This window comes from Marmota monax, unplaced genomic scaffold (genome assembly GCF_021218885.2).
Source record: "Marmota monax isolate L192 unplaced genomic scaffold, Marmota_monax_Labrador192_F-V1.1 WCK01_AAM20220418_F8-fsc00011, whole genome shotgun sequence".
Lineage (NCBI taxonomy): Eukaryota > Metazoa > Chordata > Mammalia > Rodentia > Sciuridae > Marmota > Marmota monax.
In genome coordinates, this window is record NW_026693082.1 from 24,708,792 (window position 1) to 25,285,507 (window position 576,716).

The 576,716-nt window shown below is 36.6% G+C and overlaps 2 protein-coding genes and 1 pseudogene across 3 annotated transcripts; 2 read left to right on the top strand and 1 right to left on the bottom strand.

Annotated features, from left to right (window-relative positions):
• Positions 1 to 58,240: 58,240 nt before the first annotated feature.
• On the top strand, positions 58,241 to 478,350 carry Vwa8 (von Willebrand factor A domain containing 8). 2 transcript variants are annotated; one of them, XM_046454135.2, is made up of 45 exons: positions 58,242 to 58,516; positions 65,964 to 66,041; positions 117,470 to 117,600; positions 121,115 to 121,225; positions 136,759 to 136,926; positions 141,128 to 141,292; positions 141,616 to 141,665; positions 142,387 to 142,495; positions 144,589 to 144,693; positions 153,201 to 153,332; positions 155,492 to 155,626; positions 155,714 to 155,791; positions 196,368 to 196,528; positions 198,788 to 198,901; positions 217,500 to 217,668; positions 219,393 to 219,470; positions 224,562 to 224,677; positions 241,177 to 241,283; positions 243,906 to 244,012; positions 251,171 to 251,242; positions 281,882 to 281,958; positions 310,215 to 310,290; positions 312,400 to 312,535; positions 315,104 to 315,223; positions 320,675 to 320,880; positions 321,986 to 322,137; positions 337,199 to 337,307; positions 339,066 to 339,204; positions 341,503 to 341,702; positions 348,948 to 349,058; positions 349,934 to 349,998; positions 350,384 to 350,509; positions 351,600 to 351,709; positions 352,455 to 352,609; positions 356,584 to 356,779; positions 362,469 to 362,550; positions 368,332 to 368,536; positions 416,228 to 416,336; positions 419,971 to 420,127; positions 451,444 to 451,552; positions 459,678 to 459,803; positions 461,903 to 462,061; positions 473,801 to 473,899; positions 474,700 to 474,938; positions 477,515 to 478,350. In XM_046454135.2, the coding sequence occupies exons 1-45, from the start codon at positions 58,354 to 58,356 to the stop codon at positions 477,621 to 477,623; spliced, it is 5,721 nt and encodes a 1,906-aa protein (XP_046310091.1). In that variant the 5' UTR covers positions 58,242 to 58,353; the 3' UTR covers positions 477,624 to 478,350. The 2 variants fall into 2 exon arrangements, with proteins under 2 accessions (XP_058438588.1, XP_046310091.1); XM_058582605.1 differs by lacking the exon at positions 136,759 to 136,926 and having other exon boundaries at positions 58,241 to 58,516.
• LOC124099295 (U2 spliceosomal RNA) lies at positions 248,689 to 248,860 on the bottom strand (annotated as a pseudogene).
• Positions 429,721 to 434,296, top strand: LOC124098980 (thyroid receptor-interacting protein 11-like). Its single transcript, XM_046453929.2, is given in 3 exon segments — positions 429,721 to 433,165; positions 433,168 to 433,206; positions 433,209 to 434,296. Coding segments are annotated over 3 exon segments (3,342 nt in total). The 5' UTR covers positions 429,721 to 430,302; the 3' UTR covers positions 433,649 to 434,296.
• Positions 478,351 to 576,716: the final 98,366 nt, after the last annotated feature.

Genomic DNA, 576,716 nt, shown 5'->3' on the forward strand with positions numbered 1-576,716 from the left:
TTTAACCTGAGGATCTAAATTCTTATTCTTCCTCTCCTCCTTCTTATTCGCCTTCTCCTCCTTTTCCTTCTCCTTCTCCTTCTCTTTCCCCTTCTTCTCCTTCTTCTTCTGTACCAGAGAATGAACCCAAAGGTGCCTAACCACTGAACCACATCTCCAGCCCTTTTTATATTTTATTTTCAGACAGGGTCTTGCTAAGTTGCTCAGGGCCTCACTGTGTGGCTGAGGCTGGCTTAGAACTTGCAATCTTTCTCTTCAGGTTCCCAGGTTGCTGGGATTACAGGTGTGTACCACTATATTTTAATTCTAGAAAAATTTCAGCCATCTGTAGTCATATACTGCTTCTCCCTACCCCTGTAGCATGAATTTTTCTCTTATTTTATATCTCTAGAACTTCTGCTAGATATGGGTTGGGGTCTTTCATTTTATCTTCCAAGTCTTAATTTTTCTTTTATATTTTCCATCTTTCTACTTCCCTTTGTTGGCCTTTGGTAATTTTCTCAAGCTATGGCACAATTCCCTAATTCTCTTTGAAGCTGTATTTAGTCTCCTTTTTAATGTATCCATTGCATTTTTATTCATTCCCATTTCTAGAATTTCATTTCATTTTTTAAATTTATTTATTCTTTTTAATAGGATCTTAATTTGTCGGTCTATTTTTTCCTTTATCTCTTTAAACATTTTAAACACATTTATTTAGAAATTCCTTTCATATTGCTCTGTTCTCTATTGTTGTTTGAATGTAAATTCTTCCATTTGTTGCACATGCTGAGTCTTGCTTGTGTTGACTTGTTTCCTTGTATACTTTGTAACATTTTCCTGTTGTTTTCCATGGGAATAATGTATATCCTATGGAGTCACTATCTGGAAGGGTCTTATTCTGAATCAGCCAGGGACCACAGATTTCTTTGGTTCACTTATGTTTCTGGCAGCTGATGCCAAAGCCTCAAACAGCTGCAGGCCACTATACCTGGGACTTCTTGGATATCTCTCTCTCCAAGAGGCCTCTCCACTACTCATTCCGGCATGGTAGCTTCAGGGTAGCTGACATCTTATGTGTAGGATCAGGTGTCCCAAGATGTATGTTGAAAGAGAGAGCTATGTGAATGTTGTATCCTTTTTATAAGCTCACCTGAGAAGTCATGTAGCATCACTGTCTCCAAATCATTTAGTTGGAACTGTCACAAAACCCTGTCTAGATTGAAGGGTATAGAACATAGACCTACACCTCTCACAGGAAGAGTGCCAGAAAAATTGAAAACATAACATATGGAATTAGATATATATATATATATATACAAGTACAGCCATTTTAGAAATAATCTACCACAATAGTGTTTTTTAGTAAATTTTGGTATTTATGCTTCTAGGCAACCAGAAGTCCATTTTCTGTACAGATTATAAGTATGGGATACTTCTTCCCTCTGACATAGCACCAGGAGAACATAGATTATGGGGAAACCAGCCCACCAAAATACAAGCATATGGTTTTCATATTTGGAGTAGCAAAGACCTGTTGCTTCTATTACAGCCAAAACTCTCATGGACCATATTGGAGTCTAGCAAATTTTTCCATAGAAATAATTTGACAAAGGCTTTCCACACGAGAATTACACTTGAAACAAATTCATAAGAAAATTATATCTTAGTAACAATGCATCTGAAACAAGAATTGGAAATTCCAGCCTCTGCTCCCCTTTGTAATAGGAATAGGAATGAAACACACAAAAAGAGGGTCCCATAGCAAACAAACTATCCTTTCATCGTGTTGGCTAAGATTACCCCTTGCTGTTTTAATGAGAAAGGGCTTCATGGTTCTTCTGTAATGAATGCAGTTCTGTGTTGTTTTTTACAACTACAACTCAAGTGTGCAAGTTCTACAAATGAGTTTATCTTACTCTATTGTGCTTGTATCACACAATATAGAATGGGGGAGGGGACTTAAAATCATTAAAAATATGTTAACTATAAGTATTGACTTGTAAAAATGCTAAAAATATAGTAAGAAGGCAGATTTTTAAAATAGAGAATGTAAAAAAATATAAATATTATACAAATATGAATTAAGAAATTTGGCAGACTATATCCTAATGTAGTTGGTGATTATTGATTGACAGTAAGATTCCATAATCTCAATGTGCTTCTTTCTTGTTTTTGTTTCATGTGTAGTAGGATTATGGATGATCTCCCTCCACACACGTAATAAGCATTTGTTGTCTGTGAGGAAAGAATTGCTCATAATTAGGTTAGCAAAGAGATCAACACAGAACAAATTTATGAAAATACAACTCGGATGTGTAACTGATGTGATTCTGCAATCTGTATATGGGGTAAAAATGGGAGTTCATAACCCACTTGAAGTGTGAAATATGATATATCAAGAACTATGTAATGTTTTGAGCAACCAACAATAAAAAATTTAAAAAAAAAATAAAATTAAATTAAAAAAAAAGAAAAAGAAAATACAACTCGGAGCTGGGTGCAGTGGTGCACATCTGTAATACCAGCAGCTTAAGAGGCTGAGGCAGGAGGATCATGAGTTCAAAGCCAGCCTCAGCAAAAGCAAGTTGCTAAACAACTCAGTGAGACCCTGTCTCTAAATAAAATACAAAACAGGGCTGAGGATGTGGCTCAGTGATTGAGTGTCCCCAAGTTCTATCCATAGTACCAAAAATTAAAAAATATATATATATATATATAAATCCCTGAATAAAATGTAATAATAATAATTTAAAAGACAACAGTGGGACTGAGGAAGTAATGAGGCAGAGGAAAGGGGAAATAACAGGTGGCTAAGATTTCTTCTCTGGATGGGACAAGAGTGAAGATTTGGGTCTAGAGTTCAGATAAAATGTTACTGTTTTAGTTGTGATTCAAGCAATGGAACAATGGGGGGTTCTTGCCAAGTAAGCACTTCGAAAAGATGGGAATCTAGTTTCTGTGATCCCTAAAAGTATATTTAGCAGACTTCATCTGGGCAGTGACCGTCTCCAATCACCTTAGATCAAGGTCAGAACTCTCCAGGCTATCAGGAACTGAGCAGTGGGAATCAAGCCAAAGCCAAGTGCTGGGATCCAGGGTTAGGCATGGAGGGATATCCAACCCACACGCCTCAGCTACAAGCACAGTGCCCATGGGGAACTTAAGGATTTGGAGTCTAGGAGGCTATAAAGGATAGTGGGAGTAGTGATCAGTAGTGGCCTTCAGGATCTAGGTACAGGGATAGGGCCCTTACTCAAGCAAAAGTACCCCAGGTTAAAAGATTAATATTAGGGAAGGGGCAGGGGATTAGCAAGGATGGTGGAATATGATGGACATCATTATCCAAAGTACATGTTTGAAGACTCGAATTGGGTGTCAACATGCTTTATACACAGACAGAGATATAAAAAATTGTGTTATATATGTGTAACAAGAATTGTAATGCAAAAAAAAAGTACATGTATAAAGGCATGAATTGGCATGAACATACTTTATATACAAAGATATGAAAAAATTGTGCTCTATATGTGTAATAAGAATTGTAACGCATTCTGCTGTTGTCTATTTTAAAAAAAATAAAATCATTAAAAAAAAAGATTAATGTTTATGCCGTGTCTTTCTTCTCAGGGATAGCTAGTAAACTTTCTTTTAGAAAACTAAGGGAGAAGTAAATGCCACAAGAATGAGGTTTGGGACTTGGCCTTTTGAGGTACACTAACATTTTTGTGGAGAGAGCATGGCATTTTCTGTTAAAGAGAACTGTGCCCAAACTCCTGCTTTCTATTTATCAATCTTAAGACCTTGAGCAATTTATTTTCTCCTTTTAAAAAGGAATGTAATAATGTCAATCTCTCTTAGAGGACCAGGTGAAATGCTGTACTAAACATACCTGGCATAATACAGGTGTCTCTCCAAACATAAAAGTTCCAGCAGAAAGAGAAAAAGAAGGACTATTCATTTTTTGTAAGATGAATTTGTTGGAGAGCATTGCTTCCCATTATTATGACAGAAGTCATAGTTTTTGAAACAAGTAGCTACTGGAATTAGAAAAACCATAGCTTTGACAAAATTTTGCATATATTGGGATTTTAAACTCCCTTTTAAATGAGTGACACTTTGGTTGTAATCTTCAGATCAACCATATGAAGTTGTTATTATTCCTACTTTGCAGGTGAGAAGACCGAGGTTCAGGGATCAAGCAATTTGCCCAAGGTCACAGCACAGAAGTAGCACTGATTTGTGGAGTCCTCAGCATGCAGAGAACTTCTGTTAAGAAAGGCTTTCTGGAAGCAGGAAAGAGAGGTGCACATGAGGGAGGGAGAAGGAGGATAGACTACGTTGCAAGAACTTGGGTGGTGAAATCTTTACTGGGAGATTATTGTTGTTTGGTAGCACAGGGAAATACTTGTGTGTTTGGCAAATGAGAAGGAGCCAGTAGAGGGAAAAAGGATTTCAATGCCAAAGAGAGGACCAGTTGATGGGAGAGGTCTGATGTTCAGATTGAGGAAGAAGTTTTAACGAAATCTGCTTTTTCAGAGCCTAAAATAGAAACGCAAGGAAGAGACACACCATAAATGTTAACTGTTGTTATGACCTGGACTGGAATCCAGGTTTAAAGCGTTTTCTATCCCGTTGCCCCAGGATACAGCAGCTGCCTTCAGTACAAAGGTCTTAAGCAGGCTGTGTTCAGTCTGTCCTTTTCACCAGCCTCAAGTACACAAACCCCCCCTTTCCTAGACCATCTCCTTTCAGAGTTTTCCTTTGATTCTACTTCCTGCACCACTTGACTTCCCATTCACTGGGGGCCTGGCCAGTCTCTTGAGGTGCCCCTTCCTCTCCTACATTTCTCTGCCTTTTAAACCTGGATGGCAACCTGGAAGGCCACAGATGGGGAAGGACGTCAGGATCTTGACCTGACCCAGCTGGCTTTGCCTCACACCTCTGCCACAAGTGGGTTCCAGCTGTATGGAAGCCCAGAACAAGCTGCATACCATTCTGACTGCCCCGTCCTGCCTCTCCTCTTACGCAACCTCCACTCCCATGGACAATCACGTGGATAGTGCATCCGTGAGGCTGGCTGCAGGCTAGAGATCCCAAGTGTAGTGACTGAAGACTTAGGCCCAGAGGGAGTTTTGGGGATTGGGGGACAGTATCTCACCATCTTCAAGTTTAATTTTTTCACCAACAAGCAGTTATTGAACACCTACTTTGTGCAAATCATTAACTTTGGCTTGTCCAGAAATCATATGAAACATCCCATTAGTTAAACATCTCTGGCCATAAGATGTGGGGGGAACTTTAAGAACTTGACAAACCGAAGTTTTGTCAGACAGAAGTTAAAGTGAACATCCATTTCATGTTTTCTAAGGGAAAATTTTTAGATGCATTACTTGCAAAATCATAGTTATTTAATTTATTTGCTCAACAAATCTCTATCAAGCGCCTATTACATCTGAGGCTACACACACCAGGGAGACATCTATGACAGATAATGGGGCCTTTACAATTGGGTATTGTAAGTGTGATGGTACACTAAGTGGCAAGCATGAAGAAGGGATGGGTTAACTTGGAGGGTTAAGAAAAGTCCCCCGCAGGAAGCAACTAACTCTCATTAACTATACCAAGTTGGACAGGGAAGGGAAGAGCAAAAGACAAGTATTCCCAGGAGGCTGGGGGCCTAGTGGGACAAAACCCCTACTTCTTTATAAAGGCCAAGTGGCAAAAGAGAACCCTGCTGGTTGGTTCAAGTTCTGAATAGAATTGCAATATGACTATTTATTGCAGTATGAGGTAGTGAATAAAAGATGAGATAAAAGAAAGGAACAGAGAATGGATCATGAAGGTCCTAATACAGCAGCCAAGACTTAACTGTGCTCACATCTTTAACATAGTAATAATAGCAAGAAGTAAGCTCATTGAATAACTGATCTTTTAAAAAATATTTTATTAGTTATAGATGGACACAATACCTTTATTTTATTTGTTTATTTTATATGTGGTGCTGAGCCTCGAACCCAGTGCCTCAAACATGTTAGGCAAGCACTCTAGCACTGAGCCACAACCACAGCCCTGATTAATTAATCTTTATAAATCCTAGAAGGCAAGTGAAGTTTGATTATAATAACTTATTATTTTCCACCTTAAATTCCCTCACATTATGTCTTAAAAACTGGGAAGCACTGGCACAAGTTTAAAAAGACCTGCCTTTCATTCTTTCTCCCTCCCTTTCTTTCTCTCTCTTTCCATAGAAGGGGGGTTGGGAATCACAGGACTGATGATTGAAGAAGGGAAGGCATTTTGGACAAGCTTAGAAACCCTCTGACTAACCAGTTTGGCATCTTAAAAGATCTACAAATTAACAGTTCCTCCAGGGTGGAGCATAGACTACAAGCTGGAGCAGGCTTTACCCTTTGGGGAGGGGGTGGGGGAGGCTGGAAACCTAATTCAGACACAGGGCTCTTACCATTTCATTGTTAAAGCACTGCTTTGGAGAAGGAAATCAAAGTGAATAAACAATCGCAGTTTCAACTTATTATTAAAATATGATATTCTTGCCTCATCAAAAAAAAAAAAACACCTGATGTATGACAAGACATCAGATGAATGTACCTACTGAGTGAACTTTCCGAAAGAGAAATTTCTTGTTAGAATTAGTGACTAGACCATAGAATTAGTCATGTTGTTTGATTTATTGAAGCATATTATTAACCAGATTAAAAGATTAAAAGGGTTCCAAAAGCTGGTACTGAATGCAAGAGGTCACTAGCATCAGACACCTCTACCCACCCACCCCCCCCAAAATGACATGTTGATTAATGAAATTAATATAATAATTATTTCTTTTCAGTTTAACAATAGTGGTATGTTATGTTTCTCAATGAACAGAGAAACAGATAGATTGTGACATGCATGGCCAACTCTCCCTTGGGTTCTTAGGAGATGAAGAAAGTGCAGAAAAGGGCAGTGAACTTTGGAATTGCTAGGAGGCTCTGTCTCAAACAGGGTGCAGCCCCTACCTGAGCTGAGCTGATCTGGACTAGCACCACGCCCTGCTGCTTTTTCTGCCCAGAAAAACAGACTTTTCTTGCCTTCTCCCTTTACTTTTCCTAAGGTAAAGAAAGAGAAGCCCAAAGAATTTTTTACCAACTGTACTTTCCCATCCCCCAATCTCTGCTTACTGCATTTCTGGTTCAGTTTCCATCCCTCCCCACCAAATTTACCAGCCTCTTCCAGGTTGCCAAATCCAGTGGACGCTTTTCAGTCCTCAACTAACTTAAACTTTCGACAGTGGTTGCCCTTACAACACAGATAACCACTCCCTACTTTTTGAAATACTTCCTTCTCTTGGGTATGTTTACACAGAACAGTGCTATTACCCTCATTTTGCTTTCTTCCTGCCTTACTGGCCACTCCTCAGCCTCTGTGGCTGCCTCCTCCTGCCCAATTCAACCTCTGTATGTTAATATTTTCCAGGGCTCCAATTTAGGGCCCTTTGTCTCCTCTTCTTATACTTCTTCCCAGGGACTCTCATTCCATCTCATGGCTATGTACAACAATTATATGCACATAACATCTGTATTTGTATTTCCAACCCTGACTCTTCCTCCATACTCTATGCTCATATATTCACCTGCAGACTTGACATCTCTATTAAGATAGGTAATCAGCATATTAAATTTAACACATCCTAAATAGATGCCCCCTCAATCTATTTCTCAATTTCCTCCATACCGATAAAAAGTACCAATATTCACACAGTAGATCAATATAAAGACCTAGAATGAATCCTCTTTCAACCTCACCCCTTGTGTCCAATACATCAGCAAGTTTGGTCACCTTTACCCCCAAAGTGTCTATCTGTCCACTTCTAAGTTTCACAGTTTCCATCTCAGTGCAAGTCACCATGATCTCTTCCCTGGCTGTTACCCCTATCTCCTAACTGGGCTTGCTCCTTCCATTATTACTCTGCCTGTACCATCCTTGTTCAACATGGCAGAAGAGTGACTTTTTAAAAAGCAGTTATCAGGTCACATAAATTGTCTGCTTCATAGACCACTCAAGCTATCTGTCCCCTACCTACTTCTCTGACCTCCTGACATACACTTCATTGTCTATACTCTAGTCACATTGTCCTTTAAAGGTTCAAACATGCTAAGCAATCTCTCTGCCTTGGAGACTTTGCCAAGCTGCTCCTCCTGTTTGGGACACTCCTTCCCTAGTCTTCCGTTGACTGGTACCTTTTTATCCAGTGCCACCTCTCTCAGAGACTGTCCCTACCAAACTAAAGTAGCTCCCCAGATACTTTCTATCATTCCTCCCTGTTTTATAGTCTGCATAGAACTTGTCACTACCTAATATTATCTTGTCTTTATACTTGTTCATTGGATTACTAACTGCCTCCACTATGCAATGTAAGCATCATGTCAGCAGAGACCAGGTTATGTTCATTGCTTTATTCCCAATGCTTAAGTGCCTGACACATAGTGCATGCTCAATAAATTGTTGTTGAATGAGTACTTTGTCCCATTGTCTCAAAGCTAATACTTATACAACACCTGCTATGACCTAAAGCCTTTAATATAGCTTTACATATATTCCTTCATTTAAATAACAAGGTAATTCTGGTGTTACATTGTATTATATCTGTGTTTTGTTTTAATAGATGAGTAAATGCAGCACTTAGAGTTAGTGGCAGAGCTGGGGTTTCATCTGAGGCAGTCCAGATCCAAAGCTCTGGCTCTTAAACATATTACAGAGCTTGGTTTAAACTACCAATTTCCAACCTTCCTAGGAAAGGATCCTCAGGCCTGTCAATCCTGACACCCTTAAGGGAGAGAAAAATCTTAGGGGAAGCAGGAAGAGCTTCAGACTGTGTTAAAGAAAAAACAAACCGCTGGGCACACCTGTAATCCCAGAGGCTGAGACAGGAGTATTGCAAATTCAAAGCCAACCTCAGCGACTTAGGTTCAATTCAGTGAGACTCTGTCTCAAAAAAAAAAAAAAAAAAAAAAGAAGAAGAAGAAGAAGAAAAAGAATAAAATGAAAAGCAAAAACAACCCTTAATTGACTTACCTTATGGCTCTTGCTTGTCTTAGTGAAATGCTCCAATCACTCTTTAATAAAACATCCTGAGTTCTTGGGATTATGTATGTCCATCTTCTTTGGCACACCCCACCCCACTGAGGAGGGAGAATAACATAATAAGAGCCAACATTCCCTGATTCTTGTTCAATCAAAAAAAAATCAGTCTATATGTGTAATAAAAATTATAATGCATTCTGCCAACATACATAAATAAAAATATAGTTAAAAAATAATTATGCCAAAAAAAAGAAAATGATCAGGGGCTGGGGCTGTATCTCAGTGGTAGAGTGCTTGCCTAGCATGTGTGAGGCACTGGGTAGGATCCTCAGCACCACATAAAAATAAACAAATAAAATAAAGATATTTTTTAAAAAATGATCAATGAGAGAAGAGGTCAGTACAACCCTGGATGAGGTCTGCCCATACTTTCAAAAGACCACTGTGTACATGTATCTTTAACACAGATGTATCCCCCCAGCACTGATGAGATGTGGGGTGTCTAAGTCCATTCAGCCTGCTACAACAAAATACCATAAACTGGGTGGTTTATAAACAACAGAAACTTATTTCTTACATTCTGGAGGCTGAGAAGTCCAAGATAAAGTCTCTAGCTTTATGGGGTCTGGTGACGACCCACTTCCTCAGATGGTGTCCACTGGGCATCAAAGGCTTCAGAGCTCCCTTGGGCTTCTTCTATGAGGGAACTAATTCGATTCATGAGCTACTCCTTCCAATGACTCCCTAATCCCTTCTCCTTGGAAACTGGATGTCAACATACGAGTTTTAAGGAGATAAAAACATTCAGACCATAGCAGGAGACCTCAGCCCTTTGAGGTTCCTCTGTGGTCTTGTTTTGTCTATTCAACCACAGTGTTCAGACAGTGCCGGAGTCTGGCTGGCTGCAGCAAAATAACCGGGGGGTGACGAACAACTTGTGCACGTTGATACAGCAGGAGTGGGAGCCGTTTATTGCAGGACAGGAGCAGTATTTATACATTCCACACAGCTTATCTAATTAGCATAAACTAGATACATCAGTCAACCAATAAGGAATCTCCACACTTAATGGCTCGCTTTTGTTACTTCTCAAACCACTCCCTCTGGCATTTTGCCAGGCACCATCCAGACTTGTTTACGAACTTTAACATTCCCCTGGCAAAATGCCAGGTGTTATTTTGACTTGTTTACAGACTCTAACATTTTTCCCTTTTGTTTAATTTAAATAACAACCATAGTGGTTTTTACAAAAACACCATAAATAACCTGCTACAAACAGAAAGGGAGGATACAAAATGCCACAATACCAAGCCACTTGATGGCTCCATGCAAGAAGCCCTTGGAAAAATTATACCAGAAATGACACTGTTAGCAAAGATACTGAGTTACAATTTGTTATAGATTACAGTTTGTTGTCTCATTCCAGAAAGCAGTGTCTCAATAGATTAACTCACAGTCCAGGTAAATCACAGTCCAGGTAAGTTCTGCAGGCAGCTAGCTTAAATCACAGTCCAGGTAAGTTCTGCAGGCAGCTAGCTTAAATCACAGTCCAGGTAAGTTCTGCAGGCAGCTAGCTTAAATCACAGTCCAGGTAAGTTCTGCAGGCAGCTAGCTTGATCCGAAGTTTCGTCTGTTTCTCAGCCGAAGTCTCATCCGGTTTTCAGCAACACTGGAAATTCTTCCACCTTGGTCTTTATCGGCACTGGGACGAAGGCAGGAACTCCGGATGGCTAAAGAAAATCCTGTAGCATTCTACTAAGAAAACAACCTTCTGAACAATTTAGTACATTATCTCAAGGTTTTTTACATTTGAAATAAGCATTAATAGTGCTCATTACTCATTAGCTTCCAGGTGTGGGAGAACCATTGTAGTTTAGTTATTGGCATTGAAAATGACCAAACATCAGGGACACCAGTAGCGTCTTCTGCTGGCTGTAGTGTCCTGGGCAGCCCCAGATGGCCCTGGGCAGTGTCCCAGACTCAAACTGCTACTGGGCACAGGGAACAAGAGCCTGCGAGACTGTGCCTCCAGGTCAGGTCTAGATTTGGGCTCGCGGCAGTGGAAGAGCCAGCTCCCCGGCCAGGAGGCGGGGAAGGGCCAGTCGCCGCCACCTCTTGGAAAATCCTTGCTGCGCTGTGAGAGGCTTGCACACTCGGCAGCCACCTCTCCGCTTCATGCACCCTCTGGTAACGAAAAGTATTTAGTAATAGCCTTTTGCTGCAACTTTTTTCCTGATAATCCTTCCTCCTCTGATAATCTTTCTTCTTCTGAACTTTCTTTTTCTTTCTGACTAGAGTTCCTGGGCTCTTATCGACACATGCCCTAACTATTCTTGGTTCCACTGGGGTGCCTTCTTCCCTTAGTAATTTACTTCTCACCCCTTCCATATTTTCATCATAAAGACAATACAATACACTGAGACAAAACAAGACACAAACATACTGTATCAATCTTCTCCATTTTTTCGAAATGGTCATTTTTCCTCTCGCCCTATCTGCCTAGGGACGAGCAGATTGCTCCCGTCCTATCTATGGACAGGCAGCTTTTTTTTTCGTCACTTACCCCCAAGTGTCCCGGGGCTCCCCGTACGGGCCACCATCTGCTGCAGCCCGGCTGGCTGGGCAAAATAACCCGGGGGGTGACAAATAACTTGTGTACGTTGACACAGCAGGAGTAGGAGCCGTTTATTGCAGGACAGGAGCAGTATTTATACAGGGCCTGTCCTTCCCAGGCCCTGTGACCCCTGGCAGTTCTTCCTTTTCCTTCTTCTAATCACATTGATTCCAGTCACCAGCCCTGAACCTAGATGCCAAACTCCCTTGCACTTCCCAGGCCCCTCCTGAAATTCTGGGATTAGATCCAGGTACATGCTCTTTCCTCTTTCCTGGGACTCTGTTCTGACCTCTTGAGACCTTGAGCCCCCATCTGTCTGAATCCTTTTCTCCTTCAGCTTCTATAACCATGTATAAAACTAAGACTGCTTCCTGGGCTGTCTGTGCATCTGTAACACCCTGTGTCACTCAGATGGTCAACCAGACATCCCACTGTTTCTGAAACAACCTGATAAGCCAAGGCCTTTTAGATACAGGTATGTTGACGTGTGTGTGTGTGTGTGTGTGTGTGTGTGTGTGTATGTTGTTAATGTTTAGATTCTAGATGATTTAATTTAGTTTTGCCTCTACCCAAGAAGGAATGACTTTTGTTATGTGGCTGGTCCATCCATTCCTCATTATCTGTTCACTGGTGTACTATACCTCTCTGGGACCCTGCAATAGTAGCCATAATCTAGGCTTATCTATCATCCCTGGGGACCTCTAGGAGTCCTGCTATCAAACCATACCAATCACTATGCCTGGACTTACCTCTCTAACTACTTTCCCACAGACTCATAGACAGTAGAAGATGACAACAACAATTAACCTGGAGCTCACAGTAGAGAATTCAGACTGCTGATAGCCACCAGGAATCCCACAGTGGAATACTACTCGGGCTCTTCTCTGAGTCATCCATCAGTCTAAAATGTTGGCAAAGATAGGAAAACAGCAAGATGCATTTAGAAAAAGAAGCATGACCTGGGGCAACCAATCTAGAACTAACAATTAAAAACCTGCCATTCTCATATGCAGTGATTATTTACCTGAGGGTAGCTGTATTAGTCTGTAACAAATATCTGAGATAATCAACTTATGAAGAGAAAAGATTTATTTTGGCTCACAGTTTTGGAGGTTTTATTTCAAAACCAAGTAGCTCTGTTGCTCTGGGCTTGTGGTAACACATGATAGAAGAAGCAGCTGGTGGACAAAACTGCTCACCTCCTGGCTGGAATGCAAAAGAACAAAAGGAAGAAATTGAAGTTCCACATTCACCTTCCAAGGCATACCCCAATGACCAAAGGCTTCTCTCTGGACCTTAAAATCTTAAAGTTTCTATAGCCTCCTCATAGTTTAACTTTGAGGAACAAATCTTTAGCACATGGGGTATTTAGGGAACATTTAAGATCCAAACTATCGGAGTAGCTACAGTGACCATATTGAATCTCACCAATATGGTGGTGGTGGTCATCTCTTCTTCTTTATTCCCAGGGCTCTTTATAAACATGACCTTTATCATATCACAGATGCCAGCAGTAGGCAAAGTGCAGGCAAGACAGATGAATTTGGAGAAAACAAACAGGCAAACAAACACCAGAGGACAGGATTTTCACTTTGCCTGTGGAAATAGATAACATTATTTCTTATCTCCTCTTCATGGGTTCTAGGCATACACTGGCACTCCAGAGTTATTCCCCTGTTCCTTCAAGAACAGACCGTTGCTACAAATTAAGTTCAAGCTCATTTATGTGGTTGCAAGAACCTCAAAATAGTTTAACTTTACTCATGTTCCTTTTTTCAAATTATTATTCATTCACTATGATTCCCAAACTCAGAGAAATCCATCTCAAAGGGATGATGTGGGACAGAGCACAGTATGTTGAACTGGCTTTAGTCTCAGGTCAGGTATTTGGAGACCATCTCATTTCGTCCTCGTAGCTATTTTCTACACATGCCACAACTTTTTCCCCCAGTAACATTTTTTTATTCGTTTTGTTTTATGCTTGCTTCACTAATGTTACTTGCAACTTAAAAAAAAAAATTCTAGTGCATGTACCTGGCTTTCTTTTCAGTACCAATTTTCCTTAAATGCTTCTTTTATTCATTTTCCCCTTAAATAGAAACACTTTTAATTCTTCCATATTTGATGGACACATAATAATTGTACAGATTATGGGGTACAGTGTGGTGTTTCAGTCCTTGTGTCCATTGCACAGTGATCAAAGCAGGGTAATTGGTTTATCTATTCCTTCAAACATTTATCATTATTTGTGGGTCACACCTCCTTTCCTTTCATACTTGAGTTTGGAGCTGGAACTTTATTTATATCTAGTTTAGAAGTGTTTAAATACTCTCAAATTTTTTTCATCTTTGTCAACCACAGTGCATAAATATGATATTTTCCAATATCATTTCAAAGTGTGAGTATTTATAATTTACTTTGGCAGATGCTGTGTAAAGATCATAAAGCTGTTCTTAATTTGTACATGAATTTATAAGTGGCTTTACCATTTGTTGGAAGAAACATAGAAACAATCTGTCTTCATTCCATTTCACTGTTTTCTTTTCTCAGTTTTACTTCTATATGCTTCAACTGACTAGTATACATCAATTCAATACAATAAACTCACACAATAGGTACAGCTCACCAACAGGTGTCATTAACACATTACTAGCTTTAATTTTAAGATTTCCCAAAGTGATTATAAAGGCCTTCTTCAATAAATATGATAATTTTATAAAAACTGGTGATTTTACACTACTAATATGAAGATCCAAAAGATAATGATTGAAACTTGTGTCAGATTTTCATATTCGAGTTCCTTAAGAGAAATAGTCCAAGAACCATCTCAATAGAAACCCTCAAGAAGCACTTAATAAAAGTTAACACCAATTCTCAAGTTAAAAACAAAAACAAACAAAAATCTGCCTACGAGAGGAAAAGAAGGGAATTTCCCCAGCTTGAATATAGTGTTTATCAAAACTGTCTTAAATATCCATCACAATTTTTGGAAAGTTGCATGCACTATCACCAGAGTTTTATTTGAAGAAAAAAAATTCTATGTTTATGTAGCCAATCAATGTAAGCACATTCTTTCTCTCTTTAAAAAAATTAATATTTATCTAATACTCACTTCATAATACTTAGAAAAGAAGAAGCTGTTTTTGACTTTTTTTTTTTTCTAGTACCCGAGATTGAACCTATGGGCCTTTAACCACTGAGTCACATCCCCAGCCCTTTTATTTTTTTTAAAACATTTTATTTTTTTAGTTGTATTTGGACACAATACTTTTGTTTAGTATTTTTTATGTGGTCCTGGGGAATGAACCCAGTGCCTCATGCATGTTAGGTCAGCACTCTACCACTGAGCCACAACCCCAGCTCCCTTTTATTTATTTATTTTTATTATTTTTATTTTAAGACAGGGACTCACTAAATTGCTTAGAGCCTCACTAAGTTGCTGAGGCTCTTTGAACTTGCCATCCTCCTGCCTCAGTTTCCCAGCCACTGGTAATACAGGTGTGCAGCACTGTGCCCAGCTTGACAATTCTTAAAGGTTTATACTCTTGAATATTTTGAGGATTATTTAGCTAATAAGTTTAATACATTATAGGCAAGTAAGTTTTTTTTAAGTTGTTGATTGACATTTATTTTATTTATTTTTATGTGGTGCTAAGTATCAAACCCAATGCCTCACACATGCTAGGCAAGCTCTCTACCACTGAGCCACAACCCCAGCAAGTGAGTAAGTTTTAATTGGGAAAAAGACCACCACTCTCATTATGATAAAAGCAGAGCATTTCATACTTCTTTGTCATCTCCTTTCTTGTTTTTAGTTTTGTTTTGACATGATGACAAAAAAGAAATGGAATTGAGCATACATGAGGTCATTTTTCTCTGGTACAGTATTAGTGAATATTTATTTTTCAAAATTTCCGCAGATTTAGTAAGGTATGGTTGACATATAAAATTGTATATATCCAAGGTGTACAATTGTGAAATGATTACTACAATCAAATTAATTAACATACCCAACACCGTATAGTTACCATTTTGTAGTAGGGGATGAGGACATTTAAGATCTACAATCTTAGCAAATTTCAAGTCAACAACATACTCATCTGCTATACAGTAGATTCCTGGGATTATTTATAATCGGAAGTTTGTTTAACCAACATTTTCCCATTTTCTCTTCTTCCTAGCTGCTAGAAACCTCCTCTCTACTCTCTGCACCTACGAGTGTAGAGAGGAAAGGGAACATTTTTAGGTTCTACATATATGTGAGATATATGTGATATTTGTCTTTCTGTGTCTGGCTTTTCCAGCTCATAATGGATTTCCTCTTTTTATGGTTGAATGATATTCCGTTCTAGAGTATATCATATTTTCTTTACCAATTTGTCTGTTGATGGACACTTACTTAGGTTATTTCCTTATCTGAACTATTGTAAATCATGCTGCAGAGAACATGGGAAATGTCTCTTCAAGATACTGATATCATTTCCTTTGTATATATACCCAGAACTTTAATTTCTGAGTCACGATAGTTCTTTAAAAAAAAAAATTGGAGGAACCTCCACACTATTTTTCTTAATGACTATAGCAATTTACATTCCCACCCACAGTATACAAGAGTTCCCTTTCCTCTACAGTTTCCCATAATAATGGCTCTACCAATTTACATTTCCCACCCACAGTATACACATACCACCAACACTTGCTATCTCTTGTCTTTTTGAGAGTAACCATGTTAACAGGTATGAGTTGATATCTCATTGTGGTTGGTTTGCATTTCCTTGATGATTAGTGATGGAAAGCAGCTTTTAGTATAAGCAAATAAATATTTAAAATCAGATTTCTTACAATATACCAACATAAATTCTGATAAGTTGAATATGTTGAAAGAATATAACAAGCTTTGGAACTGCTTCTGACCAAGGAGATAGTTTCTCATGCCCACAGAATTCACCAATCTTACCAAGTCCCCATCATCTACGGCCACCATCTGAATGCTAAACTGGTACGAGGTTGGAGTACTTTCCTATAGGATGGAGTACATTCTTGAATTAGTGGCCAAAGTGATCAATATCTGGTGGTGTTTCTTTCACAGCCAGTATAGGTTTAACCAACCCCAGAAATTGAGGTGTGAAAATAGAAGTCCCTCTTCTCACTACCACAGGTAAGAATCACTCATAAATGTTTGTTTTCAAGCTCTTATACTTTAGGTGTTGCTGGGTTAGATCATAGTTCTCCAGGAAGTTCCTTTGAAACCCTCAACAATGCTTCTTCTGTCGACCTGAGAGCTGACACTGACATGCGGCCATTTTGAGCTCTACTGAATTACTCTGTGAAGAAGAAATGAACAAATGAGGTGCCACATCTATCTTAAACCCCCAAGATCAGCAGGTGTCTTTAAAAGTTCAACAATATTAAAAATCAAGCCCTAAAAGAGATGTTTAAAGCATCCATAGACCTGAAAAAACAGATCTCTTTAATTCAGTCTGTGAATGGTGCTGCCATTGAAAAAGAGAAGAAAATTACATAAATCACATTGATGGAATCATCAAAGACAATTTATCTTCAGTTAAGAAAAAACAACAAAACTTTCTAGAATGACTGAAAGACTATCTTAGATATCTACCTGTCAAATTCTAGAACCATAAAGACATGTTATATTTAATGGAAACGGATCAGCAGGAGAGAGAGCTATTAGTCAAAGATTCAAAAACCAAAAGATTTTTAAACTCATACAAAAGAAAGAGCATAAGCAGGCCCTAAAGATAAAATTATTATAGATCCCCCCAAAATACTTGATTCCCACTATAAATCCACATTATATCATCCCACTGGTTTGGGGGGTATTACTTACCTTGTTTAGATTTTGGGTTGCTGCTTGTTTGTGTTTGAGGCAGAAGAATTTTTGCAAACATAGAACCTGAAAGATTATTTTGCCATAATTGCATCAAAAAAGAAAAAACTATGAAGGATTGGGGCTGTAGAGTGGACAATAAATATAAGTGATTAGGATGACTCTTACAGCAAAGGTAGTTAAGTACCTATGTTAAAGAATTATTGTTATGAACTCTAGAACTCCAAAAGATAACAATATGAACATTGTTTCTGAACAAAATTTAAGATATTTAAAATAATGCTAAAAGATAAAAAAATTAGCCTAATTAAAACTTGATATATAATGGGGAGCACAATAAGTGTTCATTTCCTTCCTTTCCTATACCGAAATTTTTCACAAAAGCACACAGAAACAAAGAAGAGGTGTACGAAACTAGACTTTATAAAAAAAATAAGGACAGATAAGTGTTAGCAAACAATTTTATTTTCAAACTGAAGCAAGAGATGGTTTCTTGTAGATTTAACCAAAAATTGTTGGACATCAGCATAACTGAGCCCCCAAAAAAAGAGAAACCAATTTTTTAAAAAAAACTAAAATAGGGGAAGATCTAGAAGAAGTATATGAAAAAGTGATTAGAAACTATCTTATACAATTCGTACACTCATTTTTAAACCTAAGCAAAAATTCCAAGTATAAAACTGACAGAATATGAAACAGAAAACAAAACTTGGGAATCTCCTCTTATTTCAAATCTCAGAAAAATCTTTCCCTCTCTAGGTATTGTGTTGATTGCCTCCATCCAATCAGTCAGAAACTTCCAACTATCGGAAAGAAAGTACCCCATGGCTCTCCCAAAGTCTCTGGGGTTCCTAGAAGGTACTTATTAACCTGCCATCAGTCCAGTGTGTCCTTGACTTTGCTTATTGTCTCACTTCACAACCCAGGCAGTTGCGCATGTCTGCCAAGCTGAGGCTGAGTTGATGAAGGTGCTCTTGTTCTTCCAAGATGCAGATCTTCTTGAAGCTCATGACATTATTACAAATTGCCACACTCTAGTGAATGGTTCTGCTTCACCTAAGTAATGTCTGTAAGATGATGACACAGCAAATGTATCTGGGTGCAGAGGTGTTTCAGAGTTTATTAAGGTCCTTCTTTTGACTTACACACAGCTTTATGTATCTATGGGGGAAAACTACCTAGTTTGGTTGAGATTTGTTCATACATTTTGACCACAAGTTGGTCTCTCTTCACTTTCAGACCTTTTTGGTGTCTGAATCCTAATTTTATGCTGGTCTCTCTGCCAGAGGGTCCATAGTCTTCTAGCAATTTATGAGCTCTCATCACAAATCCTACCCTTAGAACTCACCCACACACCAGTCCTCCATAGTACTAACATATCCCTACAACTCAAGAGGAAGCAAGATATCATCTCCCTGCCCCTGGGGGTTCCTAGCCTTCATACAAGTCAGTGATTTAAGCAGGGATGGATATACATAGTAAGTACCACCTACTTTCATCTACCCATGAATTCTGATATCGGCTATGATCTAGTTGATACGCCATGTGTGTTAGTAAGAATCCAAGGAGGAATGAGAAACCACTCTAGGTACTTCAACAGCTATGACTTAATGCAGGGATCAAATGCATGTGAGACTGCTTTACAAGCCCTAATATACACATTCACAATAGATACTTTCCTTAATAAAGTCACCAGTAAACTCAAAGACCAAATTCACTGGATAGTTTCTTTGCAGTTTTGTGTAGGGACTTTGCTTTTTTCTGAAACTGTCTCCTGGCTTAGCTTCACAGGTTTTCTGCCTGTCCGGTTCATCCCTTCTTAGACTCTTTATAAGTCCTTATACTTTTAACAAATAGATACTGAATAAATTAAATCAGCATTGATGATTAGACAGACTTGTGTGAGTTACTGTTTTTCTTAGATCTTTCAGCAGAACATTTTTAGACTATAAATGTTTAAGCACTTTCTCCCAAAGAATTCATTTCATATTACTGTTCTCTCGGCCCTGTTCCCCCTGCCCCTCTGAAGAGGAAGCCAAAAACTGGAAGTGAAGCCATGCACTGAAAGCTACACAATAAGTTAAAATTTTAAAAATCCGCTGGTCAGTGGCATTGAGACAAGCCAGACTCCTGTTTCTAAACTCTGATTAGAGACAATAGTGCCTCTTCAAGTAATAAGCAAATAAAAATTCCCGGGGAAGTGACAAAATGCTTGCAGGCATTGTTTCTTGTTATTTCCTTGTTTCTGTTTTAATTTGCTTATTTGTTTTTTCTGTAGAAAAGAAGTCAAGAAAAAGCATGTCCAACTTGATTTTTTCTTTCTCACCCATTTCTTTCCTCCATGCTAAATAATTTGTTTAGAATTTTGAAAAGTAGTTTTGATTTTAATGGATTTAATCTAGTGAGTTTATTATATAACAGAATTATTCATTGAAATTATATTTCATTGAATTATATTATGAGTATAAACTCATTTGAATTGTTTGTAAAATAACAAATTTATTCATGTATATGTTAAATATATGTATAGATGTGTATATATTAGTTTATATATTTAATGTGTACATAAACATATTTTATGTATACAGTTGACCTTTTGTATCTGTGATTTCCACATCAGTGATTTAAACCAAGTGCAATTGAAAATGTTAGGAAAACAAAAGTTAAATCTGTCCTGAACATGTATAGGCCTGTTTTTCTTGTCATTATTCCCTAAATAATACAGTATAACAATTATTTACATAGCATTTACATTGCATTAGTCATTATAAATAATCTCAAGATGACTTAAAGTATACAAAAGGAAGTGTATGCAAATAATATAATTTGTATGCAAATACTATGCCATTGTGTGTCGGGGACTTGAGCTTCTCTGCAGATTTTAGTATCCACAGGAGGTCCTAGAACCAATTCTCAGGAACAACTGTATATATAACTATATTTTGTATTGTAATATAGTTGGATTATTTTGATGTAAATATCCAGCCTAGTTTATTTTGGGGAAAATAATAATTTTCAATTTAACTGCATAAGTTGCTTATATGAATTATCTTAATGCTATTTGGATTATTATTAATATTTAATCATTTGAACAATGAAGAAAAAAACATATAAATAAGGTGTACTGGCTCCAAAATTTGAAAGTAGGCCTTTGAGGTCCTCCAGGATCTGCTCCCATCTGCACTCCTCACTTCTCTGGTCTTTTCTCCTTCTACCCCATGTACACTTTGGCTGTTCTCCTTGCTGTGCCTTAAGTGTGCCAGGCACACCCCACCTTGAGACCTTCTCTTGGGCTGACTTCCTTGCCAGGAATATTTTTCACTCAGAAACCCATCACAGCTCATGACCTCTCCTCTTCCAAATCTTTGCTCAAATGTCAACTTCTCATGGAAGTATTCTTTGCTTGATCTGATGTAAAAGTGCACCCTGCCCCTCCTCCCAGGTTCGTGAAGCCCTACTCTTCTTTGCCTATTTCCCACAGCTCTTCTCCTCTTCCAACATTCCACTTAACTTTTAAATACATATTAATTTTGTGGGTTTGGAGTTTACTGTGAAGTTGAATTTGGGGCTCACTAGCTCTCTTGAGAAACATCACCACCTGCTCACTCAGCTCAGAAAGTGTCAGTGAGCTGGGCATAGTGGCGTGCACCTGTAGTCCAAGTTCCTCAGAAGGCTGAAGTGGGAGGATCACTTGAGGAGTTGAAGCACATGGCCTCTCTGGGGCTCATCCATTTGAAGCCACTCACAGGAGCTCCCAGCCTTTAGGAGGATAGAAGGACAACTAGAGTCATTTGCTTTGGTTTCCTCACCTCACCAGACCCACTTAAAGACAAACATATATCCCATTTGCTTCCTTTGTAAAAGAAATGATAATCAGAAATATTGGGGAAAGAGGAGGAGGTGACAGCAATTTGGTGATACAGCAATTCTTTCTAGCCAAGGGTACTATAGCTATTTCACATGAAAAGCAAATGTGTCTACTAAAGGATGCTCATTATTGCTGCTTTGTTTGAAAAGAGCAGAAACCTGAAGCAACCTAAATGCCCACTAATAGTGACTGATGAAATAAAAATAGTATATGGAGTCAATGGTATATTATGCAATTATAAAGAAGTATGAGGAGACAAGATATACTAATTTGGAAAGAGATCTATGATATTTTATTGAGTGCAAAAGCAAATTATAGAACAGTAGGCACAAAAAGACTTGTGGGGAAAAAAAGCCCAAGAAATTATAATGTGGTGGGGAAAGCCTTTGAAATGTTTACTAAGTGTCCCTTCTTCCCACCACCATTACCAACTTCCAAGTCACCTTTTCATACCCGCCCCCCTAACCGACTGCAGGCAGTAAACTGGGCATCCCAGGCCTCAGGGGATCAGGGCCACAATTAAACAGAGAACAAAAGAATTAATTCTCAGCTTTTTTAGTTTCAAAATAGACTTATGAAACTCCTGGCAGAGATAATAGGTTAAACAATAGCTTTGAAAAGAATGAATGTTGATCTAAGAGCCAGTTTTCCTGCTTTAGGTGAGATAAAAATATTCCAGGAGAGTTAGTGGGAAAAATATAGTACTGGGATCTGCCCACCTGGGGGCTGAGCCTCACTCAGATGGTCTGGAAGCCCAAGAGAATGAGACCCAGTTTCCAGATTAGGGACCCCTGACAAAGTTCCCTTCGCCTTCAAGGCAGAAGAGCACGGAAGTGAGACAAACATAAGGTGTGCCATGCAGTTGGGCCAGGAGCACCTTTGCTGGCTGGATCCTGGGAAGAAGATTTGGTTTCCTGTAAAGAATCAGGAGCTTATTGCAACCTCTGGGTCAGCTCATACAGTGTCACCACCTGGTTTGCACCAGATGCCAATATGGAAATGGAGGGGGAGCAGCAGCTCAGCACTAGATCCGACCATGAGCATCACAGTAGATGTCCGAGTGTTTAGATCTCACTCATGGCTGCCCACCTCTTCCACGTGCCTCTTTGCCAACCCCCAGAATCTAGAACAACAGCCACAACTATAAGCAAGGGCAGAAGGGCAGAGCAGAAGAGCAGTTCCCCACGGAGTGAGAACTCCTGAAATGACTGTTTCCTTTGCATTGACAAACATTATGTTTTCCCCCTCTCGACAGAACTGGTGCTCAAAATAGATACCAAGTTGTTATTTTTAAAAAGTTGTGTTTTTGCACTCCTGAATGTGGCATCCTGAAAATCATCATGACGGCTATGCATAGATATGTACTTGTTTATAAATAGAGACATTAGGGAGGTAATTCAGAAATGTAACAGAGAACATCCCTGGGGGTAGAAATGAAGAGACAGGGGACCTAAAGACTTTTCACTTGTGCACTTTGAATTTTTCAGCATGATTAACTTTAAAATACTAGCTAAAGACCTTGTCCTTAAAGAGCTCAGAGAATATGAAGTAGGACAGACAGATAAGGAAATAACTTAGAGTGTGATATGTTCCCCAATTAAATGTCACAAGTGAAGCAGAACAAATGATCCTTAGAGGTGACCAGACGAGAGCTCAGATGAGTCATCAAGGACCCCTAGCCTATTGGGAGGTAGAGTGTCCACTAGGAGAATCCTTGTTTAGGATTATCTCAATTGTTACCTGAGGACTCAGTCCACAGGGGGAGAGTATCCCTGGAATATGAGTGACCCTTTTTATCAGGAAGAAGCCAGAAAGCTAAAACTAAATTTTTGACCTAGATCCAGGAAGAAAAGAAATAGGCATTGAACAATTTGGTTGTTCAATTCACCCTTTCCTCTGCATTAGTTCATGCAAAGACCCGAAAGTGTAACTATTTAAAAAAAAATGGTCTAAATAGTAGAATATATTTTGACACATGGCACACAAATGGAGCACACAACTTCTCATTCCTCTGGCTGTACTTGGTGCAGAGTCACACAGGTTGTGTAATCATACATTATACATGTATATAGGGTAATAATATCTATCTCATTCCACCATCCTTTCTACCCCCACACCCCTTCCCCTCCACTCACTCCCCTCTGCCTAATCCAAAGATTCTTTATTCTTCCCTACCCTCCTACCCCCATTATGGATCAGCATCCATTTATCAGAGAAAACATTTGGCTTTTTTTTTTTTTTTTTTTTTGGTTTGGCTTATTTCACTTAGCATGAATTCTCCAGTTCAATCCATTTATCTGCAAATACCATAATTTCATTCATGAGTAATATTCCATTGTGTATATATACCACATTTCTTTCAAATATTGAATGGCGTCTAGGTTGGTTCCGTAATTTAGTTATTATGAATTGAGCATGCAAGGGTACCTTCTTAAAAAAAAATCTGATTGCAACTCGCTTTGCAAATGAGTACCAAAAAATTGATCCATATCTTTAAAATACTTTCCAGTGCCTGAGTTCCTCAGGGTGGTACATGTGAGACAGTAAAGGACATCTACTTGCTCAACTACTGCACTTTACATTGTTTAAATTGTACCACTCCCCCGAGACCTAAATGTAGAGATCCTGATAAAAGTTTAAACAAAGTAAAACCATATGTTTTTCCTATTCCTATTGCTACTGTTATTAATATTACTATTGGTACGACTGGGAAAGGGTGGAATAAAAAAGAAAATATGTTATTTGAGCAACATTCAGACAAATATCTGCATTTCATGCTGAGAGTAGAAAAAGGAAGCCACAGTGTGGGAGGCTGGGGCATTTGAGGAGAGCAGGAAGGCCACTGAGGCCCATGGTGGATGTCAGAAAGCTCCCAGGATACCCAAGAGCTCCAGGGGATCTAGGCATGAAATCCTTCCAAGGGCTATGAGGACTCAGTTTTGCTCTGAGTCAGATGGAAATCCAAGGCTGGAGGGGGCCTGAGAAGAACTGTGCAAAAATGATTCAGTATTTAAAGTCACCGCCAGGCTGCCACGGTTTGAGTGACTGTGGAGGCACAACAGACATCATGAACAAGGCAAAGGGTTTGTTCTCCCCATATGGTGCACCTAAACTGCTCTTGGGTGTCTTGTTCCTGTTTTTAAAAGGGAGGTTTTATTGTTCAGTATAATTTAATCTCCACCAAATAAAAAAGTCAGAATGGTGACAAGTGGGTGATTAGCCTACAGCATATTTTACTCCTCCAGTGTTCATAAAATAACCTCTTTCTGGTAGTAATTACTGAAAGTCTGGGCAGGAAAATCAGCAAGATGACAGTTAAGGCCACAGAGAATAAGAGAATGAGGAAGGGAACAGCCTCTTGAACCATGTGGTGGAGGCAGAGGAGTCTGGGTTTAGCAACAAAGGGTATGTGGAGGGTGAAATATAGTTTAGCGTCGCTGCCTGGACAACCAATCATTTAAGGCTATTTTAAATTAACTTACTGTAATTTTATTTTGAAAGCCTGGGCTCCTACAGAGATGGGGGGGGGCAGCCCTGTGAGCATCATGATGTATCAGGCAGTAGAATCACAGCAAACCTCAAACAGAAGCAAACGCTGGCTAAGATGGAACAGGGAGTGGGAATGGGCACATTCCCTGATACTGAGGCCACTTCAATCCAGGGCTGGAGTAACCCCTTGGAAGGGATACAGCAGAGAGCTAATAATTCTATGTATTAGTCTTCTTGGGCTGCAGTAACAGAATACCACAGACTGAGTGGCTTAAGCAACAGAAAGCTATTGTCTCACAGTTCTGGAGGTGAAGATATTACTCCGGAGGTTTCTCTTCTTGTAAGTGGTTGTCTTCTCATTTTGTCTCCAAAGGTCTTCCCCAGTCACATGGATCCTTGAGGTCTCCGTGTATCCGAATTGCTTCATACAAGGACCCCATCATATTGAATTAGAGCCTCATGTTAACAAAACCACCTCTTTAAAGGCTCTGCCTCCAAATACAGTCACATTCAGAACTGCTGGAAGTTAGGGCTTTAGTATATGAATTTGGGGCCACACAATTCAGCCTTTAGCACAAAGATCCCTTACATACATAACCACAAATGAATCTGTATTTCAAGGGATAAATGTAGAAGAGGAATAGAGATGAAATTTAAATGTCCTAAAATGCATTGAATGGGGGAAAAATGCTTAGAAGTAAGTTAAAGAAAAGCACTTCCCAAAAGAGTTAAATCATTGTCAAATCATTCCAAGCCAGTGGTAAGCTGGGTTAATTGTCAAATACTTCAGCAAGACTAGTGGGGGAGTTAACAGCAGTTATTATCTTAAAAAGAACACATTTCTTTGAAATGTTATTATGTGTTAGAAGTGCATAAAAGGTTTCCAAGGAGAGTCCCTTTTGTGTAACGATGCAAATTGAACTGAGTGGTATGCATCATTTCTGGGGTGACATCTGCGGGTAAAGTCAGAAAAATCCAGAGGCTGCACACTATGTTAAAGGTAAATTTTCTTGAACTGGAGGAACCCAGCTAGCATCAGAAGATGGAACACACAGAGCTTGTAAAATAGAGACAATAAGGGGGGAATAGCAGGTTTTAGAATCTTGCAGGTTTCCTGCTGTTTATAGCTCACGGATCTAAATATAGCTTTGTTTTAAGTTTTTAAAACATTCAGTTTGTGTGAAAATCCTCCTCTATAGATACTCTATTCCTTAGTGAAATAGACTAGGAAAGGAATTTTAGAAACCACCCAGATCTCTTTAAGAGAAATGATTTGCACCAAGGATTCCTGGCAATCTGAATTTTTCTGAAAGTAAACAGAAAACCGTCTGGGGGGAAGAATGGGAGAATAAAAAACACTGACATGGGAGGGGAAAAAGTCAAAAAAGAGATACAACAGTCTGCTATGACTAATTTTTATTCTCCGAAATTACTATTTTATTTCCCAGCACCAATCCCCTTTGGAGACCAAAAACTTCTAGCCCACTTATTTATGCTCTATTACAAGTGTTTCTCCCGAGGTTAGTATTCATTTGGGTAGGAAGAAGCAATTGAATCTGTGAAAGTGACTTGGCAGTGGAGTTTTTTCCCCTGTAAATCCATTAGCCATCTGCTTTTATTACATTTAAGAATGTTCCCCGAGTCCAATAAAGCTCTGGGTGCATCTAGGCCATGCATCAACTATCTCTGAAATATTTAGGTGCCACTGTGATGAAAACATCAAAAATAATTATGTGCCAGAGTATTGCATTATTCACTAGGGAAACATACTTGCCTTAAAAGCTGTTTTGAAAAAAAAATTCATCTGTGAAATTCCAGTAAAAGTTTCATCAGTTTTTTGGGGGCACCCCTGAACCTCAGACTACTCTGACTCTCACCTCTGATATTCCATCTTGCTTACCAACTTCCTGAGGAAGCTAAAAGTTCAGTGATTATGCTTCTGCTTCTCTGACTTTATCATTGTCTTTATCTCCAATATCTAATGGCATCCCCCAAAGAACCAAGACTGTTTCATTGAGACCCAGTAGTTCACAATGAATCTGAGAGATTGTACCACAGTTAAAATGTGTATGAAATTTACAACGTGATGTAAAACAATGTGAGGTAGCTTAGTCTCATTGTTATCTTGTCAATGAACAAACAAAAAACTTACCCTATATCTTATTTCACAGGTAATTTTCCAATAATATTCTGCATTTGCACAACATTTTTCAGATTTTATACCATCATCAAGTGAAAAGTCTAGCAGTAGGAATAGCCAACATTAAATGAAAGTGATACTGGCCACGTCTGTCTCCCACTTCTCCCTCTTCCCCATCTCTCTTTTACATATTTTATATAATATCTTCTTCAATCAGGCCCTACTTCAGTGCACTGGATATTAAAGATGTAATCACGAATAAGATGAAGTGGCAACGGTAATGCAACATAATAAATACTGCAGTATAGAGACCATTTCAATATGATTTTAGTTTGGGCACCCCCAACCACCTCAATTGAAGCCTAAAGAAAATACTTAGGTACAGGGAGTTTGTTTGGGTGATTATCCCAGGAATCAGAGTGAGAAGTGTGGAGAGTAATAGAAGAAGGGAGAAAAGTTAATAAAAAATATCAATGAGCAACTATAGGCCTCAGGGGCACAATACCACTGGAGGCCCTCTGAGGAACTATGTAGAATGAACCTCAGAATCATCCTAATGAAGGCTCTGCTGATTCTGATCCTCTATTACTTGGCAGTTGCCTCTGTGGGTAGCAGCTTCCCCCACACTTCTATGTTAACTTCTGCAACTAAGCTGAGCAGATTCTGGGACAAGTGTCCAGGCAGCAGAGCACAGGTACACTTCAGAGAAGACTTGAAGTGAGGAGTAGGCAAAGTACTTGGGACCCTTCCTAGGTTGGCCAAGAAACTGTAACGGCTAATAACAAGTATTGGCTACAAAAAGAATCAAGAGGCTCCTAATTTGATCATGGGAAGAGGGGAATCGTAGATTTCCTAGAGGAAATAATTTCCAAGCTAAAGTCTAAGAGAAAGGGAAGATTTAGGCCAGGAGAAAAGGCATTATAATATATGAAAGAGCATGAGCAAGAGAGGACAGTAGAACATTTGGAAAAATGTGTGTTTATTTGGGTTGTGAAAATAGGGAGAATGAGATGAATCCAAGGGGGAATTTAGGAGGCAGACTAAAAGGACTTGTTAAGGATCAATGGGAAGAAAAAAAATTTTGATTGGGGTAATAAAGTTGGTGGATATAAGAAAAAGGATGGAGAACTCACTTATAGGGTGAGGACTATGCACATGAAATGTCCAAGGTGTCTGTAGAATGGACAGGTGGGCAAATTCTGTAGATAATTGGATGTCTGAGACATGAGCCATTAGATACATGCCCTTATTACATTAATAAAAGTACCCTGAGCCATGTATATAAAGCATTGGATATAAAAGCATCTGGCCATGCATTAGATATTGCAGGATTTAGGAGAAAGGTAAGGTCTAGAAATATAGATTTACATACATCCACCCTAAGAGGTTACTCAGGAATGCAGGCAGAGGTGCATTAGGTGTGGTAGTATGTACCATACTGAGACAAAAGGGTGGAGGTCAGAGCTTTGATGTCTGAACGGTAGGCAAAGAAAGAGAACTTCACGATGGATATTGGTAATCTACTGTTAGAGGAGTAGAAGAAAGTAGTAAAATGGAAACCAAGTAAAAAAGAAAATGTCAAACAGAGGTCAACAATGTCAGCCACTGTAAAGAAGTCAAGAAAAAGGCATTTAGTGACAGGGAATTTGTTAGTGATCATAGCACAGTGAGAAGTTGCTCTTCTAATTGCATGCCAACTCTGGGTGCTTTGTGTCTACTCTTATTTAACTATCCCAGGCTGACTTATTACCAGTACTTTGAGTTTCAATATTTCCTTATATTGTAGAAATGGAAAGGAAAGTCTCTGGGGTCTCTTTAATAAGGACACTAATCTCATTTCTCAAAGGCTCTACTCCTAATACCTAGTCACCTCTCAAAGGTTCAAATAACCTCAAACTGGGGATTAAGTTTGGACATATGAATTGGGATGGAGAGGTATACAGGTTCTCTAGTCTTCAATCCTTAGCAGCTATACTTTCTCATAGATCCCCTGACTAGAAAAAAGGATACCTCTTCCATGTAGACAAGAAAAAAGAAGGTAAGAGCTCTGTGGAAGCAGATGTTGGGTGGAAGTGTAGAAAGTTGCTTAATTCAAATCAGCCTCTGTTTTCTCTAATACATTAAATTCCTAATCTGAGGCAAAGAAAGGCAATATGGAGATATGGTAGGGAGACTAATGGCAGAGATGAAACTTCACAATAACATCAGAAAGAAGAATTGAACATCCCAAAGGCTGAGACCTCAAAGACTTTCTGCTTCTGAAAATTGTCCCAATCCCGTGCCATCTACCCAGGTACATGCATCTATTGGATCTGCCACGTTATGGTAAATAAAATAAAATGCTTTATTTAACAATCATGGATCATTCCATAGACCAAATGATTGACTTATCCAGGACTAAGCAGTAGATTCTGAGCAATGTGTGGGTCTTGATTCTGATCCCAGTGGGTTGAGAGTGTTGCCCTCCCACTGGGGGACTTATACATTGTGGATGAGAATACAGCTCATCAAATCCATGAATCTCACATACACCCTCAGGCACTGTTCCGGGAAGACAGAACCTTCTCAGAACCTTGGTGACCTGCTTGATAGACTGCACATGGCTGGTGGGGGCACAGCAGAGATGCCATATTACAAAGTGACTTCAACTTCTGATCACAGGGTTTTGGTCCTCAATGGACATCTGACCCAAGTTTAGCCAATGTTATTTTCTTACCTTTCTAGTCAGAGTTCATTCTGTGTTAATGACAGCCCTTTCCCAAGAACATTGGAAATATAATTGAAAAGAAAACCAACTGTCTTTGAGTATAAGAATTTTAAGATAAAAAACATGGAGAATGTTGGTGGCTGTAGGATTTTATGAGGGACAATATATAAAATCCCTGTTATTTTTGTTTCATATCCATGGGGGATTGGTTCCAGAATCCCTCCGGGATACCAAATCTGCAGATGTGCAGGTTCTTTATATAAAATGGTATGAATTTGCATATAACCTACATATACTCTCCCATATAATTTATTTTTCAAAATCATTCTACAATGTCAGAAGATGGGGAAATAAGCCAATGGTGAGGATTCTATTAGAAATTCTGTAGACCTTATAGTTCTTTAAGCCCTTCTAGCAACATGTGGATAGAGGCCTGCTGGTAGACAGATCCCAAGAAGAAGAGGAAGAATGGAGCTGAACCACATATATTCAGTCCTTTTCCTCAAACACACAAATCAGATAAACCATCCTTACCTGCAGAGAACTTGGGGGAGCAGGGGTGCAGAGAAAGCAGGAGGTGTTCCCTAATGGAAATGCCTCCTCAGGGAAACAAGAGGAAAAGGGATGAGAGCCCCTTCTGCTCATCCTTGGCATTTTCCTTCCATGTGAACTAGAGAAGCAGGTGAAACTCTGCAGAGACAAAAGAGCCAGAAACAAAGCAGATAAGAGATACAGAGAAAGTCCTGATAGCATTTGAATCTCTGGTTCCAGTTGTTCCTCCTACCTGTGGATTTTTCCATTTTGCTGTATCCTAACAAAATCATCAAGCTCTGGTCTTGGCCTCATAACATCAGAAGATAATATTCCCAGTGCATTTTTCTCCAAATTGAACCTTCATTAGAATCCTAGTGTTAAATATTGTAAACCATCTTAGCCTGGTTTCCCCACAAAGCACAGACTGAAACAAACACTTGAGTACTTTCTTGAGGAGTGTGATTCAGGAAGGAGGAGTGAAAGGCAGGGGAGTACAGCAGGGAAGAGGGAGAGAAAATACAAAGATGCATTCCTAGTTGCTTACACCTTCTCACAGACCTGCTGACTGCTTTGTGAAACTCAGGGATGCCAACCAAGGTAAAAAGTGGGAAAAGGTTTTATTGATAAGCTCCAACCCCTCAAGAGTTACGGGTTGTTGCTTGCCAGTGGATTTCGACTGCATCCCCTCCACATTGTCAACAGAGAAGCCCTGGGCTGGAAAGCATAAGACCCGTATGTGCAGAGGACAGATGCTGTCTGTGTTTGCAGGAAACTGGAGCCTGCACAAACTGGGTATGAGAGGAGCTGGAACAAGTCACAGGTGAGGCCCAGAAAATATGAAGTGGTGGCCGAGAAGCATCCATCAGTTACAGGGCACTTGTGCCTTCATGATGAAATTGACTTCATTTTCTCATGAAGAAGTTACATGCTTGTCAAAATATATTCCATATTTAAATGTATTGCACATTTGAAAAAAATATATACTATATTTACACATCTTAAAATATATTATACATTTCTCCTTAGAAACTCAATCTAAAAAACCTAACACTGTTTTCAGTTCAGAATAGACTCCTCTTTCCAGACAGGTTAAAATAAAACCATTAGTGGACGATTGTTGTAAATATCATGGCTTTAATGTGTTTAGTAGTATATCAGGCTGCCTTCTCCAACCTCCTCTCACGCACTTCTCTAATTAGTTAAGCACAGCTCTATTCAATATTTACGAAATGGGAGAAGTGTATCTAAAAATAAAAACTCCCCCAAAATTGATATAAGATCCTTCCTCTGGAAACAATTTATTATTTCTTTTCTTTTCTTTCTTTCTTTCTTTTATTTTTTTGGGGGGGGGCTATCGGGATTGAACTCAGGAGCACTCGGCCACTGAGCCACATCCCCAGCCTTATTTTGTATTTTATTTAGAGACAGGGTCTCACTGAGTTGCTGAGTGCCTCACTTTTGCTGAGGCTGGCATTGAACTCATGATCCTCCTGCCTCAGCCTCCTGAGTTGCTGGGATTACAGGTGTGAGTCACCGCGCCGGGTTAATTTCTTATTTCTATAAAATATTGAATAGTATAATCATAAACTGTCATTTTAAGATCATCCCTCAGCCTAATAGGAACCTAAAAGAAAGCATATAAAGGGAAGGTCATGCTTGGGACCTGGAGTACTTAGGATTTATCCTGGACAGCTCCTCCAGCTGCAGCAGCAGCACCACCACCACAGCAATTGTGGACTTCATTTTCTGCACTGGTGATAATCAAACAACTCATATTGTGCTGAATCTTAGTGTTATTTTTTCCCTCAGTTAATAGTACATTTTGGAAAGCTTTCCATATCATAGGAGCTAGCTTCCTTGTTTATGTAACTAAGAACTCACTAATGGGCATGTCATTGTTGTTGTTTTTTTTTTTTTTCAAGTTGCAATGAACAAGCTTGCGTGTGTATTGTTATGCTTGTTCAAATAAATAGATTTGTAGAATGACATGGAATTTCTGGCTTGCTCCAGTTTTTAAAATTGTATTGAAGACCCAGCCCCTGCCTTGTGGCCTACTTCTGGTAATTGGGTCACAGATTTTATTTTCCATGTGGAAGTCCCCGTCTTTCTTTTATCAGTACTACAGTCTCTAAAGAACTGAGACTTGGCTTTGCTCTCTTCAGTTCTCTATCAGAGATGAAAATTCTGCAACTGAACCTCTTTCCAGTTTTACTGCTACCTTCACACCGCCTAACAGACTTCTCTGATGTCTGCTTGGGTCTTGAAATAGTTTCTGTACCTAGTTATAATGCAATGCTTTGTCTACCTATTAAGAAATTGTTAACAAATATTGAATACCATTGATATTCTTTGTATCAAATTCCATTCGTTGCCTGAATTTCTGGATACTGTTTTATCTACTAATCTGTTTGTTTTTGTACTAGGGATTACACCCAGGGACACTTAACCACTGAGCCACATGCCCATCCCTTTTAGTTTTTTAAATTTTGAAAGAGGGTCTTGCTAAGTTGGTTAGGGCCTTGTTAAATTGCTGAGGCTGGCCTTGAACTTGTGAGCCTCCTGCCTCAGCCTCCCAAGTTGTTGGACTTAATAAGTGTGCACCACTGTGCCCAGCTCTAAACTGTATTATTTGTATCTGAAGATGAACTTCTTGAAAACATGGAGTTGTATATGATTCCTCTTGGTAGCTCCAAGCCTGTCTCATGATAGGAGTTTGATATATGCTCTGATGTACTTGTGCACCTGAGGATTACTGAGGATTAGAGGATACAGTCCTTGTTAAGGCAAAGGATATACTGTAATTAGAAAAAGGAGTTTAGGATTAGAATAGAAAAGGAGGTAAACAGTAGAGCAGAAATAGATCCCAAGGGCCACATAAATCAACTTGATCAAGTTTGTATCCTGGTTTTAGCACTAGAATGGGGGAAGGGAGACCTCTGATATTGAGGATTAAGGAGTATAGGAAGGCTTTTGGTTTGATATGAAGTTATCAAGAAGATTATAATCTTGTGTTACTATAGAGGGGCTTGAGAAACACCTACTCTGATAAACTGAGGTTGGCTCCTGTTACTCATGCCAGAAACCCAAGTTATACAGTCTCAGAATCTAGGAGGCAGGGAGAAGAGTCAAACATCACTATTAAAAGTTATAAGAATTGCAGAATATTTAAGACTACACATACATGCACATATGCACACACAGTATGAACATGTATACTTAGGCACACATGTAAATACATGTGCCTCTGGAACAAAAGAGGAGGATTTTATAAGCATCTCACTAAAACTTCAGAAGGAAATTCTTTAAATTACCTACTTATCAAAGGGTAGGGAAATACAAAAAGACTGCCAATAATTGCCAGTATGATGTATAGAATGTCATAGTTACCATCATTACATGATAAACTACTTGTGTTATTTTAGGAAAGGTAAAAATATTTGTGAGGACATTTATACATTCATTCCCAAATTCAGTTCTTGTAATGTTATTTTTAATAAATATCTTAAGGTTGATTAATGGGCTGGGGATATAGCTCAATGGTAGATCCCTTGCCTACCATGCATAAGACCTTGAGTTTGATTCCCAGCACCACAGTTGATTAATTATTAATTAACTAATTAATTTAAATTTACTCATTAGGAAGAATAAAAAGTTTCTAAATTTTTTTTTTTTTACAGAAGTTGATGTTTGAAAATTCCCACCAGTGGAATTTCTCCAAAGTCTCTCTAATTCCCCCAGTCAAAAGGGATAATACACAGGAAATTTCCCCAAGGAAGATTGTAGTATTTTCTGGTGGTAGTAATGCCTGAGATGTGTCCTCAGCAAAAGGAATGGAGTTTCTTCATCAGACCAGATAAGAAGTGATATTTCAGGCAAGAAAATGTTATATACAAAATTATGCAAGTCCAGCAAAGCATGCCAGGTTCAGGAACTGCAGGTAAATAAGTGTTGGGACATAAAACAGAAGGGGCAGTGTATATAGTTACATATGAGTTAGCACACATTTTGTGGCTTAAAACAATAGCTATTAATTAGCTCATAGTTTCTGGACTTAAGGGTCTGGCACAAAGCAGCTGGGTCCTCTACTGAGGGTCTCAAGAGTCTGGAATCAAGATATCTGCTGCTGCAACCTCACTTGGAGGCGTAACTAAGGAAAGATCTGTTTCTGGGCTCCTTTCAGTTGTTAACTATTGTAGGACTTGTATTTGTAGGACTGAGGTCCCCATTTTCTTGCTGGCTCTCAGCCTGGGACTTCCCTCATCTCCTAGAGGTTGCTCTCAGGTCCATGTTATGTGGCACCCTCCATTTCAACGATGGAGAAGCTCCTTTCAGGTGATCTCTCTCCATTTGAATCTCTCTGGCTTTTATTAATGCAACCAGCAGGGACAAACATTCTGCTTTCAAAGGGCTAGAGTGATTAGATTAGGCTAACCTTGAAATTTTTCCTTGATACTGTCAATTGGTTAGCAACCTGCATCCACCATCTTCGAATTCTACCTACCACAGGTAGAATCTTGAGAAATGACACAAGAAGCTGTTCTGGATGTTTCATTTAGAATGGAAGCCTGAAGGAAAGCAAAGTGGATGTTAAGGACTGGAAATTCCATGAAATAAAGTCTCTTACATAAACAAAATTGAGGTGCTTTGCTTCAAGAATAGGAGACAAATTCAAATTTTCAAAAGCTGACAAAGATGATGGATTTGCTTTGTGTATGTTGCAACTAACAATGGGTGGAAGTCACAGATAAGACCAGTGCAAAACAATGCAAAGACGAACTTGTAGTCTTTAAATTCTTTATGTTTTTCCAAAAGACTCTTAGAAAATATTGTTTCTTTTTTTGGGGGGGGGAATTGAACATGAACACAGTACCTTTATTTTACTTATTTATTTATTTTATGTGGTGCTGAGGATTGAACCCAGTGCCTCACATGTGCAAGGCAAGTGCTCTACCACTGAGCCACAACCTCAGCCCTGAAAATATTGTTCTTGAACCTTACTCAGATCTATGGATGCAGAATCTCTGGGAGTAGAACAGATGATCCTTATCCCAGAGTAAAAATTGCCTCTTCTTTCAAGCCTCCTTCTGTTGGTTATATATTAAACCTATCACCTCCTCTTCCACCACCTCCAGTATTACTGCTTTGTTCTTTTGGATTTCTCATAAAGGGACTCAAATCAGATCCTGGGCAGATTCTCTATCAAGTTTAAAGTAAAATATTATATGGATATAAAAAAATTAAGTGGCTGAGGCTGCTTTCTTGTTCAATCACTAAAAGAGGAGATTGTAGACACATGGTATAACATGAATGAACTCTGAAGACATCATACTAAGGAAAATAAACCAGTTGCAAAAGGACAAATACTGTACAATTCTGCTTATATAGGGTATATAAAGTAATCAAATTCAAGGACAAAAAGTAGGAATGGTAGTTGCCAGGGACAGACAAGAAGATTAGGGAATGGGAAATTAGTGTTTAAGGGGTACAGAGTTTCAGCTATGCAACATAAAAAAAACTTCTGGAGTTGAATGGTGATGGTGGATAACAACATGAATATATTTGATGCCACTGACACACTATCCTTACACACGGTTAAGATGGAAAATTTTGTGTTAAGAATATTTTACCACAATTAAAAAAATTTAAAAGAATATTATATCATTGGAAATGTATGACAGTTTGTCAGTAAACTTCTCTCCTAGAATACAGTAGCCTCAAACAAGTAAAGGACATTCCTAGGAAAACATTCCCCAACTCAGGTTAATGATTTTAAGAACTCAATAGTTTCAGTCACAGGCCCACAATTTGGAAATAGGCATGCTTTTTTATTATGTAGGATTCTTAAAAAAAAACATATATGTTGTAGATGGACACAATACCTTTCTTTCTTTCTTTCTTTCTTTCTTTCTTTCTTTCTTTCTTTCTTTCTTTCTATGCAGAATTGAGGATCAAACTTAGCGCCTCAGACATGCTAGGCAAGTGCTCTACCACTGAACCATAACCCCAGCCCATGGAATATAGGAGTTTTTAAAAAAATTATATTTTTTATAATGTTTTCGTGTTTTTTATGCCTTTATTTATTTTTTATGTGGTTCTGAGGTTTGAACCCAGTGCCTCACACATGTTAGGCAAGCCCTCTACCACTGAGCTACAACTGCAGCCCATAGGATATTTTAATTAAGTTATTTTTATTTTCTGGTTCAGATTGTTAGATGGCCTCATGACTAGATTGTGATATACAAAGAAAACACAATCACCAGAGCTTGTTTTATACAGGCAATTCTTCAAAGAGTGTTTGTAGATTACCTATAATAGGCCCTCCTCTTTCTCTATGTACAGATAAATAAATATCACATCAGAGAGCCACATTCCACCTGCCTCCATATTCATGTCTGGGTGCTAAGTTTGCCTTGTTCTAAATATAGACTTGGCAAGAGCTGAATGTCAAACATGATCAAGACCCAACTAGAAGCTAACGTTCTTGTACTTACAATGCTCATTATTATTTCCATTTCTGGAAGAGCCCCTATTTTATTGTCTACAAACTATAGGTTAATTTCTTATTTCTACAAGCCCTTCTTCCTTAAACTTTCATATGTAATATTATATTTTAAAAGTCTACCTCTGGAACAATTTTTAAATTTGACACTAGCATAGTATTTGAGGCTTTATTCTTGCAGAAGCCATTTAAGTACGCATACTAAAATTTCCCTCATGCTGCTTGGAATGCTTAGAAACCTTCCTTGGAATGCTTAGAAAGCTCATTCAGTGAAGTTTTATTTCATTGGATTGCATGTTTTCTATTTTTAAAAAGTTTCTGTTTATATATATATATATATATATATATATATATATATATATATATATATATTTTTTTTTTTTTTTAGGTGGACACAATATTTTTATGTGGTGCTGACAATGGAGCCCAGTGCCTCATGCATGTTAGAGGAGCACTCTACCACTAAGCCACAACTCCAGCCCAAGTTCCTGTTTTTTAATAGCAACAAAACAGTATCAGGATTTTGTTACAAATAACAAGCAAGTCTAATAATGAGCATAAGTAAAATTTTGCAGTCTTCCCTGGGGAATCTAGTATAAAATATCTACCAAAATTCAATTACATGTACATATATAAAAGATGACACCTATTTGTTCCTGAGGTAGGCATTAGTCATTCATTTTCTTAACTAATTATTTAGTTTTATATCTAATCCTGACTTAGAAGCTATTGAATCTCCACCCTTAAGCCCAAGAGACTGCCTTCTAGGAGTTAATATAATTGTGTGGTTATTTGTAAAACAGTAACAGAATTAGCAGAGGTGCCCCCATTGTGTGCCTAGCTTGTCACCACCCATGGGTTTACATTGTGGCTTTCAAGGCCACAGCTTGCAGGGCTTCAACATCATCATGAGGCGGCTGCACTTGGCTGTTATCTCTGTTGAGTGTTTCATCACCATGCTCTGCATGTCTATGTGTGGACATGACAGAAAAGTCACCCTGGCTGGAGGCACTTGAGAATGTGCTGTTCACTGGCCACACATTTACCGAAGCATAAAATTTGAATTTAGGTTCTGCTCCATTATTTGACTTTTGAAAATTGTTTATCTTTGTGGAACGTTGTCAGCAGTTACAATGCAGTAGTTTTTTTTTTAATTATTATTATTATTATTTTTCTCCCCTTGGTTATCTATATACCTGAGCTACTGGTTTCTTTTTAGTTCTTATTGGTGACCATAATATTATGGTCTGGTTATTTCCTGTCCTCGTGTGGAATATTCTTTCTAAAAAAAAAAATTCTTATTTGAATGTCTTCTATATGTTACTGCTTATTTTTTCATGATATTTTCTTAAATATATTCAACATTATCTTCCTTTCTTATTTATTTATTTATTTTACTGGGGATTGAACCCAGGTTGCTTAACCCCTGAGTCATATTCCCATCCCTTTTTTAAAAAATGTTTTATTAGAGGCAGGGTCTTTCTGGGATTTTTATGCATGCACCACTGCACCTGGCTCTTTTTTTTGGCACTGGGGTTGAACCTGGGGGTACTTTATTACTGAGCTACATCCCCAGCCTTCTTATTTGTTATTTTGAGATAGGGTGTCCCTGAGTTGCTCAGGCTTCCCTTGAACTTGTGATTCTTCTGGCTTCATCCTTCTGAGTTGCTGGGATTGTGGCAATACACCACCAAATCCAGCTCAACATCTTCCTCTTTTTAAAGAAATCAAACTGCTCCTGATTTTTAAAACTCTGCCATATATTAAAATTAAAACATTTTCCTTAATATACATTATTAAAAGCATGTTAAACTGCTTACATGGTATTGTGTGTTACATTATTGACATTTCACACTTGACAACTCAACCTGATGAGCTTGGTTGGATAACATAGCTTGTCAATGTAGGAAATAGAAAAGATCATCATTCTTCAATTGGGGTTCCATAGAACTCCATTTCCATAAAATGTTCATAGTCTTTATGCTTTAAAGGGTTCTTTTATCCCAAAATTCAGAAATCGGTGAATTAAACAAAGTAAGCTTATTTCTAGTATGACTTTTGAGAACTTTTTAAATGCCAAAATACCATATGTTCTCAGTGTCAGATGTGATATGCAGCATTTCCAACATGTGTGTGCATGTTTCAGAGCACCTAGTAGGATTGATGTTTCATAAAGCACACTTTGAGATATATTAGAAGAGCCAATGAATTTACCTAGAGAATAATCTAACATGGTATAAAGTTAATTAAATAATGTCCTAAAACATTTTAGTGGTTTTTCAAGGAGCCATAATGAAAAACTTCATTAAATTGTCTTGAAATATTGCATTGTCCATTTAATTAGTGACTTCATGTTATTATTTGGACAAAGATAGGTGAGATCTGAAGGTGTGTGGCCCAGTCTAGATGTGGAGCACAAAGTGAGTAGAGCCAACTACAAGGGCTGCTGCCCCAAAGTCTAATGAGACCAAATAGCAAGTGGCATTGTCACACATAATGAAGAGACTGCTTTCAGCTTGGATCAAACATACAACACATATGCCAGTTGTGGCAATGTGAATACAGCAGAGTGGTGGGAGAGACGTAGTGGAAGCCTGCTGGTATGCCTTTTCTCTTCCTTCTTCTGCATGCAATGACCTGCAGGTGGGATGTACAGCAGCCATATGGTGACCATGAGATAAATATGAGAATAAAAGTTGATGGGCTAAGGATGGAAGGATAAGGGTACTGAGAGAAAGCCTGGGTCCCCTCAGTCTTCTTGAGCTACTGCACTGGCCCTGGACTGCTTTCCTCTGAATGTCTTGTTATGAGACACAAATGAAACTATTTGTTTAAGTTAACATTAGTCAGGCTTCATGTCATTTACAGCTGGAACACTTTCTTAATGGCACAAATACTCTGTCTCTATCGGGAAAGGGCCACTGTGGAAATAATGCTTGTGTGTAGCAGGTAGACCGAAAATCAGATGTGTCTGAACATCCTTGACAAAACAGTGGGATGAGCCTTCCAGAAGCAGAGTTGCCTGAGCCCTGAAAAGCCCTTTGGGAAGACTCATCCTGTAGAAACAGATGCTAAACATTGTAAGAGCTGCACAGAGCAAGAAAGCTTTGGTAGTCAGAGGAGGAGGGAGCATTATAGAATTAGCACTGATATTCAAATATCAATCTGAAATGTCAAATTCTGGTATTCAAATTTGCTTCCATATCAAGAACTCTTTGGACTTATATTGGGTAAGTCAGAGGAGTGGTTCTTCTTTTTTTAAAAAATATTTTTTTTTTGTTGTAGTTGGACACAATACTTTTATTTTATTTATTTTTATGTGATCAAACCCAGCACCTGGCACATGCTAGGTGACTGTTCTACCGCTGAGCCCCAGCCCCAGCCCCTGGAGGAGTGGTTCTTTAAAGAAAAAATTAAAGGAGATACTTACTTTTTAATAACCTCACAAGGCAAGCTCATCTTGTGCCCCCTCTAAGAGTATCCCACATTAAGAGGTCACCTCCCCTGCTTTGCAACAGAACAGTACAACAACGTGGCATCTCAAAACTTGGTGTGTCAGCTGCTTTGGAGGTTCTGACGCTCTAGGAAACGTGGCTGCCAAGTGTGAGAGGGTGGTACCCGGTGCAGAAAGGACACTTATTTTCTTGGAGGAACTTTCAGAAGTATTTAGAGAAATCTTTGCAGTGGGACTCACAGGTGAGTTGAAGGCACAAATGGGTAAATTCTATTAGCATAACCCCACCTAAACATATAGACCTGAGGTCATTTGTATAACAGACTGTGCAGAAGTGTTAGCTACACTCTGAGGTTTTACCCCTTAATATCAGCCTCTAAAGGGAAGGGGTCTATAGAGCTGAGGGCTAAAAGAGTTGGCTGTGCAAGTGACAGGAATACAAAATCACCTCCACTCTCTCATGTTTCTTTCTTGCAGAAGAAGACAAGGCTGTATGTGCCATCTGAGGTAATATCTTTGATTCTAGAATTTTAAGAGGAAACAGGGTAAGGTCAAAGAGAGTGGAATTGAGGATTGGACTGTTCAGATCAGGCCTCAGGCTTAGGAAGAGGATTCACTGACTGTTAAGGTATCTGTCTGTGTTCTCCAACCTTTCCCACAATGGGAAAGGTAGTAAATGCAGGAAAGAAACCCCATAAAAGTATGTTTGGGGCTGGAATAATTCCCTGCATTCTAGTTCTGATAAACCATAGCACAGCAACAGGCAATAGACAGGCTCCAGATTCACCTAAACTGAATTATTGGGGAGACAAAAATATAAACTCAGAACATAAATGGAAGCAAAACTGAAATTGTCTCTCCTTTCTCCCAACCCTATCTAATTTATGTGCATGTACACACACACACACATACACACACACACAGTGTGTGTGTGGCGGTGTCACTGTGCATCCTTCTGCCCTACCTAGAGGTTAAGCTTTTTTTTTCCTCTTTAATTTTTTAATTGTAGTGGTACACAATCCTTTTATTTATTTATATGTGATTCTGAGGATCGAACCCAGGTCCTCGCACATGCTAGGCAAGCGGTCTACTGCTGAGCCACAACCCTAGCCCCAAGATTAAGCTTCTTTAAAAGGAATAAGAGGGGGCTGGAGTTGTGGCTCAGTGGTAGATCTCTTACCTTGCACACGTGAGGTACTGGGTTCAATCCTTAGCACCACATAAAATAAACAAATAAGTAAAACAAAGGTATTGTGTCCATGTTCAACTAAAAAAAAAAGGAATGAGGAAAAACTTTGGATGAACAGCTACATAAAGAAATTCAGGTCCTCTAGACTCTTGGCTTTTCATTTGCCAGCCATTTGATTGTGGGTAACTCACTCACACTAGCTTCCACTCTTAGTTTCCTTGTTTGCAAAATATTGCACTGTCTACTTCATAAGAATAATGTGAGGAATAAATGAGATATATGTTTAATAAAGTTCGGTGCAAACAACGTATGTTCATTGTTGTATTATATGCACAGAGCATGGTGACATATGAACAGTGTGGGCCAAAACAAAAGAGACCAAAATGTAGAGCAGAGCTGGGGGGGTCCTGGCAGATAGCCTATCAAAAACACCATGGCTGAAGCCAGAGAAATCCTCAGGATTGGAAGTATTAGCTGGATACTGAGAATCAGGAAGGCTAAATATTCAGTAAATGATGGGAATGGCCAGGAATTTTCAAATGTATTAAGTAGGCTGAGACTATTCATTTCATTTTTTTTTTTTTGCAAAAAATATAACTGCAAAAAAACAACAAATATGCTCTGATTTCACATATGTAAGGTACATATTCTATGCAAATTTATAGAGACAGAAAGTAGAAGAGAGGTTATAGGGACTGGGGGAGAGGGGTGAGAAGTTACTATTTAATGGATACAGATTTTCCATTTGGGGAAACGAAAAAGTTCAGCAAAGGGATCATAGTGATGATTGTGCAACATTGTAAATATGCTTAATGACACGACTCTGAATTATACACATAACAATGGTTATCATGGTAAATTTAGTGTTATGCATATTTTACCACCTCCAAAATATACTGGTATAGAACCCAAGATTTCAAAGAGTTCTAACAAGGAAAAGTGGCAATAGCACAGGAGCTACTAACCAAGGCTTGGATTGAAACGCATAGGTTTGGGGGTAAAACCCAGGTTTTTTCCACCTATGTGAGAGGCCTTTTCAAAATTCCTTATTAATATCTGTAAAATCAACATAATAGATCTTGCTTCATGAAGTTTAGGATTAATTGACATAATATAGTGACGTTCTTAGCAAAATATCAAGAACATAGTTGGTGCTCAATAAAAATTCACCAGTAGCAATTAATTGTAGTTAACAGGAGGCCCTCCTCATGCCTTTGTGTTCTGTGTTGGCAGAAATGGTTCACACACCTGGGCTCACACCAGATGTAAAGGCAGAATTTAAAACATCCAAATTGCTGTGCTGACTAAAATAGAAGAAGAAGCATTGTGCTGGTTAGGATGGCTCAAGGACTGGGGCTGAGAAACAAGGATGATAGAGAGTGCTTTGATTCAGTTGACTCCGTTGCTAAAAGAAGACAAGGAGTGTTTCTTTGACCTATTGCTTCCATTCTCCTGCTGTGGTCATGACAGGTAAAAGGAAATTGCAAAATTGTTCATACAGCATAACAGATAGAGAATAAAAGTTCTAGAGAATATTAATTAAAATTCTTCCTGTAAGTCTGGAGATACAGCTCAGTAGTAGAGCACTTGTCTAGCATGTGTGAGGTCTGGGGTTCATTTCATAGTGCCACCAATAAATAAATAAATTCCCTGGCCCTTCAAGCAGAGAATAAAAGAAAAATTCCTTCAGACACAGCTTTATATAAAGAACTCAAAGCACAATAAAGGTCTATAAAATCACTGTTCATTTCCCTTGGAAAACATACACAAAGCCCAGAAATAAAGTCCAGGAAAAAAATTGAGCATGAAAAAGAACTCCAAGGATAATTATTCTTTCTGCTATAAAGCAGGCTTAGCAATAACCACGCAGGCACTTGCCCAGGGCAGTTGAGAATTTGTACCAGATGAATGAATAATAAGGAATTCTGATGATTTTACTCTTATGGGACGGATTGACTGGTTGAAATAAAAGCAAAGATTGGTTTTAAATTTATTTTTGCTTTTGTATAAGATGTGGGGACAGGAAAAATTAAAATCCCAGAGGCACATAAGAAAGAAAAGAAGATACAACTTTTAAGGACAAAAAACAGAGCATGAGTTACTAGGGTACAGACCATTACCATAGCTCAGAAGAAAGGAGATTCACCATGTGTGTTAAGATGCACAACAAGAAGCCTGGGGGATAGTAAGAGAAAGAAGTTAGCAAGAAAGCTTGCATGGTAGTGCAAAAGCATTTGAAAATGAGAACCAAATGGAGCAATAATGAAAATGAATGGACCAGAGAGGAAAAAGGCTAAAGGAATATTACATGTAAGAAAATACTTTTAGGATATGCTGATTCCAAGAAGAAAACCCAGATAGCAGAAGAAAAGGAATTACATGAATCAAAAAAAGGAGCACACATAAGTGTGTTAAAAAAGTTTAGAATTAGCAGGGAAAAAAATGATTTTAACCTTAAATCTCTTTTAAAGAGTCACGATAGTAAAAGAAATCCCTGCTCATTTAGGTTTTTCAGCAAAAAGGTCCTGTAATAAAATGAATGAGAGTCAGGAATAAAATTAGGGGAAAGTATGTACTTATTTTTATTCTAACACATACTCTCATATCCCCCATAAAACTTACTGTGGTCTCATTTAAACAAACAAATGAGCCTCCTGGAAACAGTAAAGGTGTCTAATTGGTGAAAGAGTACTAATATTGCTCTCTGGAGGACTGGCTCCCACATCTGAAGCATTAAATTACTTCAGGATGCGAAGATGCCCTTCTATGTTAAACTCAATTATTTAAGAGGAAATGGTGATCACACAGCTACACTGTGTCGAGAGGGCAGGGGGAGTAGGGTCAGTTATAGAATAGTGGAAAGAAAATGTAACTTCTAGGATGATGCCTCAATTTTTCATTTGGGAAATAGGGATAGTGAACTCTATATGTATTCTGGGTTCTCATGGTTCAAATCCAGTGAACTGCAACCCAGGATTGATAGCCTAAGCAATCTCTGGGATGATAACCAGGAATAAGCAACCAGAGTGATCCCAGCTCTTTCTGAGAGGCGCCTGAGGTCTTTTAGCCTAGGTGTGTTTGGATTCTGGTCCTTTTGGTCCTCCATTCTAATCTTGTCACACTGTGCTGCTGCAGGGGTCTTCTCTGCTCTCCAGGTGGTGGACAACTTCCCCTTACTTTTCCACAACATGGTGGGTACTAGTGCAGGGCTTCAATGGAGATTTTCTGACATTTGAGGAATATCAGAAAAACAAGTGTGACACCAAGAACAACTTGTACCTACTGTGCAAGTCCAGACATACCTTACAGTGACCTAGAGTGACCATTCCCAACCTCTCTCCTAGCCTGCCTCCTTGTGGCAGTGTGTATCAGTGGAGTCAGTGGGAATGCAGTTTGGAGGGCCAAAGATTCATTGGGAAATAAGACCCATGGAAATAAAAGGGAGGAAATGGGCCATCAAACTGGGATGCAGACCCAAACAAAGTCTCTCCTGTCCAATGGGAGCTCCAGAGCAAAGTCTGTCTTTAGCGGGGCCCATATCTGGGCAGAAAGGGTAGACCCATGTATTACAGTCTTGCTTGAAGAGCAAGAAAAACATGACCTTGACTCAAAAGCTGAGGTGGACTGAGGTCTAAATAGCTGGAGGCTGTCAGCTAAGCATATTCCCTAGAGTCTTTTTTGGTTTTTTTGCTATTTTTTTTTTGTTGTTGTTCTAATCAGTTATCAGTTATATATGACAGCAGAATGCTCTTCGATTCATTGTACACAAATGGAGCACAAATTTTCAATTCTCTGGTTGTATATGAAGTAGGATCACATCATTCATGCAATCACACATGTACCCAGGGACCTAAGGTCATGATGTCTGTCTCATTCCACTATCTTTCCTACCCCCATGTCCCCTCCCCTCTTTTCCCTCCCCTTTGCCCAGCCCAAAGTTCCTCCACTCATCCCATGCTCATCCCCCCCCCCATTATGGATTAGCATCAACCCTTGCAGTTTTTTGTTGTTATTTTGTGGTGCTGGGGATTAAAACCAGGGCCTTATACATGTGGCAGGCACTCTACCAACTCACCTATGTCCCCATCCCTCTTACAGTTTTTTTTTAAATGTTTTTATAGTTGTAGAGGGACAGCATGCCTTTATTTTATTTATTTTTGTATGTGGTGCTAAGGATCAAACACAGTGCCTCACTATTCTAGGCAAGTGCTCTGCCACTGAGCCACAGCCTCAACCCCCTTACAGTCTTTTTTGAAGGAGGTTCTGAGCAATGCACATTCCCATGTCTGCTACACAACTCTACATACCCATTCAAAATCAACAGACAGGTCTCAGCATTACTTTTCCCCCAGTTCTAGCCAACCTGACTTTGACTATAGAGGAAAGAGAAAGTCTAAGGCCTGATTTTTGTATTCTCATATCCTTCCCCATGACTGACAGTGTGAATATTCATTCCGTTCAAAGAAAACGCTCCTGCCACTCACAAGAGTGTGGTCTGACCTATGGCCCTCATACGAAAATCACACAAAAGTCTAATAGCCATATATTTCCCCAATATGGGTTATCCTATTTTGAAAAATACCACATGTAGCCTATCAATGACTAATACAAATGGCACTCTGCCAAACTCAATAAAGATTCTTATTAGTCTTTTTGTTTTCAAGGGTGTCACGATCTTAGAATCTAGTTGCATCCAAGAGCACTTTATTAAAAGAACAATATATGTAAAAGGACTTTAAGACTCATTTGCTATATAAATGCAAGATATTGTCTTTGTAATGCCAAATATTTACAGATGTATGAAAACATTCTTGACTGAATTTCTCACTTTCCTTCTAAATATAACTATCATGTAATTTCAAATAGTGAGTAATCAGCAGGAACAAGCTGAACTTTAAGAGAACATTCAAAGCATTTTCTGATTTTCCTTTTCATAGCATATTCTGATATGGTTAATACTGAGCTTAAGTACAGTTTTTTTGTCTAGAAATTAATTGGAATACATTTATTTGAAATCTTAAAACATGTTTCTCACTGGAACAATGGCATTTTTTACTTTCCTGGGTTAACTCACAAAAGATAAAGTATCCAGAATATAAAATTATTTTTTCTTCTATGTAAGATATACATAGAAATATTATTTAATCATAACACTTAAGTAAACAGATTGTTCACCTTCCTTCACTCTACAATTCAGTTTGCTATTTAACATATAAAAAATAACCCCCCAAATGGGAACAAAAACTGTCAAAAAGTAGGAGAGACCAGGGGCTTGAAGAGTGGATATTAGGTGGACATTTAGATAAGTTCCTCACTTCCTTCTTACCAATTTTTTTTCTTCTGGGTTTTCTCATTCCCTATTCACTCTCAATTACCTTGCAGACACAAACTCTGGCTAGTGGGAGTGGTGGGAAGAGCAGTAATGGAAATTTTCCATCTTTTCTCCCTTCCCCTTTCCTCTATTCCTCCAGTTTCTTGTCTTGTCTCCATTTTCTTTCTCCATGTTCCCTTCACTCCCCTCTCTTCTTCTTTTGAACACCTCCCCTGTTCTTCTTCTCTCCTGAGCCATATTCTTTAAATATATATATTTAAATATATAAAAAATATAAAGAAGAAGAACAGGGGAGGTGTTCAAAAGAAGAAGATATATATATATATATATGTGTATATATATATATATATATATATATATATATATATATATATATATATATATTGTAGGTGAACACAATACCTTTATTTTATTTTTATGTGGTGCTGAGGATGGAACCCAGTGCCTCACACGTGCTAGGCAAGCTCTCTACTACTGAGCCACAACCCCAGCCCCACCATTATTTCTTATGCCATTTATTTCACCTTCTTTGGAATCTTTGTCCATTGCCTGGATGGGACTCTCACCATCTTTCACCTGCAACCCACATGATTTTCTTGCCTCTGATCTTATGCCTACCATTCATTCTCTATCCTATAAGATAAATCTAATTATATTATATCCTAACTAAAGACCCCAATACTTAGGAGATTAAATCTAAACCCCTTATGTTTGGCTCCTGCCTACCTCCTGAGCCTTATCTCCTTGCTACTATTCTATCAGTTTGAACTGATTGATTCCTTTCTGGACCCTCTGCCTGGCTTGGGCAGGCTTCCTTTGTGCCCCCTCAGTGCATGCATCTAGTTACCATTTCTCCTACCAAACTATAAGCACCTTGAGTGCAGACAAACTCTTTATGTGCAGATTAAGTCTTTTATCTTTGTTGTGGTACTGCAGAATTAAGTCCAACTCATCACCAGTTTTGGCCGCAAGGACAAGAGGCCCTGCTGGAACAAGGCAAAGAGTGAGCAAGAATTACAAGAGTGTACAATAGCAGCACATGTGAAAGATGTTTGTCTCCATAGGTGCAGAAGTCTGCACTAGCACCAGGAAAAGGGACCTCAAGTGAGGAGGAAAATTCTCTGCATCTGATGCAAGACAGTTTACAGCAGCCCTATTAGACCACTGGCAAGGAAGTGGGACTAAACAGGGTACAAGTAAGCCAGGAACTCCCCGTACTCTTTTTAAAATAGATTACAGCAGAAACAAAAACAAATACTAAAACTGTGTTGTGGCTCTAATACTTGAGTCTCATAAACTCTATTGAAAATGAGTGCTAAGTATATAATTTGCTTTTTAAATTTTTTTCAGTACAATCTTTATAATGGAAACATTATATAATACTTGGCTAAATTAATTATATGTATAAAACATTCTGAATATATGTATACATTCAATTTTGAAACAACTCTTATTGCAAATGATTATCAAGGAGTATAAATTAAGTTTTTTTTTTTCATTGGAGGGTCTCCCTCCATATAGAAACCATTTTCTTCCAGGCAAATTTTTAAAATTAATGCTTTTGGGCTAGGTGTGGTGGTGCACACCTATAATCCCAGTGACTCTGAAGACTGAGGTAGGAGGATTTCGAGTTCAAAGCCAGCCTCAACAACTTATTGAGACACTTAGCAGCTCAGTGAGACCCTGTCTCTAAATAAAAAACAAAAATGGATTAGGGATGTGTCCCAGTGGTTAAATGCCCCTGGGTTCAATTCCTGGCGGCATCATCATCATCATACTTTTGGACTGGGGATATTGTTCAGTGGTAGAATAAATATTTGCCTAGCATGCATGAGGCCCTGGGTTCAATCCCCAGTTCTGTAGTTCAGATCTGAAGTTAGGAGGAATGTAAAAGTTTCTTCCTTCAATGTCTGATGGCTGGACTCTTCCTAGAATTTCTGTTCTGCTGTTTCCTGTTCCTTTGATTGGGATTATTAGTATTATCTTCAATCAGTAGCTTCTTTGCAAAGATTTTTAAAAATTGTCAATTTGGGGGGATTAGCTTATTTCAAACTAGATATTATAATCCATGTAAACTGTAGTATGTAGTAACATGCTGAAAGCAAGTGAATGAATGAGATTATAAAGGTCAACAAATTCAATAAGCAATTCTCAGTCTTTCCCCAGGACATCTTGTGTTCCTGATATGACTGACATAGATGGTGTAGGGGCACCAATGTCATTCTATACATAAATATGAGTAAAGACTTTCAAATGGATTTCCAACTCTTAGGAAAACAGTTGTAACTTCTTCCTCATATTTAATTAAAAATGTAAATAGTATTTCTATTAATTTCTTCCTATACCCCAGTGGTTTGTCTTCTAGAACCCTGGTGATATGTATCCCCACTTTGGAGATCATTAATTCATATCAGGACTTCACAAACTTTAGGTTGTTTAAGAATCTCTTGGAGGTTAGAGATGTACATATATATGTATTTAGATATATATGTATTTAGCTGTACATATATATGTACATATATACATATGAACATACATATGTATTTAGTCAGATTTGTTGAGAAATAAGTTATATACAGTAAACATTTACTTTTTAGGTATATAGTTCTTTGAGTAATGGCCATTGTATGTAACCACCAACAAAATCAAGATATAGAAAATTTCATCTCCTGTCAAAATTACCACATGATCCTTTCTTGCCTGCGTCCCGTGCGTGCAGGTGATGGAAATGGAGTTTCACTCAGTGGAATGGTCTGGCTGCAAAATAAAAGCTAAGAAAAACAGAATGACAAAAAAACCCCCACAGGACAGAGAAAATAATTTCAGAAAGCAGGGGTGGGACGGACTACCTGATCATGTTGTGCCAGCATCACCATTAATCTAATTCTAGCTTTTTTGTTGTTGTTGTTATTGTTGTTACTGGGGATTTAACCCAAGGGTACTTACCATTGAGTCACATCCTCAGTCTGTTTAAAATTTTTTATTTTGAGACAAGTTCTCACTAATTTACTTAGGAGCTTACTAAATTGATAAGACTGGCTTTGAAATCATGATCCTCCTGCCTCTTGAGTTGCTAGGATTACAGGTCTGAGCCACCACGCCCAACTTCATTCTAGCTTTTTATCACCAGCAAAAGAAACCCCATTTCCATTAAGTGGCCTGAAAATATTTATTTTAAAACCTTGTTGAACCATGTGGATTACCATGTCTCAGAGTTTATAATTTAGTAAAGGTGATGTCAGTCCCTAGAATCTGCATCTTCCACAAGTCCTCAGATAGTCCCAAACCACATTTTGAGAAAGTCTTTTCTCAAGATAAAGCTATTTCAGTACATCAGATTACTGTCTAATTTGAAAAGAGACACACATGTAGTAATTGTTGACTTAGAAATATAACCTAGGTTTCCATTACACTTTACCATCGTCTTTCAACAAATGAGGTCTCATAAATATTAACAATGAACCTTTTTCTTATCTTAGTGTCACTGCCGATTCAATATACTGTCTCCTTTGCAAATACTCTTCATATATTTCTGAGCATCTACAAGGTTGTCCTGTGCTCTAATTGTAGAGTCATTTGGAGATTCTTCTTAGTGCCACAATGAATGGTGTTCATACCCAGAATAGATACCCAAAATGTTGAAGTCCATGAAACTTCCAAATATCCCTTTCTTAGACTGGATTCCTTGGAAATAGACTCTGAGATGGAGAAATGGTCTGTAAAAGTTTCTTTGAAGGAATGCTCTCAGGAGGTACACCTGTAAGGAAATAAGGAAGACAGGTTGAATAGAGAGGCAGGATCATGAGTTCAAAGCCATCCTCAGCAAAGACGAGGCACTAAGCAACTCTGTGAGACCCTGTCTCTAAATAAAATACAAAATAGGGCGAGGGATGTGGCTCAGTGGTTGAGTGCCCCTGAGTTCAATCCCTAGTAATAAAAAAAAATCTGGAGGGAAGATGGTCCTTTGGTATTTATCTCATATTGAACCAAGCCGGCAGGACCTTTGTATTCCTGCTATTGCCAATCATTGGCTATAAGATGCTCTCTAGAAATTAGCAAAACCACCCTGTGGTGGAGAGTATGTTCCTGTGAGGGACACAATTGTGAACCATTAGCAGCTGATAGTCCCAGCACCTCAGGTATAAGTAGTTAGGCCCTGAAGAGGGTATCTGAGCATAATTCTATGGTATCCACTACTGTCCACTCTGCACCACTCATATCCACATGCTTTTTTTATACTAAATTCATTTATCTTGGAAACAGCTTCTCCAGGATTCTAGTGGTGTTGTTTCATGGGAAACATATCAAATAAATAAATAAATAAATGATCATTTGAAAGGACTCAAGCCCCCACTGCTGCACAATGGATCTGGAGGCTGCAACTGCCTTTGTATATTCACTTTGCATTAACCAAGGACCTCATTCTTGTGAGGTCAGAGCCCCTGGTTACCATGAACCTGCAGCTTCTGTTTGTTGATTTGCCATTCAGACTAGGCACCTGAGAATGAAGAGTTATTCTCATGGATTACCTGAACACCACACACTCCACCCAGCTGCCATTGCATAGTAGCAACTCCAACTTGTCCTGATGGTTAGAGTATGTGATCTATGCTACTCCCAGCTCTAGCATGGAGAAACCCTAACAGAACACTCCTGAAGCCAGGGGAACTTTAAGAGAACATACAGGGCATTTAAGAAGCTGTACTATTACCTTGTTTATTATAAAAGTCATTCTAGATAGAGAGGAAATAATTTGGAGAAAAACTTCTTGGAACTGTGCTGTTTTATCTTGATTCCCCAAGCCATTCTCATCAGGAAACCAAAGGACTTCATTGATTCTGTGTTTTTTGTGGACCTAACACATGCTAGGTAAATGCTCTACCACTGAGCTACATCCCCAGCTCACTTCATTGATTCGGTATCTTTATCTAACTCCACCCTACCTTTTTCTTTCACAGCCTGAATCATTGAAAAATAGTCTGTACCAGCATTTTCAAAATCATTTTAAAATAGTATTTTCATGATATAAAACAAGCAATTTTATGATAAATGCATTTGGGAATTTTAATTATAAATAGTAGCCAAGATTTACTTACGTCTTATTACAAATCAAAATATGATGTTAACAGTTTTCAGTATCGTATTTATTTTATTCAGGAATTAATCATTTAACAAATATTTACTGAATTCCCAGTAGGCACCAGTCACTATTATAGATGCTGGGAATATAATGCAATGCAACAACTACAAAGACAGGATTTTTACCTTCATGGAGTTCATACTTTGCTCAGAAGACATTTACTAACCAAATAAGCACAGAGAAAAATGTAACATTGTGACCATGCTTAATATTACAAAGGAGGGATAGACGGTACTGTCAGATAACATAACTGAGAAATTGATTTAGAAAAGTCATTGAAGACTTCCCTAGGAATTGGAAATTATCCCAGGATATGAATAATATAATATCACATAAATATATATTTGGTATATTTATGCCAACATTTTCCCATGTTCAACTTAAAAAAAAATCAACCACAGATCAGGAATCTTAGAAACTCTATAAAGAAAACCACATCTAAGCACATTATAGTTCAACTTATGAAAAATATAGATAAAGAAAAAAGCTCAAAAGCAGCGCCCCCCCCCCCAAAAAAAAAAAAAACCAAACTCTCTGTGTCTGCTTCTCTTTCTTACACACACACACACACACACACACACACAGAGACATACACAGGAGCCACCATACCCAGCTATGATGACACTTGTAAAGGACCAAAAGAAAAAAAAAAACAGAAATTCTGTATTCTTAAAATGTTTTTCAGAAAGAAAGAAGACATTAATGTTTCAGGTACACACAAATCAAGCGATTATTGCCAGTAGACTTGCACTAGCAGAAAAGCTAACTAAAGTTCTTCATGCTGAGGGAAAATATTACCTAATGGAAATACAGATTCATAGGATGGGATGCAATGTGCTGAAAATGGTAAACATGTGGGTAAATATAAATGAATGTTTTCTTAAAATTTTTAAGCAAAGGGATGTGTGCTGGATTCTGTGTGGTCAACTTGGAACCACCACTCCCATTTGAGGCTACCTTTCTTGGAATTCCTTTTGCTGTGTGGTTCTAGGTTAGGGTTGCTTGAAATAAGAATTATGGAATGCAGAAATAAAGCAGAAGCCATTACTCTTGAAAGGCTCTGGTGGTCAGACATGCTGATAGAAACAGAGGTAACTAGCAGTTTCACTTTGTGCTCATTCTCCTTCTGTGTCCAATCTTCCCAATTTCTGGTGCTATTGTTGAGCAGTGATCCCAAACTCAGCACCATGTTCTTGGCTATATGCTCATATGTCATTAAAACAACCCTGGGAAAGATTGCAAACAACTGCCATGTTTTCTGATATGTTTTACTATTTTTAGTTTTCCTTTTAACTGACTTCTTTTTGTGGCATCTGATAATCCTGTTTTCCTTCAGATGGTCTAGTCTGCTCTTGGTTTTGTTGACACTACGATTTCCTGGTTCTACATCTCTCATCCTCTTTTCAGCCTCCTGATTTCATCTGCCTATCCTTAAAGTGTGCTCTTCAGGATTCTGTCCTAGCTTCTTTGATCCTCTTGCTCCTGCACATTCTCAGAGTGATCTCTTTCATTAGTCCAACAAACAGAAATTAGGTGTGTGCAAATCATGGGAAGTCCAGGAATGAGACACTGATTCTACTCTTAGGATGTCCAAATTCTATTAAGGGAGGCAGAATACTAAAAGAAGATTTTTTTTTTTTATAATATTGTAGAGTGACTGGTGGGAGAAGTTTGGATCATGAAGGTACTCATGTAATTAATAGGGAGTTTTCAATTAATCTTGAGGGTAAAGGGAAATCAGTCAAGGGTTTCGTGTTATAAATGACAATTAGATTTGCACATTAGAAAGTTCAGTCTGGAAATGGTGTGGAGAAGAGATTAAAGAGTGATAAGTTGGGAGGTTCCTGTAGCAAGCAAATTATGATTAAGGTCTAAACCAGGGCAATGACAGAAAGACATAAAAGAAGGAAAGGATTAGATGGCTACGAAAAAGGTACATTAGATGAGATTTGTTTATTTGGATATAAGAAGTGAAGATATAAAAAAGTTGAAGGAAGCCCCACAGTTTCTACTTAGCTTAACAAATCAATATGGGTTACTAGAGACTCAGGGACATATGAGAAGAAACAAGTTTAATGAAGAAGGGATGAATTCAATTTTGAGTTTAAATTATTCATAAAGTCTTTAGATTAGGATTATCCAATGTAGGCACTATTGACATTTTGGGCCAGGTAATTCTATTAGGGGAGGCAGAATACTAAAAGAAGAATTGTTATAAGGGGTTGTCCTTTTCCTGAAGGATGTTTAGTAGCACCCCTAATCTCAACCTGCTAGATGCCAGAAGCACTTGACCCCTAGTTAGTCGTGAAAATAAAAAAATGACTCCAGACATTGCCAAATCTTCCCCAAGGGACTAGGGAGGAGGGAGGGATGAAACTGTTGGCTTGCTGAGAATCACTGATTTAGATGGAGATTGCTCCCGTGATTTCAACTGTCATGCATATGCTAATGATACTCATACTTATATCTCAGCTCACATCTTCTCCTGAGCTCTAGACTCAAGTAATCAACAGCCAGATTGGCTGGACAGGATGAGGACCAATTCCGTTCAGGGTGATATTTACATTCATTCCATCTGTACACATTCTTTTCGGGATCTCATTCATGGTGCCAGTTCTTTAAATTCATAAAGGGGCACAAACTGTTGTCCAATTCTTGTATGTACAGAGGAATTTCTCATGAGAAAAGGAAAAATGAGAGAGGAAAGAGATAGGATTTTACTTTTGTTTATGGGTTTTCTTTTTTTTTCTGGGAGTAATGGCTCCTTGGTAGCTAAAGAGGTACATCTTTTAAGACCTTTGGGAAATGCATGAAATCAGACTACTCAATTACTTGACATTGGTCAGATAATAGGTTGTCCTAAATTCATGGATTTAAGTGTGTCAAGGAGAGTTCATTCTCTTGGTGTGGAAATGGAGCTAACATTTTTTCCCTTACATTTTGTTATTTTCCTCAATACTGAAATTAATATGTTTATGGCAGAAATATTTAAAACAAAAAGGTTCAAAAAATTTTTGTTTACCCATGAATTGATCACTCCAATGATATTTTTCTATATTTTATGCCCTTATAAAAATTAGAATCATGTTGGATGTATAATTTTGGTTTTTATATTTTTTAAACACTAAGTATAAAGATCTCATGACTGCAAAGTTATAATTCAGTTAACCGTTCCTATTGAGTAATTACTTTTCAATATTTTAGTGTCATAAATAATGCTTCAGAAAACTTCCTCACTCCAAGACTACAGTAACATCTATTTTAGTAAGCTAGAGTCCTAGAGGGGTGTATCTAGGTCCCTGATACAAGTTGTCATATTGTATCCCAGAATAACTGTACCAGTTTCCACCTTCATCCTCAGCAATATTTAAGATGATTTTCATCTTTCTTATCAAGTCTCTTTTTAAAAATTGCTGCCTGTCTGATATTCACAAACATTTTTTTCATCTTAGTTGGGCAATAATATTTGTGTTATTAGGCATTTTCTAAGGGGCGTACTGCCCATTGATACAGTGGCTTCTCTTCCTTCTTTTTTAAATTACAGAAATAACAGACACTTGTTTGAACTTGCATTCATTACAACAAATGTGTTATTTTTTTGTAATTTAATATAACACTGAAGGAAATCAAAGTTTTTCTTATGCCATCCTCCACCCTGCTGAGGTAACCATGATAACACTCCTGTGCATGATGCACCACACTGTTCTGTACACTTACATAACGCATATCAACATATGCATGAAAGGGGATGTACATTACATTTCTTTTCCTTTTACTATTTATGGCTATTCTTTCTTTAGACTTTTTTTAAATTTATTTTTTATTTTTTTACTTGTTGATGAGACTTTTTTTTTTTAATGTTGTGCTGCAAATCAACCCCAGTGACTGACACGTGCCTGCAAGGCAAGTGATCTACTACTGAGCTACAACCCCAGCCCTCATGCCTATTCTTATTGTTATGCCTTTTACTATTTGTTCTATCATGCCCAGTACTCTGCTTGCTTTGGTAACTTAATAATATATCCTAAATGTCATTTTAAATCAATGCACCTAGACTTATTGCTCCTCACTTTTAAAAATAGATAGCTGTGATGTATCAAAATATCATGTGGCTGGACTCAGTGGCACATGCCTGTAATCCCAGAGGCTCCTGAGGCTGAGACAGGAGGATTGTGAGTTCAAAGCCGTCCTCAGCAAAGACGAGGCACTAAGCAACTCTGTGACACCCTGTCTCTAAATAAAATACAAAATAGACCTGGGGATGTGGCTCAGTGGTTGAGTGCCCCTGAGTTCAATCCCTGGTACTTGACCAGCCCCCCCCCCCCAATCACATGGTATCCCATTGATATGTAAAATTCTTATGGTTTTAAGTATGTTGATAAATATATTTAATTCAAAAAATAAAAATAGGTGACTCAGTTGAGAAAAGTAATAAACATAATGCAAGAGTATATGGTGATAGGTGGGCATGGTGGCACATGCCTATAATCTCTGCTACTTGAAAGGCTGAGCAGGAGGATTCCAAGTTCAAGGCAGGCCTTGGCAATTTAACGAGACCCTGGTTTTAGTACAAATATCCAGGAGCAAATCCTTCAATTGAAAACATCTGAGGGACAAGTTGTTCGGTTGATCTACTCATGTATATCCTTTAAGAACCATCTCAAACATCGCCTACTCTGAAAACCCTCACTGACCTTTCCTAGGTGTGACACTGTGCCTTAGAGTATCTTGAGGCTAAATCTCCTACACATGTCTCACTATATTATGTAATTCTTTATTTGTATGTCTGTCTTCTATTCTTCATGCAAGCCCTTTATTTTACAGTACCTAGCAAGGTCCTGTTTATACAATAGTTGTTTAATAAATGTGGTTGAATGGCTGGGTGCTCAAACCCATATCAATCTCCTCATTGTCCCCCCTCCCCATTATCTCTAAGAGCTCTTAGTGCTTATATCAATCATTTTGCTAACTGCCTTAGTTTTTTTCTCCATTCTTTCAGATGTGTACTGGGTTCTGTTGACATTAAACATAGATGTCTTGACCAAGTGTATCTAACTCTTTCAGCCTCAGTTTCTTCATCTGTAAAAGGGGAATTAAATAGTACCTCAATAAAAGCATTCTGTGAAATAATTCATTAAAGTGCTTAGCACAATCTTTGTCACATAGTATGTGCTCAAAGTGAGCAAAGCATTTTATAAGCTTGTATCCTACCTACATCTATGTCATATCTTCTAGCAGCCTCCTAGGGTGGTTGTGAAGAATAAATAAGATACTAATGAAACCATGTTGTAATATATTAAGTGAGTATTTATTATCTTTATTTTCACCATCTCCCTAACTAAGTTAGAAGCCTGTGTCAGCCTTCATTACTCAAGTCCTAGTCCTTGAGCAGGATGCATAAAGCCTTCTTTACTCAGCCCAGCTTCTATTTTACAGCCTCATCTCAATCACTTTCTTCTCAGCATCTATCATAGATTTATATGCTTGTGAGATAGGTGTATAGGTAGGTGTTCAATATGTATTTAAAGATAGTGGCAGCTTTAGAATTAGCAAGGCCTTTAGCTAAAAGTGAGGCCTGCTCTCTTTGTTGGATGTTTGTAGAACTTGATAACTTTTCTGCCTTGGTCAATTCACTCCTGACATTTTGGTGATGTAGTATAATTACATTAGGCGGTCCTCTGCTTTGTGATAGGACCATTTCTGCTTTTGGAATGTATGAAAAGGAGGCTGCCTTAGCCAGTGCCCTACTTTTCTCCTACTAGAGATACAAGTTATGTTTATATAACTCTTGTATTGCTGCATGACTGAAAAGAGCTTGATTTGGATCCTTTCTGATAGTTTAGCAGTATATACCATCACAATGTAAAAATTTCACTCGGATTTTAGGAAGGGATAATAAAACATACAGAAACAGAAACAACAAAACCTCCAAAGGTTAAGGCTTTCAGTTACTGTATGGAAACACTGGTATGGTTACAATGAATCAACATGGGCGAAAGTTCCCATAATCTCATGCATGTTTTCTCAATTCCCAAAAAGGATTTGAAGCAACACACGGGTAAAGCGCATTACAATAAGACCGAGAAATGAAGCCAGTGCGAGTTATCTGAATTCCGATGCTCCTAAAACCCTTCAGCATTTTCTGAACTCCCCAGAGTTTATGGGGCGACAGGGCAACGACTGGAGGCAGGCCTGGAGAATCCAGGTGAGGGGTCGCTGGGGAGGCGAGGAGCGCAGGAGCGGAAGTCCGGCAGCCGGGGTGCCAAAGCCGGCTCCACGAGCTAGCGCTCCGCGGGCGCTCTCCGCCCCGGTGGGCCGGGCCGAGAGGGCTGAGCCGGCCGCGCCGGGGGAAGGAGTTTCCGGCGGACTCAGCGTGGTGTGGCTTCCTGTGCCTCTTGCCGCACCGGTTCTCGCTGTGGTCCCGGGACGCGGTTGGGCCTGGGACTCTTAGCTGTCCCTGGCAGGACCCCGGCTCCATGCAATCCCGCCTCCTGCTCCTCGGAGCGCCGGGCGGCCGCGGGGCCTCGGCCTCGCGGCGTGTGCGACTGCTCCTGCGGCAGGTGGTGCGGGCCAGGCCGGGCAGCGATGGGCAGCGGCCGGAGGTCAGACTGCTGCACGCCGGGGCGGGGGCAGACACAGGTAACCCAGGCGCCCCCGCCGTGCTCCCTGCAGCCTGCGCTGGGTCCGGGCCTCTGCCGGCTGCTGCCTCGCGGCACTCGGCTGGAGCGCTTGCTGTCATGGTTGCTAAGAGATCTAAGTTCTTGTCGGATCTCTCTGCTAACTGCTGCGTAATGTGGGGCAAAGCGCTGGCACTCTCTGGGCTTCATTCTGTAACTTGAGGGTCTGGACTAAAGATCCCGATGACCTGTTCTCCTCCTCCACTGGTGCGTTTACCCCCAGAAATCTGACTTGAATTATAGTACATGTAGAGGTTAACGCAGCAGCCTTGCAAGTTTTTGAAAGCTAGAATTGACCTTGCTTTCTGAATGTCCCCAAAGGCTTGGGCCTGGAAGCCATAGTGCTATGCCATATAGCTATGCCGTATTCCCTGCAGGGCTTGACATTGAGTAAAAGCATACATTCTGGTCAAAGAACCCATAATTGACGGTGTGATGTATCTCCACAAATCTTTTCGAGATCTATACTAGTCTTTCCAAGTTCCACATAAAAAAAAAAATTCTTAGAGCTGAAAATCACAGGTTCATTTAGCCTAAACACTAAATGTGTGTGTATGTGTGTGTGGTGTGTTTGTGTGTTGTTGTGATTTGCTACAGATCACACAACTAGTGACTACACTAGAACTACATGCTCTGATTTCTAAACTTGGCATTTTTTTTTTGTCTCTACTTGAGGTGGTTTCAGGAATCCTTTTTGTTTTATATTGGAATTTGAGTGTTTGTGATGATTAAGGGAAGAGATGTATGTTGCTGTTCTTCAATGTTTAAGTTATTTCTAGGAAAAATTTTGTCAATGTCATTGTTGCTTAGAATGATGGAGGTTTTCACTATGAAATCGTAGATTTCATTGTTCCTCTTGCTTTCTCTCTTCACCTAATACTTTTTCTTCCCAAGAAATGAGTCAGTTTTATCTCCCGTTCATTCATTCATTCATTGAACAAATGCTTCCATCAGAACTGAAATTCAGAGTTTGCCTTTCTCCAGTTGTGGAGTCTAGAATATTTGTTTTGTTTTTATTTGTTATGTTATTTGTTGTTTGTTGCTCCTCTATGCTAAAGGCAGAGGTCAAGGGCAGGCATGTAGCATAATCTATACCTTGGGTTTTGGAGCTAATCAGTCTTGGTTGGAATCCACTTCTGCACTATCTAGCTGTGAGGACTTGAAGGTAGGTTACTTGTGTTCCAATTTTAACTGTAAAATGAGGTTAGGAAGATAGGGTTGTTGTGAGGATTCAACTTGCAATTCAGTACATATATTATTAGTATTATACATTCTTAGCTAGGTGAAAGTTATTCTGCTTCAGTGGCTTTAGAAGAAATGAAATCAGTTACTTTTAGGTTCAGAAGTATCTGGATAGGCAGATGGAGTAGAGTTAATTGACACATTTTTAAAAATAGAAGTTACTCTCTATACCTGAATAATACTTGTTGATTGTAAAAATATTAGAAACACATGTGAATGTAAATTTTAAGTCTGTATTATATAGATGGTGGTAAATGTCCTCAAAATTTGTGTTATGTTCAACAATTCAAAGTATAGGCGTTGTTTCAAATGCAAGTCACAGATATGTGAATAACAGTTTAACTTCTTAGACTCAGCCATTGACTTTGGCAGAATCAGAACACAAGAAGTACAGTATGTTGACCTAACTTGTCTTGCTGCTACAAAGATTTGTAATGCTGAAGGTTTGAGGCATGTGGATCCATGCACCTGGAAACTTACCAGAGATCTGGGCTCAAGTAAGAAAAGTTATGAGCCAGGGAAACAGAAGGCAATTCTTGGCTACCCTGACATATTAGGGCAAGGCCTTCCAGGTTGGAGTGGCCTATTTGGAACCAGAGGTCATATGTTGACAAATGTAAAAAAAAAAAAAAAAGCAGTAGTTCATAATGGATTCATATTTATAATGAAAAGGAAAAGAGGCTCTGAGCTGCGCTGATATATGTGACCAGTAACTTACTAACTCCTCTTTATAATTGACATTGCTTCTTTAGCAGTTTTGGGGAAAAAAAGTACACAGCAAAGTACATAAATAACATATTCTTCTTTCCCCTGGACTTTATGTCTTATTTATCATTATGTTGCTTTGGGGCCTGCCAACACATTGTATTTTATAAGCCTTCAGTGGCTTACTAGGTTAAAGATCAGAGAACCAGTGTGAGAAGCTATGATTGCGTTGTTGGCTCTCAAGATAGAAACTTTACTAAGCCTGATAAGAAGAAAGATAGGTCATTTATGGAAAAACAAAACAACACAAAATCCCAAAGCCACTGTTTTTCATTCTTTGTTTTTAGATAGAGTAAGTATCTTCAATTTGTAAATTCTTTATCCCTTTACACTTCTATTAGTAGTAGTGTCTCTTGGTTTTAGAAACAGAGGGGTTAGTTAACAAGGAGGTTATCTACTGCAGAGTTTTCAATAAAGAATATTGTAGTGTTTTCACAGATGGAGCCAAGTAAGTTGGTTCAGTAGGACTCTGATGTGAAATGGATTCAAATATACTAGAAATAAAATGAGAAACTCAGAAACACAACTATGTAAATCCACTGTGACATTTAGTGCTCTCTTTCAACACAATTATTAATGGATTCACTGCTTTTTCCTTATGACTTCTGTGTATGAATTAAATGTTTATAGAAATACTTCAAAATACTTTTGCATAATCAATCTATATTCATTATAGAAAACTGGAAAATACAAATCCCCTAAATAGTCCTCTCACCCAAATTTATAATTGTCAACTTTTTAAAAATATTTTTTTAGTTGTTAATGGACTTTATTTTGTTTATTTATATGTGGTGCTGAGAATTGAACCCAGTGCCTCACACATGCTAGGCAAGCACTCTACCACTGAGCCACAATCCAAGCCCCAATTGTCACTTTTTTGCTGTTAATCCTATCAAGTTTTATTGATCTCACTATAATAAAACATTTATGCAAAAACATCGTTTGAAAAATGGGATATGTGTTTTGTGACACATTGTTGTGAATATATCAACATAATATTGCCATGCATGATCATTTAAAATAGGAATTATTAAATTAATGTATTTATCCACATAATTTATCTTATTGGTTTCTCATTCTTGGATATGTAGATTGTCTATTTTAAAACATATAAACAGTGAAATAAATGTCCATTTATAAACATTTTTGTGATTTTGAGATTACACCTTTGGGCTATAATAGAAATAGTAATAAATGACACTGGGGAGGGAAAATATAGAACTCTGGCTTAAACTGAGAAATCCAGTATAAAGGGAAAAGAACTATACTTTGGTTTAGGTCTTAATTCTGTATTGACTTGGTATTGAACCTTGGGAAATTATTAACTATTTTGACCCTGCAATAGGACATTTTGACTCTGAGGATCTTTTGATAGTGTTTATATATTAAAGAATTTAGCAGAAATATTCCAGAAGAGTTGTAAACGTACAAATCATTAGGAAGACCCATACCAGGAACACATAGACCAAGATGGAAATTGATATATTTGGTTTTCTCTTGGGTCTCAGTTTTGTATATTAAAAAACGGTGCCACTGACCCATTTGTTCTTAACCTGAGGTGATTCCCCTCCCCCAGGGGACATTTGGCAAGGTCTGGAGATGGTTTTGGTTGTCAGAACCATGAGGGAGGGCTACTACTGTCATTTTGTGTGTGGAGGCCAGTGATACTGCTAAACATTCTATAATACACAGGACAACTCCTCTGTTTTAGTGAACTTTTTTGCTGCTGTGACCAAAAGACCCGACAAGAACAATTTTAGAGAGGAAGAGTTTATTTGGTGCTCCCAGTTTCCGAGGTCTCTGAACATAGATGGCTGACTCTAGATGGCCAACTCCATTGCTCTGGTCCAAAGATAAGGCAGGACATTTTGGCAGAACAGTGTGGTGGAGGAAAACACCTGGGAACATGGCACCAGGAAAGAGACAGCTCCACTCTCTTGGAACAAAATATATATCCCAAAGGCATGCCCCCTATGAACTACTTTCTCTAGACACACCTTACATGCTTATAGTTGCCACCAAGTTAATCCCTATGAGAGGATTAATTCACGGACTGTCTTAAGGTTCTCATAACCCAATCATTTCACCTCTAAACTTTCTTGCATTGTCTCACACATGAGCTTTTGGGTCACTTAATATCTAAACTATAACACTGTCACAATAAAGAAGTATCTATCCAAAATGTCAATAGTGCCACGTTTGAGAAACTATGAACTAAATCAACTTCTTTGTCAAAGCTTGTTAAAAACTTCATACAAATCAAATTTAAGAGTTTAACTTAGAGCAATGAATGATTGACAAATCAGATAGCTCTAGAACCAGAAAAGTTTCAGAGAGGTTCACATAGCAATATGGGCAAGCAGCACTTATGGACAAGAAACAAGTGCAGTTCAGAAAGAACTTGATGGATTATAGCTTACTGTTTGCCTTATTTGCCCATGGTTTGATCAGTTGACAACCTGTGTTGACTGAAGCTGGGCTTGGTGTGTCTGGCTAAGACTCAGTTAATATAAAAGTATATTAAGTTAGGTTTTCAAATAGTTTACTAAGTTAATTTACATTTTTTAGAAGCCTCTTGCTTGTTGCTCTAATGCTTGGGGATCTTCAGATACCTTTTTGATTTGATTTCTAGTTTAATTTCACTGTGGCCAGAAAGCATACTCTATGATTTTAGTCCTTTGAAATTTATCAAGACTTGCTTCATGGTCCAGTTTATGATATACTTGGGTGAATTTTCCATGTACATTTAAAAAGAACTTGTAATATGCTGTCATTGGGTGTAATGTTCCAAAAAGTTTTTGTACATCAAGTGAATATTAGTAATTTCAGATCAATACTCTTCTCTGCCCTTACCTTTGATACTTAATCTTAGCCAAAAGACTAAGAAGCAATTGTCCTAACGTCTGTATTCCTTTCTCCCCCTGTTCCTTCCATCAATTTCTGGGGAAGTACTTTAAATTATTTAGATGATTGTGAATTTGTCTATTTCTACTTTTCTGTCAAGTTTTTTTTTCTTCTTTTTCCTTCATATTTATTCTCTAGCTCCCTTGTTGCCCAGGTCATCACCATGGTTTTGCTGTTTTCTTCCACGGAGAAAGAGGTTAGGATGTTGCTTTATCTAGTTTCCTTCTTTCCTTGCTTGCTCTTCTGGCTTTTTAGGCCTAGAGGTCGTCATGGTTTTCTGTTATGGCTAGTCCCAGGGTATTGCATTATTCTTATTATTTTTCTGCCCTCACCTTTGTTAATCGTTTCTTGATCATACTCTTTTCAGTTACTCAATTTAAATGTAACAACATTCCATCTGTTTCTTTCAAGGTCTCTGATTGACAAATCCATATGCTTGGTAAAGCATTTTAGTTAGTAGAAAAATCCAGTGCAGAAACAAGAAATAGGGAGGAGACAGACCAGTTGTGGCTGGAGTAGGATGAGTGCAGAGAAAAATTATAGGAGATGAAGTCAGAGAGGAAACCGGGGGAGCTAGATTAAAAATATGCCTGTAGGCTATTGCAAAGAATGGAGGATTGACCAGAGGATTGGTATTGATGCATATTTTATTAGAATCACTATAGCTACTCTATTGAGACTAGACTGTAGGGGAGCAAGGATTGAAACAGGAAATCTGTCAAGATATGTGAGAGAAGGCTTTTTGGACTACCATGGATTAGGGTATGAAAGAGAAAAATTAAGAATTTCTTGACTCCAAGCTTTGTGGTCTGAACTGCTGGAAGGAAGAAGTAGCCATTAGCAGAATGGGAATACTGAGTTGAGCTTTTTGATGGGAAGATCAAAAGTGCAGTTCTAAATACTGAGGAAAATTTTACTACTTTAAAAAAAACCTCAGTAAAAAAGTTATAGATATACCATGTTTTATTTTGTGATTCCCGTTATTTAATATTAAGTTAAAATTTTTTTGTAAAAAACCTATTAAGAGATGTCTTAGTCTGCTTGGGCTGCTATAACAAATTTCATAAACTGGATTATTCAGAAACAACAGAAATTTATTTCTCACAGTTTGGGGTTTAGAAATTCCAAAATCAAGGTGCCAACTGATTAGATGTTTTAGTGAGGGCCAACTTTTTGGTTCATGTTGACACCTTTTACCTCTATCTTCACATGGTTAAAGGGGAAAATGAGCTGCCAGATAATTATAGTCTTTTTAAGAATTGAAATAATATTTATGAAGGATTCTCATTTGAAAATGACACAGCTATAATTCTTTATAACTGTTCTGTAATAAAAGCCAGTAAGTATCTCTCATATTTGTAAGGAAGGTTATACTTTAAAAACAGATACTTTAGAAAGTAGCTAATTTATGTTTTCCTTGCACTAAGAAAAATAGGGTAGCATAATCTATCAGCCAATGCCTGGAAGTAGTTAAGGTTGTACTGTGAGACCCTACTGACCACTACATTTTTGAGGATATTAGAATTTAAAGACCAGTGGTTCTCAAAGTTGCATTAAAAATGACCTGGAGGGCTTGCTGAAGCAGATTGCTGGACAATACTAATTCAGTGTTCTGGGGGGCCTGAATATTTGCATTTTTAATAATTTTCAGGTGATGATGTTGCTACTGGTCTTTGAAAGTGTGAAGACCAGAGACTGAAGATGGTTGTTATTATCACCATGATTTAAGTTCTTAGTCTCTAGAGTACCTGACTAGTTATAAACTGGCCATTCTGAAATATGAATTTTCCACAACTACTTTTTGAGTGTCTTTGAACCGTGTCCAAAGTTCCAGGTGCAGTATGCCTAACTTGCTGTTAGGACAAAGCAGAGAGCGATTATTTGGTTTAGTCCTGCACTTTAGAAAATCAGTCATAAATTAATGTTAGTTTAAAAAATTGAAAGTATAGAAGTTACTGAGAACTTTTGTAGTTCTTTTTCTACTTGTTTCATGTTGAGATTCTTGGCATTTATATCACTTAGAGTTTTGTTCTTTTAATATGGATCTAGAAATATTAAAGTTTGAGGTGGATTGCTAGAGAACCTGAAATTGTACGTAGTAAAATAAGGATGTATAAAGATATAAAAAGGTTGAGGATATGTGTTAAAAATTCAACTATTCATGCTTTGGATACTCTTAAATAACATACATCTTCTGTATTATTATTGCCTATGTTAGCATTACTATTAATGAAAAGACAAAATGGTTAATATTGTATTGTGCTTCATCTTTTTTTGCTAACCCAAATTTGAAATGTGAATTTTAATAATACTTCATTTCTCCCTGATATAATTTATACTGTGGACAGAAGTTTTTGAATGCACTGCCTTTAACATAGTCATATGTGTAGTACATTTCTGTGATGTCCTTTCTGTGGGTCAGGAGAATCATTGTTGATAAAGGCATGGTATATGTCACTTGTCCCTTGTAATGTGTGTTTTCTTTATTCTCTTTTTAGGTGATACTGTTAATATTGGGGATGTATCCTATAAGTTGAGAACTCCTAAGAACCCAGAACTTGTGCCACAGAACTACAGTAAGAAATATTTATTTATGAATGAATACATTTTAAACTTTTTAATGGGAATTTTCAAACAAACACAACCTAGAGAGAATATTAAAAAAGTGTATGATCTAGTTTATTAATATTATGCCAATCTTTAACCTGAACCTCTTTTTTTTATTTTTAATTTTTTATTGTGGGTTGTTCAAAACATTACAAATTTCTTGACATATCATATTCCACACTTTGATTCAAGTGGGTTATGAACTCCCACCTTCACCCCATACACAGATTGCAGAATCACATCAGTTACACATCCATTGATTTGCATATTGCCATACTAGTGTCTGTTGTGCTCCGCTGCCTTTCCCATCCTCCCCCTCCCCCCTCCCCCCTCCCCACCTCTCCCCTCCCCTCCCCTCCTCTCTCTCTACCCCCTCCACTGTATAACCCTGAGGGTCTCCTTCCATTACCATGCAATTTCCCTTCTCTCTCCCTTTCCCTCCCACCTCTCATCCCTGTTAAATGTTAATCTTCTTCCCCTGCTCTTTGTCCCTACTCTGATCTTAGTTACTCTCCTTATATCAAAGAAGACATTTGGCATTTGTTTTTTAGGGATTGGCTAGCTTCACCTAGCATAATCTGCTCTAATGCCATCCATTTCCCTGTAAATTCTATGATTTTGTCATTTTTTAATGCAGAGTAATACTCCATAAATGCCACATTTTTTTTATCCATTCGTCTATTGAAGGGCATCTAGGTTGGTTCCACAGTCTTGCTATTGTGAACTTTTTTTTTTTTTTTTTTTTGGTTTTGGAGTATTTAAAACCTATCCAAGACATCCTATTACTTTCTTTATTCATGACTATTTAGTAGAAACATTAGTTTTTCTCATTACCCTTAAAAAAAACTTGGGATAAAGTTTACATCTACTAAATGCATAGATTTTACATGTTTATTTGGTTAGTTTTGACAATTTTATAAACCTGTATAACCACGAGGATTACTTTTATTGTAATCCTGTATTGGCTTTCCATCTCTGTGACAATATACCTGACATAAACTCAGATTAAAGGAGGAAAGATTTATTTGGCTCATGATTTCAGAGGTTTCATTTTATGGTTGGATAGCTCCATTGCTTTGGGCCCATGGCAAGGCAGAACATAAGTGTGGCAGAGTGAAGCTACCCACCTCATGGTGGCTGGGATGCAGAGGGATACAGCCTAGAACAAGATAGATCCTCAGTGACCTACTTCCTCCAACTAGGTCTTACTCCTAAAGTTTCTACTACCTCCCAATAATGCCACCAGCTGGGGACCATGTCTTCAACACATAAACCTTTGGGGGATATTCCATATTCAAACTGTAACAACCTCCAAATGTTCTCTTTGCCTTTATCATGACTTGGAAACCACTGATGTCTTTTCTGCCATGATAGATTAGTTTTACCTACTCCTTAGCTTTTTAAAAGTAGAGTCATGCAGTATGATTGTGTGTGTGTATCTAAGTTCTTTACATCAAGAGAATGAATTTAAGGTTCATCCATGTGGCTGCACCTATCTGTTTTGATTGCTGAATAGTAATTTATTGTAAAAAAATACCACAGTGTGTTCATCCATTCTTCTGTTAATAGATTTTTGGATGACTTCCATTTTTAGATTGTCATAAATAAGGTACTATGAAAATTTGTGTACAAGTCTTGTGATCATAAATTTTCACTTCTTTTGAGTAGAAAACTAGGAATTGAATTGATGTATTATAGGATAGATACCTGTTTATAACACACTGGAAATAATTCTCCAAATCAGTTGATCAGTTGTACTATTTCCATTTTTTTTTGTACCAGGGATTGAACCCAGGGGTACTTAATTACTGAGCAGTATCCCCAGTTCTTTGTTTTTATTTTGAGACAGGGTCTTGCTATGCTGTGGGACTCACTGAATTGTTGAGTTTGGCTTTGAACTTGTGATCCTTCTGCCTCAGCCTCCAGAGCCACTGGGATTACAGGCATGCATCACTACACTTGGCTGTACCATTTACTTTTTTTTTTTTTTTTTTTTTTTTTTTTTTTAATTTTTTATTGTGGGTTGTTCAAAACATTACAAATTTCTTGACATATCATATTCCACACTTTGATTCTAGTGGGTTATGAACTCCCACCTTCACCCCATACACAGATTGCAGATTCACATCAGTTACACATCCATTGATTTACAAATTGCCATACTAGTGTCTGTTGTGCTCCGCTGCCTTTCCCATCATCCACCCTCCCCCCTCCCCACCTCTCCCCTCCCCTCCCCTCCTCTCTCTCTACCCCCTCCACTGTATAACCCTGAGGGTCTCCTTCCATTACCGTGCAATTTACCTTCTCTCTCCCTTTCCCTCCCACCTCTCATCCCTGTTAAATGTTAATCTTCTTCTCCTGTTCTTCGTCCCTACTCTGTTCTTAGTTACTTTCCTTATATCAAAGAAGACATTTGGCATTTGTTTTTTAGGGATTGGCTAGCTTCACTTAGCATAATGTGCTCTAATGCCATCCATTTCCCTGTAAATTCTATGATTTTGTCATTTTTTAATGCAGAGTAATACTCCATTGTGTATAAATGCCACATTTTTTTTATCCATTCGTCTATTGAAGGGCATCTAGGTTGGTTCCACAGTCTTGCTATTGTGAACTGTGCTGCTATGAACATCGATGTAGCAGTGTCCCTGTAGCATGCTCTTTTTAGGTCTTTAGGGAATAGACCGAGAAGGGGAATAGCTGGGTCAAATGGTGGCTCCATTCCCAGCTTTCCAAGAAATCTCCATACTGCTTTCCAAATTGGCTGCACCAATCTGCAGTCCCACCAGCAATGTACAAGTGTACCCTTTTCCCCACATCCTCGCCAGCACTTGTTGTTGTTTGACTTCCTAATGGCTGCCAATCTTACTGGAGTGAGATGGTATCTTAGGGTGGTTTTGATTTGCATTTCTCTGACAGCTAGAGATGTTGAGCATTTTTTCATGTACTTGTTGATTGACTGTATGTCCTCCTCTGTGAAGTGTCTGTTCAGGTCCTTGGCCCATTTGTTGATTGGGTTGTTTGTTCTCTTATTGTCTAATTTTTTGAGTTCTTTGTATACTCTGGATATTAGGGCTCTATCTGAAGTGTGAGGAGTAAAGATTTGTTCCCAGGATGTAGGCTCCCTATTTACCTCTCTTATTGTTTCTTTTGCTGAGAAAAAACTTCTTAGTTTGAGTAAGTCCCATTTGTTGATTCTAGTTATTAACTTTTGTGCTATGGGTGTCCTGTTGAGGAATTTGGAGCCCGACCCCACCGACTGTAGATCGTAGCCAACTTTTTCTTCTATCAGACGGCGCGTCTCTGATTTGATATCAAGTTCCTTGATCCATTTTGAATTCACTTTTGTGCATGGCGAGAGAAAGGGATTCAGTTTCATTTTGTTGCATATGGATTTCCAGTTTTCCCAGCACCATTTGTTGAAGATGCTATCCTTCCTCCATTGCATGCTTTTAGCCCCTTTATCAAATATAAGATAGTTGTAGTTTTGTGGATTGGTTTCTGTGTCCTCTATTCTGTACCATTGGTCCACACGCCTGTTTTGGTACCAGTACCATGCTGTTTTTGTTACTATTGCTCTGTAGTATAGTTTGAAGTCTGGTATCGCTATACCGCCTGATTCACACTTCTTGCTTAGCATTGTTTTTGCTATTCTGGGTCTTTTATTTTTCCATATGAATTTCATGATTGCTTTCTCTATTTCTACAAGAAATGCCATTGGGATTTTGATTGGCATTGCATTAAACCTATAGAGAACTTTTGGTAATATCGCCATTTTGATGATGTTAGTTCTGCCTATCCATGAACAGGGTATATTTTTCCATCTTCTAAGATCTTCTTCTATTTCTCTCTTTAGGGTTCTGTAGTTTTCATTGTATAAGTCTTTCACCTCTTTTGTTAGGTTGATTCCCAAGTATTTTATTTATTTTGAAGATATTTTGAATGGAGTGGTTGTCCTCATTTCCATTTCAGAGGATTTGTCGCTGATATACAGGAATGCCTTTGATTTATGCGTGTTGATTTTAAATCCTGCCACTTTGCTGAATTCATTTATTAGCTCTAATAGTTTCTTTGTAGAGCCTTTTGGGTCTGCTAGATATAGAATCATATCATCTGCAAATAGTGATAATTTAATTTCTTCTTTTCCTATTTTTATGCCTTTAATTTCTTTCGTCTGTCTAATTGCTCTGGCCAGTGTTTCGAGAACTATGTTGAAGAGAAGTGGAGAGAGAGGGCATCCCTGTCTTGTTCCAGATTTTAGAGGGAATGCCTTCAGTTTTTCTCCATTCAGAATAATGCTAGCCTGAGGCTTAGCATAGATTGCTTTTACAATATTGAGGTATGTTCCTGTTATCCCTAGTTTTTCTAGAGTTTTGAACATAAAGGGATGCTGTACTTTGTCAAATGCTTTTTCCGCATCTATCGAGATGATCATATGGTTCTTATTTTTAAGTCTATTGATGTGGTGAATAACATTTATTGATTTCCGTATATTGAACCAGCCTTGCATCCCAGGGATGAATCCTACTTGATCATGGTGTACAATTTTTTTTATATGTTTTTGTATCCGATTCGCCAGAATTTTATTGAGGATTTTTGCATCTAGGTTCATTAGAGATATTGGTCTGTAGTTTTCTTTCTTTGAAGTGTCTTTGTCTGGTTTAGGTATCAGGGTGATGTTGGCCTCATAGAATGAATTTGGAAGTTCTCCCTCCTTTTCTATTTCCTGAAGTAGCTTGAAAAGTATTGGTATTAGTTCTTCTTTAAAGGTTTTGTAAAATTCTGCTGTATACCCATCGGGACCTGGGCTTTTCTTAGTTGGTAGTCTTTTGATGGTTTCTTCTATCTCCTCAATTGATATTGGTCTGTTTAGGTTTTCTATATCCTCCTGACTCAATCTGGGCAGATCATATGACTTAAGAAATTTATCTATGCCTTCACTATCTTCTAATTTATTGGAGTATAAGGATTCAAAATAGTTTTTGATTATCTTCTGTATTTCTGAAGTGTCTGTTGTGATATTGCCTTTTTCATCCCGTATGCTAGTAATTTGAGTTCTCTCTCTTCTTCTCTTCACTAGCATCGCTAAGGGTCTGTCGATTTTGTTTATTTTTTCAAAGAACCAACTTTTAGTTTTGTCAATTTTTTCAATTGTTTCTTTTGTTTCGATTTCATTAATTTCAGCTCTGATTTTAATTATTTCTTGCCTTCTACTTCTTTTGCTGTTGTTTTGCTCTTCTTTTTCAAGGATTTTGAGATGAAGTATGAGATCATTTGTTTGTTGGTTTTTTCTTTTTTTAAGGAATGAACTCCAAGCAATGAATTTTCCTCTTAGAACTGCTTTCAATGTGTCCCATAGATTCCGATATGTTGTGTCTGTGTTTTCATTTATCTCTAAGAATTTTTTAATTTCCTCCTTGATGTCTTCTATAACCCATTGATCATTCAGTAACCTATTGTTCATTCTCCAATTGATGTATGCTTTTTCCTTCCTTCTTTTATCGTTGATTTTCAGTTTCATTCCATTATGATCAGATAAGATGCATGGTAATATCTCTACTCCTTTATATTGTCTAAGAGTTGCCCTGTGACATAATATATGATCTATTTTTGAGAAGGATCCATGTGCTGCTGAGAAAAAAGTGTAACTGCTTGATGTTGGGTGGTATACTCTATATATGTCAATTAGGTCTAGGTTATTAATAGTGTTATTGAGTTCTATAGTTTCCTTATTCAACTTTTGTTTGGAAGATCTGTCCAGTGGCGAGAGAGGTGTGTTGAAGTCTCCCATGATTATGGTGTGGTGGTCTATTAGACTCTTGAACTTGAGAAGAGTTTGTTTGACGAACATAGCTGCACCATTGTTTGGGGCATAAATATTTATGATTGTTATGTCTTGTTGGTGTATGGTTCCCTTAAGCAGTATGTAGTGTCCCTCTTTATCTCTTTTGATTAACTTTGGCTTGAAATCTATTTTATTTGATATGAGTATGGACACGCCTGCTTGTTTCCGAAGTCCATATGAGTGATATGATTTTTCCCAACCTTTCACCTTCAGCCTATGTATGTCTTTTCCTATCAAATGCGTCTCCTGTAGGCAGCATATTGTTGGGTCTTGTTTTGTGATCCATTCTACTAGCCTGTGTCTCTTACTTGGTGAGTTTAAGCCATTAACATTTAGGGTTATTATTGAGATATGGGTTGTTCTTCCAGCCATATTTGTTTATTTCTGTTACTAAACATTGTTTGTTTTCCTCTTTGATTGCTTCCCCCCCCCCTTTACTGTCCTACCTCCCACTGTTGGTTTTCATTGTTATTTTCCATTTCCTCTTCCTGTAATACTTTGGCTAGGATGTTTTGAAGAGATGGTTTTCTAGCTGCGAATTCTTTAAACTTTTGTTTATCGTGGAAGGTTTTAATTTCATTCTCCATCCTGAAGCTTAATTTCGCTGGATACACAATTCTTGGTTGGACCCCATTATGTTTCAGTGTTTGAAATATGTTATTCCAGGATCTTCTAGCTTTCAGAGTCTGTGTTGAAAGATCAGCTGTTATCCTGATTGGCTTGCCCCTAAATGTAATCTGCTTCCTTTCTCTTGTAGCTTTTAAAATTCTCTCCTTATTGTGTATGTTGGGCATCTTCATTATAATGTGTCTAGGTGTGGATCTCTTATGATTTTGCACATTCGGCGTCCTGTAGGCTTCTAGGATTTGGGATTCTGTCTCATTCTTCAAGTCTGGGAAGTTTTCTTGTATTATTTCATTGAATAGACTGCTCATTCCTTTGGTTTGGAGCTCTGTACCTTCCTGTATCCCAATGACTCTTAAGTTTGGTCTCTTAATGTTATCCCATATTTCTTGGATGTTCTGCTCATGGTTTCTTAACAGTCTTGCTGAGCTGTCTATGTTCTTTTCCAGTTGAAATACTTTGTCTTCATTGTCTGATGTTCTATCTTCTAAGTGTTCTACTCTGTTGGTAGTATTCTCCATTGAGTTTTTAAGTTGGTTTATTGCTTCCTGCATTTCTAGGATTTCTGATTGCTTGTTTTTTATAACCTCTATCTCCCTGTATAGTTGATCCTTTGCTTCCTGGATTTGTTTGCGTAATTCGTTGTCGAAGTGATCTTTCATTGTCTGATTTTGCTGTTTAATGTCTTCCTTGATACTCCAGATCATCTGAAGCATGTATATCCTGAATTCTTTATCTGACATTCCATCTGCTGCAGCTGTTACCTCTTCTAAAGTTGCGTTGACCTGCATTGCTTGTGGTCCTTTCTTTCCTTGTCTTTTCATACTGCTTGCGTATCTTTCCTGCAGGTGCGGGCGGCGGCTCTGCTCTCTCCTTATTCCAATTGGGGTGTCGTGGCTACCACGCCGGCAGGTCACTGGGCCTGTTCTGGGAGCTGGTGGCGGCTCTGTTCTGCCCCTACTCCAATTGGGGTGACGTGTCTGTCGTACCAGCAGGCCACTGGGCCTGTCCCGCTGGTCGGTCGCAGATCTGCCCACCTTTCGGGCACGGGTGGAGGCTCTGCTTTGCCCCTACTCCAATTGGGGTGTCGTGACTACCCCGCCTGCAGGATGCTGGGTCTGTTCCTGGCAAGGGAGGCGACTCTGCTCTGTCACTACTCCAATTAGGGTGGTGTTTGTACCCCGCCGGCAGGCTCCTGGGCCTGATCCGCCGGTCTGTTGTAGGTCTGCCTACCTTGAAGGCGCGGGCGGCGGATCTGCCCTGCCCCTCCTACCACGCCTGCGGACCCCTGGGCCTGATCTGCAGGTTGATCACTGGTCTGCTCACCCTGCGGGCACGGGTGGCGGTTCCGCTCCACCCCCACTCCAATTGGGGTCACGTGACCACCACACCGGCAGGGCCTGATCCGGGCGTGGGATAAGGATCTGCTCTGCCCCTACTCGAGTTGGGGTGACGTGTGTACCACACTGGCAGGCCACTGGGCCTGACCCGCCAGGCTGTCACAGGTCTGTTTACCTTGCAAGCGCGAAGGGCGGCTCTGCCCTGCCCCTCCTACCACGCCCATGTACTACTGGGTCGTGGGTCTGCCCACCTGGCGGGTGTGGGTGGCGGCTCCGCTCCGCCCCCTCTCCAATTGGGGTCACGCGGTCACCACGCTGGCGAGCCGCTGGGCCTGCTCCGGGGGCTGGCGGCGGCCCGGCTCCTTCCCTCTGGCTCGAGGACAAATTGAGGAGACTCGGGTGACTGAGCCTCACCCCCCTTACCAGGAGACCAACTGCTTATGTCACCGCTGGTATTGATGAAGATCTCTCCTCCACCGCTTTCTGCTGACATCAGATCTCTGCCATGTTGGTATCCTATGCGAATGGCAGCATTTCGTTCCCCTTGCCAGGCAACCCAAGCAATGGGTGAGTCCTGACCTGCCCTCAGCAGGACCCAGACCGAGACACAGTTTCCGCGGGCTCCTAGCCCCGGTCCAGGGAAGTTCCGGGAGCCGGAACTCGGCCGCTCCGTGCTCGGTGTAAGCTCCTATAAGTGTAAGCTCCAAGAAGCAGCCCCCGCGGGCTCAGTTCCGGGAGCCGGAATTCGGCCGCTTAGTGTTTGGTGTATGCTCTGATAGTAGCAGGGTCCAAGAAGCAGCCTCCGCGGGCTCCGCAGCCCTGAGCCAGGGCGGTTCCGGGACGGTTCCGGGAGCCGGAACTCGGCCGCTCTGTGCTCGGTGTAAGCTCCTATAAGTGTAAGCTCCAAGAAGCAGTCCCCGCGGGCTCAGTTCCGGGAGCTGGAATTCGGCTTCTTGGTGTTTCGTGTTTGCTCTGATATTAGCAGGGTCCAAGAAGCAGCCTCCGCAGGCTCCGCAGCCCGGAGCCAGGGCGGTTCCGGGACGGTTCCGGGAGCCGGGACTCGGCCGCCCCGCGCTCCGTGTTCACTCCGATAAGATCAGATTTTAAGAAGCCCCCAGGCGCTGAACCCTAGCAATCTGTCTGCAAGCCGCAGGCGAATTGCAGCCTGAAATTACCTGTTCTATGGCTGAATGAGCTGCGGTCAGTCAAAAACAGGTGTGGTGACGTCAGTTTACCAACATGGTGGCTGCTGGCCTCCTCTGTGGTCTGACCGGTGTGGAGAACCGAGATGGACCGCTTCCTTCCCCGTCTCGAACCCAGAATTCAGCCCTGAGTGCGGTGCTTGCGCATCTGGCAGAAACTGCAGCGCTGTAACCCTGCGTCTCTATCCCAGCGCGCCTTGCAGACTCTAGCCGCGGGGCGATTTGCTGAATAAGCAGTGTTACCCTCCATGCGACAAACCTCTCGCGTTTGAGTCCCCGTAGCCGATCCTCATGCCCCATTTACTTTTAATAGTGATATTCTACATCCTTACCAACATTGGTGTCTTATTCTATTAGGTATGAAATAGTAACACATTGTGGTTTTTGTTTATAAGTTTTGTTCAGATGTAATTCATATACCATAAAATTCACTTTTTAAAGTGTATAGTTTATTGATTAGTAGCATATTCAAGGAGTTATACAGCCACACCACTAACTTTAGAACATTGTCATTACCCCTGAAAGGTTACATATTAATAGTTACTCTCCATTTTTTCCTTTTCAACCTTAACCTGTGGTAATCACTACGCATTATGTTTTTATGGGTTTGTCTATTCAGGACATGTTATATAAATGGAATCATACAATATGTGGCCTCTGTATCTGGCTTATTTCACTTAACATATTTTCAAGGTTCATTGTTTGCATAGTATGTATTACTATGGATGAATTATATTCCATTGTATGAATATTTTACAATTTGTATATGCATTTTCAGTTGATGGATATTTGGTTTCCACTTTTGGTCTGTTATGAGTAATACTGTTGTAGAAGTTTTTATATGGACATATGTTTTCAATTTTCTTACATATGTACCCAGGAGAGAAATTGCTAGGTCATATGGTAATCCTTTGTAACATTTTGAGCAATTACCAAAATGGTTTCCAAAGCAGCTGTACCATTTTACATTCCCATCAGCAATGAATAAGGGTTCTCATTTCTCAATATCATCACTGCTTTTTACTGTCCATCATTTTGATTGTAGCCATCCTTATGCACGTAAAGTGGTATCTTATTGTGCTATTGTACTTTTGATTTGACTGTTCCTAATGACTTGCCATTTCTTTGCTCAAAATCATTTTATTTCTTTTCTCAAGAATTTAAAACATCTTTCTTATACCTTGGGAACAAAGATAAATCCTTAGCTATTTTGATCTAGACTTAGTCTAATCTTTACACTCTCTTCTTTCTGTGTTTCAGTGATTGAGCACAATATAGAACATGTTTTTTTTTCCTCTTTAGATTTTTCCACTAGACTATGTGCTCTTTAGCAAAGAAATCTTATTTTCATCTAATGCAAAATTACATTGACTCTACCTCCTAAATGGCCTTGCCATCTGTCTTCTCTACTCTGTTCCCCCTTTATTTTACTATGTTTTAGGTTTTTTCTTTTTAATTGTATTTTCTTAGTGGTCATCTTAGGGATTACAATTAACACCTAAAGCAATTTTTTCAGGCTAATACTAACTTTAATTTTAATAGTATAAAAAACTTTGCTTCAGTATATGTAGGTCTGTTCTCTCCCACCTCCTTTGTGTTGTTATTATTATTATTATTTAATATTTGTTTTTTTTTAGTTGTAGTTGGACACAATACCTTTATTTATTGATTTTTATGTGGTGCTGAGGATTGAACCCAGGGCCTCGCACATGCTAGGTGAGGGCTCTACCACTGTGCCACAGCCCCCTTTGTGTTATTATTATTATACAACTTATATCTTTATACATTAAAAGTCTACAGTTTTATAATTTTTGCTTTATGAAGTTGTCTTTTAAGTTAAATAGGAGAAGAAAAGAATGGACAAAAACATGTTTATACTGTCTTTATATTTGCTTATATTATTTTCTTTGCCAGTCTTAATTTCTTTGTGTAGACTTGATTTACTATTTATTATGCTTTCATTTCAGCCTGAAAGAAGGACTTTAGTATTTCTTATAGGGGAAGTCAGCTAGTAAAGAATTCTCTGTTTTTGTTGATCTGGAAATATCATAATTTCTTCTTTGTATTTTGAAGGATAATTTTACTGGGTGTACAGTTCTTGGTTGACAGTTCTTTTGAGCACTTTGAATATGTCACCATATTGCCTTTGGCCTCCCTACTTTCTGATGAGAAGTCAGTTATTAATCTTATCAAGGATCCTCTATGTAATGAGTTACTTTTCTCTCTGCTGTGAAGATTCTCATTTTGGCTTTTGATAGTTTGATTAGGATGTGTACTGTTTTAGTAAGCTTTTTCAATGCTGTGACTAAAAGAATAACCTGGAACAATTGTGAAGGAGGAAAAGTTTATTTAGGGGCTCACAGTTTCAGAGTTCTCAGTCTATAGATAGCAGGCTCCATTCCTCAGGGCTTGAGAGGAGGCAGGACATAATAATTGCAGAAGAGTATGGTGGAGAGAAATAGCTCACATGATGATCAGGAAGCAGAGAGAGAGACTCCACTCACCAGATACCAAATATGTCACCCTCCCCCCGAAGGAATTCCCTCAGGGACCCACCTCTTTCAGCCACACCATACCCTCCTTCAGTTATCACGTAATTAATTTTGTCAGGGGATCAATTCACAGATTGCTTTAGGGCTCTCATAACTCAATCATTTTTCCTCTAAACCTCTTTCATTGTCTCACATCTGAGCTTTTGGGGACACCTCACATCCAACCATAACAGGTACTATGGTTTGGATGTGGTTTATCCCCCAAAGGTTCATGTCCTAGAACCTTAGTGCCTAGTATGGGAGTGCTGGAGGATGGTCGAACCTTTAAGAGAAGCGTCCTAGTGAGTGATAATTAGGTCACTGGGGAACTGCTTTTGGAGGGGAGATTAATTTTGGCCTTTTGGAATGAATTTCCTGGAGAATGGGTTGTTATAGAAAGAGTAAGACTGGACCCTCCTTTTTGAATTTCTCTTCTAATGTTCTTACCTATCATGTTATGGCACAGTCAAGGGGGCTCTTACCAAATGCTGAAAAGATAGGGCCACCTGATCTTGGATCTTCAGTCTCCCAATCTGTGGGCTAAATAAATCTATTTTATTTATGATTATTTTATCTTAGGTATTTTGTTATAACAATGGAAAACAGACTAATACATTAACAGTGCTAATTTCTGAGTTCATCCTATTTGAAGTTTGTTGAGCTTCTTGGATACTTAGATTTAATGATTTTCATTAGTTTGGCAATTTTTTAGCCATTATTTTTTCTCTTCTATCTATTTCTTTCTAGTACTCCTTTATTTGTATGTTGATAAGCTTGATGATATCCTACTGGTCTCAGAAACTTCATTTTTCTTTCTGTTACTGAGACTAGATATTCTGAGTTGACCTGTTTTCAAGTTTGCTAATTGTTTCCTCTCTCTGATCACTTACTTTTCTATCTTTAAGGTTAATGATTCTTTACCTGTTCACATTTGTTTTTGAGTTTCTCTAGTGAATTTTTTCATTTCACGTATTATAAATGTTTTCAAGTTCATAATTTTTATTTGGATTTTTTAAAGAATTTCTATTTTTATTGATGTTCTTTCTTGAGATGTCATCCTCACATTATCTTTTAATTCTTTAGACATGATTTCATTTTATTCTAGAATTTATTTGTAATGATTGATTTAAAGTGTTTGTCTACCAAGTCAAATGTCTGGCTTCCTCAGAAACAGTTTTTTATTGACTCTTTTTTTTTCCTATGAACCATATTTTTTATATTTAAAATAGTATAATGTGGCAGCTCTGGAAATCAGATTCTGCCTTTCCCAGGATTTCTTGTTTCTCCTTGTTTATTTGCTTTTGTAAGCTATTTCTTTAAATTCCAAATTCTTTGTCATGTGCAGTGCTTTAAGTTTCTGCTCGGTTGGTTTAGTAGTAAGCTAATGATTAGACAAGAGATTTCTTAAATGTGTTGAACTAATAATTCTCTTGGCCATTGCTGAGGGTCTTTTATGCTCTACATGGGGATATGATTTCATTGTCACAAACAGCTTATAATCGTGTTTTAACTTTACTTCTGTTTGTGCAAACCCTCAAGGGTCAGCCAGAGGTAAGCAATTAGGCCTTGCTGTGCATGGCCTTCTAGATTTCTAGGCATATAGTAGAGCTGCTGAAGCCTTCTATGATTATCTCATTCCTAGTTTTTCAAATTTTTTGCCCCTCCTTTTGTTAGTTCCAGTTGGTATCAGTGCCTCATGCAGCTGTGACATTAAATAATTGTAGTTGATTTTATTTATTTATTTTTTGAACACATGCCCTGGTGTCATGCTATTTACATACAATGAGCTCTGAGTAGGTTAAATAAAGACAAATTTTAACAGTAGATATTTTTCAGGGAGCTGCCAGACTGACCAAGAAGGGACAATTCTATGGGAATGGGGCTTTTGAAGCACTCCAAACTGTACTGTTCCATTTAAGTGGTTGCCAGGTCATGGTGGTTGGTTTTCAATTCAATCATAAAGCTGAGAAATTAGGGATGGAATTAGGGCAAGTTACACACAGAGCTTGCTATTCTTACTGAAGTTCATCTCTTTTTTTCTTGGATAAATGCTCGTTAGACTATTCAAAGCCTTTCATTAATTTGTAGAGTTCTAAAAAAGTTATTGACAATTTGTGCAAGTGTTCTCTTTTTTTTTAATGGAGAAATGAATTTCAGAGGTCTTTTCCCTGCTATTCCAGTAATACCTGTGCTCTTGTGGTTTTAATTTGCTTTTCCCCTGATGAGGGATTATGGTCAAGACATTTTCCTATACTTGCTGTCCATTTGTATATCTTCACTTGTGAAACGTCTACATCATTTACCTATTTAAAAATATTGAGTTCTTTGCCTTTTTATTATTGATTTATAAGATGTTTTCATATATTATGCATTATATATTATGGATATCCTCCTTTGTCATCTATATGCATTACAAATGCTATTCCTAGTCTGTTTGCTTAGTCACTTTCTCATTGGTATCTGGGTTCGCAGAAATTTTAGCTGCATTTGATTTATTATTTATTTACTTCATTTACAATTAATACTCTTTGTATTTTAGAAATCTTAGTCTACTCCAGGATTATAAAGACAGTCTTTTTTTCCCTTTCCAAGAAGTTTATAGTTAATTTTGGTGTCATGAAATGCAATTATACTTATAAGTAACAGCAACAAGAAAGTTAAAACTTTAAAACTTCGGAGAAATGAAGTCTAAGGATGGCAAATGAATGTAATGCCTGATCTATTGGTTAAACTAGTTGTCACTGAACAGGTTGTAGATGAATTTGTGAAAGTCTGCAAAGAACATTTAAGTTTACACATTGTCAGTTTTTGTTATTTTAAAATTATACCTATTTTTTTTAATTTTAAACTAATGTTGGTAGTCCTGTGTGTAACAAATGCCCTGTAACCATTAACTATGTCTCAATTTCAGCAAATGTAAAACAACTAATGACTCTCCTATTCAATCAAGCTACTGAGTTCTTTTTACTCAGTAAAAAGATAAGTGTGTTTTCATCTCAGTTTGTAAACTCATTGGCATAATTTTTTTAATATTAAAGCCTCCATTATTCTTTAAATATTTGTAGAATCTCTAGTGATATTCTTTTATTCCTCATATTGGAAATTTGTATTTATACTTTTTAATAGTATAAATCTTACTGGAGTTTATCAATGATATTGACTTTTCAAAGAAATACTTTGTTGATTTTCTCTATTGTTGTTTCATTCATTTCCATTCTTAATATTTCCTTATTTTTACATACTTCAGTTTTTATTCTAATTCCAGCTTCAAAACCCACAGCAAACCATAGTTAATCTCTCTTAGCTATATATCTACCAGATTTTTGAATTGCTGGGGAGCTCTCTTTGCCATCCGGTCCTGTATTTTGCATTCTACAATTTAGATTTCTCTTGTCCTATTGCCTTGCCTCTAGAGGCCACTTCACTGAAGAAAAAGAAAACCTCAAAAAAATTTATGTGTACTAGCCCAGAAGCATCCTCAAGGAACTTCTCCTTTGCACTGGATAAAGACCCTAGTGCCCGTGTGGAATTTCTGTCATGTCTTCTATCCCACCCCTGGTGTCAGTGGGTTGTTTCCTTGCATTAATAAAAGGTCCAACATACTTCAGAGAGGGTATCTCTCAGCTTCTGCTCTGTTTGGCTTTTAGTGTGCACTCCTATGTACCTTCACTTGGTAAGAGCTGGTGGGAAAGAATAGATGGGTAGTTAGTTGCAGGTTTTATTTGTGGCTGGGATGGCTCGGTTTACTAATTCATCATGCCAGCTCATGTGTGGCCATTTTAAGTTTGTCAAAAGTTCAGTATATTCAGTTGCTTGGCCCATTTATTGATTGGGTTATTTGTTTTTTGTTTTTTGGTGTTAAGATTTTTGAGTTCTTTGTATATTCTAGAGATTAGTGCTCTATCTGATATGTATGTGGTAAAAATTTGCTCCCCAAAAGTAGGCTCTGTATTTACCTCACTGATTATTTCCTTTGCGGAGAAGAAGCTTTTTAGTTTGGATCCATTCTATTTATTGATTCTTGATTTTAATTCTTGTGCTATAGGAATCTTATTAAGGAAGTTGGGGCCTAATCTGACATGATGTAGATTTGGGCCTACTTTTTCTTCTAATAGGCAGAGTCTCTGGTTTAATTCCTAGGTCCTTGATCCACTTTGAGTTGAATTTTGTGCATGGTGAGAGATATGGATTTAATCTCATTTTGTTGCATATGGATTTCCAGTTTTCCCAGCACTATTTGTTGAAGTATTTTTCTCCAATACTTTTCTCCAATGTATGTTTTTGTAGCCTTTGTCTAATATAAGATAACTGTATTTATGTGAGTTTGTCTCTGTATCCTCTATTCTGTACCATTAGTCTACCAATCTATTTTGGTGCCAATACCATGCTGTTTTTGTTACTGTTGCTCTGTAGTACAGTTTAAGGTCTGGTACCACCTGCTTCACTCTTCTTGCAAAGGATTGCTTTAGCTATTCTGGGTCTCTTATTTTTCCAGATGAATTTCATGACTGTTTTTTCTATATCTATGAGGAATGTCATTGGGATTTTGATTGGAATTGCATGAACAGACACTTCTCAGAAGATGATATACAATCAGACAATAATTATATGAAAAAATATTCAACATCTCTAGCAATTAGAGAAGTGCAAATCAAAACTACTCTAAGATTTCATCTTACTCCAGTCAGAATGGCAGCTATCAAGAATATAAATGTGAATGTGTAACCAATGTGATCCTGCAATCTGTACACTTGATAAAAATAAGAATTCATATCCCACTTGAATCAACTGTATGAAATATGATATATGTCAAGATCATTGTTATGTTTTGAGCAACCAATTAAAAAAAAGAATATAAACAACAGTAAGTGTTGATGAGGATGTGGGGGAAAAGGCACACTCATACATTGCTTGTGGGACTGCAAATTGGTGCCACTGGAAAGCAGTATGGAGAATCCTTGGAAAACTTGGATTAGAATCACCATTTGACCCAGCTATCCCTCTCCTCGGTCTATACCCAAAGGACTTAAAAACAGCATACTACAGGACACAGCCCATCAATGTTTATAGCAGCACCATTCACAGTAGCTAAACTGTGGAACCAACCTAGATGCCCTTCAGTATATGAATGGATAAAGAAAATGTAATATATATATATATATATATATATATATATATATATATATTTCATTGTGTGTATGTGAACATGTGTGTGTGTGTGTGTGTGTGTTTGTGTGTATGTATGTATACACATACAATGGTATATTATCCAGCATTAAAAGAGAATAAAATCATGGCATTTACTGGTGAATGGATGGAATTGGAGAATGTAATGCTAAGTGAAGTTAGCCACTCCTAAAAAAACCAAATTCCAAATATTTTCTCTGATTTAAGGATGCTGATTCTTAATGGAGTTGGGAGTGGGGGGGAAATGGGAGGATTAGATGATATGTAGATAGGGCAAAGGGGAGGGAGAGCAAGAGAGGCACATGTGAGTAGGAAAGAAGGTGGAATGAGTAGACATCATTACCCTAAGTACATGTATGAAGACATGAATGGTGTGACTCTACTTTGTGTGCAATCAGAGATATGAAAAATTGTGCTCTATATGTGTAATATGAATTGTAATGCATTCTGCTGCCACATATAGCAAATTAAAATTGAAAAAATAAATTAAAAAAAGATGCTAGCAAATGGAATCCAACAGCAAAAATAAGTAAGTAAGTAAGTCAGTAAGTAAATAAAAAATTCAGTATGTTTCTCCTCTCATATCTATGGCAGGTTCTTTGTCTTCCTGCCTGGGATTCTACCAGGAATGAAAGTTAGCTATGAGTCTTTTCATCTCCTTAAAGGGCTTATTACTTTCTAGATTTTAGTTCATTTAGGTTTCTTTGTATTCTTACTTCTATGATAAGTTTTGAAAAACTGTGATTTTTATAGATTAAGTGGTTTGTTCTAGTTGTTATGTTCGAAGTGAAATTCTCTTCATCCTAACTAGAAGTGGGAGTTGAGAGAACATTTATTTTTAATATTCATTATTGAATGCTTATGTGTGAGCATATTATTGTAGTAGACAGGTTTTCTTTTCTGGGGGTAAGACTAGTGACATAAATTCTCAACAAGTTGTTATACTTGTCTGGAGAAAAATTAACAAAATAGATTTGTAATGAGATAATTGGGAAAAAAGGGACATTTTTCATGATTTCTGTGTCTTTTCTTATTATGAGTGTAATTACATTTTTATAGTAAACTTCAGAATGAGGAATAATATTGTCTCTTGATAGACAATAGGAAAAAATTTATTTAATTTAATGTCTGTAGGAAAAAGACTGCTGGGGGTGGAAATTATATTTAAAAATTTGTCCATACTACTTTCTAGTTGCATGATTTTTCTCTAGGTTGTTTAACTGCTAGACTCTCTTTGGTTACATGGGGATGATTGTTGCAACCTCACAGGTATATTTTAAGGATTGAATCAAATAGCTTAAGACAAATGTGTAGAATAGTGCCTGGCACTTAGTGTTCAATAAATGAGTCGCCAGGAAACCATTCCCTTGGTCTTCTGATTCTTGTTCTCTTTCATTTCCCATTATTTTATACCTGGGAATGACATAGTTGAATATGAGGATTATTAAGGAAAACTGTCGTTCTATACTAAAAATGCTTTAGTCTTAATTCTGTATTTTCCTTTAAACAATTAATCTGGTACATTTCATCTAGATTTGATTTTGAATTTGCCTTCAGCCAGGTTGTTTGCAGGATTACCAGTGGCTGTAGGCCCTTCAAATAGCTTCAGTATCCTTCAGAGATAAAATTTGCCATGTTTACAATATGGCAAGATGCTTACCTTTTCAACAGGAAGACAGGAAGAATAGTCAGTGCCTGACAGTTTTCAATAGGTTAGCACTACCCATTTCTTCTTTTGATATCGAAGATACTATAATCTCCCATATGAGGTTGGCTGAAACATTTTGTCATATTCACAAATGCTTAGTCATTTCATAAGTTTTATTAAGTGAAAGAATCCATAAGAATATCTGTACTAGTTGAATTCCATTCTTATTTTAGTAATAATGTGTTTTACAAAACTTATGAATTATAGCCTTTGAATAAATGTATTTTCATATCTTACAAATGACCACAGGGCAATATAGTAGCTGGTTGAAGTCAAGCCCCAGAGTATAAAGGCTTCTAAATGTAGCAAAACTATCAGAAATGGTGACCAGCAAACCCCACAAAAACGAAAACAATAATAACAACAAAACAACCAGTACATTTTCTTGCTTATATACTTCTTTTAATATTTATTTTTTAGTTATAGGTGGACACAATGTCTTTATTTTATATTTATGTGGTGCTGAGGATCGAACCCAGTGCCTCATGCACGCTAGGCGAGATCTCTACCTCTGAACCACAATTCCAGCCCCTTGCTTATATATTTTTAAAAACTTTTTCATGCATCCTTTATGTAATCAATTTTTTTCATTTCTTTTATGTTTAGCTATTAGTAGCTTACTCTTTAAAATTTTTTTCAAGATAGTTTATGTTGAGAATAGTCTATAGATCCTAATTTGTGTTTTCTTGTTCTTGTTATCCATTGATCATTATTCTTTCCATAGTCACAATATTTTTATCTTTTGTCTTTCTCCTATCAAGATGATTATAGCATATGCTTTACTCAGTAGCAAATTGCTACATTGACAGTACTTATGAGAGACTGTGTCCATTTGTAAGAAAAAGATTTAGGAGTTTAGCTTGATATAGGAGAAGTAGCTGAGTCAACCAAAGTCTTCAGTATCCGCAAAAGCATCTCGTGGTTGCCACGTATAGATTGGAAAGATAAAATATATTATATTACACAGCTTTTTGTGCATCCATTGATTGTATTATATTAAAATATTCTATTTGTTGAACTTTTTCTTTCTCAGGGAATATTTATAAAATGGGAAAATTTGGCTTTTCTGATGTTATTGCATGATTGAAGATTATGAGTTTTGGTTCTCAGGGAATTTTGATGCTTACTTTTTTTTAAGTTTTAAAATATTCTAAAATATTTTAGAAATGAAGTTAGGTTGAAGTTTGATACCCTGTTACTTTCATTCCTGTATTTTTGCCTCAGTTGAGCTTTAGCCTTTTGGATATTTAATATTTTCAAATAAAACATAGACTGATAGACTTTTTTTTTTTTTGGTGGGGGTGGGGTTCCAGGGATTGAACTCAGAGGCACTCAACTACTGAGTCACAATCCCAGCCCAATTTTGTATTTTATTACAGACAGGGTCTCACTGAGTTGTTGAGTACCTCCCCATTGCTGAGTCTGACTTTAAACTCGAGATCCTCCTGTCTCAGCCTCCTGAGCCGCTGGGATTACAGGTGTGAGCCTGGCAAAATGATAGACTTTTGTTGAAGAAAGGAACTTTAGTAATTATTATTCTCTCTAAAACTCTATTTCATAGTCAGGAAATTAGGACTACAAGAAAAAGGTCAGAAGACTTAATTAGGAAAGCCTAGATTTTCTGACTTCAGTTTGGTTTTCCTTTTGCAGCCTGCCACAGTTTCTAGCTATTTATGAGCTACTCTTGATTTTCTATAGAATTAATTCTGGAATGGAAAGTAGAATGATATGTTAGAAAATTTCCTTTTAGATTTAAAAGTATAAAAGATTATTTAAAAATGCTGAATTACTTGAAGCGTGGCATGATATTTTATTTCTATCTTTATCAAAGTTGTCAGAGCACTGGAAATCACACCATTGTTATAGTGTTATAGAAATGAAGAAATAAAAATCACACCATTGAGATATGAACCCTGCTATCCATATTTAACATGTGTTTAATACAACGGTAGAATCCTGCTAACTGGTATTTGCTATGGACTAGAAATGTTCTTAAGTGGAAGTCTAAGATTTGATGAAAAACCACATGAAAACAGTATTATCAAAGTAAGATTGCTTAATTCACTGAACACCTGAGATAATGAATGCTTACATTCTATACTCATTTGTCAGCTTTTCTTTTGAACTTTTTCTGTTTTCATAGTGTTGAGCAAAGCAGCAAAGCAGGACATCTTTCTAGTTCTAGCACCCACCTTAGTGCCTGGCACATCATAGAAACAGGAGTTCGATTGCTCTTTAGTTTTTTTTTTTTTTTTTAAATAAACTATCTCTTGTCATCTCCTGCCTTAACCATTGTAATTTCCATTTATCATCTTAGTCTATCATGATAGACTATAAGTGTCTTTTGCCTTTTTGTGTGAAAGTGAATCTTAAGGCTTAGGTGAAATTGGCAGTTTAAAAAAAAAGGGAGATTCTTTCATATTTTTTTGCCTGAAGTTAAACTATATTGTATCAAAGAAGGTTATTTCTTCCAGGGTTTGCCTTATGAGGTAATGTTCCAGGGTAGATAGTTTTCAATAGATAACTTTAAACCTGACCTGAGAGTTATATTCTGCATCCTTACATAATGTTCTTGTTGCAATGAGCAGACTAATTATACATGAAGTCATTTAAGGTTTACTGGACTCTGAACTTTTATCAGAGCTGTGAGAGCTCACAAAGATTTTCTGCAAGAATTACAACATTATGTTCTTAAAATGGATCACAGGATGAGAGGATTTTTTTCTTTAGTTTATAAATAATTTTGAGGTTTGAGAAATTCATCAACATCATAAATGATAGAATAGCATGGGAAAATGGAATTCTTGTGTAAATATAGGTAATGCAGAATAATTATTGCAGCTATGTCTTAGCTTCTTTTTAATATTTATTTTTTAGTTGTGGTTGGACACAAGATTTTTATTTATTTATTTATTTATTTATTTATTTATTTATTTATATGTGGTGAGGTTCGAACCCAGGGCCTCACATGTGCTAGGTGAGTGCTCTACCACTGAGCCATAACCCCAGCCCTTATGTGTCAATTTTAATGAATTAGTGATAAGTTATGTAGAAAGGTCTCTGGATTACCCAAGATTCTCTTACTACATAGTCAAAGCTTAAAAAACAACTAACCAACCAACCAAACAAAATCCAGAAAACATAAGAGAAATAGGGCTTCTAATACTTAAGATCTGCCTTAATTTGTTGCAATACTTTTTAATTTCAGCCCAGTTATGTATAAAAATTGCTTATTATATCATTTTCATACCTCTAACTATAAAACAGATATAGAACATATGTTTATATACTTACTGGCCACTAGATTTCCTCTTCTGTGTCACAGCTATTTAAATCCTTTGCTTATTGTCTACTGAATCACATGATTTTTCTTATCAGTTTGTAAGATATATTTGTATATTAAGCATTTAGTCCTCTATCACATGTGTTGTATATGCATTAAAATTATTTTTAATTTAATTTTTAATAGTTGCACTAATTGCATCTCATTATGAAAGAATTTATTTTAAGAAGTACCTTTGGTTTTCTTTAGATGGATTTAAAAAATTTTTTTAAGTTGTAGATGGACACAATATCTTTATTTTATTTATTTTTTTATGGTACTGAGGATTGAACCTAGTGCCTCATACATGCTAGGTGAGTGCTATGCCACTGAGCCCCAGCCCTAGCCCCCTTTAGATGTATTTTTAAGAAGAGTTCTCAGAAGGAAGAATTCATCAACTTTTAAGTCCTTGAATGTGTCCCACAGTCTGTCCTGGAATCTTTATAGTAATCTTTATCCAGTTCCTAATTTTTCTTTAATCTTCTTTCTCTTAGGAACTGTATGCAGAGTAAATTTTTTTGACATATTTTATTACTTTTTATTTTTCATTTAATTGCCCTTGTTGCTTTCTACAAATTTCATTGCAGATGTACACTTTTTTTAAAATTATTTTTTAATTGACAAAATTTTATGGTACATAACATGATGTTTAAAAATTATAGAATGACTAAGTCAAGTTACTTAACAAATCTTTTACCTCATCTATTAATTTTGTGATAACATTGAGAATTGATTCTTTTTGTAAGTATACGATACATCATTATTAACTATAGTCAGCCTGTTGTATAATAGATCTGAACTTTTTCCTCCTGTCTAATTGAAATTTTATGTCCTCCCACCAACATCTTTCCAATGCCCTCTGCCACCAGATACACAATTTTTGAGCTATGAAATATGTTAAATAGGCTTCTTTGGATGTACCTGGCAATTTGGCTACAATGAATGACATTGTTTATATGAGAAAATGAATTCAAATAGTAATTGCCTAAATTAAAAATCATTTTAATGCATATACAACACATGTGATAGAGGACTAAATGCTTAATATATAAATATATCTTACAAATTGATAAGAAAAATCATGTGATTCAATAGACAGTAAGGAAAGGATTTCAATAGCTGTTACACAGAAGAGGAAATCTAGTGGCCAGTAAGTGTATAAACATATATTCTATATCTGTTTTATAGTTAGAGATTTGCAAATTATATGATAAGTTAGCAATTTTTATACATTAGTGGGCTGAAATTAAAAAGTATTGCAACAACAACAAAAAAGTATTGGAACATCAAGTACCTATAGAGTTTTAGGGCAATGGCTTTCTCATATTTTGTTGGTAGATGTATGAATTCTTATGACTTCTTTAGAAAGTAATAAAAAAACACCAAGTTTAAAAACCAGATCATTCATAAATTGAATTATAATCATTGCTATCATTTTAATATGTGTCATTTTAGTATTTAAAAGATTGCTAGGAATAATTTAAACACAAAACTGTACATATTTATATATTTAAAATGTACACTTTGGCAAATTTTGATATGTCCTATAACCAGGAAACATCTAACTATAGTCAGAATACTGATCAAATAAATATATTACCCCAAAAGCTTACTTGTGACCCTTTGTGATGTTTCCTGGGTTCCTCCATCATCTTGAAATCACTGATTTGCTTTATAGACTTACCAAGATTTTCTAGAATTGTATATAGATGCAATCATACTATAGAAATTATTTTCGTTTAGCTTCTTTACTTAGCATAATTACTTTGAAATTCTTCCATGTTGCAACATTCAAAAGGATTATTCTCCTCTTCCTCCTCCTCCTCCTCTACCTCCTCCTTCCTTTTTTTTTTTGTGAGAACAGCATTTTACTGTATGGATATATTAAAATTTGTTTATCCATCTACCTGTCAGTGATTATTCAGCCCATTAACATTTTGTGGCTCTTACAATAAAGCTGCTCTCAACATTCATGCACAAGTCTTTGGACATATGCTTTCTTTTCATATATATATATATATATATATATATATATATATATATATATATATGCTATATTACACGGTAAATGTTTGTTAAATTTTTTTAAGGAACTCCCATTCTGTTTCCTAAAGTGATTGTATCATTTTACATTTCCACCAACAATGCGGATTCCAGTTCCTTCACATTTTTGTCAGCTCTTGGGCATGGCCAGTCTTTTGGATTTGTTTTTATTGGGGGAGGTACCAGGGATTGAACTCAGGGACACTTGAGCACTGAGCACATTCCCCGCCCTATTTTGTATTTTCTTTAGAGACAGGGTCTCACAGAGTTGCTTAGAATCTCACTTTTGCTGTGGCTTTGAACTCACAATCATACTACCTCAACTTCTCAGCCACCAGCATGTGACACTGTGCCTGGCCAGTCTTTTGAATTTAACCATTTTAATGGATGCGTAATGATATTTCACAGTGAATTAATTTGTGTTTCTTAGTGACTAATGCCTTTGGCATTAGTTGCAGTGTTTGTTCAGATCTTTCACCTATTTTTTTTGGGGGGAGAATTGTTTATGTTCTTTTTTTGAGTTTTGCTATTTCTTTCTCTACCTCCACCCCTGCCATTTCACTATACATCCTCGATATCAGATGTAAGTTTTGAAATATTTTCTTCCTCTCTGTGACTTATCTTTTTGTTCTCTTGTGTTCTTTGAAGAGTGAAAGTTGTAAATTTTAATGAAGTCTAGCATATCAGTTTTTTAACTTTGTTTTTACTTTGATAGATTGTGCTTTGGTAGTCACCTGAGAAATGTAAGAAATCTTTAACTGAATTCCATACAGACTTTTTTCCCTAAATTTTTAACTAGATGTTTTTATTTATGTCTATTATTCTTTTTACATGAATTTTTGTAAATGGTGTAAGGTATGGGCCAAAGTTCATTTATTTTACATATGGGTATTCAATTGTTTCAGCACCATTTACTGAAAAAAAATCTATCCTTTCTTCACTGAATTGTTTTTGTTCTTTTGTCAATGTATATTCCGTGTCCATTACTAGACTCTGTTCTGTTCCTTTTGTTTATCTCTCTTGACACCAGTGCCTTACTGTCTTGACTATTGTAGTTTTATAATAATATTGAAACGAGGTAAAGTTACTCATTTTTATCTTTTTTACAAAGTTGTTTTGCATATTTTAGGTCCTTTGCATCTATATGTGATTTTGTAATCAGCTTGTCAATTTCTATATTAAAAAAGCCTGCCAAGATTTTGGATTGGGATTGCTTTGAATGTGTAGATGATTTTGTGGATGATTTTGGGGATATCTTCATAATACTGAACTTTCCAATCTATGAACAATTCACATCTTTCTATTTAGGTCTTCTGTAATTTCTTTCAGTGGTGTTTTACTGTTTTCAGTGTATAGGTCTTATATATATTTTGTCAACCTTATCCTTGGAGTATTTTACATATTTTGATGTTATTTTGAATAGTATTATTTTTCAACTGTAATATAGAAGTACAATTAATTATTGTATATTGATCTTGTTTCTTGGTACTTTGCTAAAGTCACTTTTTAGTTCAAGAGTTTGTTTTTGTAGATTGCATCACATTTTCTACATAAACAATCATGTTATCAATAAACGAAGACAGCTCTGCTACTTTTTTCCCCAATCTGGATGCTTCTTATTTCTTTTCTTTAAAATATTTTTTTTCTTGTTTTTTTTTTTTTTATTTGTTTTCCTTATTGCATTTATTAGAACCTTCAGTGTAATGTTTAATACAAGTTATGAGAGAAAACATTGTCCTGATATTATGGGGAAAGAATTCAACCTTTCTCCCTTATGTAAAATAGGTATAGTTGTTTTTTTTTTTTTTTTGGTACTGGGGATTGAACTCAGGAGCACTTGACCACTGAGCCACATCCCCAGCCCTATTTTGTATTTTATCTAGAGACAGGATCTCACTGAGTTGCTCAGTGTCTTGCTTTTGCAAAGCAAAAGGCTTGCTTTGAACTTGCAATCCTCCTGCCTCAGCCTTCCGAGCTGCTGGGATTACAGGTGTATGTCACCACACCTGATTGATTTTTTTAATTAGGAAGAAATGTCAGATTTGTTGAGTGCTTTTTCTGTGTTATTTGACAGTTTTCTTTTTCTTTTTTCTTTTTTAGTTTGTTAATATGGTGAATAACATTGATTGATTATCAAATGTTAAACTAACTGTTCCCAGGATATATCCCAATTAGTGCTGATGTATTATTCTTTTTACATATTGTTGGACTATTTGCTAAAATTATATTTAGAATTTGTGCATCTATATTTATGAAATATATTGATCTGCAGCTTTGTTTTCCTGTTATGTTTTTGTCAGATGTTAATATCGGGGTAGTGCTAGCTTTAGAATGAATTTGAAAATGTTTTTGCCTCTTCAGTTTTCTGAATACGTTTGTATAAAATTGATATGTCCCCCTAAATGTTTGGTAAAACCAGTGAAATTATCTTGGTTAGGAGTTTTTTTTTGTGTGTGTGTGTGGGGGGGGGAGGATTTTTAATGGTAAGTTCAAATTCTTTCATACAAATGGCTATTTATCTCTTCATTTTTTTTTTTTTTTAGTTTCTTCACAACTTTCTTTTCTTTTTTTAAATTTTTTATTGTTGGTTGTTCAAAGCATTACATAGTTCTTGATATATAATATTTCACACTTTGATTCAAGTGGGTTATGAACTCCCATTTTTACCCCATATACAGATTGCAGAATCACATTAGTTACACATCCATTGTATACATATTGCCATACTAGTGTCTGTTGTATTCTGCTGCCTTTCCTATCCTCTACTATCCCCCCTCCCCTTCCCTCCCCTCCCCTCTTCTCTCTCTACCCCCTCTACTGTCATTCATTTCTCCCCCTTGTATTATTTTCCCCTTTCCCCTCACTTCCTCTTGTATGTAATTTTGTATAACCCTGAGGGTCTCCTTCCATTTCCATGCAATTTCCCTTCTCTCTCCCTTTTCCTCCCACCTCTCATCCCAGTTTAATGTTAATCTTCTTCTCATGCTCTTCGTCCCTACTCTGTTCTTAGTTACTCTCCTTATATCAAAGAAGACATTTGGCATTTGTTTTTTAGGGATTGGCTAGCTTCACTTAGCATAATCTGCTCTAATGCCATCCATTTCCCTGCAAATTCTATGATTTTGTCATTTTTTAATGCAAAGTAATACTCCATTGTGTATAAATGCCACATTTTTTTTTATCCATTCGTCTATTGAAGGGCATCTAGGTTGGTTCCACAGTTTTGTTATTGTGAATTGTGCTGCTATGAACATCAATGTAGCAGTGTCCCTGTAGCATGCTCTTTTTAGGTCTTTAGGGAATAGACCGAGAAGGGGAATAGCTGGGTCAAATGGTGGTTTCATTCCCAGCTTTCCAAGAAATCTCCATACTGCTTTCCAAATTGGCTGCACCAATTTGCAGTCCCACCAGCAATGTACAAGTGTACCCTTTTCCCCACATCCTCGCCAGCACTTGTTGTTGTTTGACTTCATAATGGCTGCCAATCTTACTGGAGTGAGATGGTATCTTAGGGTGGTTTTGATTTGCATTTCTCTGACTGCTAGAGATGGTGAGCATTTTTTCATGTACTTGTTGATTGACTGTCCTCCTCTGAGAAGTGTCTGTTCAGGTCCTTGGCCCATTTGTTGATTGGGTTGTTTGTTCTCTTATTGTCTAATTTTTTGAGTTCTTTGTATACTCTGGATATTAGAGCTCTATCTGAAGTGTGAGGAGTAAAGATTTGTTCCCAGGATGTAGGCTCCCTATTTACCTCTCTTATTGTTTCTTTTGCTGAGAAAAAACTTTTTAGTTTGAGTAAGTCCCATTTGTTGATTCTAGTTATTAACTTTTGTGCTATGGGTGTCCTATTGAGGAATTTGGAGCCCGACCCCACAGTATGTAGATCATAGCCAACTTTTTCTTCTATCAGACGGCGTGTCTCTGATTTGATATCAAGCTCCTTGATCCATTTTGAATTAACTTTTGTGCATGGCGAGAGAAAGGGATTCAGTTTCATTTTGTTGCATATGGATTTCCAGTTTTCCCAGCACCATTTGTTGAAGATGCTATCCTTCCTCCATTTCATGCTTTTAGCCCCTTTATCAAATATAAGATAGTTGTAGTTTTGTGGATTGGTTTCTGTGTCCTCTATTCTGTACCATTGGTCCACCCGCCTGTTTTGGTACCAGTACCATGCTGTTTTTGTTACTATTGCTCTGTAGTATAGTTTGAAGTCTGGTATCGCTATACCGCCTGATTCACACTTCCTGCTTAGCATTGTTTTTGCTATTCTGGGTCTTTTATTTTTCCATATGAATTTCATGATTGCTTTCTCTATTTCTACAAGAAATGCCTTTGGGATTTTGATTGGCATTGCATTAAACCTATAGAGAACTTTTGGTAATATCGCCATTTTGATGATGTTAGTTTTGCCTATCCATGAACAGGGTATATTTTTCCATCTTCTAAAATCTTCTTCTATTTCTCTCTTTAGGGTTCTGTAGTTTTCAGTGTATAAGTCTTTCACCTCTTTTGTTAGGTTGATTCCCAAGTATTTTATTTTTTTTGAGGATATTGTGAATGGAGTGGTTGTCCTCATTTCCATTTCAGAGGATTTGTCGCTGATATACAGGAATGCCTTTGATTTATGCGTGTTGATGTTATATCCTGCCACTTTGCTGAATTCATTGATTATCTCTAATAGTTTCTGTGTAGACCCTTTTGGGTCTGCTAGGTATAGAATCATGTCATCAGCAAATAGTGATAATTTAAGTTCTTCTTTTCCTATTTTTATGCCTTTAATTTCTTTCGTCTGTCTAATTGCTCTGGCCAGTGTTTCGAGAACTATGTTGAACAGAAGTGGTGAGAGAGGGCATCCCTGTCTTGTTCCAGATTTTAGAGGGAATGCCTTCAGTTTTTCTCCATTCAGAATGATGCTAGCCTGAGGCTTAGCATAGATTGCTTTTACAATATTGAGGTATGTTCCTGTTATCCCTAGTTTTTCTAGAGTTTTGAACATAAAGGGATGCTGTACTTTGTCCAATGCTTTTTCCGCATCTATCGAGATGATCATATGGTTCTTATTTTTAAGTGTATTGATGTGGTGGATAACATTTATTGATTTCCGTATATTGAACCAGCCTTGCATCCCAGGGATGAATCCTACTTGATCATGGTGCACAATTTTTTTGATACGTTTTTGTATCCGATTCTCCAGAATTTTATTGAGGATTTTTGCATCTAGGTTCATTAGAGATATTGGTCTGTAGTTTTCTTTCTTTGAAGTGTCTTTGTCTGGTTTAGGTATCAGGGTGATATTGGCCTCATAGAATGAATTTGGAAGTTCTCCCTCTTTTTCTGTTTCCTGAAGTAGCTTGAAAAGTATTGGTATTAGTTCCTCTTTAAAGGTTTTGTAAAACTCTGCTGTATACCCATCCAGTCCTGGGCTTTTCTTAGTTGGTAGTCTTTTGATGGTTTCTTCTATTTCCTCAATTGATATTGGTCTGTTTAGGTTGTCTATATCCTCCTGACTCAATCTGGGTAGATCATATGACTTAAGAAATTTATCAATGCCTTCACTATCTTCTAATTTATTGGAGTATAAGGATTCAAAATAATTTCTGATTATCTTCTGTATTTCTGAAGTGTCTGTTGTGATATTGCCTTTTTCATCCCATATGCTAGTAATTTGAGTTCTCTCTCTTCTTCTCTTCGTTAGCATGGCTTAAGGGTCTGTCGATTTTATTTATTTTTTCAAAGAACCAACTTTTAGTTTTGTCAATTTTTTCAATTGTTTCTTTTGTTTCGATTTCATTAATTTCAGCTCTGATTTTAATTATTTCTTGCCTTCTACTTCTTTTGCTGTTGTTTTGCTCTTCTTTTTCTAGGATTTTGAGATGAAGTATGAGATCATTTATTTGTTGTTTTTTTCTTTTTTTTAAGGAAGGAACTCCAAGCAATGAATTTTCCTCTTAGAACTGCTTTCAGTGTGTCCCATAGATTCCGATATGTTGTGTCTGTGTTTTCCTTTATCTCTAAGAATTTTTTAATTTCCTCCTTGATGTCTTCTATAACCCATTGATCATTCAGTAACCTATTGTTCATTCTCCAAGTGATGCATGATTTTTCCTTCCTTCTTTTATTGTTGATTTTCAGTTTCATTCCATTATGATCAGATAAGATGCATGGTATTATCTCTATTCCTTTATATTGTCTAAGAGTTGCCCTGTGACATAATATATGATCTATTTTTGAGAAGGATCCATGTGCTGCTGAGAAAAAAGTGTAACTGCTTGATGTTGGGTGGTATATTCTATATATGTCAATTAAGTCTAGGTTATTAATTGTGTTATTGAGTTCTATAGTTTCCTTATTCAACTTTTGTTTGGAAGATCTGTCCAGTGGTGATAGAGGTGTGTTGAAGTCTCCCATGATTATTGTATGGTGGTCTATTAGACTCTTGAACTTGAGAAGAGTTTGTTTGATGAACATAGCTGCACCATTGTTTGCGGCATATATATTTATGGTTGTTTCTTGTTGGTGTATGGTTCCCTTGAGCAGTATGTAGTGTCCCTCTTTATCCCTTTTGATTAACTTTGGCTTGAAATCTATTTTATTTGATATAATTATGGACACTCCTGCTTGTTTCCGAAGTCCGTATGAGTGATATGATTTTTCCCAACCTTTCACCTTCAGCCTATGTATGTCTTTTCCTATCAAATGCGTCTCCTGTAGGCAGCATATTGTTGGGTCTTGTTTTGTGATCCATTCTACTAGCCTGTGTCTCTTAATTGGTGAGTTTAAGCCATTAACATTTAGGGTTATTATTGAGATATGGGTTGTTCTTCCAGCCATATTTGTTTATTTATGTTAGTAAACATGGTTTGTTTTCCTCTTTGATTATTTTCCCCCCTTTACTGTCCTACCTCCCACTGTTGGTTTTCATTGTTATTTTCCATTTCCTCTTCCTGTAATGTTTTGCCGAGGATGTTTTGAAGAGATGGTTTTCTAGCTGCAAATTCTTTTAACTTTTGTTTATCGTGGAAGGTTTTAATTTCATCTTCCATCCTGAAGCTTAATTTCACTGGATACACAATTCTTGGTTGGAACCCATTTTCTTTCAGTGTTTGAAATATGTTATTCCAGGATCTTCTAGCTTTCAGTCTGTGTTGAAAGATCAGCTGTTATCCTGATTGGCTTACCCCTAAATGTAATCTGCTTCCTTTCTCTTGTAGCTTTTAAAATTCTCTCCTTATTGTGTATGTTGGGCATCTTCATTATAATGTGTCTAGGTGTGGATCTCTTATGATTTTGCACATTCGGCGTCCTGTAGGCTTCTAGGATTTGGGATTCTGTCTCATTCTTCAAGTCTGGGAAGTTTTCTCGTATTATTTCATTGAATAGATTGCTCATTCCTTTGGTTTGGACCTCTATACCTTCCTGTATCCCAATGACTCTTAAGTTTGGTCTCTTTATGTTATCCCATATTTCTTGGATGTTCTGCTCATGGTTTCTTAACAGTCTTGCTGAGCTGTTTATGTTCTTTTCCAGTTGAAATACTTTGTCTTCATTGTCTGATGTTCTATCTTCTAAGTGTTCTACTCTGCTGGTAGTATTCTCAATTGAGTTTTTAAGTTGGTTTATTGCTTCCTGCATTTCTAGGATTTCTGTTTGTTTGTTTTTTATAACCTCTATCTCCCTGTATAGTTGATCTTTTGCTTCCTGGATTTGTTTGTGTAATTCATTGTCGAAGTGATCTTTTATTGTCTGATTTTGCTGTCTAATGTCTTCCTTGAGACTCCAGATCATCTGAAGCATGTATGTCCTGAATTCTTTATCTGACATTCCATCTGCTGCAGCTGTTACCTCTTCTAAAGTTGCGTTGACCTGCATTGCTTGTGGTCCTTTCTTTCCTTGTCTTTTCATACTGCTTGCGTTTCTTTCTGCTTGGTGAAACTGTTGTGTTTTTGAAAAATTTTTCCCCCTATATATTTATATTGCTCTTGTATAGTTGAAAAGTCTCTCTTGCAGGGTCGGGCGGCGGTCTGCCTACCTTGCAGGCGCGGGCGGCGGCTCTTCTCTGCCCCTCCTCCAATTGGTGTGATGTGTCTACCACACCCGCGGACCCCTGGGCCTGTTCTGCCGGTCGGTCGCAGGTCTGCCTACCTTGCAGGCGCTGGCGGCGGCTATGCTCTGCCCTTACTCCAATTGGGGTGACGTGTCTACCACGCCTGCGGGTCGCTGGGCTTATTCTGGCCGTGGGAGGCGGCTATGCTCTGCTCCTACTCCAATTGGGGTGACGTGACTACCGCGCCGGCGGGCCGCTGGGCCTGTCCCGGGCACGAGCGAAAGCTCTGCTCTGCCCCTACTCCAATTGGGGTGATGTGTGTACCACGCCAGCAGGCCACCGGGCCTGATCCGCTGGTTGGTTGCAGGTCTGCCTACCTTGCAGGCGCGGGCGGCGGCTCTGCTTTGGCTCTCCTCCAATTGGTGTGACTTGTCTACCACACCCGCGGGCCGCTGGGCCTGTTCCGGGCACAGGTGAAGGCTCTGCTCTGCTCCTACTCCAATTGGGGTGATGTGCCTACCACCCCGGCTGGCCGCTGGGCCTGTTCCACCGGTCGGTCGCAGGTCTGCCTACCTTGCGGGCATGGGCGGCGGCTCTGCTCTGCCCCTACTCCAAATGGGGTGATGTGTCTGTCGCGCTGGCAGGCCACTGGGCCTGTTCTGCTGGTCGGTCGCAGGTCTGCCTGCCTTTCGGGCGCGGGTGGCGGCTCTGTTCTGCCCCTACTCCAATTGGGGTGACGTGTGTCCCACGCCGGCAGGCTGGTGGTCCTGATCCGCCGGTCTGTCGCAGGTCTGCCTACCTTGCAGGCGCGAGCAGCGGCTCTGCCCTTCCCCTCCTACCACGCCCGCGGACTGCTGGCCTGTCCTGCTGGCCGGTTGCAGGTCTGCCTACCTTGCGCGCGCGGGCGGCGGCTCTGCTCTGCCCCTCTGGCTTGATGACAAAGTGAGAGAGACTCGGGTGTTTGTGACTCACTTTCTTTACCAGGAGACCAACTGTTTCTGTCGCCTCTGGTATCTATGAAGTTCTCTCCTCCGCCGCTTTCTGATGACATCAGGTCTCTGCCATGTTGGTATCCCATGCGAATGGCAGCATTTCGTTCCCTTTGCCGGGTGACCAAAGCAACGGGTGAGTCCTGACCGGCCCTCACAAGCCCCGTCTCAGTCCTGTTGCCACTGCCTATGAAGGCTCGGTTGGTATTTACCTCCACAGTATTCAGCAGGACCCGGACCGAGAAGCAGTTTCCGCGGGTTCTTTATCCCTGGGCCAGAGCAGTTCCGGGAGCCGGAATTCTGCCGCTCCGTGCTCGGTGTATGTTCTGATAGGAGCAGGCTCCAAGAAGCAGTTTCCGCAGGTTATTTAGCACTGAGCCTGAGTAATTTGTTTGCGAGCCGCAGGCGAATGGCAGCCTGAAATTACCTGTTCTATGGCTGAATGAGCTGCGATCAGTCGAAAACAGGGATGGTGACGTCAGCTCTCCAAGATGGCTTCCTCTGTGGTCTGACTGGTGTGGAGAACCGAATTGGACTGCTTCCTTCCCCCGTCTCAAACCCAGAATTCAGCACTGAGTACGGTGATTGCACAGCTGGCAGAAGCCCGCAGAAACTGCAGCGCTGTATCTTTGCGTTGCTATCTCCTCGTTTCCCAGCGCGCTCCTCAGACTCTAGCCGCGGGGCGATTTGCTGAATAAGCAGCGTGACCCTCCCTCCGTGCTCACAAATCTCTCGCGTTTGAGACCCCGTAGCTGATCCTCGTGTGATGGAAATCCTTCCTCTAGGTTTTGGAGCACCCCAATTTTGCTGGAAATTCCTAACAAGATAGCTTTTAGCCGTTCTAACTCGTCATTCTCCCGCACAGTGACGCGGTTCACGGGGGTAATGCTCTCCCTTCACCGCCATCTTCATGCTCAAGGCTGGGGATGTAGCTCAGTGGTAGAGCACTTGCTTAGGATGCTCAAGGCCCTGGTTCCATCTCCAACACTGCCGGGGCCCCTGACCAACTCCCGGGCTGCTGCCTCTACCTCGGCTGCCAGTAGCCACCAAGCGCCACCACCTGTTTATCTCTTCTTGTGTCAGAAGACCCGGCTCTTTTAAGAAACTTTTCTCTTCAGGAATTTGTTCATTTCATCCAAGTTGTGAAATGTATTAGCATAAAATTTTTCACAATATCTCATTATTTTACTTTTTTAAAATTTTAATTTGTTATATATGGCAGCAGAATGCATTACAGTTCATATTACACATATAAAGCACAATTTTTCATATCTCTGGTTGTACATAACATAGAGTCACACCATTCATGTCTTCATACATATTCTTAGAGTGATGATGTCTATCTCATTCTACCATCTTTTCTACCCCCATACTCCCTTCCTTTGCCCTATCTAGAGATCATCTAATCTTCTCATGTCCCTTCCTCATCCCCATTATGAATCAGCATCCTTAAATCAGAGAAAACATTTGGCAATTGGGTTTTTGAGATTGGCTAACTTCACTTAGCATTAAATTCTCCAATTCCATCAATTTATCTGCAAATACCATGATTTTATTCTCTTTTAATGCTGAGTAATATTCCATTGTGTATATATACCACATTTTCTTTATCCATTCATCTACTGAAGGGCATCTGGGTTGGTTCCACAGTTTAGCTACTGTGAATTGTGCTGCTATAAACACTGATACGGCTGTGTTCCTGTAGTATGCTGTTTTTAAGTCCTTTGGGTATAAATCGATGACTGGAATAGCTGGGTCAAATGGTGGTTCCATTCCCAAGTTTTCCGAGGATTCTCCTTACTGCTTTCCATATTGGCTGCACCAATTTGCAGTCCCACTAGCGGTGTATGAGTGTAACTTTTTCCCCACATCCATGCTCATTTTTTTACTTTTTGATGTATGTGTTCCTTTGTGTCTCTTTGTTATTTCTGATGTTAGTAATGTGTATCTTCTTTTTTCTTCTTTTTTCCTCTTTTTGGATCAGTATGTCTAGAGATTTGTCAGTTTTATTGTTATTCTTAAAAAAATTCAGTTTTGTTGCTTTTTCTTGATTTTTCTGGTTCCTATTTCATTGATTTTTAAGCTCTAATCAATATAATTTCCATTCTTTTTTAATTAAAAATTTTTTGGTTGTTGAAGATGGACAGAATATTTTACTTGTTTTATTTTTATGTAGTTCTAAGGATTGAACCCCATGCCTCACACATGCTAGGCAAGTGATCTGCCACTGAGCTACAGCCCCAGCCCTATAATTTCCATTCTTTGGGCTTCATTTGATCTTCTTTTACCACTCTGTTAAAGGACAACTGAGACCCCTAATTTTAAATACTCCCTTTATCTCAATATAGGCAGTTAGTGCTATGTAATTTCTCATGAGGCAGTGAGTGGTATGCCAAAACTTTTTATACATTATGATATCCTTTTCATTCAGCTTTAAAAGCATTGTAATTCCCTTATTTCTCTTTTGACCCATATTTTCTTTGTTGTTGTTGTTTTGTTTTGTTTTGTTTTTGTACCAGGGGTTGAACCCAGAGGTACTTAACCACTGACCCACATCCCCAGCCCTTTTTTCTTAATTTTTCATTTTGATACAAGTACTTTTTAAGTTGCTTAGGGCCTTGCTAAAATTACTGAGGCTGGCTTTGGAACTCACAATCCTTCTGCCTCAGCCTCCTGAGCCACAGGGATTATAGGTATGTGCCACCATTCCTGGCACAACTCATGTGTTTTATTTTTTAATTTTCTCTTTAGTTGTTGAAAGACCTTTATTTTATTATTTATATGTGGTGCTGAGAATTGAATTCAGTGCCTCACACATGCCAGGCAAGTGCGCTGCTGCTGAGCCCCAGCCCCAGGCCCCCATGTTATTTTTTTTTTAAATAATTTTTTGTGTTTATATTTATGGTATACAATTTAAATTGTGGAATAAATATATATAATGAAATAGTTATTATAGTGAAGCAAATCAACATATCCATCATTTTACATAGTTATACATTTTTTGTTTTTATTTATGGCAAGAAAATCTAAAAATTTCATTTAGAAGCATCATAAATCCATGATAGTTTTATTATATTTAGTTCTCATGTTGTAAATTAGATTTCCGGACTTGTTCATCCTGCTACTACTTTGTGTCCTCTTGACTTACATCTTCGAATTTACTATCCTCCCCACCCACCATCCCTGATAACCTCTGTTTTATTCTTGTTCATTGTGTATTTGATCCTCATACCCCACTGGTTTCCAAATATAAGAAGATCATGCAATTTTTTTTAGTATAACGTCCCCCATGTTCATCCATATGGTGACAAATTGTAAGATTTTCTTTTTTAAGTCTGAGTAATATGCCATTGCATGCATAGCTATACACCACAGTTTTCTTATCCATTCATTTCTTATCCATTCATCCATTCATAAACACTTAGTTGTTTCCCTACCTTTGCTAACATGAATAATGCTGCAATGAACACAGGAGTACAGATTTATTGATGAGAAGTCAATTTATTTCCTTTGGGTATATGACCAGAAGAGGAATTGCTGGGTCATGTGGTAGTTCTATTTTTAATTTCTTTAGAAACCACCATACTTTTTCTCATTATGGTTGTTCTAGTTCACATTCCCTTTCTCCACAAGCTCAGCAACATTTGCTATTTTTTCATAATGTCTATTCTAATGGGTGTGAGTTAGTATCTCAGTAGTTTTGATTAGCATTTCTTTTTATATACTAGGTGACCATTTTTATGTCTTCTTTGGAGAAATGTCTATTCAGATCTTTTGCTTATTTTTCAATCATATAATTTTTTTCTATTGAGTCATCTGAGTTCTTAATGAATTTTGGATATTAACCATTTAAATTTCCCTCCAATTTTCATTTTGTTGGTTGTTTCTTTTACTATACCTAAGATTTTTAGTTTGATGTTGTCTGGATTATTTATATTTGCTTTTGTGGCCCAAGTTTTGATAATAATAATAAAAAAATCATTGCTAATATCAATGTTCAGGAGTTTTTCATCCATATTTTCCTCTAGGAGTTTTGTTGTTTCAGATACAGTATTTAGGTCTTTGATTAATTTGAGTTGATTTTTGTATATCATGTAAGTTAAAGGTCCCACTTTTTTTTTTGCATGTGGAAATCCAGTTTTCCTGTACCATTTACTGCAAAGATTATCCTTTCTCTAAGTATGTCTTCTTGGTGTCTTTGTCAAAAGTAGTTGACCAAGTGTTGGGGTTGTGGCTCAGTAGTAGAATGCTTGCCTAGTATGTGTGAGCCCCTGGGTTTGAGCCTCAGCACCACATACAAATAAATAAAAATAAAGGTATTGTGTTCAACTACAACTAAAAACAAACAAAAAAAGTAGTTGACTGTATATGTTTGGATTTTTTTCTGTGTTCTCCATTCTATTCTACTGGGCTATGTGTCTGTTTTTGTAGCAGTACCATATGGTTTTGATTATTATAGCTCTGTAATAAAATTTCAAAATAAGAAGTATGATGCTTCCATCTTCTTCTTAGAATTGTGTTGGCTATTCAGGATATTTTGTGGTTTCCAGAGGGTTTTGGGATAGTTTTTTCTGTGAAGAATATTATTGGGATTTTAGTAGTGATTATATTGAATCTATATATCAATATGGGTAAAATAGACATTTTAATTATTCACCAATTCTTATGATCCATGATTATGAGGTATATTTTCACATATTTGTGCTATCTTCAATTTCTTTCATCAATATTTTTAATTTTCAGTATATAGATCTTTTACCTCCTCATTTAAATTTATTCTCAAGTGTTTTTATTTGGTTCTATCGAATAGGATCATTTTCTTGTTTTTTTTTTTTCAGCTAGATCATTATTTATGTATAAATGCTACCAACTTTTTAATGTTGATTTTGTACCCTGCAAATTTATTGAATTCATTTATTAATGGTTGTGTGTGATTGTATGTGTGTGTGTGTGTAAAATCTTCGTGGTTTGCTATGTTATGTACTATGTCATCTAAAATAGAGATTATTTTACTTCTTCCTTTCTGATTTGGATGCCCTTTTTTCTTTTTCTTATTTATGATTGTTCTTGAGAATAATTCTATGTTGAAAAGAAATGAGTGTGTACATCCTTGCATTGTGCTGGATCTTAGTAGAAAATCTGTTTTCCTGACAAAATCATGGAATTTGCAGGGAAATGGATGGCATTAGAGCAGATTATGCTAAGTGAAGCTAGCCAATCCTTAAAAAACAAATGCCAAATGTCTTCTTTGATATAAGGAGAGCAACTAAGAACAGAGCAGGGAGGAAGAGCATGAGGAAAAGACAAACATTAAACAGAGACGAGTGGTGGGAGGGAAAGGGAGAGAGAAGGGAAACTGTATGGAAATGGAAGGAGACCCTCATTGTTACACATAATTACATATAAGAGATAGTGAGGGGAAAGGGGAAAAAAAAACAAGGGAGAGAATTGAACAACAGTTGATGGGGTAGAGAGGGAAGAGGGGAGGGAAGGGGAGGGGGGATAGTAGGGGATAGGAAAGGTAGCAGAATACAACAGTCACTAACATGGCATTATGGAAAAATGTGTATGTGTAACCGATGTGATTCTGCAACTTGTATTTGGGGTAAAAACGGGAGTTCATAACCTACTTGAATCAAATGTATGAAAGATGATATGTCATGAGTTATGTAATGTTTTGAACAACCAATAAAAAAAAAGAAAATCTGTTTTCCCCCATTGATTATAATGTTAGGTGTGGGTTTTCATAAATGGCCTTAATTATGTTGAGGAACTTTATGTCTATTCCTAACCTGTTGAGAATTCCTGTCAAGAAAGGATGTTTGCCTTTGTTGAATGTTTTCTTGTATATTGATGGAGACAATCATGTGCTTTTTAAATCTCATTTTGTTAATGTAGTGTGTCACAATTGATTGATTTGCATGTGTTAAATGAATCTTGCATGACCTACTTGGTCATGATGTATAACTTTTTGGATGTGCTGTTGAATTCAGTTTGCTAATATTTTATTGATGATTTTTACATTAATTTGGCCTATTTTGTTTTCTTGTGATGTCTTATCTGGCTTATATGTCAGGGTAATGCTGACTTCATAAAATGTGTTAGGAAGTTTTCTATCTTGATATTTTGGAAAAGTTTAAGAAGAATTTTATTTAATTCTCCTTTGAGTGTTTGATAGAATTCAGCCATGAAGCCATCTGGTCCTGAGCTTTTCTTTGTTGGAAGGTTTAAATTACTTCTTCAACTTCTTTAGTTGTTGTTGACCTGGTCAGACTTTCTGTTTCTTTCTGATTCATTCTTGGTGGGTTGTGTTTATCTTAGAACTTATCCATTTCCTCTAGGATATTTAATTTGTTGTCATAGACTTGTTCATAATAGTCCTTTATGATCCTTTGTATTTCTGATGCATCTGTTATAATGTCTTTACTTTCATTTTTTATTTTACTTATTCAAGTCTTCTCTCTTTTTCTCTCCAAGTTAGAAAAAAAAAAATGTGTATTCTGCCACTGTTGAATGGCAAATTCTGTAGATTTAAAAAAAATTTTTTTTAGTTGTTGATGGACCTTTATTTATTTATTAACTTATATGTGGTGCTGAGAATTGAACTCAGTGTCTCACACATGCTAGGCAAGCACGCTACCACTGAGCCATAACCTCAGTCCTCTGTAGGTGTTTTTATGTCCATTTTGTCTGAAGTGCTATTCGAGTTTAGTATTCTTTTTTTTTTAACTTTTTTATTGATTCTTTTTAGTTATATAAGAGACATTAAGATACATTTTGACTTAATAACAAAAGTAAGGAATATAATATGCTCTAATTCAGACCCAGCACGCCCTCCTTCCTCTCCCTCCCTCTGTACCTCTCCCTTTACTCTAATGATCTTTCAGCAATTTATTGATAGTTTTTTTTTTTTAATTACTGTCTTGTGTATATACTTGATACTGGGATTTACTGTGCTTTATTTATGTGTGTACATACAAAAGGTCAGTCAGATTCATTTGACTATTCTTCCTTTTCCCATTCCTCCTTTCATTGATGTGGCTGTGTCCTTGTAGTATGCTGTTTTTAAGTCCTTTGGGTATAGACGGAGGAGTGGGATAGCTGGGTCAAATGGTGGTTCCATTCCAAGTTTTCTGAGGACTCACTATACTACTTTCCAGAGTGGTTGCACCAATTTGCAGGCCCACCGGCAATATATGAGTGGACCTCTTTCCCCATCCTCAGCAACATTTAATGTTGCTTGTATTGTTCATAATTGCCATTTTGACTGGAGTGAAATGAAGTCTCAGTATAGTATGAAATTGCATTTCTCTAATTGCTAAAGATGTTGAATATTTTTTCAAATATTTGTTGACTGATCATATTTCTTATTCTGTGAAGTGCCTGTTCAATTCCTTTGCTCATTTATTGATTGGGTTATTTGTTTTTTTAGTGCTTTGTTTTCTGAGTTCTTTATATATCCTAGAAATTAATGCTCTATCTGAAGTGCAGGTGGCAAAGATTTTCTTCCATTCTGTAGGTGCTCTCTTCACCTTCTTGATTGTTTCTTTTGCTATGAAGAAGCTTTTTAGTTTGATACCATCCGATGTATTGATTCTTGATTTTACTTCTTGTGCTTTAGGAGTCTTGTTGAGGAATTTGGTTCCTAAGCATGACATGACAGAGACTGGGCCTACTTTTTCATCTAGTAGATGCAGTATCTCTTGTCTAATGCCTAAGTCCTTGATCCACTTTGAGTTGAGTTTTGTGTAGAGTGAGAAATAGGCATTTAATTTCATTTTGCTATATATGGATTTCCAGTTTTCTGAGTACCATTTGTTGAAGAGGCTATCTTTTCTTCAATGTATGTTTATGGTACCTTTGTCTAGTATGAGATAACTGTATTTATGTGGGTTTGTCTCTATGTCTTCTATTTTGTACCATTGGTCTTTATGTCTGTTTTTGTGCCAATACCGTGCAGTTTTTGTTACTATTGGTTCTTAGTATAATTTAAGTTCTGGTATTGTGATGCTTCCTGCTTTTTCTTTTTCCAAATGAATTTCAAGACTGCTTTTTCTATTTCTATGAAGAATGTTATTAGAATTTAAATAGAAATTGCATTAAATCTGAATAGTGCTTTTGGTAGTATGGCCATTTTGAAAATATTAATTCTGCCTATCCAAGAACATGGGAGATTTTTCCATCTTCTAAGGTCGTCTTCAATTTCTTTCTTTAGTGTTCTGTAGTTTTTGTTGTAGTGGTCTTTCACCTCTTTTGTTAGATTGATTTCCCCATTTTTTTGAGGCTATTGTGAATGGCATAGTTTTCCTAGTTTCTCTTTCAGTTGACTTATCACTGATATACAGGAGTGCAATTGATTTATGGGTGTTAATTTTGTATTCTGCTACTTTACTGAATTAATTTATGAGTTGTAGAATTTTTCTGATAAAATTTTTGGGTCTTCTGAATATAGAATCATGTTGTTAGCAAATAGGGATAGTTTGAGTTCTTCTTTTCCTATTTGCATCCCTTTAATTTCTTTCTTTGAGATAAGGTCTTACTTAGTTAGACTGGCCTCAAATTTTCTGACCCTCTGCTTCAGACTCCTGAGCTGCTGCATTACAGGCATGTGCCACTCCTCCCAGCTATAGATGTTTTAAAGTTTATTTTGTCTGAATGCAATTCAGATCCAGTATTCCATTTTAATTTTCTGCTTGTTCTATTTATTATTGGAAATATTGTATTGAAGTCTCCTGCTATTATTTTATTGTTACCTATTTCTGCCTTATATTTGTTTTATGTATATAGGTTTAATAGTGTTGGGTGATTACATACTTATGAATGCATACCTTCTTTGTCTTTTGTAGTAGCTTTTTATTTGAAGTTTAGTTTCTTAGATATCAGTGTAGTTACCCCATTCTTATTTGGTAATCATTTGCATAGAATTGTTTTTTGTATTCCTTTGTGTGTTGTTGTTGTTGTTCTTTTTTTTTTTTTTTTTTTTTGGTGGGGGGTACCCACAATTGAACTCAGGGACACTCAACCACTGAGTCTTGTCCCCAGCCCTATTTTGTATTTTATTTAGAGACAGGGTCTCACTGAGTTGCGTAGTGCCTCATTGTTGCTGAACCTGGCTTTGAACTCATGATCATTTTGCCTCAGCCTCCTGAGCTTCTGGGGTTACAGACATGTGCCACTATGCCTGGCCTATGTGTGTTTTTTAAGCTGAAGTGGATTTCTTGTAGGCAGCATAGTGAGATATTCTTTTTTTAAAATCCATTCATCCACTCTGGGTGTGTGGGAGGGCACTGGGTACTGAGCTACCTCACCAGCCCTTTTTATTTTTTGAGACTGGGTCTTGCTAAGTTACAAAGGCTGTCCTTGAACTTTTGATCCTTCTGCCTTAGGCTCCCAAGTTGTTGGGATTACAGGTGTGCCATCATGCCATTCTATGTCTTTTGATTGAAGAATTTCATCCATTTAATTTCAAGATTATTATTATTAGGTAAGGACTTTTACCACCATTGTGGTATTTTCTGGTTGTTTTTTTTATAGATTCTTTGATAATGAAAGTATAATGTGCCACTTGTGTGGGTTGAATGTATTTGTGGACCTTGGAGGTTTATCAGTTTGGATGTCCATGTCTTTCAAGACATGGGAAGTCATTAGCAGCTATTTTATTAAATAAGTTTTCTGTCCCTTTCTCTCTTTTCCTTCTGGAACTCCCATAATATGAATATTTGTTTGCTTAAGATTTCCCATACTCCTGTGGCTTTTCTTCACTTTTTTACCCCTCTGCCTGAGTTATTTCAAAGACCTGTTTTTATATTTACAGATCTTTCTTTTGATTGATCTAGTTTGTTGTTGAAGTTCTGTATTATATTTTTTTATTTCATTGAAATGTCAGCCCCAAGGATTTGTTTCCTCTTTTTTTTATTATGCCCATCTCTGTTGAATTTCTCATTCAGATCATGAATTGCCTTCCTAATTTCATTAAATTTTGTCTGTATTTTCTTGTGTCTTACTGAGTTCCTTTAACATAGTTATTTTAAATTTCTTTTCAGGAAATTCATAAATTTCCATTTCTTTGTGGTCTGTTACTAAAGAATTGGTGATATCGTGTTTCCTTACTTTTTCATGTCTCTTGTGTCCCTGCATTGATTTCTGTCCATCTGGTAAAACTTTTACCTCTCCCAAACCTCACAGAGGAAGACTTTCACCTATAGGTGGGCCTAAAGGTGCTGATCACAGTAGCTCTGGGTAGCTGCAATGATGTAGACTCTGTGCAGCATCTTTAGTTGTGATCAACATCACTGATGAGTCCAGGTGTCTCAGTGGTCTAGGATGCAAGAGTTTGTAGCAGTGATGGTGGTAACAGGTTATTGGGGTCCTCAGTGGTAAGGATCTCTTTAGAAATCTTGCTGTGTTTGTCTTCCCCACAGTGGGCATTTTTAGCTGAGGGATTTGTCATGGTTGTCCAATCAGATATTGTCCAAAGACAGTGATAGTGTCACTGGGGTCCAGGGTATAAGTGTTTGGTGTGGCTTTGGAACTATGGTTCTGGGCTTAGGGACTTTTGAAACTATTGTAGCTTTGTAAGAATGAAACCTGAAGAATTGGTTCTCTATCTTTCTTTCTTTTTTTGTTTTGGTGTGCCACTCCTTGAACCCAGGGGCACTTAAACTCTGAGCCACATCCTTTTTATTTTTTATTTTGAGATAGGATCTTGCTAAATTGTTCAATTCCTGCTAAATTGCTGAGGCTGACTTTTAACTTGGTGATCCTCCTGCCTTAGCCTCCCAAGCTGTCTGGATTATAGGTATATGCCACCACACCCAGCTTGGTTTATTTTCAAAGGCATAGGTAGATACTTTTCTCCCACAAAGTTGGGTCTATTTCTCTGAGGCAGTACACTGGGACCACAGGACAGGGATGTATGGATGTGACTTTGATCTTGGAGGGAAGGGCACAGCACTGGCATGGCTATGGGGAAGAAGTGCTTTGGGGGCTTGGGCCCTGGAAAACAGGGCACATCTGCAATTTGGACCTTAGAACCAACAGGACATAGTGGCAGCATGGGCCCTGGCACATGAGAGGTACCATTCATTGGTGACTCTAGACCCCCAAATGGTGGGAATGACACAAGCCATGTTCTGTGTGGCCAGGTGCTGCAGCAGTAGCAGCAGTAGCAAGAACCTAGGAGAGGCAAGGCATAACTGTGGCTTGGGCCCTGGTAAATAAGCACCGGTGCAATGAAGATGCCCCCCTTTGGGTACCTCAACAGATCGTATTCTGGGTGCTTACTTCAGTTCCTGGGAGATGGAGCCTTGTGGCTATTCAACCTAGATGGCAGGGTAGCTAAGCTCATCCAGGCCTTTGATTACTTACAGTACAAGTTGCTGCTTCAGTTTAGCCCCAGAAAACATAAATACACAGGTCAAATGAGGCTTCGATTCTTCAGGTCACGGTGCTGTGTCAGCTGTGGCTCTAGGGGGTACAACTGCGTTAGTGTGTCAGATGGTTGGGATTTACCCCTCCCAAGGGAGAGGGCTCCATGTTGGCTTGGGGACCAGAATTTGAAGTTGCTCTGGTAGTTTACGGCTGGTAGAGAGAATTGTGCCATTTCAGCTAAGGCCCTGAAAATGTGGGCTGTACCAATTATTGGGATGGGGGTGTGTGTGACATGCACATGAAAGCTTGTCCCAGAGGATAGAATGTAGCAGTTTCTAAGCTCAGGAATGATGGACTACTGGTAGAATTGGTGCAGTGGTGTCAAAGCCTCTAGTATTGAGGGATTCCATGGCTATTTGGCTATTTGTCCCTGGAGTAAGGTGTACTCTAGCAGTGATTCTGGTTCCGTGATAGGATAGTTAAATAGTAGCTTGAGCCAGGGGTGTGGGGTGAAGTTGTGAGTGGGTATGGAATTGGGGATGAGCAAGGCACTGTTGGTTTCTTCTCTGCGGGTAGCATTATGTGGACTCTTGGGAGCTCCCTTGGCTGCTTTCCTTTAGTTATTTTGGTTGAACTATAGATGTTTATTTTCTGTTTTGTGATTTTTTTTTTTTTTTTTAGGGGAGATCACTGAGAACTTCTGCTTAGCCATTTTCCTGATATCACTTGGCAGTGATCTCATTTCTTATTTAGATATGTGCTATTTAGTTTCTAAATGTTTGGAGACTTTCTGAAGATCTTTCCATTATTAATTTCCAATTTAGTAAGGGGCAGAGAACATACTTTGTATACTTGAATCCTTATAATGTTCCTTGGTGATGTTCCTAATATTTAAATGTTCCTAATATTTAAAAAAGTGATAATATATGCCTTCCATATAAAAATATTCTATAAGTACTGTTTTGTGACCATTTTCACAAAGCAATATATTCTGGGAAGTTTTTTTTTTAGCAAACATTTTCTAAAGCTCAACCTAAAATAACATTATTTGGGGTAGAATTTTTGGCTCAAAAAATCAAAACAATGTAAAAATGCATATTGAGAAATATTTCCTTTTACATTCTTCTTATAGTATTAGTTTCAAGGATATTCATTTTGTATTTATCATGCAAACACAAGCAAATATGCAACCTTTACCCAAAAAGTGTACAGTGGGACACTTAGTCATTGTATGTGAATATACTATAATTTATTTACTCTATATTTACCAGTTTTTCTAATTTTAAGAAAAACTAAATACCTTCTCTGTGCTGACCAATGTTATGGTTTTCATTTAGTTTTTGTTACAGCCATATCACATGAAAACTCATCAGCTCATTTTATAGATAGTGACTTTATATAAACTGAGATCTTATATATGTATTATTTTCTGATAACATCTTCAAGGACATTCTTGTACTTTGTGTTCTTGATGATAAGCATATAGATTTCAATAAATGGACCTGTGTAAATACTTGAGCTTTTTAGTTCAGTTAGCCCATGTTGTAAATAATGAGGGCTTTGGTTCTAAACACAGTATATTGTGTCCCCTGCCTTCATTTCTCTCCTTGATGTCCACTACATCCATTTACAAATGATACACAGTAGATACATGATGGTTTAGTAGAAGAGCATGCAATTACAGTGAGGAGATTAGTTGTGCTTCTTTTGAAATCTTGCACTGTAATATGGATAGAAAAAAATTCAGGGGAGTGTGATGGATGTGAGTTAAGATATCTCTGAGTGATTTTGTGGGATGACTGTGGCGGATGACATGGTACCATGATAGCTTGTCCCCAAAGGGTAGAGTGCAGCAGTAGATATGAGAGAGTACCAACTCAGGCTCTATTGATTAGGATGTGTAAATACTGGGTTCCTTTCTCTCTCATTTTTTCAGGGTGGGTTCTAGGCCCAGAGGATAATTTTAGTGTAAACCCAAGAGTCCATTCATATCCACTTAGTTTACGCTGTGCAGCCTGTTGTCCAGGCCACACATCAGGGGAAAGGACTTTTCAGGTGAAGATAGGTCTTTCCCTATCTGGATCTCATTGACTGAGGGACTGGACAAAGTACTTTAGCCATAATCCTCATAATAACCATACCTGATAAGTATTATTACCCTTTTTTTGAAAATAGGGAAACTTAGAACAGGCAAATTCTTGTTCAAGAACACTGATAAATGACTGGTAAAGGAAAGTGTCAAAATCACAACTGTAGTTTTTAACTATAGTTTTGTTTGGCATCAAAGTTTTTTTTTTCTTTCTATTATATTGTCTCTTGTGATACTAAGCAACATCACTAGTTTTGAAGAATTTATTATAAGAATTTGAACTATGTTTAATTTTATGGAATTTTAATTTTTACTTTTATGACAAATTGGAGTCTGTAAAGGAAGAAAATTAAAATTTAGATTACTCTAATAAAATTATTTTAAAGCCCTTGAATATGACTGATCAAAAATAGCAATTTTTTAATATTTATTTTTTAAAAAAAATCAATAAAAAATAAAATAATACTATGCTTAAAAAAAGGCAAATTTTTTTGAAACAAATATTGACAAGGAATTGAAACAATAATTAGCCCAATATGAGCCAGGTATTTTATTTCTACATAGAAAGGGAATCAGAATATGGTACTACTTTGACATAAGCTTATTATTAGTAGACTCCTGAAAGGTAGCATTTTGTGCCTGAAAACAAGTTGGGGATTTCTCTCATGTGCTGGGCCATGTTTATATTAGGTTATGCACGGCAGCATGGCAGTTTATTTTGCAGATGTTCATAATGTACAGTCTTAAATCTTATTTCTATTTCTGGCATGCTTTTAAGTATGACTCATGCTTTCTTGAGGCCATCCTAAAAATACAGCTAGTTTCAATCATTAATGTAAATACACCACAGGCATTACATAGCACTATATAATGCTTTCTTTTAGTATTTTAGTGAAATTTCCTGACAAATTAAATATGGGATTTGTTTGTTTGTTTGTTTTTCAAAATATACTATCCTAAAAAAGGAATAAAGAAAGTAGAATTTTTTATGGAGAAGTGAGTCCTGTGATAATATAATGTACATAACAGAATGACTGACATTTTAATAGAGAGAATAGAATATATTATTGATATCACCAAAAATAAGAGAAATAGTACTAATGGACAGAACATTGAGTCCACTAAAATTTTTGATGTATCCCTGTGGGTCTGCACTTGTAGGGAAAGTCTTGAACCTAGAGGACATAATGACTAGAATGTAGGCTTTAGATTGGAACAACTTGGGTCTAATATTGGTTTAAGGACTTACCAACTGAACAAATGATATTGCCTTTTCAGCTTTGATTTTCTTATTATAAGAAATAATGAGTATTTAACAAACACATAGCACTTACTAGACCATGTTCTAGCTCTGTGAGTACAATTTTTAGGTCCCTTATACAGATGGGGAAACTGCACACAGATTAAATAACTGGATTAAGGTTACACAGCTAGTAAATAGTAGATTTACAATTTGAACCCAGACAGTGTGGCTCAGGTCTGTGTCCTTACACAGATGTAGTCTGTTGCCTCATAGGGTTATTGTGAGATCTAAATTATTTTCTACACTATAGAAGATCATTTGTATTTTTATCTAGCACAGGATAAGAATGCAATAATTTATGGTTATTAGGGCTATTGTTTTGGGGGGGAAGATGAAAGTAGGGACAAATATGGTCATTGTAAGATACACCATAGCCTATAAGATCTGCCACAAGATTAAGAAGCTACTTAGAATTGAAAGTGATGATGAAAGCCTTAGATATCCTGACATCTCCTCCAGGCCTACATAAAGGAAGAACTTGTACTGACTTGCATCCCTAACAATGTCGTCTTGCAACAGGTAGGGGAACTGAGAGGAATGCTTTCTCTGGGCTTAATTGTGACTAATTACAACTCCTTAGCAATGTGCTGGCAATGGAGGCAATTGAGGAAAAAAAAGTCTATTTAGCATTTCTCAATTAGGATGCTATTAACCTTTTGGCAGTATGAGATTATCTTGGACATTTCATTTAGCATCACTAAATATTGGTAGTAAACCAAATTATTCCTCATTGCCTGAAGCTTTGCAACAATTAAAAGTATCCCGAGACATTTCCAGATGCCTTCTGCAGGTATTGGGCTATGGCAGTACTACCATTGGTTGAAAACCACTGTTGAGTGCTAAGAATAAGGGAAGTGGTTGCTGAAAATTGTCAGATATTTCTTAAGCCAGTGGTTCTCAACACACATGAAATGGAGGACACTCTCATGAGCATTCACAGGTCTATACACAATTCCTAGGGTTCTAACTTTAAATAACTCCATGCCTTTCTACATTTGATTGAGAACTGCTGCCTTGGATTTAACACAACCTTGAAAATGAATATAGTTCCAAGATCAAGACATTTAAATAGACTGGAACTATCTAGAACTCAAATAAGACTGTAATTATGAATAGTTACCAATAGTTATAAATAATAAAAGGTGGGAGGAAGCTGAAGAGACCAACTTGGCTTTACCTTTTAGAACTTGGCAAGTTTTAGATTTTCAGTAGTCAAGTCTAGATAATGGAATATCAGGCCCATTGCCAAAGTTGAACACAAAGAGTAACATGAAACTGTGAGAGTAGGGTAAGAAAGCCTGTGGCCATAATAAGCCAAGGTTTGTAAAGTAGGAAAAAATACCCCAGTTTTTAACAATTTATTTGATATTAGAGTAAAAAGAAGTAGTAGCTCTGCAGCATAGGGAAAATTGTGTCATATTACTGATAAAGAATTTAGGGTTTCGTAATTCTTATTTATTTTGTCCTTGAACAACAGGGAGACTGACTTATTTTGAAATAAGATTAGACTGTTTATCACAAAGATGGATAGGAAAAAAATAGTTACAAGGACATCTGTTAGTTATATATGAGGTTAACTCTGTAGATCCAGGTGAATTGAATCCTAATACCAAGAAACTACTTGAAAGAGTTCTCAGAAGTATAAATATTAGAGCAGTGTTTTTCAATCAGTTTTTTATTATGGTTCTTCTAAGGACATTCTTCTCCATCTCAATTTTCTTCTCCAATTCCATGAAATTTTAATACCACAGAGATGTTGTATACCCATTTATGTAAAGGTCCTCCTTTTAGAGGACCACAAGACATTGTAATATCTAAGATTTTTTTTCTCAAACTCTCTTCCAGTAGCTTCCCCTGAAGATGTATGCCCCCATCCATGTCTTAGAGGATTGATAAGACAAAAGAGAAGCCAAGTACCTCCACTTGGGTTGATTTTCAGACATAGAGGAGTTTAATTTGGGGAAATTACAAGATGCTTTAGTTTACTCCAGTGATGTAATAAACCAACCAATCTACCCAAAACCTTTCCCTTGATCTTTCTACCAGGATAAAGAAAACCAGAAAATTACCTTTTCTAGCTATTAGTTTTCTTTGGGAGTGAGGGGCTAATAATGTTGTGCTGTCAGAGCACAACAAAACAAAACCAAACCACTTGCACTCCTATGCAAGCTTTCTTAGTTGGATGTTCAAATTATTTCATGACTTCATTGGATGATTAAACAAAGTTAAAAAAGCATGGATATTCAATATATGCAAAAGAGCATATTATATATGTTTCTCGTTTTATGTATATATAAAATGTAGCATAATAAAACAAACACTGTAGCCCATATCCAATTTAAAAACTAGACTACTACTCATACCATTGTAGCATTCCATGAGAATCTCTGTGATTCCATGCCCACCTCACATCCCCATGCATCCAGTTTCTTGAATTTATCATTCCTTTGCTTTTTGAGCATTGTTTTGTCATGTTATCTCAAAAGAATTCATTTTCTAGTTTGTTGAACTTTATCACAATAGTTCAAATGATTTATTTTGTGGCAGTTTTTCACTCGATATGATATTTTTAAGGTTCAGCATTTGTTGGCATTTTCCCTTATCTGAAATGCTTGGAACCAGGAGTATTTTGGATTTCACATTTTTTAAAAATGTGGAATATTATTTTGGAATATTTGTTTATATCTTAGAGATGAGACCCATGTCTAAACATGAAATTCACTTATATTGCATATATACATTATACACATTGCCTGAAGATAATTTCAAACAATATAGTCCATTTCCATTTTGACTACAGCCTGTCACATGAGATCACATGTGAACTTTTTCACTTGTGGTGTTATCTAGGCACTCAAAAATTTCACATTTTGGAGCATTTAGATTTCAGTTTTTTTTCAAAGTAGGTGATAATTTATTCTGTTTCTGTTCTTTTGTAAATTTTCTATCATGTGTAGTTTATCATTTTCCTTTCCCCAGTTTTATTTCATTTTGAACAATGTTGCTCAGAGTATTCTACATGTCTTTTAGTTGCACAAGGGCAAGAGATTTTCCTATATACCTAGAGATGGACTCTTTGAGTCATTGGGTAGTTTACACATGAACAAACACAATTTATCTGTATTAATTTAAACATTTTCGAACATGTTGAGGTAGAAGATAAGCACATTGGAGCTTATTTAGTAGCAGACTTAGAAGGGTATTGTATGGAGTAGTCTTCTGTTCCCAAAAGAATTTGTACAGAAGAATAGACTTAAATTATAAATTCCAATGTAGTTTTGAATCTACATCAGATTTTCTAGTTGTGGAGTTTGGGAAACCTTAAAAACATTGCTAACTTAAGTTATACTTACTTGTCTCCACATTTTCAAGTCTGTGATAATCATTAATTGAGGTGATTGTTTGTATCTCCCTTTTGGAACAAAAGGGTTAGGCTGTGGAATTGTGGTAAAATAATGATACCAGTTCCTCAAGTTATCCTTGAAAATTACTTTCATTTCTTTACGGAAACTTACAGTTGATTATTCAAATGTTCTTATATGTTTTCACATGTAGGGTATGTGACTTTTTGTGATATCAAAGACTTCGTGCTGTTTTAGCATTGATAATAATAGTTTTATTGTGAAAGAGTAAAAATTTACCAGGTATCTCTATAGTCTCAGTCTCATCTCTTGTCTCATACACAAACACACACACACACACACGTATATTTTAAAATATACAGTCTGCATTGCTCAGAGATTTGTACTAAAAATATTAGTCCAATTTGCATTTCATTTTCTCTTTTTTCCTACTTAAAGTTTCAGACCCTCCGACTCAATCTGTAGTTCAGCATCTAAGATGGATAATGCAGAAGGATCTTCTGGGGCAAGATGTCTTTCTGATAGGACCACCTGGACCTCTTCGACGCTCTATTGCCATGCAATACTTGGTGAGCAATCAATTCTTGTCAATTCATAAAGGTCTTAATTTTCATAATCTATGTAATAAGTAAGTAAGCATTAAGATTTATAAAAATATCAGAATTAATGACTTCCTGAAATACCAGTATCAAAGGGTAATATATAAATGTTTGGCAAAAGTTATTTGGGAAGAAAGTACACATCTACTATGAATGGCTTTAGCAGATTTTTCTGTAACTAGAAAGTCCTCCACTTTAAATAGAAAAGAAGTATAAACCCAGACAAGTAGTGGATAGAACCAGCAAACAAACAACAAACACACTTTAGTTTTAAACTACCCAGTGAACTTTCCTTATCTCAGGTTTACAGCTTAAAAACCCAGTTTCCTTGAATTGATGAAATGATAGTCTTTGGAGGGAATGTAAAGGTTTATAAATCATTTCTAATGTGTTATATGCTTTCTTTTTTTTTTCTTTAACTAGACAAGAACACAAATTATCAGAACTTAATTAGCACATTCTATCTTTATCCAATAATAAATGATGGAGCTCGACTTTAAATCTCATATTGTTTCCCCTTTTTGACATGTTATCCAATGCTAGAGGTTCTTTGAAAACTTTAATAGAATTGAAATGTTTAAATATCAACCCAAATAAAGTTTTATAAGACTTTTCTACAGATTTATCAATGTTAATCGCTTGGCATTGCTATACTGAATCAAGAAAGAATGCCATCAAATGAAGTTGTGCTCTAACAATAGTTTTTAGGATGAAGGGAAAACCATTGTTCAAAACTTCTTTGAATTATTTGGTATTAAAGGATTGGTTTCTATGCTATTGAATTCTACAACATATACTTAATTTTATTTCAGTGGTGAATTTACTTTGGTACTTCAAAAAGCATGTGAGGAAGGAATGATAAAAATACATTGGAAGGGCTGGGGTTGTAACTCAGTGGTTGAGTACTTGCCTGGCATGTGTGAGGCACTGGGTTTGATCCTCAGCACCACATAAAAAAATAAATGAATAAAAACAAAGATATTTTGTCCATTTACAACTAAAAAAATGTTAAAACAATACATTGGACAAGCTGGGCAACAGTGGTACATACCTACAAACAGCTATTTAGAAGGATCACATGTTTGAGGTAGGCAACTTAAAGAGACCTTGTCTCCAAGTATGAAAAAGGCTGGAGGTATAGCTCAGTGGTATAGGACCCCCAGTTCAAACCCCATAAAATGGATAGGTCAGAACCTAATTCTTACTACCCTTAACTTTTGTATCTTACTTATTCCTAGATCCAGTGTGTGAGGCATAACATGCCTTTATAGCATTATCATGTCTTTTTTAATAATGTTATTGTATTTTTTATAACTTTATTTTATTAATTTTTATGTGGCGTTGAGGATTGAACCCAGTGCCTCGCACATTGTTAGGTAAACACTCTGCTACTGAGCTACAACCACAGCCCCTTATAGTCTCTTTATTAACACACATGGTGAAATTGTTTTGTCTAAGAACAGGGGATCAGCTACTAAGAATCCCTCGAAATTTCTGCCTCTAAAGACATTATCTATCTCTTTAATTTTTAGATGTACACTCTCTCCCTTGCTTTTTTCAAAGACAATCTCATTGAGATTTTGATTCTGGCAAGGCTTTGAAGCTTGTTGGGATTGTGGAATGAGAAGGACAAGGAGATTTTAGGGGGGTTGTTGGTTCAAAAATGCAATATAAGTCTGTCACTGTAAAGCCTGTATGTTTGAACACAACCACAACCAAACTTTAAATTGTGAAATACAGCTGAGGCAGCCATATGATGTAGAAATACTCGTTTGAAAATTCAATACTAGCTTAAGCCACCCTGTAAACTGTGCACTGAGTACTATTGTTAGTAGGTATAAGAGCCTTTATTTAGTCATGCCCAGAGTAGATAATATCTTTAGAGGCAGAAATTTGGGGGCAAACCTGAAGAACCAAAGAGAAATAAGTTGATAATTGTCTTTATGTGATATTTAACTCATACAAGTTTTGTAGATTTAAAAACAAACAAACAAAATAAAGCAAAACAAAAGCCCCCAAACAAAACACTCAGCAGACCACTGCTACCTCTTCCTAGTACTGTTGTGGCTTGCTTGGTCTACTGTCATGAAGAAGCACCTGAAGAGACTGTAGTGCTTGTCATGGCTGTCCCAGGAAGCTGTTAAGACTGAGGATAATGATAACATTGTCCTCAGTGTGGCAGTTCAAGGTTTAACTGTGGTGCAATTTAACAATCAGAGGCATACATAGCCTTGTCAACCATTGTGAATGACAGGGTTTTCAGTGAAGGGGATCACATTCAGCCAATGAAAGAAGCAGATATGAAGGTAGTAGTGATATGTTCCAGAAACAGGAAGGAGGTTATCTGCTAAAAAGAGAAACTGGTACTTTCCTCCAAAATTGGATCTCACAGACAATTCATTTGTATTTAGGAAAATGTTGTTTGGTAACACCACATCTTTATCACTGTGCTGTATGTATTCTATACTTAAAAATGTTTCCTCTTTTCCATACATACTTAAAGTTATAGCAACATGGGAACAAGCACACTTTAAAAATGGAATGAAAATAATGATGTATTTTTTGCTAATATAAAAATAGAATGCAGAGAAAAAGTTACTTTCTGTGGTAGTAAGCCTTTATGCCATCAGTAACATGTTCATTCAACTTTTTCCTTTATTCTCTGGTAAATTAATTTGTTTTCCCTGTTTAGTAAAGACTTATTAAATCTCTTATTTGACTGGAAAATATCATTGTTTTTAATTCAAGGATAATGCAAGGGTAATGTTAGAGGTTTTTTTTTAAATCTTGATGTTTGTTCTATATCAGACATAATGAGTTTGAATGGATAAATTATTTGGAAAGAAATGTATTCTGGATGATTTTCCCTTCAATCATATGATGTTTTGGTAAAATGATTCCCCCCACTCATTCCTCTCCGTCTCTCCTCTCTCCTCCTCCTTTTCCTCGTCTTCCTCCTTCTTTTTTCATCTCCTTCAGCTGTGCTTGTGTGTCTCCTCTCTGTTGACCTGACTTGACATTTACCTTACTTTAATTCTTGGCAAATTATCTAACTTGCTGTATATATTTGGTAAACATTGGTCAATGGAATGAAATAATTTAAATCACGTTTAAAATTACATGAACTATACTTATAGAAATTGTTATACTTTTCGAGTACCAAATAGGAATGTTGCCACATTATTATTCATGATATTTGAAAAGAATTCTACAGAAGAAATTAAGGTTTACAGGATCTAATTTTGATATATTATTGCCCTAGTAGGACTGAGTGCAGTAGAAAGAGAGCACTAAGAGATATATGCATTTTGATTAGTATTCAATAGGTTATATTTTTCTCAAAGCTGAGACTCAAAAGATTTTCATCCAGAATTTCATTTAAATGTTCTTCTCAAGGGTATTGTCATTGTCAAATAAGTTGTTCCAAATCATTTTCTGGTAGTTTGATTTTAGTTCTGGAATAACTTAACTCTCTATCCTACAGGAGCTAACCAAACGGGAGGTTGAATACATTGCCCTGTCAAGGGACACCACTGAAACTGATCTCAAGCAGCGAAGAGAGATCCGTGCAGGCACGGCTTTTTACATTGATCAGGCAAGTTCTTATTCCACTCCAACCTGTGAATGGTTACTCCATGACTGTATGAAGTTGATTTTTAAAGTAGAAAGTGAGTGGCTCATATAACAGTGAAAGATAGATATACTATGCCCTCTCTAGACAGATTTAATTTAGATTTTAAGTTTTCTCATTCTTGGAAATGTCTCCTTGGTTTTGTACTAAATGAGAAACACTAGATGAAATTAATGGTTCCAAATTGTCAGCTAATGATCAACATGCCAATTTCTTTCTTTTAATTTTTCCCTTTGGTACTAGGGATTGAACCCAGAGGTGCTCAACTACTCAAGCCAAATCTCCATCCCTTTTTTTAATTTTTAGTTTGAGACATGGTCTCACCAAGTTTCTTAGGGCCTTCCTAAGTTGCTGAGGCTCTCCTGTCTCTACCTCTGAGCCACTTGGATTATAGGCATTCATGATAGTTATTTAATTTTCAATTTCTTCCTAGTTTTTACCTATAAATATTTGATTATCTAAAAACAAGAATTAAGGAGATTTTATTATAGGCAATTCACTAGCATACTTATTTAAGTATGAATGAAGGTCAATTGGGTAAAGGTGTATTAGAGGGAATGAAATTAAATATTTACTGCTATGACTTTAGCTTTTCTTGAGGGGTGTCTTAGGTATAGATTGCCAACTAAAATAATCTTCTATTATTATTATAATATTTTATAATATCCTAATATTATAATGATGCTGATTAAATATTTCTCAAATATATTACTTAAAATGTTAAATGTTGTTCTTAGTAATACCTTATAGAAAGTACTGTACAGACTATAAATTATCAATTTGTAGAGAAGTGATTTCAAATATACAATAAATTCATGGAAATATGGTTGAATTTTTTGTTTATAAAAATAAAATTAAAACACTAATGTGCTGCTGTTTTATTTCACCTCTCAAATTGGGGAAGAGCGAAGAATTCACTAAGGTTCAGTGTTGATGAGGAATAAGGGATGAAGAAGCAGCATTGCTGTTGATGGCAACAGAAATCAATGCAGTATTTATTTATTATTTATTTATTTATTTTTATTTCTTACATACATGACGATAGTGGAATACATTACAATCATAATTATCCATTCACAGCACAATTTTTCATATCTCTGTATATAAAGTATGTTCACATCAAATTATGCCATTATACATGAGCTCTCTTTTTTTTTGCTTTACAATTTTTTTTGAAAGAGAGAGAGAAAGAGAGAGAGAGAGAGAGAGAGAGAGAGAGAGAATTTTTTAATATTTATTTTTCAGTTTTCGGTGGACACAACATCTTTATTTTTTATTTTATGTGGAGCTGAGAATCGAACCCAGCGCCCCGTGCATGCCAGGCGAGCACGTTATCACTTGAGCCACATCCCCAGCCCAACATTACAATTCTTAATACACCTTTATACCACAATTTATCATATCTCTGTTTGTATATAAGGTATGTTGACACCAAATTTACATCTTCATACATGTATTTTGTGTAATGATGAGGGTCTCCTTCCACTATCCATGTTATTCTCTTTCTCCCTTCCTTTCCCTTCCACCCCTATTCCCTATCTAGAGGTAATCTTCCTCCCTTGATGTCCCTCCCAACCCAGTTTTGAGTCACCCCCCTTATATCAGAGAAGAATTGATTTTATTTTTTTAAAACATGACAGCAGAATGCATTACAATTCTTATTACACATATAAAGCACAGTTTTTCATATCTTTGTATATAAAGAATCTCACGCCAATTCTTGTCTTTGTTTTTTTTGCATTACAATTCTTATTACACATATATACCACAATTTTTCATATCTCTGTTTGTATATAAAGTTGGTTGACACCCAATTTGTGTCTTCATACATGTACTTTCAATAATGTTGTTCATAACATTCCACCATCCTTGCTAATCCCCTGCCTCTTCCCTTTCCCTCCCTCCCCTCTTCCCTATCTAGAATTAATCTATGACTCCCATGTTCCCACTCCCTACCCCACTATGAGTCAGCCTCCTTATATCAGAGAAAACATTCAGCATTTGTTTTTTTTGGTATTGGCTAACTTCACTTAGCATTATCTTCTCCAACGCCATCCATTTACCTGCAAATGCCTTGATTTTTATTCTCTTTTATTGCTGAGTAAAATTCTATTGTTTATATGGGCCACATTTTTTTTATCCATTCATCCACTGAAGGGCATCTAGGTTGGCTCCAAGTTGAGCTATTGTGAATTGTGCTGCTATAAACATTGATGTGGCTGTGTCCCTGTAGTATGCTGTTTTTAAGTCCTTTGGGTATAGACCAAGGAGTTATTTAGCTTGGTCAAATGGTGGTTACATTCCCAGGTTTCCAAGGAATCTTCCATATTGTTTTCCATATTGGCTGTACCAATTTGCAGTCCCACCAGCAATGTATGAGCGTACCTTTTTCCCCACATCCTTGCCAACACTTATTGTTGTTTGTCTTCATAATAGCTGCCATTCTGACTGGAGTGAGATGATATTTTAGAGTAGTTTTGATTTGCATTTCTCTGATTGCTAGAGATGATGAGCATTTTTTTTATATATTTGTTGATAGATAGTATATCCTTTTCTGAGAAGTGTCTGTTCAGGTCCTTAGGCCATTTGTTGATTGGGTGATTTGTTTTTTCAGTGCAGCTTTTTGAGTTCTTTATATACCCTAGAGATTAGTGCTCTATCTGATGTATGAGGGGTAAAAATTAGCTCCTATGTTGGCTGTCTCTTCACCTCACAGTTTGTTTCTTTTGCTGATAAGAAACTTTTTAGTTTGATTCCATCCCATTTATTGATTCTTGGTTTTAATTCTTACGCTATAGGAGTCTTATTAAGAAAGTTGGGGCCTAATCCCACATGATGAAGATTAGGGCCTACTTTTTATTCTGTTAGATGCAGAGTCTCTGGTTTAATTCCTAGGTCCTTGATCCATTTTGAGTTAAGTTTTGTGCATGGTGAGAGATATGGGTTTAATTTCATTTTGTTGCATATGGATTTCCAGTTTTCCCAGCACCATAGTTGAAGATGCTATCTTTTCTCCAGTGCATGTTTTGGGCCCCTTTGTCTAATATAAGATAATTATAATTTTGTGGGTTAGTCTCTGTATCCTTTCTTCTTAGCGTAGAGAGCCTTCTGTACCATTGGTCTACCAGTATGTTTTGGTGCCAATTCCATGCTGTTATTGTTAATATAGGTCTGTAGTATAATTTAAGTTCTGGTATAGTGATGCCACCTGCTTCACTCTTCCTAGTAAAGATTGCTTTAGCTATTTTGGGTCTCTTATTGTTCCAAACGAATTTCATGATTGCGTTTTCAATTTCTATGAGGATTGCCATTGGGATTTTGATCGGAATTGCATTAAATCTGTATAGTGCTTTTGGTAGTATGGTCATTTTGATAATATTAATCCTGCCTATCCAAGAGCAAGGTAGATCTTTTCATCTTCTAAGGTCTTCTTTGATTTCTGTCTTTAGGGTTCTGTAGTTTTCACTGTGTAGATCTTTCACCTCTTTTGTTAAATTGATTCCCAAGTATCTTATTTTTTTTGAAGTTATTGTGAATGGGGTAGTTTTTCTCATTTTCTTTTCAGAGGCTTTGTCCCTAATATGCAGAAATGCCTTTGATTTATGGGTGTTGATTTTATATCCTTCTACTTTGCTGAATTCATTTACTATTTATAGAAGTTTTCTGGTGGAGTTTTTTGGGTCTTCTAGGTATAGAATCATATTGTCAGCAAATAGTGCTAATTTAAGTTCTTCTTTCCTATCCCTTTGATTTCTTTTGTCTAACTGCTCTGCTCAGTGTTTCAAGAACTATGTTCAATAGAAGTGGTGAAAGAGGGCATCCCTGTCTTGTTCCAGAGGGAATGCCTTCAATTTTTCTCCATTTAGAATGGTGTTGGCCTGAGGCTTAGCGTAGATAGCCTTTATGATGTTGAGGTATGTTCCTGTTATCCCTAGTTTTTCTAGTGTTTTGAACATAAAGGGATGCTGTATTTTGTCAAATGCTTTTTCTGTGTCTATTGAGATGATCATATGATACTTATCTTTAAGTCCATTGATGTGATGAATTACATTTATTGATGTCCATATGTTGAACCAACTTTGCATCCTTGGGATGAATCCCACTTGGTCATGGTGCACAATCTTTTTGATATGTTTTTGTACTTGATTTGCCAGAATTTTATTGAGAATTTTTATCTATGTTCATTAGATATATTGGTCTGACATTTTCTTTCTTTGATGTGTCTTTGCCTGGTTTTGGGATCAGGGTGATATTGGCTTCATAGAATGAGTTTGGAATTACTGCCTCTTTTTTATTTCCTGAAATAAATTGAAGAATATTTGTATTAGTTCTTCTTTAAAGGTCTTGTAGAACTCAGCTGTGTATCCATCCAGTCCTGGGATTTTCTTGGTTGATAAGCTTTTGATTTCTTCTTCTATTTCCTCACTTGATATTGGTCTGTTTAAATTGTGTATATCTTCCTGACTCAATCTGGACAAATAGTATGACTTAAGAAATTTGCCGATGCCTTCAATTTCTTCTATTTTATTGGAGTATAAGATTTCAAAATAATTTCTAATTATACTCTGTATTTCTGTAGTATCTGTTGTGAGATTACCTTTTTCATCACATATGCTGGCAATTTGAGTTCTCTCTCTCCTTCTCTTAGTTAGCATGGCTAAGGGTCTCTCAATTTTATTTATTTTTCAAAGAACCAACTTTTTTGTTTTGTCAATTGTTTTCCCCATTGTTTCTTTTGTTTTGATTTCATCTCTAATTTTAATTATTTCTTGGCTTCTAGTGCTTTTGCTGCTGATTTGTTCTTCTTTTTCTAGGGCTTTGAGATGTAGTGTGACGTCATTTATTTGTTGACTTTTTCTTCTTTTAAGGAATGAACTCCATGCAATGAATTTTCCTCTTAGTACTGCTTTCATAGTGTCCCAGAGATTGTGATATGTTGTGTCTATGTTCTCATTTACCTCTAAGAATTTTTTAATCTCCTCCTTGATGTCTTCTGTGACCCATTGTTCATTCAGTAGCATATTTTTTAGTCTCCAAGTGATGAAGAAATTTTTATTTTTTATAATGTCATTGATTTCCAATTTCATTTCATTATGATCTGATATAATGTATAGTAGTATCTCTACTTTATTGTATTTGCTAAGACTTGCTTTGTGGCATAGTATATGGTCTATTTTAGAGAAGGTTCAATGTGCTGGTGAGAAGAAAATCTATTTGCTTGATGCAGGTTGAAATATTCTATATATATCAATTAAGTCTAAGTTATTGATTATGTTATTGAGTCCTATAGTTTATTTATTCAACTTTTGTTTGGAAGATATATCCAGTGGTGAGAGAGGTGTGTTAAAGTCACCCAAGATTATTATGTTGTGGTCAATTTGACTCTTGAACTTGAGAAGAGTTTGTTTGATGAACATAGCTGCACCATTGTTTGGGGCATATATGTTTATGATTGTTATGTCTTGTTGGTGTAGGTTCCCTTGAGCAGTATGTAATGTCCATCTTTATCCTTTTTGATTAATCTTGGCTTGAAATCTACTTTATTTGATATGAGTATGGAAACCCCTGCTTGCTTCTGCAGTCCATGTGAGTGTTATGATTTTTCCCAAACTTTCACCTTCAGTCTGTATATGTCTTTTCCTATCAGATGAGTCTCCTAGAGGCAGCATTTTGTTGGGTCTTTTTTTTTAAATCCAATCTGCTGGCCTGTGTCTTTTGATTGGTGAGTTTAAGCCATTAACCTTTAGAATTACTATTGAGACATGGTTTGTATTTCCAGCCATATTTGTTTATTTTTATTATTTTACTTGAATTGGTTTTCCTCTTTGATTAGTTTTTCCTTTAGTGTACTACCTCCCTCTGGTGATTTTCATTGCTGTTTTTCATTTCCTCTTCATGAAATATTTTGCCAAGGATGTTTTGTAGTGCCAGTTTTCTACCTATAAATTCTTTTAACTTTTGTTTATCACAGAAAGTTTTTATTTCATCTTCAAATCTAATGCTTAATTTTGCTGGATACAAGATTCTTGGTTGGCAACCATTATCTTTCAGAGCTTGATATATGTTGTTCCAGAATTTTCTAGCTCTCAGGGTCTGTGTTGAAAAATCTGCCATTATCCTAATTGGTTTTCCCTTGTATATAATCTGATTGTCTTCTCTTGAGGCTTTTTAAAATTCTCTCCTTATTTTGTATGTTGGGGATTTTCATTATAATGTGCCTTGGTGTGGATCTGTTATGATTTTGTACCTTTGGCGTCCTGTAAGCTTCTTGAATTTGGATTTACAATTCATTCTTCATGTTTGGAAAGTTTTCTAATATTATTTCATTGAATAGATTGTTCATACCTTTGGTTTGGACCTCTATGCCTTCCTCTATCCCAATAACTCTTATATTTGATCTTTTTATGCTATCCCATATTTCTCGAATGTTCTGCTTGTGGTTTCTTATACTTTTCACTGTGTGGTCTATGTTCTTTTCATGATGATTTATTTGATCTTCATTGTCTGGTATCCTATCTTCTAAGTGGTCTGCTCTGTTGGTGATACTTTCATTTGAGCTTTTAATTTGGTTTATTATTTCTTTCATTTCAAGGATTTCTGTTTGCTTTTTTTTTTTTTTTGTAGAACTTATATCTCCCTGTTGAGGTGATCTTTTGCTTCTTGGATTTGTTTATGTAGCTCATTGTCGAAGTGATCTTTCACTGCCTGTATTTGTTCTCTTATATCTTCCTTGAGATCCCAAAACATTTTAACCATGTTTATCCTAAATTCTTTCTCTGTCTTTTTTTCTGCTATAGCTTCCAATGCTTCTAATGATGTATTGTCTTGATTTGTTTGTGGTACTTTCTTCCCTTGTCTTTTCATGTTGCTTATGTGTCTTCCTCTCCAGCTCTGTGGATCTGGTGTGTTATTGTTTTTACCCTATAGATTTGTAGTGCTCTTATAGAGTTTCAAGATCTCTCCTGCTCAAATGGCGATCTGATCTGATAGCCACGCCCACCACAAAATGGCGAGGAAGGTTTTCCAAGATGGAATCGGTCTGCTTCCAGCCCCAGGGTGTCTCGTGATGTCAGGGGAGCTGGGTGATGGCCTTGTGCTGTGGATAGGTTGCAGCCAAGTGACCTGTGTGGGAGCGGAGTGCAGTCTGGAGTTCTGCAGAGGAGCTAATAGGTGGTTCTGCTAAACCACTTGTGAGCTGTGGATGAGCTAGAACTGTGGGCTTTGCGTCTGGTGTCCGGAGACTTACTAGAGCACAGAGGCTCTGATTTCTGCAAAAATCCATTGTATAGGGTTCTTCTTGTACTCTCTGAGATGTTGTATTCCGTCTGAGCGAGACTTTGTGGAGAAGCTGCCTGCCTGCTTTCTTGGTTTCATGTCACAGAGCAGCCAGAAACAGGACTTCCGCTATTCTGCCATCTTCCCTTTTGGGATTGGTTAATGCAGTTTTTAAAAGAGAATTTGACAGTATATCAAAAGAAAACAATGTGCACATATTTGAATCCAGCATTTCTAGCAATCAAAAGGTCTAGAAAGTTTTAAAAGTCTTATTATTTATTGTTAAGCCTCTTTCTAAAAAGGGTATACCCATCACACTCTGCTCTAATCCTTTGAATGATTGTCTCATGGTATATATATTGAGTGTATCTATATACTTTGCCAAATTGATGGGCTTTAATTTGTATTGAAAATTATTAAGTAGGTGTATCTTTTTAAATACTTATTGGCTATTGCATATAAGATGTCAGTAAGTGGAGTGATATGGGTGGAAAAGACATACTGATAAAAGAAATTATAGCCTATAAAAATATAATTTACATCTTATTATCTATGTAAATATTTGCCATAACTTATCCACTTGTTATGAACATACTTTTATTACTTTTTGTGGAATTCCTTTGCTATGTAGTTTACAAGGTAGGCTTTTAAAAATAAGAATTGGTTAAATAATGAAAATATGAACATTTATTAGAGTTATTATAACATCCAAGGAGAAATAAGGAGACTAACCTAGATATTTTGCTGTCACATGAACTTTCATTTGCCTTAGGAGATAAAGTAACCTGAAAAAAGTCCTAAGTCATTGTAACCTTAAAAATCTATTACTATATTTATTTTTGTATGTTGATATTGTCATGTTCTGTTTATATTCCTGTGATTCCAAAGAGCTGGAAAAAGGAGACTTTTAAATAAATATGTAATTTCTTATATTACTCAAGTATAAACTAATACAACTTACCTATACTATGAATAAATTACAGTCAGATTTTCTGCCTGGCCAAGTGGAGATATTCTTTATCCCCAAGATAATTTGGGGAATAGAAAGTATGGATGGAAAAGTTTGAATGATTTTCTTTAACTTGTTCTAAGCCAGAAGTGCTTTTTGCATTGGTATCTTGGGATATTTGATAATATGTAAAGTACAAATTTAATATCAAGTATAAAAATGCACATTAAATAATTATATTTTAATATATTCTATTTTGGATTATTCTGAATTCCTTCATTATTACTAAACCCCTCTAAGACTTCAAAAATACCACATGGCTTAACTACTACTTATTATTAAAAGTAACTCTTAATTGAATAATATAATACCATCAATCAGAAAATAAGGTTTTTATCTTGTCTAGATGTCATTTATTTACTTTAGCGAATAAGCAAAGCATTACTTGTAAATTATACCTCATTTGTGGATGTTAAAATCAGTTTCTCCATGTAACCAGTGTTAAAATTTCAAAGTTGGATTTCAGAAGTTCATTCACAAATGAAATATTTAGAATTTAGAATACATTTTGTATTTGCACCAGACCATTTGCAACTGCACTGTTGTGTGTCTTAAGTATCTCTTATTCAGCTGGGGAAGAACTCTCTCTATTTACTTTGACCTCTATGTTAGGCAGAGCTCAGGCCTTGCTTCTTATTATGTTACTATCATAGTCAGAACAACTCTTATCTACTTATTAGTGTTAACTATTTGGCAGATTTATAAAACTCTAAAAATATGAAGGTAGATAAAAGGAAACTTTTGTTGGAGAAGATGTATGTTATGCTAGGTGTTTTATGTCATTGCATTTAATCTACAAAAAATGACTTTCTGGTTTAATAGGTGAAGTAACTGAAGCTTATTGGCTATAGTCAGAAAAATAGCAGAAGTGGGATTTGAACCAGCTCTGTAAAATTCCAAGTCTCATATTCTTTCTACCAAATTATGCTACTTCCCTAAAAAATGATTGTGATCATGATGATCACATGGATGACTACAGTAACCAGTGACAATTATGGTAATATTTATAATGACAGCAGGTATTTTTAAAAAAGAAAATAAGATTGTTCTTTGTTTTCCCAAATAAATGACAACTATAATCATTTGTCAATGCCATATATTATGTATTCACAGTTTATTTGGGTCAGATGTTATAATCATGGCAAAATATAATGCAATTTATATTTGCAAAAATAGGCCAATTAGCTTGCTTGATTGGGTCATAATTCTAATGAGGCTAAGTCTATAGGTTTCATACATGAGCAAACTAATATTGTACTGGGAGACATTCCTGCTGCAAACTGTCCCTAACTTTGTTGGGTTGTCCTATTTTTTTAAAGGAAGAATTTTATTCAGTAAACAAATATTAATGGTGTCCATTGTTTGCGCAATCCTCTTTTAGGCACTAGAAATACAGCCATGTATAGAACAAATAAAATCCCATGTACTTATTTATAGTGAAAACATTCAGAGTCCTTCTTTCTTTTTGAAATGTGCAGTACAGCACTGTTATCTACAGTTGGCCTACTGTGCAGTTATACACTAGAACTTGCTCCGAAATGTAACATAGTATTTCTTATTGACTTTTCCCCATCCCTTCTTCCCTGAAAGTCTTCCTAGACACTGGTAACCACCATTCTACTCTTGATTTCTAGGAGATTAACTTTTTTAGATTCCACATGAGTGAGATCATGAAATATTTGTCTTTCTGTGCTTAGCTTATTTGACTTAACATAATGTTCCAGAAAATGACAGGATAGCATTCCACTGGGTTGATTGTTTTTTGACAGTTTACCATGTGCCAGAAATTATTCAGTCTTTAACACAGTCTCTGTTATAAGCACTGTAATGAGTCTACATTCAGAAACAAATGGAGGCTTAGGGAGATAAAATGACTAAGCTAAATCCTGGATAGCAAGTAAGTGGTGGAACAACTGCTGTAGTCTCTTGTGTTGCTGTAACAAAATACCTGAGACTGGGTAATATATAATGAACAAAAATGTATTGTTTCATAGTTCTGGAGGCTGGGAAGTCCAAGGTCAAGTGTCTGTCTGAGAAGGACTTCCTTGCTGTATTATCCTATGGCTGAAGGGTAGAAGAGTAATAAGAGTATGGAGCCGGATGAGAGAGAGGAAGAAGAATGAGGAAGAAGGAGAAGGGAGAGAGGTAGTGGAAGAGTAAGAGGGAGAGGGAGAGGGAGAGAGAGCGAGAGAGAGAAGAGGAGAGTGAGGAGTCAGGCCAAACTCATCCATTTATCAGTTTACTCTCAAAATAAGTAAACTTCTGCCAAGTAATGACATAAATCTATTCATGAGGGCAGAACTTCATGCCCTAATTACCTCTTAAGGTCTACCTCTTAATACTGTTATGGTAGGGATTAAGTTTCCAACACATGAACTTTGGGGAACATATTCAAATTATTACTCTATCTAAATCTATTATGATATTTTAAAATAAAAAACTTAAAATGTATTTTTTAAACTTTTTCTTCCTCAGTACTTTTACATTGTAGTCTTTTTGAGGAAGTATGAATTTGTTTGGGATAATTTTTGTGAAATAATAGTTACATTAACAATAACTTACATTTTAACAGATTCAGCAGCTTTAAATTTTTCTAGTACTACTTTGATTCAGAAGTTGCACAATACCTCTTGAGGATATTTTCATTTAGTAAAAATGAGGACACAGACGTCCAGATTAATTGTTTGCCTAAGGTCTTATATCAAACCAGAAGCAAATCTAGAGTAGGGGCTTGGATAGTTTTTGACTTTAGGTCATGTACTTACTTTTGTTTTGAAACTGTTCATGTCCATGTGTTGAGTTGTTAAAGCTGTGATATGAGATGGCTAGGCTAAAAGAATCTTGTTGCAATTTACATTTGAAAAAATTAGGTCTCTGGAAGTTTTGTGGCTTGAAGGACAAAAAGTATCCTTAAAATTGGCCTAATTTCTATTTTAAGGAACGATCATAACTAGTCATTCCTCTTAAAAATGTATGTGCATTGCTCCTTTGTTTTCTTTTACAATTTCAGAAATCTTTTACTACAATTACTGAGCAATCTATGTAGAAAAATTTCAAAATATCTAAACGAAGTCTCTCATGCTTGAGCTTATTCTATTCTGTTCTCATAACAAGTGTAGGCATAGATAACTGTCATCCTTCATATAAAAATTCTTTCTAAACTTACATAACAACATCTTTTAACTGAGTGGCTGCATTTTTATTCCATAAATGTTAATAGCCTGCTGTGAGCTAGTTTTATACTGGTATGCTTAAAACATGGGGTTCTCATCCTTTGAAGACTTCTGAATCCTACTAAGATGTGAGAGAACAGTGCAAGTTTCCTGTTGATCCTCCAGTCTTAAATGCTGAACAAACAGAGAGTGAAGGGGGTGGGGCATTAGTGCAGGGAGGGTAAGAAGCTTAGGCCTCTATCAGGAATAACAATTTTTTTTTTCTCTCCAATTAAGTTGAGATTTATGTGTAACATAATAATTTTGATAGAATACATAATGTACTTTGTATTTGCTTTAGTCAGTTACTTATTTATAAATTTTATTTTCTTCTCTACAAATGCAAACTTTATTACAGTAGTGAAGTTTGGCAGTACTTTAAAGTATTTAGCTTATTTTATAGACTATTTTAAGGAAGAATTAGAAAGCAAATTGATACTAAAGTAGTAAATAGATGCTATTAGTTCTATAAATTTGAGTGTTTCAAACTTTGTTACCAAAGATCATCTACTTAAGGTTTTCTCTTTTTGGCCAGTATTTCTGCCTACATTTAAAAATTTTAATTTTCACATGTTCTGGTCTCCAACCATGCAACCAAAGGGCAAATAGGGAAGAAAGTTAAAATTCTTTGGTGATACTTTGCTTATCATTTTTCCTTCTTTTTCCCTCCTAAAACTTTACCATTCTATGGATTTGTAATTCTCTCTTTATATTTTCATCTTTGGATCCAGTTGGACTATAAAACATCCATTCTCATTGTGATGAAAATTGTGTGTAAATTTAAGAAATAATTTATGTTGTGTTAATAAGAAAGAAAGTTTGGGAAAATTTATTGTTTTAACTTTAAAGACATTCTTAGTAAAGATGAGGCAAGTCCTATACTCATGGATCTTATTGCTAAAAAATACCTTATAGATGGTTTGGTCCAACATCAAGTAACAACTTTCTTAGTTTTATTTCAATCTTATGCATTCTCTTTCTGTGCCCCTGTGCTATCTCCCCCTCCTACTCAACATCATTTGATCATATCCATATCTTTGAATCATTCAAACACTGGCCTCTACCACTCACATTGTTCCTAACTCTGCTTTTGCAGTAAGCTTCTTCCTTTTCTTCTTCATGGGGAATTATCTTTGGAATGTTGCTCAGTTTGGGTCTTGATATTTCCTCATGATTTATAATTATGCAGTTTTAGTACGACTACTATAGAAGTGATAGGTTTATTTCAGGGCATCATATTAGAAGTCTAGTATGTGACCTCTACTGTGTAAATGTACTTGTATGCATTTTACTCTAGAGAAGAGGTGCAAGCAATATGGATCAGGTTTTCAAGAGGACATTACATGGTATTATCTTTTCTCAACTTTGTGGTCACAATACCTCCATTAGAGTAGACGAAAGAATGCCTTTGTATATTTGGCTCCTGTTTCTGATCCCTCTACAAGGCTTATCCTGAAAATATTCAGTAAGTAGTAGACCAGAGTCTACCTGAGGTGCATAAAAGCAGAGCTGCAGTGTTTGTTGTTGTTCTGTGTTGTCCAGCCTTTGTTTTCTCAGGCCCCATAGTTGGCTAACCACTGAATTTTGATTGGTGGTTCTAATTTTACCTCAGTGAACATGAGTTTTCAAACTTATGAAGTTTTAAAAAGTCCAATACAGTATTTAGTCTATTGTATACAAAGATTGATTAAAAAAAACCCCTTCAGGTTTTTAAGAAATAATATTGCCCAGGTTATGATAACCTAATTAGTTTCTTTTTTTTTAAACTCTGAGCTATGCTTTCTTGGAGTAAATAAATTTTTGTGAAAGAAAGCTTAATTGAGACCTTACCTGAAACATGAATTTTTATAAAAAAGTAATTTGTATTTGTTTTTTTTTAATATCCCAGAAGCTTTGTCTTTTATATAGCTAGCAAAATGAGATTCTTGGTTTTGTTTGTTTGTTCCTTAGGAACTTCTAAGTCATCTCTATCCATGCATTTAAAAATTAATAAAGCTACAGAAGAGAATTAAAATATATAAAGTAATGGTAGATTTGAAATATTCCATGAATTGTTTTTATTCTTAAAATGGGATGATTTTAGACTAATATGATTTATTAAAATCTGATTATTTCATAATATCACAGACACCTGAAATAAACTAAGCCCTATTATACTGTGTAAAATCCAGTGGTTTATTAAAAGGAAGCAGCCTGCAAGCTTGATTAAACAGTGCTTATTTGCTCCTCTATTCTTGAAAAATCAATACTTTATTGGTCCAGAAATTTCCTTGGCTATGGATATGGAGAAGGAGAAGGAGAAGGAGAAGGAGAAGGAAGTAGGGAGATGTTTTCCCCCTTTCACAAGTTTAGCTCCTTTTATGGGCTGATTATAATTACTAAAGGGAAATTAAATTTTGAGTAAAGAGGTCACTTTAATTAAACACAGATTTTTCTAGTAAAGCAATATGATATGTACATTGATGGGAGAAATCACATGCAGTTCATTGTCACAAAAGTACCACATGTGAAGCAACTAATGTCAGGAAGTGACACTGGAGATCCTGTAGTATGATAGGCTTATCTGACCAATTAAGGAGCTTGGACTACTATGGAGGAGATGTGAGATTTAAGAAGGACCTGAGCTTGGGGTATAGTTGAGTTCAATGTATTGAACTCAAGGGATGAGTTCAAGAGATATTAAGGAGGTTAAATCGTCAGAACATGTAGATGAATGTAAGAGGTAAGATAGGAATCAAGGGTCCTATCATGGGTGAATGGTTTTCCCATCTTAAATAGAAGAGAAGCAGATTTGCAAGGAGGGGGAAAGATGTGCTCAGTGTTGAGCTGAAGAGCTTGTAGGGTCTGAATGGAGCCATCATGTGATAGAACCATATGGTCTGCAGTTTGGGTTCTGGAGATTGGGAAATCGTTAGCATAGAAGTGATGTTTGGAACTGTGTGATTCAGATTAATGAGGAAGTATCTTGTAGAGTAAGAAGTGCTGTGGGTTAAAGATATAATTCTGAACATCACCTTCATTTAATGGACAGACAGAAAAAGAGAGACTTTTTCTAAGAGCATGCAATGTCATGAGACCAAAGAAAAAGCCTTTTAAGGAAGGAGTGGTCATATAAATTTAGCACCATTAATCTTGTCTGTTGTTCAGTGTGCAAAAGAAACATGATTGAAGGTTTCCTTTTTAAAGCTGATTTCCAAGGATTTTTTATGAAGAAGTTTTAATTCATATTTTGTTTTTATTCTACATTGTTCAGGACCTGCAAGTTAAAGGAGAATTTTAATATGTGTGTGTGTGTGTGTGTGTGTGTGTGTGTATAACTATAATACCAATAAATTACTGAAGATATATACAATATCTTCAGTAATTTATTGGTATTATAGTTTTCCTGTCTCTCACCATTTGGGAGTCTTTTATTTCTCACTTTTCTCTACTACTAATTTTCTTAAATTTATTAGAATACTTACAGTACTGGCTAAGTCAGTATGTTGTAGGCTACTGTAAAACCTCCATCCACCTTCAGGTTCGACCTGAATTCTTTTGAGGATGACTCATTTATAAACATTATGGTCTTCAAGCCTTCTCACCTAGTTTATTTGATCTTCACAAGAAGCTTGCAGAACATTTAGGGCAGATTACTTTCTTTATTTGCCTCTTCTAATTTAAGGAATCTGCTCCCTTGTTTAATTATCTTACCAGTTCTTAGGTAGCACTTAGTTTCTATTCCTTTGGGTTCATAATCTAAGATGTTAATGCCAAAAGGAACCCTAGAGGACATCTCTTTCAATGTCTTTTTTTTACAAGTGAATAAACAGGCACAAATAGGTAAAATCGCTTGTCTAAGATGGCATGGGCAGAAAAAACTAAGATTGGAATTTAGCATTCCTGATTCCCAGACCCTATAACAAGAAATGCAAGTATAGTTTTCAGTACATGTAAAATTAGGTCAAGGCCTTCTGCTATCTTTAATATTCTCATTTTGCTCTTATGTGTTTTGGAAATAGTGTGCAGTTCGTGCTGCCACAGAAGGTAGAATTCTCATTTTGGAAGGCTTGGAAAAGGCTGAGAGGAATGTTCTGCCTGTATTGAACAACTTACTGGAAAACAGGGAGATGCAGCTTGAAGATGGACGCTTCCTGATGTCTGCTGAGCATTACGACAAACTTCTGCAAGTAAGAGAAGAAAAATCCTCCTGCTTTGTCTTTGTTGTCAAACTGTGGGTAGTGTCAACTGTGGGTGGCGTGTCATATAAAACACAGTTCTCTTGGAATCAGGACAAGTGTTCATTCAGATGGCCCTTATCTTTGGCAAATGAGTTTGCAGTTTTATAAGGCTGTACTTCTGCAGACCATGTCAGAGACCTCTGAGATTTCTACAGTTTCTTTTTTGTCAGTTTAATAACTATTTTCTCTCTTAACACATTTTTCTCCTTTTCCCCCCTTTTCTTTGCTCAACAATGTAAAATTCTAATGACTTTTAGACAGTGCTCAATAACTTTTGACACCAGTGGTTTTGATTGAATTCATACTTCGTGGCATCTGGGATACAAAGCTGAATAAAGTTCAGTTCTTAGCCTCCTGAACCTCAAACCCCAATAGGTATTGACCAAAATGAATATGATATTTAAAAGACACCCTGATGGTCCAAGCCAGGAACATCTCATGCCTGGCTTCTAACTGGATTCCCTGTTCAATTCTTATTCCTTCATACAGCAGCTAACGATTTCTTTAAAACATGCATCAGATTTTACCAGATTGGGTCACTCCTGTGCTTGACCTTACGGGCTTGCTCTTCAATTCCTTTATAATGGAATTGGATGCTCTGTATGATCTGGGCCCTTACCCAGATCATATCTTATCCTGCCTCTTGTCCTTCTGTCCTCCACCTCTTTTACTTCACTCCAGCTACTAGTATTCTCTTTACCTTAAATCTGCTAAGTAGGCATTCTGTTTTCAAGCCTTTGTACAGGTACTTACCTCTTCCCAAAATGTTTATTTCCCCAGGCATTTACTTGGCTTGCTCCTCTAACTTAATCAAGTGTTCAAATGTTACATTGTCAGTGAAGCCTGCCCTGACCCCCCATTTAAAATTGTAATTTGCCCTCTGCTTCTATACACCCTAACCCTACTCTGTTTTGTTTTTCCATGTTGTCTTCTAATATCCTATATAACTTGTTTACTATTATCTGTCTCCCTCTACTAGAATATAAGTTTTGCAAGTACAGGGATTTCTTTTTACTAATGGTTCTCAAATTCCTTGAACAATGTAGTGGGTGTTCATTAATTATTTGTTGGATGGATAAATAAGTAAGTAAAATTAAATGCTGTGCAACAAGTACAGGATATGGGGCTCTTCAAAAGGCTTTGGATGTGTCATTTAATGTCATAAATGGCAAGAAGATGCTTAGTCCTTATTCATTTAGCTCAGGCTGTACCAAATTGGAGCTGTATGTGCTAACAGCCTTCTGTGACTGATTGTTCTGCATCGACATTCTAGGACTCGGAGGCTTTCTCACACCTTTTCTGTGCAGATACATATATGCTAATCTTACTGGCCAATCACTCAAGAGCAAGACTTGTTTCTTATATTTCTTGATCCTGCTCTCGGGGTGCAAATACAAGTCCAGAACACATGAGGCACTAAATAATAGATGTTGATGCCAGAGGGTCTGATTGAACTGATGTTCCATGGCTGGTAGAACCAGGAGCATCTTTTTCTGATCCCTGCTGCCCAAAGCTGTTTCTCTATAACAATCTTGCAACCCTTTTAGTAGTGGGTTTCTTTCCTGTCTGTGAGAGTTTTTTGATGGTGTTTTTCTCATGCAGTATAGTAATTTCCATCTAGATCTATCTGAAGGTCATCTAATTCTTATACAATTAGAAAGGGATAATGGAGGTTTTAATCAATAAGAAGAGCTAAATTTTATTCCTTCATTTTGCTATAGTTCACGTACTGAAATGAAGACTTTTTTTATTATTTGTCTGTAAAAGAAGGTGAAAACATGCAGGTCACTTTCTCTTTAGACACTTTTAAATTTCAAAATAATTGTTTTCTCCTAAAAATTATACTATTCAACCTTTTAGGACATGATTTGGAAAAGAATACTACTTAGAATGTGGAATTGTATGTTTTAAAAGCAAAAGCATCACTTCACAACAAAAAGTTTGATATATTCTTTATTCTTAGAGTAGAATTCTGCACAAAATTATTGAACCTTTTATTTTGGGTAAAAACTTGCAACATGGGAGTCAAAAGGGTTCAGTTATGTAGGGAATGCTTATAATTAAAAGAGAAAGATTTTTTCCCCTCAAAGAAGATATTAGTATAAATACATAATTTTTATTGGTAGATGTTAATTCTGTACTCATATGAGATCTGTCTCATGAGAATATCACAGAATATAGGCAAGATCTCTTTTTGAAACTTTTACATCTTAAGGCAATTTCTATGGTATACAGATTCCAACACCATAATTTAAGTCCCACTTATTTCTAACTAGACTCAATATACTGAGTTTTAATATCTCAAAAGGTGTATTTTTTCACAGAGGTAATGGTTGTAGAATTTTGTTATTATAGAAATAATCAGTCTGTATAAACTTTATATGTATTCTAATTATCACTTTTAGGTAAATGAAAAACAGAAATATTTGATTCTCTGGAGGTTGTCTTGTTGGTTTCTCAGACAGGGCTGGATCCAGACTCTTGTTTTCTAATGTATGTGACATAGTGTTAATCATATGTAACATAGTGTTACTTGGTTAATTTATGAATTGTGATCTTTTTATTATCATTGAAATAATCATGTTTCATTTTTTAAAAATTAATTCATGCAATCTATCCACAGACTTTTGGATTCTTATGTTCTACAAGCAATAAGTCCTCTTATGAGGTTGGATTAGCATGAGGCAGTCTTGCATAGAAGTAGCTGTACAGTCATGTAGCATTGAGGCCCTGCGTTCCAGCCCCAGCATTGGAAAAACAAAACAAAACAAAATCCAAGTGAAAAGTCACTAAAAATGGGCTCACAACAACCTGTATATTTTATAATTTTTTTTTTTTTTTTTGGATGTAGGTGGGGAAGGAGAGCAAAATAAATAAGTTATTTACTTAAAAAAAAAGTAGCTACACAAATATATAAAGATAGAAGCTTGTAAAAGATTTAATGAAGGGGTATAAAAGTGGTTCTAAAGGGGCAAAGGATCAGAAAAGGACCTGTTTTTATGAAGCTGTGGTGTGTACTAAGATTTGAATGGTACTTGTTTTTATGCTGTACAAAATGAAAAAGGTGTTTCACTGAAAATGGAGCAGTGTTGCTGAAGCTCCATTTTTGGAAAATAACAGTAGTATGATGGGTTGAAACAGAGTAATAGAAGGTTGGATTGCTGAGACTGGGAGAATGAGATACAAATCTTGCCAGGAGAGGCAATGAGAAGATTTTATACTGTCAATGTGGGCATTGTCCTCTGAGGATCTGCTGAAAGCACTGGACCTTTCCCTCAAAATGTACATATGCACATTTATATAAACTTTATATACCATGGATACTATTGTTTAAGGCTGTGAAGAGCCATTAAGGAAGAGAAGGAAGGAAATGATTTGTAACATGTGCCTGCTACATACATACATTCTCACACTTAGTTTTCATAGCAGTCATAATAATGTAGATGATATTATTTCTGTTTTATAGATGAGGACTGAGGTTCCAATGATAAATAATATAACCTTGATAATTTAAGTAGAACATGCATGTATCAGGTAGTTGAGCCAGGGTTTGTGACTTCAAAACTATGCAGTTTATGTTCTTTCAGTGCCTCCAGTGACCATGGGTAAGTTATATAACTCCTTTGAACTTAAGGTTTTTCATTCAGAATCATAAGGAGATTGTCTGGATTCTGGTGCAAGTTAAATGAGAAAAATTCATGGAAAATGCCTACTCTGTAAATTTTCAAACATGTTAGTTGTTATTAGCAGTATGTTTTTCTAGAAATATTCCTGTAAACATAATTATCTATTTAGGCTCTGTGGGTGATCTCCACTCTGGATGGTTTGTCTGTCCTCTTGATCATCATGTCTTTTCCTTATTTTTCCTGACTCTCTTCCTCTGTATTATTGAGTGGGGCTTGGAGATCTGACTCAGCTTTTCTTGGTTCCTTCATGTATGAGGGACTTTTTTTTCCAAGACTGGTATTCATGTTGCAAGCTTTCCCTGGATCTGGATTTTACTTTGCTTCCTCCCTTGACTGTGTGATTTTGAAAGTGTTTTCAAATTCAGTTCTCTTAACAGGCAAGGCTTAGGTGTCTTGGCCTGGTAGCTCTTGCAGTTCTAATCTGTTTCATTTGTGCTATAATTTTTGATCTCTCCCTTTCTTAGGATCATACTAAAGCAGAGTTGGATGCTTGGAAGATTGTCCGAGTTAGTGAAAATTTCCGAGTGATTGCCTTGGGCTTGCCAGTGCCCAGATATTCTGGGAATCCATTAGATCCCCCTCTTCGTTCTCGATTTCAAGCCAGAGATATTTATTTTCTACCCTTCAAGGTAATTATGACCAAGATTGATTAAGTCTTTAAAATAGATTTTTGTCTACAACAAGAAATTCAATTCCTCTTCAGTAGTTAATGGACAGGAAAAAAGATATGAGATAAGGAAAAATCTCTGGGAAGTAGGATGAAAAATTTTTGTGGCATTATTTGTTTGAAAGATTTTAAAAAGATTTTTATAAAATGAATGTAACAAGAAATTATTTTTTCCTATGAATTTCTTGGTGTCTGCCTAATTAAAAGGTTTGTTTGTATCTATAAACTTTTCCATTTAATCTGTTCTAGTTTTTATTAATTTGATATATTTCTATGTCATTTTAGGATCAACTTAATGTATTATATTCAGTTGGAGCCAATGTTTCAGCAGAGAAGTAAGTGTACTTTTATAAATACTGGTCACTTAACATTGAATTTGTTTTGCCTGTTCATTGATTGATATATTCATTCCATGACTATTATTTTAAGAATTTTTTTAGTATTGCAAGGTTTGGTATATGCTGGTGATAAAATCAATAAAATAGATCATTGATGGTAAGAAGCGGAATTAAGATCTAGTAGAACGGAAAGCGATACAAGTAGCTTAGTTTAACCCAGTGTAGTTACATGCCACAATTTCAAAATACTGGGGCTATTTGTGGTTGAGACTTTGTGAAGGCTTCACAAAAACATTGATGTTTGAAGTGAGTCCTAAAGAATGTGTAGACTTTACCAGATAGAGAATGGAATGAAAGAATTACAAAGGACTTTTCTAAAAGCATGAGATATGAGAGTTTATGCTTTGTTCTTAAGGCTATAAAAATCTGCTGTCTAGAGTTTAGATTTGAGATTGAGAGGAGATAAAGCTGGCAGGGTAGATTTAGATCAGGTTGTGATAACCTCACCTATCTTGATGGGTTTAGGAAATTCATGTGTCTAGCTAATCAGCTTCTGAGTTTTAAATGGAACATTGGGATACGGGAGTCACTGTTCTTCAAGAATTAACAGTAGGGATCATTTTAGATTAATTAAATTGGCCCAGCTATTTGCTATTTAACATACTTATACTTATTTCAAAACTATTAGAATAAAATTTAATATGATTTTTTCCCCCAGAGTTTCTCAGCTTTTGTCTTTTGCAACAACTGTCTGTTCCCAAGAATCTTTTGCTCTTGGACTTCCAGATTTTCCTTTAGATAGTTTACCAGCTGCAGTTCAAATCCTGGTATGTATAAACCAAATTAATGACTCGTGAACCCAAATATAGCAAAGCAAATTTAAAAGTTAATCCTTGGGAATTAATCACTTTGGGTTTTCTTATCATATTCTTCTGTAAAAGGCCTAAGGTTGACTTGTTGTGCAGTATAGTAAACTATACAGAGCCCAAGGACGTGTTCTGAGTTTCTAAAGAACTCCTAGCTTTGGAGAAGGAGGAGGTAGACATGAGATGTAAGTAAAGTATAAAGGTGGAAGGGAAGGCTTCAGCCGTATCAAAGAAGAGGTGTACTGCAGTGAGTTAGGCCTCAAAGTTGCCCCAACTGGAGCAGTAGAGCTGGGCTTTCTTATTCTAGCACCCATTAGTCATTGGTTAATAGTTGTCCCAGGGGATGCACATTTCAAGTCATTACTGTCTCTCCCAGCTTGTGAGCAAAGCTGGTTCCAGGAGCTGAAGGGCAGTCTTCTTAAAAAGACCTGCAGAGCTGGTGTTTTGGCTCGGTGGTGGAGTGCTTGCCTAGCATGTATGAGGCACTGGGTTCACTTCTCAGCACACATATAAATAAATTAATAAAATATAGGTCCATTGACAAATTAAAAAATATTTAAAAAAATAAGATCTGCAGCAGCTGGCTGTGGGAAGGGAGACCTGAGAGGCACAAAGAAAGGATATAAAGAGACCTGAGGGGATTGGGTGGACAACAGCTGTTGTCCACTACACTTTAAAAAAGTGCATGGCAGTTAAAGGCCTTATAGGCAGAGGATGCATTCATAGGTGTTCAGTCACAAAAGAACCTGGTAGGAGAGTGAGAATAAGTTGTATCCCTCGAGAAAGCGTGTATGGTGAGAGAGATGTTTGAACTTGATTTTGAAATATTTCATGGGGAGTGAAGTTGCCTGGAGTTTATGATGAAGAAATGGCCTGTAAGACATTTTGAAATAGGTAGAACATTAGGTGATCAGATTTAGGTTACAGGAAAACACCTCCCTTGGTGTTGACATCAAGGAGGTTGGGGAGAACCTGGATGCCAAAGATATTCAAAGGCTTGTTATAACATTCAGTGAGACCCTGCAAAGGAGGTCCATCTGAAGTAGTAGCAATACTGCTTTATTTAGTCAAGGAACTCATTTTTAAATGTTAATTGTTTTTTTGAATTATCTATTTAGACAGGAAGGGTAGTTTTTACATTGCTCTACATATCCAGAAAGGCATTTCTTCTGTTTATCCAATTTTGCATTTTTGTTTTTGTTTTTGCTCAGAACTTTGTGCTTTGAAGAGTGTCATATCTCAATAAGCTGGAAAATAGTCAAACATTCATAATTCCTTCACCTAGAAGCACCAATTACTAACATATTGCCACATTTGCTTGACCCCTCTTCCCCACTGAACCATTTGGAAATAAATTGTAGTATTCTATTAAATATTTAAGAATATGACTTCTAAGAATTAGAGCATTTTTCTGCATAATGAGAATACTGTTATCATACTTTACCATATTAACATTAATTCTGTAATATCATCTAATAGATAATCCATATTGAAATTTTTGTGTTGGTCCCTATCAGTAGACTCTTTATTGTGTAAACAGAATTGAAAATGCAATTTGGTTTGGGGTGAAGGATTTGAGGAAAATGAACACTTTCTTTACTTTGCACTTATAGCTATGAAGCTAAGTTAATATAGATCAGATGAACTCAGATTATGAATAAAGCAGGAACATGTGCTTTAGGATGAGTAAAGTATGCAAATGTGAATAGTTTCAGATGTAAAAGTTTACATATGAAAATTTACAGTATGTGACTACATACTGTAGTCACATGTAATGGATAATTGAAGATTCAGGTCTAGAGCTCAAGGAAGAGCATGATTAGACATAGAAGCACAGGAGCCACTGACACACAGATGAAAGGTAGGAGTGAGTTCACTTAGAAATGAATAGGAACAGGAAGAGGAGAGGAAAGAATATTTTATTTTTTTACACTTCTGGAAAATTATTGGTTATTTTTATAGGGCAATTTTAATGGCACATATACATTTAAGATACATTTTTCTGTGGTTATTTTAGATGTTGCTTATTCCTATGTATTTGTGCTCCTAAATAGGATTCCTTTCCTATGATGTCAATTAAACACGCAATCCAGTGGCTTTATCCATACACTATTTTATTAGGACATGAAGGGAAGATGGCTGTTGAAGGTGTTTTAAAAGTGAGTATCTGTTTCCCTTTCTTTCCTTTCCCTTACATTCCAATTTTCCCTTCTTTTGCCTTCCCTTTCCTTTAAATCTTCCCATTTCTCTTTTTTCCATCTCTCCTAGTTTTCTCTAGTCTCCTTTCATCTTTTTTCACCATCCCTTGTCTTCCTTTCTAGTCTTGAAGGCATTGGATGCCAGCAACAAGAAAGCAGTAATGGGGAAAGAAGCACAGAGGGACTGGTGTGGAGAGATTGAGAAAATAAATAGAACGAGCACATGAGTAACTATGATAAGGATATTGAGATAATGAGAGCTGTTGGAGAAGGGATTTATAAACAAGGAAAGGGGTAATGAGGTATTGAATGAGGTATTTAATTGAAATTGGAGATATGACTTATGTTTTTGATACATATGAACAAATAGATAATATAGTATTACATTATAGTATTTTATACTACATATAGTATTATATATAGTATATATAATATTATATATATATATATTTTTTTAATATATATTTTTATATATATACACACACACACACACACACACACACCACATATATATAATATATGTAGCTCTCTTAAAACAGCCAAAAAATTGTATGATCATGCCATATACCTAGACACTGATTACTAAAAGAAATCAAAACTCCTTGGAAATAGGGTTGACTCAAGGATTGAGCCATAAAACATACAAGATGAGCATTGAATTTCTTAATGTTCCAGAGAGTAAGGAAATGTTTAACAAATGATATTGACATTTCAAAATGACAGAGGAGTCAGCTTGAAAATTTGACCATTAAAAATAAATAATGATAAAAATTAATAGAACTCGTTTTATAAAATGGGAATCCACAGATCTCTATGATATGAATAAATTATAAATCAATAAATTATTGATTTAGGAAGGTGTCACCAAGGGATTTAAAGCTGGTGGATAGATCTTTGGATATGAATACAATTTCTGAATATCTCTCTACTCTATACAAAATACTCAAATTGCCTAATATATATATATATATATATATATATATAAATAAAATTTTGTATTGGGGATTGAACCCAGGGTGCCACATCCCCAGCCCTTTTTATTTTTATTTTGAGACAGAGTCTTGTAAGTTGCTTAGGGCCTTGCTAAGTTGAGGCTGACTTTGAATTTGTGATCCTCTTGCCTTAGCCTCCCAGGCCACTAGGATTACCGATGTGTGCCACTGTGTTGGGCAGAAAGTAGTATTTTTACAGTAAACATGAGCTTGACCAGCTGGAACAAATTGACATGATGTATCTCCTGAATGATGGGCTTTGAAGAGCATCATTCTTGGGGAGTTCCTACTAAGAATTGAGGATGTAAGTATGGCCTAGTCCTAGGTTGAAGGCCATCTTACAGAATGAAGGCCTATGTTCTTTAAAACTGTTCAGACAGTGTTCCATGTTGAAGGAGACTGAAGAGCCATGAGCTAAATGTTCCTGCACTGGATCTTGAACCAGATAGGAACAAATGACATTGTTGGTGCACTTTATAAGAAAGATCTGTGCATTGTATAGTATTTTATTAAATTAATTTCCTGTTCTGGAAGTTTATGTGGTGATTAGATTGGCTAGAGATCTTGTTCCAAGAAGTGTGAACCAGAATGTTTAAGGGTGTGTGACATCATATCTGCTGCTTGTTCTCTAATAATCAGAAAAAAATCAATACTTATGTGTGTGTTTAATTTTTGTTTCTTCTAATACAGTCTGGTTAAGGTACAGATTTCTAAGGAGTAGATAGAATGTTAACACTAAGCTGTAGTGGCTATGTATACAGGACCTTCATTTTCTGGGCTATAATTTGACGCTCTTGAGAACTTGGGATGTTTGTTTCTCCCTTATTCTCAAACCCACATGTAGTCTTTGGAAGTATTGAAGCACTCTGTATTCATCTAGTAATAGAAATGAGAAAGCAGGAGAGTGGCATAGGAGATTCTAGTTGTCTCAGTAAGATTTTTTTTTCAATAGATAGCTAGCCACAGAACCTAAGAAATAATGTTTTCATTGATTAATTATGTTTAATAGTAATAACAATAAAATCATAGAAAGCTATTTTTCATAGATAATGAGAAGTACAATTATGAATAGAACCTAAAGAAAAGAATAAGGAAGCAAGGAGTTAATAATGGTCAATAAAGAGGCAAAGGAATGTAGAAGAAAGCAAGAGAATAGAAGTGGTGAAATAGTAGTCACTGATGAAAGAAAAAAAAAGAGGTCTGCTCTGTGTGTGTTTTTTTTTTTTTGTGTGTGTGTGTTTGAGAGAGGAAGAGAGGGAATAAAAGGAGAAGGAGAAGGAGAAGGCGAGGATATTAAAAACCATTAGAAAATGGGGAAAGTCATACATTCAGGAAACTGCCATTTTCTGACTATGTAGTTCACTTTTAGGTTTATTCTAGGTACTGAAGAAAAAAAGGAGAACTGGAATTTATCTTTGGTTCAATCAACATCTGAGCTAAATTGGCATTGGTCACTGAAGCAGAACATCTAGTATTCAAGATCAAAGGCTTCCTCAATTCCAGATGAGCTTCCTTAGTGCCCTCAGCACAATACCTGTGCCTTGGGAACAAGGGGGCATACTCAGGGAAGAAGAGAGTCCCAGAGGAAGTACTGATAAAATGAAGCAATGCAGAGTTAGTCTGTGACACAACTGAGAAAGATGTTCAGTATCTAGATAGATCCGTTATGAACAAAGGTCTATATCTTTACAAAGAAACCACTTTGATGTGTTTCTGGTCTCTAATTTTTAAAACTACTTGTATAAATTATATAAAGTTGTAGAAAATACTTTTTAGAAAAATACTTTTATTTTATTTTAATGTGGTGCCAGGGATTGAACCCAGTGCCTCAAGCATGCTAGGCAAGCACTCTACCACTGAGCCACAACACTGGCTCTGCAAAATATATTTAATGAGTTGAATTTTCTGAAGAAAATAGTATCATTTTGTTTGCCCTTAATTTTAACCTCTTAAGGGTAACATGATGATGAAAGGTTTATATTACAAACAAATCATTTTTAATTTGATTGTAGAGAATTTTAAAAAAAATGGAAAAAGGTACTGGCATTAATCAGATAAAAGTGTAACTGTGTTTTCTCACCTTAATTACCTGAAGTGCTAGTTAATGCACAGATTTCTCTTGTCTGAAGCTAAAAGAATTTTCTTTTGGTAAGATTATTATACACTGATATATACATAAATATATACATAAGGTGTAAAATATCTTTCCTTAAGAGTGGGTTGTGCCCTGAATGGTGATACATGCCTTAATCCCTGCTACTCAGGATGCTAACACAGGAGGACTTGAAGTTCAAGGCCAGTGTGGGCAATTTAGCAAGACACTATCTCAAAATCAAAAGGGTTGGGACTATAGGTCAATGGTAAAGCACTCCTGGGTTCAATCTCCAGTTAGGGTGTGTGTGTGTGTGTGTGTGTGTGTGTGTGTGTGTGTATGCACACACATGTGCAGGGAGTGGAACTGTCTATTCATTGGTATAGTTTTTTGTTATCTGTTCTGGGGTGCTCTGTGTGGCCTGTTTCTTATTTAAATTTTTACATTGTTTTCCCAAAGCGTTATTTTAAGCCAATATTCACAGATGAATGAAATATTATCTATCTTCAAACAATTTTGATAAGAATAGTGAAAATTAAAGTACTTTGTTGAATTTGGAAAAATGTTTAATTAAGGAATAGAAATGTGTATTATAATAGAGCTAGTCAATAACTTTTTCTTCATAAGGGATAATTATTTTCTCTCTCAGATTGCTATAGAAATGAATGAATAGTTGTCTTTGAGTTACATATCCCCCTGAATTTTAGTGTATTCACTTAATTGTGTTGCATTTTTAAAGGAAAAATTATTACTCACTGAAAATGTAGTCAGCTAAAAATCAGAGCACCTTTCTTTTTTTGAACTAGCTATAAAAATGACTAGAATAATTTTTATTCCCCAGATGGTACTTATTATGTGATGTTCATATTCTAAAAACATTTTTATAGTCATGAAATTACTTCTAGCTTTTAGTTAAAGATGCCTTAAAGATTCATTCTGAATCTACCACACTTTGAGAGTTGGCATCCTTTATCACAGTTTAGTAACAAATATATCCAGGCTTTTCTCAATATGTCTCAGCTCTCAGTTCTATGTAAGTAGAACTCCATCATAATAAGTGTTAAATTAGTATATTCCCTAGGTGATTTAGAAATGATATGCTACTGCTTGTTCATTGATAATATAATCTGAATGATAGTTTTGCAAGAGAAACTTGGAATGGTCTTGAATTTAATATTTTCACTCAGTTCAACAAACATTACTTGAACATTCATTATTTGACAAATGATTATATGTCTATAGAAATCTAGAGATATAGAAATGGATGCTATTTGATCCCTGCTCCTGAGGAACTTACCGTAATGATGAATAGCTCTGGTCAAACATGAAGTAACCCAGTGAAAATAGGAATTAAATGGATGTGAGAAATATCTTAGATGCAGTAATGTCTTAGATGTTACTAACTGATAAAATGTGGGTTGGGTTGGGAGACTGTGAGAAAACGTGAGAAATCAAGAATGTCCATGGATACTAACTTGGACAAACGAGTAGTTACAGCTGCCATTAGTTAATATGAGAATATGCAAGGAAGAAGCACAATTGGGGTGTAGGCTAAATAATTCTGTATGGTAGGATCTTTTTTGAATTTGAGATTTCCAGGGAGGTTTATCCAGCAGACATGAAATACAGATCTGGCTCTGGAACTATTTTGTTATTAAAGGGAAATACTTGAGAGTTGTTAATGTGTGGGAGTTGTTTGAAAGAACTCAGGGGAGCAAGTAGAGTGAGAAGAAAAACTGGCCAAATGCTGAACCTTGGAAACACCAACATTTAAGGTATGGACAGTGGGGAAAGAACATGCAAATTAGGCAGAAGTAGAATGGTCAGAGAGAAGTAGAACAGAAAGAATATTCTGATGAAACATTAGGAGTGATAGTTTAAGAGGAAAATGTTAATAGTTTCCAGTGCTGCAGAGATATCTTATTTAAACAAGACTTTTAGATTATTCATTCAAAAAAATTATTCATTCCAAACATCCTTCCACAGGAACACTTAAGTAAGCACTATTATGCTGAAAATGTAGCAGTAAACAAAACAGATAAAAGTCCCTGCCTTCATAGAGGTTGATTTTTGGTGAAAAAAGTCAATTAGTTAAGTAAATGATGCTGTATGTCAATTGAGGAATACATGTGTTCACCAAGAAGGCAACACTTAGATAAAGATCTGAAGGATGAAAGCACTTCAGAAATCACTAGTACATAAGCCCTGAGCAGGAACATACCTGGGGCATTCTAGCATCAGCATAGGATAGTGTGATGGTGCAGAGTAAGTGAAGGAGAGGTAAGTAGGAGATGAAGTTAGAAGGTAGGGGAGCTCAGATCATGTAAGTTTCTGTAGGCCATCAAGGAGATTTCTGCTTTCAGTCTGAGTATGATGGAATACCATTAGGAATTTTTAAATTTTTTTTGGCAGTCTTGGGGATTGAACCCAGGGATACTTTACCACTGAGCTATATCTCCATCCCTTTTTAAAATTTTTTACTTGGAGATAAGGTCTAAGTTGCTTAGGGCCTTGCTAAGTTGCTGAGACTGGCCTTAAACTTGTGATCCTCCTGCTTCAGCCTCCCAAGTTGCTGGGATTATAGGTGTGCACCACCTTGCCTGGACCATTAGGAGGTTTTGAGGAATGTCTTATATGACTGATCATTCAGCAGCCCTGTTTTGGTTGCTAAGTAGTGAATAGACTGTGAAGGGTAAGGGCAAAAGCAGAGAAAAACCAGTTAGCAGATTGTTATAATAATTCAGTTGAGAGATTATGGTGATTTTGACCAGTTATGAGTTGGTAAGAGGTAGTTGGATTTGGGTTATATTTTCAAGGTAGAGTTAACATATCTGCTGAAGGGTTGGATGTAGGGTTAAGACAGGAAGTCAAGGATAATTTCAAAGTCTTTGGACTGAGGAACTGGAATGATGAAGTCGGAGAGAGAGAAAATGGGGGGAAGGTTAAAGACCTGAATGTTGGACATGTTTAATTGGGGACACTTAATAGCTATCTGAAGGGAGATAATAAGAGGGAAGTTTGCATATGCCAGTTAGGAACTCAGGAGAGAGACTGGAAAGAGAAAACAAGGAGTCATGAACATATAGATGGTTTGTAAAATCATGACTGGATGAGAGTATTGAAAAAGTAAATATAGATAAAACTATATCTAAACCCACTTGGAAACCTCAAATTCAAAGGATTCCACTGTATGGAGTTATTTAGTATCCACTTCAAATGTGTTTCTTCTTTCTACTTCCTCTCATTAATGGCATCACTATCTTTTCACTTTTCCAAGCTAGAACTCATAAACACTCTTGATTTCTCACTTTCTTTCACAGCCCCCCAACCTGCCCTATTTTTTTAAATCAGTTAATGATATCTATCAAATGATCTATTCCTGAAGTACTCTAATATGCACTGGTTAGGAAGATGAAGGAGAAGTCACAAAAGTGACCAAGAAGGAGGAATCAATGAAATAGGAAGAAAATTAATTTATTAAATTTGGCAAATATGATATTATTGGTAGAATTATTGAGAACAGTGTTAGTAAAGTGGGAATGTAAGCCATAAATTCTTGGGCAGAAGAATAAGAAAGATGAAGCAGTGATTATAAACTACTTGTAAAATAAGCAATGGTGAGCAGAAGGAAGAAGTTGATGGGTTGCTGAAGGATGATGTAGAGGGATGGGGAAGAGGGTGGTAGAGAGGGGGAGACTATTAAAGCACAATGCATGCATGCATGGAATTGTTACAGTAAAATCCATTGATTTGTACAGTTAACATTACTTGATATTTATAATAAAAAAGGATGATGTCAAGTGAAGAAATGACTGTTTCTTGGAATGGGAAAAATAAACATGTTTTTAGGAAGTAGGGATGACATTTGTTGAGTACCTGTAAAATATGGCTTGGGCGAGGTGAGAAAGGACATTTCCAGAGCACCATTGTACTTGATTTAAAATGATATAAGAACTTATTTTCTATCCAGAAACTGTACTGATGGGATTGCTTTAATTTGAAATTGAGAAAGACTGGTGGCTTTCCATCTACTGTCACTTAAAGCAGAAGTCCTTTTTACTGAGAAAATGGGAAAAGAAATAAATATTGATGAAATTATAGATGATTTTGAGGATTAAAGAAAAAATATTTTCATTTTATTTTTCTCATTTAACAAACCTTACATGACTATTGACTAGGGTAATTGTAGGTTGTAGAGATTTTAGAGAGAGCCAAATAGATTGAATAGTTCTCTAAAGAGACTTACATTCTAGTAAGGAGTAGAGAAGTCTAAGGCACTGTTGTAGGTGGGAGAAATATCTAGATTGCCTGCCAAAAAATGGGATAGAGGACTTAAACTGACTTCTTAGGAAGCAAGTAATGGTTTGTATTAGTTGCTGAGGTGCTTTGGGAAAATAGCCCAGGAAAGATTGGAGCCACATATTTGTTTAGTTGCTAATCAGCATGGTCTGGATAATTTCTCTTTTGCTGCTCAATAGCCTAGAAAAATGTAGGAAGAAGGTTCAGCATAGTGGGTCAGGATTGGGAATTATGAGGATGAATGCCATTGCCTTATTACTAACATCTATGTGATTTACATTTCATTCTGTATAATTATAAATCACATTATAAATAATGTAATCCCAAAGAAAGTTAGTTGGAAATGTTAGTTCTGTTTAATTGAAATTAAAGAATTCATAGGAAAAGCCCATAAAGTAGTAAAGTAAATAAATGCTGATTTTATACATATTACTAGCATGTAGTCTGAAACATTTTATATTCCTCTTGTACTCCTTTATTACTTTTCTGATTAATAGTTTCTCTAAATTTCTTATGTCAGCAAATGATAATTCACCTTGCAACTTGAGATCTTTTACTATTCAAGTTGAATCTAGCCTGTTTCTATTCCACTAGCTTATTTAGCTTAATTATTTATAAAGATATAACCAATGTAGTAAATGATTCTTTGCATTTGTATTTATTTCAGGAACATGAGTGCTCTAACATCAATCCTGTATCAACTTATAATGACATTATTATAACTGGGGTAAAAGCATACTATTTCCTGTCATTTTATAAATTTTAAGGATGATTTTAGTATCTATCACCTGTATACTTGGTTTAAGTAGAATGGTATTATTAGAAAGTAGAAAAAGTTCTCATTAATTTTTTTTTACCTCTATTTTTATAGAATTGAAAAGTTTTGGTTCTAATTAGATGAATCTTCTAGATATCCAACATTGATTCTAAAATCAAATGTAAATTTTAGGGCTGGAGATAGAGCTTAGGGGTAAACACTTGCTTAGCATGCATGGGGTGCTGGGTTGGATCCCAGGTACTGCAAACAAACAAACAAAAAAAAGTAAATTCCATGACTTTTACATGATTTTCTTACAATTTTACAGCGTTTTGAACTCCAAGATTCAGGAAGCTCTCTGCTTCCTAAAGAGATTGTTAAAGTGGAGAGAATGACTGAAAACCATGTCTCCCATGCTTGTGTGACTATTCAAATTGCAGGACAAGAGGTTACCATTAAGGTAATGAATCACAATTTCTTCATTTTAAGATGCACCTGGTTAATATGGCCTAAATTAGGCATATGACCCTCTCGTAAGTCTTATTTGGCTCTGTAGCAACACATCTATGTCTCTGTATCTCCTTTCTGTATTAGGATTGATTATTTATACTATTTATTGTGTCTCCTTGATATATATTATACTATTTAAATCCCCCAATAATCTTGAACGTAAACTTTATTATCACCATCTTATAGGTTAGACAACTGAGATGTACCTTGATTAGTGGATTCATCCATGGTTATAATCTAGGAGGTGGCACTGCTGGTAATTCTAGACAAGGTCACTTTGCACTACACTATTCTGTCTTCAAATGATAATCTATGGTAGAAGCAGATGAATAAGGACTACATTGGAATGAATGGCAATAGGGACCTAGAGAGGGAAGTAATACAGGAATTCTGGAGGAGTAAGGAAAGCTTCAGAGATGAGGTGAAACTTGAGCTAAGTTTTGAAGAATGACATAGAATTTTCCCCATGGCCCAGGGATAGAAAGGTGATAGGACACTGGGAAGTTTAAACAGAATGTTCAAAGTCATGAGGTATGAGCCAATCTTCATTATTTGCTTGACTTTGGTAAGAGTTCACTAACTTTGTTGATTCCTGTACCTTTTGTTAACTTTTCATGTTAGTACCAGGATGATCTTTCTTAAATGCAAATTTGATATTGTTTCCAAACTTAAAATTATTTAGGGTTCATGTTGTATATGTCTGATCAAGTCCCAAGTCCTTAGAAGAACATGACACCCAGGATAATGATAAGGAAGAGGATAAAAAATAAAAGAAGATCATAATCTTACTCATATAGAATCTAAAAAAGTTGATCTCAGAAGTTGAGAGTAGAATAGTTACTACTAGAGGTTGGAGAAAGGGGGAGAGAGGAACAGGGAGATGTTGATCAGTGAAAACTACATTACAGTTAGACAGGAGTTAGAATTTTCTGATGTGCTATTGTATAGTAGGGTGACAATAGATACTGATAATGTACTAAAAGTGAGGAGGAAGATTTTTTGAGGTTTTAATCATAAAGAAATAATAAATGTTTAAGGAGAGAGATATATTTAACCTGATTTAACTATTATACAATTTATAGTTCATTGAAACATCATATAGTAATCCATTAATATGTATAATTTTTATGTTTTATGTATCAGTATCAGTTAACAATAAATTTAATTTTTAAGAAAGTTCCCTAGGGAATGAAAGAGCAATCAAAGATGAAAACCAAATGAATTGAGACCACAAAGAATAAGTATAGAAATAAAAGCTAAAAAAAAAAATAAAAGGAAAAGTAGGTGGGAAGCATGGGAGGAGAGGTTTTTTTGAATAGATACTTCTGAGGGTAAACAAAGATAAGAGTAAAAAGAATTTGTGGACATGGGTTTTGGAAATCAGGAGGTCAGTGGTGAGTTGGAGATTTTGACATGGGTAGATTTTAAATTCCGTATTATGTCTGCAATTTGAAAAAAGGTTCATTCCCCACTAGAGATTTTTTTATGAGTTATAAAGGCAAGAAAATGACATGATTCTTATGTACATATGTGACAGCATGGGACTTTAATTTTAGAGGAATGATTAATTTGGGTGTTGGATAATAAGATCATCAGATCTCTGAATGGGAAAATAATTGCTGCTCTATATCCTTATATCAGAGAAAACATTTGGCATTTGTTTTTTTGGGATTGGCTAACTTCGCTTAGCATTATCTTCTCCAATGTCATCCATTTACCTGCAAATGCCATGATTTTATTCTCTTTTATTGCTGAGTAAAATTCCAAAATATCAATAGCTACTATAACTAAGTGTAATCCTAGCATCTCAGGAGGCTGAGACAGGAGGATCTTAAGTTCAGAGTCAGCCTCAGCTACTTAGTGAGGTCCTAAGCAACCTTTTCTCAAAATAAAAAATAAAAGGGGTTGGGACATGTTTTAGTACTTTAACACCCCTGGGTTCAATCCCTGGTACTGAAAAGACAAAAAATAAAACAAAACAAACTTTGAATTGAGGAAGGAATTAAGTGTATGTGGGAGCTTTTATGTGGCAGCTACTTATGTCCTTTAAGTTGCTAATATTTTGAGAAAAGCATATGAATAGTTTATCTACCCCTCTTTAATTTGCAGGTGCCAGCTGGGACCAGACCATTTGGTCAATCTTGTGCATCAGACCAATTCATACGGACTTTAAGTCATAAGCAGCTACTGGCTGAAATGATGCAATCTCATATGGTTAAGGACATATGTTTAATTGGGGGAAAGGTAAGAATGGCAGCTTTTTTGCAAACTTTTATTTCCTGGCTTTTCTTGTTTTGATTCATCCTTTGAATGATGTGTTTCCATTTATAGGGTTGTGGAAAAACAGTCATTGCCAAGAACTTTGCTGATACCTTAGGATACAACATAGAACCCATTATGCTATATCAGGTATAATATTCATCTTTACCACTTGATCTATAAACATGTATGTTTGGCCTATTAGTAGTTGTTACCTATTTTGAATATTCATATAGATAAATAACTAAAATAGCAATCAAGTTAGAGTATAATTATACTTATTTGGAGCTTTTGAAAGTACATTCTAGGATACTCGTTTTGTGTAACATATCAGAGATCTGTTTTTTTAAAAAATTCATTTTATGTGTATGCACACACATACACAGAGTACATTTACTAGTTATTTGGAAATAAATGAAGTTGGTTTGGGCTGCTGTGGAAGAAAATTAGGTATTCACTGAGTGGATTATTATAATTTTTATTGTCATAAAATATATATAACATAAAATTGGCCATTTTATTTATTTATTTTTATTTTTATATTTTAAATTTTCCAATAAAAAGACCGAGTGGTTGAATGGATTTCCAAAAACAAGATCCAACCACATTGATCTTTTTTTAATTGATTTTTTAAAAAATAAATGACAGCAGACTACATTACAATTCTTATTACATGTGTACACACAATTTTTCATATCTCTGGTTGTATAAAAGTACATTGACACCAATTCATATCTTCATACATGTACTTTAGATAATGATGTCTATCACATTCCACCATCCTTGCTAATCCCCTGCCTCTTCCCTTTCCCTCCCACCCCTATGCCCTATCTAGAATTCATCTATTCCTCCCATGCTCTCCCTCCCTACCCCTCTATGAGTCAGCCTCCTTATATCAGAGGAAACATTTGGCATTTGTTTTTTTGGGATTGGCTAACTTCACTTAGCATTAACTTCTCCAATGCCATCCATTTACCTGCAAATGCCATGATTTTATTCTCTTTTATTGCTGAGTAAAATTCCATTGTGTATATATATGCCACATTTTTTTTTATCCATTCATCCACTGAAGGGCATCTAGATTGGCTCCACAGTTTAGCTATTGTGAATTGTGCTGCTATAAACATTGATGTGGCTGTGTCATGTAGTCTTTTGGGTATAGACCGAGGAGAGGGATAGCTCTCTAAAATTTGCCATTTTAGTCATTTTTATATATGTACAGTTAACTGGCATTAAGTACATTGACAATGTCATGTAATAATTGCCACTTTCTTTTCTAGAACTTTATCATCCCAAGCAGAAACTTTATATTCAATGAACAATAGCTCCCGATACCCTACACCTCTCCCAGATCCTGTTAGCCTATATTTTACTTTCTGTCCCTATAAATATGTTTATTTTAGGTGTCTCATATAAGTAATCAAAATTTTTGTTCTTTTGGTTTACTTTATATATATATTTTCAACATTTCTCTGTGGTATAGTATGTTTAAGAATTATGATCTTTTTTTGACTGAATAATATTCTGTTGGATGTATCTACCACTTTTTGTTATACATTCATCTCTTGATAAAACATTGGCTTGTTTCTATCTAATGGCTATTATGAATACTTCTATTATAAATGATTGTGTACAAAAATGTGCTTGAGTTCCTGCTTTGAATTCCTTTAGTTTATACTTGAGAATATAATTGCTGGAGCATATAATAATTCTGTTTAACTTTTTGAGGCACCAATAAGTGGTTTTCCACATTTTCTGTATCATTTTATATTTGACCAACAATGCATGACATCCTCGACACCTATACTCAGCTTTTGTTTTTGTTTTATAATAGTCATTCTATCGAGGGTGAGGTGATAGCACGTTGTGGATTTTATTTATATTTAACATAGGAGTAATGATGTTGTGTATCTTTTTATGTATACATATTGGCTATTTGTATATTTTGGAGAAATGCTTATTCTTGTTAAGGTTTTTGCCCACATTTTAATTGGGTTGATTTTTTTTTGTTGAGCTATTGGAGTTTTCATACATTCTTTATATATGTGTGTGTGTGTGTGTGTGTGTGTGTGTGATTGATATATATATATATATATATATATATATATATATATATATATATATTGTTGATGGGCCTTTTTATTTTATTTATTTATATGTGGTTCTGAGGATTGAACCCAGTGCCTCACAGATGCTAAGCAAGCAGTATGCCACTGAGCCACATCTCCAGCCCTATACATTCTAAAAATAGAATCCATTCTCAAATATATGATTTGCAAATATTTTTTTCATTCTGCTGGTTGTCTTTTGATCATCTTGACAGTGTTCTTTGATTCACAAAAGTTTTTAACTTTATTGAAGTTCAATTTGTCATTTTTCTTTTGATGCCTATGTTTTTAGTGTTATTTTCAATAAATTCAGCTCAATGGCCAGGATTTCCCCGTATTTTCTAACAGGTTTACTGTTTTCTGTAATACATTTAGATTTCTGATCTATTTTGAATTAATTTTTGTATAGTGTGTAAGACAAGTGTCTACCTTTAATTTTTTATTATTTGGTTATCCAGTTTTCCTAGCACCAATGTTGAAAAGATTGTTCTTCTTCCATTGGAATTCCTGGCACTCTTGTTAAGAATCAGTTGAGTATAAATGTAAGGTTTTATTTCCAAGCTTTGTATTCCATTGGTCTATGTGTCTATCCTATGCCAATACCACACTGTTTTAATTACTGTAGTTTTATAGTTAAGTTTTGAAATCAGAAAGTGTCAGACATCTACTTATGTTATTTCTTTCCCAGATTGTTTTGACTATTCAGGGTCCTTTGAGATTCCATATAAATTTTATGAGAAGTTTTATTTTATTTCTGTAAAAATAAATGCCATTGATATTTTGAGAGAAGTTGTATTCAGTCTGTAACTCTTTTTGGATAATATTGTCATTTTAATAGCTTAGTCTTTCAATCAGTGAATATGGTTGTCTTTTCATTTATTTTTATCTTATTTCATATCTTTCAGCAAAAGTTTTACAGTTTTCAGTGTATACATCTTTTGTCTCCTTGGTTACATTTATTCTAGGGTATTTTTGAATAGGTTATTTTGGTAGATGTACATGTTGCACATAGTATGGAGAAAAAGCAAGCCTACAGCTGGTATTCTTACAGAGTGAAGTTTTCCGCCATGTATTTTTTTGTGATGATCTCTCCTAACATATTTTTATCCTGCTAATATTTTGATGCTGTAAGTCAATCTTTGGCTGATTGTTGTAGCTTCTTACTTAAAGCAGAGTTTAATTTTATTCTTTGAAAGATTTTGAAACTGAACGTGATACTATTTATTTACATTTTAGGATACCTTTTGTGTTTTTAGGTTATTCTTTAGTCATTAGGTTATTCTTTTGAATTGTTTCTAACATTAAATATATTTATGTTAAAAATGTTGTTTCTGAAAAATAATATTGAAACTAGTTAGTTTTTGTGGCATTAAATCAGAATTTTTTTTATTGCTCATATTTCAAATTATTCTACTGAGAATATTCCTTTCATATGGCTTTAAGGTAGTTTGTGCCTACTTACTAAATTGGCCAGAGTTTAGATGGAATTGTTGTTACATGATACTCCTAACTTTGGGGCTGTAAGTACAGGAATATGTTATAAAGGTCCATGTAAGGATTCTTCCTAAAATTAATCCTTTCCTTTGCTTAATTTAACCCATTCTGAGCATCAAGTACCATTTAGGATTTTGACTTGCATTGAAAACAGTTTGGGAAACAAAAGAGAAAGCACCCTGTCTCTTTATAAAGCTGTGGTGAATCCATACCTCTACTATTTTATATAGTTTTCACTATCATATTTCAATAAATACAAAAGCATAAAAAGGAGGTTATGTCCTTAAAACAATCAACTGATTGAAGGACTTAAAAAGTTTCAAATATTTACTAAGAATCACTATGATCTTAAAAGATGAAGTTTGTGAAGAATCATATGTGAAGGTGATGAAATCAAGAAGAATGAGTTAAGGCAAAGAGATTTAAACTATCAGGGACCCCATGTATGTTTAAAGTAAAGTATAGGAAAAAGAAAATATATTTTTAGATTCTATAACAGGTTGTGAATTTGAGGATCTCCCAAAATATATTTTGAAATGAGCTTTTATAAATTGATTCTAGGTCACCTAGATTTTTTAAAATAGGAAGTAAGGATATTTGAGGGGATATTTCTCTTAATAAATCTATGGAAGATGCCATGATAAATACCTTGACCTTTTACATAATCATGCTTCTTTGGCAGAGATCATAAGATAAGAAAGTTGTCTTTGTATGCTCACTCATCTTTATTTCCCCTTCCATAGTTCATGTCAGAAATAATCTGAGGACAGCACTTTCTCTTTTCACCAACCTATTCCCTGTCAACTTTCTGATATCCAATAACAATGTTTTTCTGCCAAACATCAATGGGGAAAACTTTGATCATCAGTATATTTTGCAAAACAAATTAAGGTTTTAAATAATAGAGTCTAATTTGCCTTCGGGTGCCATTACTTTGAACTTACATTGACAAGACATTTTGAAGAAAATACTTCTTTTCTCTTTGATTCCATTCTAGCTTACTATTGTTTATAAATTTATGAACATGAATATTTTCTTCACATTAAAATAAAACTTTCATTCTAATGAAAGCTGGAAATAGTCTATACACCTTATCAGTTTTTTCAAACAGTACTGTTCCTGTGCTGGGTTTCTATAATCAGTTTATGGTGATTTTTATACTATATGCTTGAGCTGTGAAATGTTTGTTTACCTCACTCTGCTGTTCATTAAAAAAAAAAAAAAAAAGAATCAAGGGATTGGGAATGTAGCTCAGTGCTAGAGCATTTGCCTAGCATGCTTAAGGCCCTGGGTTTAATCCCCGGGGATGGGGGATGGGGGAATGAACCAAGGAAAAATGTATGTGAGGTGTATCTGATCATTCAGAAATTCAGAATCTCTTAACTACACTGAAAAACAAAAACCAAAAAAACACTAAATGTACCCTTCCATTGAGGATGTTATTTTAATATGTGAAAGGCTTAGTTTAAGAGTCTGAAGAACAGATTTCTTTTTTACATACTTTTTTATATTTATGTTTTTTAGCTCTAAGTGGACACAATACCTTTATTTTATTTTTATGTGGTGCTGAGGATTGAATCCAGTGTCTCACGCATGCTAGGCAAGCACTCTACCTCTCAGCCACAACCCCAGCCCCTTTTTTACATACTTTTTAAGAATGACAATGAGTTCACAAAAATTATTTTAATGTTTTTTTTTTTTTTTTTTGCTCTCCTATTCAGTCTGTTGATGGATGGATGATCAGGAAGATACAAGTTGATATCAGGCTATTCTGTTTCCTGATACACTTCTGACTCATAAAATCAGTTTCTTCTAGTTTCTATCACAGAATAAGATCACTTAATTATATCTTAGCAATCTTCTGTTTCTAGAAAACATGGATGATGATAATTGAAAGGCACATAAGTTTTCCATGAGAATATTTTGCCTGCCCTTTGCACATACCCTGTTGGCTTTATAGATGTCTTATAAGAATCAGAGAAACAGTAGAGAGATAAGCAAACTAATAGAATATTCTGAACAATCCTCTTTTTCCACTTTGCTTTTATGTTCATTAATCTTCAGAGAAAATGTTCGGAGAAAAATAATTAAGTATAGACCTTGGAATGGATTAGAGAAATATAATAATTGTAACATGGTCTGGAGATGAATTTTTTTTCTCTTTATTGCTTCTTTCCACAAATGAGTCAAAGCAAATGTTGGGCCTTGAATTGACATTTGCAGATTTTGTGATTTGAATAATCAACTGGGTTTATATTGTGAGATCAAATGTAAGACGTTTTTGCTTGCACTTACATATTTTTGGTAAAGCTCATTGATTTCCCTGGGACAATGGAATTGAAAAAATTAAAGAATGAATTTGGTTTTAATAATAATGTTGTCTACATTAATGAAAGTATTCCAGAGGTTTAATCCAATGTAGAGAATTTAGTGGGAACAAGTGATCCACCATCTGTTTTCCTAGAAGATGTGGAGACTTCCTTGTTATTTGTACGTGCATAAAGCTACACTTAATCTGCGGGTTTTGCCTTATTTTTAGACTTAACTATTTTTAGAACTGGATTTCATATGAAGCAGAAGGAAAACAGAGCTTTAACACAAATTTGTGGCAGTATGTAAAATAAGTTTTATAATAGGCTATAAAAATCTTCAATCATTTGACTCAAGTGTTAGGTCAGATTCTTTTAACTGATTATTCTTTTTTTAGTGTTGAAGCCAGTGATTTCATAGTTATAAAGAAATACAAGTTATTATTCTTTCCTTCACAACCAGAAAAGGGCATATTTCCAGATTCCTTTTGAGACCATCATAAATACACTGGCTCTGAGATCTCCTTAATACTATTTGGATTAAAAGCTAAATCAAATCCAATCAAAATTTTAAGAGTAAGTAAGCTTATGGGTCTTTTAATGTAAGTAATCAAGGTCTAAAACATGCTGAAGTCTTAGGGTCATCTTTGGCTCCTTAGCTAAGTTTTTTTTCTTATAGCTAAACTGAAACCAAATACATTTTTTCCTTCTCCCATCTAATGTGCATCTCCAATTCTTTATTTTATCCAAAGAAAGTAGTCTGCTGCTTTTAACTGCCAAAGACTTTATCACATTTTTATTTGTGTTTATGTCAGTGTTTTTGTTTATTCCGTAGGAACTTTACTTCCAAAGTCGGCTGCTTTCATAAACTTTATCAACAATAGCTTCCTAAGCTTTCCAGCCACTTTCAGCCTGGGTTTTGTCCAATTTATCTTTCCTATTCTTATTTTTTGTTCTTTCTAATTTCCCCCTTGCTTTATATTTTTAAATCACTTTTCATAGTTTGCAAGTTAAAATTGAAGTTCTGTTGTTTAACACACAGTACTCTTTTGCTTCTACCCTCCAAGGCCTTGACCTGTACAAGTTAACAGCAGTGACATGTGCTATTCAGTTAACTCTTTGTTCCCTTCATGGACACCTAATAGATGGCTAGTTAAAATATGAAGTTTTCAAATGCTATGGTCTCTAGCCATTTTGTAATATAATTGTAAACCAAGGCAGTTATTTTTGTTGTTGTTTTCATAGAGATCTTTCTCATTTGTTTCTTTATAGCTACATATTATTTTATCATGTGAACAAACCAGAGGGTATTCAATCAATAGCCTCTGTATGGAATATTGGGTTGTTTCTAATACTTTGTAATTACACATTAAATTGCAATAAATTAACTTATGTGCATATAATTTCATGTTATTAGGAGCATATATTCAGGATATATTCCTAGGAGTAGGATTGCTGGGTTAATAGATATGCTTAGTTTTGTCAGATTTTGTTAATTTTTTCTCTATAAGCATTGTGCCATTTTTGTACAACAATGCCAACAACATTCTATTCAACAATGCCAATAGAGTAGGCTGTCAAAATTTTTAATGTTTTGTCAATCTGATAGTTAGAAATGTTATCTCAGAGTAATTTTTCATTTCTTTGGTGGAAAGTTGAACATCTTTTTCTGTATTTTTACTTTATGAGAGCTTTATGAAGATAAAATTCATAACATAGGATCTGATTTTAAGGGCTATTATTATATCTTTTTTTTATAATTGTCTTTTGCCCATTTTTTCTATTAAGTTTTCATCATTTTCCTTTAACTTTTTTTTTTTTTAATTTTTTATTGTGGGTTGTTCAAAACATTACAAATTTCTTGACATATCATATTCCACACTTTGATTCAAGTGGGTTATGAACTCCCACCTTCACCCCATACACAGATTGCAGATTCACATCAGTTACACATCCATTGATTTACAAATTGCCATACTAGTGTCTGTTGTGCTCCGCTGCCTTTCCCATCCTCCACCCTCCCCCCTCCCCACCTCTCCCCTCCCCTCCCCTCCTCTCTCTCTACCCCCTCCACTGTATAACCCTGAGGGTCTCCTTCCATTACCGTGCAATTTCCCTTCTCTCTCCCTTTCCCTCCCACCTCTCATCCCTGTTAAATATTAATCTTCTTCTCCTGCTCTTCGTCCCTACTCTGTTCTTAGTTACTTTCCTTATATCAAAGAAGACATTTGGCATTTATTTTTTAGGGATTGGCTAGCTTCACTTAGCATAATCTGCTCTAATGCCATCCATTTCCCTGTAAATTCTATGATTTTGTCATTTTTTAATGCAGAGTAATACTCCATTGTGTATAAATGCCACATTTTTTAAATCCATTCATCTATTGAAGGGCATCTAGGTTGGTACCACAGTCTTGCTATTGTGAACTGTGCTGCTATGAACATCGATGTAGCAGTGTCCCTGTAGCATGCTCTTTTTAGGTCTTTAGGGAATAGACCAAGAAGGGGAATAGCTGGGTCAAATGGTGGCTCCATTCCCAGCTTTCCAAGAAATCTCCATACTGCTTTCCAAATTGGCTGCACCAATCTGCAGTCCCACCAGCAATGTACAAGTGTACCCTTTTCCCCACATCCTCGCCAGCACTTGTTGTTGTTTGACTTCCTAATGGCTGCCAATCTTACTGGAGTGAGATGGTATCTTAGGGTGGTTTTGATTTGCATTTCTCTGACTGCTAGAGATGGTGAGCATTTTTTCATGTACTTGTTGATTGACTGTATGTCCTCCTCTGAGAAGTGTCTGTTCAGGTCCTTGGCCCATTTGTTGATTGGGTTGTTTGTTCTCTTATTGTCTAATTTTTTGAGTTCTTTGTATACTGTGGATATTAGGGCTCTATCTGAAGTGTGAGGAGTAAAGATTTGTTCCCAGGGTGTAGGCTCCCTATTTACCTCTCTTATTGTTTCTTTTGCTGAGAAAAAACTTTTTAGTTTGAGTAAGTCCCATTTGTTGATTCTAGTTATTAACTTTTGTGCTATGGGTGTCCTATTGAGGAATTTGGAGCCCGACCCCACCGTATGTAGATCGTAGCCAACTTTTTCTTCTATCAGACGGCGCGTCTCTGATTTGATATCAAGCTCCTTGATCCATTTTGAATTCACTTTTGTGCATGGTGAGAGAAAGGGATTCAGTTTCATTTTGTTGCATATGGATTTCCAGTTTTCCCAGCACCATTTGTTGAAGATGCTATCCTTCCTCCATTGCATGCTTTTAGCCCCTTTATCAAATATAAGATAGTTGTAGTTTTGTGGATTGGTTTCTGTGTCCTCTATTCTGTACCATTGGTCCACCCGCCTGTTTTGGTACCAGTACCATGCTGTTTTTGTTACTATTGCTCTGTAGTATAGTTTGAAGTCTGGTATCGCTATACCGCCTGATTCACACTTCCTGCTTAGCATTGTTTTTGCTATTCTGGGTCTTTTATTTTTCCATATGAATTTCATGATTGCTTTCTCTATTTCTACAAGAAATGCCTTTGGGATTTTGATTGGCATTGCATTAAACCTATAGAGAACTTTTGGTAATATCGCCATTTTGATGATGTTAGTTCTGCCTATCCATGAACAGGGTATATTTTTCCATCTTGTAAGATCTTCTTCTATTTCTCTCTTTAGGGTTCTGTAGTTTTCATTGTATAAGTCTTTCACCTCTTTTGTTAGGTTGATTCCCAAGTATTTTATTTTTTTTGAAGATATTTTGAATGGAGTGGTTGTCCTCATTTCCATTTCAGAGGATTTGTCGCTGATATACAGGAATGCCTTTGATTTATGCGTGTTGATTTTAAATCCTGCCACTTTGCTGAATTCATTTATTAGCTCTAATAGTTTCTTTGTAGAGCCTTTTGGGTCTGCTAGGTATAGAATCATATCATCTGCAAATAGTGATAATTTAAGTTCTTCTTTTCCTATTTTTATGCCTTTAATTTCTTTCGTCTGTCTAATTGCTCTGGCCAGCGTTTCGAGAACTATGTTGAAGAGAAGTGGAGAGAGAGGGCATCCCTGTCTTGTTCCAGATTTTAGAGGGAATGCCTTCAGTTTTTCTCCATTCAGAATGATGCTAGCCTGAGGCTTAGCATAGATTGCTTTTACAATATTGAGGTATGTTCCTGTTATCCCTAGTTTTTCTAGAGTTTTGAACATAAAGGGATGCTGTACTTTGTCAAATGCTTTTTCCGCATCTATCGAGATGATCATATGGTTCTTATTTTTAAGTCTATTGATGTGGTGAATAACATTTATTGATTTCCGTATATTGAACCAGCCTTGCATCCCAGGGATGAATCCTACTTGATCATGGTGTACAATTTTTTTGATATGTTTTTGTATCCGATTCGCCAGAATTTTATTGAGGATTTTTGCATCTAGGTTCATTAGAGATATTGGTCTGTAGTTTTCTTTCTTTGAAGTGTCTTTGTCTGGTTTAGGTATCAGGGTGATGTTGGCCTCATAGAATGAATTTGGAAGTTCTCCCTCCTTTTCTATTTCCTGAAGTAGCTTGAAAAGTATTGGTATTAGTTCTTCTTTAAAGGTTTTGTAAATTCTGCTGTATACCCATCCGGACCTGGGCTTTTCTTAGTTGGTAGTCTTTTTATGGTTTCTTCTATTTCCTCAATTGATATTGGTCTGTTTAGGTTTTCTATATCCTCCTGACTCAATCTGGGCAGATCATATGACTTAAGAAATTTATCGATGCCTTCACTGTCTTCTAATTTATTGGAGTATAAGGATTCAAAATAGTTTTTGATTATCTTCTGTATTTCTGAAGTGTCTGTTGTGATATTGCCTTTTTCATCCTGTATGCTAGTAATTTGAGTTCTCTCTCTTCTTCTCTTCGCTAGCATCGCTAAGGGTCTGTCGATTTTGTTTATTTTTTCAAAGAACCAACTTTTAGTTTTGTCAATTTTTTCAATTGTTTCTTTTGTTTCGATTTCATTAATTTCAGCTCTGATTTTCATTATTTCTTGCCTTCTACTTCTTTTGCTGTTGTTTTGCTCTTCTTTTTCAAGGATTTTGAGATGAAGTATGAGATCATTTATTTGTTGGTTTTTTCTTTTTTTAAGGAATGAACTCCAAGCAATGAATTTTCCTCTTAGAACTGCTTTCAATGTGTCCCATAGATTCCGATATGTTGTGTCTGTGTTTTCATTTATCTCTAAGAATTTTTTAATTTCCTCCTTGATGTCTTCTATAACCCATTGATCATTCAGTAACCTATTGTTCATTCTCCAATTGATGTATGCTTTTTCCTTCCTTCTTTTATCGTTGATTTTCAGTTTCATTCCATTATGATCAGATAAGATGCATGGTATTATCTCTACTCCTTTATATTGTCTAAGAGTTGCCCTGTGACATAATATATGATCTATTTTTGAGAAGGATCCATGTGCTGCTGAGAAAAAAGTGTAACTGCTTGATGTTGGGTGGTATACTCTATATATGTCAATTAGGTCTAGGTTATTAATAGTGTTATTGAGTTCTATAGTTTCCTTATTCAACTTTTGTTTGGAAGATCTGTCCAGTGGCGAGAGAGGTGTGTTGAAGTCTCCCATGATTATGGTGTGGTGGTCTATTAGACTCTTGAACTTGAGAAGAGTTTGTTTGACGAACATAGCTGCACCATTGTTTGGGGCATATATATTTATGATTGTTATGTCTTGTTGGTGTATGGTTCCCTTAAGCAGTATGTAGTGTCCCTCTTTATCTCTTTTGATTAACTTTGGCTTGAAATCTATTTTATTTGATATGAGTATGGACACACCTGCTTGTTTCCGAAGTCCATATGAGTGATATGATTTTTCCCAACCTTACACCTTCAGCCTATGTATGTCTTTTCCTATCAAATGCATCTCCTGTAGGCAGCATATTGTTGGGTCTTGTTTTGTGATCCATTCTACTAGCCTGTGTCTCTTAATTGGTGAGTTTAAGCCATTAACATTTAGGGTTATTATTGAGATATGGGTTGTTCTTCCAGCCATATTTGTTTATTTCTGTTACTAAACATTGTTTGTTTTCCTCTTTGATTATTTCCCCCCCCCCTTTACTGTCCTACCTCCCACTGTTGGTTTTCATTGTTATTTTCCATTTCCTCTTCCTGTAATGCTTTGGCGAGGATGTTTTGAAGAGATGGTTTTCTAGCTGCGAATTCTTTAAACTTTTGTTTATCGTGGAAGGTTTTAATTTCATCCTCCATCCTGAAGCTTAATTTCGCTGGATACACAATTCTTGGTTGGAACCCATTTTCTTTCAGTGTTTGAAATATGTTATTCCAGGATCTTCTAGCTTTCAGAGTCTGTGTTGAAAGATCAGCTGTTATCCTGATTGGCTTACCCCTAAATGTAATCTGCTTCCTTTCTCTTGTAGCTTTTAAAATTCTCTCCTTATTGTGTATGTTGGGCATCTTCATTATAATGTGTCTAGGTGTGGATCTCTTATGATTTTGCACATTCGGCGTCCTGTAGGCTTCTAGGATTTGGGATTCTGTCTCATTCTTCAAGTCTGGGAAGTTTTCTTGTATTATTTCATTGAATAGACTGCTCATTCCTTTGGTTTGGAGCTCTGTACCTTCCTGTATCCCAATGACTCTGAAGTTTGGTCTCTTAATGTTATCCCATATTTCTTGGATGTTCTGCTCATGGTTTCTTAACAGTCTTGCTGAGCTGTCTATGTTCTTTTCCAGTTGAAATACTTTGTCTTCATTGTCTGATGTTCTATCTTCTAAGTGTTCTACTCTGCTGGTAGTATTCTCCATTGAGTTTTTAAGTTGGTTTATTGCTTCCTGCATTTCTAGGATTTCTGATTGCTTGTTTTTTATAACCTCTATCTCCCTGTATAGTTGATCCTTTGCTTCCTGGATTTGTTTGCGTAATTCGTTGTCGAAGTGATCTTTCATTGTCTGATTTTGCTGTTTAATGTCTTCCTTGATACTCCAGATCATCTGAAGCATGTATATCCTGAATTCTTTATCTGACATTCCATCTGCTGCAGCTGTTACCTCTTCTAAAGTTGCATTGACCTGCATTGCTTGTGGTCCTTTCTTTCCTTGTCTTTTCATATTGCTTGCGTATCTTTCCTGCAGGTGCGGGCAGCGGCTCTGCTCTCTCCTTATTCCAATTGGGGTGTCGTGGCTACCACGCCAGCAGGTCACTGGGCCTGTTCTGGGAGCTGGTGGCGGCTCTGTTCTGCCTCTACTCCAATTGGGGTGACGAGTGTACCACGCCGGCAGGCCACCGGGCCTGATCCGCCGGTCGGTTGCAGGTTTGCCTACCCTGCAGGCGCGGGCGGCAGCTCTACTCTGCCCCTACTCCAAATGGGGTGACGTGTCTGTCGTACCGGCAGGCCACTGGGCCTGTCCCGCTGGTCGGTCGCACATCTGCCCACCTTTCGGGCACGGGTGGACACTCTGCTCTGCCCCTACTCCAATTGGGGTGTCGTGACTACCCCGCCTGCAGGACGCTGGGCCTGTTCCTGGCAAGGGAGGCGACTCGGCTCTGTCACTACTCCAATTAGGGTGGTGTTTGTACCACGCCGGCAGGCTCCTGGGCCTGATCCGCCGGTCTGTTGTAGGTCTGCCTACCTTGAAGGCACGGGCGGCGGATCTGCCCTGCCCCTCCTACCACGCCTGTGGACCCCTGGGCCTGATCTGCAGGTTGATCACTGGTCTCCTCACCCTGCGGGCACGGTTCCGCTCCGCCCCCACTCCAATTGGGGTCACGTGACCACCACACCGGCAGGGCCTGATCCGGGCGTGGGAGAAGGATCTGCTCTGCCCCTACTCGAGTTGGGGTGACGTGTGTACCACACTGGCAGGCCACTGGGCCTGACCCGCCAGGCTGTCACAGGTCTGTTTACCTTGCAAGCGCGAAGGGCGGCTCTGCCCTGCCCCTCCTACCACGCCCATGTACTACTGGGTCGTGGGTCTGCCCAACTGGCGGGTGTGGGTGGCGGCTCCGCTCCGCCCCCTCTCCAATTGGGGTCACGCGGTCACCACGCTGGCGAGCCGCTGGGCCTGCTCCGGGGGCTGGCGGCGGCCCGGCTCCTTCCCTCTGGCTCGAGGACAAATTGAGGAGACTCGGGTGACTGAGCCTCACCCCCCTTACCAGGAGACCAACTGCTTATGTCACCGCTGGTATTGATGAAGATCTCTCCTCCACCGCTTTCTGCTGACATCAGATGTCTGCCATGTTGGTATCCTATGCGAATGGCAGCATTTCGTTCCCCTTGCCGGGCAACCCAAGCAACGGGTGAGTCCTGACTGGCCCTCAGCAGGACCCGGACCGAGACGCAGTTTCCGCGGGCTCCTAGCCCCGGTCCAGGGAAGTTCCGGGAGCCGGAACTCGGCCGCTCCGTGCTCGGTGTAAGCTCCTATAAGTGTAAGCTCCAAGAAGCAGTCCCCGCGGGCTCAGTTCCGGGAGCCGGAATTCGGCTGCTTAGTGCTTGGTGTTTGCTCTGATAGTATCAGGGTCCAAGAAGCAGCCTCCGCAGGCTCCGCAGCCCTGAGCCAGGGCGGTTCCGGGACGGTTCCGCCCGCCCCACGCTCGGTGTTCACTCCGATAAGATCAGATTTTAAGAAGCACCCAGGCGCTGAACCCTAGCAATCTGTCTGAAAGCCGCAGGCGAATTGCAGCCTGAAATTACCTGTTCTATGGCTGAATGAGCTGCGGTCAGTCGAAAACAGGTATGGTGACGTCAGTTTACCAACATGGTGGCTGCTGGCCTCCTCTGTGGTCTGACCGGTGTGGAGAACCGAGATGGACCGCTTCCTTCCCCCGTCTCGAACCCAGAATTCAGCCCTGAGTGCGGTGCTTGCGCGGCTGGCAGAAACTGCAGCACTGTAACCCTGCGTCTCTATCCCAGCGCGCGTTGCAGACTCTAGCCACGGGGCGATTTGCTGAATAAGCAGTGTTACCCTCCGTGCGACAAACCTCTCGCATTTGAGTCCCCGTAGCCGATCCTCGTGTGATGGAAATCCTTCCTCCAGGTTCCGGCGCACCCCACTATTGCTGGAAATTCCTAACAAGATATCCTTTAGCCGTCCTGACTTGTCATACTCCCACACAGTGAAGCAGCACACGGGGGTAATGCACTCCCCTCGCCGCCATCTTCCTTCCCGTCCTTTAACTTTTGAGTTCTTAATATTTTAGGGATACTTGCCTCTTATTTTCTCTCAATTTGTCAGTTGCCCTTTGACTTTATTTATGATTATTGTTTTTTGCACTGTAAAATTAGAAAGATGTTTACAGTTAGATTGAATTCTTTCTTTCATTGCATCTAGATTTTAAGTCATGGTTAGACGGTCCTTCCTTACACCCAGGTTATGGAAGAATTCCCTCTGCCTTTGCCAAACTTCTAGACTGACCCCGCTCTAATTGTTTCAATCCTCAATGTGTTATCTTTCTGCTCACAGCTGGAAAAAGTCCTCCTATTTTAAAGACTCACATTATATAAGATTGGGTCCACATGGATAACATAGGATAGTCTTCCCTGTTTTAAGATCCTTAATATAATCACATCTGCAATGTTCCTTTTGTGATGTAAGATAACATATTCATAGGCTCTGGGTTTTGGGATATGGCTATTACTGTGAGTTGGGGACACTATTTATCTGCCCACCATATTGATCATTTTGGAAGATCAGATCACTGAAATAGTATTGATAAAAGACACCTGTATCTATATGTATAATATTTATATTAATTTCAGTTCGACATTTAGCTATGAACATCTGACTTCATTATGTTTATTGGTTTAGCTGTGTCCATATATTTGTGGAATTATTTCTTTTTTTTTCACTTTTTATTATATATATCCATATATATATATATATATATATATATATATATATACATTTGGATTTATTCTAATTTGTTATATATCACAGCAGAATGCATTTCAATTCATATTAAACATGTATAGTTCAATTTTTCATACCTCTGGTTGTATATAACATAGAGTCACACCATTAATGTCTTCATACATGTACTTAGAGTAATACTGTCCATCTCATTACACTTCCTTTACTACTCCCATGCCCCTCCCTTCCCTTCCCTTCCGTTTGTCTTATCTAGATTTCATCTAATCCTCCCATGCTACACCCCCTTCCCCATTTTGAATCAGCTTCCTTATATTAGAGAAAACATTCATCATTTGTTTTTTTGGGATTGGCTTACTTCACTTAGCATTATATTCTTCAACTCTATCCATTTGCCTGCAAATGCCCTGATTTTATTCTCTTTTAATGATGAGTAATGTTCCATTGTGTATGTATACCACATTTTCTTTATTCATTCATCTACTGAAGGGCATCTAGCTACTGTGAATTGTGCTACTGTAAACATTGATGTGGCTGTGTCCCTGTAGTATGCCGTTTTTAAGTCCTTTGGTAATAGACCGAGGAGTGGGATAGCTGAGTCAAATGGTGGTTCCAGTCTCAGTTTTCCAAGGATTCTCCATACTGTTTTCCATATTGGCTGCACCAATTTGCAATTTATGAGTGTGCCTTTTAAAAGCTATCTATGTTAAGCCCCAGGCCAACATCATTCTAAATGGGGAAAAATTGAAAGCATTCCCTCTAAAATGGGAACAAGACAGGGATGCCTCTTTCACTACTTCTGTTTAACATAGTTCTTGAAACAGTAGCCAGAGCAATTAGATGAAAGAATTTAAAGAGACATGGATAGGTAGAGAACTCAAATTAGCACTATTTGCTGATAATATAATTCTATACCTAGAAGACCCAAAAATTCTAACAGAAAACTTCTAGAAATAACAAATCAATCAGCAAAGTAACAGGATATAAAATCAATACCCATAAATCAATGGCATTTCTGTATATCAGTGACAAATCCTTTGAAAGGGAAATGAAGAAAACTATACTATTTACAATAGCATCAAAAAACAAAAACAAAACAAAACAAAACAAAACTTGTGAATCAACAAAAGAGGTGAAAGACCTCTACAATGAAAACTACAGAATGCTAAAGAAAGAAATTAAAGAAGACCTTAGAAGATGGAAAGATCTCCCTTGTTCTTGGATAGGCAGAATTAGTAGTCATAATGACCATACTACTATACAGATTTAATGCAATTCCAATCAAATCCCAATGACATTCCTCATAGAAATAGAAAGAGCAGTCATGAAATTCATCTGGAAAAATAAGAGACCCAGAGTAGCTAAAGTAATCCTTAGCAAGAGGAGTGAAGCAGGTAGCATCAGTATACCAGACTTTAAACTGTGCTACAGAGCAATAGTAATAAAAACAGCATGGTATTGGCACCAAAATAGACTTGTAGACCAGTGGTACAGAATAGAGGACACAGAGACAACCCACATAATTACAGTTATCTTATATTAGACAAAGGCACCAAAAACTTATATTGGAGAAAAGATAGCCTCTTCAACAAATGGTACTGGGCAAATTGGAAATTCATATGTAACAAAATGAAATTAAACCCCTATCTCTCACCATAAACGAAACTCAAAGTGGATCGAGAACCTTGGAATTAAACAGAGGTTCTGCGCCTATTAGAAGAAAAAGTAGGCACAAATAGCTATCATATCAGATTAGGCCCAGACTTCCTTAATAGGACTCCTAATAGTGCAAGAATTAAAATAAAAAATCAATAAATGGGATAGATTCAAACTAAAAAGCTTCTTCTCAACAAAAGAAACAATCAGTGAGGTGAATAGGAGAGCCTACATTTTGGGATCAAATTTTTACCACATGCACATCATATAGAACATGAATCTCTAGGATATAAAAAGAACTCAAAAAATCTTTACACACACACACACACACACACACACACACACACAAAGACCCAATCAAAACTAGGTAAGGGAACTGAACAGACATGTCTCAGAAGATGATATGCAATCAATCAACAAATATATGAAAAAATGTTTATTATCTCCAGAAATTAGAGAAATGCAAATCAAAACTACTCTAGATTTCATCTCACTCAGTCAGAATTGAGGCTATTAAGAATACAAACAAGAATAAGTGAATTATTTCTTAATGAGTTATTTCCCCTGTACTAAAGTTTACACATTATCTTGAATTTTTATTTGAAATTATGTGTGTAGAAAATTCATTATATGTCTATGGATTTTTTTCTGAGATGATAAGGGTTGTAAGGCAAATATTATGAAATATTCTTTATAAAATGAGGATATTGGCTCTATCAGAGTTGAGAACCATTGGGCTAGACCACAGCCTAGTGTTTGGTATGAAGAAGATATTCTGTTGAATATATACCATCTTGGAGATATGGTAAATCTTAAATATTTTAAGTAGGTCATATACTTTTATATTTATCAAATAGATATGATTATTCAAGCAGTTATATCAACTCTCTCATAAAAAATATTTAGTAGCTTCTCCATTTACAACATTCCATAATTTACAAAAGCAGAATAATTGTTTTGATCAATTCCTGATTTTTAAAAAATTTATTTGTTCTTTAGTTATTCATGACAGTAGAATGCATTTTGACATATCATACATACGTTGACTATAACTTCCCATTTTTTTTGGTTGTACATGATGTGGAGTTACACTGGTCGTGTGAATACATGAGCATAGGAAAGTTAATTCTGATTCATTCTACTGTCTTCTTCATTCCTGTCTTCTCTCCCTTTCCTCCACTCCCCCTGTCCTATCTGGTAAACTCCCCCTGCCAACACAAATCTATTGTGTGTGAGTCACCATCCACATATCAGAGAGAACATTTGGCCCATGGTTTTCAGGGATTGGCTATTCACTTTCTTTCTTTTTTCCTTTTTCCCTCCCTTCCTTCCTTGGATTGAACCCAGGGGCACTTAACCACTGAGTCACATTTGCAGCCCTTTTTAGCATTGTGTTTAGAGACAGAGTCTCGCTGAGTTACTTAGGGCCTTGCTAAGTTGCTGAGGCTGGCTTTGAACCTGGGATCTTCTTGTCTCAGCCTCCTCAGCCACTGGGATTACAGGTGTGCACCATGGTGCTTTGCTTGGATTGGCTAATTTCACTTAACATGGTAGTCTCCAGTTCCATCCATTTACCGGCAAATGTCATAATTTCATTCTTCTTTATGGCTGAATAATATTTCATTGTGTATATGTACCACGTTTTATTTATCTATTCATTCATTGAGGGGCATCTAGGTTAGTTCTGTAGCTTAGCTATTGTGAATTGAACTGCTGTAAACATTGATGTGGCCACATCACTATACTATGCTATTTTAAGTCGTTTGGGTACATGCTGAGGAGTGGGATAACTGGATCAAATGGTGGTTCCATTTCAAGTTTTCTGAGGAGTCTTCCTACTGCTTTTCAAAGTGGTTGCACCAATTTGCAGTCCCATCAGCAATGTTTGAGTGTACCTTTTTCCTCACATTCTCACCAACATTTATTGTTGCTTGTATTCTTGATAATTGCCATCTTGCCTGGAGTGAGATGAAATCTCAGTGTAGTTTTAATTTACATTTCTCTAATTGCTAGTGATGTTGGATATTTTTTCCTATATTTGTTGATTGATCATATTTCTTCTTCTATGAAGTGCCTATTCAGTTCCTTTTCCCATTTATTGATTGGGTTGTTCTTTTTTTGTTAAATTTTTCAAGTTCTTGATATATTCTGGAAATTAATGCTCTATCTGAGGCAAAGATTTTCTCCCATTCTGTATTTTCTCTCTTCACCTTCATGATTGTTTCCTTGCTGTGAAGAAGGATTCTTTATTTTACTCCTTGTGCTTTAGGAATCTTGTTGAGGAAGTTGATTTCTAAGCTGACATGATGGAATTTTGGGCCTACTTTTTCTTCTGGTAGGAGCAGTGTTTCTGGTCTAATGCTTAGGTCCTTGATTCACTTTGAGTTGAGTTTTGTGCACGGTGAAAGATAGGGGTCCATTTTCAGTTTGTTGCATATGGATTTCCAGTTTTCCCAGCACCATTTGTTGAAGAGGCTATCTTTTCTCCAATGTATGTTTATGGCACCTTTGTCTAGTCTGAGATAACTGTAGTTATATGGGTTTGTCTCTGTGTCTTTTATTCTGTACCATTGGTCTTTATGTCTGTTTTTTTGCCAATACCATGCCATTTTTGTTACTATTGCTCCTTAGTATAATTTGAGATCTGGTATTGTGATGCCTCCTGCTTTACTTTTATCACTGAGGATTGTTTTGGCTATTCTGGGTCTCTTATTTTTCCAAATGAATATTATGACTCTTTTTGCATTTCTATGTCATTAGAATTTTAATAGGAATTTCATTAAATATGTATAGTATTTCTAAGTATGGCTATTTTGACAATATCATCATCAATTCTTGACTTTTGAGAACTAACCAGTTCTTATAGGATTAAGCAGGAGGCCCTACTTTGAGATAGACTCATGTCATTCTCAGATTATAATATTTTTTCTTACATTTTTCAAAAATAGTTTTGTGATAATTTAATAATAATATTTTTGGCGATTTCTTTGAAGTGATCAAAGTTTCTTACTAGAAGGTAATTAATTAATTATCTCATTAATTCTTCAAAATAGGCCAGTAAAATGAAATATTTTGACTTTCAAAATGAAGGGTAAGAAAGATTAAGCTGTAGATTAAGGTCAAAGCTTATAATACAGCACATAATTTATTAATTTTCAAGACATTTTCTTGCCTGCTAGATTATACATCTTTAAAAACAGCAGCAGAGAGCCTCCCTGCGAGGTTGGCACTAACTGAGTTGAGGCTCTTGAAGTACCATCTGTTTGATTTGGAATGCTATCCTTCAGGTTAGCTTGATTTGCTTTAGAATGCTACCGTTCTTCTTGCATCACAGTTTGTTCTTTAGTATGGTCTGTTTTCATATTTGCTTGCCTTTAGAAACCAAAACAATAGAACAGAAGATTGATGGAATTTCCATAAATTAAAGATTGTTTTGAAATGATACAATTCCATCTCATGAGTATATTATTTTTATTACTGAAACTTTGTAAAACATCTTGTGCTTTCATCTTGAGAGATAATATCAAAAGGTGAGTGTAATGGCACATTTTATTTTAAGCTATTTGGTAGACTGCTTGGACTACATGTGAAAGGACATAGCACAGAAGTTATGTATTGAAAAGACAGGATATTTGGTGATTTAACTTTATACTCTTTTAAACTTATAGATATTATATATTCTAAAGATGCAAAATGTGTCTTAAAGATTAATTTTGATAGAATGTTATAAAAGTTCATTTTAAAGAAACTCTTCTGTTGCATAAATTTGTCATTTGTAAGTCAGCAAATTTTATATTTGCTTTTGTAAAACAATTCCAATTTGATATTCAAATCTTTTATATATTGAACACTTTTTTTGGTGTGGGGGTACTAGGGATTGAATTCAGGGATGCTTTACCAATGAGCAACATCACTGGTAATTTTAATTTTATTTTTCAAAAAAATTTGAGACAGAGTCTTTCTAAATTGTTGAAAGTAGTCTTAGAATTTGTGACCTTCTTAGCTCAGCTTCCCACGTCTGTGTGCCGGTACACCTGGATAATGTACATAGAACAGCTTTTAAAACTTTTTTTTTCTTTCTTGATATTGGGGATTGAACCTAGAGGCTCTTAACCACTTAGCTACACCCCAGCCTGTTTTTTTTAAGATTTTGAGACAAAGCTTTGCTAAGTTGCTGAGACTGGCTTTGAATTTGTAATCCTCCTGCTTCAGCCTTCTGAGTCACTGACATTATAGGCGTACACCACTGCTCCAGACTTCAAACAGCTTCTCCAGGATTCTAGGGCTTTAAATCACTATTTATTTATTTTTCTGTTGCAGTTCATTGCAGTTTATTCATTGTATTCATTAGGGTTAGTAAAGTTAATCTTCCATTTTCTTCCCTTTAGGACTGCATATTCAATATAATTAGAATTTTTAATAGCAGAATTACATTTTTTTTTTGTTCTGTGTGCCTTTTTAAAAGTTTTATAAATATCATGATAATAGCAGAAAGGAATTTTGAAGAAAAGATAAATCACCCTTAATACAACACTATAATGCAACAGCTGGCTTCAATTTGGAATATTCTCTTCCAGTTTTACATATAAACTAACATGTTTTACATATTTATTATGAAAATGAAGGCACATATTTCATTTTGCTTGTACTTTCCTCTAATTTTATATATAAATATTTCCATATTGCTTCATCTTTAAAATTTGATTTCTCATGGTAATTCAATAATTAATGTTATTTAATATCATGATTTACCTATGTACTTTTTGTTATATTTTTTAGTAAAGCTTTTACAAAATTTTTTTTCGTATTTGTAGATGGACAGGATGCCTTTATTTTATTTGTTTAATTTTATGTGGTGCTAAGGATTGAACTCATTGCCTCACATGTGTTAGGCAAGTGGTCTGCCACTGAACTACAGCCCCAGCACCTTTATTACAGCTTTATAGTTTTATATATAGTAATTAACTTCATCCTGACAAACTCATACATGCATAGAATTTGATTTCTGTTCATGACCCCCTCCTCTCTCCCCCGTTTCCCTCCTGTCCTTACTCCCCTCTCTGATTCTACTTCCTCTACTCTATTAGAGTTCCTTTTACTTATCTATTAATTTATATGATTGGTTCTTTCTACCTATGCATAAAAATGAAGTTTCCTTTGCTGTGCAGAAACTGTCGTATATTTATATATGCACATAACATGATTTTCAAGAATTCATTTTGCATTGCCTCTCCTTACCTATCCCTTCACTCTGTCTCTTGATACGTCTATATTACTGATCTTCTTTTTATTTTTATATTATCATATCCTTCCCTCTCACTTTTCTTTATTTTACTATAGCTTCCATGTATGAGAGGAAATATTTGACCCTTGATTTTCTTTTTTTAAAAAATTGGTTCTTTTTAGTTATACATGACAATAGAATCCATTTTGATAAAACTATAGAAGCATATATTATATCCTTTTCTAATTAGGACCCCATTCTTGTGGGTATAAATGATGATATAATTCACTTAGGTATTTTCAAATATGGACTAGGAAATTTATGTCACATTCATTCCACTATCTTTCCTATTCCTATCCCTACTCCTATTCCCTTCATTCCTCTTTGCCGACCTTTGGGTAGAATTCTGAGTGTGGCTTATTTACTTAGCATGATATTCTCCATTTTGATTTGAGTTTTGTGCAGGGTGAGAAATAGAAGTCTAGTTTCATTTTTCTACATATAGCTATCTAGTTTTCCCAGCACCATTTGCTAAAAAGGCTGTGCTTTTTCTAAAATATATTTTTGGCACCATTGTCAAATATCAGATGGCTGTAGATCTGAAGCTACTTCATACTAGCTAGTATGATGCCTTTAGTTTTGTTTTTGCTCAAGATTGCTTTTGCTATTTACAGTCTTTTATTATTCTATATGAATTTCAGGATTGTTCTTTCTCCTATGAAAAATTTAACTAGAATTTTGTAAGGAATTGGATTGAATCTATAGATCAATTTGGGTACTGTCAACCGTTTAACAACATTAATTCTTTCAATTCATGAACATAGTATATCTTTCCTTTTTGTGTGTTTCTCCTTCAGTTTCTTTTTTCAGTGCTTTATAATTTATGTATTGATCTTTTACCTCCTCATTTAAATTTATTCTTGCCATCCCTTTTGATGCTATTATAAATGGGAAAATGGGATTATTTTTATATAATTTAACATCAGTACATAGAAATTCTGGCTTTTTAATATTTATTTGTATCCTGCAACTTTAGTGAATCTATTAGTTCCAACAAATTTTTTTGATGTGTGTGTTTGTGTGTAGAATCTAAGTATTTCTAAGTATTAGATAATGTCATCTAGAAAGAGATAATCTTCTTCCATTTAAATTTGGATACCTTTTATTTCTTTTTTTTCCTAATTGATCTAGGACTTCTAGTACTTTATTGAATACATTGTTGAGAACAGAATTCCTTATTTTGTTCCTGAAATTCCAGGTTTTGCCATTGAGTATGAGGTTAGGTCATATGTGGCCTTTATTCTGGAATATATGGGTTTTATACCTAGTTTTTGAGAGTTTTTGTCATGAAAGAATGTTGACTTTTTCTCCCACTGTGTTTTTAGCGCCTTTTGAGATGGTTCGATGACTTTATCCTTGTTTCTATTAATATGGTGTGTCATATTTATTGATCTGTTTATTTGGGGACATTTTTACATCCCAGGGATAAATTTCTCTTGATTACATTGTATTATCATTTTAATGTGATGTTGAATTTAGTAGCAAACTAAACTAGCAAAGTATTTTATTGAGGATATTTGTACTTATTTTCATTAGGGATATTGGCCTGTAATTTTCTTTTCTTGTAATATTCTTATCTGAAATGTTGTTGTCAGAATTATGCTGGATTTGTGAAATTAATTTGGAAGTACTCCCTGTACTTCAATTTTTTAGAAGTGCTTGAGAAGTATTTGGTGTTAATTCTTGTTTTTAAAAAAATTTTATTGGTGCATTAGTATTATACATAATATTGGGGTTCATTATGTCATATTGATACATACACATAATATAACTTAATCAATTTAATTTTTCTTTAAATGTTTGGAAGAATTTGTCATTTAAGCCTTCAGGGGCTGGGCTTTTTCTGTTGTCAGGTTTTTGGTTACAGAGTTAATTTCATTACCCATTATTGATTTGTTATGTTTTTTTATTTTTTCATGATTCAGTCCTAGTAGGTTGTAGATTTCTAGGAATTTATTTTTCTAGGTTACCTAATTTGTCATTACATAGTAGCTTTTTATGATTCTTTTTCTGTGGTAACATTTGTGGTACCTCCTCTTTTGTTTACAATTTTATTTATTTGAGTCTCTGCTCCTTTTTTCTTAGTTGATATAACTGAAGGTTTGTCAATTTTATTTTTTAAAAGTATCAACTGTAGTTACATTTGTATTTTTCTATTGTTTTCTGTTCTGTTCTCTAATATATCTATTTCTGATGTGATCTTTATGGTTTCTTCTATTATCTTTTAGTTTGTTCTTTTTCTTTTATTTGTTTACTCATATGTCTATTTTAAAATTTGAGCTATATTCTGATATTGCTTTTGTGGTTCAACTATTAGGAACTCTCTCAATAGGTTTCTGTGTCCCACCCATCACTATAATTTTTTAAATTTGCTTTTTTTCTATTGTTTGCTTTTAGTATGTCTTTACTTTCTGATTTCCTAACATGCATCCAACTAAGTGTGTGTGTATGTGTGTGTGTGTGTGTGTATGTGAGTACTGGTTGTGCAGGACCACATTTAATTTCTAGTATTTTTCAAAAAAGTTTAGTTATTTCTAGTTTCATAACATAGTGTTTAGGAAAGATAGTTAATACTTCAGTCTTCTTAAATTTGTTGAAACTAATTTTGTGGACTAACATGTGATCCATATCAGAGAATGGTTCATGTGTGCTTGAAAACAATATATGTTTACTTGTTGAATTGAAAGTTCTGTATATGTCTATTAAGTCTATTTGGTCTGTAGTGTTGTTCAGATCTGCAGTTTCCACCTTGATTTTCTGTCTATATGATATATCAATCTTTTAAAGTGAGATATTGAAATTTCCTACTATTATTGTTTTGCTGCCTTTTTCTTTTTTTAGGTCTAATTAATATTTACTTTATAAATTTAGGTTCTCCCATGTATGGTGTACATATATTTACAATTGCTATATCCACTTGATAAAGTGACTCCTTTATCATTGTATGATGACTTTGTTTGTCTCTTGGGAGTTTTAGATTTAAAGGTGATTTCCCCCCCTGATATAAGTATAGTCATTGCTGCTCTCTTTTGCTTGCCATGTGCAATTTGCAATTTACCTTCCCCACCACCTTTCTCTTTGACATTCAGCCTATGTGTGTCTTTAAGACTAAGGGGAGTTTTATATCTTTGTAGACAACTTTGGTAGGAAAAGCCCTTCTGTAGTCACTTCAGCAGGAGACTCTTTGGGCAATCTAGTGGGGTTTTTGCTGTTGAATCTTTGAGTCATTAGTCAGTGCATAAGTCAATGGGTGGATAGGTCTGGATCCTAGGTGCATGAGAGCTGACCTGATCTTGGCAGGCCTTGAGACTGAGTCTATAGGACCTAACTTGTCAATGGGGCAGCCCTAGCATCTGGGTTCATGGGAATGGACCTGATCTTAAGTCCATGGGTTCTATCTGATGCCAGGGCCCTTGATGGCCTAAATTCCTTTTAAAGTCTATACTTGACTTCTTACTTAATTGAAGCAATATACTTTTTTGGGGGGTAGGGGTGGGGGTAAATGGATATCTCTGTGTTATCTTAACAAATTTCGTTACCATGAGATATTTATTAGTTTTGTAAAAGCTCACTAGGAGGGCTTTGGCATGTGTATAAAAATAAACATTACAAACAAAGCCAAGTCCATTAGCCCAAGGGAGAAAACAGAAGAAAAATGACCAAGAAATCCTACTAAATAAGGAACTCTAGTTTGAAAGGTATTTCTTTTACCATTCCTGATGGTCCATAATCTCCGAGAAGGAAAGAATTTTGAATTTGGGAATTCTCTGTGGATTAATTCCAAGGATAAGGGCATAGTATAATGAAGTTGTAGTGATATTGGTAACAACAAACTGGTATGCTTGATCATCACCCTTGAAATTTTGTATTAAATGTACTTTACAATAATTTCCAATAGAGGTCTTAGGGAAACCTTTTAAGAGACTCAGAATTTTATAGTTATTTAAGACTGCTATAAGAATGAGGAGTTTCCAAAGATTAGTAAGATTAATGATGAAGTTATATATGTATAAACATTCATCTTTTCTAAAAAAGAAAATAATTAAGTATATAACTTATATTTAAAAATTTGTGTTTTTTTAAATGTCATGTATTTTATGTATACATTCCATTTTTGAAAATAAGAAGTAAATGTATGCTTTTCAATTATATCACCTTGTTGCCTTGTATGAGTCCTACATGTTTTTTTAAATTTCCCTCTTATTATAAAAATCTTTTATTCAGGATCCATACCACTTTCTAAATAGAACATTACTAATGATTTTCAAGTTGGTCTTATAGTAGAGGCAAGGCTTTCTGAACTGTTTGAAGTGTAAGCCTTTGGTGGGAATCACAGTGACAAAGCCAAAAGGACACAAAAGGGAAAGAGCACTGTTTAATAGAACTGAACTCATGTCTCCAGACTTGTAATTGAAGTATCATGTGATTTGAGGTGGTAGAAGCTGCTAAAATCTCAGTTTTATGCTCTATTGACTCCTGTTAAAAGATAATAACTTGAAGAATGACCTTAGACAGCTCAGCTCCTGTAGTGCTTTCTGTTCATTTCCTGTGGTTTTCTTAAACGCTCCCAGATTTAGGTGGCTGTAGGCGGGCATCCTTGTTCTGGGGAGGATTGGTGCCCACTGTGCTGTCACATAAGTGGAAAGGTGGGCAGGTTATAAAGTTTGTCCTTTAAGTGCAAGGATTTTGTTTTTTAAATCTTCAGAAGCTTATTATCTGTGCTGCCTCAGACAAGAGACTCTTCTTTAATGACTCCCAAATCCATTAGCACTTTCCAATTTTCCCGCCTAGTAAGCAGGTGTTTGGCTTCCTGCTACACAATGTCTCCCATGGAGGAGCAGTTCAAGAAAGCAGTTTTTTGTTTTGTAAGGATGGTGACAAAAGGGATACATTAAATCAGTCAAAAGAGTTATCAAGTACTAAAGCCATGGCACACTTCTTAGCCTTTCTCTACCCTCTTCACACCAATTACCAGTCTTACATTACTTGCTTTTTGTAGAATTCAGGGTAACTACAGACATTTCCTGTGACTCCAGTCCATCATCCCTGGACCCATTATTGAGGGTTTGGTGCAAAACACATTTGTCTTAAGGAATTTTACTTTATAGTTACAAAGAACACATCATTTGTCTCACTTTTACATTTGTAGATATCTAATTAGAATATGTTGCATTCCATAATCCATTCATTAGGGAGTAGTAAGAGTGACTTTTTAAGAATATAAATAGGATTATGTTATTTCCCTACTTAGAATACATGAATGGCTTTTCATTATCCTTAGAATAAAATTAAAAAAAAAAAACTCCTATTTTTGGTAATTGGAATTGAACCCAGGGGCACTTGACCACTGAGCCATATCCCGAACCCTTCTTTATATTTTATTTAGATACAGAGTTTTGCTGAGTTGCTTACAGCCTTGCTAAGTTGCTGAGGCTGGGTTTGAACTGACAATCCTCCTATCTCAGCCTCCCGAGTCACTGAGATTATAAGTGAGCGCTGCTATGCCTTGCCAAAAAACTCTTTATTTGGACTTCTGAACCCTCCACCAATGAAGTTACCTATTAGAATCATTCAAGGATATTTGAAAAATGTCCCTGTCCAAGCCCTACCTTCAGAGAGTCTGAAGTAATTGGCATTATATGAGATCTGGACTTCAGTGTTTTAAAATTTTAATTAAAAAATCAAAGCAGGGTTGAGAACCACTGCCCGGTGTGAACTGTCCCACGATTGCCTTTTCAAACTTCTCCCTCCATGCTACACACTCTGTTGATGATGTATCATTCTCACTGGCTACTTTTAGTCCTTTAAATATGTCTAGTTTCTCTCTGCTTCAAAGCATTTTCACAAATCACTAGTTGCAAAGGCATTATGAAACAATGTTTCTAGTTTTTAATATATATATATATATATATATATATATATATATAAAATAGGAGAGAGAGAGTAGAATGACATTTGGTTGCTTATCTTAATTTAATATATATACATATATATATTGCCTTATTCGCACCTACCCTGACCTTGGCTTTCTGTATTATTTTAAGATCTTTAGTTGAGTTGGTTGTTAGTAAGATAGTGGATTTTATTACTGGTTAGCTTCAAGCAGAGAATTTTGCTTTATGTTAATAAAATAAATCTTTAGCTAGATTCAAAATCAACTTCCTATCAATAGCAGAGTAACATAGGCTTGTAACATCAATATCTTATCATATACATAAAAGGGAACGTTTATTTTATATGTGACAGGTTAAAAATAGTTCTTTAAAAGAAGTTGAGGAAGAGGCATGGGAGAGTTTACAAATAATTTTACAATATATGTATAACGAGAGGCCTTTTTAAGATCAAACATAAATGACACTGAAGAATGTTGGCCTCATGCCCTGTGTTCTGCTCCCTGAGCATGCTTAGACTCTGTAAATGTCTTTGTTTCTATTCTAAGACCTAAAAGTTATTCACATTCTGTGTTTGGACAATATTTATGCAGTATTATGCTAATAGGTATGGACATAATTAATATTTAATGCAAATTTAATAGCTTAAATCAGTTAATCTTAGTGTATTCTTTTATTCATTTAAATCCTAGATTTTCTTAAGTGTTCATATGATTGATGATACACAGACAGAGACACACACACACACACACACACACACACACATCTCATATAATATATACGGGAATTTTTGTGGAAAGCTAACAGAATTCCAACTAGTTTCTTTTGTAAAACAAAATGATAATGCTTATTTACCCCTATCAAAAATATTAAATGCCTAACATCTATTTTTAAATAAGAGAATGAAAAATCGTATCCACCTAGAGATATTCTTTGTTGCCTACAACTAATCACTACTTTTAGACTCCTCTCAAAAAGTTGATTGAGACTATAATAAGAAATTAATTTGTTTGTGAAGCAAGCCTGAGAGGTATATAATTGGTACATTCCTCTGTTAACTATTAATCTACCCATGGATTAATTAATCCAAACTAGTTCTTTTTCTTTGTTGTCCAATTTATTATATCCTTGAGGACAACCCAGCTCTTCTTATTAATTGTGTGTCCTTGATTGGGTAAACTTTAACCTTTTTGTACCTTGGTTTTCTCATCTGTAAAAAGAAGACAATAATTGTACCTATCCTTTAGAGTTGGAAGGATTACATGAGTTAATATATGTAAAGTGCTTAGAGCCTAGTGAGCTTTTCAAAGTTATTTAGTTGCTATAATTTTTACTTATGTTTTAAATTCTTTAACATAGCTATTCCTGTGATGACTTGATCAATGGGACCCATTTTTTTCTGTCTCATTTTCAAGAATTGTGCTGCTTCTGATTTGGTGTTAATATTGTGGTTATTATGATTGTGTGTCAACTTTTGTGTTGGGCTTTAGAAAGATTGGATTCAGATTTTAGTTATTCTTACAATGTGCATTTTGTTTACTATCTTTTCCTTTCTTGGTTTCATCTTCCTTTGTTTAGTTTTATTTATTCACTTATGTTTAATTTTATAATATCTTAAACACATTTTTGCAAGTCAAGTTAAATACTTTCTGAAACTCTTCTAGGTTCATATACAAGGTGAAAATGTGTATTGTTTTAAGCTGAGTTGCAATCAAGTTCTTTATACAGTTTGATATCCTACTTTTTGTCATAATCATTTTAGTTCCTTATTAGAAAAATTACATATATATTATAATATAAAATTTTATGTTCTATCAATATCATAATTTTACTTACATATCATATTATATTTAAGAGATATAGTTAAAATTTCTTTATACACTGAAAATATGTATCTTTCCAAATGATATTATAATTTGAAAGTAATTCTATCTAATTCTAGCCACTCCATACACAACCACCTTTTATACAGTTATTTTATTGAGCTAATGACTTATGTGTGTATTTCTCAAGAGACTCGTTAAAAAATTAGCTTAGACTATTTCAAAAGTCCTATAAATATTTAAGGCATATAATTGCTTTAAGTTTCAAATTTATATTCTTTGATATATTTCATACAGTTATGCTTCTCATTTTATTAGGACACTTTGATTTTTCATTCAGTTTATCTGTTGCAAAAGAAAAGAGCATAATTTATTATGAAACAGGATCTTAGGAACTATTATGAAACAGGATCTTAGGAACTATATGGATGTTTTCCAGGGATCTGAATGAAGGTGAGGTGAGGAAGGTTAGACAATGGTAGCTTGAAAGGAACTAGATTTCATGTCCTGTTGTTTTCAAATTTTTAAGGAAATGCAGAAAGAGGAAATGGTTCAGGCTTATGATATCATTAGTGCTATTTTTATTCTCTTAAGTTCAAAGGTTCTAGGGATAAGAACAATATATGTAAAAATGAGGACATTCATCTTTTTTGAGTTTTTATTAGTGTGCTTTCAAAATGTCCATAAAAAAAGAGCACATTTTAACTTTCCAACAAAGAGGTACAGGTAGGCAGGAAGAATAAGGAAATCATATATATGAAATTATATAGAGATATATGAAATTATAAATATGTATACATATATCCATAATGTATGTTAAGATAAATAAAATATTGAAATGTTAATTTTAGGGTGCTAAAAACTGAATCCTTTATAGACAGAATCATTTGAAATGGTTTTACTGTTTTAACGATAAACTATTACCTAAAATTAATTCATGTAATTGACCCATTTAGATTATACCAGAATTTTTCTGTTAATTTGTTTTTATTAGGTCCTATTCTGTGAAGGCTTAGTTTGATATTCTTGCATCCTCACACAATTGGAAATAACTTTGGATTTTAATTAATATTGAGAAAAATAAGGGCAACTATTTTCATTAAGAAAAGGCTGGGATTTTTATCTTTAAATGTAGCATCTTATTTATAAAACTGACAGCTTATATAAATGGAATGCTATTTTTTCTTCTGAGCATGGTTTTTATTTTAATGCAAAGATATATTAGAAATAAAGAATGATTCTTTCTAACATGAAGGTATGCAGAGAGTTTAGGTGATAAAACCTGAACTGAGCTAGTCTTGTAAGAAATTTCAAATATTTTCCATTTTTCACTACTTTGTTTTAATGCTAACCTTAAATATTTAAATGATTGAAAAAAGGAAGAATATTTCTGATCTGTACTTGTTGTTAGCATTAACAGCATTGAGCTATGTTGATCTGTTATAGCTTGTTATGTAGCAAGAAATAATTATTTTGTTTTACTTCAGTAAATGTAAGGGAGTCTTTGCTTATTTGGAAAGAGAAGCTGAATTCTCATCATTTGTATTGATAAATTTTACTTGAATGAACAAGCACTATAAGCATTGTGTGAACTAATAAGATATTAAAGTACTTTGGAATCATGACCAAATGAAATTGTATTTTTTTTTAATGTCATGTAGAATTGTGGTTCAGGAATGAGGAATTCTACTAAAATTAAAATAATAAAAAATGTTCAATAGTTGTTAGCTTCAGCTCCTTAGTACTCTAAACTTCTGCATCAGAGTCACCTTCCTCATTTTTTTCCTTTTCCTGGGCCCAATCAGAAGATTTCTGAGCAGAATTGGGCTCATATATTTTCAGTCTGCAGCTGAGATTTTCAAAATTAATACCAAGCCATTTCTTGCAAATAGGGTATCAGGAGATCCTTTGGTCATGCCACCTACTCTCTGAATTCCAATAGGAAGGAAACAAGCCTTATCTTTTCCTTTTGTTTCTTTCATTCTTTCATCTTTATTCTATGCTATTTTGTTGTACATTTTGTATAGTTGAGCAATATCATAAATCCTATTTGAAAAAGGAAGGCATATAAGTAAATGAGACAATATTCACATTAGCTTAATGTCTTATAGAGCAGTACATCCTGCCTGGGAGGTATATCAGAATTATGTACATAATGTTAATAAAAAAACAGATAGGTAGAATGAATGTATTTTATCAGAATCTTTAAACTGTTGGGGTCTAAGCTTTGTGTTTTCAGAAAGTTTCCCAGCTGTTTCTGATATGTACCTTTAATTTTGAATCATTATTATAAGCATGTTTTCAGTTTGATTTTCTAGGACAGTATGTGTGAATATTTTTATGGAATAGTAAGTACTAAGAGTTTTAAGTTTACTTTGTTTTAATACAAACTTTAAAGAGATTTTGTGTGTGTGTGTGTGTGTGTGTATACACACACATGTAAATATATACTTGATTTTTTAAAAAAATTGTGAAAATGTCTCACAAGCACTTTTATTTTGAATAATGTCATATTTTTCTTGCAGAGCAATCTATTTGCTATTCTATACCAACTAGGAATGAGCTCATTGCCACTATGCACCATCCTGCTAAGTACTAATGATAGGGATGTGTTAAATGTTGGCTGTTCTAACTGTCATGGGCAGCATATGTTGATACTATTCATCCAGTTTGCAACTATGAATTTAAAATTCATAGTTGAAGAATTAAATAAAATTGTTAAAAGACTTAGGCCAAATTTTAATAATGTGTTAAAAGGACTTGCTGAATTTGAATGTTGTTTATTATGTGTCTTTGATTCAGCAGGAGTGTATTACATTTTTAAGTTAATACGTTTTTATAGTGTGAACATGGACATAGTAAGACTTACGTTTTAATCTTGAGTTCAGAACAGACCTGTTACCATTGTAAATATAAGAAAATTCATCAATTTTTTTTCCTTTAATTTTTATTTTTGGTTGTTCAAAACATTACATAGTTCTTGACATATCATATTTCACATTTTGATTCAAGTGGGTTATGAACTCCCATTTTTACCCCGTATACAGATTGCAGCATCACATCGGTTACACATCCACTGTTTTACATATTGTTATACTAGTGTCTGTTGTATTCTGCTGCCTTTCCTATCCTCTACTATCCCCCATCCCCTCCCCTCCCATCTTCTCTCTCTACCCCATCTACTGTAATTCATTTCTCCCCCTTGTTTTTTTTTTCTCCCTTTCCCCTCACGTACTCTTGTATGTAATTTTGTATAACCATGAAGGTCTCCTTCCATTTCCATGCAATTTCCCTTCTCTTTCCTTTTCCCTCCCACCTCTCACCCCTGTTTAATGTTAATATTCTTCTCATGCTCTTCCTCCCAACTCTGTTCTTAGTTACTCTCCTTATATCAAAGAACACATTTTGGCATTTGTTTTTTAGGGATTGGCTAGCTTCACTTAGCATAATCTGCTCTAATGCCATCCATTTCCCTGCAAATTCCATGATTTTGTCATTTTTTAATGCAGAGTAATACTCCATTGTGTATAAATGCCACATTTTTTTTATCCATTCGTCTATTGAAGGGCATCTAGGTTGGTTCCACAGTCTTGCTATTGTGAATTGTGCTGCTATGAACATCGATGTAGCAGTGTCCCTGTAGCATGCTCTTTTTAGGTCTTTAGGGAATAGACCGAGAAGGGGAATAGCTGGGTCAAATGGTGGCTCCATTCCCAGCTTTCCAAGAAATCTCCATACTGCTTTCCAAATTGGCTGCACCAATCTGCAGTCCCACCAGCAATGTACAAGTGTACCCTTTTCCCCACATCCTCGCCAGCACTTGTTGTTGTTTGACTTCCTAATGGCTGCCAATCTTACTGGAGTGAGATGGTATCTTAGGGTGGTTTTGATTTGCATTTCTCTGACTGCTAGAGATGGTGAGCATTTTTTCATGTACTTGTTGATTGACTGTATGTCCTCCTCTGAGAAGTGTCTGTTCAGGTCCTTGGCCCATTTGTTGATTGGGTTGTTTGTTCTCTTATTGTCTAATTTTTTGAGTTCTTTGTATACTGTGGATATTAGGGCTCTATCTGAAGTGTGAGGAGTAAAGATTTGTTCCCAGGATGTAGGCTCTCTATTTACCTCTCTTATTGTTTCTTTTGCTGAGAAAAAACTTTTTAGTTTGAGTAAGTCCCATTTGTTGATTCTAGTTATTAACTTTTGTGCTATGGGTGTCCTATTGAGGAATTTGGAGCCCGACCCCACAGTATGTAGATCGTAGCCAACTTTTTCTTCTATCAGATGGCGTGTCTCTGATTTGATATCAAGCTCCTTGATCCATTTTGAATTCACTTTTGTGCATGGCGAGAGAAAGGGATTCAGTTTCATTTTGTTGCATATGGATTCCCAGTTTTCCCAGCACCATTTGTTGAAGATGCTATCCTTCCTCCATTGCATGCTTGTAGCCCCTTTATCAAATATAAGATAGTTGTAGTTTTGTGGATTGGTTTCTGTGTCCTCTATTCTGTACCATTGGTCCACCCTCCTGTTTTGGTACCAGTACCATGCTGTTTTTGTTACTATTGCTCTGTAGTATAGTTTGAAGTCTGGTATCGCTATACCGCCTGATTCACACTTCCTGCTTAGCATTGTTTTTGCTATTCTGGGTCTTTTATTTTTCCATATGAATTTCATGATTGCTTTCTCTATTTCTACAAGAAATGCCGTTGGGACTTTGATTGGCATTGCATTAAACCTATAGAGAACTTTTGGTAATATCGCCATTTTGATGATGTTAGTTCTGCCTATCCATGAACAGGGTATATTTTTCCATCTTGTAAGATCTTCTTCTATTTCTCTCTTTAGGGTTCTGTAGTTTTCATTGTATAAGTCTTTCACCTCTTTTGTTAGGTTGATTCCCAAGTATTTTATTTTTTTTGAAGATATTGTGAATGGAGTGGTTGTCCTCATTTCCATTTCAGAGGATTTGTCGCTGATATACAGGAATGCCTTTGATTTATGCGTGTTGATTTTATATCCTGCCACTTTGCTGAATTCATTTATTAGCTCTAATAGTTTCTTTGTAGACCCTTTTGGGTCTGCTAGGTATAGAATCATGTCATCAGCAAATAGTGATAATTTAAGTTCTTCTTTTCCTATTTTTATGCCTTTAATTTCTTTCGTCTGTCTAATTGCTCTGGCCAGTGTTTTGAGAACTATGTTGAACAGAAGTGGTGAGAGAGGGCATCCCTGTCTTGTTCCAGATTTTAGAGGGAATGCCTTCAATTTTTCTCCATTCAGAATGATGCTAGCCTGAGGCTTAGCATAGATTGCTTTTACAATATTGAGGTATGTTCCTGTTATCCCTAGTTTTTCTAGAGTTTTGAACATAAAGGGATGCTGTACTTTGTCGAATGCTTTTTCCGCATCTATCGAGATGATCATATGGTTCTTATTTTTAAGTCTATTGATGTGGTGAATATCATTTATTGATTTCCGTATATTGAACCAGCCTTGCATCCCAGGGATGAATCCTACTTGATCATGGTGCACAATTTTTTTGATATGTTTTTGTATCCGATTCGCCAGAATTTTATTGAGGATTTTTGCATCTAGGTTCATTAGAGATATTGGTCTGTAGTTTTCTTTCTTTGAAGTGTCTTTGTCTGGTTTAGGTATCAGCGTGATGTTGGCCTCATAGAATGAATTTGGAAGCTCTCCCTCTTTTTCTGTTTCCTGAAGTAGCTTGAAAAGTATTGGTATTAGTTCCTCTTTAAAGGTTTTGTAAAACTCTGCTGTATACCCATCCGGTCCTGGGCTTTTCTTAGTTGGTAGTCTTTTGATGGTTTCTTCTATTTCCTCAATTGATATTGGTCTGTTTAGGTTGTCTATATCCTCCTGACTCAATCTGGGTAGATCATATGACTTAAGAAATTTATCAATGCCTTCACTATCTTCTAATTTATTGGAGTATAAGGATTCAAAATAATTTCTGATTATCTTCTGTATTTCTGAAGTGTCTGTTGTGATATTGCCTTTTTCATCCCGTATGCTAGTAATTTGAGTTCTCTCTCTTCTTCTCTTCGTTAGTATGGCTAAGGGTCTATCGATTTTATTTATTTTTTCAAAGAACCAACTTTTAGTTTTGTCAATTTTTTCAGTTGTTTCTTTTGTTTCGATTTCATTAATTTCAGCTCTGATTTTAATTATTTCTTGCCTTCTACTTCTTTTGCTGTTGTTTTACTCTTCTTTTTCTAGGATTTTGAGATGAAGTATGAGTTCATTTATTTGTTGTTTTTTTCTTTTTTTTAAGGAATGAACTCCAAGCAATGAATTTTCCTCTTAGAACTGCTTTCAATGTGTCCCATAGATTCCGATATGTTGTGTCTGTGTTTTCCTTTATCTCTAAGAATTTTTTAATTTCCTCCTTGATGTCTTCTATAACTCATTGATCATTCAGTAACCTATTGTTCATTCTCCAAGTGATGCATGATTTTTCCTTCCTTCTTTTATCGTTGATTTTCAGTTTCATTCCATTATGATCAGATAAGATGCATGGTATTATCTCTACTCCTTTATATTGTCTAAGAGTTGCCCTGTGACATAATATATGATCTATTTTTGAGAAGGATCCATGTGCTGCTGAGAAAAAAGTGTAACTGCTTGATGTTGGGTAGTATATTCTATATATGTCAATTAAGTCTAGGTTATTAATTGTGTTATTGAGTTCTATAGTTTCCTTATTCAACTTTTGTTTGGAAGATCTGTCCAGTGGTGAGAGAGATGTGTTGAAGTCTCCCATGATTATTGTATGGTGGTCTATTAGACTCTTGTACTTGAGAAGAGTTTGTTTGATGAACATAGCTGCACCATTGTTTGGGGCATATATATTTATGATTGTTATGTCTTGTTGGTGTGTGGTTCCCTTAAGCAGTATGTAGTGTCCCTCTTTATCCCTTTTGATTAACTTTGGCTTGAAATCTATTTTATTTGATATGAGTATGGACACTCCTGCTTGTTTCCGAAGTCCATATGAGTGATATGATTTTTCCCAACCTTTCACCTTCAGCCTATGTATGTCTTTTCCTATCAAATGCGTCTCCTGTAGGCAGCATATTGTTGGGTCTTGTTTTGTGATCCATTCTACTAGCCTGTGTCTCTTAATTGGTGAGTTTAAGCCATTAACATTTATGCTTATTATTGAGATATGGGTTGTTCTTCCAGCCATATTTGTTTATTTATGTTAGTAAACATGGTTTGTTTTCCTCTTTGATTATTTCTCCCCCCTTTACTGTCCTACCTCCCACTGTTGGTTTTCATTGTTATTTTCCATTTCCTCTTCCTGTAATGTTTTGCCGAGGATGTTTTGAAGAGATGGTTTTCTAGCTGCAAATTCTTTTAACTTTTGTTTATCGTGGAAGGTTTTAATTTCATCTTCCATCCTGAAGCTTAATTTCGCTGGATACACAATTCTTGGTTGGAACCCATTTTCTTTCAGTGTTTGAAATATGTTATTCCAGGATCTTCTAGCTTTCAGAGTCTGTGTTGAAAGATCAGCTGTTATCCTTATTGGTTTACCCCTAAATGTAATCTGCTTCCTTTCTCTTGTAGCTTTTAAAATTCTCTCCTTATTCTGTAAATTGGGCATCTTCATTATAATGTGTCTAGGTGTGGATCTCTTATGATTTTGCACATTCGGCGTCCTGTAGGCTTCTAGGATTTGGGATTCTGTCTCATTCTTCAAGTCTGGGAAGTTTTCTCGTATTATTTCATTGAATAGATTGCTCATTCCTTTGGTTTGGACCTCTATACCTTCCTGTATCCCAATGACTCTTAAGTTTGGTCTCTTTATATTTTCCCATATTTCTTGGATGTTCTGCTTATGGTTTCTTAACAGTCTTGCTGAGCTGTCTATGTTCTTTTCAAGTTGAAATACTTTGTCTTCATTGTCTGATGTTCTATCTTCTAAGTGTTCTACTCTGCTGGTAGTATTCTCAATTGAGTTTTTAAGTTGGTTTATTGCTTCCTGCATTTCTAGGATTTCTGTTTGTTTTTTATAACCTCTATCTCCCTGTATAGTTGATCTTTTGCTTCTTGGATTTGTTTATGTAATTCATTGTCGAAGTGATCTTTCATTGTCTGATTTTGCTGTCTAATGTCTTCCTTGAGACTCCAGATCATCTGAAGCATGTATATCCTGAATTCTTTATCTGACATTCCATCTGCTGCAGCTGTTACCTCTTCTAACGTTGAGTTGACCTGCATTGCTTGTGGTCCTTTCTTTCCTTGTCTTTTCATATTGTTTGTGTTTCTTTCTGCTTGGTGAAACTGTTGTGTTATTGAATTTTCCCCCTATATATTTATATTGCTCTCGTATAGTTGCAAAGTCTCCCTCGCAGGCGCGGGCAGCAGCTCTGCCCCTCCTCCAATTGGGGCAATGTGCCTACCACGCCAGTGGGCCGCTGTGGCTGTTCTGCCAGTTGATAGCAGGTCTGCCTACCTTGCAGGCGCGGGCCGCTAGGCCTGCTCTGTCGATCGCAGGTCTGCCTGCCTTGCAGGCGGTGGGGGCGGCTCTGCCCCTCTGCAGGTTGCTGGGACTCTTCTGCCCGTGGGTCACAGGTCCACCTACCTTGCAGGCGCGCGGCAGCTCTGCTCCTCCCCCAACCAGGGCAATGTGTCGTCCATGCTGGCGGGCCGCTGGGCCTGTTCTACCAGTGGGTCGCAGGTCCGCCTGCCTTGCAGGCGCGGTTGGCGGCTCTGCCCCTCTGCGGGCCGCTGGGCCTGTTCTGGTGGTGGGTTGCAGGTCCGCCTACCTTGCAGCCGCCCATCGACTGTGCCCCTCCCCCAACCGGGGCGATATGTCTTCCATGCTCTGCCCCTCCGCGGGTTTCTGGGCCTCTTCTGCCGGTGGGTCGCGGGTCCGCCTACCTTGCAGGTGTGTGTGGGGGGGCGGCTCTGCCCCTCCGCAGGCCGCTGGGCCTGTTCTGTCGGTGGGTCGCAGTTCCGCCTACCTTGCAGGCGTGGGGGTGCGTCCAGGCCGCTGGGCCTTTTCTGCTGGTGGGTCGCAGGTCCGCCTACCTTGCAGGCGCGGGGGTGGCTCTGCCCCTCCGTGGGTTGCTGGGCCTGTTTTGCCTGGGGGTCGCAGGTCCACCTCCATCAATGTTTTATCTACTTAAAAGTTTCAGTGGTTATCAAAGAATTTACAAAACACTTTAAATTTTTGTGTAATGTTGACTGTAAAAGTTCAGCTTGTTTGATGTATGTGGCATAAAATGTATCTGAAGTTGCTAACAGTAAAGAAATTATTGCCTTCTATCTTAATACATATAAGAAAAAATTGTTCATGTTGTATGGCACTAATCTTTTACAGTAGATTTTTATATATCATAAATATTAATTGCTGAGAGCCATAGCCAAGTAGGAATGACACATGGCATTTTTGGTTGAAAGGTGACACCGGCAAGCCATTGAGATGATAATGATTATGTTAAGATGTGCATTTAATTGGAGATTAGACCCCTGCTGTCTGCCTTGGCCTGCTCCTTTGGAGCTCTCATGGGACTCCCTGAGAGTTCCCATTGATTGGGGAAGTGGGGTAGGAGGGAATTCCGGAGGAGGGATTCCCTGTTGGTAGTGTGCGTGCGTGGCATTCGCGGGAGTTTTGGAAATAAAGTTTGTTCCTTCTTGAGTGGCTCGTGATTTTGTGCCCAGCCAGACTGTGGCAATTAATAGTTTGCGTAAGCCTGTTACACTATTTCAGTGCTAGCATATTGTATGTGTACCTTAAAAATTTGCTTGTAAGTGCCATGCTATTGTTTCTGAATTCTTGTACCTCATCTGATGACTGTCCTCCTAGATTTCCTCCACTATCAAGCCTCTTTTAAATATAATTAGTCACTGTGATGGACTGTAGTGGCTTTTCAGGAGAACTCATCAACTGCAAGAAAATGCACATTCTTGATAAGGATCTCTGAAGGTTGACTTTGCATAGTCTCTCATTTTAAAATGGAATCAATGCATTTTACTCCCTGCAGGAGGGGAACTGAGTTAAATTCCATTAAATTATTGCTATTATCTAAATGAACTTTTTAAACGAGAAGGAAATGCTCAATAAAAGGAGAAGGGGGAACAAATCCTCACTCTTACTATGTCATGCTTACAGATAATAGGACGAAAACCTTAAGCTTTCTGAAAATCTTTCTTTTCAGTGAATTTGAGAAGATGACTTCCCAGTTGTTATATGAAATAATTTGTACAGAAAGAGGGCCAAATCCATGTCTTAAAAATTAACTTTTTTTGTGATTTCTGGAATTTGTTTTAGGATATTACAGCTCGTGATCTTCTCCAGCAGAGATACACACTTCCAAATGGAGACACTGCCTGGAGGTCCTCACCCCTTGTGACTGCTGCTCTGGAAGGCAAGCTGGTCTTGTTGGATGGCATTCACCGGGTCAATGCTGGCACACTTGCTGTATTGCATAGGTTTGTATGAGTCACACACTCATACACAAAAAACCCAAAACCCACAAATATGCAGACACACACCATGTCAACTTAAGCAGCAGACATGGATTGCTCCCATTTTTTTTTTTTAAACTGGGTTTCTACATCTTGAAAAGCTCATATTTCTGTGTCCGAGTAGAATGTGAGATTACTTATTTTTTCAGATATATTACAGCACAAATCCAAATAATGAACATTTTCGGAAATGCCATAGCCATAACTTTTTTTTTCTTCATAGCTGAAAAAAAATTCTCAATAATTTTGAAGGATTTTATATTTGCAGATTTACATATGCAACAAATTACAGAGCTGGAGTTTCTGTATTTTTTTTAGAGTTATAACTTCACTAGTTACAAATTCCATATTGATCTGGATCTATATTATTGGTTGATTTTGTTGGAATCTTTGTTTTTTGAGAAAGAGAAAAATGTAGCTTTAATATAAAATGTTTTAGCTATTTGATTATATTGTATAGAGATTAGAAAAGCTGACTTTGCAGTAATAAACTTGAAAATTTATGTCACCATTTTTTAAAAAAATTATTTTAGTTTAGATGGAGAAAAATATTTACATATTCTTAAAACTTCTGTAGAATTTAGTGTTGAGAGAAGCCTCTTCATGTGTAATTTTTGTGGAAAATATTTCTACCCTGTGTCATTTTAGAAAAGTAATTAGTGATATTTTTTATTCTTCTTGGTTCTATGATTTTTGGACATTGATTGTCAACTTTGAATTATAGGGAAGAATCAAATAAGTGCAATAAGCCATTTCCCCAACTAACTATTCAAAAAGTTTTTGTCCTTGACAAGATGCAGATAGTATATTAAAGATCCCAAATGTATTAATTCTAATTAGATTTGAACACATTTAAAATACTATCACAAACTTTCAGTGATTTACCATAAATATTTTATACTTATAATATTTTTATCTTCCAAGGAGAAAAATGTGTAGACAAAAAATAAAATAAAGTCACCTTTTATTTACTGTCTCTTGAATGTTCAGCTAAGCAGGAATAGCAGCAGCAGCAGCTATCATTAATTGAGTACTTACTCTGTGCTGGACATTGTTTTAAGACAGTGCTTCTCAGGTTTTCAACCTTGGAATTACTTTGCAGGTTGGGAATTTAAAAATACCGATGCCTGGGTTCCACCCTCACAAATTCTGATGTTAATTGGTTCAGGCTGAGGCTTGAACATTGGCATTTTTAAGCACTTCCCAGAAGAACTTAATGTACTATAAAGATTGAGAGCAACTCTGTTAATCATTTTTTATATTATTCAATTTTCATAGGAACTTTGTGAGGTTGTAAAATTATTGCCTTAATTTTGTAAAAGATAAAAATGTAGAGATATTACTCCCTCTCATTCAGGGAGTAAAATGCCAAGCTAGAGTTGAACCCAGGTCTGGCTGAGTCCACTGCCCATGCCCATAACCTCTGCATTATAGACCCATAGAATGGAGACTATGTTGCAGCTTCTAACATGGGTGTCATCAGACTTAGTGGTTGGTGCTTTTTGACTTTTGCAGCACCTGGAAGACAATGCTGTTTCTGGTGTAGATGGCTAGGCCAGCATCAGAATTCGTATATGAAATAGCAGTGTAGTGGGGCTGGGGCTGTAGCTCAGTGGTAGAGCACCTGCCTTTCATGTGTGAGGCACTGGGTTCTATCCTCAGCACCACATAAAAACAAATGAAATAGGGGCATTGTGTCCAACTATAACTATAAATAAATAAGTAAATACTTAAAAAAAGAAATAGCAGTATAGTTATTTCATTATGAAGATTTTTGATATTTAAAATCATCTAATTCCAAAGATAGAAATATTTTGATAATACTTTCCCTTAAAGAGTTATATCAGATTCGGGTGTATGTGACAACTGCCTTGCTCAGTAATATATACCCTATGGTAATTCTTAGATACTCATTCAGCTGTTTCTTTTTGTCCCTCTTCTCCACCTCCTTGCCACTCTTCCTCCTCCTTCTCCTCTCCCTCCCCCTCACTGGCTACATCTAGTAGTTATGACTGTAGCTCTCTAGTACAGAAAATAAGTTTTGCCAAATATAACAGCACTAGACACCTTGAAATTTTGAAAAATCCATCTAATGAAATAATTTGACTCAACTACAACCTATAATAGACATGATTAAAATGTTGATCGAGTGCTTCTATTTCTAATAACGTCACTGTTCAGAACTGGCTAGTTTGTTTTCTGACATTCCCTTTATCCCACTAGGTTGATCCATGACCGAGAGCTTAGCCTCTACGATGGTTCTAGGCTGATGAGGAAAGACAGATATATGCGTTTGAAACAAGAGCTGCAAATGTCTGATGAGCAGCTACAGAAGAGGTAATTTTGAGTGCCCTATTGTTATTGGTAATTTATTGCTAAGTAAAATAATGTTCATTTTTTTCCTAAACCTAGGGTCAAACCAAAACATCTTTGAAAAGCTTAATTATTTGGTGTTCTGAGCATGATAAAAGTTTGGGACTCCCTAAAACTTGCGGTTGCTATCCAGGATACATACACACACACACACACACACACACACACACACACACACTCTCACACGCTTTGTCTTCTCAAGCTTCTTTTAACTAAATGCCTAAACTTTGGTTTTGTTACCGAAAGCTCTGTCCTTGTCCCCAATGTCAATCCCGTAATGAGGACACTAATTTGAGAAAAAGGAAAAAGAACTTTTAATGCTTTGCTAGCAAAAGAGAAATACAGGGGATTCCTGTCCAGGAGGCTGTGATTCTGCCCATTAAGGGCAGCAGGGAGCTTTTAAAGAAGTGATTCAAAGGCTACATTCCAGGGTTCTCTGTTGGAGTTATGATTCACTTGTTAATTTGGGAGATAGTCATTTTTGAGATCTTGTGGTACAATCCCAAGTCTGAATGACTTTGTGGGTATATGCTCAAGGACAGACAACTCTGCTTAGGATGGGGAAGAACACCCCCCACCACCACCACCAGTGAGATTAGGGAGGTGGAGACATCAGGAAGGAATAGGGAGAGAGGAAGAGAAAGAAAATAAGTCACAGTGGCAGAGTAGCAAGGGCTCTACCCAAAGCACAAAGTGGACCACTGTTACAATGTTAAGAAAGTAATGCCCCCTCTTTGTCTTACCAATTCAGTTTGGTCTCATTCTGTGTATTCCCTCAGCAAAACAAAAGCTGGACCCACAATTAACTGGATCCATTCTCCTAGGAAGTCTTCAGTTTTACCCAAAAAGGATGCCACCTGATAACAATGTTAACCCAGTGTGGCTTATCAAAATCTTCTTCCAGGGATGTGACAAAAAAATACGATGGGTGAGACTTGATTGGATCCTGGAACAGAAAACAAAATGAAAGCAGCTATAAAAGACAATTAGGAAAGGTTAAATATCAACTGTGTATATATTACATGATGTTAAATTCATATTAATTTTCCAAGTATCACAATGATATTGTGGTTATACAAGAGAATATTACCATTTTTAGGATGTGCTACCTGATATTTCTAGGGATAAAGTAAAATATATATAAAACTTACTTCAAAATGTTTCATGGGGAAAAAAAAGAAAAAAAAATAGATACATGTGTGTATGTATGTATACAAACCACACACCAGAGAAAGAAAAGAGAAAGATAAGTGAGAGCAAGAATACAAATGTGATAAAATCTTAATAACTGAAAAAAAAAATCTAAGTGAAAGATACATAAGCCCCCACAGGGCTTGCTGCCACATTTTAAACAAGAAAACCTTACAAAAAATAATGAAATGTATTTATTATTGAGTTTATGTTTTTAGTGAATTTTTGCTTTAAAATTTCCTTGCAATGTTTTCTTAGGGGGAAGTGTTGAATTCCTTACTATCTTTGTATAAGTTTTTAAACATCTCACTTGATTATACAGCTGCTTATGCTTCTAGGGCATACATTATCAAATTTCTGTAGCCCAGAAAATGGTCCAATTGAGGGTTTAAGTTCTAAAATCCTTCTCATTTCATACTTTTTTTTTTAAAGAGAGAGAGAGAGAGAGAGAGAGAGAGAGAGAGAGAGAGAGAATGAGAATTTTAATGTTTATTTTTTTTAGCTTTCGGTGGACACATCATCTTTGTTTGTATGTGGTGCTGAGGGTCGAACCCGGGCCGCACGCACGCCAGGCGAGCGTGCTACCGCTTGAGCCACATCCCCAGACCAACATTTCATACTTTTGATTTATAACATTTGGCGTTTGTATATTATTTGTATGTGAATCACCAGTCAGGAAAGAACTCATATTTTCAGAGAAATAAATAAAAGCAACTGGGCAATAGCTCACAGCAAGCCTGCCTGGAAGTTTCCCTTAAGACATCAGGTTCATTGATCATTATACTTGACACCAAATGTCCAGGAAATGACAATTCTTTTCTCTGAAAAGAACCCAAGTTCTCCTTTATGGTCATAGCAGTTTTACAAATAAAAACAAGGAACAAAGTGGCCCTGAGCATCACATGCTGGGTTTGGCTCACATTCTACAATAGTACTTCTTTCTCAAAATTTTCTACCTGTGTTGTTCAGTTTTTTCTCTTTCACAAACGTAATCCTGCTCACCTCTATCTCCAAAGGAGGGAAAGTAGAGAGAAATCATAGCAATACTTGCTTTCTTTCATTAAAATTTTTTGTTTGACTGTTTACTAGTGTTAACCAGGTACTGAAACTAGAACCTGATAGTGTTTTATGAAAAATGCTTGTCTCCTGTCATTGATTCTATGAAAGTCTCTCATTTCCCTCTATTCACTTCCTAAAGGCCACCACTTTCAACTCTTCGTTTTGGTATTTACCTCTGTCACTAAGCAATATGCTTTCATTGGTATCTCTTTCTTTTCTTTATTTTTATTTTTGAAGTACTGGGGATTGAACCCAGGGGTGCTCTACCAATGAGCTACATCCCAGACCTTTTTACTTTTTATTTTAAGACAGGGTCTCAGTAAGTTGCTGAGGCTGGCTTCAAGCATGGAATCCTCCTGCCTTAGACTTCAAAATAGTTCCACTGATATTTCTTGATTTATTCTTTAGTGTTGTCAATTATATATTGATTTTCTGCATGGATAATTAATGTTTGGCTCTTTCACTGTCTCTTTTGTGTCTTTCTATCCACCCATTCTTCCTAAAGAGTTATATAATTTTGTTTAGAACTTTGTCTAATTTTTACACAATTATGACAGCATAAGAGTATATACATCTGATTCATTTAGTATACTATAATCATTTCTCCTTTATACATACCTCTTTTTTTTTCCTAAAATTAGTAATTATTTGCATATGTAGAGAGATATAAATAATTGCAATCCAGTTTTGCATGTTAGAATAGAGATTTGTACAATAGTACTTTGGGAGCACTGAGTGGGGAGACAAGTATTTTTTCATAAAAAGATAAAAAAAAGTGTTTTAGTCAGATTTTTCACTTCTTTGACCCAACAAGAACAAGTTTAGAGGAGGAAAAATATATTTTGAAGCTTACAATTTCAGAGGTCTCTGTCCACAGATGGTTAGTTCCATTCCTCAGGGCTTAGGTAGGGCAGAACATCATGTTGGAAGTGTCTGGTGGAGGAAAGCAGCTGGGAACAAGACATAAAGGGGTGTGTTTGTGTGTGTGTGTGGGGGAGAGCACTCCACCCTCCAAGGACAAAATATATATCCCAAAGGCATGTCCCCAGTGACTCACCTTCTTCAGCCATACCCTACTTGCCTACAGTTACCACTCAGTTAATCCCTATCAGGGGATTAATGCTCTGATTAGGTTAAGGCTCTCATAACACAATCATTTCATTGTGAACTTTCTTACATTGAGCTTTTGGAAGACATCTCACATCTAAACCCTCTTTTTATGTATGTCTCACTTTTTCATCTCAAACACTTCCTCTGATGTCAAAATCTCTCAGCATATTGAGGTATGTCCTATATTTATCAATTACATCTTCTATCAGTTTCACCTTTCTCCAACAGAGTATTCCGACAAGCACTTATCTGGAGTTATTCTTTTTTTTTCTGTGGTGCTGGGGATTGAATACAGAGCCTTGTGCATGTGAGGCAAGCACTCTACCAACTTATTCATTCCTCATCAGTACTCCTCCTTTGTATCCAAGAAATAATATTTTCTAATGATATTAAAATGTTATCTCTTTATTTTGTTGTTAAACATTGCCATGTTACAGAATCTGCTTCATTCTGATGGTTTGGGATACTAGTAAATTTCTTTGCCTTTTCCTGGTTAACCTTGATTTAATTTGGTAAACTATTTTTGCCTTTCTCTGAATAAAAATATTCTCTTTTACAATTATAACATTTTACAATTGCAACATTTCTTATAAGTCAGTTGGCAGTATTTCTTTCAGGACTGTATTTATTATATAACAGCTTATTATAACTGTGTTTATTGCCTAACAGCTTGACTAGAAGGACATAGTATGGTATAAAAACAAAGAAATTTGTACTCAGCAAATTAATTTACATCATGAATTGTTCTTGTGAGTAACACAATCTGTTATCTAGCATAAGTTGATCTTATATGCTGTCCATATCTAATATGTCACTCTTGGCTACAAATTAGAAACTCGTGACTTGAATTGTCTATCATTTAACTTCTGTACTTAATCACAGAACTAAAGTTCAGCAATGTGAAAACTATTTTTATAATATTTAAACAAACTCAACCTTTATTTTATTTTTATTAACGCTGTGTTTCCTTATGGGAGATTTTAAGATAGAGGAAAAAGGTCAAAAGTAGAATGACAAGAAAATTTTTGTTTTGTTTCTTAAAGGGGAAGGGTTTTGGAGAGATGGGGAGGGTGTTCTGGGTTGGTATGTCAGTTGCAGTTGTCTAAGCTTCCATAGTCTTGCATAAAAATAAATCTCCTACCTCTGGGGATCAGGATTCTAAGAACAACTTCTACTAATCTGTGGAGTAATAACTCCTAACTTTAAAACTTTTGTTCCAACTACAGTATTGGGTAATTTTGTTGAACAAGAATATCATAGAGGCAATCTCCACAGTCAGTACTCTCTGGGTACTCAGGTGATTAGAATAATACCCAGACTAATGATTTGGTCGGATTTATTTGGAGATTATAAGCTTTTGTTATTGATTATTGGCATTACTTCGCTCTTTCAGGTTAAATATTTATTGAATGCTAACTCTAAGATGATATAGTCACTTCCTGTTGCACCACATATGAAGACAGACAGATATGCAAACAAATAATTACAATGTAGCTTTTAAATATTAGAGTAGAGGTCTGTACAAGGGGCCATGGGAACACAGGAGAGGAAGTGACTAGAAACTGCCTTGAAAGTTTCGGGAAGTCTTCAAGTGCTGTTTAAGTTGGCATTTTCCAGGGTTTTCTCCTAAACCTTTTCTTTGGACAGTCCTAGTCACTCTTATATCCTTACCTGTTGTTGGTACAGTGAGCTTTCCTCAAAATCTCTTTACAATTTAGTTGTCTTTCCTAAGACTACTAAATGTCTTCCCTGAGGTGTTCTGGAGAAAATATGAGTTTATTTCTACCAACCTACTATTCCTCTAGAATTCCTGACCTTAGTGGACAGAGCCACTTCCTATCCATACACCTAGCCTAGATGTGTACAGTACCCAGCAATTAATTTGATTACATCACTCTTTAAATCCTTCAGTAGTTTTCATCACCTGCAGTGCCCAGGGCCAACATCTATATATGTCTTCTATGCTGCTTTATTCTTCACCTCTCAGGCCCAGTGTAGCCAACTTCTGTTACTCCTGTTAAGACTCACCTCCACTGTGAAGCCTTCTGGGATATTACTGTAACTCTTTCCTAGACCAATGCAGGTTTAAGAGCATCTTTGCTTTTAGGCATAATGTGGTAAATTTAGATACATGGTTCTGCTTCAAGGTAGGAACAGTTTCCAATATTGTGTTTGGCAAGATTTCCTTAGTTACAAGTAGCAAAAAATTCAAACTGTTGCAAAAGGGAATTTATTAGTACCTCATATGGTAAAATGAAAGGCAAAGATGAAGTAGAAACTGAAGAAATAACCCGAACCTGGGACTTTGATGTAATCAGGACTTTCTGTCTTGCTTCTGTACCTCATCCTTTTGTTTCTCATGACAAAATATGTGGCACGTAGTAGACTATTTGGTGAGTAATTTTGAATGAGTGCGTAAATCTTAACCTGGAATAAAGTTTAGAAAACATAGGTAAAGTTAATTCTATTAACAAAATTTTGGGTGGCCTTGTGTTCTAGCAACATTTCCTCACGTAAACCTACTAATTAGGAATATTTTGGTGCCCTTTGATGACAAGTCTGATAGCATAGTATTCCATAATTAAGAGATGCTGGCTGTGTGCTACCAATCCTTTTCAATTTCATGGCACGAAACCCACTTTCTAAATAATTATATTTGACTCCTTTGCCAACCATCATTGTTTACTAGTTTATACCTAGGATCATACACTTTGATCATTTCCAGAATGTTCTACAACCTTTTACATTCTTAGCAGGTAATTATATGCCTAATAACCTTTAGAAATGTTAGGAACTCTTGTTGCAAGATCCTAGGAATTCTCTGGGTATGGTGGTTAGAAAAACAGTGATAGCCATATTCATTAGATATCAGTCCCACCTGCACTGCTTGCAGGAAATAAGAACCACAATAGAACTGTTTCCTTTCATGAGAGAAACTTATTTTGGGGAAGGAGGGAGTACAGATACTACAAGCTGCTAAATACTACCAGCTGCTAAATGTGTCCCTTTCTGCTGATAGCCAGAGCATGGATGAGAGAGATGAGTTAATAGTTCATTTCACCAGGAAAGGGCTTCTGGTTATCTCAGGGAAGCAATACAGATTGTGGCCTTGCCTTGGTTGTATTTAGATGTGCTCTAATATTTTTGTATTTTCATTGAATATTTTACAGGTATTGTTTGTTATTGAACATTAAAAACAGCTTACAACCTCTCGGTCTTCATTGATTACTGATGAAATGTAATTGGACATTTGAGCACAGTCCTTAATGAATTAGGTTCTCTGTACCCTTTTGCTTTTACTCTTACCCATGTTTGAAGATAGTTAGGACCTAAGCATTCTCCTATGTCCCAGAAATTTTAACATCTTTTTTTGCTAGCAGATTTGTCTGTGTAAATTTTTAACCAAATTCAATATAGATCCAGGATTTTATACCAAAAAAAAAAAAAAAAAGAGCAATAGAAACTTTGATTTTGAAAATAATCCTGTGTATTTTTTTATGGACAAGGAATAATTTTAAAAACCTATGCCTATGTAGGTATAATTATTTTGCTATATATTTTCTCAGTTTGTCCTTTTGATACAGATAATACAGGAGATCATTATTTTCAGTTCTTATCACTTTGGTTTTTTTTTTTTTTTTTTAATTTTTTATTGTGGGTTGTTCAAAACATTACAAATTTCTTGACATATCATATTCCACACTTTGATTCTAGTGGGTTATGAACTCCCACCTTCACCCCATACACAGATTGCAGATTCACATCAGTTACACATCCATTGATTTACAAATTGCCATACTAGTGTCTGTTGTGCTCCGCTGCCTTTCCCATCCTCCACCCTCCCCCCTCCCCACCTCTCCCCTCCCCTCCCCTCCTCTCTCTCTACCCCCTCCACTGTATAACCCTGAGGGTCTCCTTCCATTACCGTGCAATTTACCTTCTCTCTCCCTTTCCCTCCCACCTCTCATCCCTGTTAAATGTTAATCTTCTTCTCCTGTTCTTCGTCCCTACTCTGTTCTTAGTTACTTTCCTTATATCAAAGAAGACATTTGGCATTTGTTTTTTAGGGATTGGCTAGCTTCACTTAGCATAATGTGCTCTAATGCCATCCATTTCCCTGTAAATTCTATGATTTTGTCATTTTTTAATGCAGAGTAATACTCCATTGTGTATAAATGCCACATTTTTTTTATCCATTCGTCTATTGAAGGGCATCTAGGTTGGTTCCACAGTCTTGCTATTGTGAACTGTGCTGCTATGAACATCGATGTAGCAGTGTCCCTGTAGCATGCTCTTTTTAGGTCTTTAGGGAATAGACCAAGAAGGGGAATAGCTGGGTCAAATGGTGGCTCCATTCCCAGCTTTCCAAGAAATCTCCATACTGCTTTCCAAATTGGCTGCACCAATCTGCAGTCCCACCAGCAATGTACAAGTGTACCCTTTTCCCCACATCCTCGCCAGCACTTGTTGTTGTTTGACTTCCTAATGGCTGCCAATCTTACTGGAGTGAGATGGTATCTTAGGGTGGTTTTGATTTGCATTTCTCTGACAGCTAGAGATGTTGAGCATTTTTTCATGTACTTGTTGATTGACTGTATGTCCTCCTCTGTGAAGTGTCTGTTCAGGTCCTTGGCCCATTTGTTGATTGGGTTGTTTGTTCTCTTATTGTCTAATTTTTTGAGTTCTTTGTATACTCTGGATATTAGGGCTCTATCTGAAGTGTGAGGAGTAAAGATTTGTTCCCAGGATGTAGGCTCCCTATTTACCTCTCTTATTGTTTCTTTTGCTGAGAAAAAACTTCTTAGTTTGAGTAAGTCCCATTTGTTGATTCTAGTTATTAACTTTTGTGCTATGGGTGTCCTATTGAGGAATTTGGAGCCTGACCCCACCGACTGTAGATCGTAGCCAACTTTTTCTTCTATCAGACGGCGCGTCTCTGATTTGATATCAAGTTCCTTGATCCATTTTGAATTCACTTTTGTGCATGGCGAGAGAAAGGGATTCAGTTTCATTTTGTTGCATATGGATTTCCAGTTTTCCCAGCACCATTTGTTGAAGATGCTATCCTTCCTCCATTGCATGCTTTTAGCCCCTTTATCAAATATAAGATAGTTGTAGTTTTGTGGATTGGTTTCTGTGTCCTCTATTCTGTACCATTGGTCCACACGCCTGTTTTGGTACCAGTACCATGCTGTTTTTGTTACTATTGCTCTGTAGTATAGTTTGAAGTCTGGTATCGCTATACCGCCTGATTCACACTTCTTGCTTAGCATTGTTTTTGCTATTCTGGGTCTTTTATTTTTCCATATGAATTTCATGATTGCTTTCTCTATTTCTACAAGAAATGCCATTGGGATTTTGATTGGCATTGCATTAAACCTATAGAGAACTTTTGGTAATATCACCATTTTGATGATGTTAGTTCTGCCTATCCATGAACAGGGTATATTTTTCCATCTTCTAAGATCTTCTTCTATTTCTCTCTTTAGGGTTCTGTAGTTTTCATTGTATAAGTCTTTCACCTCTTTTGTTAGGTTGATTCCCAAGTATTTTATTTTTTTTGAAGATATTTTGAATGGAGTGGTTGTCCTCATTTCCATTTCAGAGGATTTGTTGCTGATATACAGGAATGCCTTTGATTTATGCGTGTTGATTTTAAATCCTGCCACTTTGCTGAATTCATTTATTAGCTCTAATAGTTTCTTTGTAGAGCCTTTTGGGTCTGCTAGATATAGAATCATATCATCTGCAAATAGTGATAATTTAATTTCTTCTTTTCCTATTTTTATGCCTTTAATTTCTTTCGTCTGTCTAATTGCTCTGGCCAGTGTTTCGAGAACTATGTTGAAGAGAAGTGGAGAGAGAGGGCATCCCTGTCTTGTTCCAGATTTTAGAGGGAATGCCTTCAGTTTTTCTCCATTCAGAATAATGCTAGCCTGAGGCTTAGCATAGATTGCTTTTACAATATTGAGGTATGTTCCTGTTATCCCTAGTTTTTCTAGAGTTTTGAACATAAAGGGATGCTGTACTTTGTTGAATGCTTTTTCCGCATCTATCGAGATGATCATATGGTTCTTATTTTTAAGTCTATTGATGTGGTGAATAACATTTATTGATTTCCGTATATTGAACCAGCCTTGCATCCCAGGGATGAATCCTACTTGATCATGGTGTACAATTTTTTTTATATGTTTTTGTATCCGATTCGCCAGAATTTTATTGAGGATTTTTGCATCTAGGTTCATTAGAGATATTGGTCTGTAGTTTTCTTTCTTTGAAGTGTCTTTGTCTGGTTTAGGTGTCAGGGTGATGTTAGCCTCATAGAATGAATTTGGAAGTTCTCCCTCCTTTTCTATTTCCTGAAGTAGCTTGAAAAGTATTGGTATTAGTTCTTCTTTAAAGGTTTTGTAAAATTCTGCTGTATACCCATCGGGACCTGGGCTTTTCTTAGTTGGTAGTCTTTTTATGGTTTCTTCTATCTCCTCAATTGATATTGGTCTGTTTAGGTTTTCTATATCCTCCTGACTCAATCTGGGCAGATCATATGACTTAAGAAATTTATCTATGCCTTCACTATCTTCTAATTTATTGGAGTATAAGGATTCAAAATAGTTTTTGATTATCTTCTGTATTTCTGAAGTGTCTGTTGTGATATTGCCTTTTTCATCCCGTATGCTAGTAATTTGAGTTCTCTCTCTTCTTCTCTTCACTAGCATCGCTAAGGGTCTGTCGATTTTGTTTATTTTTTCAAAGAACCAACTTTTAGTTTTGTCAATTTTTTCAATTGTTTCTTTTGTTTCGATTTCATTAATTTCAGCTCTGATTTTAATTATTTCTTGCCTTCTACTTCTTTTGCTGTTGTTTTGCTCTTCTTTTTCAAGGATTTTGAGATGAAGTATGAGATCATTTATTTGTTGGTTTTTTCTTTTTTTAAGGAATGAACTCCAAGCAATGAATTTTCCTCTTAGAACTGCTTTCAATGTGTCCCATAGATTCCGATATGTTGTGTCTGTGTTTTCATTTATCTCTAAGAATTTTTTAATTTCCTCCTTGATGTCTTCTATAACCCATTGATCATTCAGTAACCTATTGTTCATTCTCCAATTGATGTATGCTTTTTCCTTCCTTCTTTTATCGTTGATTTTCAGTTTCATTCCATTATGATCAGATAAGATGCATGGTAATATCTCTACTCCTTTATATTGTCTAAGAGTTGCCCTGTGACATAATATATGATCTATTTTTGAGAAGGATCCATGTGCTGCTGAGAAAAAAGTGTAACTGCTTGATGTTGGGTGGTATACTCTATATATGTCAATTAGGTCTAGGTTATTAATAGTGTTATTGAGTTCTATAGTTTCCTTATTCAACTTTTGTTTGGAAGATCTGTCCAGTGGCGAGAGAGGTGTGTTGAAGTCTCCCATGATTATGGTGTGGTGGTCTATTAGACTCTTGAACTTGAGAAGAGTTTGTTTGACGAACATAGCTGCACCATTGTTTGGGGCATAAATATTTATGATTGTTATGTCTTGTTGGTGTATGGTTCCCTTAAGCAGTATGTAGTGTCCCTCTTTATCTCTTTTGATTAACTTTGGCTTGAAATCTATTTTATTTGATATGAGTATGGACACGCCTGCTTGTTTCCGAAGTCCATATGAGTGATATGATTTTTCCCAACCTTTCACCTTCAGCCTATGTATGTCTTTTCCTATCAAATGCGTCTCCTGTAGGCAGCATATTGTTGGGTCTTGTTTTGTGATCCATTCTACTAGCCTGTGTCTCTTACTTGGTGAGTTTAAGCCATTAACATTTAGGGTTATTATTGAGATATGGGTTGTTCTTCCAGCCATATTTGTTTATTTCTGTTACTAAACATTGTTTGTTTTCCTCTTTGATTGTTTCCCCCCCCCTTTACTGTCCTACCTCCCACTGTTGGTTTTCATTGTTATTTTCCATTTCCTCTTCCTGTAATACTTTGGCTAGGATGTTTTGAAGAGATGGTTTTCTAGCTGCGAATTCTTTAAACTTTTGTTTATCGTGGAAGGTTTTAATTTCATTCTCCATCCTGAAGCTTAATTTCGCTGGATACACAATTCTTGGTTGGAACCCATTATGTTTCAGTGTTTGAAATATGTTATTCCAGGATCTTCTAGCTTTCAGAGTCTGTGTTGAAAGATCAGCTGTTATCCTGATTGGCTTGCCCCTAAATGTAATCTGCTTCCTTTCTCTTGTAGCTTTTAAAATTCTCTCCTTATTCTGTATGTTGGGCATCTTCATTATAATGTGTCTAGGTGTGGATCTCTTATGATTTTGCACATTCGGCGTCCTGTAGGCTTCTAGGATTTGGGATTCTGTCTCATTCTTCAAGTCTGGGAAGTTTTCTTGTATTATTTCATTGAATAGACTGCTCATTCCTTTGGTTTGGAGCTCTGTACCTTCCTGTATCCCAATGACTCTTAAGTTTGGTCTCTTAATGTTATCCCATATTTCTTGGATGTTCTGCTCATGGTTTCTTAACAGTCTTGCTGAGCTGTCTATGTTCTTTTCCAGTTGAAATACTTTGTCTTCATTGTCTGATGTTCTATCTTCTAAGTGTTCTACTCTGTTGGTAGTATTCTCCATTGAGTTTTTAAGTTGGTTTATTGCTTCCTGCATTTCTAGGATTTCTGATTGCTTGTTTTTTATAACCTCTATCTCCCTGTATAGTTGATCCTTTGCTTCCTGGATTTGTTTGCGTAATTCGTTGTCGAAGTGATCTTTCATTGTCTGATTTTGCTGTTTAATGTCTTCCTTGATACTCCAGATCATCTGAAGCATGTATATCCTGAATTCTTTATCTGACATTCCATCTGCTGCAGCTGTTACCTCTTCTAAAGTTGCGTTGACCTGCATTGCTTGTGGTCCTTTCTTTCCTTGTCTTTTCATACTGCTTGCGTATCTTTCCTGCAGGTGCGGGCGGCGGCTCTGCTCTCTCCTTATTCCAATTGGGGTGTCGTGGCTACCACGCCGGCAGGTCACTGGGCCTGTTCTGGGAGCTGGTGGCGGCTCTGTTCTGCCCCTACTCCAATTGGGGTGACGTGTCTGTCGTACCAGCAGGCCACTGGGCCTGTCCTGCTGGTCGGTCGCAGATCTGCCCACCTTTCGGGCACGAGTGGAGGCTCTGCTTTGCCCCTACTCCAATTGGGGTGTCGTGACTACCCCGCCTGCAGGATGCTGGGTCTGTTCCTGGCAAGGGAGGCGACTCTGCTCTGTCACTACTCCAATTAGGGTGGTGTTTGTACCCCGCCGGCAGGCTCCTGGGCCTGATCCGCCGGTCTGTTGTAGGTCTGCCTACCTTGAAGGCGCGGGCGGCGGATCTGCCGTGCCCCTCCTATCACGCCTGCGGACCCCTGGGCCTGATCTGCAGGTTGATCACTGGTCTGCTCACCCTGCGGGCACGGGTGGCGGTTCCGCTCCACCCCCACTCCAATTGGGGTCACGTGACCACCACACCGGCAGGGCCTGATCCGGGCGTGGGATAAGTATCTGCTCTGCCCCTACTCGAGTTGGGGTGACGTGTGTACCACACTGGCAGGCCACTGGGCCTGTCCCGCCAGGCTGTCACAGGTCTGTTTACCTTGCAAGCGCGACGGGCGGCTCTGCCCTGCCCCTCCTACCACGCCCATGTACTACTGGGTCGTGGGTCTGCCCACCTGGCGGGTGTGGGTGGCGGCTCCGCTCCGCCCCCTCTCCAATTGGGGTCACGCGGTCACCACGCTGGCGAGCCCCTGGGCCTGCTCCGGGGGCTGGCGGCGGCCCGGCTCCTTCCCTCTGGCTCGAGGACAAATTGAGGAGACTCGGGTGACTGAGCCTCACCCCCCTTACCAGGAGACCAACTGCTTATGTCACCGCTGGTATTGATGAAGATCTCTCCTCCACCGCTTTCTGCTGACATCAGATCTCTGCCATGTTGGTATCCTATGCGAATGGCAGCATTTCGTTCCCCTTGCCAGGCAACCCAAGCAATGGGTGAGTCCTGACCTGCCCTCAGCAGGACCCAGACCGAGACACAGTTTCCGCGGGCTCCTAGCCCCGGTCCAGGGAAGTTCCGGGAGCCGGAACTCGGCCGCTCCGTGCTCGGTGTAAGCTCCTATAAGTGTAAGCTCCAAGAAGCAGCCCCCGCGGGCTCAGTTCCGGGAGCCGGAATTCGGCCGCTTAGTGTTTGGTGTATGCTCTGATAGTAGCAGGGTCCAAGAAGCAGCCTCCGCGGGCTCCGCAGCCCTGAGCCAGGGCGGTTCCGGGACGGTTCCGGGAGCCGGAACTCGGCCGCTCTGTGCTCGGTGTAAGCTCCTATAAGTGTAAGCTCCAAGAAGCAGTCCCCGCGGGCTCAGTTCCGGGAGCTGGAATTCGGCTTCTTGGTGTTTCGTGTTTGCTCTGATATTAGCAGGGTCCAAGAAGCAGCCTCCGCAGGCTCCGCAGCCTGGAGCCAGGGCGGTTCCGGGACGGTTCCGGGAGCCGGGACTCGGCCGCCCCGCGCTCCGTGTTCACTCCGATAAGATCAGATTTTAAGAAGCCCCCAGGCGCTGAACCCTAGCAATCTGTCTGCAAGCCGCAGGCGAATTGCAGCCTGAAATTACCTGTTCTATGGCTGAATGAGCTGCGGTCAGTCAAAAACAGGTGTGGTGACGTCAGTTTACCAACATGGTGGCTGCTGGCCTCCTCTGTGGTCTGACCGGTGTGGAGAACCGAGATGGACCGCTTCCTTCCCCGTCTCGAACCCAGAATTCAGCCCTCAGTGCGGTGCTTGCGCGTCTGGCAGAAACTGCAGCGCTGTAACCCTGCGTCTCTATCCCAGCGCGCCTTGCAGACTCTAGCCGCGGGGCGATTTGCTGAATAAGCAGTGTTACCCTCCGTGCGACAAACCTCTCGCGTTTGAGTCCCCGTAGCCGATCCTCATGCGATGGAAATCCTTCCTCCAGGTTCCGGCGCACCCCACTATTGCTGGAAATTCCTAACAAGATATCCTTTAGCCGTCCTGACTTGTCATACTCCCACACAGTGAAGCAGCACACTGGGGTAATGCACTCCCCTTGCCGCCATCTTCCCTCCTCCCACTTTGGTTTTTTCTTGTCACAAAGATCTTCAAAAAGTTTCTTGTAGCCAGGCATGGTGGTGCATGCCAATAATCCCAGCGGCTCCAGAGCCTGAGGCAGGAGGAACATGAGTTTAAAGCCAGCCTCAGCAAAAGTTAGGTGCTAAGCAACTCAGTGAGATCCTATTTCTAAATAAAATACTAAATAAAGCTATTGATGCGGCTCACTGGTCGAGTGGCCCTGATTTCAATCCCCGGCACTCCTCCCCCCAAAAAAAGTTTCTTGTAGTACTGGTAATTGACAATAATTAATATTGTCATTTATTTGTTTGGCATCTGCTTTCTTCCAGGTATTACCCTAGATCTTGTATGGTATAAGGAAACATTAGAAATGTGTCTATGCAACTTGCTTTGTTGCACAGAAAAAAATGAAATATGAGCTATGTATGGAACTATGCAACTTCTAGGTTCTGAAATGGAACCATAAGTATAACAGCATGGAAGGCCAACTTAAAAATCTTTTTCCAGCCCATGATTGATGTCATTATAGAAACCTTCTGTATAATTCTTTCAAGTGCCTTAATATGTAAATTCAGAAAAAATATGCTATATAATGTCTTTCAAAAGATGGGAGCTTATCAGTGCCTTTTTTGTTTATTAAAATCTTTGTTGAGGTATCATTGACATGTCATAAACTTTATTTAAAGTGTACAGTTTGATAATTTTTGATATTTATATATACTTGCAAAACTATTGCCACAATCAAGATATTGAGTGCATATATAATCTCCAAAGTTTCTTTAGACCCCTGTGTAATCCCTCCCTCCTGCCCATTCTCATTGTCTTCTGCCATCCCCAGGGATCTTCTTCTGGTCACTATATATAGCTTGTATTTTCTAGGGTTTATGTAAATGGAATCACACAGTATATATTCTTTTTTGTCTGGTTTCTTTTATTCAACTTAATGATTTGTGATCATCCATTTTGTGTATCAGTAGTTTGCTCCGTTTTATTGCTGAGAAACATTATAAAGTATTTTAGTCTCTACAAACATTTATGCCGAGGATGGTAGCACACACCGACAATCACAGTGACTTAGGAGAATTGAAAGTTGGAGGCCAGTATGGACAACTTTCTTTCTTCCTTGTCTCAAAATTAGAAAATTAAGGGGCTGGGGTTTTAGCTCAGTGGTAGAATTCTTGCCTGGCATGTGTGAGGTGCTGGGTTCGATTCTCAACACCACGTATAAATAAATGAATAAAATAAACATACATCAACATCTAAAAAAATTTTTTTAAAAAGAAAAAAAAAAGAAAGATAACAAGGCTGGTAGTGTGGCTTAGGTGGTTGTGCCCCTAGGTTCAAACCCAGTACCAGAAAAAAAAAAAAATAAAGAAACACCTCTGTCTACAAACATATTGACCCCAATATTTCAAATGTTGACCCCAATATTTTATATCTTTAAAAATCCTTTTAAAATACATTTTTGCTTTTTAAATCTTTAATCCTTAGGAAATAATGCCCATGTGAAAGTAACCATCTTTTTTGTTTTATTTGTTGTTTTGTTTTTGTCATTGTTAAATTCTAGTAAAATTAAACCTAACTTTGATTTTAAATTTTCATGGTGCTTGTTTCCTTATTTTCAATTATGAACCAATTTCTTCAGCCTTAGTATTACCAGCGGTTTGTCACGTCACTCTGAAGTCCATGGTAAAACTTCTGCTCTCTAACTTTCAGACTTGGGGAATCTAACTTAGTTCAGAAATAACTCTCTATATAACCTATTTGTATGTAAGGAAGTTTTGTGGGGAGAGCCTAGAAAAACTAAAAGGTTCTTCTCATCCTGTTATTCAGTAGTTTGGTGGTTGTTTTTATTATCAGAATAGCCTTCTATGCCCAACACATCAGCTGTCTCAGAAATGCCCCCTCCAAATCTGGCCATCTTACTGAAGTACCTTGTGAGAATCAAAATTAAAGAGCAAGCCACAGACAGTAAATATCTCAGGCAATGGCTCTATCACCTTATTTAAATTCAGGCCACCTCCCTTGTTCTCATAGTACTTGCTTCCTAATCTCTTAGTTTAATGATATAAATTGGGCTTTCCTTTTTGCCTTGCCTGTTGGATTTCCTTTTTTTTTTTTGGCAGTACTGGGGATTGAACCCAAGATGTGCTCTACCAGCCCTTTCTTTATTTTATCTGGAGACAGGGTCCTCACAAAATTGCTGAGATTGGCCTCAAACTTGCAATCCTCCTACCTCAACCTCCTGAGTCTCTGGGATTATGTGTGCACAATACCATGCCTGGCTGCCTGTTGAATTTTGACTCTGTTTACTCCCTGATTTGCTATCCCTCACTGTCTTAGGTAAAAATCTACATCTACAGCTTTAATTTTGTGCATCCAAACCAGACTTTGTATCTCCCGTCTTTTTTTTTGTCCCCACTAGGAGTCAGAAGGATCAAGGATGTTATCTCTTGATGGGCCTTGAGGCAGAGTGATCTGAATTATAACAAACTACTTAGCTAAAATAGAAAATGAAATAACTTGCCTCTTTAGCTTTCTGATCTCAGGATGTCCCATGCCCATTTTCTGGTATATTACTAATTACTAGCAATCCTGAATTACCATGCTGCCCTCAGGACTTTCAGGCACTATCCATGTTGTTATCCTTCCCTGTTTTCCCTGAACAACTTTTTGGGACAGATCATTCCTCAGGCCCTGCTGGAACATCTTTTTTTTAGACCTAGATAAATGAAAGGATATCAGGTAGTTTTTATGAATCCATCCAGGTCTTCTATATGGCTATTTCTAAAATTGCTTTTCCCTGGTTTAAAAAATTATGCTCTCTAAAATTATTAGATGATTTATGTACTGTAAAATTACAGATCATGTAGTGAAGGACTTGGTAGACCACTGTATTGATATGACTTGCTCTTTTTTGAACTCTTCAAAGTACTTATCTGATTCTTTTCACATGTCCTACCTCCCAGTATTCTGGCAACCTAATCATTTAATTCAGGCACCAGTGAAATAGTTAATGTTGGAATATAGTTATATACTGATATTTTTATTTTTTCTGAAAATCTTGACAAGTATTTCACTTTTTACTTTTCCTCAGCATTAACTATATTACCCTCTAAAAGCAATATTTCTGATGGGTTTTTGAGTAGAATTGATGAAATCTGACAATATTTCCCACATGCTTAGATTGTAATAAGTGGTTTCCTATCGCTCATCTACAACCATCTCAACTTATTTCACTAGCCATGGGAAGTCTTATCTTTTTCTTCTATGTGTACTAAAATGTTTATATGCCTTCTCAATTTTCGTAAGAGAGATTTTTTATGAACATCACTTTAAAAATTGTAACATTTCTATAATGATGCCAAAAGAATAGATTATGTTAAGCTTTGGTTCTCTTTGCTTTTTTAAAAAACATTTTTTGGTGCATTATAATTATATATAATAGTGGGATTCATGCTTACATGTGCATAACATGCACACAATGTAACAATTTACTTTGGTCTTTTTCATTCCCCAGTATCTTCCCTTCCCTCCCTTTTTATTTTTCTTTACCTTTTTAAAACCTAAGTATTCTCTTGCTGATCTAAAGTTTAAATTTAATCTAACCTCCTTCAGCTGCTTTAATTTTTTGTATTTGAAAAAGTCTTCCTATCCTGAATCATGCTTCTTGGTCTTTCTGTGATTGACATAGAGTGGCCTCCTTGCAAGACAGAAGATTTTGAGGAGATTTTAAATAAAGAAAGAGAGTGTGTATGATTAATATAAATGTGATAAAGATAATTAATATGAACTAAATGGGATTTTAGTTTAAGGGACTTCAGGGAAAGTTTTTGAAGGTATAACAACATGTTACAAGCAGTGATTTGTGTTAGGACTGGAGTTTCGTAAATAGACATTGTACAACATTTATTAGTATTAGGTAATTATGTTATTTTTCTTAATCTTAGGATCTTGGGATACCCTGACTTTTTTTTTTTCTAAACTCATTCTTTGAGTAACAATTTGGACATTAATAGTATGATAGACTTATCATTGCCTACTTTCCAATTACCATGACCTAATCTCTAATGTGAAAGTTTATGTTTTCTTGTTATTTTTCCTTTTTAGATCCATTTTTCCTATACACCCTTCCTTCAGAATCATTGCCTTGGCAGAGCCCCCTGTTATTGGAAGCACAACACAGCAGTGGCTGGGACCAGAATTCTTGACCATGTTCTTTTTCCATTACATGAAACCCCTTGTCAAAAGTGAAGAAATACAAGTGATTAAGGAAATGGTAAGAGTAAGGCCAGTGATAGCCTAATGCCTATAGCTGTTCTCTTTCTAATGTACCCTAATACATGCTGGGGCAGAATGGGGCATTTTGTCTTTTCCTCCCCATTTATTTCCAAATATTTTCATATAATAGTATAAGTCAATGGTTCTTAACCTCTTAACATTTTTCAGAATTATTTGAAGGGTTCGATAAAACACAGATTTTTGAGCTCCATCTCTTGTTTTTTGAGTCAGTAGATTTGAATTGGTATGTGACAATTTGTATTTCTGACTAGTTTTCAGGTGATAGCTGATGCTACTGGTTTGAGGACCACACTTCTGAGAACCACAGGTGGAGGCCACCTTTCCCCTATCTTATGCAGAGTTTTGCAATTCCTTTCTGATTATATTCAGTCAGAAGTGACTATTTTAACTTCCTACTGAGAAAAGGCCAGATATATAGTTAGTTCCTTAGATTTTAGAGAAAGTACTAAGTAGTCCTGGTTCCCTCAGGACTATAATCTTATACTTACCTGCCTGGTCAATTGGTAGCTTCTGATATGTGGGTGATCCATTGTTGAAATGTTTGCCCTAACCAAGCATTGTGTTTACCACTTTGTAGTTCTAGAACTGTGCTATTCAATGTGATAGCATTAGCCACACTAAACAAAAAATTTTAAAGTCAGTTTCTTAGTCACCTTTCAAGTACTCAGTAGCTATGTGGGATGTGTTGACTACTGTATTAGCACAAATAAAGAAAATTTCCATCATCATAGAAACTTCTATTGGTGAGTGCTGTTTTAGATCATTAAACATGAACATTTTACATAAATGGATTCATTTCCTTTGAAATACCAGAATGAAATGGTTAATTTTAGGTATTGTGAACATGGTTGTGTACAAGGCTTTAGGGTTCAGCAACTTAACTCTTAAATGTCAAATCTACTACATATTAGCTTCTAGATCTTGGATAAATTAGTCACAGTTTCCTCACCTGAAAATGGGGATAATACTACATCTTACACCATAGGATTGATTTAAAGAATAAATAAGGTAAAGTATGTAAGGAATAGAATTAAAATTCTAAAAATTTCCATTTACTTAAGTGACCCAAAACACCCTGAGCAGTGTACTTTCAAAATAGTCATATTATGCCAATCATCACTGTAACATCATTTCTATTCCTTTTAAATTAAAAATTGAAAGTTGTTGATTAAATTCTTATAGTTTAAGATATTTAGTTACATTAAGGTTTATAATAGTTAAAAGCAATCAATGTCTTTTATTTGAGCAGCTGCTCTCCTGAATTGATCATGGCCCTCAAGTATGAGGATTAAAATTTTTTGAGAAAAAAGGATACCTTGAGCATTCTTTATACAATAGTATCTTATGTTACTTAGTAGACATATAGACACACACATATAAAGCAATTTGGTTTTAGTAATGAAAATGCCTAAATTAGAGCTTTCACAATGAAACTAACAAAACCAGAAATGAAAACATTTAATGGTTACACTATATGTCAGTTTTTAATTGCATTAATTGTTTTGTTTTATGCTGGTGATTAAATTGTATATGGAGAAGAGTAGCTTCACACTGACTCATGAACTATGTATGTAACTAATAATCATGTACTTTCTATAAATGTAATTCTAATATTATTTGCTAAGTAGTCATCATTTCTGGCCAATTGAACAGATAACCTAATTATTTTTTCTGATTTTCCTCAATTCTCTCATAAAATAGGTCCCAAATATTCCTCAGGAAGCCTTGAATAAATTGTTATCATTTACACACAAACTCAGAGAGACCCGGGATCCAACGGTAAGTCTGGGCTTTGCCAAAGGATTTTCTCTTGTTGACATGCTGTTGTTTTAAAATCTGTTGTTAAATTGGCAGTTTTAGCCTTTATCTTTGGTTTCTCCTGTACATATGTTTAACTATGATTTCAGTGATTTTAACATTTTTTTCCAGATCTTTGTGGCTCATGTAGAGGATGTAATTTTTTTACTTTATGGGAATATTTGGGGCTCTTGGGGTTCTACTTTGTTCCCTTCATCTCTTTCACTGAGCATCAGCATCTATTCTTATAGCTGTGTCCTGTTTCTAACCACACCCAACCCCTCTGTTTGTATTTCTATCCCAGGATGGCATGTTGGAAACATAAAGTACTATCACTTTCTAACTCTGTAACTCTGTGTTCTCATCTGTAAAATGGCAAAATTTCCATTTATCTCATAAGAAAGTTGCAGTGATTAAACATTAAAATTTATGTAAAGAATCTCCTCTTTAGTAACTGCCTAAAAAATGTCAGTTTCTTTACTTTTCAACTAGATAGCTTTGAGATTACTATAAATTATCTAGTACAACTAAGCTATCTTTCCCCTTGAAATTGTGTTCCCAATTTAATTTCCTTTAATAATCTACCAAATTACCCAAGTTAGAAAGCTTGACATTTTTAATTCATTGCATTTCTTATGTCTTCTTTTAATAGGAAAGTAAATCTCACCAATTTAGCATCTTTAAATGTCATATCTCTTCTTTGATCTAGTGTCAATAATTGTTCTCATATCAGATTTCACAGTCTTTCTCCTGGGATATTGGTATTTTCTCTCTACTGCTCTCTTTACCAACAATTCATTCATCAAGTGGTTGTCTGTTATTTTCCTATAGCTGTTATAACAAATTATCATAAGTTGTTGGTTTAAGAGCATAGAAATTTGTCTGGTGGACAACAAAATTTATAAATCAGTGTCATCCAAAATCAAAGCATCAACAGAGCTGTACCCTGGGAAGCTCCAGGGGAGAATATCTTCCTTGCTTGTTCTGGGTTTTGGTGGCTTCCAGCATCCCTTGACTTGTGACCTCATCATGTCAGTTCTGCCTCCATCTTTTTGTCACCTTGTCTGTGTATTTGTGCCAAATTTCCCTCTGTTTCCCTCTTACATAAGATTTCATTTAGGGCTCACCCAAATAATTATCTCCTTATTTCAAAATCCTATCCTATCTGCAAAGAAAACTGTCATAAAAAATGACGTTCACATATTCCAGAGATTATGATATGGATACCTTTGTGTGGAAGGGCTTAGGGTTGGGGACCCTGGACCATTTTCTAGATGTCACATGTTTCCTGTTAATTAACATCTAGGGCCTCATCTCCAACTTCTTTCCCCCCTACTCATTCTTCAGCTAGCTGTATTGATCTCTTTGCTATTCCATGAACACAGTATACCTGCCTCAAAGCCTTTGCTACTTGGCATTTCCTCTGCCCATGTGTCTCTTTCCCAGATGGCTGCACATTTACTCCTTCACACCTTTCAAATTCTCTCAGGTGTTACTTTTTAAATGTCATATTCTCTCAGGTGTCATTTTTAAAATAAAGCTTTCTTAAATTTCTTCTCTATTTTATTCCTATCTCTCTTTCTACCTTAAGGTTTTTCAGAGGACTTATATGACCTTTGGACACAATAGACATGTTTTAGTCACTTATTTTTTGTTCTCTGTTTTCCCTCACTTGGATTTTTATCCCCAGCAGCATTTGCTTTTGTTTGTTTTGTTCCCTGTGGTATTTCCAGAATCTTGAACTTCGCCTGCAACACAGTAGGTATTCAACAGGTATCTGTTACATAAATGAATGAATGAGTCTTCTTTATTGTCCTTGGAATGAACTTTCTCAATCCATTTATGGAGTTCTTCCCTTTCTTTAAAAGTGTTAAGAGATTCATTCTCTTTGCCCACAGATTAAAGACAACCCCTTTTTCCCAGTCTCATTTCCTACAATCTCTTTTGAAGCTCCCTCAGCTCTGTTCACACATGGCTTCTTCCTGTTGTTTTTTTTTGTTTGTTTGTTTGTTTGTTTGTTTTGACTCTACCACTAGTCTGCTCTGTATTATGTCTGAAATATGCTTTATTCCCATCCACTTGTCCCTCAGATTCCTTATTCTCTCAGGTCTCTCATCCTCCTTAGGCAGAAGTAACCTCTATCTCTCATCTGCTTTCATGACACTTGGTGTATACTTCTGATATTGAGACATTGCCATTGTATTAAACTTTATTTTTATATCCCCAATTAATATTTGAACTTTTTGAGTCTGAGTCTTGTTCATTCTTTTATTCTTATTTCCCAGGCTGGTTGGTACCTGGCACATAGTAGACACTTAAATCTTTGATGAATGAATGAATCAATGAATTTGTTAAGTAATTACTTGTTAGCTGTACACCCTTACATTTTTCTCTTGACTTGTGATCTCATCTGTTAAGTTTTAGGAAAGAAATAATTCTTTAGGAGAAAGAAAGGTTATTTTAATAAGTTCTGATAAGATCTTTTATATTTTTAAGCTGGGTACTAATAATCATGTTAATAATATAAAACCCTTTTTGGTGTGTTTTTAAATTGCATAATCATGGTAACTAATGCTTCTCATTCTCATCCTATTTTCTACAGATAAAACTGTAGTTAGAAATTTGTTATTATAAATGTTAAATACATTAGGAATTTTAAATTAAAGTATACTCTCAATTTTTAATCAAAAATATGACAACAGAAATTACTAGTCTCTCTATTCAACACTTAAATGGCTCAACAGATAGCTTAGTTCTGATTTTTTTCAACACTGTATATTATTGCAAAACATTTTGGTTCCATCAACTGAAGGAGTTATTATTCTTCAAATTCATGAGAAATCCTCACTGAACACTAGAATTAAATGTGAAGTCTGAACTCAGTGTTATGCTTAGAATGAGATTAAAATGTTGTATCCTAGAAAGTTACCTGAGGGTTTAATAAGACTCTTGTCATCAGAAGCCTCTGTTGGGAGTTTAAACTTTTTTCTTGATTAAAATAGGAAAATTTCATCGTGCTAGATATTAAGGATAGGGATTTCTAAGTTATTTCTAGCCTCTGATACTTTCAGCCATACTGGCTGAATCTTATCCTTAGTTCCTCTCAGTTGGAAAGTCCTTTGAGATACTTGTTGCATCCTTTCTCTTCATGTTTGCTGCCATAATTGGACTATAGGATTTTGTCTTTTCATAGGCAGATTAATGAAGTAACTTTCTGTTTCCTGATTGTAGTCTCTCTGTCCTTCAACTACTTTACATATGGCTGCTGATTTAAGTCGGGAATTAAGCCAGATAATTTGATTCTAAAATCAGGGTACTCCTTTGCACAAAGTTCCCTTTCGTTTAGGAATAAGGTCAAACTCCTCAGAGTGTCACCCACAGGTCTTTGATATTTGAGAATAAGCCTTTCAGCAGGGCTCTATATTAGAGCTGTGCTGGTGTCCTCACAGCTTACATGAATTTGTGTTCCATTTGCTTTCATGCCTTTGTTGTAGCAGTTCTCCAGCCTAATGGAACATTTTAAGCCACTGTAGCGGTTGTCAACTGTTCCACTTATTTTAGCATTAAATTACATGCTATTTTGAATTGAAATTTATGGTTTCTTATCTTTAAATATTGTCTCTATGTCTAGAATGCAAATTTATTGAAAACAAGGATGCACCAAATGTTTGCTTGTGAATGAGTTCTTTGAAATTTAGAACATGTTGTTTAATAAAGGATATGTACTAATAACAGTAGATCAATATCTTATGAAGCTGAAGTTCATGAGGAAGGAAATAGTCAATAAATTTTTCTTCTTTGGGACTTACAGAGATGACCTTAGGTGAAATGTTTGAACAAGAAAATGAATGTGAAATGTGTCTTTGGCTTTCTCCCCTTATCTATTTTGAACCCTTTGTTAATTTTATAGAATCTCCTTTATTAGGCACTTTGAGCCATGTTAGTGCTCCTGTCACCTACTACATTTCACTCTTATCTTTGGTGTGCCCTCCCAAAGGTCCAGTTGCTTCAAAAATCCTTCTCTGGTTTTCAGTGGAAACCACTGTTTTCCTAACATTGCCGATCTGAGTTGAGAATTAGGCCATTAACAATCTGGCTCATTAAAATTATGGTAATGTCTCATCCCTTTCATCTATTTGATTTTTTTTCATTGTGAAGAAGGTAACTATTTTAATGATCTCTGCCACCTGTTGAGCACTCATATTTTTCAGACCTGTACTAAGTGCTTCAAAATCTTTTTCTAATGTAATTCTCAAAACAACCTTAAAGGTAAGTGTATTATCATTGCCATTTCAAAAATGAGGAAACTGAGGCTTGGAAAGTTTAAATAATTTTGTGAAGTTCATACAGTTAATGAAGATTCTGACTTATCAAACTCAAAGCCTATAAACTTTATCATGATATTATGGTATCTGCCAAGAGAATTTCAAGTTCAAGTCAGCAAATGTTTATTGAGCACTTACCATGTTCTAGGTTCAACAGGAACAACTCTGTGAGTGGAATCTGAGAAAGTAAGAAAAGAAAAAGAAATTATTCTGACAGTAGAGGGGAAGGATTTCAAACATCAAGCTGCCACACAAGATAACAAACTGATTTACACATCTATGGTCAGCACCCTAAAATATTCCACAACTCCTTTTCTCTGGTTCAGAAACAAGAGATTTCCTTAAAGTTCTAGGAATTTTTAGAATACCTTAACAAATTAGGGGAAAAAAAGAGAAACAAATAGTCATTTGTACATAGGAATTATTTTTAAGACAGGTATGACCTATGTTGTATAATACCCTTCACCTATTCACTCTCCTCCACCCCAATATGTGAATATAGTACTTAGCACAATTAAAATAACTTGAATTGAATTGATACTTTTTATATTGAAAAAAATTGCCTTTACAGATATTTAAAATGCAAGTTGGTTTGTTTATTTTTATTTCTAATTCATTAACAGTGCATATTTAATTTAAAGTTGGCCTTATCCTTCAGGAGTAATGAATTCTGCTGTGATACCCATTTAAAGGTTATTTAATAAGTTGAAGCAGGTCTCTTAACAGACTTTCCTTACCTTTTTGATAGGCACAGTCCTTGGCAGCATCAGTTTCTACTCGACAATTGTTGCGGATTTCTCGTCGGCTGTCACAGTATCCTAATGAAAATCTTCACAATGCTATTACAAAAGCTTGTCTTTCCAGGTAACCATACTCTTCTTTCACACTGACTTCAAGTCTTTGGATCTTTGCTAAAACACAACATAAATTTAATTGATAGTCTACATTCACAGGTTCATAAAAAGTATTGGTCTGAATATATGAATATTTCAGCCTAGTCATCAGTCATTAGAATTTACTTAGTATAATATATTATGTTATTTGGGCATGAAAACAATTACAAGGCGGGGGGTGTAGCTCAATGGCAGAGTATAAGCTTAGCAGGTATGAAGCCCTGGTTTTAGTTCCTAGCACCAAAAAATAAAATAAAATAAAATAATAATAATAATACAAAATTTTAAACAATTTTTTTATATTTGTTTTTTAGTAGTAGTTGAACAAAATACCTTTATTTTAATGTGGTGCTGAGGATCAAACCCAGGGCCTTACACATGCTAGGTGAGTGTTCCACCAGTGAACCACAACCCCAGCCCCAAATTTTAAACAATTTTAAGAAGTATTTTACATATGAGAAAACTGAGTCACTTGCTCAGATCACGGAGTAGAGGTCTGAGACTTGAATGCTGGTTCATAGGTCTTCAGAGCTAGGGGTTTTGTGCATTTTACTTATCACCTTGCAAATTTGCCTTGGAATTTTCTATGCTTGTTAGTACTGCCCTCTTCTCTAATTTTAACAAAACTAAGATGTTTTAAGTCTACACTAATAGTTTTCATACCAATGGGGAATGATTATAAAACATTGACTTATAGAATTTTCTTACAGAATCACCTTTTCATGAAACCATTTTAAAAGAGTAATAAAAAAAGATTAAGAACAATCCCAGTTAACATAAAATATCTTCTTGAATACAAATCTTATTCTTTTAAGTTGATATTAGGTCTTGTTTAATTTTTTTCCTTTTTTATGTTAACTCACATAAAATATTTTTGAAATATTAAAAAATGGTTTATTAGATACTATATTATTTACCAAATATATTTTCACAGTAAGTCCAATACTAGGTATGATCAGGAAGCATCTTTTTTTATACCTACAATATGTTTGAGTCATCCTGTAAGCAGATTGGTTTGTGCTCACTGTCTCAGTAGGTACATCATGAAAATGTTAATTTATGCCACTTATATCCCTGTATTAAAGGGCTCAAATTCATTATTAGGGTCTCTCAACAGCTGCCCACACTGACAAGATGAGCTGGGTTCAAAATAGCTAGCTGCAACATTAAGCTAAGAAAATGGCAAGAAATCACACAACACAGAAGTAGATTTCATGTCGAGGGTAGGATGTCTCTGCAACCTTAGGGTCAGCATCCACCCTGAGGAGCACTGGAAAGAGAGCGTGTACCAGGAATCTATTTTTATGGGTGGGCGACCCACAAAGGAGATCCAATGGAATGTTTTTCACCAAATAAGGCAGGGGATAATGTTTCAAAGGTGAAGTCTTGCTTTGTGATGTCTTGTGGTCAGCAGATTGATTGACATCTTGGCAAATCACACCCATCTCAGGTGCTGTGTGGGATCATAGGCAGAACAGAGGAAAGGCACACTTACAGCCCAATCAGTGCACAGCGCCAGACCTGTGATAGTTCCACCATTTGACCCAGCTATCCCTCTCCTCGGTCTATACCCAAAGGACTTAAAAACAGCATACTACAGGGACACGGCCACATCAATGTTTATAGCAGCACAATTCACAATAGCTAAACTGTGGAACCAACCTAGATGCCCGTCAGTAGATGAATGGATAAAGAAAATGTGGTATATATACACAATGGAATATTACTCAGTAATAAAAGAGAATAAAATCATGACATTTGCAGGAAAATGGATGGATTTGGAGAATAGAATGCTAAGTTAGCCAATCCCCCAAAACCAAATGCCAAATGTTTTCTCTGATATAAGGAGGGTGACTCATAGTGGGGTTGGGAGGGGAAGCATGGGAAGATTAGACAAACTCTAGATAGAGCAAAGGAGAGGGAGAAGAAGAGAAGGAGTAAGGGGTGTAAGAAAAAGATGATGGAATGAGATAAACATCATTAACCTAAGTATGTATGTATATACATAAAGACATGAATGGTGTGAATATACTTTGTATACAACAATATAAAGCAGGGGATAATATTTCAAAGGTGGAGTCTTGCTTTGTGATGTCTTGTGGTCAGCAGATTGATTGACATCTTGGCAAATCACACCCATCTCAGGTGCGGTGTGGGATCACAGGCAGAACAGAAGAAAGGAGCACTTATAGCCCAATCAGCGCACAGCACCAGACCTGTTATAGCTCCAGTGCACATAGTTCACACATAAAATTAAAAAACAAAAACAAACAAACAAAAAAACAATCCCAGTAGGCCCAGAGTGTTTTTTTAGACCCTTTTCATATGTTCTAATATTTTCATCCTTCAAATTTTATTCCTGTGATTTTTATGATAGTTATGCATATTGTCCATTATTCCTTGATTAGAGGAATTAAAAAAGAATCAATCTATTTATGGCTTAGGATAATATGAAATGGTCCTTTGTAACTCTTTAATGTAATAGACAATTTTTCTTTTAGTTAAATTAAACTCCTTAATGTTGCAACTTGAATTTGTTTTTCCTGTGGCGTATCCAGCTAAACTGAGACTCTCCAGTGACTTTAGAGTGATTTTTTGAGACATAACAAAAATGACTCCTTTCCTTTAACTAGAATATGAGATTTCCAACGAAAATTTGAAAAAAGTCTTCAGTCACCTATTTTTGAGTTATAAACTGAAGAAAATATAGATAGTTTAATTACCTAAACAATATTTTGTCTTAGGTAGGATTTGTTATAAATATGAGATAATAGAAGTTGACACTGAGTACTAAGCAGTGTAAACAACTTTGAAGCTCAAGGAAAAACAGTAGTATGAATATGTTAGAATGAACTAGCCACACCTCCAAAATTCTATGACCTGTAAGATATAGGTGGGCAATCAAATCAACTTTCGGTTTCCTCTGTTTAAAAAAATACAAGAGTAAATACAGTAATGAAAACTGGTTTAGTAAATAAACAATAGTGATCAAAATTTGGAGAACTAATATCAACTATCTTAAAGCATCTGAGAGAGCTGAATATAGCTCAGTGGTAGAGCTTTGAGCCTAGCGTACACAAATCTCTGAGTTCAATTTCCAGTACTGTCAAAAATAAATAAATAAAATAAAGCATCTGAGGATGTTGATAATTGGCAAAATTTAACTTATTACTAATAGTCATACAGTCTACATAGAAAATGTGAGAAAATTTTTAATAAAGGTGAGAAAGAATTAAGGAATTGACTTTCATCAGATGTTTTATTTGGATAGATATTTGAGAAAACATTAGAAGAAGTAATTTCAGAGTGATTCCATATTTTTCCTTTTATATGAGAGAGAAAACTTCAAGGATCTTTTTTAAAACACTAATATTTTTAAAACATGTTGAATTAAAAGAGTTTAGAAGCCATTGAAAAACATAAGCAAGATAAACTGAGGTAAATAGTCTCTGTTCACTCTGCCGAATTAGAAATTGTGAAAAACTATAATAAAAAAAATAATTTTTTTCTTATTTAAACTTGAAAGGAAGAAAATATCACAATTCAGGTATAAGAAATGAAGTAAGCTTGAGGTTGCCATGGGACCTAGCAATTCTGTTCCTGGATTTTTAGCCAAGAGAAATTTTAAAATGTCCATACAAAAACTTGTACATATATGTTCCTAGCAATATTATTCGTATTGGCTGAAAAGTGGAAATACACAGTAGATTGAATTGGACATAACTTTCCTATGTTCACATATGAATATACGTTCAGTGTAACTCCATATCATGTACAACTTACAAAAATGGGAAGTTATATTCCATGTACATATGATATGTCAAAATACTTTCTATTGTCATGTAAAACTAAAAAGAACAAATTTTAAAAAAGAATATTGAGGAAAGAAATAGGTAAATATATGGGAAATTTAAATGTATTATGAAAAGTAAAGAAAATGAATACTAATAATATAGGGAAATTTTTATGGGAAATTTAAATATATTATGAAAAGTAAAGAAATAAAAATGAATACTAATAATATAGGGTAATTTTTTATGGGAAATTTAAATATATTATGAAAAATAAAGAAATAAAAATGAATATTAATAATATAGGGAAATTTTTAACAACAAGGTGAAACCAATAGTAAACAAGAGACTATAGAAACTGGAAAAAGATGAATATCTTAGTTCTATTTTCTTTTTTAAAAATATCTTTATTTTATTTGTTTATTTTTATGTGGTGCTGAGGATTGAACCCAGACCCTTGTGATGTACTAGGCGAGCACACTACTGCTGAGCCACAACCCCAGCCCTTAGTTCTATTTTTTTTTTTTAATTTTTTTTATTGGTTGTTCAAAACATTATAAAGCTCTTGACATATCATATTTCATACATTAGATTCAAGTTGGTTATGAACTCCCAATTTTACCCCAAATACAGATTGCAGAATCACATCGGTTACACATCCACATTTTTACATAATGCCCTATTAGTAACTGTTGTATTCTGCTACCTTTCCTATCCTCTACCATCCCCCCTCCCTCCCCTCCCATCTTCTCTCTCTACCCCATCCACTGTGATTCATATCTCTCCTTGTTTATTTTCCCATTCCCCTCACAACCTCTTATATGTAATTTTGTATAACAATGAGGGTCTCCCTCCATTACCATGCAATTTCCCTTTTCTCTCCCTTTCCATCCCACCTCATGTATCTGTTTAATGTTAATCTTTTCTTCCTGCTCTTCCTCCCTGCTCTGTTCTTAGTTGCTCTCATTATATCAAAGAAGACATTTGGTATTTGTTTTTTAGGGATTGGCTAGCTTCACTAAGCATAATCTGCTCTAGTGCCATCCATTTCCCTGCAAATTCTATGATTTTGTCATTTTTTAGTGCTGCGTAATACTCCATGGTGTATAAATGCCACATTTTTTTTATCCATTCATCTATTGAAGGGCATCTGGGTTGGTTCCACAGTCTAGCAATTGTGAATTGTGCTGCTATGAACATCGATGTAGCAGTATCCCTGTAGTACGCTCTTTTAAGGTCTTCAGGGAAAAGTCCAAGAAGGGCAATAGCTGGGTCAAATGGTGGTTCCATTCCCAGCTTTCCCAGGAGTCTCCATACTGTTTTCCAGATTGGCCGCACCAGTTTGCAGTCCCACCAGCAATGTACAAGAGTACCCTTTTCCCCACATCCTCTCCAGCACTTGTTGTTGTTTGACTTCATAATGGCTGCCAATCTTACTGGAGTGAGATGGTATCTTAGGGTGGTTTTGATTTGCATTTCTCTGACTGCTAGAGATGGTGAGCATTTTTTCATGTACTTGTTGATTGATTGTATGTCCTCCTCTGAGAAGTGTCTGTTCAGGTCTTTGGCCCATTTGTTGATTGGGTTATTTGTTTTCTTATTGTTTAATTTTTTGAGTTCTTTGTATACTCTGGATATTAGGGCTCTATCTGAAGTGTGAGGAGTAAAAATTTGTTCCCATGATGTAGGCTCCCTATTTACCTCTTTTATTGTTTCTCTTGCTGAGAGAAAACTTTTCAGTTTAAGTAAGTCCCATTTGTTGATTTTTGTTATCAACTTTTGTGCTATGGGTGTCCTATTAAGGAATTTGGAGCCCGACCCTACAATATGTAGATCGGAGCCAACTTTTTCTTCTATCAGACGCAGAGTCTCTGATTTGATATCTAGCTCCTTGATCCACTTTGAGTTAACTTTTGTGCATGGCGAGAGGAGGGGATTCAGTTTCATTTTGTTGCATATGGATTTCCAGTTTTCCCAGCACCATTTGTTGAAGATGCTATCCTCCCTCCATTGCATGCTTTTAGCTCCTTTATCAAATATAAGATAGTTGTAGCTTTGTGGATTAGTCTCTGTGTCCTCTATTCTGTACCATTGGTCCACCCTCCTGTTTTGGTACCAGTACCATGCTGTTTTTGTTACTATTGCTCTGTAATATAGTTTTAAGTCTGGTATCGCTATACCGCCTGATTCACACTTCCTGCTTAGAATTGCTTTTGCTATTCTGGGTCTTTTATTTTTCCATATGAATTTCATGATTGCTTTATCCATTTCTACAAGAAATGCCATTGGGATTTTGATTGGCATTGCATTAAACCTATAGAGAACTTTTGGTAATATCGCCATTTTGATGATGTTAGTTCTGCCTATCCATGAACAGGGTATATTTTTCCATCTTCTAAGATCTTCTTCTACTTCTCTTTTTAGGGTTTTGTAGTTTTCATTATATAAATCTTTCACCTCTTTTGTTAGGTTGATTCCCAAGTATTTTATTTTTTTTGAGGATATTGTGAATGGAGTGTTTTTCCTCATTTCCGTTTCAGAAGTTTTGTCGCTGATATACAGAAATGCCTTTGATTTATGCGTGTTGATTTTATATCCTGCCACTTTGCTGAATTCATTTATTAGTTCTAGTAGTTTTTTTGTAGACCCTTTTGGGTCTTCTAGGTATAGAATCATGTCATCTGCAAATAGTGATAATTTAAGTTCTTCCTTTCCTATTTTTATGCCTTTAATTTCTTTCGTCTGTCTAATTGCTCTGGCCAGTGTTTCGAGAACTATATTGAATAGAAGTGGTGATAGAGGGCATCCCTGTCTTGTTCCAGATTTTAGGGGGAATGCCTTCAATTTTTCTCCATTGAGAATGATGCTAGCCTGAGGCTTAGCATAGATAGCTTTTACAATGTCGAGGTAAGTTCCTGTTATCCCTAGTTTTTCTAATGTTTTGAACATAAAGGGATGCTGTACTTTGTCGAATGCTTTTTCTGCGTCTATTGAGATGATCATATGGTTCTTATTTTTAAGTCTATTGATGTGGTGAATAACATTTATTGATTTCCGTATATTGAACCATCCTTGCATCCCAGGGATGAATCCTACTTGATCATGGTGCACAATTTTTTTGATGTGCCTTTGTATCCGATTCTCCAGAATTTTATTGAGGATTTTTGCATCTATGTTCATCAGAGATATTGGTCTGTAGTTTTCTTTCTTTGAGGTGTCTTTGTCTGGTTTCGGAATCGGTGATGTTGGCCTCATAGAATGAATTTGGCAGAGCTCCTTCTTTTTCTATTTCCTGAAATAACTTGAAAAGTATTGGTATTAATTCTTCCTTAAAGGTTTTGTAAAACTCCGCTGTATACCCATCCGGTCCTGGGCTTTTCTTGGTTGGAAGTCTTTTGATTGCTTCTTCTATTTCATCTATTGTTATTGGTCTGTTTAAGTTGTGAGTATCCTCCTGACTCAGTCTGGGCAAATCATATGACTTAAGGAATTTATCAATGTCTTCACTATCTTCTATTTTATTGGAATATAGGTTTTCAAAATAATTTCTAATTGTCTTCTGTATTTCTGTAGTGTCTGTTGTGATATTGCCTTTTTCATCCCGTATGTTAGTGATTTGAGTTCTCTCTCTTCTTCTCTTCGTTAGCATGGCTAAGGGTCTGTCGATCTTATTTATTTTTTCAAAGAACCAACTTTTAGTTTTGTTAATTTTTTCAATAGTTTCTTTTGTTTCAATTTCATTGATTTCCGCTCTGATTTTAATTATTTCTTGCCTTCTGCTACATTTGCTATTGTTTTGCTCTTCCTTTTCTAGGGCTTTGAGATGAAGTGTGAGCTCATTTATTTGTTGGTTTTTCCTTTTTTTGAGGAATGACCTCCAAGCGATGAATTTCCCTCTTAAAACTGCTTTCATTGTGTCCCATAGATTCCGATATGTTGTGTCTGTATTTTCATTTATCTCTAAGAATTTTTTGATTTCTTCCTTTATGTCTTCTGTAACCCATTGATCATTCAGTAACATATTGTTCATTTTCCATGTGATGTAGGATTTTTCCTTCCGTCTTTTATCATTGATTTCCAGTTTCATTCCATTATGATCAGATAAAATGCATGGTATTATCTCCACCCCTGTATATTTACTGAGGGTTGCCCTATGGCATAATATATGGTCTATTTTTGAGGAGAATCCATGTGCTGCTGAGAAAAAAGTATATCCACTTGATGATGGTTGGTATATTCTATATATGTCAGTTAAGTCTAGGTTGTTGATTGTGATATTGAGTTCTATAGTTTCTTTATTCAGCTTTTGTTTGGAGGATCTGTCCAATTGTGAGAGAGGTGTGTTGAAGTCACCCATAATTATTGTGTTGTGGTCTATTTGATTCTTGAACTTGAGGAGAATTTGTTTTATGAACGTCGCAGCACCATTATTTGGTGCATAAATATTGATAATTGTTATGTCTTGTTGGTGAATGGTTCCTTTTAACAGTATATAATGTCCTTCCTTATCCCTTTTGATTAATTTAGTCTTGAAGTCAATTTTATTCGATATGAGGATGGCCACCCCTGCTTGCTTATGAGGACCGTGTGCATGGTATATTTTTTCCCAACCTTTCACCTTCAGCCTGTGTATGTCTTTTCCAATCAGATGTGTCTCCTGGAGGCAGCATATTGTTGGATTTGTTTTTTTAATCCATGTTACCAGCCTATGTCGCTTTATTGGAGAGTTTAATCCATTAATGTTTAGAGTTACTATTGATATATGGTTTGTACTTCCAGCCATGTTTATTTATTTATCTTCTTTTTTTTTTTTTAATTTAGTTTGTTTCTCCATGGTTAGCTTTCCCCCCGCCCTCTGTCTTTATAGAGGCACTTCCCACTGATGGTTTTGGTTATTGTTTTTCATTTCTTCCTCGTGTAGTGTTTTGCTCAAGATGCTTTGCAATGCTGGTTTTCTGGCTGCAAATTCTTTTAGCTTTTGTTTATCATGAAAGATTTTTATTTCGTTATCATACCTGAAGCTTAATTTTGCTGGATACAGAATTCTTGGTTGGCATGCATTGTCTTTCAGTGTTTGAAATACGTTGTTCCAGGATCTTCTCGCTTTCAGCGTCTGTGATGAAAAATCCGTTGTTAACCTTATTGGTTTACCCCTGAATGTAATCTGCCTCCTTTCTCTTGTAGCTTTTAGTATTTTCTCTTTGTTCTGCATATTGGATATCTTCATAACAATGTGTCTTGGCGTTGGTCTACTGTGATTTTGTGTGCTCGGTGTCCTTTATGCATCTACAATTTGTATATCCGTTTCCTTTTTTATTTCTGGAAAGTTTTCTGTAATTATTTCTTTCAGCAGGTTACTCATTCCCTTGGTTTGAATCTCTGTACCTTCTTCTATCCCGATGACTCGTAGGTTTGGTTTCTTTATGTTATCCCATATCTCTTGGATGTTTTTCTCGTGGTTTTTAACCAGCCTTTCTGAGTTGGCTAGGCTCTTTTCAAGATGATATATTTTGTCTTCATTATCTGATGTTCTGGCTTCTACTTGCTCCACTCTGTTAGTGATACTCTCAATTGAGTTTTTAATTTGGTTTATCGTTTCCTTCATTTCTAGAATTATTGTTTGGTTTTTTTTTATAATCTCAATCTCCTGATAAAGATGCTTAACTTCTTCTTTTATCTGTCTATGTAATTCATTTTCAAAGTGTTCTTTCACTGTTTGGATTTGCTGTCTCGTATCTTCTTTAAGGTTCCATTCCATCTGTCTAAGGTATTCCTTGAGTTCTTTATATGACCATTTTTCTGCTGACTCTAGGTCCTCCTGAATATTTAGGCTGTCCTTCATTGTTTGTACTCCTTTTCTTCCTTGCTTTTTTATGCTGCTCATGTTACTTCTTGTTCTGTTTGACTGCTGAGTTACTGTTTACTCTTATAGATTTATTTGATGCTTGAGAGGAAAGATATTAGAAGGGAAGGGAAGAAGTCACTAAAGAGAATGAGAGTAGGCAGGTAGAATTCAAGGAAGGGGGAATAAGAAGATTGAAAAGAAATGAAAAGACAAAAGAAACAAGAATAACAAAGATTAGATAATAAAGAAAGAAAGAAAAGACGAAAAAAAAAATTTTAACAAAAATAATAGTGATAATAAAAAATGAAAATTAAAATTAAAAAAAATAATAATAATAAAATAAAAAAAAATTAAAAAAATAGAAACATTGAAAAAAAAATTAAAGAACAACAACAAATAAAAATTGAAAATGAAAGAAAAAGAAGAAAAAAAAGAAAAAAAAAGAAAAAGAAAAGAAAAAAGAATGATAATAATAATAATAATAAATGCAGTCCTAGAGTTCTATTAACTTCTCTTCCAGTAGGTGGAGCTGTGCCCACTGGGCCAAGCTTCTCCTCTCAATAGGTGGGAACCATTCACTGTGCAGCAGCTCTTTCTCCTAGACTGGGCCGGTCTCTAATCCTGAGTGTCTAGGGCCTTGTCAGGTGTTTCCTCAAGCCAGGCCGTGCTCACCTGTGGCGCTCACCACAATACTGGCTACACGCCAGGTCTGCTGCTCCTGGGAGCCCTGTTTTCATGCACACCTGGGCTCACTCTCCCTGTTTGCCTCTCTCAGACCCTAAGTTTGTAGAGCTTGGGGCTGAGATCCCCCAGCGAATTTGCTTGCCCTCCTGTATCCACGCCCCTGGTAGCTGGTACAAGAGCCCTCAGTTGTCAGCACTGGTGGGAGCGGTAGCCGGGAGTTCCGCGCCGCGAGTCCCGCGCCACTCCTGATTCCCTCGGTCTGGTTATTGCGTTCACAGGAGAGCTGGGAGTGGCCCTTAAGGTTTCCCCGCTGTGTGGAGAGAGATGGCTAGGGGATTACACACCTGTCGCGCTGGTTTCACTGCAGTTATCTCCTCCGCCCGTGACGCCATTTCTCTGCCATGGTGATATCCCATGCAAATGGTGACCGTTTGTTCCCTTTGCCGGATGACCAATGCAACGGGTGGGTCCTGACTGTCTCTCCCAATCCCCGTTTCAGTCCTGTGGCCACTGCCTATGAAGGCTCGGTTGGCTTTTACCTCTGTAAGTTCCTAAGGGCCGGCCAATTATTTCAGCGGGATCGTTAGTGCTGAGTCACACGAAGCAGGCGAACCGGAGCTTAATTGCCTCCGATTCGGGCTCTGTGTGTGTGTTCTGAGGGGCCCAGCCTGTACACCCCAGATCCACGTCAGCTCAGCATTGCCTAGTGATCCTGAGCAAACAGCATTTAGACAGTTTACGGCTCCCTATGCCCGCGCAGTTGAAGATGTCAGAGACTTGATCTCTCTGCGCCTGCCACCATGTTACATCTCCTCAGTGATATTCATGTTGCCCTTACAGCTTCCTGGTATAAGCAAGTTCTTGGGATTATACAAACTGCTGCTTCTGTTTCCAGTCCAGATTTCTAGAAATGAAACTCTGGGCCGCGCTGACGAGCGTCCGCGCTTGTCTGCGACCGTAGCAGAGCCGCCCTGGCGAGCGTCCGCGCTTGTCTGCGACCGTAGCAGAGCCGCCCTGGCCTCCGCAGCTCTTCAGCCCGGTGCCAGGCCCCAGGGGCCCAAGCGGCTACCGCCGCGGCTCTCCGTCCCCCTCCTCCGGAGCACGGGTCGCCTGGCAGGGGGGTGCAGAACGACCCCAGAGCAGGCTCTGCCCGAAGGTGCAGCGGCGAACAGGCCACAGAGACGCTCGAGGCTGCAGTCCAGCCTTCGGAGGACAGGGCTCGGCACGCAGCCCAGCTCCAACCTCTAGGTGCGGCTGCCGGACAGTGTATACAGAGCCATCAAGACAGCAAGCAGAAAGCAAATGGCGGCTCCCGCGGAGTGGATTTTCGGCACAGAAACCACAGCCCCGCCAGCAATCCCAATCCACAAACTCTCCCTGTATAAAAAATATTCAAAAAAAAAAAAAAAGGCGGGGCGCACTGAGCTTTCTTTGCCTCGGGTACTTACAATCCACTGCTGATTACACATTCAGCTTCTCCGCCCGGAGCGAAGCGAAAGAGGAAGCAGATGGGAGCAAAGCGCCCGCGGCTCTGAGCAGCCAAGCGTCTCTTTTTCGATTTCTTTGTTCTTCCTGCTCCTTGGCAAAGTGGTCCACTACAGATTAACGGTGAAAGGAGCTTTAACAGACTGTGCGAAATCTCTATTAAAGCCGCTGCTTTGAGCACCACGCTCAGCACTTCAGCAACCCCCGTACGCAGCGGCCATCTTCAGCACCGACAATCCTTAGTTCTATTTTTTAGGAAGAGAATAGAAGTATCAAATCACTTGGTAGTTGGTAATTCAAGTATGCATGCATAAATTTTGGGTAACCACAAAAAAGTATGGAAATGGATCTTATGGGATTAGAATGAACAAACAGAGAAAAACTGATATCAATACAACATAGGTAGAAATGAAAGAAAAAAATCAGCATAAAAAATAAACATGAGATAATGTTTAAAGTTAAACAATTTCTTCCTTCGTCCTCCCTACCTTCCTTCTTTCCTCCTGCACTGGGTGGCGGGGAAGGGGTTTGAATCCATGGGTGTTCTGCCACTGAGCCACATCCCCAGCCGTTTTTATTTTTAATTTTGAGACAGGGTCTTACTGTATTGCCAGGCTGTATTCCTACTTGAGCCTCCCAAGTAGCTTTGGATTACAGGTATTCCCAGCTAGAAGTTAGCACAAATTCATTGTTGGAGATTAGGGTATTGACATGTGAATTTTAGAAGGGACAAAAATGTTCAGTTATAGCAAAAAGATGATGTTATTTCTGAGGTTTTCTCTTTTCACTTAGCTTTTATTAAAATGTACCTGTTTTTGATTTATCTAAAATGTATGTTACACTTCTAAAACTTATGAAAAATTCAGAATTATCTCAAGAATGTGAAGAAGGTCCAAAATTTTATTCTTACTTCACTGTTAAAACATATTATTGAGAAAAGATAATATTTTGATAAAGAAAAAGTATTTCATAAAATCAAATAGCCAAATCCAAAATGAAACCAAAGCAAAACCAAACATCACTTAGTAAACCAGGCTTATTTTTAGTAAATCATGAATAGTTGGGAAAGTCTTTAATCTGATAAAGAATATGTACCAGAAATTTATAGCTGATTCTTTTGGCAAAACACTTGGCACGTTTTCTTTAGAATTAGAAACAGAGCAAGAATATCATCTTTCTATATTTTTAGTATGTGCATTTGCCAAGGATTATATCATTGACTACACAAAAAAATCCAAAGATAATACATGTAAATTATTTCAACAAATAGAGTTTAGTGAAGCTACTTATGTGCTGTACTCAGTAACATTCCTGTACTCTAGCACCTATGAATAAATCTAGTCATTGAGCATGTAATGCTTCTATGGAGAAAAGTACAAATTTTTATTGAAATTTACAAAAGAGGACTTAAAAGGGAAGCTATACCTACATGAAAGGAAGGATTCATTAGTTTAAAACTGTTTTCCCCAGAACTGAAATACAGATATAATTTAATGAAAATCCCACAAGGTTATAGTGCATTTGAAAAGCTTTGATCTCAAAGTTGACATGTAAGAATCAAATTCCAAAAACAGTGTAGGAAATTTCGAAGATTTGAGCAGGGTATACTTACTCTATCAAATATCAAGATCCATTGTTAAACCGTATTCTTCATATTTATTTTGTATTCGTGTAAGGCAAGACAAATAGACTATTAGAATAAAGTAGGAAAAGATGTTTTACAAGATTTATAGTCAAGAAAGTATTGGTATTCAAGGGACTACAAATATTAAGGAAAAAGAATCAACCCTAAATGGGCAAAGGATGAATAGGCATTGATGAGAAGAAGGAGTAATTCAAATGGCTAATAAACATTTGAAAAGATATTCAACCTCATTACTAATAAGGGAAATGAAATTTGAAATGAAAATCAGCTACCATTTTATACTTTAAAATTTTTTACTTGTAAAAACATTTTCTGTAATATCTCTGCAATTTTCTGTACTACTAAAATATTTCAGAGTTTAAAAATGTTTACTTTTTGTTCTTGTAAGTACCTCACTGCATGAAGTAGCTAATTTTTCTGGTGTTAACAGCTGACCACAATAAAACTCCATTTTCTTCTCACCTTATAACCTTTTGGAAATAGAAATGACAGTTCATCTTGTTTTTTGCATCATCTGTTGACTTCAGCAAAGCTAAAGTTAGAAGTCTTTGTACTAACCTTCTCCCAAGGATAGCACAATGTCAGGAATGTACCAAAAAATTATTGGTGATAAAGTGTGGGGGTCTTTTTGTTTGTTTGTTTGTTTCGGTTTTTGTATTCTTCAGTGACTTCATTCCATTTTGAGGCAGTGAAACAGAATTGAATTTTGTTGAAATTTTTAAAATAAAAATTAACCTAATTTATATTCATAAGGTATTTTATTAAGCAGACAAAAAGGTAAATAAACTACCTAACCTAAATTTATTGAACATTAAATTTATTAAAATTATGCTTATTTTCTTGTAATTTTATTTCTTAAATATTTACTTTAGGAGACTATTTAGAATTTATTTTTGGCTTTAAAAGCTGATTCAATTTTTTAAGGCTATAATTTTAAAAATTCTAAGTCTTCTGTTCATTCAGCTAACTAAGAGATCTTAACAATCATTTTTAAGGGCCTTTAGAAAATGTTTGGTTCCATTTATAAAACTTGGCTACATTAAATATCTTTAAAAATTTAAACCTGCATTAATAATTTTATGTATTTTCTGTTTAAGTATTTCAAACTATATTTGTAAGTAGGATAAATCATGTTATCTTAAATTACTATTTGTAAATTTAAGAATTAAAATTATACAAATAAAATAATTTGTTACACCTTCTAAGTAAGACTGCTTGAATACACTGAGCCTCTGTTTTTTTCCTCACTCTTATTTATACCCCTCCTCCCATATTTGCTAGACTCCACTGGCTTTCCAGGCAATCTAAAAAGCTTCCAGTTCATGGTCAATTTGAGGATGTGTTGACAGACCACGGTGATGTCAGGGATGACTGGAAATAGCAAACAAGTCTAGTTTGTAAGTGGGCATTGCCAATTGAGGTGGTCTGATAGGAAGTAATGGAGATGCAACCACAGGGTGCACAGATACAGTCACTACTACCATCTAAGTCTGGGAGAATGGTGAAAGGAAGATTGATGGGGTACTAGGACCAGGGCTCAAAAAATAGAACAAAAGCCCAGTTATTGGGTCTGGGAGTTAAAATGAGCACATGGTTTTGAAAAAGGCAAATGATCTAAGAGTTATGATAAAAGGTCACCATTGTAACAGATAAGTCTGACTTGATGCTGAACTGATGAACTATTGGCACAGAGGTCTATGAATTCCCTTACATCGCCTAGGACCAAAATGAAACATTAGCTAAGAGCTAGTGTCAGATCTAGGAGTGGAATGCTATAAGGACAGGGATTATTCCATAACAATCCCTTTATGGACATCTGTTGCCTCTGGCACATACCACTCCATTGTTAAAATTATTCTGAAACATGTTGGAACCATTGTCAAAGTTTTAGAGCTGTGTAAGATCTAAATTATAAGTGGTATGTTCTTAGTGTATTTATTTGAAACACTGTATTTCCTAGTGGTTAGTTTATAAAAGTATGGTACAGATAATCATGGATTAAAGATTATTTCTGTGGGCTCACTTGGGATCAAACTAGTATAACTTTATTTGTGTGGGTGGGAATCTGTGTTTCATGTTAGCAGCACATGATATGTTTATAATTGCTCACAATATGTTTATAATTGAAGAATGCCTCTGTCACTCACCAAATTGACAACGCAGTTATAAAATAGATATGGAGATACACTTTTGTATTTATTTATTTATGCTGCAGTACTGGGGATCACACCCAGGACTTCATGCATGCTAGGTGGTGCTTTGCTACTAAGTTGAATTCCTATCCCTGGAGGTATATATTTTTTAATGTAAGGAAGATCCAAGATTGATAATTATTCATTCAGTAATTTGTTAAGACTAATTCACCTCCATTGATTTGAATTTGTGACTGTAAACTTAGAGCAGTCCAAAGTATTGCTATAATACCTATTTAATAAAATTTGATAAACCAATAACAAACAATATTTATGAAGTATATTAAATCCACTTAAAAAGCAAATTATTTCAATTTTTATTCTGTAATATGTTGTTCGTAAGTGAGTAAGGCTAAGTACAAATGAGCTTTATTTAGTTATTAAAGGAGATCCCGCAAACATCCTTTACTTTATAAAGTATATACTTTATACTTATATATTCTAAAAATTTTGTATGCTTCGAATCTCATAGATCCAGACCAATCTCCCATAATAGGTAGTAAATACTAAAGTTGTGTGTGTTTGTACACGTGCACCCGTGTGCATTTAAAGATGTTTGAGAAGCCTAATGCGGTGGCGCATGCCTGTAATCCCAGAGGCTCAGGAGGCTGAGACAGGAGGATTGAGAGTTCAAAGCCAGCCTCAGCAATGGCAAGACACTAAGCAACTCAGTGAGACCCTGTCTCTAAATAAAATACAAAATAGGGCTGGAGATGTGGCTCAGTGGTCGAGTGTCCCTGAGTTCAATCCTCAGTACCCTCCAAAAAAGATATTCGAGAATCACAGAAAACTTTGACTTTATCATTCCATTCCCCCATTCTCTGCCAGGTTCTTACCAAGCCTTGCTAGGTCAGCTTTAGAGAAAAATCTGGCAGATGCTGCAATAGAAATAACTACCAATGACAATCTGGAACCAGACCTGGAGGATTACAAATGTAAGTATTTAATTTGTTTTTGTTTTAAGTGAAAAAATAATTATCAAACATTTGATGCTATTATTTTAATTTCAATATAAATGTTTTTAATGCATTTTGTTTATGTACTGAGTTGAAGAATCTGTTTTTTAGAAATGTGAATGCTATTTATAAGTTAAACCTTAGAATATTTACTGCATTGCAGTATATTCTTGATGGTTCTCCCTGGCCTTCAAGAGTCACAGTTGATACTAACATATTAAAGGCTCTGAGAATCCATTTTGTAATTAACTTGTATAATTTTGACAATATTTTTTTCCAAATATGTTTCACGATATTATCTAAAATTCTGCTTTCTTTGCACAACACTTAAATATTGAGGACCACTATGGGACATGTTTGGGCAACTTTTTTAGCTTGATTCAGACTAAACTAATATTCAGAATAACATCTTATGCCTTCGTACTCCTTCCATTTCCACCTGTTGTTTGTGCTGCTTTTTTTTCTGAGTAGCCATAAGTATAAATTTGAATTTTGAGGAGGATTATTCATAAAAGTTTCCTATTCTTCAGTTAGAGCACAGCGAAAGTTTCCCCATTTTTAAATGTAATTACCTGTTTTTTTTAAATTTTATTTTTAATTTTTTCATTGTAGTTGGACACAGTACCTTGATTTTATTTATTTATTTTTATGTGGTGCTGAGGATCCAACCCAGGCCCTCATCCGTGCTAAATGAGCGCTCTACTGCTGAGCCACAACCCCAGCCCCTGTAATTAACTGTTTTATCAAAACTTTTAATGTATGACCATTTTCTAAAATAGACTACTGTGATTCTCTTTATAGTAGACTTTTTTTTTTTTTTTTTTTTTTTTTTTTTTAATAATGGAGGTTACCCTGAACCAAGAATTTGGTATTAAGAAAATTAGATGACGTTTTTGGACTCAGATTATAAATTTAATATACTGATAGATCTGAATAGAAATTCAGATCTGAATAGAAACTCAAAAGAGACAGAATAACTCTGGGCCTTGAAGATTCAGAGTGTTATTTGATTAAATCTATTGATATATCCAAAGAAAGACGGTCATTTCAGACAGGCCCTTGTTAGCAGTGACGTGACCCTCTTGTAGAATATAAGCGACCTAAGTGATGAGACTTTTCAAACTGACTAATACCATTCATTTTTAAAATCATCTGTCCTATAGAGAATTCATTAATTTACTTTCCTTGTTAGAGTCCATGCTTACCAAATAACCTTCTTGAGAACATGGCTTTCCATGAAGTTCCCACTCCAAATAATAAGGTTTTATGGCAAACAGTGTATTATAGTTGATATGAAAGTTGCAGTTTCCATTGTGATGTAATATTTTGCAATTTTATTTTCTTAGTCAGAATGTGTTTAATATTCTCCTGAAAGTTAGATTTACCCTCAGTTCTGATTATAAAATTAATTTTGAGCCTACTAGATTTTGAGGAACTTCATAAATTTACCAAAATAATGTCATCCTGTGAAATTACTTACAAGATAGCTAGCCAGCTTTCTCCCAGAAATGTACTAGCAGCATCATTCTCTGAGTTCATATCCCCTTTCTGCTTGTCAACATTGGTTGTGTAAATTCAGTTGTCCTAAAGTTAATGGACATGTTCCATAAACTAAATTGTAGATGCTATCAGATGCTGTTTGAACCTGAAATTACAAGTGTCATCTCAGCATACAAGTATAAGAGTTGATTCACTGCCATATTCTGCCTCTGTCCCTTTATAGTTTTATATTGGGTCTATTTCAAAGTCTGGTGGTAGTAAATAAATACTAAATACTTAGTGTGATGGCTCTTGGCTTTCCTTCCCTGTAGAACTTTTGAAAAAGGAAAATGGTAAAGATCTGCTGTGCTCTGGCAAATGTGTCAATGAGCTTGAATATCTGATTACTACAGGGAATATACAAGATAGGTTCCTGACTTCAAGAAATTTATTATTATTAAATTCCTGTATTTAAAGATCTCTTTAAAGCAAAAAGAGAACAATACAATAAAAGTTATTACTGAATAACTGTATGACAAAGGTTCCCAGTTCCTACTTCAAATAAGAATATTTCTGATACTATTCTATCAGAATCACCTGGATATTTATTTGAAAATATAGATCTTCTGGACTATTCCTGAAAATAATAGTTCAAGAGGTCCAAGGGTTTGGTTCATCTGTATTTTTTACTAGACCTCTCAGGGATTTTCTTGTGGCGTTTTTCATTAGGTGCTTCCGAAAGATGATATTCGGGATACTTAAAACCTTTTGAATGTGTACTTGGCTTATGTGTATATTATAATCCTGACCAGATAAATTTATGAATGTGGCTTGGCTATGTTCTGGGTTGTTTTTTTATTTCTCAATTTTATCTATATACTATTTGCTAAATTTATTGCTTTAAAATTATTACATTTTAGAACATTATAAGCTGCATATAGAACTGTAGTGTTTAATTACCATCTTCAAGCTTATTTCTTTAGATGTTAAATTAAAATCCCTGAAGAACTCAAGGTGTTACAGAAGCTATCCTACATTTTATGTTGGGTGGATTTATCATCTTTGGATATTATTTGTAGGATGTAGTTATGACTAATTCTCTGTCTTGTGTAAAACATTCAGGTGAAGTGGTATCTGGATCACTGAGGATTGGTACTATTAGTGCACCAATATATAATACCCATGAGAAAATGAAAGTGCCTGATGTTCTCTTCTATGACAACATTCAGGTAAGAGCATCACTTTATTTACTTACAAATCACCACTTATTGTGGTAGTTAGCTCTGAGAAATGATACTTATGTTTAATTATCTATGTAATTTTCTAAATTAAATGCAGATGATGCAATATGACGTGTTGAAACATCTTTTATTAAAGTATTAAAAACTTTAAAATTCTTTTTTTTCTCCTCTGGTGAGATTTTCTTTTCTTTTTTCTTTATTGATTTTTTAAAAAAATAAATGACAGCGGAATGCATTACAATTCTTATTACACTTATACAGCACAATGTTTCACATCTCTGGTTGTATATAAAGTATGTTGACACCTATTCGTGTCTTCATACATGTACTTTGGATAATGATGTCTATCACACATTTCACCATCCTTGCTAATCCCCTGCCCCCTGCCTTTCCCTCCTACCCCTCTGCCCTATCTAGAATTCATCTATTCCTCCCATGTTCCCCCTTCCAAAGGTACTTGAAAATTGGAGGAGTTGCTGTTATCATTAGGGTTATAAATTTCATATGCACACATAAACAAATATTGTATGGCTGTACTTCAGGTTGATAAAGTAAACCCATTATTAAATTAAAAACAAACAGAACTTCTCATTCTCTTTTTTTTTTCTTCTTAGTGAAATCATTTCAGTAATTCAAAGAAAGTGTATCTTATACATTCTACAATTCCAGTATTTTTCTTTTTCTTTTTTTTTAAGGGAGTATGATGGAGAATTTTCATCTTACAAACTAACCAATAATTATGGACTTTCCACTAAGATTCAGATATAAGTTTATACCTAGAAAGCCATATTGTAGATATTCAATTCAATTAGATTATTTTCAGGGAAAATACTCTGAATATAACAGTTTTCTTTTCCAAGTTTTCCATGAAGTGGTCCTTCGGTCCTTCCTGCCAGCCTTTTCAATTTTGTGTGTGTGTGTGTGTACTGGGATTGGACCTAGGGACACTCTACCACCAAACTACATCTCTACCGCTTTTTATTTTTTATTTTGAGACAGGGTCTTCCTAAGTTCCTGAGGCTAGCCTTGAATTTGTAATACTGCTGCCTCAGCTTCCCGAGTTGCTAAAATTATAAGTGTATGGCTCTATGCTAGGCTATGTATGTCTTTTATAATGAAAAAGTACTTAAAATTTTCTATAATACTTCATTATTATTCTGCATGTAAATAGTACATTTAATTTACAAATTATGTTAGAACTTCTTACTATTTTTGCTATGTTAAGGCATTAGCGAAATTGAAGTTAAATTTATTTTTTAATCTGACATTCTACAATTCTGTTTTTTGTTCAAGTATCATAATTTAAATCACTAAATTATAATAACAATATAGAAGGTATCCAGGCAAATTCTTCTTTCTTAATAAAAATCCTGGCTTAAAATTTTGAAATCTGTCCAAGCTACACTAATTATTTTTGGCATAGCAAAGGCATAACCCTGATTTGATTTTAATTATTAAGAATCAGTTAATTAATGAAGATTTTATTTTTCTTCAGAAACATTAGTGTTCTTGCAGAATCAGTACACAAATAAACAGAAAATTAAATTGTAAGACAGAGGAGGGAAAAAACTCTTGCCTAATAAATAAAGACAAAAACTTGATTAGAAAGAAAATATACTATTTCTAAAAATTGATGGTATCACCCTCTGTCCATGTAATGAACAAAGAAAACAAGAAATCAGGGTACTGTTATAAGTAACATTTAATTGAAAAGCTCTACAGCAGCAAGGGTTGAAAAGATTTCAGAGTGTATAAGAATATAGGAAATTCAGTAGGAAAGAGGACCATTGTGCTCTTGAACATAGTGTCTGTTGCCAAGGTGTTTATGATATAGACATGGAGGGCTGCAGGGCTGCTGTGAACTTTACACAGAGCCCCTGAGGGACTTCTTGTAACCTGTCTCCAAATGTACCTCCTCCTCTAAAAGCATTATGAATTAACCACTAATGAAAAAGTTTTAGCTGTACCAATTCTAGGGACAGTGGCTTGATTAAATTTGCTTTTGCTATGTATTACTGATTCTGTTTTTGCTGCACTTCAGCTTTGAAGCAGTATGCTTCAGAGTCTTTTGCAGATTGAAATACCATCTTGTTTTATGCCCTGTTGTCTCTTTACCACATTGCATTGAGAATGGTTTTGAAAATGTGTTCTTATATATCATAGGGCGAAGCCCTGTGTTTTCTTTATTTTGTATCTCCAGCAAATAACAAAGTGCCTGGTGCAGAGCAATTGCTAAGTATATAAGTGGTGAGGGGATTAATAAAAGGATGAATAAGATTCTGAGTGTTCATGCTAAGGAATATTTTTTTCATCCAGCCATCATTAAGAAATATTAGACTTGTATCAGTAAGGAAGAGAGATTTGAGGGAAGAAAAATTAATAGTCTCTTAATAAGCTTTAGATCTGAAAAAATATCGTAAATATTTATTGTGGGTCAGGCCTTGTCCTAAGATCTTGAGATAAAGAGATTAAAATAGTCACGTGAGCAAATGCATCTTTGGAGCTCAAATTGTTCTTAATCTAATGGAAAAACAGGCAAATACACATGGTTACTTCACAGTGTGATGAAAGTATATACAAGTTATTGTGCTTACCTTTGTGAGGTGATCATCCCTGATGATAAAGATCATAGAAAATTCATTAACAAGACAAAGCTGGGCAAGTCTCTCAGAGACTACCATTTGTAGAGACTTGCTTATACGAAAGAGTAGCTCATTTATGGTACCCAATGTAATTGTCACTAGCACAGAGCTGAGATTGCAAATAGAAAAGTTTAAGAGATGAGCCTGATAAGTTAGGAAAGGATCAGATCATCTGAGCTTCTCAAATTAAGGAGCTGGGATTTCTTTCATTGGTTTCCTCACCGATGAAAGACTTTAAGCACATTTGCTAACTTTGCATTCACTCTTGAATGTTGTCTAAGAGTTAGGACCAAGGCAAAGAGAAACTAGTTTAGAGTTATTCTAACATTCTGGGTGAAAGTTAAGAAGGATCTGAAATGAGGTAGTGAGAGTGGGGACAGAGTAGAGTGGACACCTCACAGGACTATTTAGAAGGTAGAGTCCTTGGAACTTTGTGTTTGTTTAAAACAAAGATTCTGCCTCAGGGAGCACACAGTGTGGTGGAAAAGTAAACTGAAGAGTAAGTAGAAAATTATTCTAGATTCTTCCCATCCCTGGAACATTGTGTGAAAGAAGGAGAGTGGTAGGGGATGAACCTGAGATTAAATCAGAAACATGAGAAGTACCTTTGTTTCTAAATATTGAGTCACTTAAAGAGTTTTGAAAAAATGAATTGGCAAGATTTTGAACAAAGAAGTGATTGTATGAGAATTATAGAGAACACATTGACTCAGGGAAAGGATGAAGTTTCAAAAGCTAAATTAGCTTAAAAATTATATCTACCTACCTGTCTATGTATATAGGCCAGAGATAATAATACCCTAAATTCAAACTGTGGTAATAGTAAGGAAATAATGAATACCGTTGATCTTTTTTTTGGGAGTTGGTGGTTTTGGATTTTTTTTTGATCTTGATAAAAGAGAAGCAATGTGGGCAGTGTGATCATGATTATGATAAACATTTGATCAGGCAATAGAAAATGATGCTATTAATTATGAAAAGGAAGAATGAAGTTATTGAAGAGAATGTAACAAGCCAAGTTTTGAATTTGAGTATGCTGAATTTAGGAGCCTGGGCAATAATCAGGGGGTGTTATTATTAGTCATCACTGAGAAATCTTGATGTTTGAAGATCAGGGTTAGCTGCAGCCATGAGATGGATTGAGAGAATTTAGGTAGTGTGAAGTCAGAGGTAGCTCTTCTAGCACTGATGTGTGGGTACCAACTCTGCACATAGCCCTCACTTGGATCTTAGGAGGGTGACTGTGTACAGATAGCATGACGTGTTCTACCCTATACTGAGACCCCAAAGAAAGCAAGTAAAAGGTAATGGAGAGAACAAACAAAGGAACCAGGGGAAAATCATATGGAAGGAATTGCTACAACAAGATGATCTAATCCAAAAGACTATGGAGAAAAATTATTAAAGGCGGGGAAAAAATCAGGAGAGAAAGACAACTCACTGAAAGCGTAGACTTAAGAAATCATCTGCAGTGCCAAGTAGAAAAGAAGGCAAGACAAGAATTATGTTGGTCATGACCTTAGCCTTTGTTAGTGTTTGTGGATTTGAATAATCTAGTTAAATGTAATGAGCATATGAAGAAGGAAGATTTAGAATAAACAATACAGATAAGAATACAAATATAGTTTGCATTCATTTTCATTATTATGGAGCTATAAAGGTGCTCCTTGCAACTTTTCTATCCATTCCTCATGCAGATTAGCCTATTTATTTCAGGAAGAATTTAGTGTTTTATGGAAATTGGTATTGACTTTTCATCTGAATTAAAATGTAAAGATCTCTGGCATATATTACCACAGAACTGAGTTTTAAATTATTTTCTAGGACTCACTTTTATAGAGAAATCATACATCTCAGTTTATCTTAGTTTGCTTTTAAGACAGTCTCAATTTAGGCTGGGAATGTAGTTCAGTTGCATAGTGCTTGCCTAGCATACACAAGGCCACTGAATTCAATCCTTAACACCACACACACACACACAAAAGATAGTTTGTACCTATTGTGACCCAGCATAATTATTAACAATGGCTGGCTCTTTATTTTAAAAATGTGCCAGAATGATAATAAGTAAATATGCTCATTTTATTTCATGCCTTGTTAAAACTTTAGCTCCCTAATGTATCTAATTTTAAAAAACAAAAACTGATAAGAACAGATATTACACTTGATCTTAGCCAAAAGGCTGAGAGGCAAAGTTGGGTACGATCTACATACTGTGGGGTCGGGCTCCAAATTCCTCAATAGGACACCCATAGCACAAAAGTTAATAACTAGAATCAACAAATGGGACTTACTCAAACTAAAAAGTTTTTTCTCAGCAAAAGAAACAATAAGAGAGGTAAATAGGGAGCCTACATCCTGGGAACAAATCTTTACTCCTCACACTTCAGATAGAGCCCTAATATCTAGAGTATACAAAGAACTCAAAAAATTAGACAATAAGATAACAAATAACCCAATCAACAAATGGGCCAAGGACCTGAACAGACACTTCTCAGAGGAGGACATACAATCAATCAACAAGTACATGAAAAAATGCTCACCATCTCTAGCAGTCAGAGAAATGCAAATCAAAACCACCCTAAGATACCATCTCACTCCAGTTAGATTGGCAGCCATTATGAAGTCAAACAACAACAAGTGCTGGCTAGGATGTGGGGAAAAGGTTACACTTGTACATTGCTGGTGGGACTGCAGATTGGTGCAGCCAATTTGGAAAGCAGTATGGAGATTTCTTGGAAAGCTGGGAACGGAACCACCATTTGACCCAGCTATTCCCCTTCTCGGTCTATTCCCTAAAGACCTAAAAAGAGCATGCTACAGGGACACTGCTACATCGATGTTCATAGCAGCACAGTTCACAATAGCAAGACTGTGGAACCAACCTAGATGCCCTTCAATAGACGAATGGATAAAAAAAAATGTGGCATTTATACACAATGGAGTATTACTCTGCATTAAAAAATGACAAAATCATAGAATTTGCAGGGAAATGGATGGCATTAGAGCAGATTATGCTAAGTGAAGCTAGCCAATCCCTAAAAAACAAATGCCAAATGTCTTCTTTGATATAAGGAGAGTAACTAAGAACAGAGTAGGGACGAAGAGCATGAGAAGAAGATTAACATTAAACTGGGATGAGAGGTGGGAGGGAAAGGGAGAGAGAAGGGAAATTGCATGGAAATGGAAGGAGACCCTCAGGGTTATACAAAATTTCATACAAGAGGAAGTGAGGGGAAAGGGGAAAATAATACAAGGGGGAGAAATGAATGACAGTAGAGGGGGTAGAGAGAGAAGAGGGGTGGGGAGGGGAGGGGATGGGGGATAGTAGAGGATAGGAAAGGCAGCAGAATACAACAGACACTAGTATGGCAATATGTAAATCAATGGATGTGTAACTGATGTGATTCTGCAATTTGTATACGGGGTAAAAATGGGAGTTCATAACCCACTTGAATCAAAGTGTGAAATATTATATATCAAGAACTATGTAATGTTTTGAACAACCAACAATAAAAAAATTAAATAAATAAATAAATAAAAAACAAAAACTATCAAGATAAATATAAGGGGCTACTCATTTGTTCTCAAGGTAGGAAAATGCTTTCTTAGTTTTCCTTTCTAAGAAACAGACAGTAAACTAAACAGACAGTAAACTAAATTTGATAAATGAAAGGAAAATTTCCTGGCTCTCTAAAAACTAACTTAAAAAAAGAAAAGCAATTGACATACCAGATAAATATCTATAGATATATAAAATGTTAATATAAAAGGTTAATACAAAAGTTTAATTTGTCTTTTTTAAAAATAGGGAACTTCAATAAGTTTAGTACTTATGAGGCTGTTATTTGATTTGATACAGAAAACCAAGAGAAAGTAATAGGGATATTAACTGTGCTAGGATGTAGTTCTTTTCCTGACCCCCAATGAGCTTTTATAACCTACTTATAGGTGGCCTATTTTTTAAGATACAAAAGAGAAATGTAACTTTCTCTGTAGCTATTGTGAACAACCTTAATCTTGTTCTTTTATTATATTGTGTCATAATTCAAATAAAAAACTGTGGAAGTTGAATAATATATTTAATTTCAAAGCTATATATAGTTTTGAAGGTAATGGTTAAGTTGATGTCAGTCTAAAAAGTTCCATAAAAATTGCTAATTATTTTTGGAAGCCATTATATATTTACATTAGCAAGTGTCAATTTAAATTTATATTAAATTTCAAGACAATGCTACGTAGTTTAAATAAAAATACTTGAATTATAAAAACAACTTGAACTGGTTAATTGGTTGTACTTGCTCTAATGGGATGTTTTAAGTTTTCAGTATCAGTGACCCAATTGGTTATGTAGTTTACTTATATCTAACTCATTAGTTTTGTTTTCTTAAAAGTTAAATTACTTGAGTATTCTATCATAAAGGATGTCTTAACTTTCAAGAAGATATCTATATAGTTAACTTAAAACACATTTAACCTATCTGTGGTCCTTTTTTTCCTCCAGCACATGATAGTGATGGAAGACATGCTCAAAGACTTTCTCCTTGGAGAACACTTATTATTGGTTGGTAACCAGGTAAGTTATGGGTGAAACCCAAGCTCTAACGAGTAAATGACAGTAATAGTTTCAAAGCAGTAATTTTTTTTTTGTTGTTGGAATAAGTTTTTGAAATTGCTCCCTTTCTCTCCCAGTAAAATGACTCGTTTAATAAAAAGGTGAATGTCTACCTTAGACTTAACCTTAGACTTACTTCAAGGCTTAAATCAGACCCCATTCTACTCTACAAGTGGGCACTCTTCTTGCTCATATCTGTTACTCCAACCCTGCTCACCGTCACCTATCTCCTGGATTAAGGCAATAATTTCCCACCAAATACACTATAAACTGTCTTCACTCTGCAATCAGATTGATACTTGTACAACTAAAATGTGATTAAGTTTCTCTTTTGTGCTTGAATCGACTCTCCATTGCCCTCAGGTATGGTCCTAAGTCTCTAGTATGCTTGACAGGCCTGTAGAATCCAGCCTCTGCCCACCTATCTGGTCCAAACTTTGGCTCTTCTTTTCTCTGGATGGCAGCTTGAGCTACTCAGAACTTCCACCAGTTTCTTATTTCCTTTCTGGTCCTTAGTGCATGTTTTTTTTTTTTTTTTTCCCCCACATTGAACACTCCCTGTCTCTTTATATCATGCCCTGCCCTAACTCCTAGGAGGGAGGTTTTCCCTTCTCCCTAGCTCAGTTAAGTTCTCCTGACCTCCTCCCTCTGTCCCCTTCATCACACAAGTTATATGGTATTGTATTCACCCATGAATGACTCTTCCCAACTTGTCTGGAAGCTCTTGGAGGGCAGAGACCTTGTTTGTCTTATTCATCTCGGTCCTTGGTTCCTAGCCCAGTACTGCTATAGATATTCAATATATGTTTATGGAGGAAATGAATAGATATTCTGTAGTTAGAGGGTGCTGATAATTTTCCTTAGTTGAATTATCGTACCCACAGTAAGTGACACTTTGGGTCTCATTTTTAATTAGTCTTAAATTAATGGTGACAAGCTTTCAGAAGTTTGTCCTTTATTTTTTTCTTTTTTGTACTTATAAAAATAGTACATATTCTTAATATATTTAGCCCCTCAAACATACAATTTTAAAGTGCTGTTTAAAAATAAAAATGGGCCAAATGAGTGTTTTACTGGCTGAGGCATAGGCTTGAGGTTTAGCTGGCTAGAGATCCAATAGCAGTGTTCCTACATAACGGTGTGTGACTTTGGGAAATTGCTTATCTTAGACTATTTCCTGATGTCTAACCTGGGAATAAAAGTAGTTTGTATTCTACTGGGCTAATGTAAGGATAACATGATATAATGCATGGAAAGTACCTCACACTGTGCTCTATTCTTCCAACTAAAAATAAAATCACTGTAAAATTTAAAAAGTACTTTAATGTATCTTGTTTCATGTTTTCTAAACGAGAATTAAAAAGTAGAACAATAAATTATTCGTGGCAGTTTTTTCCATAAAAGCCCCACCTTCTTTTCTTTCCTGAAAAATCATTTTTCTGTATACCTGAGGTGAAAGGATGAGGATCAGTTGACTGTATTTGTTCCTTGATGTTGAAAACCATAAGACAAGTTGTCATCTCACTTTGAAAAACAGTGAGTCTGTGGACTTTTAAGTCTTATATAGCCCAGAGTGCTTCACAGACTTTTTGTCAATTTAACCATGGCACTCAGTGTTTCCTTTTCAAAACTTCTTCCATCACATGAATGTCCTCAACACAGAAACTGATGGCCTCTCACCAGCAGCAGACAAGCCTATAGAGGAGAGTAGACTGGGAACATACCGAGCTGGGCTCAAGGGGCAACTTTCCTAAGTAGCAGGCTTGGAAAAAGAAGGTCCTTGGAGTTCAAGGCATGGGGTCCAGGTGTTTTTGAAGCATTCATTGATATTGATGTGCTAAGGTTTGTTGAGTGGAATGCAGTTTCTCAGCTAAGATAGTTTTTACTATTAAGCTATTAATAGAATCAGGATTTCAGGACAATCATTTACATTAATGTCAATGTTAGAGTCTTACTAGTAACCAGAGATGGGGAGCATATTCTAACCTCTGGAGAAATGAGGGGAGCTATGCAGGGTAAGGGGTAAGATGGAGTGGAGGTTTGCTTCTGCTTTATGAGAACGTAAAAAGAATATGTGAAACTATTTTGAAATTATTCTGGAGTGCTATACTAATATTTGTGTAAAATTTGCCTTGCCTCCTCTCATCTGTTTCAAGTCCCAAGGAAGGGAATGACGCTAGAACAAGGGCTAGGCAACAGGGTAGGTGTGGTGTAGGGAAGAGCAGCTACAGTTCTATGGGCATGTGGTTAGTCCCTAGTATCTGTGAGGATGGATGATTCAAACCTGTCTAGGGTTGGTTCAGGAACCAGCTGTACAGGGTTGAAGATACTCAGGGGCAAGGCAGGAGGTATAGGGTATCACAAAATTGTCAGTCCCATCACATTTTACATCTTGCTTTCTTATATCCCTGTTCTACCACCCTCCACTTAAGAGAAAGAAGAATTAACAAAGGGAGATTATGTTCATTAAAAGTGTGCTATGTGTCATTGGCCTTTTTCATATTGGAAGGCATTTCTCTTCTTTCATTATACACCTCTGAGATTGTCAGTGTTCTATTGTAGTACAAATGTTAAAGGAAGTATTAGGTGTGCAAGTAATTTCTGCTACCTGTGTCCATTAAATTGTTTTAATGAAAAAGTCTAACTCTCTTAGACTGCCATTTGATACCCTCTGATGTCTGATCTCACTGTTTTCTGCCTACCATCTCATTTCTCCCCTCAAGCTCTTGTTCTCAGAGAAATTAAATGGTCTGTGTTCCAAATAAACTTTTTTATCAGTGTTATATTCCAGCCTATGTTTGCCACCATACTGTCTTCTTTCCTCCATCCTTGCTTATTCAAATGCTTTCCAACTCAGAGTGGCAACGTAGTATAATAGGAATGAAGTAAACTGGGAATCTGAAGGCCTACTTCTGTGTTCAGGTTTTTAAACTGTGTGAATGATATGGAGAAAATTCCTAATCTCCTAAATGGGCTTTTTCTTTCCTACCTCCCTCCCTGGCCCCCCTCTCATATCCATAAAATAATGATTGGAAATGGATGTTTTCTAAGGTTGCTCATAGCTCTAATATTCTATAATAGTGGGTCAATATAGATTTCCTTGATTTATGCATTTGCCTGTTCTGTCTCTACTGAAAAGAATGAGCCCCTCAAGAAGAGTCTTCATTAATTTTGCTTTCTTCCCAATGCCTTGTATATAGTAGATGTTAAATAAACACTAGATTTTAGAGGACTATAATAATGTAAATTCCTAATGAGTAGGTAAAATGATTTAGAAATAATATGAATTTTAAATTTCAACTTGTATTATTTTTAGGAAATTCTGAAAAAGATTTACTGTATTTTTTCTTCTGTAATCTTGCAGCTGCTGAATTAAGGATACAAATGGATTAGATATAATGTAAGAACTCTTCTTTGAAGAGAGTAAATAGGGGCTGGGGATGTGGCTCAAGCGGTAGCGCGCTCGCCTGGCATGCGTGCGACCTGGGTTCAATCCTCAGCACCACATACAAACTACGATGTTGTATCCGCCAAAAACTAAAAAATAAAATATTAAAAAAAAAGAGAGTAAATAGTTAAATGGCCCCTCAACTAGGTATGATTCCATGATAGGATTAGAGACTGGCAGTGTTATCACTAGAATTGACTAATAAAAACTTATTATTTTAAAATTTCATAATAATTAGCTGAGTAGTACTAAGAAAATTAGATGAGGTATAACTACCTAGGCTTACATTTTACAGGTTGGGGAATGGAAATTATATTCATTTATTCAGATTGTCTTCAAAATCTAAATAATACATTCATATACTTTAGCAAACTTTATTTTTTTTTCAAGCTTTTTTTCAATAGCTAATGTCTATGTTTAGAACCAAGTAAGATTCTATGGTTAGACTCTTGACTGCCTCCTGGAAGGTGTGAGGACATGCAAAGCCACCTGAAGTGTTACTTGCAGATTGCATACCCTGCTGTGCTTGTCTAAGTACAGGTGCAGAGATTTTTTTTTTTTTTTCTGTGTGCTTTCTGCATCTTGGTCATTTAGAAGAGTTCTCTCTTCAGGAATGTGTGCTTTTGCAGCCACAGTAACTCAGGTCCTTCTTCTGTAACTTTGAAAATGCCATATTTCGTCCATCAAAGGTATTTCAAACCTCTGTTAATATTTCATGTACTTTCTCACCTTCACCTCATATCCACCTTCTGAAACGTGACAATGAAAAAATAAAGAGACAAGAAAGTGAAGATATAGGTGATAGTTTGGGGACTATTGACTCTCAGCTTTCATGCAATACTGTAATTGGTGTTTTCCCTCAAATGCAAAGTGACAGCCATCTGGGAAAATGCCCATTTAAATCACATGATTTATTTTGAAACCAATTAAACCATTTGTAGCAATTGAGCAGGCTCTTACCTTTCTCTTTCTAAAGCATTAAGCAATGACTACTCAAAAAAAGGTAAATGCAGGCGCGGTGGTGCATGGCTGTAATCCTAGTGATTTAGGAGGCTGAGGCAGGAGGAATTGGAGTTCAAAGGCAGCCTCAGCAATTTAGCAAGGCCCTAAGCAACTTAGTGAGACCCTTCCTCTAAATAAAATACAGATAAGGGACAGGTATATGGCTCAGTGGTTATGTGCCCATGGGTTCAATCTCCAGTACCACCCCTCAATAAAAGTTAATTAAAAGTGAAACATAGAGATTAAATATTGACAAAGAATCCAACAATGTTGATTCTTGTTATCAACTTTTGTGCTATGGGTGTCCTATTAAGGAATTTGGAGCCCGACCCTACAATATGTAGATCGGCGCCAACTTTTTCTTCTATCAGACGCAGAGTCTCTGATTTGATATCTAGGTCCTTGATCCATTTTGAGTTAACTTTTGTGCATGGCGAGAGGAGGGGATTCAGTTTCATTTTGTTGCATATGGATTTCCAGTTTTCCCAGCACCATTTGTTGAAGATGCTATCACAATAAAAGAGGTAAATAGGGAGCCTACATCATGGGAACAAATTTTTACTCCTCACACTTCAGATAGAGCCCTAATATCCAGATTACACAAAGAACTCAAAAAATTAAACAATAAGAAAACAAATAACCCAATCAACAAATGGGCCAAAGACCTGAACAGACACTTCTCAGAGGAGGACATACAATCAATCAACGAGTACATGAAAAAATGCTCACCATCTCTAGCAGTCAGAGAAATGCAAATCAAAACCACCCTAAGATACCATCTCACTCCAGTAAGATTGGCAGCCATTATGAAGTCAAACAACAACAAGTGCTGGAGAGGATGTGGGGAAAAGGGTACTCTTGTACATTGCTGGTGGGACTGCAAACTGGTGCGGCCAATCTGGAAAGCAGTATGGAGATTCCTGGGAAAGCTGGGAATGGAACCACCATTTGACCCAGCTATTGCCCTTCTTGGACTATTCCCTGAAGACCTTAAAAGAGCGTACTACAGGGATACTGCTACATCGATGTTCATAGCAGCACAATTCACAATTGCTAGACTGTGGAACCAACCCAGATGCCCTTCAATAGATGAATGGATAAAAAAAATGTGGCATTTATACACCATGGAGTACTACGCAACACTAAAAAATGACAAAATCATAGAATTTGCAGGGCACTAGAGCAGATCATGCTTAGTGAAGCTAGCCAATCCCTAAAAAACAAATACCAAATGTCTTCTTTGATATAATGAGAGCAACTAAGAACAGAGCAGGGAGGAAGAGCAGGAAGAAAAGATTAACATTAAACAGATACATGAGGTGGGATGGAAAGGGAGAGAAAGGGAAATTGCATGGTAATGGAGGGAGACCCTCATTGTTATACAAAATTACATATAAGAGGTTGTGAGGGGAATGGGAAAATAAACAAGGAGAGAAATGAATTACAGTGGATGGGGTAGTGAGAGAAGATGGGAGGGGAGGGAGGGGGGATAGTAGAGGATAGTAAAGGTAGCAGAATACAACAGTTACTTATAGGGCATTATGTAAAAATGTGGATGTGTAACCGATGTGATTCTGCAATCTGTATTTGGGGTAAAATTGGGAGTTCATAACCAACTTGAATCTATTGTATGAAATAGGATATGTCAATAGCTTTATAATGTTTTGAACAACCAATAAAAAAATAAATAAAAAAAAAGAATCCAACAATGAGTTGGCATAAATATGTGATAAAAACTTAATGAATGCTCCTTCCACAAACACCTGTAGAGAGATGTCTACATAGCTTTCTTTTTGCAAACTAGATACTGGCTGAAGTTCATGAAAGAAACTTCAACAATTGAAATTATAACTGGAGCTATTTCAGAAGACTGTTTTCTGGCAGTTTTTACAAATAAAGAAATTAAATTGAGTAGGTGTTGATTCTGAGGCATCTCGAGATTCATCACCTTTATTTTGCCCAATCTACTTTTTTTTTTGTAGATAGTATTATCTTTTCTAAGAATCTATATAGTATTAGACAAAATTTCATGTCTCTTGGGAAGCTAAAAACAGTCCCATAAAACACCACTTGTCATAGCAAAAGAAAATAACTTGCATCTTTATTTTGGTGAAATAAAATAGACTTGTTTATCCTTTACATTTTCTATGTGGGATTTTGTGGCATAACACATCGCCTTTCCAGTAAATCAAGCAGAATTGCTGTCTTTCAGCCAAATAGGATGGGGAGCCCTGAAATCACATGCTTGATGGTCACATTGGATACAGTACTCCATATCATGGAACTGCTAAGTGTGATGTCACATGCATTATTTTCTGCATATTATAATTATCATATTATATATATCCATCATGCAATTAAGAGTTCCATTATGGTATTACTATTACTATTATTATTATCATAGCACAATTTTCTACTTAACAAAGAGAGATGACTATTTGTTTTCTAATGAGTGATGCTTTTGTTTGGTCCCGGCTTTAGGTGAAGAATAAGCTTCCTGCCTTCTGCATCTTCCCATACTGGCTTTACTTTTAATTTGTAGAGTCTTATTAAATTTGATACACAAAAATTTATTATGACAATGGAGGTTATAGAATCACCTTAGAGGCACATCATTTCTTTTTGTTTAAAATGTCCCAAAGAATAAACTTTTGTTTAGGGGTAAAAATGCTTGACTTTTCAGAGATAGTTATATTTTATTAGATATTTGAAGGGAAAAAATTTTGCAATGTGATGCTGTAAACTGCTTAGATACCCTTACAGAGGAATTATCTTTAAAATCTGCAGTGTTTCATTTTTTAGAAATGAAAATTTAATCAGTTACATAAAATAATGTCACTTGGTTGTTTCTAGAACTAGACAACATTTCAAAGCAAGTCATCAAATTTTAATTTATATTTAATAAGGCACAATTAATTATTCACAATTACTTCTGCATGAATATAGCCCAATAAAATCATTTGCTAGGGTTTGTCAACATTTTGTCTTTTTCATTTTAAGCCAGCTTTGTGTATCATTTTATCAAATAATGGCAGTCTGCTGATGTGTTTCTATTTAAAGTCTCCTTTTGTTCCATGTTCATATTTTTTTTGCCCTTACCAAAATTCTGTATGTAACAGAATTCCTTAACAAATAAAAAACCAACTCTGGAAGATTTTTATATAGGATGCCTTCTGTATCTCTTCTATTCATGTTTTTTGTTTTTACATGACTGATTCTATGGGCCTCTTCACAGTTTCATGGCAATGTCTGACCTAATAGCAGTGATACAATCCAAGAAAGCATCTCTTACCTATTTCCTGTGAAAAGTTAAAGATGAACCTACTTGCCTAAAAAGCAAAATCTCCTTTGTAGAGAGATACCCCTAATGACAGACAATCTGGCTCCAAACTCCTTTTATAGTTCTTCCAGAGTATAGTGTCCACCCCTTCCATGCCCAGAATTCTGCCTGAGTCATTTTTTTTTTTTTTTTTTTGTGGTATATACTTTGTATGGTCTCTTTCCCTTCTCTCTTCGTGTAAAAATCATGCCATTTCAACAACTCAGATGTTGTTTTCCTCTATGAAGCTTTTCTTCATCTCCCCCAAATAGAAATAGTCTTGTTATCCTTTGAACTTTTATAGGATTTTCTCACTATTTTTATCACATTTTCTTTGAAATTGTTTTGCTATGTATTTGATTTCATCTCTAATTGAATTAGAAGTTTATGAGCAAGGATTCTCCTGTGTCAAACTTATCTTCTGTTTCTCCCCCGCTTACTCCCTCCTTTGTGTACCCCTTCTCTCTGCAGTGAACTGGTGCCTCTGCCACCTCTATCTTGGCTTCAATGTACTCTTTCTTGTCCTCTGTTCAAAGCATCCAAATTTCTGGGTCTCTGTGACTCTCTGACTGTCCAGTATGAATTTCAGTGAATTCCCTTTGTTACTCACCTCACTGAGAAGCAGTATCTCAAGCCATCAAGCAAATCTAAAGCGCACTCTTCTCTAATCTTCCATCTTTGTTCTCCTCATTTCACACTCATTCTTATAGTAGTAGTTATAGTAGTAGTAGCAACAAAAACAACATGATAAGTTAGTTGTTGAGTAGTTTTAATAGGATATAATAAGAGCCTGAACATACAGAGTAAAGGACATTTAAAAAATTTTTATGGAAAAAATAGTATACTATAAATAGCAGATATGTAACAAATCCCCTTGAACCTAGCAACCAGCTGCTACAGTTAAAAGTCCTTTTTGCCATTTTGTTTTATTTATTCCCCTAATACTTATTTTATCTCATCTTTTAATAAATTATCCTTCTTGCAGGTACTTCAGTATTTATTTATAATATAACCACAATTTAATTATTATACCTGTTAATAATGATCTCTTAATGTGATATTCCATCTATTTTTAGTTTTCTCATTTATCTTGAAACGTTATTTTATAGCAGTCTTATTCCAGTCATCCTCCAAATAAAGCCTGGCCATTGCATTTAGCCAATACAGCTTCCAAGTCTCTTCAAAAGAAACATGGCCCATTTTTATTAGTATAAACATTTTATTCAAAATTATGCCAGTTAGTGAGTTTCTATTGGTAAAATATCTTCAAGAGTAAGATTCATTAAGCCAATTTAATTTCTTAATTAATTTATATCACAAAATTATGATACTTATTTTTACAGGCTTGAAATAACTTCTTTCTTAATTTTCATAGCACAGATTTTAAAATTTTTTTATACATATATGAAATCAGTGAATATGTACTTAGGGTCAACTAAATAGAACTCTATGTACATTGTTACTATATAATTCTTTGTACCTTCTCTCTCTATTAATTATAACTTTACTGTAATCAGGGACTTCATTTTTTTATGGATAGAAGCTTAGCAAATGTTTACTTTAATTAATTAATATTGAGATACTGTGCATATTTTATTGCCAAAATTAAAGAATGTGTGAATTTGCTAATTAATTTGAACTGAGTCCTGGCAGGTTGTTACTGTGTACCATCAGAAATATACTGTGTTGCTATGCCAGAGCAATTGTCTGAAATCTGTAGAGAGGCTGAACAGTTTGTCCAGAGATGTTCCTGTGTTTCTTTCCAGCTGGTAGTGGCAGCAGGGCTTTTGATAACTGAGTGTGCTGTGCTTCTACTAGCTCCAGTAGTGGGGGGTCGGGTAGGGGGGAGTCCTAAGACTGTGAAATGCATGTTTTCATCAAATACTGTGATACTCATCTCTCTATACAATATATATTTTGTCCCTTCCTCAATCCCTTGGTTAGTGAAGTTGCCTAAATTATAGTCTGGAAATAAGTGTCATTTTTTTCACATTCTCTCTGCCAATTTAAATAGTCTACATAGTAGTTTTTTTTTGTTTTCTTTTGGTGCTGAGGTTGGAACCTGGGGTCTCACATATACTAGGCATGCACTCTACACTGAGTTATACTCCCAGCCCTATCCAGTGTTTCTTAGTGAATCTTTTGTTCACACTTATTTTGAATTTGTATATTGTTCTTGCAGACACATTGATTTTTTTTCCCCTTGAAGTATTTGTCAGGATTGCTTTGGAGGCAACTAATGGCTGACCATACTACCCAAAAGTTTATCTTTGCCCTTTATAGCAACAAAACATTTCAGAGGGGAATCGTACAATATAGCTTTTATTATATATGTGTAAAGAGAAGGATATGACTTTGACAGAAGTTACAGTCATGGAAACTAGAGATGCAATTAATTTGACTTCTCATTTGGCTTCTCTCATTTGACTTCTGGGTACTATTTGTTGGCTTTTATACAGGGAATCCTGTGTGTGTGTGTGTGTGTGTGTGTGTGTGTGTGTGTGAATGTTTAGGGTTATTGCTTTATAGTTAAAGTATTTTTTCTGATTACATAAATAATATGTATTTATTGAGATAATTTTGAAAAGTAAGAAATTACTAGTGATCATATAGTATCAATCTCTTATTTGGTTATAGGATTAAATAGTATCATTATAAGATATTATTTAGAGATTAGTTTGTCTAAGCCCTCCATATTCTGCATGTTCAAATGAGCATGCCTAGGCTTAGGTGGTGGCAGACACTTCCATCTGAGAGGAATTTCACAGGGAGTATAATTCAAGTGTCCCAATGCCTAGTATAATATACTTTTAGCCCATTTTAAGCCAAGAATCCAAAGGTTCAACATTTGATGGAAATTTTAAAGTTAAAAAAAAGCAGCTGAAATTTTTTTCTTGATTTACTGCGATATCAGTTTCTTTTGTTCTTTTTCATTGTGTTTGATATTTGTTAATGACGTTCATATAGTAACTTTTCTACAAAGGAACATAGGACACCATGTAATAAAAATATTACATGAACTAAACCAACTTTGTGAAAATTATTAAGGAATTGGGGCAACTGGAAGAGAGACTCAAAGAAACAATGTTTTAGAGAGTATGAAGGAAATCTGAGCATTAGAAGTGGCACACACTCTCTTTCAGGCCATTTAAAATATTACTGCAGAAAACAAGATCTGGAATGACCCCTCCCTGTTCACTCTCATGGTCCTTAAATTCTATGTAAGAAGTCCCAGCCTCATGATGGGTGATTGTTACTTGCTTTAGGTTTATTTTATGGCCTTCTAGTAGAGATCTTTGACTCTATGACATCACGAAATAAACACACATGTCAGTTTAAGGAGGCTACCTCTTGACTTACCTTTTGCATGATGAAATGGAAAATATAGTCCAATCTCTTTAGTCAGTATGGATTTGTGTTCAGAATCCCTTGTGTACAAGGTTCTTAACTTCTTAAAACTTAAATTTGCCTCTCTCCAAAGCATTTCCTCCTCATGTGGCTGGTATAAGGATTTAAGTGCACTGAAAGGGCATTTATGCATGTACCAAAGGGCTTGTGTTAGTCGGCTTTTCATCTCTGTGACCAAAATACCTGACTAGAACAACTTAGAAGAAGATAAGTTTATTTTGGCTTATGCTTTCAAAAGTTCAGTCCATGGTGGGCTGGTTCCATTGCTCTGGGCCTGAGGTAAGGCAGAATATCACAGTGGAAGGGCATGGCAGAAAGAAGCTCTTCAACTCATGGCAGTCTTGGAACAGAGAAAGTGTGAAGCACCAGAGACAAAATATGAACCCCAAAGGAACACCCTACCTGCCTAGTTACAACCCAGCAGTCCTTTCAGATTGTCAACCCATCAAATGGATTAATGCACTGATTAGGTTACATCTCTCATAATCTAGTCATTTGATGTCTAAACATTCCTGCATTATCTCATATGTGAACTTTCAGAGAACATCTCACATCCAAACCATAATAGGACTCTATAAATGTTACCTTCTTCCTCTTTGTTTTCACAAAGGGAGTGGAAGATTCCTGGAAGAGGTTTCTACCCTCTTTAGTAAAAGCAGATCACATGACTTCCTTTTACTTTTCTTCCCTCTTTTGCTCAAAGTTGAATAGTATTATCTGTAGATTATATGTGAGTCAGTGGTGATAGAGACCTAAATAGGAGATCTTGTCTTGTCCTCAAGGAGTGTGTCTACTTATCAAGGCACCTGGCACAATACTAGATAGAGTACAGTGTGCTGAGAGAGAGCAGCTTAGGAACCGAAAGGAGGAAGTCATTCTGGATCTTAGCACTGAAGAAGAGAAGCAAATGGACAGTCAGGAAAAGCTACAGAGAAGTAAAGACAATTCATCATAATGCTAAGGGGTGAGTGGAAGATGACAAACAGGGAAGGATGGGCCATTTTAATCGGAAGAAACAACATGACGAAATATGTGGAAGTATGGAGATACTTGTTCAGGAAATGGTCCACTGATAGGAGCATGTGTGAGAATGGCAGAGGGTGGCAGAGCAAGCTTGCAAGTTTATCTGTTGTTGTGGGGCTCCTCCAAGGCTTGTTACTGATTCTTCAATGTTTATGTCCCAGGAGAATTATTCTTGGTCCACATCTCATTCCTAGACTAGAATTCCTTTACTTTCTGTTCCTCTATAGTCCTTTTCTCCCACTCTTTTTCATTCTCCTTCTCCCCCTTGACAGGACATGGATAGATTTCCTAAGCTCTGTATTCAATTCCTGTTCAAGGATATACTCTTGGAAGCCTCTGAAAAATTTTATGGCTGATCTCTTTGAAGAAATAGGATAACTACAATAAAAAACAGGAAAGATTAAAAGAACCCTATAATCCTCCATAGTTCTTACAAGTCATGTTCCCTAAGCTTTTTTTCTCACAGAAACTGGAGGCATGCTTATTTCCTGCCCTCAGTTTGATTCCTATCTACAGGATTTCACAAATTTCCCACTTTTCTTAACTCTGTATTTAATGGTCCCTCTTTCCAGTACATTGTCATGAAGAACTCAATAGGACAAGAAAGTAATGATAAAAATAAAGGGCATTCTTATGAGATAGTTGGTATTTTTTAGGATCTTTCACTCCACAGATCCCTTTTTAAAAATTTTATTAACTAAATATTATCCTTAACACAAGTAAATAATGATTGTTTTAATTAATTCTTGTGGTACTGTGACCAAAATACCTGATAAGAACAATTTATAGGAGGAAAAGTTTGTTTTGGCTCATGGTATCAGAGGTCTCAGTAGATTGATGGCTGACTCTGTTGCTCTAGGCCTGTGCTAAGGCAGCTCTTTGTGGTGGAAGGACCCAGCCCAGGAGAGCTGCTCAGCTCATGGCAAGATCAGGAAGCAGAGGTGGGAGGAGAAGGGGATGGGATTCCAGGAAGGATGTATCCTTCTAGGGCACCTCTCAGATGACCTAACTTCTCCAGCCGTGCCCCACCTGTCTACAGTTTTCACCCAGTCCATGCAACAAGGAAGGGCTGATTACTTATAGCTCTCACAGTTCGATCATTCCACCTCTTAATATTCCTGCAGAAACACAGGCGCTTTGGGTGGACACCTCATATCCAAGATGTAACAATTTATTTTATTTTAATTTTCATTGAAGGATATAAATTGTACATACAGGATAATAATGGCTAGCAAGTAAAGATAGATATGTACAGGAATAAAATGAAAATCTTAACAGAGTGTTGTTAAGCAGTTGTGCATGAAGTGATGTTTTGTTTTTTAAATTTCCTAGTGAGGAATATGAGTATATGTATTTTTATAGTGGAAAAATGAAATGTTGTTTATGTATTTATTCAATTAAAGTAATCCTGAGGATTTTCTGTTCTAGACAGAAACTATGATTGGAAGGAACAACTACTAAACTGTTTCATTTTGTTCAGGATATTTACAGAAATTCCTTCCTAGATTATTCTTTTAGCATTTCCTCGAAGGAACTACCAGAGCTTCCTAAAATGAAGTAGGAAGTGACCTGATGAGATCTCTGATGTAGAAAAATAACTAAACAAAGTTATTTTGGGATTTATGATGGGACTGGCCCATCATGAGTCTTGAGGTAGCAAAGCAAATTGGACCCTTTCCAGGAGTCCAGAGGGAGATGAGCTACTCATGAGCTGAGATAGTAAGCTGGAGAGGAAGGAACAGATATGGAAGCAGACACTTCAAAGTAAACATGTCCAAAATTAAACTACATTTAAAAAACTCCTCCCCCACCAGCAAGTTCACTTCTCCCCTATTTCTTTCTCAGTAAAGGGTCTGACCTACTACCCTGCTGCCCAAGATAGAAACCTTGATTTCTGTATCTCCTTTCAGTCCATCACAAAGTCCTTTTAGTTCTTTTTCCTAAATAGCTCCTAAGTTCATCCAGTTCTCTTTACCTTGTAATTAGGCCACTATCATCTCCTTCTCGAATTTTTTAAGTCTTCAAACTGCTTTCCTTTGCTATCAGTTTTCTTTTCTCTCTGTCTCTCTCTCAGATCATTCCATCAGAGTTATCTTCCAAAGCAGAAAATCTGTTCTTTTTACTCCTCTGCTTTTCTGTGTTCTCAGTGAACAGTGCAAACTCTCAGCTTCTAAGTCTTTGCGAGAGTTAGACCCCACCTCCCTTTCTACTTTCCTACTGCTCCCTTCCTTACCCCTAATGTAGCATTTGAATTCACCCTCCCAGCTCCCCAGTTCACTGTTGCCCACAAGTTTTTCCACACACTTCTCTCTCCTCCTTCCCTGTACCCTCTGACTGCTTTATATCTCAATGGAAATATCACTGTTTGCAGTGGGTCTTTCTAAGCCTTAAGTTAAATCTTAACTGTCTCAGATGCTTCATATGATGACCCTAGGTCGTCCTGTATATCTGTAACATTTGCTTAGTTGCCTGTGTTCCCTAGTAGACTGTAAGTCATGAGTGTGGCCAGAAGCTATTGTTTTTATTTCTTGTTTTAAATTTACCACCATATCTAGCACTACTAGGAAGGTGCTGTAACTCTATGTGCTCATATAGTTGATGAATTAGACAAGAAAGAAGGGATGAGGAGGGAAAAGGAGGAAGGGAAGGAGGAAGGGAAAAAAGAGAAGGAAGGAAAAAAGGAGTGGGAGGTAAAGAAAACTCCAGGTTTTATTGATAGGGATTGCAAAGAGCCTAGTGACATTTTGAATGGCGTTTGGGGGAAAGTGGGGTAAAATACCACCAAAATATAAAAAGTATTCTAAGATTTTTTTCACTTAGTGGCAAGACACAGAGCAATACTAATATATTGGAGTTAAAAGAAAAGATGAGTAGTTTGACTAGAATCCTAATAAATTTGGTATGAACATCTGGTACAGAAGTTTAGTTTTCAGAGTAAGAGGTCTCCAATGGAGCTTAGGAAAGAAGTGTGAGCCATATGTGATGACTGAGGTCATGGGAGTGGGTGAGACCTCCCAGAGAGTATGTGGGACAAGAAGACAGCTGAGGTTGGAGTTCTGCAGATCCTGATACTTAAAGAAACACAGCAAAAAAAATTCCTTAGCAGTAGCTGAGGATCTCATCCTACATCTGTGGGAACTGTGAGCTCCAAAATGGTGCATTGCTCAAGAGAAATTTGGAAAAGCATGACTGATCCAGTAACTTTGCAGTTGGTAAGGGAGGAGGAACTCCTTGATAGTAGCTTTTCATGACTCATTGCTTTCAGGAAATCCTTCCTATTTCTGACATGCTAATGCATTTATGATGTTTGCTTCTCTGTAGGATCACTGAATTTAACAGAGCTGAAAAATTAACACAGACATTTTACTTACCCGATTTTATCTATTTAAAATTTTATGTTTATTGCAGCATGCCATTTAAAGCTTACATAGCTGTTGTAATTGACATGCAAATGTGCAAATGTGATTTTCTGTCTTTGTGCTTCTGTGCTAAGCTTGAAATTATTTTGGGTGAAATCCAGTTAGATATTGAAAAGATTCCCTAGAAGATGAAATGGCCTATTATTCCTGCTTTAGTGAATCTTTCTGTTTGGCATTCTGCTCTGATACAACCTTAAGGTTTTGTAGGAGAAATAAATTGAATCATTCACAAATTGTCCAGCTTTTTAAAATTTATAACTTACCACAGATTCCATTATTAAATGTTCTTATTAACATGGTCATTATCTAATATAATTAATATTTACTGAGTGCATTATTAGTATCAGGTGCTCCCTGGGGTCTGGGAATATAGTGATAAATGAAGCAGGCATAGGTCCTTCTCTCCTATAAATCTCCATGAATCCTGCTTAATTGATTTGAATTTCCAGCTTGGTGCTCATAAAATACTATTTTCCCATAACATGTTTAGTATGTAGTTAAAATAACTCTAATAATGCTTGCCTCTCTATTTGACTTTTGTTATTACTACTAGGTACCATGCATTGCCCTGATGTACCTAATTATTTTTTTAGAATGGATCATAGAATTGAAGAAAGAAATAATTTAAGGCTCAGATTTCCTTTAATAAATTTATCACTGAAAAAGTAATATAACCCATAATGTAGAAGCTAAGAACATGAGCTTCAGAATCATACACACATGGATTTGAGTTCTGGCTCAGAACTCAAATTAGCTGTGTGACTGTGTACATGTTACTTAACTTCTATGAGATTTCGTGTCTTTTTATTATTATTTTTGTTATTTTAGTTATACACCAAAGTAAGATTCATTTTGACATAATTATAAAAGCATGGAATATAATTTGTAAAATTGGTTCTAATTTAGACCCCACTATTTTCTCTTCCTCTCTCCTCTCCTGATTTCTCTTCTCTTCCCCTTTTTTTCTTCCCTCTACTGATCTTTGGGCTATTTACATTTTTTTTAAATTAGTACTTGGGCATGTACATGATGGTGAGATTCATATATATATATATATATATATATATATATATATATATATATGAAAGTTGGGTCAGATTCATTGTCCATTGCCTTTCTCTTTCAACCCTACTTCCTTCCCTTCGTTCTCCTTTGTTTACTCCACTGATTTTTCTTCCCCTCCTCCTCCTCCTCTTCTTTTTCTTCTCCTTCTGTGTCTCCTCCTCCTCCCTTTTCTCTTCTTCTTCCTCCTTTTCTTCCTCCTCCTCCTCTTCCCCCTTGCCTCCTCCTCCTCTTCCTCCCCCCGCCCCCCGCCTCTTCCTCCTTCTCCTTCTTCCCAGAGCCTTCCTTATTTTGGTTTAGCTTTCCCAAATTATAGAAAACTTTTGACCTTTGACTTTTTGGAACTGGCTTATTTCACTTAGCATGATAGTCTTCAGTTGTATCCATTTACTGGCAAATGCCAAAATGTCATTCATCTTTATGGCTGAGTAATACTCTGTTTTGTGTGTGTGTGTGTGTGTGTAATATTTACTTTATCCATTCATCTGTTGAAGAGCACTTAGGATGGCTCCAGAATTTAGCTGTTGTGAATTATGTTGCTATGAACAATCAAGTGACTGTGTCACTATAGTATGTTGATTTTAAATCCTCTAGATATATACCAAGGAACGTGATAGATGGGTCATGTGGTGGTTGATTTCCAGTTTTTTGAGGAATATCCATACTACTTTCTAGAGTGGTTGCACCAGTTTTTCAGGTCCACCAACAATGTATGAGGATACCCTTTTCTCCACATCCTCTCTGATATTTATTGTTATTTGTATTCTGATAATCGTCGTTCTGACTAGAGTGAAGTGAAATCTCAGTGTAGTTTTAATTTGCATTTCTCTAATTGCTAGAGATATTGAACATTTTTTCATATATTTGTTAACCAAATGTATTTCTTCTTAGTGAACTGCATGTTCAGTTCATTTGAGCATTCATTGATAGGGTTAATGTTTTTTTTGGAGTTAATTTTTTTTGAATTGACAGCAGAATGCATTACAATTCTTATTGCGCTTAGACAGCACAATTTCTCATATCTCTGGTTGTATATAAACTATGTTCAAACCAATTTGTGTCTTCATACATGACTTTGGATAATGATGTTCATCACATTCCACCATCCTTGCTAATCCCCTGCCCCCTTCCTTTCCCTCCCACCCCTCTGCCCTACCTAGAATTCATCTATTCCTCCCTCCCTACCTACCCTACTATGAGTCAGCCTCCTTATATCAGAGAAAACATTCAGCATTTGTTTTTGGGGGGATTGGCTAACTTCACTTAGCATTATCTTCTCCAGCGCCATCCATTTACCTGCAGATGCCATGATTTTATTTTCTTTTATTGCTGGGTAAAATTCCATTGTGTATAGATACCACATTTATTTTTTTTTATCCATTCATCCACTGAAGCGCATCTGGGTTGGCTCCACAGTTGAGCTATTGTGAATTGTGCTGCTATAAACATTGATGTGGCTGTGTTCCTGTAGTATGCTGTTTTATCCTGGAGATTAATGCTCTACCTGAGGTGTGGGTGGTAAAGATTTTTCCCATTCTATAGGCTCTCTCTTCATGCTTTTGTTTCCTTTGCTGTGAACAAGTTTTTTAGTTTGATACCGTTCTATTTATTGATTCTTTGATTTTACTTCTATGCTTTGGGAGTCTTGTTGAGGAAGTCATTTCCTAAGCCGACATGATGGAGAGTTTAGCTTACATTTTCTTCTAGTAGGAGCAGGGTCTCTGGTCTAATGCCTAGGTCCTTGATCCACTTCAAGTTGAATTTTGTGCAAGGTGAGAGATAGGGGTTCAATTTAATTCTTCTACATATGGATTTCCAGTTTTCCAAACAGCATTTGTTGAAGAGACTATCTTTTCTTCAGTATATATTAATATGCCTTTGTATAGTCTGAGATAACTGTATTTATATGGGGTTGTCTCTCTGTATTCTATTCTATTCATTTTCATGTATGTTTTGGTGCTAATACTATGCTCTGTAGTATAATTTATGAGATCTGGTATTGTGATGCCTTCTACTTTTCTTGCTAAAGGTTGCTTTAGCTATTCTGCTCTTCTTGGTTTTCCAAATGAATTTCATGACTGCTTTTATATTTCTATGAAGAATGTCATTGGAATTTTAATAGTAATTGCATTAAATCTGTATAGCACTTTTGGGGATATGGCCATTTTGACAATATTAATTCCCCCTGTCCAAGAACATGGGAGAGTTTTCCATCTTCTAAGGTCTTCTTTAATGTCTTTCTATAGTGTTTTGTAGTATTCAGTATAGAGGTGTATCACCTGTATTACCAGTGTCTTACATTTTATGGGGAGACCAAATAATAATTTGTTTATTTTTTTATTTCACCTCTTTTGTTAGATAGAATCCCAAGTATTTTTTTTAGGCTATTGTGAATAGGATAATTTATCTAATTTCTTTGTCAGTTGGTTCATCATTGGTATGTAGGAATGCAATTGATATGGATGTTAATTTTATATTTTTCTATTTTGCTGAATTTGCTTTTTAGTTCTAGAAGTTTTCTGGTGGAGTTTTTGGGATCTTCTATATTTAGGATCATGTCATTGGCAAATAGGGATACTTTGAGATCTTCCTGTTCATATCCTCTTAATTTCTTTATTTTGCCTAATGGCTCTGGCTGGAGTTTCAATAAACATGTTGAATAAAAGTGGTGAAAGAGGGCATCCCTGTCTTGTTCCAGTTTTTAAAGAATAAGACTCTCAATTATTCTCCATTTAGAATGATATTAGCCTTGGGTTTAATGTATATACCTTTTAAAGTACTGAGATATGTTCCTACTATCTCTAGTTTTTCTACTGTTTTGAACATGAACCAATGCTGTAGTTTGTCAAATGCTTTTTCTGCATCTATTGAGATAATCACATGATTCTTGTCTTTAGGTCTATTGATTTAGTGAATTAAGTTTATTGATTTCCATATGTCGAACCATCCTTGCATCCCTGGGATGAAACCTACTGATCATGGCACACTATCTTTTTAATAAGTTTTTGTATGCGATTTGCCAGTATTTTATTAAGAATTTTTGCATCTATATTCATCAGGGATATAGGTCTGAAGTTTTATTTCTTTGCTCTATCTTTGTCTTTCAGAATCCGGGTGATACTAGCTTTGTAGAATGAGTTTGGAAGGGTTTCTTCCTTTTCTATTTCACAGAATAGTTTTGAGGAGGAATGGTGTTAGTTCTTTGAAGGTCTTGTAGCACTCGGCTGAGAATCCCTGTGGTCCTGGGGTTTTTTCTTTGTTGGTGGGCTTTTGATGACTTCTTTAATTGTGTTGCTTGAAATTGATCTGTTTTAATTTTCTATGTCCTCCTGGTTCAATTTAGATAGGTCATATGTCTCTAAAAATTGGTTGAAGTCTTTAAGATTTTCTCTTTTATTGGAGTATAAATTTTCAAAATACGTTCTGATTATCCTCTGTTTTTCATTAGTGTCCATGGTGACATGTTCTTTTCCATCATGAATTTTAGTAATTTGAGGTTTTTCCCTCTTTCTCATGGATAACATGGCTAAGACTTTATTGATTTCATTTATTTTTCCAAAGAACCAACTTTTTGTTTTTTTGAAAATTTTTTGGTTTCAATGTTATTGATTTTGGATCTGAGTTTAATAATTTCTTGTCTTCTGCTTTTGGAGTTGATTTCTTCTTCTTTTTTTATGGCCTTGATATGTAATCTTAGGTAATTTATTTGATGACTTTCTATTTGTTTAATGAATGAGCTCAGTGCTATGACCTTTTCTCTTAGAACTCCTTCATAGTGTCCCAGAGATTTTGATATGTTGTTTTGCTATTTTCATTTACCTCTACATGTTTTTTTTTTATTTCACCTTTGATTTCTTCTGCTATTTATTGATCATTCAATAGCATTTTATTTTATCTACAGTTGTTAAAGTAGCTTCTAATTTTTGTTTAATAGTTGACTTCTAATTTCATTCCATTGTGATCTGATAGAATGCAAGGTATTATCTTTGTTTTTTATTTGCTGAGTTGTTTTGTCTCCTAAGATGTGGTCTATTTTAGAAAATCATCCATGTAATGCTGAGAAGAAAATGTGTTCAGTCATTTATGGTTGAAATATTCTATGTCTGTTAATCTAAATTATTAATTTATTTTGTGGTCTTGTAGCTTCGTAATTTACTTTTTGTTTGGAAGATCTATCCAGTGATGAGAGAGGTGTGTTAAAGTCACCCAATACTATTGTGTTGTGGTCTATTTGATTCTTGAAATGGAGAAGGGCTTGTTTGATTTACATAGATACTCCATTGTTTAGGGCATAAATATTTATAATTGTTATACCTTGTTGATGTATAATTCATTTAAGCAACATGAAATGACCTTCTTGTTCCCTTCTGATTAACTTTGGCTTGAAGTCTGCTTTAATATGAGGATAGAAACCCCTGCTTGTTTCTCAGGTCTATGTGAATCATATGATTTTTCCCATCCTATTACCTACAGTCTATTGATGTATTTGCTTATGAGGTAAATCATAAAAAAGTTAGCATATTTTTCAGTCTTACTTTTTGATCCAGTTCTCCAATCTGTGTGTTTTGATTGATGAGTTTATTCCATTTACATTCAATGTTATTATTAAGAAAGGATTCTTATTACCTGTCATTTTGATTTATTTCTGTTTTTTAATTTGGATTAGTTTCTCCTTTGATTGATTATACTTCTATTCTTCCCTTAGTTGGTTTTCAATTTTATCTCTCCTTTCTTCTTCATGAAATATTTCATTGACTATGTTTTGTAGTACAGGATTTCTAGTTTTGAATTTTTCCACCTTTTGTTTATCATGGAAGGTTTTTTTTTCCATTGTCAATTCTGAAGCTTAAGTTTGCTGGGTATAGTATTCTTGACTGGTATTTATTTTTTTTCAGAGCTTGGTAAATATTATTCCAAGACCTTTTACAGTGTGGGTTAAGAAATTATCTGAAATCTGGATTTGTTTCCCTCTAAATATGACCTGTTATTTATAGACTTTAAAGTTCCATTCTTATTCTGTATGTTAGGCATTTTCATAATAATGTGCTTTGGTGTGGGTCTATTGTTTTTGTATATTTGTGGTCTTGTAAGCCTCCTATATTTGATTTTTCCATTTCATTCTTAAGGTTTGGGAAATTTTCCAATATTATTTTATTGAAAAGAGTATGCATTTCTTTGGTTTATATCTATTTTATGCATATATTTGGTTTATAGCCTTCATCTATCCTGATAGATCTTATATATGATCTTTTCATATCCTGATAGATCTTATATATGATCTTTTCATGTCATGCCATATTTCTTGGGGGTTCTATTTATGGTCTCTTAACATCTTTTCTCTATGGTCCACTTTGTTTTCAAGATTATACATCTTGTCTTCATAGTCTGAAACTATTTTCCAAGTGATCTATTCTGCTGGTGATGCTTTTTATTGAATTTGTAACTTTCTTTATTGATTCCTTTATTTTGAGAATTTCCATTTGATTTTTCCCCCAATCTCTCTCTCTTTCTTATGGTGATCTTTCATTTCTTGTGTTTTCTCTCTGATTTCACTCCTTACATCATCCTTTACTTTGCAGATCAATTTGAATATGAACTTTCTAAACTCCTTCTCTGATATTTCTTCCACTCTGATGTCGATGGATTCTGTTCTTGAATTTTGGGGTTTGTTTGGGGTGGTTTGTTTTCTTGCTTTTCATGTTATTTGTATGTCTACCCATTTAACCATACAGGTCTGAGGCAATAGAGTTTCTCCTCTGAGGACTTCGTGTCCTTGAAGATTACCAGTGTCTTACATTTTATGGGGAGACCAAATAATAACAAACAATACAAACAACATACAGCACTAAACTCAATACTTAGTTTTTAATTTGATATCAATATGTTAATTGGCACAATAAACAGAAATGGTATGTTTAGCAGTTGCCAATAGTAAAAGGAGTAAGTTTGCAAAAGGGTTTGCTATTTCAAAAGGTAAACTGGGAAAATGCAGAAAGGATGTAGGATGTGACAATTATGCAGGAGAAGGAGAGAAAGTAGAAGTAAAAAAATTAAAGTAAGACTGAAAGAGAGAACAATAGAATTTGGCTATTAGCAAAATAAAAGAGAAAAAGAAATAGGCAAGTGAAAAACAATACAATATAAAAACAAAAGTAATCTGAAACTCTAGCCCTCAAAAGACAGTCATGAAAAATAACTACCTTCAAAAAATGCTAGAAAGGAGAAAAGTGAGACAAATATGTATATGTACAAATATCCATGACCCATTCATTACACAAACTGTTTTAGTCACCTTTTGCGCTACTGTGAGTAAAAGACTTGACCAGAACAATTGTAGAGGAGGAAAAAGTTTATTTAGAGACACATGATTTCAGAGGTCTGAATCAATAGACAGCTGGCTCCGTTCCTTGGGGCTCTGGATGAGGCAGAACCTTATGGCAGAAGAGTGTGGCAGAGAGAAGTAGTTCACATGATGATCAGGAAGCAGAGAAAGAGTGACTCCACTCTCCAGATACAAGACATATACCCCAAAGCCACAGCCCCCAATGCCCACCTTCTCCAGCCACACCCTACCTACCTTTAGTTACCATTCAGTTAATCCTTATCTGGGGATTAATTCACTGATTGGGTTAAGACTCTCACAATCTAATCATTCCTCTTCTGAACCTTCTTGCATCACCTCACACGTGAGCTTTTGGAGGATACCTCACATCAAAACCATAACACTAATGCATTTTGTAACTGCTTTTTCTATTTCTGTGAAGAATGTTATTGGAGTTTTGATAGAAAATACATTGAATTTGTATTGCACTTTTGGTTGTATGGCTATTTTGGCAATATTACTTCTGCCTTTCCAAGAACATGGAAGGTCCTCCCATCTTCTAAGGTCTTCTTTAATTTCTTTCTTTAGTGTTCTATAGTTTTTATGATAGAGGTCCTTCACCTCTTTGTTAAATTTATTCCAAATATTTTTTTTTCTTTAGGGCTATTTTGAATGGGATAGTTTTCCTAATTTCTTTTTCACCAGATTCATGATTGGAATATAGGAACACAGTTGATTTGTAGGTGTTGATGTTGTATCCTGCCACTTTGCTAAATTCATTTATGAGGTCTACAAGTCTTCTTGGAGTTATATCAGTCTTCTAATTGTAGGATCATGTTATCAGCAAATAGAAATAGTTTGAGCTCTTTTTTTCCTATTCATACCTCTTTAATTTTCTTCTCTTGTCTAATTGCTCTGGCTGAATTTCAAAGACTATGTTGAATAGAAGTGGTGAAAGTGGGCATCCTTATTTTGTTCCTGTTTTTGAGGAAATGCTTTCAGTTTTTCCTCCATGCAGAATAAGTTAACCTTGGGTTTGTCCCTGTTTTTTCTAGTGTTTTGAACATGAATGGATGCTGTGCTTTGTCAAATGCTTTTTCTGCATCTCTTTAGATAATCATATGATTATTGTCTTTATTTATTTGGTAAATTACATTTATTGATATTCTTATTTTGAATTAACTTTGCATCGATGGGATGAAACCTACTCAATTATGATGCGCTTTTTAATCTATTTTTGTATGCAGGCTGTACCTTATTAAGAATTTTTGCATCTATGTTAATGATTGATATTGGTCTAAAGTTTTCTTTCCTTGATGTGTTATTGTCTGGTTTCATGTCTTTGCCTAGCTTTGTAGACTAAATTTGTTAGAGTTTCCTCCTTTTATATATCATGGAATAATATGAGGAGGATTGTTATTAGTTCTTCTTCACAGGTCTGGTAATACTTGGCAAATCATTCACCCAGTCCTGAGATTTTGTTTGTTGGAAGACTTTTGATGGCTGCTTCAATTTCATCACTTGAAATTGATCTGTTTAAGTTTTCTATATCCATCTGGTTCACTCTTTTTTAGATCATATGTCTCTAGGAATTTGTCTATATTGTCAAGATTTTCTAATCAATTTGAGTATAAATTTTCAAAATAGTTTCTGATGAGTCTCTGGGAGTTCAGTAGTGTTTGTGATGATATTTACTTTCTCATCTTGGATTTCTATAATTTGCATTTTTCCCCTCTTTCTTTCGGTTAGTGTGGCTAAAGATTTATTGATTTGTTTATTTGTTCAAAAAACCAACTCGGTTTCATTGATCATTTGTAATGTTTTTTAAATGTTAGTTTCATTGATTCAGCTCTGATTTTAATTATTTCCTGTCTTTTACTGGTTTGGGTGTTGGTTTGCTCTTTTTATATGGCCTTGAAATGTAATGTTAGATTATTTATTTTTTATCTTTATTTTTTTTAAATGAATGAACTCAATTCTATAAACTTTTCTCTTAGAATTTCCTTTTTACTGTTGCAGAGATTTTGACATGTTGTATCACTGTAGTCATTTGTTTCTAGGAATTTTTTATTTCACCCCTGATTTCTTCTGCCATCCATTCATAGTTCAGAAGTGTATTATTTAATCTCTTTCAGAAGTTAATTATTTAATTATCATCATTCAGAAGTGTATTATTTAATCTCTTTCAAATGATTATTTTATCATCATTCAGAAATGTATTATTTAATCTCTTTTTTATTTTATCATTTATTTCTAATTTTATTCCATTATGATCTAATAGAATACAAGGTTTTTTCTCCTTTTATTTTATTTTTGCTAAGATTTTCTTTGTGATCTAAAATATGGTCTATTTTTAAAAATGTTTCATGTGCTCCTGAGAAGAAAATGAATTCAATCATTGATGGATGAAATGTTCTATACATGTCTGTTAATTGCAAATTATTAATTGTATTTTTTAATTCTGTAGTCTCTTTACTTAGTTTTTGTTTTGAAGACATAACCAGTGATGAGAGAAGCATGTTTAAGTCACCCAGAATTAATGTATTGTTGTCTATTTGATTCTTGATATTGAGAAGGGTTTGTTTGATGTATGTAGGTGGTCCATTGTTTGGGACAAGTTATGATTGTTATATCTTGTTGATATATGATTCCTTTCAACAGTATGAAATGACCTTCTTTGTTTCTCCTGATTAAATTTGGCTTGCAGTTCACTTTATGTGATATGAGACTAGTAACCCATGCTTATTAATGAAATTCACGTGAGTTGTATGTTTTTTTTCCCATTTTTTTCACCTTCCGTCTTTGTATGTCCTTGACTGTGAGGTGAGTCTCTTGCAGACAGTGTATTTGGGGTCTTGTTTTTAAGTCCAATCTGCCAACTTTTGTCTTTGATTGCAGAGTTTAGATCATTCATATTCAGTGTTATTATTGAGACATGAGGTTTTTTTAAAAAATAGTTTTTAGTTGTTGATGGGTCTTTATTTAACTTATTTTATATGCAGTGCTGAGAATTGAATCCAGTGCTTTACACATGGTAGACAAGTGCTCTACCACTGAGCTACAACCCCAGCCCAAAAGAGATGAGTTTTATTTCATATCATTTGGTTTATTTTTGGTGTTTAAGTTGGATTTAATTCTCCTTTAGTTGAGTATTTTTCTAGTGTTTTTCCTTCCTATGCTAGTTTTAATTTGTATTTTTCATATAAATATATTATTGAGTATGTTTTACAGTACAGTTTTTTTAGTTGTTAATTGTTTTAACTTTTGTTTATCATGGGAGATTTTTATTTCACCTTCAAATATGAAGCTTAATTTTGCTGGGTTGATATACTTGGTTGGCATTCATTTTCTTTTGGAGGTTGGTATATATTATTTCAAGACCTCCTAGTTTTTAGAGTCCAGGTTGAGAAATCATAAGATCTGTATTGGTTTCCCTCTAAATGTGAGCATTATTAACTATTTGTCTCTTGTAGCTTTTAAAATAAATCCTCATTATGTATGTTAGGCATTTTCATAATAATGTTTCTTGGAGTGACTTTATTATGACTTTGTATATTTGGAGTCCTATATGCCTTCTGTATTGTAATTTCCATTTCATTCTTAAGTTTTGGGAAATTTTTCAATATTGTTTTATTGAAAAGATTGTGCATTCCTTTAGTTTATATTTCAGAGCTTTCATTTATCCCAATGTATGTTAAAATTGGCCTTTTAATGTTGTCTCAGAGTTCCTAAATAGTCTTTCATGGTCTCTTCACATCTTTTCTCTATAGTTGACTTTATTTTCAAGGTTATATAGTATGTTTTTGAGGCCTAAAAAATCTGTCTTCAAAGTGGTCTAACCTATTGGTGATGCTTTACATTAAATTTTTAATTTTGTTTATTGGTTCCTTCATTTGAGGATTTTTACCTGGTTCTTTTTCAGTATCTCTTTTTCTTCATTGAAGTGATCTTTCACTTCCTGTATTTTCTCTCTAATTTTATACCTTAAGTCTTATTTTAGCTCATAGAACAGTTTAACTACAAACTTTTTAATGTCTTTCTCAGACAGTTATTCTACCGAAGTGTCCAGCGTTATGGGTGTTTGAAGGTCTGTTGTTGAAGCTTTTTCATATTGTTTTGTGTCTATCCATCTATCAGTATAGTTCTGACTTCTTTCAAGTAACAAACTACTTTGTGAGAGTATTTTTTCATAAGAGCCCTGGGTTGGGTGTACATCCAAATAATTATGTTTTAAGTGAATGTATGACCTTTGCTGATAGAAATATCAGCACCATTTAAAAACATGTCATGTATTTACTCTAGTCACTTCTGAGCCAATCTTCCTTCTGTTCAGCCTTTTAAGAACCAAAATCTTGTTGCAGTTTTTCTCTGCATTTCCTAAATTCAGATATAAACCTATAGTAAAGTTGTGGAACAGGTCAAAAATTAATTGGTAAATTTGGTGAACTTAATATAACCTTAAGTGAGGGCTAAAAGGGAGAAAGAAGAAAGATTGGGTAAATAGGAGAAGGGGAGAGAGAGAGAGAGAGAGAGAGAGAGAGAGAGAGAGAGAGAGAGAGAGAGAGAAGAAGAAGAAGAAGAAGAAGAAGAAGAAGAAGAAGAAGAAGAAGAAGAAGAAGAAGGAGGAGGAGGAGGAGGAGGAGGAGGAGAAAGGAAGGAAGGAAGGAAGGAGAGGTAGAAACTATGAAAGAATAACTTACACCAAAGTTGAAAATAGAAATAGATGAATGGGTGTAATTTGAGGTAGTAGCATTTAAGCCAAAATAAAAAGGTATAAACAAGAGAGATATAGGAAAACAAAGATAGGAAAATTGATTCCAATTAATGTTTTATACCATTAGATGAAAAACATTCAAATCAGTTAAAGGTACAGTGCTGCCTGTTGTGTTAGCAATTTCTGTTCAGTTAAGGAGTTATTTATATGATCAAAGTTGAAATACATGGAACTATGGCACATACTTATAATCCCAGCGGCTCTGAGAGGCAAGAGGATTGTTAAATGTCAGCTGCAGCAATTTAGCGAGGCCTCAAGCAACTTAGTGAGATCCTGCCTATTGTATTTTATATAAAAATATAAAAAAGGGTTAAGGATGTGGCTCAGAGGTTAAGTGTGCCTGAGTTACATGCCTGGTCTTTCTTTGCCCTGCAAAAAAGTTGAAATTAGAGTTGTTTATAGTATAATATGTCAAGGTGAAGAAAATTCTTGTTGAATGTTGATTTGGGTTTCATTGGGATTTTGACGTTTAACAGATTTCCATCAGTCTTTGGATATGAGGCTTTCCTGAGTTACAGGGACACAGGAGCCAATTCCATATTTGCTATGTTCCTCTTACCAGAAGTTTCTGGGTTGTCAGTTCTGGGGCCAGCAGCTGACTGCTTAGAGGGTGCATTGTTGTGCTTGGCTGCTTCTATTGTATGCAGTAGTTCAGGATGCAGGCTTTGAAGTGCCCCTGGTTGCTGTGTACCACTGTGTATCTGCTCCCCTCTACTGGATCCTCTTCACTAGTAAAGATCTCGGTGGATGTCTTTGAGTGCAAGAACTCTGGTTGTGGGTTTTCCGTGGTGCAGAAGTGTGGTGAACAAGTATTCTCCCTGGTGATGTGGCTTTCTGATGTATTGTAGGTAAGGGTCTCTTGTGGTTAACCTGTCTCTCGTGGTTAAACTGGACTCTTGTTGCTCCAGGTTGTGAATGGTGGGCGTTGATTCCCTGTGCTTTCTAAGTCTGATGCAAGTTTTCCTAAGTATACAAACAATGCCCTGTCACTTGCCAGTTGTGATCATGACTTACCTGTTAAGGCTGGTATCAGCCTCTTCCTGCTGCATAGACTGGTAATTTCCCGCTGGATCTTTTTATGTCACTGGATATTTAGTCAGCTCCCCTCTGGTAAGGCCTGTGATCCTAGGGACTTTCCCTAAGCTTCCCAGGGTTCCTCCCCTCAGTGTCAGTGATCAAGGCCTAGTAAGTCCACTTTCCTTTGTTTAGGGCCTAAGCTGCTTCATTCTTGTCTGTCCAAGGCAAGCAATTGGACATTGTGCAGAGTTTAGCTGGACTAGGTACACTTCCCAATACAGGTCCCTTCCAGCTGGTTCAGTCCTCTTGTTTGAGGTGAGGAGCAAGGGTGAGGGAGGGGTTTAGAGGTTTTTGGCCAGTAGTGGTACTTTTTAAGCTCTTTCTGGCTGGATTCATAGGATTTTTAAGAGGTCCTACTGCAGGGGACTTCCTTCTGGTGTGATTTGCAGCTGTCTGGGTATGAGAAGACAACCTGCTGATTTAAGGGGTTAACTGGTTGGCTGAGGGCTCCACAAGATGGCTGCCACCCTTGGCTCAGTTTTCTTTTAAGCTCTTTGAGCTGTTTTAGAGACCTTTCTGTTACTGTTGTGCTTTAAGTATTTTTTTTTCTTCTTTCCAACAGTTTTTAAATGGTAGAACTTAAGAGAATGTCTCCCTTACCCCCACAAACCCTTCTTTCTCTGTTGCCCCTTTTCCTTATCCACAGGTTTGGGATAGAGTTAGGGCACTCTGAGTTTATTTTCCTCTCTGGTAACCTATCATCCAGTCTCTCCAGGTCCCAGACTATGTAGTATCAAGCATTTATTTTGTCACCCACCTCTCAGTCATGCTTTTCCTTTGCTGCCTCCTTTCTGTGTTGTGAGGTGATTGGGACTTGCTGCCTAGCTCACTTCTACTATCTTTCCTCTGTTGCATTAGTTTCTTGATTTGTGAAATAAGAATAATCTTCTTTCACGGGACTGTCTCAGTGTAATGATTAAATGAAATAATGTGAAAAATACTAGCACAGTATAAGAAATTAATACATTATTGCTGTCACCTATGATATAAAACTGCACATTTTAGTGACTTCTACTTTTTACATACAACCTAATTGTTAAAAGATTCATTTGTATTCCACCTCTAAGTGAAAACTTTAAAATAGGGAAATTATACCAGAGCAGATTCCATTTTTAGTAGTGTGTCTTCTAGAAAGGACATCGACTCCTGGGATGAGTAAGTGGCAAAGAAATGAGGGCATTTCAGAGGAGATCAAATAGAGTTGAGTTTTATTAATATATCTTGGCTACAATTTTAGTTTTCTAGGGTTTTAAAGGAGTAGAAAATGGGATAAAAGGAGAAGTGAGTGTTTGATTAAAGCAGAAAATGTATAGTATTGGTTGTCTTCCTGTAACTGAGAACCATACTTCTAAAGAACTGATTAGAAAAACCATTTTTTTCCTACATAAATGATTTAAGTCTAATGTCATTCTTCAAATCTGGAATAAATATTCTGCTGTAATGTCTGAACTTCATTGTAAAATTGTAGAACAAAATAATTAATATGTAGGAGACTAACTTATGGATTTCCCTTTAAAACAGAAGAGCTTAGAATTAATATATCTAGAAGTAAATTTTTGACAGAAACCTTATTTCATATGAGAATTGTGCTATATGTTTTTGCTAGTTTGGTTTTCATTAATAATAAACTAAAACAGTACAACTTTGAGAAAATAGGTTTTTATAAAAGATTCTTCTGGTTTGGCAGAAGAATCAAACAAAACAAAAGTCCCTTTTTGTATAATACTATCTGTGTAATTATTACAGGGTGTAGGAAAAAACAAGATTGTTGACAGATTTCTTCACCTGCTCAACAGACCACGAGAATATATCCAACTTCACAGGTAAGAGTATTAGACCCACCACTTCTTAAAATCTGATTAAATTATTCATCTTTTACCTAGTGCAATTTAAATATACTTCCCTTCCATCCCATCCCCCATATTGGTGAACCCAGGGCCTTGTCCATGCTAGGCATTCTCTCTACCACTGAGATACATCTTCATCCCTTTTTAGTTTTTTATTTTGAGGCAACCTTGCTAACTTGTCCAGACTGTCTTTGAACTTGCTATCCTCCCACCTCAGCCTGCCAAGTATCTGGGATTATAGGCATGTACCACCACACCAGGCCTAAATATACTTCCTTAAAGGCCCATTTTATAAACTAGTTTCATTCCTATTCCTCTGCTCTTATCTATCTTCTCCTTAAAAGGTAATAAAACCATACTATATTTATTTTTAAAGTGACTAATACTTTATAAATATGAATTAATAGATCTTTTGTGGACAGAGAGTGATGAACATTACATTCTAGGAGCAGATCTCATCAACATTGAGGCACTTAAATTAGAAGAAAAGTAAGTGGAGCCTAAGTCTATTCATCTAACAAGAAGCTAAAATAGCTCACAGGGAGGAAGAGCAAACTATATGGCTCTCAGGTAGGAAATGAAGAATACAGACATGTGGAAGAAGTATGTTAGTAGTGTTTTTTATCTTAAAACACTTTTTGGATTGTTTAGTTTTGTGTGGTCAGAGTACTCATTCAGTAATAGCTTTTAAGCAAATTTTCTCAGCATAGATCATTTTTTAGCTGTATTAGTGAACCTGTTCCATATTTTAAAAAATATAACCAGAAGATCTACTCAAAACAGAAAAATGAAACAGAATAGTAGGGAGGGAAAGAGGAAGGGGGAGAGAGAAGGAGAGAAATATATCAAGTTTTGAGCAACTTAAAACTAGTTTAGAATGTTATTGTACTTCCAGGAAACAAAAGACATTGTACAGTGACAAGAACATTGGATTGATTTTTTTTTTTCATAGTACTAGAGATTAAACCCAGGGGCACTTAACCACTGAGCCCCCCCCCCTTTTTTTTTGAGACAGGGTTTTGCTAAGTTGCTTAGGGTTCAGGTTAGTTGCTAAAGCTGGCTTCAGACTTCTAATTCTCCTGTCTCATCCTGGAATTACAGGCTTGTGCCATCATGCCCAGGCCCATTGGATTGAATTTTGAGAATTAATTTCTGGTTTGGGTCTTTTGCTAAATAATTATGAGTTCTTAGAGAATTATAGGAAAGTAGAAGGCAATTACTATGTCAAAAGATAAAGAAAAAAGGATCAAATGAAAGTTGAGATATGGCTAAAAACTCCCTCATGGGATATATACTTCTGGCTATGGCAGACTAATGTACCAGATTAGCACTACCACAATAAACAACTATAAACCTGGACAAAATTCATAAACACTTGGAAAAGAATAACCACCAGAGATCTGCAGTCTGAACAACTGTCAGAACTCCTGCATGATTGGCAGCCTGCATTAAACCCTCTGTTTTCCAGAAAATATCTTATAAAGCTTATGCTTTAGAAGTAGAATTAGTCTATCTCTAATTAAAGTTACTATATACTCACCCTTAAAAAGTTTAACAATAAGTCTCAAAAAAAAGCAAAGGTGCTTCAGTTTTAGAAGTTCTTTCTCATACAAAATGGCTTTAAAAATAAAAAGAATGGATTTTGAGTAGACAGGAAAAGATAGAAACAAAACTGAACACTCAACTAAGAAAGACTGAAAAATCTAAACACTTCACAACATGCCATTAAATGATGTCAAGCCTTCAGTAGAAAATTACTAGATATACAAAGAAACAGGAAAATTGGTCAAAAGAAATGGACTAAAAAAGCTAAAAAATGGTAGAATTATCAGGCAAGAACTATAAAACTGTTGCCATAAACATTTTTAAGCATTACAAGAGGGGAAATGAGAATAATGAGGGAATAGAAATCCTCAGTATAGAAAAGACAACTTTAAAAAATGCAGCTTCACATATCAGCAACTGGAATCTCAAAGATTTTAGGAGAAAAATGGGACAGAGCATATATTATAAGAGATATAATGGGAAAACTCTCAAATTTAATGAAGAACAAAGTCATCAGTCTAAGAAGTTCTATGAATGTCAGCAGAACACACAGGAAGCCACAGCATGGCACATCATGTCAAATTGCTGAAAACTAATAGAAGTATCTTTAAAACCACCAGAGGGAATGAAAGCCATAATACATACAGTATAACAATGATAAAAATTACTACTGACTTTTCATGGAGAATAAATATAAAAAAACATAATTCAACGAAATGGTTACTTTTAAAGCAACAAGCAAAAAGTAGGATAGTACATTCAGCACAAATACTCTTCAAATATAAAATAAAAGACATTTTCAGACAAAAGCTAAGAATATAGATGTGAAAATTCTTAACAAGTATTAACAAATCATATTCAAGGAAATATAGAAATATAATATGTCAATCAAGTAGATTTTATCCCAGGAATGTAAGGTAATAATATCTCCATTCTTACACCTGGCATTGATTATCTATGTTCTCCATCAATTCTGCTAGGATGTTATTATTATTATTCAAATAACCAACTTCTGGAATTGTTAACCCTTTCTTTTCTTATGTTTCTTTTTCATTTCAATAATTCCTGCTTTTGTCTTTATTATACCCTTTTATTTTCTCCAGACTCAGTGTATTGTTCTTTTTTAAACTTTTTGATGGGAATGCCTTCTGAATCATTGATTTTTGACCCTTAATTTATCATATATGCATTCAAAACCATCAATTTTTGTCTCTCTTGGGTCTCAGTTTGTTCATCTCTAAGTAAGAAGAATAGACAAAGGTCATTTATAATATCACTTTTTGCTCTATATTTGAATGTCTTTGAGACTTCAAGAAGAATATGGTATTTGAGGTTCTTTTAAAGGTTTAGAGGATTAGAGAGAGCATGCCTTACTTCCTGTCTGGCCCATCAACCTCTTGTCCTAAAATAAGAAATGGTCCATAGAATAGTGAAGAGTTGAATCCTGCTAATTTACATTCTGTGGTAATTCTGACATTGGTTAGATAAATGTGTAAATATATTATCTATGATTAATTTTCTAAATTTAAAATGTAGGAAAATTTTCAAAGCCAGATACTTATATTTTATAGCACCTGTTTCTGTATTATTAATTGATAATAGTATGTCAAATAAATTTATATTTATTCATTTAACAGGGGCCCTAGGTATCTCTGTTTGACATTATTGGATATTAACTTATTATGTAAAAGTGGAAGTCCAAAAGCTCAGTTTGCGATAAATGCCATTAAAGAATTTTCACTAATTAGACCAACATCCCCACTAATTTCAATGTAGGGAATTTTTTCTTTTTTATACAGCTTTAAGGTTGTATTTGCCATAAAATTTAAGCTCATAGAATTGCTTTAAGGGAAACCTATGTCCAAAAGACTTAAAAATAGTGGTCTTAAAAATATGTTTAGGACTTCTTTGATCTGTAGATGATCTATGTAAGGCCTTGTCTTCATTTTAGACTCCTGATAGATTTGTGATGTTACCATCTAAATGATCAGTCAGTCTCAATTTAATTTAGTCATTGGAACACAATTAGTTATAAGAGTCATTTGAAACATAATCTTGATAAGTAAAACCATCACCAAACACACATGAATAAAACAACCACAATGCTTTTAAGTATGGCCATCTTGTGTTTTGATTATCAGACTTCACAAAATGAACAAGGTGGGCAATTCATGTACTTAATTAAAATCAAAAGTATGTCTGAAGAATATGATGTAAATAATTTAAAAGATTAATGGATGCAATCACTTATGCCTTACATTTGTGAAATGTATCTATTTACTTGTTTCTTCTATGATGTTAATTTGACATGAAGGACACTTGCAACTTCTGTAGTTGTATTGCTTCCTTGGATAAAAGTACATGTCTATATTAAAATCATAATAATCTAAAGGCTTTGAAATACTTATATTACCAGTTTTTTTTTTATTTGCTACTCTTCAGATATAAAGATAGCTTAGGTCCAATCATTAGTATGATATATGCTCTTGTTATTTTTCTAATAGTGGTACCTACTGGAAATAGAGTTCCCACATCCCCTACTATAGCCTCAACTTTCTCTTACAATGAATTTTCCTCGCAAATGCTCTACTTATTCCAGGATCATTCTATGCTCTATTCACAAGTTTTGAAGTTTAACCCATTCCTACCTGTATTCCTTCATCTAAAAATGCACCCCATTTCTCCACCAAGACTTCAAAGTTTCATCCATTGGTGACCTCTCTTGTTTCATTCTGGGTGTGGCTGTTCCCACCTCTCAACCTCTGAGAAGCTGAATTTGTACCAATGTGATAGAAAGAATACAGGTTCTAGAAATTGAATCCTGTCTTCACTAACTTTTGTGTGATTTTGAACTCCTTCAGTCTTAATTTCCTGACTTATCAAATTGAAGTATGTCCTTCCTAGGGTGAAGACTAAATGACAGAATATGTGAAATGGACTCAGCCAGTGTCAGGCATTTTTAGACAAGCTACTAGTTTAGTTTAGTATTAGTTTCTTATCACATAACTAACTTTCTTTTCTATCTCTGATTTGAATGAGACAGGTGAAACATCCCTAATCCAATATTCAACATGCTTCAAAGTCTGAAACTTTTTGAACACTGACATGATGCTTATAAAGTTTTGGCTTTTGGAACATTTCACGTTTTAAATTTTTGAATTAAACATGCTCATTTGGTAAAAATTATGCAAATATTCCCATTCCCGTAACCATTGAGCTACATTTCCATCACTTATTTATTTATTTATTTTTTTATTTTGAGAAAAAGTCACATTCAGTTACTGAGGGTAGTCTTGAACTTGCGATCTTCCTGCCTCAGATTCCCTATTCACTGGGATTATAGGCCAGCACCACCACATCTGGCATGGCCATTGGAAACAAGCCATGTAAATAACAAGTCAGTGTGGTAAGTTTGGGATGTATGTGTGTAGATGTAAGAATTAATGGCAAGAGGCAGACATGGGCTTACAGAGGCGTCATAGTCCCTGCTGAGGCTGGATTGAATCCTGACTGCAATGAGGTATAATGAAAGCAAGAAAGATGATGTTGACCATAGTTTATGGGCTGCTCAAAGTCATATGGATCTTGAATCACATAGAATACTGGGAAGCGATATTAGGAATCCAGATAAAATTATTGGGGCTAACCAAAAATATTGGTGATGAGAATGGAAAGTATGAATATGTTGAGATAGTTATAAATGGCTGATTTTACAATTGTTGATAAGTCTGTGGAGGGAGAAGGGAAAAGAAAAGTGAAGAAGTTGTTAAGAGAAGTTGCCTCCCTTATCACAAGGCAAGTACTTTGTGTGGTTCTCAATATACAGTGGATGCCACTAAGTATTTGTTGAAATGACTTGGTATGAGCTAATTTCATCTGGAACTTGCAGCTCAAGGTCCCCTCTGATAGCCATCCTTATCTAGAGGCACCACAGGCTACTTCATTGTGGAGCCAGGTTCCTCATATATGTATGGGTTCGACCAGTGACTGTTATGTAAGTGCTCTAACCAGCTGAGATAGTTAAAATATTGCATATTGGAAGGTTATTGTTAAAACATTTGCTTTTTATCTATCATATTTTTATATTATTCTCCCTTTGTGAAACCAGATGAAGTAAAATATGTGGCAAATTGAATGCAAAACTCTTCTCTTGCCCATCTTAAAATCACATATCCTGGAGTAAATGATGACATGCTTTTCAAAGCACAGCATAATCAACACACCAGGCTCTCCTTAGGCTGAAGAAAACTGAGTGTGACAGCACAAAATTTTGAAATTCACAAAATCCCAGCAGGCAAAACTATCTGGTAGAAAACAGAAAAAGTCAAAGCTTTTCTTAAGTCTCATGGAAAACATTATTATTGAGCCATTACAATATCCTTAGCCCTGATTGGAGTAATAGGGACCTGACGATATGTCAAATGGCAGCTGCCACACAAAACATCCAGGGTCCTCTTCCTGTGTCTTCTTCCCTATTATGAATTTGAAAAAGCTGTTTTGGAAACATTTTTATCAGCAGTTGGACAGTAGTTCTCCTAGTAAGAATTCCTTATACTGCCTCTTTAAAAAAAAAAAAATGAGTTATGCCACTGCCTCATGCTTTAGGTTTATAATAATTTTGACTCTTCTCTGATTGACCTCCAAGTACATTTAAATTTCTGTATTTTTCTTTTTATTTAACAAACATTTACATGGCAGCTATTATGTGCTAGTCACTGTTCTAAGCTGATTTCAAATTATAACTTATTACTGCTGACTACAAGTGTATAAGATCCATTTCATTACTATCTCTGTTTTGCAGATGAAGCCACTGAGGCACAGAGAGGTTAAAGAACTTGGCTAAAGTTACACAGCTGGCTTCATACATTCTGGCTTCAGCCCTGTGCTCTAACTACTGCTTGATGCTGTTCCTTGACTTCATTGTGCTGAATCAGACAGTAGAGTAGGGAGGATAGTAAGTACTTTACTGTGGTTTTAACCTGTGTGACAGAACTGTCCATCAACCATCTTTTTTATTCTGTACCTCAGTCTATGTATAATTAACTTGTTGTGTTAAATTCTAGCCTTATGTTCCTAAGTCCTGTTGAGTCTTTTCTGCATTATTTTCTTTGGCTAATTATTTCATAGTTTTATATTTTTGGCTAATAATAATATCCTTATTTCATTTTCTTCTCGTTACTATTTCTCTGGATCATTAAACTTATTTTTTTTGTATCTATATCTATAATGATTTATTTGTGATGCTGGGGATTGAACCCAGGGCCTTGTGCATACAAGGCAAGTGCTCTACTATATCCCCAGTCCCTAAATTTACTTTTACTCCCAGTCACATCTCCTCCTCTGAACTGTGTCATCAGCAAACTTAATCTCCCAGTCACATCTCCTCCTCTGAACTGTGTCATCAGCAAACTTAATGGCACTGTTTTTTTTTTTTTTTTTTTTCTGTTCACCCAGGAGATTCATAAAAACATTAATTAATTATTGTGGTTTATTAAGGAATATTCCTCCCAAGTGGACACTACTCCAGTGATGTCCTTCCTTGAAGCATGCCCACCAAAAAGTTGTTTTATTATGGCTTCTAATTTGTGGGTTACAGAGGCTGGTGAGTCAGAACTATAGACAAATTCCTGAAACTGTAGATAGCAGCAAGTGGCATGCTCTAGGCTGTTCTGGAAAAGACAACTGGAAACAATGAGGAGTCTGTGGGATTCGTTTTCATTTTTTATTTCCTGAATCACAAGCTTAAGAAGCTTGAGAACCACTAAAACAGTGTTTTTTCTTTGTTTTGTTATATCCCTTGCCACTAGAGCCTACTACATTCCTTTCAAGTGTTATGTGCATTTTTAGTTTGAGAAAAACTTTTAAAAATCCCAAAAATGTAAATACAAATACGTAACACAGAGCCAAATTTATCACCCAGATTTAACTGTTCATATTTTTCCAAATTTGATTCCTTTTCCAGAAATTAAATATTATAATTATAGCTAACATTTCTTTTAACTGCTACTTCCAAAATCATATCACCTTCCTCAACTCAATCACTATTATAAATTTACTTTATAAATTCTAGTCCTTTTTTCCCCCTCACAGGACAATTTTGGTTAAAAAATTATTTCACACTGATTCTCATTATAAAATTCCTTATAAAAATATGGAATAAGCTCAATATTAGAATTGTTCAAATCTCAGATCATCTGGACAGGCTTAACATCATGTCCCTACCACTTAAATCTGGTGACCCACTTGGGCCTTCCTAGCTGGCATCAGCTGCACTGTCCTTAGATGAGCAGAATGAAAAAGTGTCTTGGTCAAATATCCAATACTTCCAAAATGCCTTTTTATTTGTTTATATTGAAAATAATGTTGTTCTTATAAGATACATATTGCTCTAGCCAGATTCTTCAAATGGTGGCAACAATGACAAAATAAGCAGAAGGAACATCCCAAGGTGCTTCAAATTAGTAAATAAACTGGTGTATTAAGGTGATTGCTCAGTTCACAATTCTGTTATGAAACTTCTGTTGATTGAGATGTATCTATAATGATTTATACAGGATAAATTAAGAGCCTTGTTGAAAAATCTAAGAATTATTTCTGCATTTGCCTTTAGTCATTCATTTATTCATTCATCAGTCAGTCAGTCAACAGTATCTTAGGTAGGGTTATCTTGAAACAGATCTCTTGAGCCAGAAATCAGGATGTTTGTATAAGTGATTTGAAAAGGAGAGATTTTAGGTGAGAACTATTGGAAAGTAAAGAAGTCAGGATAAGTTTGGACAAATGAGATGGTTCTAAATATAACCTGGTCTCAGCCTCTTCACAGGGAGCTCTGGAGTGTGAATGGTACTACTCCATTATCTCACCTAGAAGCAAGAGAGCCAATAGTTTTAGCTCCCATATCAGTAAGTCACTGGTTAAGGGCTGCACCCTGGGAGAGAGGGCAGGAAGCATTTGTAATTGGTATTTCTCCAAGAGGTAGCTCCCAAGGTGGAGGGAAGAAGATTTTAGCTGTAAGCATTTATAGGTCAATGCTGTAATAACTGGAGGATGAGTGCATTTGCTGGTAAAGGAGATCTTGGTAGAGTACCAACAGCATCTACTATAGCCTATATTGAATTTCTGTTATGTCCTTAGCACTGTTTTACAACTGGAGAACTTAACAATGAATAGGATAGACAAAGGTCACTGCTGCCATGAAGATTTCTATCTAGTAGAGAGAAGATGTACAATAAAAAATAATGTAACCAATAGAAAAAATGCTAAAATGAAAATGATAGCTGGGTACAGTTGTCCATGCCCATAATCCCACTGATTTGCAGGGGTCGGGGGTACTGAGGCAGAGGATTATTAATTTGAGGCCAGCCTCAGCAACTTAATGAGGACCTAAGCAATTTAGTAAAAACCTATCTCAAAAACAAACAAACAAACAGGGTTCAGGATGTAGCTCAGTGGTAAAGTACCCCTGGGTTCAATTCCCATTCTGAAAAGAAAAGAAAATGATGTACAAGACTTTAAAGGGTAATGTGATAGAGAGTAAATGGGAAATTAATTGAGAACTCAACATTGCTAAGTTTGGCAGTAATGACTATTTATATAATTGTGGTGGGATTTGCAGTGCAACATTCTGGCATTTCAACAACTATCTTTTCTAGAGACTCAGCAGGGCGACTGACCCAATATGTAACATGGATCTGTAACAGAAATAATAAGCAAACCTTCAGATCAAAATAACTAGAGAGTTGTGAGAACTTGGGCTAATGATAGTTTTGAATAGGATTCTAGTAAATAGTCCAGATTACCAGAACTAGATAGATTTAACCCTGTGGGAATAGAATCATTAGTATCAGCTTAGTAGTAATAGGAATTAATCTTCTTTCCTCATCTCTACTCTGGACTATTGCAGTAGCCTCTTGGTTAAGACCTTAACCCTCATCTCCTTTCCATGTCCCCACATTGTTCCAAAAAATAAAGTTGATCACTTGTTGTCCTGCTCAGAAGCCTTCAGTGACTCCCATTACCAGCAGTATCAAGTCCATACTCCTGAGTTTGAACACCATCTGTTTTATTTGTCTTGCTTCCACCTGTTCTCTCCCATACACTTACGCTTCATCCACTGCCTGTGGCTCTGCATACATATTCATGGCTCCATAACTTAACCTACGCAGTTTGGAATTCCCTATCAAGTCTACCTGGAAAACTCCTACCTTTTTCTTCAAAATGTAAATCAAAGTCTTTTCCAGTAGGAAAAATTCTTAGACCTTTCCTTCTCATTCTTTTTCACAAGCAGATGTTTCCTTTCTTTGTGTTACTGTTTTTGTAAAACGTTTTTGCAAGTGGGGAGCAAAGAAAGCTTTCTGTGTTTGGTAAATGAGATTGAAAAATTGCATGTTGAGCTCTAGGTAGTGCAGTCAGTTTTGCCCTTCTGCCATTTGGTTCTATGTAGGTGTCCTTGTGAGCTGTTGTTCAGCTATAGAAATCAATTGAATTTAGGGCTAGAACTTTAAATCACAAAAATAATAAAGTGAATCAATCACATTGCTTTCTCCCAAATAGTCTTCTTTAATTTTTAATGAAAACAAGAGTTTTTTTTTTTTATTAGTACCAAATAAAAACTAAGATATTGTTTTTCACTGTTAGGTCATTTTTTTGGTTTCTATATTTATAAGTTTTAGAATGTGTCTTTTCCAAAAGGACTTTTATTAATGGTTAAGGTTAGGGCTATTGACATAGAACAGGCTCTGCTAGTATATCTGTCTTTATCAGTTACAAGTTCCTATCTCTGTCCTCCTCAGTAGGTAGCTTGCCCCCACCCCTTATGGGCAGGGATATGTCTTCAACTGCCTTTTCCACTGTGATGTCTAGAGTATAGCCAATGTTTCATAAACATTTGATAAACAAATGAATAAATGCAATATCTTTTCCTTTTTCTGCCACCTTTCAGACATCCATTCAGAAAGTCTTCCCTCTGAAATGGATAGATGGTTGGTCCTCCAATGGCTTCATATTTTCCATGAAACGAAAGTCAGACTAAACTATGAAATTTAAGACTCCATACATTCTGGACTTATCCTGCCTATCCAGCTCTCTCCCCTTCATATAACTATGTTCTAGACATGTTGGGTAATTAGATGTTCCCTAAAACTTCTCTTGTATCTCCAGACTGCTCCACATTTGACTGATGCTCTGCCTGGATGTATCTTCTACGCATCACTGGCAGATAAAATCAGATTTTATTGTTAGAATCATGTCTTCTTCAGTCAGAATTGGTTACCGTCTACCCTGAGTTCACATTGAACTTTATTTTGATATCTTTGTTTTTATAACCCTTATCACTTCTGACATGAACTAGATTTAATTATCTTATATCTGTCTCCCTATCTGTCATGTGTACTTCCTGAAGAATAGTCTCTGAATTATTCATGTATAATACTTTGTGCCTAATATTCTGCTTTATACATTAGAAGTACATAATTAATGTTTATTTAATACACTCATGCGTTCATTCCTTCTTTGAGCAAACATTTTTTTGCTGCCTACAAGGTACACAACATGGTGATAGGCACTAGGTGCATAAAAAATTATGTTATTGCACTCTTGTCTATAACAGCTATGCCTAGCAAGAGAGACAATCATATGAACAGCTCAAGTTCATCTTAAGTGTAGAGTATTTCTATGGATCAATTATTAGTTCAACTGGTAGGGTAGAAGTCAAAAGTAAGGGGTGCTTCTAAGAGTCAGGAACATTTGATCTGAGCATAAAAGGAATGGACCTTATGTCAGGCAATGAGAAAAAGGAAGAAAAAACTTCAGAAAAGAGGAAAGATATACTTGATGCTTAAGGAACTTTTAATAACACAGCTTGGCCTTAGGGTATATGATTGAAGGGACTGAAATGCACCCATCTGAGCAGCATTATTAAATATGTACTATACTCGGGTTACTTTTCTAAGCTTGAGTGATTGACCAGGGAACAAAAGCAACATTCATGTTATGCTCTAGTTGCTGGCAAGAGAGAGAGATAATGAAATATGTCCTATGTCAGATATTGATGAAAAAAATAAAGCAGAAAGGGAGCCAGGGGCTAACAATTTTAAATAGATTGGCCAGGGAAGGCCTCATTGAGAGAACTGGTATTTCAATAGCATTGCGCAGTAAACTATTTCTTGTTTTTTGCCCCTATAAACATGCCTTGTTTGTTTCATCAATATATTAAGTACTTCTTACTTCTTTACCTCTTTTTGGGGGGTGGTTTTAAAGATGTTCTGGTTTACTTAAATGAACAGCAGTAATACCTAAATTCAAATAAGAGAACAGGACAAATGAACAATATCCTTAGGTTCATTCTGAGATATTATAAGAGATGGCTACGGAGATAAGAGAACTTTTCCGTCTCAGTATGACATAAACTATGTGAAAACTTTAAAAGGTGCAGTTGTTGAAATGTCTACCAGTAGAAGTCAGAAAATGCTGCACATACCATCTTTTCAGCATTATTCTGGAGACTGGCCACAGTGATTACCCTGACATAGTTCATAAATCAATGAAAAATGATTGCTGTATATAACCGCTCATTTAATCGGGGTTCATGAAATAATGTGATAGATACCAGAACAGAAAAAGCATCCAGATACTGAACTTTCTATGCAGTGTCAGCTATCTTCAGTTCAATCAAGTTTCCAGAAGGTGTTGGCTCACAACCACAGCTTCTTGTTGCTATAACCTCAGTGGTGACTTAAATGTTTTTATATTGAAACAAATTGGATATATTATGGAATAGCTTTCAAAACCTACATCAAATTTTAAGGTAAAATGCAAGATGACAAGAAATGTGTTTAGGGCCTGCTTTAGTTCTCGGCCTTTTAATTCCTCACATAGCTGTAACTTTTCTTTTTTTAATATATATTTTTAAATTTGTAGTTGGACACAATACCTTTATTTATTTATTTTTATGTGGTGCTGAGGACCTCACAAGCGCTAGGCGAGCGCTGTACTGCAAGCCACAACCCCAACCTATGTACCTTTCCTTCTTTGATTAAAATTAGTCTTGAAGAGTGACTAGGATTGAAGTGAACTCTAAATTTTGGTGCTAAAAGCAGCATATATTGTCTTTCCTATGATGCAGTAGTTCTGTTTTAAAAGAGAATCTAAAAAAAAAACCTAAAAACTAAAAAGCTTCTCATCAAAAGAAGCAATCAGTGAGGTGAATAGAGAGTCTACAGATTGGAGAAAATCTTAATTTACCACAAGCACATCAGTTAGAGCACTAATCTCTAGGATATATAAAGCACTCAAAAACCTTAACACCAAAAAAAACCAAATAACTCAATCAATAAATAGGCTAAGGAACTGAAAAGACACTTTTCAGAAGAGGATATACAATCAATCAACAAACATATGAAAAAATGTTCAACATTTCTAGCAATTAGAGAAATGCAAATCAAAACCACTCTAAGATTTCATCTCACTCCAGTCAGAATGGCAGCTATCAAGAATACAAACAACAATAAGTGTTGGCGAGGATGTGGGGAAACAGGCACACTCATACATTGCTGGTGGGACTGCAAATTGGTGCAGCCAATTTGGAAAGCAGTATGGAGATTCCTTGGAAAACTTGGAATGGAACCACCATTTGATCCAGCTGTCCCACTCCTCGGTTTATACCCAAAGGACTTAAATATAGCATACTACAGGGACACAGCCATATCAATGTTTATAGCAGCACAAATCACAATAGCTAAATTACAGAACCAACCCAGACACCCTTCAGTAGATGAATGGATAGGAAAATTTTGGTTATATACACAATGGAACATTACTCATTATTAAAAGAGAATAAAATCATGGCATTTGCAGGTAAATGGATGGAATTGAAGAATATAATATGAAGTGAAGTAAGCCAATCCCAAAAAACCAAAGGGCAAATGTTTTCTTTGATATGAGAATGCTGACTCATAATGGTGATGGTGGGGGGAACATGGGAGGAATGGAGGAACTTTAGATAGGGCAAAGGGGAGATAGAGGAAGGGAGGGGGCAATGGAGTAGGAATGATGGTGGAATGAGTTAGACATCATTACCCTAAGTATATGTATGAAGACACGAATGGTGTGAAAATACTTTGTGTGCAATCAATGACTTGAAAAATTGTACTCTATATGTATAATATGAAATGAATTGCATTCTGCCATTTTATATAACAAATTAGAATAAATAATTTAATTTAAAAAATAAATCTGAAAAAAAGAGAGAATCTATTATAAAAACCTAATAGGAAAATTATAAAAAATTAAAGTCACATTTTCTTTATAGCTTTTGTAAAAAAAGTACTCACTTATTTACACACTGTTTTTATTTGACTGGGGTGGCTAAAGTCTGGTTAATTTAAAACCATAGCATTGTAAATTTTTCCAGGTTGATAAACAAGCAAATGAAGATAAAAGAATGGATTATAGTATATCAAATAATATTGTATAAAAATTCAACTTATATTGCAAGTTTTAGTCAATATGTATTACACCAAATATATATATTGGGTTATTAACCAAGAGACATGCTTAACTAGCTTTGTGGAGAGCACTCCTCTTCTGGTAGACATTAATGGCAGCAGGATCATATATTATTTGTCTTAATGATTAAAAATGTGTTTTAATTTTGGGCTGGGGTTGTACCTCAGTGGTTGAGAGCTTGCCTTCCGTGCATGAGGCACTGGGTTCGATCCTCAGCACCACATAAAAAAAGAAATAAATAAAACAAAGATATGGTGTCCATCTACAACTAAAAGAATGTTTAAAAAATGTATTTTAATTTTATTCTTTCAATTTAATTGCCTGTTGTAAAATATCTTTTAGTACTTAATATGCAAAATATAGTTCATTCTGTAATTCAAAGTAATACGTTATTAATATGATAAGTTCCTTTAAATGCTATATGAATGTAAGTTCATTGCAGGAAGGAATTTTTACCTGTTTTGTTCACAGATAGTCCTCCAGTATCTAAAGCAATCCCCATTACTATATGTTCAATATTATTTGTTTAATGAAAGACTATGGAATATCATGATATGATAAATGGTCATTTACTAATTTTTATGTTTTATTACATTTTTATTTCGTTACTCAATTTATAAATTATTATGTGGTATATTTTCTAATAAAGATTTATCCAGCCAGGTGTGGTGGTGCACACTTGTAATCCTAGCTGCTCAGGAAGCTGAGGCAGAGGGATCGTGAGTTCAAAGCCAGCCTCAGAAATGGCGAGACCCTAAGCAACTGACTCAATGAGACCATCTCTAAATAAAAATACAAATAATAAAATAAAATAGGGCTGGGGATGTGGCTCAGTGGTGGAGTGCTTCTAGGTTCAATCCCTGGCAATCCTCCCCACCCAGCCAAAAAAAAAGGTGTATTCAAAGGACAAAATATTCATCAAACTCACCTTTGATTGCCTCTGTGTATACAACTTTGTATTTCTGTATTTATTCTTCTATTCCCTTTTAAAAACTAATTAAAATACTCATTTTTCTATTCAGATAAAGGACCTATAAACTGCCTTTTATTTTTTTCTGGAAAATAGAAAAGTTCCTTCAAAGAAATTAGATCATCTTGAGTCCCTGAAACTTAACCCAGCAGAAAGCTAGTTTTCAGAGTAACAATAAAAAGTACAATTTTCTTTTTACCATTTTAGTAGATTTGTTTTTATTTCTAAAAACTTAATAACTGATAAGATTTTCAGAGAAATTCAAGAAAAGATTTATCATCATGGCTTTAATATTGAATTTCTTTTAAAATAGTGTTAATAAAATAGTCCTAAGGAGACATGGTAGAGATAAACAGATTTTGAAAACTAAGCATGTTTTGAAATAATTAGCTGGTGACTGTTTTGCTGTAGCTAATTTCTACCTGCTTTCCCAGCAACATCCTACCTCTGAACTGCAAAGTGTTACATCCCAGTAGACTTCCTTCCATAAATATTATCCTCTAACATCTTTCTTTCCTTTGTAGTTTGTTAGGATTTTTTGCATTTTGTCATGTTATCCATGAGTGATTGACTACTAAATAAACTACTATGTGTCTCCAAAACAACCTCTTTAAAAGCTGGAGTTTTTTCAGGCACTTTACCAGAAAAAAAATATTTTGCTTATCTTTCTAAAAGAACTTTTTCCTCAAAGCATTCAAAACATTCAAAGCACTGTGTATATATAATACTCTTTTCCCCTTTCATTCTTTTCCTTTTCCTTTTATGTTTCTTACTTTTCACCATAATATCCTCCCATATATTCTATGTTATTTCCCTTGGTAGAGGTGAGATCTTGGGCTTTGAGAGGGTAAGTGATTGATCAAACCAAAAGTATTCAAATTTAGCCCACTGCTAGTTTTTTAACTAACACGACAGTAACCATAGTCTTATTTTGTGTCTTCTTTTTTTTGAGTTGGTTGGCAGCACTGCTCATAACAAGGACTGTATCTGTTTGAGGTTCTAAGGAAGTTTCTTCCTGTGTTCGGGAAAATCAATTTGTCATTTGCAGGTAGACGGTGGTGTTATGTACCCCTATTCAGCACAGAAACCAGAATGTTTGTAAATAATTAATTCTTAAACTTGTTTGCATCACTTAAGTACCACTCTCTGTTTTATTAATGATTATTAGTGTTCTTTACATTTATTTCAACTTATTTTTAATCAGCATTGTTAAAATAATATTTTGATGATGTCATGAACTCTTCTTCATTTGAAAAACTACTTTTTGACAATATTACTTCTCCATAAGTATTTACTACTCAATAAGAAGTATTTACTTCTCAATAATAAGATGTATTATGCTTATATCATTTGCTAAAAGTATCATTTAGTTCTATTTTTATAATCACCCCTTTGTTTAAAATAATAAGCAAATATCTGGTGCCTCTTTTTATCTATATTCTTCTGTCTTTTCTCATGTTTGATTCATTATTGAATGGAGTGCTCTTATAGCCATCTTTATTTTAATGAAGATTATAAAGGAGATATTTGTTGGCTATTTGAAACTCTTGTATCCTCCTTCTTCCCTTACTCTTAGGCTTATCTATTAATTGTCTTCCTAAAAGAAATAAAACATCCATCTATTAAAATATAACTCATCAAAATATAATATTCAAAATAAACATTATTTTGAGAACTTTTCCTTCTTCGTAAATTAGAAGATATTAGTTTAAAGTAACTTTACAAGCAACATTTCAGAACAGATTGTGCTTGCTCTCTAGAGGCTAATTTTATTTCCTTATTTTAACAAATACTTGGTCTTTACATACTTTAATTGCATCTGGAATCATTGTGAGTTACTATTGAACATCAGTAACTCCAATTTATTTATTTATTTATTTATTTAATTTTTTATTGTTGGCTGTTCAAAACATTACATAGTTCTTGATATATCATATTTCACAATTTGATTCAAGTGGGTTATGAGCTCCCATTTTTACCCCATATACAGATTGCAGAATCACATCAGTTACACATCCATTGATTTACATATTGCCATACTAGTGTCTGTTGTATTCTGCTGCCTTTCCTATCCTCTACTATCCCCCCTCCCCTCCCCTCCCCTCCCCTCCCCTCCCCTCTTCTCTCTCTGCCCCCTCTACTGACATTCGTTTGTCCCCCTTATATTATTTTTCCCTTTCCCCTCACTTCCTCTTGTATGTACTTTTGTATAACCCTGAGGGTCTCCTTCCATTTCCATGCACTTTCCCTTCTCTCTCCCTTTCCCTCCCACCTCTCATCCCTGTTTAATGTTAATCTTCTTCTCATGCTCTTCTACCCTACTCTGTTCTTAGTTACTCTCCTTATATCAAAGAAGACATTTGGCATTTGTTTTTTAGGGATTGGCTAGCTTCACTTAGCATAATCTGCTCTAATGCCATCCATTTCCCTGTAAATTCTATGATTTTGTCATTTTTTAATGCAGAGTAATACTCCATTGTGTATAAATGCCACATTTTTTTTATCCATTCATCCATTGAAGGGCATCTAGGTTGGTTCCACAGTCTAGCTATTGTGAATTGTGCTGCTATGAACATCGATGTAGCAGTGTCCCTGTAGCATGCTCTTTTTAGGTCTTTAGGGAATAGACCGAGAAGGGGAATAGCTGGGTCAAATGGTGGCTCCATTCCCAGCTTTCCAAGAAATCTCCATACTGCTTTCCAAATTGGCTGCACCAATCTGCAGTCCCACCAGCAATGTACAAGTGTACCCTTTTCCCCACATCCTCGCCAGCACTTGTTGTTGTTTGACTTCATAATGGCTGCCAATCTAACTGGAGTGAGATGGTATCTTAGGGTGGTTTTGATTTGCATTTCTCTGACTGCTAGAGATGGTGAGCATTTTTTCATGTACTTGTTGATTGATTGTATGTCCTCCTCTGAGAAGTGTCTGTTCAGGTCCTTGGCCCATTTGTTGATTGGGTTGTTTGTTCTCTTATTGTCTAATTTTTTGAGTTCTTTGTATACTCTGGATATTAGGGCTCTATCTGAAGTGTGAGGAGTAAAGATTTGTTCCCAGGATGTAGGCTCTCTATTTACCTCTCTTATTGTATCTTTTGCTGAGAAAAAACTTTTTAGTTTGAGTAAGTCCCATTTGTTGATTCTAGTTATTAACTTTTGTGCTATGGGTGTCCTATTGAGGAATTTGGAGCCCGACCCCACAGTATGTAGATCGTAGCCAACTTTTTCTTCTATCAGACAGTGTGTCTCTGATTTGATATCAAGCTCCTTGATCCATTTTGAATTAACTTTTGTGCATGGCGAGAGAAAGGGATTCAGTTTCATTTTGTTGCATATGGATTTCCAGTTTTCCCAGCACCATTTGTTGAAGATGCTATCCTTCCTCCATTGCATGCTTTTAGCCCCTTTATCAAATATAAGGTAGTTGTAGTTTTGTGGATTGGTTTCTGTGTCCTCTATTCTGTACCATTGGTCCACCCGCCTGTTTTGGTACCAGTACCATGCTGTTTTTGTTACTATTGCTCTGTAGTATAGTTTGAAGTCTGGTATCGCTATACCGCCTGATTCACACTTCCTGCTTAGCATTGTTTTTGCTATTCTGGGTCTTTTATTTTTCCATATGAATTTCATGATTGCTTTCTCTATTTCTACAAGAAATGCCATTGGGATTTTGATTGGCATTGCATTAAACCTATAGAGAACTTTTGGTAATATCGCCATTTTGATGATGTTAGTTCTGCCTATCCATGAACAGGGTATATTTTTCCATCTTCTAAGATCTTCTTCTATTTCTCTCTTTAGGGTTCTGTAGTTTTCATTGTATAAGTCTTTCACCTGTTTTGTTAAGTTGATTCCCAAGTATTTTATTTTTTTTTGAAGATATTGTGAATGGAGTGGTTGTCCTCATTTCCATTTCAGAGGATGTGTCGCTGATATACAGGAATGCCTTTGATTTATGCGTGTTGATTTTATATCCTGCCACTTTGCTGAATTCATTTATTAGCTCTAATAGTTTCTTTGTAGACCCTTTTGGGTCTGCTAGGTATAGAATCATGTCATGAGCAAATAGTGATAATTTAAGTTCTTCTTTTCCTATTTTTATGCCTTTAATTTCTTTCGTCTGTCTAATTGCTCTGGCTAGTGTTTTGAGAACTATGTTGAACAGAAGTGGTGAGAGAGGGCATCCCTGTCTTGTTCCAGATTTTAGAGGGAATGCCTTCAATTTTTCTCCATTCAGAATGATGCTAGCCTGAGGCTTAGCATAGATTGCTTTTACAATATTGAGGTATGTTCCTGTTATCCCTAGTTTTTCTAGAGTTTTGAACATAAAGGGATGCTGTACTTTGTCGAATGCTTTTTCCGCATCTATCGAGATGATCATATGGTTCTTATTTTTAAGTCTGTTGATGTGGTGGATAACATTTATTGATTTCCGTATATTGAACCAGCCTTGCATCCCAGGGATGAATCCTACTTGATCATGGTGCACAATTTTTTTGATATGTTTTTGTATCCGAGTGGCCAGAATTTTATTGAGGATTTTTGCATCTAGGTTCATTAGATATATTGGTCTGTAGTTTTCTTTCTTTGAAGTGTCTTTGTCTGGTTTAGGTATCAGGGTGATGTTGGCCTCGTAGAATGAATTTGGAAGTTCTCCCTCTTTTTCTGTTTCCCGAAGTAGCTTGAAAAGTATTGGTATTAGTTCCTCTTTAAAGGTTTTGTAAAACTCTGCTGTATACCCATCCAGTCCTGGGCTTTTCTTAGTTGGTAGTCTTTTGATGGTTTCTTCTATTTCCTCAATTGATATTGGTCTGTTTAGGTTGTCTATATCCTCCTGACTCAATCTGGGCAGATCATATGACTTAAGAAATTTATCTATGCCTTCACTATCTTCTAATTTATTGGAGTATAAGGATTCAAAATAATTTTTGATTATCTTCTGTATTTCTGAAGTGTCTGTTGTGATATTGCCTCTTTCATCCCGTATGTTAGTAATTAGAGTTCTCTCTCTTCTTCTCTTCGCTAGCATGGCTAACGGTCTGTCGATTTTGTTTATTTTTTCAAAGAACCAACTTTTAGTTTTGTCAATTTTTTCAATTGTTTCTTTTGTTTCGTTTTCATTAATTTCAGCTCTGATTTTCATTATTTCTTGCCTTCTACTTCTTTTGCTGTTGTTTTGCTCTTCTTTTTCAAGGATTTTGAGATGAAGTATGAGATCATTTATTTGTTGGTTTTTTCTTTTTTTAAGGAATGAACTCCAAGCAATGAATTTTCCTCTTAGAACTGCTTTCAATGTGTCCCATAGATTCCGATATGTTGTGTCTGTGTTTTCATTAATCTCTAAGAATTTTTAAATTTCTTCCTTGATGTCCTCTATAACCCATTGATCATTCAGTAACCTATTGTTCATTCTCCAAGTGATGTATGCTTTTTCCTTCCTTCTTTTATCGTTGATTTTCAGTTCCATTCCATTATGATCAGATAGGATGCATGGTATTATCTCTACTCCTTTATATTGTCTAAGAGTTGCCCTGTGACATAATATATGATCTATTTTTGAGAAGGATCCATGTGCTGCTGAGAAAAAAGTGTAACTGCTTGATGTTGGGTGGTATATTCTATATATGTCAATTAAGTCTAGGTTATTAATTGTGTTATTGAGTTCTATAGTTTCCTTATGCAACTTTTGTTTGGAAGATCTGTCCAGTGGTGATAGAGGTGTGTTGAAGTCTCCCATGATTATTGTATGGTGGTCTATTAGACTCTTGAACTTGAGAAGAGTTTGGTTGATGAACATAGCTGCACCATTGTTTGGGGCATATATATTTATGATTGTTATGTCTTGTTGGTGTATGGTTCCCTTGAGCAGTATGTAGTGTCCCTCTTTATCCCTTTTGATTAACTTTGGCTTGAAATCTATTTTATTTGATATGAGTATGGACACTCCTGCTTGTTTCCGAAGTCCATATGAGTGATATGATTTTTCCCAACCTTTCACCTTCAGCCTATGTATGTCTTTTCCTATCAAATGCGTCTCCTGTAGGCAGCATATTGTTGGGTCTTGTTTTGTGATCCATTCTACTAGCCTGTGTCTCTTGATTGGTGAGTTTAAGCCATTAACATTTAGGGTTATTATTGAGATATGGGTTGTTCTTCCAGCCATATTTGTTTATTTATGTTACTAAACATGGTTTGTTTTCCTCTTTGATTATTTTCCCCCCCTTTAGTGTCCTACCTCCCACTGTTGGTTTTCATTGTTATTTTCCATTTCCTCTTCCTGTAATGTTTTGCCAAGGATGTTTTGAAGAGATGGTTTTCTAGCTGCAAATTCTTTTAACTTTTGTTTATCGTGGAAGGTTTTAATTTCATCTTCCATCCTGAAGCTTAATTTCGCTGGATACACAATTCTTGGTTGGAACCCATTTTCTTTCAGTGTTTGAAATATGTTATTCCAGGATCTTCTAGCTTTCAGAGTCTGTGTTGAAAGATCAGGTGTTATCCTGATTGGCTTACCCCTAAATGTGATCTGCTTCCTTTCTCTTGTAGCTTTTAAAATTCTCTCCTTATTGTGTATGTTGGGCATCTTCATTATAATGTGTCTAGGTGTGGGTCTCTTATGATTTTGCACATTCGGCGTCCTGTAGGCTTCTAGGATTTGGGATTCTGTCTCATTCTTCAAGTCTGGGAAGTTTTCTTGTATTATTTCATTGAATAGACTGCTCATTCCTTTGGTTTGGAGCTCTGTACCTTCCTGTATCCCAATGACTCTTAAGTTTGGTCTCTTAATGTTATCCCATATTTCTTGGATGTTCTGCTCATGGTTTCTTAACAGTCTTGCTGAGCTGTCTATGTTCTTTTCAAGTTGAAATACTTTATCTTCATTGTCTGATGTTCTGTCTTCTAAGTGTTCTACTCTGCTGGTAGTATTCTCAATTGAGTTTTTAAGTTGGCTTATTGCTTCCTGCATTTCTAGGATTTCTGTTTGTTTGTTTTTTATAACCTCTATTTCCCTGTATAGTTGATCTTTTGCTTCTTGGATTTGTTTATGTAATTCATTGTTGAAGTGATCTTTCATTGTCTGATTTTGCTGTCTGATGTCTTCCTTGAGACTCCAGATCATCTGAAGCATGTATATCCTGAATTCTTTATCTGACATTCCATCTGCTGCAGCTATTACCTCTTCTAACGTTGAGTTGACCTGCAATGCTTGTGGTCCTTTCTTTCCTTGTCTCTTCATACTGTTCGCGTTCCTTTCTACTTGGTGAAACTGTTGTGCTATTGAATTTTCCCCCTATATATTTATATTGGTCTTGTATAGTTGCAAAGTCTCCCTCGCAGGCACGGGCGGCGGCTCTGCCCCTCCTCCAATTGGGGCAATGTGCCTACCACGCCGGCAGGCCGCTGGGCCTGCTCTGCCGGTCGGTAGCAGGTCCGCCGACCTTGCAGGCATGGGCGGCGGCTCTGTCCCTCTGCGGGCCGCTAGGCTTGTTCTGTCGGTGGTCGCAGTTCTGTCTACTTTGCAGGCGCAGGCAGTGGCACTGCCCCTCTGCAGGCCTCTGGGGCTGTACTGCCAGTGGGTCGCAGGTCCGCCTACCTTGCAGGCGCGGGGGGGTGGGGGGGCGGCTCTACCCTTCCTCAGGCCACTGGGCCTGTTCTGTCTCTCGGTTGCAGGTCTGGCCTGTTCTGATGGTGGTCACAGTTCCACCTACCTGGCAGGCGCGGGGGGTGGGGGGCGGCTCTGCCCCTCAGCAAGCCGCTGGGCCTGCTCTGTGCGTGGTCACAGTTCCCTCTACCTTGCTGGTGCAGGGGGAGGGGGCGGCTCTGCCTCTCAGCAGGCCGCTGCTCCTCTTCTGCCGGTGGGTCGCAGGCCCGCCTACCTTGCAGGAGTGATTGGAAGCTCTGTCCCACCGCGGGCCACTGGGCCTTTTCTGTCGGTGGTCACCGTTCCACCTACCTGGGAGGTGCGGGGGGTGGGGGGTGGCTCTGCCCCTCAGCAGGCCGCTGGGCCTGCTCTGTGCGTGGTCACAGTTCCCTCTAATAACTCCAATTTAAAAAAATTAAAATCACAAGGTTAAAAGGAAAGTAGTTTAATGTGACATTTCTTTTTTTATTATGCAAATTTTTATTTATATATGACAGCAGAATGCATTACAATTCTTATTACATACATAGAGCATTATTTTCCATATCTCTTGGTGTATACATAGTATATTCATACCAATTCATGTCTTCATACATGTACTTTGGATAGCAGTGAACCATCCCATGCCCCCTTCCTTCCCCTCCAATCCCTCTACCCTATCTAGAGTTCGTCTATTTCTCTCATGCTCCTGCTCCCTATCCCATTATGAATCAGCCTCCTTATTATCAAAGAAAACATTTGGCATTTGGTTTTTGGGGATTGGCTAACTTTACTTAGCATTATCTTCTGGAATTCCATCCAGTTATCTGCAAATGCCATGATTTTATTCTATTTTATTGCTGAGTAATATTCCATTGTGTATATGTGTGACATTTTTATCCATTCATCTATTGAAGGGCATTTAGGTTGGTTCCACAGTTTAGCTATTATGAATTGTGCTGTTATAAACATTGATGTGGCTGTGTCCCTGTAGTGTGCTGTTTTTAAGTCCTTTTGGGTATAGACTGAGGAGAGGGACAGCTGGATCAAATGGTGGTTCCATTCCCAATTTTCCAAGAAATCTTATACTACTTTCCATATTGGCTGCACCAATTTGCAGTCCCACCAGCAGTGTATGAGAGTACCTTTTCCCCCACATCCTCGCCAACACTTATTGTTGGTTGTATACCTAATAGCTGCCATTCTGACTGGAGTGAGATGAAATCTTAGAGTGGTTTTGATTTGCATTTCTCTAATTGCTAGTGAACATTTTTTCATGTATTTGTTGATTGATTCTTCTGAGAAGTATCTGTTCAGTTCCTTGGCCCATTTATTGATTTGGTTATTTGTTTTTTGGGTGTTTAGCTTTTTGAGTTTAATGTGAAATTTCTTTGAGCAGTCCTTTATTGACACAGGCTTTAATTGATGGACATCTGTAGTTTGTAATACCATAAGAAATAGGAACAATTGATAATAGCTTAAATGTCAACTATTAGGTAATTAATTCATCGAGTATTACTGGTAACTGAAAACCATTTCTTTATTAAACCTTAGGCTAAAAAAAATATGACAAAGGTGTGTTTCAACTTTTTTTCTCCTTAGTTTAGTTGATATTATTGACTAAATTTTTATTAGCCAGCATTTCAAAGATGTTTTTGAGAGAAACAAGTCAAAATAGAATTGAAATTTGCAGTAAAATATTTTCTTAAGGCCATTGCTTTCTGTGTGGAGAATTAATATATTTTATTAAATATGTGATGAATGCAAAGCAATGATTTTAATGAAATGCTTTTTAAAAAGAATTATCACAGTGTCTTTAAGAGTCTATGCATATTCTATCTACAACAACAGTAAACAGTAAACAAAATCCCTTATTAAGTTGAAGTTTATAGTTTATAGGATGTCTTTTTTCTTGTATTATATACTATGCAGAAGGTAGTATATTGTTTTTCACCCTTGTATAATCAGGGTAACTATCCAAAATGCAAGCCAACCAATTTTAAGCTCAGTATCATTTCACATATGTTACTAGTCTTTGCTTTTTCTTTGATGTGCCAGATGAAATGATCAGTAATAAGAAGAGAAAAAATCCACTCTTATTCCATAAGTTCCTCTTTCTTGCTGACTTTTCCACTGAAAACCATGTTTCCTATTTGTATTTATCTTCATTTTAGTCTTTTATGGAAATCATCTGATTTGTGCTTGTTCCCTCAAACATATGGTTTTTATTTCTAGCACAAAAGTCTTTTGAGAAATCTAATTTGACAAGTCGTATGCTATCAGAATCCAAGTGTTATAGAGCAGTTTCATTTGCCTCTTTAAAATTAGAATTCAGCTTGAATTTACTGTTCTTAATCTGCTATAAAGCACTATAATTATTAATGTAACACTGAATTTCCTTCCTACTGACAATGATGCAAGAGTTTCTTTTTCTTTTTTGGTCCTGGAAGGTATCATGTTGTTACCCATTAAATATATGAGAATTGAGGTGAGAAATTCACTATATTGCTATAAAAATCTGTGTGAACACATCTTTTTCCTTTCATTACCCACCCCTTCTCCATTGCTAGAATATTAACAGTGAATTTAAGTAAGTTAATTAAGCTCTATTCTTCATTAGTTCAAAACTCTAAAAATTAATATATTAACAAAAGGCAGTATACAGGATGTCCAACAGTAAATTTATAAATATTAATGTACAGAAAATGGATGTTTGACTGTATATCATAACATTGTCCTAGAGATATTTAATCCATAACAAAAGTTGATAAATACCAATAAATTGTCACAACATATTTTCACTTTCCTTAACATTTCCTAGGGCTTTATTTTAGATATATTTTAATTTGATTTTTTAGGGACGATAAAAGAATAATTGTTTGGAATGGATTTTTGGTAAAGCATATGAAGCAGTATATCATGGGGACAGGTGCTAAGTACCCTGAGGGCTGGTGTCATGAGGATAGCAGCTTGGAAGAAGGTTCAGGAATAGCAGTAGGCCAGATCCCAAGAGAATAAACAAAAGAAACCAATCACCATTTGTTCAAGTTAGAGGAAAAATTCTTTCAAGCTAGGTATAAACAAAGCAGGTAATCTGGAAATTGTAAATGTCAATAATTATATTGTCAACATACCAAAGTAGGTCCCGATAATTAAGGACTTTGACGTGAAAAATACCCACTAGCCAGGTGTGGTGGGACATATATGTAATCCCAGTGCTCAGGACAGTGAGGCAGGAGGATCACCTGTTCAGAGCCAGCCTCAGCAATTTAGTTAGGCCCTAAGCAACTTAGTGAGACCGTGTCTCAAAATTTAAAAAGTAGAATGAAAAGGGCTGGAGATGTGGCTCAGTGGTTAAGTTCCCCTGGATTCAATCCCTGGTTAAAAAAAAAAAAAAATAGTTACCCACTACATTAGTAAGTCTAAAATTCAATTCAACTGGAGGACAGAATAGACGTTAAACCATCTACTCTCAGTTCCATGGCTGATCAAACCCAAGTATACCTTCTGAACATTGCTGTGCTTTCTAATAGAGGTGAATTAGGACCCTCCTTTCCTCTAAGAGAGTCAACCTTAATATAACCCAGCATTTACTAGAGTGGGTTCCAGATTTTATGTTTTTTTTTAAAAAAAAAAATGTTTCATCACCCAGTAAATTTGTATTCTTCACTATAAATCAAAATGTAACGTTTCATTTTTTTTACTTTTTATCATATTTTATTTTATTTGTTCAGCAAATATGTATTTAATTCCTTTCATAAGCCAGACATCTAGATACTGGGGACAGAAGTGGGATAATATAGATGTTCTATATTTTAGATTTTCTAGCCAGTATAGAAAAATAAATCTTGAAATAAATGATTGCAATATAGTATATTAAGGATTGAGATAGGAGAGATCAAGGGTCAAAGGGAATACACAACAAGAGCACATACTCTGGTCTTCAAAGAGTCAGGGAAGAGACTTTGAAGAAGTATTGTTAATACTAAAAGCGTAAAGATCAAGTAGAAGTTGGGCCAGGAAATTTCAGTCACTTCAAGAGCCATAACAATAACAACCAATGACTAAAGCTGGCATGTTATTGTACTCCTGCTGCCTTCCACATACTATGCCACAGACTTTCCAAGCATTCCTTCAGCAATTTTCCTGGGCAGATCTTATTACTTACCCAAGATCATATTACTAACAAGTAGCCAGAAGGAAAATTTACTGATTATTCTGACTCTAGAGTCCTCTTTCTGCTACCCCAACTGCCTCTCAAAGCAATTAACTAATTTCAATTGAATTTGTTTTGCTTTAAAAAAAAATTGAGTGCTATGTTAAATTTGCTTTGGTTTTGATTGATATGTGATATGACTTTAAAAAATAGATACACATTTTACAATTTTCACAGATGGTAGTAAAATTTGGCATTTGGGTGTGAGTTTCACATGCATATTATAGCACCAAGTTTTGAAGTTCACATTCCAAGTGATGTCTTACACATACAATTTCAACTTCACATTTTATTTTAACTAAATGGTAGGGTCATTTGAAAAGACAACTTTGAACCATTCCAAAGAAAGTCATTACTCACATTTTAATAGTAGTTCTAATTCTCTGAGACTTAATCCAGCTGGCTGTAGTATTTTATTTTAAAAAATACAGTATATATAAAAGGGGATGATATTAAATTGATCCCCTCAAGTCTTTGAACCTGCCTAATACCTACAGCTTCTGTGCATGTTTAACAAAAATATCCATAAGTAATACAGACTTTATATCTCATCAGGAAAGAGGCTTACAACACCAAGATAACTCACTATCAATACTTTTGAAGATTATCAATTAAAGGAGCATTTGATAAATAGGAAAAAGTGGTTTAAGAAAATAAATTGGATTACTGTAAACGCAGCAAAATGTTTAAAATCCAATGAAGTAATTCTTCAGTGTTCTTGGAAGTGGTGTGAGTCATGCTTTAGTACCTAGTGATGGCTGATTGGGCTGTATCATATAATTTGTAGACTTGCTTTATTTATTTGACCATGTCAACATGCCAATTATTATCAAACTTGCCCATCCTATTATTATAATTTTTTTTCTGTGCTGGGAATGAACCCAAGTGTAGCTACATTTAAATTTTATTTTTAAATTTTGAGACAGGGTCTTGTGAAATTCCCCAGGCTGGCCTCCATCTTGTGATCCTCCTGCCTTGGCCTCTGGATTGCTGGGATTATAGCATGCGCTACTGCACCTGGCTGAGATTACTTCTAAGTAACATAAATATTATATATAATATAAAACATTTTTTGAAATTTCTCTATTTCATCCTCATGAGGTAATTCTGAGATATGAAATGATCATAAAGGAGAAAAGAAAAAGAAGAACCTGATTAATCTATAAACATAGATTAATTCCCAAATCCTTGTAATTTATATTAATTTAACAACATACTGTTGCTGGATGAAATTTCACTTGTTATTTTTATTTTTATTCAGAAAAGCAGGATGGTGAAACAAAATTTTAAAAGAACTTCTTTTGTGTGGTATTTTATTTGTAATCAAACATGGGTTTATTTCCTTATTAACTATAAAACATGTTGGTTTCACCTTAGGGACACCACAGTACAAACGCTTACTCTTCAGCCTTCAGTTAAAGATGGACTGATTGTGTATGAAGACTCACCTTTGGTTAGTAATCCAATTATATGAATATTTTAAATATTTTAAATGATAGTAGAGAAATCTCCCATAGATTCTAATGTTTTTTAGACTAACTAGAATGCACTTGTTCAGGTGTTATTTTAGGGACAGATATTTAAATGTAAATTATTGGGAAATATCATTTCTAAAATTATGTTCTCTTTTCAGAGAGAAGGGGTGGGGAGAGAGAGAGACATAAATTTAGGGAATGACAAAAGTCCTTTACTGATTTCTCTTCTAAATTTTTTTTAAGGTTGCTATTGTTTCCAAACGTGTATAGTTTGAAATTAGGTAATATTTCTTTTTTTTTTAATTTTTTATTGTTGGTTGTTCAAAACATTACAAATTTCTTGATATATCATATTTCACACTTTGATTCAAGTGGGTTATGAACTCCCATTTTAACTCCATATACAGATTGCAGAATCACATCAGTTACACATCCATTGATTTACATATTGCCATACTAGTGTCTGTTGTGTTCTGCTGCCTTTCCTATCTGAAATTAGGTAAGATTTCTAGAAAAATTTTTTTTTCTTTTGGTGGTTTATTCTAATAAAGTGGTTTTATCTAATCAAATATTAGTGTTTTAGGAAGCTGGGGGGATCCAGTCCTCAGCTTCCCATTTGAGACCCAGGGAAATCCCACCCTGCAAGGCATGTGACCCTGTGCAGCAAACTCCTGCACAACTGCAGCACCAATAAGCCATCATGGGACCTCTATGGTCCAGAACCAGAGATGTGAGTCTAGGATCTCCTGCCTGAAGTCATTTGGGTTGGGCCCAACTTTCCTTTTATCTGTGCAGAGATGGGGTTGAGGATAAAAGCTCCATGTTTTCTTTTTCTACCCTAAAATTTACTTATAACTCTTAATGTTTTTTTTTTAATTTCTCATCAATTCTTTATAAAATATTTGTGGTAAAAGAAACCACCTATTTAATGATGTGTTATTTCCTTAAAATCATTCATCACAATTGTGCAATCAGAAAAACTTATAGTTCATAATGTTATATTTCTTGCTATTTAAAAACAGTCTTTACATTTAAATTCATTGAGTATTTTCTCCTACTCCCCCTGGGGGAAAGAGTTTTAAGAGTTTTTAGCTTTTATCTTTATTTAATGATGTCACCATTCACACAGACACTCAAGTCCTAGGACTCTTATTTTTCTTTTCCCCTCTTACTATTCAAATGGTTGCCCAACCTGTAGTTTCTGCCTCTGCTAAACTCCTCAGATTAGTCAAACACTTTTTATTTCTGTTTTCTAATGTTGATGCCCAATCAGGTTCCGAAAAAAACTCTTTTTATACAAATTGTTACAGTAATCCCCTTTTAGTTTATTCTGCATGTGGCTGCCAGATTAAATATCCTAAAGTGTAGCTCCACAGTTTTTTTCCAACATGTGTGAACTCACAAATATTAAATTATATCCCATTATTTAATGAGGGAAAGAATGTATTTATTGGTCTGGCGAACAAATTCCTTAGTAGTAGAAACCCAATCTATTCTTCTAGTGCCTTTTTTCTCTTTTCTTAGATTTGACTTCTATTTCATTTAACATAAACTACTCATATTCACTCTTCAATAAATATGCTCCAGGAGTTTGACCATTGGTTTGCTTTTTTGTTTTGAATACCACATCTCCAGCACCATGCATTCTGATCTATTACAATATTAAAAATATTACACTCTTTTTAAAAGCTAGAATAAATGCAATATTCTGATACAATTGCTTATGGTGTCTCAACTCCTCTTAAATTCCATGGCACTTTGATTTCTCTATTTATTATACTTGTTGTTCATCTCCCCTATTCTAGGTATGAAATATTATTTGGTATCACTATCATAGGAATAATTCTAAACTGAAGGTAAATGAAAGGATTCCTGTGAAGTCAGCAAAATAGTGACTATGTGAAGATTCTGGTGGAGATACATAAATTTTGTTTTTAGCTGTGCTGCAGATTTTGAGTGTGTATGTTAGTGTGTAGCCATAACTTAATACTAGCTATTATAAATCCAAAGCACTAAGTAATGAAGCTTTAATAATGCTTACTTTTATTTATTTGTGTTTGTTTATGATAAGTTTTCTGTCTTCGAAGGTTAAAGCAATAAAGATGGGTCATGTTCTGGTTATAGATGAAGCAGACAAAGCCCCAACAAATGTCACCTGTATTTTGAAAACTCTAGTAGAAAATGGAGAAATGATTCTAGCAGATGGAAGACGCATTGTAGCAAGTGAGTATTAAAACTGCAATGTTTACTGTCATATCTGTAATTTTTGTATCTCTGGTATGGACTCAAGCAGTAGGCATAAGTTCAATATTAATTAAATTGTCCATGTTGATAATTATTTATAAAAAGTAACATTTAAGTCTAGCTTTATAAGTTTTACTTTTTTGTGGGAGAAGGTGCTGGGGATTGAACCCAAGGCCTATTGCATGCTAAGCACATATTCTACCACTGAGCTTATTCTGAGTCCCCAGTTTTATTTTTCATAGCCAGGAAGGCATTTTTGAAAATTTCTGTGGTAATATTAGGACAAATCAGTGTCATATTTTTCTACCCTGAGAATACTAGTATATACTTTATCAATTCATTTCTCCATTATTTGTGTGATTTATTTTCTTTATTATCTGGAATTTTAAGACTTATTTTATTATTAGCTCAATATAATTAGAAAATTTGCTAGACTTATACATGTACATATACACACACATAAAATACTTATTATGTATTTGTGTGTGTATTTATATGCACATATATACACACACACACACACACACACACACACATATATATATATACACGCATTAGATACACACTCTTCTTTAGCAGGAAGTAGTTCTCCTCTATTTTGGATTGTCTTCTGCTTGTTCCTACTCATATACCCTTTTTGTTATTGTTAGGAGAAATGAAGAAGGATAAATCGTATCAGTTTATTTAACCTACAAAGAATATTAAGTTTGTTTAACACAATGTGAGAATATTTTCTAGCTTTTAATTTTAAATTTTTGCCTCCCGAAAAGACTAGCCATTGAAAATACATATCCAATAGCCTAGTAACCAAACAAATTAGGATAACTAAAATCTGCAGTATTTGAAGATAGTGTAAAGAAGACCCCATTCAAAAGGTACAAGGTGACCATCACAGAAGTGTTCCTCCTGGACATTACCATTGTAAGGTTGCCATATTGAACCTCAGTTCAGACTAATAACAGCATTCTATTATTTTAATTTTACACTGAGTTTCATGAAAAAAATAAGAATTTGGTTAGTCTGAATATTCTCTCTTAACATCTTTTCAGACTCTGAGGATTGGAATTCTGCCAGCTCTTTTTAGAGGTATCTCAAGGACACGAAAATAGGAAGAAAGATTTTCTAAAACAAAATCATAGTTAAAGAGTGATTATTTCCTGGCAACCCTCTACATTTTCTGATATGTTTTTGAAGGATAACCGACAAGTAGATGGGGAAAATAATTTCCAAACTCAAGCATGATTGTTCGACTAGAATTTGTTATTGTTGTTGTTTTGTTATATTTTGTTTGTTTTGCTTTTTTGGTGCTGGGCACTAGACTCAGAGCTTTATGTTAAGCATGGGTTTTTTCACTGAGGTACACCGCCAGCCATGTAGATGATATTTTAAATAAAGGCACCTGAAGCTCTTTTAATGGAACTTCATAAACCATCAATTCCAGTCCTGTCTTTTTTCATTTTCCTTGCTTTTAAAAAACATTCTCCATTTTTATTATCATATTTCTTTTATTGAATAATTAAACTTTGCCTATGGCTCCATACTCCTCTGGTTTTCTTTACTAAAATTAATCGGGGTAAATGTTAAAAAACTATAGGTTGTATTAGCACATGCATATATGACACATTGAAAGATTATTGTTTGGTATCATAAATGATTGTAACTATAGGTTCTTACAGACTCATCTCAAAACTCCAGGTGTGTCATAATCATCATGTTTTAAAGGTGGACAGCCTAAGGCTAGGGTTTACATAAACCTAGATGGTAAATGGTTCTTCTTAAAATAACCATAATAAAGCTCTTACTAGCAGCTCAGACATTATCTGGAATGTGCACCAACCAGGAGATTGTAATATTTAGTTCCTTTAATGCCATAAACACTTGCATAATACAATTCCCTAATTGGAAACAAGTCAGCTGGGTTTTTAATTTTTTTTTTAGTTGTAAATGGATGCAGTACCTTTATTTTAATTATTTATCTTTATGTGGTGCTGAGGGTCAGTTGAACCCAGTGCCTCACACATGCAAAACGGGAGCTCTTTCACTGAGCCACAACTCCAGCCCCACAAGTCAGCTTTTTACTAATGAATTGGCAGTTTTTGAGACCTCTATTTTATGTAGTTATGTTGTAGGGTGTGTGACCTAAACAGGAATGATATCTTAAGCTGCATACTCTAAGGCTTTGTGCAAAGGGATGCAGCTGATAAAAAGTAAAGATTGTGTGGATTTTAGCCTTGGGTATTCCTTGTAGCTCATTATAAATTTTTATTTTTTTTAATTTGTTTCAAGAATAATGATATCTCAAGCCAGTATTGTAAGACAGTGTATGGATAGATTTGCTTTTTGATATATGTTGCACATTTACATAAATATGCAAGTTCTTGTAGAGTTTAGTATATTTATCAATATTCTGTTCTTGAGCAAACTTTTTCAAGCAAGTTTTTCTGCAATTCAGTTGTCACTATGACTACTTGTGTTAAAGTCATTAACTTGACATTCTTAAAAATTATTAAATATCAATAAAGAATAAATGGAAATTTTGTTTTTCAGATTCTGCCAACGTGGATGGACGAGAAAATGTTATAGTGATTCATCCTGATTTTAGGATGATTGTTCTAGCCAACAGACCTGGATTTCCTTTCTTAGGCAATGATTTCTTTGGCACCTTAGGTAAAAACAGTAATGCTGATAATAACAATCACATTAACAATAATATTAACAATAACAATGTTAATGACAGTGCCAGAATGGCTGTCACTGTTACTCTATGCTGTACCACAATAACTGCCCTGTGTGTCTTATATTCAAAGAGATTATTCTTCTCTAGTCAATTAGTTAATGACTGATAGAGGTGGGCTTCATATCTAAGTCAATCTGATTCCAGAGCCTTTTTTTCTTAATTATGTTAAACTATATGTCATTCAGGTCTTTTTGGAATGAAATAAGAAATGTTTTTAGTGTCTGTTTTTGTTACATTTCCCTAACTATGAAAAGAGCTAAAACAACTCTGAGGAAACACATTCACACTGATCAGAGGCCCTGGAATAAACTTAATCATCATAACCTTGAGGAACTTTTCTTTTCTGTGGCAAATATATATTTCTGGACTCTAATACTCAACATGAGGCAGGGTGATTCTCCTCATAGGATCTTTGGCCTAGTAATTCCACATTTAAGGAATTGACCTGATTTAAGTACAAGTATAGACAATACAGCATGTTTGTAATAGCAAGAAAAGAAACAAATCAAATACAATAAGTCATGAAAGTGGTACTCTATCTACTCTTTGAGGTTCTTTTCAGGGTAGAAGGGATATATATACACATATATGTTTTACTTGTGTAGAATTTCTCCTAACACAGAAAACTAGCAAGAAGGGAGGGTTGTTTGTCTTGAAATTCAGAAATGGACATGTAATTTGTTTATTTTACTATTTTTGTATTTTTTAACCATATATAGATATTTCTGTAAAAGCCGTTAACCATTCATGCATTACTGATACTCTTACAATGTAGCAATGTGAAAACACTAAAGTAAACTTGTAATTGTTTCTAGTGTGAAAGGTTTGAGGTTTTTTTATGTAGGTTCTTCATGGGTCACACACATCATATTAATTTTAATGTCTATAAGAACATTAATTCCCTATTCTGTCTTTGTCTTTCATCCTCCTCTGAATCCTGAAATCTGCTATGGCTCAGATGAAATTCCAGCCCTCCCTGCAGTCAATTCTTCCACTGAAGTCCTTTCGAGGAGTGTGTGTGTGTGTGTGTGTGTGTGTGTATTTCTCTCATACTGGGTCTAGAGGAAGTAAAGAGTCTTTGCTTCTTATTGCTATTTATGGGTTATTCTCTTTGTTTCTTCCTTAAAAGTTCCTAGCTTTACATCTTGTGTCATCAGATTATATTATTACAACCCCTTGTTGCTGTCGTCTACCTCCTTGTCCTTTCTCCATGATTTTTTGTTCTTTGTTCACTGTCACTCTGTCTAACTCTAACTGATCTGGGAGTGTTTGCAGTATAATGCATGTGGCTTTTCCAACTCTCTGGTTTCAGGGCTTCTTGGATGTTTTTATTCAAGTGATTTTATTCCATATTATACCTCAGCCACTCACTTCCATGGACATATCCTAGTTTTAATTACTGAAACTCTTCTATAATCTCAATTTTATAATTCTATTTATAAATTTTCCTTCGGTTTTTATTTCATCACTGCAAAACCTCCAGTATTTCCTGTTACTACTTCTACGTAAGTACCCCAAATCCAGCAACCCTTCATACCAATTAGAAAACATACACACATGGAGCTGAATATGGTTAGAAAAAGTAACCTCACTTTTCTTGACTAGGGACCTCAAGTGTCCCTTATTGCAATCACACTGTGCCTTCCTAGTTCTTTTACTTTTTCATGTTCTCTTCGGTAAGTAATTCAGATCTTCTCTCTCCTCACAGCTCTAACCCTGCTGGGTGAATTTTCTTGTTTGCTTTAAAATTGTACAATACTTCTGCAATCACTTGTGAGAAATTAAAACATAGAAGGAGAAGTCTTCTTCACTTTCCCACCAGTCCATACCACCAGTTATGTATGGACGACCCATACCTAACCAGGATTCAGTTTCTTGACTCGCTTTCCATAGGCCTATTATTTTTTCCTAGCTTCCTACTGTACTGAGAAAAAAATAAAAACAATAGAAGTTCACATCCATAGACTTGTGTCCCCTGAACATTCCATCCATAGTGTTGTGGTTTCCACCATTTCCAGGTAAACCATTCACACTTTCATCAAGAGCCAGTCCCTCCAGATGAGTACACGATTCCACTTTCTTAAGGATAGAGCTTGAAAAATTCTGCCTTTCCTCTCCCATATCAGCAGTTTCCTTTTTTGTTCAATTGTTCCCATCAGCAATCAACTTTGTTTCCTTTTAAGATATCTTCAATCTTAAAAAAGACCCTCTAATCCTCTTTTTTTGCTAGCTGCTGTTGGATTCTTCTACTATCTTTTTTAGCTACACTCCTCACAACAGTTTTTCACACTCAGAGAATTATCTATACTTGATAGCTGCATTTCTCCTTCACCAGTATCTCTTAAGTTCATTCTTATAAGATTTTTGTTCCCATCTCTCCACAGAAACATTCTTGTCTAGGTTATCAGGGACTTTCCCACTGTTAAATTTGGTGATCAGTTTGCAGTGCTCATCTTTTTTAATCTGTTAGCAGTACTGAATAGAGTTGACACAGTTGGTCACCCTCTTTTCCTTAATGCACTTTCTTGAATTTGACTTCTAATTCTCCTCCAGCTGCTTTTTTGATTTCTTTCTACATTAATGACTATTCCTTCTCAGCCTCCTTGTTGCATGCTTGGTATAATGCTGCTAGTCCTCTTTTACCTAGCTATGCTCATTCCTTGGTAAAATCAGAACATGTTATGTTTTAAAACACCATTTATACTCTTGTTGTTGCCAAATTTTTATTTCCAGTTTAGACCTGTCTCCCACACTATACACTGATATCCAGCTGTCTATTCAATAGTTCCCATATCTTGGATCTAACATGTCCACAATGAATTTACTTTTCTTGATTTATAGTGTCTTTTTTCATCTTAACTAATAACTCCATTTTCTTTGGCCCAAAAATATTTCTTGACTTTTCTCTTTCCTCTTGATTTCTTACCATCTATCAGGAAATCTTATTGGCTCTATCCTCAAAATATATTCAGAATTATGTTATATTCATTATATTACATTACAGCTGTATCATATTATAATTATATTACACTCATCACTTCTATCGGTCACCATTTTGATCTGAGCCACCACAGCCTCTCATCTGAATTATTAGAAATAGTTCTTTAGTGGATCTCCCTGTTTCCACTGTTATCTTTTGTCTTGAACTGTGAAGATTTTACCCTACCTGCCTTTAACCTAACAAATTAGCTTGCCACCATTTTATGGCAGAAGATACTGGACTCCTGGGTCAGAGGAAAAGGAAGGATTATTACTCACAGCAAAAGCAGTAGTCAGAGAATTGGCATTTGTACTAGTTCCTCAAGGCCTAGGTCCCACAAGATAGCACAAAGAGGATCAAATGATTCCTGCTTTTGCATGAGATGCTTTGCGGGGGCGGGAAGCTTAATGTTAGGTAATCCAAATGTTTTATCATGGACAATACATATGCCTTATGTTGTTCCAGAGGGAAAGATATTTGCTTTACAAACATTCTTAAAAATATAGTCAATGGAGTCAGCGTCTTTGCTAATAAGATATGCTACAATGCTATAGATCCCAATACCCTTCTGTAGTCTCTTCTCAACACAGCAGTCCATTCTTTTGTTACAATTCCTCCCTGGATTTCCACTTTATTTTGACTATAAGTAGTCTTTATAACAGTTTATAATGTCCTGTGAGATATGTCTCCCATATCTTGTCTTTCTGACCTCCTGCCTTATCCTGTTCTGAACTGCTCTCCCTGTCGCTCATTCTGTTCCAGCCATTCTGTTCTCCTTCCTCTTCTTTTTACATGCTAGATATTTTTGCTTTAGGGTCTTTTATTAGCTGTACTCACTGCGTGGGATGCTCTTCCCCCAGGTATCTACATTTTCTTAGATGCTACCTTCTCAATGAGTTCTACCTGGTTGATTTTCACCACCATAACTACTTCTATTGTCCTATACTATGCCTTTCTTTTTCTTTGAAACATATACTTTCTAATAGTTATCATTGATCTCCCTTTGCTTGAATATAAACTTCACTAGTATAGGGAATTTTGATACATATGAAATACCTAAATACGTAAATACATATAAAGTACCTAGAGTTGTACTTGGCACATAGAAGATGTTTAATAATTATTTGATGAATGAATAAATATGGAGACAATTTTCTTTTTTAAATCAGTGTTAAATTTCATTTTCAGCAAAAACTGTTTTACATTTTATATTTGAAAACTTTGTGATAAAAGTAGAAGTTATCATGGCTTTCATTTTAATTGAGTTACTTTTAAATACACACACACACATGCACATAGCCCTACCCCCACACACAATAACTTTATTCAGATGGTTTCTAAATCGCAGTAAGATCTTACTGCTATCTGACTAGGTATCTTCTTTTTCTAAAATGAACCCCTTAAATGATTTAAGTTTATTTATTTTAATTTTCTTTATACCTGTTCTTTTAGATTATGGATCAGGGAATTTTATGACTCAGCATGAACAATTCATCCTTCTTTTGAGAATACAGTGTATTTCTCTAATACATTCCTTCTTGTATAAGTAACAGATTAAATATTTTGCATTTAGAATTCCATTTCTTGGTTTTAATTTAGACAACATCTCTGCAGTTTTCTTTTCTAAAACTCTCCTCTAAGGTATATTCTAGCAATCTGCACACTATATAACTTGTTAGGGTAATAATGATACTAATTTTCCATTCTTTAGAATACATTAAAAAAAGCATTCACATAAGACAAATATATGTAATTTCTGAAGATCTTCAACATTTGTTAAAATTAAAAAGGCAGTCTTGGAACCACGTGAAAAATATACTCCTATTAATGGAAAAGGAACAAATCGCTAGAATTGTATTTGTTTGCATGTATGCATTTATTTTAAAATACTAAATCAGATCTGGAAAAATAAATGCGCTGAACTGCTACCAATGAGTGCCTTTTAGAGAGGGAGTGACATTGGCAGAGATATTGAGGAGACTTTACCTTTGTATTTCAGTATCTCTCAGGAAGCATTTTATTCAAGTATTATGTAAATTTTAAAAAATATTTATTTGTTAGTTGTAGTTGGGCACAATACTTTTATTTATTTATTTTTATATGGTGCTGAGGATTGAACCCAGGGCCTCACACATGCGAGGCACACACACAGTCGCTGAGCCACAATCCCAGCCCCTATTATGTAATTTTTAATGGGAAAAAACTCATGCCAAATAAACTACCATCACCCAGTTTTCTTCCACTTCAGTCATTTCTTTCTTCTCTCTACAACCCTATTGTTGGATGGGCTTTTTGTACTTTGATGAGCAACCAATGGCTCTTCAAACAGCTATTGCATTTTCTCCAGTAGCATTATAGTGGATTAGTCACATGATAAATGTGAATCTTCTTTCTCCCTTAGGTGACATTTTTAGCTGCCATGCAGTTGACAACCCCAAACCCCACTCAGAACTTGAGATGCTCAAACAGTATGGACCAAACGTGCCTGAGCTCATCCTTCAGAAGCTTGTGGCTGCCTTTGGGGAGCTGAGGAATTTGGCTGACCAGGGCATTATTAGCTATCCTTATTCCACCAGGGAAGTAGTAAACATCGTCAAACACTTACAGGTATGGCACGCACCTGGAAATAGAGTTTTAGAAGAAGCCACTAATCTCTTTTTATTCAGACTACATAATTTATAATAAGCCTTTCAATTTCTATAAATAATCCAATTACATAATACAGAGTGTCTGCAGTCTAAGTTGTGAATGTAGAAGACAAATGAACATTATCTGTTAGGCCTTTGAATTGGCTTTGGCAAAGTTCTATACCATGGTCATTACCAAGCAACTAGGAAATTTGTGGAGGAGGGTTCAGAGGAGGAAGGTGATGTAAGAGTGAGGCAGTGAGACAATGGGGAGAGATGTTAATTTGTTTGATTTACTCATTTCATAACATATATATATATATATATATATATATTGTGTGTGTGTGTGTGTGTATACACACACACACACACACACATATATCTATAGAAACATTACATTCTATCCCATAAATATATAAAGTTATCTGTGAATTAAAAGAATATATTTGGGAAGAACAAAAAGAAAAATAGAAAACATTATTCTACCTATAAAATCATAAGTCCAATTCAGTCAGTTTAGATCCCAGAACCTAAAGAAAATCAAAACACAAACAGAGCCATTACAGAACCCAAAGGAACCACCAGTGTACATTTAGCTGTAGTGGTACTTGTTTTCTTTCCATCTACTGTTCCCTATTTTTCTATTCACTGTACTTTTTATATTCTTCCCTTATTTTCTTGTTCCTTTATTTTTTTCATTTATTAATAGATTAATTTTTCTAAATAGTTTTGTGTTCATATTAACACTGCCTTAACTAATATTTTAAAATTGGTCATCTGGTACTCCTTTAAAGAGGGGGAGGGGGTTCCGAAAGAAGGTATAGTCACTGAACACCTGGTTCTGAGTTCTCCCTGATGTTTAAGAGTGAGAACAGTTACTCCTGAAATTCTAGTATTTATTTAAAAAGAAGCAAACATTAAAGGATAAAAATGTATGTTTTCCAACTATCTCTGTATCTAACAGGCTAGTAAATTTCTGCTAAAGTTCATTTGTGCATTTTGTTCTATCAGTTTAATAAATCTTTATAATGTTATATACTTTATCACATACATAATAAGGATTTTATTTTATTTTTTTAATACAGAAATTCCCCACTGAAGGTCTTTCCAGTGTGGTTCGGAATGTGTTTGACTTTGATTCCTACAACAAGGACATGAGGGAGATTTTGATTAACACTTTACACAAATATGGGATACCTATTGGAGCAAAACCTACCAATGTGCAGCTGGCAAAGGAGTAAGGCAAACTCACTGTTGATAAAATGTTCTTGAGCATTACTCTTCTGATTCTGAAATACTGATAATTTCTATTCTACTGAGTTGGTGTGGAAATCACTTTCCATGAATAAGCTTTGCAAATATATGTTGCTATTTACTGGCTGGTTTTCAGTTGAATAGCATTATTTATAGACTTGTAAATTGAGAATTTCAATTATAAATATCCCATGAGTAGATGTAATACAATCAAATAAAGGGAAATATTTGTTTCTTTAACAGTGTCTGTTCTTTTGTTGAATTACAATGGGTCTCATTATTTCATAATCCAGTGCAAAATTGTACAAATATGAAAACTACATTCTAATGTACATTTTGTTATGATGTTCTTATTTATATCACCATATAGGTTATGGTAGTTTTCTGAATTTATAATCACATTAACTCAGTTATTTATTTATTTTTTAAAATTTCAGCTTCATAGATGAAAGAGATAGGCAGTGAGAACAAGCAAGTTCATTTCATATGGGCCAGTTGCCTTCCTTTTATTTAGTAATCACAGGCTATGCTTAACCTTAGTTAAGATTCTTGCAAATATGTTGTTTACCAGAATGATGGTTGGTAGAGTTTGTTAGAAGTAACTCAGCCAGTGCAGGTTCACTGGAAAATAATTTTATCTTATTTTTTAAAAATATTCTTTAGTTGTTGATGGACCTTTATTTTATTTATTTATTTGTATGTGGTGCTGAGAATCAAACCCAGTGCCTCACACATGCCAGGCAAGCACTTTACCACTGAACCACAATCCCAGCCCTCTGGAAAATAATTTTAAATATGCATAGTTTATGGATAATGCATCTAATGCCAACTTTGTCATAAATATGATCATTTTTCATAAATTCATAAGATACAATAATTAATCAAAGTAAAATAATATTTAACAGTCTCATATAGAGGCAATATAAAGTTTGTTAAATACAAATTAGTGATTAGTTCAGTAATATATATATTTTTCTAAGTGTATACATCATCCTTATTTATTTGTTCTTCGAAGTCATTGTAAAAACTTGTCATAATATACATATACACCATTAAAATAAATTTTTAAAGTATCAGAAATTTCTTAAAGAGAAACAAATATTTCCCTTTTGTGGTAAAAGTTACAACATAGAATTATGTTAAAAATTATACGTGTACTAGTTTGTATTATTGAGTGATTTTTTTTTTCAAGAATGATTGGGTATCAGTTACTTAGCATAAACTTTTCTGTACAATTCTATTTTACCTATTGATTAGCAGTCAGTATGTGCATTTTGAAACTAGGTGAGTAATTGAATAGGCATAAGTTATCTCCTATATTAGTAAGTTCAATATGCAAACTTCCACTACTACCCATGTTTATTACTTCCTTTTTATAAATTACATTTTCATTTGGAAATGGGGCAGTTTTATTAATATTAATAAATTTATATAATTAGAGTTATTTTCATGGAAAATAGGCTTATGATTAAAAGTTATTGGTAATATTTATTTAAATGTTAAAATAGTAGATCAATCATAAGAAAATTGGTGGCAATTTCAGTGTCTACAGATGACAGATTGATGGTTTAACATATGATCATCCTAAGTTCTAAACTGAAAACTTCTTGTGATGGCATATTAATATTTGCCTTTGCAAGTTAATTACAATTCTAGTACTTACACATGAGTGGAAGCAAAAGTATACTGAGCCTGGAAGCAATATGGTCATACTCATCCTTAAGATGGGGTTGGAAACAACTATTTGTCCACCTACTGCATGTAGCTAAAAATAAACTTATAGCAGATGTGGAGGATGAGTGCATTTTTCCTTTGGAGTGGAGATAATGGTTGACTATAATTTGCATAATCATTCAAAGCCTTGTTTTCCTCATCTGTAAACTACAGTGACTTCAGCAGTTCAAAAGTAGTGATGTTTTATTGCCCATTAGTGAATTCATAGGTTTCATAGCACTATTTCTATTAAATTATCAGCCTTGTACCTAAAGAAGGTAGCATGATAAAGTGAACAGCTTGGGAATCTAGCAGTCAACCTGCATACCTGGGCCAGAAATAGAGAAACAGTTAAAAAAGACAGAGTCCTGCCCTCAGAGAGCTCGAAGTTCCATCTTGGTCATTTGAATTTAGAGAAGTTACATCCTGGTAAAATGAGAGCTTTATATTATAGACCATATAATTTACTATCTAGATTAGGATATTTTTGAGAATGGAGGGGGAGAGCTATTGATGATAACTCTGAAAAGAGATGTGATGTAAGACTCTGTTCTAGTCCAGCCTGAATAAGTGTGTGGTTGTCCTCATTATAGAGCATTAGCAAGGTTCCTTCCTATTCTAACATTTTGCATTTTTTATGTAATCTTTTAAAAAAAATTTTGTAGTTGTAGATGGAAAGAATGCTTTTATTTTATTGTTTATTTTTATGTGGTGCTGAGGATGGAACCCAGTGCCTCACTCATGCTGGGTAAGTGCTCTGCCAGTGAGCTACAGTCCCAGCCCTTTAGTGTATTTTTAATGTCTCTCAATTCTGCAAAAACAAGCCAAAAAATAAAGAAATAGTACAGGTTAGATGTCTCTAATCCAAAAATCCAAAATACTTCAAAATCTGAAACTTTTTGAGTGCCAAAATGATGCCACAAATGGAAAATTCCACAGGTATATTATAAGGTATACCTGAAACATACATGAATAATATTTAGATTTGGGTTCCATCCCCAAGATATCTCATTATGTAATTGCAAATATTCCAAAATCTAAGAAAAAAATTCAAAACCCCAAACAGTTTTGGTCCCAAGCATCCAGATAGAGGATCGTCAGCCTTTACTAATACTTAACCTTTCTCCCCCTGGGTACCACACTGTAGACAGTAATCACATAGCCTTCTGAAGATTTAAAGTTGTCCCCATGCCGTCTAATATTCGACTTTGACTTTTCTCCACCTTTTGCTAAATGTTTTGTTCAACTAGACCTTTAGACTAAACTAGTTCTCCAAGGCTGGTTCTGCCTAGCTCTGCAGGTTGTTTGTTGTTTGGAGAGGATCCTCTTTAGATTTCATCTCCTAGGGAAGAAGGGTAAAATGACTCAACTACTATTACTATCCTTTTGCCCTGATAGACAAATTTTTATTGCAACCTGTTAATTTTATTTTCCTTTAATTTAACCATAGTCCTTATTGAATGGGAGCAAAAATTACTTTGAGTCTAGACCAAGATGGGCATAGTTACATTCAAGATGAGAACAGAAAGATAATTTCGCCTCCTACTACATATAGCTAAAAAGAGACATAAAGCAAATGTTGTAGCAGAAGGAAAATTTTTACACAAGAGAGAGATGACACTAAACCATTATTTGTATAGTCATACAGCTCCTTCTTCAGTTGAAATCAGAATATACTCTGACTGTTTAGAGCAGTAATATCATTTTAGTGCTCTTTGATGAAATTTCCAAAAGAGAGAGATTGTTACTTGCCTTTGTTCTCCTAAGTAGTATAGTGTTGTTACCTTTCTCTAGGTTTTTGCACACTTTTTAAAGGCCAATGTGATGAGACAAACTTAACTTGTCTTCTTTAAAATAAACTTTTCCCAAACCTGGCATTTTTAGACCAAGCTTTATTTGATGGTTCTTTTTACTTTGCTTTAGCCCACCATAATTAGCTCTTCTTCCTGATTTACAAATGTGTTTTCAGTTCTTGGTAGTAGAATCAGCATTGGCTGATTACCTAGCCTTCCACATAGAGTTTACCCATTTCCACTAGTATCTCCTGAGGTTGATTGTTTTGTTGATTGGTTTGGTTTTGGTCCCTTTGTAAGTTTCCAGTACACAAGAAAGCATGTCAAGGAGATGATAAACATAACCAAATAAGGAGGTACACTGTTAGAAATTATTTTTAAATGTAAATATTATGCTTTACATGGGATTTGAATTTAAGTCTCTGTTTTTTAGTCTATAGAGCAGCAACTCATCAAGACAATCTGTGTTGTGTGTTGTGCGTACACACATCCACAAATCTGATTTTTTTTTTCAGTACAATAAGCAGAGATAGGAGGGTTTGGGTTAAAATATGAATTCTTGAGTTTTAAACTTCATTGTTGGATATACACCCACACATAAACATATATATGTTTACATACATGTAAACATTCAACCAAAAGCATATAGATTATCTACTCCAGGAGAATATAGATAACTATAGATAAACATATAAATTTCTAAGTAGAGTTTGCTTGTTTTGGCCTTACATGAGCTTTTATTTCTGAAGCTTCTTTTATTTGAGAGTAAACATACTGCTAGCATGTTAGCACTTCCAAATTAAAAAGTGTGTTTCACAGCAATTTGCAAACTGTCATTGCGGGAAAACATTTGTTTTAAAGGAAGAAAAATCCTGTTTTCTTTTTCTAAACATCCATTTTAAGTGACTTATCTATTTTATCTTAAATTTGTGTACCATTTTCTCCATAACCATTCTTAAAATGAGACTTGTCATCTTTTATGTCTACAATGGAATGTGGATATTCTACTTCTAAATAAAATTGTGTAACATTTATAATGTCATAATAATGCAATCATGGTAATGGAATAATAATAATAATGACAGAAACACAGGTAACTATGTGCCTAGCACATGTCCAGCTATTCTCTACACAAATCATATAATCCCTTCAATAACCTATGGTGTGTGTGTGTGTGTGTGTGTGTGTGGTATGGTGTGGTGTGTGTGTGTGTGTGTTTAGAATTGAATTTTGAAGTTGAGGAATTTGAGGTACAGAACAGTCACATATCTTGCCTATGGTTAGAAAGCAGGGGTACACCTTTGGTATTTGTATATTCAGAATTCTAAAGATAATATAAATAGATTGACATGATTATGGGCAATTTCTAAATCAAAGTTATTATTGGAGACTGGAAAGTATTGTTGTTGCATAAAAGAACCTTTGAATTTTAAGTAATCAAGTTGGAAATCATCCTTGTTCCTGATATTATATGCTTATAATAGACAAATTCTTATTCTTCGGAGAATTACGACAGATTCAGATTTTTAGGTTTTAGGCATATTTCAAAATGAAAAATCAGCCACAAAACTGATGAATATAGACTTTGGACACAATAGTGATTATTTTAGAAGCCTATTCATTCCTATTTAAGTTTTCCTTTTTGTTATAATGGAGGATCTTGAAATAAAACACAAAGTAATTCATTCCAAAAAATGAGAAATCGAGAAAACTTTGCAGGCCTACCATGTGTAAGACATGCACTAAACATCATTTCTTCCTGATTTGGAACATGGAAGCTATTAATGGATATTTTTCCCTCAAAGATTGTGATCATGTTAAAATGAATCAAACATACAAGAAAGTTCTCTCCACTGTCTGAAGTTATATTTTTGTGTTTTTCTCTCCCTGTCTTCCATGGGAGATACCCATCTGTATGTAAAATCTTTCTCTTTGCTCCAAATTCTTTGCTGTCAACTCTGTTGATTTCTTTTTCAATGCTGCTTAGTTTATTCTTAAACCACCTTTTCTTTGTCCTAGAGCACTGCCTATTTGTCACTGGAAAACTAGTTATGTTTTACTAATCATTTATTTGTATCAGTCAAGTAGTATTAAAATTTTGAAAAATTGAGAAGTTTTGTAAGCTTTATTTTTAAGACAAATTTACTGAATAAAGAGTTATATCCCATTTATTTTTAAAGTAAAAATGAAATGAAAATTTCTCTAATTCTACCATCCAGAAATAACTGTTGACAGATCCTTCTGGACCTTTCCTTATGATTATGTGTGTTATTTCATGCACTGAGAAATATTTCTTTTCAATCATTTTTATTCTTCTGAGCCTTTCATCTTCATAGAAGACACATGTTCCTAAAAAGGGATTCTTTTTAAAACATTTCATTCTCAAGCTGCTTTCTTGAAAAGAAAGTTATCTAAATGAATGAGGTTTAATTATGTATAACACTTCTCTCACATTTCTACTTTTTTCTACCATTCCCCTCACTCCTTAGATTTTAAGCTTAAAACATTTATTCTAACCACAGTGGATAGATACATAAGGCATATGAGATACTCACATAGGAATAAAAATGTTAATATCAATGCTTTGTGTCTTTATGCATATGTTTAAATGTCATTATGCTTTTCAGACCTATAAAAATGCTCTCAGCAGATAGTCTGCACATCAAAAATGACTGTGATGTGTGACTACACTTTTAAAGTGTCCATAGCTGGTGAAAAGCCCTATTAGAGCCTGTAATTACTGCTCAGATGTCCTGTTGTTAGGCATTCTCTCGCTGCTATCATGCTTTATTTAAGATATTATAAAATCTCATTTTTCAGGAAAATAACTTTGAATTAATGAATTCCAAAACCACTTAGCCAATATTTTTATTAAATTTTTTTAATATGTTCCCAATTTAACATTTGAAAAACACAGTGGGGACAGAGCAGGAAACTTAGTGGTAGAGTTCTTGCTTAGCATGTGTTATCCTGGGTTCTGTCTCTAGTATCACAAAACAAAGACAAAAATACAAAAAAGTTGTAGCTATAGTTGTCTTCTAGAGAGGTCCTAAAAAGAGCAAAGGAGCCTCTCTTCTTTCTCTAGTATTTTAATGTTCTAAAACATATAATCTTCTGTATTTTATTTTTTAAATGTCCATTGAGTCTTTGGGCACTGGAATTTCTCATTTTTGTTTGGTACTTTAATAAATTTAAAAATTTTAAACAAAGGTCTGTTGTGTTCTGAAATTGCTGTTTCTGGGGACCATCTTTGCCTCCCAGTATAGAAAAGCCTACAACAGACTATGATGCCTATTCTAAAAGTAGAACCTTGGCTCCTTTACCAATGGCAAATGAAAAATTAAATTAGCCCCAGGCATTTCTGTGATATTTCAACACAGTGTAATTAAGTCTGTGTGTTGGCAGGCATCAACATGAAAATAAAAATATCAAGTGAGAGTAGACAGCTTTATTTATTTATTTATTTATTTTGGTGCTGGGGATTGAACCCAGGGCTTTGTGAATGCTAAGCATGAGCCCTACCACTGAGTTACCCACCCTGCCCATTCCCCACAAAATGTTTTAAAGCAGCGGAAATGAAAGTAGTTGGTATTTATCAAGTCCTTACTAAGTGGCTTTAAGCACTTTACAAATATCACAGATCCTTAATGTATATAACAATTCCACTTTTTATATTGGGTAATTTTTTCCGATTTTCATTTTTAACTATTAGGTATTAAGAGGTGTGTGTGTGTGTGTGTGTGTTGTGTGTGTGTGTATGTGTGTGTGAATCTGTTACAGATTAAGGAAATGAGTCTCAGGAGATATTAAATAACTTAGCAGTTTATACAACTAATAAATAGTAGTATAGGGATTTAACCACAGATTTGTCTGGTTCCAAAGCTTATCGCCTTTATGTTTATTCCACTGTTTCCACAAGAAAAACAATACAATGTAAAACTGGCTGTCAAGATTTGAAAGATAATGTCTGTTTCTTAGCATTTGGGAACATTTATATTAAATATGATATACATACTACATTTTACATTAGTGGCTATGCCTATTGTTTTAATCAGTTTCCTTTGAGTTAAAACCATTTGTCACATTGATTCCAGAAGCAAATAAAAACATCCTTCGCATAAGATGTGAACAAATTATCATAAACCTTTTCTGCAATAAGGACTTTTTGGGGGGTTGGGCAAAAGTGGTAGCATTCACAAATTCTTCAAAATTAATAGAACAATGATTCTCGAAGTTTCTCCTACAAAGAATCCTTTATTAGTATTACCATCCTTGAATACATGATCATTAATATCATCAGCTTTAACTGATTAGTCATACATTGTTGTTCTTTTCCTGGGCCCCTGTGAGTCTAGGTCTTTGCAAGTTTGGAACCAGTAGCTCCTATGTTCATAGTTGAAATGGAGTATCCAGGAAAAACAGGGTGTGCCTTCTGTTACTTGAGCCCAAACAGATCTGGACAGAATTTGTGGGTAGGTATCTGCTGGAGATTCAAACCTGGAACACTGAATTGTCCTTTTTATTCTTCACACTCCTGTATTCTATGATTTACTGTCCTTAATTGAATAGGGAAGCTGAATAAATAGAAACTCTTCTCCTTTTTATCAGTAACCATTCATTACTTTCTCAGCCAATCTCAGCATATTTTAATAGGATTCCCAATCAAATTAGCTAAGAGTATGTTTTCCTTTTATAAAAGCTATTTGTGTGCCATTGCAGTGTGTTACAGAATCGTGTTTAGTATTTATCTTTCTTTTCAGAGAGTGCCAGGTGTGTGTATTTGCAGACTGAACAGCTTCATCTCTTTTGAAGTTGGTTTTGAAAGGATATCTGTCAAAAATTGATTTTCTGCTTTGAAGACTTATCCTGTATAGTTGGGCCATCAATAGCAACTGCTGCTTCTCTAACAGAGAACAACTATGGGGTCTTCAAAGTACCAGAAGCATCAAAAAGAATATCACTAGGCAGGACCTTTCTTTGGAGTAATTTCATTAGATTTCCATTTAAAAGTAGAAATGATTATCAATTTACTATTTTACTGGAATGATTATCAATTTACTTTTTAATCCCATTAAAGTATAATGTTCTCAGCCTACAGTTTTCAGCCTCTTTTGTTTCCTCCAAATGATTATATGCTCTAATTTTCTTTTTTGTAGTGATAGTTTTTACAAGTAAGTTCATAATGTAGATCACAGAGTTCTACACGAAGATTTATTTTCATAAAAGAACTCTTATTTTCAAAAATAATAAGGTCTACATAATGACAACTCAGAACTTTTATAAGCAGAGGGCGGTATTGGGTTTTATATTTTCATACTCTGTCCTATATTATCTTGCTATATCATGAAGTAACTTCACAGCCATTTCATATGCTTCTAATTTCTTTATGAAAGTGTAAAAGAAAATTTAAAAATATACCCAATCTACATAGAAATTTTTAAGATGTATGAATCTTCTTTCTTATGCATCTTAAGCATTTTCACAGAATTATTCTTGACCCTTTAAATTTTTGTAAGTGAGGTTTTATAAGAGCCTGTCACCTGGCTAGATGGAAGTCCCCAGTCCTTGGCTATAGCTATCTCTTCCAAATATACCTGCAAGGCAGACTGTATCATTTGTTGAGTCTTCTAAGTGAAGGAAGTGGTAAGACATGTAGTCAGAATACAATGAGGAAGATTTGCCATGGTAAGTTTGCAACTTGCCACTCAGATGAGAAAACATGTAGGGTCAAAATGTTGGTAGTGCTAATGTAAGCAAGTATTCACTCATTAATAGATACTTCCTTAACACTAATGTGGCAAATACTAGATGGGGAGTAAGAATTATAGAAATGAATAAGACTTAATATGTGCTTTCCAGGAGGTCACAATTAATTTAAAAAGCAGTCAAGTAGACAGACTTGTGTTATATTAGAGCTGTACAGATGGAACAAAGAGGCAGGGTTGCTGCCACTGCCCTTGAGGAGAGGTAGTGAGGATGAGGATGCAGAGTCTTTCAGGGACTACTATGCATTTCCCAGACAAATAAAGAAGGGAGGAAACTTCAAGGAGAGAAGGTTTATGAAAGCATGATGCATTTTGGAAAGTGCAAGTAGTCTGCTGACTAACACATAGGGTTAACTGAAGGCATGCTGGGTGGGGAGGCTAACTGGTATCCAAGAGCCAAAGGAGTCACAGGATTACAAGCCTTAGAGTAGCATGGTCAGATTCATAATTAAGAAAGGGCCCTTTTGCCTTCTAAAGATAATAAATAAAAAGCTATGAACCTGAACATAGACCTGTTGGGAGGCAGTTTCAACAATCTGGGTGATGACAAATGAGGAGGGTATATGTTGTACCTGTGGCAATGGAATAAAGGCACGACAGTGAGAAAGAATTAGGTGGCAGAAGCAATGGATTCTAAGGGTCAGAGATTCAGATGAGTAAAATGTAAGCTTTACTTTCATTGGATCAACAATTTAATAAGGAAAACAAGTAAAACTATAGATACAATGTCATATTTGAAGTGCTACATTCACAGTAGGGTTTTCATCCTAAGAGTCCTTCCTGTGGGAAATACAGGAAATTTTTCTCTAGGAAAATTTTTAACCACTGAGAAAGTTTTCAGTCTCAGTCATTCTTGTTGTGGGTGATTATAAAAAGAAAGAATATATGATTCGAAAACACTTAAGATGTGATTGATAAAGTAGATGGCAGAAAAGGAGAAGACATTTTTGCAGTACAACTTGAAGAAAGATGAAGGAAAGGAAATCCAGACCCCAGAACTGTAGTTTGGCAACTTCTGTAGGAGGAAAAAAAAGAAAAAAAAAAAAAACAGAGATGTGTAGAGAAAGTTAACAACATCTGCTTTGGCACAAAGTAATGCTGGGCAACAGCACTGAGACTGCACAGTGTCATTCTGGGGCTTGGGGAGTGTATTTGAAAAGTACCTGCCAAGAGCAGCAAATTTTCTCCAAATCTTTTCCATCTCATACATCCAAATTACTCTGTATTTCTGTGACCTCTGCAGGATCTAGGTGGCAGAGGTGCACAAGTCTTAAGTCATTAAGTGAAAGCCATAATATCTCAGTGTAGAACCAGGCACAGAAAGGGAAAACACATACTCATGTGCACATCATTTCCAGCAGAGCAAAATTAATTGGCCAGCAGCATGTGAGTTGTTGGGAAGTATGACTCTGAAGTTTCTAGCAAACAAGGGAAGATATTACTGGGAATTAATGGTTCCCATTACTACTAATTTAATACGTTTAAAGGGGCTTTGTCTTTTCTTTCTAATGTGCTGACTTCTTAATTTAGTAAATATAATAATGATTATGAAGGATTTCATAGGTTCACTTCTGGCTTGCTCTTCGTAAAATTGTATTTTCTCTCATGTCCTTAAATTTGAAAATTATAGATTCTATAGAACTCTATTCCTAGAGTTTCATGTGTGTAAATTTACATAGAAACCCAGGAGAGCAGGGAGTTTGTATAAATAAATGTAGCAGGGTGATGCATTTGGATTGGATGCTTGGAGTGAGAAGGATCTCACCAAGGAGACCATAGCAGGAATTCTGTGCAGAAGGAATGACTTCAGGGATGCATGAAAATGCATGGCATGCTAAAGAAAAGCAATAAGCAGTTCAAGTAGGACTAAGGCATAGATTGGCTGGAGAATAAGAGGATGGTGTAAGAACCAAAACTGTAAGTATTTGTGAGAAATATTCTATGAAAATCTTCAGTGAACTCAGTTGGATAACCTGAAAATTTTTACCAGGTGTTAGACGTAAAATATTAGAAACAAGTGAGGCCTACTAAAATTGAAATAGTTCTGTTTCTTCTCAAAGATGGTAGTGATTGTCAAGTTTTTGAGTTGATGGAACTACCCTGAAGGGTTTCATTATTCCTGTGAAAATTAGTAGTTCTTGTGGTACGGAAATGTTTTAGGAATTGTTGATAATAGGTATGTCAACAACTTCCAATTGCATAATGCCCCTAAAAAGATCCAAATCTTTTTCATGTGTTTTCCTTCGTACTCCAGAAATAGTTTTGGCAAAGGTTCAGAGAAGTCAGAAATTTGCCAGAACATGCTCTTTAAAACCCTGGCTCACCTCTTTATGGAAACGGTCTAAGACAAATCTCTTATATGTCATTCAGATGATGGGACTTGACTTTGCTGTCTATATGCATCAGGCTATGAATTTGTTTCTTTCTGCAACTTACTCAAGTATTATAATTTGATCTGAGTCATAATTTTGATATTCACCTTTTTTTAGTTGAAATTTTTACTTCCAGATATTTATTATTACTTCCACAAGGGATTAAAAAATATCACAACATATAAATTAAAATACATCATTGTTTCAACAAGCATAAATTCATGAATGATACTGAAGATAAAAAGCAATGCTATTTATAGGCCTAAGTTCATTCTCCTCCCCGCTTAAAATCAAATCCAGATATCATTCTAGCTAAGACTTTAACAAAGTTAAGCAATGCAAGCGATGGGATCTTAAAACCATGGAAAAATACCATTATTGTTTCAATCAAGACAGATATAAAAACTGAACTCTGGTAGACTTGGATGACAGATTTCAGTTATAGAATATAAGGCCTTTTGCTAACTGGTTATTAATTTAGAAGTACCCCTGAATTAACGTTGAGTGTGTTTCAAATTCCAAAGCTTACTCATGCATCCAAGTATAATGCTTCTCCTTTCCCCTGCCCACTAACATACTGAAGGGGAGAAAGTTAGGAATGGTCAATTTTTTCCACAGTTCTTTGGGAGGGCTTAGTGAGAGAAAAATAAACAAGGGGCTATGGTTTACCTCTGTTGGACAGCCTAAAGTCCATATTAAGAGTCTAGAGAAAGTATTTCATATGACCAAGGAACAGGATGGAGTCAGTTTGGTTGTGCAACTCCAGGACACCCTGCTTGTGTGTCTTTCAGTTATAGTTGTCATTGCCAGTAGCATCCTGTTATGTGGTTTCGGAATAGATTCTATATGGGGTACCTGAAGGTCCTTCCCATACTCTGCCAACCAAACAGCCAGTGCTATTTTTATATAGAGCCAGGCAGCCTGTAATTTCCATGACTGTTATTTAGAGTGAGTTGGCAAGTTTAAAGCAGACTTTATGCACATCCCTGGCATTGTCAGTAGGAACTGGAAGTTGAGCAGTTACTTTTTCTCAAATGGATGAAGGGGTGTCCCCCACCCTTTTCAGTATTTGAATGTTATTTCTGTAATATTATCAATGGATACATTAAGAGTGTGTGTGTGTGTGTGTGTGTGTGTGTGTGTTGCATGTGCACATGCATATGCTGGAGATCATACTCAGGACCTTGCATATTGTTAGCCAGTGTTCTACTAGTGAACGACATTCCTAATCCTAGGTCCATGTTTCAGGCTAGTTGTCAACCAGAATCATTTTTATTACACAATTCTTCACCTGTAATTAGATTTTAAGATGTGAAATGGTTCTCTTGTTTTCAAAGAACCAATTTAGGTGTATTTAGAGCTTCTTAGTATATGCTTTAATAAAGCGTACCTATCTATCAGGACACCTATTCTATTGGGAGGTATACATATTTTCAAGCAGAGCAACAAGTTAATGCTGGCCTTTTAAACTATCACTGACATTTCCTTCTTCTTGCTTCAGATTTTCTAAACCATAAGGAATTTTGAAAATTACAAATGAAGAAGTTAAACTGGGCATGGTGGCTCACGCCTGTAATCCCAGCAGCTTGGGAGGCTAAAGCAGGAGGATCATGAATTCAAAGCCACACTCAGCAACTCAGTGAGACCCTGTCTCTAAATAAAATACAAAATAGGGCTGGGGATATGTCTCAGTGGTTGAGTGCCCCTGGGTTCAATCCCCAGTACCAGAAAAAAAAAAAAATACTGAAACATTAACTGATATTCCCCTTCCCAAATTTGCATAGCTGGTTAATACAAGAACCAAAACTAAAAACCAGCTCTCTTTGCATTGTTTTATTCTGTGTCTTCTCTGGTAAAGAGTAATTAATGTATTTATTTCCTTTATTTTTCTCCTTATATATTTGAGACTCTATTTTCCTTTATGAAAGCAAATGAAGAATATAGTTCATTCCCTAAACTAGCAAAGAGAGACCCTGAGCCTTGGATATATTTTAAAGATCTGCCCTGTTGACACAAAAATGCATTTTCATAATATTCAAAAGAGAATACAATTATAGTCAATCCCCTAACTCATCACTGGCCTCCCTCCGCTCCCAGCACACTCCACACTTTTTGCCAGTGAAAAGATGGAAGTACATGGGTCATAAGTCAGTATAATTGTTCAGGTACTTAAAATGTATTTTGGATAATAGATATGAAAGCACATGTGCCTTTTGGAGAGACCTGTCTTAGAAGAATTTCAGTGGGAATTTCTTTTTCTTTCCTCTTATGTCAAACATTAGCATTTCAAAGGGACAGCAAGCATATTCTGCCTGAATGTTTAGATTTTTATATTAAGCAAAAAAAAAAAAAATCAAAGCCTAATACGGTCTTACTAAACATAAAGAAATTTTTGTCAGACTATTTCTTTACTGAAAATAAAATTATTTCTAAATGTAAATCTGTACTCTCTTTAATGTCCATTAGATTGACTGCAAGCACCTTTAAGTTGTAGCCATGAGCCTATTATTTTTAGAAAACTTGAAAGTATAAGTTATTATTTTTTGGAATTCAGTTTGTCATGGAATAAGAAATTTCTAATGGGTTAAATGACAAATCAATGATTCCTTTTTTAAAAAAGTTCAAAGTCAAATTAGTATAATTTGGAAGCGAAGCCTTGATTCTCAAATTTGTCTACAATTTTATACTTTAGCTTTGTCATATTTGCTTTTTAAAAACTTTAAAATAAATTAAACATAGCATTATTCCTTTAGAAGTTAGGATCCTAGCTTTCTTGGTGGGAATAGCTATAAAATGTGGTCCCAAGAGGGTTTCTGATGTGCTACTTCTTTGGTTCAGATGTGTTTAATGTTACACTTACATGAGTAACAGGCTTATATAGGCATTTCTGTATGTATATTATGTATCAAGCAAACTGAAAGAAGTTAAAATGCCAAAAGAAAGTCTATGAAACTTGCCCTGTATAACTGACAAACATGGGCCTAATAATACTGCACACTAATTATTATTACTTGGTTCAAACTTTAAAAGAATAAATTGAAAATTTTGATAGATTGCTCCAGTTTTTAAAAATGACTATCTGTGCTCTATTTGCTATATTAGAAATTAATAGTTATTATTGAACATTTTACAAATTCAAGGAAAAAATGTGTGAATCTTAATTATGTTTGTCTTTGAGGTAAATATGGGATAGGACCCCACCTTCTGTATTTCTGAAATGTGGAATCTTTTTCATCTTAATGTGTATTCTAATCATCATCTTTTTTTAATAAAATGAAGCATAATTTTCTCCTAAACAAAGCATTCTTTAGATTTATTTGTGTGGTTGATAATAGAGGGCTCATTATGTTATTCTATGATTTGGAAACAAGAATGCTCATTTTTCCAATCATCCTTAACAGGTTGCCTCTACCAGAGCAGACATTCATGGGTTACTGGACGATTGGTCAGGCAAGAAATGGAATGCAAAAACTCCTGTGTCCAGCAGAAACTCATCAGATAGACATAAAGGTTGATATCTTTATTATTTTCTCTTAAAATATTGACTCTTAGAAATTTTTCCATGTCTTTCCTGAAGAAAATCCATACAATAGATCTTGCAGAAATGACTTGTTCTGACTTTTTTTTTTTTTTTTTGCTTCTATTCTTTCAAATCTTTTTGGTCTACAAGGAACTCCATGTAGACAATTCCTAATGTACAGATAAAATTTCTGAGAACTAATGTATGTTTTATGATAGTAAGGTATGTTTTCCTAGGACTTTTTCCTAGGACTGTTGCTCTGTTATATTTGCCTTTACTTTGGTTTGCTAACAGAGTTAAAATTTTGTGCTTTTATGAATTGCCTGCCTCTTTTTAGCCATATATTGTTGACACATAATGTCTTCATGTGAAAAGGTAAAGGAAAAGAGGATTAGTCATTAGTTGCAATTAAAATCACTCTAGGTATTTCAAGCAGAAAGGGTTTTATCATGGGGGAAAAGGTGCTTGTAAAATCATTAGAAGGACAGGAAGACTTGCAGCCAGAGGCTAGTCAGTTTCAGGGTCAGTGATTCTGCAAGTGCTGTCATCCTGTAGCTGGGAGTTGCACAGGAAGGCAGAGTCAGCAAACTTTTTCTGTAAATGGCCAAAAAGTAAATATTGTAGGCTTTGTGGTTGCACAGATTCTGTTGCAACTACTCAACTCTGCCACCATAACGCAAAAGCAGTCGTGGCAATATGTAAACAAATGAATGTGGTTGTGTTCTGCTAAAATTGTATTTAAAAAAAACAAGTAATGGGTCAGACTTCCCCTGCAGGCCCTCATGTATCAAACTTTCAATAAAGGACAGAATCTCTGCTTATATTTTTAGATTTTCCTTGTTTGCTATGGCTGCAGGAAGATGCCCACTCCCTTTGTTCTGTCTTACAGATCTCATGCAAGTGTATTTAATTGGCAGAACCAAAATCACTTCCAAAATCTTTCTCAAGGGAGTGTGACAAATGCATTTGTTAGTCGTCTTCTCGTCCCTGATGCATGGACTAGATCAAATGAGATGGGATGTGGATGCCAATATCTAGCTCAAATATTTTTGACTAAAGACTAAAGATAATCATGCAAATCATTGAAATATTAGTTACATCCATGGAGTTCTTCCAGGAACTCCAAGTACCCAGTACTAATATTCATAATATCATTAATTTAGTTTCTCTGCCTATGTTTATTATTGAATAATTATCACCATGTGTGAAATACTCTTTCATAAGTAACATTAAATGAATGTCAGTAAGTATGGTTTTAAAAAATTAATTTCAAATGTCATATTTTTTCACATTTCATTTAAAAGACTCATATTCAACCCTTATGTTTCTTTGTTATGATATAAAAAAATCATTCTTTATAAAGGAAACATATTAGAACATGGCTCATTAATTTATAAGTCATTCTGGTTTGGACCACTCTAGTTCCTGATATATGGAGTTTGAAGTGGGCTCTTGGTTTGGCAAGGAATAAAGTAGTGAGAAATCTTGTGGGATTTTACATCTGGTATATTTTGTGATTAAAAACAAAAGAAAACGAGAAATCATTAACCAAGATAGCACGTATAGAAAGCATTTATAAATACAAGTATGGAAATATTATTGTTATAAGTACTATGTCAGAAAATAAAATGTGGAGTAGATCCACATTAAATACTCAAAATATACATTCTATATTTTGGAAGAACTCTAGCTTTTCTATGTTTTTGTGACTACCAAATTTCTTAATTTAAACAACTACTTTATTATAGGGTCCAGTGTTTATGAACATACAGAAGTATCCAATAGAAAGACATGAAAAAAGATCCCTAAACTTTACTGAAGAATGTGTCTCCTGGAGATTACCACTGGATGAAATTAATTTAATTTGTGACATTGCTACATCATGTGGTATGTTAAGTTTATTTTTTAATCTTTTATTCCTGTATTGATTTTTTAAAAGGGATTAAAACACTCTCTAGTTATCAAGGAGTCTATGATAAACTCGGTGACTGTCATTCTTGGATTGGATAGCAATTATATATAATTTAGAACTAATTTCCTCTAACAACCTAACAAAATGCCATTGTGGAATCCACATAAGCACTGCTGAGTTTGTATGCATATGTCTGTTTCTCATTACAATTGTAGCACGAAGTTAAACACACCCAGGCGTGTGCTAAAAATAGAAGGAAAAAAGAAAAAGGAGAAACATTGGATTTTTTGGCTGGGATTCCAGTTTGGTGATTGCATAAACCACAAAATCAGGGCCAGAGTGATTTGCAGTTGCTAAACTTTTCATTGTAAAGAATGGCAAATAAAGAATGGGAACTGTTGGCATCTACATTTCTGGACTGTTGCCATTACTTACTGATTGACGCAGGAGGCCCTGAGTACTTTTTGGCAATAGTTCTTCAACTGATGTCAGTTACTAAGGCAATATAAACAGAAGAGGTAGCTGGGGGATGGGAGAGTATCTCCAGCATCACTTAAGATGGAATTGTTGAGGCAATGTTGAGTATCTTGTGTTTATTCCTGTAAGTTTTATGGATATAGTTTATACCCCAAGTCAGCTATTTTGAATAAAAGTATGCTTTAAAATATTTACAGATTTTTTATTGTTGTTATTTGTTTGTTTTGGGTAAAGATTTATGCTCCTAAGATTATTTCATATTTGTTTGTAAAGTGAAAGTCTGAGATTTTATTTAAAAAAATTTGAACTCTGACCCTTGTCTCATATTCAGGAATCATAGGTAAGTGTGTTATGATCCTCTGCCCAGGCCTATGGCAGGTGGTAAATCAGTTGTACACTCTTCCCATTAAACCTGGTCACAGGCTCTTATTTCTCAATAGCATTCAGGCAGCCCCTTCCTGTCAGTCAGAGGCGACTCTGATAAATGTGACTCATTTGCTGTCCCTGATAGAATTTAACCCTCTTATTTCAGTATTTGCCACATTTGCAAACTAGACTTTTTGTTATTTTTATTTCTTGGTGTTTTGTGTATATGTGTGTTTTACCTATTCTGCACTTCAGATAGAAAAGAGTTAGAGTTGGAGTTAATTTTATATCTATGAGTCTGAGCCAAAGGCCAGATGATACTTAATACCTGAAGTAAAAGAGAACAATTAATAAATTTATTAACTAAATTTATGTAAACATTCTTACTGTATTTTCCACAGCACTGATGGCTATTTTTTTACTGAGGTTAACTTATTGTTTTAAACTTAGTATTTGTAATATATCTATATGTAATATAATTATTACATATTAACATTGTAGATATGGCATTCATACATGTAGTCCAGATTTTCTAGGATAGTTCCAAATTTAAATATATATCATTGTCATACTGTGTGTCTGAATTTTAGGTTCAAAAATACAGCTATTTATAAATAGATATCTGGGTACTGGGTGATGCAGATAGCATTTATGAGACAAAGCATCTTAATTCCTTGCCTCAAGGCACTCACATAGACATTATCAGAAGTTTGATCCAGAGCCTGGTTACTCAAAGGAAGGAGCTCAAACAAGCAACCTGGGAGCTGATTGAAAGGACAGAATCTGTATTCCCACCACAGACTTACTGAATCAGAACTTGCAATTTAATTAGTTCCCCAGGTGATTCATAGTCATTTTAAACTGGAAGAAGCACCGGTATAAAATTCAGAAAATGGACTTAAGAAAGCACCCCTTTTAAGATGTTAGAAATTTTATAATAAGGAATACCGAAATATGAACAAAAGTTTGAAACTGAAGATCTGTAAGGCTAAGATTTTTTAAAAGTGGAATTAATTAGATCCTAAATATCCAGTAACTATCTAGAAAATGAAAGATCAGCAGTTAGAAAATATTGAACTGTTGTTATTCTGAAACAACAATGGAAAAGAGAAAACAGACTTTCATTGGAACACAAGGGAGAATTTCCTGACATTAAAAATTGTTAACTAATTAATGATGTTATCAGGAGATATTGTGGCCTTTTCTTGGGAACAAATAGATACCTCCTGGAATAGGTAGGTGTAACTCTACATTTAGGGAAGGAACTAAGGTGCTTTTCATGGTCTTTTTAGTCTAATCAGTGCATCTACAAATCATCTGCTGGGTTTCAACTGTATGTTCAAACTTCATAATTTAATTTTTCCTAGGCCTCTTGATCAGTTTGTAAGTCATTTTCAAACCACTAAATTAACACCTTTTTTCCGTTTCAGAAAATGAGGAAAATACTCTGTATATAACTACATGCAATCCTGTTTCCTTATACTTTATGAATATGACTGGGGAAATTGGCTTCTTTGTGGACTTATATGACATCTTCCCAAGAACTGCCAGTGGACTTTGGCACCCATTTGTGACAGTGGCACCACTGGGAAGTCCTCTCCAGGGTCAAGTTATTCTCCACGAAGAACAGGTATACCAGGCTACTCACATTCTATAATTATGGGAAAAGTAACTGATGTGAAGAAAAAGGCAAGAGTAATTTTCAACCTAAAACTGAAATGTGTGTTTTTCATGATTGAAGAGAATCATGAAAAATTCATTTATATTGGGGGACATATCAGGAGTTATATTTTATCAGTTCCACAAAGGTAGGCTACTATCTTGCTCTCTGTACCAACTTCAACAGAATTTTTAAGTCTGGAAACTGCCCAATCAGGGTTTTTCAGCCTTGCCACTTTATGATATTTGGAGCTAGATAATTCTTTGTTATGAAACTTACTCTCTTAGGAGAGAGAGCCAACAAACAACCAAACCAACAAATAAACATGTCAATTTCAGGTAGTGAAAAGTGCTATATAAAAGCAGTGACATCTGGGGAAGTGATGGAGAAGAAGGAGGAAGAGTTGGTAGGGTGAACAGTGCTAAAAAGGGTGCTGAGATATCTTCTCTGAGAAGATGTCATTTTATCTGAGACTTAAATGACATTCTTTATATAGAAGTAGCAATGTAAATATATTGCATGGAATACACTGGAATCCCTTAGTATCTATAGTGCTCAAGTTCTATCCATCACTTCTAGAGATTAGTGCACTAAGACAGCACTGATAAGAAGTACAGATAACCAGATTCATGCTAAACCTAATTCTAAACAGATGCTAAAGCTCAAAAGACAGATGCTATAGGTCAATGAACAAGACCACAAAAATTCCTGTCCTAAAAAGCTTATATTATAGTTCAAGAAGATAGACAATAAGCAAAATAATAATAATAATAATAGCAACAACAACAACTTAAACTATATCTTTAGCTAGAGGTTGAGATGCAAGAGACAGAAGATTTCCATTTAAAATAAGGTCCTCAGAGCTTACCTAACTGAAGGGTTGGCAACAAAGACCTGATGGAGGTAAAAGGGAGAACAGATATCTGGAGGAAGAGAGTTCTATGGGAATCATAGATTCAAAGTCCCAGAGACTGGATCATGCCTATTTATGTTTAAAGAAGTCAGGTGGGAGCCTAGGAGTAGCTCAGTTGGTAAGGGGGCTTGCCTAGCATGTATCGCTGCAAAAAAAAAAAATGACATAGAGAAGTGTACATGGAAGATTGAATGACTGGAAAAGTAAGAAGTGAGGTAAGGAGGTTATTCAGAGATGAGGAAGAGAAAGCAGTGGGAAGTAGATTGTGTAAAACCTTATAGGCCATGGAAGGTTCTGATCTCTGACTATGAGTAAAAGGAGGAGGTATTAGAAGTTCTTTTGGCAGAGGAGAGCATGATCTGACTTATATTTTAAAAGAATGTCTATGTTTGTTCAGTGATAAATAATCTATAGGTGCTAAGGAAGAATGAGAGGAATTAGTTCAGAGATTTCTTGCAGTGATCCAGGCAAGAGATAATGGTGGTTTAGAAAAGGTTGAAGGTCTTAAGTAATGGTAGATCTTGGATATATTCTCTAGGTAGAGTTAACAGGATTTTTTAACAGAGCAAATATATGGGGTGAAAGAGTGTGAACTCAAGAGCAACTTCAAGATTTAGGGCCTGAACAACTTGGAAGAAGTTGTCATTAATTGAAATGGAGAAGGAATCAGTTACGAGGGAAACTCAGATGACATTTGACTAAATTTGAGATACTGTTAAACAGCCAAGTAAATGATGAGACTGGAGTTCAATGGAGAGGTCAGAAATAGAAATATAAATTGGGGAGTCATTGGTATATAAATGTTACATAAGTCATGAGACTGAAAAAGGTCACCAAGGAGTAAATGTAGGTGGGAAAAGTCTAAGCACTAAGTCAAGAAATCAAGGACATGAAGAAGGAATCAACAGCAGGGATTGAGGATGAGTGGCTGGTGATGAATATGGGTAAACCAGGGAGGGCCGTATCCCAGAGGCAAGTGATGTCTCAAGAAGAAAGATGGATTGTTAAATAGTGATGGTGTGTCAAGTAAGAAATTACTACATTATCTTATGTTATTATTTTAAGTGCCAAGTGAGGTAGCTGTAAGGCATATTTACATATGAGAACACTAGGTTCAGAGAGTTTAACCTTTTCTGTGGATACACAGCAGGATTGAGATTCAAATCAAATTGGATTGACTCACAAGAATTAAACTATACCCATTCTCTTACTCACTGCAGGTACTTGGAAGAAGAATACTATAGTGTGAAAAATTTAAAAGTCTTCATATATTTGTTGATCGATTATACTTCTTCTTCTGTGAAGTGTCTGTTCAGTTCCTTAGCCCATTTATTGATTGGGTTATTCATTTTTTATATTCTGGAGAATAGTGCTATATCTGAGGTCCATGTGGTAAAGATTTTCTCCCATTCTGTAGGCTCTTTCTTTACGTATATAAGTGATCAACAAATATATGAAAAAATGATCAATATCTTTAGCAATTAAGGATATGCAAATCAAAACTACTCTAAGATTTCATCTCACTCCAGTCCAAGTGGCAATTATCAAGAATACAAGCAACATTAAATGTTGGCAAGGATGTGGGGTAGAAGGTACACTCATACATTGCTGGTGGGAATGTAAATTGGTATAACCATTACGGAAAGCAGTATGGAGATTCCTCAGAAAATTTGGAATGGAACCATCATTTGATCCAGCTATCCCACTCCTCAGTTTATACCCAAAGGACTTAAAAACTGCATACTATAGTGATGCATGCAAATCAATGTTTATAGCAGCTCTACTCACAATAGTTAAACTATGGAACCAACCTAGGTGCCCTTCAACAGATGAATATATATAAAGAAAATATGACATTCTTAAAGAAGAATGAAATTATGGCATTTGCTAGTAAATGGATGGAGCTGGAGAATATCATGCTATGGGAAATAAGCCAATTCCAAAATAAAACAATGGCCAAATGTTTTCTCTGATATGCAGATGCTAATTTACAATAAGGGGAGGGGTTTGGCTAAGGAAGAATAGAGTTTCTTTAGATTAGGTTGAGGGGAGTGAAAGGAGGGGAGGGGTATGAAGTTAGGAAGGATAGTAGAATGAATCAAACATTATTTACCCTGTTTACATAATATAACTATATGACCAGTGTGATTCAATATCATGTACAACTAGAAGAATGAGAAATTATATTTCATTATGTATGATGTATCAAATTACATTCTACTGTCATGTATGACTAATTAGAACTAATAAAGAAAAGAGTTCATAATAAGAAAATATTAAAGAAATGCAGCATTGTTACCTGTAAGTAATACTACCAAGAAATAATACTTTTAGATTTTATTTCAAGAGGAATATATTGGATAAATAAAATGTCACTAACTTTTTGAGGAAATAAATTAACTTAGTTGTTGCCTAAATAATTATCATAAATTCTGAGTTAAGATTTTTTTCTGGGTTCAGTTTTGGGCTTGTTTTTCCCATTTTCATTTTCTAATAGAAACAGAGTTCATCCATATCCAGATATTGCTTATAAAAGTTCATGTCCAGCAAATTGGAATAAGGGTTTTATTTTAGTGTAAACAACAAAATATCAGTGTCTGTTTTGAATCCTATATCTATAAGAATCATTAAAAGCACATAATATGTTTGTGATTTTTCATTCAGTAAGTCAATCAAATTTGTATGAGAAATGAAATTTGTAGGGGCTGGTGCTGTAGCTCAGTGGCAGAGCACTTGCCTAGCATGTGTGAGGCTCTGGGTTCGATCCTTAGCATCACCTAAAAATTAAAAAATAAATAAATGATATTTTTTAAAAAGAAATGAAATTTGTAATATTTATTCAAACAGTTCTGCCAAATTTTTAGCTGACAAATTCTCTGTCAGTTTTACATACATACAAATTCTCTAACATTATCAGATTTTTATGTTCTCAGTATGTGTTTCATTTTCTCAAAAAATCCAGTTATTTAACAATGTTGTTGATTAATATTCTGTTTGATTACAATGACTTTCATTGTGAAGCTATGTTCAGCATCCATAGCCAGCATCTTGTCTCCTGGCATCTTATACACTGTCTTACTTATCCCTTTGGCCACAGTGTCAATAGTTGTTCAGAAAGGAGCTTAGCATCCTGAGCAGACATGCAGTATGTGGATGCTTCCACTATCCTGTCCTCCAAACTGCCTCATCCTTTCCCAGAGAGGATATCTTGGCTGTCTGTTTTATAAGATGGGCCTATTGGGATGCCAGACCTGTTGATTCCATATGAACAGCTCACAGCTGTGAAATTTAACAACTGGTAGATAATTCTAGTGGAATGGGAACTGGGTGGACTGCCATCAGTTTCTTCTTCCTCAACCTGTCCTCACTGAAAATGAAGCTGAAATATTGTACTGCCATGAGTTTACCTATCCCTTGTCTTCTTAAAATAAAGCTATGCCTTCAGATGCACTTTCCTTTAGTTTAAAAAATTGTTCAAAAATTCCTTGCTAAAATAAAATCTTTAGTGAAAAAGGAAAACTTTGCTATGCCTAAAAATAAAGACCCTCCCCTTCCTTCACCCCCCATGTAATTATTTATTACATCTGCACAGAGTTTAGAATTTCAGACTTGGGGACATGGAGGTCATCCAGAGGTTACTTTTCTCCCAGTCAAATACAAACATAATAAAATTGCTCACTTATTTCTCCTCCCTGCCCTGCTTAAAAGAGCGCCAAAGCCACAGTTAACTTGTACTCATGTGTGATGTGAAATTCTATTTTTAAACTCAGACAGAATATATCATTAGTCATTTACAGAAGGAAACCATTAACATCTTAAAAGATGGAGCCATAGAACTCCTTCATGTTGCCAATTACTTATAAAACTAATTCTAAATACAGTCATAGATGGAAATATATACATTTTCTGTCACTTGGAAAGATACAGTTTTTCAGTTCATTTATACCAGGTTATGAATATATAAGTTTTAGACTCTAAAAAAGAATATAAATGGGAAACTTCACTAACTTATTTTTCTGCTTAAGCATATCTTTAGTCATCTGCTTATTTGTTGGTTCAATTGTTTTGAGGGGACAAAACATTAGGACATCTTTTAAAATTTAATGTTGGGGCTGGGGATGTGGCTCAAGCGGTAACGTACTCACCTGGCATGTGCGAGTCGCTGGGTTCGATCCTCAGCACCACATAAAAATAAAATAAAGACATTGTGTCCACCGAAAACTGAAAAATAAATATTAAAAAATTCTCTCTCTCTCTCTTCTCTCTCTTTTTTTTAAAAAAAGTTAATATCTCTCAAATTGCTTATGTGCTAGGAATTTATGTAAATGTTATATATAGTTATCATCCAAGAAAGACTTCTTTACTAAAACATACTCAAAAAATAGTTGAACTAGAATGGAGACTTTATAATTTTTTTACTTATTTGTATGTTTTCTTAAGAAAAATTCTAATTTATCACTACTGTTTTTAAAACTTTAGAATACCAACGAACAATACTTCTTGATTAGATGTTAATTTTTAAAATTATATTTCTAACATACTTTCTTAGTGGAGGCTTACATATTATATGGAATGATACATTTCAAGGGTGATGTTTGTGGGAAAATTAAAGTTTTATGAAGATTCTCAGTAAAGTTTGTAATACAATCATGTTTCAATATATGGTCTGACATGAACTGTGTGGTACAAATGCTATTTAATTTTGAGCACTTCAGTAAAGTTAGTTTGTAAAATAAATATGAAACCACACTATAAGTTACTAGATTTGCAGCTGAATCATTAATATTTTTATATTTCTTTTTACTTCCCCAACTACATAACATAATAGAATGCAAGGATCATGATTAACTTATGGTTATGTTCTCCTTTGTGCTTTAAATTTAAGCTGCCCCATTGACATTATGGAATAATTGAGCAAATATTTCATATTTGATTGTTTTTCTATAGGTTCCTAAGTATATTTTAATTCTTTGGATGCTTTGTGACTCTATTTTCCCCAAATAAAGTTCTTAAGATGAAATATTATAAGGGTTAGGATAACTGGAGAAGCCCAAATTAAAACAAAACAAAACCAAAAACACCAAGAAAGGAAAATTGCATAATAATGAGGCCTGACAAACAACTTGCAGGTGTCTGTTTTGCAAACTTGTTAGTTTAATCTTAAAACATTTTAATGTTTCAACCAGGAAAGCCAACTTCTTTACATCTCTTTAAAATATCTAATCTTTTCTGACTTTCTCAATTTTATGTTTTTGTTTCTGTTCATGTATTATAATGCTTAAAGTTTCTTTCTTTTCTTGAAAAAGAATCCTATTTACTGAGAGATTATTACCTCACTGCATAGCTGTGATTAATAATGCTTCATTTGTATATAATTTTTCCCTTGTACAAGTTTTTTTATGGATTAGTATAAGAATTTATTTGCAATAAAAACCCAGATAGAAATGTTAGATCATCATCAGCACATAAACTTAATTTTCCCAGGTGGTGTCAGCTGTTCTCCCAAATGGCTGTACATGCTTACTAATAGTACAAAGGGTCACAAGTCCCTGTGTCACTGCCCACACTCAGCATTGTCCAGCTTTATAATGTTGTTTAGTCTTGTAGGTGTAAAGTGATAGCTCCTTTCTTAAAACTTGAATTTCTTTGATACCCTTTACAAAATTAAATGAGAAAATGTCTCCTTCATCCAAATCCATTTTCTCACCTTGCTAAAACCTCTTAGCACTACATTTTCTTCATAATACAGCACCAGTAATGAAAGTCCTTCAAGCTCAGTGAATTTCAAGATGACACTCATTACTAACTGGGCTCTTGGGGTCCTTTATATTTTTTTTTGCTAACCCATCTTTATATCTAGTACCTATTTTCTAAGTTGAACTTTTGTTTCTGAAAAGGATAAATGAGATTTAAGAATGCAGAGTGTAAAAGAGCTTTCAACAGGACATTTTCTAAGTGTAATTTTGATAAAAGTAAATGAACTTTTAAAAACTATCAATCCTCTTAATTTCCTTGTTATTATATAATAAAACATGGTTCAGCTGCCTTATACTTAAAAGGGAATGATTTTAAGATAAAATCTTTTAGGAGAAGGTTACACAATTAGACATATCCTGATAAAATCACTCAAAACTTTAAATTCTATAGTAAGGAAAATCACTGAATGTCTTCATGATATCTTATAATTATTTCAATATTTTTGTCTTCCTTTTGGGTTCCTCTTTATTTAACCTTTACTCTCTTTAACCTTTACTGCTCTTTAAAAATAATTTTGAACTTAATACTGTTTTCTTTATTTCCAGAGTAATGTCATCCTCTTATTAGATACCACTGGCCAGGTCCTTCGTCGTCTCATCCTTCCTTTAGAAGAGGTAGCATCTAAGAAATCTTCCTGGTGGAGCAAGGAGGAAAAAGTAAGGAATGTCAGATCTCTGTTGGGCAGATTGCCAACAATTTTCTGTAGCTTTCTCACCATGAAAATGCAAGCTTGCGCATTCTTTTTGGTGCTTAAAGAAAAAACAAACTATAATGCACAAGAGAGACCTCTTGTTACATCTGTGGATTTTAACATCTAATATATAGAGATATGATACAATATATAAAGATAAACCTATAAATAAATATCAGTAGCTTCTTTTGGTATACGTTATACTGAGTTGAAGATTGCCAGGACTAAGAATAATAAAAGAACATTATGAACTGTTTGATTATGATATTAATAACAAATTTTTCATCATTTAACCTATTTTTCAGTTATGTAGTTCTTTTTTAGGTTTATATGATAAAACCATGAGTAGAATACCTAATTGTCTCACCAGATAAATAAATGTCTCAGTTTATTAACCAAATTGAATAAATGAACACTGAAGGCCAACCCAAGAGAATTGATTGTGATATAAAATAGGGTTTATCCAGTACTGTATAAGACAGCATACTTAGGTCTTAATAGACCATGAGAAAAAAGAGATTTTTAAAAAATGCTACTAAGTATTTCTGACGTGTTTATGTTATAATTTAAATTCCACAGTTAATCACCAAATAGCGTGTTTATTTCAAATAGTACTTGACCCTATTTAAAAAAAAATATTCTATGGAGGTTTTAGTACATAGTCCACAATAAATTTTGAAGTATAGTTTAATCCATGTTATTGTAAAAGTCTTGAAGTGATTATATATCTTCTCCAAGAGTTATGTATTCTTTCTACACAATGAAGAAATTTATTTAAGGGGAAGCAGCTAAAGAAATGTGACTACATCTGAAACATTTAATATTTTGTTTTGTCTTTAGGAAAATTATAAAATGTGTAAAGAATTTTCACACAAAAACTGGCTAGTATTCTACAAAGAAAAAGGGTAAGCTCTTTATTGAATAAGACAAACTGGGTTACTTATTTTATTAATCCTGTTTCCTGTTTTAATTATACTTGTTTAGTACAAAACTAATATAATCAAATTATAAATGTTTTAGTGTGAAAGTAACTATGCCCACGTTGTAGAACACTGAGAAAGATAGAAAAAAAGAGCACTAAAAATTTCATAATGCAACACTACTAATATGGCAGCTGTCACTTTCCTTTATTTTTTCTCCTTCACATCCTGACAGTTTAGAATTTGTTTGTGTTTTCTCAATTAACATTTTCTATGTTATTACTTAGTGCATAATATATCATGAAAGGATTATGCCACTCAACTTATCCTTATCATTCCTTTTAGACATGGTTTTCTTTTCCTTTTTTAGGAACAGATTGACTGTACTGGATGTTTTGGAAGGGCGAGCTCATACCATCTCACTTCCCATCAACCTCGAGAGAGTTTTCCTTGTAGCAGAGGACAAATGGCTTCTGGTGGAAAGTGAAACAAATCAGTGGGTGAATCTGTACTGCGTACCATCTTGTGCAATATGCCATAGCTTAATCTTATTTATCAATTATCCAAAACCCTTACTCCATCTTCCTTTTATCTCTTTTAACAACTTCTGTATTTGGCACCATCTCTATTGGTGAAAAGTTATAAGAAGAGAGAGGAGAAAATTAAAATAAATATCACTTCTCAGAGTATGACACTGAAATTAACAGCAAAAATAATAACTTTTACATATGATCCATATTGATTTGAAATTTTTTTTATTTGCACATTGAGAATTCACAGTGTTCTACCAAGCAGTAGGTATTTCAAAGTAGATTTTCAGTTTATTCTCCCTTCTAAGAGCCCTAGACTCTATCCTAGAGCTATTGCCTTTTTGTAACTTCACAGAATTCATACCTTAGAAGTTTCTTCTTTTCATCTTTTGTCCTCTTATTTGGTTATGGTTGTTTGTTTGTGTTGCCTTCCCCCATTGGAACTGTATATTTTTTGACAAAGGCAGTGTATGGCACTTGGTTTATAAAGAATGCACAATAAATTTCAAGTCCCCTTCCCTTATGACTACATCCATTGGCTAAGTGAAGAGTTCTGTCCTTCTGATGACAAGCAAAAGTGGCTCACTACAAACAGTTTCTAGCTATTCATGCATCCACATTTTAGACAGCTTAAAAATAAATCCGTCAAGAAGATTATAATGGTGAGGACTTCTGGCCCTTAGCTGGTCACAAAGTCAGAGTTCATGCTCTCACTTTCTGCCTGACCAGACAGACATATTAAGAGAGGGCTCCAAGATTATAAGGGTGTGCCCTGTTAGCATTGCTTTGCTTTAATAGCCCTTTCTCTTATAGGAAGCCTTGAATGTTTGATTTGCCTTCATCACTGCATTGTCATTGGGTACTACCCTTTATAATGGTGTTAATAGTTTTGAGAATTTATTTTTTAAATTCATGATGAAATGTTGAAACAGTAAATTATACTCAACTATTTTTTAAAAGGCTTTTGGAGCAAACAACTAATTTTTCTTGGTTTGCCCTAATGATTTCTCAAAAAAGAAGCTTTACACTTAAGTTGAATGTCTTGTTTGTTTACAGAAAATATCTTTTAACTAAACCTGCACACATTGAATCTGAGAACAGTGGGGTTTGCCAGTTGTATATGTTGAAAGAGGAGCTGCCTAGCACAGGGTTTGGAATTACACAAGGTAAATACTATGTTGTCTGTGTTTATGGCTGTGTGGGTGCATGCTTATTCACAAATTATTCTCTAGATTCATTGAAGAACAATAAAATCAAGATTATGTGATATTTACACCAAAAGAAAGAAAAAGTAATTACTACCCTGGAAAAAGGAATAATCTGCCTTCAAAGTATTATAAGGAAGCCCACTCTTTTAAGTCTTGTCCTTGAAAATTTTAAACTGTCAAATAAGAATTTTCACTTACATTTAGGTTCCAAGTCTAATTTAGGATAACATCTTTTCTGTTTTCCACAGGCCATCAGAATTTCTACTTAATTCATCACAGTGTATGGCAGTGTATGGCACTTGGTTTATAAAGAATGCACAGTAAATTTCAAGTCCCCTTCCCTTATGACTACATCCATTGGCCAAGTTTGGGGAAGAGAACAGTACTTATGAAAAAAATCTAAAACTTTACTATTGCCAATACTGGGTTGGGTCAGTTTTGCATCTTTTCTGTGGGGAGCTATTAATGATGATATTTATTACTAATAAAATTCTGAATTCCATAAATACTTGAAATCACTTTGGAAAGAAGCTTTGATTATAAAAACAATTTTCTCAGCCAAAGCTCATGAATGCAATTTAGAATGTTTTCTATTTTTTACTGTGTTTTTCTGTTTGAGTTGTTGAGAATAAATCTTGCAAAAATTTAATTCCTAGAGCATTTTAGGGATAAATAGTGCCTAATGTGTGTCTGACATTTTCAGAAATGGAGGTCAGCATACCTCATAAAATTTCAAGTGATCAACTATCATCTGAAAATCTGAGTTCAGCTGTAGGACAAAAGATCGCCTCTCCCAACCGAATTTTCTCAGATGAGAACAATTATGCTGCCATAGTGGTTGGCTTCCCAGATCTCATGGTGAGCACCAATGTTTTACATTATTGTGTAATTATTTCTCCACATTTGATGTAAAATCTGTAAGCCTATTTAAGAGACAATTAAAATGTAATAGCTGGTAAACATTTTAAATCAAGTTTGCATTTGAAATCAGTAAAAAATATGTTTTACTGTATACCAATCAAATTGTAATGCAATGATCTAGTTTAGTAAGAAACAAGTATCTTCATATGTAGGAGTTCATATGACACATTTAACATTTAACCTATTGAAGATGATTTTTTTAATCATGTCATCTTAATGTGTGTTCATGGACTCTGCCAGGAGGAACAATTTGAGACTAATAAAGTATGCCTTCTAGAATTTTTTCAGGTTAAATTTGGGTATCATTACTATAGATTAAATTTTTTAACTCATGTTTACTTCTCATTGAGTTTTATTCTGATTTATCGTATCTCTGCAGAAGCCTGCTAATAATGTAATGGGTAATGGTCTTAATTTATTTTTCTCCTAGATGCGACTTTATGCTGTTATCTATCTTTATTGCTAAAAGAAAGGCTATTTGTAACTGAGTTCAGGTGAAACTGGGCACCATCTTCCCCTAGTGGAAATGTGGGGAAATGAAATATAAAGGTTATTTTAGTACAAGTTTCTGTATACTAACCTTAGATGTAACTCCATGGTTTTGAGTAAACATTTAATTTTAATAATTTCCTTTGTAGCTTTTAGATCAGATAATATAATCTTTTAAAGATGAAAGTATTAGCTGTACTTAGTAATACACCAATCTCACATGCCTCTAAATTTTAATGTGATTAATAAATTGTGAGTACTTGAGGATATAAGACATTTGAAATATAAAACCCAATGGATAATACGTGGCTTAGGACTTGCCGTATGCCTTCCTAATTATCAAGTAAAAAGCATTTGCTATTATGTTATCTAACTCAAAATGAAATATATTGTTGAAAAACAGTGCCTACAGCAGCCTGATCAAATAAAAGAGGTGTGTTTAATATGCTATGAGTAGAAAAAAAATACTTGAATTTTTTGTGAAGGTGGAACTATTTAAAACAAATTGATCTTATCACTGTTTTTTGATTAATGAAATTAGTATAGAAATATAATATCACCATAAAAGGTTAGAAAATAAAAACTGAGTAAAATAAACTATTAACCCTATAGAAGTCTTTTACCCTGTAAGAGTAACCTTGTTAAAATAAAAGCTATATCCTTGATATTTAGTATGAAACACACCACCAGTGAATAATTTGTTAATGAAAAAGTTAACTAGGCAGCCTTTCAGACTTTTATGGTAACAGTCATATTTTCCTTGGGCCCATCTGTAGTAGTAAGACACTGTATGGTTCTAAGCCTTTTCATATATAATAGTTAACTTTTTTTTTTTTTTTAGTACTAGAGATTGAACTTGGGGGCACTTTACCACTGAGCTATACCCCTAGTACTTTTTATATTTTATTTTGAGACAGGGTCTCACTAGCTGCCCAGGCTGGCCCCAAACTTATTGCAATCCTCTGCCTCAGCCTCCTTAGTAGCTGGGATTACAGCATACACCATGAGGCATGGCATAATTTTTTTTTTTTTTTAAATAACAATTCTACAGTTTTGTGGATACAGAAACAGAGAGGTTCTATTCCCCCAGGTCACAAGGCTTACAACTAAGAGCTCTAAGATTTGATCTCAAGTATGACTAAACCCTTAACTCATACCCTTTCTTTTAAAACTTTTTTTTTTTTTTGGGGGGGGGGTAACTAGGGATTTAACCCAGAGGCCTTTACCACTGAGCTACAGCTCTAGTCCTTTTTATTTTTTATTTTGAGACAGAGTCTCATTTGCTAAGGACCTAAGTTTCTGAGGCTGTTCCTCCTGTCTCAGCCTCCTGAGTCATTGGGATTATAGGTATGCATCACTACATACAGCTAACCCATATACTTTCTTTTATACCATACTGCCTTTCTGCTTTTATGTGAATTTCTTTAGATTCTTCATAAAACTATCAACAAAGGAGTGTGACACCCCTTACTATTTCTTAATAAAACTATCAGAGGCAACAGATTATTACAAATTTATATAATTCTCTTAACCTAATCCCAAATAGTTATATAAACCTATAGCAAATATCATCTTCAATAGTGTTAAGATAATTAAGATCTTTAACACTGTTAAGATAATAAAAAGATAATCTACAGGCTAGGAAACTACATTTCTAACAAAGGACTTATACCTAGGATCTATAAGATTCTTAAAGCTCAAAAGTGAGAAAAAACCCCAATTTTTAAGATGGGCAAACAGTGAACTAAAAATAAAATATAGAAAGTGCTGGGGGTGTATCTCATTGGTAAAGAGCCCCCAAATTCAATTCCTAGTACCTTGTTAAATTAAGGTCAGAGCCTAAGTGGGGTAAGAAGGGCATTCATGGCAGGGAAGGGGTAACTACTGGTGATGGGCATCAAATCTGAGCTTATAAAGGGGCAGCTTGGTATGAAAAATTGGATCCCAAGTAAGATGAGGAAAGTGCCCATGCATGAGTCTAGCCCAGTGTGGGCTTTGGGGATGAAGCAAAGAGAGCAGGGCTCTGTCCATAGGGTAAGGTTAGTGGTAGAGATGGGTCACTTATAATGGACTTGAAGAAGAAAATAAATATATTAAGGATGTTATAATAAAGATAATGAACTATGTTAAGGATAATTAAAATATATTAAGGATAATAAAAATTGGTTTCTCACTTTTGGAGAAGGCAATCATGAAAGGAAGAAATCTAGAATGAACCCTGTAGCTATTGGATTGTAATTGGATATATTTGTATGAACTCAATTTTCAATGTATTTAGGTAGATATAGAAAAATATTAAAGATAAGTGTGGGGGGAAAGTGGACAAAAGATTTGAACAACATTTAGTTACAGAGTATATAGAGATGGCAAATAAGTCCAAGAAAAGATCTTCAACATCGTTAGTTATTAGTGAAATGCAAATTGAAACCCTGGTAAGATACGATTAGAATGGCTAAAATAAAAAATACTGACAAGAATACAGAGTAAATACAGTCCATATATTTTTATGAATATGGAAGAACAAACAATAACAAAGACATCACTGAAGAAAAATGTGAAGAAAAAGCAACCAAAGTTACTTTACCTACTAAATTTCAAGCCTGCATATAAATTTGTAGGAACTAAGACCATGTCTTCTTGGCCCAGAGGTAGAAAAATATGCAGTAGAATAGAATGCAGCCTCCAGAAACAGAGGCATGCATACATTGAACTCTGTTTTATGAAAACATTTGTAGATCATTGGGCAAAAGTTAGTGGTATTGGGGCAAATATCTGTCCAGATAAGAATAGACAGACATGTGTCCCTGCCTCACAACATGCACAAAAATTAATTCCTTATGGGTTAAAGACTTAATTCAAAAGACAACACCTTAACCTTTTAAGAGAAAATATAGGAAAATACAGTTTATTATCATTTGGAATGATAAATATACATGGTAAAATTTTAAAATAAACCAAAGGAAAAAAATAATAAGAAATTCCAGGAGAATTAAATATAGGTGTACCAGAGATGTGTGATTGGGTAGGGATACTCCAAGGGTTTAAAAATACCAGTTATGTTCTTTTCTTACCTTTATACTAGATACATAGTTTTATATCATATTATGTTTGAGCTAACTATACTGCCATATTCCCTCTTTTTAGTTGTAATTTATTTCAAAATAAAAATTTAATATATATTTCATACTTGTCTGGATATTATGATTTTTGGTAAAGCAGCCCTCTCCTATACCAAATTCAAAAAGATAATTTGATTTTCTTATTCCTGTTAGACAGGTTCACCACTGGTGTATACTTAAAGGAATATATTGTAAAAGTTATGGTGAATGTGTTATATGATACTTTAATTTTTTTTCTTCCTTTCCCTTCCTCCTTCCCTCCCTTCCTTCTTTCTTTCCTTCTTTTCTTCCTTCCTTTTTCAGTCACCCAGTGAAGTTTATTCTTGGAAGAGGCCATCATCTTTGCATAAACCCAGTGTCACTGATACAGCATTTTATGGAGGAAAGAAGAAGAAGGGGGCTCCAAGACAGAGAAATTGTGTGACTCTTTTAGATACTAATCTGGTAGTCAGGATTTTGCCCCCAGGAGAAGTCCCTCTAAAAGATATCTACCCAAAAGGTAAGAAGTTATCACTATCTGATTTGGTAGGGGATATTTAGTTTATGATTATTATTTCATATTTTTATAAGTAGCTAAAAAGAGCTATGTGGGTTTTGTGTGTGTGTGTGTGTGTGTGTGTTTGTTTTTGTTTGTAGGTGGGGCTGGGAGGAAGGTGCTGGTTGTGATTTTTGGTACTGAGAATTGAGCCCTGTAGTGCTCTATCATTGAGCTATATCCCCTTTTTATTTTTTATTATGAGACAATGTGTCATCAAGTTTCTAAGGCTGACCTGAAACTTACACTCCTTCTGCCTCAACCTTTTCAGTAGCTGGTGTAAAATTACAGGTGTGTACACCATGCCCAGTGGGCTTTGTGTATTTTGAAACCGCTCACTAATCTTTACACAGTGTATGGTTGTATGCACTGCTGTTAGAGCTCATCAACATTCACATTACAATCTGTAAAGTGACTTTACCTAGAACATGTTTTTCAAGAGCCTTTTAAAATGATTAGGATTTAGGCATAGAGAGTCCTGAGACCAAAGGCCCATAGCTTAGCATGAGACCAGTTCACTCATCAGTGCTCTCCATGTCAACTTGTGTTTTTTTACTACACAGTATATCCAAGTGCAGTGCTGATCACTTCTTCTATAAATTCACTTGATCTCTAGAACCCTATCCTGTTGTCATCTTGCTCTTTGATTTATGTGTGAGGAAATTCTGACACAGTGAAATAAAATTACTGGCCCAGGATTACCCACCAGTAGCCAGCAGAACTCAGATTTATACCAAGCTCTTCCAATTCCAGATTTAGAGTTATTTGTATAGAACCACACTGGCATTCATCAGAATAGGTAATTATAAAAAAATTAAACATTAAATCATTGAGTATTATTATTTGCACTGTGGTAATAGAAATGTGTTTATGCTGTGTTTATGTTCATTCTATTGGTGTGGACTTCACAAGTATAATGCTAAAATGTATGATAATAATAATCTATTACTGGATTTGAAAAGTGTTGGTTAAATGATAATATTTAGTTCCTTCCCATCTGAAATTCAAGGAAAATGAATCCCTAGTTCCCTAAACAGTCTTCCTGTGATAGAAGAGGCAGATTAATAAATTGACAATTACAGCACTATGTCGTCAGTGCTATGATAAGAATATTCACAAGGCAATATACAAACACAAAAAAAGAAGCTTTTAGCTGAGACTGCTGATTAGGAGGTGATTCTTGAAGGATGAGGGGGAATTAATTGAATGGGAATTGTTCAACAAAAAGGGAGGCCTGCGTGAAAGGTACAGGATCTTGACAAAGCACTCCAGGAATGACACTATGATATATACCAGAACTTAGCACACCTTTATCTACCCAGAAACCTGGGGCTCCACTTCATGCCTTTTCTCCTTCATTCTCTACATCAAATCCATCATCAATCACAATGTCCTTTTGATATTTCCTTCCTGATATTATCAAGTTCTGTTACCAACATCCAATGCACCACCACTGGAGTAATGCCAGGGCCTCTTCTACTCTTTTCCTTTCCTACTTATTCTCTACATATCAGATGACTGACTTTCTAATGTATATGTTTGTTCTTAGTAAGGTCCAATTTATATATAGTCAAATTTTACCCTTTCTACTGTGTAGTTCTGTGAGTTTTGCAAACACAAATAGTTGTATAACTCATCATCCAACTGATAAAGAAGAGAAGTGTCCTCACCCCAAAAACCTTCCCATGTCACTTACACCCAATTGGTCTACCTACCCCCAACCCATCACTGATCTGACTTCTGTCCTTATAGATTTTCTTTTACTAGAATATCATTAATGATATCATACAGTATATTGTCTTTTGAGTCTTGCTGCTTTCACTTAATAAAATGTATTTGAAAATCATTTTGTTTTGTGCATGCCAGTAGTTTGTTCCTTTTAATTGCCAAGTTGTAGTTTATTATATAGATATACCACAGTTTGCCTATCTGTTCACAAATTTGTATGTATGTGTGTGTATATAATTTCTTACAGTAATTAATAAGACAACTATGAACATTTGAGCCTAGATTTTTAAGTGATTTTTAGGTTTTTGCTTTACTTGTATAAGTACCTAGGAATGGCACTTCTACATTCTATGATAAAATTGCCGAAACTGTTTTCCCAAATGGAAGTTCATTCCTATCAGCAATGAATGAGAGTTATAGTTGCTTTGCATCTTCGCCAATACTTGGCATTGTCAGATTTTCACTGTTCTAATAGGTTATAGTAATTTAATTTGCATTTTCTATAGCACCTAATGATATTGAACATTTGTTCGCATGTATCTTCTTTAGTGAAATATCTCTTCACTTCTTTTGCCCATTTCTAATTGGGGTATTCATTTTCTTATTAATGGCTTTTGAGTGCTCTTTATATATTCTAAATACAAATCCAGTGTCAGATGATTTGCATTTTTCATACATTTTTTTCCTATTTGAATAAAAGGCAAATCTCCTATGTTTTCTTCTAGAAGCTTTATAGTTTTAGATTTATGATCCATTTTGAATTAATTTTTTATAAAACAGTGCAAGAGGCAAACATAGAAGCCCAAGAACTAGGGCCTAGTTGGAAAGAGGATTCTGAAGAGCCTGAGTAGAGCTTGATCAAGGAAAGAATCTTTGTCATTACCATACTGAGAGCTCTACCTTTATTTCCACTGCTTTACACACTACAGTTTATTCCTCTATTGTTTGTAAAACGCACATTTAGGTTTATTCCCCAAATTTTTGTCATTATAAATAGTAGTGCTGTGAATATTCTAGCAACTCTCTCCTTGTATGTATGTTGAGAGTCTGTAGTGGGTCTGTCTAGGAATAGAATTACAAAATTGTTATTCTAGCAGCATAAAGAAAGTCACTGGAAAATATCATAGTGGGAAACTCTAAAAGCCTTTTTATTATGGCGCAGATCATTCTTTTAATCCATGAATAAATAGAAGAATATTAAACCTAGTGGTTAACAGATGTACATCAAATTACATTTCTAAAAGGAGTGAATTTTTAAGTATTATTTCACCTTCCCTTTGAAAATCTTCTTGGTTGTTTCACCTGACAGTTTTTATACCTCCTTCTAACTTTGGCACTGTGCATATATCCTGTTCTCACTGTTCATGGGAATTATGTGATAAACATTGCAGCAATGACTTCCCTTTAATGGTTAGTGGACTAATCCCTAAATACAGTTTATACCCATCTTTAAAATCCACCTGGATTATAAGTGTAATGGAAATATATTGAGCCTTCATCCTCTCTACAGTGTGGAAACATTTTAAATGGACAAGGACTTGGCTCAGTTTGGAGGGAAACCTGGCCCCAGTTTTCATTTCCTTAATTCAGTCTTATATTCTGTTCAAAGATAGCCATAAGACTATTTTTGTAAATATTCTTGTTTTCTGAGCTGATTTATTTTCAGATCAGTAAACATTAAAATTTTGATTATTTTACCACCACTGCCACCATGCTTAATATTTCCCTGAAGTGCTCTATAGCCACAAATTCCCTTTCTTATACCTGGAAGTATATTTTTAGTACTAGGAGTAAAATTTTTTGCTTTCTTCTTGAAACAGCAGATACAGCCATTATTGCATTTTCTCACCTTCTGTGTTGTGGAATTAATCTACCCAGGGAAAGTAAAGAAAGGTGTAGAAAAAATATTTTTAAATAAGTTGGCTTACGATGCTTTCACAAGCAACCTGAAAGTGCTGATGGCAGCAGCTCAACTTAATTCTACTTACTATATTTCAAAAAAAAAAAAAATGCCTTTTAAATGCTATACCCAAATGTTTAAGTTGGTTCGCTAAGCAGCTCTAGTCATCTCAACAGTTTCAATAACTGGTTATTTTTGGCAAAGAACCCTGGTCTATAAATAATTCAACCTACTTCAGCTAGGTTCTAGCAGCAGGAATTGTCAAAATCGACATATGGTGTAAAGCTTTATCCAAGATTGACCTTATATCCTAGGCAGTACAATAGAGACGGTGCGTGACTTATGCTAAGCATGTTCATTTTATACAAACGGCTGTCTGGGTACAGCCACTGCAGCTGGGTGGTCAAATTGCATAGTAACACTCTTTGCTTAGCCTTCCTTCCCCTGTACATTTCCTTCTCTTCCTCCTGAACCTTTTGCCCTCTGGGCCCTCCTCTTGCCTACCTCTTCAGTTCATACCTGACCTCGGAGTTATAATTCCCACTCTGGAATCTTTTCAAAGTCCTCCAGGGCCCACCTCTTTATGCTGTGAGCTCTTTAAAGGTGGCATCTCCTTCTTCTCTATCTTCTCTATATCCTCAGATACAAAGTAAGCTCAAGCACATCTGTTGAATAAATAAGAGATATGTTGAGTTGTTCAGATAACCTGAGGAAAAAATCCTTCAACTGCAATCATGAAATAAAATGCCAGATTTATTTCTCTCTCTCTCTCTCTCTTTCTTTCCTGCATTCCATGAATTTAGTGTGGACATCTCATTGTTATGTGAAGTTGTAATAAAATATAGGTAGGTAGATAGAATGATAGATGATTGATAGGTAGACAGACAAAGATGGACAAAAATCTTAAAAGTTTTGCGGCAGGGTGAGTTTTATCTTGTTTTTAAGATATCTTAGTGTCCAAGGTTTTGTAAAAGGGGTTATTTTACAAATAGCCATTGTCCCAGAGCCAGCTCAGGTAGGAGTTGTGTACAGTGATTGGCAGAGCAAGATGGATTTCAAACCATCACTGTACAGCTAAATCACCTCAAGTCAGTCCTACAGTGACATTAGCTCTATAGTACTCAGCTTCTTCCTCACTCAAATAGGAATCATGCGTCTTGCCTATAAAGACAAAGTAGAATTAGTGACACACACTGATGACAGGTAGTGCTTTGAGGAAGGCAGAGGTATTTGGAGCTGTGGAATAGAAGTCAGAAAGCCATGGAATTTTCTGGGAGAGCAATCCCAAAATTTCAGTTACAGACCTGGCCGCCATATCTTTGTCTTTTCCTACACCCAACTTTGTATACTCTTCATGATCCTAAGTCCTTACTCCCCTGCCCCATCCTCATCTCACCTTCTGTTTTGCAGAACCGTAATAATGACAAATACTATATGCTGAGCTACTACTAATTAGATGCTTTGCATTTATTAATTTCATCTCATCCTCAAAATAATGCTTATGATGCTCAGATGCTATTATTATCTCTATTTTACAAATGAGAAAGCAGACCTCAGAGATGTAAATATTTTTACCAACAGCTAGGAAGTATCACAGCCAGAACTACTCACCAGATCAGTCTGATTGCAAAGCAGATACTAAATTCTACCACTTTATACTGTCTCCTGTTAGGCATTGTTGTGACTTCCTAAGAAGGGAAACAGAATTCAAATGATAAAATATTTTTTAAATAACTATGCTAAAAAATTGACCCATATTGGAATGCTATCAAAGATCATGAAGAAAAGGACAAGTTATTAATTTCTGACAGTAAATCAAATATGCTTCTACTTTGTGTTTCTCCATAATTTTAAGTCTAGCTGTGAGAGCTGGACTTGTCCAGTACCTTTTCAAGTAGGTCCCACAGTTCTTTTGTAGGAGAGTGGTAACTTCATTCTGCTTTTAGCAGCAATCAAGCATTCTTGGGGTCATGCTTTGGTATCAAGCGTCATTAATACTTGTTTCATGTCGTGACTTGTTTGCAGGTGTTACACCCCCACAGACAGCTGGTTATATAGAAGTCACTGATCTGCACTCAAAAAAACTCCGATATATCCCTATTCCCAGGTAACCCATTGCACCTTTGTTCTTAGCTTGATATGTCATAAAAATGAGTGAACTATTTTTTGCTTCCTTAAATGAAAGCTTTCCCTCCTGCCCCCACTTAACAGTTGGTTTGTATCTTACCTTTCTTCTGCATGTTTTACTGGTATGTTTATTTTTGTTTTGGAAAAATATTCAAATATTTAGAACATTTTACATGTATAAGTCTAACAAGCTTCTAGCCTTTGCTCTCTTTTGTTTGATCTGTTCTAATGCTCAGTTTTTTCTAAACCAGAAATAGCATTGTTAGTATTGCAAAAATGTTAATACTTATTAACTTTATGTATTAGTTTTCTGAAGAAAATGCATTCAAAATGTCAAAGGAATTTAAACAGCATTTATTTAATATTGTTTCTAAATATATTACTGTGTGCAGTTGTGAAGGCCACACAGTAGCCAAAGGATTCCCAGAGATTTAGAATGAAACTGATTACCATTCACTGCTTTTATTATTGACCAGTCATGGAAGTGAAGCCTTTAAACTAGCTGGGCTCAGGATACAGAAAGAGTAATTACTTGTCTCTGCCCAGAGGAACATTGGTATCCTCACCTGTAGCCTTTTCTGAGCATATCCATGCCTTGTCTCTCTCTTGAGCTAATAAGCTTGCAACTGTTTGTTCTACGTAGCCTAGGTTGCTCATTTTTTCCTTTCTTGACTGACCCCCATCTCTGCCACCAAAGCCTGATTCCTCTTATCTTTCTACTCTACTTTGATCTAAATAAGATTGACTCCCCTCCTGTGCTTTCCCATATGCAACTGAGCTCTAACAGTGGGTAAAACCTTGCCTGAAATCTCAGAGGACCCTGGAGACCCACTAATATCAGAGGAAGGACAGGAACAGTGGAATCTCTCAATCACCCAAAACATCACCAGGCGTCCTTTCTTTCTCCTCTTCAAACCCACAGAAGAAAATAGCTCAGTATGACAATACAAAATAACTCAGCAATAACAATTGCATTTCTTAGGACCCTTTAATCAGATTCAAAACATATACAACATAAAATCACTATTCAAAGAAATAGATCTACTTGTTTCAACATGTGATTTCTTGCAACATGTTAATGTGTTGGTTTAATGGAAAATGACTTTTAGACATTTGAAGAAATTCCTTATTCCACCTTAGTTGTATGCTTGTCTAGTCCATTTAACAAAAACAAATAATATACTTTTAAAAATCATTTAAAAGCACTGATTATTTTTTCCAATACTTCTCTTACTTTCTCCCTCAAGAGCTTTTTATTTTGGTGTTTTTTAATTTTCTGTTTGAGCTACATGTTCTACCTACAATGAGAATAACTTCTGGAAGAGCAGTTGTGTGTACAGCCATGTAGTAGCTGAGCCCCTTAATTCATTCATTTAGAGTGTTGCTGTCCAGTGGAAATATAATGCAAATCATAAATGTAATTTTATATTTCTTATAGCCACAATAAAACATTAAAAAGAAACAGGTGAAATTAAATTTAATAATACCTTTATTTAAACCATATTATCATTTTGACATGTATTCAATATAAAAACTGTAATGAGATATTTTATATTTCATTTTTCTTCTAAGTCTGTGCAATCTAGCTATACTTACAGCATATCTCAATTTAGACTTGCCACATTTCATGTGCCATGTAATTTAGAGTATGTTTCATTGTCAGTATTATCCTGGCTTTCTGTTGAGATTAACTATTGCTATTTGTTTTTGTTTGCATGTATATAATACAAGGGAATGACCTATCTAGATTTCTGGGTTTTTGCTAGTTTCTTAAATTTAGCATCCTCCAGATATCAGGAATTCTCCATTTGATGGCTAATTTCAAATCATAAAGTACAATAAAAATATAATGTAACTACAAGTCCAAATGAATGTGCCACTTTTGCGCTCATGCATTAATTCTACAAATTTTTTGTATTATCTCTTTGCCTTTGTAAAATGATACTGCCCAACTCTCATATATGACTGTATATAAATCTAAGCTTCATTCCACTATAATTCTGTGTTTTCATTTAATTATGTAAAAGAAAACATGAATTTTTGTAAAAAATAAAAAAGAATTGAAGAAGTTCTGGACCTGATGTGCAAAATGTAGTAAGTTTAGATTTCTTCAGTACTTCCTTTTTCTTATTATTAAAGAAATTGTTCCTCTAAATTTAAGGTTTTATGGTAGAGAGACAAGGAGGGACAACAAATAGATACAATGCTCAATAGTATCATATAACATCAGTGTTCTTGGCAGAATGTCAAACATCATAATTTCACATGAATAGATTTCATTATTCCTGAATAGCTCTTTATTTCATAGTCTGTAACTACTATTTTTTTCCTAACCAAATACCTTTGAGAGAGCACCGTGAAACAAATCCTACAGCATATCAGTGGTTACTTTATTTAAGTCCTCTAGAGGTCCTATAAAATAATTTTGAAATACCTGTTCCCATTCTGCTGTTCCCTTCATCATGTAAACATTCCCTGAAACATCTGCATTCCAAGAGTAGCTGCTCTTGGTCTCTGTGTGTTCAGTATCAACTAAGGCATACTGAAAAAACACCAAAATCGTCTTGATTTATTCTTTAGCATAGAATTTACTTCATGTATAATGGTTTTGTGGTTTCCCAAATCCACATTGTTAGTTTATTGTGTTTCTTATCGGAGCAAACCATCCCTTTAAGCTATTTTATTTCATACAGAAAATATCATTTGTGTTTAAAAAGTAAACACTAGTAGTTGGAATTTATAATCTGTGTAACTTGTATATGAAAACTATTCTTAAAGGAAGTATGCAGTTGACTTATACAGATAAAAGTTGCATTCCAAAAAAAATTATATATATTAGAAATATGTAATAAAGGAAATAAATATGAGATATAATACAAGAAGTATATAAATTCCTTGTTACAGATAAATTTCACTTTCTAAGTCAGGAAATACAAATGAAATTGAAATCCTTAAATAAAACATTGGTTTCAGCATTGAAATGAGACCTTTGAATAGTGAGGCCACCAATGTAGGTGTAGGAGGGATGAGTTGGTGTGGAGTTCCTTTCTTCCTGAGAGTGAGTTGCTAGTGTCATCTTGTATCCACGACTATTAGAAAATGTTAATAACCAATAAATGGCTGTATTTTTGTTCTTTACCAATGTATCTGTTATTGGTTTTTTTTGTTTATTGTTTGTTACTGGGGATAGAACCCAGGGATGCTTAACCACTGAGCCACATCTCCAGCCCATTCTATTATTCTATTTTGAGATAGGGCCTTGTTAAGTTGCATAGGGCCTCACTAAGTTGAACTTGGAATCCTCCTGCCTTAGTCTCCCCAACTGGGATCACAGGCATGCACTACTGGCAGTATCTGATCTTTTAATGTACCTACAATTAGAGTTCTGGCTTAGTGCAGGATGCTATAACTATAATGCGTGGCTTAAGTGATAAACATTTATTTCTCACAGTCTGGAAGCTGGGAAAGTCCAAGACAAGGTGCCATCTAGTTTGGCTCCTGATAAGGGTGCTCTTACAAGTGACTGCCTTCTTAACTGTATCTCAGCATGATGCATGTGTGGGGCAGAGTTGTGGAGAAAAAGCACAAGCCCTCTGGTCTCTTCTTAAAGGGACAATCCTATCTTGGCCATTCTACCCTCATGATCTTCTCTAAATTTAATTACTACCCAAAGACCTCCTGATACCATCACATTGAGGGTTAGGTCTTCAACATATAGATTTGGAGGACACAATTAGTCCATAAAAAATCTTTTTTTTTTTTTAATTTTTTATTGTTGGCTGTTCAAAACATTACATAGTTCTTGATATATCATATTTCACAATTTGATTCAAGTGGGTTATGAGCTCCCATTTTTACCCCATATACAGATTGCAGAATCACATCAGTTACACATCCATTGATTTACATATTGCCATACTAGTGTCTGTTGTATTCTGCTGCCTTTCCTATCCTCTACTATCCCCCCTCCCCTCCCCTCCCCTCCCCTCCCCTCCCCTCTTCTCTCTCTGCTCTCTCTACTGACATTCGTTTGTCCCCCTTATATTATTTTTCCCCTTCCCCTCACTTCCTCTTGTATGTACTATTGTATAACTCTGAGGGTCTCCTTCCATTTCCATGCATTTTCCCTTCTCTCTCCCTTTCCCTCCCACCTCTCATCCCTGTTTGATGTTAATCTTCTTCTCATGCTCTTCGACCCTACTCTGTTCTTAGTTACTCTCCTTATATCAAAGAAGACATTTGGCATTTGTTTTTTAGGGATTGGCTAGCTTCACTTAGCATAATCTGCTCTAATGCCATCCATTTCCCTGTAAATTCTATGATTTTGTCATTTTTTTAATGCAGAGTAATACTCCATTGTGTATAAATGCCACATTTTTTTTATCCATTCATCCATTGAAGGGCATCTAGGTTGGTTCCACAGTCTAGCTATTGTGAATTGTGCTGCTATGAACATCGATGTAGCAGTGTCCCTGTAGCATGCTCTTTTTAGGTCTTTAGGGAATAGACCGAGAAGGGGAATAGCTGGGTCAAATGGTGGCTCCATTCCCAGCTTTCCAAGAAATCTCCATACTGCTTTCCAAATTGGCTGCACCAATTTGCAGTCCCACCAGCAATGTACAAGTGTACCCTTTTCCCCACATCCTCGCCAGCACTTGTTGTTGTTTGACTTCATAATGGCTGCCAATCTAACTGGAGTGAGATGGTATCTTAGGGTGGTTTTGATTTGCATTTCTCTGACTGCTAGAGATGGTGAGCATTTTTTCATGTACTTGTTGATTGATTGTATGTCCTCCTCTGAGAAGTGTCTGTTCAGGTCCTTGGCCCATTTGTTGATTGGGTTGTTTGTTCTCTTATTGTCTAATTTTTTGAGTTCTTTGTATACTCTGGATATTAGGGCTCTATCTGATGTGTGAGGAGTAAAGATTTGTTCCCAGGATGTAGGCTCTCTATTTACCTCTCTTATTGTATCTTTTGCTGAGAAAAAACTTTTTAGTTTGAGTAAGTCCCATTTGTTGATTCTAGTTATTAACTTTTGTGCTATGGGTGTCCTATTGAGGAATTTGGAGCCCGACCCCACAGTATGTAGATCGTAGCCAACTTTTTCTTCTACCAGACAGCGTGTCTCTGATTTGATATCAAGCTCCTTGATCCATTTTGAATTAACTTTTGTGCATGGCGAGAGAAAGGGATTCAGTTTCATTTTGTTGCATATGGATTTCCAGTTTTCCCAGCACCATTTGTTGAAGATGCTATCCTTCCTCCATTGCATGCTTTTAGCCCCTTTATCAAATATAAGGTAGTTGTAGTTTTGTGGATTGGTTTCTGTGTCCTCTATTCTGTACCATTGGTCCACCCGCCTGTTTTGGTACCAGTACCATGCTGTTTTTGTTACTTTGCTCAAATCTTTATGACAAGTTTAGTGAACTGAAATCACTTTTAACTAGCTTTATTACTTAGACTGTCAATAAGCAATATATTATAATTAATTATTAACACTTTTCCTTCAAAATCCTTGTTAAATTAATTTTTGTTCTGCCTCAGGATTAAAAACTCAGTATGTTCAATGTCTCACTTTGGTCATAACACAGACCTTTGTAACCTTCTTGTGCTGTGAAGTAGGGAAGAGTCAGGTATAAAATAATGAATAATGTGGTGAACATACTTTTTAAACAGGAAAGAACAATACACATATAAAGTATCACTCAACTCCTTTATTTTTAATGTTTCTCATCTTTGGTTTTTGTTTTTCCTTTTTCAGTTCAGAATCTCTCTCACCATATACTACATGGCTATCTACTATTTCGGACACAGATGCACTGCTGGCAGAGTGGGACAAAACTGGCGTTGTTACTGTTGATATGGGAGGTCACATCAGGCTTTGGGAAACTGGACTTGAACATCTGCAGCGATCACTCATGGAATGGAGAAACATGATTGGGCAAGAAAGTGACAGACATATGCAGGTACTACTTAACTTACCTCCTTTTTTTTGTTGTTTTTTCTTCATTGTAGAAGGACACAATACCTTTATTTTATTTATTTATTTGTATGCGGTACTGAGGATCGAACCCAGTGCCTCACACTTGCTAGGCAAACTCTCTACCACTGAGCCACAACCGTAGCCCCTAACTTACCTCTTAAAGGTGAGCATTCAGGTATAAATTTCATTCTAGATGCCACAATCAGGAAAATTTTTGGCTCAACAACTCAAATATACTTGCTAAAATAACTAAAATAAATTTGAACTCATAACATTGAGGATCTGACAGCATATTCTTATAAGCCTAAATTTCTAGAAAGTTAGCAAAATATTCACCCAATAGTTTTTAACAACTTCCTTATTTCCAGATAATGCAAATTTAGCAGTGACCAGTAGAAATTACACTATGGAAAAGAAATATGGGAACAGGCCACCAGAGCAAAAGGAAACCCAGTGACTCTAGAAATGACTCAGTCAGCATCTGGTCTAGTTGTTGTCTGGAATGAATTATAACAATGAGGAAGGCAGTATACTCATACATACTAAAGCATATAATAAAATATTTTTTTTAATTTATTTAATCTTCAGAACAAAACTTCTTTGTTTATATTTCATTCTTATCTAACAAAAAGGAAGGTAGGAAGGGGCATGTTGGTGAATAGCTATAATCCTAGCTAGTCAGAAAGCTGAGGTAGGAGAATTACAAGTTGGAGGCCACCCTCAGTGAGACCTGTCTAAAAATTAAAAATGAAAATTAAGAGGACGATGTTGCTCAATGGTAAAGAACTCCTGAATTCAATCCCCAGTACAAAAAAAAAAGGAAGCTAGGTTTCTACCTAACAAGATAAGACATTTCAACCAAGTATTCCATGAATAATTGGTTAGTAATTACTATTTTATGTGATTACTTTGTGATTTTTCCTTAAAAGAGAAATAAATATATTTGTAAATGAATAATACATATTTTTCTTAGATTCTTTTTTAAAAAATATCCCTTTATTTTTAGTTGTAGTTGGATACAATACCTTTATTTCACTTATTTATTTTTATGTGGTGCTGAGGATCGAACCCAGGGTCTCGCACGTGCAAGGCGAGTGCTCTACCGCTGACCCACAACTTCAGCCCAAGATTCTTAAAAGTTTTATAGGAATATTTTGAAAATCTCAAACCAAACTTAGGCTAGCAACCTCAATCCTTTTGAAGGGACATAAATTTATTAATTTAATCAAGTTAAAACAAATGTATTACTTAAAATAAACATGTCATTAAAATGCAAAATGGATCTATTACAGCAGCAGATGAATGTTGATTACTATCCATAATATTTAGAAAACTAATTACTTATGGTTCTGTTTTTTTTTTTATTATTCCAAGCATTAGTTTCTTCTCTGTCATTGGCACCCAATAATAAATACTAGTGTTATAAAAATAATAAATACATATATTTTAAAAATCAAAGGTGATATTTTTCCTGTAGTCAAATCTTTGTGACCTAAATTAATGATTTTATTTTTTCTCAAAAGAACTTTTTTAAAAAAGACTTCTACTCATGATTTTACAAAAATTTATCCATGTGTTTTAACCATGTAACTCTTCTCTTCCTGGGAACAAGTATGTTCACCACATTATTCATTATTTTAACCATATAACTCTTCTCTTCCCTAAATCAAACATTACTTGGAAATATTATAACTTTATATCTCTAGCTCAAGATTCAAATATTACAGAAATAAGACAAATTTAGTAATAAAGTTATATAATTCAGAATGAAATGATAGTTTCACTTGGAAAACTAGAATAGATGTTTGCTAATATTCTCCTCCTACTTCTAAGATTGCTTAATCCATTTTGGCTGATATAAAAAATATATACACATATATAATACAGATATGTGTGTGTGTGTGTGTGCATGTGTGTATACTCAAACTGAGAAACAAATTATGAGCATACATCTTTATTGTTTAAGTGAACAGGAAGAATTGTCTTGTCCAAATAATCTGCCATTGTATTAACTTTTTCTCAAATCTCTTGGTAATGAGGACAAAGGATACTTAATTTATCTTACTTAAGCCAGTTCATATTATAGATTATACAACATAAATAAAAATCAATCCAGATAATAATAATAATATTTGCCTTTTACAGTTCCCTTCCTGTTTGATATTTTAAGGAGCCTCATTTATGAATTCTTTATTCTATATAGGTATGCTCCTGATTTGGGAGCTTGAAAAATGCCTTTCATAGAAATAGTGAAAAAAGAGAATAGGTTCTTGGTATCTTACTTCCATTTGCTGGCTGCAAGCCACTTTAGTCACTGGCAGAGTAACCTGATCTCCATCTAGTGGCCAAATGGACTTACATCATCAGAAGGGAAAGACCTGCTTTGCATTCCAGCAGTCTGTGTCAGCACCAGGCCCCCTGCATGGGAGGTCTACTCACTTCTGTGTTGTATGATTCCTCTGGAGTAGGAGATGCTCCTTTGGATCAACAGGGAAGGCTGGACAAACAGCCTACTAAGCTATTTGTCAGAAATTAACCCTCAACTTTCCCTGATTGTTCTGTAGAGTAGCAAACAAACCGCCCATATTTAGACAAAGAGTACAGTTACATGCTTTACCTTTGCCCTTTCTGTCTTTGCTGTATTTCAGCCTTCCAGAGGTATTATCTTTGAACCCATTGTTGATTTGAATTTTTTTAATATTTATTTTTTAGTTGTAGTTGGACACAACTATTTAATTAATTTATTTATTCTTATGTGGTGCTGAGGATTGAACCCAGGGCCTTGCCCGTGCTAGGCGAGCACTCTACTGCTGAGCCACAACCCCAGCCCCTTGAATTTTTGTTTTTTAATGAATTCATTGTTATATTTTGAAAATGAGTACAGCTTGCAAGAGGATATTTATTGAGCTCTGCATATAAAATTTGTTCATTAATTTGATGTGCTTTGACAGGAACATGTGTTTTTCCAATAGTAAACAACTATAAAAATAAATCAAAGTATTACTACAACTGTAGTTCCCAGAACCCATTATTTAAAATCCATATTTATTAAAATGAGACTCTATATTTTCAGAAACATGGGTTAATTATAAACCAAAATTTTTCTTGCTATATTTCATGATATTCCCTGTAAAGTATATTTTTAATTTGTTACATTTATGTTCCTCTCAAGAATGCTAATAAAGCTACATCACATTTTTCCTTAGAAATAAAATCATATTCTTTCAAAGGCTTTTGATAACTTTTATTGTGGGACAAAAAGGAAAAAGATTATAACTTTCAAATGTCATTTTCTAATTATAGTGAGCAAATCAGAAAGTGATTTCTCCATATATTACTGGTAGGATCTCTATGAGGGCTTTCAGTAGTACTTCCTTCACCATCTATTTTTGAAATGCACAGAATCTTCTGAAAACCAATGTGGGACTACAACTTAAATGTTCTTGTGTATAGCCACGACAGTGACTGGTACAGAGTTAGAACACAATCAATTCTTAGAGAAGCATGGAAAGAAATACATGGAAAAGATGACTAATTTATATTAAGCACCATTGATCTATTCCCTCTTTTAAAGAAAATATTCCGGGGCTATGGATAATGCAGTTCAATGCAACTTAGGTAACAAAGCTTGGCCTTTCTTTAGCCACTAGTCTAGAAGTTTTGACTTTTGAAGATCTCAGTAGAATATTAAGACCTATTTTCAGTTTTAGAAATCATTAGATTATTTAATTGGCATTCAGTAAATTTAGTTTTTCAGTGCACAGACTGAGTGACCTCCACATCCTTTGTGGTGGTGCAAGAAACATGGTCCTCTCTTGGAAAGCATGCTTCATTCTTTGTTTTGGTCAGTAACTCGGAAAACAGTCTGTCTCAGCAGGTCAGTGTTACAGAATTGTTTTATATAATGGTTATGTGTACATGTATCTTTGGGAATCTTTCTTGACCAGAAAGGCATTGCCTTTCTGACCTTTTCCTGCCATATCTCCTAGTGATATGTATCTGTAGAGCCAACTTGGACCAAGATGATCTAGGCGTGTGCCTATGTGGTAACCCTTGGCAATGTCTCTATTATTTTTATCATTTACCCCTGTTAGAGAATATTCCCTGTTAGAGAAATCTCAGAGATGGAAGTTCGTTTTGAATCTTTAAGGTTTTCAAGAGTACCCACTAAGACTGCAAGTCCCCTGGGCAGTGTAGTACCCAGTGGTGTACAGATAAGCCAGCTCCTCACAGGCCAGTAGGGAGTGTTAACAATGCTGATTTCCTGGGGATAAGCATTTCCTCCAAGGCTGATGACCAGCTACCAAAAGTTGAAAGTTTGCTTGTAAAATTCCTGAATATTGAGCAGTTATCTCTCACAAGCTGGTACCGTTTGGCTCCCGCATGCCACTGGCTTAATTAAGTCTTTATCAACCAACTGCCTAAGGAGAATGATGACAGTTACCTAAGAGCGAGGATTTTGAGAAACTAGGCAATGGAATGTGAATAGGAAGAGAGAGGTGAAAGAAAAGGGAAGGGAAGGGAGGACTGAGAACACAGACTAGATGGTGTCATGCTGTCTCTGGGAAATGTAGTTGCCTAGAGTTGTACCAGTTGCAGGTGTGCAGGGCCCTTCCTGAACTGGGAGCTTGGTTTGAGCCAAGAATTGGAGAGAAGTCTGTCCTCAAGTGAGATGATGCTCCTGGGTTCATGTGTAGGGGCCTCCTTTCTTATATCCATTGTATTTCAGAACAAAGAAAACCTGCCACTTGATATTGCATTCTTTCCAGAAGTAATGCTTCCGTTGATAACAAGATTATCTGAAATTGTCAAATACAACTAAAATTAAATCAATAACTACCTCCTTAAGACAAGCAAATCAGCAAGTTTGTGATTTTAGGGAAACTGTATTTTCATTAACCTTTTGGGCAATACAAGGAGACTGACATCCCCATAAACTTTGAAAATTGTGGGTTTTATATACTTTTAAACTAAGGTTAAAATTAGAAATATCAACTTTCTTTCACTCTCTAGGAAAGGCCTAACCTTGAGAAATTTATTTTCAAATCATCAGCAGGAATATTTTAGCTCTCTTTTCTTATGATAAGCTTTAAGATCATTATTCTGAATGTTACCATATCCCCAGCGCATATTGTTGAGGAAGATGATACACTAGTATGGCAGTATGTATAAACGTAGATATATAAACAATGTGATCCTGCAGTCTGTACACGAAATAAAAATAAGAATTCATACCCCATTTGAATTAAATGTATGATATATGATATGTCAAGTTCATTGTAATGTTTTGAGCAACCAAAAAGAAAAGAAAAAGAAAAAAATGATAAATAAATGAAAAGGCAATCTTAGAAAATTTTATTAAGGCAATTTTACTTATATAAGGAAAGTAAATTAACTCAGGAATATACCTACTATAAGTTGAGGTGTCAAATTCAATGAATAGGTTCATATTCAATGGCTCTATAATTTTTACAATGCTGAAATTACATCACAATTAATATAGAAATAAACTTTCTTATCATTATGTTTACAAACATAATTATGATTTTTATTCATAAGTAGTATAGCATATAGTTTAAGAGCATGAAATTCAGAGTGGTTATACCAGGTTTCAAATCTCTTTTGAACATTGTATGGGATCTTTGACAGATAAATTACTCTTTCAAAACCTCATTTTCTAATCATAATATAAAGATAATATAAGAAAAAATATATGATAAATGCCTAGGAAAGAGTGAGTACTCAGTAAACAATAAAAATTAGAAACAGGATTTAGGTAATATTGGACTACAGAATACTTTAATGCTTATATGGAAACAAAGCAAATTAAAATGAAACAGTGTTACCTAAATACCCAACATTAAATCATGACCCAATGAGTTACATAATTCATCATCTATCCTAGTGTTAAAATGAAAGCTTTGTTTGTAATCCTGTTGGAGAAAGTTTTGTCAAGCCCAAAAAAGGAACTGAAAAAATGGCCTTTGCCTAAACTTGTCAACTTGAAGGAAAGCAGGAAATCAATGATAGGACAATTGTCAGCATAGGATTATAGTGTTTAGCCTATTCTAAAGACAAATTAGAAGAAGACTAAAAAACACACAGCAAAACATACATCATTGAGCCTACGTCCAGAGAACAGTAAAGAGCAAGTCAAATTTGGTGCTGTGTTTCTTCGCTTTTCTTGTTTAGTTTTTTGCCTTCATTAGCTTTAGGACTTGAAAGCACTGGGTAGCCCTGGAAATTGATGTGTGGGTGGCACAAGAATTTGGAAGATTAGTCAAAAGTCTGTACAGAGGCCGCCTAGGCATCTTGGCTTTCTCCTCTACCTTGTGCTCCTTGACAGCAGCACTCCTCTACCATACAAAAGGCAGGAACTATAATGGAGACTCCTACAGCTTAGGATAGGGCAGGAGTGAGACCATACAAGGAAGAGATAAAGTTTACCCCTTTTCTTACTTGGATCCAAGAAAGCTGCCATCTGTGTGTGTGTGTGTGTGTGTGTGTGTGTATACACATATACACTTCCTGGCAGGAAATTAGCAAAATTCTTTTTTGCCAGTGGCGTGTCCAAGACAAGAAAATATATATATATATATATATATATATATATATATATATATATATATATATATATTAGGGAGAACAAAAGTAAAATGTATTGCAATGGAATTGAAATTATGATAGAGAATTTAGGAATCATAGAAAGCAGCTTAGTTTGGTTAGATACACTAGGAGGACTGTATACAAAAGCTGGAGAAAGGGCAGGAGATTAATCATATCATATTATCAAGGTCATGAGATTTTTCCTGAAGGCAGTAGAAAATTAAGCAACCCTTTAATTACCTTTTATCACTGTTAGGGAATAATTTTCATTTATCTTTCTATCTGTGTCCACAGAGAGCATACAGCAAACTAAATAATTAGCGAGAGAAAATGCATTCATTAAATGGCAATACAGGTTGCTGGACATTCTAGGTAGAATTCCCATCAATTCTTTTGAAAAACATAGTTTAAATATGATGTAAACACACTCTTAGAGATTAAGTCAAGTCATCTGGCTAGTTCCAGATACAGGGCAAAAGCTTTAGAAAGATGGAGCAGAAAGTAACCATTTTTTAAATTTCCTCTTTTCTTTTTTGATTTAAATAGAATATCTTCTTATTTTATTTTATTTTCTGGTTGTATGAAAAGTATGTTCACACCAATTTGTGTCTTCATACGTGTACTTTGGATAATGATGACCACTGAGTTCTTTCCCTAAAACTTTACAAAAGACTTGCCTGTTCACCAGCCCTACCCTCATGCAAAAAGCCACTTTTTTACAAGTAATTTTAAAATATTAATGGGTAACTTCTTACACAATGGATGGAATCAAGACAAACAGAAAAAAAAAGAACTTTGAAATATAGGGGTGGTACAGATAGTAGAAAAACATTTCACAAAAGGACAATTGATATTCTCAGAGAGGTAAGAAAATATATTACAATCAAAAACTGAAAATGGATAATATTTTAATGTAGGAAATCTTCAAAGGACAAGGAAGATATCTAGAAAATTAGAAAGTGATAGAAGTTTAAGAAAAGTTGATATAAGGTATTGGACAACACTTCCAAAACACAAAGAAAGTTAAAATAGAAAAAAAAGAAGATGGGGAAGTTGTATCTAATATGAACTCTAGGAAGAGAACAAGAGGGCAGAAAAGCACACAAAAAGTAATTTAAGAAAATTTCATGGAACAACAGGTATTAGTGTAACAAGTGGGAAAGCATATCCACCTGAAATTTTAGAGCCTCATAGATAATGAAGCAATGATGAAATCTTCAAAGTTGGAGGCAGTGGAAAACAGGTCATATAAAATGTGCTAGAAAATTCCATACTATCATGTCTCAAATCCTAATGGGAGTAATATGGGAGTACTGGGGTTGTAGCTCAGTGGTAGATCACTTGCCTTGCATGCGTGAGTCACTGGGTTCGAATCTCAGCACCACATAAAGATAAATAAATAAAGATATTATGTCCATCTACAACTAAAAATATATGGGAAGAAAGAAAGAGAGAGAGAGAGAGAGAGAGAAATTCTAATGGCACTGGCCTTCTTGGCAGCACTAGAAGCCAAAGGGAAAATCCTTTCCAACCTAGAGTTTATATCTAGCTGCACACTGTTAGTCGTGTGAGCAGGTAGGAAATATTGTAGAAACACTGTCCAATGTGCAAATCTAAAAAAAACTTGCATTCTTTCTCAGAGAGCAACTCACTGTACAACAAGAGGATGTAGCCAACAAAGAAGAAGACATGGGTACAAAGAGTGGCTTTAACCGTGAAAGAGGCAAATGTAATTAATTCCCATTAAGATAGTGACAGAGTGTCCTAGCTGTGCAGGGGGCCTGGAAACAACCTCTCCAACATGAAGAGGGAAGACACAGGATCTAGAAAGAGTAGATATGTTTTTTTTTTCCTGGTATGGGGACTGAATCCAGGGATTCTCTATCCTGAGTTACATCGCCAACCAGCCTATTCACTCATTCACTCATTCATTCATTTTGAGACAGAGTCTTGCTAAATTGCTTAGGGCCTTACTAGGTTTCTGACGCTGGCCTCAAACTTGTCATCCTCCCCCCTCAGCCTCCCAAGTCCCTGGGATTATAGGTGTGTGCCATGGTGCCCAGTTGGATGTCTTTTTTAACAATAGAAAGGAACTAGTAATGTAATAGACTGGTGACATGAGAAGAGCTCACAGGTTTGGTGAAGAACTGTGGAACAATTAGAGATAGATATATAAAATAGAGTTGTGAATTAATGAAGAGTCCTTAAATAGAACATTGATTAGTGGGGAAAATGAAAAAGTAAAGTATGTAGTAGTAATATATATAAAACAGTATATTAATTATATAGTAATGTGTATTATTTTAATGGAAATATATATAGTAGTATATAATTACACATTTCTTTCCACACTGAAGCATACTATCATACTTATGTAGTAACAAGTTAAATAATTAATCTTTATTGTTCATGATGCTACTCTATTAGGAAGATGAGAGGAGGAAAAATGATATGTATTTGAGGTGAAAAGGGTAAAATAATCCTTACCTTTCATAGTAGGAAGTCAATAGATTATGTCTGAAAAGTAAAGATAACATAAACCAGGTGTGGTGGTGCATACCTATCCCTTCAGGAGGATAGGGCAGAAAGGTTGAAGTTCAGGGTCACCCAAGGCAACCCTGTCTCAAAATAAAATAACTAAAAGAGATGGGGATATAGCTCACTATTAGAATACCTCTAGGTTCAGTCCCCAGGACTATAAAATAATAACAATAATAATAATAGTAATAATAAATAAAATATGATTCCAAAATATGGGAGTAAATAGCACAAGTCATAGTAAGCAGAGCTTTAGCAGTTGCCTTTAGGGGCTAGGAACAGATGATGGGACACAAGGTTGCTCCTTGGAGGATAGGTCCCACAGGTATGTAGCTTCTCCTCAAGGATGGAGTTGAATCACAGAAGTTAAATCACTTTATTTTGTTTTTGTTTTTAAGTAATAATCTTTGTAGAAAAATTGTCTGCTGTGTCACATGTGTATGTGGTGCCAGGGATCAAACCTGGGGCATTGCACATACTGGGGAAGTGCTCTATCACTGAGCCACATTCCCAGCCCTGGTGGTCTGTTTTTAAGGGTATCTCTTAACTGCATCCACCTTCTTATATGTTTCTGCCCAGAGAGGTAGGAAAAGAACTCACCTTTCTGTGCCCTGTTGATATCAAGGTTGTGATAGGTAACATTGTTACTGATCAGCTTTCCAGAAATTGTTTCAAACCTTGCTCCTGCCCACTGATCTCTACCCTCAGTTTAAGGAATATGAATTTAAAAATAATACTAAAGTTTTGTCTTTTGTTCATACATATGCAAAATTAAAATTTTTAATTAAAGTTTCACACAAGTGATTAAAGAGACATATCTTAGTCCATTTGTGCTCCTTTGACAGAATACCATGGACTAGATAATTTGTCAAGAACAGAAACTTACTGCCTCACTGACCTGGAGTCTGGGAAGTCCAATATCAAGACTCCAGAGGGTGTAGCAATTCTGATTCCCAGGTAGTGCCCTTATTTATCCCTAGATCACCTAAGATTGAAGGGCAAAGAGACAAAAGAGAACTAAATTTACTTTACTATAGTAATAGTAGCCCCATACATGAGGGCAGAATCCTGAGGACCTAATCATCTCTCAAATATCTGACTTTTTAATATAGTTACAGTGGCAATTAAATTTTAATAGAGTTTTAGAGGGAATAGACATTCAAATGATAATAAGAAACAAGGCCTGACAGGCGTTAAAATGATTTTCTAGAACTGGTTTATTTGAGCCTCTGCAGAATTTTCTGGTGGGAAGATGGAGGTATGAGAATGGTCTTCCCAATATAATTATCGCTCACATTCCAGGCAGAGCACAGCACACATATTTCTTCTACAGCCTATGGCCCAATATCAGAGCCACCCCTGCCCTCTGCTCATATCTAAAAACAGCAGAAAACATTGGCTCTTAGAGAGAAAGATGCAATGCATTTAAAATGGAAAGGTGAAGCCCTTGAGCTGCTGGGCACAACAGAAGCCTGGCTGGGGCACAAAGCCAGGAAACTAGACTGGCTGGTCTGTCCCAGAGGAAGCTGGAATCTCATTCACTTAGAGTTGCTTTTCTTTCTCAAACTGCTTTGTTTCCATGGTTTCATTTTCATTTTATTTCAGCCATGTTTGTGTACCCATGAAATAACTGTGACATTAAAAAAATGAATTATCATTGATACTCTGCAAATAAATAAACTTTTAACTACAATCTCAATGAAAATTCTATACTAGGGAATAGCCTTCCAGCAGTCCCAAGCCGTAATTAATGCCTACACATCCAATATGCTCACATGGACTAGGAGTGCCGCTCAGGAGTAGAGCACTTGCCTAGCACACACAAGGCCCTGGATTTAATCCAGCACAAAAAAATTAAAAAATAAAGAAGAACAATATTTACATTTGTTTGTCATCACAAATAATTTTTTTGGTGGATAAGTTTTCCTGTCATGTCATCATATTTTTAATCTATGGCTTTATCTTTAGAATCTCAGTTCTTTTTTAATTGATTTTTTAAAAAAATAAAAAATAAATGACAGTGGAATGCATTACAATTCTTATTACATGTATACAGTACAAATTTTCATATCTCTGGTTGTATATAAAGTATGTTGACACCAATTCGTGTCTTCATACTTGTAATTTGGATGATGATGTCTATCACATTCCACCATCCTTGCTCACCTCCTGTCCCCTGCCTTTCCCTCTCACCCCTCTGTCCTATCTAGAATCTCAGTTCTTTAAAATTCTGTTGGTTCCCTCTGTCCCAGTATTTCTAGTTTATTTATAACTATATAACAACAGTGTTTATAATCTAGGCCTGGCTCCAGTAAGGTTAATGAACCATAATTTCCTAGGGAGATGATGGTGATCCAAGCTGTGTCATTGGCAAGTTGACATCTATTGAATTCAAGAGGTTCTGGACAAACAATAGATATTTGAGTCCTTTGAAAATCATTAGCCAGCTTGTTCTTGTGCAGCACTTACTGTGGACCTGCCAAGGTAGGCCCTACAGGGAAATACCAGAATACCCATCATGGTTTTTATTCTTGGGGAGATTAGACTATATACTTGGAGAGATAAAACTGAAAATTGTGAACTAGCAGCAAGTGCCAAACAATGTGTAGTTCAATGTTTTAATGAGGTGATTTGGGCCCCTGTGCTGTAGTGTTTCACAGGAGAGGTGTCTGTGCTGATGAATTTTATAAGCAAAGGAGTTGAAGCTTAGGCTGTGCTTTTTAAATGGATGTACTTAGATAGTTAAAAGATGAGGGAGAGGCATTCCAGCATTGCCGTCCAAAAAACACGACTGCAAACATACCTAAAAGAATGAGCACGATGTGTTTCCTTAATAAAAGAAAGATTTGTGCCACAGCTTGGGTCACCACAAATACAGTGATGACCTGGGAGCAGTTGCCACAGGAGTAGTGAGTAAATCCAGCTAAGTACAAAGTCCCAAGGGCAAATCCAGGCTCAACACCGACCATCCCAAGGAGGTAGCTGAGCTCATGCTAGAGCAGAGGTGGGGGTGAGTTCTGGGTCTAAGCATAGAAACCTGTGAGCTAGCAAATTGGAGAAAACAGAGAATTCGTTTCAGTACAGAATTGCTGACACAGGGCATTTCTAAAAGTGAAGGATCCAGGTGTGGTGGCACCCACCTGTAATCCTAACAGCTCAGAAGGCTGAGGTAGGAAGTCTTTGAGTTCAAAGCCAACCTCAGCAACTTAGCAAGGCACTTAGCAATTCAGTGAGACCCTGTGTCTAAATAAAATATTTTTAAAAAGGGCTGGGGTTTTGGCTCAGTGGTTAAGCACCCCTCACTACCAAGAAAAAAAAAAAAAGCAAAGGAAACTCGCCTTCTAGGCAACCCAGGTCTGTCCTCAGTGCATCCTTTAGCCTGTTTTAAGAGGAACCTGACCAAAGCAAAGGTCTCTTTGGGCAGTGGCTCAATAAGGAGCTACAGGCAGAGGAGAAAGCAGACTGTGTGAAAGCCCAGTGAGGTCTTCACGTTCCCTAAGACTGGCAGTTGCTGAAGCTCATTGCATAGGAAAGGTTTGATGCTGAGGCTGTATTAGGAGGGTGGACTTAAGAGAGGTGGATAGTGGGGTAAAGACCCCCCCAGTGAAGTGGGGCAACTGTGAGTCCAAGATAGTGACTGGGTGTGAGCTGATAGAGATTGGCTGAGTGTGGGCCACGGAGGCAGATGCTATGGATGTTTCTAGATTGAGTGTTTGGCAAAAGGCAGAATATTGAAGGAATCAGGAAAGTTGGAGAGGAGACACTGAGTTTGAGATAATGGTAGATAGTCAGCCAGTAATTGAAATAAGGAACTAGAATTGTAAGCAAGCAAGAGAGTTATGAAGATCCTTACCAGAGAGAAAATGGTCAGATGCCAAGGAGAAGAGGCAAAATGCTCAGGACCAGACAAAACATGTTGTTTTTAGAAATACATAGAGCCTGATGTTTCTTCAAGTATGTTCTCAGACACATTCTTCATAAGCATCTATGTTTAAGCTATTGGGAAACACTGTTAAACTTGGTAGCCTCTAAGAGATGTACTTATGACTAGTAAATATCTGATTTTGAGAATTCGCACTGTAAAGAAACCTCTTTAACCTAATAGGCCCCAAATTTATTTTGATTTAAAAAATACTTCTGCAAGTTGCCAGTTCCTAGTCCTGTTTTCTTTGCTCCAGTTCACCATGGACTCTGTTTAGTAGTAGATCTCTTAGGACAAGACCTTTGTGCTGATTGTCATCCTGACTCATGATGCAGCCAGGTTGTGTGTCATTTATGACTTCAGAGAATAAATATGGAATGTATGTGAGAGGTAGGATACTAGTTAAAAGAATAACTTTCTCCAGTACCTAATTACCTTTTAACTCCAGATTTATTATGAAACGAATAGGTATGTAAAATGATGTTTGTCAGGAACATTGAAAATGACAAAAATTTCATCTCACAATAATTTAAGTTACAAAAGGGAGTACATTGGCTCACAGAACCAAGAAGTTCTAGGACCTACGGCACAGACCAAACCAAGGGCTGAACACATGTCATGATACTTATTCTTTCTCCTCTCTGCCCTGCTTTTTTCTGGGGTGGCTTCCTGCTCACAACGCAGTTCTTCATCAAGTACATAGTTCTCACAATGGGTAATCCCAACAGAAGGGGCTTGTCGCTCCCTATAATTTCAGCAGAGTGCTCTGGTAGGTTGGTCAGGTCACATGCCTACCTCTGAGCCAGTCACTGTGGCCAAGAAATAGAATATTGCAATAGGTCAGTCGTAGTCCATGTCTTTACTCCTAGTGTGAGATAAAAGAGATCTCCATTAGTCCCACTCACCGGAAACATAGGAAATAGAGAGGGAAGACAGAAATTCCCCCAACCAATACTGAATAAGTAAAAATTGACAATGTGATTTTGGTGGTGGTGGGGATTGTGGTGTTTTTGATAGTTAGCTCCAGCCACTTCCAGGTGATAGCTGAAGATCTTTCTTTCAGATTAGGAATTTTTGCCATCCAGGACTGTTATCAGGTTTATTTTGTTTTGCAATCAGCACAATATTCATAAAAAATAATCCTTACCAAATGCAGTTGGGTAATTAGGCCAATGGTAGTTTAGCATCCAATAATTTTATCTTTCTTTTAATTTCTGGAATGGAATTAAGAAATACATCTTTCATTTTCCAACTTTATGTAGGGAAGAACTAAACATGTTTGCGCAGTCTTCTTATGAGACTTTCCAGGATTCTGAAGAAATATGAAGCCAGTTCTTTCCTGACATCCCTGTGGTATCATTGGGATTCAGTGGGTTTTCCCCTAAAAAAAGAGCTTACTAATACTGCATAATTTTCATTAGTTTAGATATTTGTTTAAAGAAGTACATTTAGGACTGTTAAAGTGCCTACAATTTCACATTGCTGACATTGGTTGAATAACCTTTCCATAAAGAACAACATGTATAAAGCCCTAGTAGGAAAATTCGAGACTTAAATAGGTTTTGTGTTAGGCAAAGAGGAAAGTGCTGCATTGAATTGTAAGTCAACATTACATCAACTTCATGTTGACATCTAAGACCACCGATAAAAAGAAAACCTGACATAACATCAGAAATAAACATGTGTTCTAGTCTTGTTTGGGTTACCTGAGCCCATAGAATCCTTAACAATGTTTAAGGACTGTTTCACAGCAATCAGTAGTAGCTGATTTTTACTACAATTCTGGCTCTCTTAATCCTAAAATATAATATATTCCCTTTTTGTAGCCCATAATTATTTATAAGTTTAAAAAACAGTTGTATATCTCTGTTACACCTATGGCTTGATGGTTTGAATAAGACTCAGATTGCTCTCCAGGTGAAACAGGAACCTGTCTCATGATTCTGAACATAGCTCTGATCTCACTCAGGCCCAACTCAAGAAAGGATGGATGGAGAGAATATGAAAATATATGTGTATAAACATATTAATGACCTTGACATTTTTGGAGATTTTAGGTCAGTTATTTTGTAAAATACCCTTTGATTTGGTCTCATCTGGTGTTTCCTCCCTTTGGATTCAGTTTATGTACTATGTTCTTCTTAGTGTGCCATATTAGGTGACACATTATGGCAAATTGTCCCATTACAGGCAGTGTTAACTTTGCACATTTGGTTAAGCTATTTTATATGCTGTATTTCTCCATTGTGAAGTTACTGTTATTTCCCTTTATAATTTATACATGTATTACAAGACTATATAAATATCTTGTTTCGTTGATCTTTTATCCATTATCATTCATTGATGATTCTTGCTTGAATCAATTATTCCTGCTATGGTTGCCCCTGATGATTTCTCTGTTTCCAACATTGTCCTTCTATATTCATTAGTTGGCATTCTAAGGTAAGGAGCTGCCCTCCCTTCTCCATTGGTTTTTTTATTAATATCACTCATGGGTTTCTGTCTCATTTAATAGGCTCTAATATATTTTTCAGCTTATTTTAAAAATATATTTTAGCTGTGGATGGACACAATATGTTTATTTCTATTTATTTATTTAATTAGTTGTAGTTGGACACAATACCTTTATTTTATTTATTTTTTATGTGGTGCTGAGGATCGAACCCAGAGCTTCGCACATACTAGGCAAGCACTCTGCCGCTGAGCCACAACCCCAGCCCTGAGCTTATTTTTTTAATACTTAAATTATTTCAGATTTTGCCAGTGGGAATCCCTTCAGGCCAATTCCCTTGTCATTTTTACAGGCCTCTATCATTTCTAAATACTTTCTTACTTTGTGACACAAAAAGAAAATCCAATTACTTTTATACCTAATATTCTGTAGTGCTATCTATACCATTTTTGGGGGGCAGTTTAGCATTGACTATTACTTAGGCCAACCTGGTAATACAAAAGAAGCATTCCAACTCACTAAGTTAGTTCACCCACTTGAATGGATGTGCACAGCCCCTAACCATGCATGTGCCCTGCTCATCAGCTTCTCTCTACTGTGTCTTCACACCTGCACTCCCACCAGAGGGGTTATGAGCCTACCAAGGGGTAGGGGACATCTTGGAAGCCATCCCTTGGGAATCTTATCCCTACACATTCTAGAGGCACACAGAGTCCCAGAATGCTCTGTTGTTCAAACTCGTGTATTTTGGAGGAAAACCTAAAGAGACCTAAGATTATATAGCCACTACTTAAGTTAAGCATTTTTCTGCATTGTAACACATAGATGTATTGTGAAAGAAGCCTAAGAAAAGTATCCATTATAATCTAGTAGATTTGGTCAGAGAGAGACAAACATTTTCCTATAGGCTTTGGCCATGTATCAAATAATATAATGACTTTTGTCATGTTATTTGGCACTTATATAGTTAAATTTAAGCAATAAATTGCTTCACACTTTTCTTGTTCATTTGACTGGAGTTATTGTTTCTGCTAACCAGAGGAGGGTGTCACTGAGCTTAGAACAGGAATAGTCCAGACAAACCAGTCTGAGAACTTCAACAACTACTGACAAATTCTTGTCATTTCACTGTATTTATAAGTTATAATTAAAGAATACAGGCAGTAGGCCGGCCAGGAGTTGTGGGTCAATGTTCTTTCTCATGATCAAATGAAAGGCTTTTTATGAACAGAATTCAGAACTTTCATTGAAGTAGCAGAGCACAAAGAAATCTTCCCAGAATTAAGAGAGCCAAATTCCTGTCCTGATGCCACCACTCACATGTGACTTTGAGCTGTCTCTTCGGCTCTCTGGGTCTTCATTTCTTTTTCTATAACACGAAGTAGATGATAAACTGATCTTCAGGCCCTTCCATGGAAAGCAACAATAAAGACAAGGTCAGAACATTAAAAGTACACCAGGAAGAATTTGTCCATCCCAGCAGTTTGTTTCTTTTATCCACTGCTCAGTAGCCACTAGCTGCTTCTCATATGATCATTACAGCCACTACTTTAGGTATATGTATTACTGTTCCCATTCTGAGGTTAGAGTTAAATCATGTACCCAAGGCTGAGAGGTCTTTCTAGGTCTCTAACTCAGAGGCCCATGTTTGTGTTCCTTTTTATCAGATGGCTTCCCTGGCACCAAAAGACTAGTTTTAATGGAGGTTGCGCCCGAGGAGAGAGGTAATATTAACTTTGAACATTTGGTTAAAGAAATTGAGGTTATGCTCTTAGACAAGAATACAGATAGTTTTCTACCCAGTAGAGCTCAGACCAAATGCTTACCAGTGTGTGTATAGGAAATGTAGATGAGGGACCCATGCCAGGAGGAACTTAGGTGAACAAGAGGTTGGGCCCCACCTAGAAGCAGATTCCACTGGCCCAATTTAGCCTTTGCCTCTAATTTTCAAGAGAAGGCTGAAATCTCATTAATATGAAACTTTGACAGCAATGTTGGAATTTTTCAAGCTAGGGGAAAGGCAAAATACTGTAAAACCTATAAATATCTCTTTTCTCTGACCTGGGTGGGAGCAGGGTCAAGAAATGAAGCCCCATTCTCTTCTAAACTTTTTCAAGATTGCTCTGTTGCTGAATTTGCTTCCTTGTGCTCTAAACTCTCATAGGTTCTCCTAAAGATGCCAAATAACTGGAAAATTGTGCAACCTGTTTTTGTAGGGCCAACAAAGTATAATTTTTTTTTCTTTTCAAGTTTCCAACAGTTGAAAAAAAATTAAAAGAACTGTAAAAATGATATGAAATTCAGATTTCAGTGTCAATGTGTCAAGATTTATTGAGACACAGCCACACTCACACAGTATTTTCTATGGTTGCTTCTGCACTACGAGGGTGGTGCTGAGTTAATTTCCACAAAGACCCATATGGCCCATGAAGTCTAAATAAAATATTTACTATTTATTCCTGTACAGAAAAAGTTTGCTGATTTAGCAAACTAGCTGTGTTAGAATACAGAAGCCATAAAAATGGGCAGTCCACCTCTGCTTTCTACCTAATCTAAGTTTTAAAATACAATCTGCTTAAGTCAGAGGGAAGGAAAGGGGGAAATAAAGAGAGAAATAAACATAAATATATCAAATTATTTTACAGGTAGGAAGGGATGAAAATTATGTTTCTCTCCCCAGATTATATCAAATATACTTATTTATATGCTGTTCAAGTCACAACAATCAACAACAGAACTATATTAACTTTAGAGAAAAATCAAATCAGTCCCAGAGTGGGTTTATTTTTCTGCACTTTATAAGTAACAAAGCAAAACTCTATGGTTCTAAGAAGAATGAGAAGAATGAAAATGGAGCACTGTCCATGCAGTCCTTAAACATGCACTCTTGGGCCTGGCACGCCTTCACTCACGTTGTCCTCTATGGGACAGCCCACACCCCGTCTATGTCTCCTCCTACACCGCTAAGGACTGGTGTCAAGTCCTCTGAGGCTCCAGCCTGTCCCAGCAGAGCATCTCCCTCCCTGCTTGGCACCCCTTGCCCTGATCACATTGTGGTCTCGAACTCTGACGCATGCCAGAAGGGGCAGGCTTCCCAAGAGCAGAATTTATATCCCACTGTGTCTAACATGGCCAGTACTATCTGGAAGTCTGATACCGTATTGGTGCTCAAATTCTTGCTGCATCAGTGAATCAATAAATTAATGTATAATTTATTTGGTTACTTAAAGCTTTTCAGAGGTCCCATGTAGAAATGGTAAAAGCTGGAATACTCTTTGGTGTTTTCTAGAAGGCTAAATCTTTTGTTCCTGTAAATGAGTTCATTATTCTCTGGCTAATGTCTCAATCGGATCAATCTGCCCTATACCCTTTACTTTTCTACATTGGTTAGTTTGTGACTATGGAATGAACAGGTGTGAACCAGTGTTCAGAACTGAGTTTGATTCACAGTTCTGTCTTGTGGCCTTAGTGAGTGGTTTAACCCCTGAGAAGCTCCATTTCCCCACTTTAAATGAAACTAATCATAGCACAACCTCATGTGATAGTTATGAAGCCAAATGAGATAATACATGTTTAATAGCTTCATGAACAATAAAGTAGTACATCAATATGTTATATTATTTATGGAAATAAATATGTACAATAAATGGAAGAAAGATTATAGAGTATAGGGAACTAATTTTAAAATTCACAAAAGAACTATTGAACTAAATTTTAAAAATTAAGGAACTTATTAAGAATGTGTAATAACCCTCCTGGGGGGAACTACTTTTATTCATAATTTACATAGATTAAAATGAATAGTCTACCCAGGTGCAGTGGCACCCACCAGTAATCCCAGCAACTATGGAGGCTGAGGCAGGAGGATCTGAGTTCAAAGCCAGCCTCAGCATAAGGGAGGCACTTAGCAACTCAGTGAGACCCTGATTCTATATAAAATACAAAATAGAGCTAGGGATGTGGCTCAGTAGTCGAGTGTCCCTAAGTTCAATCCCTAATACCTCCCCACCTCCACCAAAAATATGAACAGTCCAAGGACTTAAGATTCTTTCCTGTTCCCACTAGTTTTATAATGGCACAACACTTGTTTTAATGATAATTTTCATTTGTCTCTAACATGTGTGAGCTCCCACCAGTGATAGGATGTCATCCTTCTGAGATGTGGAAACAAACGTGGGCATAAAACTTTTGGTATATTTTTTTCCAGTTCTAAATTTCTGTAGTATAGGTCTGGGGATTTCAGTCAGTGATAGATGTTTGCCTAGCATGTTCAAGTCTCTTTATTCAATCCCCACAACACAAAAATTAATAAAATAAAATAAATAAAAACCAAAATTATTCAATTGATATGTCTTGTTGCTACAAGTAAATTCTGTTTTGCCACTAAAAGACAGTGTAAAGTTAGAGATACATTTCAGTAGAAAAAATTAGCATACCCCCCTCAACAATGAATTTTTGGAAATTATACAATGAAAGGAAAAAAATAATGAATTTGTGATTAAGTAAAAGCAATATAAGAGAAGCAGTATTCAAAATATTCATAAAAACTGTTGCATTCAAAATATTTTCCAAGAAACACATATAAAATAAAATTATCCCACAGAAATGAAGAATATATGATTATCTACATAGTTATAACTCATAGATTATCAATCTATTACAAAAATCCATTTATTCTTTTGCATCTTATTATGTAGATTGGACATCCCTTATCTTAAAATTAAAAACTTGGGACCAGAAGTATTCAAGATTTCAGATTTTGGAATGGTTCATATGGATGATGAAATGCCTTGGGGATAGTACCCTTCTAAATAAGAAATTAATTTTTTCATATTCGCATTTCACACAGTCAGAAGGCAATTTTATACAGTATTTTTAGTGCACCTGAGTTGTGACTGTGACCGACTCAAAGAGGTCTAATGTGAAACTTTCCACTTGTGAGAATTGTGTTGGTGCTCAAAAATTTCAGATTTTGGAGAACTTTTATTTTATACTATAGATTTCACATTTTAGATTTTCAGATTAGAGATGCTCAGCCTAGTATTCTTGAGTAACTAAAGAGAAGAATAATTTACCCTGAAGATTGACTACCTAACCCTTGACTAAGCAGGGAAGTTTGGGAGGTTCCGAGTTCCTCATCTCACGTATTCTATAGAAACTGCTAAATTCAATCATCGTAGATAGTAGCTCTGAACATGTCCCTCTTGATCAAAAACCTTCAGAAATTAAAGCATTGTCAATAGGAACTGCTCCTCCTGGCATTCAGTTCCCATAAACACCCCAGCCTGCCAGAGCTCTCCTTCGTTCCCTGCTCCCCAGCATAGCCCAGCCTGTCTCTCCCCTGCACTTTCGTCCAGGTAGATCCCATGGTGGTATACTCCCTTCTTCCAGCCCCTCCTTCCTCTCCTTGCCAAACACAGTCATCCAGTCTCAGAGGTCTATCCCAAATGCCACTTCTTTAACCCCATCCTTCCCAAGTGGATATGTTATTATCATTGTCATCCTTGTCTTCATCTTCCTCCTCTTCCTCCTGACTCCAGCCCATAGTATGTTTGTACAGTAATTATCACAACCTTCCTCTACTTACTTGTGCAGTCATCTTATCTTTCTTATAAGATTTTAAAGTATCTGAATACAGAGACTATTTTCCTTATATTTATTTTTCCTAGGCCCTGGTACATATTACACATTGCTAATTATCAAATTTTTTTCAAAGATTATACTGCTTAATCTCCAGCAATAATTGGTGTTAGGAATTCAAGCTGAGACCCTTCTTTAACAAACAATGTTATGGAAATATTATTCTCCCACTTAAAATGTAGGCCTTGTTGTTTTTAGTATATTCATAGAATTATGCAGCCCTCATAACTAATTCCAAAGCATTCTTATTATTCCAAAAAGAAACTGTGGACCGAATAAGCAGTTGCTCCTCATTTTTCTCTTTTCCCCAACCCTAGTGAACCACTAGTCTACTTTCTGTCTTTGAAGATTTGCCAATTCTGGACATTTCACAAAAATGAAATTTAAAATATATGGTTCTTTATGCAAGCTTCATTCACTTAGCAAAATGTTTTTAAAGTTCACTGATATTATGGCATGCATCAATATTTCTATTTTCTTTGTTTCTGAATAATATTCCATTGTATGGATTTACCACTTTTGTTTATTTATCCATTCATGAAAATATGAGTTGCTTCTACTTTGGAGCTATGGTGGATAATGTCACCATGAACATTCATATACATGGTTTGTATCAGCATGTTTTCAATTGTTTTGATTGTACACCATAGTAGAATAACTGGGTCATATGAAAATTCTATATTTAACCTAGAAAAGAACTGCTGGAATGTTTTCCAATATAGCTGTAGTGTTTTATGTTCCTGCCAGAAATTGGTGATGATTCCATTTTCTTCGTGTCTTTGCTAACACTTGTTAATATTCATCTTTTTATTGTACACATCCTAGTGAGTATGAAGTGGCTTCTTATTGTGGTTTTGGTTTGCACTTCCCTGATAACAATGATATTAAATGTTTTTTTTTTAAAGTTTATTGGTGATTTGCTTATCTTCTTTGGAGAAATATCTGTTTAAATACTTTGCCCATTTTTCAACTGGCTTGTCTTTTTACTGATTTGTTATCAAATCTCCTTTTCTATTTTTGGAAGAGTTTGTGAGAAATTTCATTAATTTTTCACCTGTTTGGAAGAATTCAGAGGTGAAGACATCTGGTCTTAATAGTTTTCTTTTTTGGTAGTTTTTAGCTATTGATTAATCTATGTACTTGTCATAAGAAGCCTGGGATTTGAGCATGTCAGGTGATAATAGGCTAGGACCTAGGAATGTCTACTATCACTTATGTCTTCTCTCCTTGAAATTCCAAATCAAAGAACTTCACACTCAAGATGATCAACAAAATGGGATCCAAAGTACCAATGTATTTTGTCTCTTTTATTAGTTAATGAATCAGTCCTCAGTTACCCTCAAGGAATAGTACAAACAGAAAGAAAAATTGGTCCTAAAGGTCAGAGGTGGGATTCTTTCATCACTCTCGGGCTCTGTAGGCCATATCTGCAGAAGACTCAATTCGACCCCTCCTAGGTGCAAGACAAGCTAAGCCTTCCCAAAGGTAAGCCATAAACCAGTCAGTTCACTTCACCAAAGTGAGAAGTACCAGGAGGCCTATTACATATTTAATGCACAGTGACGCTGCCTGTTTATGAAATGTAGGTCAATGGATGTCCTTGTCTTTGACCAGTTAGTTTGGCAATCAGATGCTAGGAAGGAAGATATGGCAGACAAAAGTTGGCATTAAGGAGCCATTTACAATGAGCAAAGCTTTAGATAGATATAATCTAATATAGTTTATTATTCTAGTCTTAAACAAATGGCTCATTTAAAAAAAAGATTCATACCTGTTTATTATTGTGAAAATCATAGAATGGAGGCATAATGTAGCATAATTCATAAAAGAACCAACTCTGAAATTGGACAGAGCAGCCTTTGAAATCTGGGTCCCCTCTATACTAGCTATGTGACTATGAGCAATTTACTATATTTCTATAGGCCTCAGTTTCTTCAGATAAAATAAGAATGATAAGAGCTAAAAGAAAAAATATAAAAATAAATGAGATAAACCATACATAGAACATATTTCAGTGTGGAAAATATTAAAATACAAGTAATCAATGCCATCACCAATTTTAAATAAGCTGAGCTCCAGAAGAAGTTAATGACTGACTTGAAATTATACATTTACTTCATGACAGAACTAGAACTAGAACTTGAAAAGTCAGGTCTGCATTTCTAGAATTCTTTCCTTAAGAAAAGGGAACTGAGGAAGAAAAAAATTACTTTTTATTTTTTTCTTACTATTCTTAGAGGAATTATTCTAATTCCTCTGCCCAATTCAGCTATTTCCAGGAACCTGAAACCTCAGGCTCTTCCTCCAAAAGTTCTGGGCCCATGTGGCCATGGGTGGTCTCCAGAAAATACCCCTGCCCCCTCTAAATGTTAGGCCCCTTTTTTTTTTCATGTGGAATAAATCCTTTAGGAAGTCCTCTGGGCTCTCCTCTATCCCAGGAGCTCTGAGGAAACTACAAGCTCATTTTCTCAGGGATTTGACTGAGACATTCCTTCAACTTCCAGTGTCCTTGTGATCTGGGGACAGTGGACCTTGCTCACATCCGTGGACATGGACGTGCAAGAAAGGATGTCACACAGAAACTGAACTCAGGCACAGAAACCCTGCCCCATCCCCTATTGTCTCCTTAACTTCCTCACTTCACCCCACAGGGCCTGAAGAACATCTCATTCTAATTTTATACTCATTATTTGAAAACAGAAAATTCCACATAAAACCTCAGCATCCCCTGACCTCTTGTGTATTCTTCATAGATAATTCCCTAGAAATGCACAATCCTTCTGTAGTGATAGAAGAAAGAACCCCAGGGGTTGACTACTGTATAAAAACAGGCTGATAACAGTGATAAAACAAGGTCTGCAGATGGATGAAGAAAGACCTGTGGCATTTCTGTAATAATTATATAATTTGGTTGGTTAGCATATAGCTACATTAAATTTTATAATTACCAGCATCAATTTTAAATTTATTTTCATTAGGTGGTTTAAAAGAATAAAACTTTAAAATGGGAAAAATATTTATTTTAGCTAACTGATGTCATTCCATTCAATTTAAAATATTGAACCGATCTGTGATCATAATAAAACCCATTTAAAGAAATCAATGGCTCCATAACTTTGAAATTCATATACAAAACAGAAAGCATCAGCCTAATATTTTAAACTATCTCTAAAAGCATTGCTTTATTCTTGAAGACTCTAAGTGTGTGATTTGTGATATTACTTGCCATTAATAGTATTCTGGTCTATGTGTTATTATTGCTATTATAAAATCATTATAATTGTGTGTCTCCTGAGTTGATAAAAGCTTTTGTAGGTCTACAGACATAGAAGAAAAAATTTTAGTGCCTACCAAATACAGCAAGAACTTATTGTTTGAGACCTTTTATAGATGTATAAGATATTCTTCTGGGTGATTTGAACAGGGTTTACATTCAGGAAAGTTCACAGTTAAGTCTTTGAAATTCTCTGAAAGAATCCTTTGTTCTATAGAAAAACATACTCCCTCCATTCTTTGAGTCACCTTGTGAGTGAGTGTGAATGAGTGAGTGCTTCATAGAAGACAAATTAGGTTACCTATTGAACTCTATACATGAAAATCAGGAAACTTGTGTAAGAAGTTTTAGTGAAAGGGAAAATAGTACACATTCTTTTCTTTGCAGTCTTGGAAGAGCATTTTTTTTCATCTGCATGCAGAAAATATAGAAATAAATGGGAAAATTACATTCTATGTTGTCCTGGGAAAAAATTATTTCATATAATATACAATAAAAATACATCTGAGTGAGTCAGCTACTATGTAAGTGCTTTCTTCAAATTCTGATGAAGTCTGTCTACATGAAATTATAAGGGAAAGATACTGGGATTTACCTGTAATAAGCACAAAAGGCAAGAGCAGATTCCTTCCTGTCTCTATGCTTGTTCCTGAGGTTGCACTTGCCAAAACTCACTCATACTGTGTTCTTGTGGGAGAGTTAGCCATACTAGGGCTCTTCCATCACACATGAGCACTGTGTGAAGTTAGGAAAGGATGTTCTCACTAGGAGGATGGTTTCAAAATGGCTCTCTCTGGGCAAATTAGTTAGAAAGGAAATAATGAAGAACTGCTTCCTTTAGCCTGCCTTCCAGAGCCTGGTGTTCTAGACACAGGCATTGTGTAACTTTCAGTCCTGCTCACACAGTGAAACCCTCTCTATACAACCCGAGGCAGCTGCCCCATTAAGAACACAGCAATCTCCTTGTTTTTTTAAGTTCTGCACCTGTGTTAACTCAACCAAGGCTAAAGTATGAGAACATTGGCTCCCCAAGCCCTGCTGATATTAGAGAAAGCACAGGTGGAAATAGCCCCTGGAAGGAAACCCAGCTCCAGTCAATGAAAAGGAAGCTCCTGCATTCATTGGTTGTTCATTAAGTTAACAACTGTTTGTTGAGGATCTACTCTGTGCCAGGCCTTGTACTAGGTGTCAGCTCTTCAAAGAATAGAAGCCCTTAGTGTCTGTCCTTATTGTTGAGAATACAAGCAAAACGGATTCAGGATGCCTCACAGTAGCTGAGAGTCCAGGTCAGAGAGGTTCAGGTTCAGGCAAAAGGGTTAAAAGGGGAACAAATTGGAAGCCAGTTTCTAGAAGAGAATTGCAAGGTAGGGGTGTTGTTCCCTACAGAAAGGTCAGTCTAGACACAAGGAGTGCAAAGAGTGGGATCCACTAAATGGGTGGGACTGGAGAACGCCATGCTAAGGCAAACTCAGAAAGCCAGGGTAAAATGCTTCCTCCCATACGTAGAAGCTAGAGAGAGGGAAATAAAGGGAATTTTAAAAAAGATCTCATGAAAGTAGAAGGCAGATCAGCAGAGTAGAGGAAGGGAATTAAGAGAGGGAGAGGAGAGAGGGGATAGGGAATGAAATCTATCTGTCCTTGTGCTGCTATGCCACAACGAATCCAGGTTTTATATACAATTTTAATATATTAACTATAATAAATAATAATAATAATAATAGAAGGGAGATATGTACAATAGAACAAGCAAATCAGGGGTGGGAGTTGGGGAGGGAAAGGGAAGGTACTGAGGAATCAGAGTGAGCAAACTGTTGTGTGCATGTACACGTATTGTATACTGAATCCCACTATTATGTATAAAATTATAATGCACCCATAAAAAATATGGGAGCAGAAGCAGGATTAACTGTAGGCCAAGCAGCACTTGGGGCCAAGTGGCCACAGCTGTCCAATCCATCTTAGCCTAGATCTTAGAGAATTACCTTGAAAAACTGAACATTGCCTATTTTGTTTGAATAGTCACCAAAAGAAACAGATCCCAGAAAATTTATTGGTAAATTGTTGATATGAAATTCAGAATTTTGAAGTTCATATTTCACTTTTTAAAACATTGCTGCACTGAGAATAAACCTTTTTTAGGCAAATATGCACTTTTACCAAATGGGAGATATATGTCACCAGTGTTGCCCTTGGTGATTGCTGCCAAGAAACAGAGTTTAATTAAATACCCAAATGGCATGATTAACTTGTCCAAAGGGTTGGGTTTTGTCTACATCTTCAATTATTATAGAGCAACCATATAATTGTGCTTATAAGACTGAAAGGAGTGTTTTTAATAATTATACTGGCATAACAAGCATTAACATGAACTATTCCAGGCACAACAGGACATATGTTATTACAACTGGTTATTAATCATTTGACTTTTATATTATTTATTTTAGAAGGTAGTTTTATAGAATCCCTTTGGTGTTTTAGAAATACAATTCCTAAATATATGATTATATAAGACATATGCATACCAAGGAAAGGTTTCCCCATTTCATATACTATTTTTTAGATAAAGTCTTCTTTGCTTTAAGAACCTATGATGGGGTTGGGGTTGTAGCTCAGTGGTAGAGTGCTAGCATGGCACATGTGAGGCATGAAGTTCAATCCTCACAACTGAATAAAAATAAATGAATAAGATAAAGTTTTCTTTTTAAAGAACATTATGCACACAGTATGGAAGCAAATTAACATGACTCTTTTACCACCTATGACACTGTGGTTGCTGGGCAGACAGCATTCCCTTGTCAGCATTGCCCAAGACTGATGAATTGCTACCTTTTAATAAGTAAAGTACAGAGTAGGCATTTTCAGAATAATAATTAAGCAACTCAGCAGGATGGGCTCCTCACCAGTCAGTAGACATTATAACTGTTAAAAAAGCTGAGCCTGAACTTCTGAATAAGACAAATCAGAATTCCAAACAGCTCCAGACAGGCTACATATAACCTTAAGCAAGTACCCCAAATGATATATTTCTAAAGAGATTTCTAAATAAAATAATCTATTAACACGAACATTTTCATTTTTCAAGAACCAGGAAGTCTCTCTAAATGCTTTGGAAAGTATTCATAGAATTCACATTTTAGTTTTGTTTTGTTTCATTAGTTTTTAAAATTACCTTTTTCTGTAAGAACTGTAGGTCTTATTCCAGGAGTCCACTCTAGTACATTCTTTCTGTAGAAAATGTTTCCAACCTGTTGATTATCTATACTTTACTCACAAACAGCATAAGTACTTTCCAGTCCTCCTAGTCCTTTGTCTTCATTCAAGCATGTGCTTGAAGACTAAAATGTTTTTATACATACCTTGCAGAAACTAAATAAGAGCTAGTTAGAAGAGAAAGTCTACTGTTATGTTAGCAATTTGTTGTTATCCCAGTGGTTATGAGAGGTCAGGACTGGGTAGGAGAAATTCTCAAACAGATTCCCCAATCTACTTTTTTCCTAGCTGTTTCCATCATTTTTGTGTTTTTTTTTTTTCTTTTTAAATAAAACAATCAATTGTTGGGATACTTAACTTCAATAATTAGAAATGTCACTTTCAAAGAATAAAGGCCTCTAATTTTTCATTATTTTGGGGGATGATCAACTGAATCAATCCAATTGTTTCATTATCTGGGGAAGTGCTTTTTGAAAAAAAATTGCCATCAACAACAGATAAATCTGAAAAAAAAAAAAACCTTCAGGCTTGGAAATTTACTTCTATTTCAAATATAGACAAATTAGAGATTAGACAGAAGCCCCAATCTTAGCATTCGGTAGCTGAATCACTAGATAAAGCTCTTCTCATGTACTTTTTAAATACACAAAAATAGTCAAAGAGCTAGAAATAGATTTTTAACTAGCAAGCATAGGATTTTTTTTTTAAGAGTGAAAGGAGTAAGATTTATTCAAGAGTGAAGAATAGAAACAGAATTCGTGCAGAGATGAGAGGGGACCCAATAGCAGGTTACCTCAAGCATAGAATTTTTACTTCACTGAATACGTTATCCTATGTTTTCATTAACCTACCAACACTCTGTTACTTCTTAGTCTAGTCATCTGTCAGTTTAAAACATTCAGGTTTATTGAGCAAAGAGAGTATTCTTTTGTTGTTGTTGTATTTCCCAGTTATACATGACAGTAGAATATAATTTGACTTATTTAATCCAACCTGGAGTACATCTTATTGTAATTAGGATCCCAGTATTGTGGTTGTACATGATGTAGATATTGACTGTGGTGTATTCATATATATACATAGGGAAGTTATGTTAGCATCATTACACTGTCTTTTCTATTCTTCCCCCTCCCCCTTCATTCCCCTTTCTCTAATAGACTGAACTTCTATTCCCCTATCCTCTTTGTTGTGTGTTAGAATCCACATATGAGAGAACATCTGACCTTTGGGTTTTGGGGATTGGCTTGTTTTGCTTAGCAAATAGTCTCTATCCACCTATTTTCTGGCAAATGTCATAGAGTCATTCTGTGTTATGGCTGAGTAATATTCCACTGGATGTATGTACCACATTTTTTTTATCCATTCATCTGTTGTAGAGCACCTAAGTTGGTTCCATAGTCTAGCTATTGATAATTGAGCTGCTAAAAACATTGATGTGGTTGTGTCATTGTAGTATACTGTTTTTAAGGGCTTTGGGTTTATACCAAGGAATGGGATGAGTGGGTTAAATGGTGGTTCTAGCTCTAGATTCTATTTTATACTGCTTTCCAGAGCAGTTGCGCAAGTTTGCAGCCCCACTAGCAATGTATGAGTGCACCTTTTCCCCATATCCTCACCAGCATTTATTGTTACTTGTATTCTTGATGGTAGCCCTTCTGACTGGAGTGAGATAAAATCTCAGTGTAGTTTTAATTTTCATTTCTGTAATTGCTAGAGATGTTGAACACTTTTTCATATATTTATTGACCATTTATATTTCCTCTGTTACATATCTGTTCAGTTCCACTGCCCACTTATTAAGTGGGGTTTTTTTTTGTATTATGATTTTTGAATTCTTTATATATCTTGAAAATTAATGCTCTATCTGAGGTGCAGGTGGTAAAGATTTTCTCCCATTCTATAGGCTCTCTCTTTGTTTGTTTCCTTTGCTGTGAAGAAGCTTTAATTGAGCCTATCCCATTTATTGATTCTTGATTTTACATCTTGCACTTTAAGGGTCTTATTGAGGAGTTGGTCCTAAACCAACATGATGGATTGTTGGTCCTGTATTTTCTTCAAGTAGATGTTGGGATTATGGTTAAATATCTAGGTCTTTGATCCACTTTGAGTTTTGTGCAGGGTGAGAGATAGGTGTTAAATCTCATTCTGTTATATATGGATTTCCAATTTTCTCAGCACCATTTGTGGAAAAGCCTATCTTTTCTCCAATGTATATTTATGGTGCCTTTGTCCAGTATGAGATAACTGTATTTATGTGGGTTTGTCTCTGGGTCTTCTATTATGTTCAGTTGGTCTTCATGTCTGTTTTGGTGCCAATATCATGCTGTTTTTGTTATTTTAGCTCTGTAGTATAATTTAAGGTCTGGTATTATGATGCCTCTTGCTTTACTTTTCTTGCTAAGGATTGCTTTGGTTATCCTGGGTTTCTTATTTTTCCAAAAGAATTGCACAACTCCTTTTTCAATTTCTACGAAGAAAATCATTAGAGTTTTAATGGTAATTACATTAAATCTTTTGGTAGTATGGCCATTTTAACAATATTAATTCTGCCTAGCCAAGAACACAGGAGATCTTTCCATTTTCTAAGGTCTTCAATTTCTTTCTTTAGTGTTCTGTAGTTTTCATTGTAGAGGTCTTTCACCTCTTTTGTTAAACTGATTCCCAGGTATTATTTTTTTAAATTGTTGATAGACCTTTATTTTATTTTTTTATATGCGGTGCTTAGAATCAAACCCAGTACCTCACATATGCTAGGCAAGTGCACTACTGCCACAACCCCCAGCCCCTCCAGGTATTGTTTTTCTGAGGCTATTATGCATGCAATATTTTTCTTAATTTGTCTTCCAACTGATTCACCATTGGTATATAAGAACACAATTGATTTATGGGTGTTAATTTTATATCCTGCTACTTTGCTGATTTCATTTATGAGTTCTAGAATTTTTCTGGTGGACTTTTTTAGGTCTTCTAAATAGAGCATCTTGTTGTAGGCCAATAGGGATATTTTGAGTTCTTCTTTTTCTATTCATATACCTATAATTTCTTTATTCTGTCTAATTGCTCTGGCTATGGTTTCAAGGATGCTGTTTTAAAAAATGGTGAAATTCCTAATTTATTCCAGTTTTTTTGAGGTAATGCTTTTAATTTTTGTCCATTTAGAATGATATTGGCCTTGGGTTTAGCATAGATAGCTTTTAAAATGTTGAGGTATGTTCCTATTATCCCTAGTTTTTCTAGTATTTTGAATATGAATTGATGCTGCATTGTGTCAAATGCTTTTTCTGCATCTATTGAGATAATCATGTGATTCTTGTCTTTAAGTCTATTGATGTGGTGCATTATATTTATTGATTTTCCTATGTCGAACCAACCTTGTATCCCTGGGATGAAACCTACTAGGTCATGGTGCACTATCTTTTTAGAATGTTTTTGTATGCAATCTGTAAGAATTTTATTGAGAATTTTCGCATCTATATTCATCGGGGATATTGGTCTCAAGTTTTCTTTTCTTGATATGTCCTTATGTGGTTTGGTATCAGGGTGATAGTAGTCTTATAGAATGAGTTTGGAAGGGTTCCCTCCTTTTCTGTTTCATGGAATAATTTGAGGAGTATTGGTATTAATTATTCTTTGAAGGTCTTGTAGAACTCAGCTGAGAATCTTTCAGATCCTGGGCTATTCTTCATTGGTAGGCTTTTGATGGCATCTTCTATTTCATTGCATCAAATTGATCTGTTTAAATTGTGTATGTCCTCCTGATTCAGTTTGGGTAGGTCCTATGCCTCTAAATATTTGTCAATATCTTCAGGATTTTTATTGGAGTCAAAATTTTCAAAATATTTTCTGATTATCCTCTGTATTTCATTAGTGTCCATGGTGACATGTCTTTTTCAACATGAATTGTAGTAATTTGAGTATTTTCCCTCTTTCTCATACTTAGCATGGCTAAGAGTTTATCAGCTTTATTTATTTTTTCAAAGAACCAACTTTTTGTTTCATAGATTTTTTTGAATTGTTTTAATTTCAATTTCATTGATTTTTGCTCTGATTTTTAATAATTTCCTGTGTTCTACTGCTTTTGGTGTTGTTTCTTTTTTCTATGGCATTGAGATGTAATGTTAGGTTATTTATTTGTTGACTATATTCTTTTAATGAATAAGCTCAATGTTATGAACTTTCATCTTAGAACCATTTTATAGTGTCCCAGAGATTTTGATATATTGTGTCACTATTCTCATTTGCCTCTAAATATTTTTTAATTTCACTCCTGATTTCTTCTACTTATTTGTTGATCATTCAATGGCATAATCTTCAGGTGGTATATTAACTTCTATTTTTATAATTGATTTCTAATTTAATTCCATTATAATCTGAAAGAATACAAGGTATTATCTGTATTTTTATTATTTACTGAGTTGCTTTATCTCCTAATATATGGCATATTTTAGAAAATGATCTGTGTGCTACTAAGAAGAAAGTGTGTTTAGTCTTTGATGAATGAAATATTCTATACATGTCTGTTATGTCTAAACTATTAATTGTATTTTTTTAGTTCAGTAGCTTCTTAATTTAGTTTTTTTGTTTGGAAGATCTATCCAGTGTTGAGAGATGTGTGTTAAAGTCACATAGTATTATTGTGTTGTGGTCCATTTGATTCTTGAGATTGTGAAGGGTTTGTTAGATTATGTAGATGCTGCGTTGTTTGGGGCATAAGTATTTAGGATTGTTGTGTCTTGTTGATGTACAATTTCCTTAAGAAGTATGAAATGACTTTCTTGTTCCCTTCTGATTAACTTTGGCTTGATGTCCACTTAATCCAATATGAGGATAGAAACCCCTTCTTGTTTATGAGATCCATGTGAATGACATATTTTTTTCTGTCCTTTTACCTTCGGTCTGTGGATGTCTTTGCCTTAAGAGGTGAATCTTTTGGAGACCACATATTTAATCCAGTCTGCCAGTCTATGTCTTTTGATTGATGAGTTCGGACCATTTACATTCAATGTTATTATTGAGTAATGATTTTTATTCCTTGTCATTTTGGTTTAATTCTGGTTTTTAATTTGATTTAGTTTTTCCTTCAAAAGAGTATTCTAGTGTAGTTGCTCCCTTTACTGGTTTTCACTTTTATTTTTCATTTCTTCATGAAATATTTCATTGAGTATGTTTTATAGTGCAGGCTTTGTAGTTTTTTCTAACTTTTGTATCATAAAAGGTTTTTATTTTATTGTCAATTTTCAAGCTTAATTTTGATGGGTATATTATTCTTTGTTGGCATCCATTTTCTTTCCTAGCTTGGTATATAATATCCAAGATCTCCTAGGTTTTAGGTTCTGGGTTGAGAAATCAGCTGAGATCCTGATTAGTTTCCCTCTAAATGTGACCTGTCTCTGGCAGCCTTTCAGATTCCATCCTTATTCTGTATGTTAGGCATTTTCGTAATAATGTGACTTGATGTGGATCTATTGAAATTTTGTATGTTTGGGGTCCTGTATACTTCCTGTGTTTAATTATCCATTTTATTCTTAAGGTTTGGGAAGTTTTCTGACATAATTTCATTGAAAAGACTGTGCATTTTTTCATTTATATCACCAAGCCTTGTTCTATCCTGGTAAGTCTTAAATGTGGTGTTTTCATGTTTATCCTGTATTTCTCTATTTTCCAATTATACATTTTAGTTTTGTTGCCTGAAACGCTCTTTCCAAGTTTTTTAGCCTGCTGGTGAGGCTTTCCATTGAGTTTTTAATTTGGTTTATTGACCCCTTCATTTTGAGACTTTCTGATTGATCCTTCTTCGGGATTTCTATTTCCTTACTGAAGTGATCTTTCACTTTTTGGATTTTCTCTCTGATTTCACTCATTAGATCATCTTTTACCTCAAAGATCAGTTTAACTAAGAATTTTCTACACCCTTTCTCTTACCTTTCCTTCATTGTGATATCATTGGATTCTTTTAATGAGCTACTTTGATTTGTTTGGGATGGTTTGTTCCCTTGCTTTTTCATGTTGTTTCTATGACTACCCATTCATCACTAAGAATCTGAGGTGACAACGATTTTACCTTATGAATTTATAGTATTCCTGAAGATTTCTATTACCTCATGTTTTAAGGGGAGAGAAATATTAACAACCAATAAAACCAATACTCAGCATTAAACTAAATACTTTGTTCTAATTTGGGCATCTACAATGTTAATTGGCACTATAAGCAGAAATGGTATGGTAAGCAATTGCCAACAGTAGACATATTATGCTTATAAAAGGATTTGCTATTTCAAAAGGTGAAGAGGGAGAATGCAGAGATGTAGGATGTAAAAATTGGCAGGGAGGATGAGAGAGTATTAATAATGAGTTAAATCAAGAGTGAAAGAGAGAACAGTGAAATTTGGCTGTTAATGAAAGAACAAAGAGGAATAGAATCAAGGGAAACCAAAGAAAAACAAGCAAGTTGGCTAAAATTATTTTCTCTGGAGTATATTAAGTCAGCTATGTATTTGTGTTTGATATTTATGTGTTTTGATTAAAATTTCTTGGACATTTTGTGAGACATAATAATAAAAGCTATCTTCAAACAGCAAGAGATTGTTTTAACCTTTTTCTTAACTAACATTAAAAAAAGTTAAACAATAAAAAAAAAGCCAGGCATGGTGGTACATGCCTATAATCTCAGCAGCTTGGGAGGCTGAGGCAGGAGGATTGAGAGTTCAAATCTAGCCTCAGCAAAAGTCAGACCCTATCTCTAAATAAAACACAAAATAGGGCTGGGGATGTGGCTCAGTGGTCGAGTGTCCCTGAGTTCAATCCTTGATTCCCCCGCAATAAATAAATAAATAAATAAATAATGTAAGACAAAACCAAGGTATATTAGTCAACTACCTTCAAGAAATGTTTGGGGGGGGGGGCAAAAGACAGAAATGCTTGAAATAAGAAGAGTGAAAATATATGTATATGTTTAAATATCCATAGTCCATTCAGCACACAAAAGTTTTAAAAAATTGTTTCCTTGTGATGGTCAAAAATTGTCTATAATATTATATGTTGGTTGTCAGTTCCCAATTGTTTTTATTTATGGTTTATCTTGAGATATGTATTGTGCACAAGAGTAGTTATCAGTTGCTGTCAGTTCCTCCTTTTTGTGGAGCTTCTTCTCATTGTTGCCCATTCTCAGCTTCCCTTCTTAGAGGTATGAGGTAGGACAGGTTGGAGGGTGTTGTTCACTTCACTTACAGCAAGGGGTTGATATAGAGTTCTGTGAAAGGGGTTCCTAGAGGTGAAGCTCCTAGAGGTGGGGTTTGGGTTTAGCCAGATGCCCAACCCAGTGCTTTGTGGAATGATGTTTTGTGAAGCTTTTAAATCATCACACCTCCAGAGCCCACTGCTTCTGTTCCATAGTAGGTCTTCAGTACTGCTTAAATCTCCCTTGGTTCTGCTTGAGAGGTGGAGAAACCAGTACATTGACCCCTCCACCTCCACCGCACCAGTATCTCCTCTACCTGGGCTCAGTCCCAAAGTGCTCCATGGCCCACTGCCAATGGAACCAAGTCCTGCATAGTCCCCAGCTGGTCCTTTGAACCCAGAGATTCAGTGTGAGTGTCTCGAATTCCCCTAGGTATGACACTGTCCATGGCAGATTTTCACCTGGTTTTCTAGTCACACTCTGGGTTGTGGGGTGGGCCAGTGCCAGGTCATGTTTTTGGACCCAGTTGGAATTACCCAGGTCTGGAGGCTTTGTTTTGGACCCACACCTGCCGACTATGTAGCACAGAAGGAAAAGATCTTGGCTGACCAGAGGTCACTGGGATACACACAGTGTCCCCTCTTATGAAAATAAAGTACAGCTAAAATGCTGGATCAGCTCAACAATGTCCACAATCTCTGTCTTCCCTTCAAGAGACACCTCAGTGTCTTTGGACTTTCTTAGTGTTTCTCTCTGACCTGCCCACAGTGGATCTACCTCAGTAGGCACCAGTGCCTGTCATGGGTTCCTCCCTCCCTTCCTTCCTTTCTTCCTTCCTTCCTCCCTAGGCCATTCTGAGAGTCCAGTATTAAATCCCAGTAGGATTTTTTTTAATTACCTTAAACCATGGAGCAGTTTGGAAAGTATAACCTTCTCTACTGTGCCATCTTGACCCCTCCTGCAAATGGAATATTCTTAAAACATTTCTTTCCATCTTGGTTTATGTAAGTCTACCAGCAGGAGAATTTTACTACTCCAGGGTGACTATGAGCCATTGGGCTCTGGCTTCTTGTTAAACTAGTTCTTTTAATTTATGGTGTGTGTACATAAGGGAGAGCAAAAGTTGGCTCCTGTGAGCCTTTCTAAGCCTGGACATGCTAAAAACACTGTTGTGAATAGGCTGTCACAGACTCAAAGGTCACATTTCCATTTTGTTCATTTTGAGAAATGCTTTTAGGTGATTATTTGTCTTTTGTACCTAAAAAGTTTAGGAACATGGGAGGGGGTTGCTTCATTTCCCTGAATTTTATTTGCTAGGCTGGGGGCCTTCTTGAAATTGTAAAACAGAGTGGCCATGCAGTTCACAAAGAGCATGTTGCTTCCAAGCATGACTCACCCACATGTCGTTGTGTTGCTGTTTCTGAACACCTTTGTTCTTGCAAAGATATGTCACTCAGTGCCATGTGTAAAATTAATCTGTATACACCAGATGACACTTTCTCTTTGACTTAAATAGCCATTTCATAGATTGCATTTAGTGGAAGACACACTGTACAACTCAGCTGTGAACTAGGGACTCTTTACTTGGAGGACCTAGGGGTTAGCAGTGTATCTAGCTTACATGGATTGATGAGACTGTTGTAGCCCAGAGGAAAACATGGAGATTTACAGAGTGCTGTGAAAGCCCAGAGGAATGAAAGCATCTTTTGTTTGGGAAATTCAGGTTCGTCTACTGGGAGGTACCATTGCAGGGTAATTGCCCTCATTTCTGTACATTGCAATTTGTACAGAAAGTAGTGTTAGGTTCCACTGATTTAGTCTCTGTTCTTCTTTCTCAGACCATGCCCCTCCATCTAGCACTTAATATCTCCAAAGAGATGGTTATTCACCCCCAAAACTTCCATTTCAAAGAGCATATTTGGAAATTTCCTTGAGATAAAAAGGAGGAGTCTTTTAAGCCTAGTCTTGACAGTCTCACATGGTCTTCACATTCTTCAGCCTCAAACCACTCTCCCCCAAATTCTCAGACATTAATCTCATGGTTCCCAAAGATCAAATCTCCTGTTACCGTCACTATAACTTATGTAATTCCAACCCTGTTCACAGCAAAGCCTCTTCACACAAGTGTCCCCATGCACGTGGCTACTGCCAGACTCCATTCATCACCTGTCAATCTGTGACTTTCAACCCCTCCTCCCTCTCTGCAGAGTAGTCCTTGCTCATGTCATGAGTAGCCTCCATGTTGCTAAATTCAGTGTGCCCTTTTTGGTCATCATCTTATTGGTCCCTGAGCTGCACTGAACTCAGTACACTGCTTTGAAGCTCATTCTTCCCTTGGCTTCCATGGTAATCTCATCCCAATTTCCCTCCTGCCTTTCCTGACTGCTCCACCTCAGTCTCCTTTCTGGATTCATTTTCCTCCTGGGCCACTGTCCTTTTCATTCTAAATTCTCTTTCCAAACCACGTATTTGCTGCCTTGATTTCAGGTGGTTGGTGGTTGTCAAGTACACAAACAAAAATAGTCATAGACATGGCAGGAATTTTAAAATGGGGGATGGTGGTATATGGATTTATAACTATTTAATAGATGAGAAAACTGAGGTTCTGGGAATTTGAGTATTATACAAGGTTTCCAAGCTCCAAAGTTGCCGAACAAGAACTAAACACCAGCCACTGGTTTCTAGGCTGCTGGCATGGACCTTATATGCTTCTCTGCAACTTTAGAAATGTTGCAAGTAAATCACATTTGAAAGCTGAAAATATCTTTTTAAAAAAGGCAAACCCACAACAAATGCAGTGAGTACTCTTACAGCCTGGCAGGATTGTGGGGAGGAGGGCAGAGAGGAGGAGTTGCAAAGTAATATACATTTTAAGTGTTTATCCAGATGTAAAGACTGAGCTAGGTGTTTTTTGTTTTTTTAATAAATGCACATGCTGATTACTTGTGAAGCAGTGCCACAATGATGAACACATTTCTCCCTGACGTTCTTCAATAAGGAAAATGAATTTAGCAGTAAAGAGCCCTAAGTTCTTCTCTGGTTATTGGGGTTTTCTATGTGCTCTGATCAGTTTATTCCACTTTGACTCAGTGAGGCACTTTGAGAATGAGGCATCTCATAATCACGAACCTCTGTGAATATGTGTCATGTACACAGATTGTGGTGAGGGCTACAGGGAAGCTGTGCTCTCAGTGTAGACTGTCACTTCACCCCTTGTTTTCACCTCAGCCCCCACTCACTGATGCTCCTTCTGCCTGAGTCCTCCAAACTCCTGTGCCGTCTGACTCTTACTCTTCATTCAAGATTTCCCTTGGTCATCACCTCTTCTAGGAAGCTTGTCCTGACCCCAGCCTGGGTTGGAGACCCTTCCAGCTGTCTCTGCTGACACACTGTGCTGACCCCTGGCTTGGTACTCTACCAACTCTCTGCACTGGTATTGACTAAAGATCCCCTCCCACTCCCTGCTAAAAACTCCATGAAGTGTAGAACCAGGTCTCATTTGACTTTGTATCCAAGCATCTTAGCAGGGTGTCTGACTCACGGCACTGTTTATTAAATAAACTATAGTCACCTTCCCCCTTGTCTGTGTTTCATTTTTCTGAGGTTTCAGTGATTCAAATAAATAGAAAGTTCTAGAAATAAACACTTCATATGTTATAAATTTTACACTGTTCTGAGTAGTATGCTGGAATCTTACACCATTCTTCTCTGTCCCACTCAAATATCATCCCTTTTACAGTATATCTGTGAATCCACACTGTAGGTGCTGCCTACCCATTAGTCACTTAGTAGCTGTTCTTGTTGTGGTGTCATAGTGCTTGTGTCCAAGTGATCCTTAATTTATTTTAGTAATGATCCCAAAGAGCAAGAGTAGTGATCCTAGTAATATTGTTGCATATATTGTTATCATTATTCCATTTTATTCTTTTATTAGTAGTCTTGTAGCATGCTTAAATTTAAACTGTAGCAGAGTTATGAGTATATAGGAAATGCACCAAATGTATAGAGTTCAGTACTATCTGTGGTATCAGACATTCACTGGGGTCTAGAAACAGGTCCTTGCAAATAAGGGGTAACCACTGTACCACATGAAGGTAGAAGGTTGACAGGCAAGTTGTACATATAGATGTACATAGTTTAAAAATTAAATGTGTTAAGACTTATTGTGAAACAACTCAGAAACAATCATTTTTGCCACCATCTCCCTCTCTCTCTTTGAATTTTCCACCAGTGTACTCATATTTCTTCTTGATTTTTCTCATATTAGGTCATTGTCTTTTGACTACAATCACGGAGTTCAGGATTTAGCTTCCACTTCTCCATTCTACTATGTGATGCATTCCTCACCCAGTAAATGTACACTAGAATTTGATTTAGACTAGTATTCAGGTTTCATGTTATAATAACTATGTAAAATGTTACCAGTCAGGAGAACCCTGTAACTCACTTGAGTTATATCTCTGCAGCCATCCTCCTCATTTTCTAAGTGAAAGAATGTAAAGTGCAGATAAGTAACTTTGTCCCAAATCACTTCACCAATTAATTCCAAAACTAGGATCACTGTGTTGTCTCTGCTATATACCCCTTCCTCTCAAACATTTCCTATACTTCTCAGACACTTTCCTTCATTTACCATATGTGTCTTACAGAGGCCTAACCTCATTTTCTATTTCAGACTCAGAAAAATGATAGTAAGACATATCAAAATAAGACAGGAGTGGGGGACAAAGTGTGTTTCTGAAAACCAGGGTTCTTTTAAGCTACCTCAAATGGCTCTGCAACCCTAATATTACAGTGTCAGGTCATGGGGTCCAGTGATGCCAGTGGAAAATTCCTAAGTGTCATAAAAAAATTGCACAGCAATGCAGACCATGGGAGGATACAGAGGAAGTCTGACTGCTACCCTGTTTGCCCAGCTCAGCCTTCTGAGATCCTAGATTAATTTATAATCTCTACATTGTATTTTCTCCTCTCCCCTCTGTATGATCCACTTTTCATTGTAAATCGCCTCTCCATGATGTCCATGGCAAATTTATCCAGATACCAAACACTGTGCTGTCTGAAGCTTTCAACCTTCCAGGCCTCAGTGGCTCTCTGGAAGGAATCCTGAGATGGGCCTAGTGGGAAACTAATGGAATGGGCTGCAAGGAGAAGAGGAACCACTGAGGGCAGAAATGGAAAATTGAAAGGACACCCAGAACTTCAGACATTTTAGGAGTAAGAGTTTCATGATATAAGTGGAACCTGATAGATTCAGACTGGTGAAGAAACAAAGGATAAAATGACCAACTCTTCAATGTTTGATTATATGAATCCTTAATTGATTACAGTCATTATGCCATTTGTTTGTTTATAATTAGTGTGTAGCTCAATGCCAATGATCCATAATATAAATCTGTGTCATTAACTGTGTGCTAAATTTAATTAGAAATGGGTAACATGGTATTTAGTGTTCCAAATTTGTTGCTCAGATAGCAAGAGCCTTCACAACTGAAAATTAGAAGAATGTTTTACCAAGTCCCAGATCTAATAAGACTCTTTTCCTATCCCTAAATTCCTGCTTTGCAACTTGCTTCCTTAAGTCTCAGGAGAGCAAATATCAAGCTTTCACAAATTCTTGGAGCCCTGTGTACCAGTGCGCCCATTCTGTGTCCTTGACATGGCTACAGTAGCAATGTCAGTAACTGTCATTCACTTATTCACCAGAGTCTCTGAGCTTCTGTGCTGCACCAGGTCTGTGCAGGGCTGCATATGACAAGGAGAATGAGACCTGTTCCTACCGTCTGACACTGGCATCTAGAGCTCATCCTAGTTTACATGCCTAGCCACCTCTTCCTACGTGCCACACCCTGTTTGCAGTATGATTTTGTCACTGAAATATGTTCTTTAAAATAATTTTTTAAAAAACTTAAAAAAGAGGAGACTTAGCAGCCCAGAAAAAAAAAAAAAAAAACTATGTGTGTGAATGTATGCAGTATGCACATACAGGCATACGTAGTTGCACTACAATAAAAGTACATTGCCATTACTTAATACATGACTCCTGCTTATGCTCCTTTTGCTGATTTGAGCCTTTTAAGTCAATGCAACAACCTGAAATGCTCCCTCCCACAGTGAGCATCAAAATACAACTGTGAATGTTCTCAGCCACTGAGTGCTATTCCACCCCCTCCTAAGTTGTGTGTGTGCAATGCAGATTGCTCATTTCTCTGTTGCCTTGCCTTATGCTGCTGTGTGGTATTCTGGTTAATAGTTTTAATGCACAGCAACTGCCAATAAGTATGTAAGTGACAATTCTGGGCTTGTGGGAAGCAAAAGGGATTGTTATCTCTGGCATTACAACACAGGTTTTAAAGGGACTCTGAGTACCTTGAGGAAATGGCTAGGGACATGCAGGGTAAACATCAATAGGCAGTAACTTCATAAACATCTGTCTTACCTGAGGTGGTGAAGCATGGCTATTAGAAATGTTAGCTAGGGGCCTGGTGTGACTTCAGTAGAAACAAAGAAAATGGAAAACAAGTGCTGAGTTTTGAGCCAGAAATGCCCCTCCATAGGGACTGTGCTGCAATAACCTGTCCAGAGATGCTCAGTCAGTGTCTTTTCTGACAATAATTACCCAGCTAAATGCTGTTGCACATAGTCATGATGGGCGCTTCCAAGAACCTTCAGGACCTGGGTCATATTAAAAATCCCCATTGCTTCTCCCCAGGGCAATGATGGGAGTGGCTTTTGTATCCACCCTTCTCTCCCTAGCTTTCCTTGACACCTCAGAGGAGTCTGTTGACCTGTGAAGTACAGGCAGTAACTTCATAAATATCTGTCTTACCTGAGGTGGTAAAGCATGGCTGGTAGAAATGTTAGCTAGGGGCCTGGTGTGACTTCAGTAGAAACAAAGAAAATGGAAAACCAGGTGCTGAGTTTTGAGCCAGAAATGCCCCTCCATAGGGACTGTGCTGCAATAACCTGTCAAAAATTGAGAAATCAGCTTTCTTCTTTGGAGAAAGAAGCTTCAAAAATTGAGAAATCAGCTTTCTTCTTTGGAGAAAGCATAAAACTTAAGTATAAGATTAAAGTCACCCAGCCAGGAAATGCCAGGAGAGGTAGTTCAGGTTCAATAATAATATAAGTATATGGTATGAAATGTCAGTTGCCGGGACCACCTTGAACATTGCAAAACCAAAGTATTAGTACACTGTTACACATTGTACCCAAGGTTGCCTTGTGTCTAACCCTTCCCTTGGCTATGGAGGTCTGAGGCTGGTCATTGATTGATCCCAGTACTGAATATTAATCTTTTTTAAAAATGTAGTCCCCCCACCCATATTTTCTTATGATGCATTAGAATGTTAACCTTTTGAAGGTTAAAAATAAGAGGCCAAAATAGAAAAAGTAGAATATATGAAGAACTGACAGTTTGCCCCACCCCTGCTGTCTTGGAATTTAATTAGCAGTTGTTTTCCTGTGAATGTTTGGAATACTAAATGTGCCCCTGTGAGGTGGTGACAGGAGGGGAACATCTCTTGCCAGTAAACTCTTGGTGTCCCTGGTATCTGTGGGTTGTGAACATTTGTTTTTGACACTCACCTACACACGAGGATAACAACACTTGATTTCCCATAACAATTTGTACTTATAACATCTTAACCCATGAAATAGCCTCTTATTTTCAGCATTCTGCATTCTGTATTCCCAGATTTCCAAAAAATCTTTATCTTTCTTCCTATTGAATGAAATAAGTATATACTCTTAGTCAAGTGAAAAGTTGTTTTGAATGAGTTTTGCAACCCTATAATATTTTGGACAGCCATTCAAACTGCTGTGCTTGGGGGAGCGAGCAAGTAAAGAGGCCATCTCTGTAGACTCACAGGCCATGGTAGAAAGCCCATCCAGGGACTAGTGAGGGTTCTGGCCAGAAACTGGGTTGAGGCAGTGGTAAGAATGTGATAAACATCATCATCCAAAGTACATGTATGAAGACACGAATTGGTGTTAACATACTTTATATACAACCAGAGAGATGAAAACATGTGGTTATATGTGTAATAAGAATTGTAATGCATCCCGCTGTCATTTATTTTTTTAAATCAATAAAAATAAATTAATTAATTAATTTTTAAAAAAGAATGGAAGTCAAGAATTTAAAGAACAATTGAGAGCTGATGTATTCTGATTTTATTAGAAGATGGCTCTCTGCTAACCTGTGGCCTGCCAGGTACCAATCATGGACTGGCAGGCAAGACAGGAAAGAGTCTCACCAGGTACCCAGGTGACAGCTTATTATGGTGAAAGTTATATTCAAATTAAACTATTAATATTTTGTCACCAAACATCCTCCCATGGATGCATTTAGCACATACTTATTAAGAACCAGTTATATACAAGGCTACAAGTAAAAGCCACTGTACTAGCTACACTTCTCAGAGAATAAAAAACATAGTCAAATATTATTATATTGGTATTTTGCCCTTCTTTTAGGCCAACCCTGTGGAACCTGTCATTTTAACTTGGACTGGGTGTTTTTGTTACATATTAATGGCTCCTAGTGAAGAACATCTTCTCAGTGAGAAGGTACTCTAAGACTCTGTAAACTCAGATCAGGATACATAGAACATTCCAGAGCACTGGGATAGAGGACAGTGGATGTTTTGAGTTATAGTTTCAAATTTTTAAAAAGATTTACCAAACACATTTGTGCCAGAAATCAGCATATATATAAGTCTTTGGAAGTTTGTAGGCAGAAAGAAGTAGGAAGGAAAGATAAGGGGGTTGGGTAGGGACTGTGGGCAAAGGGCTCCGGCCAGAGAGAGGGGGAGGTTGCTGGCTGACTTGAAGAAGCCCATGAGAAAGGACAGAAAGCTATCTACACCAGAAGACAGGGCTTGTACAGGACACACCAGGGACCAGCCACTGTTGATCACTTGTAATGTCACAAGTCACCCAGCATTGGTTTTTCAGGGCCAGAAGGAAGGCCTCATAAACCCCAGGCCCCATCCTAACATCTCTGCCTGCTTTCTGATTCCTAGACTTTCTAACAAAGGAAAAAAGATTTCAAATTTCAATTAGTAATAAAGACACTTAGAATATGACTGCCTTCTAGGGTTAGTTATTTAGTGCTAGTGAATGTCAGCTACAGTGTCATTAATGGGTATTAGTGATCAAAAGTCAGAGTCTTCTCTGCTTTGTAGAGATAGTGAGGGATTAAAGAGGGCAGAAGTTCATTGAGTATTTGAAAGCAAATGTTACCAACAGGCCAGGCAAGAACTGAAGATAAATTGCTTATTTGATGGCTTTGCCAGAGATGGAAATTGGAAAAGTTACCTATGAGACAAAGGTATTTTTGTCATGCATTGTCATTGTAAATGCACAGAGTCTTTTAAAAACTGGTGATTAGCTTTTTATTTTTTTTAGCCAGCTGACATCATATGAAAGATCATCATTCCTATGTACATGTTAATGCAACTTCCATGCTTTCTGTAACTGTGAGAGAACTTTCTGGTCTGTGGGTACGAATAACCTCAGACTCTAATATGATTCAGGCAGATGTGGTCAGTACCATATGACGGCCTGTATCACCCCATGCTATGATTTTGCTTCTGTTTATGCAATATCTTAATAGAAGCAAAGATCATTTTTCATGCATCTCTGTATCCTAGTGAGTTGTAAATACACCTCCAAATAGGCACAGGAGTGTTTGTGCTTATAAAACAAATGGATAGATAACATTCAGTTGGTTGCTAATCCATCAAGAAAATAGTAGGCAGCTGTAATAAGTACAATCACTGATCTGATATAATTATGGAAGTGTTTAATGTCAGAAAATTCAAGGTATATCTTCTTAAAAGTAGAACCTTCTCAGAAAGTCAAGACAGTAGCTTCTGCCCTGCTGCCTCTCATTCATCCCTTAATAGATGAATCAATTAGTTCTCATGCCCTTGGGTCCAACTTGCAGAAAGCCCAACTAACAGTGACTTAAACTCTAAGGACACTTATTGTTTGTTTATGTCGAGGATAAAAGCTGAGTGACTCCAGGGCAGGATACCTAGCTCAAAAGTGTCATAAGAAGAATACACTCTTTGCCACCTTCTTGTCACTACATGGTCTCCAGGTGGAGGCTACAGCTCTGTATGTCATGTCCTAACTCACCTGTGTCCCAAGGCAGGCAGTGGGTGTATGTGTGTGTATCGGTGTGCACACATGTGCAGTGGAGGTAGGAGAAAATAATGCATTCAGGATAGTCAGAAGCTTTCCCCAGGATGTTCTCTTCTTACCTGAGAGGGAAAGCTTTCCTAGAAGCCTCTTGACAGACTTTCTCTGGCATCTCAGGTCACATGGCTTCCCCTAGACCAATTCTCTAGAACCTGCACAGGGGAATTGGATTTTGCTGCTTAATTCCATGATTCATCTGATTCTGTTCAAAAGAAAGAAAGAATATATGTTGTGTAGGCAAGTAGAAATTCCTGCTTGGTAACAACTAGATGGAAAATGGTAAGCAACTATGTAGTCCACTCATACTTCCAAGAGCTAACTTGTCTTCTAAAATTATATCCTGGTTATTTATATCATTTCATTGATTTTTTTAAAGGATGTGCTCAAGAAAGAGTTTAAAATATATGGGCCTTGCCCAGAATTATAGGGCTTCAGTGAGTCATGTCTCTTCCCTGTACTGGCTTTGGATTGCTTTACTCTGAAACATTATGACTTGTAGTTTACAAAATCCATGTTTTTTTTTTTCCATTTAAATTCATAAGTGATAGGATAATGATTCTTAGGATCACTGCACACATACCTCAAAGGAAGTAGAGGGTGTCCACTTTAGGAAACACGTCAAGGATTTTAGCTTGTGTATCAGGTTCTATCAAAAGTTATAAAAGGCCATATTTTCTGATTTGAAGAAAATTTTGATTCCCTTAAGTTAATTCAGTAGTGTCTATGTTTGTCTTTAGAATGACTTACTTGAGCTTTTTCTGGATGAAACCACTTCTCAAGGGAAATGCATTACAAATGTTTCTCAACACAAGAATGACAACAGACAGCAATTAACAACTTTCAGAATGACCAATGGCTCTGTAGCACACATCTGTCTCCAGGAAATAAACTTCCTCAAGTGACAGTCCTTCCTTGGTATCTGTTTGAGTTTCTGTTCTGAGTTGAACTCTTTGAGCCTTTCTGCTTGCCCCTTTTATGAAACTTTATTTATGTCAGAGAGACCTTAAAATGGCTTTGACCAAACCTTGACATGTACATATGTAATCCACCTAGAGAAATATGTTCCTTGAGTATAACAGCATTCATAAGATGACCCAAAATTAAATCAACTTACTTTTAATTAAATATTTCTAGAATTTTATGGCATAATTTCTCTGAAATAAATCAGGGTTTGGCAAATGATTGTTTGGTCAAGAATTAGTCAGTTTTCCAACATGTCTAGGCCCCCACCTGAGGTTGGTTGGGGTTGCCTTGTGGTCAGTGCAAGCAGCACCATTTACCAACGGATGACATGGCAAGACACACAGGTGACAAAGAGCACAGAGTTCCTTTCTCTCAGCACTTACACATTGTTTTCTGCCCCCCTGATGGCTTCTACAGGTGTCTTTGCAACTTCAAAAGCATGATTTTGGAGGTAACTATGGAAGCTATTAGTGGTGCTTTTTCTTTTGCCTTAGGCCATTAATTTCAGTACCTAAAATCTATTTTCTCAGAGGAGACTGACTGGAGTGTGTGAAATGTCTAAAGGAGGTAAATAATGTTTGATGAAAGTACAAGACACAGTGAAATTTGCTTTTCATTTAACCTCTTCCAAATTCTTTTATATATTTTTACACACACACACACACACACACACACACACACACTGAGGAATGGTTTAAGATCATTTTTTTCAATAAAACTATCACTTCTGAGACTATTTTTGGAACTTCTTTTTTAATAATTGGCTTATTGAAGAGTCAAACCCCATGTAAGCAAACTAGTCTCATTATTGAATTGCACAAAACCCCACCTCATCACCTTATTAACCAGATTTGGTCCAGTGAATCAACCACAGGAGGTCAGTGCCAGGTAGAGTGCCAGAGGAAGTTCCAAAAATGGTCTGAGCACTGACAGTATTATTGCAAGAACTGTTCTGAACACCATTCCTCATTTTGGGGTGTGTATATTCTGGTATGTTGCTTTAAAATAAATGAAATAGGGGGAACTAAAGTGCCAGTTTTTCTGTTTGAATTGCAAGAATCATAAATTCAGTGTTAAAATAAAGACAAATTAGGAAAAACATAAAACACCATAACATTGGAGTGGGTCCAGAAAATAAACAAGCAACTTTTAATATATGTAGGTGTATAGAACATAAATCTACCACTGAGCCACATATATATGCACTTTCTGGTTTTGTTTCTACATATTTTATATAAAATAGCATTTCTCAAAGTAATGGAATTTCTTTAAAAATGAAATGACTAAAATGTAGGTTTATTCACTGAGATTGATCATCAAGGTGGTGATTTTTTTAAATGGCTGGGAAAGTGTCTAACTGTTGAGATCCATTTGCTCTGTGTCTCGGAGGTCTCTTCTTTTTGTAAATGTAGCATGTTCTGCACCAGGGAAATTCTAAAGCTGAAACCCCACCCATTTCCTTTTCTTTTATAAAAAGAATTTGTTAAAAATGTACTTCATCTCCTTTCCAATTAGATGGAGGCTAACTAATGAAATTTTTGCCAGACACAAACAGCATCTGTTGTGTATATAGCCTAAGATTATGAGATACCTTAAGGACTTGCAGGAAAAGAATTCTTTCTGTCATGCAATTTCTGGTGTTGGTCCCAGGATAGTGATAATATTTCAATTCTTCATTTTTAGATAACAATCAACAGAGACAGTGGAGAAGACGTGAGCTCCCCTAAACACGGGAAGGAGGACCCAGACAACATGCCCCATGTGGGTGGCAATACTTGGGCTGGTGGAACAGGTTGGTAGCACAGACGTGGCATTCTTGTGGGTCTGGCTTCCTATCAGGCCAGCACATTGCTCTGCATTAACTCCCCAAGAAGACTCAGAGACCAGCTGTGCTTCTCAGCCTTCCCTATTAGTCAGTCAATGTGTTCTTACCCTTGGCTCCAGTGTGGCATCAAGACATAAGAAGAACCTGGCATTTTGATTCCCATAGGCTCCACTAACCCAAGACCTAACACCATTCTCACCCCCCTTGGAGTTGCTTCACTGGTAAAAGGGTGATACTGCCTCACCAGGTCATGATTTGGACTAAAAAAAGATTGTGATAGTAAAAGCACTGAGCTCAGTGGCTGGCCTGAGGATGGTATTCATTCAAGTGTTAATCCCTTCTTTTAAACTGTGTGTACTTGGGTTTTTGCCAGAAATCTACAGTATATTCTTTCTTAAGCAACTGATCTAGAAAAGAAATAGTCTTGTGTTTCACATCTCAGAAGTGAGTGTGATGAGGATGCAAGATTTTGAGAGAGGAGGGTTGGTTACTATTTGCACGGATGCCAAGAGTAAGCAAACCAGTCTGTTCCTTCCTCTCAGCTGCCAGACCCTACCATTGTTCCATGACTGCTGTCTTCCTATTTCCTTGGGCAGCTGGAGCCAACACATCTGCTGGGCCACTGGAATAGGGCCAGACCGCGCACTGCCTGAGCTTATCTGAGCCCTGAGGAGAGCTGGCAGGGATTCCAAGCTTCACCTTCACAGAGGACAGTCTGCACCTCTTAGCCTTGACAGCCTGGGCAGGAAATGGGTTTCTGTGCTGAGACAATGAGCTATCCAACAGGCTGTAGGCTTCTTGCCTGCTCTGTTTATTCATCAAGCAGCTCTTTAAAGAAAGGCTATTTTTAGAAATGTCCTTTTATCTAGAAGGTAGTGTCAAGCCAACAAGATTTAATCCATATGGAATGCATTGAGGAACTAGTAGGTCAGAAGTAGGCTCCCCAGCAGTGGACTGCTCCAAGGTGAAAGTTCTTATTTACTATTCAACTTGCATCTGCTAGCTCCAATATCTGTCCAGATGATACCTGTGTTTTCCCTTTTACTTTTCAGTTGATCAAGAGCCCTTGGCTTCAACTTGTCTTTTTATCTTTGTCATTTTTCTCCCTCAAAATTCTGTACATTGAATTTAGCTCTGGCCCAACAAGTCCTCAAAGTCCCCCTCCCTTGCCCACTTTGTCCCTTAACTCATGGACTGGTTTGGGATGTCCAAGCTTAGCTTTAAAGTTACGCCTTGCAGAACCTCCAGCAAGAGTTTTCACTTTAAAAGTACAAATTGAAAGCTCTGGGAAGTAGAAATCATGAAGAACTCTCCACTCATATCCTTTGTACCCCAGGGTGACTTTCCCTAGGGGCCATGTGACTCCTCTGGCCCTCACTCACATCAGCCTCTACCAGTTGCAAGTCCTTTCCTCCTTTCTCCCAAATGATGACCTCTGAGTATCTAAGAAGTGCTGAGCTCCAGTTCATCTCCCCGCATAGCTAAGAACAGCCTCTGGAGGAAGGGAATGAGGTCCCAAGCACACCTTCCCATCAATAGCTCAGTGTCACTACCCAGTTCCTGTTCCCTCTGCCACAGGCTGATTGTGAATGGGAGCCAGGAATCACACAAATCCAAGAAGTAATTTTCCACCACCCAGTTCTAAATAAAAATTACATAAGATGTGCTTCAGTCAAAGGATGCTGTATTTAATAGGCTGTTGTCATGGTAGTTCCCAAAAGGAAATTACCTACCTGGACTTTCATAAAGGAAGTGGTTCATGCTAAGTGCTCCTTCTTAGTTTATTTAGACCAATTAAAGCTTCAAAGTAGAAAAATAATTTATTATAATTTAGCCAAAGTCTAAAAGCTTTCAGATATTTCGCTTAATAAATCTAGAATTACCTCCTTCTGTGCATGGGAGTTATTTAAATAATAATTGTAAGATTGGTAACTTATATAGCTCTTATTTTTTTGCCAGATACTTTTCTAAACATTTTTGCTTTATGACAATCTCATGAAGTAAATCATAATATTGTACTTGTTTTATAAATGAAGAGACTGAGACAGAATATTCGCATAATTTCCTGAAAGACACAGCTATTGAGTTGGAATCAGGCTTCAAACTCAGGCAGTCTGCCTTAACTAGTATAGTATACAATACTGTGCTTACTACAGTATACGATACCGTCCCTCAACTGAGGTCTCATCATGAGTTCTCAAGTTATGTGTGAACAAACAAAATATACTGTTTACTAATAGTCTAATCTTTATAAAGCAAAGATAATAAGTTGGCCAATTCTAGCCAAAATATGTATATATTTTCTTTGGTCAATGTAGCATTTATTGATTGATTGATTTATAGCAAAGATTGAACCCCAAGATGCTTAACCACTTGAGCTACATCCCCAGCCCTTTTCATTTTTTCTTTTGAGACAGAGTCTCACTAAGTTGCTTAGGGCCTTGATAAGTTGCTAAATTTCGCTTTGGACTTATGATCCTCTTGCCTCAGCCTCCGGAGTCCCAGGGATTACAGGTGGGCAACACCATTCCTGGCCAATGTAGTATTTTAAAATAATTTCATTTGGAATATATCTAGCCAATGTCACCACCACTTCTTATAATGGTACCTACCTAGCCTTATAGCCATTTAACTTTCATTTTTAACATAAATTGTTCACACAGTATTACATGACATATACTTATAAATATGTAAATGTGGGTTTACATTGAAAGGCTGCTCTGAAACTGATAATATTTATCCATTGTATATTATTCAAAGCTAAAAGTCAAAGTTGATATAATAATTGGCTTCAGATCTTAGTTAAGCCAGAGGTCATCATTAGGTCACTTAACCTCTCTGTGTATTGTTTTTCATTATTTTCAAAACAAAAGAAATTTTATCTATAGCTTCACTGTCTTTTTCTATTTTGTGGGAAAATAAGGTAATAAGTGAAGGAAGAGTTACTCATTTATTTAGCAGATATATAGTAAGTATTTATATTGTTCAAGCAATTAGGGCAGAGTTAAAAATATAAATAAAATATGATCCCATCCATTACATAATTTTTAGGAAAAGGAAAAATAATGAAGAGTAATAAATAGTACACCTGAGTATCAATCCCTATGAGGTATAGGCCTCAGACGAAGTGTGTGTCATAGAATTCGTAACGGAACTTGAAAAACATGTAGATTTGGATGGATAAGAAAAGTGTAAAATCATGCTAAATAGGGGAAAACCCTTTATTTTAAGAAAAAGGTTATTTGAATTTTTAATTACTGTTAAGTACAATTAATATACTTCTCAGAACTATCTTTTTTGTGTGTGGGGTTGGGTAACCAGGGATTGAACTCAGGAGCACTTGACCTCTGAGCCACATCCCCAGATCTATTTTGTATTTTATGTAGAGACAGGGTCTCACTGAGTTGCTTAGTGCCTTGGTTTTGCTGAGGCTGACATTGAACTCGCAATTCTACTGCCTCAGCCTCCCAAACCACTGGGATTATGGGTGTCTACCACCATGTCTTGCTACTTCTCAGAACTATCTGCAAAACCATAATCTAATTTTTGTTTTGTAGTCAGGTTCAGACTTACCATCTGGATTTTCCTTGTTTCTTTCCAGGAGGAAGAGACACTGCAGGTCTGGGGGGAAAAGGAGGTCCTTATCGTCTGGATGCAGGTCACACAGTGTACCAGATCTCTGATGCTGAGAAGGACGCCGTTCCTGAGGAGGTCAAGAGAGCTGCAAGAGAGATGGGCCAGAGAGCATTTCAACAGAGGTGAGTGTTCACGTCATATCTACAACAGTGCTGTTGACTAATAGACACATACATACTTGCACGCATGTATGCATGCACACTGTTAGGTGCTAAACTCACATGGTACAGAGCCTGTAGCCTCCAGCTATGCAGATAATGGCAAGATCAGTGGGTTAATATGAGGAAGCACCCATTTCTGTGCCAGGATTTGGAGATGAGACAAAGATAAATGAAGAGGGCACCAGGATAGAGTGCACAATATTGATGAGGGAGAGAGTCAGCTTGCCTGCCCACAAAAAAGGGTAAGAGCTGGAGAGAGATGAGCAGTAAGGTTGGTTGGGGAGGCTTTTTTGGCCGGTGGGGTCTTTGAAACCAGGCCAAGGAACCTGTGGCCTTCTGATGTTCCACAGCTGTTTTAGGCCACTTCATTGGCCCCATCCACTAGATGCTTCTCTAGACTTCCATGTTTGTTCTTCAGCTAAAAAAGAAAAACACCAAAGAACCAGCAATATCTCCTTTCTGATTGATGGACTTGGTAGCACTTTGGGAAACAGATTCACATTTTTGTGCTCAATGAAAGGAGTTGGGTGCAGTTGAATAATGGATATAAAGAGGAGAGAAGATGCATATGAGGGAATTAGTGACAAAATTATACACCTCTAATAAATGCTGAAGGCATGCTCAAGTGTATGAGACTGATGAAATTCCTCCCATTACATGCTGTACTTTCACATCTGTAAGTAAACAGTACAGAACAATAAAGAACTGCTGGCCACACTTTCAGGAAAGCCTGTGAGCCTCAGAATGGGCCTGAGAGGCAGAAGTGTTGCTCTCAGCCCTCCTGCTGGCTTCCCAGGTGAGCACAGTTTATTTATAGTTACTGAATATGAATTTGCTCTTCTGGAGAATGGAGACTTCACTCTTCCTTCCTCTCAGAGAGGTGATTAGGACAGATAACTATTTTTGGAATGAAAGTAGTTGAAATCTCTCAAAAAGAGGCAGGAGAAAAATTATACTATAATGAAAAGTCATGTTAGAATTAAAAAGAATTGATCTGTTTCATATGAATAGTAAAATATCCATTTAGGAAAAGATTAATAGGTATTACTCTCCCCTCTCCCCCAACCAGTTGCTATTGTTGCCCCTCTCAGTTCTTCACAGGTAATTATCCAGTCTGAATGTTTTACAAGCAGAGTGCTCTGGCACACAGGTCATTTGCAGGGAGACAGGTAAGTCTTGCAGTGGTGCATGGGCACAAGTATGCAACCCCTCTCTGAGTGCCACTAGTGATAAGGAGCCTGGTTCTGTTGAGGACCATTGCCCTCCAGGGCAATGAGGTCAAGGGGCCTTGGTGGTAAGACAGCTGAATGAATAGTGGATATAAAGAGGAGAGAAGATGCATATGAGGGAATTAGTGACAAAATCATACTGAAGAGAAGAATCCCAATCAAAGAAAAAGAATACCATAACGTGGTTGAAATCCAGAGAAGGTGAGCAAGGGTGTGAAAAGCAGGGGATAAATCAAAACACACAATGATCCTGAGAAAGATGGAGGCACAGCAAAACACCATGAAAAATGCTCTTTCAACTTTCATGTAGAAATGGGACTTTCATTGCTTTGGATGAGTATTTCCTTTAGTTCTGCTGAAAATTTTTCTTTAATTCTTTATTATGGGTTTTTTCAAACATGAATTGAAAGTAGAGAAAAATATGCAATGAATCCTGTGAGATGATACCCCAACTGCAAGAAAAAAGTGGTTCCAGTGCCAGGTGCCATGGCACATGTCTATGGTCCCAGCAGCTCGAGAGGCTGAGGTATGAGGGTCACAATAACAAGCCTCAGCAATTTAGTAATGCCCTAAGCAACTCAGTGAGACCCTGTCTCTAAATAAAATATTAAAAAGGGCTGGGGATGTGCCTCAGTGGTTAAGTGCCCTTGGGTTTTGTCCCCAGTACCAAAATAATAATAATAATGACAATTTTAGTTTCCACCCCTGGAGTATCTTGAAGTGAATCCAAAATATTCTGTCATTTCATCATAATTATTTCTGAGTGTTTTCTACAATATAGGAACACAAAACCACAAACACAACACACTATTATCATGTACTTACAAGGTAATAATCTTTACTATCATCAAATAATTAGTTTTACAGCTCTTTTCTACCACTCTGGGCACATGGAGAATGAGGTCAAATCCTGCCATTTATGCTTTTATAGCACCCTGTGCCATTTCTTCTTAGCCATTATCAATCTTTCTCATTTAGTTATTTGTGTGAGTAGTTAATCATCTCTCTACTGATTATGAATTTCTTAAGAACAGAACCTGGTAGATGGCAGATATTCATACACGTTTGTGGAATAAATAATATTCATGTGCATAAAAGTAATGGTGTCTTTATCATTCATCCCTTGGTATCCATAAGAAGACATTCATATAAAATAGCCTAATATTTGTACATAATACACATATATCCTGCCATGAACTTTTTTATTTATTGGTTCTTTTTAGTTATATATAACAATAGGATTGATTTTGATGTAATGGAATGTAATTAGTTCTAATTCAGTCCCTGTTATTTCCCTTTTCTCTCTCTTGTCCCTCCCCCACTACTCCTCCCCTTTACTCTACTGCTCTTTCTATTTACTTATAGTGTTGTTATGTTATTTAACATTAGTGTCTTGTGGATCTATATGATGGTGAAAATCACTGTGGAATATTCATATATATACATAGGAAACTTAGGTCAGATTCATTCCACTGTCTTTCCCTGTCTCATCCATACTCCCTTCCCTTCATTCCCCTTTGTCTACTCCACTGATCTTCCTTCTATTTTTTTTAACCTGCCCCCTTATTTTGGAATAGCTTCCACATATCAGAGAGATTGTTTTACCTTCAACTTTTTATAACTGGCTTAATTTACATAGCATGATAGTCTCCAATTCCATCCATTTTCTGGCAAATGCAATAAAGTTAATCTTCTTTATGGCTGAGTAAAAGTCCATTTTTTTATATATATCACATTTTCTTGATCCATTTATCTGTTGATAGGCATTATGGGTCTCTGTGTCTTCTATTCTATTGGTCATCATGCCTATTTTTATGCCAGTTCCATGCTGTTTTTGTTACTATAGCATTATAGCATAATTTGAGGTCTGGTATTGTGATGCCTCCTGCTTCACTTTTCTCACTGAGTATTGCTTTAGCTATTCTGGGTCTCTTATTTTTCCAAATGAATTTCATAAATGCTTTTTCTATTTCTAAGAATGTTATGGAATTTTGATTGGAATTGTATTGAATCTGTCTAGCACTTTTGGTATTATGGCCATTTTGACAATATTAATTCTGCCTATCTAAGAACATGTGAGGTCTTTCTAAGGTCTTCTTCAATTTCTTTCTTTAGTGTTAGGTAGTTTTCATTGTAGAGGTCTTTCACTTCTTTTTTTAGATTGATTCCCAAGTTTTTTGTTTGTTTGTTTGTTTGTTTTGACTTTTGTCTTTTGAGGCTATTGTGAATGGGATAGTTTTCCTAATTTCTTTTTAGCAGATTTATCATTGAAGTATAGGAATGCTGTTGATTTCAGTATTAATCGTGTGATTTGAATGTTAATCGTGTATCCTGCTACTTTGCAGAATTCATTTATGAACTTTCACAGTCTTCTGATGGAGTGTTTAGGGTCTTCTAAATATACAATCTGTCATCAATAAACAGAGATAATTTGAGCTTTTCTTTTCCTATTTGGATCCCTTTAATTTCGTCTTCTTGCCTAATTGCTTTGGCTGGGGTTTCAAGAACCATGATGAGTAGGAATAGTAAAACTGGATATCCTTGCTTGTTTCTGTTTTTAGAAGAAATTATTTCAGTTTTTCTCCATCCAGAGTAGTGTTGCCCTTGGGTTTTGTTATACATAGTATTTTCAATGTTGAGGTAAGTTTCTTCTAATGCCTAGTTTCTCTGTGTTTTAAAAATGAGTGGGTGCTGTTTGCCTCCCATGTATTTTAAATCATCTCCAAAGTATTTATAATACCTAGTAAATGTAAATACTATGTAAATAGTTTATATACTTTATTGCTTAGGAATAATGATGAGAAAAATGTCTGTAAAAGTTCACTAGAAACATAGGGTTTTTTTCCCAAATATTTTGGATCCAAGATTGTTTCATCAGTGATATAAAACCCATAGATATGGAGGGTCAATTGTAAAGCTATCACCCTTTAGTACTTGATTTGGAGACTTGCCAACACTAGACAGTCCTCATCATCCAACAGAAGGTCCACTGATTGCCTTGAATAGCCTGATAGTACTGATGGGTTCCTCATATCATTAGCATAGCATTTAGTTAGCATTCATTTGAGTCTGGTTTTAACCCAGACACTGGTTCCTATATATCAAGAATTGATTGATTCAGGCAAAACAACACAGGGAAACAAGCATGAGACATGCATAAAATGCAACAGAAACATTACATCAACAAAAAGTGAATGAAATAGAGAGTGAGGAACATGTACACACGTAGAAAAACATTTAGGATGGGTGTCAGCTGTGGAAATTGCATCAGCTACCATTTGCAAAACTAATCAGCCCCATATAGTAGTACATACAGTAATGTACATATGTATGTATGTACATACATTAGCTGTATGTACTACTATATGGGGCTGATTAGTACATACATATATTATGTATATATGTATGTATGTACATACATACATGCAGCTAATGTATGTTTCCCTCATAATTGATTTAAAATCATAGTATTTAACTGTAACCTGTAAGAAAAAATAAAATGAGAACCAAAATACCCAGACTCTTACATACCCATAAATACACCCTTTAAAAGTGTACTGTGCCAGTTGATCCACAGAGATTACTAGGATGTTAAGCAGCTGTACCCTGCAGTTTTGATCAGAGGTAAAGAAGCAGAATGATATATTTTTAGCATTTTGTTGGCTTGAGAATATTACGAATAAGAAGCTTATCTAAACCAGGAGCTAAAATTTCCTATTTTCTTTCTTCATTCCTTTCCTCAGTCTTTCAGAATTTGTTACGTGTTTTGAATCTTGTAGGTTCTGAAAGATGACACAATCTGGAATATGTTTTCCATATTTCCTCATAATTAGACAGCATGTGATGTGCTTTTAGGTGCTATGTGATCATACCAAAGGTACTGCTATACTTGTAGCTGATCTGGCTACAGACTACTCTGCCCCGGATGACTTAGAACTGCCTGACTCCTTCCCTAATATGTATTTATATCTCTCTATTTATGTATGTATTAAGTGTGTGTGGGTGTGTGTGTGTGTTACTTCCCCCGTTCCCTCTCCCACCTAATTGCCTCCCCAACAAGGACAAGCTATGCCTACATTTTTTTTTTCTAGTCAACAGTAGTCTCCTTCCTTTGAGAGAGAACATACAGACTTCCAACACATGAAGTGAATAGGCCGCATATCCTACAGGGTTCACTGTGCCCAGCTTCTGTCAGGCTTGATACTTGAGATGTAACTTAAAAAATGAAAATTTATAAAGAAGTTTCAGAGATTGCCAAAGCTAAACATAAGAGGTATTGTTATGAGGTCAAGTCCTAGATACACATTCCTTCTCTGAATGAGAAACAACCATTCAGATGTTATAATGATTTTGTCTATAGTTACTCATTGATAGTGTTTTCAAATTGTTATCTAATAGCTTTTATTCAGTACCATTGTTTGCCAGGTGTTTTGCTAGATATTGGATATTAAAAGAAAATGTGGTCTTTCTTCCAGAGAAATAGAATAGAAAGCATCAAAGTGCATTACACATAAGTATTTTTAATTAAATCTTTTCTCCAATTGTATACATAAATATTTATGCATTTGTTTGTACTGGATCTAAATGTGAAGCTTATTTTCTACTTTGGAAGAGAAAAGTTTGAGAAATGCTGTGAGAGAGGGAAATAGACCTAACTCCTAAAGCAATGAAGCATAAGATTCCATGATGGACGTCTGTAAAAGTATGTGGAAAAGGAATGGACTGTTTTACTTAAGAGATTAAGCAAGACTTCCTAGATGTGGCCTTTGAACTGGAACTTGAAACATTTTGGTGTTGACCAACAGAGCTGGGTGGTAAGGCAGGAATGATCGATCTGCCCCCTGGTAGTCTTGGCCCAGCATTGTCAGGCTCTAATAAGCCCCCAGCACTCTAATTTTGATTCTTCCCAGTGCCTGTCAGAGAATAGAAAACACTTATTCTTCCTCAGCATTTGAGGTTTCTCTTCCAACCCACATGATAAATATACTTTACATAAGAATTTCAGCTAAATACTTGTGATCCTTTCTTCCAACATTGCACACATACACACACACACACACATGCACACACATACACAAATAGTACTTTAGATGATTGTGTTATGATTAGGCTTTTGAGGTGTGTTCATTATTCCCTGGCCAATATTAGCACCTAAATATTTATGCACGTAAATGTGTGATTAAATTAGTGTGTTATGGCTTCAACACTGTAAAACCCAAGAGGTTCTCAGAGAAAGACCCCTCTACTTAAGATTAATTTAAGAAGCCTTCTCTTAAATAATCCTGAATCTTGTTTCACTTCAGTCATCTATTTGAATCTATTTTGAGCATCTGTTACCTGTTAGGTACTGTGCTAAGCACTGTACCCAAAAAGATGAAAAAGCTACAGACCCTAGTTGGGGAGACAGAGGGCAGGCAGTGATAGCTGGGATAGTAAATGCTGTGTCTGAGGAAGGAATGAAATGAGAAGAGAGCACACAACTCACTGAAACTTTATACTGGAGCATAAAAGAAACCAGAGACATGGGAAGGGAGAAACTTCAAAAATCATATGAAAAATTTTATGTTAGAGGGGGGCCAGCTTGGCTGGTGGCGACCGCTGGGGGTAAGGGGGGAACACAGGCAGAGAGAGGACAGCATGGTTTATTTTTTTAAAAAAATTGAATTGAATTTGGGGAACGTGTGGAATAGAGAGGGTGGCTCATATTAATGGACCCAGTTAATGGGAAAGTAATTCAGTGAAATCCAACCCCAAATCACTTGGCACATGGTTGAGTTCAGCAGGAATTAGGGATAACCCCTGTACAGGACTTATGTATAAGCACTGTGTGGCAGCCAGCAGACAGTAGATCAGGAACTTATAAAGGAAGTTGCCAGCAGTCATCTCTGATGAATCCCAGAGTGTGACTCAACCACAGTAACTAAAATAGGTGCACAGAAAATTGTGCCTGGAGAAAACAGCCTCCTAATTTCAAGGACAAAGACTCCCATTGTTGTTGCCACCCCACCAGAAGTTCTGGGAAGATGCTAATAAGGGCCACACAGGAACTTCTGCATCCCAGGCTGGGTACCTGGTAATTCATATTAACAGTGGTGGATTGGAAACTTTAGTCCCTATACCCTGAAAGTGGATTTTAATGAAAACCTCAAGATCCATACATCCAGCAGAGATCAGAATCACCTCAACAATAGGGGGCCTCCAGCAAATCTCAAATACCTACCAGAGTTCCAAAGTTCAGCCAAGACTAAACCCCAACTACTGCAACTTCCAGTTTTGAACTCTGCACCACCCCCACTACAGGAATACACCATTTGTTAGCCTCCCTGGTGGATCCCACCCTCTACTGAGAGACTGGAAGCTAAGAGATCCCCCTAGCCACAAGGACTGCAGCTGGTTAGGACACAAAGATGTGGGTCCTAACAACCCCCAGCTCTTCACCCAAGGGTTACAGAGCCAACAATAGATATAAAGAATGCAAACCCATCTCTTTCAAGAGTTTGACCACCTCAGAGGAAACAAGCATTTTATTTCCCATTAAGTTTTTTTTTTTCTGTTTTTACTCATCTCCGTTTTTCCCTTTTTTCTATGTATTCTCCCTAATTTTTTCTCTTCTTTTTTTCCCCTAATTTTTACATGGTTAAAAATTTTAAATTTTTATTGTATTTTTTTTCCCATTTTCTGCAAGTTTTGGTGTATGTGTGTGGGGGGGGGGTATTCTCACTGCGTGAATAGGTTTGAAAATATATATTTATGTAATTTTACTTCATATAATTGCTTTCTTTTGCACCTGTTTATGATTTAGCCTTGTTTTGACTTAGGTAGGATATAATTATATATAGGCTTTAACTGTTTTGATCTTACATTTGCTTATTTGTTTGTATACTGGTTTTTGTCCTTAGTACCATTTCTTTAGTTTCTCCCCACCCCAATACCAAATTTTCATGCTCCCTCTCCTCTTTTTTCTTTTAATTACATATAGTTATTTTTTGTTCTTCCTGCTTTATAGTCAACCTCAGCTACGTATCTCCTGACTCTCTTTTGTTTACTTTTTAACATATTTCAAACCTTTTCTTGCCTTCTTACCCTATTTTCTCTTTACTTAAGAAACTTTAATTCTACTATCTAATAGAATTAGATAGTTAATGTAATTCTTTCCCATTCATGTTGCTGTGATATTGATAGAATACACGACGTAGTAGACACCTGCTGTTTAATTCTTGATTGAGTTCATGATTTTTTATTTTTGGTATTGATGATACTGATGCTCACCTCAACATTCCTATATAGGTGGCAATTATTGCTATAGATGTCAAAGTGGACAGCAGACACTGTACAACTGTTGTTAACAGTAGTGCTATTCCTGGCTCCCACTTCCTGTAAGAGGGACTGGAAAGTGATCGGGACATTTCAAGATCATAGAGTCGAGATCTCACTGTGGAGCAATACTCACAACTCTGCCAAGTAAGTAACAGCAAATCTCACTCCACACATGATGATCTAGCCCCACCTGAGCCTTCACATTACTTCAAGGGCAGAGAATTGGGGAAACAAAACTCTCAAACCAAAAAACAAAAACCAAAAACAAAAAAAACAGGTCTCAAGGAGGAACAATCAGAGGGGCATCTCAGGTTGCACATTGGATATCTACTCATAAAGCAAAAAAAATAACTATCCACAAGAGGACTTAAAAGAGGAAGGAGAATCTATCTAAACTGATGCACAAGTCCAACCAAGACCTCCGAAAACATGAGGAAATAGGCCAAGAAATCTCCTCCAAAATTCAGAATCTCCCAACAAAGGATCCCACAGATATGGAAGTAGATGAAATTTCAAAGGTTATAAAAATGATTATTAAAAATGTTAAACTAAAAGAAGATCTAACCAATGAATGAAGAAAGCTAATATTGGAGATCAAAGACCACTTCAGTAAAGAAATAGAAATATTGAAAAGAAACCAGTCAGAACTCATGAAAATGAAAGACACAAATCACACATCACAGTAGCTCAACTGTGGAACCAACCTAGATGCCCTTAAATGGATGAATGGATTTAAAAAAAAATGTGACATATATACACAATGGAATATTACTCAGCAATAAAGGAGAATAAATCATGGCATTTGAAGGTAAATGGATGGAGTTAGAGAAGATAATGCTAAGTGAAGTTAGCCAATCCAAAAAAACCAAATGCCAAATGTTTCCTTTGATATAAGGAGGCTGATTCATAATGGGATAGGGAGAGGGAGCATGGGAGGAATAAAGGAACTCTAGATTGGCCAGAGAGGGTGGGAAAAGAAGGGAGGGGGCGTGGGATTATAAATGATGGTGGAATGTGATGATCATTATTATACAAAGTACATGTATGTGCAAAAACTTTGTATAAAACCAGAGATGTAGAAAATTGTGCTGTATGTGTATAATAAGAATTGTAATGCATTCCGCAGTCATATATTAAAAAACAAAAAAAAACCATTACCAACAGATTAGATTTCATAGAAAACTTGAGTCCTTGAGGACAGAACTTCAACTTCAGGCCTCCAAGACAGGGTAAAGTGTCTCCGATGGGGATGTTCTGGCGGCCAGCATGGAGGTGGCAGGACCAGCTGGAGCTGGGGGAGTCACTAACTCTGAGGGAGAAGTCACCCAACCAGAGGGCTGAAAGTCCAGGGAGGGAGCAGAGGCCCCGCGGGGGGGACTGAGACCCTGGTGGCAAGTTTCTAGTCAAAGTCCAGGCCAGGCCTCTACCTTTAAGGCAGAGTGCCAAGGGGGCAGGAACCCTGCACTCCCCGGAATTCTGAATGCTTTGGTCATAATTGACCCCTGCAACGCTCCAGGACATTCAGCTGGAAGGTGGATGGTCATAGAGCGGTTTTTGGAGCACAGCTGAGGGCTCTCTGAAGCTCTAGCAATGTTTTTGTGGTTTAGAGGTCTAGCCTTCAGCTTGGGCCAGTTCTTGGGTCAGGTGGGAGGCAGCTTGGCTTCCCCCACTGGCCAAGTCTCCAGCTGCATCATAGATATGCCTGTGGAGGTCTCCAAAGCTGTGGAAGACAGTTCACTTCGTTGTCGAAGAAAGAAAATTGAAGCCACAGAATCAAGGTTGAGATCAGAGAATACAAGACTTAAAAAGTATTGTACTGATCTGGACAAAAAAGATGAAGCATCACAGCTTCAAATAAACCTTCAATCTACAAGTTACCAAAACCAGCTGCAACAGAAACAGGTAGACATCAGCCATCTTCAAGCAAGCCAGATGGCACTACAGGAGCAGATGTTGAGCCTGCAGTCAGCTGCTCAATCAGTACCTTCAGAAGCCGGTGGTGTACCAGCAACCAGCGCACCTCATTCATTCGGTTATGGACTCAGCCAGTATTTGTCACCTTTCCATGACGATGCCAAGGACTTTAGTTACATAATTTCATCACAACAGGAAATAAACAGATTGAAAAATGAAGTTTCAAGACTTGAATGTGAAGTTGGCCATTGGAGGTGTAACACGCAGGCACAAGGAACAAATGAGTCAGATCAAAGTGAAATCAGCAAACTACACCATACAATTAAGGTACTGGAACAAAACTGAAGTCAGGACATGGATCATCACCAACATGAAATGTCCATTTTGCAGAATGCACATCAACAGAAACTGGCAGAGTTAAATCACCAGCATCAACAGGAGTCAAATGACTATTAAGGATGGATTGCAGAACTTGAAAAGCTGTTACACCAAGGTGACTCAGGAGTTACAGTCACTGATGAGTCTCAAGTCTGGGAGATGCAAAACACTATTCAGGTTCTACAAACTGAAAAACTAGAGTCCACAAGAAGAATCAAAGAACTTGAGGATACAATCAAAGTCATAAATAAAAAATTATCTTCTGCAGAACACGACAGAGATGTCCTGAAGAGAGAAAAGGAGCAGCTCAGTGTGGAAAAGAGACAAATAATTGAAGAGCGTGAAACCTTGAAAGTGGAATGTAGTAAATTGCAGCCCTCTGTGATGGAGCAGAGTGATCCTGCTGCAGAAAAGGGAACAATTTCTCCACAGAGTTCATCAGTGGGAGAAGTGTTCAGACTCCAACAAGCCCTGTCTGATGCTGAAAATGAAAGAATGAGACTGAGTAGTTTAAGACAGGATACCAGCCTTGCTGAAGACAATCAGAAACTTCAAATACATGTGCAAGTTTTAGAAAAAGAGAAGTCATTATTGAGTCAAGAAAAGAAAGAACTTCAGATATCACTTTGCAAACTGAGCTGGGAATATGAAGTCATTAAAAGTATGGCTTCAACAGACATGTATTTGAATGCACAAATACAAGACTTAACACTGAACTTGGAGGCTAAGGAGCAAGAGCTGTATGAGAGTATTAACGAAAAGGAAATGCTGATAGCTCAGTTAGAATATCTGTACAATGAACACCGGGAAGCCACAAAGCACATGAATTGGATAATAGATGAGCTATCAAAACAGCAAAATGAAGGAGATGGTCTAATCACGAAATTGAAACAAGATCTAGATGACAAAAAAGAGAGAGTTCATCAATTTGAGGAGGATAAAATGGACATAACTAAAGAGTTGCATGTAGAGAAAGAAAAGTTAACTGAGAGTGCACTGAGCCTCCGTGATTTGCATTTAACCAAGCAGAAGCTTGAAGATAAAGTCGAAGATTTAGTAAATCAGCTAAGTCAGTCACAAAAAAGTAGTTTAAACATCCAGCAGGAAAACCTGGAACTTAAGGAATACATTAGCCAAAAGGAAGAGGAACTATGTAGAGTTTGGAACGAGTTAAGACATGCTGTTAATGAAGACTCTCATTTTAAGGATGACTTGCTTAAAGAAGGGGAAGTCGAAATTACAAACTTGAAGCAAAATCTTGCAGAAGTAGAACAGCTCAATGAAAATTTAAAGAAAGGTGCTTTTGATCTGAAAACGGAAAATGACAAGTTGATTTCAGCATGTGAAGATGTAAGGCATCAGTTGGAAGAATCTATTGCTGGTAACAACCAAATTTCTCTAGAAAAAGACACTATTATGGAGACTCTGAAAAGAGAGAAAGAACAGATACAAGTAGAACTGTGTCAGGCCAAAAAGAGACTGTTGGAAGAGGCAAACAATTACAGGCAGACTATTCAGGAACTCTCAAATGTATGTAATTGGAATACCTCTGTCTTACAGCTGGAACAGGAGCGTGTAGTGCAACTCAGTCAAGAGAAAGACTTTGAAATAGCAGGACTCAAGAAGAATATTGAGCAAATGGTTACTGATCAAAAAGAAACTAAGGAAATATTGACATCTTGTTTAGAAGAACAGAAGCAATTGATGCAACTTATAAATGAGAAAGAAGTTTTTATTGGCCAACTCAAACAAGAAAGTTCAGAACTGCAAAAGGATTTAGATAAGTGTTCTCAGGCCTTAAAACAAAATGAAATTTTAAGGCAGACCATAGAGGCAAAAGACAGAAGTCTTAGCTCCACGAAAGAAGAAAACAGACATCTGCAAGAAGAATTGGAAAGACTTAGGGAACAGCGGAATCGAGTTGGAGCTGTGGCTGAGCCTCAAACCCTCGATAGTATCACAGAACTAGAATCTGAGGTATCTCAACTGAATGTCATCAAGAATCATCTGGAAGAGGAAGTTACACATCATCAAAAGGTCATTGACAATCAAAACCAGAGTCAAATGCAACTACTTCAGTCTCTGCAGGAGCAGAAGGAGGAAATGGATAAATTTAAATACCAGTATGAGCAGATGAAGGCTGCACATATCCAACTGATTTTTAAAAAGACAAGGAAATTAAGAATTTGCAGAAAACCATGGAAAAATAAAAGCCCAGGGGCATGAAGAGAGACAGGACATTCAAACAGAGAATGCTGATAGTTTTCCAGAAACAAAAGTGAAAAGCCTTAATATAGAAAATGGGAGTGAAAACCATGCCATATGTAAAGCCAAAATGGAAAAATTTGTGAAAAGAATCAAAGAACGAATACTTGAGATTCAACTTTGTAATTCAAAGAATGTATCTTTAACCAAACAGATCGATCAGCTGTCTAAAGATGAGGTTGAGAAACTCACTCAAATTATCCAGCAGAAAGACGTGGAAAGACGAGCTCTTTGTGCTAGAATGTCTCCAGTTTCATACACTTAGGATGTCCTTGACCTCCAGCAGCAACTCCAGACCTTCACTATGGAAAGAGAACAAGGATTATTTGTTAGTATCCATTTAACTATTTCAATTGGCTACAAAGTCACTTCAGGTTAAATTCAATTTTCTAGGTGTTAAATATAGCCATTTTGAGTGGGAAGATCCAAAAGTGTCCCCAACATACCCTTGAGACCAGATGAGCAAACTAGGCTTAATAGTTCTTTATCAGGACTTTTTGTTCAACACTGTCCAACTACTAAAACAAAATTACACTTGGAGAGCCCAAATATGAAATTTAGTGGTTCAATTCTAAGATTCTCTTTAAAATTCTTTAATCAAAACTTATCCATTTAACTATTTCAATTGGCTACAAAGTCACTTCAGGTTAAATTCAATTTTCTAGGTGTTAAATATGTCCATAAGGAAAATGGTTTCTACCCGTTAAGTGTGAGTCAAACCAGAAGTCTTAATACATCAGTCATTTCCAATGGAAAAGTTAATTTATAAGAATGTATCATTAAAATCTGGACTGTTTATCTAAACGCTTCTCTGGGTTATCAAAAAGAGTATTTAAAATTAATCTTTTTTTATTTTTGTAAATTAAGATAAAAGATGAATCAAGAGTTTCCAGCTTGAGCTGGGTGAAAGTCGGAGAGGAGAGAAAGCAGATTATGTGGCAGTTGCTTCTCTGACACCCGTAGTTTCTAGAACCATTAAGAACATTTTTATTAAAATTAATTTAGTATGAAACAAATTTTTAAATATAAATTATATTATAATTAAATATAAATTAATATTATTACCTTTAATTTAAATTTATTTTAATAATTAATTTTATGATAGTTTTATTACATTTAATTTAACTTGATTTTTTGATGTAGCACTTAAAATTTTATTTGTATTGCTTTTTAATTTAATAAAAATTTATATTAAATTATAACATAATTTATATTTACAATTTATTAAATTTTATTTAAATTAATTTAATAAAATGTAAAGAAATGAATTTAAATAAAATTTAATATAAATCTGCTTAATTAATATTCATTACATAATTTAATATAAATTTTCATACAATTAATTTTAATGAAAGTCTTCTTAGTGGTTTTGGAAGCTCCAGGTGTCAGAAAGGTATTTGTTGTATGATCTGCTTTTTTCTCTTCTCCGACTTCACCTAGTTTGGGCTGGTAACTTTTGATTTATCTTTTTTCTTAATTAACAAAAATCAAAAAGAGAAGACAAAATACCTGGTAGCTATAAATATATATCATCTTTTCTTCCTTTTTATTTCTTTTTTAAAAATTTTCTCTCAGTTTCAACTTTTTGTTTTTTTACACACAATAATTAAAATACCTAACATAGAAAAGAAGGCAAGAGCACTAAAAGCTGCAAGAGAAAACCATCAGGTCTCATTTAGGAGCAAGCCACAAAGGCTAACTTCTGGCTTCTGAACTCAGATCCTAAAGAACAACAAGGCCCAGAATGAGCTATTCAAAGAAAGCTCTTAAAGAAAAATGTTGTCAGTCAAGATTTCTAAATCCAGCAAAGCTCTTTCAAAATCAATGTAGAAAGAATTGCTTTACATGACATGGATAAGCTAAAAGAATTTATGATCACTGAAGAAGCACTACAAAAAATACTCAAAGATAAACTGCACAAAGATATACCCAAAAAATAACTCCCAAAGCTCCTAAATAGATGATGACCATGAGAAGAGCAACCAACTAAATGAAAATTAAGACAGAATTAAATGTAGTAAAGAAACCAAAATATCAGAAAATTACAAACGCATATTCATAATAACCCTGAATGCATCTGGCCTCAACTCCTCAGTTAAAAGACACAGATTAATGGATTGGATCAAAAAACAAAATTCAACTAAATGTTGTTTGCAAGAACCCCTATCACCAGCAGACAGGTCATCCAAGTATAAAATTAATAAGGATTTTTCTGACTTTAATACTATAAATCAAATGTACGTAATAGACATCTACACACTATTTCACCCCCAAACAGCTGAAATGAATTTACCTTTTTCCAGAAGCTCATGGAATCTTTTCCATTATTGATCATATTTTAAAATGAGTACAAGACGATATTTATTGAGCTCTGCATATAAAATGTGTTCATGAATTTGATGTGCTTTGACAGAAACATGTGTTTTTCCAATAGCAAACAAGTATAAAAATACATCAAAGTATTGCTACAACTGCAGTTCCTAGAACCCATTATTTAAAATCCATTTTTTATTAAAATGTGACTCTATATTTTCAGAAACATGGGTTAATTATAAACCAAAATTTTTCTTGCTATATTTCATGATATTCCCTGTAAAGTATATTTTTAATTTGTTACATTTATGTTCCTCTCAAGAATGCTATAAAGCTACATCACATTTTTCCTTAGAAATAAAATCATATACGTTCAAAGGCTTTTGATGACTATTATTGTGGGACCAAAAAGGTAAAAGGTTATAACTTTCAAATGTCATTTTCTAATTATAGTGAGCAAATCAGAAAGTGATTTCTTTGTATATTACTGGTAGAATCTCTATGAGGGCTTTCAGTAGTACTTCCTTCACCATCTATTTTTGAAATGCACAGAATCTTCTGAAAACCAATGTGGGACTACAACTTAAATGTTCTTGTGTATAGCCATGACAGTGACTGGTACAGAGTTAGCACACAATCAATTCTTAGAGAAGCATGGAAAGAAATACATGGAAAAGATGACTAATTTATATTAAGCACCATTGATCTATTCCCTCTTTTAAAGAAAATATTCTGGGGCTATGAATAAGTGCAGTTCAATGCAACTTAGGTAACAAAGCTTGGCCTTTCTTTAGGCACTAGACCAGAAGTTTTGACTTTTGAAGATCTCAGTAGAATGTTAAGACCCATTTTCAGTTTTAGAAATCATTAAATTATTTAATTGGCATTCAGTAAATTTAGTTTTTCAGTGCACAGACTGAGTTACCTCCACATCCTTTGTGGTGGTGCAAGAAGCATCGTCCTCTCTTGGAAAGCATGCTTCATTCTTTGTTTTGGTCAGTAACTCGGAAAACTGTCTCTCAGCAGGTCAGTGTTACAGAATTGTTTTATATAATGGTTACGTGTACATGTATCTTTGGGAATCTTTCTTGACCCAGAAAGGCATTGCCTTTCAGACCTTTTCCTGCCATATCTCCTAGTGATATATATCTGTAGAGCCAACTTTTACCAAGATGATCTAGGGTTGTGCCTATGTGGTAACCCTTGGCAATGTTACCTATTATTTTTATCACTTACCCCTGTTAGAAAATATTCCCTGTTAGAGAAATCTCAGAGATGGAAGTTCGTTTTGAATCTTTAAGGTTTTCAGGAGTACCCACTAAGACTGCAAGTCCCCTGGGCAGTGTAATACCCAATGGTGTGCAGATAAGCCAGCTCCTCACAGGCCAGTAGGGAGTGTTAACAATGCCGATTTCCTGGGTATAAGCATTTCCTCCAAGGCTGATGACTAGCTACCAAAAGTTGAAAGTCTGCTTGTAAAATTCCTGAATATTGAGCAGTTATCTCTCACAAGCTGGTACAGTTTGGCTCCAGCATGCCACTTGTTGAGAGCCACAGCCGAAGGGGCCCCAGCAAACTTCCAGCTGCCAGCAAACTTCCAGCTGCCGGCTGATGATTGGCTCACAGCGGCCCCAGCAACATCTAGCTGATTGGCTCCTCTGCGGTGATGCTCATTGGGCTGTTTCCCTGCCCTTTCAGACCACGGAGCTGCTCATTGGGGGACTTTTTTGGCTCCGCCCACGTGACCCAGCCAATCGGCCTCAAGAGCAGGAGGATTGTGGGAGGTGGAGAGAAGCTTGTGTGGGAGAGAAAGGCTTGTGGAAAGCCGGTGGTGGCAGTTGAGGCTCTGAGGGTTTTTCCTGAGAGGCTGTTTTGTTTGGCGTGTGTGGTTCTAAAAATAAAGTTAGTTTCTTTTGACAAGTGGCTCCTGATTGTGCCCAGCCAGACTGCGGCATTTGGTGGCTCGCACGGGGAGCGACTGAGGGTAAGTGAAACTGCTCGCCCCTGAGGGCAGGGCGAGAGGATGGGTAGCCATTTTAAGATTCCTCTTTTATTTTGCTTCACTTTTGTTTTAAGTTGCCTGTCCCTGGAGATGAGTGAGACGGAAGAAAAACCGCTCACATCTGAGGAAAAACTATTTACGTCTGAGGAACAGATAGGGAGAAAGGACGGATGCCCATGTCAGGAGGATAGAAAGGCTATAATGACTTTTTGTTGTTCCCTTTTTATTTCATTCTGTCTCGGTTTTGTTTGGCGTCATCTTGTTGGGTTGTATTATAGTAGAAATACGGGCTCAGAAATTAGTAAAAAACAAACTGAAAGAGTGTTAAGTAAATTGTTAGAGGGAGGAGGCATCTCAGTAAAATCAAGAACAATCAGGGCATACATTGATACAATACAAAAATGTAGCCCATGGCTTTTTAAGGAGGAGCTGTTAAATATATCACAATGGAACCATCATGGTGAAGATTTAAAAAGAATAGAAAAGAAAAGCCCAGGGACTCTGCCAGATGGCACATTGCCATTGTGGACGTTCATATCTTGTTTGCTTAGTCCAAAGCCTTCAGTTCAGACAATGGTAGAGGAAGGAGAAGACATAATGATTCAAGTAAAAGAGAAGGTCTCTCAAGTTAGTCAGAGAGGAAAAGATTCAAGTAAAAGAGAAGGCCTCTCAAGCTAGTCAGACAGAGAAAGAAAGTGTAAAACAGAAAAAGCCATCAGGGGGAAAGTTACAACAGGAGACTGCTACTAACATCTTTCTATCACCAGAGGGTGTAAGTGTCCAACCAACAGCACCACCTCTACAGGAGACTGCTACTAACACCTTTCTATCACCAGAGGGCGTAAGTGTCCAACCAACAGCGCCACCTCCATATGCTGGGAGGCCCCCAACCCCCGCAGTTGATAGTTGGGATCCTGAGACAAGATCTCAAATATTAACATGCCCTGTATTTGAGGCAAGAGGGCAGCGATTTTACCAAGTTTTAAATTTCAAAACAGTGAAGCAGCTAAAAGAGGCTGTAACAACCTATGGTCCTCAAGCACCCTTCACTGTAAGCATGGTCGAATCCATTAACAACTTGAACATGACGCCAGCAGATTGGGCTAATATGTGTAAAGCTGTGCTAAATGGAGGACAATACCTGTTATGGAAGGTTGCCAATGAGGAATTTTGCAAGGAGACGGCTAGGCGAAATGCAGCAGCTGGTTATCCTCAGAGAAATCTAGATATGTTGTTAGGAAAGGGACCTTATGAGGATCAGCAGCAACAAATTGCATATGATCCTGGCGTATACGCACAAATTGCTGCAGATGCAATTAAGGCATGGAAGACTTTACAAGGACATGGAGGTTTACAAGGTCAATTATCTAAGGTAATACAAGGAGCTAATGAACCTTATGCTGAATTTGTAGATAGGCTTATTCAAACAGCTACCAGAGTTTTTGGGAATACAGAACAAGCAATGCCATTACTAAAACACCTGGCTTATGAGCAAGCGAATCGTTGGTGCAGAGATATCATTAGACCATGGAAACATGAAGATTTAAACACATATATTAAATTATGTAGAGACATTAATGAACAAGAGCAAGTCGTGGCAGCTGCAGTAAAACAGGCTTTAGATGCCAGAGACATAAATGAACAAGGGCAAATTGTGGCAGCTGCAGTAAAACAGGCTTTAGATGCCAGGCCAAGAACATGCTACAATTGTGAACAAACAGGACATTTTAAAAGGAATTGCCCCATTGGAGGAGGGTTTAACAAAACTAGGTATCAAAGGAGTAGAATACCAGGTATTTGCCCACGATGCCATAGAGGGAGACATTGGGCTAATGAATGCTGTTCTCAAACCACCATAGAGGGTACTCCATTATCAAAAAACGAACAAGGACCAGGTGTTTATCCACGATATCGTGGAGAAAGGCATCGGGCTCCATTGCCAAAAAATGGACAGGGGGGCCCAATGCTCCGGGGCCCAAAACCACAAATATACGGAGCACTGGAGGAACCCAGCAACCCCATCAGGGTAGTGCCCAGGACACATTGTCCATCAGATCCTTCATCAGACAAACCAGAGGGAGCGCAGGGTTGGACATCTGCGACTCCGCCAGAGCAGTACTAACTCCAGAGATGGGAGTTCAAATCATTCCCACAGGGGTGAAAGGACCTCTTCCCAAAGGAACAGTAGGCTTATTATTGGGACGCAGCTCTTCTACTCTAAAAGGACTTATGATAAGTCCTGGGGTAATTGATCCCGATTATGAAGGTGAAATAAAAATTATAGCCAGTTCTCCAAAGGGTATATCAGTAATTTCACCAGGAGATAGAATAGCACAGTTACTAATAATACCCAGCCTACATGATAAATTTTCCAGTCGTACTGTAGAAAGAGGTTCCAAGGGATCAGGCTCCACAGGTGTAGATTGGGCTATGCTTTCTTTAAATTTAGATTCTCGCCCCATGCTAAAACTAAATATTCAAGGACATGAATTTAATGGGCTACTGGATACAGGTGCAGACCTTAGCATCATCTCTCGTCAAGAATGGCCAAAACATTGGCCATTACAACAAGCCACTCAAACGCTTCAAGGCCTAGGAGTGGCGACTAATCCCCATAGAAGTGCAATGGTATTAGATTGGAAGGATCCTGAAGGATGTGAAGGAACTATACAGCCATATGTATTGGATCATCTTCCCGTAAATTTATGGGGACGAGATGTCCTAGATCAATTAGGTTTGACATTAACAAATAACATCAACCAAAATGCACCCACTATTATGACTAGACAAGGTTTTAGGAAAGGAAAAAGATTAGAAAAACAAGAACAAGGTATAGCAGCACCAATACAAATAGATCAAGGAACAGACAGACATGGGTTGGATTTTCAGAAAGGGCCACTGAGACAATAAAAATTACTTGGAAATCAGAAAGACCAGTATGGGTTCCTCAGTGGCCCCTGACTAAAGAAAAGATACAAGCAGCCCATGACCTGGTCAAACAACAATTAGCAGAAGGACATATACAACCTTCTGTATCTCCCCATAATACTCCCATTTTTGTCATCAAAAAGAAATCTGGTAAATGGAGATTATTGCAAGATTTAAGAGCCATTAATAATGAGATGGTTATTATGGGACCTGCTCAATCAGGGATTCCTCAGTTGTCTGCTTTGCCAAAAACCTGGTATGTTTTAGTTATAGATATTAAAGATTGTTTTTTTTCAATTCCAATTCATCCTGAGGATAGTCCACGTTTTGCATTTACTATCCCTGCACTGAATCATGAAGGTCCTGATCAGAGATATGAATGGAAAGTACTCCCTCAAGGGATGGCTAACAGCCCAACTATGTGTCAAATTTATGTTAACAAAGTAATCCAGCCACTTAGAAATCAAAATCCTGAACTACAAATATTTCACTATATGGATGATGTATTATTAGCACACAAAGATAAAAACACATTGCTAGAATGTTATGCCACACTTACAAACTTATTAAAAAATTATAATCTAGAGATAGCAATAGATAAAGTACAATTAAATTTTCCAATTAATTATTTAGGAGTTCTATTATCCTCAACCATAGTCCGTCCACCAACAATTCAAATACGAGTAGATCAACTCAAATCACTTAATGACTTTCAAAAGTTATTAGGAGACATAAATTGGATAAGGCCTTATTTAGGTATACCAACAGGAGAGTTGGGACCTTTATTTGATATCCTAAAAGGTCCATCAGATCCAAATTCACCCCGAATGTTAACGCCTGAAGCAAGAAAGGCATTAAAAATCATTGAAACATATATGGAAAATATGCATTTGGATAGACTTGATATAAGTTTGCCTTTATTATTTATTGTACTATCAACAAAAAATATTCCTACAGGAGTATTTTGGCAAGAAGGTCCATTATTATGGATACATTTATCTTATTCTCCTAACACTATTCTTACTAGGTATCCTGAGGCTGTAGGACAATTAATACTCAAAGGAATAAAAGCAGCAAAGGGAGTGTTTGGAATTTCTCCCAATAAAATTATTACTCCATATACTATGAATCAAATTGATGAGTTAGCTAATGAGTTAAATACTTGGGCAATAATCATGTGCAAATCTAATGTTTCATTTGATAACCACTTACCATCTAATCCTTTATTGTCTTTTTGGTCATTGCATCCTGTAATTTTTCCAAAAATGACAAGAAAAACACCTATCATGAATGCTCCAAATATATTCACTGATGGGTCAAATAATGGTACAGCAGCAGTAGTTACCCCTGATCAAACTTTTACATTTTTAGTACCCAAACAATCAGCTCAAAAGGTAGAGCTTAATGCAGTTTTACAAGCTTTTGTGATGTTTTAAAGATTCTGTATTTAATTTATTTTCTGATAGTCAGTATGTAGTTAATGCTATAGTATCTCTTGAAGATGCTGGTAGGATTTCCCCTTCTTCTACTGTTTTCTCTTTGCTTTCCACTATACAAAGTCTAATCTGGGACAGAAAATATCCATTCTTTATAGGACATATCAGGGCACATACAGGATTGCCTGGAGCCCTTAGTTTGGGCAATGATTTAGCAGATAAAACTACACATGACATACATATTTTCTCTACACTAGAAGAAGCTATAAATTTTCATAAAAAGTTCCATGTCAATGCTAATACTTTACAAAAGCGTTTTAAAATAACTAAGGAACAAGCTAGACAAATAATAAAACAATGTCAAAATTGTGTGACCTTTTTACCACAAGTTAATCTTGGAGTCAATCCTAGAGGATTGATACCTAACCATATTTGGCAGATGGACGTCACACACTTGCCAGAATTTGGAAAATTAAAATATTTGCATGTTACAGTTGATACTTCTTCTGGATTTTTGATGGGCTCCCTTCATGCCGGAGAAAAAACTAAAGATGTTATAGCTCATTGCTTACAAAATTTTGCCACTGTGGGTGTTCCAAAACAGTTAAAAACAGATAATGCCCCTGGTTATACTTCTACCTCTTTTAAACAATTTTGCTCAACATTTGGCATTACTCATATAACAGGAATCCCATACAATCCACAGGGACAAGGCATAGTTGAAAGAGCTCATCAAACTATTAAAATGTACTTATTAAAGCAAAAAGAAGGAATTGGGAAGGGGTATATATTCCCCAAAGATAAACTTAAAATAACCCTTTTTACTCTAAACTTTTTAAATTTGGATTCATCAGGACTTAGTGCTGCAGAAAGGCATATGTGTCCAAAAAATGTACATAAGCCCAAGGTACTTTGGAAGGATATTCTAACAGGACAATGGAAAGGTCCTGACCCAGTAATTGTCTGGAGTCGGGGGTCTGTTTGTGTGTTTCCACAGGGAGAACAGCAGCCGATTTGGATTCCAGAGAGATTAACCAAGGTCCTGACCCAGTGATTGTCTGGAGTCGGGGGTCTGTTTATGTGTTTCCACAGGGAGAACAGCAGCCGATTTGGATTCCAGAAAGATTAACTAAAGCGATTTCTACAGACCAAAAAGAAGATGATTTGGCTCAAATCCATAACAACTGATATCCAAAACTCCAGTTTGGCTATTCTTACATCTGCAACAGAACCAGGATGCTTTTTTCAATATCTATTTTATTATTGCCCTTTGCCATATCATGAAGTTCTATTTTGTTTTTTGAGCTCATACAGACCTAGGTTAATGTTTTGCTGATCAGTTCTATTTTTTGACTATAGAGTTTTTTAACATTGCAATGGAGATTTCACCTGTAAAAAGTTAAGGCCTTTACTATAATGTTATGTGTTGTATGTATTATATTATGTGTGCACACTTGTGTTTTGTGTTATATGTTTGAATGTACGTATGTCCATATATCATATAAGATGAGCGCTCATGATAAAATGGATCCAAATATTTTTTTTTCACATGATTTATATGGTTTAATTTAAATTGGGTAAACAACTGTTGAAGATTGTTTTAATATGTAAACAAAAAAGAAGGTTAACAGATCTGTTTGTTTACTTTCACCTTTCCTTTTCATTATATTTAATAATTCTCTTAAAGATAATGTAAATTGTTAAGAAAATTGTTTTCTTTTAGTGCCTTCTGTAATGTTACATAATTTTTTCTTTAGCCATTATTGCCAGAATTCCTATCTTCATCCCAGTGCCGGTGAAGGCAATGTAAATTGTTAAGAAAATTGTTTTCTTTTAGTGCCTTCTGGAATGTTACATAATTTTTTCTTTAGCCATTATTGCCAGAATTCCTATCTTCATCCCAGTGCTGGTGAAGTTAAAGATAAAACCAATCTACAGCTTCTACAATAGCCATCACTGAACTGCTTGCAGAACTTGCCTGGACACATTGTGAGCTCACCTGTATGCATTGTGAACTATCTGTTGGTGCAGCGACTTGTGGTAGTGTTGGGGTATTTTTGCTGATGATGTCACCGGTGGTACAATTTTTCAAAGGAGCCCTCAATTGGCTTAATGTCATGGCATTTTGCATCCTCCTCTACTAGTGATGGTCTAAAATTTGGGGGCCAACAGAGGTGAGGCAAAGAACCTCACCCCCCCCACTGGTGCAAAGGCCTATCCACAAGTATAGCTGTATGCTGGACCCGTAGTCAGTGACGGGTATGATCCAATTGCAGTGGTACCAACCTAAGACAGGAGGCTGACGCCTAGAGGTCAGTTCATCCGATGACGGGTAAGGACCATATGTTGAATTGGACTGCCTAACAGACACGGTCCCTAAGCCACATGCTTGTTGTTTAAACAGAGAGGGGGAGATGTTGAGAGCCACAGCCGAAGGGGCCCCAGCAAACTTCCAGCTGCCAGCAAACTTCCAGCTGCCGGCTGATGATTGGCTCACAGCGGCCCCAGCAACATCTAGCTGATTGGCTCCTCTGCGGTGATGCTCATTGGGCTGTTTCCCTGCCCTTTCAGACCACGGAGCTGCTCATTGGGGGACTTTTTTGGCTCCGCCCACGTGACCCAGCCAATCGGCCTCAAGAGCAGGAGGATTGTGGGAGGTGGAGAGAAGCTTGTGGGGGAGAGAGAGGCTTATGGAAAGCCGGTGGTGGCAGTTGAGGCTCTGAGGGTTTTTCCTGAGAGGCTGTTTTGTTTGGCGTGTGTGGTTCTAAAAATAAAGTTAGTTTCTTTTGACAAGTGGCTCCTGATTGTGCCCAGCCAGACTGCGGCACCACTGGCTTAATTAAGTCTTTATCAACCAACTGCCTGAGGAGAAGGATGACAGTTACCTAAGAGCGAGGATTTTGAGAAACAAGGCAATGGAATGTGAATAGGAAGAGAGAGGTGAAAGAAAAGAAAAGGGAAGGGAGGACTGAGAACACAGACTAGATGGTGTCATGCTGTCTCTGGGAAATGTAGTTGCCTAGAGTTGTACCAGTTGCAGGTGTGCAGGGCCCTTCTTGAATTGGGAGCTTGGTTTGAGCCAAGAATTGGAGAGAAGTCTGTCCTCAAGTGAGATGATGCCCCTGGGTTCATGTGTAGGGGCCTCCTTTCTTATATCCATTGTATTTCAGAACAAAGAAAACCTGCCACTTGATATTGCATTATTTCCAGAAGTAATGCTTCCATTGATAATAAGATTATCTGAAATTGTCAAATACAACTAAAATTAAATCAGTAACCACCTCCTTAAGACAAGCAAATCAGCAAGTTTGTGATTTTAGGGAAACTGTATTTTCATTAACCTTTTGGGCCATACAAAGAGACTGACATCCCTATAAACTATGAAAATTGTGAGATTTATAGACTTTTAAACTAAGGTTAAAAATAGAAATATCAACTTTCTTTCACTCTCTAGGAAAGGCCTAACCTTGAGAAATTTCTTTTTTAAATCATTAGCAGCAATATTTTAGCTCTCCTCTCTTATATCAAGTTTTAAGATCATTATTCTGAATGTTACCATATCCCCAGCGCATATTGTTGAGCAACATGATAAATAAATAAAAAGGCAATCTTAGAAAAATTTATTAAGGCAATTTTCCTTATATAAGGAAAGTAAATTAACTCAGGAATACACCTACTATAAATCTGTAAGAATGTATCATTAAAATCTGGACTGTTTATCTACATGCTTCTCTGGGTATTTAACAATAGGAGTATTTAATTTTAAAATTCAATATAAAATAAAAGTTTAAAGTATATTATAATTAAATATAAATTAATTTTATTACATTTAATGTAAATTTATTTTATTAATTAATTTGTCAGTTTTATTACATTTAATTTAAATTTATTATTTAATTAGTTTTGTTTATTAATTTAATAAATTAATTTATAATAAATTATAATATAATTCATATCTAAAAATTTATTAAATTTTATTTAAATTAATTTAATAAAATAAATTTAATTTAAATAAAGTTTAACAAATCAGATTATTTAACATTACATAATTTTATATAAATTTTCATACAATTAAATTAATTTTAATGAAAGTGTTCTTAGTGGTTTTGGAAGCTGCAGGTTTCAGAAAGGTATTTGCTGTATGGTCTGCTTTTTTCTCTCTCTGACTTCACCTAGCTTGGGCTGGAAACTTTTGATTTGTCTTTTATCTTAAATCAGAAAAATTAAAAAGGGAAGACAAAATACCTGGTAGCCATATATATATATATATATATATATATATATATATATATATATATATATATCAGCTTTTCTTTTTTATTTCTTTTTTTTAAATTTTCTCTCAGTTTCAACTTTTTCTTTATTTGATTTTCAAGCTCTTTTAGGATAGGGACATGTGGTTTATCTTTTAAACCTCCAGCAATTTATTAAAAAGAAAAGAAAGTACTAGTTGTGACTGTTTTACATAGTGTGGGAAAAGGACCCAAAGCAAAAGTGCATCATCTTTAGAAGGATTTTTGTAAAAAGGGGGAGGAGAAGGTTTATTCCGGGGCGTTGCCAGTCCCCTACAACTCTGCGGATATGGTTCTCTATGATTTCATCAGTCATATAGGTTGATGTGACCAGCATCACCACAGCCAGGAGACACATTTGCATCCTAAGGACCACTGAAATCACTTCCATGATACCAGCACTAGCTGTTTAGAACTTACAATAGAGTATTTCTTTAGTTTTTTTGCCACGAGACACATTTGCATCTCAAGTAACAGTGAAAGCACTTCCACGGCACCAGCACCATCTATTTAGAACTTAAAAATCAGAGTATTTCTTAAATTTTTTTATCAGCCCATTTTAAAAAGTCCTGACTTTATGCTTCATTGTATGAGAATGTTCATATTTACAGTTTGAAGTAGTACATCGAAGAGCTATTTCTTGCACGTTTTGTAAATTAGGTATGCCTTTGAAATAGAAAATTTGTATGGCCAGAAAAGTTGGAAACAACGCTAGTCCAAATATGTAAAGAAGTCTTGCTCCAACTAGAGAGAAATTCTATCAACAAATTGGAATTTCCAAAGTAGAATTATAAACAAATTGGAATTTCCAAAATCACATGGTGAAAGTTAATGTGTATTGGCTAAATATTCCTAATCCCATTCTTCAGTGAAAGTTTTATCCTCTTCATCAAATAGTATCTTTATAAAAAGTTATTTTAATATAATTTTTGTGGTGCATTTCTTTACAGGCAAAAATAATAATTTATTCTTAATGGGTCAAAGAAAAAAAAAGACAGGGTAAAGGAACTTGAATACTCAGCATGTAATAAAGGGGGAAAATAAAACACCATATTCAGAATGCACAAGAACTCTGGGACAGGATTAAAAGAGCACACCTGAGTGTCATTGGGATAGAAAAGAACGTGGAAATACAGGCTGACGGCATTAAGAACATTTTCAATGAGATAAGTAAAAGAAAAATGTTCCTTTATCAGAAATGAGGGAGCATCCACATAAAGGGGGCATATAGGGCCCCAAATAGACAAGGTCAAAATAGAACGTAAGACACATGATAATCAAAATACCAAACATAGAAAAGAAGGAAAAAGCATTAAAAGCTGCAAGAGAAAACCATCAGGTCTCATTTAGGAGCAAGCCAGTAAGGCTCACTTTGGGCTTCTGAACTCAGATTCTACAGAAGAGGCCTGGAGTGAGATGTTCAAAGAAAGCTCTTAAGGAAAAATTTTGTCAATCAAGATTTCTAAATCTAGCAAAGCTCTTTCAAAATCGATGCCGAAAGAAAAGCTTTACATGACAGGGATAAGCTAAAAGAATTTATGATCACCAAAGAAGCACTACAAAGAATACTCAAAGATAAACTGCACAAAGATGTACCCAAAAATAACCCCCAAAGCTCCTAAATAGATGATGACCATGAGAAGAACAACCAACTAAATGAAAATTAAGAAAGAATTAAATATAGTAAACAAGCCAAAATATCAGAAATCTACAAACACATATCCATAATAACCCTGAATGCATATGGTCTCAACTCCCCAGTTAAAAGACACAGATTAATGGATTGGATCAAAAAACAAGATCTAAATAAAAGTTGTTTGCAACAACCCCTATCACCAGCAGACAGATCATACAAATATAAAGTTAATAAGGATTTTTCTGACTTTAATACTATAAATCAAATGTACTTAATAGACATCTACAGAATATTTCACCCCCAAACAGCTGAATTTACCTTCTTCTCAGAAACTCATGGAATCTTTTCCATTATTGACCATATTCTACGTCACGATATAACTCACAAATATTATATATTTCTAGGTCATGATATAAGTCACAAATGTATATATATATATATATATATATATATATATATATATACATATATATATATGAGCATCTTATCAGATCATAATGGAATAAAACTAGGAAACAACAGCAAAAAAAAGGAACTACATAAGCACATGGTGATTGAACACCACTATTTAAATAAAATATGATCATAGAATATATGAGAAAAGAAATCCAGAAATTTTTAGAAAACAAATAAGAAAAGAGATACAAGACATCAAAATCTCTTGGACAGTAGGAAAGCAGTTCTAAGAGAAAAAATGAGTAACTACATTAAAAAAATAGAGATATCCCAAATAAACTTATGTTCCACTTCAAGGCCTTAGAAAAGGAAGAGCCAATTAATTCCAAAATGATCAGAAGACAGGAAATAATATCAGAGTCCAAATTAATGAATAGAGAATAAAAATATACAGGATCAATGCAATAAAGAGTTCTATGGAAAGCTTAATACGATTGATGAACCCTTAGCAAAATCAACCAAAAGAAAGAGAAGACCCACATAAACATAATTAGAGATTTAAAGGGAGATATCATCACAGACACTTCTAAAACACACACAATCATTAGAAATTATTTTGAAATTTTATACTCCAATAAACTGGAAAATCCATAAGATACCAATGAATTTCTGGACAAATATGACCTGCCCAAGTTGAACCAGAAAGACATAGAAAACCTAAACAGACAAATATCAAGTAGTGAAATTGCAACAGCACAAAACCTTCCAACAGAGGAAAGCCCAGGACCCGGTGTATTCTCAGCCATGTTCTACCAGACCTTGAAAGAAGAACGAATACCAGTCATTCTCAATTTATTTCATTCCCAAATATATTCTATGAACACAGTATAATCCTCATACCAAAACCAGACACAGACACATCAAGGAAAGAAAACTACAGACCAATATCACTAATGAACATAGATACAAAAATCCTTGATATTAGCAAGCCACATTAGAAATCACATCACAATAGACCAGGATCAAGTGTATTATCCCAGGCATGCAAGGTTGATTCAACATATGCAAATCAATAAAATGTAATTTGCCACTCAAGCAAAATTAAGAACAAGAATCACATAATCATCTCAATAGACATAGAAAAGGCCTTGGATAAAGTTCAACACCCTTTCGTGTTAAAAACATGAATGGAGAAACTAGGAAAAGAAAGAACTTGCCTCAACATTACAAAGGCTGTAGATGACAAACCCAAAGCCTGTACTGAATGGAGAAAAACTGAAAGCATTTTCTGTAAAAGCAGGAACAAGACAAGGATGTTCAACCTCACAACTTCTATTCAATATAGTTCTTAAAATCCTAACCAGAGCAATCAGGCAAGAGAAGGAAAATAAAGATTTACAAATAGGAAATGAAGAAGTTAAACTTTCTGTTTGCTGATGACATGAGTCTATACTTAGAAGGCCCCAAACACTGCACCAGAAGACTAGAGCTGATAAATTAATTCAACGAAGTAGCATGACACAAGAGCAACATTCATAAATCCATAGCTTTTCTGTATTTCCACAGTGACTCTTCTGAGAATGAAATCAAGAAAACCATCCCATTCACAATATCCTAAAAAGATTCCTGGGAATTAATCTAACCAAGGAGGTGAAAGACAGCTATAATAAAAATTATAGAACAATGAAGATAGAAATATAAAAAGACCTTAGAAAATGGAAGACCTTCCATGATCTTGGATAGGCAGAATTAATATTGTTAAACGACCCTAACTACCAAAAGCAATATACATATTCATTGCCTTACCCATCAAAATACCAATGACATTCTTAACAGAACTAGAAAAAACTGTCCTAAAATTCATTTGTGAGAATAAGAGACATAGAATAGATTGAGCAATTCTGAGGAAGAAATGTGATACATGAGACATGACAATACCTGATCTCAAATTATACTATAGACCTACAGTAAAAACAAACAGTCTAGTACTGACATGAAAGTAGAAATGAAGACCAGTGGAATAAAATATTCAACACAGAGACCAACTCACATACATACAGCCATCTGACACTTGACAAAGGTGCCAAAAAATATATGCTGGAGAAAAGACAGCCTTTTAAACAATGATGCTAGAAAAACTGCATATCCATATGTAGAAGAATGAAACCAGATCCCTATCTCTCACCCTGCCCAAAAGTCAAATCAAAAGGGATCAATCACTTAGGAATTAGACTATAAATTTTGTAACTGCTAGAAGAATACCTAAGGTCAACATTCCATTATATTGGTGCAGGCACTCTCAAAACTCAAGAAATAAAACCAAGAATTAGTAAGTTGGATGCCATCAAATTAAAAACTTCTGCACAGCAAATAAAATGATTAAGACCATAAGGAGAGAGTCCACAGAATGAAAGAAAATCTTTGCCAGATGCTTCTCTGACAGCGTATTAATATCCAGAATATATAAGGAACTCCAAAAACTTAACACCAAAAAAAAAATCAGTAAATGGACAAAAGAACTAAATAAATCTTTCTCAAAAGAAGAAACACAAATGACCAACAAATAAATAAGAAATATTCAACATCTCTAGCAATCAGGTAAATACCTATCAAAACCACACTAAGATTTCATGTCACTGTGGTGAATGACAATGATCAACTACGAATAGTAACAATAAATGCTGGCAAAGATGTGGGACAAAAGGTTTGCTCATACATTGTTGGTGTGACTGCAAATTATTGCAGTCGTTCAGTAAAGCAGTATGAAGATTCCACAAAAATGTAGGAATAGAACCATCATAGGTTCTGCAATTTTTGGTGTGTGTGTGTGTGTGTGTGTATTCTCACTGTGTGGGTAGATTTGAAAAATATATACTGTTTCTATTGATTGTAGTGGTAACATTTGTACAATAGAAATCAGCAAATATGTACTACAAATTGGGGCCTTTTGTATTTGGGGAGGAGTGGTGGGTTCTGGCCAGCATTTTTTTTACTCATTCACCAACATACCACTGGACATTGAACTGAGGCATTGCTGGAGATCTTATTTCTTTCCTTTTCTCCTTGAAGTCTGAGTTTCCAAGGAATTTCATACAATTTTAGCAATAGGTGAGTAAAAGAACACATGAACATGCTGTAAGCTCTTGTCTTCTTTTGCCCCTCTGGTTTCAGGCTAAAGGAGATCCAAATGAGTGAATATGATGCTGCAACCTATGAAAGATTTTCAGGTGCTGTTCGGCGACAGGTGCAGTCCCTCCGAATCATCTTGGATAATTTACAGGTAATCTTCCATTTGTGGATCAAGAAATAACTTGGGCCCAAATCTGGACACTTCCCCAAACTGTCATAGATGGTTAGCTGAACTCTAATCAGCCAATCAGAAAAAAATTAATCAGTGCCAAAGTGTCTATATTAAACTATGGTCTCACCACCATGCCTTAGCTGAGCAAAACACACCTAGTTAAGTGTTCCAAAGGAAAATATATTACCTTACCTTTCTTCCTATCCAAGAAGCAGTAAAATTACCAGTAACTCTAGCAGACACTAAACTTTCTCATTCCCCTCATGTAAGATCTTAGGGCATCTCACCTTTACTGGAAATTCACAAATATAAGTCATTTTATTCTGAAGAAACAGAGAAACATTCTGGATTATCCAGGTGACTATTCACTATCCCCTGCACCCCCTCTTACTGCTTTGTACTTGCCCCTGCACTGCCTGGATCTTTTCAGTTTCACAAAACTCTTGAGTCAGTTGATACTGCTATTGCTCCTAAAAATATTAAAATGTCAATATTTCCTAAGCAGAGATGTTATTTCTGGTCAGTTTGCACAAGTAATTAAGGAAGGGTTGAATTCATACAAGTTTTCTTTTGCTTAATGCATCATTGAGCACTCACAAGTGTTTGAAGACTGAAACCAGCTGGTGAAGCAGTACTCTAGAAAGAAGAGACCTCTGAGTAGGGGACAGACTGCTTGGAAAATGGCAAATAGTATCTACAGTGACTAGTGTTCAGAGTTTGGGGATATGCTTGGGGGTAGAAACTAGTGGAAGAGAAAGCTTAGAGAACAGGAATCCTAAAAGGTTGTGAGCACCATGCAGAGGCTGATATGTCTGTAACCAGGGAAGAGCCATGAAGATGCATGAGCAAAGGAGTGGCATGGTCTGTCTTCATCAGGAAATGGCATGGCCAAGAAGGGAGAAGGTTGCAGAGATGGAGGTGAAAGCCAGAAATCAAATCATAAAATCATTTCAGTTGTTTAGGAGAGAAGTGATAGGAACTCAAAACAGGGGCAAATGAAGTGAAAATGGAAAAGTTGTGACAAATTCAAAAATCATGTTAGTGGCTGGAAAAGAAGACAGTGACTAACTGTGGCGGAGGGGAGTGGTGAATGGAGCAGAGAACTTTCTAACCCTAGAGGACAGACCTAGAGAACACAGGAAGAGGGAAGCCTTGATTAAAGAAAGCACATGTTTGCTTTGGATGTTAGTATGTTTTCTCACTACTAGCACACCTATGCTGAAGTGTCAAACATGATATTTGAAGTTTTTAATATGTGAACCATAATGGGATGGGGGAAGTGGAGGAACTTTTGATGCGGCAAAGGGGAGGGCAAGGAGGGGCTAAGGGGATAGGAAAGATGGTAGAATGAGATGGACAACATTACCCTAGGTACATGTATGATCACACAAATGATGCATCTCTACATCATGTACAACCAGAGAATTGAATTGCATTCTGCTGTCATGTACAACTAAGTAGAACAAATCAAAACAAGAAAAAAAATCATTCTTGCTAAAAATATATGTGAAGAACTATGAATTTAATAATAAACAGTGCCTAAATTTCCATGTTATTTTAAAATTTAAAATTTAAATTAATATAAATAAGATTTTAAAATTTAGATAAAAATCAAGAATACTTTCAGTTAATTCTGTTGGTTTGGGTTAATTAAGTTGGTATAATGAGGACTAGAAGTAAAAAGTGTGATACTTCATGTTACATATGGAAAAAGTGAATTTTTTTTTCATTCTTTAAAATGATTACAAAAATATAAATTTAATCTGACTTTTTAAGCACAATCATGTCAGCAGTTTTTTTGCTGAAATTTCTTGCAAATTGCAACATGTTATATAAAATTGCTCTGATTGCTGTGTGGCGAGGGGTCTGCACGAGGACAAAGGTGGGAGTAGGGAGGCCAGAGGGAGGCTGTGTGGTGGTACAAATGGGAATTAATGCTGCACGTGAGGGATAGACATGCAAATGGCAGAGAGGGTCAGATACTGCCAGGAATTGAAAGGATTTACCAGTGGATTTCGTGGGTGAAACAGGACTCATGATGTCTCCTAGATATATGGCCTGAAGAGCTGAAAATAGTGGGTTGCCCTTTGCCTTTTGCTGAGGTGGATTCTGGGGTTTCGAACTTGTTAAGTTTAAGATGCCTATTATAGATGCACACTCATAGGTATGGTTCTCAGATCTTTTGAGCATTTATAGTTCTTGAAGAAAAAGCACTGAAGTTGTTTTTCTTCATAAAAACAGAATGTAAAATGACAGTAATTTGTCATCCAAAGTAATGATTTAGAACCACATTTGTGTCCAAGGGTACAAATTCTTATAATTAGAATCACCTTTGTTAATACGTGAATCTCTATTTTCCCTCACAATGAGGTGTTACTTTAAGAAAAAAAAAGGAATTCCTTGGAATAAGAAGATAAATATTTTTCCCTTCTTTGCAATATTCTTTCATTATTTAGATATTTTTAACTGTTATGTCAAAATATGTAAAACCAGAAAGTAAAATTTATTTCTACCAATTAATAATTTGTTATTTTATGGACAATATACAAAAAGTTCCTTAATATAGCAAATATTTGTGTCCAAATGGTTGGCTAAACATGGGGAATAGTAAAAATAATGGGAACTAATATTAATGAGAGAATCACTCTTCCTAGCTATCCTCAAACATTCATTTACAGTTACCTATTCACCCAACAATAGTTATAGATGATCTTCTCCATACTTTGTTCTATATAGAATGCTTATGCTTTCTACCAATCTATTCTGAAAAAAATAATAGAAAACTGTCATAATTGTAGAGTTTATAGATGAAGGAAGTCTTGCTTAACCAGAACCCAAATAAGTGAAAACTTCAGATTAATCAGAATGTTTTCAGTGCTGAAATCACAGGCAGTATCACAAACCACAAAAATAACTGGTTCTGGTCAGTTTTATTCATTTAATGTCCTCCATGCTACAAATGTGTGTGTATACTTTCTAGCTAACCAAGAGTTCCCAGAAAATAAATTAACCAGAATACATAATTCTCTGAGTATTTCAGTTAGTCAGAGTGTTCTGTATGTGAAAGTAATAAAACTATATTTCTTTTTTAGAAGAACCATAAGTTAGACTTTTCATATAATGTAATGTAGTCACACAATCTAATTTAATAATGAGTTCTTGTTAGTGTGAATTTAAAATATAATACAAGGGGCTGGGGATGTGGTTGAAGTGGTAAGATGCTCGCCTAGCATGTGTGAGGCACTGGGTTCGATTCTCAGCACCACATAAAAACAAAATAAAGATATTGTGTCCACCTAGAACTAAAAAATAAATATTTTTTAAAAATAAATAAATAAAATTAACACAAAACAAATGGACATTTTTACAAAGAAACTTTGCTTTATTCACTAGGACTATATAATAAAAAAATGTATGACTCCTGTTGTAAGTAAAAGTATGTATTTAAATTCAGTGTGATCTAAAAAGAACAAATTAAAAATACTAAAAACTAAATAGAGTGTGTATTTAGTATTTCTGGAAGTATTTCAGTGAATACAATAAAATACAGAAGACTTTGCAAACACATTGAAAATAATGAATATTTCTTTTTAAAAAATGATTATTTTTTTTCAGTGTTAAGGATCCAACCCAGTGCCTCACACATGTTAGGCAAGTGCTCTGCCACTGAGCCACAGCCCCCAGCTCTGAAAATAATAAATATTTCTATTCAGACGTCAACAACTTTTTAAAGAATTCCCCCTCTAGCCCATGGTCCCCAAAGGCATCGATTCTGACAGGCTTTTTCCTGTTCTGAGTTTCGAAGTATTGGTGGATGGGCTAGAGGATAAAAAAATAAATTTTTCCCCTAATTTATCTGCAAATTATAAACCTGAGAACTATAGAACAGTGCTACTGTTAGAAAAATATTTTTGTGCCCAGTATCTCTGGATCAAAAGACTGAGACATGCTTTCACTTCTCATAAACAAAAGCTACTGATTCATGATCCTTTGACAAGCATGACCCAAAGTAATTCATTTGCTGCAAATAAATATTAAAATAAAGGGAGTTTAAAGCATACCAACCAGGATAGCTAAAAAAAATTAAAACTATTAATATCAATGTTGGTGAGAATATGCAAAAGCAACCCTCATACACTGCTCATGCTAATGTTAATTAGACCATCTTAGAAAACTGAGTAGCAATATCTACTAAAGTTGAATATATCCAGTCTTGTGACTCAGAGCTTTCCCACAACAGAAATGCACATGTATCTTCTCTAGAAAACACATTCAAGAACATTTATGATTGCATTATTCAAAATAGTCCAAAAATGAATACAGCAGGATTATAGATGGAATTATAAATATAATAAATTGTGCAAGTCATATAATGTAATAATGTTAAACCTGTGAGAGAGAATATAGTACCGCAAGATACAACATAGCTAACCCCATGGGATATTGTTGAGCCAAAGAAACCAGAGACAAGAGTGTATGTTCTTTGACTCCATTTTTTTTAAGAGAGAGAGAGAGAGAGAAAATTTTTTAATATTTATTTTTTAGTTTTCAGTGGACACAACATCTTTATTTTTATGTGGTGCTGAGGATGGAACCCAGTGCCATGCGCATGCCAGGCGAGCGCGCTACCACTTGAGCCACATCCCCAGCCCTTGACTCCATTTTTATAAAGTTCAAAATCAGACAAACCTATTCAATGCTATTAGAGATCAGAATAAGTGTTACCTTTGCAAAGAGTAAAATCCAGGACAGGGCCCTGGGAGACTTCAGAGGTATAGGTAGTTAAATGGTGTTTTCACAGCACAACAGTTCGTTAAGATCTGCACTTATGATTTCTGTACTTTATTATAAGCATATCATACAGGAAATTGACCAAAGAAGAAGACAAAGAGGAAGAGGAAGGTGCAGGGCAGGAGGGAGGAAGGAAGGGCAAGAAAAGGTAGCAGACTACTGGAAAAAGCATATTTCTCCCCTTCATTCGTGCTGCAAAAATATCATATTCTAAGAGTAAAATATTTTCAATTCAGTAACCCCTTTACCAAGGAAAGTAATAGGAACATGTGCCCTAAACAGAAGTCCCTTCTGTCATTTTTACAAAGTATTATTAACATGAATATTAAAAGAAGAATTCCACGGTGCTGTTGAACTATTACATAAACTCCACTGGGTGATGGCTCTGTTTCTCTTCATCACTCTGCCATTTCCCCTCAGCATCCCAGCTCCATGTCACCTATAATTCCCTTCTTGTGCTGTGAATCTATTATTGCAACTTCTGGACCCTATAATGCTGGTTAGGAATTGAAATCACTAAGTCAAGACTTCACAAAGCTCACACAGGAGTTAACATTTGTTCACTTTGTGGTCTAGAAGACCTGCCTCGTAATAAATTAACCTTGAATACCAAGGACTAGAGCTGACCAGTAGGATTTCTTTCTCACAAATATACTAAAGAAAATTGAATAAAAACTTAAATTCCCTCGGATGAGTTAGTCACATACAAGAATGTCTAAAATAACAAACTACTTCAGATCACTGTATTACAGTGGGATCTTTATAAATAGATTTGCTAGTTCATTTTTTTAGGACTGAATAGTATTCTATTGTCTGGATGTACCAACAATTTAATTCATCCATTACCTATCGAAAAACACTTTAGTTGCTTCCAAATTTTGGCAGTTATACATAAAATTGCCATAAATATCACAGCAGAGTTTTATGTAGACAGAAGTTTTCAACTCATTTGTGTAAATAGTAAGGCATGCAATTGGTGGATGGTGAAGTAAGAATATTTTAGTTTCAGAAGAAGCGGCCAAGCTGTCTTCCCATGTAGAAACACCATTTTTCATTCCCATGCACAGTGAGAGACTCTGCATCCTTAACAACATTTGTTGTTGTCAGAGTTTTGGGTTCTGATCATTCTAATACGTTTGGAGTGATGTCTCATAGTTGTTTTATTTTGATGTTACATATGTTACATCTATTAACATATGTTTAAGATATTTTCATACGATTATTTACCATCAATCTGTTTTTGTTTTGGCAGGTATTAGGGATTGGACCCAGGGGAGATGAACCTAAGCCATATTGCCAGCCCTTTTTAAATATTTTTTATTTTGAGACAGGTTCTCACTAAGTTGCTTAGAGCTTTGCAAAATTGTTGAGGCTGGCTTTAAACTCATGATCCTCCTATTTCAGCCTCCCAAGCCGCTGGATTACAGGCATGTGCTCACCACGGCCAGCCAATGTGACTATTTTAATGAAGTGCCTTCTCAAGTCTTTTACCCATTTTTAAAACTTTTTCTTTACTGTTGAGTTTTAACAGTTTTTTAGATACTAATCCTTTATTAAAATTACCATATTTAATGTAGATGTATTAATGTAAATAAATGGAAACCCGTAGGTCACCAGCATAAGATTTTAATTTTGATGGGCAGGTCCTGGAACCACTGTACCAGGTAAATATTAGAAGTGTATCTTTCCCAGATGTATATTCTTCATAAGAACCCCGTGATCTCACATGGAAATGGGGCATATTAGAGCAAAGCTGCTGTCATATAAAACTTGATACAGAGTTATAGGTGGTAGAAGGAGCGAGTAAACACAGACTTCCAGAATACTTTCCACATTTCAATAATCAGACAAGACAACCTTGATCGCACAGTGCCATCCTCCCCGTACCAAAAATTGGGACTTAACTCCTGTCTCCTCTTTTTTGTCATTTCTGGAATCAGGAGTGGTTAATCCCTCAGACTGCCAGGATAATTTATGCTTGGAAACAACACCATGGATGACCATTTAGGTACCTTTCAATGTGACATTCTAATACTCTTGGAGGTACCAAGCTGCAGAGCTCAGTCTTCTAATGCCTCTCATAGATGAAGACAGACTCTCACAGGATTGTCAAATGGAAAAATAAGCAGTTAATAAAGTAAAAGAAAACATGGTCACAATGGTCAGCCACCATCGAAATGGCATGGAAGTTAATTTTTGAGCTGGGTTTAAGAGCAATACAGAATTAGTATCAGAATAAAATTATATAACATGTTTGGTAACACATGTGCCATTGTTATCATCAAACATTGGTTTTCTAAGTTTCATAAATAATTTTGACAAGGCAATGCCCTGATCATGCCCTTCCCAGTCCTCCTGGCTGCTACATGCTTTTATTAACCAGTGATGGTTTCACTGTTGTAAAGGCTACCCAGTAAGTAATTTTTGTGATTTTTAAATGCAGATCATAATTGTTATATAATTAAATTTAAACCCCATCATTTTGCCATGGAGGAATTATAAAATGCTGAAATTCTAACTATAAGTCCACTCTCCTCTCATATTTTGGTGTTTCTAGAAATGAAATACATCCTATAATTTTGTTTACATGCATTAAAACATTTTAACTATTCTTCCCCCTTCTATGGTAATTATACTCATGGATTGCAATAAACACATGCCTTTATTGGGATATTACAGTTCTTTATCATTTAACTATCACCTGATCTAGTTGTGTTTTGGCAAAATGTTATGTGAAAATACCTTAGAAAAATAATTCAGAAAATTTCAGAATATAGAAAATCAGAGACATGTGGGGTACAAAATGTTCAGATACTGTTGTTTCCAGCTATTTCCATGTACACAATAAGACACGGAGAATTTGAGTAGCAAATTTCTTTCCAAAAGGAAGACTTCTGAAGATCACATTCTCTCTGGGATTTCTGACAATGTCAACAAGTTCAAGCTGATTATTTAGGTACCTAATAAATTTTCTAGAAGAACAGAGACAGAAAACCCATAGGAAATGTATCATCATTACCTTTCCAGATATAGAACTTTCTTAAGGGGGTCATTTTCATACTGTCTTCCTGTCCATATGCCCTTCAAGTGTTCCATATGTTAAAACAATTAAAACTAACAAAATACACATAAATTGCATTTCTTTGTCAGCAGAACAGAAACCAGTTCATTTCTGCAGTTGTGTTTATGCAGAACCATCACGTATTGAAAAGTTCCCTGGTGTGTTTCCTGTTATTCATGCAGAAAGTGTGTCAAAGATCCTGCAGAACTCGTTAAAAATAAAGACTTATGTGTATGTGTTTGTGTGTCCTAGGCTAAAGGTAAAGAAAGGCAGTGGCTAAAACACCAAGCTACTGGAGAACTAGATGATGCCAAGATCATTGATGGGCTGACTGGAGAGAAAACCATCTACAAACGTCGGGGTGAGCTGGAGCCACAAGTAAGTAGTGGAGGACTGGTAGCATCAGACTTGCTTAGTTTGGCCTTGTTTCTAGAAACTCACTTTCTTGAGTTGTGTGTCAAAACATCATAAACCCTGGTGCATTATACTAAAAAAAAAAAAAAAAAAAGATAATGATGAAGAAAAAAACAAAAATATTATACTATTTATTGTACATGTTAAGGTCTCAGCAAGAAACACAAGGCACACTCAGACTGTGTAATTTAAGTAGCAGTGAATACAGAAGAATTTAGAGCATATTTACAAAGATAAGGGTGGATTTAGGAAAGCCAAAAGATTCACTGTGATAACCCAGGCTGACATCAGCGGGGATCTGACTCTGCCCTGAAGTCTAACACACAGAGCAGGAGAGCAGTTCTGGAATCTGGAGAAAGTAGTTCATGGAGCTGTGGCCTTTGGTAGAAGTAGAGCCCACCCCTGGGCAACAGCAGAGAAAAAGCTGAGGTAATAACCCCCCCAGCCTCTCACTCTGATCTGACAGTGCCTCCCATTGGCAGAAAACTCTGGAAGCCAGTAGCCAAGAGAGCTGCCCATTGGCCCATCCCACTCCTGGGACACACAGCAGTTGCCCTGGAAGGGAAACTGAGGGTACCCTGTTGTCTCTGAATCCTAGAGTATTCCTCAAGTGAGAGCAATAGAGCCATCTTGGTGGTTTTCTACTATTCTGTACCTTTAAAGATCTGTGTCCATCATGGGATTTAAGAAAATTTTAGGAAATAAGGAATTCTCCTTTAACTCTCATTGTGTTAAGTCAAGTTTCAGTTAGCTATAGTTTTGAAAACTTTGTCATATAATGGCAACAGAGTGAAATATGAGTCTCTTGATTTCCTATATCCTACATAACCAGAATTGCCAAGTTCCCACTGAGAGCTGGGGGAGCAGGGCCTGGAGAGAGCAGGGAGAGTCCATCTACTTAAATGTGTTCTCAGAGAGGATCTGGTGGTGATTTGGGGAGTTCTTATTTCTGTGTCACTGGGATGAGTCAACAACTGTGTTCTTTACTGACTCATTGTGGTCAACAAATGTGGTTGGATATATATGATTTTGTGAGCAGTCATGAAAGCCTGTGTGGCACTATTGTTCATTTGGACACACTCAAAAGTTTTGAAGAAATATATTGAATTGGCTCCAAACCATTATCCTCTAATACCCAGAGCATGTTTTGAAATTTCTGGCTCTGCCGTTAGTGTTTATGCATGTCAGAAAGTTTACAATAACAAAATAACCTGGAATTTTTCTTCCTTCCTTCCTTCCTTCCTTCCTTCCTCCCTCCCTCCCTCCCTCCCTCCCTCCCTCCCTTCCTTCCTTTCTTTCTTTCTTTCCTTCTTTTTTTTTAGTAAAACTGACAAGATTTTTCAAAATTCTGCACATTGGCAGATAGGAGTCCAAAATCAAACTGAATCTCTCAAGTTTCACATTTAATTGATAGTTGCTTCTATACATCAGCTTAATGATACTTTCATGCTTTAAACTGCCAAGAAAAGAAAAGGAAAAAAGCACTAGTTCACTAACTCCAAGGAAATTTGAAAGCTTGCTAAGGACAAAAACCATTTAAAAAATATTTTCCTTAGATTATTTGCCAGACTCCCTCTCCCATAACCTTGTTTTAAAAATCTAGTATTTCTTGCAACCTACATGGGAAATGGTTTTCAACTGACTGCATAACAGATACAAATAAAATTGATGTTGGCTTCCCTCCAAAATAACAGACTCTTGCTAGAATTACTGACTTCCAGGCATGGAGAGAAAAATGACATGTTAGGATTTGTATCTTTCCAAATTATTTTAAGGCACCAGTCTCCAAAAGGCAACTTTACTAGACTAGATTGGGCCTTGCAAGGGCTCTATTCCAAAGGAAAATCTTTTTCATATGATCCTAACTACCTTATGCAATTTCAGTTACTGAAATTCAATCTACAGGCATCTTTCACCAGCCTGATCAACCTTTTACAGGGTCAAGTCTGCAGCTGATCTGCCCACCTCATGACTAGCACTCTGGTGCCTGTGTGAGCTCCTCAGGACTGCAGCCATTGATGACATTGTAGTTCACAAGCTCTTTCTGTCATTCCCTCCCTCAGCTGGGGAGCCCACAAGAGAAACCCAAGCGTCTGCGCCTGGTGGTAGATGTGTCTGGCAGCATGTATCGCTTCAATGGAGTGGATGGCCGGCTTGAGCGCTCAATGGAGGCCGTGTGTATGGTCATGGAAGCTTTCGAGAACTATGAGGAGAAATTCAAGGTAATGGCATGATCTAAGGATGATAAGAGTCATCCTTGACCACATCTGCACAGAGTGAGCCCTGAGTTATGGCATGATGATGATAGCTGCTTGGAGACTTTATTCCCAGGCAGACAGAAATCTCCATTCTCTTACCAGCTCATTTGGCTCATTTGCCAGGGCAAAAGTGAGACATTTGCTTCATCTGCTCTGATAATATCATAATTTAAAGAACTGATTCCTTCTGATTACTACTGAAGAAACTCCACCATTGTGTGACATTAACCATAAGGTTTAAAAAAAAGGAACAGCCACTTAGAAGCACCAGAGTCTGTTGCCCTTGTAACACCCATACCCACACACCGTTTCCCAATCACCAGACAGACAGCCTTCCAAGGTTTGAGCTCACTCCCAGAGTGTGGTGTTCTCAGCATCACTGTCCCTTTGCACATGGGCAGTGATTCTACAGAAATGAATGTCTCCCCAGCTGACAATGAAGATGACCACCCTGGCAGAAAAGCAGCCTCCCATTTAAGCTATTTCTATTTTGTTCTTGCAGAGTTTGATGCACACCCTCCATTTCAGAGGTTTGAGAGTGGAGAAGGGATTCCCCCAATATAGCTGTGTTATCCCCTGACAGAAGCCTACTCGTCTGCTCTTAATCAACCACAGAGAGCACCTGCTCCTCTGGCCCTTTCAGAGCAAATAACCTTGTGTTACCATGGTTATCACATGCCATGCAATTATTATCAAAAGTTCAGTGGAGAGAAATGGTATATGTGTAGACATGTAAAGGACACAGAGTCTATTCATGGATACTGTAGACCTTATTCTGGGTCATACATTTCCTGAGAAACAAGTAGTATTAGTTCATTCACTGTTTAGCTTGACATCCCACCAGCACCTCTGGTTGCTACCTGGGTCATGGCTCTGTGTTATGCCTCATACAGCAAGAAACAGGTCATTTACTTTGGGCTTATTATTAAGCGGACTACCCATTGAATCTCCCAGGGTCCCTTATATGAATTAAGTTCTGCAAGAGAAATTCATTTTAGGATTGACTGCTGGGGAAAGGGCAGCTTTAGACAGTGAATGCTGTGGGTTACTAGACTTTTCACAAGTACAGGATACTAATACAAATATACATGGACTTTTACCATGAGGAGTAGTTATGTTTCCCTTGAAGAACTAGAATGGGTATCCCCTTGTGAGTATTGAAAACCATGGAACTATTCAAGATTCTCACTTTGTCCTAGTTGCCAGGAAGCTTGGTGCCAAAATCAAAGACCCACTATGACAATTTTATTTTGTCTTATGTCTTAAATACTTATATTTAGCTTTTTATTTCCCTTGACCCTCCCTCACCTCAGATGTAAGTTTGTCTTCATTTTTTAAAAAAAAATTTTATTACTTTTTCATGTTTTGTGGGTCAAAGGAAAATATTAAAAAATTTTATTTAAAAGTATTTCAGATCCTTTCTAGTATATAGTAGAGTTTGATTTCCTATATCACTTGAACCACAGGTGACCAATGGATTTCTAAAAATCCATCTTAGTAGCATAAATACCTGTATCACACCTAATGTTTAAAAACCTATGGATTTTAACTTGACCCAGAATCCCTACTATTTCCAGAGCTTCTTATAGACCTTCCCTACACATTGTCACATTGGAGTCTTTTTGCTATCTTTCTACCATCTCCAACACATATCTGAGATTCTAGTGGCCACAGGCCACTCAGTCTCTGCTAAGCCTCCTGTGGCCTCCTTTGTAGAGGAGAAGAAAGAGATGGGTTGGAACTACTATATTCTGTGAGAGCTTTATATAATTAAATGTTTAGGGATTTAAGTAAGGGGTACACGTAGTATAAAATGTAAAAGGAACAAAAGGAGATAAGAGTGAAGAATAAATCTCTGTCCACCCTTCTCAGTTCTGAAATTCCTTGTCTAATGATGACCACTATTAGTGGGTTTTTGGTCACTTTTCAGAGATATTCAGTGGTATACATCACGTGGTTCCATTCCATGCCCTGTGGTTTGTATGGTTATGTTGATCATATTCAAATCATTTAATCTCTCTGTACTTCCATTTTCTCATTTGCAAAGAGATATAAGAACTAGGAAGGACTAATTTACTTAGAAAACATAAAAAATGTATGAACCAATGATTACTTGAGGAGCTCCTAGTGAAAATTTTGTATTCTTCAGACCAGAATTGCATCAAATGTCTTTAGGAATTCAGATTTGTGATCTGAGATTCCCCATCCCCAGTTCCAGATGGTTCTTAATGTCTTCCCAAATTTATCCTTCAGCAGTAAAGTATATTTGCTTTGGAACCTTCAGAAGCCTCTGGTCTGGTGTGGTGGTCTAGAGTCTTCCTGTCTCTCTTGGCACTTGCTGTTTTCTGTGTAGTAGTCTCAGCCATCTGAGCTGTAGCTCATTACTATCAAACTTCAGTGGCCTTGTTTAGAGTCTCTCTCCATGTTTTACTCCCCCACATTAGCATGACACATGCCAAACCACAGTGAGCCTAGAGCCAAAATTACTGAGTAGGAAAGGTAATTGGTAATTCAGTGGCAGGACACATTTCCAAAGCATTCAGAGTTTTAAAGTTTTTCATAAGTGTTCTACCAACAGAATTTGATTATTCCCAGGCATAGTGTTCACAGTAGGTCATCTAAGACAAGAGCAACATTATTTGCTTATAATGAGCATAATTTTTAACATTCCTAGAAAACTTAGAGACTACAGTGAAAGGTAGAATAGTAATGCTTATATGAACCATTTAATTTTAGTCAAGTTAATTCTTTTTCTTTTATCTTCATTTTTAATTGGTTCCTCATGATTTCACCCCGTCTGCTCCATCTCAGTACAACTAAAAGCATTCCACTTATATTGGTAATACATGATGTTTTTTTTAATATTTATATTTTTAGTTATAGTTGGACACAATACCTTTATTTATTTATTTTTATGTGGTGCTGAGGATTGAACCCAGGGCCTCGCACGTGCCTAGGCGAGCACTCTATTGCTGAGCCATAACCCCAGCCCCATGATGTTTGATAAAGTGGACTTTTCTGAAATACTTCATTTGAAGAAAGGACTTTACTGCTTAAAAAAAATATTAAAGGTCAGAGGTGTTAGAAAACCACTATTCCAGGACCAATGCTGGATTATAGCTTCTGAGGGCTTTCTTTTTGGAAGATATGTCATAGATCCTTAGTTCAGTTAGATGATTCACTCCTTCTTTGATAGGTGAAAACAAGGCCTACCTGTTCTTAAAACTAAGAGGAGCCAGCTTTTCATTCCATTTCTTGGGTATACTATTGAATATAGAACCTTGAGGGCAGGAATGACCTTGGAAATTATCTTCATCAACCTCACTTTTACAGATGAGAAAACTAAGATTCAAAAAGGTTGAGTGCTTTGCCCAGTGTCATAGCTGGACCATGAAAAGCCAGGACTTCTGATGTCACTTCACAGCTTTTAGTTGTTTTCCTTCCTATTATTTGTAGTCATTTTATTTCTGCCCAATCAGTGTTTTAAAAAAATGTAATTCAGGATGTACCCAGGGGATTCAAGTCAGAAAAGCCAAGGGAAAGCTGGGCATGGTAGTCCACTCCTGTAATCTCAGCAGCTCAGGAGGCTGAGGCAGGAAGATTGAAAGTTCAAAACCAGCCTCCACAATTTAGCAAGGCTCTAAGCAACTTAGCGATATTCTGTATCAAAATAAAAAGTAAAGGGGGATGGGGATGTGGCTCAGTGGTTAAGTACCCCTAGGTTCAATCCCTGATAACAAAAACTTAAAAATAAAAAAGGAAAGTGAAGGAGACCCAACTTGTTTCTGTCTTTGATTCTGGTGGCTCACATGACCAGCTGAAGCAGGTCCAGAATCTGAATAGCTTGGATGTGAATACACTTAGGGACTAAGTCAGGGGAGCCTGGAATGGCTGTGTTTGTGGGCATCAGAGGAAGTGAAGAATTGGTTTCCTTCCCCCAGCTGAACTGTTAGAAGGTTCCTGAGATCCAGACTCTCAACAAAGATCCACACTGCCAAGTCCTAGTGGTATGTTCATCTAATCTCTCCAGAGCAGACACTACCCAACAAAACCCCTGAGGCCTAAATAGACCTAGTCTTACCCACTGGAGCACCACACATTGAACTGTGCAGCAACCCCACCCTGAAAGTACATAAACTTGGCCTGTGCAGACAAAACTCCAACACATAGCACTTCCCATTTCATCCTACCTCATACTGTGGAGAAGAAAAACTCTGATGCTGACTAAACTCAACCAAAAGAAAGTGCACTTTGCTCTTAATGATAATCTTTTTATTAAATTTATTTATTTATTCTAATTTGTTATACAAGACAGCAGAATGCATTTCAATTCGTAGTACACAAATGGAGCACTATTTTTCATTTCTGTGGTTGTACACAAAGTACACCATTTGTGCCTTCATACATGTACTTAGGGTAATGATGTCCATCTCATTCCACTGTCTTTCCTACCCCCATGCCCCAACCCCTTCACTCCCTCCCCTTTTGCCCTATCCAAAGTACCTCCATTCCTCCCATGCTACCCTCAACACCCCCATTATGAATCAGCATCTACTTATCAAAGAAAACATTCAGCCTTTGTTTTTTGGGGATTGGTTTACTTCACTTAGCATGATATTCTCCAACTCTATCTATTTACCTGCAAATGCCATGATTTTATTCTCTTTTAGTGCTGAGTAGTATTCCATTGTGTATATGTACCACAATTTCTTTATCCATTCATTTATTGAAGGGCATCTAAGTTGGTTCCATAATTTAGGTATTGTGAATTGTGCTGCTATAAACACTGATGTGGCTGTGTCACTGTAGTACGCTGATTTTAAGTCCTTTGGGAATAAACCAAGGAGTGGGATGGCTGGGTCAAATGGTGGTCCCATTCCAAGTTTTCTAAGGAATCTCCATACTACTTTCCAGATTGGTTGCATCAATTTGCAGTCCCACCAGCAGTGTCTAAGTGTGCCTTTTTCTGCAGTTGACAACACTTATTGTTGTTTGTAATCTTAATAGCTGCCATTCTGACTGGAGTGAGATGATACCTTAGAATAGTTTTGATTTGCATTTCTTTAATTGCTAGAAATGTTGAACATTTTTTCATATATTTGTTGATTGATTGTATATCTTCTTCTGAGAAGTGTCTGTTCAGTTCCTTAGCCCATTTGAGTTTTTTATAAATCCTGGATGTTAGTGCTCTATCTGATGTGCATGTGGTAAAAATTTGGTCCCATTCTGTAGGCTCTCTATTCACCTCACTGATTATTTCTTTTGCTGAAAAGAAGCTTTTCAGTTTGAATCCATCCCATTTATTGATTCTTGATTTTATTTCTTGCATTTTGGGATTCTTGTTAAGGAAGTTGGGGCCTAGTTTGACATGGTGAAGATTTGTGCCTACTTTTTCTTCAAGGGCTCTGGTCTAACTCATAGGTTCTTGATCCACTTTGAGTTGAGTTTTGTGCATGGTGAGAGATAGGTGCTAAATTTCATTTTGTTGCATATGGATTTCCAGTTTTCCCAGCACCATATGTTGAAGAGGCTATCTTTTCTCCAATGTATGTTTTTGGCACATTTGTCTAGTATGAGATAACTGTATTTATTTAGGTTTGTCTCTGTGTCCTCTATTCTGTACCATTGGTCTACAAGTCTATTTTGTGTCAATACCATGCTGGTTTTGTTACTATTACCCTGTAGTATGTTTAAGGTAATGACACTCAATCTTCTGTTATATGTTAATACAAAGAATAGAAGAGACAAAAACCCAAACAAATGACCAGCCCAATTTAGAAATAGCTAAGGTGGGCATCCAGGTCCCACCTATGAATATCCATTGTTATAATAAAAACACAGAGAAATGAAACAAAGGCTGCAGACACCAAACCTGTAAGAGAAACTCAATCTAGATCATTGTAGAACATTTGGCAAGGGAAGAATGTGCCCTAAAAAGTCCCATACAACAGAGTGGAAGAAAATCCCTTCCAACAGGTGCAAAAAATTCAATGCATGAATACGAGAAATATGAAAAATAAGCCAACATAGCACTTCTAGGTCATAATTCACCAGGAAATAACCCTAAAAATGTTGAAGTGGATGAAACATCAAATAAATATTTCCAAAGAATATTATAAATATGATCGATGAATTACAAGGGAACATAGAAAAACAACTAAATAAATTAAGTCAGTACAGAATATGAATGAGAAATTCAATAAGGAGATAGAAATATTGAAAAAGAACCAAACAGAAACCTTAGAAATGAAAGACAAAGTAAATAAAATAAAATATTCAGTTGAAAGTCTGTCTAATAGTGTAGACCATGCTAAAGACAGAATCTCATACCTGGAGAACAAATTAGCCTGCCTTAAACATTCAGACAGTAGTAAAGGAACATAAAAATAAGTAACCATGATTAGAATATACAAGAATTCTGGGACACATGAAGAAGCCAAATTTAAGAATCACTGAAATTGAGGAGGGTTGTGAATTGTGGGCTAATTGAATGGATAACACCTTCAGGGAAATAATAACAGAAAAATTTCCAAGCCTTCACAAGGAGATGGAAATCCATATACAGGAAACATTCAGAACCCCAAATAGACAACATCAAAAAATAACCTCTCCACAACACATTAAAATTAAAGTACCTAACACACAGAATAAGGATAGAATTTTTAAAGCCTCAAGAGACAAATTTCAGGTCACATTTAGAGGCAGGCCAATAAGAATCACTTCAGATTTCTCAGTACAAACTCTACAAGGCAATAGGGCTGGGAATGGTGTGTTCCAGGTCCTGAAAGAAAATAACTATCAACCAAGACTGCTGTATTCAGCAAAACTATCTTTCAAAATTGAAGATGAAATAAAAGCCTTCCAGGATATTCAGAAACTACAAGAATTCATGAATACCAAACCAGTACTACAGAACTTACTTAAAGAAATACTCCACAGAGGAAAAAAAAAATCAAAAACCAACCTCAGAACACACAAAACAACAAATCTCATGTGAAGAGTAGCTAAGCAAATGAGAAAGAGGACCAAATTAACTGTGATGAAAAAACCAAAATGGAAGGAAATTATAAACATCTCTGTATAATAACATTGAATATAAATGATCTCAACTCTTCAATTAAAAGACAGGCTGGAAGAATGGATTGAAAAACCAGACCCAACTTTGTGTTATTAGCAATAGACACACCATACAGGAAAAGAGATACACAAGCCAAAAGGATGGAATTTGATACACCCTGCCAATGGGGCCCCAAAACAAACATGAGTAACCACTCTCATATCTGACAAAGCAGACCTCAAACTGAAATTAATCAGAAGATACAAAGAAAGTCACTTCATATTGGTACAGGGAGAAATCCAATAAGAAGATAAAACAACAATAAACATTTATGCCCCAAATATGGCTGCAATTAATTACATAAAAAATGCTAATCAAATGAAGCCCCAGATAGACCTCAGTGCACTAATGCTGGGTGATTTTGAAACACCTCTCATGATTAGAGTGGTCATCCAAAAGACTCTTTGGACCTGAAAAAAATTAGGTTCAAATGAACTTAAAAGACATATTTAGAGTATTTCATCCAACAATAGCTGAATACACACTCATGGAACCTTCTCCAAAACAGACATTTTAGGCTACAGTGCAACACTTAAAAAATACAAAAAAAAATTGCAGTAATTCTTTGCATCTTATCAGATCAAAATAAAATGAAATTAAAAATCAACACGACAATACCCTATATAATCACATGGAGTATGAACAATACTCTTTTGAATGATGAAATGACTATGGAAGAAATCAGGGGAAAAATTACAAATTATTAGTTTCAAGTGAGAATAGTGATACAACATACCAAAATCTCTGGGACACTATGAAAACAGTTCTAAGAGAAAAGTTTATAGCTATGAGTGTCTACATAAGAAAATCAGAAACATCCCAAATAAACAACCTAATGATGCATCTCAAGGCTTTGGAAAAAGTAAAACAAACCAATTCAAAAACCAGTAAAAGGAAGGAAATAATTAAGATCAGAGCCAAAATCAATGAATTTGAGAATAAAACACAATGCAAAGGATCAATGACAAAAAGTTGATTCTTTGAAAAGATAAACAGGATTGATAAACCTTTAGCCAAACTAACCAAAACAAGAAGAGAGAAAACCCAAATTAACAAAATTAGAGAAGAAAAAGGAGAAATCACCACAGACATCTCAGAAATCCAGCAAATCATTAGGGACTATTTTAAAAACTTGCATTCCAGTAAACTGGAAAACCTAGAAGAAGTAGATACATTTCTGGACAAATATGATCTCTAAAATGGAATCAAGAGGACATAGAAAACCTAAACAGACCAATAACTTGTAATGAAATACAAACAGTAATAAAAAAGCATTCCAACAAAGAAAAGCATAGGACCAGAATTATTCTTGACTGAATTCTACCAAAATTTTATAGAAAAACCAATGCCAATTCTTCTCAAATTATTCCATGAAATAGAAAGTGATAAAATACTTCCAAATTCATTCTATGAAGCCAGTATCACATTTATACCCAAAACACATAAGGATATATCAAGGAGAGAAAACTACAGACCAATATCCCTGGTGAACTTAATCATATATTAGCAAATTATGCTCAACATAATTATGCTTAATTCATCACATAAATAGAATTAAGGGCAAAAATCACTGTAATATCAATAGATGCAGTAAAGGACTTCAACAAAATTTAGAACCCATTTATTATAAAAACACTGAAAAAACTAGGGATAGAAAGAACCTACCTCAACATCATAAAGGCTATATGTGAAAATCCCAAAGCCAACCTCATAGTAAATGGGGAAAAACTGAAAGCATTTCCTTTAAAATCTGTGACAAGTCAAAGTAGAAATTCTAGCCAGAGCAATTAGTTAAGAGAAGGAAATTTTAAAAGAAGGAAGTAAAATTGGAAAAAAAATAGGAAAGGAAGAAGTCAAATTATCACTCTGTGTAAATTGTATGATCCTATACATAGAAGATCCAAGGAACTGGTAGAGCTAATCAACAAATTTGGCAAAGTAGCAGGTTACAAAATCTACATAAAAAATCAATAGCTTTCCTATATAACAACAACAAATCTACTGAAAATGAAATCAAAAAGACAAAATTCCATTCACAATAGTCTCAAAAAACTGCAAATTTACCTAGGGGTATATCTAATCAAGGGGTGAAAGACTTTTACAACAAAACTATAGAATACTGAAGAAAGAAAATGAAGATGACCTCAAGATGAAAAAACCTCCCATGTTCATGGATAGGCAGAATTAATATTGTCAAGATAGCCATGCTACCAAAAGCAATATACAGATTCAGTGCATTTGGAAGAATAAAAAACTCAGAAGAGCAAAATCAATTCAAAGCCCCAAAAAGTAAGGCTGAAGGTATCACAATACCTAACTTCAAATTATAGTACAGAATTATAGTAACAAAAAACTGCATGGGACTGGCATAAAAACAGACATATAGACCAATGGTGCAGAGAGAAGACACAGAGAGAAATCCAAACTATTGAACAAATGAGCCCATTGGCTGATCCTGCAGTGTAGGCAAAAGCCAAGCCTGAGAAAACATTCCTTGTCAAAGGCAGGATGTATGAAAAGCCTTGACACTGGGCTCTGACATCAGTAGTAATCAAATGTTCCAGTAGAGTGGGTTTCCTGAGTACAGCAGGATAGCCACGGGATATTCTTAACAGCATAAAAGCAGGATAGCCCCAAATGTTTTAGCTTTATAACTTTTTAGTGCACAAAGAAGCCTCTTGATAACTCACAAGTCTTGAAAAATGTACAAAGCTTCTGTAGTTGAACTTCCTGATGATGAGACCCTATATAATAAACTTGCCAAACTCATTGTGGGTCATTGTTCCTCCCTCTAAGAACAGTGTCCCACCTGGCCCCAGCTTTGCTTAAAAATGTCTGTTTTACTTTGTCTCTGTGTTTTTCTTAGTCTCCTATCACCCCTCCTCAAGATCCTTTGTTGTTGTTGTGCTGGTCATGGCACCATACACCTTTAGTCATCAGGTCCTTGACAAAGGTGCCAAAAGGTTGGAGAAAGGACAACCTTTTTCAACAAATGGTCCCCGGAAAATTGGTTATCCATATGTAAAAGCATTGAACTAGACCCTTATCTCTCACCCTGCACAAAAAATTAACTCTTTATGGATCAAATACCTATGAATTAAATGAAAATTCTGCAACTCCTAAAAGAAAATATAGGGTCACAAGCAATAACTTTCTTAATAGGACCTCTAAAGCTCAGAAAAAATAATGCCAAGAGTTAATAAATGGGATAGCATTGAATTTACAACCCTTATGGAAATAAGTATGGAGGTTCCTCAAGACTAGGGATGGAATCACCATATGACCCAGCTATACCACTTCTTGTTATTTATCCTGAATAATTAAAGTCTTGCAGTGATATATGCATACTCATGTTTGTAGCAGCACATGTCACAATACCTAAGCTATGGAACCAGCCTAGGTGTCCATCAATGATGAATGGATAAAGAAAATGTGGTATTTTTACACAATGGAGTTTTATTCAGCCATAAAGAAAGAGGAAATTATGTAATCTCCAGAAAAATGGATGGAATTAGAAACCATCATGTTAAGTTAAATAAACTTATTTAATGTTTAGTTAAATAAACTCGTGTTAATAACCATCGTGTTAAGTTAAATAAACTCAAAAGTTTGAGGGCCATATGTTTTTTTTTTCTCATATGTGGAAGCTAGAGAGGAAAAAGGAAAATAAAGGTGGGATTGGTCTCCTAAAAACCAAATGGAGAGTAGTAAAGGAATGAGACTAAGGAGTGAGAGGTAGGGAGGGAGGTGGGACATAGTGGGGAGTGATATTGGCCCAATTGTGTTGTCATATTATGTGTGTGTACAAATATGTAACAATATATCCTATCAATATGTCCAACTATAATCAACCTATTAAAAATGAGGAAAAAAAGAAATACAAAAAAAATCACATTTTTGGATCTGTGATTTTTATCTCAAAAAATAAAATTACATTTGCCTAAAAAAATTTCAGGAGTAAATGTACAATTTACATATCAGTTTTCTACTCTCAGCATCCCACCAATAAAAGGAGGATATAATAGACAAACAAACAATAAATCAATAGTTCAAGTGATTTGATTAGGCCCTTATTACCTCCCTTTCAATTAACTCAAACCAAGTAAACTTAATTATATCTGCAAGTTCATTTTGCCATTAAGTTAACATTATCATGAGTAACTCCCCATCCTATTTCCAGATCCTGCCCCAGCTTACAGGAAGAAGCTTATAAAGAACAGGTGCACTGGGGCTTGGGATCTTGACGACCACCTTAGAATTCTGCCCATCATTGTTTCTATGTGTGTGTGTGATTGGAAAAAAAAATTCTCCCTGAAAGTTATGAATGGAATTCAGGGTAGTCCCCGAAGCCCTCATCATACTTTCCACCTCCTACAGAAAGCAGAGATCACAAAAGAAGGTGGATCCAAAATGAGAATCTGTCTGCATTTCAACTATTGATAAACATACATCTGCTTCTGTGCATTTCTTAATGGCCAAATATTGAGCAACTTTGGACCATCAGATTCCAAAGAGATAGAAATGCAGAGGCTCAGTGATAATTCTCTAGTGGACAATGTTTTCTAACTCTCTGATTCTTTGCATAGTATGACATCGCTGGACACTCTGGAGATGACTACAATATTGCACTAGTTTCAATTAACAAAATCCCCAAGAACAACAAACAAAGACTAGAAATTCTAAAGGTAAATATGTTGTTATCTCTATACTGTGAAAACTTCTATCTGATTAGCTAAAGACTATATAAAAAGATTCACTGGAGAAGCAGTAGATATTAGAAAGAAAATGATGTTCTGTTTCACAAACTTTCAAGTTGTAAACAGAAAACACCCATGAGACCTCAAACCCTTTTCTCCATCATCCAAATTTGAATTTTGCTCTGTGCATATTTTTAGAGTACTCAGTATTGGATTGGGATTATGCATCTCAGTATTGCATTGGGATTCTGTAACCTGTGACTCCTCATATATGCTACATGTTCAGTAGAAGGAAAAGAATGATCCCTTGTAGAGTACTAATTTATGCTTTTCTTAGTATCTTATAATAATAAATTTAATTGCACATACTTCAATCTGCAAGAAAAACATGCATGTAATGATTTAAAACAAATTTCCTCCATTGCTACTGATGTAAGTACAATATAACTTTATTGGAAATTTAATCCATTCCTTATTTTTCACCCATGTGATACCAATTCTTATACTTTCTTACATTTTCTCACTTTAAATGGAAACTTTAATTTTAAAAGTAATTGTCAACAGTGATAGTTTGGAACATTTCCTTCTTTCTAACAAAAGTCTACCAAATGCAAATATTACTGTGTACTGTTGTTACTCTGATGTGCAAGTTAAATAAACTTGCTCAGAAACCTGTTACTGACTTGTAATAATTAGCTTTTATGCATTCACACAGTCAATAGAAAAACCATCCTGTTTGTTCAAAGAAGCTTATCACCCCTGACTTTTGCTCTGACTCTTTCCTCCAGACAATGCATGCCCACTCTCAGTTCTGCATGAGTGGAGACCACACATTAATGGGGACAGAACATGCTATCAAGGAAATTGTCAAAGAAGAGGCTGATGAATACTTTGTCATAGTCTTAAGTGATGCAAATCTGTCACGATATGGAATAAAACCTGCCACATTTGCCCAAATCCTTACAAGTGACCCTCAAGTAAATGCTTTTGCCATTTTTATTGGATCATTGGGTGATCAAGCAACCAGGTAAGTGTCATCTCAGGACACTGCAAAAGGCAGGCATAGATAGAATGAGTGCCTGTGTTTTAGTCAGCTTTTTTTGCTGCTATGACTAAAAGATCTGACCAAAACAATTTTAGGGGAGGAAAAGTTTATTATAATGGACTCATGATTTCAGAAGTCTCAATCCATAGCTCAAGGTGAGGCTCAACGTCATGGTAGAAGAGAGTGGCAGAAGGGAGCAGCTCACATGATCAGAAAGCAGAGAGATTCCACTCACCAGATACAAATATATACCCCCAATCCCTTCCCCATGCCCTACTTCCTCCAGCCACACCCCACCTGTGTCCAGTTACCACTCAATTAATCCCAGTAGGTGATTAATTCACTGATTGGATTAAGGCTTTTATAGCCCGACCATTTCTTCTCTGAACCTTCTTGCATTGTCTCACACATGAGCTTTGGGGGGAAACCTCACATCCAAACCATAATAGCCTGACACATGCTGTCTGGTGGAATGAGCACCAGAGGGGAACTGAGTGAGGGACATATAGGAAAAACAATCTAGAGATGCCACTCAAGAGTTTGCAATCTAACTGAGGAGATGTGATGTTTTAGCTTATGTTTAGAGAAGCAATCATAAATTTAAATTTAAATTAACTGTTTTTCAGATTATGTTTAAACTAACAAACTAATTATCAAATTGGTTTGTTCATTAATGTTAGATAATATTTTATGCATTTGGCATCTTGTATCAAGGTCCCAAGCATAGTCTCATCGGTTTGTGTCCAAATCATATTCAAAATAGTGAATATGTTAGTTTTCTTGGCATAAGACAAAATGTGTATATTTGTGTCTAAGTATTTTATATGTAGACATATATATAGACAGATAGACATGTAGACATACATACATGTATCTCCACATACTTGATTCTCTAATAAGTGATATAAATGTATATATATATGTGTGTGTGTGTGTGTGTGTGTGTGTAAGTATCCATAGATATGCCTATGTATGTGTGTGTGTATTTATACACATATATCTGCGTGTGTGTGTATATGAGTGTGTGTGTGCGTGTGTGTGTCCACTATTACTGGGCAGACAAAGCAGATGAAACACTTGGAAACCAATTAAGACACCATATATAGTTATATTCTACACTAAATATTCTGAATGTTCACTGAAGAAATTTATGGTCAAACAATAAATACCACTGAGGATGATCTAAAAGGAAAGATCTGGGGAAGCTTTCATAACTTAAATGTACTTATCTTTTAACATTTATCTTTCTGAATGACAAACCAAAATAGCTCATATTTCTCTACATATAATATTTATAAAAAACAGAAAACACAGGTAAAAGTTTATCTGCTAAAACTAACAAAAAAACAAAACTAAACAAAAAATCTTCCTGAGCCCCAAAGGGCCTGTCTTTCCTATTTCTCCTCTTTAACCTGTCATGCTCTGTGATTCAGAGACCATGAACTAGGAAAGGTTTTAGTATCCTGCATGCTGACATCTTCCATCACCTTGCTACAGAATTACTGAGGAAGGTAAAGAATAGACAATATTGTGTCATCACCATCACTTTAATACAACTGACTTTTATGCATTGGCACTTTGCACCTTCTTGTCCTTGAAAGCAAACCATGCTTTTCCTAGTCCTGTTTTTCTCAGCACAGCCCAGTATTAGGCAGATAGCAAACACTAGTTGATCTGAAATGGCTACTTTGTCTTCTAGTAAACAGATCCTGTTTGAATACTTAAGGAAGCACAATAATACCCTTGTGATTTCCTAGGGAAATGGTCCAAAGCCACTGGCAAAAGATATGTTGCAGAATTTTCTGGTTTGCCAGGCATGCCAAATGGATGATACTACACAGGATGGCTGACTTTTATGAAATGTCATTCCAAAACCAGACTCCGTTGCCACAATGAAAAGAGGCATTCCTTTGAATAAAATTGTATCTTGTGGTTTTATTACCTTCAAAAATGTTCTTTTGTTCCAAGTAATAAGTTAGTATTTTTTAAAATTGCTATAAGCTTATATAACCTCAGTATTATCAAAGCAGCAGTTGGAAAAACCAGACTGCAATACACATTTGTGTGAGTTGAGCCAAAAAAGGAGAGGAGGGTGGAGAAAAAATAAAACCACTCAGGATTTGGCTGGGCAAAATTCTTGGAGCCCTGTTTTCTAGAAGGCAAAGCATTTAGATGTACAGTATCAGGCCAACACATTTGCTGAACCCAGGTGAGCTAATTCTAGTTGGGTCCCTAGGGCTCTGTTCTACTAAGGAAATATACAATAGCAGAAAATAACAGTCATGAAAAGGAGAATTTTTTTTTCCTTTCCACATCCACTCGTTTTCTTACTGCAAGGACCTTCCTTATGGTTTATTGCTTTTACACTCTCTCTCTCCCTGTTGCTCTTCCAGGCCTTTCATTGTTTAGTGACAGCCAGTTAAATTGCAGGCAGTAAGCAAGGTATTAGAAAGTAAAAACTTCCTTTCCTACCACTTAGATATGATTTGCCATGGAGGAAGATGGAAAGGGATCCTCAATTTGTAATGGTAACTTTCTTTTCCTTCCCCTCCTGGCAGGCTCCAGAAAACTTTACCAGCTGGCAGGTCTTTCATTGCCATGGATACCAAGGACATCCCTCAGATTTTACAACAGATCTTCACCTCCACAATGTTGTCAACTGTTTAAGAAATGCCCTCCACTGCATAACGACCCCAGGATTTAAAACAAGAAAAAGGAATGTTCTAAAGAGAAGACATCTATAAAGCAAACCCATGCAATGACAATATAATTCTAGCATTGCTTGCTTCTTCCTACACTGACTCCATAATCAGGATTCAGAAAAGCAGCCAGAAGCAGACTTGTGCCTGTAAATCTCCAGCCACTGATGGGTTTAGAAATCCTCAGTGGGAGCAAGTTGACCTTCATATAATGCAAGGTCATGGTTAAAGGAAATTGGCATGAGAACTACAGTGTTTGGACTGTTTCAAAAACCTGAGAGGTAAAGAATCCTTGCTTTTGCCTTAACACATCATCCATCACCTAAGATAAGAGAAAAAACACCATCACACTGAAACTCTGAGACCATGGTCTGACATTGGGATCAAGTCTGTGCAAACCCCACCCAACATGCTGCTGTCTCATAATTATTTTTATTTTCTCCCTCCTCTGGATTGTCTAGCAAACAATAGTTTTATAGTATTTAACCCACTGAAAAGACCTTCCAACAGCAATATTTTATAAAAAGTTGGATTTTCTCAGTAATTCCATTTTCTTGGCCAAAGCCAAAAGAAATCAGGAGATCCTTAGAATGCTTGATTTCCTAGGTGACTTTTAAAAGGCTCTTTGAATAATAAAGAACAAATGTCCTGTTCTCCCTGCCACCACATGGAAGAATAAAGATATCTTGTGTGAAGTTTCCTGGTTCTTCTTTTCTTTCTAGTGCTTCTCAAAAGTTTCACACTACTCTGTTTTGGTGTTCAAAGCACAATGCTCAAAATAACAGATGCTTGTCAGAGATTATCTATTGAGAACATTCATATAAAAATTACTTAATAAAATATAAAAGGCATTATATTTGAACTAAATGGTGATTGGGCATTTCTTTAGCTGAAGGAGAAAGCGAGGAAGGGGAAGAAGGAAGAAAAAAAATTCTCCTTTTCATGACTGTTATTTTCTGCTATTGTATATTTCCTTAGTAGAAAACTAAGAAAAAAAATTCTCCTTTTCATGACTGTTATTTTCTGCTATTGTATATTTTCTTAGTAGAAAACTTAAGTTCTTAAAAAAATAATAACAATGTGTCAAAATGCATTCTACTGACATTATAACTAATTAGAATAAATAAAAAAGAATCAAAATAAATTAATTAAAGACACAAAGCCTTAGAGAAGCTCAACTCAAGAAAATCAGCCATGCTCAGAGGCAAGCAGGGACACCGAGTGGACTAATGCTTATAGCCCTCTCACCCCATACCTCATGCTCCTGCTTATAGACCTACGTGTATATCTTGCTTCCACTGCCTAATTCTCATTTCTTTTAGTCCAGTATCCTTTCTATAACTGGTCCACATTCATAGAGCCAATTTCTTTTCCCTTGTCTTTCAAAAACTGTATCTAAACACATTCACGCAATTCAGAGGACATGGGGCACTGCTGGGAGACATTTCTAACTTCTCCTAACTTGCTGGGCACATCAGTAAAGCTGAGGAACTGCCCATCTGAATGGCAGCTTTATTCCAAGGGATTCCCCTTTGCTAGTGGGTTCCTGCCTCTTTATCAAACCTTCTCCATGCATAATTACTTGAGTGAACAAAAGTCATACTTTTTAAAACATGGAAAGAATGTTCTAAAGTAATTTCACAACATGATTTGTGAAATGGAATGGGTGAGCAGATGGACGATGGATGGATAAATAAAAAATTGCCTGGGCAGGTGGATGAGTAGAAGAAAAAAATCTATCCTGTTTAGTCAGATATCTATTGCAATTGTTGTTTAAAAAAAAAGAAAGAAAGAAAATAAAAAACAATAGAGCACCTGGATTTTCTTAGGCTTTTTTTTTTAATTTTAATTAGGTATATATGACAGCAGAATGTATTTTGATTCCTTGTACACAATTGCAGCACAATTGTACAAGATGTAGCATCGCACCATAATGTGCAGTCATACATGCAACTAGGGTAATGATGTCCATCTCATTCCTCTATCTTTCCTACCCCCATGCCCCTTCACCACCTTTCCCTCCCCTGTGCCCCATCAAAGTTCCTCTATTTTTCCCATGTTCCCCCAATTACAGATCAGCATCAACTTATCAGAGAGAACATTCGGCCTTTGGTTTTTTGGGATTGGCTTGCTTCACCTAGCACGATATTCTCCAACTCCATCCATTTACCTGCAAATCTGGCTTTTCTTAATTTGTATTAGGGAAGAATGGTGGAGGAGGGAAGGGGGAATAAGATGATTTGTTTTCATTTCTTGCAATACCTAAGAAGTATGTGTATTTATTATTAAATAAATAAATAAAAGTCCAGATAAGAATTCTAAGCAGCCTTCTTCTCAGAACCTCCAGGGCAGACTTCTGGGCTGCCCAGCCACTGACCCTGGCCCTGACTGGAGCCCAGAGTAATGACGGTCAATAAAGAAATCCTCCTTACATGGAGCAACTTCATGATGTGGCTCTTCTCTTTAACTTGTTTATGTTTTTCCTCCTTGAAAATGAGCTGAGAACCTTCTTTTTTTTTTAATTTTTTATTGTCTAATCCAAGGTCAAAGATTTATGCATACATTTTCTTCTTAGAATTTTGAGATTTTAGCTCTCACATTTATATCTGACTCATTTTGAGTTAATTTCTGTATATGTTGTGATATAAAGGTCAAACTTCAAGAATATTCAGTTTCCCAGAACCAATTAATAAAAAGATCATTATTTTCCTTTGTCAAAAAATTAGTTGACTAGGACTGAGGTTGTGGCTCAGCGGCAGAGTGCTTGCCTAGCATGAGGCAAGCCCATGAGGCACTAAGACAATAAGTTCAATCCTAAGCACTACATAAAAATAAAATAAAGATATTGTGTCGACCTAAAACTAAAAAACTAATAAAAAATAGTTGACCATAAATATATGGGTTTATTTCTGGACTTACAATTGGATACCATCTGACAAGAACAATTTTAAAGGAGGAAACTTTATTTGGGGCCTCATGGTTTCAGAGGTCTCAGTCCATAGACAGCTGGCTCCAATCCTCAGGGCTCCAGGTAAGATAGGACAACATGGCAGAGAGTGTGATGGAGGAAAGTGGCTCAAGACCTCACACCAGGAGACAGAGACAGAGACTCCAATGGCCAGGGACAAAGTATATATCCCAAAGGCACACTCCCAGTGCCACCTCCTCTAGCCACACCCTACCTGCTTTCAGTTACCACTCAGTTAATCCCTATCAAGGGATTAAGGCTGTCATAACCCAATAATTTAACCTCTAAATCTTGTTGCATGGTCTCACACATGAACTTCTGGGAGATACTCCATATCTAAACTATAACAGCTTGTGTTCAATAAATACATTTCCCATGACTGATAGATTCCAACTACTAAATGACAAATATTTAATCACTTCTACCTAACAGTCTAAATTAATGTTATTATAAATTTATACAAATGGCAGATTAAGTCAGTAATTTTATTGAAGGTCATCATTCCAACTCTCCTTATTAATCAATTCATTATATTTTATATTATAATTCTCATGGATCTTCTGACATTGTTGAATCTGCTGATCACCCACATCTTACAATTCCCTTGTCTTTTGTCAGAATACCTTACTGAAAGGGAATGCAGTCATTGCTATATGTTTCAATAACATCTTAAAAGCTGGCATGTCCTACACAGCAATAACAAAATAACAGCAAGAAAAAAAAATGGGACCATGGAACTGAATACTTGCTATAAGTTGATGCCACTTAAAGTATTGAAACTATTTTTTAATGCACAGTAAGAGTAGTTTGCTTGTTTGCTAAATACAACAATCTACTCTCTGTCAAAAAAATGTCAAATTGTTTTCACTTTAATGTTATCATTCCCTGTGATTTGAATCCTTTCAAATTTCATGTGTATTCATGTATGTGCATATATATATGCATGATATGCATTCGAGACCACCGTCTACATCAAAATGAAGCTCTGAATTGGGTTAGTGAAGCACAATTTTACATGAAGGAAGTAGACAACTTTATGAGCTATTATGTTTTATGTGAAATTAAAATTTGACAACCCTCTACAACCTGTAAAATATTATCTTATTAACCAAACAATAAACTCAAGCAAGGTAGACACAGTTCTGGAGAAATGTGTAATTGCTATGTGGTTTCTCTGATATTCATTATTGCCTATTAAGGAAATGAACATATGAAATAATTGTGAAAATTGTTGCGACAGGTATATGTACATTATAAGAATTCTGTACATTTTTACAAACACCTTACTTTGTAGGTTAGTCATGAGTTAAAAATCTTTCTTTTTGTGTATCTTCTACCAAGCTCTATCCCTATTTCCTTCAATGCAGGGTACACAGCTAATTCTTATTAAAATGAGATTATTTACTGAAGTATCCAATGGTTTCATTAGCTCTGTTTGGCTAGAAATTTTTGTGAGTGTCATAAATCATAGTGTATGTTTACAGTGCTGATATAGAACTGTAGATTTGTTGCAACAGATCAAAAATAATAACAAATGAATATTCTGGCAAGCTAGTTTTGGGATATTAGTAGCCATGTCAGTTTTCCCAGTTGGAGAATTTGAAGTCTATCTTATGATGTAAATTATTCCAGTAGTCTACTATATTCATACCAATAACAATAAGTATAAGAAAGTTTATTTACTTAAAATTTGCATATTTAAAGCAAATTATTTTCTTTATTTTTTTTAGTTATCAATGGACCTTTATTTTATTTATTTATATATGGTGCTGAGAATGAAACTCAGTACCTCACACATGCTAGGCAAGCACTCTTCCACTGAGCCACAACCTCAGCTCTAAAGCAAATTAATTTTTATTTTATTTTTTTAATGTTTACAGAGCAGCTTTATTCATAATTGCCCAAAACTGCAAAGAATCTAAAATGGTAGATAAAACAAATGGTAGTACATCCACACAATGGCATATGACTCAGGAACAAGAACTAATGTTAACAACCAATGACATTGGTAAATCTCAAATTTATTATTAGCAAATTGAATCTCAAAAAGTTACATCTGTATAATTCCACTTATATAACATTCTTCAAAACATAAACCATAAGGACAAAGACAAATCAATGATAGGGGACTGGTTTTAACTATAAAGTAGCAGGAGTGAATTTGGTGGGGGTAGGCTAATAGGACTGTTCCATACCTTGATTGTAATGGTTATTACATACCTGGATGCATAATTTATCAAAGCTTATATAACTGTAACCCAGAGTAAATTTTACTTTTTTTTTTTTTTTTGCAGTAATAGGGACTGAATTCAGGGCACTCTATCAATGAGATACAACCTCAGAACTTTTTTTTTTTTTAAGACAGTCTTGCTAAATTACCCAGGCTGGCCTCAAATTTATAATTATCCTGCCTCTGCCTCCAGAGTAACTGGGATTATAGGTGAATGTCGATATGCCTGGTTCTAATATAAATTTTAAGAATACATGTTTAAAACTTGATGGTGTAAAATAAGCCTATATACTGTATGATTCTATTTATATGGCATTCATGCTAAAGCAAAAACACAGGGACAGAAAACAGATCAGTGGTTGCCAGGAACTGAAGATAAGGGATAAGAGTTGACAACAACAAGGCCTGCGGAGTTTTGGGGTGATAACAAATATTTTGAATCTGGACTGTGGTGGTGGTTCACTCATATATTAATGTGTCCAAGTCCACAGAACTTAAACTAGAAAGGGTAAACTTTATACAAATTATCTTAATTTTTTAAAAAAGAAGAGGAAAAAGATTCAATAACTAGCTTTAAGTCAGAAACAGTGGTGCACATCTGTAATCCCAGGTACTCAGGAGTTTTTAAAAAACAAGATATGCTACAGGTGGAATATCTAGAATCTAAAATTCTTATCCCAACGTGACTATTTTAGTTCTTCCATTTGATTTTGGCCAAATTATGTTCCCATGTTTCTCAATCACCCAGATATTTCTATTTCTCATCCTTGCTTACCAGAACCATTCAGGAATTTAAAAAAACTATTTTAAATATTAAATTATGAAATTCCAACTGGATGTGGTGGCACATGCCTGTAATCACAGCTACTCCGGATGCTGAGGGGGTGGTATTGCAAGCTTGAGGCCAGCCTGGGCAACTTTCAAAACTCTGTCTCAAATAAAAAATAAAAAGGGATGAGGATGCAGTTCAGTGCTTGCCTAGTATGCCTGAGGTCCTGGGTTAAATCCCCAGTATTGCAAAAAAGGGTGCATGTATATGCATTTGTATATGTGTGTGTGTGCGTGTGTGTGTGTGTGTGTAAATAAAATTCTATATGGTTGTAAAATGGCTTTGGCAGTCTCAGTACACAATTTTTCATTTTAACACAATTACCTACCAGGAGAGCCTTATAATGTGATGTAAATTAAACTGGACCTCATTCAAGGAGACTATGAGAGCAAAATTTTAGCAAGACAACACCAGGATTTTTAAAGCAAAAAAAGAAGAAAATGCATTTTAAGGACTTGATAACAGAGACTGGCACACAGTAGTTGCTTAATTAATATACTTTTGTTAAGAAGGCAGTATAATGCAGAGGAAAGGGCCTGCATAGGGTTTTAATCACACTTGGCACCACCAGTTAATGTTGTCTTGGGCATAAACTGTCAACTTTCTGAGCCTATTTATTTTTCTTCTGATATTAATCCCATACCAGTATAGCCATACTGAGAATTAAGAAGTTTAACAGATTTCCAGAGCTTGTTGCAGTTTGTGCACAATTAGTAACTAACTCCTTCCTTTGGCTGTGCCTGAATACAGTAGAAATCCGCACTTTCCAGACAGAAGAGCCTATAGTCAGTAGCTTTCTCCTGTGTCACCTGATTCCGTTCTTAGGATCTGGTTAAGTAAACTTTGGGTGCCAGCCTGAGAGGCAGAGGCAAGAGCAAGACTAAAGGGTATATATTCATGGTCAAAGGATGGTATGGAAGTTTAGTGTAGGTAGCAAAGACTGAAGTAATGTAATGCCCACTCCTTACAAATTTGCTTCTTGGCCATAAGATGAAAGGTTTTGATAGCCACATGTACCAGCTTATCTATGCTATCTCACCAGAAAGCCAAAGCGATAGAGCCAATCAATCATGGACTGGAACTTTTAAAACTTTAAGTCAAAATAAGCCTTTTCTCATTATAAACTGATATCTCAAGTATTTTACAATAGTGACAGCAAGCTGACTAAGCCAGGCCCCTAGTAGTGCCTGGGCCTGATGCCCTTGTCTGATAGGGTAGGCCCTCCAAGAGGTGATAGTTAATTATATTTTAATGGGTAGCTTCCAGCCACTGGGAAAGGAGATAGCTGGTGCAGTCCCAAATACAGCAACTCTCTCAAGGACACACTCTGAATAACTGGTATCAGAACTCTCCAGAATTATGGAATTCAAATGTTGATGCTGGATAAGGTCACACAAGGGCAGGGATCAGCCAGAGCACTTCAGTTAACGGAATTTCTCCAAATTCTCACATATGCCAAGATGGGACTTGTCCCTAAAGCTCCCAGCTGCCCTACCAATAGGTACCTTGTTTTCTCCTCCTACAATATAGTCTCTAATACACTTGAACACCAGCCAGGCTTATTTGTTTTCTTCTTCCCTTTATCCTATCTCCAGACCCTTGCACAGATATAAAAAGGCTCATCACTATTCCCCTGTCCCCACTGCCACCCAAGTGAGGACCTATGAACTCGGAAGAAAGATGCATGGCCAGAAGCCCATTATAGGGATACCTTGGTGGTGATACCTCTCATTGAATGGTAAAGAAATCATCTTCCCTGCAGGGGCTCTAGGTCTACTAACAGTGTAGCCTTTATTTGTACATTCAGCCGTCTAAGAGGGCTTGTGGGAGGTCATCCTTAATATCAGCTCAACCTACAGGGTGGGATCCTGGGAATAAGAGTGAGGGATAAATTGTTAGCACCTGGGCTCTGCTGATATTTTCTCTTATAAAACACAGCAGGGATTAAGTAAAATTCACTGGATTTGGCAACTCCAACCTCTCTAGAGAGAATGGAGGGAACAGTATGGGGAGGGGACACACAGCATGGGAAGTTTTATATATATATATATGGACTTCCGAGAGAACCAAACTCCATTTGTACTCCCCCATCCTATAGGAACCAGTGCTTGGAGGGGGAGGGGAGTGGGATCAGCTGATCAGTCAGCAGCACTGTCATCACCGTTGCCCGAGAGGTCGAGAACAGACATCATGGAATCAGACAGCTTGCTGGCGATTTTATCTGTACGCTTCTGCATCTTCTGCTTATTTTTCAAGGCAGATGCCAAAGCCTGACCCTGTTGCAAGGGATCTGTCTTCATGATCCTCTGCAGCATCGGTCGGCGGTCCACTGGGCTGACATCCACCACACTGTTGTTCTTGGGACGGGGTGGGGGGGGGGTAGTCCACATTGCGTTTAGCCCACCCCATCTGATGATGGTTTGGATTGGTGCAATACCCAGTGAGGTCTCCAATCTTATATACGGTGGTTTTATTTTCAATGGCATTTGCTATTTTCACCATCGGAGAATGAAGCCACTTAATCTCCATTTCGAGCGGGTCTGTGTCGCCCAACAGCTCATCTGATTCTCCATGGTGTCTTCATTGGCCTGCTCAGTATCTTCAATGTCAAAGACCTCAGTCATTTCCTTAACAATCTCAGCACTCAGGTGGGCTGGTAGAGTGTGGGTGGGTGGTGGTGGTGTATAGAAACTGATCTTTCCACTCACCCAGTCAGCTAGGACAGCTTTGGCAGCCTGCTCCTGACTGTGTAAGCCTCCCTTCTTCTTCTTTCCCAAGCTGTGGGCCACTGCAGTCAGAAAGTGCTCAGTGGTCTGGAACCCAGAAACTCCATAGTAGTTGGAAATCTCTTCCAGGTTGCAGCGCTGTAAAATGGTCTCCACCTGGGTCACAGGATCTGCCAGCTTTTGCACATAGATGTAGTAACGCAAAATAGTGCCCACCTCAGAGTTGGGTCCTGGGACAATGCCTGGAGCATCCAGCAGCCTGATGAACTTGTCTAGGTAGAGCAAATTAATTTTTAAAAGTTCTATGCAATGCAGCACTCATTCAAAACCAGCTGTCTGACAAGTACACATTATTTTCACTTGATTAAATTTTTGCTATAATGAAAACAATGACTATATAATGCATCATATATAGAAGTTAATTTCTATATGCTCAGATAAATAAATATAAATGAGCAACTTCAATAGCTGTTCCAATAACTGATTTCCTTAGTAAAAATTATGTTTCAATCACACCATGAAGAATTTCCTCAGTGCATCATCATTTCTCACAGTACAAGGCAGAGTTTTGTTTATTTTTTAAATTTCTGAATTACTCCATTTATTCACTAGCTTCTCATTTTTCTCCCAATTTATGAAAGTAAATTTAACCTAACTGCTTTTTCAACTAAAGCAAATTTTAATGCATTTCTGTTATTTGAAATTAGTAAGAATATACTTAATATGCAGACATGTATGAATACTGACTATTCCTATATAAAATGACATAAAACACTATTTTTCAATTTTTGTCATTTACATAGATCACCAGAAAAGCAATGCTGTAATTAATCAGGAATCATAAACTATGAATTCTCAAATTATACTAACTTTTATTTTTATTAATATGCTTGTGAAAGTTATAATACGAACTATAGAAAACTTTATTTCCAAAGTGTTTTTCTATAATAGTTATAGAAATTATTTAAGTATGTACACAATTTCAAAGTAAATATAAGTATCTGCCTTTATAATTAAGTACCAAGTATTTTCTAGTTGTTTAGCAAGTTTTATTTTATTTGATCTACCCAAAAATCTAATGAAGTGGATCTAGATCTCTCATTAAGTTCCCTTTTGCAGAAGAGGATGCTGAGATTCAAAGGAATTTAGAGCATTGTTCAAAGCCATATAGCTAATAAGTAGGGAAGGATTTGGGTCATGATTTGATTGCAAAGTCTATGATGTTTTCAGTCATCAGGCAACCAGGGGCAATAATGCACATAATACTTTGCAAATGTCATAATTTAAATATTCTTATGAAAATCATATAAATATGTTGTAAAATTGCAACACTTTTGTCTACATATTCTGTTTTCTTAATAATAACATTTTCCCCCATGTTGTAATGCATAAATCTGCATTTTATTCTTGATATTATCATTATAAAATAGTTACCATCGACTATTCTACTATTTAATGCTTTAGAATTGTTTGTTTACAAATTTATCTACTTAATGGGCTATGTGCATTCACTTTTATGTCTGTATTACTTTCCAGTATGCTTGGCATTTAGAATGTTCAAATAAGTATCAAATGGGGCTGGGGTTGTAGCTCAGTGGTAGAGCACTTGCCTGGCATGTGTGAGGCACAGGGTTCAATCCTCAGCACCACATAAAGATAAATAAATAAAATAAAGATTGTGTCCATCTACAACTAATATATATATATATATATATATATATATATATATATATATATGTATCAAATGAATGAGATACATGACAAACTTCGACTTTTTCATTTTAATTAATTTATTATTTCCCTTTAATTTCCATATCATGAACTCTTCTGAAATCATACCTCAAAAGGATATTATGCAAAACATGTGTCAGCAATTTCAGGTGAAAATCATACACATTATAACACCAGGTAATATGTGGTATGAAGGATTAAAAAATCAGGTAAAGTAGATCATTCTCTTTGAAGTAACCTATACATGATCCTACCAACATGTCTAGACTTTTCTAAGCTAAATTTATCCTCAGATTATAGTAGTTGTTTCAAAATGTTTTGAATAGTGGAATTATAGAATAATAGTGGCCAGGGTAAAGCTCAGAGATAGAGTATATGCTTAGACTATAGGGGCCCTAGGTTCAATCCCCAGCACCAAATACACACACACACACACACACACACACACAATTATGCAAGAACATTTTATAGAGCAAATAAAAGCAGCTTTGTACTTATTCAAAGCAGAGTGTAGATCCTGAGCAGTTACTACTTGCCAACATTTTCAGCAATCCATGAAGTATGATGAAAAGTTTTGACTGTCCCCATGACTAAATTTGAAAAACTCTGGGAAAAAGCATTTTCTTTTCTATTTCTATTGAATATATTTTGTGTTTACAACATTATATGTATGTACATATAAAATAATATAAATGATTTTATATATAGAAATGTTTGTTATAAACAACTTAATATAGCTGTCATGTATCACCTTTGTGTGTGTGTGTGTGTGTTACGAGCACCTAAAATCTCTTAGCAAATTTCTAGTGTATAATATGATGTTTTAATTATCATCCTCATGCTGTCCATTAGATGTTAGATTTATTCATCCTACTTAACTGCAATTTTGTATCCTCTGTAATAACTTGAAACAAAATGTATATTATTTTGTGTATATGAATGTATATGTCATTAACATGTCAGCATGACTTACTTATGTGAGCATCCTGCTTTAGTGAAGGACAGAAAGAGCAGGAAAAGGTGAACAAAACATGAAAACATGGAAAATATCTAGAAAAACATATTTAACATATTTCCATGTCTTTTAGACATGGAAAATACCTAGAAAACTGAAAAGTCAAAAGATCATTAACTTTGATGGAAACCTATTTCCTTACCACATATTGTGATCTAAATTTACATCACCTCTTAAATTATTAATTTCTGTAGTACCCTGAATTTCCTTCTCCCTACTTTGTTTCTTCTGTGTATTCTTAACATGGCTGGCAGAATAGTATTGGGAAGTGTAAGTCGGCTGCCATTACTCCGATGCTCCACATCCTCCAATGGCTTGCCATCTCACTCAGAATAATACCTAACACCTGCATTTGCCTGACAGTTCCTGTACGTGATCTGCTCCCTCTTACCTCCTGAGCTCACCTTCACCTCCTTTCTGCTTTACTTAACTAGTGAGGAGGAGGTGCTAAGGCAGACAGAAAATTGTACTGCGAGGACCTTTACAGCTTCACGGCGGGCTTTTTCCTTTGCTTTCCTACATTTTCCGGCATGTATATTTTTCTCTTTTATAAGCAGACTACATAAAAAATAAAAATAAAAAAACCCACCCCTTCTTACACTGCAAAAAGCATCTGACTTTTTCAGGTAACCAGCAAGCTATCAGGGCATTCTCCCAGAGACGAGGGACCAGGGCACCGAGACAGCTAGGGATGCGCTTCTCTGTGTCTTGGGGCTCTTTCTCTCTTTGAGCTTTCCAGGCACTGCACTCTGAGCTGCAAGAACAGGAGCAGACTAAGACTCTGCCAAGAGTGTATTCAGTGCGGCATATGCAGCTGCGGCCACTTCCCAGGTTCAAGGCGCGCAGACCCTCCTCCCTCGAGCGTCTCCAGCCTCAGGGTGTTCCTCCTGGCCTTAATCACCGGGTCCCTGCATGGACTTTGAGGATTCTCAGCCCTCGGGGACCCACTCTGGCTTCTGCACACGACCAGTGGTTTCTTCCCGCGCGGGTAGGCAGGACCTGGTCGTGTCTGAGCTGCGCGGCTTTGCCTTTGATCTCCTGTCCTCTCCTTGGCAGGGCACGCAGCCCGCCTCGTCTGGTTTGGCTCTGAAGGTGCTCAGAACGCTCTGCGCCTCTTCCTCGCCAGCAGGCTCGGCTGGTCTCCCCAGTCTGGTGGCCAGTCTACTCCTGAGCGAGCTGGGTTCCTTTTGTCTTCTTTGCATAGAGCATGACAGGCTCTGGGCCAAAAGGCTTGGGTATGAAGCTGGAAACTCTTCAGCCGTGGGTTGCTATCCCTAGGCAACCCCGCGGGGAGGCAGTTGCCTGCAATGGGAAGACTGGCAGGTTAGAGCATTGGGGACCCAGCCAAAGCTGACTGCCCAAAACCAAGGGAGGGGCAGTGTGAGAAGTTTCTGAAAGAAACCTTCTTCTTTCTCCTCTTCGTTGTCCTCCCGCCCTCTTCCTCCCCTTTCTTCAATAGGCTGAATGGCGCTCTGCTGCCAGTTGCTACCAGGCTGCAGCAAGGGGCTCCTGGGCAAGGCACCCAGCAGCCAGCCAAGACTCTCTCCTATGTGGAGTCAGAGTAAGAAGTGGTGCCAGGCTGAACTTTCCTGGACCACACGAAAGGGAGCTGGTCCTACAAGAGCTCAAAGTGGAGCCAGCCAACTCCAGCCAGGCTACAGGTGAAGGATGTGGACCCAGGTACAGTAAGACCCCTTGGGGCACCCAAGAATATCCCAGTTTCCACTCATTTCTCCCAGTGATCTCTTGTAGTAACTAAGTGTAAAATGTTTCAGGCTAAAAATTTGAGTTAAATTTCAGCTTGATTTTTGTTAATCAAGTTAAAATCTCATTAAATAAGTCTATTCATTAATTTCTACTGGTTCATACATTGTACTTTTGGTTTTGCCAGTTTTCAGAGTGGTAACCACCAACTGAATAGACATACATTTTGGTAAATATTCATGTGGAGTGGTTCTTATATTTCCCAGATATATTGTTCTTCCATCTTCTGTCATTAAATTATAGCCAATGATCCCACTATGTTATGAGCTTAGATTGGCCTTGAGCATCATCAAAATGCATTTCATGTACTCACCTAATAACTGACTGAACATTTTGATCTAGGATCACTGTGACTTGAATCTGTATTTCAAGAATAATAAGATAGGCTAAAATGAGAACAATGGACAACAGCATTAATTTATCCCTGCTCTACCCTCCAAATAATATAAATACTTCCGTTACATTATATTAACTTTTTTGTTAAATTGTTGAAAGTGCTAGGTTGGAATCCAGGGCTTGGTGCATGCTAGACAAGCACTTTACTTGTTTACAATTTTGCTTTTGCCTTTCAGAGTAAGTCTTAGAATTAAAACTGTTGTTGATGCCCAGCTGTTGTCACTTGCTGGCTCAGTATTAGAAGTGTGAATGCCTCCTAAGCAGATATATATGTTTATTTATAACATTATACTTTGTGTAGCATTACACTACTTTAAAGACAGAAAATATTTTCAGCATATGAAACTCCTGAGTTTTACATTTTTAGAAAATGGAGTCATTATTATTCTACATTACATCATTACTAGTTTGTGCATATAATAAGGATATGAAAAGATCTGAATTTAGATTTATATGATGTCAGAATACATTATAGTAGAAGAAGTATGGAAAAAGTCAAGAAAATGATAATATGCTAGTAATTACTAATTATCTCTGAAGAACAAATTAAAAATAGAAGAAACTTTAAGATTTCATTTAATTGAACCAAGTTCTTACAAGGTTGAATGTTTTAGAAAGTATATGTAAAACAAAATCATATATGTAGGTGTCCTTGATACTGACAAATTTGATGTTAGAGATAGAAAAAAACTAATCTTAAGTTTTATTTTATGGATGATATAGATTTTAATTTGATATTTAAGAGTCCCAAATATATCGTAATGTTCTTTTGGGACATTTAATATAAGATTAATATATTAAAAAGAGAAATTTAATTTGTGATTTTCAAGGATGTCCAAAGTTTTTCATATATAGGAGATACAAATAAAAGTTTATCCAAAATTATAATAACTGGATACAAGGAATATTATGAATATTATGAATTTATCTATTCACTTTGTTCTTATAACTTTTGATTTTTGAAGGAAAATTTCTTGGGTTTTCAAATTCTCTTTATTTGAATAAACAGAAACAGGAGAGGAAAATGGTTCATAAACATTTAGCAATTCATTTTAGAATGAAATTTATCTCTATTATGAATAGAAAGTCTATGTTCAAGAGAACATAAAGTTTTCAATTCTCATATTATCAGAAACATAAAGAAAGCTAGATTTACAATACACTTCTGTTCCTATGTGCATTTGAAGTGCATACAGTAAAATACCAACACAGATTTCATGTATTAATGTGGGGAAGGGCAAATAACAGTGACTTTCAAAGTATCTGGTAAAACAATTTCTGTAAAGCCCAAGATTAGGCTAAAAATCACTGGAAATGAATAATTGCATCTAAGTTCTCAAAACCAACATCAAAAAATGTTTTCAGTTTAAAATCAACATTTTCAAATTCACTGAGAAACTAAGATGGCTTCTTCCATATTAAATCTGGGAATGCTGCAACATCAGTATTCTGTTTTTACTGTTTTTTTGCAAGGGAAATAAAATTGCCAGCTCCATGTTTACATTATTACTTAATAGGAAAACTTTAACAGTATTTGAAAAACTGACAAAACATTCCAAAATGGAGCAAGGGGTGTTATCCTTTAGCACACTTCACCACCAAATACAGAGAAATTTATCATAGGAATATTAGCTGTGTGTGGTGTCAGAGAGAAAATAGATAGAGTGTCCTAATCTCAACAGGAACATAAAGGATCTGCATGGCTCACCATCATCAATTCTGGATAAATCTCATATTTAAGAGTTTTCTAATGCTGACAATGGTGGTCTTTTCAGCCACCCATCCTACGTAGTTAAGTGTGCAAGTAGATTCACAGGCAGAGAGGGTTAAGGCGGCTCTGATGCAACATCCACAATTTGGTCCTGATACACAAAAAATATTATCTTAATTATTATACAAAATTCTGAAGCAAACTCTTGCTAGTCTTGTTACACTGTTAAATAATAAAGTAGCATGTTTTCTTCCATGATTTTTGTTTACCTCAAAGAAGTTTTCTACTATTAAGTATGAAATAATTCAAGCATTTACCCTCTTTGAATTTATGCAGATGTTTAATTAGCTTTATTTACAGAGCAGAGATTTTTCCCTCCTACTTTCCGAGGGTGCCTAGATAACATCATTATTAAGGATGCCAATTTAGGGGCTGAGGATGTGGCTCGAGCAGTAACGCGCTCACCTGGCATGTGCGGGGCGCTGGGTTCGATCCTCAGTACCATATAAAAATAAAATAAAGATTTTGTGTCCACCGAAAAACTGAAAAAATAAATATTAAAAATATTCTCTCTCTCTTCTCTCTCTCTCCTCTCTCTCTCTTTAAAAAAAAAAAGAATGCCAATTTAAAAAACATCTATGCAGAATCCTAAAAATAACAGATGTTGATGCTCCTCAAGAAGAGCCAAGTCAGGCCATCAGCAGCTCTCTCTCTCTATGCTTTAGTTACAAGCAATTCTGTTGCAGTCTCTACATCCCATGATTTTGAAAACAAGGCCACTATTACTGCATTCATATTGGAGCCCATAGCACATAGGTTTTCTATGCCTTTGTTATATTTTGGATTAGAAACTGATGGTTCAGCATACAACTGTGCCCAAAGTTGAGCTATTTGAACACTTCATGATTTGGTTTGTACTGTTTTAGTACTACTGCATCTTGTGGGTTATCCAGTTCTGCAGTTGCCAACAATGCTTGCAGTGGCAATAATACCCAGCCAAGAGGTATTGCTGACACCCATTGATCTTTCAGGATATCCAAACAAATAGCCCCTTGTCATGGACCATCCATGAACTGTGTGTGAGAGCTGTGAGCATTCTGAGTGCTCCAGTCTGAGTCCAGACTGGACTGACGTTGCTGCTCTGTCTGGGCTGTGCACATGTGTCCTTTTTGCCCACTCTGCCTTTTGATCCCATGCAGCACCTGAGATGAATGTGGCCTTCCAGCATGTCAGTCAATCTACTGACCTCAAGACATCGCGAAGCTAGACTCAACCCCCCTGAAACCTGACCCCTTGCCTCATTGGAGTGGAAATTTCTCAAGTGAATATTATGAATTTATCTATTCTCACTTTATATGTTTTAAAGGAAACTAGGTTAAACTTTCTAATAAATTCTTTAATGAAATGATATTTTGTGAGTCAGCTCACAAAAAATATGTATGTATGTATGTGTGCATATATATGTGTATATGTATAATGATTTTATATCTATTATGTCAATCTGTATATAGATTTTTAAAAGTTACATTTGTATTTACATATATAAAACTTTAAATCTTCAAACCGCCTGGAAATATCTGACCTTCTGGGAATATGAATTAGTTTCATATTTTAAAAAATAATTTGCTATACAACATGTGTCCATCCATGAGGCATGTTTGGAATCAACAATTTGGGAAGACTTTTCAGGAATTTAGAGAATTTGAAAATTCTAACAGAGTACTGACTTAATAAATTATAATACATTTTAAAATACAAAATTAAATAACTAACCTGAACCTTTCAGTTTCCACCTGAAATTCATGCCAATTCCTAGATGATCCCTGAATGCACCTAGTTTATGTTTTACAAGCTGCACCTTCTGGAAAGCTTTTCCTCCATTTTTGGTCTGGCCCGTTTCAGTGTCTCCTTCGCAGTCCTTGAAGTGAATCTGGACCAGGCTCTGTTGCAAAAACTATCTCTATGATAGAGTTTCTGTTAGCCCTTTTAGAACAGGTGTGTGGGCAGAGGGTATGCTAAGGAGGAAATTTGGGGTTTCTAGTTTCAAGCAGGTACCAAGCGAGCTGTTGAACAAATTAACCTCTTTTGCTCCATCTTTAAGAATCTGGCTCTTCAGCTATATTTTCCCAATGATTTTGCCTTCTGTGTGCAAATAGAGGACACACGCAGACACTTTCTCTATGCTACTTTAGACCGCATTTTCTTAAAAATTCTTTTTCAACTGACAGATGTTGGCCTATATTCATGTTTAAAGGGACTGCCTGTGGCCCTGAGAGTCAGTGTTTAGTATAGACTGTTTTCCAACAATATGAGGATTTACTCCTGCAGGGTAACGTGGATAGTTTTTCTGGCAAAGATGATCATCTTTATAGTCTTGGAACTACCCTCAATGATAGGCCTAAGAAAAACATCATCAACAATGCTAAAATCAGGCATAGGAGAATTGTTTTCATATCCTTGCAATATCTCAGTCCTTGGTAATTTGCAGTAGGATATTGGGATCATTGGATGCCTATGGGTGAAAGCTACTGACTCCTCCAAAACCCTTGATTTATTTTATTAATATGCTTGAATAGTGCAGTAATCAGTGTGAAACTACCATACTTTTAAAGTCCAATGCAGATATGCTCAGGTTATGCTATAGAGTCATTGCTGAGATCTCCTGTTACATAGTTTGAAGATTGCCAAAGGCAGGTAGGCTACAGTTACTTGAGCTTGCAGTTTGGCTACACAAATTGATGTGTTCATAACCAAAATTGTGACAGAGCATGCTATGTAATGTGTTGAATTTTCACTCTGCCACTGGATGACATAGTACAAGTTTACTACAGTATTGGATTGCTCCAGATCTAGTCCTACTCAGGGATTAATCTCCAAGTTTCTTTGTCTGACAACAGCAAAGGAAAGCATAAAGGTGAGAAATCCATGTACATCAGTATGTTTAGCCCTACCAGGACAGTCACTGATATATTACTATTATTGCTTTTTTTGTTTTTTGAATCACAAAAATGGAAAATAAATGACTTAGATTACTTACATTATGTTAGAACCTATTGCATTACATACTATTTCAAGGCAGGTACTGTGTTTTACAGGTTGTTACATCTCAGGCCTACCAAGGTGGCTTGCTGGCTTATTTGTTCAGTAGCTATATTGATAAACTACTTGGTAAATAGTTCTAAAAGAAATATCAAATATAATCCATATATTATGCACAGTATTTGGACCTCATGTAAGAGCCAGTATTGTGTTCTTTTTCTAGCCTTTTCATTTTCTTATCTTTTTAAATATGCAACCATTTTTACCCTACAAATTGGCTATTATCCCTATTTTAGAGATCAGGAAATTGAATGGAACAGAAATGCCTTGCCAGATTTTATATGTGGCCATATGTGGCTCTCTTGTGGAACTAGAACTGAGAGCTGAAACTTTATCAATACATGGAGTTAAATTTTCTCAGCTATTGCCCTATTAGTAATTTCTGGCTTGAGTTTTTTTTTTAATGACACATTAGAATATAGATTTTTTTGTGAAAAAAGATTTAAGATTTGTGGTATATAGTCACTCTTTAAAAAGTATAAATGAGAAATTAAAATGTAAAAACTATTAACTATATTTCTACTATGTACTTGAGGAAGCAGCTTTAAAAAACAAAGGGGGGAGCTAATGTTAATCAATTAACAAAAATAACAAGACCAACAGTTATATTTTCCCCAGGTCCTTGTACTCCTTCATCTAAAATTTTACAATTTTAAGGTATAGCTTTGCAGTCAGTGTTGATGTTACTACTTAAAAAACACCCACTTGGAATTAAGCTAAGATTTCATTTTCAAATTCCTTTGCTCCAGAAATAACTCAGAAAGTACCTCTGTAGATTTGACAACAACTGGTATCCCATTGTAGAGGTAAAAACTGAGAGAATGGAAGTGGAATGGGCCTGAATTTTGGAGTCAGAGTGATCAATACTCCCAGCCTGTGCCACTAGACTTCCTGATCTCTAAAATAGCTAATTTGTAGGGTTGTCAGGTATATTAGTAATTATGATTGGTGCTCACTTAAGTAGTAGCTAGTAATGACTAAGGTGCTATGTTATGTGCACGTGCTATGTCAGGGACCCATTTCACCATCTTGGGGTCACTGTCAGTTAAGGCCTACTTGGCTTAAAGAAACAGATCCCCTCCCCATGCAATCTCCCTTTAGGCTTGGTAAGGGGAATTGAAAAGTTACACAGGTGTAGCTCCAAGAATCAAGCAAAGTAAATATTGTCAGCTGTCTTGTGGGACTTGAACCAAGAGCAGAAAGCCAGCAGCCTGTCACCTTCATGCCCTTGTGCTCAATCTCTCTCTCTCTCTCTCTCTCTCTCTCTCTCTCTCTCTCTCTCTCTCTCTCTCTCTCTCCCCCTCCCCTGTCCCACTTCTCTTATTATACATTCTCAATTTTGCTCCCCACTAGTCATTTGATCAATTGTTGTATCTCTGCATAATATGGCTTCCAGTACTTGTAATTTCAGCCTGCCAAGTTTGAAGCCTTGAAATTCCAAATGCACATATATGCCCTTGGTCTGTACAAGAGCAGAGTCTGATTTGCAACTCTAAATCTCAATTCCAGGTTTCCAGAAGATTAAAGATTTGACTGGCTCTGTTTGGGTTTATATTGTACCATGTGTTCAGCTGTGACAGAATACTCTAGACTGTTGGGCCCACCCCTACAACAGGCAATTGAGGGATGGCATGCAGGAGGCAGACAAACCAACGGCTGTGTAGGATATCTGCCTTTGGATATTCCTTGATGACAATCTTAAAAGATTCAGTTTAAAAGTCTTCCTAATTTAATAGTCCCTAACCCTAGTAGTTCTGTTTCTTATAGTCACCTGATAGAGCTTTAGGGCAATACATACTTTTGGGTATTCTGATTCAGTTAGTCTGGTGAAGTAGTCAGGGGTTCATATATTAGGAAAGAAACACTCTTAGGTGATTCTTGTGTGAAGTTAGATTGAAAATCACACACTGTATTAAAATGTTTCCTGTGCTGTGGTAGATACAGGGATTAAAAAAGAGAGACAGAGACAAGCATTAAACTATAAACAAGTGATGATCCATGACCCAAAGGAACTGTAAACAAAAGAGCTATGGGAGGACTGAAGTATGGTCTTCATTTCTTGATGGTAAGGAAGGTTGAGTCACCCTTACTATAAATTTACAGGTGGGCAACACCTACATCTCAGTTACCCACCTGGCTGTTAGACTCCTAAGGTCCAGACAGCATGCTGGCTCCAGGGATGGCCCTGGGAAACTACCACAGCTTAGGGTCTTTTTGTTTGATTGATTGTTGCTGTTACCAGGGATAGAACCCAGGGATGCTTAACCACTGAACCACATCCCCAGCTCTTTTTAAATATTTTATTTAGAGACAGAGTCTTGCTGAATTGCTTAGGGTCTTGCTAAGTTGCTGAGGCTAGCATTAATTTGCAATATCTGCCTCAGCCTCCTGAGCTACTGGGGTTACAGACTAGCTCCACCAATCCCGGCTCACTGCTTAAGAGTTCTTAGTCCCCAGATCTGAGCTCCAATGAAATTTAATAAAAGATGAGACATACTGGCAGCTGAAAAGAGGACAGTCCAACATAATTGACACCCAGCAAGATAGAGTTGCTGGCAAAGTGATCATGACAAAAATCACTGTCCTCAAATAGCACAAGTCCAGTGGGAAAGGTGGCACACATTTAGTATTAATTTTAATAAGAGAATGAATACAGGGCCCTGGATGGGGGGAGACTAATAAGAGAATGATACCTGAACCAGGTGATGCCTGTAGGGATCTTAGTGAAAAGGAAAGAGAAAACCTGACAAGAGCCTCCTTAGCCCAGGTATAGTTGGCATGTACTTTGCATGATCTTCTCAGTTAAGTCTCCTACCAAACCTGTGTTTGGGGGCAGGTAGCTTGCTAACTTTATGGTATACATAAGACACTGACTGAGATTTTAAGTGCCCAGGTTCACATAGCTGATGGCCATAGGAGCCAGATTCCGATTCAGTTGAGTTTGATCTTAGAACCCTACTGGTTATTTCTGACCAGTAACTGCTTTTACTACAACATAAGATTCCCAGGAGAGGCACACTTGATGTGGGGAAGTTAGAGAGAAACTTCCTGAAGCCAGCAGTGTTTGAAAGGTGAGCAGGAAGACACGTAGGGTAAAAGAAGCAGCCTGAGGATTGCCAGGATAGGAATGGGACTGGGGCAGTGTCTCAGTCAGGCCCAGACAAGAAATTGGAACCACAGTAAGTCGATTTAATGTGCGGGTCACATACAGAATTTTTGAAAGGGCAAGGGCAAGTGGGAGATACTGAGGAACCCAGAGATCAGCAACTGCAGGAAAGAGAGGGGTCCTCCATCACAGGAGCCTGGAGGAGGGGCAGCTGAGGCTGGTGCTGAACTTTCTTTAAAGATCTCTGAGGCCAGCTCAGATATGGCTTGAACAGCTATGCTGTGTGTAGCCTTCTGAGGAGAGACTCCTTAGGGATGATGCTCAAAGTTCTGAGGGCCCTCAGGTTATGTTTAAATGGTTGTGAATAAGTTTTTCTAATCCTCTTTTCTCTAAACAAACTTGGGTGTTCCCTTCACCCCTTGGACTAGCTCTATTTTTATTTTTTAACAAACTAGTTAACAGAATTAACTGAATTTGTCTGAAAATTTTGTAGTGGCTCTCAGTGTTTTGGTAGTATTTTAAATTCTATCTGGTAAATGACTCCTGGCAGTATAATCAAACAAGCGTTTTAAAGGACCATGGAGTAAATGATTATTTGAGAGAACTTTCTCTCCCCCATGATGTAAATAGTTTATAAGCTGGTTTGACTATTAAATACTGTATAAATTGATAATTTATGTTTTTTGTACTTCAACAAATACGTGATTATTGCCCCAGTGCATGGCCAGTAGGAAGACACCTCCCACAGTTTCTGGGAACCCTATGCTGTAGAGAGCTGCTCCCAGGGGGCTGAGCAGGAGTCCAGTGGATGTGTTGAGGGCAAGTCCAGCTATGGAAGGGCCCTGTGGGGGCTGGGCCAGGCTGATGGGCTGCACGGTGAGTGCCAAGGATAAGATGGTGGCCCAGGGCTCTAAAATTAGCCACAAGAACCTGTAGGGGGATGAGGGTAAGGCTACCCAGGAGGTGAAGTTCCTGCTGTTGGGTGAGACCACGTCTGGATCTGGCACCCCTGATGTTGGCCCAAATCCCAAACAAGGGCATCAAACTTGCAGGCTGGCTCTGGGCCCAACAGCTGAGTTTGAATCAGGGACAAGCCTATTCACAACCCCCAAATAAGAGTAGGGAAAGTCTGAGCAGCTCTCTATAGCATACAGTTCCCAGCCACTGTGAGAGGTGTCTTCCTGCTGACCAGGCACTGAGGCAATAGTCATGTATTTGTCAAAGTTCAAAAAACATAAATTATCAATTTATACAGCATTTAACAGTCAAACCAGCTTATTAAATAATTTACATCATGGGGGAGAAAAAGTTCTCTCAAATAATTCTAGGCCACACTAGATCAGACTCTCATACCCCAAATCCCCAAGTCAGGGCAATGGTGCCTTAACATTATCTATCCATACCCTGATTGACCATTCACACTCAATAACCAGCCTCACAGAGTCTCAGAACACCATGCTCCCACTGTCATTCCATTCTTCCCTAGACTTTACACAAATCCTCAGGACCCTATGCTGTACCCACCCTCAGGCTTCATCTCTTTCCCCCAAATGTTCCCTCTATTCCTACTGAACATGAGCATCCCCTGGGGCTCCTTCCAGGCCCCTACTCAGTCACTCCTTCAACTTTCTTCCCCCTATCCTTACTCTGTAATCTATATCCTCCACTTGTGCACTCTGACCCCAAGGAACCCCTCAAGTGGGATACTGTTCTTGAGCCCTCTACATCAGGAACTCCTTCAGAGCCCCTGCTTCTGGCTACCAGATCTCTGTAGGGGCATCACTCCCCAAAACTGGGTTAGGCAGGCCCCCATACCCCAACTACAGCCTTTGACCTCCTGTAAATTTTCTCCCACACTGTGGCCTTCCCAGATTCTACCAGGTGGGTTCTGCTAGGAAGAGAGGAACCAGGGGCTGGAGAGGGCCTGAGCTGGGCTAGGCAGACCCCACAAACACACACACACACACACACACACACACACACACACCTCAAAGGCCTGGACTGAGATTTCACTGGTCACCTTGTGGGAGGTGGCCAGACTCCAAGATTCCCTGGAAGGTTCTGCTCCAAGGGAATATATTTCCCAGTTTCCAAGGCCTGTCTGGGCCACTGATGGGGAAGTCTGGGAAGAAGGAGGGAGTATGGACAAACAGGACGAGTGTCGCTGCTAGAAGTAGTCTTAACAAAGCCACTTTCGGAAGACATTTCTGATTTTTTTAAAAAACAAATGGGCATTTACAAGACATGTTATTTTCGAATGCTTTCATACCTCTTCAACCTCTTTACCACCAGAATGTCCAGATGTCGCAAATTGTTTTAAAAGGTTGTATGGAAAGTTGAGAAGGGTTTTGTTTGTTTTTTTTAATACAAAGACCTTCTACAAATGGCGGCGGGCAAACCAAAAGGTGAGGCACTTCCGGTCTTCGAACTGCGTGTTCCTCTTCCTGTTCTCTCCAGAAGGATGACGCCCAGCGCCCTGAGGGCCGCAGACCAGAAGCTTACTCACCTTCCAGGGCAGGTAGGGCCTTTGACCGGCCTTGTCTGGAGGAATTAAGGTCTCCTGGAACCTGCATAGAGCACCAGCGGGGAGCGGAGACATGTCCTGATTTGCGCCGCTCGGCATCAAACGCTGGCCTTCTTGGGCCCTCAAAGCCCCCGAGGCCTCCATGGCCTTCAGCAGCCACCCTTCTCCCCGTACTACATCTGCCACCTCCCGAAGGCACCGAGGCTTGCATGGCCTCACGGGCCAGTGCACTGTCCATGTGTTTCCTCAGTTATGTTTTCAGTGTATTTCCTGAGATATTACTTGCACACCATTCTCATCCTCTTTTCTGCCACTGGACCCCAATTACACCTGTGTGATAACATCCCATATAGTATCTCAAATCTTAGTCGCCCCACCCTCACCCCCAACTTCCCAATTTTTTTTTTCTGGGTTTTAGTTTAAGTACTTTATACTGATCTATATTTAGGTTCACGTATTCTTTCCTCAACTACATCCAAGTTAATGTTAGGACCATTCAATGGAACCTTCACTCCTGATCATAGTATTCATTTCTAATGGATATTTTTTTAAAGTAGTTTCTGTGACTTTACTGATGAAATGGATTCCTCATCTCTTGCATGGTATCTAATCCACTTCTTAAATTATGTCTTTAGCCTTTTTATTACCTCATTTTAAACTGTCTGTCTAGTGAGTCTTCACATGTTGGTCACCTCTCGGTCTTCCTTTTTTGACCCTGGGGTCACACTCTCATGCTGCTTTGTGTGTCTAGTGGATATTTTATTTAAGTAGTGGCAGATGTCCTTCTTTTAAGCTGCTAGAAGGAGGTGACTAGGGTGGGGAGGAGGCTGAGTCAATTTGATCTCCAGTTGAGCTAGAACTGGGCTTTGTTGCTTCTGTAGTTTTAATTCAACTTACCACATTGTTTTTTTTTGTGTTCTAAGGGCTTAGAATCTGAGCTTTAATGAGAATCTGGCAATCATAGTGTACTTGTAAAGTCAAAGTTCTTTGACTTTACAAGTACACTACTATCTTTCAAAACTGTGGGCTATTTCTGCTTTAAAGCTCTGTTGTGCATTTTTAGGGTTAATGTAGAGTTGTCTTTTGTTTTCCATTCCACTCCTTTAATGATTCGTCAATGCTCTGACATAGTGTCTTTTAAATAGAAATTTTTAGGTGTCAGATTTCTTTACTGATTATACTAGATGTCCAGTAGAACTTTCTGTGATAAAGAAAGTGTCCTATGTACGCTTGGATCAATGTGGTAAGCACTAGCTACATAGGAAGCTATGGAACTGAATTTTTAACATTAATCTAATTCAATAACCATCTGTAACTATGGGTCATCATAATGAGTGAGTCAGTTCTACATCCTTTGTATATTGTGAAAGCCATGATGAATATTTAACAGACTCGTTGTTCATGCTTTTTACATGTATTTCTACTTTTGATACAAAAGATATCCGGCCCTTTTGATGTTGATATTATATGAATCTTGAAATATGAGTTTGGGTTCTTTGTAAGGAATAAAACTTTGTGAAATGTGAAAAACTTCGGATGAGCAGTTAGCTTTGTAAACGAATGTCTATGCATTTTCAAAAATCAGTGATCTATGTGATCTAGTTGTAGGAGAAGCCCCATCACAACATCAATCTCACTTTATTTCCTGAGGATTTCACACACCCTGCTGTGTAGATGTTCTAGAAGTTCAAAGACAAACCAGCCTGACAAGGCATGCATTATTAAACTAACAAGGTATGAAGATACAAGTAGAATTCAATACAATTCCTAAATCATGTCCACCACACCTCCCCCACCCTCCCATACCTGTTAAGATATGTATGCCATTTCAGCACTTGACAGAAGGACCAGGAGGTAGGCTGGGAGCAGGACACTGAGTATTAGTTTGGTGCCACCACTAAATTAGTCAACATACCTTTGTAAAACTGTTTTACTAATCTATAAAGAAAAGTCACCTGTTGTTAGATTCTGAAAGCTGTATGATTTTAAGACCAGAAGGAATCCTTTTGGAGGTTTTTCAGTTTCTCTTCTGCCTTTAGATAGAATTGTTCCTGAAAACTTTTCATCATGATTTATATTAATTATATTAATGCTTTGAAATCACAGTGGCAATGTGATTGGTTCTTGTTTTTCCACTTTGGGGATAAGACCTAAATGTTGTTGGGGGAAAAAAATGCTCATATGTGTGCTATTTTATCTTTCTATGTAGCTGGACAAATTTGCCAGCATAAGAATGCTGAGGAGCAAGAGAAAGAACTCCTTTTCTGAACCTGAAGACTGTGTGTGCAGGCTATGATTGCTCACCAGCATCTTCAGACATGATGGGAAACATACCAAAGCCACTGTCAGAGAATGAAGTCCTACAAGGTTTTGGTTTTTTGTTTTGGAACCAAGGATTGAACCCAGGAGTGTTTTACCACTGAGCCACTACCCTTTTATGTTAATTATTTGAGGGTCTTGCTAAGTTGCTTAGGGCCTCGCTAAGTTGCTAAGGCTTGCTTTGAACTTGATATCCTCCTGCCTCAGTTTACCAAGCCACTGGGATTACAGACATGTGTCCCTATGCCTGGCATCCTACAACTTCTTAAAGAGATGATGGTAAGAATTTTGATTTTCTATAAAATATAGAGACAAAGTCTAAGGTTTAGATGCTATGCATGGAACTCTTAGCATATCTCTTAGCACAACTTAGGTTTCATAGGGTGATTTCAAATATCACTGAAGATAGCCCTTTAGCCATAGATTGCTTTTGGAATATAAAAATAAATCTGAAGAAAAACATCACACCAGTTTTGAGTTTTCTCCAGAGTATCTACACTCTATATCAAGTGGTATTTTTTATCTCCAATATATTATCTAAGTTGTCTGAGTTTGGTTGATGTTTAGATGGTCACAGTCCTCTGATGTTTGCATTAATTGTGTTGGTTTTTTAAAATGTCTTATTTTATTCCTTTCTTAATTCTCAGTATATCCATGTTTATTATGGTTCTGCAACAGTTGTGTCTATAAAATTAAATTCACTCCTTTTGAAGTATGGACTCATTTCTGGTTCAAACTAATTTGACCAATAACTCACATGTTAACTATATTCAAGCCATTTACTATAAATGAATGCTAATTTAACTGAAATAGACTTATGCACACATATAGTTCTGCTTTCAATTTGCTTATCTCCTAGGATTCCAGACATTTGAAAAATTGAGTAAGAAATTCCAGAAGGTAGTATTCAGTAATTAAGTTCTTTATAAGTTCAGTGTAGGAAGAAGCTAGTTTTTGAGATATCTAATTAACTTCTGTGGAAATCACAGAAAAATTTAGTATGCATGGTGTTAGAAAAATTTAGTATGCATGGTGAAGGAGGCCAGGTCTTAACTCAGGATAGGATTTGTGTAGGCAGAGGAGAGAACAATCTCTTGAGATGAAGGAAATAACAGTAAGCAAAGGTGTAGAGGTAGGCTGAATATAGCTCCGTGGGAACCGGTGAGAGGTCAGTAAAATTAGATTGGAATAATAACTTGGGGCATATTAGAAGAGGATTTTGTGTGTCATTCTGAGGAGGTTTTTCTGAATCATGATTTATTCTGTTTGTTATTTTGTGTATTGTTTTGATCACCTTATCAGTTTTTAGGGAAGTTAACTTCATTCACTATTAAGAGTGTAAGATGTGCATGAAATTTGAGAAGTGGGAACAGCTAGTATTATTGGTCAGCTGGAATCAGTGATTTATTTGCCATTATGCTGCCTTATTTTCTATTCATCACAATCATTTGTGTCCAGGAAGCTTGAGAAGACCCAAAAAGAATCAGAGCTTAGCTTGTGTCTTCATAGGGTTTTCCCATATCAATGATTCCTAACTATTCATCACTGAGTGTATATTTTTAATGAATGAACCCTAGGCTATGCCAGATCTTGATGAAGTGCTAGTTTTGGTTTGTTAATCACATATGTATAACTCCTTCTCCACTCTTTTCACACTAGGAGTTGATATGTTTTCTGTAAAGAACTAAGAAAACTTTTTGCTAGCCTTTGCCTCTGTTGTTGAGGTTTGTATGAAGTCAGCTCTCTCTAGTGTACCATTAGGGACTCAGGATGGTAAAGTACCCTTTTCTTCCTCTCTTCCATGCACTGTAAATGGAATCACTTACTTTAATAACCTGTGCAATTTTTGAAATGGTACTTTTATGGATCATTTGTGACTCCTTAAAATTTTTTTGGTCACCATAATGGGTGTCACATGAATAATCAGAGGAAGGAGCCTATTGATGTTAAACATTTATCACATTTTATTACCACACACAAGTTAAAAGGAAAGCTACCCAGAAACTACTATATTTAATTTATATTATTTTTGTTGTTGCTGGTAGACAGAAAAGGAGGAAGACTGACAGTTTTAATAAGATGTATGGGGCAGATGGAAATAGCATTTTTGAAGTATTTACAGAACACTTCTTTGATAAGTGGGCCAGATCACTTATTAAACAGTTCTGTCTGAGGTAGGGCTGTCCAGTATCCTAAGGAATAAGTCTGTTCCTACTAAGGTGTGTTCAAAAATAAGGAACTGATTCTTTTCTTTCCTTACTGAGTTCTTGAATATATCACAATACTCTGAAGGGAAAGTTTGCTGTTAATTCCAAAGCTGAAGACTAAGAGGATCTTTTCCTTCTCTAAATGCCAATACTGACATTCCTCAGGTTTTCTGGGTCCCACACTATTTTTTAAACAAATTTGAGACTGTTTCTGAGAATTCTAGACTTCAGCTGGCATTGCTTTTTTTCTTGCACATATCTATAATATTTTCATTAATAAAAACTGTGTTGAGAAAGCCACTCTGGGTAATGGGCCAGGTTAACCTTTTGGCATTTGCACCCATGGAAGTTTCATACTGTCTAAAATGTGTGTAGACGTCCTTTGTTTTGGTGTTGTATAGTTTTAAAAATAATTATTCTTTTTAAATTTTTTTAAAAGTATTTGTTCTTTTTAGCTATATATGACAGAGTGTAATTTGACTTATTTATACAAATCTCTTATTAGGATCCGGTCTTTTGGTTGTACATAATGTAAAGATTCACTGTGGTGTATTTATATATGTACATAGGAAAGTTATATCAGAATCATTCCACTGTCTTTCCTATATCTGTCCACCATCCCTTCCCTTCCTTCCCCTTTGTCTAATCTTCTGAACTTCTATACTTCCCCTACTCCCTTTATTGTATGTTAGTATCCACATATCATAAAGAACATTCAACCTTTGGTTTTTTGGGATTGGCTTATTTTACTTAGCATCATAGTCTCCAGACACATTCATTTTCCAGCAAATGTCATAAAGTCATTCTTTTTGATGGCTGGGTAATATTCCATTGTGTATATATACCACATTTTCTTTATCCATTCATCTGTAGTAGGGCACCTAGGTTGGTCAAAAGTATTTATAATTTGTTTTGTTTTGGTACTGCGGATTTAACCCAGGAGCACTTAACTAATGAGCCCTTTAAAAAATAGTTTAATTAGAGACAGAGTCTCATTATGTTGCTTAGGGCCTTAAGTTGCTTAAGTTTCTGAGGCTGGCTTTGAAATTGCTATCCTCCTGCCTCAGACTCCTGAGTTGTGCAGGTATATACCAGCACATCTGGCAGTATTTAATTTTTATGTGAAGTTAAAAAACTTTATTTTGAAGAATGCTTCTTTTCCCTCCTCAAGACAGTCCTTTGGAAGACTGTACTGACTTGATGTCTTAATAAATGGAAGTACAACATAAGACTTGAATTTCGTTTGTACTCATTTAGTTTTTACCTAGGAAATGGTTTTACTGGGTCTCTGTAATAGTCTAGTTTCTGAATGCTTTCCCAGAGTAGTGATATACTTTTAGTTCTTCTTTTTAAGGGCTTTTCCCCCTTTTGTATTTTGGTCAAGGTGAAGTTTTAGCCAAAAGTCCATCTTGGTTCCTTTGTGGATCTTAGGTATGTGAAGTAGTTGTATTCATGACTGATTATACAGCTGATTGCTGAAGCCTGTTTCCGTGTTTTTTCTTGTACTCCTTATAGACACAGGTAGCTGGGTTTGAAACTGACTTGTTTATTCCAGGTTTTGCCTCCAGTTCTGGCTCTCTCAGCTGATTTTTTCCTGACCCTTGATAAAATTCCAAATGGGTCCCACAGCTTTCCTGCTGCATTCAGGTAGCAAAAACCATGGCTTAGGATAAATAAGTCAGTTTTCTTCCCCCAAAAGCAGCTGTTATTTTTTTTTTTTCTTTTGTCAGTTTGTTCCACTTGGAGCCCACAGGAGACTGCAGGTATGTGTGTGGGTATGTGGGCCTGATTCTCATCCTTGCCTTTCTCCCTACTCTCTAGACTGAATCTAACTCCTCCAGGATTAGACAGGAGCACCCTGGGGTGCTATTTAGTTTCCTATTGTTACTGGTGCAAATTACCATGGATTTAGGGGTTCAGAACAACACAGTGGATTGTAATTGTGTAGGTTAGAGAGTCAGCTTGACCTCACTGGTTCTGTGGGTTTCTCAAGGCTGTTAGCTAACTAGGCTCCTAGTTCAGGCTTTGTGAAGGATCTTCCAAGTTCATTCAGGTTGTTGGCAGAGCCAATTCCTTGCAGTTGTACAAGGATATTGATGTTCCTGCTTCCTTGCTGACTACCAGCCAGAGACTGCTTTTAGTTTTTACTTTGTAGAGGCCTTTCTCCTGTCCTTGTGTGCCTGTTTCTCAGATGCATTGAATCCGTCTCATGCTTAGAATTTCTCTGACCTCTTCTGATGTTTCAAACTTTTGCCTCCATTTAGAGAAAATTCTCTGTTTTAAATGGCTCATATTAGATTATGCTCACCCAGATGGATCCAGATAATTTATCTATTTTAAGATTTATCACATTGATTATATCTGCACAGTCCATTTTGCCATACAATATATAACCTAGTGTTATGGTTTGGATGTGAAGTGTCCCCCAAAATCTCACATGTGAGATGGTGTAAGAAGGTTCAGAGGAGAAATGATTGGGTTGTGAAAGTCTTAATCAGTGATTCAATCCTCTGATAGGGATTAACTGAGTGGTAACTGAAATGGTAAGGTGTGGCTGGAGGAGGTGGGAATTGGGGCATGGCTTTGGGTATATATTTATATCTGGTGAGTGGAATCTTTCTCTGCTTCCTGATCTCATATGAGCTGTTTCCTCCCACCACACTCTTCCTTCATGATGTCCTGACTCACCTGGAGCCCCGAGAAATGGAGCCAGCCTACAAGGGATTAAGACCTCTGAAACCATGAGCCTTCAAATAACTTTTCCTCCCCTAAAATTGTTCTGGTCAGATTTTTTAGTCACAGCAGTAAAAAAGCTGACCGAAATACCTATTTATAGGGTCCAGGAATTCGGGCAGTATGCTTCTTTCTAGGGGCCATTTTACCTGCCACAGGTGTGGAAGATTAAATATGCTGATTCTTTGCTCCTTTGGTGTTATGGCCTGCTGCCTTCTAATGTCACCTATATTTCCCACGTCACTAGTGACTTTTCTTTTTTGGCTATTTACCCTTGTCTTCTGTGAGTTCAGTCCTCTGTTGGGTGATCTTTTGGATGCAGTATTTCTTAGATGGCTTATGCCAGAGTCTTCCCTGGGATTTATATATTCTATTCTTGGAAGCTTGCCGCAGTCTGGCTGGGCACAATCAGGAGCCGCTTGTCAAAAGAAACTAACTTTATTTTTAGAACCACACACGCCAAACAAAACAGCCTCTCAGGAAAAACCCTCAGAGCCTCAACTGCCACCACCGGCTTTCCACAAGCCTCTCTCTGCCACACAAGCTTCTCTCCACCTCCCACAATCCTCCTGCTCTTGAGGCCGATTGGCTGGGTCACGTGGGCGGAGCCAAAAAAGTCCTCCAATGAGCAGCTCGTGGTCTGAAAGGGCAGGGAAACAGCCCAATGAGCATCACCGCAGAGGAGCCAATCAGCAAGATGTTGCTGGGGCCGCTGTGAGCCAATCATCAGCCGGCAGCTGGAAGTTTGCTGGGGCCCCTTCGGCTGTGGCTCTTAGATGGCTTATGCCAGAGTCTTCCCTGGGATTTATATATTCTATTCTTGGAAGCTAATAATCTGGTCTTCATCATGTTCCCTCCAAATCCTGTCTTTTACAAAGAATGGTTTACTCTGATGGTTTCTACCAATACCTTGAGATTTTTACAGCTATTTTGTTTCAGATACTCGTCCACTCGTCCCTCTAACTTTATTTTTTTTTTACTTTTATAATCCCCATTTTATTTTTTATTTTTATTTTTTTTTAATTTTTTATTGTTGGTTGTTCAAAACATTACAAATTTCTTGACATATCATATTCCACACTTTGATTCAAGTGGGTTATGAACTCCCACCTTCACCCCATACACAGATTGCAGATTCACATCAGTTACACATCCATTGATTTACACATTGCCATACTAGTGTCTGTTGTGCTCCGCTGCCTTTCCCATCCTCCACCATCCCCCCTCCCCTCCTCTCCCCTCCCCTCCCCTCCTCTCTCTCTACCCCCTCCACTGTGTAACCCTGAGGGTCTCCTTCCATTTCCATGCAATTTCCCTTCTCTCTCCCTTTCCCTCCCACCTCTCATCCCTGTTTAATGTTAATCTTCTTCTCCTGCTCTTCGTCCCTACTCTGTTCTTAGTTACTCTCCTTATATCAAAGAAGACATTTGGCATTTGTTTTTTAGGGATTGGCTAGCTTCACTTAGCATAATCTGCTCTAATGCCATCCATTTCCCTGCAAATTCTATGATTTTGTCATTTTTTAATGCAGAGTAATACTCCATTGTGTATAAATGCCACATTTTTTTTATCCATTCGTCTATTGAAGGGCATCTAGGTTGGTTCCACAGTCTTGCTATTGTGAACTGTGCTGCTATGAACATCGATGTAGCAGTGTCCCTGTAGCATGCTCTTTTTAGGTCTTTAGGGAATAGACCAAGAAGGGGAATAGCTGGGTCAAATGGTGGCTCCATTCCCAGCTTTCCAAGAAATCTCCATACTGCTTTCCAAATTGGCTGCACCAATTTGCAGTCCCACCAGCAATGTACAAGTGTACCTTTTTCCCCACATCCTCGCCAGCACTTGTTGTTGTTTGACTTCCTAATGGCTGCCAATCTTACTGGAGTGAGATGGTATCTTAGGGTGGTTTTGATTTGCATTTCTCTGACAGCTAGAGATGGTGAGCATTTTTTCATGTACTTGTTGATTGACTGTATGTCCTCCTCTGAGAAGTGTCTGTTCAGGTCCTTGGCCCATTTGTTGATTGGGTTGTTTGTTCTCTTATTGTCTAATTTTTTGAGTTCTTTGTATACTCTGGATATTAGGGCTCTATCTGAAGTGTGAGGAGTAAAGATTTGTTCCCAGGGTGTAGGCTCCCTATTTACCTCTCTTATTGTTTCTTTTGCTGAGAAAAAACTTTTTAGTTTGAGTAAGTCCCATTTGTTGATTCTAGTTATTAACTTTTGTGCTATGGGTGTCCTATTGAGGAATTTGGAGCCCGACCCCACCGAATGTAGATCGTAGCCAACTTTTTCTTCTATCAGACGGCGTGTCTCTGATTTGATATCAAGCTCCTTGATCCATTTTGAATTGACTTTTGTGCATGGCGAGAGAAAGGGATTCAGTTTCATTTTGTTGCATATGGATTTCCAGTTTTCCCAGCACCATTTGTTGAAGATGCTGTAGTTCCTCCATTGCATGCTTTTAGCCCCTTTATCAAATATAAGATAGTTGTAACTTTGTGGATTAGTCTCTGTGTCCTCTATTCTGTACCATTGGTCCACCTGCCTGTTTTGGTACCAGTACCATGCTGTTTTTGTTACTATTGCTCTGTAGTATAGTTTGAAGTCTGGTATCGCTATACCGCCTGATTCACACTTCCTGCTTAGCATTGTTTTTGCTATTCTGGGTCTTTTATTTTTCCATATGAATTTCATGATTGCTTTCTCTATTTCTACAAGAAATGCCGTTGGGATTTTGAATGGCATTGCATTAAACCTATAGAGAACTTTTGGTAATATCGCCATTTTGATGATGTTAGTTCTGCCTATCCATGAACAGGGTATATTTTTCCATCTTCTAAGATCTTCTTCTATTTCTCTCTTTAGGGTTCTGTAGTTTTCATTGTATAAGTCTTTCACCTCTTTTGTTAGGTTAATTCCCAAGTATTTTATTTTTTTAGAAGATATTGTGAATGGAGTGGTTGTCCTCATTTCCATTTCAGAGGATGTGTCGCTGATATACAGGAATGCCTTTGATTTATGCGTGTTGATTTTATATCCTGCCACTTTGCTGAATTCATTTATTAGCTCTAATAGTTTCTTTGTAGAGCCTTTTGGGTCTGCTAGGTATAGAATCATGTCACCTGCAAATAGTGATAATTTAATTTCTTCTTTTCCTATTTTTATGCCTTTAATTTCTTTCGTCTGTCTAATTGCTCTGGCCAGTGTTTCAAGAACTATGTTGAACAGAAGTGGAGAGAGAGGGCATCCCTGTCTTGTTCCAGATTTTAGAGGGAATGCCTTCAATTTTTCTCCATTCAGAATGATGCTAGCCTGAGGCTTAGCATAGATTGCTTTTACAATATTGAGGTATGTTCCTGTTATCCCTAGTTTTTCTAGAGTTTTGAACATAAAGGGATGCTGTACTTTGTTGAATGCTTTTTCCACATCTATCGAGATGATCATATGGTTCTTATTTTTAAGTCTATTGATGTGGTGAATAACATTTATTGATTTCCGTATATTGAACCAGCCTTGCATCACAGGGATGAATCCTACTTGATCATGGTGCACAATTTTTTTGATATGTTTTTGTATCCGATTCGCCAGAATTTTATTGAGGATTTTTGCATCTAGGTTCATTAGAGATATTGGTCTGTTGTTTTCTTTCTTTGAAGTGTCTTTGTCTGGTTTAGGTATCAGGGTGATGTTGGCCTCATAGAAGGAATTTGGAAGTTCTCCCTCTTTTTCTATTTCCTGAAGTAGCTTGAAAAGTATTGGTATTAGTTCCTCTTTAAAGGTTTTGTAAAACTCTGCTGTATAACCATCCGGTCCTGGGCTTTTCTTAGCTGGTAGTCTTTTGATGGTTTCTTCTATTTCCTCAATTGATATTGGTCTGTTTAGGTTGTCTATATCCTCCTGACTCAATCTGGGCAGATCATATGACTTAAGAAATTTATCTATGCCTTCACTATCTTCTAATTTATTGGAGTATAAGGATTCAAAATAATTTTTGATTATCTTCTGTATTTCTGAAGTGTCTGTTGTGATACTGCCTTTTTCATCCCGTATGCTAGTAATTTGAGTTCTCTCTCTTCTTCTCTTTGCTAGCATGCCTAAGGGTCTGTCGATTTTGTTTATTTTTTCAAAGAACCAACTTTTAGTTTTGTCAATTTTTTCAATTGTTTCTTTTGTTTCGATTTCATTAATTTCAGCTCTGATTTTAATTATTTCTTGCCTTCTACTTCTTTTGCTGTTGTTTTGCTCTTCTTTTTCTAGGATTTTGAGATGAAGTATGAGATCATTTATTTGTTGGTTTTTTCTTTTTTTAAGGAATGAACTCCAAGCAATGAATTTTCCTCTTAGAACTGCTTTCAATGTGTCCCATAGATTCCGATATGTTGTGTCTGTGTTTTCATTTATCTCCAAGAATTTTTTAATTTCCTCCTTGATGTCTTCTATAACCCATTGATCATTCAGTAACCTATTGTTCATTCTCCAAGTGATGTATGCTTTTTCCTTCCTTCTTTTATCGTTGATTTTCAGTTTCATTCCATTATGATCAGATAAGATGCATGGTATTATCTCTACTCCTTTATATTGTCTAAGAGTTGCCCTGTGACATAATATATGATCTATTTTTGAGAAGGATCCATGTGCTGCTGAGAAAAAAGTGTAACTGCTTGATGTTGGGTGGTATATTCTATATATGTCAATTAAGTCTAGGTTCTTAATTGTGTTATTGAGTTCTATAGTTTCCTTATTCAACTTTTGTTTGGAAGATCTGTCCAGTGGCGAGAGAGGTGTGTTGAAGTCTCCCATGATTATTGTATGGTGGTCTATTAGACTCTTGAACTTGAGAAGAGTTTGTTTGATGAACATAGCTACACCATTGTTTGGGGCATAAATATTTATGATTGTTATGTCTTGTTGGTGTATGGTTCCCTTAAGCAGTATGTAGTGTCCCTCTTTATCCCTTTTGATTAACTTTGGCTTGAAATCTATTTTATTTGATATGAGTATGGACACTCCTGCTTGTTTCCGAAGTCCATATGAGTGATATGATTTTTCCCAACCTTTCACCTTCAGCCTGTGTATGTCTTTTCCTACCAAATGGGTCTCCTGTAGGCAGCATATTGTTGGGTCTTGTTTTGTGATCCATTCTACTAGCCTGTGTCTCTTAATTGGTGAGTTTAAGCCATTAACATTTAGGGTTATTATTGAGATATGGGTTGTTCTTCCAGCCATATTTGTTTATTTCTGTTACTAAACATGGTTTGTTTTCCTCTTTGATTATTTCCCCCCTTTACTGTCCTACCTCCCACTGTTGGTTTTCATTGTTATTTTCCATTTCCTCTTCCTGTAATGTTTTGCCGAGGATGTTTTGAAGAGACGGTTTTCTAGCTGTAAATTCTTTAAACTTTTGTTTATCGTGGAAGGTTTTAATTTCATCTTCCATCCTGAAGCTTAATTTCGCTGGATACACAATTCTTGGTTGGAACCCATTTTCTTTCAGTGTTTGAAATATGTTATTCCAGGATCTTCTAGCTTTCAGAGTCTGTGTTGAAAGATCAGCTGTTATCCTGATTGGCTTACCCCTAAATGTAATCTGCTTCCTTTCTCTTGTAGCTTTTAAAATTCTCTCCTTATTCTGTATGTTGGGCATCTTCATTATAATGTGTCTAGGTGTGGATCTCTTATGATTTTGCACATTCGGCGTCCTGTAGGCTTCTAGGATTTGGGATTCTGTCTCATTCTTCAAGTCTGGGAAGTTTTCTTGTATTATTTCATTGAATAGACTGCTCATTCCTTTGGTTTGGAGCTCTGTACCTTCCTGTATCCCAATGACTCTTAAGTTTGGTCTCTTAATGTTATCCCATATTTCTTGGATGTTCTGCTCATGGTTTCTTAACAGTCTTGCTGAGCTGTCTATGTTCTTTTCCAGTTGAAATACTTTGTCTTCATTGTCTGATGTTCTATCTTCTAAGTGTTCTACTCTGCTGGTAGTATTCTCCATTGAGTTTTTAAGTTGGTTTATTGCTTCCTGCATTTCTAGGATTTCTGTTTGTTTGTTTTTTATAACCTCTATCTCCCTGTATAGTTGATCCTTTGCTTCCTGGATTTGTTTGTGTAATTCATTGTCGAAGTGATCTTTCATCGTCTGATTTTGCTGTCTAATGTCTTCCTTGATACTCCAGATCATCTGAAGCATGTATATCCTGAATTCTTTATCTGACATTCCATCTGCTGCAGCTGTTACCTCTTCTAAAGTTGAGTTGACCTGCATTGCTTGTGGTCCTTTCTTTCCTTGTCTTTTCATACTGCTTGCGTTTCTTTCTTGCAGGTGCGGGCGGCGGCTCTGCTCTCTCCTTACTCCAATTGGGGTGTCGTGACTACCACGCCGGCAGGTCACTGGGCCTGTTCTGGGCACTGACGGCGGCTCTGTTCTGCCCCTACTCCAATTGGGGTGACGAATGTACCACGCCGGCAGGCCACCGGGCCTGATCCGCCGGTCGGTTGCAGGTTTGCCTACCCTGCAGGCGCAGGCAGCGGCTCTGCTGTGCCCCTACTCCAAATGGGGTGACGTGTCTGTCGTACCGGCAGGCCACTGGGCCTGTCCCGCTGATCGGTCGCAGATCTGCCCACCTTTCGGGCACAGGTGGCGGCTCTGCTCTGCCCCTACTCCAATTGGGGTGTCGTGACTACCCCGCAGGCAGGTCGCTGGGCCTGTTTCTGGCACGGGCGGCGACTGTGCTCTGCCCCTACTCCAATTGGGGTGACGTGTGTACCACGCCGGCAGGCTCCTGGGCCTGATCCGCCGGTCTGTCGCAGGTCTGCCTACCTTGCAGGCGCGGGCGGCGGCTCTGCCCTGCCCCTCCTACCACGCCTGCGGACCGCTGGGCCTGATCTGCAGGTTGGTCACAGGTCTGCTCACCCTGCGGGCACGGGTGGCCGTTCCGCTCCGCCCCCACTCCAGTTGGGGTCATGTGACCACCACATCTGCAGGGCCTGATCCGGGCGCGGGCGAAGGATCTGCTCTGCCCCTACTCCAGTTGGGGTGACGTGTGTACCACGCTGGCAGGCCGCTGGGCCTGACCCGCCAGTCTGTCACAGGTCTGCTTACCTTGCAGGCGCGGGCGGCGGCTCTGCCCCGCCCCTCCTACCACACCCGTGTACCACTGGGTCGCGGGTCTGCCCACCTTGCGGGCACAGGTGGCGGCTCTGCTCCACCCCCTCTCCAATTGGGGTCACGCGATCACCACGCCGGCAAGCCGCTGGGCCTGCTCCGGGCGCTGGCGGCGGCCCGGCTCCTCCCCTCTGGCTCGACGACAAATCGAGAGAGACTCGGGTGTCTGTGCCTCACCCCCCCTACCAGGAGACCAACTGTTTCTGTCGCCACTGGTATTGATGAAGTTCTCTCCTCCGCCGCTTTCTGATGACATCAGATCTCTGCCACGTTGCTATCCTATGCGAATGGCAGCATTTCGTTCCCCTTGCCGGGCAACCAAAGCAACGGGTGAGTCCTGACTGGCCCTCAGCAGGACCCGGACCGAGAAGCAATTTCCGCGGACTCCTAGCCCTGGGCCAGGGCAGTTCCGGGAGCCGGAACTCGGCTGCTCCGTGCTGGTTGTACGCTCCGATAAGAGCAGGCTCCAAGAAGCAGCCCCCGCGGGCTCCCCAGCCCTGGGCCAGGGCAGTTCCGGGAGCCGGAACTCGGCCGCTCCGTGCTCGTTTGTATGCTCTGATAAGAGCAGGCTCCAAGAAGCAGCCTCCGCAGGCTCCCCAGCCCTGGGCCAGGGCAGTTCCGGGAGCCGGAACTCGGCCGCCCCGCACTCGGTGCACGCTCCGATAAGAGCAGGCTCTAAGAAGCACCCAGGCACTGAGCCCGAGCAATCTGTCCGCAAGCCGCAGGCAAATGGCAACCTGAAATTACTTGTTCTATGGCTGAATGAGCTGCTGTCAGTCGAAAACAGGGATGGTGACGTCAGGTCTCCAACATGGTGGCCACTGGCCTCCTCTGTGGTCTGACTGGTGTGGAGAACCGAAATGGACCACTTCCTTCCCCCGTCTCTAACCCAGAATTCAGCCCTGAGTACGGTGCTTGCACGGCTGGCAGAAACTGCAGCGCTGTATCCCTGCGTCGCTATCTCCTCGTTTCCCAGCACGCGCTGCAGACTCTAGCCGCGGGGCGATTTGCTGAATAAGCAGTGTTACCCTCCGTGCAACAAATCTCTCGCGTTTGAGTCCCCGTAGCCGATCCTCGTGTGATGGAAATCCTTCCTCCAGGTTCCGGAGCACCCCACTATTGCTGGAAATTCCTAACAAGATAGCCTTTAGCCGTCCTGACTTGTCATACTCCCACATAGTGACGCAGCACACGGGGGCAATGCACTCCCCTCGCCGCCATCTTCTCGTCCCTCTAACTTTAAATAGCTTTGTATTAATGGAATCCTCTTTTGCAACATGTGACAGTGCTGACCATTTTCACTTGCTGGCATTTCTTTATTTGCTTTGGAAGTGTAATGCCTCTTTCTCTCTCCTGATTTCTATCCTTTCTGGCTGGTTCTTTCCATATTTCCTATGCTGTCTGTCCTTTAATTTCCTTTGGCCCACCAGTCTTACTTTATCCACTCTGATTTTCTCTGCACTCCTTCTGGAGGATTGAAACTCTTCCAGGTTGTAAACTATCCCCTATATTCTGATACCTTGCTGTTTCTCCTATAGAAGAGTAGCTGCAATCATGCTCTTTAAAAGATGCTAAACCTCAACACATAAGAAATGAAATACATCATGTGCCTTAAAAGCAATAGATTTTCATTTCTACCTTCCTTAGTTTCCTGACTGGAAAGCCCACACTGAAATCTGAGTATACTTGATCCCATTAAAGCATTGGTCACATCCATGTACTTCTCTGTCCTTATTAGCTCTGATTATATTTCTCCCCTGCTTTCACTAAAGCTTTTATTAACTCTTACTGGGGTATTGCAGTGGCCTCCTTCATTCATCTGACTCTGCTTGATAACTCTTACATGTTATGTCTTAGCCCAAATATTACTTTTCCTTAAAAGCTTTCCATCCCCTTCCAGATTTAAGCACTATTTACCCTGCTTCTCAGAGCTGCTAAGGTTGATTCATGAGTCCCTTTTTGAATTTATCATTTTTTAAAATATTTGTCTCCCCACTAGATTAACTTCATGCACTATCAGAATCCTCAACAAATGACTATTGAACCAAGTGCAATTTCCTAACTTTTAAGATGTGTAAGATATTGTATTTCTTCTCCCTCCCCCTCTTTTGGTACCTCTTGTAGAACCCAGGGATGCTTAGACACTGAACCACATCCCTAACCCTTTTTTATTTTTTATTTTGAGACAGGGTCTCAATAAGTTGCTTAGGGCCTTGCTAAGTTACTGAGGCTGGCTTAGAACTTGCAGTTCTCCTGCCTCCATTTCTCTAGTCACTGGGATTATAGGCATGCCCCACCACTCCCAGCAATAATGAATCTCTCTTTAGACCCTACGACTAGATGGAGATTTGCTTTAATTTCTAGTGTTCCCAGTAACACAAAAACATTAATGAATGGATTGGATTTTTCATGAATTCATAGCTTTCTTTACTCCCCCACCCCTTTCACTTGAGAAAATGAAGCTTTGCAAGCAGGGTCCTCTGTCAGAATGTCATCATTAAAGGAGTGTCAAACAGAATCATTCTGATAAAAATTAAATTCTGGACTTTCTGTCCACAATTGTGTAGGGAAAAATGGTCTAATCAAATACTTGCTCAAAGTACTTAAGTATGAAGAGTGCTGCTTTAATCCTTTCCTGGGAAGTTATTTATCAGGCTTTATCATAATGTAGAAGAAAGCACATTTATATGAAGCCTTTATCATCTCTTAGGCATGTATTTTGAAGTGTCTCCTGCATAAAGAGCTTAGATGACCTATCTAATCATACATTGCCTTTTTAGTGAGGGTAGTAGTAAAGGCACTCACATTTGATTTTGAAATTTCATCATATAATATAAAGTGAAATCTACTCTGTTCAGCAGAATCTCCTAATTAGAGTATTTCAGGCATATACAAAAAGTACAGAACACAAATAACCATAGATATAATTTTTTGAAGTCCCTGTGTATTGCTTCAAATCACATTCTTTCTACTTCCTGGTGGTGAACAATACCCTGAATTTGAGGTTTCTCATTCTCATTCATAAAATAAACATTTTTCTGCATAGTAGTCACAAACGTACAGAAAGCCTTTTTTTCTTCTGATGGTAAGTTGCTAAATCAATGTTTCATAATCTTCTAATAGTTTAGCATATATATCATACAAATAAGGACATCATCTTACATAACCACAATACAACTACCCAAATCAGAAAGTTAACACTGATGAGCTTCTACCACCTAATCTTCAGATACTGTTACCAGTGTAACAATGATGTCCTTTATAACAAAAGAGTCTGGTTCAGTGTCATGCATTGTATTTAGTTAACATGTTTTAAAAATCTTTAGTCTGGGGCTGGGGATGTGGCTCAAGCGGTAGCGCGCTTGCCTGGCCTGCGTGCGGCCCGGGTTCGATCCTCAGCACCACATACAAACAAGGATGTTGTGTCCGCCGAAAACTAAAAAATAAATATTAAAAAATTCTCTCTCTCTCTCTCTCTCTCTCTCTCTCTCTCTCTCTCTCTCTTTTTAAAAAAAAATCTTCAGTCTGACATAATACCTGTCTTTACTCATATTTTATTAATTCGATGCTTGACGATTCCAGGATGGTCAATTTGTAGAATGGCCCTTAGGTTTAGTAGAACGTCTTTCAGTTTGCATTGGTTTTATAAGACTTCTTAAGTTTTATAAGTCTGTCAAATGTGAATGGGATACCTTGTACTTTAAATGATTTATTTTTCTAATCACAAGTACAAGTGAGCATCTTTTCACATGCTATTGGCCATTTGGTCTACTTTTCAGTGAACTTCCTAAACATATCATTTACACATTTTGTTGGGGTATTGTCTTTTTTCTTACCAATTTGTAGAATTTGTCATACATCATGAGTAATACATGTCCAGTTTGTGTGTATTGAACATATCTTGTCCCAGTCCGAGTCCTGTCTTTTCATTTTTGGTAGGGTCTCAAGTATAGAAATGTAAAATTCAGTGTACACACATTTGTCAGTCATTTTATGATTTGTGCCTTTTGTATATTATTTAGGAAATCCTTCTGTATCCTGAAGTCATAATTTATTCTCCTGGTCTTACATCTAAAAATATTAGAAAGTCCATTCTTTTGAATATAAAGGATAGTAATAAAATTAATTTCAAGTTCCTGGTTCTAATTATGTATAGGACCATTTTCTAATTATGTCTAAATCCCATCAAAAATTTAAAAATTGTTGAATTGCAGAACTGGACAAGATTCATTTAGTCTTATAATGACCTGGAAAAGAGTCATGAAATCTTCTAATTTTTATTTGGCACTAAATCATTAAACATCTACCTGAATGTATAGATAAACACCAGGAAGACCTTTGATATTGTGGATATGAAGAGAAATTCATATGTGGTTAAAAACAGCATTACACTTTTAGAAGAACTGCAGGTAAGTCCCAAGGGAGCATTAGGGGATCATTGTGGGCCTTTTCTGAAGATGCAGGCATAGTAATGTAATGTTAGCAAGACAGAGATTGTTTCCAAGAATAATTATGTTGGCTTTAACCCATGAGACAAAACTACTGAAATCAAATGATTGTTGTTGACTTAAGCATTAATTTTTTAAATTAGTTCTTTTGCTATTGCTGTGTTTCTAGTTTTTAATCTTCCAATATTATGCTTACTGGTTTACGTGGATGTTTTGATCTGCTATAATACTGTCTTTACAGGACTCATTTTGTAACACCTGTCATGCCTCTGCTTGTCTATAGTGTTTTTCCTTTCTGACTGAATTTCCCCACACCTACTCATTTTCAACAAATTGCTGCTTGTATATATTTGTGTAATTCTCCAAATAGTTAACTCTCTCACTCAATTTGATAGGATTTAATGAGCCTGATCTTGTACAGTCCACATTCATGAATGAAAATATTGATCTTAACATTTACATTCAGTAGAAAAAAATGTTTACTCTCTATTGCCATTCTCTGCCTGATTGCTCATTAGTGTTCTAAAGTTGCATGTATGTCCTCAGGTATTAAGATTATAGTTTTTTAGATAAAAAATTTTTTAAATTGTAGATGGACACAATATCTTTATTATACACACACACAAATATATATATATATATATATATATATATATATATATATATATATATTACTGAGAATCGAACCCAGTGCCTCACACATGTGAGACAAGCGCTCAACCACTGAGCTACAGCCCAGCCCAAGATGAAATTCTCCCCCCTACTCTGCTTTACCAAAGAAAATGTGGAAATATTCATCTTTTAATGCTGAGTAATATTCCATTGTGTATATATACCAGTTTCCCTATCTACTGAAGGGCATCTGGGTTGGTTCCACAATTTAGCTATTGTGAATTGTGCTTCTATTAACATTGATATAGTATGCTCTTTTTAAATCCTTTGGGTATAAACTGAAAAGTGGGATAGCTGGGTCCCAAGTTTCCCAAGGAATCTCCATACTGCTTTCCAGACTTTCTGCACCAATTTGCAGTCCCACCAGCAATGTATGAATATGAATATGCCTTTTCCCCCATATCCTTGCCAACACTTATTGTTGTTTATATTCTTGATTTCTGCCATTCTGACTGGAGTGAGATGAAATCTTAGAGTTGTTTTGATTTGCATTTCTCTAATTGCTAGAGATGTTGAACATTTTTTCATATGTTTGTTGATTGATTGTATATCCTCTTCCAAGAAGTGTCTGTTCAGTTCCTTGGCCCATTTATTGATTGGGTTATTTGTTTTTTTCAAAATAATTTCTAATTATCTTTTGTATTCTGTATTTCTGTAGTGTCCATCATAATATTTCCTTTTTCATCACGATGTTAGTAACTTGAATTTTCTCTCTCCTCTTCATTAGCATGGCTAATGGTTCATCAATTTTTTTTAATTTTTTCAAAGAACCAACTTTTTGTTAATGTTTTCCACTTATTTCAATTTCATGGATTTCAGCTCTGATTTTAATTATTTCCTGTCTTCTACTGCTTTGGGGGTTGATTTCTTCTTCTTTTTCTAAGGCTTTGAGATATGTTAGGTCATTTATTTGTTGACTTTTTCTTCTTTGAAGGAATGAACTCCATGCAATGAACTTTCCTCTTAGAACTGCCTTCATAGTTTCCCAGAGATTTTGATATGTTGTAACAGTGTTCTCATTTATCTCTAAGAATTTTTAAATCTCTTCCTTCATATCTTTTGCAATAATAGCATATTATTTAGTCTCCAGGTGTTGGAGTATCTTTTATTTTTATTTTATCATTGATTTCTAATTTCATTCCATTGTGGTCTGATAGAATGCAGGGTAGTATTTCTACTTTTTTGTATTTATTAAGTTTGCTTTTTGGCATAATATATGGTCTATTTTATAGAAGGATCCATGTGCTTCTAAGAAGAAAGTATAATCACTAATGGATGGATAATATACTCTCTATATTTCTGTTAAGTCTAAGTTATTGATTTTTGTATTATTGAGTTCTATACTTTCTTTGTTTAACTTTTGTTTTGAAAGGTGAGTTAAAGTCACCCAGAATTATTGTGTTGTGGTTTATTTGACTCTTGAACTTGAGAAGAGGTGGTGAAAGGTGAGTTAAAGTCACCCAGAATTATTGTGTTGTGGTTTATTTGACTCTTGAACTTGAGAAGAGTTTGATTGATAAATGTAGATGCTCCATTTTTGGGGCATACATATTTATAACTGTTATGTCTTGTTGATGTATGGTTCCCTTAAGCAGAATGAAATGTCCATCTTTATCCCTTTTGATTAACTTAGGCTTGAAGTTTGCTTTGTTTGATATGAGAATGGAAACCCCTACTTGTTTATGTAGACCATGAGAATGGTTATATTTTATCCCAACCTTTCACCTGTAGTCTATGGGTGTCTTCCTATGAGTTGAGTCTCTTGAAGGCAGCATATTTTTGGTTTTTTTTATTAATCCAATCTACCAGCCTCTGTCTTTTGATTGGTGAGTTTAGGCCATTAACATTTAGGGTTATTATTGAGACATGATTTGGTTTTCCAATCATTTTTGTTTACTTTTGGTATTTAGCTTGACTTGGTTTCTCCTTTGGTTGGCTTTTCCTTTATTGTAGTTCTTCCCTTTGCAGATTTTCATTGTTGTTTTTCATTTCTTCCTTGTGGAATATTTTTCCAAGAATGTTACGTAGTACATGCTTTCTTGCTGTAAATTCATTTAGTTTTTGTTTATCATGAAAGGATTTTATTTCATTGTAAAATTTGAAGCTTAATTTTGCTGGATATGAGATTCTTGGTTGGCATCCATTATCTTTTAGAGCTTGGTATATGTTGTTCCAGAATCTCCTGGCTTTTATTAGAGTCTGGGTTGAAAAATGTGCTGAGGTCCAAATTGGTCTTCCCTTAGGTAATTTGATTTTTCTCTCTAGCAGCCTTTAAAATTCTATCCTCATTCTGTATGCTGGGCATTTTCATTATAACGCGTCTTGGTATAGACCTGTTGTAATTTTGTTTATTGTCCCTTGATAGAAGTGTGATATTCCATATATCAGTTAGTTTCTACTTTTACATTTACAGTTTTGTCAGTATAATTTGGTGTCCTATAGGCCTCTTTTATTTGATTTTCTAATTCATTCTTCATGCTTGGGAAATTTTCTGATATTATTTCATTGATGAGATTGTGCATTCCTTTGGTTTGAATCTCTGAACCTTCCTCTATCCCAGTTAATCTTAAATTTGGTCTTTTGATGGTATCCCATGATTCTTGGATATTCTATTCATGGTTTCTTACCATCTTCACTGTAAGGTCAGTTTTATTTTCAAGATTGTATATTTTGTCTTCATTATCTGAGGTCCTGTCTTCCAAGTGATCTAGTCTGTTGGTGATGCTATCTATTATAGAGTCTTTAAATTGGCTTATTGTTTGTTTCTTCACGGATTTCTGTTTTTTTTTTTTTTTTGTTGTTGTTGTTGTTTTGTTTTGTTTTTACCCAGTGTCTCTCTTTCTTGGAATAATCTCTTGCAACCTGTATTTGCTCTCTTACCTCTTTGTTGGAGTGATCTATTTTTGCCTGTATCTGCTCACTTAGGTCATTCTTTAATTCCAAAATTCTTTTATAGTTATGTATATTCTGAACTCCTTCTCTGACATTTTACCTACTGAGCTATCTATGGATTTTATTGTTGTAGTATCTTGGTTTGTTTGGGGGCACTTTCCTACTTTGTTTTTTTATGATGTCTATGTGTCTTCCTTTCTTGCAGTGTAGATCCGAGATATTACAGCTTCTGCCCTATTGTCTTACAGTGTCCCTATATGTTACCAATACCTCACTTTTAAAGGAGAGATCAATATTTCAGCACTCAATGTACCTAACATACAGCCATATATCAGTTAATTTCTCCTTTTACATTTACAGTATAATCAGAAATGAGTTCAGTTATCTTCTAACATGTAGTCAACAGGCTTACATAATGGTTTACAGTTTCTAATAGTAGAAGGGAGGACTGGAGGATTGGCTGAGATGTTTATGAGGTAGGATGTGAGAGTAAGGAGGTATTAGATTTTATGCCTAGTGAGAGGGTAATCATAAGAAGTTGGCTGTTAGTAGGAGAAACAAGAGATAGGCAACCCCATGCAAGACCCCCTGTTAACACCCATAGTAGAGAAACCTCTGGTGCATCCAGGCCCACAGGGACCTTGGTGACATCTTACCAGGTCCTTAATGTTTGTTGTTCCTCGATAGAAGTGCGATATCGCAGTTTCTTGTTGGTGGCAGCCACAAGTCATACCCTGATGTTGGGCTATGGAGCCACGCTTTGGTGAATAAGGAACCTAGAGCGGGGTGGGTCTCTGTGTAGGCGCAGGGTGGGCCTCTCTCTGGATCTTCAGGCCACGATGTTGGTTGTTTTTTTAAATGTACAATTAAAATGATTTTCCAACAGCTCAAATTCATCCTGCTTCTTATGGCTTGTTTCTTGGGCAGCTCTAGCGGTGTTTAAAGTTCTCTGCTATTATTGTATTGTGCTGTTCTTCCAATAGGAGATGGTAATGAAGAAACCATGAGATGGCAATGAAGAAACCAATCCTTTTTTTTATCAGAAGAAATTAAGTTCAAATTAGAATTGTATATGTTTAGTCTTTTAAGAAACTTACAGGTTAAGATACCTTTTATTAGTTTGTTGTTGTTGTTGTGTTAAAGGATTACCGATAAGATGTTACTTGCTGGCTGAAGTTTAGAGACTGAAGTGGTCAATGTTTATAACAGTTGTTGGCTTTAGAGGTCAACTGAAGTTGTTTTCATCTTGGTCATTGAATTGTTTCTTAGTCTGAGACAGTTTGTATACTCATACTTAACATTTTAGAATTTTATGAGCATAATTAAACTTACATCTGATAACCACAAAGTAGTGATAAATTTGAAAGTGCCAGTGAGAAGAGACATGACATCATGGTAGAAAAGAAGAAACACTTCTGAAGGAAAAAGCAAAAATGAAAGTTCTATGTATATACAATTAGCTTTTTCAGTGAGCATAAAGGAAAGGTAATTAATGAAATAAAGAGGGAAAATCATGTCAAGAACGGTTGTGCTCAACCTTGATATCCAGTAGAGTCATTTGGGTAACTTTAAATATCTCAATGTCCAGGCCATGTCATTTAACAATTATACCAGAATTCCTGTGGCTAGGACCCAGGCATTACTATAGAGTAAGTCTTTCTGAGATTCCAGTGCTCAGCCAAGAGTAAGAACTACTAGGCTGTAAAGAATGAGCCTCATCACCAGATGGCCTTTAGTGTAACATTATTCAACAATAGACTAGGAGTTGATCAATGTAAAGGCTGAGGTCAGTGAACATTTGCCACTGTAAGGCTGGTTGCATATCGTAACATCAAAATATACATTTAAGTGGCATACATACTGGAGCTACTAAAAATTTCACTATGACACTTGGTAACTTGGAGAAATCCTTAGAGAAGAACCTGCTCTATTTTAGAAAGAGATGTCCCAAAGAACAGGTATCAGCAAGAAGAGTATGCTTGGTTTTAAAGCTCAATGAACTGATTCATCTTCCCAGCTGGTAGCACTAAACTTAAGTAACTAATTCAGATTTGAGGCATTCTTTGAATTCTTAGTTATTCTTAAATGGAATAAGTCATCCACATACTTAAATACTTAAAAGGTTAATAATCGTGATGTGCATAAGACATTTGCTCCTTATTTTATGGTGAAATGATTGGATTATGAGTGCCTTAATCAGTGCATTAATCCCTTGAGTGGTAAGTGAAGGCAGATAGGGTGTGGCTGGAAGAGGTGGGTCATTGGGAGTGTGATTTGGGGGTATATATTTTGCATCTGATGAGTGGAGTTTCTCTCTGCTTCCTGATCAGCCCTGAATCACTTTCCTCTACCACCCTTTTCTGCCATAATGTTTTGCCTCATTTCAAGCCACAAGGAATGGAACCAACCTCCTATGAACCGAGACCTCTGAAACCGTGATCCTTCAAAATAAACTTTCCCTCCTCTAAAATTATTCTTTTGGGTCTTTTGGTCACAGGAGTGAAAAAGCTGACTAGAACACTCAGCCTTCCCTTTTCTGCTCTGCCAAGTTAGGTGTTCTTAGTTTGGGTCTTTGGTTCTGTTAAAGAAATTAGACTGCACTGATAATCATCATTCTATTCTGTGTTTCATTTTGATAATTCCTGTGTGAACATTGCTTAGAAGTAGACTCTTAATGGTAACTGAATGAATCAAAGACTAAAGTGTTTTCTATGTTGCTCAGAGTGCTGATTTTCATAGGGTAATTCTTATATTGATTTTTCATAATGATTTTGAATGGTATTAAAATAAAATATTTTAAGATATTTTCTGATCCATGCTTGATAATTCTCCATGATTTTTTGAGTGTGAAAAAGCTATTTTAATTTGTAAACCGTTTGATATGTTACTATCTTTGGTGAATACCATGTTTTAAGAATTTATAGATTGATGGGTAGAAGTAAGGAAATCATCCCCTCAACATAATAGTAATCATAGTAGTTGTGTACAGCTATTAAAGGAGAGGCAGGATTAATTTATTATTTTATGAATAATCATTGATGCAGCATCAATTAAGTATTTTTAAATTTATTTTACAGGGAATTCTTAAGAGTAACTGACAGATTTTTACCTCAAAAATTCATCAATGAACTGAAAATGGTATCTGCAGCTGAGAGACTTGTGATGTACCTGGGTCACTCCAAGTTGATCAACAATCCTATGAGGCAATTCATCTATGTCAACATCATCAGAGTATGTTATAAAAAATTGATGACATCTTTTTCATACTTTCTTCATGGTACTTTCAAATAAATGATTAGGAATACCTCAACTTTTTCTCAAGTAAAAATTGAATTCATAATACTTATAATACTTTTATGCACAAAGAAATAGTCTCAGTGGAAATTTCTGTAGTTATTATTGAATGGTACATAACTCATGGACTTAATATTTTTCATAGAATTTTTTTAAGTTAAGATTTTTTCAAGAGAATGGTTACACTTAGTCTTTGATTCATTCATTTAGTGTGAGTGAATTTCACTCTGGGTTTTGGTATTGCATACATATTTGCTGATTCTTGTTTGACATAGCAAAAAATACCACTAATTAATTTTTCCTTGTTTGAAATGGTGTTTTTGTAGGGGCCCATAGGCCAGTGTTGCTATATTTAGCAAAGAAAAATGTAGGACACCGCATAAACTTTATTTCAGCTATACTAAAAATTTAACTGAGTGTCTTGTATTTTATCTGGCAATACCACATAGGTATTTCTATAAATCAAGTTTGCTCTTTTGGAGTGGGGCTACTTTTGGGTACCTTTGAGAAATCTATTGTGTAGAAAATTTTAAAAGTCAGTATAATTTTGATAAATGAGGCATATTTAACATTGTCAGATTAGTACCTTATAGCAGACATACTTTTTTAAAAAACAGTGTACCTGATGAGTATCATGCATGTTAGTTTTTTAAATTAATTTATTTATTTTACAGTAGAATGCATTCTGACATATAGTACACAAATGGAGCACAACTTCTCATTCCTTTGGTTGTACATGGTTCAGGGTCACTTCACTAGTATAATCATACATGTATATAGGGTAATAATATCTGTCTCTTTATACTGTTCTTCCCATCCCCATAACCCCACCTTACTTCCCTCTATACAAACCAAAGTATGCATGCATGTTAATTTTAACGCCTATAAGGAGAGATTGTAATTTGTATAGAAGCTATAAGCCAATGCTGGATTATGTTGGAGACTGAACAAGAGTATTCTTGAAAAAGTTTCAGCAGGTCATTACGAAATCTTTGAGCAGTTAGAACACTTCTGAGTCCGAAGGGTTTGAGGAAAATCAATTCTGGCTTTTTATTGTATCAGAAATGAATGTTTCTGCATAAAAATATATGGATGTATTTTCATGTATATGTATTCTGAAGGCTTGAATGACATACTATAATTGGAGGCTAATGATATAGAAAAACCTTTGGAAATATTCTAATAAGTACTTTTCTGGACATTTTGCGGGGAGTATGTGGGGTTGAACTCAGGGACACTCGACCACTGAACCACATTCTCAGCCCTAGTTTGTATTTTATTTAGAGACAGGGTCTCACTGAATTGCTTAGTGCCTTGCTGTTGCTAAGGCTGGCTTTGAACTCGCGATCCTCCTGCCTCAGCCTTCAGAGCCATTGGGATTATAAGCGTGTGCCACTGCACTCGGCTTTTTTGGACATTTCTAAAGTTTAGATATATTGTGAGAAAGTGCTTGACCATACAAGTATTTAAAACTGTAAGACCCTGTCTGTTGAGACATGAGAATGAGTGAGGTTAACAGAGTATGAAGAGTAAACCATCTTTAGTATATTTCAGTTGTCTTTTCTTTCATATTTTACCACCTCCAAACTGATGTTTACACTGTAAACTAATAGGCATGAAACTAGAGCTTTCATATGTGTTAGTTACTTCTCTTTACCAGGCAGTGTTTAGCATGTAGTAAATACTCAATAAAGATTTATTGATTGAAACATTCGCAGAAGGATCACGAGTTCAAAGCCAGCCTTAGCAACAGCAAGGCACTAAGCAATTCAGTGAGACCCTGTCTCTAAATAAAGATTTAATTTTGACTTCTTCAGTCTTCATGTAGCCGTGTTAGGAGCTGGGATTAAATTCGAGAATTCAACAGGTATATTTGTAAGTGAAATGCTTTTGTTTTAAGTTTCATCTATACCTGAAAATGTGTTCATTCCAAAAAATATTTATTGAGCACCTACTATTTTCCAAGTATTATGTTTAGTATGTAAGTAAGCAAAGCAGATCCAATACCTGTCTCTCTGGAGTTTAAATGTAGGAAAGAAGGCATTCAGGAGTCAATTAGAGAGGCAACTCACAGTCATTTGTTTATCTGTCAGCCTTGGGGCACTGGAGATATTCATAGTTTCTCAATATAATTTGAAGTACCCCTCCCCCACACCACTACTAACTACTTCTCCACTTCTCTCTTCTTTTTGAGATGATTATGATAACAAAAGAAAACAATATTGAAAGATTTCATGAATGTATTCATGCATATTATAATGAATAGGATTATTTATTGTGATTTCATATAACAACGCTGGCAAGTTTTACAGTGTGTCCCTATTAAAATTTTGATAAAAACAAAAAGTTGTGGAACTATTTCTCCTTATAAGGAGAGCAATGTATGCTACTTGTGTTCTTATAAGGAAAGTAATGGTTTAAAAATGAGCTGTTCCCCAAAAGCTGCTGTTAAGGCAGGAATATTCAAAGGCAAAATGACTGGATTTTAGAGCTCTACCTAATCTGACCCTCCTAGTTTCAGTGGACTAACTGGGTGTTAACTGGGGGCAGTGGAATATGACTGGAGGATGTGGGTCACTGGAGTAATGCCCTGAGAGGGTGCTACTTCCTGTGTCTCCTTCCCTCCATTCTGCTTCCTTGTTGCCATGAAGGGAGCAGCTTTCCACTGATAGACCCTTGCCCCATGATGTGCTGCCTCATGTTGGGCCTGTAGCAATGTTTTTGGCCATCTAGAGACGGAGAACTCTGAAACATTGCTACCTTAACACGGCAGCTTTTGGGGAACACCTCATTTTTAAGCCACAAGGGGCTATAAGCATATCTTTTTGGGACACTGGGGCAGAGGGAATCACATGTTCAAGTCCAGTCTGAGCAACTTAGGAAAACCTTTTCTCACAATAAAAAGCCTAGGGATGTATCTCAGTGGCAGAGCACTTGTTTAAAGCGTGTGATGCTCTGGGTTGTTGTGTTGAGTTGCCAGCATGTTAGAGACAGACAGACAGAGAGAAACTAAAAGGGTGAGGGGTTCTTAAGGAAATGAGTTTTACCCTCTGCTCTTCCATTATGTGAGGACACAGCACCAAAATAGTACTTGGACCTTGAATTTGCCAGTCTACAATAAATAAATTAAATAAATTACCCAGTCTAAGGTATGTAGTTACAGCAGCATGAAAGTACCCAGTCATCTGATAATGTCTCCCTTTCTTCCCTCTTTGGGATGGACATTTTTACTGGTTCCAGGATTCTTGGATTCCAGAGTTTGTCCTTTGTCACTTTGAATGTTTCAACTCACTGTGTTTTGTGCTCCAGTGTTTCTAAGCAGAGATCTGATGAAGACCTTATGGGGAAATTATGATGAGCCCTTCCTTCCTCTCAACCCAGTAGGTGTGCATACCATGCTCTAGAGTGTTTAGGGAACATGGAATTGTCATATTATCATGTGAGTGAGGTGCAACCATCCTTTTGAAACCCATTATTCAGTGTTGGGTAGAAGAAAAAGAAGTGGAATACCTTGAGTGTAGATATGATGAGGTCTTTCAAAGCCAAAGTTATTACAGACTTCTAGGCTTGAAATGAAAAGTCATTGAAGTACTTACTATACAATGTTAATTAAAAAAAATACTTATCAGTTTCCATAACCCATTGAATTGAAAAGCTTCTGGAGTCCTTTCTTATTCTTACTCTGAAATTAGAAAAGATCCTGTAGGCCCAAAAGGACATGGCCAGTGTGGGTGATGCCCAGGCATGACTGGGTCATTTCTTGCTCTGACCTCACAAGGAGCCATTGTGAGGGAGTCTCAATCCCCGGGGTATATAACAGAGTGACTGAGGCTGGGTTTTTGTCCATAAGTACAGGAAGCTCTTGGTGGTGACCTGTCGGACTCCCAGCTAGTTAGTGCGTTTGGTGGTTGGCAGTTGGTGGTTGTGGTCTTTGGCGATTGGTTCTTTGATTTGGGTTTTTAGTTTTATTTTGTTTTGTTGATTTTGGTTTGTTGTTGTAGTTTCTTATTTTGTTTTTAGCTAGCATCCTTAGTTGGTGTTCCTGCTTAGGATGCATAGTAAGAGTAGTGAGTTTAGTGTAGTGCCGCAGGGGCCTCGCTCCTGCCAGGAGAAGGCCTTCACAGACCATTACCAGGTCTTGAAGGACATTGATCATGGGGCATATGGTCAGGTGATCCTAGCCCGCCATCTGCGCACTGGGGCCAAGGTGGCGGTGAAAGTCCTGCCAAGGAGCATGTGGGAGAATTTGGTCCACTCTGAAATACTAGCAATGAAGACCCTGAACCACCCGAACGTGATCCAGCTCTTTCAGGTGATTGAAACCCACAAACAGATCTACATCGTGATGGAGTACATGGTTGGGGGATCTTTATTTGACCTCGTCCCACCTGGGGGTATGCAGGAGAAGGAGGCCAGGAGACTCTTCAAGCAGATCACGAGTGCGGTGTGTTACTGCCACAAGATGCACATCTTGCACTGAGACCTGAAGCCCGAGAACGTTGTGCTGGACGCCAGAGGCAACATCCGAATCATCGACTTTGGCTTCAGTGTCTTGTTCAAGCCTGGGAAGAAGCTGACCCAGTTTGGGGGCGCTCTGGACTACCTCGCCCCGGAATGTGTGCGCAAGGAAGTACTCGAGGGCCCCCCAGTGGACAGCTGGAGCCTGGGTATCATTTTGTATTTCATGTTGACTGGACAGCGCCCATTTAAGGCGGCCAGCAAGGAGTTAAGGAGGAAGATCTTAGACCCCAAGTTGAAATTTCCCTGGCAAGTCTCAGCCAAAGCCAAAAGACTCATCAAGAAAATCTTGACAGTGGACCCCAGAGCGAGGCTCTCGGCAGAGGAGATCTTGGTGGACCTGTGGCTGAATCAGGGTGAGGAGAAGTTACCTTTCCATGATGTGCCCCTCCCCAACCTCTCAGACCCCACAGTACTGACAATGCTGTTTGACATGGGGTACGACCCTTACAGTACCTGGGTGTCGCTGTCACAGAGAAAGTTTGATGAGGTGATGGCTTCCTATCTTATAATCCAGCAGCAGATAAGCCAGGGGGCAGGCTGCATGAAGCCCCTGGGAAGGAGGGTTGCACCTCGCCCATGCCCCAGGGATCCTTCCATTTTCCCTGCCCTCCCGCAGAGGAGGGTGAGTGAGCCTGCCATTCACACCTTCCCCTTGCCCTGTGAACATCATTGGCCTCAGGAGGCCAAAGAGTCAGGGCAGAAAAGCTTCAGAAGGGCCAGCGTGCCTGCCATTAGACTCCGCTTCCTGCATGAGAAGCCCCCCACTCCCAGGGTAGCCTCCTAGCATCACTTTGTGTCTGAGGCACCCCAGCCATGCCCATCAATAGCAGCCAGCCATGTCTCCCAAGATGCCACCACAGTGCATCCCCGTGGCCACAGGAAGGGCTGGAAGTGGGTGAGGCAGAGGATCGCTGCCTGCCTTCACAGACTGTGCTGTTGCACACCGTCATGTGATGGAGAAAATGAGGCTCCTACACCAGGAGAGCAGAAACCTGCTAGGTTCACAAATAGGGTGGTTCCTACATAAATGGACAGTTCAGATAGACCAAACGAAGAAACAGCCAGCCAGAGGAGCCTTTGCTCCGTGGATGCTGTTGTCATTGGTCATGTGGACCCCAACAGCTGCAGGACTGAGAGTGCCTACTGGCTGGGCTTCTCCACATGGGGTCCAGCCAGGAGCACACCTGGATCTACCCGGACATCAGGCATCTCCCCTGCCCCCACCTGCCAGGGACATCAGATGAGACTGTTTTCCCTGAGACCCTTCCCCTGCCCTGCTCTTCTGTCCTTTCTCCCATGCTCCTGTGATGGCAGAGATATTTCTTAATAAACTTGTTTCTCTCAAATTGCATAGTCAAATTGACATTCTAAAGATTAAAATATAAAAGCTGATGTAAAAAATGGGGGAGAGGTGGTCTGAGTGAGGGTGAAAGCCCACCAAGCATCCTTTCCAAGGCCTCCCTCTCCTGCACATAGACTTGCTCACCTTGAACCAGTGCAGATGAGGACTCACTCACCTTAGCCTGTGTACAATGGAACACACTTGCCTTTAACCAATGTAGATGGGTACTTAGTTTCCTTAGTGTAGAGGGCCTCTTGCTTCTAGCCAGTGTAGATTAACACATGCTTTGACCTAGTGCCAGTGGAGACTTGCTCCCCTTAACCCAGCTGGATGGGATTTTCCCTCAGAACCAATGTAGACATGATGACTTAAAAAGCCTTTGACAGAAGAAATCCCTCCCTGAGGTGTGTGGAGAGGATGGGTGGCAACTGTTGGAGAAACAGTTGAGAAGGCATTAAAGACTCCAGAGTGTTCTATGGCATCATCACCGAGGAGGGCCAGGGGTTGGGAAGGGCCTGCCTATCGCCCTGACTGTGTGCTCACCACCTGCCATGCTGCCTCACCATTCCTCATGGCCCTTGCTGAAGGTAGTAGGGAAGGGAGCACATGGGGTTTGGGGAGTAGAGATGACAAGCCATCTTATGGATGCTATTTGCATAAAAGCAAAATGTACCCATGTGGAATTGCTCTTTGCTTTTGATTCTCTTGATGCTGAAGTTTGTAAATTGAAGCATGCACAAACGAACAGAGGGAAATACTTGGGTTAGCCAGGAGGGGAGGCTTCTAACTCCTTCCATCACTGACATCTCCCAAGACTACACTTCCAGAGCTGTTGTGGCAGCTTCTTCCTGGTATTCTCTCAGTGGTCAGAAAAATTGTTAATGTTACATGTGTAATTTTAGTAATTTGCCATTTTCTGATGGGGGGACCCATTTGTGAAATTATCAGATGCTTGGAATTTTTTTCAGAGAAACACTTTGCATCTTTTCTGTAGAAAAAAATCCTAATAGTGGTGAAGGCTTCTAAGGCAAAGCGATTTCCCAGCTTGAGGCAGGGCACAGGTGTGCAGCCAGGAAATGGCCATTTTCTGACCCAACCTTGGCCTAGGGAAGGGATTGCCTAAGAGCTGTCTGAAAGGTCACAATGTTCAGGAGATTCTGGGAAGCAGGAGAGGCCTACTGAGGATCATGGAGGAGTGTCTTGGCAGGAAGCCCAGGCCCAGGTCTGCTAACTAACTCCAGGACTACATGGGACAGTCAGGGGTGTGCCGGGATCCTGGAGGACGGGAGGGAGGCAGTGTAGAGGTTGTTCTCAGGAGCAGAAGGACAGGGTGTCTTGGGCTGGCATTTTCCTCGAGGCCTGCCACTGGGCCAGGCTAGCACTTGTTAGGCAGGTGTTCTCCCTGTGGCTCCTAGAAACAGATGTTGGCCTTCCCTCAGAGTGCAAGGTAACTCTCCCTCTGTAGGTAGGAAGGAAGGGCTATTTCACTTAATTATTTAAATATGTGGATGCCAAGCTCCTTCACGCTGAGGTCTTTCGATCAAGTAACATCCAAATCATGGGTTCCATCCTTACAACCTACACTTGCTCTTCCAATTTGGGTACCAGAAGTTTGTTCTCCCCAAGGCTTCCTTGCTCCATAGCCTCCTATGGCCTCTTCTTGCCTACTGGGCACAAGTGCAGTGAAGAGGTGATTGTGTGGGCAGTGCACATCTCCAACTGACGGGAGTTTATCAGCCGTGGTCTAGAAAGCCAGATGTGACATCTTTCATCTTTACAAACACTGAATAAAAGAGGTCTCATTTTTAGAGTGATAGCAAAATAAACCTTACTGGTGTCTCCATTTCCCCTTGAGATGACTGGCTATATTTGCTTCCTAAAACCAGTGAGATGTTAGATAGCTTTACACACTTTTGATTTTACTGTGTCTCTGCAAGCAATAACTGAATTTCAAAGACTAATCTGCTTTTTAACATTCAAAGATGATTTGAATATTGTGGATTCTAGTCTTGCTGTTTGCTCTCTCCTCTAGATCCTTCTCTTTCTCCTTTTTCCTGATTACCTCTTTGCCTCTTAGCCTACATTGAGATTCCTACTAGGATGTACAACTTGATCTTGGAGGTTTTCCTTAAAGCAATTAAGAAAGTTTGATATCTCCTGTTATAGAATTTTAAGAGGTGATTTTGGCCTGGCTCATGCCTATAATCCCAAATGACTTGGCAAACAGAGGCAGGAGGATCACAGTTTGAAAGGCAGCTTTAGAAAATAGTGAACCCCCGTCTCTGATTAAAATTAAGCAATAATAATAATAAAACAGACTGAGGATGCAGCTCAGCAGTACAGGATCCCTGGGTTCAATCTACAATGTTTCTCTCTCTCTCTCTCTCTCTCTCACACACACACACACACACACACACACACACACACACAGTAGATTTTGGTTAAATTGACATTTACCATTCTATCTATATTTTGGTATTTTTCCAATACCAATGTCATACTGATCTCCATCTTTTCTATTTTTAAAAAGCAGCATTATCACAGGGCTCATTTGTCCATGAATTTTTTTTTAGTTCACCAGCATAATGTCTGATGATGCTGTGCTGACAGACAGCACATTCTGTTTCCTAAAGATTGACAGATATTTTTTCCTGGTTGTTTCTTACATTGATGAAGATTTTTTCAAATTTTTTTCATTTTGAAGAAAGCTATGTATTTCAAGAAACTTCTATGAAGACTGCAGACATGATAGGTCTTTATAGTACTGCCCACCTCTCTGATTTTTTTGTTGAAAAATTAATTTCCACAGTGAATCAAAAGACAGAAATATACTGACATTTGGTCTAATGTCTCTTTACACAGAACTTTAATAATTTTTTATGATAGAGAATTAATTTATAGGTCATATATATATGCGTAGTTATAAATTTTATTTTAATGATTCATTTTCTGTAGTTTAAAAGACATTATGTAGTAGGTTTAGAAATAGTTGATTGGAGACCTTCTGTAGGTCCCATTATTTAGTTATATTTTTTATGTTGGGGGTGGTAAATTTTAAATAGCTATGTTGTATTATTGATTTACTGATTTACATGGATTGGCTTTTTTTCTAAATTTTATAGCTGGACACACATAAGCATATTAACTGCAATACCATCTTTTGTTGCATTATTGTAATTTAAAAGGATTTTGTGTATTTTGGTGTAAGGCATTTTGTGAATAGTAGCATGCACATTGGGGTGGTAGCAGTATTAATAATCCTAAATCATTTATATTAGCTTTAGAATATCTATATGGATATACTTTGAATATAGGTAGTTGAAAATTCACCACAAACAAAATATTGAAGGCCCACTGAGAGGCTGAGGAACACAGATTCTCCAGGCACCTCAATACCAACCAAGTCAACTCTCAAATGACTCCTTATATGTTTAATTTCAAGCTTCCCTACTGCATGTGAAATAGGAATAAATACAAAATAGGATGACAACATGACAAACAGATGTAGAAGTAGATGCTTACGTGTCCTCATGAGACATGAATCCAAGACATGAAATACCTACAGGCGGTCTCTGTCTATTGCTGATAGTGGAGGTAGACTCTTCACTTTTGAAGTAGCATCTTGATTGGAAAACAGCAACATCCATTTAACTTTTTTAGCCATAATAGCAGGCAGGCTTCAATCTTTTGCAGGGACTGTCTTTCCTATTTATGTGCATTCTTGCATTAGTTATGCAGTGACTTTTGCTGCACGGAGAAGAGATGCATAAAATAATCTTGACAGGAGACTGCCAATGTAAATGGCAAGAAATGTGCTGTTTTCTTTTTTGTAATATCAGAAATTATGAAAATTTATAGGTCGTCAAGCTGTATTTCAGAATGCAAATGAAGAAAATGGATTTTTTTGCAGGGAGGTACTGGGGATGAAACTCAAGGGGCACTCAACCACCAAGCTACATCCCCAGCCCTATTTTGTATTCTACTTAGAGACAGGGTCTCATTGAGTTGCTTAGCACCTTGTTTTTGCTGAGGCTGGTTTTGAACTCATGATCCTCCTGCCTCAGCCTCCCAAGCCACTGGGATTACAGACACAAACCATGGTACTTGCCCAAGAAAATGGATTTTTAAATGCTGTATTTTTGTACTTATATTTATTTTTTCAAACTGATACATAAGAACATAAAAATCACACACATAATGGAGTGTCATGTGATATTGTGATACATGTGCACATTGTGAAATGTTAAATCAGGTTAAACATATCTGTCTCCTCAAACCCAATTTTTTAAAATATTTTTTTAGTTGTAGGTGAACACAATATCTTTATTTTATTTATTTTTATGTGGTGCTGAGGATCAAACCCAGTGCCTCATGCATATGAGGCAAAGTCTCTACCACTGAGCTAAAAACCCAGCCCCTCAAACACATTTTTATGGTAAAAAAAAATCAAAATTCTTCTGTTTTTTTGCAGATACACAGTTTATAATTATTATCTATTGTTGCCCCCTTGCATAAGAGTACACCAGGAATTCTTGCTCCTATCTTAATTATGACTTCATACCCTTTGATCAACATTTCTCCATTCCTGCTTCCCCCTACTCTCCCCATCACTGGTAAGCACTATTCTATTTCCAACTTATAATATGAGATCAACTCTTCTAGATCCTACATATTTGTGAAATCATTCAGTATTTGCCTGGCTTATTGTAACTGGCTTATTTCCATCCATGCTGTCACGAATGCCAGGATTGCATCCTTTTTATGCCTAAATGGTATTCCATTGTGTATATGTACCACATTTTCTTCATCTATTCATCAGCTGATGGGTACTTATATTGTTTCCATATCTTGGAATAGGGCTGCAACAATCATAGGGGTACAAATGTCTCTATGACACACTGATTTTATTTCCTTTGGAAATATACCCAGTATGGGGATGACTAGATCATGTGGTAGTTCTGTTTTTGAAGTTTTGAGGAAACTTCATACTGTTTCCACAATGACCAAGCTCATACCAACAGTGTATAAGGGTTCCCTTTACTCCACATCCTTGTCAGTACTTGCTGTTGTCTTTTTGATACTAGCCTTTGGAACAAGGGTGATATCTCACTGTGGATTTGATGTATATTTTCCTCATGATTAGTGTGTGGGACATTTTTTCCATGTACTTGTTGACCATTTGTATGTCTTCTTTTCAGAAATGTCTATTTAGGTCTATTGCCCACTTTTTAATTGGGTTGGATTTTTGCCTTTGATTTTTTAAGAGTTCCTTTATATAACCTGGATATTAACCCTTTACCAGAGGTACAGTTTGCATATGTTTTCTGCTATTCTTTTAAGCTGTTTCTTCACTCTGATCATTTTTCATTTTTGTGTGCAAAAGCTTTTGAGTTTGGTGCAACCCCATTTATCTGTTTTTACTTTTTGATTTCAGTGTTTTTAGGTTCTTCTTCAGAAAATTTTTTCCCACTCAAATGTCCTGAAGCATTTACCCTTTTTTCATCTAGTAGTTACATTGTTTCAGGTCTTACGTTTAGTCTTTAATCTATTTGAAATTGATCAAAAAAAAAAAAAAACTGGCGAGAGATAAAAGTAATTTCACTTTTTTACATATAAATTTCTAGTTTTCCCAGCAACATTTACTGAAGAGACTGTATCTCTCCACTGCATGTTTTTAGCACTTCTGTTGAAAATTAGTTGGTTGTTGATTTGATGTTTACTTCTAGGCCGTCTTCTGTTCTGTTGGTCTGTGTCTGTTTTGGTGCTATTATCATGCTGTTCTTATAGCTTTTACCGTTGTTTAGTTGGAAATGTTGTACCTTAAGTAAAAAAGAAATTGTAATAATTTCTGATATGTGATTTAAACTTGTTTTTTCCTTTATGATGTCCTTTTTTATTATTTGATGAAATTTTGTTTCTAAATCTTCCTGTTCAAATTGAGTACACAACATATAAAATCTTACATACAAACACATTTATACAAAAAAATATATACCTGTGAATCCTAGTATAGCTTTTTCTCCCCCACCCGTTCTGGAGAGAGATTATCACCATTGTATTATTTATTTGTCTAGATTTCAAAGTCACCAGTGAAATAAGGTATTCATTTTTAACAAGGTAGTGTTTCTGTGGTCAAGGTGAGCTGTTGTCTAGTGGTAATAATGTCCTACTTACTTAAACATCATGATTGTATCAGTGGTTTTATAGAACAGGTATAATTTAGTCAGGTTGTAAACATTCATTAAACTTATTTTTAAGCAACCGAACTATGAAACTTGAGAAGTTCTTAACATTTAGAGAGCTGCATTTTAATAGTTTGTGAAATTCTCTTAACAGCATCCCTTTTTATTAATGTTGACAATTTTTGTCAGTAATCTTTTTCTTGGTCAATTTGCATCTTTCCTCAAAAGATTGGGCGGATTCGTTTGCCCGATTTTCTACTCTTTGATATATTCCACAATGGGGTTTATTCAGTGGTGTGCTGGTAAATGTTTTATAGCCAGATCCAGATGGATGGGTTGGTGAAACTCTGGTGAGAATTTTGAGAATTTCTGTGATGTAAATACTTGTTATTTTGTGGATGACTTCAAGCTACCAATATGAAGCTTCTAAACCATGGAACATGGAAGAGATGGGCTTTCACAGGCCGGTGCAAGCTGAATTATGCAACACCAGCTTATTCCATCTTGCCCCTTCTTTTACTACAAAGATTATGAATCATGAATGATTTTTTAGTTGGTGTTATTCTTATACTGTAGCTGTAATTATGAGTATAGCATATATAAAATACTTGTGAGTATGTAGCATGATCATGATATTCCAAAATAAAAACTGACAATGTATAACCCACTTTTTCCATTTTTCAGTTGGGTTCCAAGATTTGGGCATGAGAGACTTGGATTATTATTAGACATTTTAGAAAAATTGATTACTGGTAAAATGTCAATATTGCAAATTTTCAATTCAGCTACATTTGTATTTCCATTTATAATTCCAATATTGATATCTTGTACATTAATACAGCCAAGAAAAAGCTGTAACGAATCAAAGTCATACAGTGTAGAAAGGCCTTGATGAATACACAGAAATGCACATAGCAAATTAGTATCTATCCATCACCAATTCTCATAGATTAGAGGTTTGTAATATAAGATTTATACTTGAATAAAATAGATGTGTTATTCTCATGTGCTTCACAATACATAATGGAAATATTGAACTGGATTCCAATTTTGTGTGAAACAAACTATCCTACAATATGAGTCCCTTTGAATTGACTGGACCTTCTTCTGAGGTTTAACTCCTGATATTTAAATGAATTCTTTCATTTTTCCCTTCCCCCTCTTATTTAAATCCTTCCTTTTCTTTCCTTCCCTTTTTTTAATTTTCAAAAATACAGAATAAACCAACTTGAAAATAATACATGATTATTAAAATGTGATTACTTAAAATAAATTGCAACAATTACTATCAGAGATGCAAGGTGGGAAAACTTAGCTCTTCTGTAAATTCTAGAGAATTAGAATCTATACTGAATTTAACATAAACAGGTTTGAGAAGGTACCAGAAATGGAGCAGTCTTGATTAGTACAAGTCAATATTGAGACCTGTAGGAATTTCATATTTAGAGAATACATCTGAAGGGGGGTGGTATGCTTTATGCTCTTTACTGAATTTGTATTTATCTGACAGTTTCTTTCTTATTTCTTCCATGTATCATTAATAGTCAAAAATAGCATTATCTCTTGCTATTACTTTATTTTCAACATCTAAGCACATTCACCTCAAAATGAGTGAAGTGTAATCCTGGGCATTTTAGTTGCTTTTGGACAACAAAGAAGAAAATTTTACCTATGATGATGGTATAATGAATTTTGTTGTTTACAAAACTCTGTGTATTTCTGATTAACTTCAGTGTTTAATATTTTGCCATATTCTATTTAAATAAAATTTAGACTGTACACTTTAAGTGCTAGTACTTACTTATTAACATTTCTTCAACAAACTGCTGATAAGAAGACTTGTTTTTTCACTAAGTTCTTAGAACTGCTTTAGGAGACTTTTTCTAAAGTGAGAATATAGGAATTAGAAATTTCTCTGGTTATAGGAAAGCTGAAGGGCATCTAGGTTGGTTCCACATTCTAGCTATTGTGATTTGTGCTGCTATACACATTGATGTGGCTGTTTCTCTGTAGTATGCTCTTTTTAGGTCTTTTGGGTATAGTCCGAGAGGAGAATAGTCAAAACAATTTTTAAAAGAAGAATAAAATTGGAAGAATCATACCACACAATTTTAATATTTATTATGATACTACAATAATGTAAGATAGTGTGATGTTGGCAAAAGGATAAAAAACCAAATCAATGGAATGGAAGAGAATTCTAAAATAGACCTAGAGACATGTTGCCAATTAATTTACAGTCAGGCTGCCAAAGCAGTTTAATGAAGATGTTGCAAATTTTCCAGTACCTTTCAAGTGACCAAGGCAACAGGATCTGATCTTGATTTCTTGAAGAGCAAGCCTACTAACTAACATGAAGGAGGTGACAACAAGCACAGTAGAAACAGGGTATTTGACTAGGTATCCCAGTGTCACTCATAATCCACTATAGCAGCCAATTACTTTCTCAGAACTAATGGTAACTCTTAGGAGTCTTTTTTCCTGGTTAAAAAAATAGGGCATTGAAGGATAGGTCCCATAGGCAGATAGCTTCTCCTCAAGCATGGAGTTGAGGTCTGGGGTTGTAGCTCACATAGTAGAGCATTTGCCTTGCATGTATGAGGCACTGGGTTCAATCCTCAGCACCATATAAAAACAAGTAAATAAAATAAAGGTATTGTGTCTGTCTACAACTAAAAATGTTTTTAAATAATGGATTGGATCACAGAGGTTAAAGAACTTTATTTTTGTAGTAAAGTGATCTAGGGTGTGTGTGTGTGTGTGTGTGTGTGTGTGTGTGTGTTTGTTGCTGGTGATCAAACCTGGAGCATACAGGGTAAATGCTCTACCACTGAACCACATTCCCAACCCTGGTAGTCTGTTTTTAAGGGAATCTTTCTTACCTGCAGCCACCTTATCATGTTTCTGCCTAGAGAGGTGAGAAAAGAACTCATCTTTCTGTGCCCTGTTGATATCAAGGTTGTGATAGGTAACACAGCTTTCCAGAAATTGTTTCAAACCTTACTCCTGCCCAGTGATCTCTACCCTCAGCTTAAGGCATATGGATTTAAAAATAATATTAAAATTTGTTCTCTTTCTCATACGTATACATACATAAATATTTTATTTAAACAATTTTATGCAAGTGGTTAGTCAATTTGTACTCCTTTAACAGAATACCACAGACTGGATAATTTGTCAAGAACAGAAATTTACTGGATCACTGCTCTAGAGTCTTGGAAGTCCAATATCAAGGCACTGGAGGGGTTGGTAATTCTGATTCCCAGGTGGTGCCCTTATTAGGTTCTTAGATGACCTAAGGTAGAATGGCAGAGACAAAACAGGGCTAAATTCACCCTTCTATAGTAGCACTAGTCCCACTCATAAGAGCAGAGCCCTCAGGATCTAATCATCTCTCAAATATCTCACCTTTTAATTTAATCACAATGGCAATTAAATTTCAATATGAATTTTAGAGGGAACGGACATTAAAATGATAGCAAGAAACAAGGCCTGACAGGAGTCAAAATGATTTTCTAGAACTGGTTTATTTGAACCTTTGCAAAATTTTCTGGTAGGAAGATGGAGGTATAGGAATGGGTCCTTCCCAGTATAATTGTTGTTCACTTCCCAGGTAAAGCAGCACACATATTTCCTTTATAGCCTATAGCCCAATAACAGAGCCACCCATGCCCTCTGATTTCGATGGTGCACACCTGTAGTTCCAGCAGCTCAGGAGGCTGAGGCTGGAGGATCGTGAGTTCAAAGCTAGCCCCAGCAAAAGTGAGGTGCTAAGCAACTCAATGAGACTCTGTCTCTAGATAAAATACAAAATAGGCTGAGGATATGGCTCAGTGGTCGAATGACCCTGAGTCCAAAATCCAGTACAAAAAAAAAAAAACCTACAAAACAAAAATTGGTTTGCAGAGAGAAAGATGTACTATATTTAGAGTGGCAGTGTGAAGCCCTTGAGCAGCTGGGCAGAGCAGAAGCCTGGCTGGGGCACAAAGCCAGGAAACTAGACTGGCTGGTCTGTCCCAGAGGAAGCTGGCATCTCATTCATTTAGAAGTTGCTTTTCTTTCCCAAACTGTTTTGTTCCCATAATTTCATTTTCAATTTGTTCCAGTCATGTTTTTATAGTCATGAAATAACTAGCATTTATATGTGACATTTTCAAAAGTGATCAGTAATAGCCTGTATATGAATAATCTTTTAAGCACAATCTCAATGAAAATTCTATACTAGGGAATAGCCTTCCAATAGTCCCAAGCACCAACTGATGTCTATAGATCCAAATATAGTTACATGGGCTAGGAATGTAACTCAGGAGTAGAGCACTTGCCTAGCGCACACAAGGCCCTGGATTCAATCCAGCACAAAAAATCTAAAAATTAAAAAATAAAGAACAACAATATTTACATTTGTTTGTTATCACAAATCCTTTTTTTGGTGGATAAGTTTTTCTGTCATGTCATCATATTTTTAATCTATGGCTTTATCTTTAGGATCTCAATTCTTTCAAATTCCATTGGTTCCCCCTGCCCCAGTATTTCTAGTTTATTTATAACTATATAACAACAGTGTTTATAATCTAGGCCTGGCTCCAGCAAGGTTAATGAACTACAATTTCTTAGGGAGATGATGGTGATCCAAGCTGTGTCATTGGCAAGTTGTCATCTATTGAATTCAAGAGGTTCTAGACAAACAATAGATATTTGAGTCCTTTGAAAATCATTAGCCAGCTTATTCTGGTTCAGCACTTACTGTGGACCTGCCAAGATAGGCCCTACAGGGAAATACCAGAATACCCATCATGGTTTTTATTCTTGGGGAGCTTAGTCTATATATTTGGAGAGACAAAACTGAAAATCGTGAACTAGCAGCAAGTGCCAAACAATGTGTAGTTCAATGTGAAATAGGGATTTGGGCCCTTATGCTGTACTGTTTCACAGGGGAGGTATCTATGCTGATGAATTTTATAAGCAAAGGAGTTGAAGTTTAGGCTGTGCTTTCTAAATGGATGAACTTAGATAGTTAAAAGACGAGGGAAAGGCATTCCAATTTTGCATTCCAAAGAAACACGACTGCAAACAGGCTCAACACCAATCATCCCAAGGAGGTAACTAAGCTTATGCTAGAACAAAGGTGGGGTGAGTTCTGGGTCTGAGCACTAGAAACACATAGGATGGGAGATTCGAGAAAACAGGGTATTGAAAAAAAATAAAATAAAAATAAAAATAAAAAAAAAACAGGGTATTGATTAGTTTCAGCACAGAATTGCTGACATAGGGCATTTATAAAAGTGAAGGAAACTCAACTTTCAGACAACCCTGGTCTGTCCTCAGTGCATCCTTTAGCCTGTTATAAGAGCAACTTGACCAAAGCAAAGATCTCCTCAGGCAGTGGCTCAATAAGGAGCCACAGGCAGAGGAGAAAGAGGACTGTGTGAAAGCCCAGTGAGGTTTTCAGGTTCCCTAAGACTGGCAGTTGCTGAAGCTCATTGCATAGGAAAGGTTTGATGCTGAGGCTGTATTAGGAAGGTGGACCTGATAGAGGTGGAGCGGGAAAGACCCCCCAGTGAAGTGGGGCAACTGTGAGTCCAAGATAATGACTGGGTGTGACTGATGGAGACTGGCTGAGTATGGGCCACGGAGGCAGATGCTGTGAACGTTTCTAGTTTGGGTGTTTGGCAAATGACAGAATATGGAAGGAATCAGGAAAGCTGGAGAGGAAACAGGGCTCAGGCATTTTGAATACACTGAGTTTGAGATAATGGTGGATAGTCTGATGACAGAGTTCAGCTGGTAATTGAAATAAGGAACTAGGGCTGCAAGCAAGCGAGAGTTGTGATGATCCTTACCACAGAGAAAATGATCAGATGTCAAGGAGAAAAGAGAGATCAGGCAAAATGCTCAGGACCAGAGAAAACAGGCTGGGTCTTTAGTTATACATATAGAGCCTGATGTTTCTACGTTCTCAGATGCATTCTTCATAAGAATCCATGTTTAGCTGTTGGGAAACACTATAAAACTTAGTAGCCTCTTAGAGATGAAGTTATGGCTAGTAAATATCTGATTTTGAGAACTCCTTCGGTAAAGAAACCTCTTAAATTTTGTTTAACCCTGTAGTCCCCAAGTCTATTTTGACTTATATTTATTTTGATTTTTAAAATAATTCTGAAAGTTGCTAATTCCTATGTCCTGTTCTCTTTGCTCCAGTTCACCATGGACTCTCTTTAGTAGATCTCATAGGATAAGACCCTTGTGCTGATTATAATCCTGACTCATGATACAGCCAGGTTGCATGCCATTTATGACTTCAGAGAATAAATATGGACTGTTAGGGGTAGGCTACTACTTAAAAGAATAACTTTCTCCAATCCTACTATTCTTATAATTCTAGATTTATTATGAAATGAACAGATATGTAATATGATGTTATCAAGAGCAGCGAAAGTAACAAAAATTGGTTCATACCAATTTATGTTACAAAAGGGAGTACATTTGCTCATAGAACCAAGAAGTCCTAGGACCTAAAGCCCAGATAAAACCAAGGGCTGAACACGTGTCATGAAACCTCTCTGCCCTGGTTTTTGTTTTTTGTTTCGTTTTGTTTTGTTTTTGGTATTGGCTTCCTGCTCTTGATGCAATTCTCCATCAAGTGGCAGAGTGGCCCTGGTAGCTCTAGTTCTTATAACTGGCAGTCCCAACAGAAGCGACTTGTCAGCACAGCATTCATGAAAAATAATTCTTACCAAATGCAATATGGTAATTAGGTCAGACTTAATTTTCTGGAATGGAATTTAAGAAGTACATCCTTCATTTTCCAACTATTTGAAGGGCAGAAATAAATACACTAGTTCAGACTTCTTAATAAGGAGACTTTCCAGTTGCCAGTGTTCTGAACGAAATCTGTCAAGTCTTTCCTGACAACTCTGTGGTGTCATTAGTATTCCATTTGTTCTTCCCTCTAAAAAAAAAAAGTTTACTAATACTGGATAATTTTTATTTTTTAAGGTATTTTTTAAGGAATGCATACCAATTGCTGAAGTCCTTACATTTCACATTGCTGGCATGGGTTGAATAACCTTTCCATAAAGAACAACATCTATAAAGCCCTAGCAGGAAAATCCTAGCCTTAAATGGGTTTTGTGTTAGCCAAAGAGAAAAGTGCTGCATTGGATTGTGAGTCAGCATTGCATCAACTTCATGTTGGTATCCAACACCACTGATAAGGAGAAAACCTGACATAACATCAGAAACAAACATAGATTCTAGTCTGGTTTGGGTCAGATGAGCCCATAGAATCATTTATAGCATTTAAGAACTGTTTCACAGCATCAATAGTGGCTGTTACTATAATTCAACTCTCTTAATCCTAAAATACAATATTTTCTTCTTTGTAGCCACAAATTACTTTTGGGTATAAGAATCAGATGTACATCTCTATTACATCTCTGACTTGATAGTGGGGATAAGGCTTAAGATTGCTTTCCAGGTAAAACAGAAACTGACTTCATATTCTGAATGTAGCTCCATTCTCACCCAGACCCAGTTCAAGAATGAATAGATAGAATATGCAAGAGTGTGTGTGTGTTCCTTTACAAAATAGATTTTGATTCTTCAGCTTCTGAATTTTTCACTCTGTATAATCTTTAGTGAATTTGAAAGAAGAATATAGATTCACAAGGAACATAGATTCACCAAGGAACATAGATTCACCTGTTGATTTAAAAAAATAGAAATAGGGGAAAAAAGCATTAGAACCTTAAACCCAATGTCTATTTATAATTTATATCCTCAAGTATAGAGAAGTAACTTATCCTGTTTTTCATTTTGAATGTTTAACAATTGCATTTTGACTGTTTAAAAAATTTCTTCTCTCTCTATATATCTACATGTATATTTGTATGTATACCTTTATTTCATTTCCTCAAAACAAGACCACTGTCCTACACAGTTCCAACACAGACCTCAACATCAGGAACTTAACCTTGATACAGAATTAATGTCTAATCCACAGACGTTATGCAAATTTGAAATAACATCTTTTTTCTAATTTGTTATATGTAACAGAACAATGCATTGCAATTCATATTACACATATAGAGCACAATTTTTCATATCTCCGGTTATATGCAAAGTATATTCACACCATTAGTTGACATTTTAAGGTAAACAAAACCTTCAATTCTGCATTTGTTTTTATTAATATCAGCTCATGGGTTTCTATCTCATTTAATATACTCAAGTATATTGTTGAGCTTATTTGTTTTGATGATCAAATTATTCCAGATTTAGCTATTGGGAGTCCCCTCAAGCCAATTCCCTTGTCCTTTTGACAAGCCTCAATTATTTCTAAATATTTTCTCACTTTGTGGCAAAAAAAAAAAAATCCAATTACTTTGAAACCTAATATTCTGTACTGCTATCTATTCCATTTCTTTGGGGCAGTTTAGCATTGACTATTACTTAGTCAACCTGGTAATACAAAAGAAGCATTTATTGTATTGCCAACCTGGTAATACAAAAGGAGCATTCTAACTTCCATTTATCCAACTCACTAAGTTAGTCCACCCACTTGAATGGATGTGTACAGCCCCTGACCATGCATGTGTGGCTCATCAGCTTCTCTCTACTGTTTCTTCACACTTGCACTTACCAAGGGATAGGAGACATCTTGGAAGAAGATGCAGGTTAACCATCCCCTGGGAGGACTCTTACCCCTTCACATTCTAGAGGCACACAGAGTTCCAGTATGCTCTATTATTCAAATTTGTGCATATTAGAGGAAAACCTACAGAGACCTAAGATAATATAGCCACTACTTGAGCATTTTTCTGCTTTGTAAAAGATAGTTGTATTGTGAAAGAAGCCTAAGAAAAGTATTCAATATAATCTAGTAGGCTTATTAAAGTTTTGGTCAGAGAGAGACAAACATTTTCCTATAGGCTTTAGCCAAGTATTAAAATAATATAATGACTTTTATATTATGTTATTTGGCACTTATTTATCCTGTTAAATTTAAGCATTAAATTGCTGTACACTTTTTGTGTTCATTTGACTGGAGTTATTATTTCTGCTAACCACAGGAGGGTGTCATTGAGCTTAGAACAGGAATAGTCCAGACAAGTCAGTCTGAGAACTTCAACAGCTACTGACAAATTCTTGTCATTTCACTGTATTTATAAGTTATAATTAAAGAATACAATCAGTAGGCTGGCCAGAAGTTGTGGGTCAATGTTCTTTCTCATGATCAAATGAAAGGCTTTTATGAACAGAATTCAGAACTTTCATTGAAGTAGCAGAGCACAAAGAAATCTTCCCAGAATTAAAAGAGCCAGATTCCTGTCCTGATGCCACCACTCATATGTGACTTTGAGCTGTCACTTCAGCGCTCTGGGTCTTCATTTCTTTTTCTGTGATACAAAGTAGATGATAAACAGATACTTAGACCCTTCCATGGAAAGCAACAATAAAGACAAGGTCAGAACATTAAAAGTACACCAGGAAGAATTTGTCCACCCCAGCAGTTTGTTTCTTTTATCCACTGCTCAGTAGGCACTAGCTGCTTCTCATATGATCATTACAGCCACCAGTTTAGGTGTGTGTATTACTGTTCCCATTCTGAGGTTAGAGTTAAGTCATGTACCCAAGGCTGATTTGTCTTCCTAGGTCTCTGAGAGGTCCATGTTTGTGTTTCTTTTCATTAGATGGCTTCTCTAGCACGAAATGACTGGTTTTAATGGAGGTTGTACCTTAGAGAAGAATATAGATAGTTCTCTGCCTGGTAAACCTCAGACCAAATACTTACCAGTATGTGTAGGCAATGTAGATGAGGGACCCATTTCAGGAGGGTCTCAGGTGAACAAGAGGTTGAGCCCCACCCAGGAGCAGACTCCACTGACCCATAGCCTCTTCCTCTAATTTTCAAGAGAAGTACTCTAGAACCCACAGATCTCTTTCCTTTGCCCAGGGTGGAAGCAGGATCAAGAAATGAAGCCCCATTCTCTTCTAAACCTTTTCAAAATTGCCAAATTTGCTTCCTTGCTCTGCAGACTCTCATAGTTTTTCCTAAAGATGCTAAGTATTTAAAACAGGAACTGGCAAATTCTGCCAACTGTTTTTGTAGGGCCCACAAAGTATAAATTATTTTTTCTTTACTAATTTCCAACAGGTGAAATAAATCAAAAGAACCCTATTAAGTGACATGTGAAAAATGATATGAAATTCAGAGTTCAGTGTCAATGAATAAAGATTTATTGAAACACAGCCACCCTCACACAGTATTTTCAATGGTTGCTTCTGCACTACGAGGATGGTGCTGAGTTAATTTCAACAAAGAACCCTATGGCCCTCAAAGTCTAAATAAAATATTTACTATTTTTTCCTGTACAGAAAAAGTTTGCTAACTGTGATTTAGAATACAGAAGCCAAAAAAATCAGCAGTCTACTTCTGCTTTCTACCTAATCTAATATAATTTTTAAAATACAATCTGCTTAAGTCAGAGGGAAGGGAAGAGGGGAAATAAAAGAGAGGGAAATAAACATAAATTTATCAAGTTATTTTTCAGGTATGAAGGGATGAAAATTATGTTTCTCTCCCAGGATTATAACAAATACACTTATTTATATGCTGCTGAAGTCACAGTAGTCAACACCAGAACTAAATTAACTGTTGGAGAAAAAAACTAATCAAGCCCAGAGTGGTTTATTTTTTCTGCTCTTTGGGAGTAACAAAGTAAAATTCTATGGTTCTAAGAAGAATGAGAAGAATGAAGAAAGAGCACTGTCCACACAGCCCTTAAACATGCACTCTTGGGCCCAGCACGCCTTCACTCAACATTGTCCTCTGTGGTACAGCCCACACCCGGTCTGTGTCTCCTCCTACACAGCTGAGGGCTGGTGTCTCTCTAAGTCCCAGCAGACTTATAGGCTCCAGCCTGTCCCAGCAGAGCACCTTCCTCCCTGCTTGGCATCCCTTGCCCTGATCACACTGTGATGTCTCACTTGGATGCATGCCAGAGGGGCAGGCTTCCCAAGAGCAGAATTAATGTCCTTCTGTGTCTAATACCCCCAGCACTGTCTGATACCCATCTGGTTGGTGCTCAATAAATTCTTGGCGCATCAGTGAATCGATAAATGAATGTATAATGTATTTGGTTACTTAAAGCTTTCCAGAAGTCCCACAAAGAAATGGTAAAAGCTTGAACATTTTTTTGTGTTTTCTAGAAGGCTGAATCTTTTGTCTCTGTAAGTGAGCTCATTAATCTCTGACTATTGCCTCACTTAGCAAAGAACTCAGATCAATCAGCCCTGCAACCTTTACTTTTCTACACTGGCTAGTTTGTTGCTATGGAATGAACAGGTGTAAACCAGTGTTCAGAACTGAGTTTGATTCATAGTTCTGTCCTGTGGTCTCAGTGAGTGGTTTAACCCTTTAGAAACTCCATTTCCCCATTTTAAAATGAAACTAACCACAGCATAACCCCATAGGATAGTTATAAAGCCAAATGAGATAACACATGTTTAAGTGCTTCATGAACTATAAAATAGTACATCAATGTATGGTATTATTTATGAAAATAAATCTGTGCAATAAATGGCAGGAAGATTATAGAGTATAAGGAACTATAATTTTTAAATTCACAAAAGTGTCATTGAACTAAAATTTAAAACTTCGGAACTTGTTAAGTATGTATAATTACCCTCCTGGGGTGAACTAATACTTGATTCCTAACTTACGTAGATTAAAATGAGAAGTCCAAGGACTTAGATTCTTTCCTATCCCAACTAATTTTATCATGGAACAACACTTGTTGTGATGATAATTTTCATTTGTCTCTAATGTGTGTGAGCTCCCACCAGTGGTTTATCCTTCTGAAATGTGGAAGCAAATGTAGGCATAAAACTTTTGGTATATTTTCTTCCAGTTTTAAAATTCTGTGGTTTAGTTGGAGGGATTTCACTCAGTTATAGAATATTTGCCTAGCATGTATGTCTGTGTTCAATCCCAAATACCACAAAAATTAATAAAGTAAAATTCTGTGCTTTGATATGTTTTGTTACTACAGTAAATTCTATTTTGCCACTAAAAGACATTATAAAGTTAGAGGTACATTCCCCCCCTCAACAATGAATCTTTGGAAATTACGCAATTAAAGGAAAAAATGATAAATTTGTGATTAAACACTAACAATATCACAAAATTAGCAATATTTAAAATATCAATGAAAAAATCTATTGCATTCAATATATTCACCTAGAAACACATACAAAATAAAACTTTTCCAAAAGAAATGAAGAGTATATAATTATCATTCTAATACAAGAATCCATTTATTCTTTTGTATCTTATTATTGGTTGAATATCCTTTAGCTGAAATAACTGCGACCAGAAGTATTTAGGATTTTGGATTTTGGAATATTTGTGCATACATGATGAAATGCCTTGGGGACAGGACCCAAGTATAAACGAGAAATTTATGTTTCATATACACCTTGCACACTGCCTGAAGACAATTTTATACAGTATTTTTAGTGCACCTGAGTTGTGTCTGTGACCCACTCCAAGAGGTCCAATGTAAAATTTTCCACTTGAGGGGAGGTCGTGTCATTGCTAAAAATATTTTTTGGAGACCTACATATTTTATATTTAAGATATGATATTTTCAGATTCAGGATGCTTAACCTAGTATTCTTGAGTAAAGAGAAAAGTAGTTGACCCTGAACATTGACTGCCTAACCCTTGACTAACCAGGGAAGTTTAGGAGGTCCCGAGCTCCTCTCACCTATTCTACGTAAACTGCTAAATTCAGCCATCATAGATAGTAGCTCTGAACATGTCTCTCTTGATCAAAAACCTTCAGAAATTAAGGCATTATTAATGGGAACCAATCCTCCTGGCATTCATTCAGTTCCCACACACACACACACACACACACCCTGCCAGAGCTCACCTTCATTTCCCACCCCCCAGCACAGCCCATCCTACCCCTTCCCTGCCCTTTTCGTCCAGGTAGATCCCATCTGTGGTACACGCCCTCCTGCCACCCCCTCCTTCTTCTCTCTGCCAATCACAGTCATCTAGTCTCAAAGGTCCATCCCAAATGCCACCTCCTTCATCCTACCCTTCCCCCAAATATATATGTCCTCCTCCTCCTCCCAGCTCTAGTCCATGATATATTTATTTGTATCGTGGTTATCACAACCTACCTCAAATTATTGGACAGGGACTATGTTTTCCTCATATTTATTTTTCCTAGGTGTCTGGTACATATTATACCTAGAAAATTATCAATATTTTTTAAAAGAAAATGCTTAATGTCCAGAAATTATTTGTGTTAAATATTTAAGCTAAGATGCTTCTTTTAATAAACAACTTTATGGAAATATTTTTCACTTGTTTAAACTGTAGGGTTTGATGATTTTTAGTATATTATAGAATTATGCAGCCCTTGTGACTAATTTCAAAACATTCTTATCATTCCCAAAACAAACTCTGGACCTAATGAGCTTCTTATTTTCCTTTCCTCCCCAATCCTAGGGAACCACAGTCTACTGTATTTAAGATTTGCCAATTTTTGGTCATTTCACATCAATGAAATCTATAATATGTTATTCTTTATGAAGGTTTCATTCACTTAGTAAAATATTCAGGATAATCAATGTTAAAAGGTATCAATATCTCCATTTCCTTTGTTTCTAAATCATATTCAATTGTATGGATTTACCATATCTCTATCCATTCTACTGTGGGCTATTGCAGATTACACTGCCATAATATTTATGTACATGGTTTTGTATGAGCATGTTTTCAATTGTTTTGACTGTATACCTATAGCAGAATGTCTGGATTATATGGAAATTCAATGTTTAAACTTTGATGGAACTACTAGAATGTTTTCCATCATAGCTGCAGTGCTTTATGTTCTTTCAGCAGTGGGTGACGAGTCCATTTTCTTCATGTGTTTGCCAAAACGTATTATCATCCATTTTATTGTACACATCCTAGTGAGTATGAAGTGGCTTCTCATTGTGGTTTTGGTTTGCACTTCCATAATAGTAGTGATATTGAAGATCTTTTAAAATGTTTATTGGTTATTTGCTTATCTTCTTTGGAGAAATATCTGTTCAAATCCATTTTTCAATTGAGTTGTCCTGTTTTATTACAAAGTTATTATATATAAGTTATCAGATGATTTGCAAATATTTTCTCTCTTTCTGTGGGTTACATTTTCACTTTCTTAATGGAACCCATTGAAGCATATATGTTTTTAATTTTGCAGATACCCACTTTATCTAGTTTTTCTTTGATTACTTGTACTTTTGGTGTCATCTCTAAAAAAAAAAAACCCATTAATTAGACACAGCCACATCAATGTTTATAGCAGTGCAATTCACAATGACTAAACTAGGGAATCAACCTAGGTGAACTTCAACAGACAAACGGATAAAGAAATTCAGATATATATACACAATGGAATATTACTCTGCCTTAAAAAACAATGAAATTATGGCATTTTCTGGTAAATGGATGGAACTAGAGACTATTATGCTAAACAAAATAAACCAATCCCAAAGAACCAAAGGCTGAATGTTTCTCTGATATGCAGATGCTAGTTCACAATAGAAGGAGGCTAGGGGAGAATAGAAATACTTGCGATTAGAGAGGAGTGAAGGGAGGGGAGGAGGTATGGGGGTAAGAATATAGTAGAATGAATCAGACATCATTATTCTATGTGCATATATGATTATACAACCTATATGTATGATGTGTCAAACTGCATTTTACTGTCATGTATAACTAACTAATCAGGACAAATAAATTTTTTAAAAAACGTTAAAAAAATTAATTAAGGTCACAAATATTTCTGTGTTTCTTCTAACAGTTTTATAGTTTAAGCTTTTACATTTAGGCCTACAATCCATTCTGAGTTGTTTTTTTATTTATCTTTATTTTTATTTTTTTTATTCTTTTTTTTACTATTAGTTGTTCAAAACATTACATAGCTCTTGACATATCATATTTCATACATTTGATTCAAGCAGATTATGAACTCCCATTTTTACCCCGTATACATATTGCAGATTCACATTGGTTCCAAATCCACTTTTTTACATACTGCCATACTAGTGTCTGTTGTATTCTGCTGCCCTTCCTATCCTGTACTATCCCCCCTCCCCTCCCCTCCCCTCTCCTCCCATCTTCTCTCTCTACCCCATCTACTGTAATTCCTTTCTCTCTCTTGTTTTTTTCTCCCCTTTTCCCTCACTTCCTCTTATATGTAATTTTGTATAACAATGAGGGTCTCCTTCCTTTACCATGCAATTTCCCTTCTCTCTCTCTTTCCCTCCCCCCTCTCGACCCTGTTTAATAGTGATCTTCTTCTCATGCTCTTCCTCCCTATTCTGTTCTTAGTTGCTCTCCTTATATCAAAGATGACATTTGGCATTTGTTTTTTAGGGATTGGCTAGCTTCACTTAGCATAATCTGCTCTAGTGCCATCCATTTCCCTGCAAATTCCATGATTTTGTCATTTTTTAGTGCAGAGTACTACTCCATTGTGTATAAATGCCACATTTTTTATCCATTCATCTATTGAAGGGCATCTAGGTTGGTTCCACAGTCTAGATATTGTGAATTGTGCTGCTATGAACATCGATGTGGCAGTATGCCTGTAGTACGCTCTTTTAAGGTCTTCAGGGAATAGTCCGAGAAGGGCAATAGCTGGGTCAAAGGGTGGTTCCATTCCCAGCTTTCCCAGGAATCTCCATACTGCTTTCCAAATTGGCCGCACCAATTTGCAGTCCCACCAGCAATGTACAAGTGTACCCTTTTCCCCACATCCTCGCCAGCACTTGTTGTTGTTTGACTTCATAATGGCTGCCAATCTTACTGGAGTGAGATGGTATCTTAGGGTGGTTTTGATTTGCATTTCTCTGACTGCTAGAGATGGTGAACATTTTTTCATGTACTTGTTGATTGATTGTATGTCCTCCTCTGAGAAGTGTCTGTTCAGGTCCTTGGCCCATTTGTTGATTGGGTTATTTGTTATCTTATTGTTTAATTTTTTGAGTTCTTTGTATACTCTGGATATTAGGGCTCTATCTGATGTGTGAGGAGTAAAAATTTGTTCCCATGATGTAGGCTCCCTATTTACCTCTCTTATTGTTTCTCTTGCTGAGAAAAAACTTAAGTCCCATTTGTTGATTCTTGTTATTAACTCTTGTGCTATGGGTGTCCTATTAAGGAATTGGGAGCCCGACCCCACAATATGTAGATCGTAGCCAACTTTTTCTTCTATCAGACGCAGAGTCTCTGATTTGATATCAAGCTCCTTGATCCATTTTGAATTAACTTTTGTGCATGGCGAGAGAAGGGGATTCAGTTTCATTTTGTTGCATATGGATTTCCAGTTTTCCCAGCACCATTTGTTGAAGATGCTATCCTTCCTCCATTGCATGCTTTTAGCCCCTTTATCAAATATAAGATAGTTGTAACTTTGTGGATTAGTCTCTGTGTCCTCTATTCTGTACCATTGGTCCACCCGCCTGTTTTGGTACCAGTACCATGCTGTTTTTGTTACTATTGCTCTGTAGTATAGTTTGAAGTCTGGTATCGCTATGCCGCCTGATTCACACTTCCTGCTTAGATTGCTTTTGCTATTCTGGGTCTTTTATTTTTCCATATGAATTTCATGATTGCTTTCTCTATTTCTACAAGAAATGCCGTTGGGATTTTGATTGGCATTGCATTGAACCTATAGAGAACTTTTGGTAATATCGCCATTTTGATGATGTTAGTTCTGCCTATCCATGAACAGGGTATATTTTTCCATCTTCTAAGATCTTCTTCTATTTCTCTCTTTAGGGTTCTGTAGTTTTCATTGTATAAATCTTTCACCTCTTTTGTTAGGTTGATTCCCAAGTATTTTTTTTTTTTGAGGATATTGTGAATGGGGTTTTTTTCCTCATTTCCGTTTCAGAAGTTTTGTCGCTGATATACAGAAATGCCTTTGATTTATGCATGTTGATTTTATATCCTGCCACTTTGCTGAATTCATTTATTAGTTCTAGTAGTTTTTTTGTAGACCCTTTGGGTCTTCTAGGTTTAGAATCATGTCATCCGCAAATAGTGATAATTTAAGTTCTTCTTTTCCTATTTTTATGCCTTTAATTTCTTTCGTCTGTCTAATTGCTCTGGCCAGTGTTTTGAGAACTATATTGAATAGAAGTGGTGATATAGGGCATCCCTGTCTTGTTCCAGATTTTAGCGGGAATGCCTTCAATTTTTCTCCATTCAGAATGATGCTAGCCTGAGGCTTAGCATAGATAGCTTTTACAATGTTGAGGTAAGTTCCTGTTATCCCTAGTTTTTCTAATGTTTTGAACATAAAGGGATGCTGTACTTTGTCGAATGCTTTTTCTGCATCTATCGAGATGATCATATGGTTCTTATCTTTAAGTCTATTGATGTGGTAAATAACATTTATTGATTTCCGTATATTGAACCATCCTTGCATCCCAGGGATGAATCCTACTTGATCATGGTGCACAATTTTTTTGATGTGTTTTTGTATCCAATTCGCCAGAATTTTATTGAGGATTTTTGCATCTAGGTTCATTAGAGATATTGGTCTGTAGTTTTCTTTCTTTGAGGTGTCTTTGTCTGGTTTCAGAATCAGGGTGATGTTGGCCTCATAGAATGAATTTGGAAGAGCTCCCTCTTTTTCTATTTCCTGAAATAAGTTGAAAAGTATTGGTATTAATTCTTCCTTAAAGGTTTTGTAAAACTCCGCCGTATACCCATCTGGTCCTGGGCTTTTCTTGGTTGGTAGTCTTTTGATTGCTTCTTCTATTTCATCCATTGATATTGGTCTGTTCAAATTGTGTGTATCCTCCTGACTCAGTCTGGGCAAATCATATGACTTAAGAAATTTATCGATGTCTTCACTATCTTCTATTTTATTGGAATATATGTTTTCAAAATAATTTCTAATTATTTTCTGTATTTCTGTAGCATCTGTTGTGATATTGCCTTTTTCATCCCTTATGTTAGTAATTTGAGTTCTCTCTCTTCTTCTCTTCGTTAGCATGGCTAAGGGTCTGTCGATCTTATTTATTTTTTTGAAGAACCAACTTTTAATTTTGTCAATTTTTTCAATAGTTTCTTTTGTTTCAATTTCGTTGATTTCCGCTCTGATTTTAATTATTTCTTGCCTTCTGCTACATTTGCTGTTGTTTTGCTCTTCCTTTTCTAGGGCTTTGAGATGAAGTGTGAGCTCATTTATTTGTTGGTTTTTTCTTTTTTTGAGGAATGACCTCCAGGCGATGAATTTCCCTCTTAAAACTGCTTTCATTGTGTCCCATAGATTCCGATATGTTGTGTCTGTATTTTCATTTATCTCTAAGAATTTTTTTATTTCCTCCTTTATGTCTTCTGTAACCCAATGATCATTCAGTAACATATTGTTCATTTTCCATGTGATGTAGGATTTTTCCTTCCTTCTTTTATCATTGATTTCTAGTTTCATTCCATTATGATCAGATAAAATGCATCGTATAATCTCCAACCCTTTATATTTACTGAGGGTTGCCCTATGGCATAATATATGGTCTGTTTTTGAGAAGGATCCATGTGCTGCTGAGAAAAAAGTATATCCACTTGATGATGGTTGATATATTATATATGTCAGTTAAGTCTAGGTTATTGATTGTGATATTGAGTTCTATAGTTTCTTTATTCAACTTTTGTTTGGAGGATCTGTCCAATGGTGAGAGAGGTGTGTTGAAGTCCACCCATAATTATTGTGTTGTGGTCTATTTGATTCTTGAACCTGAGGAGAGTTTGTTTTATGAACATCGCAGCACCCTTATTTGGTGCATAAATATTGATAATTGTTATGTATTGTTGGTGAATGGTTCCTTTTAACAGTATATAATGTCCTTCCTTATCCCTTTTGATTAACTTAGTCTTGAAGTCGATTTTATTCGATATGAGGATGGCCACCCCTGCTTGCTTACGACGACCGTGTGCGTGGTATATTTTTTCCCAACCTTTCACCTTCAGCCTGTGTATGTCTTTTCCAGTCAGATGTGTCTCCTGGAGGCAGCATATTGTTGGATTTGTTTTTTTTAATCCATGTTACCAGCCTATGTCGCTTTATTGGAGAGTTTAAGCCATTAACGTTTAGAGTTACTATTGATATATGGTTTGTACTTCCAGCAATGTTTGATTATTTATCTTTTTTTTTATTTAGTTTGTTTCTCCATGATTAGCTTTCCCCCCGCCCTCTGTCTTTACTGAGGTACTTCCCACTGTTGGTTTTGGTTATTGTTTTTCATTTCTTACTCGTGTAATGTTTTCCTCAAGATGCTTTGCAATGCTGGTTTTCTGGCTGCAAATTCTTTTAACTTTTGTTTATTATGAAAGATTTTTATTTCGTTGTTGTACCTGAAGCTTAATTTTGCTGGATACAAAATTCTTGGTTGGCATCCGTTGTCTTTCAGTGTTTGAAATCCAGGATCTTCTCGCTTTCAGCATCTGTGATGAAAAATCCATTGTTAACCTTATTGCTTTACCCCTGAATGTAATCTGCCTCCTTTCTCTTGTAGCTTTTAATATTTTCTCTTTGTTCTGTATATTGGAAATCTTCATAACAATGTGTCTTGGCGTTGGTCTACTGTGATTTTGTATGCTCGGTGTCCTGTATGCATCTACAATTTGTACATCTGTTTCCTTTTTTATTTCTGGAAAGTTTTCTATAATTATTTCATTCAGCAGGTTGCTGATTCCCTTGGTTTGAACCTCTATACCTTCCTCTATCCCGATGACTCTTAAGTTTGTTTTTTTTTATGTTATCCCATAGCTCTTGGATGTTTTTCTTGTGATTTTTTACCAGCCTTTCTGAGTTGGCTAGACTCTTTTCAAGTTGATATATTTTATCTTCATTATCTGACGTTCTGGCTTCTACTTGCTCCACTCTGTTAGTGATACTCTCATTTGAGTTTTTAATTTGGTTTATAGTTTCCTTCATTTCTAGAATTATTGTTTTTTTTGTAATCTCTATCTCCTGATAAAGATGCTTATTTGCTTCTTTTATCTGTTTATGTAATTTATTTTCAATGTGTTCTTTCACTGTTTGAATTTGTTGTCTCATATCCTCTTTAAGATTCCATTCCATCTGTCTAAGGTATTCCTTGAGTTCTTTATTTGACCATTTTTCTGATGCCTCTAGGTCCTCCTGAATATTTAGGCTGTCCTGCATTGTTTGTACTCCTTTTCTTCCTTGCTTTTTCATGCTGCTCATGTTACTTCTTGTTCTGTTTGACTGCTGAGTTACTGTTTACTCCTATAAATTTATTTTATGCTTGGGAGGAATGGTATTAGAAGGGAAGGGAAGAAGTCACTAAAGAGAATGAGAGTAGGCAGGTAGAATTCAAGGAAGGGGGAATAAGTAAATTGAAAAGAAATGAAAAGACAAAAGAAAAAATAGAAAAGAAAAAAAGAAAAAAAAAGCTTAAAAAATAATCAAAAAAATAAAAATAAAAAATCAAAAAAATCAAAAAATTATATTTAAAAAAATAAAAAAATTTAAAAAATAAAAAAAATGAAAATTCAAAAAAAACCCAGATAATAATAAAAAAAATTTAATAAATGCAGTCTTAGAGTTTGATTAACTTCTCTTTCAGTAGGTGGAGCTGTGCCCACTGGGCCAAGCTTCTCCTCTCAATATGCGGGAACCAATCACTGTGCAGCAGCTCCTCCTCCCAAACTGGGCGGGTCTCCAATCCTGATTGCCTAGGGCCTTTTCTTGTGTCTAGTCACTTCCCCACTCTTCCTCAAGCCAGGCCCCGCTCACCGGTGACGCTCACCACAATACTGGCTACACGCCAGGTCTGCTGCTCCCGAGAGAGAGAGAACGACTGGGCACACTCTCCCTGTTTGCCATTCCCTCAGACCCTAAGTTTGTGGAGCTTGGGGCTGAGAACCCTCAGTGTATTTTGCTTGCCCTCCGGTAGCCACACCCCCGGTAGCTGGTGCAAGAGACCTCAGTTGTCAGCGCTGGTGGGAGCGGTAGCCAGGGGTTCCGCGCTGAGGGTCCCGCTCCACTCCTGATTTCCTCCGTCTGACTATCGTGCTCACGGGAGAGCTGGGAGGGGCCCTTACAGGAGAGCTGGGAGGGGCCCTTAAGGTTTCCCCGCTGTATGGAGAGGGAGGGCTAGGGGGTTACACACCTGTCGCCGCTGGTTTCAATGAAGTTATCTCCTCCGCTGCATTCTGGTGACGTCAGTTCTCTGCCATGGTGGTATCCCATGCAAATGGCGACAGTTCGTTCCCTTTGCCGGGTGACCAATGCAATGGGTGGGTCCTAACTGGCTCTCCCAAGCCCCGTCTCAATCCTGTGGCCACTGCCTATGAAGGCTCGGTTGGTATTAACCTCCACCGGTTCAGAAAGGCCGACCAATTGTTTCATCGGGATCGTTTAGTGCTGAGTCACAGTGGTTTGTCTGCAAGACACAGGCGAACGGGAGCTTGAATTCAGCCGATCTGGGCTCGGTGTGTGTTCTGAGAGGCCCAGACTGTTCACCCCAGATCCACGTCAGCTCAGCATTGCCTAGTGATCCTGAGCAAACAGTATTTAGACGGTTTAAGACTCCCTATGCCCGCGCAGCTGAAGAGGTCAGAGACTTGATCTCTCCGCGCCCGCTGCCATGTTGGATCTCTGCCACTGGGTTTTAATTCCTTAGTTGATTTTTATGTATGCTATGAGGTAGAAATTCCAATTCATCCTCTGCCTATGACACATCTAATTTTCTCAGCACTATTTTTTTTTCCAAAAGACTCTTCTTTACCAATTGAATTGTCTTGGCCCTCCCATCAATGATGTGTTGACCAAAAATTTGAGGAATATTTTTGGACTCTTGATTCTGTTTCATTGATGTCTGTGTTTATACTTTATGTCAGTATTGCACTGTCTTGATTACTACAGCTTTTTAGTGAGTTAAGAAACCATGAGTCTTCCAGCTTTGTTTTCTTTTCCAATAGTTCTGAATGTTCCAGGTCCCTTGCATTTTCATTGGAATTTTAGAATTCCAATTTCTAAAAGAAGACAGCAGGATATTGATAGGTGTTAATTTAAATCTGTAGATCAATTTGGGGAATACCGATATAAACAAGATAGTCTTCTGTTTCATGATCATGGATACCCTTCTACTTATTTAGGTCTTTATTAATTTAATTCAAGAAGGTTTTGCAGTTTTCAGAGTATTGGTTTGGCATTATTTTATTCTTTTTGATACTATCATAACTGGAATTATTTTTTAGTTTCATTTTTAGATTATTTATAGCTAGTATATGGAAATACCTTTATATGTCCTATAATGTTGCTGAACTTGCTCTAATAGTTTTTGAATGCTTTTTAGTTGTAGACACAATACCTTTATTTTATTTATTTATTTTTATGTGTTGCTGAGGATCAAACCCAGTGCCTCACTTGTGCCAGGCTTCACCAACTGAGCTACAACCTCAGCCTGCTCTAATAGTTTTTAGTGGAATCATTTGGATTTTCTATTTATACAAAACCATGCCATCTGAAAATAGAGTTTACTTCTTGCCCATCTGGAACCTTTTACTTAACTTTCTTGCTTTTAGTTTCCCTAGTGAGATTAGATTCTTCAGGACAGTGTTGAATGGGTGTAGTGTGAATATCCTATTCGTGCTCTTTCTCAATAGGGTGAAAGCATACACTCTTTCAACATTAGGTAAGATATTAGTTGTGTTTTTTCATAGATATCTTTTATCATGTTGTTGAAGTTCCTTTTAGTCCTAGTTTGTTGAACATTTTTAACATGGAGTACTGAATTTTTCAAGTGTTTTTTATTTATCAGGTGATATGGTTTGGATGTGAAGTAGTCCCCAAAATCTCATGTGTGAGACAATGCAAGAAGGTTCAGAGGAGAAATGATTGGGTTTGAGAGTCATAACCTAAGCAGTGAATTAATCCCTGATGGGATTAATTGAGTGGTAACTGGAGGGAGGTGGGGGTGTGGCTGGAGGAAGTAGTTAATTGGGGGTGTGCCTATGAGGTATACATTTTGTATTTGGAGAGTGGAGTCTCTCTGTTTCCTGATGATGTGAGCTGCTTCCCTCTGCCACACTCTTCAGCAATGATATCCTGCCTCACCTCAATCCTGTCGATACTCACCTCCTGTAACTGTGAGGTCTCAAATAAACCTTTTCTCCTCTACAGGTGTTCTGGTCAGGTCCTGACTAAAACAGTGATCATGTGGGTATCCCCCACTTCATTCTATGAATATGGTTTATTACATTAGTTGATTTTCATGTGTTATGCTAACCTTGTATTCCTGGGATAAAGCCCACTTGGTCATAATATTTAATCCAGTTTTATATATAGTACTGGGTCCAGTTTGCTATTATTTTGTTGAGGATCTCATTCCTGTACTCAAAATATGTATATAACCATATATCTATATTGTTCTTATATTGTGTCTTTTTCTGGTTTCTGTATTAGAGTAATACTGGCTTTCTAGAATTTCTTGAGAGGTGTTCCCTCATCTATATTTTAGGAGAGTTTGTGAAGAATTGTTATTAACTTTTTAAACACTTGGTAGAATTTGGAGGTGAAGCCATCTGGTCTTGGGTTTTTTTGTGTGTGGGTAGTTTTTAAGCTGTTGATTAATCTCTGTACTTGTCATAGGAAGCCTGGGGATTTGAGGATATCAGGTGATAGATAGTAGGCTAGGACCTAAGAATGTCTACTGTCACTTATGCCTTATCTCCACGGGATTCCAAACCAGACAAACTTCAGACTGAAGAAGATTAGCTCAATGGGACCCAAAGTACCAATGTATTTGTTTTCATTTATTAGGAAATGAATCAGTCCTCAGTTACCCTCAATTCAGGGATAGTAGAAACAGAGAAAGAAAAATGTGGGCCTAAAAGTCAAAGCTGGACTTCTTGCATCCCTCCTATGTTCTCTAAGCCACATCTGCTGAAGACCCAACCCGACCACTCCTAAGTGCAAGCCTAGCTAGGTCTCCCTAAGGGAGGTAAGCCATATACCAGTCAGTTCACTTCACCAAAGTGGGAAGCACCAAAGGGCCTATTACACATTTAATGTACAATGACTCTGCTTGCTCATAAAAGTGTAGGCCAATGAATGTCCTGGTCTATGACTGATTAGATTGGCAATTTTTCCTAATCAGATGCTAGGAAGGAAGATATGACAGACAAAAGCTGGCTGAAGGAGCCTACCTTCCTCTATTATAAGCAAAGCTACAGATTGTATGTAGTTTATTATTCCAATCTTAAACAAATAGCTTATTTTAAAAATCATGCCTTTTTATTATTGTGAAAATCATGGAATGGAGGTATATGGAACTCAGCACAGCATAATTCATAAAAGAACCAACTCTGAAATTGGACAGAGCAGTTCTTGAACTCTGGCCCTGCTCTGTACAAGCTATGTGACCATGAGCAACTTACTCTACTTCTACAAGCATCAGTTCTTCAGATAAAGTGAGAATGATAAAACTTAGAAGTTAAAAAAATAAATGAGATTAATCATCCATAAAGCCTATTTCAGTGTAGAAACATACAAGTATTCAGTATCATCACAATTTTAGAAATCAGAGATCACGACAGCCCTGATAAGTAAAATGAACTCCAGAAGAAGTTAATGACTGACTTGAGATTATACATTTACTTCATGATAGAACTAAAATTAGAAGTTGAAAAGACAGGTCGATATTTCTAGAACTCTTTTGTTAAGAAAAGGAAACTGAGGAAGAAGATTTTTAAATATTTTTTTCTTATTATTTTTAGAGCCTCAACCCCTAATTCTCCTGCCCAACTCACTCAGATCTTTCCAGGAACCTGGTTCTTCAGGCTCTTCCTTTAGAAATGCTGGGCCCTTGTGGCCATGGGTGGTCTCCAGAAAATACCCCTGCCCCCTCTAAATGTTAAGTTTTGTTTTTTCATGTGGAATAAATCCTTTGGGAAGTCCTCTGGGCTCTCCTCTATCCCAGGAACTCTGAGGAACCTACAAGCTCCTTTTCTCAGGGATTTGACTGAGACATTCCTTCAACTTCCAGTGTCCTTGTGATCTGGGGAGAGTGGACTTTGCTCACATCCGTGGATGTAGACACACAAGAAGGGATGTCACACAGAAACTGAACTCAGGCACACAAACCCTGCCCCATCCCCTATTGTCTCCTTGACTTCCTCACTCCACCCCACAGGGCCTGAAGAACATCTCATTCTAATTTGATACTCATTATTTGAAAACAGAAAATCCCACATAAAATCTCAACATCGCCTGACCTCTTGTTACTCTTCATAGATCATTGCCTAGAAATGCACAATCCTTCTGTAGTGATAGAAGAAAGAACCCCAGTTTGGCTATTCTTACATCTGCAACAGAACCAGGATGCTTTTTTCAATATCTATTTTATTATTGCCCTTTGCCATATCATGAAGTTCTATTTTGTTTTTTGAGCTCATACAGACCTAGGTTAATGTTTTGCTGATCAGTTCTATTTTTTGACTATAGAGTTCTTAAACACTGCAGTGGAGATTTCACCTGTAAAAGGTTATAAGGCCTTTACTATAATGTTATGTGTTGTATGTATTATATTATGTGTGCACACTTGTGTTTTGTGTTATATGTTTGAATGTATGTATGTCCATATATCATATATGATGAGCGCTCATGATAAAATGGATCCAAATTTTTTTTTCACGTGATTTATATGGGCTGATAATGCTGGTATACAATGTCTGAGAAACCTGCAGATGGGTGAAGAAAGACCCATTTTGGCATTTCTGTAATAATTACATAATTTAGCTCATTAGTATATAGTTATACTAAATTGTATAAATATAATTACCAGCATCAATTTTAAATTAATTTGAACTTGGTGGTTTATAAAGAATAAAATTTTAGAGTGGGAAAAATATTTATTTTAGCTAACCAATATCCTTCCTTTCAATTTAAAATATTAAGCTGATCTGTGATCACTATAGAATCACAGAATTCTGTTTAAAGAAATTTGCACTTCTATAAGTTTTAAACTCTTACCCAAAAGGAAAAGCATCAGCCTAATATTTTAAACTATCTCTTAAAGCATTTTTTTATTCTTGAAGATTCTAAGCCTAAATACTACCTGTAATTTAATCATAATATTGCTTGTCTTCAGCAATATTCTAATCTTGTGGTTGATATTGCTATTATTAAAGTCATTATGATTCTCCTTCTCCTGTGATGATAAAAACTTTTTGCAAATCTACAGGTTTGAAGAGAAGATTTTGCTGCCTGCCAAATAGAGCAAGAACTATTGTTTGAGACCTTTTATAGACATAGATGAAATTCTTCTTGCCATTTGAACAGTGTTTACATTCAGGAAAGTTCACAGTTAAGTCTTTGACATTCTCTGAAAGAATCTTTTGTTCTCTAGAAAAACATACTTCCTCATCCTTTGAGTCACCTTGTTTTTAGTCACTTGTTTACCTTTCTGAGGAAATAGTGCCCACCTCCCAAGGAATGTCAAGGGAAGAACTGTTTCAGAAATAAAACTCCCTCTCCATGAAGAAAGAGGACTTGATTGCTGGGAGAAAAAAATCAGAAATAGTTTTTAAACCTGGACCAGATAAATAATGTAATCTCAAGATTCCAAAATTATTTGAATAGATTTCTTTTTCAAGGATTAAAAAAAGAGGGGCTGGAGTTGTAGCTCATTGGTAGTGTGCTTTCCTAGCACATGTGAAGCACTGGGTTCTATCTTCAGCACCACATTAAAAAAATAAACAAGTAAAATAAAGGTATTATGTCCATTTATTTAAAAAAAGAGAGAGAGAAACTTTTTAAAATCATCATGAATAACATTAATCAGGCTTAGGACATATGAGATTTTACAGAGGGGACTATGGGCCTGATCCAAAGGCATTTTCTGTTGTGTTGGGAAAACTCTTCTCTGCTACGTACATTCTCTAAGACATGCGTAGCTTAATATTCTCTCCTAGTTGGTGGGATCCAGAACTAATTTGCTGATTAGCTTAGGCTTAGTGATATTTACTTATCAGTCCATAATGTGGCTGATTCCACATGTGGCTTCAAAACTGTTTTTGAAGAGGGAAAGCACCATCCATCACAGTTTTAGTTTGGGGATTTATTTTGTTTGCATAACAGAGATTGAAGCCAGGGCCTTACACCCCAGCCCAACACTTGTTTGTTCATCACAATATGCCCATTGCCTGCACAATGCCCTGAACTTAGTGGACACCCAGTAAACATTTGGTATGAATGAAATGAAATAAACATATATTCAGAGTGACAAATTTTAAATAAGATTTTTTACATTTTTTATCTCTTTCAAATAATAGTCTTTTAAAGTGCACCTTTTTTTGCTTAATGTAGTTTTATTTTATTTATTTATTTATTTTTCAAATCAATCATATGTTTTTAATACAACAGCCAGTATTTTTTAGGTTGCAGAATCACATTGGTTATATAGTCACATATATACATACAGCAATAATAATGTCTATTTTATTCTACTGTCCTTTCTATCCCCCCTTTCCCTTCCCTCCCCTCCCATCACTTCTCTCTACCCAATCTAATGTGACACACTTAAAGTGCACTTTTTAAAAAATATTTTTTAGTTGTTGTGGATGGGCACAATATCTTTATTTTTATGTGGTGCTGAGGATCGAATCTAATGCCTCACTTGTGCAAGGTAGGTGCTCGACCACTGAGCTACATCCTCAGCCCACTAAAGTTTACTTGTTTTAAGAAACTCTGCCTATAGATAGATTCCATGTGTTAGTGTATTAATTTATCCTTACCTAATTTGCACAAGTGGAAGATTACTTTTGGTTAGGATTATCTGTAGGAATTATTCAAACCTGCTTCAGAAACCCTAAAGATGAGCTATTCAAAAAATATATTCTATGATCTTCTTTTTTATTTTAATTAAGTATATATGACAGCAGAATGCATTTTGATTCATTGTACACAATTACAGCACAACTTTACATTTCTCTGGTTGTACATGATGTACATATGACCATATGTGCAGTCATACATGTACCTAGAGTAATGATGTCCATCTCATTCTACCATCTTTCCTAGCCCCGTGCCCACATCAGGAATCCACAACCCTCCCTCCCCTTTGCCCCATCAGAGTTCCTCCATATTTCCCATGCCTCCCCATTATTGATCAGCATCAATTTATCAGAACATTCAGCCTTTGTTTTTTGGGGGGATTGGCTTATTTCACTTAGCATGATATTCTCCAACTGAAAATTTACCTGAAAATGCCATAATTTTATTCTGTTTTAATGCTGAGTAATATGCCATTGTGTAATATATACCATAGTTTATTATTTCATCTATTGAAGGGCATCTAGGTTGCTTCCACAGTTTAGCTATTGTGTTGAGCTGCTATAAACATTGATGTGTGGTGGCATTACTATACTATGCTGATCCTCTAATCCTCATTTATGTCCCAAGTTTATGTCCTCATATGGTATCAAAATCTATGATCTTCATGCTCTTGAACGTTTCCATTGGAACTACTTATTCTCTGTAAATGCTAGACATATGTGTTTTACTACCATTACTAGAAAGCTGGGTGTGTGATATGTGGAGGAAAGGTAAGAAACCTTTCCTTGCCTATTGCTGTTAAGAATTATATATACTTTCTTTGCCTTTACTCTTTGTAGCTTCCCATATGACTGATGATGATGGTGCCATTTCACAGATAAAGAAAACAGAATATCAGAGATTACATAATGTACCCAATGTCTTATGCCCAAAAAGTTATATTATCATATCAGCAACTGGGGCAGGCATTGAGTCTGCAAGTCAGTCATGGACAAGATTGTCTGATAAAGCTAATTTCAGATTAAATAAAAATACTGTTTTTTTAATAACCTTCTAAAAGATATGCTAGCCCTTTGATCCAGAGTTCTTGCTTTCTAAAACACTGAATTCTGTAACTTTCAAGAACAAATTCAATGTTAAAACTAGTATAACATAGTAAAATGAATCTACTAAACCTGGCTTCTGGAATGAGATAAACTTGAATTTGAATCCTTACTTAATTAACAACTGTGAGACAATGAGTGAGTTGCTATACTTCACTAAGCCTTAGTTTCTTGCCCTGCAAGGTAGAAATAATCCCTAATACAGACAATTACAAGTATTAGAATAATATATGTAAGGTGCCTAGACAGGGAGGGCAGAAATCATGATGGCAGACGTGAGGGCAGGGATCGTGGTTGTTTTGTTCACATTATCTTCCAAGTGCATGGCACAGGCACATGGTAGGCACTTATCATTAGTACTCATGGAGCGAAGGATTAGTGAATGAATGGATGAGTGAATGAGTAAATGAATGGGTGAGTGCTCCTCAGCAGCCATGAAAATCAGGAAACTTCTATAGCAATTTTAATGAGAGGAAAAAAATGATACACATTTTCCTCTTTGCATTCTTGGAAATGCATTCTTTTTTCTTTAAACTACATACAGAAAAACGTAAGTAAATGGAAAAATTACATTCAATATCATCCTTTTTTAAAATATTCTTAATTTGTTAAGCAGATAAGTGGAATTGGTTCAATTACAAATCCTAACTTGGAACTTGTGGACAAAGAACTGCTTTTTCCTTGGCACTGCAGCATTATATACTCTCATTTTTCAAGATATGTTTCTCTCAAGTCTTGCTTGGAGCAGTCTTGTGGTTGGAAGTGTTTTGAGTCCTCTTCATGCTACATCTTTTGAAACAGGAAAAACATGTTTTCAGGAGTTCAGAAATAATTGAGTTCTCATTCTAGCTGTCAGAGTCATAAAAGGGTCCTGTCAGAATTTGGGAAGAGCACTGAGTTAGTTAGGAAACTTCAGTCTGGTATTTATAATATTTGCAGTAACATCAAACTTCCTGAGTAAGGTCATAAATGAACAGCAGCTCATGAGTATTAAGTAAGAATTGTACACTGTGTAGAATTTTCATACAACCCAAATTTCAGAAAATATCCTTGATTAAAATCATGAGTTATTTTTCTCAATGCTAATATTAACATGATACATACTGGGCATATCTTTACTGATAAATGAATGTTCTATATTAAGCAGTATATTTTTTACCCTCAGAGGATGCAATAATAGCCAAGCACTGTAATCCCAGCGCCTTGGGAGGCTGAGGCATGAGGATTGTGAGTTCAAAGTCAGCCTCAGCAATTTAGTGATGGCCCTCAGCAACTTAGCAAGACCATGTCTCTAAAGTATAAAAAAGGGCTGGGCTTTGGGATCAGTGGTTAAGCACCCCTGGGTTCAATTCCCACTTCAAAAAAAAGATGCAATAATAATAAGTAACATATGATCTTAACATGGCCAAGCACTATTCTAAGTAATTATGTATAAAACCCCTTTTAACCTCTGTGGTGGTTAGAGGATATTTCTGAGTAATACATGTATCTGTTCAGACTGGACGGAATGTGCATTTGATGATCCTAGAAAAGTACACATGAGCAAAGCAAGCCACCTCCTTAGACCGTCTTTTCTCAGGTGCAGCATACCTAGGTTTCACATATAGCTTAAAGCCTCATAGGAAGAAATTCTCTGCGAAAGCTTTCCAAGGGTTTTCCCAAGGCTGAGAGCATTTGCCTCATTTCTCTGAGAAAAGATCCTTTAATATAATACACAATAAAAAACATCTAAGTTAGTCAGCTACTGTCCTAAATGCTTGCCTTCGAATTCTGAAGTCTGTCAGTACAGATTTACAGGGGAAAGATACTGGAGTTTACCTGAAGTAAAAAGGAGGAAAGGCAAGAATAGATGCATTTCTTTCTCTATGCTTATTCCTGAAGCTGCACTTGCCAAAACACACTCACACTGTGTTCTTGTAGGAGCATTAGCCTTACTAGGGCTCTTTCAGCACACATGAGCACTGTGTGAAGTTAGGAAAAGATACTGTCACTGGGAGGATGGATTGCAAAAATGGCCCTCTGTGGGAAAACTAGTTAGAGGAAAATGAAGAACTGTCTCCTTTAGACTGCTCTCTGGAGCCTGGTGTTGGAGACAATGGCATTGTGTGACTTCAGCCCCACTCACACTGTAAGACCCACTGTGTACTACCCTGGACTGTCCCATTTAGGACACACCAACTCTCCCATGATTCTTTAAGCTCTGCACCTGTGTTAACTCACCCAAAGCTAATGAGAAAATTAGCTTCTCAAGCCCTGCTGACATTGGAGAGAGCCAGGGTAGAAATGGCCCTTGGAAGGAAACCCAGCTCCAGTCAACAAGAAGGAAGCTCCTTTATTCATTTATTGTTCACTCAGTTAACAACTGTCTGTTGAGGATCTACTGTGTGCCAGGCATTGTACTAGGTGTCAGCTCTTCAAAGATAGAAGTCTTTAGTGTCCTTATTGTCAAGAACACAAGCAAAAAGAAGTCAGGATGCCTGATGGTGGCTGGGAGTTCCAGGTCAGAGAGATTCAGGATCAGGCAAAGGAGTTCCCTGAACTTCAGAGAAAGGACAAGGCGGGGAACCAAAGGACAGACTCATACGACATGGGACCAATTGGAAGCCAGTTGCTGGGAGAGGAATGCAAGGTAGGGGACTTGTTCCCTAGAGAAAGGACAGGGGTAGTCCAACTAAATGGGTGGAACTGGAGAACACCATGCTAACTAAAATAAGGCAAACTCAGAAATTTAAGGACAGAATATTTTCTATCGTACATGGAAGCTAGAGAGAGGGAAATAAAAAGAATTTTAAAAAGTGATCTCATGAAAATAGAAGGGAGATCAACAGAGGAAAGGAATTGAGAGAGACGGAGGAGGAGGATATAGGGAAGTACTGGGGAATGTAACCTACTAGATTCTGCTATTTCCATGTGCCAATATACCATAATGAATACAGCTTATATGTATAATTATACTAAATAAAATAATAATAATAGTAGAGGGAAATCAGTACAGTAGAACAAGAAGATCAGGCTGTGGGAGAAGGGGAGGGAAAAGGAAAGTACTGGGGAATGAAATTGAATAAATTATATTATCTGCATGTATAAATAAGGTATAATGAATCCCACTATTATGCATAATTATAATGCACCAATAAAAAATGAGATTAGCAGTAGAATTGGAGGCCATTCAGCATATGGGGACAAGTGAGCACAGCTGTCTAGCCCACCTTAGCCTAGAGCTTAGAGAAATATCTTAAAAAAAACAGAACAATGCCTATTCTGGCTTTTTTTTTTTTTTGTGCCAGGGACTGAACCCCAGGGGTGCTTAACCACTGAGCCACATCCCCAGCTTTTTTTCTTTTTTCTTTTTTCGTTTTTTGTTAGGGTCTATAAACAAGTCGGGATGGCACCTGGCATTTTGCCAGGGGGAGTGGTTTGTGAGGTGGCGCCAGCGAGCCATTAAGTGTGGAGATTCCTTATTGGTTGACTGCTGTATCTAGTTTATGTTAATTAAGATAAGCTGTGTGAAGATGGCGGCGAGGGGAGTGCATTGCCCCCATGTGCCGCGTCACTGTGTGGGAGTATGACAAGTCAGGACGGCTAAAGGCTATCTTGTTAGGAATTTCCAGCAATAGTGGGGTGCTCTGGAACCTGGAGGAAGGATTTCCATCGCATGAAGATCGGCTACGGGGACTCAAACGCGAGAGATTTGTCGCACGGAGGGTAACACTGCTTATTCAGCAAATCGCCCCGCGGCTAGAGTCTGCAGCACGCGCTGGGAAACGAGGAGATAGCGACGCAGGGATACAGCACTGCAGTTTCCGCCAGCCGTGCAAGCACCATACTCAGGGCTGAATTCTGGGTTCGAGACGGAGGAAGGAAGCGGTCCATTTCGGTTCTCCACACCGGTCAGACCACAGAGGAGGCCAGCGGCCACCATGTTGGAGAGCTGATGTCACCATCCCTGTTCTCGACTGACCGCAGCTCATTCAGCCATAGAACAGGTAATTTCAGGCTGCATTCGCCTGCGGCTTGCAGACAGATTACTCAGGCTCAGTGCCTGAGTGCTTCTTGGAGCCTGCTCTTATCAGAGCATACACCGAGCACGGAGCAGCCAAGTTCCGGCTCCCGGAACTGTCCTGGCCCAGGGCTAAGGAGCCCGCGGAAACTGCTTCTTGGAGCCTGCTCTTATCAGAGCATACACCGAGCACGGAGCAGCCGAGTTCCGGCTCCCGGAACTGCCCTGGCCCAGGGCTAAGGAGCCTGCGGAAACTGCTTCTTGGAGCCTGATCTTATCAGAGCATACACTGAGCACGGAGCGGCCGAGTTCCGGCTCCCGGAACTGCTCTGGCCCAGGGCTAAGGAGCCCGCAGAAACTGCTTCTCGGTCCGGGTCCTGCTGAGGGCCAGTCAGGACTCACCCGTTGCTTTGGTTACCCAGCAAAGGGAACGAAATGCTGCCATTCACATAGGATAGCAACATGGCAGAGATCTGATGTCATCAGAAAGTGGCGGAGGAGAGAACTTCATCAATACCAGCAGCGACAGAAACAGTTGGTCTCCTGGTAGGGAGGGTGAGGCACAGACACCCGAGTCTCTCTCGATTTGTCATCGAGCCAAAGGGGAGGAGCCGGGCCACCGCCCGCGCCCGGAGCAGGCCCAATGGCTTGCCGGCGTGGTGATCGCATGACCCCAATTGGAGAGGGGGCGGAGCAGAGCCACCACCCGCGCCCGCAAGGTGGGCAGACCCGCGACCCAGTGGTACATGGGCGTGGTAGGAGGGGCAGGGCAGAGCCGCCGCCCGTGCCTGCAAGGTAAGCAGACCTGCGACAGACTGGCGGGTCAGGCCCAGCGGCCTGCCAGCGTGGTACACACGTCACCCCAACTGGAGTAGGGGCAGAGCAGAGCCTTTGCCCGTGCCCAGATCAGGCTACGCTGGTGTGGTGGTCACGTGACCCCAATTGGAGTGGGGGCGGAGCGGAACCGCCACCCATGCCCGCAGGGTGAGCAGACCTGCGACCAACCTGCAGATCAGGCCCAGCGGTCAGCAGGCGTGGTAGGAGGGGCAGGGCAGAGCTGCTGCCCGCGCCTGCAAGGTAGGCAGACCTGCCACAGACCGGCGGATCAGGCCCAGGAGCCTGCCAGCGTGGTACACACGTCACCCCAATTGGAGTAGGGGCAGAGCAGAGTCGCCGCCCATGCCAGAAACAGGCCCAGCGACCTGCCAGCGGGGTAGTCACGACACCCCAATTGGAGTAGGGGCAGAACAGAGCCACCACCCGTGCCCGAAAGGTGGGCAGACCTGCGACCGACCAGCGGGACAGGCCCAGTGGCCAGCCAGTGCGACAGACACGTCACCCCATTTGGCGTAGGGGCAGAGCAGAGCCACTGCCCGTGCCTGCAGGGTAGGCAAACCTGCAACCAACCGGCGGATCAGGCCCAGTGGCCTGCCAGCGTGGTACACACGTCACCCCAATTGGAGTAGGGGCAGAACAGAGCCGCCGCCCGCGCCCGTAACAGGCCCAGTGACCTGCCAGAGTGGTAGTCACGACACCCCAATTGGAGTAAGGAGAGAGCAAGGCCGCCGCCTGCGCCTGCAAGGTAGGCAGACCGCTGCCCGACCCTGCAAGGGAGACTTTTCAACTATACAAGAGCAATATAAATATATAGGAGAAAAAAACATTTCAAAAACACAACAGTTTCACCAAGCAGAAAGAAACGCAAGCAGTATGAAAAGACAAGGAAAGAAAGGACCACAAGCAATGCAGGTCAACTCAACTTTAGAAGAAGTAACAGCTGCAGCAGATGGAATGTCAGATAAAGAATTCAGGATATACATGCTTCAGATGATCTGGAGTATCAAGGAAGACATTAGACAGCAAAATCAGACAATGAAAGATCACTTCGACAATGAATTACACAAACAAATCCAGGAAGCAAAGGATCAACTATACAGGGAGATAGAGGTTATAAAAAACAAACAAACAGAAATCCTAGAAATGCAGGAAGCAATAAACCAACTTAAAAACTCAATGGAGAATACTACCAGCAGAGTAGAACACTTAGAAGATAGAACATCAGACAATGAAGACAAAGTATTTCAACTTGAAAAGAACATAGACAGCTCAGCAATACTGTTAAGAAACCATGAGCAGAACATCCAAGAAATATGGGATAACATTAAGAGACCAAACTTAAGAGTCATTGGGATACAGGAAGGTACAGAACTCCAAACCAAAGGAATGAGCAATCTATTCAATGAAATAATACGAGAAAACTTCCCAGACTTGAAGAATGAGACAGAATCCCAAATCCTAGAAGCCTACAGGACGCCGAATGTGCAAAATCATAAGAGATCCACACCTAGACACATTATAATGAAGATGCCCAACATACAGAATAAGGAGAGAATTTTAAAAGCTACAAGAGAAAGGAAGCAGATTACATTTAGGGGTAAGCCAATCAGGATAACAGCTGATCTTTCAACACAGACTCTGAAAGCTAGAAGATCCTGGAATAACATATTTCAAACACTGAAAGAAAATGGGTTCCAACCAAGAATTGTGTATCCAGCGAAATTAAGCTTCAGGATGGAAGATGAAATTAAAACCTTCCACGATAAACAAAAGTTTAAACAATTTGCAGCTAGAAAACCATCTCTTCAAAACCTCCTCGGCAAAACATTACAGGAAGAGGAAATGGAAAATAACAATGAAAACCAACAGTGGGAGGTAGGACAGTAAAGGGGGGAAAATAATCAAAGAGGAAAACAAACCATGTTTAGTAACATAAATAAACAAATATGGCTGGAAGAACAACCCATATCTCAATAATAACCCTAAATGTTAATGGCTTAAACTCACCAATTAAGAGACACAGGCTAGTAGAATGGATCACAAAACAAGACCCAACAATATGCTGCCTACAGGAGACGCATTTGATAGGAAAAGACATACATAGGCTGAAGGTGAAAGGTTGGGAAAAATCATATCACTCATATGGACTTCGGAAACAAGCAGGAGTGTCCTTACTCATATCAAATAAAATAGATTTCAAGCCAAAGTTAATCAAAAGGGATAAAGAGGGACACTACATACTGCTCAAGGGAACCATACACCAACAAGACATAACAATCATAAATATATATGCCCCAAACAATGGTGCAGCTATGTTCATCAAACAAACTCTTCTCAAGTTCAAGATTCTAATAGACCACCATACAATAATCATGGGAGACTTCAACACACCTCTCTCGCCACTGGACAGATCTTCCAAACAAAAGTTGAATAAGGAAACTATAGAACTCAATAACACAATTAATAACCTAGACTTAATTGACATATATAGAATATACCACCCAACATCAAGCAGTTACACTTTTTTCTCAGCAGCACATGGATCCTTCTCAAAAATAGATCATATATTATGTCACAGGGCAACTCTTAGACAATATAAAGGAGTAGAGATAATACCATGCATCTTATCTGATCATAATGGAATGAAACTGAAAATCAACGATAAAAGGAGGAAGGAAAAAGCATACATCACTTGGAGAATGAACAATAGGTTACTGAATGATCAATGGGTTATAGAAGACATCAAGGAGGAAATTAAAAAATTCTTAGAGATAAATGAAAACACAGACACAACATATCGGAATCTATGGGACACATTGAAAGCAGTTCTAAGAGGAAAATTCATTGCTTGGAGTTCATTCCTTAAAAAAAGAAAAAACCAACAAATAAATGATCTCATACTTCATCTCAAAATCCTTGAAAAAGAAGAGCAAAACAGCAGCAAAAGAAGTAGAAGGCAAGAAATAATGAAAATCAGAGCTGAAATTAATGAAATCGAAACAAAAGAAACAATTGAAAAAATTGACAAAACTAAAAGTTGGTTCTTTGAAAAAATAAACAAAATCGACAGACCCTTAGGCATGCTAGCGAAGAGAAGAAGAGAGAGAACTCAAATTACTAGCATACGGGATGAAAAAGGCAGTATCACAACAGACACTTCAGAAATACAGAAGATAATCAAAAATTATTTTGAATCCTTATACTCCAATAAATTAGAAGATAGTGAAGGCATAGATAAATTTCTTAAGTCATATGATCTGCCCAGATTGAGTCAGGAGGATATAGACAACCTAAACAGACCAATATCAATTGAGGAAATAGAAGAAACCATCAAAAGACTACCAACTAAGAAAACCCC

What these genes read in the sequence shown, in the direction of transcription:
- Vwa8 (XM_046454135.2), top strand. Translation starts at nt 58,354, where the DNA reads ATGCAATCCCGCCTCCTGCTCCTCGGAGCGCCGGGCGGCCGCGGGGCC. An exon ending in CAGCTGCAGTTCAAATCCTG is followed by an intron (nt 142,496 to 144,588) that starts GTATGTATAAAC and finishes GCTCCTAAATAG; the next exon opens with GATTCCTTTCCTATGATGTC. An exon ending in ACTATGAGGAGAAATTCAAG is followed by an intron (nt 462,062 to 473,800) that starts GTAATGGCATGA and finishes TTCTTTGCATAG; the next exon opens with TATGACATCGCTGGACACTC.